This window comes from Mastigoproctus giganteus, chromosome 1 (genome assembly GCF_048544385.1).
Source record: "Mastigoproctus giganteus isolate SK-2022 chromosome 1, ASM4854438v1, whole genome shotgun sequence".
Classification (NCBI taxonomy): Eukaryota; Metazoa; Arthropoda; class Arachnida; order Uropygi; family Thelyphonidae; genus Mastigoproctus; species Mastigoproctus giganteus.
Genome location: NC_143575.1, coordinates 83,671,594 through 84,248,309, shown reverse-complemented (window position 1 = coordinate 84,248,309; position 576,716 = coordinate 83,671,594). Strand labels below are relative to the sequence as shown.

The following is a 576,716-nucleotide window of genomic DNA, read 5'->3' as shown; positions in this document are numbered from 1 at the left end:
CCATTGTCGTATCGGTGTTATTTCCTTTACCATTTCTGTACCTCAACAGATTCCTTTGGTATGCTTTTCCCATATCGAGGCCAGAAAACCTGACTAGTCCGTAAATTTTGGCCACCAATGTATTAGAGTAAATCACATACACGTCCAAGAAAGTACGAGGACACTTCCATTTTTGCTATTGGCCAAAAACAAGAGGCTAACTGAAATCCAAATAAATTACAGCTATGTATGATGAAGCAGAAATATGGTGTAGCCTGCTTAAGGAAGGGAGGAACAAATTTCAGGATGAAGAACGGCCTGCTCTTCGAAACAAAATGACTGATATTAATGCCTAAACATGACTAGTTCTATAGATATCAGAAATGCTATTAAAATAAACTTTAATTCCTAATAGAATCGTCATCCTGTGTTAACATTACAAGACCACAACACTGCACAACTGGCTGGTTGGAAACAAACTAAACTAAACATACGACAGCATCTCAAAATTGGCACCCTCAGATCCCGTGTGTTTTCTCATCTTAAGGGAAAAAATCTTCATTAACAAGATTAAAGCTACATAAGAAAGACAACGGTGTGACCAGTGTCGTGAAACATTCCTGCAACAAGGTTTCATAAGTCACTTTTATTTTAAAAAAAGTGTTAAAAGAATATACGCTAGTAAGCCCAGAGATCTTCCCAGTGCTGCTCAGCTCCCTTTCTCTGGAGTAATCGATTTATTCCTCTCCAAACATTCTACCACAAGGATATAATTTCTTTTCCGACAAGTACTGCCTGTACCGCATTCTGGAACTGGTTTTCGAGCCTCTCTGGCTGTCGTCAGCTAATTTCCGTTCTTCCCTCTCCAGGAAAGTTTCTGATTGTGGCTTGTTGCATTCCCAACTGCACAAACCTACGCTATTTGAACAAACTCTTAGAAGTACTGCATTTAAATGACGAGTATGAATTTATTTGTGTATTTGATTTTAAATATGTGCATTCTAAATAAGTCTAAGCATCTTCCTACTCGTACCATAAAGTATTAAAAATGCTTTAAACAGAATTCAAGTAACAGATGACTTTCTTGCGCCGTTTACCTTCTTTTTATTTTATTAAGGAAACTTTCTTAGAAGCAGTTTTCGTACATGAAATGGTGGTTCTACAAATACTCCGAACTTTGTTTGGAAATGGTAAATTGCAAATGTCCTTTGGTCTGTTTGCCTCTTTGCTGGATGAAAACTCAGTTTCCCGTAGAGGGAATTATGCACCGTGAATAGGATTAATTCAGCTAAGATGTTAAATAAAAGTGCCTAGAAGAATTCCTCCAGTCTAGACAGGAATCGTCCTCAGGCCTTTTCTACACATACACACGCTGATATGATATAGTGGATGAAAAAAACAGCAGGAGTCTCACAAAATAGTGGCGTATCTTCTTCTTCTTACATTAGGGGTGGTGCACTGCACAGAACTCCTGAGCTCATGGAGGTCCGAAAGGAAAGGAGATAAAGCTTTGGACCAATAAAAAGTGTTTGAACCAAGGCTCAAGCTTGTGATAATACGCCACTGACAAAACACGAATTCATATGAAGCTAGTACGGATATGATGATTAGTATTACACAACTTTCATCAGTCAATATAAAAATGATTCGAAACGGACTGGACTGAGATTCAAAAGTAAAAATAAGACAACGTCCGCTTAAATATTAAAACAAATCAGATCACGGTCTGGTTTAGAACTTCAAGATGTAGATCCCAGTTTAGAATCAGATCAAACATACGAGTCTGCATTTTCCTTCTGTAAGTTTTAATTAAACTTGATTTTAACCCATTAAAGACATTCACTAGCATTTATCTGCGTGCAAAAGCATGAAACATTCATTACAGGGGTAACACTAATTCAATTTTTTAAAAAATCTCGTTATTAATTATCACTGTTAGGGAAAAGCAATTTTCTCAAAATATTTCTTTAACGTTCCGAACTCCAAATTAAAGAATGTGATGGTATTTTTCGACACATCTGTGGAGGGAGAGTTGCAGGCAAATACTAGCATCATAACAGGAAACGCAGCTAAAAATTTAATCAAGTAATGGGCATCTCATTCACCGTATGCCATAGCTGGAAATCTTTTACAACCTGCCAGTCGCCTTAAGTAAAAGATAAGTTCCTGTTCTGGCAGTTATCAAACCTGTCTGATGGTACTGTCATGAGGATCCCAAGCACCAACCAGCCAATTGAAGCATTCGGCCGCGCTAGTCATCACAAAGTGTAATTACCAGCTTCTAGATAATACACAGCATTGTCTAGTCTGGCCAACTGGATTGCTAATATCAGTAGAGTTGTTAAAACAGCAATGCCGAAAAAATGTGTAATAAAAGTAGAGAAGAGAAGCCAGAGACTGCTCTACTACATCTAACTAATCAGGCAATCGAGACAATTCAGCGGTTTTAAGAAAGAGTCAGGAACTGCCCACAATACTTATTCTTATTACTATTTCGTTCTCTTATGTACGAAGAATGTTGAAGAGTTAATGGTATGATGGCGATGTGGTAACGTAAATGATACTGTTCTTATTGCAAAGGAATGCGCCTTTTAATTTGCAGGAGAAAACTTTAGAGAAAGTCTAGTTACTACTTTCCACAGTTCTATAGTTTCCATTTTGAATAATAAATGACATCTGTAAATCTAACAGTACAAACTGGAATTAACGAGGACAGCAGCAGCATAAAAATTAGTTTTCTGACTCATAACCACTTTCTGTTTTGGCTTTTACATGACAGAGGACAGAAATATCTAAATTATTTTAGGAATTTAAGATTCAAATATCCGACAGCTACAAAATGTATGAGTTTTGCCCTACAAGTGGGTAGTTGTTGGGTTTTAGGAGCATCAGCAACTATGGCCATATTGCTCAGTATATACTTCTGTAAATCGTGTGTGTGTGTTCTGTTTTTCGACTATCTGGACGAGAAACTAGAGTTTCTCGTCCAGATAGTCGAAAAACACCCTCCCTTGAGACCAATTGAGTCAGCCACCTTTTGAAAAGGGCCCATAAATATTCCCCCCGGTCATTGACGAGACTCGAACTCTGGTCTTTTCCATCCGATGTGGGGAAGACGTCGATTTTATCAACTGTGCTACCCATGAGGGCTACCAATGGGTAAGGCAATATTTAAAATATAATTATTAAAGAAGCTAGTCTTCCATCCTGGCCAAATTAAGTAGCCCATGAATTATTAAAAGGAACCCCATAAGAAAGACAAGTGACGTTAATGATATCACGAGAGGCATATACTCATAGGTGCTCGTGCAGCAGGAGTACTGTTATGGGTAATATTAGAGTTTACTCACATATCAACGTGATGAGGATAATTAGCCAGCTGTGCGAATACACAGAAGAAATCTAATCTATTTTTTAAGTGACTAGATTTCTTCTGAGAGTAAATGACCTTTAATTTTTCTAGGACTAACAGTTTTGGAGAGGACTTCCGACTACTTGTAAAAGTTAATATTCGAAGCTTCTAAAGGGGAAGGAAAAAATAAGTAGGAATACATTCTTGAGACGTGTTCCTTAATGAATTCCATGATTGAGAAAGTCGCATTCTAGTGTGCGTGTCACACCATTATTCTATAGAAATTTTCTCAACAAAAAACATAAATCTAGGTTGGCTGCAGACATGTTGCTCTTAGCAGATATCTCTTCTCTGCTGTGATGAGACGCAAATCCGATATCGAAAGACTGTCATTGGCCCATATTACAACATCCATATAAAGAACACTATCAATAACAGTTGCTACTTTTAATGGATTCTGACATTCAAGAGAATTCAGTTATGTAAACTTACGCAATATCATCGTCAGAGCACTCTTTCAATCGATTCTCTTTTGAAACGTTACTCGACTCCAGATGTTCAATTGAATTGATTTTCCTTTTCGTCAAATTGTTTGTCATACAACTGCGATCTTAGAAAGAGGATCCCATGATAAAGGCACGAATGATGTGGTGTGCGTGACCCACATTCCTGTGTCATTTCGTCCTCCAGTGCTATGTTATTGTTACTTTTATTTAACTCGTGAAGCAAACATCTTACAAATGTTTAATATTAAAGATAACCACATTCCAGTGTCAAGTACCACAAGAGCGTCACAGAAGCAAGATATAAAAGTGGCATTTAGTGTGGTTGGCTGTGTGGGATGGGATGACTCATAAATCCATCGCATCTTCATATACATTGCTGTACACAAATATTATAGAATGTTCCTAATGGCGCCTTAGAAATCCACACCCATTCACAGTTACGCTGATTTAACAAATATAGAACGTATCTAATAGCACATAGGTCCATCTTAAAAGGATTCAAATAAGTGTGTAAAGGTGTCCCCTGGTAATTTTGTTTCACTCCCGTTTGAGAATCTTTAAATCCCCCAGATTTGTTTGGTAGTCGAGGCCTACTTCGGATGGGTTGTTCCGGATTTTGGCAAAGATTCATGCCTGGCGACCATGAGGTTGACATGCTGGGAATTGTTGGAATGCTCTGGATGCCATTTCTGAAAATTCGCGCTGTGTGCTTGTGGCTTTGTCTTGGAATAATCTGACTGTCCAGGTACAACTTACATTGTACCTAGGCAGTCACTGAAGATGGAACGAGATATAGTGTTCTATATTAAGAAGTAATACCCTGTAATAAGTGAGCTTTAGTATTATAATAAAAAGATATCTAATAAGTAATCAAATCTTAAAGCAACATAAAATCACTGTTGAACTTTTCTTTTGTAAGATACTCTAAATAATTGCTTCTTGTAATATTGTCAATAAATGCATTTTGTAAATAATTGCGATTCTTGCTTTTTTTTTTATACAGCGTTATAGACGGTCGGCTGTGTAAAAGGGGTGAAAGCAAGCACTTGCAATAATAAAGAGAATAATAATAATAATGCTCAAAAATACCAGTTAATCAAAAAAAGTGTACCCATTACAAGTACGCACCTCAGGCCATAGAGACCCCTAACCACAAACTATACCGGGGCCGTGCCATAAGACCATCCTGCACAACTGATATAACCCTCATCGACAAGGAAAGAGCTACCTACTTGATCATCGACATAACGGTGCCCAACATCATCAACTTCCATGACGCCTACGACGAAAAGATCAGTAAGTACAGATACCTAAGACAGGGTCAAAGAAATCTGGCATATGGAACCAGCGAAATGGTGCTAAAGAGCCTCCATAAGAACTTAGCAACAATAGGCCTCCCAGAGAACATCTACAAGGAACTCCAGAAAGCCGTGATCATGAACACCCGTAGAATAGTATGAGGGTTACTCGACCAACCGTAATAATAATAGTACCCGGATTCAACGAACGACTCATGTAGTTGGTACCAATACCAGTCACAGGCGAAAAGAATTTTTTATAATAATAAGTCTTATGGAATGAACCTAGTCCGAAATAATGCTACCAGAGAAGATACGCCTTCCTAGTGAAAGGGTTCTCCAGAATAACTACAGGATCCTTGTCAAATCAGTGTTCTTGTAATAACACACGGTGGTGTTCTAGTGTTAGAAACATTTCCCACCCCACTACTGGTTTCTCGCACAAGGATACTGGGATCCTTGGGGCTACTTTTCCATATTCTCATGCATCCGTCAATGCAATATGAAACATCAGCTAATTTGATTCCAGATTCTAATAATGTAGAATGAATAATAATAATTCGATTCCAGATTCAACGAATATGATTGAGTAAACCTCTACGACATAACGGTGCCCAACACCATCAGCTTCCATGACGCCTACGACGAAAAGATCAGTAAGCACAGATACCTAAGACTAATAACTCCAGTGGCCTGTTAATAATATCAGAAAATACGGCATTGTCCAAGAAATAGAAGACAGCTCCTTCTGACACCAATGAAAGTGACAGACCTGAATAACACTGCATGTAAATCACGCATGTGCCCCTTGCGACTAGGATAATGGATACGACCAATACTTCGCCCTGCTAACAGGAGTTTTTCCTCACAGAAAAGCCAACTCGGGCTTATCACTCAAATAAGAAAGAAATCGAATTTTATTTTAATAAAACCAGAACACCTGACAAATATCAATATTTACACAAAAAGCGAATTTTGAAGCCATAACAGATTACACCACAAGGAACAGTTTCATCCAACGATCTTTCATAGTTGGTTCTGAGATACAATTGTTACAGTATGTACGCTGTTGAGTCAAAACATTTTGATCTACCTAATAGTGAGTATATCCTCCTTTTGCCATCAGTAAAGCCACATGGCGTGGCTTGAACTCAATATGGCTTCTGAACATTGCTAGAAGTATGTGGCATCATTTCGAGAGGACTGCGTCCTGTAGATCTGCACCGGTCCGTGGTGGGAATCCGAATGCGGGATCTGTCGATCGATATAATCACAGAGATGATCTACGGGATTGGCGAATTTGGCAGTCAAGGTTCCACCTGGAAGTCACTTTCGTGTTCGGTGAACCAGTCTGGAACAATATAGGCAAAGTGGCAGGGTGCATTATCCTGCTAGAACACTCTTGAGCCAATCAGCACGACAATCACACCATGGAGGGCGTACATGATCAGTCACAATGGATAGGTAGCTCTTAGCATTCAGAGTGCAGTCCGAGGGCTCCAGGGTTCCCAGATCCTCCATACCAAAATACTGCCGCCATCTGCCTGTTTCTGTTGGATCAGGACATCGGAGTGATTGCTCTCCATAGTTACATTGCTAAAAAACGGGGTGCTCATAACAGTGAGTGGACAGTATACATAATGCTTATAAAACTGTGGGTATGACCTCACAATGACGGGAAGAATTATCGGCCTTTTTCTCAACTTTGTAGGTCTCAGGCGAATGTATTATGGGGTTTTCCTCCCGGAAACTCTGGTATTTCGTCCAGCAAATAGAGAATCGACCACAGAACACACGCAATTTTACAGACAGTATATATATCGAACAATATGGTCTTAGTCACTGATGCTCCTAAAACCCAGAACAACATGAACTGAAGTATTCTAGTTGGGTGAATTTTCGAACGGTAAGAAGTACTTCCACAAGCGTAACACAGTTATCCTTCAAAATTTCTTCATGTTGCATTCTTATATAGATGGCAAGAATGCAGTCAGCCTTCCTCATTCTCATCTTACATTTGTACGTAAGCAATGCATTGTCTTATTGATCGCTTCCATAAGATGTATTGTGTCAATAAGTGTTCTGACTGACCTTTCGTACTACTAATGAAATGTCTTTTAGAATATCTATAAAATCTACAAAGAAAATCGCTGAGAAAATTCGACCAGAATTGCATTGCACGAAAATGAGAAACATATGAGGAGTTTAAGGACAATAAAAAGAAATTGGATTGTCAGATTTTGAAATGACTTTCACAGTAGCGAGATTGTATTGAGGTTCATTTCCGTCTGAGTGTTTATACAAATAACAAAACCAATCGAATATGGAGTGCCGAAAATTGACATTTTTCACAATAGATCCTTAGAATTCAAGTCTGCTATTCTAGTCTTGGTTTGATCCTTTTTGGAAGAAGTTATCAAGGATTAATAGCAATTCATTGGTAACTTTTTTTACAAAACGTGACGTGGCAATCAATAACAAAAGCGTCTTAGAAACTGTCCAGACATTTTAGCCCTCTTCAAGAATCTATTTGATTTTTTGTTGATGAACCAAATGAACTACAGAGATTTCTGTGTTAGTTTCAAAGACCTTAAGAACCATGATAAAAGCTACAATAAGACTGCTCATAATTAAGTGTGATTCAATAGAATATTTGCAGCAGGTCATCCATAAGAATTGTTTCATTAGAAGCACCATTTACAAGTTCGAATAGTCCAGAACGCATTTTTAATTTACGCATGAAATTGTACACAAATATTCCTGTTCTCATTGCATCTAATGAAAAAGAGAAACCGTTGTGAAACAGACCTCCCTGCCCTTACGTAATTATAATAGAAGGCTGGAAGTTCCACAAAAATCTTAAGATTATTACTTAATCTTTCTCCAATCCATTGCAAGGACTACGTTCAAAACCAGAGCAGTAATCTTTTTTTGTAGTCTTTTGGGGGGAAAAAGGATTATCTGGAGAGATAAAAATGAAACAATGTTTCCTTCTTTTTAGGCATGAAGTAATCGTTGAAAGTAAAAGAAATTATGAATAACGTTTATGAGAGAAAGAAGCTTGCTATTCACAACGTAGCTGCTCAATTGCGAAAATAATTATTTCGGTCGATGCCCACAGGAAAAGGATTTTCTGAGTCGGATAAGATCCTCTTTGTTCGAGATATGTGGCTGTGAAAGTGAAGGAACATTAATTACGCGCGATGGGTTTTGCAAAATTGAATTTAAGCCGGAAGTATTGAGCCCGTGTTGTGCAGAGTTGCACAATTTTGAGTTCGCCGCTTAAATACTCTAATTTGTTAAATCTACAGTGAAAGTAAAACAGATGAAAACATTTAAGCAGTTTAAAACATTCCTAGGGCAGATTTCTAACCAACTTCGAATTGATTTAAATATTACCAGGTCGCTTCTGTGGTAACAGAAATGCGGCGTTTCTTTTTTCTGTGCTGCGATCGAGTGGGTTGGTAGATTAGCGCTAATGGAATGCAGCCCAAAAGATGTCAATACTCCCTGTATGTAAATTGTCTTAAATTCCAAAGAGGTTCCACTTACAGTACTCTATTACGCGGGTGATTTGATAATCTAGAGAAATTTGTTTAACAACGAACTTTAATTAGAGGGATCGAATAAACGTAGTCGTTTTATTGGTTTCCTCAGTTAAGGGACTGCAGAGTGGAGGAATTATGTCATCCTAATAACCTATTGGTCGATTTCGATAAAAGAGTACTTATTAAAAATTAAATTAGTGACAAATGGGCCTGGAGTACTGGGGTCCACAGTTTCAAATACAGATATATACAGTTATACCCAGATATTTATTAACAAATAAAGTACAAATAAAATAAAATATAAGTACAAAAACCAGTAGCTTTCGGAACACGTGTCCCTTTATCAACTGATAAATATCTGGGTATAACTGTATATATCTGTATTTGAAAAATTAAATTGTTTATTTTTGGCAGTATTCCTAACGTTATTTTGGCCCAAAAGTCGGGCCAAAAGCTGGCTCGACACCTTCAGCTCTACAAACTTTAATATTTAAAATTTCGTGTTTTCACACTGCTTCTTCAAATGAATCGAATAAAGAATTGTAACAGAAGAATAAGCGTTTAAATTAAGGAAACTTTCCGGCTAGCTTTATTGGAACTGGCAAAGTCTTCATTCACTTGGTTCATATATTGGAGCTACCAATGCAGTCGTTTATCTGAAATTGTTGCCACATTCGACAAGCGACTCTTCCAGAGATATGAGGTTACTGGAGAGAGTGGCTTTTTGCTTAAATTTCTAAGTAGGATTTTATAGAATCCAAATCTCTCAGCAATTTTGTGTGAACTGTTTCGGTTTATATGTTTTCATTCTTGGAACAATCGCTATTGCCATGTCCATTACACAGAATCCGAAGCTGCATTGAGTTTTTCAACTTAGAATTGTAGGCAGATCGCCTTCATGCGTGATGGGTCTTATCTCAGGATCTGTACGCATTTTTTTTGTCCGCTGTTATACGATCTTGCGGTACGCATCGAAAACTTTTGGTAGTTTTTCTAACCACTATCGTACTACTACTACACAGCTCGACAAAATTAAATGTTTTTCATAAATATTTTATTACCAATATTTGATATAATAGACCTCCTGGCATGCAAATTCCGAGTATCCAATAGAAATAGATCCGTCGCGTTACAGTGCCACACAATCTGCAAATTATTCATGCCCATAAAAACACGGGTGGTGACCACATCGCTTCATTCCTGTTTTTTTGTCTTTCTCAGTGGGATAGCCTCATCTCCGAATAAAGGATGGCAGGTCATCGTCTTTTAGATGATTCTTGGAGATGGCAGGCCGTTGGACTACTTGAAGCCGAGCAGTCGCAGGTGCACTTTGGCTTAATGTGTCACGCAGCTGAGGCGCAATGTGACCTAAGTAGCCCTTGCGCCAGAAATAACCATACCAATCACGCAGTGTCGTCTCGGCACTATGGGAAGCAGTTTCAGGAGACAGGAACCATTTCAAGAACTGATCGAGGTCAGAACAAACCGCTATCTGGCTCTAACAGCAAGACAGAACCCTACGATGTCCTGTCATCAACTTCTCTTGAGATTGCTGCGACCACAGGTGAAAATATTTCCAACCGGACTGTGTTAAGAAGGCTCGATTCAAGTGGTCTCTATGCAAAGAAGCCATAGGTTTGTATCCCATTAATCCCTGGCGTATAGAGGAAACCCTGGAGGTCGCAACAAAGTACCAAAAAAAAAAAAAAAAAAAAAATCCCATTAATCCCAGACCATCGCAGAGCTTGTAACATGAACATGTGACTCGGAGCCCTGACAAATGGGGTACAGTTTGTTCTCTGATGAGTCCCGTTTTCGCCTACGAACAGATTGTAGCCCTTATTTCATCTGGAGACAAGTAATGCAGTACCATCCCTCCACATTAGAGAAAAGGATACTTACAGTATCCTTTTAGAGACAGTGTTCTCGTGTGAGGCGGAATAATGATCAATGGCCGCACCCCTCCATGTTTTTGAAAGGGTTACCGTAACTGCGCAGAGGTCCCGAGAAAAAAATCCTCGAATCCTACGTGCGACTTTATAAGGATGTGATTGGTCCAGATTTTCTTTTCATGCACCAGACTGAAGATATTCAACGACCACTAGATTAAAATCCGATCGAACATGTAGGGCGCCTTTGGGCGCCATTGCACGCCGACAGCCAACTCCTCAATAACTTGGTAAGCTAAAAGGTCTTCGCTGGTGGAAGAATGGGATTTGTTACCACAGAATCTTATAGACATCCTCATATTGAGGATGCTTCACCGCTGTCAAGCCTGTTTTGCCGCTGAAGGGGATCATACACCATACACCGTACTGATGTCATGTGACCATTTTTATCGACTTCTGTAATGTGACCTTTTTGGTAATTCCTATACAACCCCTACAAATGTCCCTTATACCTGTCTGAAGTATTTTTTTTTACTATCTCCCCATTTCATCGCTATTCTATGGTACACCACCATACCAAAATTTATCCCGCTTCATCACAAGCTGCTCTAGTTACACCACGTTTTCTACGTGTTCTGTTAATTTTGTCGAGTGGCGTAGAAAGGTCAGTAACTGTGGTTGTAAACTTTGTAATTATGGGAAAAATCATGTTTGCATATTTTATTTAAAAATGAAAAGGTTTTCAAAAAAATTCATATATGATGGAGGAAGAGAATGATATTTGTGAGCTCGTTATAAATTACCGAAGGACGGCCAACGGGGCTAGCCAGGTGGGTAAAGTGCCTGAATGGCAACCCAAAGGTCGCGTGTTAGAATCTCGCCTCGGGCTTGGATCAGAATAAAATGCAAAAACTTTGGGAGGCGCATTATGGCCACAGAAGCTGATGCGCCAACAACCAATTTCTTCTGCAATATGCTCTTACTTTAATTGAGTAGATCTTATTAAATATCAAATGGATTATTAGAACCCTGAGACCACATTCTTGAATTTGGGCAATTAGTCCCGGTCGTTTAGATAAAATCGAAGCGTAGTGTGGCAATGTTTGACATTTGAAAGAACACTAAAGATACAGTGGCTGCTGAAGACGAATTAAATTAAGGATAAAATCAATGAAAGGGCGGAGGCTGTTTAAACTTCTGATTTATATATTTGAAAGGCAGCTGCTGCAATTATCATTATGATGGTGCTGTTCGGCTCAAGAGAGCAATGCCCAGAACAACGTCTCAAAAGTCAATTAGAAATGGAGAAACCCCTGTGGACACGAAGCATTTAACAAACAGGGCATAACGAGGTTTCGTTAAAGGAATATTGATGAGGAAATGAGTACCAGCGCTGCCCGGAAAGATCGACAAACTGAAGTCTTCATACTAGAATGGAGACTAACAAGGTTCAATATTTGGACTGTCGCAGTTCCATTAATTTTGAAGAATTTGAAACCCAGCTTAAAAGCTCACCATTTCTGACACGAGACGTAGCTGTATAGAAAAGTGAATTGATTTTTCTTCAAAATACGAGCTTGTCTAGCTATCATTATCTGATTATAATGTATAAATACGATAAATATCTGTATTGACGATTTCTTACGCGTGCGCGTATAGTGTGTGGCAGCATGCGAATAAGCTCCGATTAAAGTTAGTAATTTGTGCGGTTATACTGTTTTGATTTTCGAGAAAGATGTTCTAAAGAATTCCTCTGGTGATGATCTGTCCGGTAATGATGCCAAATCGCCTACATCTTCCTCAGGTAATGTTTTTTTAATATATTTTCTTGACTGACTGTATCAATACGATACAGTACTTCCATTGTCCAACTGTAGAACAAAAGCAGTTGGCTATTGACAACCAGTGTTCGACGACTGTGAGTGCTCCCACCTCTTGGTATCTAGGTCATTGCCTCCGGCTGTTTTAAAGACTTCGCCTGAAATAAACTAGGGAGTTGTGCTACCACAAACACCGCCTAATCCCTTTAGAGCAATTGTCAAAAGTGTTCTGCTTCGCCTTCGTTTTTCCGCCCTGGTAGGGTAACTACTAAAATCATTACTGTTGCTTTCCGTCATTCTGCAATGCCGACCAGGAACACCAAAAATCAACTAAAGACGACTACTGTCGTTTGCAGCCGCTGCAACAAAGAAGTCAGTGAAGTGGTCTCGTGTAAATTATGTTTCGCCTTGCTTTGCGAATCATGTTCGGGCCTAAAATCCCTACATAAATTAAATGCCCCGCGTCGCAAGAATTTCACGTGCGTTCCTTGCAAGAACAACCAGCCGAAAAAATTTAGGTCCTGCGAGCAGTTTACCAGTTGCACAGATAATCAAGTTGGTGAAGCGATCGCAGTTCCATTAGCAGATGATAATGATACATCACCAACTTCCAGCACCTCAGTTGCTGATACATCTCATCCAACTGACTGCTTCCCAGATATAAGGGCCGGATCCGTGGAACGGCTTATTTCCCAGTGTGATATCACTAACGCCGCAACCTGTTCGGTTGACCCTGATGATAAAGACTCTAGCTTCTCTAACATAACAGATGCAAAGGATAAGTCCCACCATCGCAGTGTCGCCACTGTAGCAACTCAAACAGAAGACTTCGCCAATATCCCGCATGCACAGCCAACAATGCATGCAGATCCCCAAAGAAGGAACTCCCCACCTTCTATCATGTTTACTAATGTGTCTACACAAACTGATTTTTCGCTTGCTGAATCTTTGTTTCCTAGCCACTCCACGTGCCTCTTCAAGAACCGTAAATCACTTGAAATTATTATAACATCAATACTTGAAGATATCAAACACCGTATGCTCTGCACTACTAATAACTACGTATCCGCCATAGCTGATAACTTTTCTCAAGATCCAAGTTTGTGTACATGTAATGAAGGTGGTCCAGCTATTAAATGCGCTACGACTCAGACCTGCGCTACTAATCAGGATCACAATAACTTATCCTACAGCACTAATGCACTGAATTCAGGCCAAACACTAAATTGCCCCGAGATCCAGATAGCCAAAGAACTTCCTTGCCAGGAAAACCAGACCAGAAACCCTGCCAATCCTACGGAAGAATCAGCTAATCCAGATAAACCACTTAGTGTCCCACTCCACAAATCACAGAAGCCATCTACTACATTGCAATGGAAACCCAATCCTGAAACTATCGTCGAGCCTTACTCGTACTCAAGCCGAGTGTATCAACCTACTATGCCGAAGAAACCCGAAATCCACAATTGCGGCCCCCCACTGCTAACATTACAACCATCCCGGGCGGAAGTTGTAGCTGCACCTCCTCGTACACTTGTGGCCCGGAGTTACTACAGTAAGCCTCGCCACCCTGAAGAGGGTCAAATGGGAACCCCAAATGTACTAAAGAGAAGGCGATCATTTAAAATGGGCACCTCGGCCACCTCCAGGCTGCAGGCGATGAATCCACCAACTGTCCGTCTTCGACGAAGTCTATTCGTTTCCCGACTGGCCCCAAATACAACTCCCGATGATATCGAGTCATACATAATGCATGAGCTGCACTTTACTGTGTCCGTCACACTTCTTAAGAAAACACCCCTGCATACATCGTTCAAAGTTGAGTGCGATGCACAGAATTTCAGCTCCATATCAGCGACTGCTCTCTGGCCGTCTGGATCACTACTCAGGCCATACTATGAACCTAAATCCAATATCACCCCACGCCTAGTCATGGCTAATGCGCTGTCCCACCAAGACTGCTCCCAAGCGTGACGGTTTGATAGGCATTCCTATTCTCAGAAGCCCCAAAACCAGGAATCAGGGTCACATGATGATGAGCCCTATACATACCCCAATGACAAAACCTCTGATCAATCTCTGCAATACCACAGCTGCAATGAAATCCACCCTCAGCTCATACCAACTATTATAACCAACCGTGCTAAAAAGCCAACAAAGAAAATAAATAATGTCCTCGAATCAGCACTCGTGAAGGTCTCGTGTCACCTTACACTCAAGATTTTTTATCAAAATGTTCGTAGTATTCGGAATAAGCTCGAGACACTTGAGCAGATGCTTCTGTCCCAAATGGCTGACGTCATCTGCATGTCTGAAACCTGGCTGGAACCACAACAAGAATCAATTGCCTCCGCCCAAGCTGCTGGTTACAAATCTTTCTTCACCTCCCGCTCTCATACCTGCGGTGGGGGCGTTGCTGTTATCATAAATGCCAGTAGACTTGAGTTCGTACATGTAGTCTCCAGCAAATCCAATCTATTCGAAGCAGTGATAGTAACGGTCAAGATCAACTCTTGCTTATTAGATCTCGGTGCAATATATACACCCCCAACCCCCGATGCTCAGACAATCAATGATATTGCATCCTGGCTAATAAATACGCTTCACACATCTGCTATCCACCTCATCTGTGGAGATTTCAACTTACCACCAAATCTCCAACATCTTCATGAGTCACTTATGGCTAAGATCGCACCTAGTGGCCTCAGGATCATAAACGAAGGCCCAACTAGAGGTCTTCATCGCCTGGATCTCATATTATCGTCTGGTTCATGTAGCGTCGACATTAAACCCGAAACTCACTTTGAATCAGATCATGAACCCATCGTAGTCCTATTGCAGCTCCCAACACCCAACTTTAATGTCTCCCACTACGTCAAAAGGAAGTTCATCACCTCTCCCACCTTCCTACAACCGAACAGATGCCTTTATGCAACAAGATTAATTCCCTGGGAAGTTCTCGAATCAGGAGATCCGGAACTGGCTCTAGACATATTAACTAGATGGTTGCACACTGTTACTATGTTCTCAGCAGCTAAACAGGTCAGTATCTCCGCTAGAACTAATGCTTGGTGGTCTTCGGAGCTAAATTACAGTTTCAAGTGCAAACAGTCCCTCCATAAACAATGGAAACAGTCTGGTACAGCATATGACCGAACTCAGTACTCCAAAGCTAGAGCACTGTTTAACAGACTGAAATCGCAAGCCATTAAAGAATACACTGACAAGACCTTATCCAAAGGCAAAGTGCCATATACCCGTAACTCTGAACCAGATTCCAATTTCAATCCAGTTGAATGGATCAACTATGTAGCCAGATTCCAAGACAACATCACACAACCATATGATTACCAACCAGACCCCATTTCAAGTCCAGATGATGAGCTGTTTTCCATTCAAATCGATCGACAGCAGCTTCGTCAAGCCATCAACTCGCTGCGTCCGTCATGCACCGCTGGCATCGATAATGTCCCACATTTCATCGTAAAGTGCCTCAGTCCATACATCCTTGATCCTCTGCTCTACTTGTTCAACTCCATCCTCTCTCATAGAGTGTTTCCTGCATCCTGGAGCAAATACAGTCTTGCCCCACTACCTAAAGTTCAACTACCAAGCCAGCCGAAGCACTACAGACCGATTTCCACTGCATCCACGCTCCTAAAGCTACTGGAAAAAGTCCTTCTTCCGCATATAACACGCCATCTTCTTCCACAATCATCAAAACAACTCCATTATGTTCTCCCTAATAGATCAACTGTCTCCAACCTTCTGGCAGTCCAAACGGAGATTTTAAATGCATTTGAGGCCAAATCAGAAATGGCGGTTGTTTATGCCGATATTGAAGCTGCTTTTGATAGCCTCAACATCTCAGCCCTTCTGAATCTCCTAACCAATTTCTTTCGGATCAAAGGTGACGTTTTCGCTTTTCTGCACTCGCTCCTCCGGAACAGAACAGTGTACCTCACTCATCGTAACCTCTGCTATACCCGATCCATCAATGCTGGTGTGCCGCAAGGTGGCGTTTTATCGGGGTTACTTTTTACCGCCCTCCTTATTCCGTTTGTATGTAACAGAGATGATGTCATTACCTACGCCGACGATATAAAGTTCCTAACGCAAATACCACCATCAGCTGACAGGGGAGTGATCACATCGGAAATCTGTAATAAAATCACAGCTTTCTCTAGCCATCTCAACCATTTCGGTCTCAAACTGAACCCCCAAAAATCCGTTATTATGGTTTTTTCTCTGAAGAAGTGCCCCACATCCATACAACCCTCACTGCAGGGCGCAGTTATTCCAAGTGTTACTAAACACAAAGATCTCGGTGTAACCTTCGACCCAAACCTTAGGTTCAACTGTCACATCGAATGTGTTCTACGCAAGATCAACCGAATGCGCTGGATTGCCCGTCAACATCTTCTTCATAACACAGACGCTAGAACCACAATCAGATATCTGGAAACCATTGTGTATCCTACCTTTCTGTATGCCTCTGAAATATGGGCATCTGCAGTACCTTCTCTCATGAAGCCCATCTTCGCCAGTGAATACTGGATATTGAAGTGGGCAACCCACAAACATCGACTCCCCCCTCAGCAGAGGACCACCAGCATGGCCGACCAACTCCAAATCCAGCGGCTGCCTCAAATAATCAGCATGAGGAGAACTGTGACCACAGTCAAAATGCTGGTTGGAAAAATCAATTCCCCTGACTTCTGGGATATATGCCAGTGGCATGTTCCACTTCCGTCCTTACGAGCCACCCCTCTTCTTCAGCTACAACGGAACAGGCTGAAGATCAGTGACAGATTCCTACCTGGACAAGTACTTCCGATAGTACAAGCCCTGCTAATGATCGGAGTTGACCTGCAGAAATTCGCTTCCGATCGCAATTACAGGCGCTCGTTGGCCGAACTTGTTCCCCTTTTGTTTGGCCCCTGATGTCGACTCATACTGATATCTCCACCTGCTATCTCCTATGAGGCGCATAACGGCACGTCGCAGGCAAATCGACGAACTGTCTTCACAAGAAAATGCAATACCGAACAATAATTTGGCACTGTGAAATATTCTGACTTGTGTGAATATGCTTAAATATGTGCTTTGTACATATGAACGTGTACATACCTTGGTGTACTGTCTGCTTCACATCTATGTACATACTCATATCTATTGAATGGTTAATGCTACGTTTTTAATTGTTATGTAATCTTTTATACTGCACAAATTTTTATACTGTACATATTTTTATATTACCCTATATCATTGTCAAGCCCCTGGCCTCCTGGCTGTGGCGGGCACATTATTGTATCTTTACTGTACAATAAAGATTTTCTTCTATTGTAAACTCTACTGACTTGGTTGTCGTGCCGGAGTATAAATAGAAAATTTATTTATTTATTTATTTCACGAAACTTTCATCCTGCTACACAGCACTGCCATCTGGTGCCCTCTTATATAACTATTTCCCAATTATAATATACAGCGCGTGGTATTTTCAAGCAAGAATGATGACTATTGAACATTAAACGAAAATACGCAATAAAAATGGAACCATATTTGATGAAAAGATAAACAATTTACTACTCGCCCGCATGGAGTAGAAACAACTTCGCGCTCATTCTTCTGTATATTATGCAGGTCAGCAAGACACGCACGAAATCGTTTAAAAATGACAGATGAAAAACGACCCTTAGCTTATACACGTTTTCATAGATCTAGAAAAGACAGAAAGCAATTCTGGAAGCGAAGAATTACTGGATGACGTCACTGAGGAATTGGAACTTTGCCAAATAAAATTTCGCCATCATTTGCAATCACAATAAAGACGAGTTACAGTTAACAGAATAATTCCTTATGTTCAAAGCAGGCTACTACTTAACGAAGGGATTAACACTGCATTTTTCCCGAGTTCTGTTTAGTCATCAAGGGGGGGAGGGACAGAGTAACATCTGTTAAAGAAATAACTGTAAGCGTCTGTGTTTCGAAGGAAAGTTGCACTGCAGAATTCTCTTGGGATTAAGTGAGATTGAACAGTTCCAAAATATTGTTTTAAAAGTATTTATTCCGCATTTCTATCATCTCTTTCACTCACTTTGTAAAACATTAATTAAATTGTGCGCCGCATCTCAACTTATTCCCCACTGCTATCGTCAGATCGATTTGTTTTTACTTTCTTGGGATCGCCAGTGTCGTCTACTTAAATCCAGCTGTCACACAGCAAAATGGGACTTTGATAGAAACTTTATTTTTCACTCAGTGTACTCTTTGGCGTAGAACTTGACCAAAACTTTGGATACTTAATAGCATGAAATCTTTTCAGTCCTTAAATAAATATTTCCGATTTTCTTGTTTCCATGTCAATATTGTGAGCGCCATCTTTGGCGCTTACAATATTGACATGGTTTGTCACCCCCGATGGTAGCTCATCCACATCATATTAGAAGCTGACTTTTTTCTTCATAAAAAAAAAAAAGAGTATTAACTCAATTTCTTCAAACAAAACGGCCCGATTTTAACAAAATTCAGGATGGCTCGACAAATCTTTCCCAAGAACCTCAAATACAAAATTTAAAATGTCATAAAAATTCGTCAACATGTGTGGGAAGTTGGAGTGGAGTTGACAAAGACAATATACGCTTTTTGTATTTGAATTCGCGTAAGAAAGACCAATCAGGGAATTACTTGAGCTTTCATTAGTTTGAATAGCTTTGCGTTATTTGAGTAGTTGAATCAACTGCATTTCTGAGTGCAATTAATCTAAAGAACTCGGCAGACCACTACCTCATGAAAAACTGCAATTGATTGGCGAGTGCGCATTTAAGTTTCCTTCGCGGATCTGCGGCAATTATTTTATTTCTTCGAATAGAAATAAAAACAATCACTTCTTAGAACGCTTTTGACATTTCTTCCTACCATAGCCTTTAAGCAAATCCTTTCCAGTGCACCATCCCCAATAATCAGTGTCCAGGTCGCACTAATTAGGGTGCTCCAATTAAGAGAGAAAAGCAAAATACTTGAGTCAATTTGTAAACCAACACTCTCCATCATATCAACAGTCGAACGAAATAAGGTCTTTTTTCTCAAGAACAGTGTTCTAAAAAGACTTAAGGGGTATGTAAAAGAAGTCCCTCTTAAGTACGTGCATTCCCATACGGAAAAACTGAGCGGTTCAAAATTTGAGTCTCGAGCACTCCATTTGGAAAAGAGTGCGAAAGGATATCTTTTAGATAATAAAAAGGGCACTTAGTCTTCATAAAAATGGCATGGATTTGAACCATCTTCTCGGCACTGATTCGGACAATGGCGATGGTGTTTTCATCCAAGTATTGGGGCTTTTTCGCTGAAATTTGAGCTCAGACACACACACATGCATGAACATACCAGAGGGGAAGAGAAGGGGTCATCTGGACTGGACTGGACTGAACTGAACTGAAAATGATGTGAGCTTCGCTTTTCAGAAATTACATTTATTAAATGAACAATTTTGTTGTTTTATTGGACTGATCGAGTGGATATGAATGGAGAAAGAGCTAAATTAAATTTCTTACTCAATTTAATCGAAATGAATTTCATAATTATTCTGAAAAGGGCATTAAATTAATGCTTAATGGAAGTTGATTTAAAATGTCAATGTTCATGCCTCACATTTGCTTGTGGTAATGCATCTGTGATAAACAGAGTAAAAGAAAAAGGTCACATATTAAAAGCATTCAATGACTAATGGGAATTCGTATTAGCGATTAAAAGTAAGCCATTAATTAAACTTCAGATTGTTTTATTGCAAATTTTTATCGGTGTGGTGGGGAAATCGAATAATTAGTTTAGAATGAGTGGGTCGGATGATCTTATTAGTTAAACAAAAAAATGAGATTTACAGATCACGCTTCTATTTCGCGAAATTAAGTAAATAACCCTTAATGATTTAATTATTCCTTTCAAATTGACGACAGATTATTTTTCATCCCATATTTGAGGTTAGGAATTAAAATCTAAGATAACAGCCGACTTTAATAATACATAATATAAAATGGAAAAATTCGCTGTAGTAAATAATGACAGTAGCAATCGGCCATCTTTTTTTCAGTTCTCATTTTGAATTATGGATATTTCACGACGGAGATCCAATTTCAGTGGCCAGTTTCCATCCGACTCTTTGCTTGCTCTGAACACCCAAACACATATGATTTACCAAAATATTACGGTCCAGTTCAACAGAACTGAATGTTATTTTTCTATTTAAGTATAGATTTGAGATGTAAATCAATTGTGATTCCTTTTCTACGAGCCATCCATCGAAAGATGGAAGACAAGAATATTTCCTTCGATCACCAAAGAGATTCGATTCTTTCCAATCCTGTATTACGTATCCAGTGAACCAGAAAGGCAGTAGTCTTCTATGAAATCTGTTTCTCGCTCTCTCCACAATATTTAGACCGGACAGACAATATTTAGTCAGTCGGTCTGACTGATATGGCTACAACGATCACTGAAAAGTATACAAATCATTTAGATGTAAACAAGTGGTTAAAAATCTACTTGTAATACTATTTATCCAATAAAAAATTTCTCTTTTGTTATTTTGGAACAAATTTTCCTAACAGAAGCTCTTCGTAGAAAGCGTTCATTAAACAGACCATTATAACAAGCAATACACACTCCTCTGTTCAATTGAACACTGAAAACTTCAACATGGGATTTAATATAAATAATTTGACTCCTAATTAACTATAACAAACATAAGCGCGTGTGTGACTAGTGCTAATTCTTGGGGCCTTCAGAATAAAACGTTACACTTAACTAGTAATTTAAATGTAGTTATATTAGACAGAACAAACTGGGTTCAGTTCACAACAATCTATCCCGCTTGATGCTTCAATACGCACATTAAACGAAATCTCTGGATAATATTCCTTTATCTTTTAAACCAAATTGCATTTTTCTGACTGTCTTATATTTGAAATCGCTGTACAACACAATTGGATATAACTTATTCTGTTTTCTAAGGGCAGTTACACGCTTCTATTGTGCTGCATTTCTCCGAGAAATCTTTGCTGCCTCATTTTGTTTTTCCAGAAAGAATTGAACTTTGAGGAAACCAGAAGGCAGCGCACGAAAATAAAAGCCTCGCATCTGCAATTCGAATTCAGAACGTTAAAATTCAGTTCTACAAAGTGGAACTAGCATTATTTTGTAAACGTAATACCGAGCCGTTGCAGATGGTGTCTGTACATACCAATTGCTCGCCTGCTTGCTTCTGCGATCGTACAGAAACTTTTGGCTCATAACAATTCTTTGAGACTGCGCTTTCTTTTGTTTCCTCCGATTTTTAGAAAGATCTTAGTATTTCGTAGGAAAACGCATGAAATTAAGTTCCAGGAACTCATAGCTGAGACATCCACCCACATATGTTTGTTAGAAGCGATTGACGGTTTAATAGAAAGAAGATTCTTTCACCACTCGTTCTAAAATCCGGCCTACATTTCCTCTTTCTTTACAAACTTTCAAAGAAAGTAAAGTGGTTCAAGTTGAAGAGAGATATGAAGTCATTATACACGAGTACGTAAGAGTCCCTGTAAATAAAATGGTTTTTTATGCTAGTAGCAATATCAAACCCTATAGTATTCAGTACCGCGATGGGTTGAAGGAGATGGGAAGGGAGAGGAAGTCAAAAACTTTGCTTTGGATATTAAACATTGGTTTCACACTTCATGCCTACAACAAGCAAAGTGTGGTATTGTACCGGTTGAGGAAGATCGGTTGTGAAGGGGGATTGCATTGAGGGGCCGATTTGAATGTTGTGCTGGCTGAACACCCATAATAACCAAGGGAAAAACCTTCTCCCACCACCCGAGTTCGTCCTCTCATATTTTAAAGAAATATCACTACGAGTATCCTTAGTCTTACTCTACAAATAAGCTCACAAAAATCGAAGGCTGTAAATGCATTTGGTATCATATTTAATTACGGTGTTTGTTTTCACAACCATAATTTTCACATAATTTGTTAGTTTTAATTATTTCCATTTTATAGAAGCGTTTTAATTTTAAATTATTTATAGATGAATATTAGACACTTCTTTTGTTTTTAAATCCACGCATTTATAGCATTTCACGAAACTGATGCTTCATAAACGAATAAACAGAAATAGAACGCGTGCCATATAAACTTCCCTTCCTCCTGCGATAACTCTTGTTTATTCTCGAAATAAATCACTTAAGATTACTTGAAAAGCAATTCCCGTTTTCATTATTCAAAAAAGAGTGCAGTGAAGGTTGAGTGCAATCCTGGAATTTACAAGAATTCCAAGTGAAAATTTGACCTCAGCAATAATTCACGGAGTAATCGCCGACCACTGAAATCTTACAGGGAAATGTATTACGTCCAATCGTCTACGAATGTCTCTTATGACGACAAATCACGGCCATTATTCAATATCTGTCATAGGCGCGATGATTTCTTAGAAAATACTTCTCCATCTAACCTTGTGTTTTGCAGGCAAGAAGCAAATGGGTTCTTCCAAGACAGCTGCTCAATTTTACAAGATGGTCAAGAGATAGTGGCTTGTCTTAAGAAATGGAATGCGTAAATCAAACCCGTCCTCAGATGTTGTTTTACTTCTCGAAATGACATTTCCAATTCTTCGAGCCTAATTTCTTCTTTTTATTTTGAACAATAGCACGTTTTTTGTTACACGTTTCGTTTTCATCCTGCAAACTTCTTGGATGGTTGTAATAAACATGTTGGGAGTGCTAGAATAAAACGAATTCGATTAATATAATCTTGGAATTTTTCATTGGTTTCTATTGCACTCCCGGCGTAATTCCATTTCGAAAATGCTTGAAGTTTGAGCAACAATCCAAGTACTGTTCCACGTTTGCTTTTAATGAAATGCTCGTTGAAAAGAAGGAGAAATATTGAGGTACTGATAAACACAGATAAAATGTCGAACCATAACCAAATTCAATCACAAAAACGTACCTTGTTTTTTTGTGACTAGCCAAATGAACACAGACTTAAACAAACAGAATACAAAACTTGGATACGGTCCCCGTTTTATGACCTAAATTCTTTTTAATGGAATTCTGCTTCAATAATCTTAATAAAGCTTTCATAAATACGAAAAGTTAGGTTGAAGTTCCTCTCCCTGTAGAGAGATGGCGCCACATTCTAAATTGAACTCTGCTACCTTTTTTATTCGATATTCCAGATTTTGTCCACTTTGAAATAAAAAAAAAAACATTTCAAAATGATCCAGATTACAAACAGAACATAATTAATCATAATTCGTATAATTTAAGCTGTAGGATTCTGATGAAGTAACAAATTATAAATACGTTTAAAAAAGATTTCTCCAGATAAGTAATAGCAAAGAAAGTTACCCAAATAAAGGGGGAGGGGTTTCGCCCATGAGACAAAAGGAAAGCCAAACGAATTCAGTGGCCTATGGAAATTGGTCACTGAAATGTTTTACTTTGCCTGCAGCCTGTATAGGACGGTGATGATTTAGAAGTTTGGGGACAAAATTACATTTTGTCCCTGCAGCTCTTGAGTTATTTCTTCCTCGCTAGCGTTTGGTAGATCCCAACTGGATATGACACCCTTAGATGAATTTAGGATTGCATGGGGAGATATTTTTACTGGAATTACAGCAAAATTAGTAAGCTGTAAAAGTTTCTCCGAATGCCTGTGGTTCGTAACTTCCACTAATAGGTCTCCTGATTGCAGTCTCTTCACCGTCTTAGGAGACTTTGCAATACCTTCCATATGTTTTTGGATCACAAAGGGAGACAGTTTGCTCATAGGCTGACTAATGAGGGAGTGGAAGATTTAAAACTATGGGCAGGGATTGCTCCATCCGATCAGTCTTCTTTCTCTTTGTATTATTATTTCCTAAGTCGTGATAGGAGTCATGGTCAATGCAATTTTCTGCTCTTGAACTCGAAGGACCTAAGGGTAGATAAGTATTTTTATCCATGATGGCTCTTTTTGACCCTGGAGGTTTGTCTTTACCACCCAGGTTACCAGCCCCGCCACGCGGAGGCAGGAGCAGTGCCACGAAGTGACCAAGCGACTATTAGTTGCGTTAGTGATAAAGGAAAAAGAAACAGAAAGGCGTCTTTCCTTTCTGGGCCTTTGCCTACTTGTAGAACGAAAGAATTACTGCAATACAAAATGAGAAAAACGGTATTCAGAAATAAACAGAATATGTAATGGCAAAAGCTCTTTAGATAGTTTGCTTTGATAAACGCACTGAGATCGCTTGGCCCCGGAACGCCTGGCATGGCATCGGGGCCATCAAGAAATAAACATACATAATAATACAAATAGATTTCTCTTCCCTTCCGTGTTCATCTAATCAACTAACATTATAGCAAATTCTGAGAGACCAACGAGACAATTGATCTTCACACTTTCCCAAATTGATATTCAAATACGATCTTATGTGAATCCGCCTGTGTAATACACGTTGTTCTCGAGTTTTATTGGCGCATCAGCGAATAAGGCTATAATGCCCAAAACCAGGTCACATAAAAGGGAACGGTTAACATTTCAGTGACCTAAGGAACTTTTTTCTCTTTAATAAAGGTTTGTATCCTGTCGTAGTAGTTGGCGGCTATTAAAGTTACCTGAAATGAGTACAAGTTGGATTAGATGTGTTATTTCTTCTAGCCGCTCATACAACAATCAAACAAGGAAGGAGTGGACAAATATAGACAATACTTTCAGTGCAACTTTATTTCCTCAACAGTTTTAGGATTTCACTGTATTTGTAGAGATTAAGTTGATTGATGTTCTCGCTGTACATTTAGAGTATTTTAAATCTAATCAGGGATAGACTATACGTTGTCTGACTTTCTCACCTCGCTCATTCATAGAAAGTATTCGCTACTCTTTGCAAGAAATCTCAGTAGAAATCCAGTAGGTGACGGCGTGAACTTTTAAAGGCCTCTTCAACGATCTCGTGCGAAGGAGTACGTGATTTTAATCCCAATGTACTGCCCTCTTTTTTGTAAGTTGTTCCTTCAACACGCACTTTGATAAAAAAAATAAACCACTTTAATGATTTCTAAACAGGCGCACTATGATCAAAAGATGTGTATGCGCTATAAATTCTCAAAAGGAACAATCACAGATCAACAGAAACCATCAATGCCAAGCACCTTTCACAGAAAGGTGGCAGTGGAGAATTATTTTAAACTACCTCAAACTCTGAACACGAATTATGATAAAGCTAGAATAATCGTTTGTTTCCAATTTGATTACAGTATTTCATTTGGAAATTTTATTTACATAAATTAATATTTTGTGTGCAGCACATCACACTGCTACTGCGATCCCGCCCCTGATAGATGTAAGCCACTGTAAAAAAGCAACTGAAGGAATTAAACCTCTGTATCCTCAGATTTTATATCTAAAGTGAATTTCCACAATTATCAGGCTTTCTCTACTCTAAAGCACCTTTCCCTGTTATCTGCATGGAAGCATATAATTTAGATTATATTAAACCTGGTCATGTGAACCCCTTTCCCAATATACCTATAGGCAAGGACCGCACAGACGGTTCCTAATGCCGAAATCCTGCTCCATATCCCATGTGCCCAATACGATAAATGGGGCCTGAACATTTTTTAGTATTTATTAAAGAAAGCGGTCCCGGCCAGCTTTCTTGGCAACCCAAAATCTATCGCAAAACTGTACAGAATTTCTAGCATAATATATACTACACTAGTTGTTTACCATTCTTGGCACATGCAGCCGGACAGGGATCGTCTGCCAACGTTCGGATGATATCAAATACAGACTCAATCTTCTGCCAAGTGTACTGACAACATCATGCACAGCATCAATATAATAATCCCAATTTGGAGGGCATGTCAGTTCACAGATCAATGAAACAGTTATGTTGCACTAAACCGGATTATGAGTCTGTCTTTCTCAAGAGAAAGACTTTAACCGCTTCACCTCAACCACGGAAAGTCGACGATATATTAACTACATAAAAAATCACACACAGGATAAGATAAGAACTTTGTAATTATAACAGCATATGCAGTTGTCATCGTTTTGAATCTCATCACTGCTCTTAATTTGCTAACCGCATTGGTGCACATATTCTCAATTCTCTCCATAAGATGTTCCTCTATCTTCAAGTTCCTCAAAACTTCCCACACTTTCTCTTTACGGAAAACGTTTTCTTTATATCCAAAAATGTCATCCATAATTCTTTGTGTTCATAACACTTTTCCATCAGTTGCCTGATGCAGAAAATTAGATCCACCGTCGATCTGCTACGCCTAAGGCCACATCATTCCTCTTATCTTCGGCTCTAACACTCTCTCATACAGTTTACTCACATGTGATGTCTCTATAATTGGAACACTTTTTCCTGTTCCCCTTCTGGAACAACGGGATGATCAAACCTCATTTCCAGTCCTTCGGCACCTATCTCTCATCCCAGATCTTACGGAACAATCTATGTCCACGCTATCCCTGCCTCGTCTGTAGCCTTCAGCATCTCTCCATTTATCTCATCAATACCAGCAGACTTACTTGTCTTGATGTATTTCCATGCCTGCACTACATCATTCCACGTCAAGTCTGTCTGCTCTCGCTCTCTGTTTTGCTATTTGGTTTTCAGGAGCATTAGCAACTAAAGCCATATTGCTCCGGGAATATGCGGTGGTCATTCCCTGACCTTTCCAAATCCTCCGTATTTGGTGGTCACGGGCTCGAACTCCGGTCTAATCAAGAAGTGTGTGCTACGCACTGCTGCTCCTGGCTACAGAGGTGCCGCTCTCGCTCCCCCCCCCCCCTTTCATCCTCTCTTCTATGATTAACCTGCCTTTTTTCCTTTTGCTGGCTGTCCTCCACGTTCAACAGATTTTCAAAATACGTCTTCCATGTTTCTCTTATCCCTTCATCCTTGGTTATTAGGTTCTCGTTCATCGAGTATTTGCTCTGTTCACCATCTCTTCTCTTCCTCATCATGCCATACAGAGTCTTTTATTACCGTCGATATCTTGTCGTAGAGTTTCACTCCATTCTTCCAACCAGTCTTCTCTCCTCGTTAACTATCCTCTTAGCCTCTTCACGGTTTCATATCTCACTTTATTCTCATTTCTGTTCTGAAAGTAGGTCCTGAATGCATTATTCTTGATTTTCACAGCCTCTTTCTCTTCCTATCATTCCACCATGGGGTTTCTTTCCACCTCCTATTGCTTGTCCTTCCATAACCTGCTCTGTCGGTATATAGTCTCTGAATGCTTTCCATTCTGATTTCATGCTGTTCACCACTGTCTTACGTACAACCTTCCTGAACAACGCCAATTTTTCCTCTTCTTTCAACTTCCATACCCGTAATTTTCTGTCTCTTGTGATTTTGATCCTCTTCAATTTAGTGAATCTTAAAACTAACAACTAACCTATGATCACTACCCAAGGAGACACTAGGAATGACCTTGACGTCCACTAGTCTTCTGTGTCTCTTTATCCACGAGTATATAGTCAAGGAAGAATTCCTGTTGACCGTCCCGACCGTATCTTGTCACTTTGTGACTCTTCTTGAACCAGGGATTTCCTATGACCAAGCTGTTCCGTAAACAGAAATCCAACAGCCTAGGTCCCCAACCATGCGGACCCATATCGTATTCTAGTCATGGTCTCTCCACTCCGATTTATGTTCAGGTCACCCATGATAACTATATCTCCACCTGTGATTTTCTCTTCGAGCTTGTCCTCAAACTCCAGCTTCTCCATTTCTTCGCAACCGGTTTGAGGTGCGTAACATTGTACTATCTTCAATGTTTCGCTGTAATTCATTTGCAGTTTAACTGACATGAGTCAGTCGCTATTATCCACTTCCAGTAGCCTTTCCTTAATCCTGTGGTCTATAATGATGACTACACCCTTCCTCGCTACATCATCGCCAGACCAATATAGGTAACAGCCTCCTCATAACTGTCTACACCCATTTCCTTTGAGTGAATCAAAAAGAAAAGGAAATGGGTGCAGACAGTTACGAGTAGACTCTTAAACTGTTTATCAGAATTAAATTACCGAGTCATAAACCGAATTGAGTCTGTTTCATTAAATTAATAAGCTTTTAATTTGAATTTAAACTAATTTTAGACCAATAAAGCTTTTTTTTTTTAAACTATGAGATTGCCTTTAGTGGATGCTTTTTAAAGTTTGCACTCTACACTTGGCATTGGAGTGGGATGACGTCTTAAGCGAAATAACTTCCTTGAGTATGGTAGATATTTGTAGCGGTTTCGAATTATGCCTTTCCAGTACTACCATGTCGTATAAAGATACTATGTATAAGCAGGTTATGTCGCGGCTATGGTCGCCCCAATTAGTGCTATTGTTGCCAACTTAGCCATGAAAGATCTTCAATCCAAAATTTAATGGTTCTGTTCCACTTCCCCCCCACGCGTGCATGGAAACGCTATGTCGACGATACATTCGCCATTGTACAAATGAGAGGGGAGGACGATGTTCAACTTCCTCAATGGTTTCTCCCCTTTCATTCAGTTCACCACGGAGGTTAAAATAGATTATACTCTCTCCCTTTTCTTGATGGGTTGGTTTGTAGTGATGGCCTCATAATAAAAACGAGAGTGCGTAGGAAGCCTATGTACTGGGGACAATACACGAATTCCAACACTGCAGAAGTCAACAACAAGAATAGTGTAATTAGGGTCCAATTGGATAAGGCTGGGTCCAATGGGTCCTGGTAGCTGCACACGCTGTGTGAAGCTACCAGGGCGTCCAAGACAGCACCTCCGTGGATAGAATGGAGGAGATTAAACGTGTCATAGCGGATCTCCGAAAATGGGCTATCCCCAGGGCTTGGACAAACATTCGAGAAGCCGAACACGGTCGAAGAGAGGCGTTCTTAACCGCTTTTAACGTACACTATCCATGCTTAACAGAGCGGACTTCTAGAATAATACGCACCTGTCAGACATGTTGTGCGCAGCTACCAGGACGGAGATTGCACATAGTGGAGTCAAAGGTAAAAGATCCTATACCTATTGAGGGTCACAAGTTGGGTTATATATGAGATCAAGTGTTCGGACTGTGGGAAGTGCTATGTTGGAGAGACAGAAAGCAGATAAAGATTGTATGAGGGAACATATCAGCTCAATAAAGACCACAGACTATGGGAAATCTGCTGTGACTAAACACTTCTGGGAGAAACACCAGATTTCTCTACGCAGTGCTGTCATCATTCGCATAGGTACTGGAACCGGAAATAGCTCGAGAGCTTGCGGATTTGTTCTTCCGAACATAATATCATCAATATAAACAAAGGAGTCTATTCATCCCCTCTTTGAAATGAAAGTAATTCTTGGACGGGATGAACGGTTCCTCCTGGCATGCGTGGAGGATAATTTCTATGCTTTCTATGATTTGGATAATTTCTATGATTCGGAAGTTTCTCAATCCCAGAAGCCTATTTGAAGAAATTACTTTATATATATGATGTCAGAGATTGTCCACTATAAAATATAGAACTGTGATTTGACAAAAGTCAAGTTATCGAGATTATGATTACAAGTGGAGAATAAAGAAATTTAAATAATCGAAACAAGCAGCTTGGATTTAATTCACCTTGGATTTGATTCAATCAATGCAGAAAGTAACATCAAGTGATAATTATCTGTAAGGAAGGCGAACTTTTCCCAAATAACTAATGGCAAAGAAAGCGATGCAGCATTAATTAAATGTCTTCAGTTGTCAGTATATTAATGTAACATTAAACAACAAGGAATAATCTGTATAGTCGCAAGTAAAGAAGAAATGTGTCACACGATGAATATTAAAGATGACTTTCATGAATTCTGCTTGACAAGTCCGATTTTTCTTGCATTTCTTACTTATAAACTGCAGATTTCCAATTATTATTGTGAGAATAAGTTTAAGTCATATTCGAACTACCACTGCTGCAATTTTGTTTACGCTCTTGTTCGAATTTGATATCGCACCAGGAAAGAGCTTATTGTTTGCATGAAATCCATGGTACAATAAGTTCCACAAAAATGAATATTTGATACTCCTCCAACTCGAAGCTTTGCTGGATCAAGTGGACATGTAAAGGTCGGTTTCTAGAACGTTTGTTCAATTCCCCCTCGTATCTCTGTGAAGAACAGTATCACTACAAATGGGCCTGAGTGTGTGTGACGTAGGTATGTGTGTGTTCTATTGTTCTGTTCTGGCTACTTGGCTACCCAGAAGCATCAGTCACCTGGACAGATGATTCTGGGTACTCGTCCACACAACGGGAAGGTGGACTGACCAACCTGATGTTGCCAGACGGGAAGCCAGGACCCTTTGGGGGCCCATTCCAGAGGAATATAGCTGGATCAAGTAATAGTTTCGTTTATTTCTTTTGGTACTATGTTCTACAAAATAATTCACCCGATTTCCATAGCAGAAAGAACATCTATCTCTCCCGCCAAAACTGTAGAGGCTCCTGAAGTTCGAATCCCACCAAAACTATCATATTTCGCAACTGCAAGCCTGCCCGACCTTAGGGAAAGTTTGTATCTCAAATTGTATAACACAATGAATAGGGAATCAGATATAACTTGTGGTTTCGCTACTTATCCCACATTTGGAGAGATCCAGGTTCGAATCCGTTGGAACTGGAAGAATTTTTAAAATCTTCTTCAAATAATGATATAGTTAGGCGATCTCAGGAGTAGTTTCTCACGTATTCCGGGTTTTTCGACTTGCACTAAACATGAAAATCGTCCCTACACATAGATTTAAGTTACTCTTAGAGGACGTTAACGTTATTATCCATTAGGACTGTTTTACACTGCTCTCATGGGTTACTCAGCCTCTGGCCAAATACTGCTGACTGTCTTTCTTTCTGCTGACATCGAACCAGAAACCACGTAAATTCGTTGCAAGACAGTCGAGTATCTGTGACAGTTGCCTGTGAATTCCATATATTTGATTCGAGTGTTGGCATTAGAGGTGAGCGGACGCGCTTCGTCAGGGCTCCTGAGTTAAGTGGATTGGATTACTGTTGATTAGTGCTTTTAAATATTTGATTTATTTAGATATTGTTGGATTATTTTGTTATAGGTTTTCCTGTAACAATTTGATTTTAATAATATTATAGATGTAATTTATTTAAAGTTAATTTTCATTGATATTTAGATAATTTTATAATGGTAGTGACGAGATCTGCCTTAAACACGTCACAGGGTATCGTGACTCACACGGAAATAGCCAATGGCGATTTACAGGTGAGTCATGATTTAATCCGTTGCGGAACATGTGGAATGTTTTCCAAGGTAAACCTGGTGATTAATCATAGCTCACCTGGGGATTCTTTTCTTTGTGATTGATGTAAGGAGTGCACCGATCTTAAATTACAATTTGGTGCACTGAAACAACGGGTGCTTGCCCTCGAGAATAATGCATCAGGGAGCTCATCAGGAACTCAAGACTCCAGCAATCTAACAAGTGATTCACACCCGATTCGGGCCTCAAAACAGAAAAACCAATTGCAAACTACTCTGGTTAAAAAGAAAGGACATTGTTTTATTAGGAGACTCCATTGTCAGGGAAACGGGGAATATTTTTTGTAATAAGGATAGGTGGAGTAGAACCACGGTATGTCTGCCGGGAGCAACTATTAATGATGTCACCACCAGATTGTCAGATTTTAAGGGGGGTAAAGAGAATATTATTATTCATGTGGGGAATAATGACCTTAAACGTACACGATCTGACGATTTGTTGGAAAAATACAGGACCATGCTGTGGAACTGCCACAAGCTAGGCCACAATGTCTATGTGTCTGCAATTCTGTCCAGACATGATTGGAGGGATTATATGTTTTTTTTTTTTTTTTGATTTGGTAGTTGTTGGCGCATCGGCTTCTGTGGCCATATTGCACCTCCCAAGGTTTTTGCAGTACTTTGATCCAAGCCCGAGGCGAGAATCGAACCCGCGACCTTTGGGTTGCCGGGCAGGTATTTTACCCACTCGGCTAGCCCGGTCGGCAATTATATGTTAAAAGCCTTGTGGATTAACTCAAGACTCGAAGGGCTCTGCAAGGCTTTAGGGGGGAAATTTTCTATCAGCATGCCCACACTTGTAGGTAGAAGGAATTTCTTTTGTAGAGACGGGATACACTTAAAGGTGGTGCAAAAGTTTTTGCCAGTATTATTGAGGATACCTTAAAGGTTCAGGGAAACTGCTAGTTAGGGGGGGGATGTGGGTAATACTGACACGCGTTTATGTGATAATATTGGTCAACGTAATTCTTGCACATACCTCAAAAGTTCTTATCTGTTTCCCCAACTGGACGTATTATCTAGATGTTCTGGGGGTAGAAACGTATCAAGTGAGAGGGTAGCTAACGACAGGGAAGAGAGCCTAAAAAACTTCAAGGGTTGTGTTAGGGTTGTTAAAGATACAAGAACAGTAAATCTTAATTGTTTATACAGTAACGTTAGAAGTGTCGTCAATAAAATGAGCGAATTCGAACTGCTGGTTAAAACAAGTAACGCGGACATAATAGGGCTTACAGAGACGTGGTGCCACCCGGAAATTGGGGATGATGAGTTTCAGTACGGCTTGTATAATGTATTTAGGAAGTATAGGGTAGATAGAAGGGGTGGTGGCGTAATGCTTCTTATCAGAAGCAGCCTGAGTGCGACGATAGCTTTCCCGGATTCAGACGTTTCACGTGCTAGTATAGAGTCTGTATGGTGTGAGATAGTTGGAAACAAAGGTATAATGCGAGTAGGAGTAATCTACAGACCAGGTGATTGTGAAGATTATGATGAAAGCCTCTACATGCAAATGGAATGGGCAAGTAAGCGTCAATGCCTTATTATGGGTGATTTCAATTTGCCTCTAATTGAGATTAAATGGGAAGGAAACTCGACATGGGGAACAAAATTTTTAAATCAACTAGATGACTTATTTGTATCAACATGTCAGGGAAAGTACTAGAGAAAAGAATATCCTAGACCTCATCATCACACATGAATCAGATGACATAACAGGGCTGACAGTAGAGGAACCAGTAGCAGGAAGTGATCACGGAGTTCTACGGTGGATGATGACGAGAGAGGTAGCAGAAGTAAAAGGCAAAGGAATGGGTTTTAATTTCAGAAAAGGAAATTACGATGCCTTAAGGTACTACATGGCCTCTATTAACTGGGTAGATATCGCGCAGAGAATGAATACAATTGAACTGTGGTACGCTTTTAAAACATTAATCACAGATGCCTTGAATGCGTATATACCATTAAAAAAATACTCCACGAGGAGGGTTCCAAGTTGGATGACTAGTGAAGTTGCCACATTACTTGAGCAGAAAAAGGTGGCATGGAAAGGTTACAGAGCAATAAAAAGTACTGAAGCCTATAACAGCTACAAGGTGATGTGTAATAGAGCCACAGAAAAGGTTCGACAGGCAAAGGCAGTTTATGAGAAATCACTAGCAAACAGAGCAAAGAGGGGGGATAAAGAATTCTTCACATATATAAATGCCAAGAAGAGCAGGACAAACCAGATCGGACCTTTACGAAAGGGAAAGGGGATAGTAATAAATACACCAGCTGCCGTTGCAGATGAACTCAACAGTTATTTTGCATCGATATTTACAAATGAAAAACCTTTTGTGGCAATGGGAAATTGTGGGAGCGAAGTTGAAAAATATGTAATTAATGATATTGAAATTTCGAAAGATTATTTAATGAAAAAACTTTCGAGCCTACAGACCAGTAAGGCTCCTGGAGTTGATGGAATATACCCTATAATCTTAAGAGAGGCGGCAAGCGAGTGCATTGAACCATTGAGGCTAATTATGCGAGCATCACTAGACTCTGGGGAGATTCCCTTGGATTGGAAAAGTGCGAATGTATCTCCCATACATAAGGGTGGCTCTAAAAGTGAAGTTGGAAATTATCGACTTGTCAGTCTGACTTCAGTAGTAGGGAAAATCATGGAGGCAATGATCAAGGGTGGAATTCAGGATCATTTGGATCGAATTGAAATTCTCAAGGATACTCAGCATGGTTTTGTAAAGGGAAAATCATGTTTAAAAAATCTGGTTCGCTATTTTGAAAGGGTCACTCACGAGCTGGATTTAGGGAATAATTTCGACATTGTTTATTTAGATTTCAGCAAAGCTTTTGACTCAGTCCCACATGAGCGGTTGCTTTATAAGCTGGAACAGGTTGGATTCACTGGGAAAATCCTTAGATGGATAGAAGGATGGCTTCAGGGCAGGAGGCAGAGGGTTGTGATAAATGGCTATTCCTCAGATTGGGTTGATGTAAGAGGTGGAGTTCCCAAGGATCAGTATTAGGACCACTGTTGTTTTTAATTTTCATAAACGACATTGATGAAGGGATAGAGGGCGTGATGTCTAAATTTGCAGATGTTAAAATTGGTAGTGTAGTTAATGATCACTGTCAAGCCGAGCTTCTTCAGAGACCTAGATAGACTTCAGGAATGGTCAGAAAAATGGCAGCTATGCTTTAATCCAACAAAGTGTAAGGTATTACACCTGGGAAACAGTAATCCCAAAATAACTTATTCACTTGGTGGAGTTCAACTAAACTCAGTACTGGAGGAAAGGGACTTGGGTGTTACGATACGGTCAGACATGAAATTCTCTGATCATTGTAAACAGGTTGCAAGGAAGGCCCATGGTGTCCTATCGATGATCTATCGAACTTTTGCAAGTAGAGATAGGGACGTGATAATCCCATTATATAAGGCTTTTGTTAGACCACACTTGGAATACTGTGTTCAAGTATGGAGACCGCACCCAAAGAAAGACATCGAGCTTCTTGAAAGGGTGCAAAGACGGGTAACTAGCCTTGTGAGATCGGCAAAAGTGCGTCCTTATGAAGAAAGACTTCGAATATGTGGGTTGCAGAGTTTGGAAACTAGACACCTTAGAGATTTGATTGAGGTGTTTAAGGCTCTGAGAGGCATCAGTAAAATGAATGAGGACGAAATTTTCAAGATTAAAAATGATGCTGGAACTAGGGGACATAAATTCAAGTTACGGGGGGAAATGTTTAGATTGGACTGCAGGAAGTTTTATTTTAGCCAGCGAGTTATAAATTACTGGAATAAGTTGCCTGCATGGGTGGTAGAGGCCGACAGTTTGGGGAAATTCAAAGGTCATCTGGATAGTACCTTCGGGTGAGGGAAGCGCATAGGATGATAGGTTTAATTTCCTTTTCTTTTATTATTATTATTTTTTTCTTATCACTGTTTTATTCGAGGTTTTTTTTTTTTTTTTTTGGCTGGTGCAGCATAAGCCATGGGCTTTCTTGCACCCTGCGGCCATTACTTATACTATTTCATGGTCTGCTTTCCTCGTTTGATTCATAAAAAACAAGAGTTTCCAGGCTGGGGAGGGAACCAAGCATCACCAATAAAAATTGGTCATGTGTGGTGAATTCAAACCACCTCATTTTCCACATGGCAGGGATCGTAATGACAATGCTATCCGAGAAGCCGTTAGTATGGAACAAGATGTAAGGAAATACACTAAAAATACTTTCTTTCCCTCCTTTTTAAATTGCCAAAATTTCTCGTTTCCTGAACCTTTAACTTAATTGATTTTAATTTGATTACTATATAATGCTCCTAATTATCGTAACTATCAATTGCCTTTCACCAAATTCTCATATAGAGTGAAATGTCATACGCTAAATTGTCTTGTGCATATAGCAAATTGACGTGCACTCATCAAATCCATACACCACCATCTCTCATCAGATGAAAACCAACTCGCTCCGTATTATCAACTGGAGGAAAAGATTTGAAGCTGAATCACTTGTATCATTCGTTTCCAGCGTTTTACAGCAGGGAATCACCAAGAAAAAAAAGAATGATGATATCCAACTCGGGACCCCTTGGTGTGCCAAGCCCATACTCAGATGGAAGCCCCTGGGTTTAAAGAAAACTATTTGAACAGCTAATGACCCATCCTTCGAAGATGCTGTTTGTTGTTGTAGTTGGGTCCTGGGAGCATCAGCAACTAAGGCCATATTTCTCCGTGTATACGGTCTATAAATTGCGTGTTCTGTAGTCCATTTTATGTTTTCTGGACGAAAAACCATGCTATCCTCACCTGAGACGGACTAACTCATCCACGTTGTGAAAAAGCCCATAAAATTCCTCCCATCATTGACGGGAGTCGAACTCAGGTGTGTTACACCCAGGGTGGGGAGGACGGTGACTACTAGATGTGCTACCCATTATGGTCAATAACACTGAATATTCGAGGAATTCGCTTGGATTTGGTTCATGTAATGGGAACAAACGTATCTCTGATGATAAAAAAGAATCTCTAAACGGTTATCAATACCTCTTTGAAATTCGATAGTTTAATCAATTCTCTATTCTACTAGATATCAGAAAACAAAGATGGCGTTCAATTATCTGTCTGTCAACAAAATGCTTTCATATGTTTTGTAGCTCATCATAGATGGCAGCACTTAAATTACTGTTTATCTGCTCGCTGATAAAGTTCATTCTGCTTAACCTCCTGTGAGATAATGAATTTGTCAATCCTGTGACGAGAGAAACGTTCAAAGAAACAAAACGTTGAGACGTTTTAGGAGATCGGATCGCCCAGCAATTTCAGAGGTGAACAACGAAACAAGCGCAAGGTAAGAGGTTAAGTTCAGAGTAAAGTTATGTGTCGTGTATGTGATAATATATTATAGTCTCACAGAAGTTGGTGTACCAAGTATCTGATTTACACGAGAGCACTGCCCTTGGTAGAGCTCGTTTTGAACATTCATTTAATCATTAGGCATTTGTGCATAATTTCCTTCGTTGCATAACTTATACAAGTGGTGGAGTTTCTTTCCCCAACCACCGATTCATGCACAGCAGGAGATACACGAATATGTAGCTATGAAGAACAAAAAAGGTGCTTTTATAATTTAAATCTGATTTTATTATAAATGAATATTATTACTTACGAAAAATATAAACTAACATAAAGGTTACAAGCGTTGTATTAGATTTTTTATTTATAATAAGCATGCCGTTGTAGCCGAATTATGACACCTATTTTAAAGAGATTTAATAATTTCATGAATGTTGCGTTTGTCCTGAACGATGTTGGTCCCCTCATCTCTAATTGTATGAAAGTACCAACAAGACTGAAATACACTTTTTACGAACACCCAGCCAAACTACAGCAAGATAAGAAGCCACTGTTGCCTTTGACGCCTTCTTCACGCACCGGCGTCTAGAATGTGCCAAAAACGGTCCAACACTAAACTGTCCACCCGCCCAACAACACACTGGAAGACCGGACGGTCTTCCAACATGATGTTGGACGAGGGCAGTTTGTGTTGAGTTAACATTTAATGTGCGAGTTGAACTAGATGGTGGCACTTCATGTGTTGAGTTTAACTGGATTCAGGTAAAGGAAGTGTGACATTAGTGTGAAACTAATGTCTGTCCGGATATTCTTTACGAGGAAGGGTAAGTAACAGCATCCTTTAAGAATAGAATATAAAAAGGCGCACTGTCAATGAGAGGTAAACAGTGGGGAGAAAAGGATCCCGTTTCTTTCCCAAGTAGTGTGATAGCGGGAACAAAGTAGACCATCATTATGACCGACAGAACATATCCACAGTTGAAACGGTCGATCAAAGGAAGTCATCTAAGGGCACCCATAGTCAGCTGACTGTAGAAACAGGACAGAATGGAATAGTTTTAAGCCCAAAAATCATCAGAAAAAAAAAAAACGCTTCAGAGGATTGCTTACACATAGTGGGCACAATTGCTCGTAAGCCGAAATCTCCCAGTAAATGCATGTCGCCATTGGCAATATAGGTAGTGGCAGAAAGTGATATGGGGATGAATCCAATTTCATGATCCAGGTATCACAATGATGCACACCGGTGTGACGTATTTCCAAACTGTTTCACCCGGATTGAATTGGACAAACAATGAAAAACAGAAGTCATCGTCCTGCGTGGCTTCTGTACTCTAGCAAGATCTGTGCTCCTGCCAACCTCTTTGCGTATCCTGAAGTAGTGGTGTTCGAAGAGCCTATCTGCGCTCGACTACTTACGATGAGATTCTGGAAGTGTCATTTCCTTGATGAATACGGCTAACTACATTTTCCCATTAATGCTGTCCATACAGGTATTTGTTATTACTTCATACTTTGTTCTGTGGATGGAACATTTTCAAGGAAAAGCTGGTAACTGTAGACAAAAAGTGTTGTGTTATCAGATAAACATTTTTGTTAATAGAATAAAGTTAATAAACCCACTGTTCAATATTTAGTACTGTAGATAACAGTTCCTTAAAATATATGAAGTATTTTTTACTAGGAACTTAGTTAATTCCTTCTACCTTAAAATTGGTGGATGTAACAGCAATATGGTTGAAATGGTTGGTTTTTTTTTTGCTGGCCAGTGATAACCAGTGTTACTCACCCAACTGAACTCAGTTTGGAACTGGAAAAAGCTGACCAGCCCTTCTTTTAAAGAAACCTTTCCCAGATTGCACTCACAAAAGTGGCAGCCATTTGACTAACTCAAATTTTTCAAAAATACAGAAGGTTGATTTCAAAGATTTTTTGGATCGTTTCGTAAGAAGTTGCCAATCCGATGAAATCCTGTTGCCTTCGCTTTATCTTTAGGTGTGTGTGATGCGAGTTGATTACATCTGGGGTGAGTAACCCCAGATGCAGTCTTCTTCACTTAAGTCATCGAAATAGAATCTTCAGTTTCTAAATGTTCCGTTTTATGTCATCAATTGCCTCTGAATGAGTTGTTACGCTTTCTATCATAATTTGATTCGTGATCCGGAAGCAGGGCAGTTTCTTTGAGAGTATACAACGAGAAAGCAACAGCTCAATTAAGATGTGTACAATGGAATCTCCCATTTTTAGCAAATGGGTTTGTTAAATAGTCAGAATCCACTGAAGTTCATACAATTTATTTAATAGTAATCGCTTTAATACTGGTCTAATCGAAATAGTGGTTTCAGCTAAAATTACGCATTTCTTTTTAATCTTCGAAAAGTTTGCGAGTAAAAGTTATGATGAGAGCAACCACAATTAACCTCGAGGTGAAACATAAGAGATAACAGCAGAAAATCCTGCCTCATTCTAAAAGAATAAGGTAGAACTTACTGCGTGTTATCTCTATTCGCTTACTGGGTTTTTTGTCAGAATATTTAATAGCCTTTCAAGGAGATACCAACAGCGCGTCTCTTATCTGTGTACACAGTAGATTTGAGCATCCAATTGCCTTACCAGACTATATTAATCGTCCATTGTCGAAACGGACAAGATATTTTTCTCTTCCTATTTTCGTACTGAGAGCGATAAGTAGACTTCTTCGCCTGTGTCCAGAAGGAACGTGAAGATTAAAGTAAATATGCCTGCGCTGAGAAAGATAATCAACGCAGTACCTCTCTCGTTGGTAGAAAGGAACAAAAGCTTTAAGAATTTTTAGATGCCCAAGAAATTGTACGGATATCTAATCGTATGTATGGTCAACAATTCCAAATTGAAGAGGTTCATCAATATTTACATCAAGGTAGATTGATTCCATGTGAATCTTTTGTTAGTTCATAAATTGACCAAAGAATTGATCCATTATTTGGAAAAAGGATGTAAATATTCCTTTAAATAAGGAGAAACCTTGGGTTTATGCCAAAATCAGGTTATATATACGAGTAGTATTATCTTAATTTATAAAAAATGTCTGGAAAAATAAGAAATCTTAGTTTTACATTACCGAAAACAGACAAAAAGAAAAAAGTCGGAATCCCATGTCACTTGTCTTAGCGAGATAAATAATTTTTAAAAAAATATCTTGGTCAATGGAAAAAAAACTAGAAAACCTGTACGTCTCGAGAAAATTAAGCATATAATATTGCACAGAGAAGGGCAGGAAGAAATGGCTTTGAGATGGTTCTTGAAAGTATTACCAGAATAGGTGTCTCAAGAGTCATACCTAATAACGCATCGGAATAGATCAACTAAAGAAAAGAAAGTCATATACAAAAAGGAAGTGGCTACGTCAGATCTTGCCTCTTCCGAATTTAGTGAGACGCTACCCCAGCAACCTAAGGTGCCGATTAATAAGAATAAACCTACTCCTGGGGTCAAGTCCTCTGGAAGAAATGCTGAGGAATTTGGACTACTTAGAATTTATCAAAAAAAAAAAAAAAACTCAAAGAAAAACTCCAGATTCCTTATTAAGTGGTGGCAGAGCAGCCATACCCTATCAGCTAAATCGACCGAACCAGGCTACCCACCAGTTCCCAGCTCTACAAGGAGAAATAATACAGCAGAACGTCAGAAGACCAACTAAAGCGGCCGTCAGACGTTCAGATTTTTATAGTTCAGAACTGAACTATAAAAAATCCAAACAACCCAAATCAAGCTATCTGGCAAAACACAGCTGCAGTGAACATACAGCAACATTACTTTCAGTCAACAATGAACAGTAATGCAACAAATTGATCTGATAGTCGCCATATGCAGACTGAAAGAAGTTCCAAGAAGACAGTTGAACCAAAAGATATACGCATTTGCGAATCCAGGATAGGAGAAAAAACATTTGTCACCTGCAACGGATCTCTTATGGTGATGTCAAGATTTCTAGCATGAGACCCAGTTTTAGGGACGAAAAAGAAAACATTACCGCAACAGATACCCCCCTCTTTCCCCAGAAGCCGGTTGTTAGAAACTTCATCCATGGAACTGCTGGTAATTCAGTTCTAAAATCTGTACCTCTGTCATCGAAGGTCTTTGTTACTAGGCGTGACCCGTCTACTGTCCCCATAACTGTTCAAGCCATGATCAGGGACCAGCTCGGTTTAAAAACCAACATGCGCGAGTTCCTGACAAAAAAAAAAAACACAATACAGATAATAGGCCCAGAAGAGCAACCAGGCATGACAGGTCAACAGCCACAAGTCGTTACCTCTCCTGCTATATCCATAATGTGAAGAGTATATCTAACAAATCTTCACACCCTACAAACCTTCCATGCTGAATTCACCTTCATTTGCCTGTCCGAGACCTGGCTCAACAATACAAATCAACTCAACCTACTCATTAGGTCGTCCGCTTATAATTACATCAGCAATGAAAGGGCAAATAGATGTGGTGGCGGCGTGATCCTCTTCTACTACAATTCCTGTCAACAACGAAGAGTCGCATCGAGTATATCAGATAACTTTGAAGAAATCTGTAGTTCCTTTAAAGTTGAAAACTGTTACATCCAACTCGGCCTGATATCTTCCTCCAGACCATAATGAAGACGCAAGAATAGAACTTTTAGCTTGGATTACGCATCACCTAAAATCGGCCCTTCCTACCATTGCTGTGGGCGACTTTAACATGCCTCAACCACGGCAAGCAAAAGCCAAAAACAACCTTGGCTCGACCCTAATGTCTTTCGGACTTAAGCAGGAGACTAATCCCCTACCAGAAGACCTCAAGCCCTCGATCTTATCTACCAATTATGTTTCCCATCCCACAATTTCAAACTTAGATCTGATCATCAACCTTTTTCATTTAAAGTCCGTATTGATGGACTAAGTTCACCGATTCATAAGAGTCAAACAATCCCGTCGACAAAATTTATTAAAACGGAGGTCATTATCCGACACCTCAGGATGACTGATTGGTAGAGTATGTGCACTTTATCAGTCGAAGACGCGACATTCTCAAAAGAGTTCTCAAATTACACTTTCAGATGCCTCCAAAGATGTGCATATTACCCCTAGGACTAGTCCCTGGTTCTTCAGAGACTTAAAACCGGCCTTCCTTAGGAAGCAAAAAGCATTCAGAAAAATGGAGAAAAACAAATCACATCGTTTTTAAGAAAGGAACCCATTTCCTCAGACTGAAAAGGCAAGCTCACTCTCGTATGATTTTCAGTCATTTTTCACAAGCCAAGCGGGCCTATTCCAAAGGTTCCAATACTGTTCTTGACGAGCATACCTTCTCTGAGTGGGCTGACAATACATTCAAGTGAGCTCACACGTAATGACGTCCAACGCCCTCAACCGTATATTCGGCCTACTAATAGACTTGCGCTATCAGCAGTTACTATCTCGAGAGACATCTCATTGCACTAATTAACAAGAACCCCAATAAAGCGACAGTGGGCCAGGTTGGATTTCACACATTCATAATAAAGTTATGCAGCACGGATATAATTGACACACTTACATAATTTTCAGGAAATCCTCAAAACTGTTACGATCCCTCGATGACGATTTGGTTTTCAATGGCACATTGGCAGTTGTGGCCATAATGCGCCAAATCAAAAATAAAGCCAATACAAAAATATTGGTTAGCCTATAAACAAGGCTAACATGTCAAAAAGGTAAATATGACACTACGGAAAAAGTTATATAAAAAGTAAAAAAATATAAACTTAAATCTTTGTGTATAAATTGATCGATTGTAAAAAGTTAAAAACGTCAGAGTTCCTGACATGTTTGTCTCTGTCGCCTAAAATCTGACTGAGTGTAAATTGATTAGCCAGATTATTAAAAATGATAAAAAAATGCTACTCTGAACACAAAGCATTCAATAAAAACGTGAAGAAAAGTTAAAATAGCGTTACACATCACACAGATGGATCATCTACCCTCGGCAAAAAGGAGTGTGTTAGATGACTATGACCTATGCGGAGCAGAGCAGGAACTTCCTCTCTTCGGACCCTGCGTACACTGGACCTCCATTGCACGATTACAGCCTTAATATGATGTAGTTTATTTGCGGTCTGTCCATGCCAAGAGTCTTGCCATTGGGAATATAATTTAGAGCGTATTATTTGCTTGTAGTCTGTATAGGGGACTGACAGGCTAAAATTATCCAGGGAAATGGCTGATTTAGCAGCGGCATCAGCTAATACATTTCCCGGATCCCAATGTGGCTTGGGATCCAGCAGAAGCGAATGTCAAATTCTGATTCAACGAGAGAACAGAGAATCTGCCGGATCTGGGACAGGACCGGATGAGAGTTCTCATCGATAGTAGATCTGGAACACACTTAACGAGTCCCTATAACTCATATACCTTTTGGTAATCGATATTTATAATGAACTCAGCGGCTATTTCAATTGCATGCAAATCTGCAGTAGAGGTGCTAGTTTTTTGTGGGATCTTAAATGATAATATATTGTGAGGAAATACAACAGCAGATCCCACATAACAACATGTGACTTCGATCCGTCTGTATAGACTGGCAGAAAGTCAGAGTACTGCACCCTATGTGATGCAAAGAGTTGTTGGTAGGCGGCTGGTGGCATTGCCGTAGTCTAGTGGTCAGGCGCGCGGGTGCATAAGTACACGTGCTTGAGTGACCGGGGTTCAAGCCCGTGATTACTGAATACGGTACTGTTTCTTGTAATCTTGTGAACTCCTCTGACCGTTTGGTCGTCCCGGAGTATAAACAGAAAATTTATTTTGTTTATTAATATTAGCCTTCTCCAAGATCGTAAGGGAGAAGTCACAAGTTGGAAGATGTACATACCAGGGTGGAAGGGGTTGCCTTGGTGACTGGGCAATGTTGTCTACCGTCATGTTTAGTTCATTTAACAGCCCTTGATTCCGAATACCACAAAAGGCCTTCTGCAAGTCCGACGGGTGTTGTAGAGATTTTCCCAAAGTAAATCAAGAACTGATGCCCACGTGAGATGATCGGTCAGGGATTTCAATTTAAGGGTCTAATATAAAGACAGCTGCTTACATTGAAGAGATAGGGATGGTTCATTTGCTCAACGTAGACGTAAAGGCTTTGGACAGAAGTTGTCCGAATCGCCTGATGGTGGACTGGATCTAACCACCGACGTACGCTATCTCTAGCAGATCCATGAACTTGAGACCTATAATCGAGTTTGGAACGGACAAGGGCTCGGTAGAGACGAAGAAGGGTAGAACGATCTGCGCCCCACGAAGTTGACGAAAGGACACGAAGGATGTTAAGCCCTTTAACACACCACGTCCTGAGCTCACGAATCTGTTGAAGAAATATCAGCTTCTTGTGGAAAATACAGCAAGTCCAAGGAATTTATTTGACTTCTGTTACAACTGGGATGTTTTGTTCAAGCCTTAAATCTGAGTCAGGATGAAGATTACGTTTGCGACAGAAGTGTACACTAACGGTCTTCTGTGATGAAAATCTGAACCCATTAGCCAATCAGCAAGATGTAAAGTGATCAATGGTTTTCTGCAGTTGCCTTTCAATGACCCTCAATATTGCATGAATGGCAACTACAGTAAAATTGTCAACACAGAGGGCATTGTTTACCGTGGGTGGAAGTCGTTCTGTGATATTTTATTTTGTTTGCGAAAAGCGTGACACTTAGAACGGATCATTGCGGGACTCCCTCCTCCTGACAAAACTCTCGAGGGAGTGTGGATCCTAAACGGACTTAAATTGGCAATTCAAAATTTAATAAAAAGAGGGAGGTTTTCCCTAAAACCAAAGTTATAGAGGTCTTGTAATATTCCAAATCGCCAGGCTGTGTCGCATGCTTTGTAAATATCAAAGAAAACTGCTAGCAGATGCTTGGATTTAATGAAAGCGTCATGAATGTATGTTTCAAGTCGGATTAAATGATCCAAAGTGGATCTGTCTCTTCGGAAGCCGCACTGTGTCCTGGAAAGCAGACCATTTGCTTCCAAATACCTCACAAGGTGGAAATTAAGGATCTTGCACAAAGAGCTTGTGAAAGCGATAGTTGCTTGGATCCTTTCCTGGTTTTGGGAAGGCAAGAACGATGGCCTTTCGCCAGGAATCCGGAATTGTTTGTTAAGAAAAATTCTATTAAATAAAATTAATAGGTGATCCTTAAATTGTGGTGACAGGCGTTTTATCTTTTCGTAGTGGATGTTATCTGGCCCCACATCACTTGCACCTGGAAGAAAGAGTGCTGCGTTTAACGGTTCAAGACCTTTTGAAGAGAGTGTTTCATGGATGTTTCTCACGTTACTCTTTCAGAGCCAAAAACTCTGGGGGGGGGGGGACCATATTTAATATAAAAAGTTGTCTGTCAGGTCACTATGTCCCAGGGGCTATCTGAGATACGCTGAGCTTTGTGAGCGATTTCACAAAATCTGAATTGAGATTTGATTGATTTTTCACTTTTCTATTCACTTACAAATTTGTTGCTTAGTTTGCACGAAATTATTGTACCAGGTAGCTGCCCTACTTCCTCGGAGTGTGGGATGGGCAGTCAGGGGGTGATTCCCCTGACTAGCTAAGAGGGTAGTGGGTGCAGAGGATCTGATTCGTTAAACCTAGTTCCGTGCACTCGAATAAAAGCTCCTGGGACCCTCACCTTAAACTTGGGTGAGGGAGGTTTTAGTTGTTCTAGAATAGATTTTCGGAACATTTTTAGAGATCCATTCAAAATCCGCTGTGTTGGGCCCTCAAACCTGTTGTGTTCTGTATTTGTAAATAGTTGGCTGGTTCTCCAATATTGAGATTCAGCTTTTAAACTTGTAATTGATAGTTATTTTATATTATACTAATAAAAATGGAGGGTTATACGAGCACAGGACTCGAAGAGACCATAAGAGAGGAACTATTAGAGGCCACATCAGAGAGAGAAGGGCCTTAAGAGAAATTGAAGTGTTTTCGTGAAAGCCCATTCCGAGGACCCCACCTCAAAGGTGCGCGCTCTCGCTCTCTCTCTCTGCAAAATTCAAGACAAAAAAAGAAAATCAAGGGCTAGTTACAGTTTAAAAGAGGAACAATCTGGCAATAAAAGTTCAGGAGGTGCGCATAAAAGGAGACGTAAAGCAGAAAGTAAAGAAAGACCTAAGTTTCAAGGCTTGGAGTATGTTAAATAAATAAGGAATCGTTTGAAGGCATCTGTATTCGACGTCTATAGTCAGGGTCGAACAGCCGCGAAGATAATCCTGGATTTATGGGATTGTGCTGGAGACTAAGGCTATTGATGTACATGCAGAAAACTTATTATTGAAAGATAAATTGAAGAAGAATGCTGAAGATATGGTAACATACGCAAGTGTGGTACAATAAAAGCCTAAAAATGTCAATAAAGAATCGAAGGTTCTCCTAATAAAGGCAGCCAAAGAGAAGTTCAAAGCTAGTGAAGAAGTAAAAAAAGTTTTTGAAAGAAGTAAGGTCGTTGTTAAAAGAAGGTGAAGAATATTAGAACGATTAGGGATTGCGGTGTTGGAGGAGATTATGGCATTAATAAAGTCAGAAGCTATCCACGGATACAGGAAGTTGGACTGAAATTCAGTATACCAAAAACAATATATCCCAAGATCGTTATCTTTGATATTGAAAAGGACATGCAACAGGGGAAGAATTTTTGGACCAATTGTGGGTGGAGAATTGCAAGGAGTATGGAATAACTAAGAAAGTGTTTAATGAAAATGTGGAGGTTGTATCAATAAATAGATCCAAAAATAGTGATATGGTAACCTGGGTGCTGGAGGTCAAGCCGATGGTATGGAATATAATTAAGAAAACAAATTTTACGCATTTTAGATGGCGTACAAGTTTCGTGAAATGTGCTTGGAAACAGTGCTGTAAATGTTTAAGTTAGGGGCACATTTCGAAATATTGTAAAAGAGAGGTTGCATGTGGACACTGTGCCAGAATTGGCCATTCAGACAAAGATTGTGGATTTAATGAGAATACTACTTGAGAAATAGACCAATGACTCACTGCAATGGATAAAAAAAATGTCAAGAATATGTAAGAGCACTGGAGATATAAAAAAATAAGGCAAATTATCGCTGACAAGTTTTTAGTGGTTCAAATAAATGCACAAAGGGAGAGAAGTGTAGCTGCACAATTGGCATACGAAATGCAGCGAAGAAATATTGATATTGTATTGTTTAAAGAACCTTATGAGGTTATGGGAAATGTAAGAAGATATCCCATTAGTTATCGAATTGTTTCTGATGGAGAACATTCCAAGACTGCCATTTTGATAAGAAATATAACTTGGGTTGTGACCAAAGCGACTAGTTTGTCTAGTGAGAACACTACTGTGATACAGACATGCTCTGGGGCAGTAGGGAGACTAATGACTGAGGTGAAATTCTTGAAGCCTTCCATTCTGCCTCTGGACTGGAGATAATGGATATTCAAGGACATCAGCCAACATATTCCACAATGCATGGCAAGTCTTTTATAGATATGACAATGTATACAGCCTCAATTTACAGCAAGATACAAATTGGAAGGTGGTTGAGGATATCTCAACGAGTGACCATAATGCAATTCTCTTTGAATTAAGAATCACTGATGTTACACGAGAAGAGTTGGGTTTTGCTGTTTATACAGCAAATTGAGCAAAATTCGATTTGACTTTCAGCGCTCGGGTAGATAATATGAACTGGGATGCATTAAATCCAGTGGTTCCTAAACTACTGATATCTTCAAACATGAAAATAAGTTCGCGGACCATATATATATATATAAAAACTGGGTTTTCTGAAAAGAAAATTCAAATTTATGTTAAAAACAACTCAACTTTATTCTTACATACGTAAATATATAATATTTATGTAAAATCAATCAAATTTATTAAGGATTTTTTTTAATCATCAATTTGCTATACATACAACGAATAATTTGACCGGTTCTACAGGGTCGTTTCGCCCCCCCCCCCCAGAACTGGTCTCAAAAAGTAGTATGAGGAAGAAACAGTAAACAAGGCCTGTAAACTGGTGGAATAACGATTTTAACTTAGAAAGATGCGAATTAAAAACTGTAAGAAAGCGGTTTGTCTTATTGTCGTGTTGATGAGATGACAATGGCTGATGTTTATAAGGTAGAGTATAGAAGGTTACTTAAAGAGTATGTAAAAGCCATGTGTATGGCGAATGAAAGCTCTTGGAAGAGGTATGTTAGTGACAAGGGATCGGGAGACCCATGGGGGTTCAATTTTAGATTAGTAACAGGTAAAGTTTGTTTTAATGACATAAGCAATTAAAATGTGCAAACACTAGATTGGCATGATCCCACCAACATGATCTAGAACGAAATGTTTCCAGATCTCAGAGATCTGTATGATTTGCAGATCTCAGAGAATAAAACAGTACACATATGCTGATCAAGGGACATTTAAGTTTGAATAGGCATCCATTGGTAAGAGCACGTGGAGTGTCTATAAGGTATGAGACTGTTGTCAGGTACTTGGGAGTGGGAATAGGAGAGCAAACAAACTTTATGAAGCATGCAAAATATTTAAAAGGAAAAATCCAGATGCTGTATGCCAAGCTTAGAAGAGTGATAAGGATAGATTAGGGCATAAAGGGCAGAGCACTGAACTTATTGTATGATTGCCTCTTTGTCCCCCGTAATCTCTTATGCTTCTATAGCTCGGCTACGCAGAATGGCACATTGGTTAACCAAGAAATATGCAATGCAAGCAGAAAGTTCGCTCTCCTATTCATAGAGTGCCGGACAGTCTCTAGAGACTTATTGCAAGTGGTCTCTGGCAAACTACTGGCAGACTTACAGATCATTTTGTCGACTCTTATATTGTACAAGAAACAATTTGAGGAAATCAACCTTTAACATTAGTTCACGTTCTGTTGCGGGAAGGCTATATCTAAGCAAGTTAAGGAAGAGAAAAAAAAGAATTCTGAGCGAATTAGTAATAGTAGTGGCATGTGATGCAAGCTTATGTGGCATCAGCCAAAACAAAACACATTCATTCCCTCTAAACATTTGTCCAGTTCTTTATTGAATTTATTTAAGCTATCATCTTCCACAACGACAGATGGAAGTTTGTTCCAGCAATGAACTACCCGCTGGCTAAGGAAAAATTTCCACACATCTATTCTACAACTGTCTTTCCTCAATTTGAATTTATGACCTTTCAGGTTAGTAATCTGAGGGGGAACAGTGAATGTTTTAGAAATGAAAAAGAAACCCTAGCAGCAGTTCGGGTTAAATGCAGCTTTCTTGATAACAGGCCATGGTTTGGCAAAGAGGCTATTCTAGCTAGGCCTTGTGGAAAATGAAAAATGGCATGTGTGGAGAAGAGGAAGCACCAGAACATAATGTTCCAGTGTATTAACTATGTTGACATAAGTCTGATTTCTTTAAGAGGACTGGAACAGTAGCTCCTCTTGATCACGTTTGTGGACAAATATAATTTCACTTGCTTTAACAATTTTGCCGTTTCTGCTTTTAAAAGGAGAGCGCAGTTACAGCTAGATAGTAAAGCCCGCCTCCCAGTGGCAGGGATGGGCGGAAGAAGCAATGAAATGTCCTACGTCCAGTTACTAGTGGCACATGTGCTCTCCATTAATTGAGTTGTTTATTTTTGAAAAATTTTCTAAGTTTATAAAAAAAGTTCTACACAGCTTAAAGTCAGAATTTGATTAAGTCATAAACCACATATAAGCTGGGGCTTAGATGGTGGGTTGGCTAATTGATATTTTGAATAGAATATCAGGCCACTGTCAATTATCATGTAGCAATCATCATCGCCACAAATATTAACCTAATATCTTGCTATCGTTGGCAATTTGATGTCATTGCCATTCTTACAGTTCACAAAAAGCAGTATTCATTTGCTCACTATAGTTTAACTGGTTCATTATCAGAAGATAACGAACAGCAAACTTTAAGTGTGATATGATAACCAACGGATTTGCCGATACACTGTATGCTTCATTTTTGTTCATCTCATCAGATTTCTGTAAATACGTTTCACAATATCCAAAATCAAAAAAATATTCACACTTAAAAAAAAAAAGGGTTCATTTTATTTTTTGTTTGCTGAAAAGCGGCCACACTCTTTTATTCTCACCCTTATCGTAATTTTCTTCAAAGTAAAAATATAAAAGTCCTATACAATAATTCAGTTCGAATTTTATTCCTACTTAGAGAAACATTTCAGTGTTCGTAGACTGTTTTGTTTAGCGAGTTCCTGGATGTTGCCTACATATATCATTCAAAACACCATAATGGGTTTTTCTCATTAAATAAAATTCCTTTAAAAAGAAATCCATAATAATTACTTAAAAGAATATAATTAGATCTCTACTGATCATCTGTATTTTAAGAAAGATTCGAAATTTCTTACTGCAAGTTTATATTTCGTCTCGTCTTTGATCGTTAATTTATTTTTTGATTGAGGTGACAGCAAAAACCAGTTCCTTAAAGTTACGCGTGATGAAGAAATCGCTAAACACAATACAAAACAGCGATCAGCAAAATTACTTCACTGATATAAACCGTAAACGTTAGCATCAACTTCCTCGCCGTTTGCCGGATTAATCCATAGATTTGTTTAATCAGCAACAACTCGGTAACCAAGGATCCCGCTTTGACAGATAAAATTGTCACGTTGCTTAAAGAAAAGGTTCCAGTAATCGAATGTGAGAGTATTTCAGCGTTAGTTCGTTGATTATTACACAATCCACCATTCTTTTGGATGAATATCAAAGGCAACGGCGTTATTTCAAGTCGAAGATGCGTCTTTGGCTCCAAAGCTAAATGCCTACGATGGATGTGTTGTTTTTTGTTATTCCTGACTGGTGGCGAAACTTTGGCCCCTACCTGCCTCTGACCAGCCATTTAATGGAACCCACAGTTGAGCTGTTGACATCATTTGACGTAGATTCAAAATAGTCTTAAGAATATCGGGTGTCCAGCGACACGACAGTAAAACTTCAAGGTGATTAATTACTTAAATGAGTGGAATTTTTTTATAAAAATTTATTCCGTTCTCAAGCGTCAGATTTATTAGCATTTAAAGTGATTCACATGGTCAAAGATTGATTTGGCGCATTATGGCCACAGCTGCCAATGCGCCATTAAAAACCAAACCAAACATGGCCAAAGAAAAAGTCGCAGGAATCTGCACGTATTCTTTTTCACAGAAGCAAGTATAAGTTCAAATTTCTTTGTGAGTAGCGTTGTTTATAATTCACATCGAAGGAAAAACCCAAGCAGAGAAAACCCAATAAAAAAGGTAAATTCTGTCCGGACAGGAAGTATATCTCAACAATCGCATGTTCCCAAACTCTTTGGATATTATATACGTTCAGTTGATGAAGCACCATACTAGGAAAGCTAATTATAATATATTTTATTGCAATTAATTTCAGTTCTTGACCAATTGTGTTCTTATTCGTCTCTCAATATGCAATTGGTGGCAAGTCCCAGATGAAGTTACACACAACCCACCCTTTGCTATTTGGTAAACACAGCATGTTTCCTTAGGCCAAGATGTGCTCGTGAAAAAAAACGAGTTTTTTTAAGGAAATCTCAAAACATAAGAAATAAATTAGCAGTTAATTATAATATATTTAATGCTGCTTGACGTTAAAGATCTTTCGCTACAATTGTGTTGTGTTTGTAAGCAACGAAAAAGCAACTGAACGTGAAACCGAAACCTTGGCTTTCATGCTTCAGATTCGAAAACGGGCCACTAACGTGAAGGAAATCAGACTGACTGCGATCAATATTATCACAGAAACTATTTCTGCTTCAAATGGAATGTGCTAGTGTAGAATTTCCTTCCCAGGTCTACGGCCAGTTCCCCTTATCCGCGAGTCCAATTAACAGAAGACTCCAAATGGACAGATTTATCCTAAATGCGATGCATGATCTTACAGAACAAACGATTCGATTATTAGCAAGTTGCTGCGGGGACCGAGTATAAAAGTGGACCACTATTGTACTCGCTATCCAGTACTATATCCTCTGATGGCCTTTGTGCCTTCACGTTTGACTTTCGTAATTCATAATAAATCAAATTCGCTTTATGTATTTCTGAAAACCAGCAAATAAGAGATTTGTGTAATGACCATGTATTGTTTTACTGGCAGAAAGAAGAGTGAGAGAGTCGAAGGCTGTGTTCTTGGAGATTGCCAATCTATAAACAAAACGCAAGTGGATCAAGGTCCTATTGTTAGCTAACTAGAGCGACCATTCGAAGAAACCGTGAATCCATCGGAGAATTGCAATTTAACGTAACTACTTGATAATGATTAATGAACTCATACTTTCAGCAATCTGTTTTTACTGCCTCATTCACGTAAGTTAAGGCAAAAATTAAGCTTTTTACATTCATTCCAATATTTCATATCCGATATAAACTCAATATGAAAGAGCACACGGTTGGGCTTGAACTTTTCAATTTTCTTCTTATTACAGATCATTTCGGGAAGACTGAACACTCCGGCCTTTTGTGGAAGCGATTTCGACCATCACCTTAACGTCTTTTCTGAAACAATTTGTGCTCGTTGTTACTTCTGCTTGCCAAATGCTGCTTTTAAAAATAAACTCGGGTAAGTCAGTTGAATTATTGGCGTTTTAAAATGTATAAAATAACAAATGAAAAATAATTTACGAGTATGATATTATATACCTCAAGGAATGTGTTAAATCAAAGTTTTACTGAATTTCGCATTAAATTACTTTTTAAAGAACTTCAGACATGATATCGGATCAACAAAGGAGCTACACTCTAAATAATCATAACAGCAGAAACTAAACAACTGAGTTATTTCAAGAATACTGATTAACGAGTCACAGCTGAACAAACAAGTTAGGCAATGTACTCAGTACGTTACATCTCAGGAATTCGTTCGATTTGTGTCTCTTAAAATAAATTTAATTTTCGTTTTCTGTGATTAATAGAAGTAAATGCCTAATTATCTTGCTGCCCATTAAATACTAATTGATTAATCGTATTATAAAAGTAATTTTCTTCACATTGCTACACATCATTCACAACGCAATATTGACTCAACATTTCGTAATACTTTATTTCTTCCGGAATTTTTAATAAAAATTGAAATGCAACGCATTTCATGGATCTTCTGTCATTTAATAGAACAATCTGTGGGCTAAGCAGTTTCTGTTCAGTAATAAGTTAAGGGCCTCTGTACAAAGAGTTGGGCATCCGGGATAGAGCACCAGATGGAGAGTACTCTTGTTTAATTGTTTGGAATATGCTTATTTGCGTATGGATTTACTGAATAATGTAACTCGTCTGGTGGATGGGATTGAGCCATTACTTATTAAAACAAGGGAAATTTTTTTATTGCCTTTCAAAATTTTGCAAATTCAGTTTTCGTGAGAAGGAATATACTTTTGCAATTGGAAGAGTTAAGGTTGAATAATGGATGAATTGGTGGATTGTACCCTCTTCGTTACATTAAGAGGGTGTTATTTTTTATATAGGAACAGAGAAAATTCTTTGCAGAGGTGGACAGGGTGTTGGTATTGTTTTCTTAATGGGTGGTGTCCACTTCTGCTCCTGCAAACGCAGTTGGCAAGAAGCCTTAGTTGTGTTTCTTGGATTTGATCTTGCAATAACACCTTCCAGCTTGGTTTTGCTGGCTAATATGAGTAACTTTTGTTGAGCTCTCTCTGGCTGCTGGTAGATGGCTGTTCGTTGAATTCTGTCTTTTGGAGAATACCGACGTTGATCAATCTCTAGGATGCGATGCTTGTGTTCACTGTGAAAGTCTCTTCATTGGTTTCTACTGTAGCCTACTTGCCAGGTTGTTGTGCTGTAGCTGCGGGGATGACCATTGTACAGTACAGTTGATTTGTAATGTGAATGTGAAATTTATATTGTAAATAATTGTATACTGTACTATATGTATGGCGAATTTGCCAGATGATTTTTTTGGCTAGGGCCGCTTTACTCAATAAATGAAAAAAAATGGTTCCGCAGTGAAGTGACATTAGTGGACGATTCCGTTAGGGAAAATCGAGAGAAACAGAACAGAACTAGGGTGTCTACCAGATGCTAGAATTGAACTTGCTAATCAGTTATTAGCGTATGGTTGTAAATGAGAGAACTAATAGCTTAAAACAAAAACGAACTGATGGCTTGGTCTATAAATGAGGTCATGCAGGGCAAAACACCGCTTGATATCAAGTAATTTATTGTTCGCTGTTTTTGATTAGTTTTCTTCGTTTAGTATAGATTTCCGTTTATTATTCATTATGACATTTTGGGATCAGTTTTATTTCAAGTTTTGTGAAATTATTGAGTATCCAAAGAATACTCAATACTTCCTGACAAATCGTAATTCAATGAATGGAATGTATGAAGGTTATTTGAAATAGCTGAATTTTATTCGTTTGGTTTGGTGAAAGAATGAATTTTGAAACATGCTACAAGACAAAAAAAATTACAATGAAAAATATTCATAGAGTATTTCCATTTCGGCGTTAAGTCTAGTATCGATGACTATTTATTTAATAAAAATAATCTCGTTAAATGAAGCAAGTTACCTTCCATAAAGCATTAAGCTATAAAGGTGGGCCTATCGTACCATAAGGAAACGTTTGATATTGGAAGGTCACGCTGTTGTTAATCGGTTACTCTTTTATATTAGGAGTTTCATATCGACTTGGAATCGGATGACGTTTCTCCAAAATATAAAGGAGGGAAAATTATGCTTAAATTCTCGAAAAATAAATAATAAATATTTTAAATGGATATTTCGTCTAAGAGGCGATGCTTTTATCATCGAAGAGTGGCTCTCCCGCTATTAGTACTCGTAAATACCACGTGAAATGGGCAATATGAATAATTAGAGCTAAGTATTCAGCTATAATTCTAACACGTAATTTACATAAAGTCAATCATTAGTTATGGTTGATATTTCATACTGTATTTTTAATTAAGAAGTGAGAGATAGAGTTGAAGTTGGAACTTTCTCGGAATTCTACAAATACAGAAAATACGACACCATCTTCACATTATTAGTCATCAGACATGCATACACAGTATCGACGAGTCAAGTGCTAAACGTTAGACATTGCAGGAAGACTAGCTGTATTCGGAGCTTCAAGTGTATATTATAGTCGAACTTTTATACCAAAAACTGTTTTCCGGCTGTGGAAGAATTATGAGGGACCGTTAAGAATAGTTGGTTTACCAGTGATAAAGTTCGAGTCTGAGCTTCGAATAATTAAGATGTTATTTAAGATACTTTAGGACGGGTGTCATGAAACGCAGTGGGTTTCCGTTTTTTCCGTACACCTTAGTGGTAGAGAACACCAAGCGATTTTGAGAAGCTGATCTTTTGCGAAAAATGGTAATCGCCGTGAGAGAATTATTCATTGGGACAAATAGGAAATATAAATAAACAGCCGTTTATTCTGACATTCCCAGTGCAAGATTTCCAAATCTGTTGTCAAAATGCAGAAATAAGATGTCAGACTTATGCTAAAGCAGTCTTAGGTGATGACTCAAACATCTACCTTATGCGTTTCTGAAACTAAAGTGAAGGAGATTTTCCATTACCACGAGAATGGGTGATGTAAAATAAATAAAAAATTGAAAGTAGTGTGGCACGGAGATGACTGTCAGATAGGGTGGCATGGTAATACTAGATACATTTAAGAGTCACTATAGATTAAGTTAAGAATGGAATACTGATCTCGTTTTCATTTAAAGAGTCGTAAGCAGTCAGTTACAAATTTTGTATATAATGGTCAATAAGCCATTCAAAGTTAATATGGGGCGCCATTAGACTTGTTACTTAACTGCTAGATTCTCAGGTTTCTACAGATAAAACAGAAAAACCTACGTTTATAAATTAGAATAGGTAAGACTGCGTGTAATGCTATTTTTCCTCCATTCACCACCGAAATGGTTCAAGTGATAGCAGAGGGCAAAGTACTTGAGTATTTGGAGTACGATGTTTCTTCAGGTGAGAAAGTTGATGAACGAGGTCAAATGATTAAATGGAAAATAGTGGTCAGAAATGAATACCACTGAAGCTAAAGAAAATACTTATGACCACGAATATATTTTCCATTTTTACTAATTTTTTGATTTAAATTTTGTATGATATTACAAAGTTGTTTCCTACTAATGAAGATTGTTTTCGCATTAAAAACTCTTAAGATTTTTCCTTTAGAGAAAAATTTGGTTTCTTTCAAACTCTTAAGAAATAGTTCTAATTAAAACTGTTTGGTTACGAAAAGATAATTGTTAGTGTTTTTAGCAGTATTCATTCATTAATGCAGGTTTAGTTACCTAAATTTGAGTTTTGATTTTTAAACAGTGTTTCCTATATGAAATTTGCATAGCTTTAGATTTAAGTTTGTGGTGCTGCATCACCCAACGTTCTGTTTTAATCGATAAGCAGAACGTTCGGCTGGTAATCATCTACCATTGCACCATAAATTCTAACAGTAAAGTCGCACACCTCACAAATGGTGCTATTAATTAGTTGACACCCTCATTTATTACACTCGATTAGACATAGGGCCAACTTTTACCGGGATATAATTTTGCATCAACAAACAACTTCTTAGCAGACAAACAATGATGCTAACTTAAAGTAATCGCCAAAAAGAACACCAAACATCGATGTGTTTTGCACGCTCAGTAACTCATTCAGAATTCAAACCTCTTATACGACAGAATGCAAAACATACGAGTCATCTACTGATAACTACTTACGTGACAACCTATCAACCACAGTAGGTTAATTAACTTTCTAATGATGAGCCATTATTTTTAATTTCGAGGCCAGAAGAAAGTTAGATATTGTCAACGCATGCTTGAGTATAATACTTACTAAAATATATAAGACGTATTGTATATTTTGAAATGAAAAATTTGAACTTATTTATGAATTCTAACCTACTCAAAAAGGACCTTACATGTATGACGTTTATCACTACCCAAAATATTTGTAACCTTCCTCCAAATAAATGGAGGAAGATCAGAAAGTTGATTGAACCGATAAAAAGAAACCAAATGCACTTTTACTTCAAGCTTGAGGCTGACTATTTATTGTATAACTAATGACAGGTTTCCTCTCAGACCATTTGTTAAAATTCTGACCAAGTACTACAATATATCAATGGGTAATACTTGAGTACTGTTTACCATAACGTACATCAAACCCAACCCCATTCAAAAACATGATACTGCGTACTCAATTATTTAAACAACACGAATCAATAATCCTGAGTATCACAATTAAGATTTTTCCCGAACTATTTTTTCGGCCCCAGACCTGCTCCATTTAACTGAAAACCTCATTTACTCAACTAAAAATCTTAATAACAAGTGCGCAGGCTTCCACACGAAGTAATATTACTGAAAGTAGCTCAAATGGGTTCCTCCTTCGTTTTCTCCCCCTCTCAATTCACAAAATTTAACTATAAACAAAATAGCTTCTTTACTTACATTTACTTTGATCCGAGTAAATACCTGATGAATCCTCACTGCAATTCGTATTTAGCCGTGAACATCCAAAGACAATCCGATTTACGCACAACAGAAATAGGTACATGGAACCAAGATAAGTAATCTTCAAAGTAAGAACACTTGGACTGGGGAAAGGAGGTTGGAAAAATAACCTCGGCACTGAATTGGAAAAGGAGTAAAGTTGCCACCAAAGGAGCGCGAATGCAATAGCACACGGTCTTTGAGTAGACCGGGGTTCAAGCCCCTGACTGCTAAATACGGTCAATCTGCCAACCCGCACTGGACCAGTGTGGCAGATTATGGTCCATTTCCCTCAGCATGAATTGTTGAGGAGGCTTCCATCCTGCAATGGGTTGATAATGGCTGCACTTATTTTTTTATTTTTTTTCACAGGGAATCTTCATTACCAGGTATACGGCGTACTCATTACCAGGTATACGGCGTATACGGCGAAATTATCAATTAGACACTGATGATAAACACGAAAAATCTGTATAATCAATAGGGAGAAAGAGAAAAACACTCGTCCATATTATAACGTGAGCACAAGCTTTACACAACCGAGGAGTAGCGGTTCTTCAGGAACGTCATAAATGCCAAGTAAGGAGGTGAAGCAGCAGGGAATAAAAGTGGCTGCAGAATCTGATATCAGATTTGCATAAGACGCTTTGCGTTTAGAATTCAACATCTCCCAAGTGAATACAGCTTATATTTCCAAAGTACGACTTCTGCAGAAATATTACTGTGAAAAGTTTTCCATATAACAAGAATAAGTTTCTGGTGCCCATCTTCGAAACACACCTTTCCTAATGAAAGTCCACCTTCACGTGTAAAAATACAAATGATTTCTCACTTGAACTTTTCTAACCCATAAACTGTTCTTCATACAGTTTCCAATGTAATATTCCCTACTCTAACAAAATAAGGTCACTGGTGCACAATATATTGAGACGACAAAAATTAAGCATTCCCTATAAATTGTCATACTTATCAGTTACAGGCTAAAACTATCGCCCTGTACAATGAATTCCTGCTTTTACTTCAAATGGTCCAGATAACATACATAACTTGCTCTAACATAACTAATTGAATGTCCATCTGAGAGTGGGCCCTTCCAACGTGCCATGTCACAAGGCCAGAATTGCACAGAACTAGATCCAGTAACATGACAGTCAATTCGAAGTTCTTCGACAAAACTAACCCAATTGTCAACAACTAATACGAACGTTATCTACCATTACACAATTCGTGACATTCTGCATTTGAAATGCACCCGGCTTTCGTACTCAATTGTAACTAGCGACACCAAGTGTAAAAAAACCATAAAATCAAAGCTTAAAGGTAATATCGGCCTTGTTAGAGCAAACCAAAATATTATAATAAAACAGAACAGAAATTTTAAATAGCGTAAAACCTAGGATTTAAGTATCAATACCACACTTGACAGCGAAGACAAAACTGGCAAACTCGAGTAATGAAAGGAGTATTTTTTAAAATTAAACTTGAATCATCACATTTGTGAATGTTTATAAAGTAATCTCAAATTAAATCTAAAAATATTTAATCTTATCAAAATGTACGAGCCAAGATCTCCACTATGACGTCCATTTAAATTACCAAAGAATACTTTCTTACAGATTCGACTTTCAGCAACAAAAGTTGATCGATGTAGAAAATAAAACTATTGTAGCAAATCCCGACCACCCACACGAAGCCATTTTGAACTCGTTCGTTTCCACTGAGTTCACTAAGAAGTGGATTTTTTGCTGCCAGGAAGTAGTTTCGAACCACGAAGAAAGAAATGCCGAACTCTTTCCAATAGGTAAGTACCAGATTTAAAATTTTCAAAGCACTACGAGTTGAAACAAGCTTTTATTGTTAAGAGTATTAATTGCAAAACTAAAAAAGTCCAAAATCTGGAATTTAAGCTACACATAACTATTACATTTTTTACTTTTAATGAATAGAGTCAGCATATAAACTGGAATATCAAACATTTCTTTACATCTTCTTGAAATTAATTATGGTTAATCGCTTACTATTTACAATTGGATTAGTGCTCATTCTGCCATTTTCTTTTTTCTTAAAAGGGAATGCTTCGAACGTATGGACTTCTGAAAATAATGCATTAATATCCAAACACCAAGAATCATTACAGGTAAGTCCAGAAAGGCAAATTACTCAATGTACGTGGACACTGTCATGCGCACTGTGAGGTCAAATGTAAGCTACCAAAAAATATTCGGGTAACTTACAGATTTAGGGTAAACCGATAAATAAAAACCTATAAAAGATTTACAGGTAAAGCTGAAAAAAGTAAACCTGAAAGAAAAGCTCGAGTAGTTTTTCTTTCAGCAAAACAGGAAAATCGACTGGAGAACACATGGAATTTATGGACACAATACACGTGGGTGGATTACGTTGTTCGCGAGTAACCGTAATATGACAATTTTCTTTAAATAAAAGTCCAAATCACGTGAAGCACTTCCACATCCTGTTTCCACCAACTGGGAAGACCACTCGGGTACGAAGTGTTCTGGTATTCTCCAGACTCAGCAGTTAGGTACCAATCGCCACCAACTGGGCAGGAAGAGCACTCGGGTAGGAAGTGTTCTGGTTTTCTCCAAACCCAGACTCAGCAACTAGATACCAACAAATGTGAAGAGAATCTCCTTGCTGCGCACAAAATATTCTTATTGCAACGTCTTATTACAAGGGCGGTGACTGCTCCTTACTTTCAAAAGTCAGTCGTTTCGTTCTTTGACTCTGCGTTTCATCTCCAGAATGTTACCAACAGTTAACTGTTAAGGAACAATTAAGCAGGTTCAATTGCTTTGTAGTGTGACCTATTGGCATCTACCCGAGATGGCAGCCGAAATAATAATTCTATCCTTTTGGAAGCCGTCCGTTTTGCATTGTGACTATCCTACTTTTCACACTTACCACACCTTTCTCCTGCTTTGACGTCGTTGGAATCAGGTGGGAAAGGTCCAGGAACATTTTAAATGCTAACATACCAGTATAAAGTGCAAGTCCCGACATCATATTAAACGTTGTGTCAACATTTTATATCCTCAAATGTTGATATAACTTAAGGACATCATGTAATCGTTCATAAGCAGAAATAAAATGCAAAATGTATCAATTATTATTAAGAAAATGCAAATAGAATTTTCTGTATATCATTTCCATAATCTGCGAGATAGTTCAACGTTTTCTCGAAATTTTAATTTCAACATTGTGTGAGAGACAATAAGAAATTATCCTTAATAAAGTTCCAAAATTAAGTTTTTGCTTGAATAAAAATAACTTTGGATAACTTCGTTGTCAATGAGCTTTAACAAGGAAATGCTTCGATATTGATATAATTACCAGAGGGCTTCCCAACCAATTATCAGTGATAGAAAGAACTGGAGAGAAAGAGTTGAGAAAACCACTTATTGCATCTTACTTTCATAAAACAGACAGAACATTGGTGGAACTTTGGTGGAATTCTGAACTCAAAATGAGTTTCCAGCGGAAGCAACAGCTCCATCGCACATGGAAACAGTCTCAAAATGTCAATGATCGTATCGTTTATTCAAGGGCACGGGCTCAATTTAATCGCCTGAAATCTGAGGCAATCAAATTATACGTTAACCGCGAGCTGGCTAAAGGAAAAATTCCCTACAAGAAAGTGAACCCTCACTTTCCTTTACAACTTGATCCTGAATTGTGGCTCGATTTCGTCACAAGATTTAACCGTAATCCTATGCCAAACTCAGATCTAGCTCTACTAACAGAGCCCATCCAGCAAGAAGTGTTGAACAACATTCAGATTACAAAACAACAGCTGATTGTAGCCATCAATTATCTACCTGCCTCGTCAACCACCGGTGATGATGGAGTTCCCCAATTCATGCTCAAATGCCTAAGTCCGTACATTATTCAGCCACTTTTAATTATCTTCAACCAGTTACTCTCGAACAAAATTTTCCCACAGCAGTGGAAAAACTATCTCATCAAACCTTTAGCCAAAGTTCAGTCGCCATCGAAACCTAAACACTTCCGACCCATCTCCAACTCCTCCAGCCTACTGAAGCTCCTGGAGAAGGCCTTACTCCCTATCGTCACTAAGCAGATCTTGCCCAGTAATCCAGCCCAAATTCACTACTCCCTTCCAAACAGATCAACGATCACCAATCTGCTAGCCACCACAAATACTATCTTGTCAGCATTGGAGAATAGGCAGGAACTAGCTGTGACTTACTTAGACATTGAAGCTGCATTTGATGCCGTCCAAGTAAACCAACTTCTCACTCTCCTGGAATACCACTTCCAGATCACAGGGAACATATTATGCTTCCTCTCCTCTTTTCTGAATAACAGAGTTATAAAGCTTCATACAGGAGATCGCACCCTTACTAGATCCGTCACCGCAGGAGTCCCACAAGGAGGGGTCCTTTCGGGCCTTCTGTTTTCATCCATTATCTTCCCACTGGTTGCACATTCTCGATGTCTACTGAGCTATGCGGACGATATCAAGATACTCACTCCCATCATCCCCGGTCAAGACCTAGATCTGGTAAAAGTGGAAATTAACAACACTCTCACCACAGTCACATCTTACCTCTGCCAGTTTGGGCTCAAGATCAATCCTGCTAAGTCCGAATTCATGGTGTATTCATTGAAGCAAACTCCTTCTTCTCTCCAGCCTTCGGTCGGCAACACCCTCATCCCAATTGTGTCCAGCCATCGTGATCTGGGCGTTGTATTCGACCCAAAACTTCGATTCAACGCCCACATGGATATGCTCCTCACACGTGCTTCAAGACTCCGGTGGATAGCAAAACAACATCTCCTTCATATCACAGATAAAAAGATAACCGTGAGGTACATAAGAACAGTTATCTTTCCACCTTTACTCTATGCTGCAGAAATTTGGGCGTCAGCAGCACCGTCAATAAAGAAACCACTCTTTGCTACAGAATTCTGGCTCCTAAAGTGGGCCAACAGGAAGCACAACCTTCCAGCTCTGATTCGGACCACACAGCTTGCCAACTCTCTCGGAATTCCACGGATTCCCACCTTAGTCGACGACCAACGCCTCCTAGCAACAGTCAAGATGATAACAGGCATAATGGCAACACCTTCATTCTGGGATACCTGTGGCTGGAGGATCCTCCCCCTGCTGCCCTTAGGGCCTATCCCAAGCTCCACTCGCATTCAGCACGACTCCATCTCTCGGACAGGTTCCTTCCTCAGCAGATGCTCAAGCAAACCCAGGCACTTGACGCCGACCTGAACAAATTCGCTGCTGACCGGACTTACCGGAAAAAAATTATGACTAGTAGGACTAATGAGCAATGACTGATGTGTACCTTGCATCTGTTCCTGTCTGATTGAGCTGGTGCTCTTATCTCGATGTTAAGCCAGCTCAATCAGATTTAACTCTCTTAAGGAGTTCTCTCCTTTGTATTGTAATATGTTTTATTTGTAAAATTACCTTTTTGTAAATAATTGTTCAATTTTCTCGAAAGTTTGGGAAACTGTAAGCCCCTGGCTTAATAAAGATTATCTCTCTCTCTCTCTCTAACATAAACCGTGTGGTCAATCGTTTTCTTTTCTAATTGTTTTCCATCCCAATGCCTCATGAAAACATTTTTATCGTTTCAGGATCCTTCGCAAGAGAAGTGCAGAATAAAGAATGGAAGGTATCTGTCTTCAGAAATGTTCCCTCACTTTACTTGTGCCCTGTGTTTCATATCTCTACCCAAAGAGGCTTTCTTTAATATTACCAAGGAGTTCGGGTACGTACTCAAAGCTTTCATGGAAATTAGATCACGAAGGCTAATTCTGGAAATAGAAAATTTCTATTTACAAACTTGCTCTCTGATAAACATTCCACATAATCTGGATATAATCATTTTCTATCCAAAATAATAATAATAATAATAGCATATAAGTAATGTACAATAAATAAGTATATGCCAGATTCTGTGACAGACTCATCTGAGATATTTGTGAGCCAAGTGGATCATATACGAATACATTCGTATATGTACTGTTCATGTACATTACTGTACTGTACTTATAAAACGTATTTGTGGCGCTTTAATTGAGAATTTCTGAATCAATAAGGAACAGCTAGAATCTTACATCAGTTTGTTAGTCTGGATGCATCACTTTCGCTTAGTTTCCGAGAAATTCGGGTTCAAATCACTGATGGCCCCTAACAGAGTATTTCTTTTGTATGGTATAAGGAAATTTTCAATTATTATACACACGTTGCATTACAGATTTGCTTGAACGGTCTCCCTCAACAAAACCTAGAAATCGAGATTATTTTTTAAAAAGGAAAACAAATATAAATACATACAGAGATATGGCAGACAGGGGAAATCTCAAAACCTGACGGAGCCTCATCATGTCCTTGATCCTTGTCCTCATCTTGTCAAGTGAATCACCATTCATTACAGGACACAAGGGAGACTGCTTCTACAGGGATGGGATACACTTAAATAGAAAGGGTGCAAGAATATTTACTGATGCTATCGAGACAGTGTTAGGTGGATCGAAAAACTGCTAGCTTGGGGAGTTCATGGACTAATAGATTAACAGTAGCCGCAGGCAGAGATGAAAGTGATTCCTGCACTGCGTCTATTGGAATGAGCAGCAGCATGAAAAGCAAAGTGCTGGGGATTTCAAGAACTGATGGGAGTCATAGTGGAACAAGTAAATACATGGGTTGTGTTAGGATAACTAAGAGTAAGAACAGGTTTCATGTACACCAATGCTAGTAAATGGCATTGGTGTATAATGACAACGGAGTATAGTAAATAAATTTGATGAATTTGAAGTGCTGCTCAAGACATCAAAGGCAGATATTGTTGGGATATCAAAGACGTGGTGTCACACAGATATAAGAATGCAGAATTGGAATTTGGGGAATACAATATTTACAGAAAGGATAGACAGGATAGGAAAGGAGGAGGGATTATGCTGTTAGTTAAGAAATATGTGAAATCTAAGGCAGTGCATCCAGTTGACAATGGTGGCCAGTGCAGTGTTCAGTTAGATTGGTGTGACATAAGCACTGGAAAAGCAAAAATGTTATTGGACTAATGACTCTGATGAGAAAAACTGTACAGAGAAATAAAACGGGACAGTAAATCAGAATGCCTTAATGAGGGATTTTAACTTTCCAGATATTGACTGGAACTTGTAGGTTGGTCACTCACCGACTAGCAAGACCTTCGTGGATTTATTGGATGACTGTTTTCTACAGCAGCATACTAAAGAGGCAAAAAGAGAGAGAGAGAGAGAGAGAGAGAGAGAGAGAGAGAGAGAGAGAGAGAGAGCAATACTCTTAATCTGGTTATCAGCAGATATTCTTTATGCGTTAAGAATCTGCATATAAAAGAACTACTAGGTGGCAGTGGTCACAGTGTACTCATGTGGGATTTATTTAAAGATGTAGCTACCAAAAAGGGTAAAGGGGAAGGGTTTTTGCTTTCATAAAGGAGACATTTTTTAAATTCTATACAGTGGAACCAACAAATTCTAAATGGGAAACATTCAGGGAAATAATCATAGAAGGTACTAGGCACTAGGCTTTTCATACCAACGAAGAAATAATATTCAAGGCTTAGACCTAAGTGGATGTCAGATGAACTTTTGAGACCCGTGGAAAAGAAGAAAAATGCATGAGCTGCATATACATGATCAGGTAAGGTAGAATATAAACTAGCCTATGGTAGATATAAACTAACCTAAAATCAAATCACAAAGGAGGTCAGGCAAGCCAAGGCATATTACGCGACTTCTCTGGCAAAAAAATCCTAAAAAAAGCAGCAGACTTCTTTTACTTATATTAACAGTAGAAGGAAGAGGTTGAATCACATTGGTCCTTTTGGTGTAGGTAGTTTAACTGCTAATGAACCTGTTCAGGTTTCTGACAGGCTGAATAAGCATTTACACATTCACATATGAGGAACTCTTTAGGCAAGGGGACGCCAGAAGTTTATCAAACTCTACCAGTGAGCTAAATGATTTTATAATAACTGAGAGGAAAGAGGAAAAGGAATTTCTGAAGTTAAATATAAAAAAAGGCACCTGGGGTGGATGGGACCTATCCAATCATATTAAGGGAGGCAACAAAGTAGGTGATCAAATCTTTAGCCATAATTATAAGAGCATCTTTGGATTCAGGGAAGGTGTGGACTGGAAATGCAAGAGTGTATCTCCAATTCACAAAGTATGAGAAGAATAATTACAGACCTGTTAGCTTAACTTCTGTTCCAGTGAAAATAATGGAGTCACTGGTTAAAGAAATAATGCAGGACCGTCTACATAGGAGTGCAGTTATAGTTCAGTGACAGTATGGGTTTATCAATTGGCAATCTTGTCTCACCAATTTGATTGGATAATGCGATGCAGTTACAAAGGAACTAAATGTTAAAAAAATAAATTTGATATCTTATACTTAGGTTTCAGGAAAATTTTGGTGCTGTTGCACATAAAAGGCTGCTGTACAAATTGGAGCATGTGGTATTAAGGGAAAGTTGCTGCTTTGTATAAAGGAACGGTTGAGTGGGATAAGACAGAGAGTGATTATTAATTGGCACTGCTCTTCGTGGATTAATGTGGAGTCCCACAGCTTCGTTGCTGTTGCTATTGTTGTTTTGTGTTTATTAATGATAATAGGTTTAATATCTAAGGTTGCAGATATTACAATGGTTGACAGGGTAGCTAACGACAGTAATGAAGATATGCGGCTATAACAAGATCTATAAAAATTAGGTAGAGGGCCGAGAAATGACAATTGAAGTTTAACATTGACAATTGCAAGGCACTGCTTATGGGTGGCAGTAACCTCAAATTAACGTATCAACTGTGTGGTACTAAAATGAAATGTGGTAAAAAAAATAATAAAAAGACCAGGGGGTAATTGTGCAGCCTGAAGTTTTCTGAGCAGTGCAGACAGGCGGCCAGGACAACTCATTGGGTTTTGTCAATGGTATGCTGGAATTTTGCTGCCATAGTTAAGGAGGTGATTATCCAGGTCTCTACTGGACAGAGGATATCTTCTAAGTTGTCCAACTTATTCCTCATGAATCACGTAGACATGTATGTTATATTGTTTTGGAGGGCACCTGAATGTCAGTTCATTTCCGCCTTGGTAATGGATACAGAACTCTCTAAAAGGCCAGAAATGTGTGTAGTATATGAGTAGTTCATGATATGCTAAAATTTTGAAGATAAAGTGCTTCTGCTTGAAGCATGTCATGCACAATATTCAAACATTTTGTCAAAAGAGGAGCTTCCTTCAGAAAACAGTATTCTTAAACAATAGATAATTTATGAAACGACCTAGTATAAAAAACTACCCAAACATAAATCTAGCTTGTGTATGCGTGTGTGTGTATGAGCGTCATGTATATCCTCCTAAAGCGTATATGTTATTGATGTCGCATATCTGTTTACATCAGTATAGGTAGAGATACTTTCGAGGTGATTCACAAGAACAATGACTTAAGATTCATTGCTGATCACAAAAATCCCGATGAACTTCTTCTGAATACCTTGACGTCCCATTTCTATGTCGAAAAGTGGAAGACGTGCTGCGAAGAAGCCATCAGTTGCTGTGAGACCATGATGACAGATCCACTTCTGAACACAAGTAAATGTTTTAAATTTTTTTGCACTCAATTCTCGGAATATCTGCAATGTTTTCAACGTATGAGATTTTCATTTATAAACATGCATTCAAAATGGACCTTAAAATCATTTATAAACATACATACAAAATGGACATTTCTCCCTTAAATTATTTTAAGGGAGAAAAGCCAATCAACCATTTCTCAAGTCACCAAACTCAGCCATGGCGTAAAGAAAGCTCTTAAATATTGCCAGTCGCATTCGGAAGTATTTCCCAACTTCGGACATTGCTCTCACACCTTGGTTCAATGCCTGTCACTATCTATTCACCGTTAGGTGGTATTTTCAGGAGAGCCTCAGATGGTATAATATTTTTGGTCTTACTTTTATTACGAATAGGTGGATCTGCCCATGTGAACATTCCTCTTCGCGTTTTATTTCATAAATGCTCTATTATAATCCTCAATTCTTTTCGGTTCATAATTCGTATGGTAAGAAGAGAAATAATAATTCTTTTCACAGGTCAAGGTCATTCACTAGCTAATCTGCGACGCATATTAGTGAATAAAAATAATAAGCCACCAAAGTAAATTCTATAGGACGTACAAGATTAAATGAATTCACTTTACAAGCTATTGAACACAAAAAATCCTCCAAAATGGACCTTAAAGAAGTAATTTGCGACCTTGCAGCCATAAAAGCAAGAAAGTTGAATTTTATAAACCTAATTATAATATTATTATAACTTATTAAATTGCTTATTTTGATGTACTAACTTTTTAACAGTTTAAAAAGTTAGTACAACAAAAATTCTAGGGCCCAAAAATTCTAGCTACGCCAATCTGAAGTCAGAGTAACGAATTACAATGACATTAGCACTGTCCAACTTCCATTAAGACTATTCTTCCATAACATTACCAGTATAATATAAATTGATTATTATTCATTATGTGTTTCATCGTATCTTCGCTATTCTGTGCTGTCAAAAATTGTTTCCATGTGAAGTGTCAATTTTGATTCTTTCTTAAAACATCCTCTTTGCTCTGTTATGCAAAGTTTACTTTGAGAAAACAGAAATTCAATTAATGTACACATTTAAGGTGAAATACTGATTTTTTTTTTTTGTACTGTTATAGCGGATCCTTATTGTCCACGTACTTGGGATGGATGGAAATGTTGGCCCGATACTCCAGCAGGTGAACTCGCGAAAGGTCCTTGTCCAAATCATGTTTACTTCTCAAGCAGTCCGCCGAAGTGTACACGTATGTATCTTAGTCCTCAGAAACGATTCAAATTATTTTAAACACAGCTCAAGAAAAGCAGAAACAAAAAAGAACTCTTATACAATTAGCTGGATAAACGGATTCACAGTTACAGTCCAGCCTCCCAAATCCGTATCAATTGCTACATTTGGGAGGCTTGACCCTGACAAGATCTGACAAGGAACAGCAAGACCTCATCCTTGTCAGATCTTGAAATTTTCCAGACTTTGGGCAGTCATGAAAAAACACTAAAAATATAAATATTTCCGGTAAAAATTTATTTTATGTAAATCCAAAGCTAAACAGTTTCTTAATTTAGCTCAGAAGCATTAATAATTAATAAATATCAACTGAAATATTACCTTTGCAGATTACGCATCAAAACTGTGTTGGCCAAATGGAACATGGTTCACATTCAGCCATGGAAACGAGTGGTCCAATTACTCTACTTGCCTAAAAAATGAAGTAAGTATACACTTAAAACTGCAATTATCTGTGCGCGCGCTCGTGTGTTTGTGTGTGTACTCGCGAGAGAGATAAATATGGAGGATTCATTCAGGCCGCGAAATATTTCAGAATCCTAACTTCCAATAATTAGACTAATTTAAATATTAAAATGAATTAATTTTAATCACTTAGAGAAGCACAAAGAATCAGGAATTTAGGGCACTGTAAAGATAACTTCAGTTTTCTCAAATGACACTCATCTGTTTTAGCGTGCAAATGAGAGGAGAATAAACTAGAGAAAAAAATGAACTAGGGTTCAATGGGAGGATAATGAACTAGAGAACTGAATATTTTGGATTGAAATAGCTTGTTTAAGAGGAAGAACAGAGGCAACAAAGGTAATGAGGCAGTGAGTTTATTGCATCTTTAACTCGAGTGCATTTTTTCTTGTTGTGGGGAATCAAAAACCCAAATTTTTGGAGATAAAACACGAATTCCCCACGTAAAAGGACACTTCTGTTTAAAAAAAACTCAACACTGTTAAAAACGCCAAAGAACTTCCTCTGTTCGCGATTGGAATCGGTTTCAAGATGTGTGGAAGGACAGCGTTCGTAGCCACCATACCATCTTTCAGGGCTCTCTTAGAACTGTTGCTGATTTAATTTGAGAGGTAGCAGCACCCTAAACTTTCTAAACAACAGTGGAGATAAGTATAGTTCTAAATATTTTCGTTTTTGTGGTTCTGTTGATGTATAGTTAATATTCTGTTTTAGAAACTTTACTCAATACATATTTTAAGTTTCCTCCATAGGTTATAGAGCTGTCAGCTTGTTTTTTTTTATTGGTGCATCATTGTATATTTACCGATATGTAGCTCTCGGTTGCTCAAGGTCCAGAGGGGTCCCGCGACCCTATCTTTAGGTCTAAACATATAACAAAGCCAGGCTTCCTGCACCTTACAGCCAATCCTAATACTAAATAGTATGCTGCAAGGTACGTAGACCTCTGATTGAAGAATAACATTGATAATCGAACCCCACAGACATATGAATCTAAATCATTTAGCGTCTGCAGAATGAAGTACAGTTCCCCAGCTGAAGTGCACACTCAGCTGTTTACTTCGATTATGGAACTGATCGTGGCTTTTGAAGCATAAACTGAAATAAAATACACCCTCGATTCTCATTCTCTTATCACCTAACGAAGGATCCCATACACAATACGAAAATCGCACTGGTGTTAATTTTGTGATGATATTTCTCGTGTTGAGATATTAACCGATTTGATCACCCATAGAGAATATTGGAAAATGAGAATTATCATCAGATTGCAAGACATGGCGTTCTCTAATTTTATTACTACCAGGGTCACCTTAACGACTTCTTTATTATCTCTCAGCTGTCCTGAGTTCGCAGAAGGAAACAAACATTATCCAATTTATCTCAAGGTTACATATTTTCCAGGATGAAAAATTATTGTATGGAATTAATGCAAAATAATCAATATGCGATTTTATTTTATTTTATATTATTTTCCTGCAACGTACAGATGCAAATATAGTGCGGGTGACTTGTCACTGTTTTTGAGGGCTACGAAAAGATGTCTGAAAGAAGTAGTTAGGACTATTCCAAAATAAGAAGCTTGCGAATTATTGGAACCTTGAAATCAAATTTTGAGTATTTCTTTCTAATGGAAACGTCTTGTATAACTGTGTCACGTATATTTTTAGGCCATGGAAGCCAAACTGGATGTCCACATAGCAATGTTATCCATTTCCGCTATTTTCCTGATTCCTGCTATCGCCATTTTTTCTTTGTACAGGTAAGTGGGCCAAAGTTTTAACTTAATTAACTAGTCTGTACAGTGTGAACCAAAAACTCAAGGCAACTTAAAAAACCAACGAAGCGCCATTTACCTAAGTTTATGAAGTAAAAATATGCAAATAACATAAAGCAGAGTCGAATGATACGTTTACTAATGACCACTGTTATATACAACGTGAATATTAAGATAGTTTATTCAGTTAATAACTAAATTCCATTAAGGTGACGTTTCAGGAACCTTGCCGGTATTCATCATCATCAGATCCCTATGATGTATTATATCCCGGGTGTATTCTAGAATACATAAGGCATCGTGACATTCGACAAGCAGGGGGCTGACAACAGTTAATATATGGTCTGATGATGGGTACTGGCAAGGTATATTAAAGACCACAGTGTTTGGTTAGATATAATCTTGCATGCATTTAAAGATATAGAAGGTCGTTAAGGGAGGTCGATGACATAACCAGCTTAGGTTCACTTGTCCTTTGATTTTGGTTCATTCTGTGTATACTCTCACATACAGTGACAGAATGTACATCCAACTTTCTTGTGTTCCACCAGACAACTACGGGTGTATCACATTGCCATTCATCGCAATCTTTTCATTTCCCTTCTTCTGAATGCCATCACCGTCATCATCTTCGAGAGTTATGTTATGCATGATGAAACCAAGCAAGGAGTCTTTAGAGATACTGTGCTCGACCGAAATGGGGTAAGAAATGTTTTAGAAGCAGCTTTTATAGATTTTAATTTTTAAATTTCGATTTTTAATACTGTACTTATAACAAATTACAGAGAATCAGTAAGTTTATTCAGAGCGCTCTCTCTCTCTCTCTCTCTCTCTCTCTCTCTCTCTCTCTCTGTTTGTTTCGAATAGAACTATTCATTAAAAATTACATTTAAATATAATGCATAAAAGAAAATAGAACAATAATCTCTGAGGAAATATGACTTTAACAACCATCAGAAATGCGCGTGATTTCAATAAGTTCGTTGTTAAATACTTTTAATGTGGTTCTCCTTTTCTGCCCATATATATTAGCCTGCCAGAATATTAAAAACCGAACCTCTGCATGCTATAGAGCATTCTGTCCCTAAATTACAGCTTAAATTTCTACGTGGAGTAGATGCATGTAATGGCTGAAAAATTTCTTTATGCCATTGCTATAGCAAAATTCTTGTACCAATAGAGGGCCTTCATCGGTAGCAGAGTTGGTATAATCGCCGTCCATCCTCTCCAAACCGGGTGGAAAAAGACCTGAGTTCGAATCCCGTTAGTGACGCGAGGAATTTTATGGGCCTTTTCCACAACTTGGTTGAATTAGTCTGGGTCAGCCGAGGGTGGCATGACTTTTTCTCCCAGAAATTCGAGTTTTTCGTCCAGCAAACAGCAAATCGACCGCAGTAGACACGTAATTTATAGACATATTACATACAGCATAATATAGCTTTATTTGCTGATACGCCTAAAACTCTACAACAACCGACAAACCAACTATTAGAGGAATTTTTCATATTTCTCTCTTTGACGAGGATAATGGCCTGCATTTCAAATATAACGTTCCAATACGGCTCATAAATATTTATTGAGGTTCAGACCTCGGAACCTGTGGATGTGTAAAGGTGATCCGCTCAATAATAGCTCTATTAGCATTTCCTCCACGATAGAATTTAAGCTTTGCAGAGCAGCGTATATGATCTAATAAATTTCTTCATTTTGTCGCCCTTTCAGACTTTCGAAAGAGCCCAACCAGTTATTCCACCTTCCACAGTTTAAGCAATAAAAATGGCACATGATGACTATATCAACGTATACCTTCCCACTCTAGCTCTGCTCTCTGTACTGATACCATAAATCGGAATCCAAACAATGCCTGATTTCAATTCTCTTGCACTCCACTGATATCAACTCAAACACCACTGGAATCTAATCTCACTGTTCCCTGAGAATTCGTCGAGCAAATATGGGTTTGTGGCGGCCAAGGCTGAAGTATTCTAATCTTGCTCGACAATAGATCGACGATTCGACCTTACAGTCTGTGTAAATTTCTGTTCTCCTCTTCTGGTAGTATTCCCTTCTTCCACGGTTACTTCTTATGAAAGTGGACGCCAGTCTTCTGATCAATTATTAAAACTAGATATCTTCTGATCAATTATTAAAACTAGATATCTGTAGATATGTGGCAGTTAAGGGATAATCCCTTAACTGCCACATATCTTTCAACTGAATCCCCAGCTTTATCGGTGCACCAATACGAAGTTAACTTAGAGCATAACATCATTGGGATTTTCCAAAAGCTTTCTGTAGTAAAAATTCAGTAATGTATTGTAAATAGCAAATCTATAATTTTTGTTTATAAAGTAGTGGTTCATAATCGTTAAAATAAAAATTCAAAAATCTCTCTCGTCTTACCGCAGGCAGGATGCAAAATTCTTGGTCTTCTGATGAAATACTTCAGATTAACGAACTATCTGTGGATGTTCTGTGAAGGGTTTTATTTACATAAACTCATCGTTGCTGCCTTTGCTGAACAGAAAAAACTAACCATATTCTACATCGTTGGCTGGGGTAAGTTAATTATCATATTTAGAAAAAAAAAAACTTATTGAGTTTCAATGAACTGACAGGAAGTAGTCATTGGAGACAGAACTGCCACAATAGCGAAAATGCAACTTCTTTTCCCCGCAGGAACAATCATTATTGAAATTTTAACTCCATTCAAACTTATCAAACACTTTTCGTAACTGAATTTAAATTTAAGTCACGCCTGGGCCGATTTGTAACAAATTGGGGTACGTATTATAAATTATTTCTCATGTACTCAATAGTATTCCTATCATTTGAATGTCACTCCAGCCTCAGTGATTCGAAACTTCAGAGAGTGTACATTTTCTTTTGCTCTGCGAACAGAAACGGACTATGATTCTCAATAGTCCTATTCAACAGTAGAAACTGAAATAAATGTTCAACTTTATGAATAAAATAACCCTTGGCCACAATCGACTTTCTCAGATATCTTAAAGAGAAATGGAACTTATTTCAACTTCGGTAAAAGTTCCGAAAGATTCTATATACGATTCTGATTGCAATACATGCATGAAGGCAACCATCAGCCTGTCTGCTAATCGTTGTTTCGTTCAGATTTTCGACCTATCAGTCTGGATGGTAGGTTAAGGAAGCAATTCTGTCATTCCTGTAGTCACCACTGTTTAAAAAAATGGCAACTAAATGCGAAAGCGCTTGTATTTGTATTTTTAATATTCACGAAAAAACCAAACTACTGACAGCTATAGGTTCTATGTTTAAGCGCTAGAGGAACTAAGACTTTGAGACATCAGTACCTTGTGTCTCTAACTGCTTGTATTCTTCAGTCGGCTTGCTGGACAGAAAACAAGAGTTTCCAGGAGGGAAAGAAACATGCTACCCTCACCTTAGACCGACTAACTCAACTATCTTGTGATAAAATCTTATAAAACCTCCTCGCGTCATTGACGAAATTCGCACTGAGGTTTTTGATGGCCTCAAGTGAAATGGATGGCGCTGAATCTTCTGGAAATGTACGCATTAATTTTTAATGTATTACTTTAATAAAACATTACAGTCTGGAGGTCACCAACTTGACTAAAACAATATCCATAACGAAAAATATATAATTTTCTCACTTCACACAGAAACACTCTTGCTGGACGTCCATCTTGTTTTTCCATTCGCAATCTACTCGAAACTATCTCTTCCTTTATTTGAAAGAAAGATAAAAGTCATGTGTTTCTCAACTGTTACTAATGTCAAACGTCAATTCCCTGACGTTTGACATTAGTAACAACGCAAAAAGGACAGGAGAGACAGGACAGCTGCACATTAACTGCAGCTAGATAGGCTAGCCAATAAGATTCTTCCGAGTTTAGAAATAGTGGCGTCCCAGTTCTGTCATGAAAGGCTAATAATGAAGCTAATTAAATAACATCTAATAAGAATAACAATATGAATTAAAGAATTACAAAGCCTTTTGTTCGTATATATCATAGTTAATATCTTTAAATTCCATTCTTTCTCTCTCTCCTTTTTTAATCTTGGCAGGGTTACCAACGATTCCTGTAGCCATCTATGCTATATTGAGATCGCAGCTATTGGACGAAAAGTAAGTTTTCATTATTTTCTTTGCCCTAGTATATATCCCGCTATACCTAACTGATAAAAATGTAAGATTTGTCCCATTTAAGACTATGTGATCTTACCATTAAGTTCAAACTTTGATCACATCCTATCCAAGCGCAACATATCATATACAACTATAAATATGCTCGTTAACCTTCGAGGAGACAGTAGATAGATAGGCACTCTATCTCTACATGACATTTCAATGCCTGTGAAGATCCCTAGTTCGATGATTGGTCACATGGTCTTCAAATGGAAACCGACCAGTGCTGAATTCGTTACGAAACGACCCGGAAAACTGCCGATGCTGAATGAAAGTGATTGGAGAACCCCGCAAAAATCGTCCACTATGAAAGCAGTTCGGCGTTATCGTAGCACACAAAGGTCCTTAGTCAGACGATTGAGGCACATGTCAGCAACAGTAAAGTGCGCAGGACGTTGCATGGTATGGGTTATTACAGTCGTGCAGCCCCCACAAGCGGCTAAACACATGTTCTTGGACTATAGGCCAATGGAGAGCTGTGCTTTGGAATGATGATTCGTTGTACATGGTCTACCAGTCTGACACTCGTGACTGGGTCCTGCGACTATTAGTATTTTTTAACAAAACCATGAATGCTGCAGTCTATCTAGATAATAATCCTGAATAATAATGCGTTATCTCCATTGTAGCAGCACATCAGAGAAGGCTCATACCTGTTCGGCAGGAGAACCCACCATGCCTAAATTCTCGCCTTGTGACCGACTGTTATGAGCAATGAGCGTCGAAAAGTTGAACTGGCCAGCCCTGACTTCAATCCTATAAAGAACCTCTGGGATGAGCTGGATCGCCTGGTACGTGTGAAGAAAGACTGTCCAAAAAACCGAGCAGAACTGGTCGCTGCTTTGAAGATAGAATGACGAAAAATATCGCAGATCATTTACAAAACAGTAAATAGTGAAGAGTGCTGTACAGAGAATAGAGGCTGTCAAAGACTAAAGGTTTCAGCATACGGATATTAATGGTAGGGCAGTGTGGTTTCTTCATGCTTAAAAACCAGTTGATTGTTATCTCATGCTTAGAAACAATATCTCCTGAAAACTCTTTGTTCTCTGATGTTTTCAGATGAAATCGAAATTTTGGTGTTATTCTTATTTCAAACTAGTGCAGACTGATTGAAAACCTTTAATACCAAATCAGGTAAAAAATGCCTGAGGTATAACGCAACTTCGTTATACCTCAAGCATTTTTTCTTATATTATTTTTTAACTACTTATATTCAGTTATTGTTACATATTATTTTAAACAGATACGCCATGAACTTGAATGAAAATTGGAACGAATTACTGGAGAAGAGTTTCTAACAGAGTGAAATATAAAATTTCGTGTAGGAGTTAAGTTCCATAACAAAAACGAAATAAAAAACTGTTATTGGACTGCCTCTGCAATTAAATAAAAGTAAAGAAACGTGATTTATTTTTTTCTTTAGAACTGTAATTGGTCTTTTAAGTTTTTCGCTGGTCTTGTTAATTTTTCTCCTTAATAAATAATTATAATATACTAAACACTCGGTTACGTTAAACGTACACAATGAGCTTTTGGAAAACTGTAAGTTATCCGAACTTTAAATTCCCATATAAACTTGTGTAATTTTTCGAAATACGTTTCTGAAGTTTTTCGAATAATTTTCTTACATAAAATATCAATAAATTCAATTATTGTACATGCCTAATAAACTTCCTGCTTGAAAATTCCTTCAAAGAAAGCTGACTAATTGCTTCTTTTCGTCATAAAGAATCTTGTAGCAAACGGCTACATCACGAAGTGCTCTTCAAACATTGCTGCTCTTCCAACATTGGAATCTGAATCCTCTGATGCCTGTTGTCTCTACCAACTTTCTCACAATATCTCTTAAACGTTAGAGGTTCAGGATCTTTGAAGGGATAGTGAAGATATCATCATCTCTATCGTCCCTTTCTACAATTTGCATTCTCTCGGAAACTCAATTAGAATCGTTGGTCGTGTGGTCTTCTCTCTGAGAATCCAGCAACTCATTCGCATCTTCAGTATCCACTTAGAGCTTAAGTGTTCGTCCTTGTCTAAAATTTCTTTTGTGACATTTTCTCGAGTTTCTTTGAAATCTTCGTACCGGACAAACGCTGGCAAAGTTTTCTCCAACAAACCATCAGCAGTGGATTGCTTGATATCTTTCCAGCTTATAGCAATGTTTCTCACTACCTGCTGTAAGGGTGTTATACATCCCTTCCAAACTGCATGAGAGTTTCTGTCTTCCCTTCAGGGGCAGAAAAAGTCTGTCATGGATCTTCTCGCATAATAGTGCTCGAGGCCGTGTAAATGAGAGGTGCATTGGATGCGCCGCATCAGGGCCCCCGATCTAGGAGGCCTCAATCGAGTGAGCCATCAAAGTTTCAACATAAATAAACCAGACATCTAAATCCCTTTTGTATCCGTGTCCTCAAGTACCTTTGCATGGCCCTGATAGTGCTTAAAGGTAAAGGCACCTGGATCGATAGATTGTTCTATTTGACGCTACCATTTCCAGGGGTGCCCTCACTTTGTTTTCCTTTTTCACTCAACTGAACCACGATAAAAAGCTTATTCAAGCTAAAACTATGAAAACAAGAATCAGAGCAGCAATAGACTGCAGAAACGATATCGAAAGCGAAACCAAAACCCTTGTTTTAGTTTTGCTTTCGGATTTATAAAGCACATAATAGGACAACATCCTAGTGCTCCATAGACACGAAACTAAAACAAAGGTTTAATCAATTTTAGTTGATTACCTAAATATATTTTAATTATTTCTGTATAAATATTGCTCTATAACTGTATTTTTTATGCAGTTGCTGGGCTATACGAGGAGGTAACCTGGAATGGCTCATCAATGTATTCATGCTAGGAACAATTGTGGTAAGTTACTCTAATATTTCAGAATGTTTTTGTCTAGCAAAAATTTAAGATTTGAGAGCTCTCTTTCTAAATATATCGGCTTGCCTAAATATCGAACATCACCATAACACATCAAATATTATGGAAATTAATATTAAACTAATTTAACTGTAATAAACGAATTGATAATTATTAATAAATTATAAGATGATTTTTAACACATGTAGATTTATACGTAACAAAGGACAGTTTATATTAGTGTATATTAAATTATATTAATTCAGCAAAAGGAGTCTTTATTGAGTAAAATAAATAAAAAGCATGACAAAAAACAGACGGTGAATATGTTTTGCGATATTTTTAAATGTGAAATGAATTAACATTTGTTAGTGCGATGAACAGTCCCTTAAGTTTATTAAGTTGCTAATTATACTGCTTATTTGCAGCTACCTTGTTTTTATTTTGTGTACAGGATTATAGATAACGCTAGGTACAACTATGCATTTTATTTAAAAGTTCAGGAGAAGACCGGTGCTTGCGTTTTAACTTCGTTGCTGAATATTTGGAGCATTCCTGCCTGATGATGCATCTAAATTCAAAATCTATAATTTCTTATATTAAACTAGCTTTGTGCAAAAGGGCTTTGGTCTTGTGATTATTCATGGGTCACCAATAAGATGATTTAATTGAAAGCACACTATGAAAGAACGACTGGTCGATTCCAATTTTGGAATACAACGAGTACTCATCATTTAATAGGTAGAAAATTCTACTCTCGCCCTCTTCCTTCTGGTTAGGCGTTTGGAAGTAAAAACAGCAACCACACCATGTTTTAGTTGTATATTTGGACAAGAATGATTCAGGTGAAATTGCAGAATGATTTCTAAGGTGCCTTCTTTCATAAATACGTACTTAACGAAGCAATCTCGTGGCAACAAATGAAAATGAAAGTTGAAAAGCAAAGAGCATAAAAATTGCTTCTAAATAAGTAACAAATACTCGATAAATATTAAATTTCTCAAGCTCGATTGAGTTTTCTGATTTTTTGCAATACATTTTTCCGTTCTTTTCTTCTGATAGGTGAACCTAACATTCTTGGGCAGTATCATCTCAGTGCTCTATACAAAACTTCGAGTCACTAGCGAATCCAGTCATTTCAGGTATTCGTCCTTTCTTATTCTAAGTCCCTTCCAATTCCAACTAGTGCATTCTTTGATACCATTTCCGGCCATTATTTATTATTGTTTTGCTATGTATTAAGAATTACCATTATGTTCTTTGTGCAGGCGAGCTTTTCGGGCAACATTAATACTTGTACCACTCTTTGGCGTCCACTTTGTTACAATCGTCGTTAGCCCGGGTTCTGGTAGTTGTGTGGCCATCGATGTGTATGAATACTTCGTCAATATCGTGGATGGAATCCAGGTAACTATGTGTTAAATCCTCTATTTGCATCATGGACATAATTGACTTAAAGATTAAATTAACTTAATTGCTGTTTTTGCTTTTAGGGATTGCTGGTTAGTGGACTCTTCTGCTACTCCAACAACGAGGTACGTTCCTTTTGACTAAAACTTCATTGATTTGAAATGAAGTTTTAGTAATTACAATGCTCATTAATACTTATTAGTACTGATTTTTCTGATGCTGAAACCGTAAGATTATAATTTCAGGTCTCTCTTGTGTAGGTGCGGACCTTAATGAAAAGATCTTTTACGCGATTCAAATTGGAACATGGAATAAGCGATATTAGCGTCAGAAACTCAAGGATCAGCGTTTCATTCACCACCCAAATGTCCGTACAAGAAAATCATAACCAAATCCCAATAAAACTACTAGAATTCCCAGTTTCTCCACAACAAAAATAATAAAGAGTGGTTAACTATTGCTAACACTGAAAAGCAAAGAGCTATTTAAACTTAAACAGTTTAAGTGTAAATAATCATTGTGTAGTCCAAAAGTGTTGTTTTGCTTGAGGGCAATCGTAAGCTTCTGCGCGCGTGTTCGAATCCGTTGAGAAAAAATCTGAAAGAAGTAAAAGACAAACCAGTGGAACTGTTGGATAGACATTAGTGATGTACAGGAAAAGTTATTTAATAAAACTAATTTAATGTTGCATTGTGTATGGTGAAATTACAATTTAGGGTTGACATAGATACCTATCCCATGTCCTCTTTTTCCTACGATGCGGTTGGATCCCTAAGTGCATAGAAAATACGGCCATCCAGATCTACTGCCAAATAGCCAAGCCATCCAGGCTACTCCTTGCTGCATTCCCGAAGGGATGTGCAATTGTCTGTGTATTGCGTATGTTTGAAACAAATATTTTAGCTACACTTAATCAAACAAATACAATTGATATTATTCAACCCAAAGTCTGAATCGCTATGGTGACCTACTACTGCTCCCCTGACTAAAAGAATTTGGTAATTAATACGAAATTGTGTTAAACTTAATTATTTTTTTTTATCTTTATCTGTTGTAATATTTGTTTTAATATTACAAAAAAATCGAAACTCGAACAATCATCATATTTGTGACCAGTTTTTGGCGATCAAAACTGCATATTAGAATGCTGCCAGCAACAGTTTAAAAAAAAAGGAAGGAGCAACTTTTTATCTTTCGACTAACAAGGTACTGAAGACACAAGACAAGAAATATGGGAGCATCATGATCATGAGGCGTCATGGCAGCTAAGGCTGTTGACAAACTGACAACTTTGATGACCTCGGAAGGTTAAAATTAGGGTACAGAGAGACATCCGTCCAACTAACAGTATAGTAGTATCGCCACTTGTCGCTGGATTGGACAAATCTAAGCAGATTCCCGTCAACGACTAGACGAATTTCTAAAGTCGAGGATTTTGTGCTGAACCAATCTCGCTTGGAGGGAGTAAGGTTTTCAACATGCAAATAGTGAACACACTCTAATATGCATCGTACACTTACATGAATATAAGTTACGCTTGGAAGCCATTAACATGTTTTTTCTCAGAGAGAGAGAGAGATAGAAGCCTTGATACTAATTTTTAAGGTCTTATTCAGATATTATGTAGAAACTAATTTATTAAATTCAATAAAATAAAAAGACAACAGCAAAATTTTACCTTCTTTTTGGAAAACGGCCCTGCTGATTAAAGCCCATTGGATAATCTAATTTCACCGACATGAGGAGGAATTGTTTAACAGATATACCAGAGAACTAAATAATACCACAGAAGATAGTTGTTTGCTAATAAAACTCTGATGAAATTCTGGGATACATGACGTTACAAAAGTTCCATCTTATAAAAGATTTCCATTACTACTTCCAAAGTGTTGCCAGCTACGAACATAGGCAGTGTTTTTGAGGGGAAAGGTATATAGGCAGTTAGCAAAAACTATTTTACCTTCTTTTTGAAAAAGGACTCTGCCGAATAAAGCTTCCAGGATAAGCAATCTCTTCAACGGACACTGTGGGCTGAGGAAAAACAGGGAGTCAATAGTTGCCACAAAAAATTTCGAGGATAGAGATTAATTATCCGCATTATCCCACTGTGTACGGCCCTACTTCCATCAGAAAATAAAGCAAACAGCTTCGTTTAGAATTCTTCGTCAGCAGCATTAGAAAACAGAAATTAGCCACTTCGTCTTTGAAAGAATGAATACTAACTTAGATGAGATCGTGAACATTTCTGTCCTACTATTAGCCTGTCCACCTCCACACCGAGTGGAAAACGCTTGGATTCCAATCCCGTGGATGAAAAAAGAATCATTTTATGGGCTTTTCTTTCATTCTGTAGTCGGCTAATCGGTCTCAGGTGTGGACAGTAAGGATTTTTCCTCCAGAAAAACAAGCAAATCGACCAGACAGCAAGTGCAATTTATGGACATATAATACATCGGCAGATAAGTTAGTTCTCGGGTGAACCAAATATGACAGGGTCCTCCCCCCCCCCGCTACCAGCATGGAAATTCCCCATATTCCTTCACTAATGCAATGATTTGAAAGCAGCATTTAATCTTTATCCATATGGCTGCATCCGAGATACATAATACGTTTATAACCTCATGACGTATACTGCGACTATATTGAGATAAAAATTCTTTCTTTTGTGCATAATTTATAAAACAAGTCCATTATACAACGGTATTATACCGCACTAGAGTAACGTTTTCTATTCATCAGTGAAAAATAATATTTACTGCTTTAAGTTTAATTTCACTGATAATAAATAACTTGACAAAATGCGTGAAACGTTCAAACACTTTTAAAAGCGTTCCTCCTGTGTAGTGTTCACTGTTAGAGAGTGGGCTTGATGAATATTGATTGAATTGATGGTAAAGAACGTGAGAAATTATTAACCAAAGTGCAAGGATAAAACTTCACGTGTATGCCCTAAAGCAATTACATTCTTAACATGTATTACTGTGAAGCTTCCTTGTTTGAAACACAAATCTCTCTCTCTTCTTCTCTCTCACACACACACAGTATTATTTTCAAGTAGCGTATTTATAAATTTATGTATTCAAAAAAAGGTAATGAGGAAGTTTGAAGTCAGTTAACTCTGAAAAACACGTTAAAACGATAAAAAATAAGTATCAAAAAGCGAAAGAAACAGCGCTGTTGTGGCAAAATAGTTTAATGCAGCACACAGCTCGATTATACATACCATTCTTCATATTAATAGAAATGCTTACATCATCTGAAAAACTTAGTCTCTCTCTCATTCCAGAATGCCACGGTACCTCCAAGAAATTTATTACTTCTAGTTCATCCTTCAGCATCCATCTTCCTTGTCACATATCCCTCAAATCGTTTCGACAAAGATGGGTGACAACAGCTGCTGCAACAGAGTTCCCTATAACATTATTTGCAGTCCGGAACCTATCCCTAAAGAGAATAATGACAAAAAAATGAGGCAATTTAGGCAATAAAAAAGAGAGCAGTGGTACAAAATATACCTTATGTTTGCATAAAAAAAAATCGTGAATGCGTTGTATATTAATAGTACACCTATTATAGCTCCCTCCTTACATTTCTTGCAACTTACTACGAAATAACTACATCAAGGTCTTAGGCTCTAAAGAAGTTCTATAATAAAATTATAGACTCATATAAACTGAAATAGTTTGCGTTATCTGTAACAATATAGTTAATAACAAAAAAGTCAGTTTACTATTTTCAATTCAATTACAAATACCGATGAATTGTAGACAGATATCTTATATACACATGTTTATACAAAGTTAATCATATCTACTGGCTACAAATAACACTTCTGTATGCATTCTTTTAACGTAATCATTATTTATTTCGACTCCGAGATACAGATAAAACATCCATAGACACACTAACAATAATAAATAATGGCTGACCACATCTAAAAGAAACTTTGTTTTTTAAAGTTGGAACAAATTCAAATATCGCGGGCTTGCGAAGTATAAAACATACATAAACAGGTACAAAATATTAAACAACTAGTTAAATATTTAGCATCTGAGTTCACATGTTAAATATTTTCCATGGCATTGTTGGAATAAAAAGCAACATCCTTTGTGGGAGCATAGTGGACCATGCAAAGGACAGTCCAACAAATGTTCCATGGTTTGGATTGCACAAAATTCACATTCTATGGGATCATCTAAGTAGTCCCCAGCGAGTTAGAGCAAAATTCGGTCTTCAAGTAAGGGTCCGAACTCCGTTCAAGCTTCTACATGTGAGTCTGTCTAAAAGTCTGGGTTGTTGTCTGGCAACGACCTCTTGCCAGAGTCTTAATCTAGTACTATCGGGAAGAGAGGAAAGTAGTGTTTTCTGGTGCAGGAAAGTCCTGCGGGACGAGAGACAACATGGAGTTGATTGCTGGCCATAGAGTGGATATCTGGGATCAAGTAGCTGTTTGTTTCTTTGTTTCTTTCATCCTGTTAACATACATCTTCTGATAGAGAGAGGGGCAATCTCACCAGTGTGTCAAGGTCATTAACTGGCGCTTGCCCGAGGCTTTAGGTCACTAGTCTGCAAGTCTGGTTTAGTGGGGGCCTAATTTTGGAGCATGAAAAGAACTCGCCCAGACAGGACTGGAGTATTGTGCGGTGGAGAAAGGCTAAAGTCGTTGTTCTTGGCGTTTGTTAGTCGGCTCTTCATTTAGTTGATGTGAGCCTCTGAAGACTGTTCATTGGAGCTTCAACTTTTAGTCTGTTTTTTTTTTTTTTTTTTGTTAATATGTCTTTCAAAGGAAAGTGTGCGATCCAGCGTCACACCAAGGTAGACTGGGTGTTTATCACATTAAAATGTATGCCATTCCCAGATAAGTTCAGCGACTTGTTATCATCCTTGTTTTTAAGGTAGCACAAGCTGAGTTTTATTTTATTTGGGTTTGCCCGTAAAGCATTTTTGTGACAGTACTCGCCAGTGTTACTTAAGGCTTGAGTCATGGTGTTTTCAAAGGTTTGAAAATCTTTAGAATGTATGACAAGAGCTAAATCGTGTGCATACAAAAAGCTCGGGGTTCTTTGAAAAATGGTGTTGTCTTTTATATAGATGTCAAAGAGGAAAGGAGATGGAACTCTGTCTTGGGGTAGGTCATTGTCTGGAGGTGGTACCTGCTTATCTTCACCAGCCAGATCAACGAAGAAGCGTCGATTCTCCAAGAGGCAATAGATTAAACATGACAGATCGAAGTACTTGGTGAAGCTGTAAACCTTTTGCAGAAGTATACAGTGGTAAATTGAGTCGTAGGTGGGGGAGAGGTCTGCAAAGGCAGCCCTACTGATGAGCTTCTCTTCAAAGCCATTCTGAATAAACTGAGTTAATTTGAGAATCTACGAGGTACGGAATCTACAGAAAATTTAGATAACTCCAATGTACTTTATTTTGGCCAAATTTCAAGGTGGAAAGACTCTAAAACAACACATAGGCAACACAAAAAATACATATAAAAGACAGTTTCAAAGTCAAATTTGGACTGTCCAAGTCCAGGTTAAAGTGTCTAAATCCGGATTATAAATAACTGTCAGTCTATTTCAAAGTTCACGGAATCATCATTTAAGATGGCTACAGCGAACTATGCCAAATCACAAATCAAAAAACGGGAATAAGGAAATCCTTACGACCTCAAGAAGTTCTTCAAGAATCTACATTCCAGAGTTTGTAGGAACCAGGTACTCCGCTGAGAAAAGCCTGCACCACGAGTAGCTGCTAAGGACAGAACTGCCAACATAAAAAGCTGTAGCTCTGTAGTATCACGAACCAGCAGGCCGTGACAATGCTCACAGCAACATGAACTGCCAAGCGATACCAAGAGAAACAGAAGACATCGATTATGTGGATGCAGAAGTGGAAATGGACACCCACCCAGATTCAAGAACAGAATACTGCATCCTTGCCGACTCCCACCGAAAGGAATTCATTCATTCTCTTCGGTCACAGCGCAATCCTTCATACGAAACTATGAGCTATGTAAGCTAGTCTTGTAACTATAATACTGCAAACATCTTCCATACCTGCATTCGCTGCTGGGTTCCAAAGCATTTCAAAATCCTCCCCTGCAGATCACAAGAGCCTGATCTACTGCAGTGTAATATTGCACCACGAGGAACCTCCCAATTTTCCAAGTTAGTAGATCTACTCCTGCCAGAACAGATCAGGATTTGAATGTGACTCCACCACATAAACTCATGACTCCAACAAGCCAAATTCTCAGAATTCTAGCTAAGCTAGCTCATAAACCACACTGTACTCCGCTACCAATTACAGATGCAGAAGCGTCCTTCGCCTATCAAATAAAGCAGTGGCGAAGTCCTGGAAAGCCAAGAATTCGTCTTGGGTTTCTACTAGACTTGTTTCATAGCCTTCTATCATAACATTAAAATCACTTACCCGAGATAACTTTCCAACTGAGATCATTATATTCCTCGCAGGTGTATATGTTCCCACGACTCCGTTTCACCGCAATGGCAACTAGTTCTTTCAGTGATTCCTAAGTCATGCAACTTTGCTTTAATCGAACCATGACCAGTTGATAAGAATATGGCCTTTAAGTCCGGTGCAAAGCATTCAGATTGTATTAATGCTGCACGTTTTACATCCGGGAAAAAATTTTGGGTAATCAGTCCTTTATCACACACTCTCCAGCGCTCCTGCCAAACATTTACCAGAGCCTCCCAGATTCATGCATTTTTCTCTCCGCGGATCTGCGCAGACCCTTAAATAGGTAAAGTCGTGGGGCAAGGAAATTGTGAAACTGATGTCTGCGTAATAAAATAAAAATTGCAAAGTACGCAGTATCTAAATATTGTCTGAGGTAGTCGGTCTCAGGTGTAGATAGCAAGGTTTCTCCCCCCCCCCCCAAGAAACTGTGGGGTTTCATTCAGCAAACCCAGTTCTCTGGCAATGAAGCTTTTACATGCCAATGTCTTTAAACCGAGTCATTACAGGCTGGACAGTATGATATGGTGTATCGTCATGCTGAAACAGAAAAGGACCCTGTCCAGAATGTCAACTTCATTGTTACAGGAAACACGACCAATATCCCAAGGCCCAAAGAACAAAGAAACAACCGCAGACGTTGACATCTCCGCGAACACAGTTAAAATTATGCAATTTGGTAAATAATGTTCTTCGATCATCTTCCGATTTAAACATAGCCCCAACAGATCGCAAAACCATGAACTGTGATTCATTACTCCATAACACTGTTTTTCCAACTTACCAGGGACTAATTGTGTTGTGCTGTGCATCAGGCAAGTTGAAACTGCGTATTACCTGCTGCGAAATTTTGTTTGCCCATTGCAGCTTTTCTGTAAGTTCTGATGTAATGCAGCCCCTTATTCATCGCCTTCCACTAATATCAGTTCCAGTGACCTTTTTGAAGTCCTACTGACAGTTTTCGATGAAGACTGACCGGATCCACGTACACTTTTCTGAACGCTCTCTGGTCTCTTTCCATCAGTTTTTGAGGTCTACCCTATCGTCTACGGACTATAGTAGCACCATGACGTTTCCATTTGATAATTAAGTAAGCCACCTTTCGTGTAGGGTGTTTGCTGTTTTTCTGCCTCGGCACGAAGAGATTATTGCTAATATGGCACTTTATGATAGCTTCCGTTGGAACTACTAAATCCAACGCTCCAACCCATCTATAGCAGCTACAAGGTGATGTGTAATAGAGCCACAGAAAAGGTTCGACAGGCAAAGGCAGTTTATGAGAAATCACTAGCAAACAGAGCAAGGGGGGATAAAGAATTCTTCACATATATAAATGCCAAGAAGAGCAGGACAAACCAGATCGGACCTTTACGTAAGGGAAAGGGGATAGTAATAAATACACCAGCTGCCGTTGCAGATGAACTCAACAGTTATTTTGCATCGATATTTACAAACGAAAAGCCTTTTGTGGCAATGGGAAATTGTGGGAGCGAAGTTAAAAAATATGTAATTAATGATATTGAAATTTCGCAAGATTATTTAATGAAAAAACTTTCGAGCCTACAGACCAGTAAGGCTCCTGGAGTTGATGGAATATGCCCAATAATCTTAAGAGAGGCGGCAAGCGAGTGCATTGAACCATTGAGGCTAATTATGCGAGCATCACTAGACTCTGGGGAGATTCCCTTGGATTGGAAAAGTGCAAATGTATCTCCCATACATAAGGGTGGCTCTAAAAGTGAAGTTGGAAATTATCGACCTGTCAGTCTGACTTCAGTAGTAGGGAAAATCATGGAGGCAATGATCAAGAGTGGAATTCAGGATCATTTCGATCGAATTGAAATTCTCAAGGATACTCAGCATGGTTTTGTAAAGGGAAAATCATGTTTAACAAATCTGGTTCGCTATTTCGAAAGGGTCACTCACGAGCTGGATTTAGGGAATAATTTCGACATTGTTTATTTAGATTTCAGCAAACCTTTTGACTCAGTCCCACATGAGCGGTTGCTTTATAAGCTGGAACAGGTTGGAATCACTGTGAAAATCCTTAGATGGATAGAAGGATGGCTTCAGGGCAGGAGGCAGAGGGTTGTGATAAATGGCTATTCCTCAGATTGGGTTGATGTAAGAAGTGGGGTTCCCCAAGGATCAGTATTAGGACCACTGTTGTTTTTAATTTTCATAAACGACATTGATGAAGGGATAGAGGGCGTGATGTCTAAATTTGCAGATGATGTTAAAATTGGTAGAGTAGTTAATGATCACTGTCAAGCTGAGCTTCTTCAGAGAGACCTAGATAGACTTCAGGAATGGTCAGAAAAATGGCAGCTGTGCTTTAATCCAACAAAGTGTAAATTATTACACCTGGGAAACAGTAATCCCAAAAAAAGTTATTCACTTGGTGGAGTTCTCCAGTACTAAACCCAGTACTGGAGGAAAGGGACTTGGGTGTTACGATACGGTCAGACATGAAATTCTCCGAGCATTGTAAACAGGTTGCAAGGAAGGCCCATGGTGTCCTATCGATGATCTATCGAACTTTTGCAAGTAGAGATAGGGACGTGATAATCCCATTATATAAGGCTTATGTTAGACCACACTTGGAATACTGTGTTCAAGTATGGAGACCGCACCTGAAGAAAGACATCGAGCTTCTTGAAAGAGTGCAAAGAAGGGTAACTCGCCTGGTGAGATCGACAAAAGGGCGTCCTTATGAAGAAAGACTTCGAATATGTGGGTTGCAGAGTTTGGAAACTAGACACCTTAGAGGAGATTTGATTGAGGTGTTTAAGGCTCTGAGAGGCATCAATAAAATGAATGAGGACGAAATTTTCAAGATTATAAATGATGCTAGAACTAGGGGACATAAATTCAAGTTACGGGGGGAAGTGTTTAGATCGGACTTCAGGAAGTTTTATTTTAGCCAGCGAATTATAAATTACTGGAATAAGTTGCCTTCATGGGTGGTAGAGGCCGACAGTTTGGGGAAATTCAAAGGTCATCTGGATAGTACTTTCGGGTAAGGGAAGCGCATAGGATGATAGGTTTAATTTCCTTTTTATTTATTTTTTATTTTATTTTATTTTATTTTTATTTATTAATTATTATTATTTAGTTATTTATTTTATTTATTTATTTTTTTTTTGTTTTATCATTGTTTTTTTTTTTTTTTTTTTTTTTTTTTTTGGCTGGTGCAGCATAAGCCATAGGCTTTCTTGCACCATGCGGCCGTTACTAATACTAATACTAATAGTATATTTCCTTGATCTGTAATTAACGAAGGTTAATCACAGTTAATATGGGAGCAGTAACGTCTTGGATGAATTATCCCCCAAAGAAATAGAAATTGATTCTCTGTTACGAATTATAATCTTAGGCATTGTGGGACAAAAGCGGCTGTAGTAGGAAACACTGTAATTTTTCTGTACTGAACAAAATATGCATCCTTAAAGTTCATCTGAATACCTCTGCTTATTTGGGGTTGTTGCATCCTTTTGCTTATTCTAGTATGCAGTCAAAAGAACTTCAGAGAATTCAATGAAGGACACAAAGCCACTACTCTCTGACCAAATAAAAAGACGGAAGCACTACGCTCAGTCGATGCACCAGTTCGGTCTAAATTGACATAGCTGCATGGCACCTCAAAAAATAAAATAATGACAACCCCATTATTATTAAATTTGCTTCTTCTTATACACTGGTGTGCAAAACTTAAGGACCAACACTATTTCTAAAGGTTACAACCACAAAATCTTTACTTAAGATACTCTTTACTGATGAGAGTAGATTCAGTCTCAGCAACGATTCTGGACGTCAGCTAATCCGGCAAGAGGTTGGCACACGGTATCACCTCGTAAACATCACTGAAAGAGATCGATATAACGGTCGAGGTGTTCTCGTCTGGGGAGGCGTTATCTTGGATGGAAGTACACAACTCCAGATACTGGAAGGCGTTACTGTACCCGGTGCACGCTACTGTACCGAAGTAATCCTTCCCCATGTGCGTCTGTTCCGAGGTACCATTGGCCCCGAGTTCGTCTTTATGGATGATAATTCCACACTCCAACGCACTGCAGTTGTGATATGCTTTTGGAAAGTGAGGACATTGTTTGTATGGATTGGCGTGTCCGTTCCGCTGATCTAAATCCCATCAAACACATATGGGACGCTCTGGAGAGATGCCTAGCGGCACGTCCACACCCACCAGAAAATGTTCACCAGCTGAAGGTGGTGCTGACAGAGGAATGGACGATGTTACCGCAAGAACTTATCAACAACATTGTTATAAGTATGGACAGGCGGTGCAAAACCTGCATAAGTATGGACAGACGGTGCAAAGCCTGCATTGACATTACGGGTGGCCATATATCTTACTGAGAACCACCTCTTCCCTTTGTTCCATCTTTGGCAGTGATGCATCTGTAGCATGGCAGCCAGTGCGATGTTGCCATTTTTGAATAAAGTCTCTCTGTAGCGTGTTGTTTCTTTCGTCATTTATGTACCTCACGAGGTTCCTTTGGTATGCTTTTCCCATATCCAGGCCACTGCTATGAGAAGCTACAGGTGAAAACTGACTGGTCCTTAAATTTTGCACACCAGTGTAATACTAGAACTACCAACTTTACTTTTGTTTGTCCAGGAAATGAATGATTATACTTACAGGAACCAGTCGATTGTAAAAAGCAAACTGACGTCACTTGTTGGAGCTCCAATCACACTCAAACACATGACAAGCAAAAAGAGGGAGGAACTTGGGATCCCAGTGGCGGCAACACTTACAGCTATGGAGGTTACTCTAAAATTAAAGAGACATACAATATTAGCATCGTATTAGCATTGGCAAAGTGATTCAAAGATGCATAGCTTATGCAGCAACATCTTAAAATTAGATAAACAAATTTACTTCTAAATATTAATCCAGTTCTTTTATGACAACCTCAAAATACCTTATCAGATTGATTACTCATTTATTTACTAGTACTACGTTACTTTGGTTTACCCAAGGTAACGATATTTAAAACAAATCATTGAAAAGTTATCAATGGGATCCAAGCCCTATGTGTATTTAAAATATTTAATAAAAAGCTAAGTGGGCTTTAAACGCTCATATTCTTTTTTTTAAGAAATATTAAATAAGTTGTTGCTATAAATTTTTACAATGCACTCACACTTAAGCAGCGAGTCGTTCAAAATCAGGTTACTCAATGCTTTGCATATGCTAATACACCGAGATCTTTTACCTCATTCGTTCTATTTAGCTTGTGCTTGTTTAAGGTATACTAGTTTGACTGGAATTTTTACGGGGGGTTAACCAAAGCAATATGAAGACATTTATTAATGTTTACATCGACGTTATTTTGAATAGCCCAAGCGCGAGAAATGTTCAGCGAAAGTGCATTTTGGAGGATGTCACTGTCATCATCAGAATTTCGAATGATCCTAAAAAAATGTGCCGTCGGCATAAACTAAAGGTATTAAAATCCTGTTATTATTTGTACATATTACAAAAGGGGAACAAGCCTTCAAGAATTCCAATCTTTAAAGTGAATTCTTCCAATAAGGTTTGATTTACAAGTATTCTGAATTAGAGTTCCGGGCATTCTTGGGCAGTCATGTTAAGAGAGGATCTTTTATACCATAAAAATGAGAACTCAGTTTCGCCGGATGGATTTACTTATGTAACTCTGGTAAAATCATGTCATTGGCTCTGGTGTGGTCACGTTTTCATCATCGTAGCTGTTCAAAGCAGATAATACATAATGCCAGAATGACAGACGATTGGTGGATCTACGAGCGCGAAAGGCATGCTATTCAATGACAAGTCTCTGCTCAGAACGCATGAAGGTGCAGGAACGATCATTAGCGATTGATATACTAAATGGGTTTCTTTTGAACTGGAACTATCAATCCGTTTTAAAGCGTAGTTGGTAGTTTCCAGTATTTATTGAAACACTAAATATCTAGATTAGGATCGGAACTATAAAATTGGTACATTGTTCCCAAAAAACATGCTGTGCAGTGAGCCTTCTCTGACATATCTATTTGTTAAATGATTAATGACATTAATTACATCAGACTTGGAAAGTGTTATATTAGGATATATATCCTGTTGATCATAAGAGATATCGTTCATACCGTATATTTCTATCCCAGATTCGAATCTAAGTTGTAAAATATGAAATTCATACGTTATCTACAGAATCAGTTCATTCTTTTGTTGTTGAAGCGACTACCAAAGTCGTTTTCCTGGACTAACTGAATCGACAAAACTCCAGAAAGGACGATGATTTCCATTATTTTTTATGCTTGAATGAAATTCAATTCATAGTCGATTAGACCACTACACACACACTCTAGTTTAAAAACTTGTATTCGAAGAATTTGTTGCTGCTGTTGAAGGTCTAACTCTCGTGGTAACTTTATTACAAACAGAGTTATTTGCTTTCAAAGCCCAGTTATACGGATCATGGAGGATCATCGTGTTAGAGGTTGGAAAAATTTTCCATTGAAAATTTACATATAAAAACAGCCCTGATAAATACTGAAATTAATATTTATTTGGTCAATAGTGGTTATTGAATCCCTCCTTATCGACGAATCTTTTATTTCAATATTCAAAATCTCCTAAAAAAATCGGTCACCAGATGCAAGTGAAAATGAAAACCCTATCAATATATTTAACTATTTATTTTTATTAAAATATTTACGCTTATTTATACTCTAAATTTTCAAAATATATAGCGTATTTATTGAGAAACTGCACAAGTAATTCTGCGTTTAAATGAGATTTATATAAAAATACAATAATGTCAAAATATTTCTTCCAACTAAAACTCTACACTTTTATACGAAGTGTAATTTTTGGGCAAAAGATGACAGCACTTACAAAACCGCAATAGTTTCTCCAGCGCTGATATCGATATCATTCATTTGCGCAATAAAAAAAGTACAGATAGTGATAAATAAGCCAACGGAGTTCATATTTACAGTAATTCCTACTGGAACCACAAAGCGAATAATACGAGAATCAAGTCCACAGTCCACTTCCAAGGATCGTAAGAGAAGTGGCATGGTAGCAGAACTAAAAGGGATAAAAAAAAAGAAAAGGATATTAGAAAATGTCGTGAATCTCAGAAGGAGAGATTTCTTAGTCTTCTCATACTCGACCTATAATTCAAGAAGAACAGATAAACATTCTTTTTGTAGTACTATTATGCTAATAATCTTTTTTTTTTTAATTTGTAGAAATGATCAGCTGATCCGACAATAATAGCATAATGCCTATTAGAGCTTACTGAATTGTAGACCCTTAGTATAAGAAGACCTTTTATTAAACTCACAATAAAAAATGTTTAATATTATAACTAATACCTAGCTTATAATAAATAAAAAAACACACTTCAACATGTCTACTTTATTAGACTGTTCACTCGGCATGCTTCTTAAACTGGTTTGAAAAATTTTGGGCATGTTGAGGTAGTGAAGGTGGTAAAAAGAGGCTTAAATCTCTCCAAAATTTGGAAAATACTTTTTTCATATCTGCTATCTTCAGTTAGTTAGTTAGGTACGTTAAGAGGATGACCCTAGGGGGAGGAGACTGAAGTATAAACTACGTTTTAACTAACTTCCCCAAAATTTAGACAAAATATTTTCTATCAATTTTTATCTACTGATTTGACGCAGAGTTAATAAAAATACAATAATTAATACAAAATGTATCGATCGAGTTTTTTTTACAAGAATATCGAATGTTGGGATGGAGGTGGAACTGTCAGCAATCATCTGGTTTTTGAATTTTAATGTCCTTTTTGAAAATCAACTGCCCACATTAGGGCACCCTTTTTATCATTATTTTTAATGGTTCAAGAATTTAATACGTAAATAAGTTTAAAGATTCGGCAATGGTATTGTCAAAATTACACTGGGAAAAAATAAGTCAAGGTATAATGACGTTTGCACATCTAATAAAAAGTAGGCATGTAAATCAAGTAACTGTTGCAAACGCAGGCATCATTCTGATATGCAAAAAGGATGAGTTAAATAGGTCGATCTGACCATGAACTAGCCCAAGTTCACTCAGTTCGACTGTGCACTATTAGCAAGAACTTCTGAGTAACGTTTCATAGTCTCATGGTACAGACACCATACAATCGTTTCACTGTGGAGGAGAGCATTGTCAGAATTCATCTCAAAGAGAAACGGAAGGCCCGACTAAAACCCATAAACATCAGATAAAGACCTTTGGTGTCTGTAAACTGCGTATTCCATGGTTGGTTTCCTTTTTTTTTCGGGATGGGGTACCCAAATTTCCGAGAAAAAACCATGCGGCTCTCACTCGAGCCAGCTACCCGACCCGGGTGGTTATTCGAACTCAAGTCTTTATCACACTGTTGGAAGGACAGAACTCTTAGTCACTGTGCTAACTGCAAGGGCTGAGGGTTACAGACGAAATGTTTGTACCACTCTATGCCAAACTTTACAAGGTGCATTACACCTCCAGTTCCTTATAATGGACAATAACTCTTCTACCTCACTGAGCATAACTGGCGGAGTGTTTTCTTCACAATGTGAATGTTCAATGGCCACCAAGGTCTCCGGACATGAATCCAATTGAGCAATTATCTTATGCTGCGGGAGGAGAAATTTGGAGTCATATGCTGCTGTTTGGAGTCACATGACGTAAGAAGAATTGCTCTCCTAGAATCAGAAGGCTTCAGTACCATCAGACCTCTTCAATACTCTCAATAAGAGAATAAGAGTCCAGGAGAAACCATATCTCCATATTAAGTTTACAATCTCCTCTATTGGATATTCATTCTCAGATACGCATGAGCTAATTTTTATATTTCTGAAATGGCATCTGTTATCCATAAATCCAACACTAAAAAATTACATCGTAACATAATTTACTGCAGAACCAAATTGCATTGATTTCTATCAATTGTCATTTACAGCTTAACTCTAGAAAACCAGTGTACTAAATTCATCTAGTACACTGGTTTTCTTGTGCCGATTCTTAAATCTTACCAAATGATTGACGTTCTTTGGACAACCTATTGAGAATTTGAGAATCATCACTTCCAAGATAACGTTTTCATCATTAAAAACAGTACTGGATTCTTTAGCAAAAGTCTTCATTCAATTAAAGTGAATACTAAGGGATTTAATCTCACCTGGATGCAGTGGCAAAACTTGTTATTATCACGTGCAAAAGACGACCTAGAAAAATAAAAGGATTGCTTCTAGTAACTGCAAAGTAGATTCCTGGCTCTACGATTAACGTCTCGACACCAAGAGCTGTAAGCACTGTAACCACGTATAGCGACATCTGTTGAAAAAGAGCGGCAATGTCACGAGCGCTTAGTAATTTTCCACATATGAGACTGAACACTCCCAGTGGAGTGAACCTGTGAATAACAAAATTTTTAAATTACTTCACTCGATTAAAGAAATTCTAAGTGCAACAAAATTTATGACCGCTAGTGTACTTGCGATAAATCATTATCGTAAGTACACTGGAGGTTGTTAAAATTTCCATAAAAGAAGAAATTCCTTACAAGAAAAGGCAATTTGCAGTACTTTGAATTTCATGCAATCTGCATGAAATTCAAAAGTCAGTAACGAAACATTTCTTCATACAACAACGAAATAAAGCATATTTAGTGAAAATGAGAAATGTAGCTTAAAACATTCATAACAGTGGTTCATTGGATTGGTTTATTATAAAAACAGCAATCCAAGAAGGTGACAGCCTTAACTAGAGCAAGGTAACTGCAGTGATGTTTGGTTGAGAGTTACTTTTATCAGTTATAATCAAATAACCAAAACAACCAACCAAACTTCACCAAAACAACATCTTATGCAAAAGCAATAAGGGAAAAAATTTCAACCCAAGAGCTGTTTACTACGAACTTTATCTTTTGGAAAACTACGAAACGAATTTGTGAAACAGGAACTGTTTGTGTTGAACTTCTAAATAGAAAGCCACCTGTTCTGACTCTAGAAATAGATTACTCAAAAGTCTCTGGCCAAATCTAATCTTGCCAAAGAGCAAAATACAAATGAAAAATTCTATTCTTTCCCCCAACAAATCAATACTGCCTATTTAACCAAGCTTAACAACCAAATAAATTTAAGAGAAACGCTTAAAGTTTTTGAAGAACTTGGAGGAGTTATATTTTACACCGTTCAAGATTGGTTTCACCTCTCCGATTCATTAACTGCCAACCCCAGAGAATCTAGAGCAGCCATTCTTCCATTGCTGAAAATAATTCTAGCATCTCTGCTTCGTTATTTCTATCAGTGCCTCTCGAATTATTGTTGGCCCTCCAAAATGTCAATGCCCCTTTGGGTTTAAATTTTCTAAATTCATGGAACATGACCCTGTCTAAATTAAAAAAAAAACATGAACAACACACCACAAAATTCAAATGAACCGGTCTGACTTCCTTCGGAAGTACAGATGAAGGATTTTCCTACAGGAAAGACTGCTATTTCATTTCCGGATCATATCCCTAAACACGTCACATCTTAAACGCAAGATGCAACATCTAGGAACTAGGCACCTGCGAGGAGACTTGATTGAAGTGTTTCATGCATTTAGTGGATTGAATAAACCAAGTTCTCTAGTATTCCTACCATTTCTCATACAACACACATAAGGAAATAAACTTTATTCAAAAAGGGTGATGGCGGATAGATGTGCGAAAATTTGCTTTTAGCCAGAGATTGATTGTTGGAACAAACTACCATCTGGTTATTCAAGTGGATAGCTTGAATAAATTTAAAGGATTGGTTAGTTAGAAGAGATATGTAAATGAAATCAGTAGTCCATAACAGAGTGGTCAATGCGAGGGTGCAAAAGTGCACGCGCTTTATTGACAGTGGTTCAAACCCGCAAGACTACTGGATAGGGTTAAATTCAAGTATTCTTTCTACCTTGTGAACTCCTTTGACGTTATGTGGTCATTCCGCAGTATAAATTGAAATTTTATTTATTTATTTTTTGCTATTGATGTATAAGCTGGCTTCCTTGCATCATTTTGCCACTTAAGTGTCTTGAGCAAGGAAGATAAATCATGTAATCTTTCTTGCTCAAGCACAGAACTACATTTTTCACTTTCGCAATATCCTCTTTATCTTATGTCTCATAAGAATTAATAAAAGTTTTGTAAATCTTGACTTTTCGATCAAGGTGTACGAATAATTTCATACCGGGAACTTAAGGTGACTAATGGTGTACCCGACTTTGTAAATTTAACTTTAAACTAAAATTAATCAGTAATATTTTGACAGTGGAAGTAAATTGTAAATTGGCTGATTGTCGTTTAATTCGGAAAACAAATAGAGCTGTTTTGCTTACCATAATACACCCATCACCAGCTTCATGATAATTTTGTCTAGTGCAGTGAACATTTTCTTCATGAGATTACTGGAGTCCCCCATTGATCCCATCATTGCTCCAAACACCAAGGAGACCATTATGATTCCTAAAAATAAATTCCAACATTAGAATATTAACTGAATTTTAATGGAAATAGTAATTTATTATTATTTATTGTATTTAGGAGATCCCCACCAAGGTTTGGCAATACCCCTGTCTATTATACAGCTAATTTACATCATTTTATTCGTAATATACTCCCTCTCCTTTTTTTTGCCCAATTATAGATTGGGAAAGTGCCACTAAGACGACACAAAAATAGATCACATAGAAAATAGTCCAAAGTTCAGGTTACAAAACTGTCAGGTCATTTCAAAGTCCAGATCATCATCAATTAAGATGGCCATGACAAAAAAGAACTTCAAGGGATACGTTAAAATATAAGGATTATCACATTTCACTTCATGTTTTTTTCTTGTTTGCTATGCCGAATAGAATCTCACAGAACTCGTAATTCGCTGAGGAATTCTGAATATATATTTCTAAGAATTAAACCGTATTCATCTAGTAAGTTTCCCATTAGTAAATCTTCATGTTCCTGATAATTTTATTATTATATTATTTAATTAAATATAATTAAATATTAATAATATATTACAGAATTAAAAATATTTCAAACAGTGAAATATTAAAAATATTTCAATGGTGAAAATGCAAGGTGTAGTTGGGCAACCTAGAATATCTTGGTATAAACCAGACAAATACACGTATACATGAAATTTGATTTAAAGGTACTGCATACATTATCTGAAACACTCATAAAAGATGGTGAAAATATCTTTGCTCGGATAGATGTATATGCACGCTACAAAACATGTTCTCTGCAACAATTTAATGCACATCTAGGGTAACAGTCCATCATTCGCATGTTGTGAAATGCGAATGATGCGATTAATATCGCTTCTACTATAATGAACATCTTCAGCGTTGGGTCAAGTATTTGGATCAAGACTTTTGGACTCTTTCAATAAGTTTATCCTGGAAAATAGGCGGGTAGACAACTAATCAGGACCTCTATCTGTATGCCTATTTTGATGGGAATGAGTTTCTTTGGATTAGTACCATGGAAACTTTGGACTTGTTCACTTTTATCAGGAAACTACATGTGTTCTAAGGCTAGTTATTACGTGTGAGGATGTAAATATCTCAGTAATAATAATTTTATGGGTAAACAATCTCTCTCTCTCTCTCTTCCTGAGATCAACTAAGCCAATTCCGACTGAAAAGGCCTCAACAAGGAAGATTGGCCAGTTCCTCTCAATATAATGCTGTCTTGAAGGAGGCAGGCTGCGGAAAACCTTGCCGCATGGTGCCAAGATAACATTCTCTCTCTCTCTCTCTCTGAGCGAGGTGAAAGGTTTACCCAACATCCGTTACGTGAAAGATCTTAACATTGTGTACACGTCTACTAGTCAATAAATGCATTACAACAGACATCAACACAGACCCACCTAACGCATTAATTCCTGGTCGAGTAGCTTGAATGCGCCGAATGATTGTAGTGCGGTTTGAATCCTTCGCAGAAGCATTTACAGGCAAGTTAAATAAAGTTGCGACTGTATCCTCTTCCTCGACAGTAGTAGTGTAAACCTGAAAGAAAATATTCCAAGTTTTAATTTAATTTCTTATCAAAGTTAAGACTCTCTAAACAATATTAAATTGATGATAAAGTCCTTATTATCCTTTTCAACGCTTACCTCTTAGAAAATGAAGTTTTCACCTTAATTATTAGGATTGAATTTAGACAAATCTTTATGTTTTACCAAAAACGTATACACTCTTTAAACATTAAATCTGTCTGTCATTCAATTATCGATAAGTAAGCCCTAATTGATAATACAGGGTCTATGCACGATGCAAGCCAGTTCATTGTACTTTTTTTTTCAATACATCAATATCCGTTTTACTCTTCTATTTTAGGAATTTTATCAATTTGAGTGTTACATGACTTGTGTTTGATGACTATTGCAAACAAAACGAATTGGGGAGGAAATACAAATTCTAGATTCAACTCTATGCAGAATTTCCTTTTCTTAAATGGAGTAGCGTGTAATAGCCACGCTACCGAGCATGCTTACAGTCCCTGTATTATGGGTACCTCTCATCTAGAGCAGGTCACCTAATAATTTCCAAAATATCATAAAAAAATAAACGTCTTAAATGAATGTTACGCAGTTTTACTGAAATATAAAATATAATAAGTTAGCTTGGAGGTTAGAATATATTTTTATAATGGGAAGTCGCTCCTCACCCTGTGAATTTGCGCTACTAAACGTAAAGTATTGCACTTAGGGAACAGAAACCCAGAAGAAGTTTAGAGATTAGACGGAGAGGAATTAAAGGATGTCCAGCATGAGAAAGACTTGGTGGTTTTGATACAGAAAGATGTGACTTTCAACGTGCAGTAAAAGCGACATAGGCATTCTCTCAATGTGAAAAAAGGGCACATGGTATTCGATACGGGTGAACCGGGTTTTCAGCTAACCGTCTCAAGATCTAAACAACTTGGAAATCTATATATACAATCCTGGAAATACAAAATAATGATAAAAAAGACATCACGATGCTTGCCAAATCAATCGCTGTACATACCCCTCATTAATAAACATCATTAAGGCGCAGAAACTCCATTAACCCCATTGTCTGCTTGTTCTCATCCTTGTAAATCTCTTTACCGTTAGAGGGATCTTTCTAGCAAACGTATTGGTAACGGTTAATGTAATGAAGATTGACCTCTATATACGCTAATGACAGGAGGTACAGAATGTAAATCCAACAAAACATACGTTTTAGTGAAGGTTCTCATTCTTGAGTCCTCCTCCGAGTAAAAGAACAGCGGAGAGAGTACTAACCAATTAAAATTCAATGGATCGGAGGAACTCGTATAACATTGTTGTTTAATTATATTAACGACTAAAGTTTTTGAGAAAAGTTTGCATACTTTTTTTTTTTGGCGCATCAGCTACTTAGACCACGTTGCGCCTTATATAATAAGTCTTTAAATGGCGTGTGTTCTGTGGTCGAGTTGCTGTTTGATGGACGAAAAACCCGAGGAAAAAAACATTCTACCCTCGCGCCTAAGACCGACTAACTGAGCCACGCGTGAAAAAGACACATAAAATTTCTCGGTTTGTCATTTACGAGATTCGAACTCGGGTCTTTTCCAGCCGGTATGAAGAGGATGATGATATACCAACTGCAATACCCATTAAGGCAGTCCTGCATGCACTTGTTAATTATGTTTATACCCTAAGTTACTCTCATTTTCCGAATACCGCAGTTTAATTATAAAACGATATGTATAGCATGAATATATTTGGCCTAATTGTATATCCTGTACTGCATCACTTCTATATACTCTATAATAACAGAACTGTAAGATAATATGTAAGTTAATATTTGGCATTCTGCACTTCCTTAAGCGCATCCCGCATCCATTATGAAAGTTATATGGATTAATTGCTGTACAAAGGCATGTACTAAGTATAAAACTGAATAAATAAATAACCAGTAATAATTATGATAGTTGACGAAGGACGTCAGCTCTTCATCCAATAAGATCCATGCGTTGGACTTCTCCAGGGAGTCAAATAGTCTATTTTACCACTTTGCATCACATATGGTACCCACGAGGTACTCACAGAATGGTACCCAAGAGGAGTTAGAAGAAAACTTGGAAGACAAAGGCGGAGATGGATAGATGAAATTCATGAGTTTGTGGGTAGTAAATGGATGGCCAGTGCTCAAAACAGAAGGAACTGGAAAGTTGCTGGAGAGGCCTTCATCCTGCAGCGGATTGAAAATGGCTGATGATGATGATGATGATGATCACATATCAACACTTTATTTTTTAAGTGTTATAGTACATTCTGGTTTTTGCTTTATTCGCTGCCTTCTGCATTACCCAGGGGTTAGAAACTTTTCAGAGTGGCGTGCTAAGTTTCCTCAATTTTTTCCTGTGGGCCGAAATACACTCAGACTTGGTTTTCGATTGCCATTAGTAAATTCTAAAATTCTTAACATCTATTTATATATACAGTACATTATTTTTAAAAAATTTACCTAGTGTAATTTTATAAAAAATAATTGTAAGCGACGTTTTTTAAAATGCATTTAGGGAGCTTCTTAGATTAAAACACTTTAATGTCTTTCTTAAGACTTTCACAACAGAATGATTATAATCACAGTGAAAGAATCTTCTCACTTACCACCTTTAGCAAAAACGCGGTACGTTGTGCATCCATGGTCAACTGTATTCTCTTATGATTCCACATAAGTTATATTTATGCATTTCTTATTTAATTTACTGACCTTGTAATTACGATTATAGTCTTACCGATTGAACACATGCAGCCACCAGGTTGTCGGGAAAGATATTTCTGTAAAGAACATTATAAACACTGATTTCAGATTCCATAAATGAAAATATCCATGAATGAAGCATTTATTTATTTATTTATTATATAATATGAATCTAAAAGAGTCACAAATTGGATTAATGTTGCTTTTCCTAACCTGCCATCAGCGAGGGTTCTCTTGGACAACGATTGCGAACCTTTTGCTCACTGCGTGCTGAAAACAAAAATAAGAATTTTCGTGTGCCTCAGGAAAAAAAACTGACTAAAATTAATAAATAGCCTGTGTTCTTATTATAAAAAAGGTGACAGCACTTGAAAGCTTCTAATAGGAACTTTGTTGCTATATAATTCTGCACACTTACAGTAAAACAAATTTTCTTTACATCAAATGTAAAGCAAATTTATCTTCAAGTAAAAAATACTTTTGTTTTTATAAATATAAATTATTTATGACCTGCGGCGTGCACAGATATTTTCTATGAGTGCCATCAGTTCGCCTTCCCTGCCCTAGAATTCTTACATAAATTTTGAGTTGATTTTACAGTGTTCTAGCAGTTAAAAGCGAAGAACAGTCGATCTATTTTTTGTACTAGTTAAAACTTGAAACCCGGCATTGAAAAACTGTCATAATTGTCTAAATTGTTCAAAGTTTAAATGATTGTAACAATTCCTCTATTGAAAATTTAAATTTTAGACAATATCAATACCTTTGGTACCTAAACACGGTGTCAGATTTAGGTAGTCTGGGGTTTCGTTGGGCATTTTTTTAGAGACCCTAAAGTGCAGTCACAGTGGACTAGTGGACCAAGAGTGTTCCTGTAGCTTCGAACCCATGTGACCTTGGGACAACTGCAATAATGCGCCCAGGTAATTCAGCCTTGCGTAATCAACATCGAGAAACGCTTAGAGAGAGAGAGAGATCCGCGTGTTATCGACTAAAATGGAAGATCCATAGCAGCTTAAAGATTAAGAACCTCTGATATAGTTGGTTAACATGATTGAGCTAACTTGCTGATGGAAAAAGAAAAAAAGTAATATGCTTGATTCCTCTGCTGCTTTATCGAGTTTATCTAGGTCCTAAGATATCGTTTTTACTTTATTTAATTAGAACGTATATTCACTGGCCAAAAAATTAGAAACGTTTTTTAATTGGTGTCAATAGACAAGTGTACGGTTTGCAATTTTAGTTACCACGTGGTATGATCAAAAGTTGGTATCAGATAATCAGATAAATCCTGTACGCTTTCCTAGGGCATGGGGAAGACAGGTGATCTTCCAGATTTTCAGAAAAGTGTTATTGCTGGAGCACGTTCAGCAGGAGCTAAACGTGCTCCAGAAAACAATTGAGCAAACAAAGAAATCCCTGATGTGTCGTAAGAAATCATCTCAAAAATATACAATGAGTGTAAGACGAAAGGAGAATGCAGCTCTAAAATGAATAAATGTGGCAAAAAGAAGATACCCCCAAGAAGGAGACCTCAGGATTTTGAAATGAATTGTGGTACAAGAGTATAAACAGAAAATTTATTTATTTTACTTTTTACCCTTGCCTCCAAATTCTCCACTCCTGAATCCAACTGAGAATATCTGAAACATGTTTTGAAAGGACAGTTCGGCTTCGAAGTTCTCTACCGATCGCAATACAGCAGCTAAGACGTGGTGTCACACAGATATAAGGAATGCTGAACTGGAATTTGTGGGAGTACAATGTGTACAGAAAGGATAGACAGGATAGGAAGGGAGGAGGTGTTATGCTGTTAATTAAGAAAAACATAAAATCAAAAGAAGTGCATCCATTTGATATAGATGAACAGCGCACTGTTGAGTCTATTTGGTGTGACATAAGCACTGCGAAAGCAAAAATAAGAGTAGGAGTGTGTTATAGGCCTAATGACTCGAATGAGTACAATGAACAATTGTACAGAGAAATAGAGAACTTGTGGTTTGGTCACTCGCACACTAGTAAGACTTTTGTGGATTTATGGATGATTGTTTTCTGCAGCAGCATGTTCGAGAGGCAACCAGAGAGGGTAATTCTCTTGATCTGGTTATGAGCAGTGATCACTCGTGTATTAAGAATTTGCAGATAAAGGAACCACTAGGAGGCAGTGATCACAGTGTATTGATGTGGGATTTACTTAAAGATATAATTACCATCAGGTGTAAAGGAAAGGGTTTTTGCTTCCGTAAGGGTGAGTACAGTGTTCTCCGACAGTTTTTAAATTCTGTACAGTGGGATCAACTGACGATGTTACCAACAGTAAATTCTAAGTGGGAAGCATTTAAGGAATTAATAGAGGGAGCTACTAAACGTTTCATACTTATTAAGAAATATTGCTCAAGGTTTAGGCCTAAATGGTTATCAAATGAACTAATGAGACTCGTAAGAGAGTAGAAAAATTCCTGGGATGCATATAAATTATCAAGCGACTCAGAAGCCTATGGCAGATATAAGCTAGTCTGTAATCAGGTCACAAAGGAGATTAGGCAGGCGAAGGGAAATTACGAGAAATCCTTTCCAAAAGATGCTAAGAAAAACAGCAAGGATTTCTTTACTTATATAAACTCTAAAAGGAAGGGGATGAATCTGATTGGTCCACTTGACATCGATGGTTCGACTGTTGATGATCCTGCTCAGATAACAAACAAACTAAATGAGTATTTTGCATCTACATTCACACGTGAGGAATTATTAAGGTTTGAAAATGGCAGAAGGTTATCAAATTGTAGCAGGATACTTAATGATTTTGTAATAACTGAGAGCAAAGTGGGGGAGAAATTGTTGAAGTTAAACATAAGAAAAGCACCTGGAGTGGATGGGATCTATCCAGTTATATTAAAGGAGGCAGCAAAGCAACTAAGCAAACCCTTAGCCATAATTCTGAGAGCATCCTTGGACTCAGGGGAGGTTCCCACGGACTGGAGATGTGCAAATGTATCCCCAATTCACAAAGGGGGATCGAAGGGTGACACGAGTAATTACAGACCAGTTAGTTTAACTTCTGTTCCGGGTAAAATAATGGAGTCACTGGTTAAAGATGCATTGCAGGATCATCTAGACAAGACTGCAGCAATAATTCAGACAAAGCATGAGCTTGTTAAGGGAAAGTCTTGTCTTACAAATTTGATAGGATATTATGATGTGGTTACAAAGGAACTGGATGCAAAAAATAATTTTGATATCATATATTTGGATTTCAGGAAAGCTTTTGACACTCTTGCGCATGGAAGACTATTGTACAAATTGGAGCAAAATGGTATTAAGGGTAAGTTGCTACAATGGATAAAAGGATGGTTAAGTGGGAGAAGACAGCGGGTGGTAATCAATGGGTGCTGCTCTTCGTGGACTAATGTTATTAGTGGAGTCCCACAGGGTTCGGTGCTGGGTCCACTGTTGTTTTGTATATTTATCAATGATATTGATGAAGGTATATCAGGCTTAATGTCGAAGTTTGCAGATGATACAAAGGTTGGCAGGGTGCTTAATGACAGTAATGGCAGTGTTCTACTGCAACAGGATCTAGAAAATTTGGGCAGATGGGCTAAGAAGTGGCAACTGAAGTTTAACCTTGACAAATGCAAAGTACTGCATATGGGTAGAAGTAACCCCAGAGAAACGTACCAACTGTGTGGTACTACACTTAAGGTGGTAGAAAATGAAAAAGACCTGGGAGTAATTGTGCAGTCAGATATGAAGTTTTCTGTGCAATGCAGACAAGTTTCCAGGGCAGGCCGTGGGGTTTTGTCAATGATATATAGGAATTTTTCTAGCAGGGAGAAGGAGGTGATTGTCCCTCTGTATAAGGCAATGGTCAGGTCACGCCTTGAGTACTGCGTACAGGTCTGGAGGCCTCATTTTAGGAAGGATGTAGATTTACTTGAGCGTGTACAGAGAAGGGCAACAAGATTGGTCAGGGGAATGAAGGGATCCTCTTACCAAGAGACGCTTAAGTTCTGCAAATTGCAATGGCTGGAGACTAGGCACCTGCGCGGTGATCTGATTGAGGTATATTAGGCTTTGAATGGGTTGGGCACGCTGAATTCTGATGGGATCCTTCTACTTGTTCAGATTACGAACCTAAGGGGGCATAAATTGAAATTGAGGAAGAACAGATGTAGAATAGATGTGCAGAAATTTGCCTTTAGCCAGCGGGTGGTTAATTGCTGGAACAAACTTCCATCCGTCGTTGTGGAAGTTGATAGGTTGAATAAATTTAAGGAGGAACTGGACAGGCATTTGGAGGGAATGGTGAGATTTTTTTTTTTTTTTTTTTTTTTTGCTGATGCTGTATAAGCTCATTCACTTGCTTTCTTGCATCACATGCCACTACTACTTCTACTAATAATAATAATAACAACAAATATCCTGATGGAAGTAGGGCCAAATCTAGGGCTCCATCAGACACATTGTGGAAACCATGCCGTGTAGACACTGTAATTCGGGTAAAAGTTTGCCCTAATAGATTCTGAATAAAGGTTTCTAATTTTTTTAAGGTTTCTAATTTCGGCAATGAATGCACATAACAGTGACAATGAAAGCGATTATTAACAAAATTAAAATATGCATTCAAATATGCATAAAATAAATCAACTTGTTTTTTTAAAGACATGAAAACATTTTAAAACATTAAAAGTAACCAAAAGTAAAACATTTTTCGTGATAATATAATAATTCTTCACGTAGTTAAATTTTTAATTCATCGGTCACAAAGGACATCACTTTCATGATATCAGTCACTGGTAAATCAGATCTTTTATAGTATAGTATATACTATGGTGATTTCCGAAGATCTTGCAACCTGAGAAGAAAGATAGCCACATCGTCGTTCAGTTCATCTATTGTGTAAATAACGGGTTGAGACTTAACTTTTTTTCTTATTATTCACACAATAAGAAAAAAAAGGGTTGTTCATCAAAAAAATAACGTCTACTGGAATTGGAATTAATGGGCTAACCATTGAATTATCAACTCTCTATTCCTCAGATTCAGAAGGCTTACCATGATGCAAGAAGAATGAAACATCTCAAAGAGACCATGTCAACCAGAAGCATCACGTGGGTATGAAAGGAATGTTTTAAATACCGTACGAGGGTAGTGTTTGGCCAAGCATCAAACTACTGAACACAGCTGCCTTCCAATAGTCCTCAAATTCCTTGAGAAGGCCTTTCTACTTTATCTACATTAGCTCACTGCTTTCACTATGAGTTTCCCTGTCGGAAACCCTGTCCTTCATGGAACATTAAGTCACTACACTTGATGGAAACTCTCATCAGAATTCTGTACTTCGTGCACACAATAACTCAACGCAATAGCATGTTGACTGAACCGATCACCACCCATAACAGCTTCTCTGTTTCTCAACTTGTGGCATACAGTTCAGGACTTTGTCCAATCAGAATTTTCGAATACACCAAGTCCCGAAAGAATGCAAAACTACCCTAATAATTTATGTGGTGCTCACCAGAACACAAAGTTACTAAAGTGGCTCTTTCCTTCTAATACGCTGAAAAATTTTGGAGACTCAAAAATTAACCCGATCGGGTGGTGTCTTAACAAGGCCTGCAGAAATCTTGTTGTGGCTGAAATATATACCACGCCCCAAATTTAATGAAGAAGCAAGAACGATAATAAACTAAAAAGTAAGGACAACAAAATAATCTATAATCCTATAAACTCTTTAGGATTCTATGTGTATAGAAGATTGTCTAAGGCTCTTAAAAAACTGTAGATAAATAAAGCTCTTAAAACAGCTCCTCAGCATTGTCAACAGGGGTGTCATAAACTAGCGATTTCATATGACCGTGAAAATTCCTTCACAAGGGAAGGAATTTTCAACACGCATAACGACCATATCTGGGCGGTCGAGAACCCGCATGCAATACGACGTCGTGCAGCACAGATTCGATTTTCGGTCAATGTATGGGCCGGTATTATGGGAGATCACCTCATCGGACCTTACCTGTTACCTTACCTGTTACCGTCGTCTAACCGGACCTATCTGCTTGATCTTTCTGCAGCAAGTATTGCCACAACTTTTGAGAGATGAACAGATTTCTGCATCGACGCAACAGACAATGTGGTTCCAACACAATGGAGCCCCAGTCCATTATAGCGGAGATGTTTGTAACTACCTGGATGTCACATTTGGTCAACAGTGGATCGGACGTGGTGATCCCGTGCGTTGGCCTGCTCGGTCACCCGACCTATCATGTCTTGATTTTTATTTCTGGGGTCATATGAAATCGCTAGTTTATGACACCCCTGTTGACAATGCTGAGGAGCTGGTTGCAAGAATCGCAGTAGCTGCCGAAGAAATTCGAAATTCGCCTGGAGTATTCCAGAATGTTCGGATGTCCATGCGTCGGAGATGTGAGGCGTGCATTGTAGTCCGTGGAAGAAACTTCGAACACTTACTTTAATCCATGTACCTTTTGCTTCTTTTCGTGTATTATTAAAACGATTTCTCACTTACGGTCTCTTTTCTTTATGGTGCTTCTGTGTACAACACCGCTTCAGGAAAGAATTTGCGACCCCACATTGCTATATGATTTCGAGTTGTCAGGATGTACCCTACCCCCCTTAGAAGTTCTGAAACGTTTAACTGAAACACCCTGTATGGTTGTTATTTTTATAAAGCACTGATTAATACAAGGGTTATACTCTCCTAGATAAATATGACGTATAAGAGCGATTGTTCAATAAACAGAAATTAGCATTAGCATTAGTAGAGGCATTTGATGCAAGAAAGCAAGCTTATGCAGCATCAGCCAAAAAAAAAAAAAAAGTAAAATAAATAAATAAAAAATAACCACTTCCACTTCACCCCTCTGTTCGTTCGAAATACCTGTCCAGCTGAGCCTTAAACTTATTTAGGCTATCAACTTCCACGACAAGGGATGGAAGTCTGTTCCACCTACCAACCACCCGCTGGCTAAAGGCAAATTTCCGCACATCTATCCAACATCTGTCTTTCCTCAATTTGAATGTATGCCCTCTCAGGTGATTATTCTGAGCTAGAGGAAGAATCCCATCAGCATTGAGCATGCTCAAACCATTCAAAGCTTTGTGCACCTCTATCAGATCACCTCGCTGGTGTCTAGTCTCCAGACACTGTAATTTGCAAAACTTAAGCCTTTCTTCGTAAGAGCACCCCTTTGTTCCATTCACTAATCTTGTTGCCCTTCTCTGTACTCGTTCCAGCAGCTCTACATCCTTCTTGAAATGAGGCCTCCGGACCTGTATACAGTACTCTACGTGTGGCCTGACCATTGCCTTATACAAGGGAATAATCACCTCCTTATCCCTGCTAGAAAAATTCATATATATCATTGACAATACACCATCAGCTACTCTTGCAGCCCGTCTGCACTGCTCAGAGAACTTCATGTCTGCCTGCACAACCACCCCCAGGTCCCTTTCATTCTCTACCACTGTCAGTGTAGTACCACAGGTTGATACGTTGCTCTGAGGATGCTGTTTCCCATATGTAGTACTTTACATTTGTCAATGTTAAACTTCATTTGCCACCTCGAAGCCCATCTGCTCAACCTTTCCAGATCCTGTTGCAGCAGCATAGTATCAGTAGTGTCCTTGAAAACCCTGCCAACCTTCGTATCGTCTGCAAACTTGGACATTAAGCTTGATATAACATCATCAATATCATTTATAAATACAGAAAACAATAAAGGACCCAATACTGAACCCTGAGGGACTCCACTAATAACATTAATCCACGATGAGCAGTGTCCATTGATTACCACTCTCTGTCTTCTCTCCCTCAACCACCCCTTTATCCATAGCAGCAATTTGCCTCCAATGCCACACTGCTCCAATTTGTTCAGCAGTCTTCCAGGTGAAACAGTATCAAAAGCCTTTCTAAGATCCAAGTATATAATATCAAAGTTATTCCCTGCATCCAGTTCTTTTGTGACTGCATTATAGTATCCAATCAAATTGGTCAGGCAAGACTTCCCCTTAACAAAACCATGCTGTGTCCGAGCTATAACTGAAGTCTTGTGAAGATGATCCTGCAGTGCTTCTTTAACCAGTGCCTCCATTAATTTTCCGGGAACAGAAGTTAAACTCACAGGTCTATAATTACTTGTGTCAGCCTTTGATCCTCCCTTGTGAATTGGGGTCACATTTGCACATCTCCAGTCTGTGGGTACCTCCCCTGAGTCCAAGGAAGCTCTCATAATTATGGCTAAGGGTTTGCTTACTTCCTCTGCTGCCTCCTTTAATATAACTGGATAGATCCCATCCACCCCAGGTGCCTTTCTTGTGTTTATCTTCAACAATTTCTCCTCCACTTTACTCTCAGTTATTACAAGATTCTCTAGCTTACTGCTAGAGTTGAATACACCTCTGGCATTCCCCTCGCTGAATAACTCTTCATGTGTGAATGTCGATGCAAAATATTCATTTAGTTTGTTAGCTACCTGAGCAGGGTCATCAACAGTTGACCCATCGATATCAAGTGGACCAATCTGATTCATCCCCTTCCTTCTAGAGTTTACATAAGTAAAGAATTCTTTGCTGTTTTTCTTCGCATCCCTTGCCAAGGATCTCTCGTAATCTGCCTTCGCCTGCCTAACCTCCTTTGTAACTTGGTTACAGATCAACTTGTATCTATCATAGGCTTCTGTGTCACGTGTTAATTTGTATGTATCCCATGCATTTTTCTTCCCTGCCATATGCCTCATTAGTTCATCTGACATCCATTTAGGCCTAAACCTTGAACAATATTTCTTAGTTGGTATGTAAAGCCTAGTAGCTTGCAAGATAAGTTCTTTGACTGCTTCCCATTTTGAATTTGCTGTTGGTAACATCATCAGTTGATCCCACTGTATAGAATTTAAATACTGTCTCAGTCCATCGTAGTCGCCTTTACGAAAGCAATACCCCTTCCCTTTACCCATAATGGTAGTTACCTCTTTGAGTAACTCCCACTTCAGAACACTGTGATCACTGCCACCTAGTGGTTCATTTATCTGCAGATTCTTAATGCATGAAGAATCACTACTGATAATCAAATCAAGAGTATTACTCTCTCTAGTTGCCTCCCGAACATGCTGATGTAGAAAACAATCATCCAATAAATCCACAAAAGCCTTGCTAGTGTGACCAGCCCCAAATTCCAGTCAATATCTGAGAAATTAAAATCCCCCATTATAAGACTCTCTGATTTAAAATAGTAATAGTTAATAGTCAATTAATAATAGTCAATTAGTAATAGTTAATAGTCAATCTTTGTAGATATTAAAAATCAGCAAGAAACAATCTGCATTACCAACGCTCATTAATATTCACAAGTATTTAACTACTATATGTAACTTATGTAATTTAACTGTTTTATAATAATTACAATTATTCTGAAGGGTAAAATTCAACCTCACAGTAACATTCAATGTGACATTAATAGCTGCAGGACCTTCGCGGGTATTACGATGGTTACAATTACTTTCCTTCCATCTGTTTGTAAAGACCTTGTTTAGAATCCTGTAAAGAAGTAAAGAGTCTTCATGGGATTCCTTCCTCCCACCCCACATCATTGTTTTACTCCTGGAAACAGGAAACCACCACAAAAAATGCACGAAATTTTATAGCGGTACACAGAGCCTTGCGGGCTTATTTGTTTCGATACAAAACGAACAAACAATTTTCCCCAAGGACTCCGTGCAAGGACAAGACCTGTTAGCAAGATTGCTTTGGTGTCAGAGCCCTCCCTATTCAAATGAAGGAATTCACCTCTTATACTGACAAGAAAAGGTTTTTAATAATTCGAAGGAGCTTGCTTATTTATCCTCTGTCATTCAATAGTGTGCTAAATAACTGCAACTCCTGTAAAAGTATCTTCACATCATTGGTCTTGCCAGGAAAATCTGCAAGTTAGCATTCACAAAAAGGAAGACCAGAAATGAAGCAAAAATATGAAGTCAAGTGATAGTACTATGGTAAACCAAGTTTATCGCACAACAAATGCATTCTGAGGTTCTTGATATCAATTCCGCTATATGACTCTGTCATCGACTCTTTGAACCAATGTCATACCTGAATAAATATCTCGGTATCGAATACGCGATATTAAATTCTCCATTGGCTTAACAGATCTCATGGAAATAATTTGTCATTTCAAGATCCATCCTTTTCACCAACTACCTCAACCTCATCCTGAAAGCAAAAAAACAACGGCCAGGAAACTTTATATAATTCATTTTAGGTCGTAGATGCACCAGATGTATGATAGCTAGTCGATGCTCTTTACTAAGTTGGGGGGGGGGGTGGTTAGATACTGTAAAAATAATCATCTTCCACTGAGAAGCGATCTTCGAAATTTTGCAAGTCTAATTCACATTTTCCCCTGGTTGTTGTATCTTCAAACATAGATGTTGAAAATTTCTGTGAAGACCGTTTAGATAGCAAATACTAGCTGAAACATGCTACGATAATGAATGACCACATGTAATTGTAGTGCACCTCTTGTGGGATCCACTCTCGGGATTCATGGACATAGCAATCGACTTTCGAATCCCGGTTCACAGACTTAATAATCCTTAGCAATCGGCTTCTGGATTGTGTATTCTGTATATGAAGCAACCTTTGAGAACTTACTTCACATACTCGAGGTAATTTTATTTCATGATTGTACTTTGAATTTGTATTGTTAGCTTTAAGATTCACATGTACCTGTAAGTAGCCTTGATGATGCACATCTTCTGTCTATTGGGTTGAGCAGGAGTTAACCAACCAGCCTTCATTAAATTTATAAATAAATAATAAAATCGGCTTTGGAATTTGGCCCGCTTTCAACAGGCTAATAAAATAGGTTCTTTAGCACTTAGAAGCACTTTAAGAACAGGACCAATCTTTTGCTAAAAGGAAATAATGATAACGGTGTAGTATCATCTACTTTTCTTTAAAATTCCAAATGCGTATGAAATATATTATATGGGTAAACTGATGAACAGTAGTGTAAATTAACTTGTTGGATGCGAGCCAGTACTTCACTCTGTAAATTGATGACTATTATCCTTTAGAGAGAGAGAGGGAGATTACAATTTTCTTTATCATGCACAAGAACTTTTCCACTCAGATATTGACTGCAATTTGTAAAATTTATGAATGGATTTATAACATGTACTTAATTCAAGATTATACCTATTGCGCAGTGCGAAAGGTTGAATGGACCAAAGTTCGACTTCTCTAAGTTTGACTCCTTTGGCGGAAAGCCAGCTGGCAACCATTATTACATAGGCAAGGCTACTACGGACTCGGGTAATGTTCCAGAGAATACAAAAAATGGAAAATTTCATTATTTATCCATTTACCAAGAAATGTGATGAAAGAGATTTCATGTGTAGTAGTACTCTACGATTTTCTGAAACGCGAACAGAAATAAATCCTTTATTAATACTACCCTATTCTCTCTCTCTCTCTCTCTCTCTCTCTCTCTCTCTCTCTCTCTCTCTCTCTCTCTCTCTCTCTCTCTCTCTCCCTCAAATACACGCCTATCACAAGGTTCAGAACTTCAAATATCATTGTCTCATATTATACAAAATAAAATGTTTAAGAGTAGAAAAACATATGACAAGGAAAGGAATAGGTTTACTCTTTATGTATTTAAGGGACCCATGATTTTATATTGCTATAATGGACGTAAGAGAATTTCGTCCTGTGATAAATAAATAAATAATCATTTATCGCTAAAAATATAGGCAGTTCCATCGTGGCTTTGTGGGATAGGGAGTGTAATTAACAAATTTATATATGCTGTAAGCGACAACAATTTTAGAAACATGGATTAACAAATGTGCGATCTTTAGTACCTTATTTCTATTTGAAGACAATATTTTATACACAGGATTTAGACATATATTTACGTAATATCTGGTACAATTCAGTTAAATATTGATTAATGAACGAAAGTTCATGTATAGAGTTGTTGGTTGGTGCTGGAAATTACGATTAAGGGGACGCTTCTCTGGCAGGACTTGGAGTGATGAAGCTTTCAGCTGCTTTGAATCAGATTAACTACTTCAATTTCTACAGGATTTGCCAGCGTTGTGACAGTTGTTTCTGTGTTGATTAATTAGATGAAGTATAGAGTTTCGGAATATTGGTACATTTATTGGAATCTTTTGAATTTAGAGTTGTAGCATTGCTTGGTTTATGTTCTGTCTAGGCAGAGCTACGGTGACTGTGGTTGTGATTTGGGAGAAAACAGCCATTTCTGAGAGTAATTGGGCAGAAGAGATATTTTCGCTTATTTTATGAGTGGATATGCTAGGGTTTGAGGTTCTGATATTTTTGCTGCCTGGATATAGCGAATGAACTCCTGATTTGCGGTTTAACCATCTGAGAATCCAGAATTCAAGGAAAAGGAATTTTCTATATGTGGCTTGTGGATCTCTGATCATATTTCTGCTCCATATACGTTAAGAGGAGATAGATGCATCGCTATATATGTTTCGTAATGATTTTAGTGTTTCATATTGCAATTGTTTCTTGGTTGATCAGCCATTTTACTCTCTGAAGATTTTTCCACCACATGTGTATAGTGACAGGAAAAGGAGATTCTTGTCGAAAATCCCAGATATTTGTGAAAATCCACTTTTTTGGGTGCTGGATAATGCTTCCTTATTAACTACGTTGACAAACTTATTATAAGAATGTATAAAATTAATATGGTCACTGGCTTTTGAACAGACTTATTTACAATTCAAAGAATAATGCTTCAAGTAACAAGTTAATTTACAAACTAAGAAAAATTTAATAAAAAAATTAAATATAAACATTAGCTTCGAAAGCTGTAAAATTATTATATGATGTACATTACCTGAAGAGATCCAGAACTGTGTCCAGGATGCGAACATGTTTCGATATTTCTGGTTCTTGTCTGATTGAATTCTTAATATTTGCTTTGCCTGGCTGAATCTGTACCACAAAAACTAGACCAATCAATGCTGCCAAACACGTAGTTGCGAAAAAATATGAAAAAGCAATGACTGTTACCCTGCCTTCAATCTTACCACTTAGATTCGAAGTGCCTACCAGGAAACAAAAATAATTTCTTCTTCAAAAGTAGATTTTTCTTCTCGAAGAAAAGAAAAAAAACATAAAAATGTACAATTATCTTAATTATTCTTAAGCTACAGACAATTTATATTTAGCAGCTCAAAAATGGCTGGAGGAGTTTCCTTTACATCTGTATTCTAATATACGCGGCTTAAATTCTGAATGACCAATTTACAAATCTCGATGATTCGGTTTATGCTGTTCTTAATTTGGAATCGTTCACAGGGAAGAAAATAATCACGCAACCACCACCTATCATGTAGGCTACCTCTTTATATTTCAAATAACCAAGATGATCCTTTATGACGTGTCCTTCTTTTGGATGCACTGGAATCGTATTTGTGGAGCAGAGCATGTTTCCAAAATGTCATGAATCGACAATGTTAATCAGATTCCCTCCTTTAGCAGCTATGGTGGGATTTACCGTTGTGCAGTGATTCTAGAGGCTCCAAGAGAGCAAGAGACCTCTGGATCAATGCATTTGGTATTACTCCAGGGCCTCCCACAACCTTACTGTAGGGCCGCTAAATATTTTTGCGCCATGATCCCAGAGTTTTTAATCCACCACTGTCAGCAGTTGAGACGTTTAAGATCAGTCCTTTATAATGTTTTGTAGTTAGCATAAAAAGTACATTTTCAAGTTAACGCTAGATATTTAAATAATGTACAGTAGTAATACCCCGCAAGGCTCTGACACCCTAAATAGATCGGCAAAGAAATATGAACTAGAAAAATTCATGGCCAAACTAATACTTTGTATTAACAAGAAATTGGGGGGAATAAAACTCGCAAATAGCAACTGGATTTGCAGTGATTTTAATAGCCAACCACTTTCGATAACTGATTTAACAAGGAGACCAAAAAGATCACAACCTGTTAGATCAACTTATAAACAGTATTTGAATTTTACAGGAAAGTTGAGGATTTCCCATACATTTCTTGTCTTCGTTCTTTAACGGGTTATTAGTATTTGCTATTAAAACCTTTACTATCAGAATATTTTCGCAATATGGTATCTTTATAACCAAGATGACCCTTCATGATGTATATTACCTCGAATTATTATTAATAAGCAGGTTAAACGTAGTTAAAACAAAGCCTCTGATGGAAGTTTGTAAGTTGCTGGATTTAAATAGCATAGTTTATTGATCAGCATAGCAGAGTTTATAAATCTTATTTACGTATTCAATAAAAAATAAAAATCTTATTTATTAATAGAAAAATAATATAAGGTTCTCGAGCCTTTTAAGGTTACTCGCTGTGGCTCTCTTTACATTTTTCGCGCTTGGAAAGCTGTACTTACTAACGGCAAAGATCCAGGAAAGAAAGTCGGGCTTCTAGTGTTTCTACTTGGGTCTTTTTTGAAACAGAGATGAAAGCACAACTTGATTACAACAAGGCACGCATGAGAGGTAGTGACGTGTGTTCTTGGCGAAATATTATTCCTGACACTATAATAAATGAATATTTCGTTCTTGAGTCTTGTCATTAGGTACCTGGAACGTGTTCCACCTTTTCATTTTACTTCTGAAGATACGTTAAAGATTCTGGGTGGTTTTCATCCAGAGAAAAATTTATTTTCATGATATGGAGTATATGAAATGGGGGGGTAGGGAGACCTAACTTCCCTAGACTTTAATGACCACTTCACAGTATGTAAATTAATGTTAATTTTCCCGACCATCATTAAAATAATTCTTATTAGCAATCATTCAATTATATTAGTAATTTTAAAAGAGAATATAGAACCAAATTATGAATACAGTAGTATAATTATAGAAAGTGTGTACTTCAAATTGATTAAAATAAATAAATAAATGATAATTTTTTAAACTTTTAAGGAATTATATTACAGATCATCTGTTACCATTTATAAGCTATGCATTCTTAATTACTTCTTCACTTTCGATATTATTTCACACACCTTTAACTACCGAACAGACAGATCGGTATTTGCTCTTTTCTTCCAAAAAAGAAAAAGAAATTTAGTCGACATCCATGTTTGATGATTTTTCCAAGGTATGATTTTTCTTGAATATAGCCAGAAATTTTCACGCTTGTGAAAATTCATTTTGCTCTTGAAACCAAAGGGAAAAAAACAAAGCATATTTAGTGAGGTGCTATGACAATGCGTTGGCTTATTAAGTCCATTTTGAACCCAAAATGGACGCATGGACGTAGACGCATTATCATGAAGAAAAATGCAGTTAAGTCCATTTGTATAATCTTTTTTTCTTATTGCATCGCTCAATTGATGAAGCGTTTCAACGAACAGTTCTTTTGTAGTAGTTCAGTTTCTGGTATGCGTTGGTCTTCAACATTTAGTGAAGACACTAAATGAAATGACCTTATCCAGAATGCAATGCAGTCTCATTGAGATCATTTTTGAGCATACGCCATAACAAGATGCGTCCACTTGACGCCCCGACTAGGTAGCGTTATTCATCTGCAGCGATAGTTTTCGGGGCACCTTCCATCAAAACTGACAACAAATGAACCAGAAAAGAGAATACCTTTGGACACACTTTCTGTTTTGATAGAAAGCATGTTTGGGCACAGTTTAACACAGCAGTGCCTATTAGTCCTCTTTTTGTTTTTTGGTGACGATTACTTTTCCGATTTTGAAACAAGGGCATATGAAACATATATCCACCAACCGCAAAAGGTGCAGTAATATATTTTAAACTTAGTAATCAATGAAATTATTTTCCTTTACATTTTTTTGTGCCCAGACGTGCTGTAATGAAACGTGTTCTGATTTTATTAATAAAAATAACAACTTTTCATCTTTCCACATGCTGTAATATCCATTGCTTCAACTTTCTTAGGTGACAAACTGATGCGTACAGCTTTGCTTAATGGTACTTTATGATTTCCTCATTATCTGTTTCAACTTTTGGCAAGCCCTTGAAGTCATTAATTCATTAATGGTGATATAGCTGGCTCGGGACAGTTGATTTTGGGTGTACTATTTCCACTGGCGAATGGACATGCCCTTATGTGCCAATATTACACCTCTTTTGAAGGAATCTACGTCATTTTTACGTCCATCTGCCTCTCACTGAGTGTGCATGTATTTTATTTATTTATTAACAGGAATCACCCAGTTATAATGTATAAAGGTATATTTACAATATAGAAAATATAATATTCATTGATAAATAATGTTACAATTCAGATTAAGAATAAAACAAATAGGAGAATTGTGTACATAATGAAATACGTTATTTAGAAATTTTTAAAAATTATAAAATTAAATAAATCAGAAATTAATTTTTAAAATATTTGTTTTTAAACAATTAGGTTCGTGCAATGAGGCTTTCTATAGTTTTACGGATCGAATACAGTGGCCTTTACCTGAATTCGGAATGGAGTTGAGCTGACAAAAGGATCGAGATCATAATGGTTTATTAGCGCATGCAAATAATTAAACGGGAAAAGTCGTCCATACTCTGTTCTAAAATTTATTTAAAATTAAGTATGTCTGCGTGTGTGATGCTATGGAACTTTAATTGCTATATAAAATAATAACCCATGATTAAGGGTGCTATTGATTATTTTATTGATCAAGTTGAGTCCCTGGAGTTGAGTTGAGTCTCTTTCGCCTTTTGGTTGAAAGAGGTTTGAGGCTCTATTTAAGTAAATAGTATAAGCTGCTTATGCAGATAAATATAGTCCTCTTTCAACATATTTTGTCACTCCAGTTTGTATTTTTTTTTTCAACCTTTTCTTTTAAGCCGTAGAATGCAGATTATGGTCAAGCAAATTTTAATGTAGGAAGGATTAGATAGAATAAAATTTTGGCTAGTTCAAAATTATGCAATCCTGCAACTAGTCTCTTAACCTAGTTTTTATATGCTTGTGATATACAGTAGGCCCTCGATTTAAGGGACCCCGATTTAACGGACTTCGGATTTAGCGGACAAAAAATTTCTGTCCTAAAGGAAAAATTTAGACCCTATTTATATCTGATGTGCGACGCTATCAGACAAATGTGCTGAAAATTTCTTCTAATGAAATAAAGGCCGTTTTACTGCTAGATAATGCACCTTCTCACCCTAATGCTGAGAGGTAAGTTAGCAGGGATGGGAGAATTAAATTGTTTTTCTACCTCCTAACACTGCTTCACTGATACAGCCGATGGATCAGGGTGTAATCGTTGCATCTAAGAAATTGTATAAGAATAAGTTTTTGAAAGAGGTGATGGTTGTTTTGGAAGAAACAGAAGATACAGAAGAAGATACAAGATGCACCAGGACACGCAAAATTTACATGCATACAACATCAGATCTGCTTTCTTTAACTTAGCAGCTGCGTGGAAAGATATGAAGAATACTACTGTGGCCAATGCTTGGAAGGAGTTGGTATACGCCGTAGAACCTGAAATGGACTTTGAGGGAGTTGAGGCGTCTAATTTTCGGGACACTCTTCTGAGGGCTGGCAACAAAAATGCAACTGAGAATGATGTGGAAGTGGCTCGAAAATGATGAAGGTGATCCGGGCTATCAATTTTTTTCTGAGGGAGAGATTGTGGAAAATGTTCTTCATGGAGAACAAGAGGAAGATGACAAAGACGAAGAATTAGTTGCACCTCATCCTAAATTGTCTGTTATAAGACAACATATGGATGACATTATACATTATATTGAATCATCATCAGACCCTTATTACGAACATTTTAGATAATTTCAATCTACAGTAATAAGGAAGCAGCACCAAGGTGTAGGCAACTGAAGCTGATGATTTCTTCAAGACCACTTCATCAACTGGACCTGTTTCACCAGAACCCTCTACAAGGAATTAACACCTCTCCCTCCATATGACAGTTGTTTCTGACTTTTAAAATTGTGATTCTTTCATTTAAGTTAATATTAATATTGAATATCTTTTTTTAACGTTTTTTGTAAGTTTTTATTCAATGGAGTTTAAGAATTTTAAAGTATTTTTCCCCTCTGAAATGTATTTAAATGAAAAAACTAATGTTCACATTGAAAACAACTTTATGTGAGCTTTAAGAAAAAAAATAATAACAAAAAAGCAGTGGAAACACTCCATTAGTTATATTGTATAGTTTTTGACATGTTTAATTAAGATAAAGTTTGATTCCTGTCTTAAATTTATTTTTATATTTTTAACAGATGTTTTAGTGGCGTGTATAAATTACTCAATGTACATTATAATAATATTTTATTCATACTTATACATTATAATAGCATTTTAATACATTGTAAGATGGTTATTAATATATGTTTTTAAAATACATTCGATTTAACGGACTTTCGCAATAGCGGATACCCCTTCCCCCAATTAGTCCATTAAATCGAGGGCCTATAATTGGTGTGTTTTTGAAATGAGCCGTTATATGTGAATATAATTCCTAAATCTTTATGTGGGTAGCTCTATTAATTATTTTATTACAAATATTAATTATTTTATTACAGATATAAAAAAATGTGAGACCTTTAACTTTCTTGGATCTTTAAAGGTAAATAGATTGCACTTTCAATATTAATTTTAAAATAATTTTTATGCATACCAGTATGTTGAATTCATTTAATGCAATTTGTAATGATTGGCATTGGTCTAAATTATTACAGATCGAAAAAAAAAAAATTATCGTCCATCTACAACAAAATTTTAATGCCTTGGGGAAAGTTACTACGGGTAAGGTCATAGAGGTCCTTGCACATAACACGAAATTATAAATGCTTGTTAAATAAAAGTGGTCCCAAAGAAGAGCTTTTGGTCGCTGGTACGAAATGTGATATCCTTGTAGAATGTACCAGATAATTTAATTTTGTTTACTCCATCTGTGATATAATCCACAATTCAATTTAAAAAGGCTCAGTAATTCATCACATGATTAGCTTTTGTTTTAGAAAGGCATGATCAATTAAATCAAAATTTTATATCTTATTTTTAAGTGATTTCAGTGTGTATACGTAATTAAGGAATCAATCAAGAAATCATTTCAAGGAATCCTCACAGTAAGCTTGTTATAACAATTTAAGCGTTTAAGATGGGCACCTTATTTTACAAGAACAGCAAATTTGATACTGGTGCGCTGTTCAGTCACTAATATTTTAATGCTACCACATACAAAAACAAGAATGTGATGTACCTCTTTACTCAATAAATATGAATTGCAAACTGATAAACCAACTAATTTCGAAACATTAAAAGTTGCGTGTCACTTCCAGATAAGACTCTCAAATAGGACTTTAATTGTTCCTTGCTTTCTCCTTTCCATGTGATTTATTAGGATTGATTCATGCATTTTGAAATTACTCTACATACTTTTTGTCCTCCCCCCCGCACAAAGGTACAATTTTTGGTTACATCTTATCCCCCCCTTCCTCACCACCAAACTATTCTTGTTCGGATAGTTCATCTCCGAAGAAACCGCTGACACATAATCCCTAAAATTGCAATTCGTAGGCATTTTTGGTTTGATTTTATTCCTAGGCGACCCTCTCGGGATCGCGGGTTCAGGCAATAAGTTGAAATAAAATGATGGCTTGTTATAAGTTGAAACAAAATGATATACTCGAAGAATGCTCTCTAGCCAGGGAGCGAAACGAAATTTGATCATCGATAGAAACATCAACAGCGAAAGTATCTGAATCCAATTTCAGAAATGAATTAAAATTCTTATGTATGCCTCCATTGGGAATGTCTGTGTCGATTCAAGGGCAACATTATTCCCAGTTTATTTACTATTATTATCAATTTTATTTTTATTTATTTTAAATACCATGGCACTTATTCTACAGTTTACAATAAAAGTCTCTTTTCTTCATTTTTTTTGCGTTTTCTCATTAACCACAGCAACTAAGAACTCCCTTGACACTCGCGAAGTACCCAAGTGATTTTTTTAATATAAATAAACAGTTAACTCGATTCAGACAGTCAAAAAACACAAAAGCATGCATGGTGTTTAACAACGTTCGTCGTGACGGAAGTCGATAAGATAAAAAGGTGTGAGGGAGGATGGCTTGTCTTGACAATTTGTAGGATATTCAAATACGTTTGTCTAGTGCCAGAGATGTTACATGACAACACGCTTAATAAATATTTATGAATGTTAAGCGGATATAATAATATGGGAGGGATAATATTTTGACAGAATCAAATGAAATTAATAAAATTATCTGTTCCTAATCTAAGGCTACTTTTTAGTGGCCTACATAAACAAATATGGAGATTTAGAACTCTTGTGAATATTCATATGGAAGACTGATAAAGCTAAAATTCAAAACAAGTCGCATCACACACATTTTAATGGCAATCTGATCATCGTTCTAGGATTACTAACACTTCTTATTACTTAACAGTAATGAAATAATGCCTTATCAAACGCCTGCTGTGAGATTGTCTAAATAGCAACTTTCCAATATTTTCTTTTGAAATAGTTATATGAATAAAATGAGATAAATGTGGTGAAACGTAAAGAGCGATAACCTTATATGTGGTGAACAGCAATAATCTTAAATGTGGTGAGCGAGTGATAACCTTAACACGTGGAAAACATACTTTATCTTACGATAACCTTGACCGCCATGATTCAGCAACGTGTTGAACCTAATACCAGGGTATTACCGTTACAATTAATAACAGTATCATTAATGTACGATGGACGATTTCCTTGAACGAAGGTTGCTGCTCCAGGAAACTGGTTATCATTAATCTGTTAGCATCATCGGTACTAAAATATACTCGTACCTTTCCCACATTGCCTTGCACTCTGACAAAACTGCTAGACCCATGGTGATAAACGTAGTTTCATCCTTCTTAATTAGGAATATATCCTTGCGGCTGTTCTGACTGCATATTTATGCACAAAAACCGAAATAAAGTTTACTTATATTGCAGAACTTGTATTAAATATATCAACGCTAATTAACCGAATCTGGAAAATTAATGAAGAATAAAACTGAACAGAAATAATAAAAATTATGGAACTTACCCGAAATAATAGTAACCACCATTACAGGTAGCACCACCATGCGGAGAATTCTCAAAAATATATCACCTGGTAATTGCAAAAGCAACGTTACTTTTTCGCTTGGATTTGCTGCCCTCAGACCTAATCCTAAGCAACTCCCTAAGATCACTGCAAATAAAGTAGTCAACAAGAGGGCATTTTTTTTTAGTTTCCATCTGAAAGAATGAGTCCTGTTGCTGCTGCTGCTGCAGACAGATGCCTTTTCGTCATCCATTTCCTCTCGAGCAGGAAGTGAACTGCTGAAGAGACGAAGAGTGAGTTACTTTTTTTTTTTTAATATTGGGTAACGCTAAGCACTTTTTTTTCCAGCTGGCAAAACTATTTTGGAAGAACATTTAGCTATAGCCTCTTTCAAAAATAACTCCTCTACCCTAGCATAAAATGCGAGCAGATAGGTTCTTACAATCTACTTTTCAGTAGTCTCGAACCAAAAGCTAAACGGACATTTAAGACAGTAAAACTTGAAAACAAATCTAGATAACCAGCGAGATATGCATATTATCTTAACTACTTTCCTCGCTGCAGATTCTTCAATGGCAAATAGTCATTAAATGTGAAAATAGCGTGTTAGGACACAATGGAACAGAAAGACAGATTTCATTGGTGCATAAACATGCCGTAGGGTTTTAATTATCCGAAATGTTGATTGTCCTTAGTCTTATTGTCCTTATTTTAACCATCAATTAAAATATTTGCAATAATGATAATTTATTAGAAGTGAAGAAACACTGATTAAACCACGTGAAGGCTTATAATTATACAGTTTGTATCGTGAAAAAGTATATCTGTGTTTATTATATTTCGTTTCTTATGTTTTTCGTATTATAATTATATTCAAAATTAATATTATGTTTTCTTACGAGATTCGTGGCTTAATCACCTTCTAAATGTTCTCCTTCAGAACCCTCGCAAACAGCACAGGATTCTGAAGGAGACCCATGCGCTACCGCGGTTATAATCACTTCCTTCCCAACTGGGTGGAAAAGACCTGAGTGCGAATGGTATTAGGAATTTTCGTGGAGTTCTTTCACAACACTGCTGAATTAATCGGTCTCAGGAGAGGATTGATAGTTTTTTGTCCCACTCGGATTTTTCGTCCAGAAAAAGCAAACCGACAGAAGAATACACGAAATTTACAGACACAATACACTGAAGTCTCGTAGCCTTAGTTTCTTTGTCTCTTAACATACGCCTAACTTAGATTCTTTTTTAGCAGTCACACATCCAAGGTTTCTGCGAATGTCTGAAGTATCTCTAAAAATTATTTATTTATTATTATTATTTTAAATTGGCTGATACCGTAACTGCGAGATCATCCGAGAGTATTGTTTAAGAAGCGTATTTTGCATCCACATCAATAAATGACAGCAGTCTTTTCCGATATGGTTATTGCACAAAATTTGCTTCACAAACAGCTTGCACAGTACGTTCTGGTGTGAACTTTACACTCTTCAAGAGCCACAGTATCCATATTCAACTAATGATTCCATATGACTTTTTTTTCCCTCTTTTCACAACCAGAGAAATATTCGGTGGTATTAAAACCATAAAACTAAGCGTGGCAGAACATCTTTTAGCAAATCCACTCCTTTTTAGAAGTGCTTTAAATAACGAGGGAAGAGTTAGAAAATTTGTATCTGCAGAAGACGCATAATTGAAAGAGATTAAGCTTAAGATAAGATTACGCTATTAAGGAGCTTAAGCCCTGTAATGGAATACCTTGCTTCCTACAATTGATACTTTCTGAATCCATAAATGAGTACATCATTTATGGATTTTGAATTACTATAATATTAGTATTATTACCTCAAATTTTCAGATTTAAATTATGGTAGAGAGAGAGAGACCTCACGCGGCAGCGAGCTCTGCACTTGACCTCCAGCACACTTATTTTTAACACTTATAAATAAGAGAGATGCGCTTTCTATCTTTCTATCGGCACTATCAAATCACTTACTGAACAGCAATGACTGTGACCGACATCGTAACTGCAGAGGTTATCCGAGAGTACAGTGAAAACGGTGCCATTTGTTTAAGAAACGTATTTGAAAGCCACTGGATAAACTCTGTGGCTAAAGGAATTGAAAAAAATTTGGCTAAGCCAAGTAAATACTCGGCTAGTTTGAAAGGTGAAAGTGGCGATGGGATCTTTTTCGATGACTATTGTAACTGGCAATGGATAGAGGAATTCAAGGACTTCGCTTTTCATTCGGTTGCCGCCGAAATAGCTGGAAGATTGATGGAATCTGAGGTGGGTTTCTCAAATTCTAAAAACTTGTTTAATAAGCGTATTATAAATTTATATGGAACACATTTTATTCTTCGTAGCAGCAGTGCTAGATAATATTGGTGCTGCTGGTTCTTTTTCCCAAAATAAGAAAGGTTATTGAAACCTATAGCACACTAGCCATGTGGTGAATGAGATGACTTTGGAATTTAATTTCTGTAGGAGAAATGCATAATTTTAATTTGAAGAAAATAAATAAGAGAAAGGTTGAACCTGAAAAAGGGAAAAATATCAAAAAAAGCAACTAGCCGTGACGGATTTAGTCGGTGAAGTAAGTTTGGAACTGAACTTGAAGCACATTTCCTAATGGATAGAAACGTTGTATTGGTTTGAAATAAAGCGTGCAATTATAGATTCCTAGAGCGAGAATTGTCCATTAAAATATCTGAAGAGAAGGAATGCAACAGAAGTAGATGTCTTTGCGATAGTAAGTGGAGTGAGATGTTGTTAGAGACGGACCATTAATTAATCTGGCTGCTGTCTTTTGGACAGAGTCGAGGAGGGACTATGATTATGTACGAACATAGAAAGGCTGGAAGTCATGGTTAATTGTATAATTAAAAAAAAAGTCTGTTTTTGAAGATGAGCACTGGACAAGCAAATCCCTTTTTGAGAGCGCTCTATGTATATATTACATATAATGCCCTAGATATGCTTGAGTGGCTAAAAGTAAGCTTACACATGTTCGGATCCAACAGTTGGATGGTTAATGAGAATATTGCCATTTAAAGTAAATATGTTTGTAAGCGAAAGTAAATTAAATAAAAGTTAATAACTACGGATCATATTTATAAACACATGCAGTAATATAAAAGTGTTAACTAAAAGTTTTAAAAATTGGAATTAATTAATGAAAGGAGGTCCCCCGCAATCATTATTTTTTTGTTTTGTTTTTTGTGCTGTTCAGAGAATAATCAGGCTACCCATTGCGCTATCTGTGAGAGCGTAATTAGCATAGTTCTCTTATTTTTAGATTCTGTACTTTGGCTACGTTGTGATTCCTTTCTCAGATTCTTCGAGATTCTCTAGTGAATGGCAACTCAGTAGTTTAGGACAATGGACTTACTGGTTAACAGAGAATCCACAATTTACAAGCACAATACACTGATGCCTTATTTGTCTTGGTACAAAATCAATGAGCTAATAAACACTTAATATAATTCTTACAAAATTAGAACAAAACAGGGAATATCTAAATATTGGTTTCAATATTTTGAGTATAACATAAATATTATTATTATTGATTTTCTTTTCATTGAATACCTATCAATCTTATTTCATGTATATTTATACTGACAAGGCCGTCAATTTTCTCTTTAGTATGCGGCTTTCTACCATGAGCATGTACTAGTCAAGGAGCCAGGTACAACTAAGGAAACGCCTTGGCATCATGACCAGCCCTACTACCCTATTGATGGATTCAAAGTAAGATAATATGTATTTTGATGTTGCACGCAAGGTAACTCATGTATTTTATGCTTCTACGGAGGCGTGAAACATAGGAATTTATAATTATATAATTTTAATTTGTATCCGAATATTTCATGTATAAATTACAGTTTAATAAATTTTACTTTTCTCGAAATTAAAAACTACAAACTATTTTATTATTAAAATATTTGCGTGAAAGCTATTTCGCCTTCAACTCTCATCAACCGGTGCAATACCACCACTTAGCTTATTAGAGGCTTGAACTGGTGGAACCCATGTTTAGTCTCCAGAGCTAACTTCCACCCAACCCTTCCCCATCATTCAGTATGATTAATGTCTTTTGAGGTTATGATGAACACCATGGCGAGATCCAGACTTCTTTACGAGGGTACATCTCTAAAATAGTGTTCGCAGGCCGGCCGCTAGTTAGTACACCGGACCGAACCTGTTGATAACTCTCTAGCAGGCTTCCGGATCAGCTAGTGTATAATCTTGCTACCTCCACTCTGCCAAATAGTGACTGGAGGGAATCCGAGTAGTGTGTATGCGGGGGGGGGGGGGCATTGTCGAGGACATGTTATGTCAAGGATCTGGATACAAGATCTTCATACAGAATGTCCCCCCACTTTTCCTTACTATTGAATACACTATGAATTGTCAAACTAATAGAGCAAACTTATCTGTAAAAAGATATAATCTTCCCAAACACTTCCTAGTTCATTTCACAAACATACGTGGTCTCAGCTATAATCTCAATGATGCCCATTTCCACTTACAGTCTGTCAAACTCCGTGTACTTTTTCTGGCAGAATCTCAGTTATCAGTTGATTTAACTCCTGCTCATTTCAGTTGCCAAAATTATTCGCTGTATGATTCCTTTCGCCATGAAGATGGTACTTGTGCATATGTCCGTTCCGATATTCCCTGTTAGAGACTTGATAATTTGGAATCTCCTCTTTTCAATCTTCTGTGGCTTAAAATCTCTCTACCTCATTCTGTCAAATTCATCTGTTGTCTCTACCATTCTCCCAACTCGACTAATCACTTGGAACTCTTTTGACTTCCTCTCTTTGAAACTTGACTTTCTCCAATCCAACTTTCCTAACAGTGAGGTCATTTTTCTTGATGATTTTAATGTTCACAACTTCAGCTGGTTTCCGTTTTCTAGTCATACAGACCCAGCTGGTCGAGCTGCTGTGGCTTTTGCAATTACTAATAGCCTGGCACAGATTGTTCATTTACCTACCAGAATACCGGACAATCCTAACCATACAGCTAACACACTTGATCTTTTTCTCACAAACAACTCTTCTAAGTACACAGTCGAAGTGAGTGGTCCTTTAGTCAACACAGATCACAACTTGGCGATTGTCTCTGCTCCAATGGAGCCTTTATTTCATGACTATTCTCAACCTCGTGTTGTTTGGCATTACAAGAATGCAAAATGGGATGACCTGCGAGATTTCTTTTCTTCTTTTCCTTGGTCGGATTACTGTTTCAAACTTCTGATATCAACGTTTTCTCAGAGCGTGTCAGTGAAATTATTCTTGTAGGAATGGAATTCTTTATCCCACACTCAACTTTAAAATCTCGTCTTTCATCTAAACTTGGGTTTTTCAATAAATGTGCTAAGGCTGTTCAAGAGAAAAATGTTGCATATCGGAATTGGCTTGTATCCAATTCTTCAGTTTAATTTTTTCCCTACAGCAAAGCTCGCAACAATTGTAAAGCAGTTATTAATCAGTCCAAACTAGACTTTGAATAGGCTAAGAGTAAAAAACTTGCTTCTTGCCCTAATGGTAGCCGAGCATTCTGGTCTCTTGCCAAAGCTATTGGCCGCAACGTTTGCCCATCTCTGCTCCCACCTCTGTCAAAACCAGATGGTTCTGTTGTCACTTCACCAAGAATAAAGCTGATCTGCTAGCGTCCCATTTTTTCTTCCAACTCGTGTATTAATGATCTTGGGAAACACTTCCCACCATTCCCGACATGCTCCCTTCAATACCTCCTGTGGTCTTCCGTCAAAAGGATGTCAGTAGGATTTTGGCGAATCTTGATGCTAAGAAAACTCCAGGTCCTGATGGTATTTCTCTACTTGCTCTCAAAACCTGTGCTTCTGAATTTACTCCTGTTCTTTGCCGCCTTTTTTCACTTTGTTATTCCATAGGTGGTTTCGCTTCTGCGTGGAAATTTGCTCCTATCCAGCCAAAAAGGGCAACAAATCACTCCTATCCAATGATCGTCCCAAAGCAGTTACCTCTACTCTTTCTAAAATAATGGAGAAATCAATTAACTGCCAACTTTTAAACTACCTGGAAACCTTCCATTTGATCAACGATCGCCAGTATGGATTCCGTCACTGTCGATCCACTGGTGATGTTCTGGCTTATTTTACCCATTTATGGATAAATTCAATGGAAACGTTCGGTGAAACACACCCAGTTGCTCTTGATATTTTAAAGGCTTTCGATCGTGTTTGGCATAAAGGTCTTCTAAACAAGCTTCCATCTTATGATTTGACAACTGTTTTTTGTTATTGATTATCCACTTTTCTCTGTGATCGCTCACTGAGGGTAATGGTAGATGGCTCTCTGTCTTTTAACTTCTCCACTAATGCTGGTGTCTCCCAAGTTTCAGTTCTTTCCCCGACTCTTTTCCTCTTGTATATTAATGACCCTCTTCCATTGACTGGAAATCCTATCCATAGTTTTGCCGATGATAGCACATTGCAGTCCACTTTCCATTTTTAAAAACCTTGCCCCGCTCAATCAACTTCAACTTCTCGAATATCCGCTACCAATTCAATAAATGCCGATCTCCAGTTAATTCTCCATTGGGGCAATGACAACTTAGTTGATTTTAATCCTTCTAAAACTCAGTCTTGACTTATATCTCGCAAAAAGGACATTCTTCTGCTCCTATGCTTATCTTTGGTGACACTCCGATTTCTAGGCAAGATAATGTATCTCTTTTGGGGATTACCCTGACTTCTAATCTCTCTTGACACAAGCACATTACAAATATTGCTTCCTCTGCATCTAAAAAACTTGATTTTCTGTTTCACTCTCGGCGTTACTTTTCTTCCAAACAGCTGTTCACTCATTTGCCCTGCCATGGAATATTGTTCCCACATTTGGGGTGGTGCCCCCAAAACCTCTCTCAGGCTTCTTGATTCCATTCAGAAGAGGGCAGTTAGGTTAATTGATGATTCATCTCTAACAGAGTCTCTCCACCCGCTTTCTCATAGACGTTAAATTTCTCATTACTGTTTCTGCTGCATGCCTCTTCTACAGATACTTCCATGGGCACTGTTCTTCTGAATTGGCTTCTATAATTCCCGCTCTCTCTTTCAAAACAGCCGAACACCAGCCAACATCCATTTACTGTCCAGCTTCAAACCCACAGAACCAACTTTCATCTTCCTCGTTTATTCATTCAACTGCCGTTTTCTGGAACAACCTTCCTTCATACGTATTTCCTGAAAATTAAAGTCTACAGACGTTCAAGTCAACAAATATCTTCTTTCGTCTTCTCAACCTTCCACCCAAGCACAGTACTAAGTATTATAGGTTGTAATACCTCTCGTGTTTTGGGGTTTTCATAAAAAAACATATAGCATATAATGTTAGCATATTCATAACATTTATGTATATGCTAACCCGGTTAGTGGCATAGTCCGATTAACATTTTAATGACCTCAAATTGTAGTATCGGAAGTTCTTCAAATGTGCTTGTAAACTTCTGATTTTAGAGCCATGATATGTTATGTATAGGTCTCTTCCTACTATACAACAGTGAAAGATATTTATTTATCATCTCCTATTACGACTTCTGTTCAATAACTGTTGCCTGCAGGTTTTTTTTTTTTCCAGCCAACAGGATAATTAGCAAAGAATTTCTCTGTAAATTGCATATTTATTCACTTCATCGCCTCTACGGCATTTAGGTTATCAGGTATCTGAAGGATATCGTCTATAGCGATGCTCCAAACACACTGTAATTTAGCATTTCGATTCTCACATTCGAAATATCAGTTTTCATAAGCTACCAAAATACAAATTATTACCTAATACCAAAAATGACATGTGGTAGCAAAGAAATATTATTTATTTTTTATATCGAAATCGCGTCTGCATAATCAAAAATGTCCAGACCAAATATTCACTCCCTTCAGTCACCAAATACAGGCACTGGCCAAAAAAATACGAACTTTTGAATTAAGTATTGTGACTTTGTATTAAGTCATAGACAAAAGAAATGCAAATAGATGCAGAGAAAGCTGTGACGTGGAGCGATGACGTGTTGCCTCGTCCAGTATAAAGACTGCACAGGCTGTTCTACTGCATCCTGCAATAGAACAGCTCTGTAGTAGAACCTCGCAGTGTTACACTTTTATCCTGGAAGTGATGCCCAGTTATGGATGACAATGCAGCAGCGCATCGTTCAAGAATGGTTCGGAGAACATGACACGGGACTTTCACTATCATGATCACAGGATTTCCACCATCTTTCCTGGTCCCTACATTCACCTTATCTCAATCTTATTGAGAATGTGTGGGATATGCTGGAGAAGGCTATTCGGCAGCGAAGTCCTCTTCCTCCAACTCTGTCGCAGTTACGCGATATTTTTTGGAAGGATGGTTACAATTAAACCAAAACGCACTAAACCACCTTATAGAATCCATTTCGCGCACATATTTGCTGTTATTCGAAACAAAGGCAATTTTCAAAACTATATTAGTGCTGCCATCTATTATAAACTGTATATACTATTAGTTAGAAGCAGATAAGAGATGGCAGCACGTACTGGAAAATTTCAAGACAATTCACACATTCATGAACACATTTTATATTACATTCAAAGCGTAATACGTATGCATTCCATTGAGCCCATTTATAAAAAAAAAAGAAAGAAAGTAACACGTTCCTGTACGCTAAGTTTAATTTGGTTCATCCTATTTTGTATTCGCCATATGTAGCATTATTGCCAATAAGATATGTAAAGAACTCAATGATCTTTCATTAATTTAAACTAAACTTAATTGAAGCTTATGATATAAAATGAACTTTTCCTTGCAAGGTTTGCTCAATTTGGACGCCAGTTGATCCAGTTCCACTAAATACTACGATTCAGTTCGTTGCGGGATCACATAGATGGAATACCTGGTTCCATCCAAGGAAGTTCGCTACTATGCTAAACTATGAAACAATTTCAAAAACGAGTGACAGAATTTATGAAACAGTTCCAGATATCGAGGCTAATAAAGAGAAATACCGGATATTGAATTGGGACGTGCAGGTAAGTGTACAATGAGCAGATCTGTTTTTAAATATTGAGTCTCCGGATACTTTATAATACTTTTAATACCATATGCGCTGAATTTATGTTTTGGAGCAAAGAGCTCAATTTTCTTATTCATATTAATGATAATACTTTAAGCATATAAACATTTTTGTTTTGATATAATCACTTGTGGCACAGAGGATCCCCCCCCCCTCCAAAGCAGTGTTCAGAATAGTGTTGGATTTAGGTAGGTTCCCTTCTTCCATGATGAACATAAAAATTTGACATATTCGAAGAAATACTGCTTGACTTATTCACCCACCCCATCTTAAAATTATATCCAACTTTTTCTCGGTAAGGAAGGTTTGGATTCATCTTTTATTAAGTCATTTTATTAGTATCTTGAATTGTATATCCATTGAATTGCAAGGATTGGGCCTCTGTCAAGAGCTTGCAATTCCTTTCTTATTTGGTCAGATTCCCTTCTTTTGCTGTTCTACCAATATTGTAATAAATTAAATTTATATTTCTTCCTTCCATGGCTGTCTTGTAAATCTGATTGGGAAATCTAGTGGTTGTGCTTTCCTCCAAACCGCAATTCTATATCAAAATATACTTACTTTTTATTTTAATTTATTATTTTAGCATTAGCATTAGCATTAGCATTAGAAGAGGCATATGATGCAAGAAAGCAAGCTTATTCAGCATCAGCCAAAAAAAAAAAAAAAAAAACCCACTTCCATTTCACCCCTCCGTTCGTTCGAAATACCTGTCCAGTTGAGCTTTAAATTTGTTTAGGCTATCAACTTCAACAACGAGTGATGGAAGTCGGTTCCACCAACCAACCACCCGCTGGCCAAAGGCAAATTTCCGCACATCTATCCGACATCCGTCCTTCCTCAATTTGAATTTATGCCCTCTGAGGTGATTATTCTGAGCTAGATGAAGAATCCCATTGGCATTGAGCATGCTCAAACCATTCAAAGCCTTATACACCTCTATCAGATCATCTCGCCGGTGCCTAGTCTCCAGACTCTGTAATTTGCAAAACTTAAGCCTTTCTTCGTAAGAGCAACCCTTTGTTCCATTTACTAATCTTGTTGCCCTTCTCTGTACCCGTTCCAGCAGCTCTACATCCTTCTTGAAATGAGGCCTCCAGACCTGTATACAGTACTCAAGATGTGGCCTAACCATTGCCTTATACAAGGGAATAATCACCTCCCTATGCCTGCTAGAAAAATTCCTGTATATCATTGACAAGACACCATGAGCTACTCTTGCAGCTCGTCTGCACTGCTCAGAGAACTTCATATCTGCCTGCACAATTACCCCCAGGTCCTTTTCATTCTCCACCACTGTCAGTGTAGTACCGCAGAGTTGATACGTTGCTCTGGGGTTACTGTATCCCATATGTAGTACTTTACATTTGTCAATGTTAAACTTCATTTGCCACCTCTCAGCCCATCTGTTCAACCTTTCCAGATCCTGTTGCAGCAGCATAGCGTCAGTAGTGTCCTCAACGACCCTACCAACCTTTGTATCATCTGCAAACTTGAACATTAAACTTGATATCCCATCATCAATATCATTCATAAACACCGAAAACAACAACGGACCCAACACTGAACCTTGAGGAACTCCACTAATAACATTAGTCCACGTTGAGCAGTGTCCATTGATTACCACTCTCTGTCTTCTGCCACTCAACCATCCCCTTATCCATAGCAGCAATTTGCCTCCAATGCCACACTGCTCCAATTTGTGCAGCAGTCTTCCATGTGCAACAGTATCGAAAGCCTTTCTAAGATCCAAGTATATAATATCAAAGTTATTCCCTGCATCCAGTTCTTTTGTGACTACATCATAGTATCCAATCAAATTGGTCAGGCAAGACCTGCCCTTAACAAAACCATGCTGCGTCTGAGCTATAACGGAATTCTTGTCTAGATGATCCTGCAGTGCTTCTTTAACCAGTGCCTCCATTAATTTACCTGGAACAGAAGTTAAACTAACAGGTCTATAATTACTTGTGTCAGCCTTTGATCCTCCTTTGTGAATTGGGGTTACATTTTAGTTTGTTGTTTAATGGGAAGGTTAACAAAACAAAGTTAGAATATTGGGTATCAACCCATCAGTTGCTATCTTTCAGCATGAACGTGTCACTACTAACGTACTCTATGAATGATAACAAGTTGTTTCACTATCTTGGCATTCTACAACAGCATCTAATGACCAATGCGCACCAGTATTCGGAATCATTTGTCAACGTGATGGCACATCTCCAATTTTCTCACAGATGTGCGATCATTTATAGATTAAATATTCCCCAATGCCTGGATTATAATACACAGACTTCATTCTCTGATCACCTCGTTTTATTCCTGCAGATTTATTCTGCAGAAAAAATCTGCTGAAATGAAATGAATGCATTTTTCCGTTTATCGAATGGTTACCAGTATGATTACTGTAACTGAAAAGGTAGCATAATATAACTTAAGATATCCTTCTCAAAGGAACATGGAAGTAAAGCTGTAAAGAGAGAAATCAAGAATTAAACTCGTATTGACAGTTAAGAAATGACAGGTATATGCTTGTCATTTCTTAACACAGGAAATCCCCAATAAAATAGTTTGTTGTTTTTTTACCTTAATTGTAAGGGAAGTTTTCTTGGTCATCTGTGATCATCCAACACTTTGAATAAAAGCTTGAAGTTATGTTTACATATTAGTTCTTATTTCACAATAGTAGCTGCAACCTTTGAAAATTATGTGAACTATACTCGTAAAATAAATTTGACATCCTCTCTATAATTGAATATTCTTTGTACGCTAATATTTTGCAAACTTAATCAGATCATTTTTAAATCAGTTGCTGTCTTATTGATTAAATTGTCTAAATTATTATTAACAGCCTGGTGATTGTGTTGTTTTCCACATGAAAACGTTACATGGAGCTCCTGGAAATGTCTCATTGGATACAAGACGACGAGCGTTTGCAACTAGGTGGCTAGGTAAGCAAGAAATATTTCGTTACATGATAACGTTACATCATTTCTTAAAATAAGGAATGCATATTAAGTTAAAAAATAATATCTCTTTCTCTTAGTCATTGAATAAAGTATGGGATTATTTGGTAGCCCATTTAATGCTCTTTTGAACTTTAGACTGCTGTCTTCACCTATCTGTTATTCATTGTACCATTTAGAAAGTTTCACTTCCATTTTACATTTTGGCATAACTGATGATAGAAACACACAGAATCTAAATAAATGTACAGAAATAGTGCACGGAATGAACAAAATTGCCATTTAACATATGCATATATCCTGATATTATGCAATATTGACTATCATAGGCTTTTTAATCTCTTATGAAGACTGTGAAAAGTAAGGTGACAACAATGTAAAACGTTTGTAAAAAAAAAAAAAAGATATTTAATCACACATCAATGCAACGAAACATAAATGGAGGCAAAATGTTGCCCTAATTTTCAATTTATTTGCTTGTAGCATTCATCCACTATTTTACTAATACACTTCTATTTTAAAATTCCAAAAAATTCTCATTTACCAAAATTTCAACACACCATTTAAAGTCGCTGTTGAAACCAAATCGGTTCCTAACCAGAATTTTTTTTCAAAGCACCTAGCAGATGAAATTAAGATAGAACAAATCTGCGATTGTGTAGCAGGTGGCAAAAATCTCCCATCTGTACCTTTATGGCCATTGTCGTTTATTAAAAACATGGCGGAGTGTGATGTTTCAACTGATTGCACCAAACAAATTGTTGATGAAATTTTGGCTACTTATTCGTTTTGACATACAGAAATGATTATTGTGCCTCTTTTTTTTTTATTTATACACGATTCAAGTAGGTCCGCCATTTTAGTTTAGTCACTTATTATACAAAGGTATACACTGATGTAAACAAAGGTGTACAATGATATGTACAACATGAAAAATAAACGCATATGCTTCGTGGATGGCACAGTTGGTAGGATCGCCGTCCTTCCCACTAGGTGGAAAAGACCTGAGTTTGAGTTCCGTTGATAACGGAAGGAAATTTTATGGGGATTTTTCACAACGTGGCTGAGTTAGTCGGTCTCAGGCGAGGGCAGCATGTTTTTTTCTCCCAGAAACTCTGGTTTTGCGTCCAACAAAGTGAAAATCTACCTCAGAACACACGCAAGTTACAGACAGTATACAGGGAGAAATATACCTTAGTTGCTGATGCACCCAAAACCCAACAACAACGTCATATGTGTGCCTTTATTCATACGTTTCGCTACTAGAGAAGGCATTGATTCCTCCCCAAAGCATCTGTTACGTTACTTCTCACACAATTATCATAGGTTTGAATTAAAATATGTTTCATTTTACCTTATCCCTGAAATCAGAGTTTTGTTAATGTAGTTAAATATTTTCAGTAAACGAAACAGAACATATTTAAGTATCATCAAAGATATCTCAGGTATTTTTACTTTAAATAGCCATTATTTTGAATATATAGTTTAAATGAGACGTTTTACATTCTAAATATAGCCGTGTTTTAATGTTTATGGTAGCGTAATATAGAATACGAACACAGAGATAAATTGTAATATAGGCACACCTGTTTTTTTATTATATTATCAGTAGTTAATCAATATTCAGGATAATAGTAATTACTGATAATATAATAAAAAAACAGGTGTTCAATAGTTAAATATTTTTTCAGGAAAGCAGCGTAGAGGACGTAGGGAATGGAAAGGACGGGACGGGAATGGAGAGAAACGTTTATTATTATTACTTTTATATTATTTCTCCGTGATTGGGGGTTCCACATCATGACAGGTATTGCTACCAAGTACACAGGGTGGTTGTTGTTATGTCTGGTGTTACTTTCGGTCGAGGAACTCTCTGACTATCCTACTGGTGTTCAGGATTGCGACTTTCTGGAGTTCCTTGTACGTGTTCGCTGGGAGACCTATTGCTGCTAGGCTGTTATGTAGGGTCTTTGGCACCATATCTGTGGTTGACACGATAATCGGGATGGGTGTTATTTGTTGCATATGCCACATCTCTTTCATCCCTTGTCTTAGATTCGTGTACTTGTTTTTTCCCCATGGGTTTTCTGCAGGTTTCCATTGTTGACTACCACTATATCGATCAAATAGGTAGCCTTTTTCTTGTCAAGTCCAGAGGGTTATGTCCTGTCTATTGTGCGGGATTATCCTGTCCTTTATTATGGCGCGGTCCCAGTACAGCTTGTGGGGGTTGGGTCTCTAGTGTTGCCTGCGGTTTTTAATTGTAGTACGGTACACTTTCTTCGACCAAACTGGTATTTCCTTGCTAGCTTCTGATGTATTATCCTGGCTACCTGGTCGTGTCTATGAGTGCACTCAGCCTGGGTGATCACCTTGCATCCCGCAGTGATGTGTTAGATCGTTTTTGAGGCCAGGTGGCATCGTAGACATGTGTCATCGAACACTCCGGTCTCCTTGGCGATGTATTTTCTATAGTTCTTGGTGCTGATTACCTGGTCTTGGATGGCAAACATGAATCCTTCATTCTCGCGGGGAAGAGCGTAACGCTCGTGAGCCATGCATTGGAAGCATTTTTATTTATGTGATCTTGATGGAGATCATTGTAGTGTCTGCCATGGAGTGTCTTTTCTGCCCATCTTTCTAGTTTCGTTTGTGTCTCCTGGTTGAGGGGACTCCTCGCTTAGGTTGATTGAGGTATACCCCACTCAATTATTATTATTATTATTGTTCTTATATTATTTCTCCTTGATTGGGGGATTCCACTCCGTGACGGGTACTGCTACCACGTACACAGTATGGTTGTAATGTCTGGTGTTACTGTTGGTCGAAGAACTCTCTGGACTGTCCAACAGGTGTTCAGGATTGCGACTTTCTGGGAGTTCCTTGTAGTTGTTCTCTGGGAGACCTATTGCTGCTAGCTGCTATGTAGAGTCTTTGGCACCATACCAGTGATTGACACGATGATCGGGATGGTCGATACTTCTTGCATATTCTACATCTCCTTGACCTCATGTCTCAGGTTCGTGTACTTCCTATTTTTTTCCTCATGGTTTTCTGGACATTGCTAGTGTTGGGCACCGCTATGTCAATCAGATAGGTAACCTTTTCCATCTCATCCACAAGGGTTATGTCAGGTCTGTTGTGCAGGATGGTCTTATCCCTTATTAATTATTATTATTATTAGCCATATGGTGCAAGGAAGCCTGAAGCTTATGCTGCAACCGACCAAAAAAAAATTTTTCGAGTTACCTTGAGAGAGAGAGAGAGAAAATAGAAAGGAATCATCAAAAAAGAGAAGAATGATGATATCCAGCTAAGAACCCTGGGTGTGCCAATCCAATACTCACCAGATGTGAGCCTCTGGGGATAATATAGGCCTAATCATGAAATTTACAAGAATTCTTGAACTCCTCCTGGTTTTTGATAATATGCAATAAAAATATTCATCATATTTAATTCTACAATAATTAGATAGAATTAGATACGATTTTCTATAGTAATTCAGATGTACTAGTAATTATAGTAAAGTCTATAGTAATTCAGAATATTATGATTTTTTAAATGAAAATTAAAGCATTATTGCTAAGCTTTAGCAATCCAATTTCTTTAATTTCATTTATTTTATTTCATTTTTAGGAGACGACGCTATTCTAACTACTAGACCATGGCAAGTATCTCCACCATTTTTAGGAGGGTTGCAACCAGGTGATCGTGCAGTGTCTCCAGAATTTCCCTGTGTCTGGAAAAGAAATATTCACGTGAAAGTATAAAATGTGTATCAACCATTAATCATAATCTTTCAATAAAAACCTCGAACAAGTACAAACAAAAGATCGTCAATGTTCTTTTCACAAAATGCCTTTTCATTATAAAGCTGCTGGTAGCTGCTATATTATGCCAGTGAATCATAGCACTGCCATGATAACTCTAAAAAAAAAAAAAGTGAATACTTTTTTTGTGTTTTTATATTTGCAGATTTGTATTATAACAACTGATGCCATAAATAATTAATAATTACATAACGTAGCCGTATTCGTAAGTCAATGGCTAACAGCAAACTGACTCTCATGTGTACTAAATACCCTAAGAATGACGCCAAGTTCCATAGCAAGCTTTACAACTCTAAGAAGGTAAGAAATAAAAAAGGCTCGAGCATTGATCACAGAGGGGTCACACTTGCTACTACAGTCCACCTTAGCGATTCCCATTTATGACCACTCTTTCTCCTGTACTTCAGCCAACCCCACAATCTAATGATAGAACTTCCCTATTATTCCGTCCTGTTCTAATGCATGTAATATCCTTTAATGAAGAACTATCAAAGACCCTAATAAAATCTGGATACGTAATGTATCCATATTTCAATACGGCCTCGCCTCCAACTGCTTTATAACCTCATCATAGTAATTTATCAAATTTGTCAGGTAAAATTTCTAAATATTATTGAAAAAAAAAACCCATGAGTTCTCCTGCCAGCCTATGTCCATTGCTCAGAGAACTACATATCTGACTATATAACTACATCCAGGTCTTTTTCATTGAGTATAGTACCACGCGGTTGGTAGTTTATTCGTAGATAACTGATATGACCGTATGACGCACCTCGAATTTGTCAATACTAAGCTTCATCTGCCACTTCTCAGCTAATCTGTCTAATTTTTCTAGATCTTTTTTTTTTTGAAGTAGCCCATCCTGATTACTATGATTAAACACCCTGTCACTTTCGTATCATCTGCAAATGTAGAAAATAAGGCTGATATATTCCTTTAAAAATTATTAATTTAAAAATCATTAATAAATACAGAAAACAACAATGGGCCTAGCATTGATCCGTGTGGGACTCCACTAATAACATTAATCCACCAAGATGAGTTTCCATTGATAACCACTCTCTGTCTTCTCCCCAGTGGCGGATTAAGGATAGTTGGTGCCCCCTAGGCAAATTATATTTGGGGGCCCCCCCAAAAAATAATAATAAAAAAAAAGAATAAAAAATAAATAAAAGTTAGGTGGCAAATAAATGAAATCTTGTACTTTTGAATTTTTTGGTTAAATTTTCGGTTAAATTAATCAAGATTTTCGCTTAAATTAATCAAGATTTTTATTATGTTTACTGAAAACATTAATCTATTTTAGAATACTATAGGAAAATGTCTTGGCTTGGGGCCCCCCAAAGCCTGGGGCCCCAATGCACGTGCCTCATTGCCTTAATGGGTAATCCGCCACTGCTTTTCCCACTTAACCATCGTAATAACTTTTCCCTAATGCTACACTGCACGAATTTGTCTGGGGGGGGATCAATTGTTATATCTTACTACACTGCTCCATATGTTGCCCCAGAACTCTTCAATCGTGTTTTACTCTAGTGGTCCGTTTCCGTCTTTCACGTCTTCTCCAAGACTCCTGTAGAAGACTGCTTGGTTTACAGTGCAATGTTGAGTCTGTTTGGTAGTAGTAGTAGAAGTAGTAGTAGTAGCATGTGATGCAAGAAAGCAAGTGTATGAGCTTATGCAGCATCAGCCAAAAAAAAAAAAAAAAAAAAAAAAACGCACCATTCCCTCCAAATGCCTGTCCAGTTCCTCCTTAAATTTATTCAACCTATCAACTTCCGCAACGACAGATGGAAGTTTGTTCCAGCAATTAACCATACGCTGGCGAAAGGCAAATTTCCGCACATCTATTCTAGATCTGTCCTTTCTTAATTTGAATTTATGCCCCCTTAGGTTCGTAATCTGAACAAGTGGAAGGATCCCATCAGAATTCAGCGTGCTCAACCCATTCAAGGCCTTATATACCTCAATCAGATCACCGCGCAGGTGCCTAGTCTCCAGCCACTGCAATTTGCAGAACTTAAGTCTTTCTTGGTAAGAGGATCCCTTCATTCCCCTCACCAATCTTGTTGCCCTTCTCTGTACACGCTCAAGTAAATCTACATCCTTCCTAAAATGAGGCCTCCAGACCTGTATGCAGTACTCAAGGCGTGGCCTGACCATTGCCTTATACAGAGGGACAATCACCTCCTTTTCCCTGCTAGCAAAATTCCTATATATCATTGACAAAACCCCATGACCTGCCCTGGCAGCCTGGCTGCATTGCTCAGAAAACTTCATATCTGACTGCACAATTACGCCCAGGTCTTTTTCATTTTCTACCACCTTAAGCGTAGTACCACACAGTTGGTACGTTTCTCTGGAGGTTACTTGTACCCATATGCAGTGCTTTGCATTTGTCGATGTTAAACTTCAGTTGCCACTTCTTAGCCCATCTGCCCAAATTATCTAGATCCTGTTGCAGTAGCACACTGCCATTACTGTCATTAAACACCCTGCCAACCTTTGTATCATCTGCAAACTTCGACATTAAGCCTGATATACCTTCATCAATATCATTGATAAATATACAAAACAACAGTGGACTCAGCACCGAACCCTGTGGGACTCCACTAATAACATTAGTCCACAAAGAGCAGCACCCATTAATTACCACCTCTGTCTTCTCCCACTTAACCATCCTTTTATCCATTGTAGCAACTTACCCTTAATACCATTCTGCTCCAATTTGTACAATGGTCTTTCATGCGCAACAGTGTCAAAAGCTTTCCTGAAATCTAAATATATGATATCAAATTATTTTTTGCATCCGGTTCCTTTGTAACCACATCACAATATCCTATCAAATTTGTCAGACAAGACTTTCCCTTAACAAACTCATACTTTGTCTGAATTATTGCTGCAGTCTTGTCTAGATGATTCTACAATGCATCTTTAACCAGTGACTCCATTATTTTACACGGAACAGAAGTTAAACTAACTGGTCTGTAATTACTCGTGTCACCCTTTGATCCCCCTTTGTGAATTGGGGATACATTTGCACATCTCCAGTCCGTGGGAACCTCCCCTGAGTCCAAGGATGCCCTCAGAATTATGGCTAAGGGTTTGCTTAGTTGCTTTGCTGCCTCCTTTAATATAACTGGATAGATCCCATCCACCCCAGGTGCTTTTCTTATGTTTAACTTCAACAATTTCTCCTCCACTTTCCTCTCAGTTATTACAAAATCATTAAGCACCCTGCTACAATTTGATAACCTTCTGCCATTTTCAAACCTTAATAATTCCTCACGTGTGAATGTAGATGCAAAATACTCATTCAGTTTGTTTGCTATCTGAGCAGGATCATCAACAGTCGAACCATCGATGTCAAGTGGACCAATCAGATTCTTCCCCTTCCTTTTACAGTTTATATATGTAAAGAAATCCTTGGTGTGACTTGTGCACTGGGAAAGGAAATATGAGGGCAGGAGTGTGTTATAACTTTGATGAATACAATAGACAACTGTACAGAGAAACAGGGTGAGCCAATAAATCAGAATGTCTAATAATGGGGATTTTAAATTCCCAGGTTTTGACTTGAACTTGTAATTGGTCCCTCGCACACTAACACGACTTTGTTGGATTTATTGGATGATTGTTTTCAACAGCAGGATATTCGAGAGGCAACCGGAGGAAATAATACTCTTGATCTTGTTACGAGCAGTTTTTAGTCATGCAATAAGAATTTGCAGATAAACGAACCACTACGTGGCAGTGATCACAGAGTACTGAAGCGGGATTTACTTAAAGTAACAACATCGGGGGATAAAGGAAAGAATTTTTGCTTTCGTAAAGGTGACTTTGGTGCTCTCAAACAGTTTTTAAATTCTATACAGCGGGACCAACTGATGATACCAACAGCAAATTCTCAATTGGAAGTATTCAAGTAATTAATTTTGGAAGCTACTAGGCTTTTCATGCCAATTAAGAAAAATTGTTCGATGTTCAGGCCTAAATGGATATCAGATGATATCCATTTAGGCCTGAACATTTAGACTCTTGGCAGAGAAGAAAAACGCAAGTGATGCATATAAATTATCAGGAAACACAGAAGCCTATGATAGATATAAGCTTGTTTGCAACCAAGTCACACAGGAGGTTAGAAAGCTAAACATAATAAAGTTAAACATAAGAAATTCCTCGGGTGGATGGGATCTATCCAGTTATATTATACAACGCTGCAAAGAAAGTAACGGAATCTTTATCCATTAGTCATAACAATTAGGAGAGCATCCTTGGACTCAGGGCAGGTCCCCAACGAACTGGAAAAGTGCAAATGTATCTCCAATTCACAAAGGGGTATCAAGGGCTGACAAGAGTAAGTTGAGACCTATTACTTTAACTTCTGTTCCAGGGAAAATAATGTAGTCACTGGTTAAAAAGCTTTGCAGGATCATATAGGTAAAACTGCACTAATAATTCAGACACAGCATGGATTTGTTAAGGGAAAGTCTTGTATGACCAATTGGATTCGATACCATGATGTGGTCATAAAGTAACGGGATGCAAATTAATTTCGATATCATATACTTGAATTTTAGGAAAGCTTTTGATACTTTTAAAAATGGTAGACTACTGTAGAAAATTGAGCAGTATAACATTAAGGGCAAGTTGCTACAATGAATAGAAATATGGTTGAGTGGGGGAATACAGAGAGTGGTAATCAAAGGACACTGCTCCTCGTGGAATAATGTTATTCGTAGATCCCCCACACGGCTCGGAGTTGGGCCCATTGTTGTTTTGTATATTTATCAATGGTATTGATTAGGGTATATCAGGCTTAATGTAGAAGTTCGCATGTGATACAAAGGTTGACAGGGTTCTTAATTAGAGTAATGACAATATGCTACTGCAACAGGATCTTGGGCAACTTCAGCTGACATTGAGATGTGGCAACAGAAGTTTAAATTAACAAATGTAAAGTACTGCATATGGGTAGCAGTAACCCAGAGAAATGTACCAATTCTGTTCTACTGCACTCAGAGTAGTTGAGAATGATAAAGACATGAGGGTAATTGTGCAGTCAGATATGAAATTTCTGAGCAGTGTAGAGAAGCTTCCAGAGCAGTTCATGGGGTCTTGTGAATGATATACAGGAATTTTTCCAACAGTGTAATGGAAGTGATCATCCCTTTGTATAAGGCAATGGTTTAGGTTATATCACAGTCATACAGATCTGGAGGCCTCATTTTAGGAAGGATATAGAGTTGCTAGAGCGAGCAAAAACAATGGTAACAAGATTGGTGAGAAGAAAAAAGGGGTTCTCTTACCAAGAAAGAGTTAATTCCTGCAAAGTGCTATGTCTGGAGACTTGTCACCTGCCAGATGATCTGACTGAGGTGTGTAAGGCCTTGAATGGTTTAAACAGGTTCACTGCTGATGAGATTCTTCCTCTTGCTAATATTTCAATCCTGAGAGGGCATAAATTCAAATTGAGGAAAGACGGTTGTAGAATAAACGTGCCAAAGTTTGCCTTTAGCCAGCGGGTAATCAATTGCTGGAACAGACTTCCATCTGTCGTTTTGGAAGTTTATAGCTTAAATAAATTGAAGGAAGAACTAGACAAATTTTTGGAGCGAATTGATGGGTGTAATGGTAAGGGTGATTTTTTTTTTTTTTTTTGGATTGATACTGTATAATCTTGCTTTCTTGCATCATATGTCTCTACTAATGCTAATAACAAGCAAAAACACAAAGTTGAATTATTTACCATTTTTTGAAAGTAAATAAAGGCCCATAAAAATTCTCTGTGCTGCAAAAGTGCTTTAGAACGAACCCACAAAACTTCAATGTGAATGATCAGTTTCAAGCTAAACATCATCATTCTTCTCTCTCTCTCTCTCTCTCTCTCTCTCTCTCTCTCTGTCTTATGATAACTCGGGAATTTTTTTTTTTGGCTGGTGCAGTATAAGCCTCAGGCTTCCTTACACCAAATGGATAATAATAATAATAAGTCACTTACTTTCAGGCTTTAGGCAGAGGTGTCGATTCGAAAAATCAGAGACAGTCTCCCGAGAAAGACAGTGGAGCGAGTGACGCTGTTCCCCATATGGCTACCACAAGAGAAAGGCAAGACCATCCAGCCCCACCACCAACTGGAAGTGCTTCCTTCGTAACTGCGCTAATGACCACCCAGGATGGAAGAAAACGCCAACGCATAAATTGGAGCATCGAAATGAATACGTACATCATGCAAGCATACTACGAAATAACGAAGCTGTAGACCGATATGACAACTTACACGGCGAGACTACATACCAAGCGGCTGGAACGATTCCTCGATATTCAGGTCACCAAACAGCGAATAGCGGACCAGAGAAGGATCATCGTCACGAAGAACCTGATAGCTCCTGCAATCTTGGAAAAAATCAAGCCGGACGCGAGCGATCAACTACAAAGGATAAAGAATACAGAACCAGAGGAGGAAGAACACATCACTACCGAACCAGAGGAAAGCAAGAAGAAATGCAACTAACAGCAGCTGAAGTGGAAATAGACGAGATCATGATATTCAGAATAGAGGACGAGTGAAAGAAGGCCCTAACAGAATTCGAAGGAATGGACCCTACAAAGACTCACGTGATACCGAAGCAGAGGCCGAATAGAACCTTGTGAAGAGTCACAGATCACCTGAATCGGCACATAATACCGCATTACCTCAACAGCAATGGTGCAACACTGGAGACCATCCACACAGCCGTGTATTGTGCTGCGGTAGCAACCACGAGGATTAATGGAAGAGAAACGAGACACCAGCAGCAGAAGAAACGAAAACAGAAGGAACCAACATGATACAACAGGAAATTCCACTCGTCAGACCAAGCAACTGTTTTCCAATCCTCGATAGTCTAGTGCTAGTGTTGCTGTGCCCACAGGAGGCGTGCTCCCTTGTTCTTCATTGATAACAAAGGTACGTGATGAAACTGCCGGCTGTTGTAGCCCATTCGCGACAAATTGATACTAGTGGTCCGTTGCGATATTTTGTTCTGCGCACTAAGATTGTATTCTGACTTGATGTGCGACATTGTGGCCCATCTGTTTGCTTGCCCGATTCTAGCCATCTTCCTCTGACCTCTCTCATCATAAGCGATTTTCTTCCAGAGGAGTGCCGTTGAGAGGATGTTTTCTGTTCGTTGCACCATTCTCGATACTAGCTTGAAACTGTAGTGCGTGTAAAGTTCAGGGGAACTGCTGTTTAAGAGATGCTTTGTCCAGCACGTCTTGCACCTACTACCATGCCACGTTCAAAGTCCGTTAGATCACTCCTTTTCCCCATTCTTGCTACGGTTAGTACGCTTAACTGATACTAGAGAGGTTGTTCTGCTGCATTTCTATCCACAGCTGTGGTCATGTAAATTGCAACGTTGTGGGACAAACCATTTCTGTGCATAGCAGGGGTGTGCCTAATAAAGTGGCAGAACAGTGTACACACACATATATATATATATATATATATATATATATATATATATATATGCACACACACCTTGAGGTTGTCACAGGTCCTTGAGGTTCTCACAGACAAACGACAAACTCTCAAATATGCCAGACAAGCTGTATTTGCTACCTGGGAGTCTGAAACGCTGATGAAACTGATTTTCGGTGAGATTCAAGTAAAGTGGACCCAATTTCGTGAAGTCCGGACGGTCTGTGACAGCCAAGTCATCTGTTTGCCCCTTCAATGGTGGGATTGTTAGTAACCCTGGGTATAACCTCCATGCTCATGCACATTGTGGGTGACCACCCAGGTGTGAATCCATGTAAGCAGGGGTCGAGGTGTGCACCGACACTACATGGAGGAATGCCACCCCTCTGTGTTACCAGGCAATACTAGGTGGTAGATGACATTCATCAACCGGTGAAATACCACCACTTTGTCTATTGGAAGCTTGAAGTGGTGGAACACATGTTTAGTCTCCAGAGCTAGGTTCTGGTCACCCCTTCCCCATCTCTTCCATCATGAAGTATAACTGATGACGTCTGAGGTTACGATGAACATCATGGCAAGATCCAATCTTCCTTACATTTCGAAAGTACAGGTCTAAAACGGTATTCTCAGCCGGCCGCTAGTTAGTACAATGGACAGAACAAATTGGTAACTCTTTAGGAGGCTTCCGGAGCAGGTAGTGTATAATCTTGCTACCTCTACTGTGCCAAATAGAGACTGGAGGGAGTCCGAGTAGTGTGTATATGGAAGGCATTGTTGAGGGCACTTTATGTCAAGCATTTGAATATATTCTTACCATGTGTACGCCATATCCAAAAATTTCGTTACTTCATACAGCATGTCCCCGTTTCAATGGACGCAAATCTTGTTAAGTTGGAATCTCCTGTTTTCTATCTTCTCTGTTTTAAAATCTCTCAACCTCATTCTGTCAAATTCATCTGTTGTCTCTATCGTTCTCCCAACTCCACTAATCACTTGGAGCTCTTTGACTTCCTCTCTTTGCAACTTGACTTTCTCCAGTCCATTTTTCCTAACAGTGAGGTAATTTTCCTTGTGATTTTAATGTTCACAACTCCAGCAGGCTTCCGTTTTCTGGTCACACCGACCCAGGCGGTCGAGATGCTGAAGCTTTTGCACTTTTTCTTACTATCGAATATACCACGAATTGTCAAACTAATAATAGATAAGCCATCTTATTGCAGATAAGCAAGCTTATCTGCGAAAAGATCTAAACCTCCCAAACACTTACTTCATTTCACAAATATACGTGGGCTCAATTCCAATCTCAACGATGTCCATTTCCACTTGCAGTCTGCCAAAACCCATGTACTTTTTCCGACAGAATCTCAGTTATCGGTTGATTCGACCACTGCTCAACTCAGTTGCCCAAATTATTCGTGTATGATTCCTTTCGCCTCAAAGGTAGTAGCTGTGCATATAACCGTTCCGATATTCCCTGTCAGAAACTTGGTAATTTGGAATCTCCTCTTTTCGATCTTCTCTGGCTTGAAATCTCTCTACCTCAATCTGTCAACTTCATCTGTTGTCTCTACCGTTCTCCCAACTCCACTAATCACTTGGAGCTCTTTGGCTTCCTTTCTTTGCAACTTGACTTTCTCCAGTCCAACTTTCCTAACAGTGATATAATTTTCCTTGGTGATTTTAATGTTCACAACTCCAGCTGGCTTCCGTTTTCTGGTCGAGCAAAAATTGCAAAAGCTTCCGTTTTCTGGTCGAGCAAATTGCAAAGGCCTCAGCATCTCGACACAGCTGGTCGAGATGCTTAAGCTTTTGCATTTACTAATTACCTTGCACAGATTGTTCATTTACCTACAAGAATACCGGTCAATTCTAACCATGCATCCAACACGCTTGATCTTTTTCTCACAAACAACCCTTCTAAGTACACGGTCGAAGTGAATGGTCCTTTAGGCACCTCAGATCACAACTTGGTGATTGTCTCTTCTCCAATGGAGCCTTTATCTAAAGGTTATTCCTAACCTCATAGTGTTTGGCATTACAAGAATGCAAAATGGGATGACCTGCGAGATTTCTTTTCTTCTTTTCCTTAGTCGGATTACTGTTTCAAAACTTCAGATGTTAACGTTTGCTCAGATCGTGTCAGTGAAATTATTCTTATAGGAATGGAATCCTTTATTCCACACTCCAATTTAAAATCGCGTCCTTCATCTAAACTTGGGTTTTCCAATAAATGTGCTAAGGCTGTTCAAAAGAAGAACGTTGCATATCATAATTGACTTGTTTCCAAATCTTCAGTTTCATTTTTTGCCTACAGGAAAGCTCGCATCAATTGTAAAGCAGTTATTAATCAGTCCAAACTAGATTTTGAACAGGCTAAGAGTAGAAAACTTGCTTCTTGCCCTAATGGTAGCCGAGCATAATATTGGCCGCAACTTTTGCCCATCTCTGCACCCACCTCTGTCAAAACTAGATGGTTCCGTTGTCACTTCAGCCAAGGATAATGCTGACCTTCTATCATCCCATTTTTCTTTCATCTCCTATATCGATGATCTTGTTAAAACATCTCGCACCATTCCCAACACGCTCCATTCAATTCCTAATGTGGTCTTCCGTCAAAAGTATGTCAGAAGGATTTTGACGAATCTTGATGCTAAGAAAGCTCCAGGTCCTGATGGTATTTCTCCACATGTTCTCGAAACTTGTGCTCCTGAACTTACTCCTGTTCTTTGCTGCCTTTTTTCACTTTCATCTTCCAAAGGTGACAAATCCATCCCATCCAATTATCGTCCCAATGCAATTACTTCAACTGTTTCTAAAGTAATGGAGAAATCAACTAACCACGAACTCTTAAACTATCTAGAAACCTTCCGTCTGATGAAAAATCGCCAGTACGGATTCCGTCAGTGTCGATCCAAGGGAGATATTCTGGCTTATGCTACCCATTTAGGGACAAATTCAATGGAAAAGTTCGGGGAAACACAAGCAGTTGCTTTTGACATCTCAAAGGCTTTCGTTCGTTGACATAAATGTCTCCTAAACAAGCTTCCATCTTATGGTTTACCATCTGTTTTGCAATTGGTTATCCAATTTTCTCTCTGATCGCTCACCTAGGGTGATAGTAGATGGCTCTCTGACTTCTAAATTTTCCATTATGCTGGTGTCTCCCAAGGTTCAGTTCTTTTCCCCAATCTTTTCCTCTTGTATATTAATAATCTTCTTCCATTGACTGTAAATCCTATCCATAGTTTTGCCGATGATAGCACGTTGCATTCCACTTTCCATTTTGAGAAAACTTGCCCTACTCAATCAACTTCAACTTCTCGAATATCCAATTCTTTAAATGCCGATGTCCAGGTAATTCTCCAGTAGGGCAAAGACTACTTAGTTCATTTCGATCCCTCTAAAACTCCGTTTTGTCTCGTATCTCGCAAAAAGGATTCTTCTGCTCCTATGCTTATCTTTGGTGACACTCCAATTTCTAGGCAAAATGATATCTCTTTTGGGGATTACCCTGACTTCTAATCTCTCTTGGCAAAAGTGCATTACAAATATTGCTTCCTCTGCATCTAAAAAAACATGGTTTTCTTTTTCGTTCTCGGCGTTATTTTCTACCAAACAGCTGTTCACTCGGTACAAATGTCAAATCCGCCCTACCATGGCAAATTTTCCCACAACTGGGGTGGTGCCCCTAAATCCTCTTTCAAGCTTCTTGATTCCATCCAGAAGAGGGCAGTTAGGTTAATTAATGACTCCTCTGTAACTGAGTCTCTCCACTTGCTGTCTCATAGACGTACAGTTTCTGCTGCATGATTTTTCTACAGATAATTCTATAGGCATTGTTCTTCTGAATTGGCTCTCTCTTTCAAAGCAGTCCGAACTGGTGCCGCCACCAGCCAACATCCATTTACCGTCCAACTTCAAACTCACAGAACCAACTATTCATCTTCCTCATTTATTCATTCAACTGCCGTTTTCTAGAACAACCTTCTTTCGTACGTATTTCCCGAAAATTATAGTCTACAGTAGTTTAAGTCTAATGTCAACAAATATCTTCTTTCGTCTTCTCAACCTCCAACCCAAGCACGGTACTTATTACTATAGGTTCTAATACCTTTCTTGTTTGTGGTTTTCATAAAAAAAAAAAAAAAAACACGCACACCAACAGAGACTGATCTAACTGGAAGAAAATCGAGTAGTGGTGCCACAAAATAAAATAAATTACTTAGAGGTGCCGTTTTTAAAAAAAGGTTGAAAACCACTGCAGTAATCACTGCTTTAGCTATGAACGCCTGTATGTACGTATTGCTGGAACAGCAGAATTTCTGCATTGGTTTTTTGAGTAGATAAGTGGAAACTTTGTTTCTTTCAACGTTTTCCCGGTCGTCGTTAGATGTCACTGTAAACAACCCCCGCCATGTTTTTTAATTAAAGCTGGTTGTTGTCGTTCGGAGTAAATGCCCTGTGAATAACTAAAATTACATTTAGAATTACATTTTAGTTAATTAGTTCGAACTTTAATGGTAGCGATTTTTCTAAATCTGCAAACAGTGTTTATATTCACGAAATATGTTGTCAGTCTCACTGTCTTTCCTGAAGGACATCTGTGAATTAACCTATGCTCTTACTCTTATTTTTGTTGTTTATTGATTGCATACACATATGCAGTATGTATTTTTGTTACTTCAAATTGATTGTATAATGAGATATTGTCTTCGGTCATTTTTTCCATCAGCGTTGCGTAAGGTAGGATATTCAGTTTTAAGAGATTTGAGTACAGAAGCTTCACATATTGCCCAGTAATTCTTGCCTGGAGCAACGAAATGGATAGGTAAGTTTACATTCAGTACATGTATGGGTAGTGGTATTTTGCAACCCACTTGAAATATTTTTATGTTTAGCATAATAACTTTACTTTTGTTTAGAGAAGTTCGTCAAATGTTTTACTTTGATTCGGCGCCGATAGTACGTCTAAAACGTGTTAGGGTGGTATATAGGTTGACAATCCATTAATTTGTTCATCAGAATAACAAAAAAAGATTATTTTGCAAGTTAGTATAGCGTTAACTTCACAATTTACTTCAAATTTTGGCAGAAAAGTGTGAATAAAATGATTAAACAGCTAGGAAGCAAACAGGTTAATTGTGAATAGAGGCGGTAATAATCCAGAACACGGTGCCCCTTTGACAATTACGTCGAGAAGAAGAGGGGGAAAGCACTGACGTACGGTTCCTAACTCCGCGCATTCCCCCTCTTCTTCTCGACAACTGCACGTGGCGAATGCCACACGACATAACAGTATGGCGGAACCGAAAAATAACGAAATTATTGGCAACAGTAATTTTTTCGGAGTAGCAGCCAAAATAATTACAAATTAAACACACTAATTTCGTTCTTAAAAACGAAAAAAAAAAATAATGAGATGCAGCAAACGACCAATTTTCGACAAATAACTGGCGAAGTCCCGCAGAAAGGTAACCTACCATTTTTAATTAAACTCAAACGAAAGACAATTAAAAACGTAATTCCCAATTGAAAAACGTTCTTCAAAACGAAAAAAAAATAATGAGACGCAGCAAACGACCAGTTTTCGACAAATAACTGGCGAAGTCCCGCAAAAAGGTAACCTACCGTTTTTAATTAAACACAAACGAAAGACAATTAAAAACATAATTCCCAATATACATTTTTTTTTCGTCCAATGAGTGGTTTTTGCTTGAATCCTTCCCGAAGTCGCGTAAAAAACCTAACCTAAAAACATAACCAATTTTTACTAAACACAAATGAAAGTAAATTAAAAACGTAACTCGCATTCTATTTTTTTTTTTTTTTCGTCCAACGACTGGTTTTTGCTTGAATCCTTCCCGAAGTCGCATGAAAACATAACCTTTTCTGGCTAAACAGAAACAAAAGTCAATTAACACGTGCAACAAACAATAAAATTGCTCTTTGCATAAGCACAAAATGGCAACATAGAATTTTTTCTTTTAAAAAAAAAAAAAAAACGCAACGGACACAGTACTACGTTAATAATACGTGAAAATAACACAGAAATACGAGACAAACTAAACTCACCTCACAGCAGCAAAAAACAAAGAAACAGTTTACCAGCAGGATGGAACAGGATAACGACAAACTGGAAACCACGAGGCAATAACCAGAAAAGCAAGAAGTAACAGCTCAGCTCCGTATGCACTAAAAACCAACATTCAAAAGAAAGAATACGCAACGAATTTTGCATTTAGCGCTCCAGTGACGTCGGGTCATGTGACATCCACGTGAAACGAAGAGGGGACGCAGTCAGTAGTCAATCACTGCTTTCCCCTGTTCTGACAGCCAATTACAAGGGGGCACTGTATATTGGAGTATGGCCATAGAGGCTTTTGAGGCATGGAAAACAGCATGGCATAAACATTTCAAATATAGACAGTTCTAATTTCAAATTCCATCGGAGACTAGAGGAATTTTTATCCCTCAAACAATTCCTGGGATTCTGATTATTATTATTAGCCTTATGGTGTAAGGAAGCCTGAAGCTTATGCTGCACCAGGCTAAAGAAAAAGAAAAAAAAAAAAAATTCTGAATTACCCCGAGAGAGAGAAAGAGAGAGAAGTAGAAGAGAATCACCAAGAAAGAGAAGATTGATGATATCGAGCTCCTCTGTAAACAGAATTATTATTTATTATTTTCACCAGATATTGCTACTGTTTTCTTTTTCTTTTTTTTTTTAATTTCATGACTTGGCATATAAGGAATAATCAACAGATAAATCAACATTATTCTGTTGTATATTGGCAGTGGTTAGGCCACATCATGAGTACTGCATACAGGTCAGGGAGCCTCATATTAAGCAGGATTTGGATCAGTTGGAACAAACTGTGTACAGAGGAGAACAACAAGATGTTTGGTTGAGGTGTCTGTACAGAGGAGAGCAAAAAGATTAGGCAGCAACACAAAAGGGTATTCTTGACTATTAGCATAATCAAGTGAAGATTCACTTACAGGTACAGCCTACAAAACTGGTTGCAAGGAGAAGAGGGGGAAAGCAGTAATTGACCGGTTGTGACTCCACCCACTCACTGCATTCTCCCTCTTCTCCTCAACTGCTTGTTACAGGCAGATGTCACATGACGTAACAGTATGGCAGAGCTGAAAATAGAGAGAAAAAGGAATGGGAGAATGGCTGATTCTTTTCTCCCGGATATTACTAGACAATTTCACGACCATTAGCAATGAGAATTGCTGGTGCATGTGAACAACAGAAATGCTTTTTTTTTTTTTTTTTAAATTTTGGTAGGGGCTGCTGCCCCCAACCCCCACTTTTTTTCCAGAACATTACGACACGATTTCACGAGCTAGAGACAAAGAACAAAGACAAGTAGCAAAAATTAACACCACATGCAACCAATAATTACTAGACGATTTCACAAGCATTAACAATGAAAATTGGTGTTGCACGTCAACAGAAAAAATCTAAAAAGTCAAAGAACAATCACCTGATCAGTGGAAAGTCCTCATTCAGTCCTGAGTTGCTGCCTTGTATACTTGTGAAATTGCTTTCACAAAGTCCATCGTAAGGTCTCTATTGCTGGAATGCTTCCTTCTAGCAATAGAGACCTTACTTCTATACTCTGCGAGGTAGGAGTCAAACTGATCATTGACTTTGTTCAATGACAGTTGCCGTTTAATAGCACTCCAAGTCCCTTCAATGCTGTTTGTGTTAGTGCCATTTTCCGGATCACTGAAATGAATCGAGTGGCTTACGGCCAGATCCTTAAACTCTTTGTACCCTAGGCTGTCATGAGACTTCCAACAGTCCGATTCTGTGGTTGTACCGGGTAAAATGGAAGTCATAATGAAGCCTAGGAGAACATCTTTACTCATATTTTCAACGACCCAGAAAAAACACCTTCCTGTTTTTCATTCAACCCCACCAAATACCTATTTCCCATTCACTTCTTTTACCATGATTTTACTTTCGCTTCTCAAACTTACTTTCATCTATATCAACAATAACATTTCTTCAGCCAATCATGCCTCTTTCTCTCTCACCTATACCTCTTGACAAAAACTCCTCCAATCACTCACAGTTGCAGATCTGACCCAAGCTCATTCATAAGATTGACACTACACCTTCAGAACCCAGTAATAAATTAGGAGCACATCGATGATACTGAGTGTGCTCTCGGAGAACCACGATCCCTTTCGTACAGACCTTTTCATATAATGAGCAATGGTCCCTTTCATTCTGTACACCCACTCTAAACCATCTGAATGATCCTTGCACTCGGCCAAGCATATGATGCAAGAAAGCAAGCTTATATACCATCAACCAAAAAAAAACGAAAAACTTCCCATTTCACCCATCCATTAATTCCCAATGTTTGTCTAGTTCTACCTTGAACTTATTTAAGTTGTTGACCTCCAGTACAACAGATGGAAGTTTGTTCCAACTATCAACCACCCGCTGGCTAAAGGCCAATTTCTGCACATCTATTCTACAATTGTTTTTCCTCAATTTGAATTCGTGTTCCCTCAGGTGAGTAATCTGAGCAAGAGTAAGAATCCCATTGGCATTGAGCTTGCTCAAACCATTCAAGGCCTTATACACCTCAGTTAGATCACCTCACAGGTGCCTAGTCTCCAGAAGCTGCAATTTGCAGAACTTAAGCCTTTCTTGGTAACACCAACCCTTTGTTCCACTCACCAATCTTGTTGCCCTTCTCTGTACTCGTTCTAGCAGCTGTACATCTTTCCTAAAATGAGGCCTCCAGACCTGTATACAGTACCCAAGGTGTGGCCTGACCATTGCCTTATACAAGGGGACATCACCCCCTTCTTCCTGCTAGCAAAATTCCTGTATATCATTGACAAGACACCATGAGCTACTTTTGCAGCCTATCTGCACTGCTCAGAAAACTGCATATCTGACTGGACAATTGCCCCCAGTCTTTTTCATTCTCTACCACCCTGAGTGTAGTACCACAAAGTTGATATGTTATTCTGGTGTTACTGCTACGCATATACAGTATTTTACATTTGTCAATGTTAAAAGTTCAGTTGCCACCTCTCAACTCAACTTTTCCAGATCCTGTTGCAGTAGTGTACTATCATTACTCTCATTAACAACTCTGCCAACCTTCATATCATCTGCAAACTTAGACATTAACCTTGATATACCTTCATCAATGCCATTGGTAAATACCAAAAACAACAATGGTTCCAACACCGAACCTTGGGGGACTCCACTAATGGCATTAGTCCACGTAGAGCAGTATCCATTGATTACCACTCTGTCTTCTCCCACTCAGCCAACCTTTTATCCATTGCAGCAACATGCCCTTAATGCCATACTGTTCCAATTTGTGCAGTAGTCTCCCTTGTGCAACAGTATCAAAAGCTTTTCTGAAATCCAAGTATATGATACCAAAATTATTTTTTGCATCCAGTTCCTTTGTAACTACATCATGGTATCCAATAAAATTGGTCAGACAAGACTTCCCCTTAACAAACCCATGCTATGTCTGAATTATTACTTCTGTCTTGTCTAGATGATCCTGCAATGCTTCTTTAGCCAGTAACTCCATTATTTTCCCTGAAACAGAACTTAGACTAATTGGTCTGTAATTACTCATGTCACCCTTTAATCCCCCCTTTGTGAATTAGAGACACATTTCCACTCAAGGGAGGTCTCCAGTCCATGGAGACCTCCCTTGAGTCCAAGGAAGTTTTCATAATTATGGCTAAGGTTTCTTACTTCCTTTGCTGCTTCCTTTAATGTAACTGGATAGATCCCATCCACCTCAGGTGCCTTGCTTATGTTCTATTTTAACAATTTCTTCGTTGTTCCAGTAGTCTAAGCCCAAACCATAAGAAACAATTCCAGGCAGTAATAGCACCTGGGTGGAGGTGCTATCACTGTTTGGGGTTGTTTCTCTGGTTCCAGCAGCACCTCCGCTGAATTCAGAGTTTGGTGAAGGTGCTGTTAGACTCACACATGGTCATTAAATTGGAAAAACCTTGTAATGTGTTCCATCACTCCATAACCTAGCTTTCTGCCATTCCAGGAACCAGTTATGATGGGTTGTGCATTGTGCAGGTTGATACTGTGTATCTCCCTTGTACTATTAGTTTCTGTGGCCTCTCTGAACTCCTAGCTAACAGTATTTAGCAAAAAATTGAGAGGATGTACATAGCACTTTTCCAAGCAGTCTATTTCCATCAATTTCTGCATTATACCTAAATGTTTCCCACCAAAATAGCACCATGATATTTCCATTAGATGATTACATCAGCTACCATTGATCTAAGGCATGGGTTGGCAACCTACTGCCCATGATACCCATGACCTATATTGTGGTTTCATTTGACCCACCCTTAAAAAAAAAAAAAAACGTATTCTGTTGACTTCCCATTTTGAATTTTTGTTTAACCTATCATAATGTAACTGTTTTTTTAAAATATTTGAACATAATATTTTACACTTAAATAGTTGCTGAGTGGGAATGTTTGTATATTTAAATGGAAATCATGCCCCAGACTAATGCAGCAAAGGAATGGGCACAAAATAGCGGGAGTGCTGTGGCTCAGGAGAGAACTGAAGGTGGTAATTCCTCCAATGCATCACAGCCTAAAATAATCTGCAACTTGTGAAATGCTTGCAGATCTTTCTGGAACAGGACATGATCTGCATCTAGTACACCTTGTGTGTACTAGGTGCAGAAAGTGTGAAGAAATTAGGCACCAACTCTGCATTCTGATGGGTGTCTGTGAGTGTTTAAGGAGTAGGGTAGATGCCCTCGAAAGAAATAAATAAAATGGGGCACCCATCGGGCTCTCAGCTGCCCTACTTAATGCCCATGCTCACTCTTGTGCATCACAGTGGCAATCTTCATGGCAGAATGTGCCAGTCCCAGGCCTCTTATAAGTAATTGACATTGCACTTGGCAAGATATGGCTTCAACCATGTAACATAATTATGTTACTACAGGGCAAGTTAGGATGTATAAAGTGGGGACCAAGTTCTGAACTTTTAAGCTACCAGTTCAGAACGCAATCCTTTGTGATAACTTAATCGGCATGATACATTGTTGTCTGCCGCTTGTTTGTAGAGGTCTGTGTTTGATTCCTGTTGACAGCTGGAGCAATTTCTAAAGTTCTTTTCAATCAAGACTTAGTTAGTTGATCTCAGAAGAACTAAGGTTTTCATATATGAGTTATTTTATGTTTTTCAACCCACACATTGTGCAAATCAGCCATGAGCAAACACTGCTATACATAAGTATAAACAATATCGGTATGAGCAACAAGCTTGGGTGCAATTAAAATAATAATTGTTTGAGTACAAAGTACACATTGTTATAAATGGTTTCACCCTGTCATATGCAGGTGTCCCAATGTTCCTGCTACTTCTCGAAGCATTGCTGGCAGTTTTCATATGTAAGCTGGTTGAGTTCTGTCATTCTGTTGGATGGTTGAAATGTCATTAGAACTGTATTTATTATTATTTTTTTTTTCAGCTTCACGTTGAGTTTGGGGAAGAGAATAAAATCTCATGGGCCAGGTAAGGTGAATATGGAGAGTGGGATACTACAGGAATAATTTTGTTTTGCCAAGATGGTGGTATCCACTGAGAATAAATACTGTTATTTATTCTCAGTGGATACCACCATCCAGACAGTCACCATTTCAAAGCTGTTGGCCTATCATTGATGGGTGGACAGGTACCCAGATAATGTAAACATGCCATCACAGTTGCGAAGTAGTTCTACAATATGAGAGATGCCAGATGTAAAGAATGATACAATATTTGAAGCTTTACCCATAAACACACTACATACATAGTTTAATTTATGGGTAAACTATGGTGTATCTACACCGATATTATATAGTTAATTTAAACCTATATCATATTATGCCTTGCTCATTGAATTTTCAAATATTGTATCATTCTGTTCACCATTTGGCATCTCTCATATTGTGGAACCACTTCACAACTGTGATGGCATGTTTGCGTTATCAGGGTACCCTCCCACCCACCGATGATAGGCCAGCAGCTTTGAAACAGTGACCATGTGGGTGGTGATATCCAATGAGAATAAATAACAGTAGTCTTCTCTACTAGAGAAGCATTACTTATTCAAAGTAATGCAATACCTGGTATCTCGTTGTGAAGGCAGCCATAATATGAGATACAATTAAAAACGATGCCTTCACACATGCACGTAGTTTGATTTATGAGTAAACTTATGGTGTATCTACACCGATATTATATAATTAATTTAAACCCATATATTATGCCTCATGCATTGAATCTTCAAAAAATGTACAACTGTACAGAGAAGGTCAGTCAGTAAATCAGATTGTCTTATAACGAGGATTTTAATTTCCCTAATATTGACTGGAACTTGTGGGTTCGTCACTCACACACTAGCAAGACTTTTGTGGATTTGTTGTTTTCTACAGCAGCATGTTCCAGAGGGAGTAATACGCTTCATCTGATTATCAGTAGCGATTCTTTGTGCATTAAGAATTTTCAGATAAAGGAACCACTACATGGCAGTGATCAGTGTGCCGATGTGGGATTTTACTCATAAGATAACTACCACCATTGGTAAAGGAAAGGGTTTTTGCTTTCGTAAAAGTGACTATTGTGGTCTGAGACAGTTTTTAAATTCTATACAGTGTGACCAACTGATAATGTTACCAACAACAAATTTTATATGGGAAGCATTCAAAGAATTAATCTTGGAAGCTACTAGGCTTTTCATGCCAACTAAGAAATACTTTTCAAGGTTTAGAACTAAATGGATGTTGGATGACCTTAATGAGACTTGTGGCAGAGAAGAAAAATGCACGGGATGCATATAACTTATCAGGAGACAGATGCCTGCGATACATATATAAGATAGTCTGTAATCAAGTTATAAAGGACATTAGGCAAGCAAAGGCAGATTACAAGAAATCTTTGGTAAACAATGCAAAGAAACAGGAAAGACTTTACTTATGTAAACTCTAGTAGGAAGGGGATAAATCAGATCAGTCCACTTAACATTGACAGTTCGATTGTTGATGAACTTGCTAAGGTAGCTGACAAACTGGATGAGTATTTTTCATCTACATTCACACATGAGGAGTCTATAGGGAAGTGAAGGCCAGAAACTTAAACTCTGGCAAGGAGCTAAATGATTTTGTAATAACTGAGAGCAAAGTGGAGCAGAAATTGTTGAAAATAAACATAAGCAAGGCACCTGGGGTGGATGTGATCTATCCAGTTATAATAAACAAGGCAGCAAAGGAAGTACGCAAACCCTTAACCATAATTATGAGAGCTTCCTTGGATTCAGGGGAGGTACCCATGGACTGGAGATGTGCAAATGTGACCCCAATTCATAAAGGAGGATCAAAGAGTGACAAGTAATTATAGACCTGTTAGTTTAACTTCTGTTCCAGGGAAATTAATGGAAGCACTAGTTAAAGAAGCACTGCAGGATCATTTAGACAAGACTTCAGTTATAGCTCGGACACAGCATGGTTTTGTTAAGGGGAAGTCTTGCCTGACCAATTTGATTGGATACTATGATGCAGTCACAAAGAAACTGGATGCAGGGAATAACTTTGATATTATATACTTGGATCTTAGAAAGGCTTTTGATACTGTTGCACATGGAAGACTGCTGCACAAATTGGAGCAATGTGACATTGGAGGCAAATTGCTGCTGTGGATAAAGGGGTGGCTGAGGGGGAGAAGACAGAGAGTGGTAATCGATGGACACTGCTCGTTGTGGACTAATGTTATTAGTGGAGTCCCTCAAGGCTCAGTGTTGGGTCCATTATTGTTTTCTGTATTCATAAATGATATTGATGATGGTATATCAAGCTTAATGTCGAAGTTTGCAGATGATATAAAGGTAGGCAGGGTTGTCAAGGACACTACTGACACTATGCTGCTGCAACAGCATCTGGAAAGGTTGAGCAGATGGGCTGAGAGGTGGCAAATGAAGTTTAACATTGACAAATGTAAAGTACTACACATGGGAAACAGCAACCCCAGAGCAACGTATCAACTCTGGTACTTCACTGACAGTGGTAGAGAATGAAAGGGACCTGGGGGTGGTTGTGCAGGAAGATATGAAGTTCTCTGAGCAGTGCAGATGGGCTGCAAGAGTAGCTCATAGCGTCTTGTCAATGATATACAGGAATTTTTCTATCAGGGAGGAGGAGGTAATTGTCCACTTCTATAAGGCAATTGTCAGGCCACACCTTGAGTATTGTATACAGGCCTGAAGGCCTCATTTTAGGAAGGATGTAGAGCTCCTGGAAAGAGTACAGAGAAGGGCAACAAGATTAGTGAATGGAACAAAGGGTTACTCTTACGAAGAAAGGCTTAAGATTTGCAAATTACAGTGTCTGGTGACTAGGCACCTGTGAGGTGATCTGATTGAGGTGTGTAAGGCCTTGAATGGTTTGAACAAGCTCAAACTGATGAGAACAAGCTGATGAGATTCTTCCTTTTGCCCAGATTAATCGCCTGAGGGAACATAAATTCAAATTAAGGAAAGACAGTTGTAGAATAGATGTGCAGAAATTTGCCTTTAGCCAACGTGTGGTTGAATGCTGGAACAAACTTCCATCTGTTGTTGTAGAAGTTGACAGCCTAAATAGATTCAAGGCATAACTAGACAAACATTTGGAGCAAATGGATGGGTGAAATGGGAAAGGTTTTTTTTGGACGATGCTGTATAAGCTTACTTTCTTGCATCATATGCCTCTACTAATGCTAAAGCAGTGCAATACCTCGGCCACTTGTTGTGAGATATAATTAAATGATGCATTCATACTACTTGGGTAGTAGAAACGTTGTATGTGCAGTACTCATGCATAAACCATCTCGTTCATACTCTTAGCATTTAGCCAAGGATATATTTTTAGATTGTTGATTATTATTATTTTATTATTATTTTATTATTAATATTTATTTTATTTATTTTTTTGCCAGTGTAGCAGAATCCTGTGGTTTCCTAACACTAACTACACAGCTAATACTAATAATAGCTTTACATCCTCCAAACTTAGCCATTCAGATTAATTACAACTGTATAATATTATTATACTAAATATATATTTAGTATAGGGGCTTAGAGGGGAACAGGTATTCTGTTTGTTATCAGACACTCAGTCTAAAACACTGATGGATCCAATATCTTTCTATTACAGAAGATTTAGAAGTCCGGTTGGCCTGCCTCCCTAAAATCCGCTCATGCACACCTTCTCAATGGTAAGCCCTGTTACATCACTTAGGTGGCAACGAACGTTAAGAGTGGTTCTCTTCAAGATGCCTGGTCAGCGTGAAGAGGAAAAGGCCAAACCCTCCAGCATATGACAGCATGACGAAACAAATGGCCCTCAGTCCCCAGCAGCTTTCACACCCTCTCTTACGGCAGCAAGAGGATCAGAGTGGAAGCAGAGGGTGCTAAGAATCTCTGGGTACAGCCTGGTTGTACCCAGAGATTCTTAGACATTTACCTTATTCCAGACATTTTGGAATTCAAAAGTACATCACCAAGGGTGTCAAGACTAATACTCAAGATATCTAAGAGGTACAAGCTAAAGATTATAATGATTTATGCACCATCATCGAGCCGTGATGATGAAGAGGTTGAAGAAATGTACACTGAAATTGAGTATTCTAGATGAGCAGAAAATCCAGAATATTATCCTGGATCCAGATAATAAAATCCAGAAACAGAATATTATTATGGGGGACTTCAATGCTAAGGTTGGAAAAAGACAAAACAGTGCAGAAAGGGGAACTATAGGAAATTTTGGAACTGGTGACAGAAATGAAAGAGATGAGAGACTTGTGGAATTTGCAGAATCTCAAAGATTGTCAGTAATGAACACTTTTTTCAAGAAAAGGGTGAACAGAAAGTGGACACAGAAGAGTCCAAATAGATTAACAACTAATGAAATCGACTTCATCCTCACTAACAGAAGATATATCGTGAATGATGTTACCGTCCCGAATAAGGTAAATGTTGGAAGTGATCACAGAATTGTAAGATGTATACTTGATATAGATGTAGGAAAGGAAAAAACTGACTCAAGTAAATAATACAACGGTCTTTGAGATAACAGAAGAGGAGAAAAAGCAGTATGTACTGGAACTTAAGAACAAGTTTGAGCTTCTGCAGACTGCTCAGGACCAAGATATCGACGAGGAATATTACAACTTTCTGAAAGTCATAAAGCCCAAGAAACCTATAGGGGAAAAGAAATCCAATGAAGAAAAAATTAGTCCTGAAACACTTATGATGAAGCGAAGGCGACAAATGAAGAGCAAGATAAACACTGACAAGGAGAAAATTGAGTATACTGAGTTATGCAAAGCCATTAGAAAAAGACTCAGAGAGGACATAAGAAGATTTAATACAAGAAAAGTAGAACAAGCATTAAAGGAAAACAAAGGACTTAAATCAACAGCCATGAGCAGTAATACAGAAAGACAAATGATACTAAAACTGAAGAATAGCGATGGTGTACTTATAAATAGCAGAGAAGGCATAATTCAAATAGCAGAAGACTACTATAGAGAATTATACAAGGAGCGAGGGAATGATGTCAGCAGTGGGGAAGATGGATCACAAATTAGCAACACATACAACATACCCGATATTCTTCCTGATGAGGTAGAACATGCATTGAAGAAAATGAAGAATCAGAAAGCCCCGGGGAAGATGAAGTTACTGTAGAGTTGTTAAAATTGGGAGGAAGAGACATTGCACAAAAACTGGCAAGGCGCTTCACAAAATGCGTTAGAAAAGGTGTGACGCCTAAGCAGTGGAATAATGCAATCATAGTTTTGCTGCATAAGAAAGGAGATAAATCAGAAATTGGAAATTATAGACCAATTAGCTTGTTATCCCACATCTATAGGTTGTTCACAAGGGGCATTACTAACAGATTAGAAAGAATACTTGATGAGAATCAACCAAAAGAGCAAGCTGGCTTTAGGACAGGATTCTCAACTATGGATCACCTTCACATAATATCACAGCTAGTGGAGAAAGCAAATGAATATAAAACACCATTATGCCTGGCATTTGTGGATTATGAAAAGGCATTTGACTCCATACAGCATAAGGCAATGTTCCAGGCGCTGGAAAGACAAGGCATAGAAACCCTATATATTACGATTATGAAGAAAATATATGAGAATGCCACCTCCTTTATTAGACTAGACAAAGACACTAGGAAATTTAAAATCGAGAAAGGAGTTCGACAAGGAGACACTAACTCCGAAGCTGTTTACTGCTGCCCTTCAGGAAGCTTTCAGAAGATTAGACTGGTCGCAGAAAGGAGTCAGTATGAATGGAGAGTACCTAAACAATTTATGATTGCAGATGACATTGTGGTCATAAGCCACGATCCCAAAGAATTAGAGGAAAATCTTAATCAGTTATGCATAGTAAGGATTTTGGACTAAAGATGAATATGGCTAAAACAAAAGTAATGAACAAGTATGCCACAGGAAGGGACATAATGATTGAAGGAGCAGTAATTGAAAAAGTGGAGTCATATTTATCTGGGACAAGTTATTAGCTGTAATAATGATAAATGGCTGGAAGTCAAGAGAAGAATACATTTTGGATGGATAGCATTCAGGAAATATAGTCACATACTGAAGAGCAATATCCTAGTTTGTCCAAAACGTAAAATAATGAACCAATGTATACTCCCCACCATGACTTTTGTAAGTGAAACTTGGGCACTCACCAAAAGAATGGAAGAGAAGCTAAGAACTACACAGCGAAGAATGGAACGAATTATATTGGGAATCAGACTGTTAGATAAGAAAAGAAATACATGGATTAGGCAGCAAACTCAAGTAAAGGACATTCTTATCAAAACTAAAGGACTGAAATGGTTTGGCAAGACATATAGCTCAAAGACATGATGACAGATGGACTAAGAAAATAACAGAATGGTACCCAAGAGGAGCTAGAAGAAAACCTGGAAGACAATGGCGAAGATGGATAGATGAAATTAATGAGTTTGTGGGTATTAAATGGATGGCCATTCCACAAAACAGAAGGAACTGGAAAGTTGCTGGAGAGGCCTTTATCCTGCAGTGGATTGAAAATGGCCGATGATGATGAATATTTATTACTCTTCTTTTATTCTTCTCTCTTTGTCTGTATGTATATATATCTTAACAAGTGGTCACATTTTGCAAGTTTTATTGTTAAATACATGTGAAGTATGCCCAAGCTGTCTAAAACATTAAAACCATGTTAAATCTATAAATTTCTTTATTCCATATAAACTCGATGGAAAAGAGAAATAATAATTGCTGGATTTCTCGTCGTACGATTTTAATGAAATTTGGAATGGCTCAACAAAAAAACTAAATATAAACTTTCAAGAAAATCTATACATGTACATATGGTAAATCCTTGCTAATCTGTATTAATTGGGGGAGTGGTCATCCAGATTAAGTGATAATCCGGATTAGTGAAGCAAAAGATAGCACTAAAAGGCCTATAAATGGAAAAATTTGATGATTTAGTTAGTTCTGATGAAAATAAATAACAAAATATCACTGTAGAGCCTTTATTTAAAAACTATAAAACACAATACATGTACATTTATCCACCGATTGATGGATAAATGTATTGTCTCTTGTATTTTTATACATTTATCAGGTGGCATTACACACCAACACCACTTGATCGTTGCTGGGAATACTACCAATTAAATACAGCTTCTTCCAGCAACTTCTTTTGGCTTTTTTAATGTCTGTCTGTTTGATACACTGCTTTTATCACTCACCGCATCAAATTTTAAAGCAAATGCCTTTATAGATTCTTTTTGTTTTTTAATATGTGAAACAGCCTGTTGGCTAATACCAAATTCTTCAGCAATTTTTTTTCCAGGAACACCATTTTCAAGTTCCATCATTTTCAGCTTGTTAATGTAATGTCTTTTCTTTTTACTTCACTTTATAATTCTTTAAAACCCATAATTATATAAAATATGTTAACTTATGTATGCATGTATATACATCCGTCTCAGACGTATATGTATATACGTCTGAGTAGGACATCCGTCTGACTCAGAGTCAACGACACTGAACAACACGCAAGACAATTTAATGTATGTTCCATCTCTCTCTGCGCAGCCAATGAGCGTGCAGTCAGAGTTACTCATCTGCCTTCCTAAATCCCATGTCTTTCAAAGTACTCAATCGTGAACAGAATTTTTAATATTTCGATCCGGATTAGCGAGGATTTGCTCTGTATAAAAATGAAGGCTCCTAGGAATCTATTTTTTGTTAACATTCTTCTGATTAATGTATTAATAAGTTAATTTACATTAGTGGCAAATGATGAATAGAGGCAAACTGAGTTATTCAAATTACACATTTCAACAACACCAGATGGATATTTATTCTAATAATCAATTACTCTGACCGAAAGCAAATTTTAGGCCCTTCCCTCATGCGTATCATCTGAGTAAGATTAAGGATGCCATTATCATTTAGCTTACTCAATCCATTTAAAGTACTAAACTCCTCAATCAGACCTCCTTATGGACATGTAGTTTCCAGATACTGCAATTCACAGAACTTTTTCTTTCTCGATAATAGTACCCTTTTATTCCCGTCACTAACCTTGTTGTTCTTTTTTGTACCCATTCCAACAGATCCACATCCTTTCTAAAATAGGCTTCCAGACAAAAAGAGTATGCAAGATGTGCCCTAGCCATTGCCTTATACAGTGGTATGATTACACCCTTATTCCTATATATCATTGTCAAAATCCCATGAGCTGTTTTGGCAGCATGTCTGTAACAATTATTAACAATATTAGGCCTTAGAAGGTTTTTTTTTTCATCTGAGCATTAGTAGTGGCATACAGTAGCGGACTGGTCAGGGTGTCAGTTTTCCCGATGGCAAGTAGGCCCGTTTGCAATAACATTAGACAATATGTTAAAAATGTTAATGACCTTTTAGTAGCTTGAAAATATAATAGTTGTGGGTGGGCCTCCTCTGTCTCCTGGCAACCAATATTTTTAGACCAGTCTGCCACTAGTGGCATATGATGCAAGAAAGCAAGCTCATACAGCATCAACCAAAACAAAAACAAAAAAAACTTCCCATTTCACTTATCCATTTGCTCCAAACGTTTGTTCAGTTGTTCCTTGAATCTGTTTAAGCTATCAACTTCCACAGTGACAGATGGAAGTTTGTTCCAGCAATCAACCACTCGTTGGCTAAAGGCAAATTTCCACACATCTATTCTGCAACTGTCTTTCCTTAATTTGAATTTATGCCTCCCCCCTCAAATGCATAATCTGAGCAAAGAGGAAGAACCCCATCAGCATTGAGCTTGACTAAAACATTCAAAGTGCTATACAACTAAATCAGATCACCTTGCAGGTGCCTGGTCTCTAGATGCTGCAATTTGTAGAACTTAAGCCTTTCTTGGTTAGAACACCCCTTTGTTCCCCTCACCAATCTCGTTGCCCTTCTCTGTACTCATTCCAGCAGATCTTGATCACACTACAGCAGCTCTACAGCTTGATCATAATTTATTGGCACACCACAATCACTTTCATCCCAACTTCTGTTCTCTGTGTCTTCATCAAAAGAGGATGCTCTTTTTGTAATTGTATAATTAAATTTTCTATGCTTTGATCAATAAGATGTTTGACCATCTGTCTCTTCAGTTTCTGTGACATATGTTTGCAAGATTCCTACCATTGTGAAATGACAGTTTTAGCTTTTTTTTGTTTGGTTAAATAGTCATTTAACGTCGTCCCATTTAAAAGACAGATTAGCAGTTACTACATGCTGCCTAATCTGACTATAGATTAACTTATCTGGGTCTGCATGGAGGTGGAGGAAAGCAAACAGAATAGAGACATATTATGTCTTTCTAATAAATGATCCAAGTTTTATCTTTTATTCAGTAGTTTGTTGAGTTAGATTGTATAATTCATCTTTTTGCATATTTTGATTGTGGTTTTCAGTTTTTTGCAATCATTGTTTATTGCATTTTTTTTTTTTTTGCTAGATGTTGAAATCTTTTCTGACAACAGTTCTCTCTTTCAGTGTGATATCCATTATGTGACTAGTACACATTTTGGGAATTGAGAATTAAATTTTCTCCTTCATTACACCAAATTTGATCAGTTGACTTCATTATGTTAATCTCCTCTCTCCTCTTGAGTTATAAATATAAGCACAGCTGTAATGGTCAAACCATTTTTTTCTCTCCGGCATGAGCATTATTAGATGAGTATGTTATGTTTTTTGGACCAAAACTGGTTTTCACATTGTTTTGTTTAGCTTCCATCTTGCATTTCTTTGCCATGTTTTAGCAAATGTGAGATCACTGTGTAATCATGTTTTTCCATAAATATTATTGATGATGCTTCTTTAAACATTGTAAGCTCCTTATATAAGAAATCACGAGTTTACAGTATGTCACAATTTTTTTTTGAATGGTTTGTTGCACATATCATCCAATGGAATGCAAACATGTTAACTATTTGTTGTAAAGTTCTTTCACTACATTCAAATTCTGTTTTTTTTAATTTTTTTTATTTAAATAATTCATTATCTTTGATTTAAATAATTCACCTTCAGATTTCTTTTTCATTCAGTAAACTGTTTGTTCTGATATTTCAGTTAATGCTGAAATTTTGTGACAGATCTTGTAAGATCTCCCTCCATTTTTTTTTTCCTTCTTTCATTAGTATTCATCAATATTACCCTCTGTTTCTCTGTTATACAGAACTGTCAAAAACTGTTATACAAAATTGTTTAATGAAGAAATAATATGAGAAAAAAATTTTCTCAAGTTCATTCACTGTTGACAGATCAAAAAGCTGGACAGAATGAACCCTTCACCTCTTCTGTCCTGTTTAGTGTAACTACAATTTGTTGGTCAGTGTGCATTTATTCTGCCCTATGAAACATACTGCCACTACCTACCTACCAGCAGTGCGTAGCACACGCTTCTTGATTAGACCGGGGTTCGAGCCCGTCACCACCAATACGGAGGATGCGGAAAGGTCAGGGAATGACCACCGCATATTACCGGAGCAATATGGCCTTAGTTGCTAATGCTCCTAAAAACCAAAAAAACAAAAAAAACAACAGCCACTACCTACACTTTGGGTTTTTATGCATGATTATTATTATTAATATCCTTTTTTGCCAAAAAAACCCCTCTACATTAGTAACCCCATTAGTAACCTCAAAACATTATTGGGACTTACAAGAGAGAAAAATAAAAGTCAGTCCAAATTGAAGTTAAAGACAAAGCTAATAACAAAGCAGCAAGCTGCTGCACACAGCCTCTTTGACAGTAGCACATCTAATCCATCTGTCAGTATCCAAGGAGAACTGATTCCACAACTCAGGTTACCTTTCTTGTTGAAATAAGTTTAAATTTTGACAACCTGTTCTCTTTAAAAATTGAAATAGAATTGTTTAAAAACAATGACCAAGAGAGGAACCCTTCAGGCCATAGTCTTCCAGATGCCAAATTGGTTACCCACACCACTAATTATCCTGAATCCATTATGCTTGGAGATGCTTTCTATGTATTGATGGGTGCTTGTTAATGTAGAAGTGGAATGTGCCAAAATCCTCTTTCCATGGCTTCAGATCAGCAAAATATCACCTTCATACTTGATCCATAGGTGTGTTCTGATAGGTGGCTTATGGTCTCTGACAGCAAATCTGCCACAAAGACCACCACTAGAAGAGGTGACAGTTGGAACTCCTAGGGTTGGTTCTGATTTGGAATTAGACTGAAGTGGACTTAATTATGGACTGACTATATACATAACCAGCTAAATCATGAGGTTACTCCTGAATGGTTTTTCATTTACTCCTAAATGGCTCCATGAGCCAGGAATGGTAACCAGATAAAGTTGCTTTATCTGTTTGCTAATGTGGCCATCTGGACTGTGACTGTTTGTTCTATACATCACCACTAATACGCTATGGTTCATGTATGCAACTTCACTGATTGGCCTTTATCAGTAGGATATCCTCACATATTAAGTGAAGCTGACATATGGACCGGGCTACCTACACAGTAAATTTCAATTTAAAAAAAAATCCTATCTATATGCATTGTAATCACCATATTCAAATTTTGCATCTCCTTGTCTGTATGGCACTATGTTTCTGGTATCCCTATAATGTTTGTATTTCATGAATTAGTATTAGTACAGTAGTGGCAAATTATGTAAGAAAGCAAGCTAATACCGCATCAGCCATAAAAAACAAAAACTTCCCATTTCACCTATCCGTCCCCTCCAACAGCTTTTCTAGTTCTTTGAATTTATTCAAACTATCCACTTCGACATCAGATGGAAGTTTGTTCCAGCAATCAACAACTTGCTGGCTAAAGGCAAACTTCCACATATCTGTTCTGTAACCATCCTTCCTTAATTTTAATTTGTGCCCCCTTGTGTATCATCAGTGACGAAGAAGTGAAAGAAGTGAAAAGTTGTGTATGGGCAAAATTGTCCATCCTGTGACACCGTAAAAAAAGTGGAAACAGGAGTTCCAGTGCGGTCTTACAAGTGTCTTTGACGAGCCAAGAGAAGGAAGGCTGTCAACATTCACAGACAGTGAGACGGTTGCAAAGATTGAGCAGCTGGTGCTGAGTGACAGACGTGACAATTCATTTGCACGTCTCTCTCTCTCTGTATGTAGGGGTCCGTGAACATGTTTTGATTTTTGAAGGGGTCTGTAAATCTCAGTTTGCGCTGGTGTAGTACAACAACATCAGATGTTGATATACTACACAATTAATATTGGTTTGAATAAGAATGGGTTGAGCTTGTTTACAAATGTATAGTCATATGTAATAATAACAGTTGTAGCTGGGCTGGGCTCTTTCTGTTTTCAGAAAGAAATTGGTTGTATACATTAAAGAATGTGGAAACCCCAACACCATGAAATACAGTAATGAACAAATGGAAATGAATGATTAAATTTGCAGAGAATTTGAATCAGTTTTGAAAAAAAGAGATATAATGTTTGTGAATATATTCTAGAGTTGAAGTTATCTCTTTTCTTTAATGCATAAAAGTTATAATTGTTTGAAATTTTTAATAATTTATCGTATTTGTGGGACAATGCTGAGAAGACATTGCCCTGTATGTTTAATTAATGGACTGTTAGAAAGGACAGATACATATGAAAGTGGAGAATATCATTCCACAATGTTACTGAATGAGTTAGACAAGAGAGATGTCTACAGTTCAACAAGGTTGAACACAATAGGAGGGGAGGACAGACTTGTTCGAAGACCAAGGACAGGACCTTTCAGAAAGGCAGGCCCAGTGTATTAGATATCTTTGGAAAAATATATATCAGCCTCTTCTCAAGTGCCCCATGAGACCCTCTCGCAGTTTGCAATCATTTGCTATAAGTGGAGATTACAATCATGAGTTCCATTGAAATTGTTCACCTCTCACTCCTACTCATCGTTGTGATGAACGCCTTTGGTGGTGTGCATGAGCAGATAAGAGGCTGGATTGGCATCAATTACACTAAGGCAGTGGTTCTTAACATCAGTTGCATACCTCCATTATAAAATATCTTTATTTATTTACTTATTTGTACAATCTTTTAGTAATCTTAAATATTTAACAAGCCTAAATAATGTATACAAATAAAATAAATAAAAAAGAAAATAGAAAAAATAAAACCAGAAGTTTAATGTGAGCATTGTTGCTGTTTGTTCATTGTTAAAATGGAGAACTGGGGAACCATCTTCAATAAAGAAACACGCATATTCCACAAGAAGCCTATTTTGTTTCTTCGTTTTTAATGAAACGAAACGAGTGTCGAAAATCCTGCTTTGCACATATGAGTTGTCACAAATGTAATTAAAAGATTCATGGCTCTTCTTACTAATGCAGGGTAGGCTTCTTTTTAGGAAGACCAAAATTCTTCTAAACATGTAGAATTAAATTTTTGTTTTAGTAATTCTTTTATCTTAAATCATTAATGTCATCTTAAGTTGATTCCTCATCCTTAATATCATCAATGTTAATAATAAAAGGATTACGGATCCACATTGCCATTGTTAATTCATCAGAACAAAAATAATTATCAAAAGAACTTTGAAGCATGTCCATAATGTACGATCTGCACAGAAACGGGCAAGATCATGTCACTGTTTGATCCTTTTTGTAAAGCTGATTCTGAATTTGGAAAATTCAGAATCAGCTTTACAAATTTTCTTCTTTTCCAAAATGGTAACTTTGATAAAAACACTTAATATTTCAGAGGCATCACTGATAGTAATTGCAGTTCCTTGAATGAAAGATTAATTTCATTCATGCGGCCAAAAATATCTGCTAAATAAGCCAAACTGATTTCAAATTCTTGTTTTTCAAATTGCTGGGCAAGAAAACTTTCTTTTATTTTTTTTTATTCTTTAAAAAGAATAAAAATTCTGCACGAAGTTCGAATAAGCATTTTAATACTTGCTCTTTGGAAAGCCAGCGTATTTCAGTACGATAAAGAAGAATTTCATGTTGTGCTCCCATTTCTTGACAATTTTTTGAAAATTCAGTGATTTAAAGCTGATTCAGATCTGATAAAGTTGACGACTTTAATTACAGTTTTTAAGATTTGATTGAGTTTAGGTGGCAAAGGCTTGGATGCTAAAGCATGTCGATGTAACATACAGCGAGTTACGACAGTTTGTGGATTTTTTTTTACTAAACCAGCAAATCCAGAAGTATTTCCAAGCATTGCCGGTGCTCCATCCATACAAATATTGCCAAGTTTTATTTTCCAGTCAAAATGTTATTTTCCAAAAAAAATTTTCAACATATTAAATATATCAATGCCTTTCATACTTTCTTGGAGAGGTTTGCGAAATAAAAATTCTTCTTTGATGATATTCATATGTTGGTAATCAACAAAAGCTAAAAGCTGACTACATTGAGAAATGTCTGTAGTTTCATCAAGTTGAATACTGAAAGGGTATTCTGCCGCTCTTAATTCCTCCATTATGTGGTTTAAAATGTTATCAGACATCTCTGATTCCAAAGCACAGGGTTTTACTAAGGTTTCACGGCACCTCCGTAGCCAGGTGGGCAGGAGCAGCAGTGTGTAGCACATGCTTCTTGATTAGTCCAGGGTTCGATCCCGTGACCACCAAATACGGAGGATGCGGGAAGGTCAGAGAATGACCACCACATATCCCTGGAGCAATATGGCCTTAGTTGCTAATGCTCCTAAAAACCAAATAACAAACAAACAAACTAAGGTTTCGCAAATTGTGTGTTGTTTTTTTTTTTTTTTGTTTTTTTTTTTTTTGTTTACAAATGCGATATGCAACTTTATAAGATGCTTCAAGACATGGTTTCTGTGAAGGAGTGAATCCAAATTTTTGTAATGTACCTGATTTTTCAAACCTAGCTTTCTTGATGCGAAATTGTTCTGGACTGTCTGATACGTATTCGGGATGTACTGAAGTGAGTTGTTCTTTGAAAAGTTTCATAGATCCATTTCCCAAAATTTTACTGCACAAGAAATATTGTGGATTTTGTTTCCCATCAAGCTCAGTAGTAAAAGTAAAACCAAAGCATACATATGACTCATATTTTCTTTACTTTGACATTGGAGGGTCGGTTCTAGAAGTAATGAGAAATAAAAATGACTTATAATTTTATCAAAATCAGCTAACAGTTAGCTTCGCTAATAGTTTGATTTTATATATGTCTACTCCAGTTATCTGCTAACAGGAATAGACATACATGAAAAAGAAATTTATTTAAAAATTACAGGAAATAGTATTTTCAATATTACATATTAATGTCAAAGAAAAATACAAATAAGATAATAAAAATTCTCAAAATAATTAAGAACATTTTATTACTTTTTATTTTCATCAAAATCGTTAACCCTGTTATGCAGCTCAAAACAAGTTAAACTGCAAATGAATAACTGAAACAGGGGTATGGCAGCCTATTGTTTTTTCATGTTGCCAAGCTATTGTACGAGGGGAAGGAGGACAGTGCTGTTGTTGGAACTGACAAAAGTAAATTAGTTACCAGCTGCTCTGATAAACGGAGTTATTGTTTCTTGGAAAATCACACACTGGCCTACGATGGAAAGGATAGTCGGAAATTAAAACATTAAATTTTAAAGTTCTCAACAATTATTTGTTGTAAAAACGTAAGTAAAATGATTTAAATATATTTCATATCGTTAAATACATAGTGATATTCGTAAGGGATGAATTTTTTTTTTTTTTTTGTTTTGTTTATTACAAGAAATATTGTATTTTACATATGTTTACATATCAAGACCTGCATACCCCCTGAAAGACTTTCACGTATTTCTAGGGGGTACATGTACCCCAGGTTAAGAACCACTGAACTAAAGCCATTTCAGCCTTAATGTACTTGATGGTCAGAAGACACCCAGGAGGTGGGAAGAAAGAGAGGGACACATCACACTCTTGGCATTGTGATTTGGAGAGCCATTACGCATAACATTAAAATAACTCGTGTTGGTAGAGAGCAATACAACAGCTCCTTATAACGCTGAAAATGTCATATATCCCGTGGTCATCCTAAGTTTGGAAAGTATGGATACTGCAATGTTCGAACAGGATAATGCCTATCCACACACTGCCAACATTACCAGATTGGCATCTTAAAGATGTGAATGCCCTCCCATGGCCTGCAAAATTACTAGTTCTGTCCTCGATCAAACATGTATGGGATATGATTGCAGTGCACGCGATCTCAAATTCGATATCTACATTTTCATTCTCTTAGTTGAGAACTAAGTGGAACAGGCCTGGAATGATATACTGCAAGATGATATCCAACACTTCTTCAACCAAATGCATGCCAGAGTCAATGCTTGTTTTCAAGAATATGGGGTCATAGCTAATATTAATTTTGAACAATAGAAACAATTTTTCATTGATATCTAAAATAAAAATTTTTCTAATCCTATGAAAATATAATCTTGTAATCCTATAATCACTCTTTCATAGTGTTCTGGTTTCCATTTCCTTTAGTTTAGTTTAGTTTGTATTTTGAGGATATGGATTTCTGCCACATTTTTTAGTAAACTATTAGCATTAGCAGAGGCATTTGATGCAAGAAAGCAAGCTTATGCAGCATCAGCCAAAAAAAAAAAAAATAAAATAAAGTAAAATAAATAAATAAAAAATAACCACTTCACCCCTCTGTTCGTTCGAAATACCTGTCCAGCTGAGCCTTAAACTTATTTAGACTTATACTTAACTTACTTAAACTTAGCTTATTCAGCATCAGCTAAAAAGAAAAAAAAAAAAACACCACTTCCATTTCATCCCTCCATTCGTTCGAAATACCTGTCCAGCTGAGCCTTAAATTTGTTGTTTAGGCTATCGACTTCCACAACAAGTGATGGAAGTCTGTTCCACCAACCAACTACCCGCTGGCTAAAGGCAAATTTCCGCACATCTGTCCTTCCTCAATTTGAATTTATGCCCTCTTGGGTGATTATTCTGAGCAAGAGGAAGAATCCCATCGGCATTGAGCATGCTCAAACCATTCAAGGCCTTATACACCTCTATCAGATCACCTCGCCGGTGCCTAGTCTCCAGACACTGTAATTTGCAAAACTTAAGACTTTCTTCATAAGAGCAACCCTTTGTTCCATTCACTAATCTTGTTGCCCTTCTCTGTACTCGTTCCAGCAGCTCTACATCCTTCTTGAAATGAGGCCTCCAGACCTGTATACAGTACTCAAAGTGTGGCCTGACCATTGCCTTATACAAGGGAATAATCACCTCCCTATGCCTGCTAGAAATATTCCTGTATATCATTGACAAGGCACCATGAGCTACTCATGCAGCTCGTCTGCACTGTTCAGAGAACTTCATATCTGCCTGCACAATTATCCCAGGTCCTTTTCATTTTCTACCCCTGTGAGTGTAGTACCACAGAGTTGATAGTTGCTCTGGGGTTACTGTTTCCCATATGTAGTACTTTACATTTGTCAATATTAAACTTCATTTGCCACCTCTCAGCCAATCTGCTCGACCTTTCCAGATCCTGTTGCAGCAGCATAGCGACAGTAGTGTCCTTAACAACCCTGCCAACCTTTGTATTGTCTGCAAACTTGGACATTAAGCTTGATATACCATCATCAATATCATTTATAAATACAGAAAACAACAATGGATCCAACACTGAACCCTGAGGAACTCCACTAATAACATTAGTCCACGTTGAGCAGTGTCCATTGACTACCACTCTGTCTTCCGCCACTCAACCATTCCCTTTATCCATAGCAGCAATTTGCCACCAGTGCCACACTACTCCAATTTGTGCAGCAGTCTTCCATGTGCAACAGTATCAAAAGCCTTTCTAAGATCCAAATATATAATATCAAAGTTATTCTCTGCATCCAGTTTTGTGTCTACATCATAGTATCCAATCAAATTGGTCAGGCAAGACCTTCCCTTAACAAAACCATGCTGTGTATGAGCTATAACTGAATTCTTGTCTAGATGATCCTGCAGTGCTTCCATTAATTTTCCTGGAACAGAAGTTAAACTCACAGGTCTATAATTACTTGTGTCGGCCTTTGATCCTCCTTTGTGAATTGGGGTTACATTTGCACATCTCCAGTCTATGGGTACCTCCCCTGAGTCCAAAGAAGCTCTCATAATTATGGCTAGGGGTTTGCTTACTTCCTTTGCTGCCTCCTTTAATATAACTGGATAGATCCCATCCACCCCGGGTGCCTTTTTTATGTTTATGCTCAACAACTTCTCCTCCACTTTCCTCTCAGTTATTACAAAATCATCTAGCTCACTGCCAGTGTTTACTTCACCTACGGCATTCCCCTTCCTGAATAACTCCTCATGTGTGAATGTAGATTCAAAATACTCGTTTAATTTGTTAGTCACCTGAGCTGGATCCTCAACTGTTGAACCATCAATCAAATATTGACATCAGTGTTTACTTCACCTACGGCGTTCACCTTCCTGAATAACTCCTCATGTGTGAATGTAGATGCAAAATACTCGTTTAGTTTGTTAGCCACCTGAGCAGGATCCTCAACTGTTGAACCATCAATCAAATATTGACATCAAAATTGTTGAGAAATTGTTATTAATGGCTTGACGTAGCCAAGTGGTCTGTGCAAGGGTGCAGCAGCATATTTTGAGTAGATTGTGGTTCAAGTCCCATTGATTGCTAAATATAATAATGATTCTATCCTTGTGAAAATGATTAGTTGTGAGCTCCTGGCTTTGCAGTCATACCAGAGTATAAACTGAAAAACAGAACACTAAATGACGGTGAACAGTATGTATCTTGGTTTCAATAGATAGTGGCATTGCCTACATAATTAAGCAAGGGCATAAGTTTCATACATACATTATATTGTTTGTACACTGAGTGGACAGAAACCATAGGAATACCTACCTAGTAAAGGGTAGGCCCACCTTTGTGACTGCCATGTGACTGCCCAGATAAGGGCAGTCACATGGCAAGGCATTGAGTCCACTAATTCACGAAAGCATTCCCCAGATATTTCTATCCATGCTTGCTGCAGTGTTGTCCATAATTCCGTCGCATTCCTGGGTGGAGGATCCAAAGCTTGAATGGATCTCTCCACATCATCCCAAATATGCTCCACAAGGTTCATGTCCACTGAACGGAAAAGCCATTCTGTGGTGGTAAAATCTGATGAATGCTCTTCAAACCATGTTCTAGTCACCATGGCTCTGTGTGTGTGTGTGGGGGGGGGGGCATTGTCCTGTTGGAAGAGTCCATTGCCCTGTGGGTGCATGATGATCATAAAGGGATGCAAGATGGTCTGCAAGGATGGATACGTAACCTGGACCGTTCAGAGATGTGTCTAGACATACCAGAGGTCCTAACGTGTGCCAGTTGAACACTCCCCAGACCATTACCGACCATCCACCTGTCTGAACAGTTCCTTGTTAGCATGACAGGTGCTTAGTTTCATGTGGTTTCCACAAGATACGCACCCTCCCGTCTGCTCAAAATAACTAGAAACGGGACTCATCGGACCAGGAGACCCTGTCCAGTCATCCAAGGTCCAGTGCTGTGTTCTTTTGCCCAGTTGAGGTATAGAGTCCTGTGTTATGGTATTAGCAATGGGACTCTGGTGTGCCAGTGGCTTCCATAATCTATCATGGCTAATGCTTGTCTGATGGTCTTGGTGGAGACATTTCTGGCACCTCCCTCGTTGAAATCGGCAGTGATTTGTGCCACTGTCGCTCTCCAGTTGGCTGAAACAATGAGAGACAGACGTCGACGGCCACTTTCATCCACCACCTTTCTCCACCCACAGGCTGTCCACAATGAGATGTTATTCTGGAAATGGCACATTCCCGATACACTCTTGATACTGTCAAACTGGGATGGTGCAATTTCTGTACCACGTCTGTGATAGAGTGGCCTATGCATCAGACACCTGCTATCATTCCTCTTTCAAAGTTGGTTAACTCACAACGTTTATCCATACTGACATCGAATTACCATCTATGTGAATGTAATGAAGCAGTGTACCTATATACCTGCCAAGAAATGGATTCGTCTACTAGTGAGAGGGGTAACAGCATCGCGTTGCCCAGGTACCCCATGAATTCTGGCCTTTCAGTGTATGATGCTCGCTGACATTGTGATAATGGCTGCTCTCTTGCAAAAACACTAGAAATGCTACAAACAAAGTGAACAAAATTAACTATTTCTGCATTGAAATCATATATCAAGAATATTTTTTTACGATTACTCTCAAAAAATCAAGAATCAAGTATCCCATGAATTCTGTCCTTTCAGTGTATATTGTGTGTATATCCTGTAAACGTCTCTTGGGTTTTTGCTTACCTTGTATAGAGAAATAATTTATGCAGTTCTGTTTTTATAATTCTTTGTGTTTAGTGATATTTTGTTTTTTTGTAAACAGTAATGTTAATTTTTTGTTACACATTATTTATATTGCCCCATTTTTATTTATTTTTTTTATTTTCTCCTTGTAGTATAATTGATGATTTATTAGCTGATGATGGACAGCTCAAGGTAAGAAAATATGTTTTACAATATTTCTGTTGTATATGTAAAGTAACTGAATTCCATTAACACAGCTTGCTATAAAAGACCCAGAATTATTGAGGTTATGTTATAAACTGTCGTCTTTGGAAAATATTGATATAATCTAAGTTTCATTAAACATATCGAGGGTTTAGTGTCAAACGACGTTAACTACAAAATAGCATTTTCTTTTTGAGATAACTTTAGTTTTACATTATACAAATAACAATGCACATCATGTCATAGAACTGTATCGCTCTAGTACTTTACAAGCTTACTTAGGCTGTAAGTACATTTCCTGTAAACCAAGAAAATGTCAAATGACTTTTTTTTTTTTTTTTTGGATTAATTACAAAAACGTCAATAATTTTGTAATTAATGTTGTTTGACACTAAACCCTCTATATGCAAGTGGATTAATAAAATAATATAATGTCCGCACAGGATTAATAAAATAATCCTGTGCGGACATTGCTCCTTAAAGCTCTTCAAACAGAGAAGTTTTTCCTGATTTATTTTCTGCTTTATTAGTTTAAATTGTCATATTAACTTATTTTCTAGAGTAGCTTTATATTCCTAGTTACGATACTTAGTTTAAAGTTTAACTTAGACAGAGATTTCGTAGATATTACTTAGTATCGGTAACGGTATCAAATCCACGTGTCACAAACCAAATTTTTTTTTTAACCAAATTTAGTCGATTTATTAACCAACTGTTATATCAAATTATCATCTATAAGTAGATTATAGACCTAGTCAGGATCCTTAGTTGATTCTAAATTGAGATAGCGAGATTTGGAAGCTAATCAATACTTACGAGTCCGTAGAAATACCGTTCGTGAATTCCCGCCATTTTTACACGATAGCATAAGCTTAGTGTCGTATAGTGCATAATATAATATTGTCAATTAATCAGTAAATCTATTAATCTTGATAAACTTTATTGTCAATTAAATTGTACTTTTAACTCTATATATATATATATATATATATATATATAACGACTTAATCGTAACAAATAATTAATACATAACTATAGTGGTACACGTGATTCGGAAGTTGTATAAAGGGAACTCGTAGAAAACACTAGATACCGAAAAATATATATATATAACATAACTGTTTTGGGATATAACTTAAGGATTTAATTTTTGTTTTGAATTTTATTGAATTAAATCGGAATCATGACTCTGACCAGAGCAGCAAAGCAAAAGGCTCAAGCTAATGGGAGTGCTGTGGTTCAGGGGAGAACTGAGGGGGGCAGTTGCCCTCTGAATCACAGTCTATTAAAATGCACTGTTTGCTTGATGTTTGCGGAGCAGTCGGGTACGGGACATGATACTGCCAAGGGGGATGTCTTTGTGTGTGCACGATGTAAGGAGTGCAAGGAAATCAGGCGACAACTCAGCGTTGTTATGGGCCTTTATGAGAGCTTGAAGGACAGGGTGGATGCCCTCGAAGGAAATAAATTGAGGGGCCCATCAAGCTCTCAGCTGCCCACATCAACGCCAGAGCTTGCACTTGGTCATCAGGCAACACAGAAGCAGCCCCCTAGGCAGAATGCGCTGGTCCCACAGGAACTAGTAGTTGTTGGTGACTCTATTGTCAGGGAAACGGGGAACATACTTTGTAAAAAGGATAGGTGGAATAGGACCAGGGTATGTCTGCCAGGGGCAAAGGTTGATGACGTTGTAGAGCGGATATCATCTTTTAAGGGCACAAAAGGTGATATAGTTGTACACGTTGGCACTAATGATATTAAGAGTAGGAGACCGGCGGAATTACTTAGCAAGTACAGGTCACTGTTGAAAAAAAGCCGTGAATTAGGGTTGAACTTGAAAGTGTCTGCAATTCTGCCCAGACACGATAGGAGGGAGTATATGATGAGAGCCTTGTCGATCAATTCGGCCCTGGAGGGATTGTGCAAGGCTCAAGGGGTAGAATTTTTTTCAGCCTGGACTGTACTTGTTAACAGGAGAGATTGCTTCTACAGGGATGGGATACACTTAAATAGAAAGGGTGCAAGAATTTTTGCTGATGCTGTCGAGGCAGTGTTAGGTGGGTCGGAAAACTGCTAGTTGGGGGGGATACAAGGACTAATAGATTAACAGTAGCCACTGGCAGAGGTGGAAGTGATTCTTGCACTGCTTCTATTGAAATGAGCAGAAGTCTGAAAAACAAGATGCAGGATATTTCAGAGACTGCTGGTAGTCATTGCGGTACAAGTAAACACATGGGTTGTGTTAGGGTAGCTAAGAATAGAAACAGGTGCATGTATACCTGCGTGTACACCAATGCTAGGAGTTTGGTAAATAAATTTGATGAATTTGAGGTATTGCTCAAAACATCAAAGGCAGATATTGTTGGGATATCAGAGACGTGGTGTCACACAGATATAAGTAATGCGGAACTGGAATTTGGGGAATACAATGTGTATAGAAAGGATAGACAGGACAGGAGGGGAGGAGGGGTTATGCTATTAATTAAGAAACACATAAAGTCCAAGGAAGTGAAGCCAGTCGACATCGATGGACAGGGCAGTGTCGAGTCAGTTTGGTGCGACATAAGCATAGGGAAATCAAAATTGAGAGTAGGAGTGTGCTATAGGCCTAATGACTCTGATGAGTATAATAAGATATTGTACAGGGAAATAGAGTGGGCCAGTAAATCTGAGAGTCTTATAATGGGGGACTTTAATTTCCCAGATATTGACTGGAATTTGTGGGTTGGTCACTCGCACACTAGCAAGGCTTTTGTGGATTTATTGGATGATTGTTTTCTACATCAGCATGTTCGTGAGGCAACAAGAGGGAGCAATACTCTTGATCTGATTATCAGTAGTGATTCTTCATGCATTAAGAACCTGCAGATAAATGAACCACTAGGTGGCAGTGATCACAGTGTGTTGAAGTGGGATTTACTCAAGGAGGTAACTACCATCAGAGGTAAAGGGAAGGGTTTTTGTTTTCGTAAAGGCGACTATGATGGTCTGAGACAGTATTTAAATTCTATACAGTGGGACCAACTGATGATGTTACCAACAGCAAACTCAAAATGGGAAGCATTCAAGGAACTAATCTTGGAGGCTACCAGGCTTTACATACCAACTAAGAAATATTGTTCAAGGTTTAGGCCTAAATGGTTGTCAGATGAACTAATGAGACATGTGGCAGAGAAGAAAAATGCATGGGATACATACAAATTAATGGGTGACATGGAAGCCTATGATAGATATAAGTTGGTCTGTAACCAAGTCACAAAGGAGATTAGGCAGGCAAAGGCAGACTATGAAAAATCCTTGGCAAAGGATGCAAAGAAAAACAGAAAAGAGTTTTTTACATACTTGAACTCGAAAAGGAAAGGGATGAATCAGATTGGTCCACTGGATATTGATGGTTCAACAGTTGAGGATCCTGCTCAGGTGGCTAACAATCTAAACGAGTATTTTGCATCTACATTCACGCATGAGGAGTTATTCAGGAAGGAGAATGATGTAGGTAAAGTAAACATTGGCAGTGAGCTGGATGATTTTGTAATAACTGAGAGGAAAGTGGAGGAGAGATTGTTGAGGATAAACATAAAAAAGGCACCTGGGGTGGATGGGATCTATCCAGTTATATTAAAGGAGGCAGCAAAGGAAGTATGCAAACCCCTAGCCATAATTATGAGAGCTTCTTTGGACTCAGGGGAGGTGCCCATAGACTGGAGATGTGCAAATGTAACCCCAATTCACAAAGGAGGATCAAAGGCTGACACAAGTAATTATAGACCTGTTAGTTTAACTTCTGTTCCAGGTAAATTAATGGAGGCACTGGTTAAAGAAGCACTGCAGGATCATCTAGACAAGAATTCAGTTATAGCTCAGACGCAGCATGGTTTTGTTAAGGGCAGGTCTTGCCTGACCAATTTGATTGGATACTATGATGTAGTCACAAAAGAACTGGATGCAGGGAATAACTTTGATATTATATATTTGGATCTTAGAAAGGCTTTTGATACTGTTGCACATGGAAGACTGCTGCACAAATTGGAGCAGTGTGGCATTGGAGGCAAATTGCTGCTATGGATAAGGGGATGGTTGAGTGGCAGAAGACAGAGAGTGGTAATCAATGGACACTGCTCAACGTGGACTAATGTTATTAGTGGAGTTCCTCAAGGTTCAGTGTTGGGTCCGTTGTTGTTTTCGGTGTTTATGAATGATATTGATGATGGGATATCAAGTTTAATGTCCAAGTTTGCAGATGATACAAAGGTTGGCAGGGTCGTTAAGGACAATACTGACGCTATGCTGCTGCAACAGGATCTGGAAAGGTTGAACAGATGGGCTGAGAGGTGGCAAATGAGGTTTAACATCGACAAATGTAAAGTGCTGCATATGGGAAACAGTAACCCCAGAGCAACGTATCAACTCTGCGGTACTACACTGACAGTGGTGGAGAATGAAAAGGACCTGGGGGTAATTGTGCAGGCAGATATGAAGTTCTCTGAGCAGTGCAGACGAGCTGCAAGAGTAGCGCATGGTGTCTTGTCAATGATATACAGGAATTTTTCTAGCAGGGATAAGGAGGTGATTATTCCCTTGTATAAGGCAATGGTAAGGCCACATCTTGAGTACTGTATACAGGTCTGGAGGCCTCATTTCAAGAAGGATGTAGAGCTGCTGGAACGGGTACAGAGAAGGGCAACAAGATTAGTAAATGGAACAAAGGGTTGCTCTTACGAAGAAAGGCTTAAGTTTTGCAAATTACAGAGTCTGGAGACTAGGCACCGGCGAGGTGATCTGATAGAGGTGTATAAGGCTTTGAATGGTTTGAGCATGCTCAATGCCAATGGGATTCTTCATCTTTCTCAGAATAATCACCTCAGAGGGCATAAATTCAAATTGAGGAAGGACGGATGTCGGATAGATGTGCGGAAATTTGCCTTTGGCCAGCGGGTGGTTGGTTGGTGGAACCGACTTCCATCACTTGTTGTTGAAGTTGATAGCCTAAACAAATTTAAAGCTCAACTGGACAGGTATTTCGAACGAACGGAGGGGTGAAATGGGAGTGGTGTGTTTTTTTTTTTTTTTTTTTTGGCTGATGCTGAATAAGCTTGCTTTCTTGCATCATATGCCTCTGCTAATGCTAATGCTAATATATGACGAATTTTTCCAGTTTTTATCAAAAAAACTAGATAAAAACTGAAAACCTATTGGTGTATCATATATAGTAGCACCCCCATATTACACTACATTGTGTTGTGCTAATTTATATGATGCTCTAAGAAAAAAATATTAACTCAAACAGTGTAAAATATTAGGCGTAATAAAAATATATATAGTAGAAAAAAAAAAAGTGAAATAAATAGGAGTTCCCAAGTATACCGCTATGTTTACATCAGTAGTTGTATTCAGCATTTGCAGCTGCGTTGAAGTATTCAAGTTTCTGGCTCACATCTGGTGAGTATGGGTTTGGCAAACCCAGGGTCCTGAGTTGGATATCATCATTCTTCTCTTTCTTGGTGATTCCTTTCTACTTCTCTCTCTCTCAGGGTAATTTGGGAATTTTTTTTTTGGCTGGTGCAGCATAAGCCTTAGGCATCCTTGCACATATGTCTAATAGTAATTTTATTTGTGCTAATTGCATTTTTGGTATTGTTACACCAGATAACACTGCATGTAGTGCAATATGTCCTTAATGGTATTTCAAGGAAACTGATAAAACATAGTATTTATAGGTGAAATGTTATAAGGTTGGGATTTTGATTAGACCTCAATTAGATTATGGTGCCCCAGTTTGACTCCACTCAAAAGACTCTGTTAGCATGTCTCAATCCAGTACAACGTAGTGTTCTCAGGCTTGCTCTTGGGGCATTCAGCACTTCACCAGTCCGAAGCCTATATATAGAAGCCAGTGAACTTCCACTTCACCTTTGGAGAAAGATGCTGCTCCTCAATTATGTGATTAAAATACATAGCCTTTCATCTCGTTATATCTGGTCATGCCTCTGTGATCCTCAATAGGTAAACCTTTTTAGAAATAAATCTCATGAAAACAAACCTACAGGAATCTGTTTACAAGAGGTAATTCAGACCAATTATAGTAGTCATCACATGAAGGTATGCACAACCTTCATGTAAAATGTGCATACCTTCATGTGATGACTACTTCCAATATTGGGGGAAACTCTCCCTGAACAATCAAATCTTTCAGAAACTACATGCAGCCCACTCCTTGGCAAATGCACAAACACTGCAAATATACTGACGGCTCCAAAAGTGACACAGCTGTGGTCCTACCAACATCAACAGTCTTTGTCTCATTACCACAGGCATACAGTGTTTTCATTGCGGAACTCTATGCCATTAAGATGGATTTGGCCTTTCTTGCTAATGATTTCACTCCGAAGACTAATCTATAGACTTTTTGAGTGCAGTGACAGCCTCCATGGCAATTTTCGCTCTCCACATCCATTTTTAAATCAAATAGGAATTCAGATATCGGAACTTCATAACAATAGGCAGACTGTCACTTTTTGTTTGATCTTAGGTCACACTGGAATACCAGGAAATGAGTGTGCAGATAAGGCAGCAAGAAATCCCACTGACAACGACCATATCCAGATTCCTTACACAGACTATAAAGCAATCATATGCCAAGTATGCAATGTAAAATGGACAGAAATTTAGTAACCAGTAAAATAACAAGTTATTAGTAAATTAATAAGAGGAGTTTACCTCAATATAGTACGTGGAACACTTCCGTATGATACCCTCCAGAAATTAAAACGAAAAAATCGACAACTTACCGGTACATTAAAGTAAAATATAAATAATTAAAGTAAAATATAAATAATTAAATAATCAATTTAACACAATTCAAAATCAATTCAAAACAATTAAAATTCAAATTAACGCAATTAAAAGAATCTAACGAAAATATTCAAAACGATTTTCCTTCCTGAAGCTGACAATGCTTTTCGACCGACTGTCGTGATCACAGGAATGAAAATTACCGAATCAGGCTAAACCTGCAACTTAAATAGTGATTATATGTCTTCGCGCATGCGCGTAAAGGTCCACGCATCGGAGATCAAATATGGCCGCCGAACATTAACAGAATTCTCGTGTAATTTAATTTCAACGGTTTCTGCAATTAATAGTCGCGTATAATTACGTTGAACGTTAAGTATTTTGGCCTCGTTAAATAAAAAAGTGTGTTTTTCGTTAATGGCATGAAAGGCTAATTCTGACGCTGCTGAACGAGAAGCACGAACTGAGGCTTCGTGTTGATTTACACGAATATTAAGAGAAAACCGCGTCGAACCCTGGTAAGACGAGTCGCAATCACCGCAAGAAATGTTGTATACTAGATCATTAATTTGTGTTGCGAACGCGGAAAGAACCGAGCGATTGTTCAGTATAGTGTGTAACTTCCGTATAGGCCTAGCTATAATTTTAAATTCGGTATCTTTAAAGAATCTGTTAAGTTGTTTGTGCCACTGTTCAACATATGGGACAGAAATAAAGTATTTTTTGATATTACTATTGTTGATTGGTGTAGTATTTTTTATCCTATCCTTAGCTTGTACCCTAATTCGATTTATTGTGTTAATGGGATAACCCCTGTTCAAGAATCTGCTAGTTAATATTTGTATTTCTGAGTCCAAAGCAGAATCCGTCGTTGAATATTTATAGGCATTTAGAAATTGATTAAAGATAATCGATCTTTTGTAGGTGAACGGGTGGTAGCTATTATAATGAAGAAGCATACCGGTGTTTGTGGGTTTTCGATAGATGCTAAATTGTATTTTGTTCGAGTCACGGGTAAGCGTGAAATTTAGAAAGTTTAATGACTTAGTATCCGTATCTTCCCTTTCCAATGTAAATTTGAGTCTAGAATGAATATTATTAAACGAATGTAAAATGTCTTGGATAGTACTATTATCAGTAATAACTAGAACATCGTCTAAATACCTCCCATAGTATGTGATACGGGGACGAAAAGGTGTCAAATGTATCTGCTCAATCGTTGAGAGATAGATCTCTGACATTAAGCCATTCAGGCTCAAACCCATTGGTAATCCAAAAATTTGTTTGTACACCTTGTCTCGAAAGGTGATGTAGTTAGCCTCAGCTAATAGTTTAATTAAGTGAAAAATTTCCTTAATGGGCAGCTTCGTATAATTAATCGGTGTCGAGTTTTTATTTAACATATCCCAAATAATATCTAATGTGTATTCAACGTTTACATTCGTATATAATGAGGTAACATCTAATGAGAATAAATTGTCATTGTCGCCGAGTCTACAGTCTTTAAGATTATTAAATAATGTATCGTAATTCTTAATCCCAAATTGTATAACCTGTCTAAAAGGTTTTATAATATTATATACATGTGTGGCTAAGGCTGAAAATGCCGAGTTCCTGTAGGAAACAATAGGTCGAATCGGAAATCCAGGCTTGTGTAATTTTACCTGACCAAAAAGTGCAGGAATATTGTATGTTCTGGACTTCAATTCCTTCAACTGAACCATAGTAATGTAGTCGTTTTTACGATATGTGGTTAACGTTTTATTGTATTGATTTACCAAATTGGTAAACAGGGCCGGGTCCACTTCACGATAAGTGGAGGTATCAGACACAACTGAATCTAACTTATTAATATAATCATGTTTATCTAGTATTACCACTGTATCTCCTTTATCTGCCCTCTGTATAATAATGTCCTTATTTTCTCGAAGTTCTCGTAAAGCTGAACTGTCATGTGTATTCAATTTAGGAAGTCGCGTTTCTTTTATGTTATTTACTACTTGGTTAACTTGTTGAATAAACACATCTTTTTGTGGAACACTACGAAGTCCAAATTCAATATCAATTACGCATTGTTTTTTTGGCAGCTTTCGAGGTGGTAAATTATAATTTAATCCTTTGGATAAAAGTGAAATCTGGTCCTGCGATAGTGTACACGAGGAAAGATTTGTAACCTGTTGATATGTTGGTTCGTTGGATACTGGGTGAGGGGGTGTTCGTGAACTAGCCGACATATTCTGTGGTAGTGCGTTATGTGTCTGTGGGGGGAGGTCACCCAACTCGTGTGAACTTGGTCGCAAGCTCGCGACAATGTGTTAGAATTCGCATGAACGTGTCTTGAACTATTCGATAATGTTTGCAACTTATTAACGTGTCTGTTTTTTATTTCTGAGGCTTGTGCTTCCCGTCGCAAATCTATGGAGGTCTTCAATACAGACCAATCATTCGGATGTAGATAATTTTTTAATTTATCGCGAAGCTTCCTAACCTGGGAAAGGTATTTTTGTTTATCCGAATATCGAGATTTTAAGGCAAGCTTAACAATATTACGTGATGTCGCCAGTGATAGTTGTTTTATGCCTGAAATTTTTTGATTTAAATTCACCCTGGCAAACTTCGGAACGATGTTGTTTTGAAGGCAATATTTTAGGAAAGAAATATGGTAATTTTGGGCCGAGTACCTTAGTTAAAATCGTTTTGAATATTTTCGTTAGATTCTTTTAATTGCGTTAATTTGAATTTTAATTGTTTTGAATTGATTTTGAATTGTGTTAAATTGATTATTTAATTATTTATATTTTACTTTAATTATTTATATTTTACTTTAATGTACCGGTAAGTTGTCGATTTTTTCGTTTTTTCCGTTTTAATTTCTGGAGGGTATCATACGGAAGTGTTCCACGTACTATATTGAGGTAAACTCCTCTTATTAATTTACTAATATTATTATCAACGTAGAACATATTGAGTATTACAGCTCTGATTCATACTATCTAAATAACAAGTTATGAAATATAAAACAGAATCAACAACTATGGAACTCTAGCATCCACACAAACAAACACAGAAGTTGTGCTTGCCAGAGCACATATTGGTCATAGAGATGTGTGAGGTGGGTACCTTACACATCTCTATTTATTTCAAGGAAATAATCTCCCACTATGCTTGCACTGTGATTCACCACTAACTAAAAAATATTCTTATAGAGTCATCTCATTATCAGTCAGCCAGATCTGGGATTTAAAAAGTCCCAAATTCATTCAATGAAATAGCACTATGGATGTTGCCCAGTGGCTGTCATTTAACTAGCACAAAAAAACTGCAAGTTGCATTTTGATTAATTTGAAACTTGATATGATTGGGAGAACAAATAATACAATTAATAAATAAATTTTGATTTTTGGGCATAATTCTTGATACCAAACTTCATGCAAAATATTACATGTGTGTACTCTCTGTATGAAGAAGTTAAAGATGCTTAATCTTATCCATAGCATGGGGCACAGATTGCTACAACTTGCTACATCTGTATCATGTTTGGATTATGATAGTCTAGGTTGACTCAGCAAAGAAAAGTGTTGTAATGTAGTTTGTTCCCACATAATAGAACTCTTAGGGTAGTTTTAGGAGCCTTTAAAACTTCCCCACACTGGTTTACATGTCATGGCAAAAAAACCACCTTTCATATTGTAAGAAAAATTCTCATGCTTAGCTTTAATTTTGTACACTATGATAAATAATTTTTATAAACAAGCATTATGTTACAAATCCTTTAGCAGGTGCATCATTCTTCTCTTTCTTGGTGATTCCCTTCTATTTCTCTCTCTCTCTCTCTCTCTCTCTCTCTCTCTCTCTCTCTCTCTCTCTCTCTCTCTCTCTCTCTCTCGGTAGTTCAGATTTTTTTTTTTTTAGGTTCAGTGTAAGCCTCAGGCTTCCTTGTACGTATGTCTAATAATAACAGTGGAAAAAGCATATGATAGAAAATCAAAATATAAAGCATTTACTTGCAGTGCATGCTACAAATAATACACTAGCATTACAAACACATTGATGGATCCAAAGCAGAATCATCAGTAGATATTGCAGTATTTCCCACAGCCACCATCTCCATCGTCGTGTCACCTGTTTGCACAGTTTATGCTGCTGAACATTATGCATTGAATATGGCACTAATACTTAAAAGATCTTTTTAGTTCTCAGACTGTATACTGTCTCTCTCTTAATGTTAAAAGGAGTACAAGGTCTAGTATTCCGTGCAGTAGATAACTTTGAATATAAGTAGGCAGTTGCCTTTATTTATTTATTTATTATTATTTTTTTTTTTTCAAGGTACTGCTTATGGACAGTAGATCCACTAAAGTTATTTATGCAGATGAAGTGTGTTCAAGAAATTAGTTATAATGAATGCCCACACCCAAACCAACAAAAGGGCACTCGTTCATTGTCCATATGGGAATGTGGAAATGTGTAACCAATCTCAAATGAGCTGCTGAAAGAAAAGCCGGTGAAGGTAAAGAAAGCCAACACAAGAACCATGGGAAACTTACCGGACAAACTAGTTTCCCGATACCACAATTTCTCCCTGCATTCTCAGTAAACAAATGGTGCATGTTATAGGTGATGGCAGTAGAAATTGATAATGATGTATTGATTAGTTTTTTCTCATTATTAAAAGCAGATTATTGGAGTTCGTGAGTGTTTTCGCGGCTGAAATTTACTTATGGGTACGCCCTCCAGACTGCCTCAGTCTTAGGGTGTTTATCTCCCCTTCCCGCTGTTTTAAAATAGGAAAATGACTTCTACAGATAGTGCGTGTTATCGATAGTGGCAGTAGAAGTCCTTTTCCTATTTTAAAATAGCGGGAAGGAGGGTAAACACCCTAAGACTGAAGCAGTCTGGAGAATGTATCCGTAAGTAAATTTCAGCCACAAAAACACTTATGAACTCCAATAATCTGCTTTTAATAATGAGAAAAAAACTGATCAATACATCGTTATCAACTTCTACTGCCACAACCGATAACACGCACCATCTGTTTACCGAGAATGCAGGGAGAAACTGCAGTAGTGGGAAACCAGTTTGCCGTGGTTCTCATGTTGGCTTTCTTTACCTTAGCTGAAAAGTCAAATAAAATCATAAAATAGTATAGTACTAGTTTACCTTACACTGCTTTTCAACAATGAATTGTGTTCACTGGTAAGCTAAATGTTAATGCTGGACAAACAAGCTTTAAATGGCATTAGGAAGGCTTTTTGCTCATGCATTCATACAACCAGTAATCGGATAAAAAATATGGATGCTACACATGGAATTACTATGGCTTTGTTTAAGAGATTGCAGAGGTTAATAATTTAGTGAAGATATGTTGTGTTTTTTAAAGGGTGTTTTTAAAGTCAATTAAATGCTTGCAAATAATGGTGTGATATCGAAAGTTCGGACGTTATGGATGATAAGCAATAACTGAAGCAGCATGTTGATCAAGACTTCATTCCAGGGTATAGCTGGTCATACCCTAATACGAAAAATTGCAAGCAGCTCTATAATTAGCTTCAACCAAAAGTCTTACTAATTGAAATTTGATCACATCCCAAATTATAGATCTCATTTTCAGAGTTTGATCTTTAGAAAGTAAAGCTCATAAGATATCCAAAGTGTATGGTACTTCATAACTGATGAAACTAAGTGATCAGTGTTTGACATAGTCCTATATCTAAGATTATGAAACATGATATGATACAGACGTTCAGTATTTTTAATTGCAAAACTGACAGTGTCTCAATAGGGTTTAATGGAATATGCATGAGATGCTAAGGATTGGCAGAGCTCTGGTATGGAAAAAATTAGCCTAATAGGTTTACCCTCTTTGTGTAGTTTAATCTGTCTAAACCAGGTGAGAATATTGTATGTCCTAGTCTTTAATTACTTTAACAAAGCCTTAGAAATATAATCCTTTTTGCAATAAAATGTAAGTTTTTTGTTGTATCTGTTAATAAGGTTGCAAAAGAAAGTAAACAAATGGCCAAAGCTTTCAGACAGAGGTCCTTCCTCAGCGGGAAAAGCATTATTACAGAAAACATTAATACAAAAAATATAAAGAATGCCCGGTTATGGTGGCCATGCAAGGTGAAACACATGCTACAGGTGCAGAAACAATTAGCAGTTGGAAGTAGAGGCTTGTGGTTGTAATATCAACGCTTGGGTATGCTGTGGCTGCCAACGTTTATCATTCAGGAGGATGGCTGCTTCAATGATGGGGTGGATGTGACCTCCTTTGTTCAGGTTAAAGGAATCGTGACAACACGAGATTCCAACCAGACACAAAGACGGTACTGGAAGGATCGGTCAATAATTTTAATGTCGCTGTGTGAGTCAACGTCGTGCTGGGTAGATCAGAAGTGCTTCGCGATCATTGGATGTTCCAAATCCATAGAACGGATTGCTCTCTTGTGTTCGGCGACTCAATCTTTGAGCCTTCTGCCAGATTCGTCAACATAGCAGCTAGTGCAGTCATGGCAGGAAATGTGGTACACTGAACTGCTCCGCAAGAAGGGGGAGTGGAATCGGTGTCTTTACACCCGAGACGAGAGATCGCAATTTCCTGCCAATCACTTTATCCCGTAAGCCTGTAAGGCCTTAGAGTTGTTGTGACAAGTTCGAATAATAGGGGATAAAGGCGGTCAGAGTGGGGTCATCGCTGCATGTGGCTCTAGGGTTTGCCCTGTGGCCACGGGTCTTTAGGTTACACCTATCCAAGGCACTGCTAGGGTGGCCACATCTAGCCAAGTATGCTTTTACCCTAACAATCTCAGTGCACCTCTCATCCACAGAACTGGAGTGGGTCCAGGTACAGGTTAATAGGGCTTGCACAGTACCAAGAAGCTGACTGTGAACATATGCTGACTGGTAGTTGGTGAATTGGCCAGCACACATCGGTTTGCGATGGACAGAGGTCTTTGAATGTGTGCCTTTGCGCCAAACAAGAGTATCTAAAAAACCTATGTTATCCGTTTTTTTCTCAGCAATCTAAACATGTTATTATAATGAATAATCCTGAGAACAGAGGCTTATTTCACTCTGTTCATGTTATTTATAACTTTATCTATAAAATAATTACATCTTTGTTGCATGTTTGAGATTTGCTATACATTTCTGCATTCTCTTAAGACTCCCAATGGATGCCCTTTTGTTTGGCACCCATTTGGAGTGAGTGTGGGCATGGGTTATAACCTAATTTATTGAACACTGTAATTCATGTATAAAAATAATTTTGGTATATGTATTGTCCATAAGCAGTACCTTGAGAAAAAAATAATCAAGGTAAATGTCTGCTTATATTCAAAGAAGCTGTTAGTGCAATATTAACAACAGAAGAGCTTTCACTGGTCTATCTGTGCTCGAAATATCAAATCGCTTTTTATGCAATTAGTAAAAAATGTCTGTTTTTTTCATTTTTTTTTATTTGTTTTTCTTTTTATTGCTGCACATACCGGCATTCCTAGTAATAAGTGGGTTGAACATGCAATAATACATTCCACAAACTATACTTACACATTAGTACAGGACCCTTATATGAATTTCATAACATTCATAAGGTAAGTGTGTATGCAGCAGTGGGTATAAATATGACACTCAAACAAATAAGTTGCACAAGATCAAATCAGAGGAATTCCAACTATCGATCAAGCAGACACCAAGAAGTTACCCTTGGTGTCTGCTTGATTTGGGCACACCTACTTAGCATTAGTAGAGGCATATGATGCAAGAAAGCAAGCTTATGCAGCATCAGCCAAAAAAAAAAAAAAAAAAAGAAAAAAGAAAACGCTCCCATTTTACCCCTCCATTCATTCCAAATACCTGTCCAGTTCAGCCTTAGATTTATTTAGGCTATCAACTTCCACAACAAAGGATAGAAGTCTGTTACACCAACCAACTACCTGCTGGCTAAAGGCAAACTTCCGTACATCTATCCTACATCTTTTTTTCCTCAATTTGAATTTATGTCCTCTCAGGTGATCATTCTGAGCAAGAGGAAGAATCCCATCAGCATTGAGCATGCTCAAACCATTCAAGGCTTTATACACCTCAATCAGATACAATGCCGACCGGGCTAGCCAGGTGGGTAAAGTGCCTGTCTGGCAATCCAAAGGTCGCGGGTTTGAATCCCACCTCGGGCTTGGATCAAAGTACTGCAAAAACCTTGGGAGGTGCATTATGGCCACAGAAGCCGATACACCAACAACTACCAAAAAAAAAAAAAAAAATCAGATACAATTGATAGAGTTCAGAGGATATTCCTCTTGACTATATCTAACACATATTTCTCTTGACTGTATCTGCATTTTCAAATTTAGAGTAGATTTTTCAAATTAAAAATTAATATAAGAAGAAAATTTAAAAAAATAAGAATAATAATTAATAAGAGAAAAGGAAATGGACAACCTATGCATTTCCTTCCTCCCTCCCTTAGGTAACTAGTATTAGGTAGTCAGCCTCTGCTACCCATGTAGGTAACTTCGTCCGGTAATTTATAGCTCGCTAGCTAAAATAAAACTTCCTGCAATCCAGTCTAAACAACTCTCTCTGAACTTGAAATTATGGCCCCTTGTTCTAGAATCATTTATAACCATTAAAATTTCATCCTTATTCATTTTGTTTATGCCTCTTAGAGCCTTCAACAACTCAATCGAGTCTTCTCTAAGGTGCCTAGTTTCCAAGCTCTGCAACCCACATATTCAAAGTGTTTCCTCATATGGACACCCTTTTGCCGATTTCACCAGGCAGGTTACTCATCTCTGGACCCTTTCAAGAAGCACAATGTCTTTCTTTAGGTGCGGTCTCCATACCTGAACGCAGTATTCCAAGTGTGGTCTTACAATAGCCTTATATAATGGATTATGACATCCTTATCTCTACTAGCAATTGTTCGATAAATCATCAATAGAACACCATGGGCCTTCCTTGCAACTTGTCTCAGAGAACTTAAAAGTCTGACCGCATCGTAACACCCAAGTCCCTTTCCTCCACTACCGGCTTTAGTTCAACTCCACCAAGTGTATAAATTATTTTGGTGTTACTGTTCCCCAGGTGCAATACCTTACACTTTGCTGGATTAAAGCATAGCTGCCATTTTTCTGACCATCTGTGAAGTCTATCTAGGTCATTCCGAAGAAGCTGTGCTTGGCGGCAATCATTAACTACTCTACCAATCTTTACATCATCTGAAAATTTAGACATCACACCCTCTATCCCTTCATTGATGTCATTTATGAAAATCAAAAACAACAGTGGTCCTAATACTAATCCTTGGGGAACCCCACCCCTGCCCTGAAGCCATCCAGCTATCCACCTAAGGATTTTCCCTGTGATTCCAACCTGTTCCAGCTTATAAAATAACCTCTCATGTGTAACTGAGTCGAATGCTTTGCTGAAATCCAAATAAACATTGAAATTATTCCCCAAGTCCAGCTCTTGAGTGACCCTGTCAAAATAGCTAACCAGATTAGTTAAACATGATTTTCTCTTTACAAAACCATGCTGAGTATCATTTTGAATTCCATTTCTATCTAAGTGATCCTGAATTCCACCCTTGATCATAGTCTCCATGATTTTCGCTACTACTGAAGTTAGACTAACCGGCTGATAATTTCCCACTTCACTCTTAGACCTGCTCTTATGTATATCTATACATTGACACTTTTCCAGTCCAACAGAATCACTCCCGAGTCCGGCACCTCCGTAGCCAGCTGGGCAGGAGCAGAAGTGTGTAGCACACACTTCTTGATTAGACCGGGGTTCGAGCCCGTGCCCACCAAATACGGAGGAGGCGGAAAGGTCGGGGAATGACCACCGCACATCCCCGGAGCAATATGGCCTTAGTTGCTAATGCTCCTAAAAACCAAATAACAAACAAACTCCCGAGTCCAGTGGTGTTCTCATTATTAGCCTCAATGGTTCAGTGCACTCACTTGCCACCACCCTTAAGATTATAGGATAAATGCCATGAACTCCAGGAGCCTTTACTGGTCTGTAGGCTTGAAAGTTTTTTCATTAAATAAACATGTTAAATTTCAACATCATTAATTACATTTTTTTCAACTTCACTCCCATAATTTCTCATTGTCAGGATTGCATCATTGTCATGTCAGGAGTTTAGAAATTGAGAAAATGATGGGTAAGTGCAAAAGAGTTGTGCTTTGAATTGAACAAAAACTTCAAATTATTCAAAAGTTCGAAAATAGCGTGGTAAGGTTTTTTTTTTTTTTTTGTTTTTTTTTATCTATCACCATATTTTTAGGCACGTCGCTGAACATTTTTCAATATATTTGATTAATCAGGAAATCAGTTATCTGGGATTTTATTTTTACTGTCTCTCTCTCAGAAAATCGAGAGTATACGGTGTGCAGAATTAAGGTAAGGAAACGGATTACATTTGTCAAAGTTGAACATGATATCTTTTTCATAGAGTACGGTTCGTTACACACCTTTTCTTGGGTGCAGTACCCTGTATCAGTTTTTATAAGTTTAAATTGTTTCAAAATGTTTTGTCTTGTTTGTTAATCCTTGTTTGTTAACTTTGATATTATATATTTGGATCTTAGAAAGGCTTTTGATACTGTTGCACATGGAAGACTGCTGCACAAATTGGAGCAGTGTGGCATTGGAGGCAAATTGCTGCTATGGATAAGGGGATGGCAGAAGACAGAGAGTGGTAATCAATGGACACTGCTCAACGTGGACTAATGTTATTAGTGGAGTTCCTCAAGGTTCAGTGTTGGGTCCATTGTTGTTTTCGGTGTTTATGAATGATATTGATGATGGGATATCAAGTTTAATGTCTAAGTTTGCAGATGATACAAAGGTTGGCAGGGTCGTTAAGGACACTACTAACGCTATGCTGCTGCAACAGGATCTGGAAAGGTTGAACAGATGGGCTGAGAGGTGGCAAATGAAGTTTAACATTGACAAATGTAAAGTACTACATATGGGTAACAGTAACCCCAGAGCAATGTATCAACTCTGCGGTACTACACTGACAGTGGTGGAGAATGAAAAGGACCTGGGGGTAATTGTGCAGGCAGATATGAAGTTCTCTGAGTAGTGCAGACGAGCTGCAAGAGTAGCTCATGGTGTCTTGTCAATGATATACAGGAATTTTTCTAGCAGGGATAAGGAGGTGATTATTCCCTTGTATAAGGCAATGGTTAGGCCACATCTTGAGTACTGTATACAGGTCTGGAGGCCTCATTTCAAGAAGGATGTAGAGCTGCTGGAACGGGTACAGAGAAGGGCAACAAGATTAGTAAATGGAACAAAGGGTTGCTCTTACGAAGAAAGGCTTAAGTTTTGCAAATTACAGAGTCTGGAGACTAGGCACCGGCGAGGTGATCTGATAGAGGTGTATAAGGCTTTGAATGGTTTGAGCATGCTCAATGCCAATGGGATTCTTCATCTTTCTCAGAATAATCACCTCAGAGGGCATAAATTCAAATTGAGGAAGGACGGATGTCGGATAGATGTGCGGAAATTTGCCTTTGGCCAGCGGGTGGTTGGTTGGTGGAACCGACTTCCATCACTTGTTGTTGAAGTTGATAGCCTAAACAAATTTAAAGCTCAACTGGACAGGTATTTCGAACGAACGGAGGGGTGAAATGGGAGAGGGTTTTTTTTTTTTTTTTTTTTTGGCTGATGCTGAATAAGCTTGCTTTCTTGCATCATATGCCTCTACTAATGCTAATGCTAATCCTGAACTGTTAAGTTTAATGTGGTTGGTCCTTCTGTCTGCTTTTTGGTAATCTGTGGTCTCTTCTTTTTATAGGTTTATAATCTAGAGCTTATTGTGGAAATCTACCTTTATTCATTCTTTGCAAGTGGCTGAGCCAGTTTTTTTTATCTTTATTTCATTTACTATATATTGGTTATGATTAGTTATTTTCTTCTGACTTTTTCTTTCAATCTAGTTTTGTTATATCCAGAAGAGGTTGTAAGAATTTCATCTGTGTTGCCTCCAGTCTTAGTACATCTTCATCTTTGCCTCAAAATCCTGTTTTCACTTCCATATATAAGGGCTGCTTTTGATGTAATGTTATGTAGCCTTAGCTGAGTTTCTCTAGGTATTTGTTTTCCAAAGTGTTTTTGTTATCCATTCATTCCATTTTAGTTATGCATTTTGGATTCTAAATCACTCTTAGTTTAATGTTTCCAAAATACCCAAATTCCAAAACATTCTCTATTATTTTTCCATCCAATCAAGTTCTGTCATTACTCTCTGAATATTATTTCAACAAATCTCCATTGCTTTGGCTTTGTCTTAGATATTTTGTCAAGTTATTTGCTGCAATTTAAAGTTTATCTTCTGATGTAGCAGTTAAAATTTGGTATCTGCATAAAGAATAGTATCTAATTTTAAATCCTTTACTAATTGGATTCCCTTCTTTAAAACTGATTTCCATTCTTTTGGGATTTTGTCTATATGAATGTTAAACAGCACAGGGGAGATTCAATGGCCTGTTGTAGACCATAACTAAGTAGTTGTGGTGTATATTATCTCTTGCAGGATTTTCTGAAGTATTTTACAATCAAGGTTGTCATGCTTTTTCACAGTCAATAAATAGAAAAAAGGTAAGCAGGTTATTTTTTTTTGTTTTTTTTCCCATAATTTGTTGAATTGTAAAAATGGCATCTGTGCAACCTTTTCCTTTTCTGAATCCAAATTTTTCTTCTAGATAATTTTCTGTGAATTTATTCTTTAAAAATGCTTGCATATATTGGAAGTTATGTCACTCTAGTTTTGTATTTATTTTTGATTTCTTTTTTATGGAAGTTTGTTATTATTTTGGTGTCACATTTCTTTGGGATCCACTGAATTTCAAGATTAATAGCATTTTTTTGAAGCACTGACCACATTTAAATAGTTCAACGTATATTATCTGTACCTAGACTTTCCGTTCCTTGGTTTTTTAAACACTGAGATCTAAAGTTTTCTTTTTTTTTTTTTTTTTTTGTATTTCTCAGTTTATTATTAGTTTCATTTTCCTGTTCCTTGTTAATATTATGGTCCATTAGGTGTTCTTCATTCCATAATAATCTATAGTATTTTATTCCATCATTGTTTGAAATTAATTTTATTCTTAGTTGATCATTTTCTGTTGAATCTTTTTTTTTTTTTTTTTTAGGTTTCAGATAGGCTTCTAAAACTTTTAAAACTTTTTATAGTCTAGTGATATTGTGTTCCAATGATTTTACATATTTGCTCCAGTCTTCTGAATTTTCTTGAGAGTGCTCTAACTTGGGTACATGGTTTGTTTTTTCTATCAGCTAAACAATTTCAGATCATCTGTCCAGGTTTAAATCCATTTCCTATTTTTCCATGATCAAAATCTCAAGTATTCTTTGGTCATATTTAATTATGGCCTTAATATTTGTCCATCAATTTCAATATTGTTTATGGTTGGTTTAATTTTTTTTTTTTGTCCTATTTTATATAGGTTATTAATATGCTCATCTTCTAGAAAGTTAATTTTCAGCTATTTATTTTGGGGTCATTATTGTCTTTCTTTTGTTACAGGCATGTCATCATAAATTTAAATCTGCTCTCTAATAGCCTGTTATCACTGTCTACTTCACTTCTTCTAAATATATGTGTGTGATATTATTCTAAAGATTTTCAGAGATGATGATGATATAATCAGTTATTTAGTTCCTCTTGCTTCTTATGTGTACTTATGGATATTCTTATGACTGAAAAAAGTGTTGGTAATTTTTAGGTAATTGAAAACAGAAATCTTTTATTTATATTCCATTATTGCTGGTGACTGGCTCTCTATCTTTGATCCAATACATCCCCTAATTGGTTGATTTTCAACTCTTGCATTGAAATCTCCAATTAAGATAACTTCCCTTTTGTTATCTGTATCATCTTGAAGCATTTCATATAATTATTCTGTATCCCAACTTTTCCATTCTACTGGAGCTTATATGCTAAAAAGGTAAAATAATTTATTAATTAATTTAATCCTGACTGAAGATTCTGTCTGAAATCCAGGTATAGTCTATTTTTTTCCCCATCGTTTCTTTATCTGTTCTGCCACAGTGGATAAGGCCCAGTTTTTGCCAGAGACTCTAGATTATACATTATAATATAGTATAGATCATGATATAGTATTTGAGATCCTCTCCTTTTTGTTTCATTTATTGCAGCTATATCTGTTTCTGTTTTAAGTTCTGTATTTTATGGGTGATTCCACATGCATTCCAAGCTGCTAATTTCAGTGGTCCAGAAAGTGAACCTTTTCCAAAATCTAAGTCTGTTCCATTTAAGGTCATCCTATTTTTCATCTTGTGAATGTTTCAAGTACGTTAATTTCTCCTGAATAGGTTACCAGCCTTTCACAAGGTAAGTTCAGTAAGTTTCATAAAGCTTCTGAATTAGCCTTTTATGAGAATAGCATTTTCTCTCTTCAAGGTGTTATGGTTATACCTCCAATACTTGGTTTCTTTTCAGTTATTGTTAACCAGACTGCATCATGAGGATGTAGGGTTGATAGTTGGTTAGAGTAGGTTCTGTTTTGCGCTTCACAAATCCATTGGTGTGTTTATATTTATTATTATTTTGGTTGTAATGCTGTTTATTGATTTAAATAATTATATATTAATTTTGATTATGTTCCCAAATATAAATTCAAATATACAAACAAAATCAGAAATTATGTATTCAGAGGTACTTCAGACTTATCATCAAAATAATAAACACTTCCATAATATGTAATATAAAAATATTACATATTATGGAATATTACATATTACACACACTCAGTGGCATATTTTGATGTAAACCATTTTTTACAGATGGAGAGAACAACCTGACCGTTACTAATCCTTTATTTTTTTTTTATTTATTTATTTATTTTTTTTTTATGAAAACCCCAAACACGAAAGGTATCAAAACCTATAGTACTAAGTACCGTGCATGGGTTGAAGGAGAAGTATGGGGGGGGGATGCCGGAAACTTTGCTCTAGAGACTAAACGTGGGTTTCACCACTTCAAGCCTCCAATAAGCAAAGTGGTGGTATTTCACCGGTTGATGAAAGTCATCTACTACCTACAGGTATAGCCAATATGTAGACATCAGTTGTGCTAGGAGAGTCATTAACATTTCTTGTTTAAAGTGTTAAAATATTCATAGTTCTTTAGAATAGTTACTTATATCAGGTGTGAAAATAGACATTCTGCTTCCTTCCTTTAAAATAGGGAACTATTAATTGATGAATAGTTACTTGCTTCATTCTTTTATTTGATAATCAAATTATGTAAGTACTAAATATTGATTGTTTATATCTGTATTAATGCAAGAGAGGTGATGGAACACCAGTAATTTTTTAATTTTTTTGTAATTCAATTTGTTTTAGGATGATGGTTTAGAAGATTTAGACATTGCCGATGAGGATGCATTGCTGGGATTTAGCGATGAAGAAGAAAGTGAAGATGTAGCCAGCCAGAATAATCAAAATGGTTAGATTTTAATGTTTAATTGGTTCTCGGAGTCTTTTCAGTATATAGTTTTCATTCTTTTTGAACATAGTACAGTAATTCCTTACCAATTGTGGAGGAGGGAATATATTCCTGAAAAGTAATATAAATGATAAGATTAGGGTTTTGTAGAAAATAGGGTATAATGAGAAAAACAAGAAATATGCATAAAATATTTGGGGTGGGGGAAACAGTAAACTTTGTTTCCCATTTAAACAACAGTAAAATAATGATAAGGTTGATAATACAGGAAAAAAATAAAAAGATAAGAACACATTGACGAAACCAGATATACATACACATCTTCATTTGATAAGGCAAAACATTCTTCTCGCACTTTTCATTCTTAAACATGTTCTGAAAACAATTCCAACATATGAGTCTGGGAAAAATGTAACTGTTACTGAAATATACATATGAAAATCTACAGAGAGGCAGTGATATGCCTGTGTATTACCAATGTAAAACCACTGGCATATTGCTGCTGTGAAGAGTATATTGCATATACAGCCATTCCCTGATTAAGGGTTGCGTTCCGCAGAACTCTGCGTAAGTCGGAATTTCCCCCATGCGTGTGCAGCACTTGCGACTGTACTTGCTGAATTGATTGAATAAAAAAAGAAATGTTCGACGAACATGTGAATAGAATTATTTATTGTATTTATTCAATTTTTTATCTCGTGCAGAAAAAAATTACAAAAGCGTGCAATTTATAAAATTACAAAAAAAGAGAGGAGACAGGCATAATGTCAGTAAGCTTGACCTCTCAAGCATTGTTGCCAGAATCTACGTCTTCAGCTGATAAGTACGCCACTGCGGAGGTCGAGGTCTGGAGATTTAGAAGGAGTCAGCCGACCAGGCTAGCCGGGTGGGTCAAGTGTCTGCCTGGCAACCCAAAGGTCGCGGGTTCAAATCGTGCCTCGGGCTTGGATCAGAGTAGAAAATGCAAAAACCTTGGGAGGTGCAATATGGCTGCAAAAGCCGATGCACCAACAACTAACAAAAAGGGGGGGGGGGTCAGCCACTCAACCTTACGAAAGAACATGTTAATGGATGACTGACTGGACATTGGCTTTTTTCTTTTCATCGTAGATTTCTTTGTAACAAGCATATTCACCCCTCTGTTAACTTTTAAGAATCGTTTGCTGTCAGGATCCATCTTCTCAAACCTCTCCATTGCCAATCCAATTTCACAAAATGGCATTACCATCTCTCTGGTGATGAAGAATCTTGGCTCCTCATTTGGTTCACCTTGATCTTTGTCAGCATTTTCTTCTTTCATTATCACTGCCTGCAAGTCAATAAGTTCTTTGTTAGATGATTCCTTCTTTTCCTCCTCTGTTAACTCCTCCATGTCTTTGGCAACAACCTCCAACTGAAGTATCTCTGCAACCTTTACAATCTTATCTGTAACCTCTTAATATAATTCTTCTTTTTTAAACCCTTCGAAGGCTTTTACGTGCCGTGGGCATATTTTCATTGATGTGCCATTTAAACAACTTTTAGTAATTTCCACCCAGGCCTTATTAATGTTTAAGATGGCATGGTAAATATTGTAAGATTTCCAAAAGTCTCTTAACATAAAATTTTTCTCACTGTCTAACTGCATATAATGCCTGAGCAAATGTTTTGCGTAAATAGTATGCTTTTAAATTCGAAATAACACTCTGATCCATAGGTTGGATGAGCAAAGTTGTGTTTGGCGGTAGAAATATGACTCTCACATTCGAATTGAAATCATCTAGATGCGTAGGATGTCCAAGAGCATTATCTAATAGAAGCAGAATCTTGAAAGGAACATCGTTGTCTTTACAATATTTTTTAACCTCAGGAATGAAGCAGCATATAAACCAATCCTCAAAGAGAGATATTGTTATCCATGCTCTCTGGTTCGATCGGAAATGCAAGGAGTGTGGCTTTATTGATGCCCTTAAATGCACAAGAATTTCCAGAATGGTACACAAGTAGTGGTATTAATCTGTAATCTTCCCCTGCATAAGCAAGGGTGTGGCCCTGTCTTTTGAAGCCTTGAAACATGGCATTGTCTTTTCCTCTTTGGCAGTGTATGTTCGATCCAGCATTTTTTTTTTCCAATACCGAGCAGTCTCGTCAGTGTTAAAAATTTTCTGCATTGAATAGCCGTCTTCATTGATAATTTTTTCCAACAAAATGTTAAAAATTTGCTGCATTGAATAGCCGCCTTCATTGATAATTTTTTCTAACACATCACAAAATTTCTCTGAAGCTGCAGAATTGGCACTGGCAACTTATTATTATTAGCCATATGTTGTAAGGAAGCCTGAGGCTTATGCTGCACCAGCCAAAAAAATTTGAGTTACCCTGAGAGAGAGAGAGAATCACCAAGAAAGAGAAGAATGATGATATCCAGCTCAGGATGCTACATGTGCCAAGCCCATACTCACCAGATGTGAGCCCCTGACTTCACTGCATTCTTTAATGTTTTGGAAACCAGCGATGCTTGAACCTATTAAACCACCCATTGCTTGCCACGAACTTGGCTTTGGGGTTCGTTGTATTTATCCTTAATATCTTCATAAATACTTCTTGCTTTTGCTTGAATGGCCATTGGACGCGGGGGCACTTGCTTCTGAATCTGATTTTCCATCCATATTATTAATAGCTGTTCCATCTTCAATATAGCACCTGAACACTGTTTTGTGATCACTGTTGATCTTAAGTGTGTTGATCCTTTGATATGTTCTTTTTTACACACACTGTTCTTGTCCTTTAAAATAGTATTCCTGTTGAAGCAGCGAGACCTAATTCCTTTGCAATAGATGACAAATTTTGTCCTGTTTCGTACTTCTTAATTATTTTCATCTTCATTTCTAAATCAGTTTTGTTTTGTTTCCTGGCACTGCCAGCACTTGCACTTTCCGTTGGCCCCTTTTCCTTTATTATTGTAGTACGTAAATAGGAATGAAGAGAAGTTTCTGAAAATTTGTTTTTTATATGATTGAAGATTTCAGTGAAGGGAACACATTTCACCATAATACCATAATGTAAAAACCCACAGAATTCCAGTTATCGGGATTATTGCAAATGCAATAAGATCGAGTTTACTACCTGTTTATAATAGATTGCGCTAACAGAAAAGTCCAGTAAACCAGAAAGTGCAAATTGTTTTTTGGTCGTGACCTCCAGAAATGTGCTTTAAAAAAATATCACAAAGGCGTTCAAAATTGATTCTTATAATGGGAACATATGATAACGATGAAAGTGTAGTGCAATTTTACTTTTAAAAATGACCTTTTAGAGAGTTAAATAGTTGTAGTAATATAGCAAAATTTTCAACTTCTTAGGACTTGTAACGAATTACAAAAAAAAAAAAAAACAATATGTTATTGGGTTTGCATTACGATATTTTCACAATACATCCATTTATCCCTTCTTCTTCCAATCACATAGCTCCCTGAGGAGCTGTTGTGGCCACCAACAAATTCTTCCATCTGCATCGATCATCTGCTATATGAGCAGCATCGCAAAGTGTCATGCCCAGAAGTTCACCGATCCCATCCCTCCACCTAGTTGCAGGTCTTCCTCTGCACCTCTTCCCCTTGGTTTTTCCTTCCATTATATTCTTAAAAAACTTGAGTTTTCTTCTGTTGATGCTATGAAGAAGAATTTTAGGCCTACCAATTTTATTCAGTACCCATTCATTTGTTCTTCGATCCAAGTAAGAAATACGCAGTATTCTCCTGTAACACCACATTTCAAATGCCTCAATTTTCTTCCTGTCAACTCTTTTCAGATTCCATCCTTCACATCCATAAGTGGCAACTGGAAAAATTAACGAATCAATGATTCCCAGTTTCGTCTTTAGGGGCAGATCATGATCTCTCCATAATTTTATCAGATCAGCGACCAACGTTTTAACAATTGCCTGTTGTCTCTTTACATTGTTTGAGAAGTCACTATTTTTATTTATTCTTGACCCTAAGTAATCAAATTCAACTTCTTCGATATCTTGCCCATTAACCTTCACTTTACTGGAACCGAGATTATCACCAATCACCATAATTTTAGTTTTACACACGTTCAGAAATAATCCTTTTTTCTTACTTGCTTCACATACTCTCTTCAGAGTTTCTTTAAGATGGTCCTTAGAATTACAAATTAGCACAGTATCATCTGCATAACGAAGGTTGTTTATCTTGAGTCCTCCAATTTTGATGCCAGTCTCTAAATCTTCTAAAGCTTCACACATGATATCTTTGGCATAGAGATTAAAAAGGTGAGGTGACAAAATACAGCCCTGCCTGACACCATTACCTATTGTGAAAAAATTCGTGTTTCCCATGTTCGTTCTCACAGTTCCTTCCTGTTCCTGGTACAGTAACTTAATCAGCTTAATTATGTGGATTGGTAACCCATAATAGTCATCGTTTTCCATAGTTTCTCATGTTGAACACAATCAAATGCATTTGCATAATCTGTAAAACACAAAATGACTGGAACATTGAATTCTTTGCATTTTTCAATAATCATTCATAGACTTAAGATCTGATCTCTGGTTCCTCTACCCCTTCTGAAACCTGTTTGCTCTTCTGGCATTTCTTCTTCAAGTTTTCTTGAGATTCTGTTTAATATGATTTTAAGAAGAATCTTGCTAGTGTGAGAAATTAGGCTAATAGTCCTGTAATTTGAGCGAATTTTCAGATCTCCTTTTTTTGGTAAGGGGATGAAAATTGATTTCTTCCAATCTGATGGCCACTGTCCCATTTCCCAAATTTTTACAATCATTTTATGAAAAACTTGGCACCCTTCACACCTGTAGCTTTAATCAATTCTGCTGGAATTTCATCAATTCCAGGTGACTTGCGACACATTAGTTCTCTGATGGCTTTTTTAACTTCTTCCTTCAGTGAAACTGGTTCATGATCACACTCTTGAAAAGGGGGTGGCAGATCATTAGTGCCAGCAGGTGCTCAGAAGAGCTGCTCACAGTATTCTTTCCACCTTCCTTTGATGTGTTCTCCTCTGTTAAAATTTCCCCTTTGGAGTCTTTAATTACATTAAGTCATTTATCCCTGCAGATGCAAAATAAGATTCCACATTTTTTTTTTTTTGAGTTTGCACCGGCTGCCAAAAACTTACGTAAAAGTCGAATTTGCATAAGTCGAGTATTCTGTAAGTTGGGGAGTTCCTGTATATCACTTTTGTATACGATAAAGATTATATACTGTGTATATATATATATATATATATATATATATTATGCTGTATGTGCAGTACTGATGAATTCATCAGTATCCATGTGCATCTTGGTACCTTGCTGTGCCATGATCCTCTTCAAGTGTGCTTCAAGATTAGGGGAAACTATACTTTGTTTAATGGCAATCATTTTTTAGGTTTACTGCATTTTAGATTCTTTTAACTCTAAGTGCAACTACTAGAGTGACAAAAGTTTAGGAATCACAGAGCTGGAGCATAAGAAAATTATTTTCCTCTGCACTACCCATTAGCCCTACTTCCATGATTATACCCCCCCCCAACAACATGGGCACCTGTATGTTATGAGGGGCTTTCCATTATTACTGCTGGGCCTCCAGATTAGCATCACTGGGATCCAACACCCACAGCTTACATTCCATGCTACCACCATAGGAATCTGGCATGTTTGACATGCACAGTAATCCACATGGAAAGGGGGGGGGGATCAAGGAACCCAGCTTTAACCACTTCGGTCGAAGCTGGATTCCTTGAACACTGATGCTCACCCAGGATTGATCCGCTAGTGGGTTCGCTTCCAAGGGTCAACCATGTCAATACCATTACCGTATCTCGTGGTCCAACTGTCAGGATTCAGGCTGTTGATGTTGCAGGTATGGTGTCTGGCTAGCCCTGGCATCCCACTCCTGAGTGCATTTCTTGCTTGCTAGGTAGTGGGCATCCTATTTGGACTCAATGGAGGGTGGTGGAGCCTAGGCACTGAACCAAAATAAAAATAACCGTAAATTCTTCTTCCAGAATCTGACACAATCCCTACATGAAAATTATATCAATGAAACAGAAAGCATTATATTAGCAAAGAGGCACAGTATGAAACTATATCAGGTCCAGTGACCTGATATAGTTTCATACCTGATAATCCATTACATTGGTGAGAAACCTAAAATGTCACTCTTCTTTATTCAGGAGGGTTTGGAAGAGTTGGCAGGCTCCCTTAAATCTGAAATGGCTGCATTCTGGGGGTGTCCTCATTGAAATTTGGTGTGATAAACACACACAACACTTCCTCTGAGCCACCTGTATTGGAAGAATGCAAGAAAAGCATTGAAACTTCTAAATAACAACAGATCCTCATGCTCAGTACTTCAGGGAGATATTCTGTTAGAACTCAAAGTGAAAAGACTGCCCCCACTTAAAGAATCATTTACTCCTACATATGCTATTTATTAATCTTGCAAAAACCTGCACAGAAAGAGAAGTTAGCTGCCGCTCCTACGTCACAAAAAACTGAAGCATCCCATGAAATTCAAGAAAAAATGGATGTTGAGGTGAAGGAAATACAAAATGATGCAGTCTTGGAATTTTTGTCACAAGCTTAACCTTCACCCTGAACCTGCATTGAAGCTTAACCTTCACCCTGAACTTGCAGTGAAGCTGATAAAGCACTATTCCAGTAGTATCAGAGACAATTTTTGGGGGATTTGTATTTGACAAAAAAATTAATCTTTATTATTTATGAACTGGGCACGTAGGGAATAAGAATGCTGAACATCCTCCATGCTCTCTCTCTTCTACTTCATTGGGTGCAGATTGGTGCAGTTTACTCAACCTGTATTGTGCACTTCTGCAATCAGAATTAGATGTATGCATTTGCAGAAACTGTGTTCTTTGGTGGCTTGATGCTGTCCATTATCAAGCTATTTATATTTCTGCTGGTGTATTCAGAACATCTTCCTGTCCAAAGTCTACATATGAGAGAAAATGAGTTGTCCCCCCTCTTGTTGCTTCGATGGAAGTAGTTGTCTCTACCATATACATTTAAACTGAAATCCTTACCAGGCCACCTTGTGTGGAAATCCATTTTTGAGCCACACTGGGAAAATCTTTAATACTTGTCAGACTGTCAACTGTCAATTTGGTATTTCTGTTTGAGAGGTTACTCAGAGACCTACGTATTTCAATAGATAAGGTTGTTCTATCACCAAGGCAGCACCCCCTTCCACTCTGGTGTGCTCAGGCACCAGTATGGGACTTCTTCCTTAAGAACTAGATGAAGTCCGATACTCTGTTTTCCTTCTACTTCCAATTTCAAGTCATCTATTTACACGGGTGACTTGAAGTCGGAATTGTGAGTAGGATGCTGTCTTTTGAGACACTTCTGTTTCTGAGAATTGCCCTGAGTGTAGCCCACATAATTGAAGTAATTCCTGGTACAGTCACACTTTTGCTGATCTCGTCATGTGAGTTGCCTTTCTTTGGACCGCTTGAAGAAGCTCAATGTCTTTCCAGAAGAGCTCTCCATACTTGGACACAGTATTTTAAATGCAGAGTTAAAATTTTCTTATACAGTTGGATTTTGACCTCGCTATCTCTGCAGGATATTCTTTGATAAATCATCAATAGGACACCATGGGCTTTCCTGGCCATCTGTTTACACTGCTCAGAAAACTTCATATCTGCCTGTGTCATAACTCCTAGATCTCATTCTTCCTCTACTGTTTTTAATTCAATCCCACCAAGCATATAAGTTATTTTGGGGTTGCTATTTTCCAAGTGTAGGTAGGACCTTGCATTTTGCTGTATTAAATCTTAGCCACCACTTTTCTGACCATTCTTGAAGCCTGTTCAAGTCAGCCTGAAGAAGTGCTGCCTGGCACTGATCATTAACAACACTTCCGTCTTTATGTTGTCTGCAAATTTTGACATCACGCCCTTTATTCCTTTGTCAATGCTGTTTATGAAAATTTGAAACAATAGTGGTCCAAGAACTGATCCTTGGGGGGGGGGACTCCACTTCTGACTTCTGCCCTGCAGCTACACTGCAATACATCTTAGAATCTTTCCAGTAATCCCCACATGTTCCAGCTTATACAGTAACTTCTGATGAGGGTGTGAGTCAAAAGCCTTGCTAAAATCCAAATAAACTATGTCGAAATTGTTCCCTACATCTAGCTCATGAGTAACTGTGTCAAAATAGCTTACCAGGTTAGTTAAACATGGTTTTACCTTAACAAAACCATGTTGTGTGTCCTTCAGAATGCCATTTATATCTAGATGTCCCTGCATTGCTCTATTAATGATTGCCTCTAAGATTTTTCCTTACTACTGAAGTTAGACTAACTAGAGGTTCTAAGAGTGAAGTTGGTAACTGTGTAGTTACCAACTTCATTTTTCGAATTCCTTTATGTAAAGTGACGATACATTGACACTTCTTCAGTCCAAAGGAATCTCTCCCAACGTAATTGATGCCCTCATAATTACTCAATGGTTTAATACACTCTGTGGCTGCCTCCCTCAAATTACTGGATAAAAGGTAAGCTGTAGCCATTATCAATCCACTGCAAAATGGAAGCCTCTTCAACGATTCATGTTGAGGGAAATAGACCGTAATCTGCCACACTGGTCCAGTGCGGGTTGGCAGATCGACTGTATTTAGCAGTCAGGGGCTTGAACCCTGGTACTCACTTTGAGTAGACTGGGAGGGTCTAAAAAATTACTGGGTATATGCCATCAACTCCGGGAGCCTTACTTGCCTTTTGGCTCAAAAGTATTTCTGATAAACAGTCATCTGTAATTTTGAAATCACTAATTTCATATGGCTCAGCCTCACTAATACAGCCTCTGCTGAGCATAAAGGGACTTTTGTCAGTAAAGATGTGCAAAGTAACTATTCACTTTCTTCTTCTGCTTTGTATTCACATATACGAAAAACTCCTTTTCCTTATTCTTTGCTCTCTTAGCCAGTGATTTCTCATACTCAGCCCTGGCCTTCCTAACCTTGTCTGTGGTAGTTACATTTTCCATTTTTTCCACTTTTTTATATACAAAATTTACAGAGAAGATTTATACACAATTTTATGTACATTTACAGTCTCATTATACATATATATGATGTCATGTTACATGTGACCTCCTAGTGTATTGTGTGTGTGCACGTCCTGGTATCGAGGGTGGCTCCTAGGCGAAAGCCCATGTCCACCTAGTTCGTCTATGATGGCATAGAAACTCTACGAAACTGGTCTGAAAAAGTGTTACTGTATGTGTGTGGTGTTAGTGGCAGGCCACTTTGCCACCAGGGAGCAGCCAATACAAGGGCAGCTGCTGTCTAGCACCCGTCCCCAGGCACAAGGAACTGCGCTCGGGCCTACTATCGCTGTTTATGCCGCCTTCAGTACTTTTCATTACTCCCTAACTTTCCCATGCTGTCGTTTTCTGCTCTTTGGTATGTCCAAGGGTTCTATGATTATTGCTTTAAAGTTATTCCTTGGTTTTAATGTATTTGCCCTTCCTCTGCAATTTGCTCAAATCAATTCTTTGAGTATATTACAGGCTCTTTGAGTGATAAGATACATTACTCATCCAACCCCAGCATGGGTCCAGCAGATCATATGCTCTCTCTCTCTCTCTCTCTCTCTCTCTCTCTCTCTCTCTCTCTCTCTCTCTCTCTCTCTCTCTCTCTCTCTCTCTCTATGAAGATCGTTTGATGTTCACTTCTGCCAGATCCCCAGTTACATCAGGATTAGAGAGAATGATTTGGCTAATACTGCAGCCCCCACGAATAATCTTGTCCTGTCAGTCCCATATATAGACCTACAGGCAAATAACTTAAGATGTGCTCACAGTGGCAATATTTGTGGCATGGGTAGGTAACAAATAAACTATATCAAATTAAGCCTGTAAACAGAACTTGGCATTCTAGTCTGCTCAGGAATCTGAAAGAGAAGTTGTTCTTACTCACCTTCACATAGGACAGTCATCTAGTGTATTCTTTTTTGCTGAGGATTTATGACCCTCCTGTGTGTGTGTGAGCAGTATGACACTGTTTTATCTGTTAAGCATATTTTACTACCTTTGATCATCCTGCTGAATAACATACCATCAGTCAGATTTTATCCGACAACAACCATGCGCCAGTGGTTAAGTTTTCACAAATTATTAACTTGTATACACATATAAAATAGAACATTTATTTTTAATCAGTATACTCTCATTTTACTCCAATATATATGCATATATAATCCCTTCAGCAGGAGAAAGGCCAACCTATTCTCCTCCTCCTGTGTCTACAAGAGGTAGGAACAATAATTATCATGGTTAAGTCCAAATTATCATTTGGACTTGAAACATGTATACATAAAATTCAAAAAAAGGGGGGGGGGATTGTAAAATTCTAGAATATAAATATAAACCATATCTCAAACCTGCAGTTGGGGAGGGATTATAGTATGTAATAGAAAGTGTTTGTAGTCAATGTGTGATTTTGACCTATTTGGCGATAAAAAGTTTCTCCATCATGATGTAAAAGCTCAATTTTTCTCTTTTTTTTTCATTACAAAAAATAATAATAAATAAATAAAACTGTGCTAAATTAGATTTTTTGTTTATTATTTTGGTTTTGTTTATTTTATTTAACAAATTGGTATCAGTTGTGCTGTGATAGTCTGTTGAAAAATTGAAACATACAGTAATAGATTTATTCTCTGATATGTACAGTAATTTCATGATACTTGTGTAATGCAAAACTTATTAATACAGGTGACCCCTGCTTAATGCTGATAATTTGTTCTGGAAAAACAGAGCGCTAAGTGAGCGGTGTATTCCTGTAATGTATTTGGGAGTCGCGGTCTATACCACTGTGACTCACAAATAATAAACGGTAGTGAAAAGATGCCGAATGTCGGTTGAATTATTTAATATTAAAAATCTGTACATATAAAAATTCTCCATTACATACCTATATAATTATGTGGTAATTAACTACATTACGTATCAAAATTAAACTTAAAATGCCAATTAAAATCATGAATCTATTAATCTGATGGCCCTGGGCTGTCGAGTTTTCGTATCTTTGGTCAATTTTGGGTTGTACTTTGGTCCTCTTCCTAGTAAACTAAAACTGGTTTTATTTTAAAATCCACTGCAGTGTTACCACTCAACAATAAAGTCAACCGATCCTTCGCCGCTTTGAAGCCTGACATGTTTTTTTTTCTTCTTTCAATATGAAACTTCTTTTAGGTATTTGTTTCCAAAAAAAAAAATCCCTGTTTCATCTATGTTAAAAAGTTGTTGAGAAGTATAACACCTCTCTTCGATAATTTTAAGAAGTTCTTTTTTGAAAGTTTCGGCTCCTTCTTGATCTGCACTTATGACTTTTCCCTTAATTTTAAATGGTTCCATTTTTTTTTTTTTTTTTTTAAGGTGAGCTTTCTTCAGATCATCATATAGACTAATCGCTTTTTATTTAATAATATTTAACTTAACGGAATTGTGCATTGGATATTATCTTCAATAAAATTATTTAGAAGTCTCTCCATTTCAGTTATAATAGCCAAACTAGCCATAACCAATTTAGTTGCTTGCAGTGGTGTAGCTGTCTTTCCCGCTGCTAAAATTAATTCTTTATTTTTTATTATAATTGTTCTTACAGTTGAATCTTCCAGTCCTAAATGATTGCCTACATCCACTTGTTGAATGGAATTGATTCGCTTCAAATAATATTTAACAAAACGTATAATTTAATTTTCAAATTCAGTCTTTTTCTTACCTTTGTAGGCTTCGTAATGCATCCAGACTTTGTTGCTTTTTAATTCTTATCTGCCATTATTCATCTTCGAAAATGTAACTGCATCGCATTAATTATTATACAATGTTTGAGTAAACTGTTCATTACCTAACTACTGAGTGATGACTAGACTCTGGATAAATGCATATAATGCAAATATGCAATATGCTTTGGGCCCAAATCTCAAAGTTAAGGGAAGAAATTTTACTAATGGAAAGGGCACGAATAATAGAAAGGTTACAGTTCAAATAGAATAGCCCACTATTAGTTGTCAATAAATCTGAAGGGGGGATAAGAATAGTGCTAGACCTTAGGAAGGTAAACCAAATCACGAAACCTATCGATTTCCCCATGCTGAATGTGTCAGAGATGCTGAGCAGCTGAGAAGGTGCTATTTATTTTTCAAAGCTGGACTTAAACTCAGTTTATTATCAAATTCCACTCCACGCAGAGCACAAGAAATATTTTGCCTTTCAAACCCCATTTTGTAAATACCAAATGGCAAGGATGCCTCAAGGAGCAAGAAATTCAGCAGCCTCTTTTCAGTGTGTTATGAGCACTATTTTTGCTGACTTATTTGATCGTGGAGTCATGTGCTTCACAGATGACCTATTTGTCTATTCCTCCACACTGGAAAAACACCAAGAGTTACTCGAAGATATATTCCAAAGGCTGACCAATGCCAATCTATCCTTGAAAACTTCTAAATACAGATTCTTTATCCCATAAATTCAATAGTTGTGGCATTCCATATCAGCTGAGGGGATAAAACCTAACAAGAGAAATATAGAAAGAATTCAAAATTTAAAGCCCCCTAGGACAGTGAGGGAGGTGAGAAGAGTGCTCAGTATGTTAAACTTTTACTGACGCTACATAAGGAATGGTGGAGAAATAATGAAGCTTTTAACAGCATTGACTCAAAAAAAATAAATTTATATGGGACAAGCAGGCTGAGCAAGCCTTCAAGGCCCTTAAGGAAACGCTAACACAAAGACCTCTGCTAGCACATCCAAATCCTTTGAAACTGTTTTTTCTGATTTGTGTTGTGTCAAAAGAGACTATAGCCGGGGTATTGGAACAAGAAAATGAAACAGGCAGGCAGTCCATAGGCTACTGTAGTTGTCCTTTAGGGAAGCATGAGAAAAATTATGCCACCTGAGAGAAAGAAATGCTCACCATCCTATTTGCAGGTGAAATTTAAGTTTTTATTATATGAACGCAAAGTAATCATTTTATCTGACCACGAACCATTAAAAATCCTACGCCATATTAAAAATAAGAATGGCAGGCTTGTCAGGTGGAGCATAGCTCTGCAGGAATATGATATCGAGGTAAAATATATACAGTGGTACCTTGGATTACGAGTAACTTGGTATGCGAGTGTTTTGCAAGACGAGCAAAAATTTTTAATAAATTTTAACTTGATAAACGAGCGAGGTCTTGCAATACGAGTACAGTCAGTCTTCGTATAACACGTGTTCACACTATACGAATTCGATCATACACGATTTATAAATACAGGAACGATGTCGAACCGAATTCGCTTATGCACGATTCGCCTTTGTGTTTACAAGAAATGGCAGTCAAACGCAGAATCACCCCAACCGAACGCATTCCGATAGGAATGAAGAGAAGATTTTGAAAATGTATTTATAGTTTTTTATATCAGTGAAGGGAAAACACATTTCACCATAATAACGTAAAAATCAACAATTCCAGCTAGTATAATCGCAAATGTAATTAGATCGAGTTTACTACCAGTTTATAACAGATTCCACTAGCAGGAACGCAACTGGAAATTGTTTTTATTGTTTTATGGTAGTAACCCCTAGAAATGTGCTTTAGTAAAATGTGAGATGTTAATAGTGTATCTCTGCCTTTACGGTGTTGTTTATTCAGTTGCTACACGCTCGCAGCTTTGTTTATGTGTATCAAGCGTGCCTCCTCATTTTGTAATAGCGCGAACGATGAATCTGATTTCCGTGAAATCCTCAAAAGGAGGCAAAAGCAAGTGTCATTGGAAAGATTCCTTGTTAAAATCGCACAAAAAGAAAAAGTCGACAGATAGCAGTGATTCCGTTAGACAAAGTGAAAGTCGTCCTACCCAATAATTAATAAATTCGATTGCTTTATGTATATTAAATTTAAATATTAAAAATATAAAAAGGTATGTATTTTGTATTAATAATTTTTACAGTTTATGAATATTTTTGAGTTTTGTAACAAATCACCTGGGTTTCCATTATTTCTTATGGGGAAATTCGCTTTGATATACGAGTGCTTTGGATTACGAGCATGTTTCCGGAACGAATTATGCTCGCAAACCAAGGTACCACTGTACCTGGATCCCAAAACGTAGTAGCTGACTTTTTGAGTAGGGCAGAGTACTTTAAACAGCCAGGAGAACATGGGGACCTGAAATCTGTAGATATATTGGGGGTGAAGACCAGAGGGGACCCTTTAGCCATCAATGAAGACGATTAGGGAAGAGATCATGTGTGAAGTGCACAGAGGGAGGACCCTGAGCTTAAAAAAGTTATGCAGAACTTGGAGGGAGACAATGGTAGTAACAAACATAGTAGTAGTAGTAGGGGAGAAACTGGCTCCATGTGGTTGCAAGAATCCTTCGATTTGGGACGGATGGATTAAGGGGACAAGAAGCTGGTAGTAAGATAGTGGCCCCAAGGAAGATAGTAGGATGGATATTAAGGCAGTTTCATTCTCATCGTATGGCTGGGCACATGGGGTACCAGAAAACTATAGAAAGAGTTAGACTTCACTACCATTGGAAAGGCTTGGATTGTGATGTGAAAGGGTTCTGTCACAGTTGTCACGAGTGCCAAGTGCGAAACACATTCAAAGGACACGCCCCACTCCAGTACACCTGAGTCCGGGTTGAGCATTTGAGGCTATTGCGATGGATGTAGTGGGCCCGTTACACGCTACCAAATGGAAACCGTTATATCCTTATCGTGATTGATATGCTTACCAGGCATCCCAAAGCGATCCCTCTAAGGGATCAATCCGCTCAAACCATTGCCAAACCTACCTGGAAAACGTGTGCCGGTGCAGCTATGGTGATGCAATTTTGACTGACTGTGGCCAGAATTTTCAGTTGGAACTGTTATTGCAAGTATGTGATTTATTAAAAATAAAGAGAATTTTCATGGTGCCATATAGGGCACAATGTGATGGAATGTTAATTAATACTTAAGTGTCCATAGATACCGTTTGTAACTTCCCGCCTTTATCTTTGTCATACGATCGTTATATATCGAACCTAGATAGCATTAGTATAGTATATGTTATAATATTTTCAGCGATCGGTAAAATCTATTAAACTTGTTGAACTTCGTTGGCATTTAAATTGCACTTTTAACTAAATACATAATACCGACTTAGATTACAAACATAACATAATTAATTAATACATAACTGTTACGGAAGTTATATAAAGGGAACTCGGAAATAATTAATACTTTGACACTAAAAAATATATATCCCGTTATAACTGTGTTGGGAGATAATTTAGGGTTATAAACTGAAATTGAAATTTTATTTAAATTAACAGTAATCATGACTCAGACCAGAGCAGCAAAACAAAAGGCTCAAGCTAATGGAAGTGCTGTGGCTCAGAGCAGAACTGAGGGGGGCAGTTGCCTTCTGAATCACAGCCTTCTAAAATGCACAGCTTGCATGATGTTAGTGGAGCATTCAGGTACGGGACATGATATTGCCATGGAGGATATCTTTGTGTGTGCGCGATGCAAGGAGTGTATCGAAATCAGGCAACAACTCAGCGTTCTTATGGGCCTATATGAGAGCTTGAAGGACATGGTGAATTCCCTCGAAGGAACTAAATTGAGGGGCCCATCAAGCTCTGCTGCCCACATCAATGCCAGAGCTTGCACTTGGTCATCGTGAAACACAGCGGCAACCCCCAAGGCAGAATGCGCTGGTCCCAAAGGAACTAGTAGTTGTTGGTGACTCTATTATCAGGGAAACAGGGAACATGCTTTGTAAAAAGGATAGATGGAACAGGACCAGGGTATGTCTGCCAGGGGCAAAGGTTGATGACGTTGTAGAGCAGATATCATCTTTTAAGGGCACAAAAGGTGATATAGTTGTACACGTTAGCACTAATGATATCAAGAGTAGGAGACCGGCAGAATTGCTTAACAAGTACAGGTCACTGTTGAAAAAAAGCCGTGAAATAGGGTTGAATTTGAAAGTGTCTGAAATTCTGCCCAGACACGATAGGAGGGAGTATATGATGAGAGCCTTGTCGATCAATTCGGCCCTGGAAAGATTGTGCAAGGCTCAAGGGGTAGAATTTTTTTCAGCCTGTACTGTACTTGTTAACAGGAGAGATTGCTTCTACAGGGATGGGATACACTTAAATAGAAAGGGTGCAAGAATATTTGCTGATGCTATCGAGGCAGTGTTAGGTGGGTCGGAAAACTGCTAGCTTGTGGGAATACAAAGACGAATAGATTAACAGTAGCCACTGGCAGAGGTGAAAGAGATTCTTGCACTGCTTCTATTGGAATGAGCAGAAACCTGAAAAACAAGATTCAGGATATTTGAGAGACTGCTGGGAGTCATTGTGGTACAAGTAAACACATGGGTTGTATTAGGGTAGCTAAGAATAGAAATAGGTGCATGTATACTTGCGTGTACACCAATGCTAGGAGTTTAGTAAATAAATTTGATGAATTTGAGGTATTGCTCAAAACATCAAAGGCAGATATTGTTGGGATATCAGAGACTTGGTGTCACACAGATATAAGGAATGCAGAACTGGAATATGGGGAGTACAACGTCTACAGAAAGGATAGACTGGATAGGAAGGGAGGAAGAGTTATGCTATTAGTTAAGAAATACATGAAATCCAAGGAAGTGAAGCCAGTGGACATCGCTGGACAGTGCAGTGTCGAGTCAGTTTGGTGTGACATAAGCATGGGAGACCAAAATTGAGAGTAGGAGTGTGCTATAGGCCTAATGACTCTGATGAGTATAATAAGAAACTGTACAGAGAAATAGAGTGAGCCAGTAAATCAGATAGTCTTATAATGGGAGATTTTAATTTCCCAGATATTGACTGGAATTTGGGGGCTGGTCACTCACACACACTAGCAAGGCTTTTGTGGATTTATTGGATGATTGTTTTCTACATCAGCATGTTTGGGAGGCAACTAGAGGGAAGAATACTCTTGATTTGATTATCAGCAGTGATTCTTCATGCATTAAGAATCTGCAGATAAATGAACCACTAGGTGGCAGTGATCACAGTGTGCTGAAGTGGGATTTACTCAAAGAGGTAACTACCATTAGGGGTAAAGGGAAGGGTTATTGCTTTCGTAAAGGCGACTACGATGGACTGAGACAGTTTTTAAATTCTGTACAGTGGGACCAACTGATGATGTTACCAACAGCAAATGCAAAATGGGGAGCATTCAAAGAACTTATCTTGGAAGCTACTAGGCTTTACATACCAGCTAAGAAATATTGTTCAAGGTTTAGGCCTAAATGGATGTCAGATGAACTGATGAGGCATATGGCAGAGAAGAAACATGCATGGGATACATACAAATTAACACATGACACAGAAGCCTATGATAGATACAAGTTGATCTGTAACCAAGTTACAAAGGAGGTTAGGTAGGCGAAGGCAGATTACAAGAAATCTTTGGCAAGGGACGCAAAGAAAAACAGCAGAGTTCTTTACTTATGTAAACTCTAGAAGGAAGGGGATGAATCAGATTGGTCCACTTGATATCGATGGGTTAACTGTTGATGATCCTGCTCAGGTAGCTAACAAACTAAATGAATATTTTGCATCGACATTCACACATGAGGAGTTATTTAGCGAGGGGAAAGCCAGAGCTGTATTCAACTCTAGCAGTAATCTAGAGAATCTTGTAATAACTGAGAGTAAATTGGAGGAGAAATTGTTGAAGATAAACACAAGAAAGGCACCCGGGGTGGATGGGATCTATCCAGTTATATTAAAGGAGGCAGCAGAGGAAGTAAGCAAACCCTTAGCCATAATTATGAGAGCTTCCTTGGACTCAGGGGAGGTACCCACAGACTGGAGATGTGCAAATGTGACCCCAATTCACAAAGGAGGATCAAAGGCTGACACAAGCAATTATAGACCTGTGAGTTTAACTTCTGTTCGAGGAAAATTAATGGAGGCACTAGTTAAAGAAGCACTGCAGGATCATTCAGACAAGACTTCAGTTATAGCTCGGACACAGCATGGTTTTGTTAAGGGGAAGTCTTGCCTGACCAATTTGATTGGATACTATCTATGATGCAGTCACAAAGGAACTGGATGCAGGGAATAACTTTGATATTATATACTTGGATCTTAGAAAGGCTTTTGATACTGTTGCACATGGAAGACTGTTGCACAAATTGGAGCAGTGTGACATTGGAGGCAAATTGCTGCTGTGGATAAAGGGGTGGCTGAGGGGGAGAAGACAGAGAGTGGTAATCAATGGACACTGCTTGTCGTGGACTAATGTTATTAGTGGAGTCCCTCAGGGCTCAGTGTTGGGTCCATTATTGTTTTCTGTATTCATAAATGATATTGATGATGTTATATCAAGCTTAATGTCAAAGTTTGCAGACGATACAAAGGTAGGCAGGGTTGTCAAGGAAAATACTGACACTATGCTGCTGCAACAGGATCTGGAAAGGTTGAGCAGATGGGCTGAGAGGTGTCAAATGAAGTTTAACATTAACAAATGTAAAGTACTACACATGGGAAACAGCAACCCCAGAGCAACGTATCAACTCTGTGGTACTTCACTGACAGTGGTAGAGAATGACAGGGACCTGGCGGTGGTTGTGCAGGCAGATATGAAGTTCTCTGAGCAGTGCAGACAGGCTGCAAGAGTAGCTCATGGTGTATTGTCAATGATATATAGGAATTTTTCTAGCAGGGATAAGGAGGTGATTATTCCCTTGTATAAGGCAATGGTCAGGCCACACCTAGAGTACTGTATACAGGTCTGGAGGCCTCATTTCAAGAAGGATGTAGAGCTGCTGGAACGAGTACAGAGAAGGGCAACAAGATTAGTGAATGGAACAAAGGGGTGTTCTTATGAAGAAAGGCTTAAATTTTGCAAATTACAGTGTCTGGAGACTAGGCACCAGCGAGGTGATCTGATAGAGGTGTATAAAGCATTGAATGGTTTGAGCATGCTCAATGCTGATGGGATTCTTCCTCTCGCTCAGAATAATCACCTGAGAGGGCATAAATTCAAATTGAGGAAAGACAGATGTAGGATAGACGTGCGGAAATTTGCCTTTAGCCAGCGAGTGGTTGGTTGGTCGAACAGACTTCCATCCCTTATCGTGGAAGTTGATAGCCTAAATAAGTTTAAGGCTCAGCTGGACAGGTATTTTGAACGAACAGAGGGGTGAAGTGGAAGTGGGTGTTTTTTTGGCTGATGCTGCATAAGCTTGCTTTCTTTCATCAAATGCCTCTACTAATGCCAATGCTAATGTTCGAACAATTGAATAGGACACTGAATAAGGCATTATCTCACCTACGCAATAGAGCTGGAGACAGCTGGGACAGGCAACTTCCTTATCCACTGTTCCCAATCAGAATTTCTATACACCACAATGTTATGGAAAAACCAGCATTCCTACTGTTGGAATTTGACCCAAAATTCCCGTGGGACATGTCTGATGACAGCATAAGGCCAAAATATGAGGATATCCAGGAGTTCGTGGAAGAGTTTATTAGCAGATTTGAAACCGCAAGAGAGAGAGAGAGAGATGGCAAAGGAAGCCAGTTTACGGAGTGGTACAAAGAGAAGAGAACAATGGAAGGATGCATAAGCAAATTAAAGAAGGGGATTCGGTACAAATCAAAAATGAGGAGCTAAGAAGTAAAAGATGACTAAAACAGGCAAAAGGACTCTTCATGGTGATAAAGAAGCTCTCACCAGTAACCGGATAAAATAATGGAGTCACTGGTTAAAGATGCATGGCAGGATCATCTAGACAAGACTGCAGCAATAATTCAGACACAGCATGGGTTTGTTAAGGGAAAGTCTTGTCTGACAAATTTGATAGGATATTATGATGTGGTTACAAAGGAACTTGATGCAAAAAATAATTTTGATATCATCTATTTGGATTTTACACTGTTGCACATGAAAGACTATTGTACAAATTGGAGCAAAATGGTATTAAGGGTAAGTTGCTACAATGGATAAAAGGATGGTTAAGTGGGAGAAGACAGCGGGTGGTAATCAATGGGTGCTGCTCTTTGTGGACTAATGTTATTAGTGGAGTCCCACAGGGTTTGGTGTTGGGTCGACTGTTGTTTTGTATATTTATCACTGATATTGATGAAGGTATATCAGGCTTAATGTCGAAGTTTGCAGATGATACAAAGGTTGGCAGGGTTGTTAATGACAGTAATGGCAGTGTGCTACTGCAACAGGATCTAGATAATTTGGGCAGATGGGCTAAGAAGTGGCAACTGAAGTTTAACATTGACAATTGCAAAGTACTGCATATGGGTCGAAGTAACCCCGGAGAAACGTACCAACTGTGTGGTGCTACACTTAAGGTGGTAGAAAATGAAAAAGACCTGGGAGTAATTGTGCAGGCAGATATGAAGTTTTCTGAGCAATGCAGACAGGCTGCCAGGGCAGGTCATGGGGTTTTGTCAATGATATATAGGAATTTTGCTAGCAGGGAAAAAGAGGTGATTATCCCTCTGTATAAGGCAATGGTCAGGCCATGCCTTGAGTACTGCGTACAGGTGTGGAGGCCTCAATTTAGGAAGGATGTAGATTTACTTGAGCGTGTACAGAGAAGGGCAACAAGATTGGTGAGGGGAATGAAGGGATCCTCTTACCAAGAGAGGCTTAAGTTCTGCAAATGGCAGTGGCTGGAGACTAGGCACCTGAGCAGTGATCTGATTGAGGTATATAAGGCCTTGAATGGGTTGAGCATGCTGAATTCTGATGGGATCCTTCCACTTGTTCAGATTACGAACCTAAGGGGGCATAAATTCAAATTAAGAAGAGACAGATGTAGAATAGATGTGCGGAAATTTGCCTTTAGCCAGCGGGTGGTTAATTGCTGGAACAAACTTCCATCTGTCGTTGTGGAAGTTGATAGGTTGAATAAATTTAAGGAGGAACTGGACAGGCATTTGGAGGGAATGGCGTTTTTTTTTTGGCTGATGCTGCATAAGCTCATACACATGCTTTCTTGCATCACATGCCACTACTACTACTACTACCTACAAATTGTGGCAAATAAACAATACCCAAACAGAACGGGTAGAACACGAGGACCGATTGAAAAAGTATTATTTTGGAGATAAAAGTATCCTAAATGATTGTTTATTCACCAAAGAGAGTTGAGCGGGAACGTTCAGAGGGGATCGTAGAAAAAAGCAGGGAGGAACAGGAAAATCTGATGAGAGGTAGTAAGGATGTCTGCCCAAAGGAAGTAGCAGATAATCCGGAACATAAGTTTGTTCCTGTTTTTTTCTTTAATCCCGAACCCAAGGACTCATAATATAGCCTGTGAGGAATTGAGTGAGAACTATTAGGCAAGTTAGTTACTGAAATTGAGATAAATGGTAATAAATGTTATTGCTCATGGGTAACAAAAGGGTGGTACAGGGGTAAATAAAGGGAAGGTAATAGTATAAAGGAATTAGTAAAGAAATTATATTTATAGGGGTAGTACTGTAAGTATATGTTAACCTATATCGTTAATTTAGGCCAGGTGCCAACACAAGATAACATATCAGATGAGGTGTAAAGAGAAAGAAACTTTATTAATAGAGAAACCTCATGGGTAAAGAGGGATGACTAAGATGGTAACTAGAGAGTAACTAAGGTAGAATAAGTGATCTATAGTGAATATTATTGAGGTAAGAGGATACCGGTTGTAATATATTTCATGTGTTAAAATAAAGGTTAGAAAAAAAATATAAAAAGAGTAATAAAAGTTAAAATGAGTTTACTGATTTAAGTGATAAAAATTGGTAACGTAAGATAATGATTGAGTAATCATTGATTATTCATTTTAAGTAAGATACAGCTGATACAAACTGATGTTAATAATTTGTAATGGAAGAGGGAACGGCCTTGAGCGTAGTTGAGGGAGAGATAGTGTATTGTACTGTAATGTGATTCAAATATATGGAAATTGGTATGCTTGTATGTAATTATTTGATTTTTATGTAAATGCTGTATTGATGTTCATTAAAGGTTGACATTTTTATCAAAAAAATGTCTCTTTAATGTTCTGCTAACACCCGCTTTACACACTCACACCCTAGGATCTAGAATTTTCTGTGAATTGCAGTTAGATTTGCGTTTTGTGGGCTGTTTGAGACTTCAGTAGGGTGGAGGTCTGAGAAAAGGAGAAACAGAAACGAAACCCCCACAGAGCATTACAGTGAGTTGTGACAACATTAGAGTGAGTTATGGGTTATAATATAAGAACAGCGTAGAGCGAACTGCGTTATAACAAGGGCCTGCTGTAATGTTTTTCAGTAAGATGCCAAATGAAGGCTGGAATTTTGCTTAGTATCAAAATATTTTTTATTTGCTTATTTTGAAGTTATTTTATCCAGTTTAGTTCCAAAAGAAGAAGAAGAGAAAATTTTTTTGAACATTATGCTTGCTGAATTTTCATTATTTAGTTTGTGAAAAACATACTGTGTCTACTGATAATTTTATGTAAAAAGTGTTTTCCTGTAAGATTTGACCCTAAAGAGTTATCATCGATCCACAACCTGGGATATCAGAACTGAAAAGGAACATCCCTGTTCCTTTTCAGTTTTCTGTTCCTTTCCGATGACATTGAATCAGCTCATTATAATATGTCATCTGATACTGAAATAGAATGCTATTCAAGTGTTGTGGATTCTGAATCTTGTAAAATGCATATGTTGATGTAAAATACACTACAAATGACAGATACCAGCATTACTTGGAGAAATGACTCTTCACAGATGAAATCCAAATGCTAAAAAGCATTGCATACTTTTCTAGCACCCCAGGTTAGTCCCCCAAGGCATGTCGGATGACCCTAGCAAATATAAAAGACAGTGAACATATTAAAGTATAGAAAGACCTACGATTATAGCAAGGATTGCAAAATGAGTTCTTTTTTGCAGCTCACAGAAGAATCACTCTTATCAACCAGGGAGGGCGGGAGAAGCTCTGTTTATTTACTGACAGTGATGCCCCCAATCCTGAAGTTTATTAAAACTCAAAGAATCAAGGTTTGAAGGGTAGTGAAAACTCACAAAATACTACAAATCTCAAGTGTGGGTGTAATCACCTAGAATTTTGGATCATCAGGTTTTTGCGCCTTACAAACTATGAAATTTGCTGAACCAAAATTTTAATTAAATTGGATATAAATTATTTCACAGTCTCTGAGAAATAGATTACACTGGTCAACATGAAAATCACATTAAAATTTGCCAGTTGGCTCTTGTTTTCGAATTACAGTTGGGGTCTCATATTAGCGAATTATTCTACATTATCAACTATGGCTCTCGGCAAAACACATGGCAACACACTCTTATCGTGTAATCGGCAACTGTTGCTTTGCTCTGCTTCACATGATAAGTTGTCACCTCGAATATGGCTAGGCACTGGGTGATTTGTTCAGTTAGCGGTTGTTCTCTGTGAGACTCCTACTTTTTGCACAGTATTTGTGTCTTATAAGATGTCCCGTAATTGTGTGAATAATTCGGATGGCTTCTGTTACATATGTGGAGAAATCACGTTAACTTCAAGAAAGCATTCCTTTCTTGAAGTTAATCGAGCCATAAAAAAAGCCTACTTCTTTTACGTTGGGTGTAAAGTAGGCAACCAGGACATGAACTGGGCTCCACACATATTCTCCACACTACCTGTTCATCAAGATTCAGTGTGTGGGTGAATCAAAAGGGACATTTAATGCCTTTTGCAGTGCCCATAATATGGAGGAGCCAACAAATCACATCACAGACTATTACTTCTGTATGGTGCCTCATTAGAAATTGGATGACAGTGAAGAAAAAATGGACAGTGACACACCCAAATATATCAATTGCAATTTGTCCTGTGCCTCATAGTAAAGTACTACCTATTCCTGAACCACCCAACCGTTTTTCTGCACATTCTGATGAACATCAACTTGATATACATGAAGTACAGCAGCTGTCTACATCAAGGGATCCACCACCATTTTATCCTTCTGAATTACATAAGACCACAGAAAGTGAGTTTAATGACCTCATCAGGGATCTCAAACTGCCAAAGAATAAGGCAGAGCTTTTGGCCTCGAAGCTGCAACAGTAGAATCGTCTTGATCATTCTGTGAAAGTGACTACATTTCATACTCAAAATAAAAACTATGATAAATTCTATCAAACAGAAGGTGAACTTCCTGTTTGTAAGGATGTTGATGGTCTAATGGCAGCAATGAACACGAGGCGCCTTCCCGAAGGATGGCAAGTACAGTAGACTTAGTTTTCTGGGATAGATGGTAAAAAAACAAATCCCGGTTAATCCAAAAATACAAAAAAACTTGTCTTTTTGTGGTGCAACGGAATACAACAATCGACGCGACGCACTAAAACAAACTAAACATTTGATTTTTTTTTTTTTTTTTTTTTTTCTTTAGCAGTGGGTTCTAGTTATTACTTGAATTTTATGATTTTTGGTTGTTTTTTTTTTTTTTTTTTTTTTTTTTTTAATTTGGAGTCTTGAAATGTCGCAGTAAATCGAAAGTCTGCTGTATTTATAAAATGCTTCTAAGGTTAGCCTTAAGGCTGTATTTTTACACAAAGGAAATATGCTGCCTTCAATCCCTCTTGTGTATGCTGTCCACAAAAATGATTCATATGCAAACATGGAGAACATCCTATTAGATGTATACTATCAGAAGTATGAGTGGCAGATATATGGTAATTTAAAGGTAATCGCCATTTTATTAGGATTACAAAGGGGTTACACTTAAGTATTATTGCTTTCTCTGCAAGTGGGATAGTTGTGCCAAGGATATGCACTACAAGAAGAGGAGTTGGCCTCAGTGAAAATCATTAACACTTGGAATGAAGAATGTAGCATTTGAACCTCTGGTAGATCCAAATGAAGTTTTGCTTCCACCACTCCACATCAAACTCAGGTTCATGAAAAATTTCATGAAGGATTTGGAAGTGAATGGTCCTGCATTCACTTACTTGCAAGAGAAATTCCCAAGACTTGACAAAGAAGATTAAGGCAGGCATTTTCATTGGTCCACAAATTAGGCAACTTTTCAAAGTCGAACAGTTCAAGTGTGTCCTTAGTGAGCGCAAGAAATCAGCATGGAAAGTCTTCAAAATGTTTCAACTGGTCTTCTAAATGTTAAAGCCAGCAACTGGAGGCAGCTTGTGGAAGATCTCATTACTTCTTACAAAAAACTGGGGTGCAACATGTCATTGAAGATACATTTCTGGCACTAGCACCAGGATTTCTTCCCGCCAATCTGTGGTGCTGTCAGCAACAAACGTGATGAGCACTTTCATCGAGACATTGCAGCGATGGAACAAAGATACAAAAGCAAATGGAGGGCCACCATGTTAGCCGATTATTGTTGAATGGTGAAAAGGGATGCCCCAAAGCTGAATACAAGCAAATGGTGAAAAGTCCTGTGTTTGATACAAGTCAAGTCAAAGTATTTTATTATTTTTTGGCGGGCTCCAGGGTTTCCCCTATTCGCCGCTGAAAGTAATCTATTCATTGTGTGCAATTTATAATGATTAATTATACATGAAAAGTAGAATGATTAATTATACATGAAAAGTAGAATGATTAATTATACATGAAAAGACTATATACAATGATGGTATATAGTCTTTTGACTAATTGACTTTTGAGTAATTGAAACATGTGTTAATCAAACTCGCATTATGCGAGGCCTAGCTGTATTACATTATTTATTAAGCTGAATACCAAAGGTAACTATACAACTGATGAAATTTAATAAGAATTTGGAATATAAGTATATATAATATGCTGTTTCATATAATTTATTATTATTATTTTTAATTAAGTAAGTAAGTTTGTTTTTTTCATGCTATTTAAAGTCTTTTTCTTTTACCTTAATACATTATAACAGAATTTATTTAATTTTACCTTACACTCGATTAACCAGAAAATTTTGCTATCTGGAAGAGGTCTGACAGTAATTATTCCAGATAACTGACACCCTACTGTATTTATAAAAACATTGAATTTCCTCAATTAAAACTAAAACTGTTCTCTATAAAAGTTTGGCTGAAAGGCGCCCCAGTTAATATACATGTTTATTACTGTTATCAATTCTAGTTCAGCAGAAAACCAGTGTAATAACGAAGTGTAAAGGGAAAAGCTTAGTATATTTGAATCCAAATCATATCCAATTTCCATCTATTTTTTTAATGCTTCTTTTTTTGCTTGCTCACCTTAGGTCAGTGATCATTATGGATATTTTGATAGACATGTCTATTTTATTATTTGCTCATGTCAGTAAAAATTATTAATTGATAGTTGGTATATTAAGTATGCATGTTGGCAAAATGTATAGTTATTACACTCCATCTTATTTAAATTGGATTTCTGTAACACATGGAAAAAAATCCTTATTTCATCATGGTTTTTTTTTTTTAACAGCCCTGTTGGTACATGAGGATGAAGTAGAATATATAGATGAGCAGGGTAATCCTGTGGAAATTGGGGAAAATGATAGTATAGAATTATTTGAGATTACTGAAGGTTATCAGAGTAATGATGGGTGAGTACGTATATATATATATATATATATATATATATATATAGAATTAGTCAAATAAATCTAAAAATTAATATATTAGGTTTACTTCTCCCCCACACAGAGACACTTTATTAAATTAGCATGTTTGTGCCAGGCTACAATGACCACCATAAATGTGCATTACATTTTAAAATGTAATAATATTTACCTATTATGTTGAGACTGTAAATAAAAAGAGAGAGAGAATCCTTTTTCAATTTAACTCATCATAATCAAAAAAAAATTCATCAACCGGTGAAATACCACCACTTTGCTTATTGGAGGCTTGAAGTGTTGAAACCCATGTTTAGTCTCTAGAGCATAGGTTCCCAAAGTGGGCAGTACCGCCCCCAGTGGGTGCTGAAGCCTGGGGGGGGGCAATATTGGGTTCAGAAGCAATTGGGGGCGTTCAGGCGGTCTAGAGGTCGGTGGCTCCTTATCCGTATTTTTATCTCCTCAGGGTCCAGTGGACCCAGTTCAAAGGTCAACTAATAAATTCTATAATTTTTACTCTATGGACACAGCTGAACTTCACTATAGGTGAAGCCAGAACTGTTTTCTTCGATTTTCCCACTTCAATTTTCAAAACCTTCTATTGAATTTCACGCAAATGACAAAAATGTGACATCATGTGTATTTTTTTAGGCCTTTTTCTGTTATTTTTCTAAACCCACCATAATTAGCCTAGGGCCTTTTGAAACACGACAACGCGAGCTACTGTGAGTTGACATAAGAAGCAATAAAGCGAAACAGTAGCAACAAATGTTTTTTGAAAGGCGTACATTTTTGCTGTTTAGAAATAAGTTTCATTACAATCATCAGTCAAAAGTGTGATAGATAAGTGGAGTCATACAAAGTGTAAATTAAATCTTTTATTTTGTGAATATTGTTGCAAATTTTATTACTTCATTATGTCTGGATCTAAGAAGAAATGTCGACAGTACAGTATTGAGTATTTGAAATACGGCTTTATTCAGTCTCCTATGAACCAATTATTACCTATGTGCTTGATTTGCCAAAAAGTATTTTCAAATGAAGCAATGAAGCCTTCTAGGCTACAAGAGCATTTGACTAAAATGCATACTGACGAAAAGGATAAAGATTTGGCCTATTTTCAAGTACTAGAAGAAAAATATTTTAAACGTCCAACTATATCAAAACCTTTTGCATCATCCACTAAACAAGATAATGACGGATTACAAGCTTCTTATAATATTTCATTATTAATCGCAAAAGCGGGAAAACCACACACAATTTGTGAGGAATTAATCTTGCCGGCAGTAAAAAAGTAATAAACACTGTGCTTCATAAGCCAGCATCAGATATCATCATTCCTTTGAGCAATAATTCAGTGCAAAGAAGAATCGATGAAATGGCTGAAGACTTTGAAAAATCATTGTGCGATTATTTGAAGACATGCCAATTTTCCATTCAACTCGATGAATCAACTCTCCCAAATAATGAAGCACTACTCTTATCATACGTACAATTCATAAAAGAAGAAAAAGTTTGTCAAGAATTATTATTTGCTAAAAATTTGGAAGCAGATACAAAAGGAGAATCTATATTTAATACCATGAATAAGTTATTTCAAGAGAAAGGCATTCCTATTAGTAATATTTTGTCTGCTGCTACTGATGGTGCTCCAGCAATGACGGTGCCACAAGGGTTTCATAGCGCATTTGAAACAAGTAGTACCAAATGTACTCACTATACATTGTGTATAGTGAGTACAATGGGGACAACAAACTACATAGTGCATATCCCACACACTTTTAAATCTCTGGTTTGTCCAATACAGAGAACATACGCGGAGATGGGAGAAAACATTTGGTTGCGAAGAATTTAAGTGAACGCTTGCATACATCAGTCCATTACATTATTAGAGCAGTCAACAAGATTAGAAGCAATTCATTGAGTGACAGATTGTTTAGCCAACTTTGTAGTGAAAACGATGAAGATTTCAATCGTTTGCTGCTTCACACAGAAGTTCGTTGGCTTTCAAAAGGTATTTTTCTGAATCGATTTTACAATTTGTTTGATTCAGTACTAGAGTTCCTAGAAAACAGAGACGACGGATTGCGGGCCAACCTGATTACAACCAAAAATGACATTGCTTATTTGACAAACCTCTATAAAATATTTAATGAAGTCAATCTACAATTACAAGGTGATGAATGGAATTTAATTAAAACAAAAAACGTTATTGCCACTTTTGTGGGGGAATCTTCTTCTGTTCAAGCGGAATCTAGGCCGAGGTGAATATAGCCACTTTTCAAATTTATCAGCAGTGTCTCTCAAAAAGGAAGATTTACTTACATACTGCCAACACTTGGAGGTTCTCCATGCTGATTTTAATGAGCGATTCAAGGATATTCTAAACATGAATATACCAAATTGGGTTCTAGATCCTTTCTCACATGTAAACACAAAAGGATCATCAGATTTAGAAGAGGAACTCATAGAACTCACAACAAATGAAGAACTAAAAATAAAATTCAAAAGTGAATACCAAGAGTTCTGGCTTCAGAAATCAATACCGACACTGTACGCTGGATTATGGGAAATAGTGCAGAAATTTTTAATTGCATTTCCATCTTCTTATTTGGCTGAGCATGGGTTTAGTGCTGTAGCGAATTTACTATCTAAGAAAAGGAACCGATTGCATATAACTGAGCATGGTGATTTACGACTGTTTTTAACCAAAGTTGAACCTGATATTAACAAACTTTTAAAAATGCATCAGGCTTATTCTTCACATTAATTTGTTATTTTTTCTTTGTATTTTCACTTTGTAAGTTTGAAATAAACAATTTTCTAATTCATTTGATGGTGTTTTAATTATTACAATAAGATTCTTACTAATGTAATACAATCTCCTAATATGTATTCTGAATTTTCATATTTAAACCATTGTATGAAACTTCACATTAATTTGTTATTTTTGCTTTGTATTTTTACTTTCTAAGTTCGAAATAAACAATTTTGTAATATATTTGGCGTTTTAATTATTACAATAAGATTCTTACTAATGCATTTGCAATCTCTTAATATGTATTCCGAATTTTCATATTTAAACCATTGTATGAAACTGTGCATAATGTTATTCGAGGATACACTTTACAATCTTTACACATGGGCTATGTTTCATCAAAATCGGAATAGCAATAACTGTGTTCAAGATGAAGCACATATTGGCCACTACTTTTTCAATAATTTAACAGCATAAGCAGTAATGTATCATTAGTTGCTGTTTATGTCGAAAATATCAAACGGCTTGAACGTGGAAAACTGTTATAATGGGGGTGCGCTACAAAATTTGTATTGCAAAGTGGGCGGTGCCCCAAAAAAGTTTGGGAACCTATGCTCTATAGCAAAGTTTCTGGCATTCCCCTCCCCCATACTTCTCCTTCAACCCATGCACGGTACTAAGTATAAGTACTAGGTTTTGATACCTTTCGTGTTTGGGGTTTTCATAAAAAAAAAAAAAAAAAAAAAAAATGAGCCCTTAAATCAAATTGATATATATATGTGTGTGTTTCGGGCAATATGATAAATCGGAAACTATCCATAATTACCGGATATTATGTATAATTCCCAATAATATTGGAGAATATGCTTAATTTATCAAACATATCGGATATTATGAATAATCTCCAATGCTTACTGGTAATATCGATTAATTGAAATTAGATGCCAACAGAATACAAAAAAAAAATCAAAGTTTAATGTTATTTATTATTACAAGATAAACTATGATGACATTTTGAATTGCACAGTTTGTTACTATATCTACAACTACATTTATTACTAACAAATAGATATTTATTGTATACCCAGTATAAAATGAAATATAAGTACAATTGTACTTATATTTCATTTTATACTGGGTATACAATAAATATCTATTTGTTAAACTATGGACCCCAGTACTCCAGGCCCATTTGTCACTACATTTATTACTGTTGCATTTTCCTTTAAAATTACATTTTTTGTAACCTTGACCACCAAATATGGAAAACTTCTTAACACACTCCCGCAAAGATAATTCTGAGTCTGGAACTTCCTCGACACATATAAAAAACTCATTTCTGGTATAAACGTTGGCCAATTTCCCTTTGTTTGTACCCAATTTATATAGTCCACTATTGTCAATATTCATAATTACTTCCAAGCAATTTCTTGGGTAGCTTCTGGCTCTGTCAACATCAGGAATTCTTATACATACCATATCACCTACTTTTCGAGTAGGAAACTTTTTGTTAGACACGTTTATCATTTTTTTTTAGCTTGTATTTTAAGATTTTCTTTTACTATTTTACGTTTTCTTTATATTTGTGCTTTCCTATTCGCAACAATATTATCCAAGTCCTTGTTATTCTCTTTAATATTCTCCTCAACGTTCTCCATATTCTCCTCAACGTTCTCCATATTCTCTTCAATGTTCTCCATTATATTGTCATTTTCAATTTCAATACTCTTTATGCTAGTGTCTGCTGCAATCTCTCCAGAATCATAAATATTTGATTCCTTCTCTATCATATGATCATTTTTAAATTGCTTCATTAGATGCCTTTTAGTTCTTCCTTTTCTTTTAAATTAACAACAACTTCTTTGGGAAGCCATGAGGTTTTGAGGCCAATTTTAATGGGAGAACCAAACATAACTTCATAGGGACTGCATTTAATTCCTTGGTGATATGCTGTATTTTTAATTAATTTAACAAATTGTAATCCTTCACTCCAGTTACGTGTTTCATAAGTTTCTAGCCACGTACTCAATATATTCTCTATGTCCTGGTTTGCATGTTCGACAGAACCTTGACTCTGGCTGTGCCGAGGTTTACCATGTACGATTTTGAGTTCTTCCCAAGAAGAACATAATTCTTCAATAACTTTATTTACGAATTTGCGACTGTTATCACTTTGAAGGATAGAAGGAGCTCCAAAAATAGTAAATATATCCAATAAAACATAAGCAACTTCTTCAGCACGTTTGCTTTTTAAGGGATGCAATTGTACAAATTTGTATCCCTTGTCTTGCTGACTTTGCATGTTAATCAGGTCTACCTGACACCTACTATTCATTTCGTTAAACACCGTTGGCTTAGCCACTAAGCCTTTTTTAGGAACTTTATTTTTCTTCTGACAAGGCTGACATAAGTTTAAATATATCATTACAGACTCAGTGATTATATTTTTATACTTTTTTTGAATTTCGTTCATCATCCGATTTCTTCCCCCCATTCACCATTATACAAAAGGGGAGGGAGGATCAGATACTTGATGTACTTAATAGCTTCTCCCCTTTTATTAAATTTACTTCGGAGGTGGAAGCAGAGGGAACCCTACCATTCCTTGACGTGTTGGTTATTAGGGATGATTGTCGGCTCAAGACCAAGGTGTTTAGAAAGCCCATGTGCCGAGGTCAATATACTCATCACACCTCGGCACAAGCCAGCCAACACAAGGGTAGTGTTGTCGAGGCTTTAGTAGATAGGGTGTGGTCCCACCGTAGCACCTCTGAGGACAGAGATAACGAAATTATTCGTGTCACGGCAGACCTCAAGAAATGCGGCTACCCCCAGACGGTGTTGGACAGAATTATTAGCGGAGCAGAGTCCACCTGTACTGAGCCGTTCGCCCCTATGAGCACTGCATACATTCCCTACTATCCAGGCCTTTCAGACCACGTTGCACGAATAATTCGGGGGTGCCAGATACGTTGTGTGCAACTCCCGGGACTGAGGTTGTACACAGTGATATCCTGTGTCAAAGACCCCATAACGAAAGAAGCCAACAGTGGGGTGGTATACAAAATTAAATGCCCGGATTGTGGGGTGTGTTATGTAGGTGAAACGGGGCGATGACTGAAAGACTGTCTGGGGGAGCATATGAATGCAGTAAAGTCCGCAAACTATGGGAAGTCTGCCGTGGCAGAACATTTTTTGGGAGAAGCAACATCAAACTCCCCGGAGGATGCTGTCACCACAGATCATGCACAGGGGTTCTGGGACCGTAAGTGGCTTGAGAGTTTACGTATTGGGGCAGCTAGCAATTCCATTAATAGAGACAAGGGTGTACGTTTACATCCCCTCTTTGAAACCATGGTTCTTGGGCGAGATGAACGGTTTCAGTTAGCGTGCTCCCGAGCCATTTCCAGTTCCGGCCTTACTGCCGAGGAACCATGTGACGAGTGCCGCCGTGGATCTGCTATTTAAGGATGTGCCACACAGCAGAAATATGCTGTTGAGAAAGAAGATCGCTATCTCTGAAAGCTACAGTTGTTACGGTATTTTATTAATTGTTTTTATCGCTTTTATCATCATATTTTATATATTTTTGTATTTTATTGTAAATTAAATCGCATCAGTTTTAGACTACTATATATTTTATTTCATTTAATTTCATTTTATACGCTCATATTTTATTTTATTTTATTGTAAATAAAGTGTTTTAGTTGCAGGATTGGAATTTGTTTATTTGAATACCGCTGGTGTAAAGTGTAATTGTTCAATATGAATTGTCCCAGCCTTGTAGGCCGATTTAGAGATATGATTTCTCCATTACTTTAGAAAGAGTAGAAGTATTTGCAATGGGATGATTATTGGATGGGAAGGATTTGTCACCCTTTTTAGGAACTGGCTGTATATGAGCAAATTTCCAAGCAGAAAGAAAAACACCTTTGGAATAAGAAAGTTAAAAAAAGGTGGCAAAGAACAGGAGTAAGTTCAGGAGCACAGGTTTTGAGAACAAGTGGAGAAATAACATCAGGGCCTGTAGCTTTCTTAGTCAAGATTCGTCAAAATCCTTCTCACATCCTTTTGACGGAAGACCACAGGAGGCATTGAATGGTTGTTGCTATTTAGTTTTTAGGAGCATTAGCAACTAAGGCCATATTGCTCCGGACATATGCGTTGGTCATTCCCTGACCTTTCCGCATCCTCCGTATTTGGTGGTCATGGGCTCAAACCCCAGTCTAATCAAGAAGCGTGTGATACGCACTGCTGCTCCTGCCCACCTGGCTACGGAGGCGACCACCTATTGAATGGAGCGTGTTGGAAATGGTGGAAAGTGTTTTACCAAGATCATTAATGCACGAGTTAGAAGAAAAATGGGATGCTAGCAGATCAGCTTTATCCTTGGCTGAAGTGACAACAGAACCATGTGGTTTTGACAGAGGTGGGAGCAGAGATGGACAAAAGTTATGGCCAGTAGCTTTGGCAAGAGACCAGAATGCTCGGCTACCATTAGGGCAAGAAGCAAGTTTTCTACTCATAGCCTGTTCAAATCTAGTTTGGACTGATTAATAACTGCTCTACAATTGTTGCGAGCTTTAGTGTAGGCAAAAAATGAAACTGAGGAGTTGTACACAAGCCAATTACGATATGCAACATTCTTCTCTTGAACAGCCTTAGCACATTTATTGGAAAACCAAGATTTAGATAAAGGACGAGATTTTAAAGTGGAGTGTGGAATAAAGGATTTCATTCCTACAAGAATAATTTCACTGACACGATATGAGCAAACGTTGACATCAGAAGTTTTGAAACAGTAATCTGACCAAGGAAAAGAAGAAATCTTGCAGGTCATGCCATTTTGCATTCTTATAATGCCAAACAATACGAGGTTGGGAATAGCCATGAGATAAAGGCTCCATTGGAGAAGCGACAATCACCAAATTGTGATATGAGGTGCCTGAAGGACCACTCACTTCGACAGTGTACTTAGAAGGGTTGTGTGTGAGAAAAAGATCAAGCATGTTGGCTGTATAGGTAAGATTGTCCGGTATTCTTGTAGGTAAATGAACAATCTGTGCAAGGTCATTAGTAATTGCAAAAGGCTCAGCATTTCGACTAGCTGAGTCAGTGTGACTAGAAAACAGAAGCCAGCTGGAGTTGTGAAAGTTAAAATCATCAAGGAAAATGACCTCACTGTTAGGAAAGTTGGATTGGAGAAAGTCAAGTTGCAAAGAGAGGAAGTCAAAAGAGTTCCAAGTGATTAGTCGAGTTGATAGAACTGTAGGGACAACAGATGAATTTGACATAATGAGGTAGAGAGATTTTAAGCCAGAGAATATTGAAAATTGGAGATTCCAAATTACCAAGTCTCTGACAGGGAATATCAGAATGGTTATATGCACAAGTACCACCTTTGAGGTGAAAGGAATCATACAGCGAATAATTTGGGCAACTGAGGTGAGCAGTAGTTGAATCAACCAATAACTGAGATTCTGTGAGAAAAAGTACATGGGGTTTGGCAGACTGCAAGTGGAAATGGACATTGTTGAGATTAGAATTGAGATCAAGTATATTTGTGAGATGAACTAGGAAGTGTTTGGGAGGTTTAGATCTTTTTGCAGATAAGCTTACTCTTAGTTTGACAATTCATGGTGTATTCAATAGTAAGAAAAAGTGGAGGGGGCCATGCTGTATGAAATAATGAAATTTTTGGATATGAAAAGAATATACCTAGATCCTTGACATAATGTGGCCTCACACTACTTGGACTCCCTCCAGTCACTATCTGGCGGAGTAGAGGTAGCAAGATTGTAACTAGCTGATCCGGAAGCCTCCAAAAGAGTTACCAATAGGTTCAGTCTAGCGTACTAATCAGCGTCCAGTTTGCGAACACCATTTTAGAGCTGTATCCTCGAAATAACCTCAAAAGTCGTCAGTCATACTGCATGATGGGATAGATGGGGAAGGGTTGATCAGAAGTTAGCTCTGGAGACTAAACATGGGTTCCACCACTTCAAGCCTCCAATAAGCAAAGTGGTGGTATTGCATCCGTTGATGAGAGTCATCTACCACTTAGTATTCCCTGGTAACGCAGAGGGGTGGCATTCTCTATGTGATGTGGATGCCACACCGAGGAATACTGACCCTTACTTATGTTGGTTCACACCTGGGAGGTCACCCACAGTGTGCTTGTGCATGGAGGTTATACCCAGGATTACTAACAGTCCCACCATCGTGAAGGTGCAAGCAGAGGATTTGGTTGTCACAGACTGTCCGGACTTTGCTGAAATTGGGTCCACTTGACTTGCATGTCACCCGAATATCAGTTCCATCAGCGTTTTAGACTCCTAGGTAGCAAGTACAGCATATCTGAGAGAATGTCTGTGACAACCTCAAGGACCATATATGTAAAAAACATGATTACATAATTGTCTCACATTTGCTAAACGTGAGATGGAAGCTAAACAAAACAATGTGAAAATCAGTTTTGGTCCAAAAAAACAAAACATACTCATCTAATTAATGCTCATGCTAGAGGAAAAATTGGTTTGTTCATTACAACTGTGCCTATATTTAAAGCCCAACAGAAGAGAGGAGATTAATGTAATGAAGTCAACTGGTCAAATTTTGGTGTTATGTAGGAGAAACTTTAATTCTCAATTCCCAAAATGTGTACTAGTCACAGAAATGGCCCATATCACACTGAAAGAATGAACTTTTGTTAGAAAAAGCTTCAACATCTAGCACAGAAAATGCAATATACAACAATGATTGCAAAATACTGTAAACCATATAATCAAAATATGCTTAAAGATGGATTATACAATCTAAAAAAAAAAAAACTGTTGAATAAAAGATAAAAATTGGATCATTTATTAGAAAGACATCTCTATTCTGTTTGCTTTTCCCCTCCTCTATGCAGACCTAACCCAGCTAAGTTAATCTGTAGTCAGATTAGGCAGCATGTAGTAACTGCTAATCTGTCTTTTAAATGGGAAGATGTTAAATGACTTTTTGATCAAAAAAAAAAAAAAAACAGCTAAAACTGACATTTCAGAATGGTAGGAATCTTGCAAACATATATATGTCACTGAAATTGACAAGACACATGGTTAAATATCTTATTGATCAACGCATAGAAAATTTAATTATTGAAAGGTAGGTAAAAAAAATACAAATTATTTGCTTCCCTCCTCATATAGATAACTATCCAGTTCACCTTCAAATTTTCAGCCTCAACTACTTGCTGAGGAAACTAGTTATAATAATCAACAACACTGTCACTAAAAGGAAACATTCTACAATCTAGTCTAAACCCCTTCCCCTGTAATTTGAGTTCTGGAATTCTTTATAACAGTGAAAATTTTACCTTCATTTATTTTTCAATACCCCCCTCTCTAAGATATCTGGTCACCAATCTCTGTAGCCCACATAACCAAAGTCTTTCCTTGTACAGTCACCCTTTTACCAATCTCACCATGTGAGTTGCCCATCTTTTGACGTTTTCAAGAAGCTCAATGTCTTTTTTTTTTTAAACGAGGTTTCCATTCTTGGACACTGTATTTCAAATTCAGTCTTACAATTGCCTTATGTGAGGTGCATTCAAGTTATAAGCTCTCCAAATTTATTGTTATAAAGTACACAAGAAACAGAGGTGACACTTGCCTCACTTTTCAAAATAGTCTCCTAGAAACCACAGACATTTTTCACACCTGTTGCTTTGAAGGCCACAGCAAATCTTTCTTTGGAGTTTCTTTTCTCCTGCCATTTCTCTAGGCGCCTCCGTAGCCAGGTGGGAAGGAGCAGCAGTGCGTAGCACACGCTTCTTGATTAGACCGGGGTTCGAGCCCGTCACCACCAAATACGGAGGATGCGGAAAGGTCATTCAGGGAATGACCACCGCATATCCCGGAGCAATATGGCCTTAGTTGCTAATGCTCCTAAAAAAAACCAAATAACATAACCATTTCTCTAGCCAATAAGCAGCTGCTCCTGACATTTACCAGTGGGCTGAACCCACTGGTAAATAGCAGGAGCAGCTGCTTATTGGCTAGGAAATCTGCCACAAAGAGCATTCTTCATCATTGGGAACAACCAAAAGTCACTAGGTGCAAGATCAGATGAGTGTAAAGATGTGGGATGACCTCAGTGTGTTTTCTTTAAGTGCTCCACCGAGCATGTGTAAACATAGCTATCATTTCTTTAAAAATTTTTGCACATTTCTGGAAAGATGTGGTGAAGCGTTGTCCTGATGAAATGAATGTGATTTTTTGGTCTGTGTGGACGTTTTTTCTGAAGTGCTAGGAGTAACATTTTCTTCGGAAGTAATTCATATGCATTTCCTGTTGCTATGGTTCCTTGGGTGCAGAATATCTGAGGATTATTCCATCATTATCCCAGAAAATAGCAACCATCATTTTCTCTGCACTTGCAGAAATACTTTAACTTTTTGGATTCTGGTGGATCAGTGTGCTTCCATTGGGCAGACTGACATTTCATTTCTGGATTGAAGAGTGCAACCCATGTCTCATTCATTGTGACAATCAAGAAAAAGATAGATCCATTCATTGCAGCATTACTTCACGCAAGTTGACAATTGTTTTTTGTTCCTGGATAAGCTGTCCACTGAGATCTTGGAGTATGGTATGCACAGATCCAACAGAAATGGCTGTAGCTGTTACAATTTCATCCACTGTTGATATTCTTTCACCAAAAACCATTTCTTCAACCCAGCAGATGTTGGCCTCATAACAACTGGTTCAGCATCTTGATTCCCGTGTGTTGTTCTTGAAGGACTCCTGTCCTTAACAAAACTTACATACTCAGCTATGGACTTTTTTCACATCCATAAAGCCTACAGGACACATTCCTGACATCTCATAATGAATTTCAGTTGGGTCTTTCCAATCAGATACAAAAATTGGATAATTACATGTTCTTAACGAGTGAAGGACATCATTTTGAGTATTATAAACACAATATACTGTTTGAGGATGCTGCAATCAATGTGACATACTGCATTGTGTTGCCATCTTCTGAAAACATTCAGAACTAATTGGCAGTTATAGTAAAAGCAGTCCCATGCCATACACTTTGATTATTTTGTGAGAAATAAATTTAGAGACCTTAACTTTGAACCCACCTTGTACAGTGGGACAATGACCTCCCTATCTCTACAGGATATTGTGTGATTAATCATCGATAGGACACTATGTGCTATCCTGGCCACCTGTTTACAATGCTCAGAAACTTTCATGTCTGCCGATATCATAACTCCCAGACTCATTTTTTTTTTCTATTGTTTTTAGTTCAGCTCCACCAAGTACATAAGTTATTTTGAGGTTACTATTACCCAAGTGTCAGACTTGCATTTTGCTGCTTTAAAACATAGCTACCAATTTTCTGACCATTTTTGAAGCCTATTCAAGTCATCCTGAAAGAGTGCTGCTTGGCACTGATCATTAATGACTCACCTAATCTTTATATCGTCTGCAAATTTTCATATCACCCCCTTTATCTCTGCCTTCAGCCACCCTACAGTCGATCTTAGAAAGTTAAAATGAATACCATCTCTACAAAATGGATTCTTTCTACCTACAAGTGTAGGCTAAGCTAATAAAAGTTTCCTGTTTAGAGCCTTTTAGAGTCCCTCAAGTCTTGAGTCATGACGTTTGGCATATAATCCATACTATTGTGTCTGGCAGAATTGCAGACACACACATATTCTGACCTAACTTGCAGCATGTTTGCAGCACGGTCCTATATTTATCCAACATATTGTGAGGTTGTGTTCTTTTAATTTCATTAGTCCCCACTTGAATAATAATGCTGTCTTTATCCTCCTTAAAATCTAAGGATTGTTGGTAACATCGTCAATTGTTGTTCCTGCCAAACACACACTAGTTCTGGTCCATCTATCTTTATTACGAAAAATGTTACCCATTTCCCGGATAATAGAATCTCCCAATAAAACCAAATCTCTTTTAATATGCAGTTGATTGTTCTATTCTGGGACCCAAATCTGGGGTGCATCACTTGGAGGTCACAAGATTATTGAGTCTCTGACAAGCTCCCAGTTACCTTTGTTTACAGGACAAGCACCTGTTACTTCAGTGAACCAAATTCTTCTAGAATTCACCAAGTTTTAATTTGAGATCAGTACACTCTTTAAATCAGGTGCAAAGAAATGAATTGTCAATTGAGCTAGATTTGTCTGCTAGACCAACCTTAGAATACATGCCATAGGCTATACAAATACATATACAAATAAAATTTACATAAAGATGGGAAAATGAAACTCGTTATTCTCTCAAGGAGGTTACTACATTGCGGGAAGGGAAGTAAAATTTAAAATTTCACATGCTGTGAAGTGTGCAACTTGAAATGTCTTGAAATAAATAAAATGGAAGTATAATATAATATACCAAATATATGTATAATGTTTTTTAATTTTTTAATTATATTTATATACATAATAATATGAATTATATATTCATGTTTGAAATTTCATATTTAACAATCTTTTAAAGTGGAAAATTGGAGAAACTAAGTGACTGATATTTTGTCTAACATGTATGTTTGAAAATAAAAGGTGCAAAACACAGCATGTTTTAAAATTTTTTTATTAAAACTTTAAAAATACATACAGTAAATACTGCAATCCATTAATAAAAGATGAAATATTGACATTGTTTCAGCAGAATTCAAAAAATCTAAAACATTTCCCAGAAATTAAAACGAAGGTTGAACCTGTCAGGTAATCCGCCACCATTTTTGCTACATTTTGGGGGCCACTCCCGCCAGGTGAAGGGTAGGGTTGCATAATTAGCCTATATTGTAAAACAAGATTCAACTGTAGAATTTCTTCAAGTATTGTTGATTTTTCAGGATGGATCATATTGTATACAATAGCATAGTATATAGAATAGTATTATGAAAACATTTGAGCATAAAGGCAAGTAAGACTCTAGAGTTGATGGCATATACCTGGTAGTTTTGAGGGAAACTACCAGGGAATGTATTGAACCATTGTGGTTAATTTAAGCATGTGTGGACTCTGTGCAGTTCAGGTATTGGAAAAGTGCCAACATCACCAACACATAAAGGCAGTTCTAAGAGTGAAGTTGATAACTACAGAATGGTTAGTCTGACTTCAGTGGTAGAGAAATCCTAGAAGCAGTGATTAAGAGTGCAATCCAGGGACACTTGGATAGATATGGCATTCTGAAGGACACACACAACATGGTTTTTGTTAAGGGAAAATCATGTTTAACTGAGTAGGCTATTTTGACACAGTTACTCATCAGCTGGATGTAGGGAGCAATTTCAACATAGTTTATTCGAATTTTAGCAAAGCATTTGATGAATGCTTTCTAAAACTTTGCTTAAACCTAACTTATCAAATACTTTTAACAAATACCGAAACTTCTTGGTCCTTCATGAGAGGCTACTGTATAAGCTGGAACATGTGGGATTTGCAGCATAAGCCATAGGGTTCCTTTCACCATGTGGCCATTGATAATACTAATACTATTACTGGAAAGATTCTAAGATGGATTGCTGGGTAGCTGCAGGGAAAAAGGTAGAGGATTGTGATTAATGGATATTCTTCAGATTGGGATAACATCAGGAGTGGATTGGTTCTTGGACCACTGTTATTCCTCATTTTCATAAATGATATCAACAAAAGGATAGAAAGTGTGACGTCAATTTCCAAACGGTGTAAAGATTGATAGAATTGTTAATAAGTGCCAAGCAGATGGTCTGAGAAGATGGCAGCTATGTTTTAATGCACCTAAATGCAAGGTCTTGCATTTAGGTGCATTAAATAGCAGCCCCAGAATAAATTATACACTTGGTGGGGTTGAACTAAAACAATGGAGGAAGAAAGGGATCTCGGAGTTACGATACGGGCAGATATGAAGTTTTCTGAACAGTGTAAACAGGTAGCAAGGAAAGCCCATGGTGTCCTATCGATGCATTATCATTATTCTGTAGAGATAGGGAGGGTATAATCCCACTCTGTAAGGCAATTGTAAGCCCACATTTGGAATACTGTATTCAGGTATGGAGACCTCATCTGAAAAAAGGCATTGAGCTTATTGAAAGGGTCCAAAGATGGACAACTTGAATGGTAAAATCGGCAAAAGAATGACTGTATGAGGAAAGACTCCGACTGTATGAGCTACACAGCTTGTAAACCAGATGCCTTAGAGAAGATTTGATTGAGGTTTATAAGGCTCTGAGACGGATTAGTAAAATGGATGAAGATGGCGCACTATAGCCTTAGCTGCTGATGCACCATAAAAATCCTAATAACCAACCAACTGGATGAAGATGAAATTTTCACTTTATGAAAAATTCCAGAACTAGGGACCATAAATTTAAACCACACGAATTGAGGTTTAGATTAAACTGTAGGAAGTTTTATTTTAGCCAGTGAGTTGCCGATTGCTGAAACAATTTGCCCTCATAGGTAGTTGAGGCTGACAGTTTGAATGAATTCAAAGGTCAACTGGATAGTTCTCTGTGAGAGGATGGAAGCATATAATTTGTGTTTTCATATCTACTTGGTGTTTTTTTTTTTGTCATTGCAGCAAATGCCTGTGGCTTCCTTGCACTATATGGAGAATACTATTACTACTACTAAATACTCAGTTTTTTAAAAGCACTGTAAATTTCTGTTTATTTACTCACACTGTGTCTTTAATTCTCAGCTTTTAGTACCTGTGTTATATACACAAAGGTCATTTGACAGCTATATCAGAAAAGGGATGTAATACCTATTTCCTAATTAAAAAAAAAAATAGCTAACATAGTTTTAATCTTTTTAAAATTATGAAATGTGGGCACTCATCTTTTCTTGCATTTTTGTAGCTGGCAGGATTTGAACAAGCTAAAAGGGATAATAGATTGACTTCACCTTTATAATAGGTTGGATAGGCTTGTTACTTTATGAATTGCATTGTGAAAGGATATTCTCACATTAGCATTAGCATTAGTAGAGGCATATGATGCAAGAAAGCAAGCTTATTCAGCATCAGCCAAAAAAAAAAAAAAAAAAAAAAAACACCACTCCCATTTCACCCCTCTGTTTGCTCGAAATACCTGTCCAGTTGAGCCTTAAATTTGTTTAGGCTATCAACTTCAACAACAAGTGATGGAAGTCGGTTCCACCAACCAACCACCCCCCTGGCCAAAGGCAAATTTGCGCACATCTATCCGACATCCGTCCTTCCTCAATTTGAATTTATGCCCTCTGAGCTGTTTATTCTGAGCAAGATGAAGAATCCCATTGGCATTGAGCATGCTCAAACCATTCAAAGCCTTATACACCTCTATCAGATCACCTCGCCGGTGCCTAGTCTCCAGACTCTGTAATTTGCAAAACTTAAGCCTTTCTTCGTAAGAGCAACCCTATGTTCCATTCACTAATCTTGTTGCCCTTCTCTGTACCCGTTCCAGCAGCTCTATATCCTTCTTGAAATGAGGCCTCCAGACCTGTATACAGTACTCAAGATGTGGCCTAACCATTGCCTTATACAAGGGAATAATCACCTCCTTATCCCTGCTAGAAAAATTCCTGTATATCATTGACGAGACACCATGAGCTACTCTTGCAGCTCGTCTGCACTGCTCAGAGACCTTCATATTTGCCTGCACAATTACCCCCAGGTCCTTTTCATTCTCCACCACTGTCAGTGTAGTACTGCAGAGTTGATACGTTGCTCTGGGGTTACTGTTTCCCATATGTAGTACTTTACATTTGTCAATGTTAAACTTCATTTGCCACCTCTCAGCCCATCTGTTCAACCTTTCCAGATCCTGTTGCAGCAGCATAGCGTCAGTGGTGTCCTTAACGACCCTGCCAACCTTTGTATCATCTGAAAACTTGGACATTAAACTTGATATCCCATCATCAATATCATTCATAAACACCAAAAACAACAACGGACCCAACACTGAACCCTGAGGAACTCCACTAATAACATTAGTCCACGTTGAGCAGTGTCCATTGATTACCACTCTCTGTCTTCTGCCACTCAACCATCCCCTTATCCATAGCAGCAATTTGCCTCCAATGCCACACTGCTCCAATTTGTGCAGCAGTCTTCCATGTGCAACAGTATCAAAAGCCTTTCTAAGATCCAAATATATAATATCAAAGTTATTCCCTGCATCCAGTTCTTTTGTGACTACATCATAGTATCCAATCAAATTGGTCAGGCAAGGCCTGCCCTTAACAAAACCATGCTGCGTCTGAGCTATAACTGAATTCTTGTCTAGATGATCCTGCAGTGCTTCTTTAACCAGTGCCTCCATTAATTTACCTGGAACAGAAGTTAAACTAACAGGTCTATAATTACTTCTGTCAGCCTTTGATCCTCCTTTGCACATCTCCAGTCTATGGGTACCTCCCCTGAGTCCAAAGAATCTCTCATAATTATGGCTAGGGGTTTGCTTACTTCCTTTGCTGCCTCCTTTAATATAACTGGATAGATCCCATCCACCCCAGGTGCCTTTTTTATGTTTATCCTCAACAATCTCTCTTCCACTTTCCTCTCAGTTATTACAAAATCATCCAGCTCACTGCCAATGTTTACTTTACCTACATCATTCTCCTTCCTGAATAACTCCTCATGCGTGAATGTAGATGCAAAATACTCGTTTAGATTGTTAGCCACCTGAGCAGGATCCCCAACTGTTGAACCATCAATATCCAGTGGACCAATCTGATTCATCGCTTTCCTTCTTGAGTTTAAATAGGTAAAGAACTCTTTTCTGTTTTTCTTTGCATCCTTTGCCAAGGATTTTTCATAGTCTGCCTTTGCCTGCCTAATCTCCTTTGTGACTTGGTTACAGACCAACTTATATCTGTCATAGGCTTCCATGTCACCCATTAATTTGTATGTATCCCATGCATTTTTATTCTCTGCCACATGTCTCATTAGTTCATCTGACAACTATTTAGGCCTAAACCTTGAACAATATTTCTTAGTTGGTATGTAAAGCCTGGTAGCCTCCAAGATTAGTTCCTTGAATGCTTCCCATTTTGAGTTTGCTGTTGGTAACATCATCAGTTGGTCCCACTGTATAGAATTTAAATACTGTCTCAGACCATCATAGTCGCCTTTACGAAAACAAAAACTCTTCCCTTTACCTCTGATGGTAGTTACCTCCTTGAGTAAATCCCACTTCAACACACTGTGATCACTGCCACCTAGTGGTTCATTTATCTGCAGATTCTTAATGCATGAAGAATCACTACTGATAATCAGATCAAGAGTATTGCTCCCTCTTGTTGCCTCACGAACATGCTGATGTAGAAAATAATCATCCAATAAATCCACAAAAGCCTTGCTAGTGTGCGAGTGACCAATCCACAAATTCCAGTCAATATCTGGGAAATTAAAATCCCCCATTATAAGACTCTCTGATTTACTGGCCCACTCTATTTCCCTGTACAATATCTTATTATACTCATCAGAGTCATTAGGCCTATAGCACACACCTACTCTCAATTTTGATTTCCCTATGCTTATGTCACACTAAACTGACTCGACACTGCCCTGTCCATCGATGTCGACTGGCTTCACTTCCTTGGACTTTATGTGTTTCTTAACTAATAGCATAACCCCTCCTCCCCTCCTGTCCTGTCTATCCTTTCTATACACATTGTATTCCCCAAATTCCAGTTCCGCATTCCTTATATCTGTGTGACACCACGTCTCTGATATCCCAACAATATCTGCCATTGATGTTTTGAGCAATTCTTCAAATTCATCAAATTTATTTACCAAACTCCTAGCATTGGTGTACACGCAGGTATACATGCACCTGTTTCTATTCTTGGCTACCCTAACACAACCCATGTGTTTACTTGTACCGCAATGACTCCCAGCAGTCTCTGAAATATCCTGCATCTTGTTTTTCAGGCTTCTGCTCATTTCAATAGAAGCAGTGCAAGAATCACTTCCACCTCTGCCAGTGGCTACTGTTAATCTATTAGTCCTTGTATCCCCCCCCAACTAGCAGTTTTCCGACCCACCTAACACTGCCTCGACAGCATCAGCAGAAATTCTTGCACCCTTTCTATTTAAGTGTATCCCATCCCTGTAGAAGCAATCTCTCCTGTTAACAAGTACAGTCCAGGCTGAAAAAAATTCTACCCCTTGAGCCTTGCACAATCCCTCCAGGGCCAAATTGATCGACAAGGCTCTCATCATATACTCCCTCCTATCGTGTCTGGGCAGAATTGCAGACACTTTCAAATTCAACCCTGATTCACGGCTTTTTTTCAACAGTGACCTGTACTTGCTAAGTAATTCCGCTGGTCTCCTACTCTTAATATCATATATTTAATAATCGCAGCACTTGTGTGACAGCCTCTTTGTGACTTGCATGTCTCATCTTTTAACTGCCTGTCATCATTTAAAAATAGTGCAGGACCAAGGCAATCAGTTCTATAAAGGTGCTGCTGCTGCGATCATTAAGACTATGTACATTTACCAAGTAAGTTAAATCCTGCCAACTACAAAAACAGTAGAGAGCACAAGTCCCACTTTTTCATAAATTTGAAGTTATGTCTATGTTATAATTTAATGAATCTGCATAGGTATAAAACAAAAATAGTTAAATCAATTTTTTTTTTCATTATAAACTAAACATTAGTTTTTAAAAAAATTAAACAATATTAATTGTATGAGGTTATTTATCCAATTAAAATGCAACCCAGTTTGCAATACTGCAAAATTTTATTAAAAACAATTACAGAATTTAATTAAAACTATTATAAGATGTGCTGGATAGGGTTCCCTCTTAGCTGCATGTGCGGCCACACAGTTTGGTGTGCACACACTACATTCTGAAGTGCAACCGACCATGCTGCACCTGTGTCCATTGAGAAGTTCCCTGCCAAGGACTTCTTAATGGAGGTTTAACTTATTTCTATTACCACAATATAAATTATGCTTTTCATCTGTTAGAAACATATCTTCAGGAAAACCTGGAGGAACTTCAGCACAAACAATTCAAAAAAAAAAAAAAATTAGGGGGGGAAAATGTACCTTCCAAACCCATACTGGTAATAAATCTCATTGTATTATCATATGAAAAACATCTAAATCAGGAATCACCTACTCAAGTATTATTGTAATTATTACTAGTATTTTTTTATATACTTATTTTTCATTTTTATATAAAATAACTTCATTCTCTTTGTAAATTTGGTGAATAAAATGTTACAGGCAAAAATGTTCTTTTATATGTAATGACATTGAGGCTGTCACACCAGTGCTGCAATAATTTTATTTCACAATGCATGTATAAAACATCTGAAATGCATCAATAATTTGTATTTTTTGTAAAATAAAACCAATGAAAATGTTTATCAAATCGACAAAAGGAAAGATTCGTATGTATGTTCTATCCTTAGTTTTTATTTTAAAAATTTGATATTTTTTTTATTAAATAAGTCAATAGTCTTCAATAATTTTATTTTAAAACTCAATAGGCTTGCCTGTCAAAAAAGTCTAATTCAGTTTATGTTACTAAATAAACAGTACTAGGCTTTAAGTATTTGAGGAATAATTGTTACCCAAGACTCTCAAGCACTTTTTTTTAACTGCTGTTTGTTATGTGATTCAAGGATTATTTTCTGATTGCCCACTCTCTATTTTATAAAATGTTAAAACTGTCAAGAATGGTTTTCATACCACTAATTTTATATTAATAAAATATGTCTAATCTAAGTTATAACTATGATTAAATTGTTTATTTTGCAATTCATGTGTTAAAATCATAATCATATAATAATGATCATTAATTATATATATTGGGCATGCAGTGTGATGCCCATTCTGCACATTGAGGAAAAAATTAGAGGGAACTATGTTGCTGAAAGTGTCTACCTTTCTTTTGTAGACTTGTATTCTCTTTTTAGCACATTTGTTGCAGCTCTGAAAATTATATTCATCAGTGACATGACTGCAGTTTTCAGTGTTGTTGAATGTTATTATGGAATGTGTCTTGGCATTTGCAGAAAAATGATTTGGATGTAAGGTGACATTCCAAAATAAAAATACACACTGGAAAAATCTGTGCTACTTACTGCACTAATAAATACTTCTCAAATACCACTGTAATCATAATGGAACTGTTTTCTTCCACCTATATAAAAATATCTGACTCCATATCTGATAATACCATTTTGCTCTGTCCTAGTACATAGCATCGATCAGTGGAGTGTGCAATAAATGGGTAAAATATCTATTTTGTGTTTGCTTTGAGTATGTTTTTTAATTACTTAACTTTTTTGTTTTCTTCCAATGGTTTATTAGGGATTTTTTTTTTGTGTTAATAAATAAAATTACAAAATACATTTTCTGTTATCATTCTGTGTGATCCATATTGTCTGTGGTTCTATTTATCTCAGACTACCTGAACTCTTCTTACTCAGTTAAGAAGTAAACAGAAGGATGCATTTCTGCTTTTGATTTTTTAGTCAAATGAGGGTGATCCATCTGAAGGAGGTTCTGAATTAGTTGCATATTACTTAGAAACAGGTAATTTTACAATATTTGATAACATGTTAATATTGGATAGAGAACCAACAAAGTTTAAGTTGTAAACCAGCAAAACTTTAGCAATTTGGTCAACTATAGTTCTGTTAACATTCATAGTTCATTAATTTTATCAGAAGAATGAGATTTAAAACAGATTTATTATAGGTTTAAGTTCAGTAATTAGAGTAAGTTCATTTTGCCGCACTTCCGCTATACCCTAAAGAATGCTGCTGTTCATTTATTCAGGGTATCAGCTAGAGGACAGGCAGTCATGCCCAGATTTCCAAGTGAAAACTGACTTGTTTCTTCTAAATACTCCCCCCCCCCCTCATTTTCTGATATTTTTCACCCCTGACCTATTAATTTATATCGTGGAAAAGGGGCTCTTCTACTTTTCTTTTTCTGTTCTTTTTTGCCTTCTAACCTTCCCTGCTTATCCCCATGATATAATGCAATGGAACATTCCATGGAAATAAATTAAACCATGGAACTTCACTACTTGCCTTTTGAAGATGGTATTCTGAAAAACTGTCATGTTTTAGATCAGCTTACATCTGCTGGCTTTTTTACCATATCATTAGGATGGTTTCATTGGATATGGGATTCAGATAATTAAAATTTCATGTTCTCTAGGTTGAGTATGCTATTCGTTAAATGTTTTAATCCAAATGGAAAGTTTTTAGGGTTTCCCAGTTCTTATGGATGGATGTCATTGTGTAATCATAACTTCAAGTATGTTATGTTTGTTCAGAAATTTTTCATTTTGTTTAATTTATAGTCTGAAATTTTGCTTAATTTTGTATGATGTGTTTGATGGTTTTTGCTTTTTATTTGCCATATTCACCAATTTTTTCAATTAAATTAATCATTCATAATAAAGGGGTCTGATATATCCTAATGTAGGTCGCATTTGTCCTAGTTTACTTTTTTTTTTTTTTTTATGAAAACTGCATGCAAGAGAGGTATTAGAACCTGTGGTACTTAGTACTATGCATTGGTTGAAGGCTGAGAAGTTGAAAGAAGATATGTTGAAAAAAGATACAAGATACATGAAAGAATAAAGGTTGAACAGGACCAGGGTATGTCTGCAAGGGGCAAAAGTTGATTATGTTGTAGAGCAGATATCATCTTTTAAGAGCACAATATTATTGTACACGTTGGAACTAATGGCATTGAGAGTAAGAGATCTGCAGATTTACTCAACAAGTACAGGTCAATTTTGAAAAAAAGTCGCAAGTTAGGGTTGAATGTGAAAGTGTCTGCGATTCTGCCCAGACACAATAGGAGGGAGTATATGATGAGAGCCTTGTCAATCAATTCGGCCATGGAGAGATTGTGCAAGGCTCAAGGGGTAGAATTGTTTTTCAGCCTGGTCTGCGCTTGTTGACAGGAGAAACTGGTTCTACAGAAAAGGGGTACCCTTGAATAGAAAGGGTGCAAGAATATTTACTGATGCTACGAGGCAGTGTTAGGTGGGCCGGAAAACTGCTAGAGGGGATACACAGACTAAAAGGTTAACAGTGGCCGCAGGCAGAGGCAAAAGTGATTCTTCCACTGCTTCTATCAGAATGAGCAGCAGCCTGGAAAACAAGGTAATGGAGATTTCCAGGATTGCTGGGAGTCATAGTGGAACAAGTAAATACATGGGCTGTGTTAGGGTAACTAAGAATAGGAACAGGTGCATGTATACTTGCGTGTACACCAATACTAGGAGTATAATTATTAAATTTGATGAGTTTGAAGTGCTAGTCAAGACATCAAGGGCAGATATTGTTGGGATATCAGAAACGTGGTGTCACACAGATATAATAAGCAGTGCAGAATTGGAATTTGGGGAGTACAATGTGTACAAAAAGGATAGACAGGACAGGAAGGGGTTATACTGTTAGTTAAGAAACACATAAAAATCTAAGAAAGTGCATCTAATTGATGTCGGTGGACAATGCAATGTTGAGTCTGTTTGGTGTGACATTAGCACTGGGAAAATAAAAATGAGCGTAGGTGTATGTTATAGGCCTAATAAATCTGATGAGTATAATGAGCAATTGTGCAGAAAATAGAGTGAGCCAGTAAATCAGAATGTCTTATAATGGGGGATTTTAACTTTCCAGATATTGACTATAACTTGTGGATTGGTCACTCGCACACTAGCAAGACTTTTGTAGATTTATTGGATGACTGTTTTTTATAGCAACATGTTCGAGAGGGAAGGTGAGGGAGTAACACTCTTGATCTAATTATCAGCAGTGATTATTCATGCATTAAGGATTTGTAGATAAAGGAACTACTGGGTGACAGTGATCACAATGTACTGATGTGGGAATTACTTAAAGATGTTACTACCATCGAGGCTAAAGGGAAGGGCTTTTGTAAAGGTGACTACAGGGGTCTCAGACAGTTTTTAAATTGTGTACAGTGGAATCAACTGATGTTACCAATGTTGAATTCTAAATGGGAAGCCTTCAGGGACTTAATTTTGGAGGCTACTAGGCATTTCATTCCAACTAACAAATACTGTTCAAGGTTTAGGCCTAAATGGATGTCAGGTGAATTAATGAGACTCGTGGCAGAGAAGAAAAATGTATGGGATGCATATAAAGTGTCAGGTGACACAGAAGCCAATGCAGATATTAACTAGTCTGTAATCAAGTCACAAATAAAGTTAAGCAGGCGAAGGCAGATTACGAGAAATTTTTGTCAACGGATGCAAAGAAAAACAGCAAAGGGTTCTTTACTTATGTAAATTCTAGAAGGAAAGGGATGAATCAGATTGGACCACTTAACATAGATGGGTTGACTATTGATGATCATGCTCAGGTAATTGATAAACTGAATGAATATTTTGCATCTACATTCACACATCAGGAGTTATTCAATGAGGGGAATGCCAGAAGTTTATCAAACTCTAACAGGGAGCTAAGTGATTTTGTAATAACTAAGAACAAAGTGAAGGAGAAATTGTTGAAGTTAAACATAAAGAAGGCACCTGGGGCGGACGGAATCTATCCAGTTATATTAAAGGAGGCAGCAAAGGAAGTAAGCAAACCCTTAGCCATAATATATGAGAGCATCCTTGGGCTCAGGGTTGATCCCTATGGAATGGAGGTGTGCAAATGTATCACTAATTCACAAAGGGGATTCAAAAGGTGACACAAGTAACTATAGACGTGTTAGTTTATCTTGTGTTCCAGAGAAAATAATGGAATCACTGGTTAAAGAAGCATTGCAGGATCATCTAGACAAGACTGCAGTAATAGTTCAGACACAGCATGGGTTTGTTAAAGGGAGGTCTTGTCTGACCAGTTTGATTGGATACTATGATGTGGTTACAAAGGAACTGAATGCCAAAAATAATTTTGATATCATATACTTGGATTTCAGGAAAGCTTTTGATATTGTTGCACATAGAAGACTGCTGTACAAATTGGAGAGGTATGGCATTAAGGGTAAGTTGTTACAATGGATAAAGGGATTTTTGAGTGGGAAAAAGACGGAGAGCGGTAATCAATGGACACTGCTCTTCATGGGCAAATGTTATTAGTGGATTTCTCATCTGCAAAAATTAAGTTTGCAGATGATACAAAGGTTGGCAGGGTTGTTGACGATAGTAAAGACAGTATGCTACTTCAGCTGGATCTAGATAAGTTGGGCAAATGTACTGAGAAGTGGCAACTAAAGTTTAACATTGAAAAATGCAAAGTACTGCATGTGGGTAGCAATAACCGAAAAGAAACGTACCAACTGTGTGGTACTACACTCTGGGAAGTGGAAAGTGAAAAAGACTTGGGGGTAATTGTGCAGTTAAATATGAAGTTCACTGAGCGGTGCAGACGGGCTGCCAGGGCAGGTATTGGAATCTTGTCAATGATATATAGGAATTTTGCTAGCAGGGACAGGGAAGGTGATTATTCCATTATACAAGGCAATGGTCAGGCCACACCTAGAGTACTGTGTACATATCTGGAAGTCTCATTTTAGGAAGGATGTAGAGTTTCTAGAACGTGTACAAAGAAGGGCAAAAGAGATTGGTGAGGGGAACAAAGGGGTGCTTACCAATAAAGGCTTAAGTTCTGCAAGTTGCAGTATCTGGAGACTAGGCACCTGCGAGGTTATCTGATTGCCTCAATCAGATAAGGCCTTGAATGGGTTGAGCAAGCTGAATGCTGATGGGATTCTTGCTCAGATTAAGAACCTGAGGGGTCACAGTTTCCAATTGAGGAAAGGCAGTTGTAGAATAAATGTGCGGAAATTTCCCTTTAGCTAGCGAGGTAGTTGATTGGTGGAACAGACTTCCATCTTTTGTTGTGGAAGTTGATAGCCTAAATAAATTTAAGGCTGAGCTGGACAGGCATTTGGAATGAATGGAGGGGTGAAATGGGAGTGTTTTTTTTTTTTTTGGCTGATGCTGCATAAGCTTGCTTTCTTGCATCGTATGCCTCTGCTAATGCTTCTTGTTGACATGAAGCTTGAATTTCCATAGATTGTAATTTTGAAGAAATATGTATGAAGGGAGGCTGTTTCAGAAAACCGAAGATTAGTGAATAAATGAGGAAAAAGGAAAGTTGGTTCTGTTAGTTTATAAAGTTGGACAGTAAAAGGATGTGGACTGGTTGCAGCACACTCAGACTGGTTTGGAATAGAGCTGGAATTATAGAAGCCACTTCAGAAGAGCAGTGTCCATAGAAGTAGCTATAGAAAAGGCATGCAGCAGAAACAGAATGCGTATGACACATGGAGTGGAGAGACCTTGATAGAAATGAGTCATTGATTAACTGAACTGCCCCAGATATGGAAACAATATTCCATGGTAGGGCAGATTTGCAATTTGTACAGAGTAATCAGTTTTTTGGAAGAAAAGTAATGCTGAGAGCAAAAGAGAAAGCCCTATGGTTTGGATGCAGAGGGTGCAATATTTGTGATGTGCTTATGCACATCACAAATATTGCAGATTTTATCCCTAATAGAGATATGTGATCATGTCTAGAAATCTGAATGTCATTGAAGATGAGCATAGGAGCAAAAGAAATCTTTTTGTGAGTTATAAGCCAGGACTGAGTTTGAGGGCTTGAAATCAACTAAGTTATCTTTGCCTCCATTGGAGAAATACGTGGAGGTCAGCATTTAAAGAATTGGTTGTGTATTTTCTAAAAGTTGAAGCCGTTTATGCAAGGAAAGGTTTCTCAAACTGGAAGGTGTGAATGCAGTGTGCTATCATCAGCAAAACTATGGATAGGATTTCTGGTCAATGGAAGAAGTTCATTAATATACAAGAGGAACAAGAGTGGAAGAAAGAACTGAACCCTGGATAACACCAGCATTGGTAGAGAAGTTAGAGGAACAGAGAGCTGTCTACCATCACCCATTGAGTGGTCACTGAGAAAACTGGATACCCAATTACAAAAGACAGTTGGCAAACAATAAGATGGGAGCTTAATTAGAAGACCTCTATGCCAAACACAATCAAAAGCCTTTGAAATGCCAAGAGCAACTGCTTGAGTTTCACCGAACTTTTCCATTGAATTTATCCATAGGCGGTTAACATCAGCCAGTTTATCACCAGTCGATTGACACTGATGGAATCCATGCTGATAATCATTGATTGGGTGGCAGTTTCTATATAGCTTTGGAATTTTAGGTTAATGTATTTCTCCCTTACAATAGTTCTGATTAGAAAGATGTACTGAACAAAGCAATCTTCTAAATGGATGGAAATAGTTTTTGCTACTTGGAAGAGCTTATATACAAATTGGAATATAAATTCTTAAATTTTCTCATGTGGTGTTCTCTAATATTAAACTTTTTGAGTAATACTCATCTGACTTCATAAATTATGAAATGTTTAAAAAAACATGATCAGAGAGAGATGAAAAAAATTTCTCCTTTATTGTGATATTTATATTGTTTTCATTTCTCTTCTTTTATAGAACTTTGATGGACGATGATGTATTGGAAGTCAATGCTGACACAGAATTTGATAGCTTTTCTCAGGAGACAGAGACTATTCCTACAACATATAAGGAGGTTGTTTATTTTCTTTTATTTATTTATTTATTTTTACTCTTTATAGATATTTCTTGCTGCATAAGTAGAATAGAAGGGTTTAAAGTAAAATAAATTTAGAAAATGCTTGCAGAATTCACTATGAAACAAAATTTTAAAAAGATAGTGTTTATATGCATTTCTTAGTGTTTACTTATTAATTTAACTAAGCTGATTTTGAATAAGACGGTAATTTTTGTAAAGCATTGTTGGTTTGCCCAGAAATGAAAGAAAAGTAAATTCGCAATATATATCAGATTTATCAGCAGTATTTAACTTTTGTACAGAATAAAGTACAGTGCAACCTCAATATAGCATGGGTGTCAGGCAACAACTTTATAAGCGAAGTGCGTTATATATAGCCAAAAAAAATTTTACCATTTTTTCCCCATATTTTTTAACATAAATACACCTTATTTATTAAATACAGACTGAAAGACAAAGTATTAAAGGTTATATCATTCCCTTTACATCCTGCTAATATACAATGCTATTATGGACTAGCCAACCATGATAGTAGGTTTTGAAGACTCAAATAATGCCCTGATCCTTGGGCTTAATTAGTGCAGTTACGGTCCTTGGCAGAAACACAACTCTGATCTTGCCATCTTTCAGTTTCAGGAATTAACTGAAGGAGGAGGAGTGCTGGGCGGTGTCCAACAGTAACAGAGCCTTTTCTTCAAGTTTTTGGAAGGCAAGAGGCATCTCACTGATGGATCTATTTTCCTGGAGGTAGAGAAAGCAAGGGAATTTGAAACCACCTTGCAAACCAATAAGGAACTGCAGCATCTTGAAGCCCACACAGTCATCCCATCATTGTAATCATACTTCATTTTCTCTAACACATGCTTCATATTTCTGTAGCCTTTCTTAATATGAAGAGAGTGCTAATCGATTCGTGTGTATTATCATTGTAAAGCAACACAGCTTTAAAACGTTTACTTGGATAGTTCAAGTAAAACTTTTACTTGACCTATCCATGAAAAGATTATTATTATTTCGTATGGCAAAATGAGGATACATTTGTAACAGACAATATCAAAAAGTATAAATAAAATGCAATAGGCCTAAACACAATATTTACAGAGAAAAATTATAAATAACATTTTGATGAATTAAAATATAATGTCCAGTTTATTCAGCCAGTTAATAGCATCGTCAGTAACACTATGTAGATCTTGGATGGGTCTTTCAAATCTCCTCTTTGGGCACTCTGAGACGACATGCTGGATGGTCTGGGGCACATTGTCACAGTCACAAAATGGGTTTTCAGTTTTTCCCCACTTGCGCAGCCAAAACTTTCATCTTCCATGACTTGTTCGGATTCTATTCAAGGATGTCCATTCCTTTCTTGGTAAGTTGAAACCTGGTACAGCTCTGCATGGATCATTGACTAAACCCAGGTGGTCGGGATTTGAAGTGGTCCATTCTTCACGCCTGGTCTGATCAGCATTAAAATGTGACTTAATAAGTTTCTCACCTAGCTTCCATAGGGGGTTCCTGGATTTCAATCTCTCCGGTTTCTGGGGTTTGCAATCCTGATGTATAGGCAATTGAGGATTTCTGTGACATTTTTGCCATTCTTTCGGCAAAGCTGTTTCTCTTCTTATATGAGGGGGATGGAAGTTAGATAACACTGGTAACCATTTTAAAGGTGTCGATTTAATGGTGCCTGATATTGTTCTCATTGTGTCATTCAGTTGGGTATCAACTTTTACAGAGTGTGCACTATTAAGCCATACGGGACAGCAGTATTCTGCAACTGGGTAGACTAAGGCAAGGGCTGATGTTCATAGCACTGTTGCGTTTGCTCCCCAGCCTGTTCCACTGAGTTTGTGCAAGATGTTATTCCTAGTTTTTATCTTTGCTGCAATATTACAAAGGTGTTGTTTATACGTCAGTGTTCGGTCCATTGTGATTCCCAGATATTTTGGACAGGGGTTGTGTTTCAGTCGTTGGCCTTTATATTCCACTTGAGGCATATAATTAGCCCTTTGATTATCCAGATGAGAGCAGCTAACTTCAGTTTTATTTAAGTTAGGTTTAAGTTGCCATGTATGAAAATATTTATTCAGGTTATGAAGATCCTTTGTGAGTTCAATTTCGGCTGTTTTGAAGTCAGTAGACTGGGCAGTCAGAGCTATGTCATCTGCGTACATGAATTTCCTAGAAGCAGTTGCTGGAAGATCTGCAATATAGATATTAAATAATAATGGAGCAAGAATTGATCCCTGTGGTAAACCATCATTTAATATATAAGGCTTGCTCACTCTGCCGTTTAAATGTACTTCAAACACTATTGCATAACATGTTAAGTAGGATCACAAGGGTCTTACAAGGAATAATCTTCAAAAATTTCAGAATTATTCCTTGTCGCCATACTGTGTCATAAGCTGATGTCAAGTCCACAAAAACTGCAATGGTCTTATCTTGAAATCCATTCTCAGTGTGGCTAGTAAGTGCCAGTACCTGATCACAGCAGCTTCGGCCTGGTCGGAATCCAGCTTGTTCAGTTGGTATGTGTTAGAAGGTTGTAGTTGAGATTCTATTGTAAACCATTCTTTCAATTAATTTGTAACATATATTTAAAAGTGTGATTGGGCGATAATCTTCAGGGCAAGATCCACTTTTCCCAGTTTTTAGGATGGAAACTATTTTGGTTCTCTTAAACAGAAGCAGAACCTACCATTCTGCCAGATGTCATTAAAAAATTTAACTAGCCAGTCCAGAGCTCTTGGACCACAGTGTTTCAGGAACTCTGGATATATTTCATCCACTCCGGCTGCTTTGCCTGGTTTTATTTCCTTCAGAGCTGTTGAAATCTCTGCGACTGTAAATTCTCCTGAGAACTGGGAGGTTGGTTCTGCCAAGGATAGTCTGGTTCTTAGCTCCTTCTTAAGTTTTTTGACTTCATCTTTGTTGGTATCGATTGGTCTCTTGGATATGTTGACAATTCTCTTGGCTACTTTTCCTGGGGATACTTCTGAGCTCTTATTAATATGTTTGGGAGTACTACTTCTGAGTTTCCTCAGAAGTGTCCATGCTTTTCTACTTGAGTGTTGGAAATTCATACCTGCTGTCACTATGTTCCATTTCTCTTTCCTAGCAGACTCTAAGCAATGCAATAGTTCATCAGCAATTTCTGTTCTATTGCTAAGTTGGTATTCTTCATATAGCTCATCACATCTTCTGTTCCAACCAGGAATGTATTCTTTCCTAAATCCTCTGGGAATATGCTTCTTTGCTATGGAGCATATTAAACCAACAAATTGCTTATAATTGTCGATTTTTGATGGAATCCATTGAATATTGTAATCCACCTCATTAGTGAAGGCTTCCCAGTGAGCTTTTCCAAAGTTCCAACAAGGTACAGACTTTGATCTTATTATTGGCACTTCAGTACCAATTTTTACAAGAATTGGTCTGTGCTGACTACGAGGAAAATTATTCAAAGCTTTCCTGCTACACTGCAAGGGTCTTCCACGCTCGTCTCTTGAAACAAAACAGAGGTCTGGGTTGGTATCTTTGTTCCATCTGTCTGAATGAAAGGAACCTTTCTCTTTTGCATCGTACATTAAGAAAATGTCCTTAGCTTCAGACCAGTCCATCACACCAGGGCCATCTGCATTAGTGTCAGCATAGCCCTAAACAGTACTCCTACTATTGAAATCTCCCATAATGACTGATGGATGATGCACATTCTGGGTAGCTTCTTTACACCAAGGTCGAGATGGTGGTTTATAAATATTTACTATTTCCAGACCTATCACCCCAACCCTGGTAATGGAAATGTCATTAGAGCTTATGTCCAAGGTTTCTATTTGGTCGATATTGTTTCGGATATGTGTAGTGGTACCATAGCTTTTATGGAAAGTAGCCGCAACAAGGCTGTATCCTGGAAATTTACATCTAGAGTAAAGTTGGTTTTGATCTTCACAGTGTGTTTCTTGTAGCAGCACGACATCTACATGATAGTCATTAAGCACTTTTAAAAGGTAGTCATTTTGATCGGCTTACACCCTCGAAATTAAGTTGAAGGATATTCAGAGAGTGTCCTATATTCTTTGTTGTTGTTTGGTTCTGAAAGGAGCCATTTGGATTAGGATAATGTCTCGTGTTCTAAGTATTGAGATAGTGTATCCTCTAATTGCTGGGATATCCAAAAGCAGAGCTCTAGGTCCAGCAGCCAATCAATTTGCTCACTTAGCACCACCCGGGAGACACGTGTAGGGCAATTTAAGGTTATACCTGCAGACGTGTAGCAACGTTTGTCTCCCCATGAAAAGATGTCACCCTTCTGGCTTATGACCAGTCTAATCAGAACAGTAGCGCAGGGATTCTGCAACAATGTAAAAAAAAAATGTCCATAAGTGACATGTCTTTTTTTCTTTTTGTCTATTTTAATGTCTATTTTAAAGTCTTGAAGCTGGGATCTAGTGGATTCCATTCTTTTAAATGAGATGTCTGGAGCTGTGGTTGGATTTGGTTAGAATTAAGTCTCTCACTAATTCCTCCAGTTCTTGCTGATTAGGGAAATGTGTCATTTTACTTGAACAGGCTTCTGAAGCATAGTCTCAGTTAACCCAGTTTTATTCACCAGATTCATCAAGTATTTCTCTGTAAGGTGGATTAGGAATTGCCAGGTCTTCATTGTGTGTGGCACAAGAACAGTAGTGAATAATATGTTGAGATAGACTTCAGCTTTTCAGTTCATAGAATGTTCAAGACTATTTGATATATCCATTATACAACAGTAGCATTTGTCACTCTGTTTTGTGAGCTCTCTCTCTCCATATTCAAGGTATAGCAAAAGACAGACACTTATAACTACCACAAAAACATCCCTCCAGCATTGACCTGCAACTACCACAACAAAAATTAAGCACCCACAACTTGTCTTGGCCACCAGTAGTCATTCCAAAATAGGTTTCATATGCACTGCAAAACTTGGTGCCACTAAAGACATTATGCTTCACTTGCTTTGGACCTATATAATATCCAAACACATAGCAGAATGAGTCTGAAGATAACTTGCATCTTTGTCTGGTAGCATAACAAGTTGGGGAAGAAAAAAAAAGTTATTATATGAATACCACGGGCTCATATATATCTCAATATTGGTACACACTTATGAAATACCTATAAATGTTGTAAAAACAAATCTTTCAGTTGCTGTCAAAATATTGATACTACAGAAAACCAATGCCATTGGATTCAGCACAAATACATATAAGGAACAGTAAAATATAAGCATAAACATGTTTTTGTTATGTAGTTTAATGAATGAGTTACCAGACATAGCAGCTCTACCCTGGGAACCTTCTTCAATTCAATAATACAAGTTAATTATAACATGGTTATTAATAGAACTCATTAAATATTGGAAATTAGATAATAATGAATCAGAGGTCACTGGAGAACTAATGCCAGCAGATGGGAGACCACACATGCACTGCCAAATAGGAACAGAGGAGAAAAGAGGTGGAAGCATGTAGGATGATGAAACATCACTGGTGTGCTCATCCCTTGGCTGCCAAGTGTGCAAACAGTCTTGGTTTGGTGGCATCACTTTGTCCTATAGATTGCTAGAGAATGCTATTTTCCCTTCTATTTTATGCTGCCTGCCTGAAAAACAGTAAGAGAGGGCAGATATAAGGGGAAGTGGGAGTTTTGGGCTGGGTGGACGTGTTTATGATGTGTTTGGGAAGAAAGCATTGAATTAGAGAAATCCATCCCATTCCTCTTTGTTGAGAGGATTTATTTAGATAGTCTCATTGACTCCCTCACCACTCCTTTGATACCCTTATTTATTATTATTATTAGCCATATGTTGCAAGGAAGCCTGAGGCTTATGCTGCACCAGCCAAAAAAAAATTTCTAGCTACCACGAGAGAGAGAGAGAGAGAGAGAGAGAGAGAGAGAGAGAGAGAGAGAGAGAGAGAGAGAGAGTAGAAGGGAATCACCAAGAAAAAGAAGAATGATATCCAGCTCAGGACCCTGGGTGTGCCAAGCCCATACTCACCAGATGTGAGTCCCCGGGGTTATAGTATCAGTTGCTGTTTCAAATCAATCCTGCTAGACCCTAGGTGATATCTGAATCAGCTAGTATATATACTTGCCAGCTGTGACTCAGTGGAGTCCAACTAGGAATGGCCGAGGGCATGTTATATTAAGAGTTGGATATATTTTGTCCCAAGTCTCTATCTAAAAATTTCATCATTATATGCTTATTCCCTTCAGCTTTTACTTTATTATATCATTGCATTATTAATCAGACTAATGGAACAAACATAGTCGACTTTATAATATCATATAACATCCGTATGATTATATGATATTAGAAAGTTGAGCCAGAGTGGCTGAGTGGTTAAGGTGCCAGATCCTGCCAAGATGGTGGTCTTAAGGCAGTTAAGAGAACAAATCTATCTGGAAAAATAACTGAACCTCCCAAAACCTAATTCATTTCATAAATATATGTTGTCTTTGATCTAATCTCAGTGCTCTTTTCCATTTATAGTCTTCTAAGCCACACTTTACTTTTTTCTAATAGTCCCAGATATTAGTCATCTCAGTCACTATCTCAAAAGAAAAATAATTGCATAGTGAGATTCAGGCAAGTAAGAGAGATGTGGTAACACAATGTTATTGTGTTTAGGGAGCTCTTGTTGCACAAGAAGTGAGCAGTGCCACCATGCAACAACCACCAATCTTCTACTGCCCTTCATTCCAGGTGCTTATGGAAAATTCTTGCAGGTGGTATTATACCTGTCTTTCCTTATTCACAGTGGCACATCGAAGAATGATTTCATAGTCTACAATACCCAGTGATTAAATAACCTCATTTTCCTTTCAGCTTGTGTTGAAAAATTTTTTTGTCACTGCATATGAAGCAATTCAGAGTTGATTCATACTTTATAAACAAAGTTTAATTGATTTAACCACTGAACCATGGGAAAGTAATAGTGCTGAAACTCCAACACATTACATATTTAGGTAAGTACAGCTGTTGCCATCAAAAAACACAATAATACACCCTGAATAATGGACCATTGCAGGTTGCATTGTTTAATTAATTAAACAATGCAACCTGCTTTCACTATGGGAAGAACCCTCAGTTCTGCAGGAGGTTGGCACGATGCCACGGTCTGTGTTATGCAAAAAGGCTAAAAAAGTCCATCCTTAGAGACAAAAGGAAACTGTAAATAAAAAATAAACTGAAATCATCATCAGCCATTTTCAATCCACTGCAGGATGAAGGCCTCTCCAGCAACTTTCCAGTTCCTTCTGTTTTGAGCACTGGCCATCCTTTTACTACTCAAAAACTCATGAATTTCATCTATCCATCTCCGCCTTTGTCTTCCAGGTTTTCTTCTAGCTCCTCTTGGGTACCATTCTGTTATTTTCTTAGTCCATCTGTCATCATGTCTTCGAGCTATGTGTCCTGCCCAAGACCATTTTAGTTCTTTAGTTTTGATAAGAATGTCCTTTACTTGAGTTTGCTGCCTAATCCATGTGTTTCTCTTCTTATCTAACAGTCTGATTCCCAATATAATTCGTTCCATTCTTCGCTGTGTAGTTCTTAGCTTCTCTTCCATTCTTTTGGTGAGTGCCCAAGTTTCACTTCCATAAGTCATGGTGGGGAGTATACATTGATTCATTATTTTACGTTTCAGACAAACTGGGATATTGCTCTTCAGTATGTGACTATATTTCCTGAATGCTATCCATCCAAAATTTATTCTTCTCTTGACTTCCAGCCATTTATCATTATTACAGCTAATAACTTGTCCCAGATAAGTATATGACTCCACCTTTTCAATTACTGCTCCTTCAATCATTATTTCCCTTTCTGTGGCCTACTTGTTCATCATTACTTTTGTTTTAGCCATATTCATCTTTAGTCCAAAATCCTTACTAACTGTGCATAACTGATTAAGATTTTCCTCTAATTCTTTGGGATCGTGGCTTATGACCACAATGTCATCTGCAAATCGTAAATGGTTTAGGTACTCTCCGTTCACATTGACTCCTTTCTGCGACCAGTCTAATCTTCTGAAAGCTTCCTCAAGGGCAGCAGTAAACAGCTTCGGAGATATTGTGTCTCCTTGTCGAACTCCTTTCTCGATTTTAAATTTGCTACTGTCTTTGTCTAGTCTAATAAAGGATGTAGCACTCATATATTTTCTTCAAAATCATAATATATGGAGTATCTATGCCTTGTATTTCTAGTGCCCGAAACATTGCCTTATGCTGTATGGAGTCAAATGCCTTTTCATAATCCACAAATGCCAGGTATAATGGTGTTTTATATTCATTTGCTTTCTCCATTAGCTGTGATATTACGTGAAGGTGATCCATAGTTGAGAATCCTGTCCTAAAGCCAGCTTGCTCTTTCGGTTGATTCTCATCAAGTATTCTTTCTAATCTGTTAGTAATGACCCTTGTGAACAACTTGTAGATTTGGGATAACAAGCTAATTGGTCTATAATTTCCAATTTCTGATTTATCTCCTTTCTTATGCAGCAAAACTATGATTGCATTATTCCACTGCTTAGGCATCACACCTTTTCTAATGCACTTTGTGAAGAGCCTTGCAGGTTTTTGTGTTATGTCTCTTCCTCCCAATTTTAACAACTCTACAGTAACTTCATCTTCCCCCGGGGCTTTCCGATTTTTCATTTTCTTCAATGCATGTTCTACCTCATCAGAAAGAATATCGGGTATGTCGTATGTGTTGCTACTTTGCAATCCATCTTCCCCACTGCTGGTATCATTCCCTCGCTCCTTGTATAATTCTCTATAGTAGTCTTCTGCTATTTGAATTATGCCTTCTCTGCTGTTTATAAGTACATCATCGCTATTCTTCAGTTTCAGTATCATTTGTCTTTCTATATTACTGCTCATGGCTGCTGATTTAAATCCTTTGTTTTCCCTTAATGCTTGTTCTACTTTTCTTGTGTTAAATCTTCTTATGTCCTCTCTGAGTCTCTTTCTAATGGCTTTGCATAACTCAGTATACTCAATTTTCTCCCTGTCAGTGTTTTTCTTGCTCTTCATTTGTCGTCTTTGGTTCATCATGACAAGTGTTTCTTGACTAATTTTTTCTTCTTTGGATTTCTGTTTCCCTATAGGTTTCTTGGGCTTTATCACTTTCAGAAAGTTGTAATATTCCTCGTCGATATCTTGGTCCTGAGCAGTCTGCAGAAGCTCAAACTTGTTCTTAAGTTCCAGTACATACTGCCTTTTCTCCTCCTCTGTTATTTCAAAGACCTTTGTATTATTTACTCGAGTCAGTTTTTTCCTTTCCTTTCCTACCTCTATATCAAGTGTACATCTTACCATTCTGTGATCACTTCCAACATTTACCTTATTCAGGACGGTAACATCATTCACAATATATCTTCTGTTAGTGAGGATGAAGTCGATTTCATTAGTTGTTAATCCATTTGGACTCTTCCATGTCCACTTTCTGTTCACCCTTTTCTTGAAAAAAGTGTTCATTACTGACATTCCTTGAGATTCTGCAAATTCCACAAGTCTTTCACCTCTTTTATTTCTTTCACCAATTCCAAAATTTCCTATAGTTCCTCTTTCTGCACTGTTTTGCCTTTTTCCAACCTTAGCATTGAAGTCCCCCATAATAATAGTGTAGTGGGTTTTCTGCTCATCTAGAAGACTCTCAATTTCAGTGTACATTTCTTCAACCTCTTCTTCATCATGGCTCGATGTTGGTGCATAAATCATTATAATCTTTAGCTTGTACCTCTTAGAAATCTTGAGTATTAGTCTTGACACCCTTGGTGATATACTTTTGAATTCCAAAATGTTGTTTTTAAAATCTTTATGGACCAGAAACCCAACTCCACCTTCACTCCTTTCACTGTTTCCATTGGTGTACAGCAGATTTCCACTTGATAAACTTATAAGTGATTCATTTCTTCTTCTTGTTTCAGCCAAACCGATGATATTCCAATTCACATTTTCTAATTCCTTTTCCAGCTCTAATATCCTGTCTTCACCGATGAGTGATCGTACGTTATAACAGGCCAAGTTCAATTTCCGTGCATGGCAGCCTGGTCGTACCCAGAGATTCTTAGCACCCTCTGCTTCCACTCTGATCCTCTCGCTGCCGTAAGAGGGAGAGTGAAAGCTGCTGGGGACTGAGGGCCATTTGTATTGTTGTGCTCTCATTGCTGGGGGGTTTGGTCTTTTCCTCTTCACGCTGACCAGGCGTCTTGAAGAGAACCACTCTACACGTTCGTTGCCACCTAAGTGACGTAACAGGGCTTACCATCGAGAAGGTCTGCATGAGTGGATTTTAGGGAGGCAGGCCAACCGGACTTCTCCTAAATCTTCTGTAATAGAGAGAGATTGGATCCATCACTGTTTTAGGCTGAGTGACTGATAACACACAGGATACCTGTTCCCCTCTAAGCCCCTACTGAAATCATAAAGAATTAAATATAATTTCAGTTTATTTGTGAATCTGCTTTTGTGTTTAAGGATGGATTTCTGTTGCCTTTAGCTGAACTGTACCACAGTTGGACTCAAGGTCAACTGTTGTACTAACTACAGTTGACCTTGAGCTCCCCACCAGCCGTGCCGTTTCGGATATGCTCTGACCCCGTCGTCTTGCCATTACAATTTGGCCTTTGTCAAACTCGCTTAAGTCTGCTGCCTTTCCCATCTGAAGAACAAGATTAACACTGATTAACGGAGCTCAGTATCAGGTGTTTTTTATGCCATGTCCCGATCTGCACACATGCCGTAGTTCACCTGCAGTTACATATGCACCCTGTAATTACAGGATGCGTATGCAGCCATGTATGCACAAAATGATATTCTTATGGATGCTGAAGTAGAAAAAGCTTTCATTTCACAGTTCATCATTTTCAAATTTGAAATTTTTTGCAGACAAGTTTCCAGTACTTTTTGATGTTGTCAACAATAACGAAATAGATGAAGAAATATGATGTTTTGCAACATCAGTTGTGTAATTTCAGTGTGAGAATCTACCAAATGCTATTATGAAAGAAGTAACTGATGTACTGTGGTTCTTGGTTGAGGAAATGAAAAGTGCACAAGGAACCTTAAAACGTAACAGATTATCCCAAGTCATGCATGACATTTTAACAATTCCTCATAGCAACACTGAGTGTGAGAGAATATTTAACCAGTTTAAAAAAACAAAAACTGGTTCAGATCTTCTGTCTGGTGAAGCTTTGGAAATGTTCCTGACAGCAAGGCCACTGATGTGAACAAAAATTGCTCGGCATTTCTGAAGAGGGCAAAGTCTGCAACAGCAACTTGCTTGAAGCAGTCAAAATCACTCATCTAATAGAATATCCAAACAGAAATTCACAGACAGAAAAATGTTAGGTAAGTTAATGTTTAAAAGTATTGGAAAACAATCCTGTGGCTATGTTTAATATAAAATGTGTATTTTGCCAGCAAAATGTAATTTATGGTTTAGTGTGGACTTTAAAAAACCTGATGTTTTCTTTCTACTTATAATTTCATGATCTCCAATTTTAAAGTCAGAGGTTGGCAGCTCTGCATTATTTATATCACCTCTGAGATAACCTGTTGTATAGTGCTTTGTGGCGTACTCGTTTTTCTATTTTCCTCAATATCATTAATGTGCCAACTAAACTTGACATATGAAAGCAGGTGGACTATAAAGTTTACCACATCAAATAATATAAATTGATCAATATTATCCCATGGAAGTCCACTAGGAATAACAAAAAAACAAACAAACAACAAATTTCGTTTGGAAAAAAATGGAAAACTGGATACTTCAAAGAGTTACTATAACAATTGTGGAACAGAAAGTATTTTCCCTATTCAAGAAAATCTGCCACAAAACAAAGAGTAGTATCAGGCAGAAAGCAATGGTAGTGCAAGTTATTTCATCAAGTAGAATGCAGTTACTGTCCTATAAATCCTTTTTTTGCACATTTCATAGAAAATATAAAGATTGTTTGAAAAGTAACTGATATTTTTGGGAGGGAGCTATGCTTTCCCCAAGAATGAATACATCTAATTACATCCTTTTTTCCTTATTACATTTGCTATGCACCTTAATTGGCATTAGGTGACTAAACCAAAATGACTGCCCTACTTGAAACATGAAAAAGTGAAGACACATGTGCAGTGATATGATATTTCTGCATACCGAAAGGGACTTAGTACTCGTAAATTAACCAGCAGCTGCAAGCTGGTGATCCAACAGCTTGTGTCCAAGAAACAAGTCTGGTTTTGATGCAGTCTACATGTGACAGTAGCTACAGCATTTCTGGATTTGGCTAGAGTATTACTGATTGTAGACACTTGTCCATCCAACTGACATTCTTAACCTTGCCCCTCTGACTTTCTTCTGTTTAGGCCTTTGTAAAAAATCTGGTTTATGAACCAATTTAAAGGTAATGATGAAATTAACCTTTTCACAGTACATACATAGATATATATTTGACATGTGAGCTTCTGTACTAACAGGAGCCCACATATCAAATATATCTACATGTATGAACATTTTTCCAGTATGTCTGACATCTCTGTGCAATTTTAATATATGGTAGCAGGAAAATAACTTTGAAAATTTGGACCGAAGTAGCTTAATGGTCAGGCACAAGGATGCACACGCACTTTGAGTGGACTGTAGTTCAAGCTTGCATGACTGCAAATGGCTAATGTTTGTATTCATTATCAAAATAATTGTAAACTCCTCTGACCTAGTGGTCATGACAGAATATAAACAAGAATTGCAGGAGGAAGAGATCACGCCTTTTGGTCATTGTTATCCAATTTTGGCTTACAAAAAGCACTGAATTTGGAGGAATTCTCTTACCCTCAAAATGATTTTTTTTTTTTCTCTCAAATGGTTTGTAAGGATTGAATCATCTTATAAAATTGATTTCAAGTATATATATATATATATATATATATATATATAAAGGGTTAACTTTCTCATTGTTTATATTTCTTTCTTGATAATATTTCTAAAATGGCTTGTTCTTCCCAAAATCAGCAAGTAGAATAGCAGGCATTTTTTTAGTTTTGCTATTATAGTTGTGTTAATAACAGTAATTATGATGTCTTTTATTCATTTCACTTTTTCCTTAAATACAGAAATGTAAAAAGAAACCCCAGGATCCTATAATAATAGTAAAAGAACTGAAATCACCAGTAAAAGAAGAAATTCTGAATAAAAGAACAGAATCTGTTGGCATTCCGCATGCTGAAAAGGTAGAATATATAGCTTCACAGTGTTCCTTAGAAGAAAATGTTGAGGAAGAACAAGAAAAAGTGGAAGAAAATGAATTGCATAAGCCAGAAGAGGAAAGTGAGGAAGAAAATCAAGAGCAGGAAGACAGGCGAGAAAGATTCAAATCTGAACGCCTTAATGTTATATCTCTAAGTTCTGCAAAGAAAAGGACAGATATACCAGATTCTCTGGGTGAGATAAAATGCTTATTTTTAGATATTTCTAAAATCATATTTGTTACAAAAGCAGCATACAACAACTATATTGATGATTTAATTTTTATATCCCCTATTAATTAATAATAATCTTTGTTGAACTAAAAGAAATAAAATAAAAATCAACAGCTCATCCCTTAACACGTCTGAAGTTAGCAGGATTACATATAAGATAAGTATGAAAAATCAATGCATGGAGAAAAAAAAAAAAATGAAAAACACTTTGAATTGTCCTTAATACATAAATCAAGGCTACAGTGTTTTATAGTGTGAAGATGCTAATAGTTAAAATGTATGGCCATGTTTAAATATAGTATTCTGAATCAAGCATGTTGTTGCTTGTGGTGTAACATAATGTATATTATTTGTTCAAATTTTGATACTAAAAGTTTATTAAATAATTGAACTCACCTAGTGATATATTTTAATTCTGAAATTCATAGCATATCACAAATTGTGTGAAAACACATTTTATGACTGATATGATTTTGTTCAAAAAAATATTTGTACTTGCTTCATGATGTGCATTTCACTTAACTGAGAATTAAAATGGCTGCTGCTAACCAGAAGGCTCATTGCACATATGATCGTGACATAGTTTTCTGAAAGTTTCAAAGCAACTTAAAAAGCACTTGACAGCTGAATTTTTACAGATCTAAAAGCTGAAGTAACAGCTAGTAATGGAATGCTAAAGTAGCCTTTATGGTAGAAAGATTAAAGGAGAATACAAAATTCCATGGATGAGAAAAAGGAAGTGAAATTTACCAGAAATTAAATTGAAGCCTAAAACTTGTTTATAGTTGTGAAAAAATCTTAGAAAGTATTTCTGAATTAGCAGGGCCATACTTATGCATTTTGTGGCCAAAGGTACAAAATTATTTGGAGATCCCTGAACTTTTTTATTGATAAAGTTTTAACAATACCTGCATGGTACCAAATATTAACACATTATTAAATAAGAACATATAAATATTTAATATATTCTATCCAGCCTTATAAAAATCCCAGACTATCTGCAACCCATATCCAGACAGGACTTTTTTTAAACTTCACCGGTTACTATTCGGTTAATGTTTTTTTCCCCTACTCTTAATTTCGCAAATTTATCAATTATGCCATCATAATTTATAGAGTTCATTACCTCAGATTTGATAAATAATAATGAAAAAAATAACCCCAGGGGCTCACATCTGGTGAGGCTTGGCACACCCAAGGTTCTGAGCTGGATATCATCATTCTTCTCTTTCTTGGTGATTCCCTTCTACCTCTCTCTCTCTCTCTCTCTCTCTCTCTCTCTCTCTCTCTCTCTCTCTCTCTCTCTCTCTCTCTCTCTCTCTCTCTCTCTCTCACACACACACACACACACACACACACACACACACACACAGGGTGACTCAGAAATTTTTTTTTGGCTGGTGCAGCATAAGCCTCAGGCTTCCTTGCACCATATGGCTCATAGTGATAAAAATCGGACATTTTGTCATGCATTAAATTATGTCTTAAATAGTTTTTTATTTTATTCATTTTAGTGCTGAAAAAGACCGTTCACCACTTGCATTTGTCACAGGCATTGTGAGAAATATTTTCAGAATTGTTTGAATGTTCGGAAATGTTGATCTAAGTCCATGGGTTTTGTGTGAAAAGTAATTTGTTATATCTGTTATGTCTGTAATTTGTGTGCATTTCTATATGATTTTTTAGGCACCTCTGTAGCCAGGTGGGAAGGAGCAGCAGTGCGTAGCACACGCTTCTTGATTAGACTGGGGTTCGAGCCTGTTACCACCAAATACGGAGGATGCGGAAAGGTCAGGGAATGACCACCGCATTTCCCGGAGCAATATGGCCTTAGATGCTAATGCTCCTAAAAACCAAATAACAACAACAACAAAATATGATTTTTTAAAAATACAGGCTCCCGATTTAATGGACAAAAAATTTCTGTCCTAGAGGAAAAATTTAGAACCTGTTTATATATCTGTTGCCGTCGCACATCAAACAGATGTGCTGAAAAGTCCTTCTAATAAAATAAAGGCTGTTTTACTGCTGGATAATGCACCTACTCACCCTAATGTCGAGAGGTTAGTTAGCAGGAATGGGACAATTAAATGTGTTTTTCTGCCTCCTAACTACTTCACTGATGCAGCCAATGAATCAGGGTGTAATCATTGCATGTAAGAGCTTGTATAAGAAGTTTTTGGAAGAGGTAATGGTTGTTTTGAAAGAAACAGAAGATGCAGAAGAAGATACAAGAGGCACCAGGACACTGCGAAATTTACATGCATACAACATAAGATCTGTTATCTTCACCTTAGCAGCTGTGTGGAAAGATATGAAGATTACTACCTTGGCCAATGCTTGGAAGTAGTTGTTGTACGACGTAGAACCTGAAATGGACTTTGAGGGAGTTGAGGCATCTAATTTTCGGGACACTTCTAAGAGCCGACAACCAAAATACAACTGAGAGTGATGTGGAACAGTGGCTCGAAAATTATGAAGGTGATCTGGGCTATCAAATTTTTTCTGAGGGAGAGATTGTGGAAAATGTTCTTCATGGAGAACAAAAGGACGATGATGATGACAAAGACAAAGAATCAGTTGCACGTCATCCTAAATTGTCTGTTATAAGACAACATATGGATGACATCATACATTATATTTAATCATCATCAGACCCTGATGTGCTTCCTTATTATGAACATTTTAGAGAATTTCGATCTACAGTAATAAGGAAGCAGCAGCCTCCATAGCCAAGTGGTCAGGAGAAGGAGTGCAGTAGCACACGCTCTTTGAGTAGACCGGGGTTCAAGCCCCCCTGACTGCTGAATACGGTCGATCTGCCAACCCGCACTGGACCATCGTGGCAGATTATGGTCCATTTCTCTCAGCATGAATTGTTGAGGAGGCTTCGATCCTGCAGTGGGTTGATAATGTCTGCACTTTTTCTCTTTTTTTTTTACCGAGGTGTAAGGCAACTGAAGCTTGATGATTTCTTCAAGACCACTTCATCAACTGGACCTGCAAGGAATTAACACCTCTCCCTCCATATGGGAGTTGTTTCTGACTCTGAAAATTGTGATTTTTTCAATTAAGTTAATATTAATATTGAATATTATGTATCTTTTTTTAACGTTTTTTTTTTTGTTTGTATGTTTTTTATTTAATAGAGTTTTAAGAATTTTAAAGTATTTTTCCCTCTAAAATGGATTTAAATTAAAAAACTAATGTTCACATTGAAAACAGCTTTGTGTGAGCTTTAAGAAAAAAAAATTTAAAAAGTGGTGGAAACACTACATTAGTTACATTATATAGTTTTTATTTTAGTTACATTGTAACGTGTTTAATTAAAATCAAGTTTGGTTCCTGTCATAAATTAATTTTTATATTTTTATCAGATGTTTTAGTGGCATGTATAAATTACTCAATGTACATTATAATATTTTATGCATACTTATACATTATAACAACATTTTAATACATAATGTACATTGTAAGCTCATTATTAATATATGTTTTTAAAATACATTCAATTTAATGGACTTTCGGCAATAGTGGATGCCCCCTTCTCCCAATTAGTCCATTAAATTGAGGGCCTATTGTACGTCAAATTGACTAAGATATTCCAAACAACTTAAAAAATTTCCTTTTTATTCAAAATATATATTGTCATTGCTACGCCAAGGTTACCTAATAATTGAATTGTAGCAATAACTCTTTTTAAAACATCGTGCCAATAATTTTCTTGGGACTCTGGTTTATTAACTACATATCAATACATCCTATTGTTTGACACTTTTTCTAATACAGCAGACTCTCAATTTACCGGAATCGGATTATCTGGGACACTTAAAGACTCCAACTTAAAAAAAAAAAAAAAAAAAATCATCAACCAGAAATCATAAAATTCAAGTAATAACCTGAATAGGTATAAACATGTTTTGCAAGTCGTAAATAAATGACAAGAAGCGGCATTATAAGTCATCATTGGGAGATTAGTGTGCCTATTATCTTGCAACCACCGCGGTCTTCACACCCGCCGCTAGACCAAATGTTTAGTTTGTTTTAGAGCATTGCATCGATTGTGTTCCATCACACCGTCAATTTTTTTTATGTAGTAACTTTTTTTTTTTTTTTTTTTGTTTAGAAATCGCAAAAATGATGGGCAAACAAGAGTTGTGCTTTCAATTAAACAAAAACTTGAAATTGTTCTAAAGTTTGAAAAACGATGCAACTGTTAAATCTCAAGAAACCATTACAATGTTGGTGACCAAACCATACATGACATCGTAAAAAATAAAGAAGGGAAGCATTGTATTGGACACGCAGGTAGTGCGTGGTAAATTTTTTTGTTTTTTATCTATCGCTATACTTTTCCCGTAGGTTGCTGAACATTTTTCGATACAGTTAGTCCTCAACTTACGTTATGTTATTTATATATTTTTTTATATGATTGGAGATTTTAGTGAAGGGGACTCACATTTCACTATAATAACTAAAAAACCCACAGAATTACAGCTATCGGTATTATCGCAAATGCAATAGGGTCGAGTTTACCACCCATTTATAATAGATTGCACTAACACAAAAGCCCAATAACCCATAAATAAATAAAGTGCAAATTGTTTTTATTTTTTTATGGCAGTGACCTCCAGAAATGAGCTTTAGTAAAATATGAGCTAGCATGGTGTGATAATGAGTTTTCGCTTTAACCCTGTGAAGTTCTTTTCAGGAATTATTTTGACTGTTATCATGGTGCTGACTAAGAGAATAAGTGGCAGTACTAGTAAATCTATCAATAAAAGGAAAGGGATAGAGTTGGATCAGAAAATTAAAATAATAAGGATGTATGAAAATGGCCAAGTATCGTATGGAATTCAGATTTGATAGTGGCAAAGGTGAACACAATAAAGGAGAAAGACAAAATACAAGAAGCAGTTGAAGCGATCGGCACCAATGAAGTCAACTATAATAACCAGGGCTACGAAATACATATCAGTTTCTACAGTACAATAAAATGTTTTTTCTTCCTTTTGTTATTTTTTTCTTATGTGCTACTTCACTGCTCTCCCCAGATAAAGTTTTTAATTTAACTAATTAAAAATATATAACTATTTTTCTTCATTATTCAGAGGATATTATGTGGTTTTTGTAATTTTGGCATATCAGGGATATAGTAGCAATATTTTATTAGTCATTCCTGAGTTACGTAAAACTCAACTTACGTAAGAAGTCCTGGAATGTATCTCTTACGTATGTCAGAGGCACTGTATTTTTGGATTAACCGGGAAATCGATTATCCGGGATTTTTTTTTTTTTTTTTACCATCTATCCCGGAAAATCAAGAGTCTACTATATATCCACATACATTGTATATGGCGCTTCCATAGCTAGGTGGGCAGGAGCAGCAGTTTGTAGCACACGCTTCTTGATTAGACCGGGGTTCAAGCCCATGACCACCAAATACAGAGGATGTGGAAAGGTCAGGGAATGACAACTGCATATCCCTGGAGCAATATGGTCTTAGTTGCTAATGCTCCTAAAAAACCAAATAACAACAACGTTGTATGTGATCCTTTGAACACTCGTATTCAGTCAAAGCTCTTCATACATTTTTCCAGTTATTGAATCCAGTTATAAATTTATTTAATGAGGTTGAAAATAATTTGCAAATGAAACAATGCACTGACTTACTAGTGTCAGAAAAAATTAACCGTTTGGTGCTGTTCTTTGGGTCCATTAATTTTCTCAAGTAAAAATTAGATTCTTGAATATTTCTATAATGTACTTGGTTACATTGTGTATATTTTACTTTCAAACTTTCAATTCTAGCAAAATTTTGAGGGTTATTTATTAAGTAGTATTCTACAAACTTACTACTTACGCGCATGTATATTTACTTGCCATTCTGCAATAAATTTGGAGTAAATTGAGGCATTGGACCTTACATGAATTAATATCAATAGTTTGATTTACACGATCTTCTAGCCTCTCTGCTTGTTCTGTATTTTATTCAGGTTGGTCGTGTTTGGCTAATAGATCTGTATTCTGGCATATGCTATCTTGTCCTCCAGTATTCCTTCAGAAATTTGGTCCACTTGTTCCGCCGTTATTTCTGAATTCCAGCCTGAATCAACTGCTGGTGCTGAAATTTTGAGTTGTTTTGATATTTCTTTTTGTCCATTGTTGTTTGCAGATCCAGAGGGCAGTAAAAAAAATGAATGGCATTTCTTAGGGTTATTTGTTGTTTTTGTTCATTGTGCTTCTTTCATTTTGCTGCTCCTAATTTGAATCTACTTTTCATATTGGGTGGTCAAGGGAAAACTGATTAACATTAAAATAAAGGAGTTCTTTATTTTTCATTATATTTTTATAATGGGTGTTCTGTTATATTATTATAAAGAATAAAGATATTAAAATGGGAAATCATTTTTGGGAAAGTAAATTTTAATTAATTAATATTACATCTAGCAGCATATTGAATTTAATTTCAAAGCTGATAAAGGAACAATTTTAAAGAAAGAAAATTGCATGTTTCATTTCATATAAAAATTTTCTGCTCTTATGATTAATACTTTTTTAAATATTAATTTATCATTTTTTTAATTACTGCTTCATTTAAGTCGTTGTTTATTGACAATTTTAAATTAATTCAAAAGAGATTAGAGTAATATAACTGATAACGATATTGATTCAATAAAAAAATGAAATAAGTACACTTGAATCAATTTATATTTTAAGAGCAAGAAACCAAAAAGCTTTCAATAAAGAAAATGTATGCCACAGCCACAACTGATAATGAAACATTACATAGGTATGATATTTAAATTTGCTGTTACAACAGAATCAAAATTTCTTAAACTATAATGTTACTTTCAAATACATATGTACCTATATACGAGAGGGTATCAAAAAGTTCGTACCCTTACCTAGAAAGGTGAAACTTCACAGCAACTTTAATCCTTTTCTATGTACTTTCCATGCATAGTAACACATTTCTCCCATCTGTGGATCGGTTTTTTAATACCTTGATCATTGGAGTCCACACTTTTTGCCTGAAACCATGATTCCACTTCATTGATGACTTCCTGAGACAAATCAAAGTGGCATCCATGCAATGGTTTCTTCATTTCTCGAAACAAGAAGTCTGACAGTGCTAGGTCAGGAGAATAGGGTGGGTGCTGCAGTAGCATAAATCCAACAGTTGGTGAGAACATTACTTCTGCAAAGGCATCAGCAATCTTGGAGCCTTTCGTGCAGAGATCTTAGACATCTGCAGATTTGCATGTAAAATGCTGTGGGAAGATCCATAACTAATTCCCACTGCATTTCCAATGAAATGAATTGTCACACGTCTGTCACTCAGCTCCAGCTGCTAAACCTTTGCAACCGTCTCACTGTCTGTGGATATTGATGGCCTTCCTTCTCTTGGCTCATCAAAGACACTTTTACAACCACACTGGAACTCCCGTTTCCACTTTTTACAGTGTCATAGGATTGTTAAATATAAGAGAAATTCTCATACTTTTCACCCAACACTCACCCCCAACTTATCCAGTTAATCCATTATGAAAAAAAAAAAGGTTAAAGTTAGTAATGTGATATTATCAATACATATGGTTTTATTAAAAAACTACTCTTGTGTTCAATTCCCATTATCTATGAACTGTAAGAAAGGAAAAACGAAGCGTAGTCGATGCACACTGAGCCACCCAAGACCAAACCAACTCACAATCACAGACTGGGAATCGAAGACAATTGTCAATTTTTTCTCATTATTTTTAGTTAAACTTCTTTATAAGTGACTAAGTGATTTCGGTTGAAATCCATGCTCGCAAGAAGTAAAACGACAAACTTAACAATATCCACTCTCTTATAAACCAAATTTAATACTACCCACATCAAGGTTATTTTTGTTAACCAATGTGAATACCACTATTCACACATGTGCGTGTAAAGGTTCATGAATCCGAAATGATGCATTATGGTCTATGAACATTTATGGAATTAAAATTTAACTTCATTTCAAGTGTTTCAGCTATTAAGAGTTTTATATATTCATTTTGTATATTAATAACTTTAGCCTCGTTAAAAAATAAAAATATGGTTCTCATGGATGGTATGAAAGGAAAGTTCAGAAGCATCTGTCCTTTTTGTCCTCGCTGATGCCTGGTGCTGTTGTATTTGCTTTGAAAGGAAATTTTGGGTAGAACCAATGTAAAAAGAGTTACATTCCCCACATGCAATGCTATAAACTATGTTGGTACGTTCCATGTTAGAGATTGAGGATTTTTTAATCTTCAATACATTGTGGACTTTACTTATAGATTGTACCACTATATTAAATTCCCTATTTTTAAAAATATTAACAAACTGTTTATAACACTGTTGTACATAAGGAACTTTAATAAAGTATTTATGTGCAGTGTTACTGCTCATTAATATCGATTCTGATTTATGTTTTTCTTGTTGCTGTATGTTCCTAATTGAACCCAGCGTGTATCTGCTGTTCAAAAATTTTGTTAAAAGTACCGCAAGTTCATTATTAAGACATTCTTGTGTAGAACTATATCTATAAGCATTATAGAATTGATTGAAAATGATACTCCTTTTATAAGTAAAAGGGTGATAACTGGAGTAATGTAAAAATTTTCTTGTATTGGTGGGTTTATGGTATATTTTAAAATGTATGCTATAATTGACTCTTGTTAGTGTAAAATTAAGAAAATTTATAAATTCTCTCCTATTTTTTCTTCCTCTAAAGTAAATTTAAGTCTTATATGTATATTAAAAGAATCCATAAGGTTATTTACAATATTTTCATGTGAAATAACAAGGATAGAATATCGTCTAGGTGCCTACCATAAAATGTTACATTGGGAATGAATGGACTTAAATTAGCATTAGCATTAGTAGAGGCATTTGATGCAAGAAAGCAAGCTTTATACACAGAGCTTTATACACTGTGTATATTGTTTGTGTATAAAGCAAGCTTTATACACAAACAATATACACAGAGTAACATGGCCTTAGTCGCCGATGCACCTAAAAAAAATTTTTAAAAAAGATATGATTACTGCAGATGTTCAAGAATTACTGGTAGAAAAAGGCTAGCGAAGCGGATTTGGTGGAAATGGCATTGGAGGTAAAACCAAATCAATTCAGAGGATGAGGGCACAGATGAAAATTCTAAACTTCAAAATTTTACACTAAAAAGCATACGGAAAGGCATAACGTTAGCCGAGCAATTAGAATCTTTTTTTTTTTTTTTAATGCAAATTCTTGAATGAAAGTAGTCCCAAGTTCAAAAGGGAGCTCCAAAAATGCTTAGTTCCATACGATGAAATTCACAAAGATTTATCAAACAAAGCAAATAAACCTAGATTACTGATTTTTAAAGAGAGCAGAAGATACACGAAATCTAGAATGTTTTATTTTCGCTAATATTTTGTTAACGAAATAGTGTATTTTTGTTAGCTTTTGGAACGTAACCCCCCCCCCTTTGTACTTTTTTAGTCCCATATAACACGGTTTCACACAACATGACATTTTATTGGAACCTAACTACCGTGTTATACGAGGGTTACCTGTATATCATTGATATCATATATTTGGATTTCAGAAAAACTTTTGACACTGTTGCGCATGGAAGACGATTGTACAAATTGGAGCAGAATGGTATTAAGGGTAAGTTGCTACAATGGATAAAAGGATGGTTAAGTGGGAGAAGACAGAGGGTGGTAATCAATGGGTGCTGCTCTTCGTGGACTAATATTATTAGTGGAGTCCCACAGGGTTCGGTGTTAGGTCCACTTTTGTTTTGTATATTTATCAATGATATTGATGAAGTATATCAGGCTTAAGTTTGCAGATGATACAAAGGTTGGCAGGGTTGTTAATGACAGTAATGGCAGTGTGCTACTGCAGTAGGATCTAGATAATTTGGGCAGATGGGCTAAGAAGTGGCAACTCAGGTTTAACCTTGACAAATGCAAGGTGCTGCATATGGGGAGAAGTAACCCCAGAGAAACGTACCAACTGTGTGGTACTACACTTAAGGTGGTAGAAAATGAAAAAGACCTGGGAGTAATTGTGCAGTCAGATATGAAGTTTTCTGAGCAATGCAGACAGGCTGCCAGGGCAGGTCATGGGGTTTTGTCAATGATATATAGGAATTTTGCTAGCAGGGAGAAGGAGGTGATTATCCCTCTGTATAAGGCAATGATCAGGCCACGCCTTGAGTACTGCGTACAGGTCTGGAGGCCTCATTTTAGGAAGGATGTAGATTTACTTGAGCGTGTACAGAGAAGGGCAACAAGATTTGTGAGGAGAATGAATTACCAAGAGAGGCTTAAGTTCTGCAAATTGCAGTGGCTGGAGACTAGGCACCTGTGCTGTGATCTGATTGAGGTGTATAAGGCCTTGATTGGGTTGAGCACGCTGAATTCTGATGGGATCCTTCCACTTGTTGATTACAAACCTAAGGGGGCATAAATTCAGATTAAGAAAATACAGATATAGAATAGATGTGCGGAAATTTGCCTTTAGCCAGCGGGTGGTTAATTGCTGGAACAAACTTCCATCTGTCGTTGTGGAAGTTGATAGGTTAAATAAATTTAAGGAGGAACTGGACAGGTATTTGGAGGGAATGGTGTGATTTTTTTTTTTTTTTTTTTGGCTGATGCTGCATAAGCTCATACACTTGCTTTCTTGCATCACATGCCACTACTATTACTACAAGACACCATGAGCTACTCTTGCAGCCTGTCTGCACTGGTCAGAAAACTTCATATCTGACTGCACAATTACTCCCAGGTCATTTTCATTCTCCACTACAAAGAGTGTAGTACCAGCTGGCATGGCTGACACCCACTGCGTGTCAGCTGTGCTGGCATAGAATTTTTCCTGATAGCAAAGAATGGGTACCAGAATCTATTTTTTTTTACAAAAAAAGCACTGATTTTAATCCATATCATATTATGCCTTGCACATTTAATTTTCAAATACTGTGACCACATTATAGTATCTGATCAAATTTGTCAGACAAGACTTCCCCTTAACAAACCCATCCTGTTTAAACTATAAATGCGGTCTTGTCTAGATGATCCTGCATTGCTTCTTATTATTAGTTTTATTAGTATTAATAGTGGAAAATGATGCAAGAAAGAAATCTTATACTGCATTAGCCAAAAAAAAAAAAAAAAAAAATCCGATTTCACCTATCCATCCTCTCCAAGAATTTGTCTAGTATTTAATTTATTCACTTGGGAAATAGTAGCCCCAAAATAAATTATATGCTTGGTGGGGTCGAATTTAAAACAGTAGAGGAAAAAAGGGATTTGGGAGTTACAATACGGACAGATATGAAGTTTTCTGAGCACTATAAACAGGCAGCCAGGAAAGCCCATGATGTCCTATCATTGATTTTTTAAACATTATGTAGATATATATTGAGGTCATATTCCCACTGTATAATGCAGTCGTAAGACATTTGGAATACTATTTCAGGTATGAAGATCTCATCTGAAAAAAGACATTGAGCTTCTTGAAAGAATCCAAAGGCAGGAAACTTGCATGGTGAGATCAGAAAAGGGCAACCATACGAGGAAAGAATCCAGTTATTTTGCTACAGAGCTTGGTAACCAGGCACTTCAGGGTGACTTGATTAAGATTTATTAGGCTCTGAGAGGGATTAGTAAAATGAATGAAGGGATTTTGACTGTTATAGAGAATTCCAGAACTCAGAAGCATGAATTCAAATTACAACAGAAGAGATTTACACTAAATTGTAGGAAGTTTTCTTTTAGCCTGCAAGTCATTGATTGCTGGAACAAGTAGTTCCAGGGGAAGCAGGTAATTTTTTTTTTCTTATTTTACCCTTTTACCCAGTTCGGCAAATGCTTGTGGCTTCCTTGCACTATATAGCTATTACTATTACTTCCACAACAATGGAAGATTGTTCTGGCAATCACCCACCTGTTGCCTGAAGGCAAACTTCCACATATTTATTCTGCAACAATCCTTCCTCAGTTTGAGTTTATGCCCCTTCATGTGCATAGTCTGAGCAAGAGATAGAATCCCATCAGCATTGAGTTTGCCCAAGCCATTCAAAGCCTTAAACACTCCAATCAGATCACCCGTTGCAGGTGCCTAGTCTCCAGATGCTGCAGTTTGCAGAACTGAAGCCTTTCTCGGTGAGAGCGCCCCTTCTCTCCTCACCAATCTCATTGCTGTTCTCTGTGCACATTCCAGCAGCTCTACACCCTTCCTAAAATGAGGGCTCCAGACTTGTATGCAGTATTCAAAGTGTAGCCTGACTACTGCCTTATATGATGGGATAATCACCTCCTTATCCCTGCTGGGGCTCCTCCATAGCCAGGTGGGAAGGAGCAGCAGTGCGTAGCACACGCTTCTTGATTAGACCGGGGTTCAAGCCCGTCACCACCCAAATATGGAGGATGCGGAAATGTCAGGGAATGACCACCGCATATCCCGGAGCAATATGGCCTTAGTTGCTAATGCTCCTAAAAACCTAATAACTAACTAACCTTATCCCTGCTAGCAAACTTCCTGTATATCATTGAAAAAATTCCATGAGCTGTCCTGGCAACCTGTCTGCCTTGCTCAGAGAACTTCATATCTGACTGCACAATCACTCCCAGGTTCTGTTTTCATTTTCCACTACCTTTAGTGTAGTACCACACAGTTGGTGTGCTACTCTGGAATTACTGCCATATGCAGTACCTTGCATTTGTCAATGTTAAACTTTAATTGCCATTTCTCAGCCCATGTGCCTAATTTTTCTAGATCTTGTTGGAGTAGCAGCATACTTTTATTACTGTCATTAACTACCCTGCCAACCTTTGTATCCTCTGCAAATCTAGACATTAAGCCTGATATATCCTCATCATTATCATTAATAAATACACAAAATAACAATGGGCCCAACACCAAACAATGTGAGACTCCGCCAACAGCATTAGTTTATGAAGAGCAGTGTACATTCATAACCACTCTGTGTTCTCACACCCAACCATCCCTTTATCCACAGCAGCAACTTTCCGTTATGCCACATTGCTCCAGTTTGTACAGCAGTCTCTTATGTGCAAAGGTATCAAATGCTTTTCGGAAATGCAAGTGTATAATATCAAAATTATTTTTTGCACCCAGTTCCTTTGTCACTGCATCATAGTGTCCAGTAAAATTGGTTAGACAAGATTGTTCCTTATAAACCCATGCTTTGACTGAAGTAGAACTGCACTCCTGTTTAGATGGCCCTGCATTACTTCTTTAACCAGTGAGCCCATTATTTTCCCTAGTTAAGCTAAACAGGTCTGTAATTACTTATCACTTTTTGTTTCCCCCTCTGTGAATCAGGGATACTTTTGCATATCGCCAGTCCACAGGAACTTCTCCACTGAATCAAAAATTTCTCTCATAATTATAGCTAATGGTTTGCTTACCTCCTTTGCTGCATCCTTTAAGTTGATTGGATAGTTCTGGCATCTGCCTCCCTAATCTTATGTGTGAATATAGATGCAAAATGCCTATGCAGGTTTATCAACAGTTAAACCATTGACATCAAGTGGACTACCTCTTCATTCTACTGTTAGTATAAGTAAAGAAGTCTTTGCTGCTTTTCTTGGCTTGCCTACCCTCCTTTATGACTTGATTGACTATGGTAGTTTATTTCTACTAGGTTTCCATATCACCTGATAACACTACCCAACACGATTTTTACTTCCAAGAACTCATGTTGCATCTCTAACATGCTGCTGCTGTAGAAAACAATCATCCAATAAATCCACAAAAGTCTTGCCGGTATGGGAGTGATCAACCCACAAGTTCCAGTCAGTATCTGGAAATTTAAAATCCCCCACTATAAGACATTCTGATATAATGGTTCATTCTGTTTCTCAGTACAGTTCTTCATTCATTGCAATCATTCAGCCTATAGCACACTCCTACTCTCATTTTGTTTTCCCACTGCTTATGGCACACCAAATTGGCTCAGCATTGCACTAGCCACCCATATCAACTGGATGCACTGCCTTAGAGTTTGTGCTTATTAACTAAGTGCATAACCCCTCCTGTCCTTTCTGCATTCATTAACCACATGTCAGGCCTGTTTTACAGAGTTTCTGTATTTCATCAGTGACACTAGTTGGAGTTTGGGAGTACACATACATGTCCTTTCTGCATTTCTACAGGACTGGGCAAAAACCCACAATCTTAAAGCACAAAAACTAAATCCATCCTCTTAAAAAGATGAATTAGACATAAGAATACGGCCTCAGGTAAAGATTGCAAATAAAACTTCACAACAGAGTTAAAATATCTGGGAGTCATTTTTGACTCTAAACTAACTTTCTTCCCTCATCTTGCAAATTTTGGTAGCAAAGTGAGAAGCTGTGCTGGCGTGATAGCCAGAGTTAGCAGAACTGACTGGGACTTAAAAAGGGAAGACACTTGCACTCATTTACAAAGCTATCTTTCTCCTAGTAATAACTTACGGGGCTGGAGTCTGGTATCCTAGGATGTTGTTAGCCAACAACAGAACTAAACTAGGACCAGTCCAGCGTGTCATTCTACTCACAATAACTAGGTCTTGCTGCACTGTCAGTATCCCTAGGTTTGTAAGTAATAAAAAGAGACTATAAGTTTAGAAGACAAATCGCTGCCAACATCTTGGGAATCAATCTTGACTTAACAGCTGATCCCAAAGAGAAGCAGCAGCGAATACTGACCTGTCTATACCAGCAATGGCAGAACAGGTGGGATCAATCAGACATGTATGTAGGACGGCGCCTGAATGCCAGTTCAACTCCACCTTTGTACACTGTGATGATTACAGAGCACTGTAAAAGGCCAGAAATGTGTGTAATTTTATGTTTGTGTGTTGTGTTGTGTTGTTTAGTTGTTTCTGGCCATTTTGTCATCAGGCAGGCAATCACCTGGAAAGCCTGCTCAGTGTCCTTCTACACCACGGGGAGGTAGGTCACAACTATACATGTACCATGGCCGCCCTCAGAACCCTTTGGTTTACCAGCTCTTACTGCCCTAATATCAGAGCAAAAAAAAAATATATATATATATATCTGTATTAGGCGAAGAATTTATTTGTAAATATTATTTCTAAATTTTAATATAGATCAGCACCGATTAATGCCATCTAAGTGACAGATTATGCATTACATCAGTCTGTATTGATATGTTCTAGATATGATAGAAAAATAAAAAATTCATCGGATTGCCAATGAGGTAGCAAGTTAAGTGAGATTAAGTACAGTCTGCGAAAAACCACATGCTGCCTATTCAACATAGAAAATATAAAAATGTAACTACAGTGGATGGAACTCTTGCTCTATTATTTGCTTTATGCTACTTTGCTATCTGTTGGGCTAATAGTCATCTCGCCCATAAACTACAAATCAAAATCTGCTCATTACCAGCATTAGGCCTGTGCGTCAAAAACTTGAGCATTTTTGACGCACAGGTTTTCTGCAGACTGTACCTAATCTCACTTAACTTGCTACCTCATTGCCAATCCGATGAATTTTTTATTTTTCTATCATATCTAGAATATATATATATAAAATAATAAATTTAAAAAAATATATGTAAGTAAAAAAAAAATAAATAAATAAAATCCAGGCAGCCCAAATTCAGGGTACCAGCAAAAATAAATAATAATAAAAAAAAAATAATTAAATAAAATAATTAGAAATAAGTAAAATTAAATTTAAAAAAAGAGAGGAAAAAAAAAATAATGCCTTTATAGACAAAAAAAACTGCAGCCATTATCAACCCACTGCAGGATGGAAGCCTCCTCAACAATTCATGCTGAGGGACATGGACCATAATCTACCACGCTGGTCCAGTGCAGGTTGGCAGATCAACCATATTTAGCAATCAGAGGCTTGAACCCCGGTCTACTCAAAGAGCGTGTGCTACTGCACTCCTGCTCCTGACCACTCGGCTACGGAGGCCTTTTGTCCTGCACTGGCCAGAGGCCAGTGCAGCAGGAATCTCCACTAGGAAGACTAGGAGGTATTCCATAGTTGAGTGAGAAGACATCTCCAGCGATCAAAAGCATGATGAGCAAATTCTTGCAGGGGAATTTTCTGTGGTGCTCAGGAAGTCCGGCTCATTTCTGGGGACAGTGACGCTAGTGGAGAGAAGGTTCTGTCGAAGATCTAGGTATTGATGGCACTGGTATAAAATATGTTCCCAGTCCTCTGGGGATGCCACAAGAACAGAGAGGTGATTCAGCAAGGTTGAAAGTTGCAAGTTTGGCATTAAGGGAGCCATGACCAGAGAGTAAGTAGAGAGCATACAGACTAGGGTGAAACCATTTCTGAGTGGACTCAAATGTGGCAAAGGTGATGTTAGGAATGAACTTTAAAGTAACAAGACCCTTAAACCAATGCTGCATTAAATATTCCAACAGTGTGTTTTCTCTGCCTTGGGATCCACAGTGACATTGATAGTAATACTCAGGAAGGCCACAGGGACAGCGTGTCTAATGTAGAAGCACAGGCTTCTACATTAGACATTGTCTAATGTAGAAGTACAGAAGAAAGAGACCGAGGAGCAAACAGCCATTAAGGACTTGCAAGGCAGGAGCAGACACAGTCCTACAGGCCCTGCAAATTGCTAAAAACATTTTGCGTTGAACGCTATGAGGTTTAGTCTGGACTGAAACTTTCATAACATGCCAGAACCAGACGGCTGTGCCATAGGAACAAATTGGTAGAAACACAGCTTTGTAATATAACTGTAGAGAGCGTGAATTAAGATCCCAAGACTGTCTAGAGAGATGCAGAAGTGAGAAGGTAGGTTTTTTGACTTTCTCTGAGAGATGTTCCAAGTGTTTAGTAAATGTAAGTTTATATCAATGATCAGACCAAGAAATTTTAAAGAAGAAACCATGGACAGTGATTTGCTTTGAAGTTTTACAACAGGTGACCGTGAAATATTAAGCGAACCCTTAACCAGCATCATTTTAGTTTTCGTGGAGGATATGGATAATTTATTTATGTTGGACCATTGAGAGAGATCTGACGTGACTAAATTGGCAGCACTTTCAAGAGAGGTACAGGAATTGCACTGGATCAGCAGGGTGAGATCATCTGCTTAAGCCTATTTGGAAATAGAAGGAATAGTTTTAAGGAGCCATTTATCAAGATTGATGTTCCAGACGAGTGGCCCAAGAACAGACCCCTTGTTTGGGGCAGCCCCTAGTGACAGAGTGGGAGACAGAGTTAGACCCAGAAATAATAGAAACATACAATTTTCAAAATAACTTCTTAGAAGGTTATAAAGAGGAAGAGGACAATAGGCAGCACATAAGTGAGCAAACAAACTAGACCACCATAACAGATCAAAGGCCGCAGAGAAATCAACAAAAATAGCAAGAATGTATTTAGAGTTTGCAGAGTTAACTCGAGAAAGGAATTCAATGACTGCTTCTTCAGTGCCTCATCCAGTTTGGAAACCCTATTGTTCATCTGATACAAGAGAGATATTAGTGAAAAGAGAAGTGAGTTTTATAGCAATCAGACAAAAGAAGTCATTAGGAGGTTCTTGCCACAGGTAACCCTCGTCTCCCCCAAAACCACCACCACCACCCTGGTTTGCACCAGGCTTTGCTATTGATCTAACAGTAGCCTTATATAATGGGATTGTGACATCCTTATCTCTACTAGCAAATAATCAATAGGACCTTGTGGGCCTTCCATGCAACCTGTCTACAATGCTTGGAGAACTTCATGTCTGACTGTATCGTAACTCCCAAATCCCTTTCTTCCACTACTGACTAGTTCAACTCCAAGTGTATAAGTTATTTTGGTGTTACTATTCCCCAAGTGTAAGACCTTGCACTTCGCTGGATTAAGGCCTAGCTGTCACTTTTCTGACCATCTGTGAAGTCTATCTAGGTCACTCGGAAGAAGCTCTGCTTGGCAGTGATCATTAACTACTCTACCAATCTTTACATCATCTGAAAATTTAGACATCACGCCCTCTATCCCTTCATCGATGTCATTTATAAAAATCAAAAACAACAGTGTTCCTAATACTGATCCTTGGGGAACCCCACTTCTTAAATCAACCCAATCTGAGGAATAACTATTTATCACAACCCTCTGTCTCCTGCCCTGAAGCCATCCTGCTATCCATCTAAGGATTTTCCCTGTGATTCCAACCTGTTCCAGCTTATAAAGTAATCACTCATGTGAGACTGAGTCAAATGCTTTGCTGAAATCTAAATGAACAATGTCGAAAGTATTCCCTAAATCCAGCTCATGAGTGACCCTGTCAAAAAAGCTAATCAGATTTGTTAAACAAGATTTTCCGTTTACAAAACCATGCTGCATATCCTTCAGAATTCCATTTCTATTCAAAATGATCCTGAATTTCACCCTTGATCATTGTCTCCATGATTTTCCCTACTACTGAAGTTAGACTGACTGGTTGGTAATTTCCCACTACACTCCTAGAACTGCCCTTATGTATTGGAGGTATTGGCCCTTTTCCAATTTAATGGAATCTCTCCTGAATCCAGTGACTTATAATTAGCCTCGTTGGTTCAGTGCACTCACTTGCCTCCCTTAAAATTATGGGGTATATGCCATCAACCCCAGGAGCCTTACTTGCTTGCAGGCTCAAGTTTTTTCATTCAATATCATTAATTACATATTTTTCAACTTCACTCCTATAATTTCTCATTGACATAGTGTTTTTTTTTTCTGTAAATGTCGATGCAAAGTAACTGTTGAGTTCATCTGCAACATCAGCTGGTATATCTGACACTGTTATCCCTAATCCATTACATAAGGGTCTGATCTGGTTTGTTGCTCTCTTCATTGAATTTATGCGAAGAATTGCTTATCCCCACTCTTTGCCAGCATAGTCTTTTCTGTTGCACTCTTACAGATCAATTTGTAGCTGTTATGAGCTTCAGTGCTTTTTATTGCTCTGTCTTTTTCATGCTATCCTTTTCTGTTCAAGTAATCTGGCAGCTTCATTATTCATCCAACTTGGAATGCTCTTCATGGAATATTTTTTTAATGATATATATGCATTCAAGGCTTCTGTGATTAATGTTTAAAAGGTATACCATAATTCAATTGTATATGCTCTCTGTGAGATATCTACCCAGTTAATAGATGCCATGTAGCACCTTAAGACATCATAATTTCCTTTCCTAAAATTATAACCCATTCCTTTGCCTTTAACTACTGCTAGCTCTCTCTCTCTCTCTTCGTCGCCCACAATAGAACTCCATGATCACTTCCTGCTACTGGTTTCTGTACTGTTAGCCCTATTTTGTCATCTGGTTCGTGGGTGATAATCATATCTAGGATATTCTTTTCTGTAGTACATGTAGACATGTTGATACAAATAAATATGCTTTTATTTGTATGTTATTTATTATTCTGTGTGTGTGTGGGGGGGGGGGTAGATATATATGTGTTTAGTATGTATGTATGTTTTCAACAAGTCCGCTTAACTGGAAGGGAGGGAAATCAAGTGTGTGGTAGAGTCAGGGCACTGTTATGAATGAGTTGAATGTGCATAAATGCAGATTGAATGAGAATGTCCCATACATATTGACTGTTGTACCCTAAATATATATAAAATTTTAATGGTATCTCCGGGTTAAACAGTACAAATGAGAGTGTGAAGGGTGGTCACATGTATAAACTATGTGGTGCCTGTGTGGATTCACTGTGATTTAGACACCTCCGTAGCCAGGTGGGCAGGAGCAGCAGTGCGTAGAACACGCTTCTTGATTAGACCGGAGTTCGAACCCGTGACCACCAAATACGGAGGATGCAGAAAGGTCAGGGAATGTCCATCGCATATTCCCGGAGAAATATGGCCTTAGTTGCTAATGCTCCTAAAAACCAAATAACAACAGCACTGTGATTTGCTCAAAAGAAAAAAAAAAAACTCCTGTCTTGGTAGATGTCTTCATTTAGATGGCACATGTGTCCTGTCTGAATGTGTGATGATGGATGAAACAAGTAAATGAGTGAGTGATTACAGGTAGTTCCCGACTTGACGAGTTAATTCGTTCCTAGCGCAAGCTCGTAAAGCCAGAATTTTTTTTCCCATAGACGTAATATTAAAAACAGGGGGTTTGCATTCTCAACAATGAAATTTTACCATAGTAATGTTAAATAAAGGTCAAAAAAACAATAGTTTATGCTTAAACAATGATTTATTTATCCAAAGAAATGAAAACATGGCCTTTAACATAAAAAAAAATTCTAATAAATAAATTATTTATGTCATACCAATGTTAAAGAATGTTTGTTCATCATCATCGACTAAATGCACGCTCGTTGATGGTTCTTCCCTTATTGTTGGCTCGGCACTCGGTTTGTTGGAAGCACAAGGAGTCATTTTCTTCTTCAGAAATGCTTCATGAGTCTTGTGTTTCCAAGACAGGCTTCTTCTCTTTTCTTTAGAAATTTCACGATAGGATGCATAAGCACTTTTTTTTTAAATCTGTACCAATTTTTCTGGTGCACTTGAAATTTGAATCTTGTGACTCAAAATTCTCAATTGCTTTTCTACGTGTTGAAAAGCTTCATCAAGCCCCTTGAGAGTAAAGGAACGAACAGGAGTTTCATCTGTTAAACCTTCTTTTTCCTCAGCTGCTTTACATTTTGCCATTTCAAGGAGGTCTTTATTTGTGAGCTCTCCATTGTGTGGTTGAAACAGATCAACGTTATTGAAACAGATGGCGTTAGTTGTAGAAACCTCAAGCTGCAATTGGTTAGCAATATCAACGACCACTTCTATTTCATTTTGTACAATCTCTGTTGGTTCTTGAAATCCTTCAAAATTAAAAATAAAATGATGACAGAGTGTATTCCAAACACACTTCATGTTCTTCTTTGTAATTTTGTTCCAGGCTCGTTTTATTATTTTGATTGCATCTAAAATATGGAATTTTTTCCAAAATTCTTTGAGTTGGACCTCTCTCTTTATTTCTGCCTGAACAAATAAATGCAGGCACAGTAGTAACGTATTGTATAACTATGTGCATGGTTTGAAATGCCGTATTTATGAATGTTTAGCATTTATTTATTGCAATTAATGTTCATTTTTCAATTCTGTTGATACTTGATATTTGGGGAAAAAAAAAAAAGAACTCATAAAGCCGGAACTACCTGTATTTGTGTGTACTGTTAGAAACCAGTCTGAACCTAAATTAGTAAAAAAAAAAAAAAAAAAAAAGTGCTTGTGTAATTGTTAGTGTGATAACTGGTTAGTATGTGTTGTTCTAGCAGGCCCCCCTCCAAAATGGATTGCAGTGGGACAACCTATGTGGAACCCCCTATGTGCAGGGAAGAGGGTTCCACATAGGTTGCTGGTCTGACTGGTGTCATAGGGAACCACTGTCCTCAGTGTGATTTCCGCCCAACATTGGGCACCCTAGCCCTATGCTTTACAGCAGGCCCTCGTTATAATGCAATTTGCTATAATACTGTTCTTATATTATAACACTATTTTACTAGCATACAGATTGAACTTTTGGCAAACCCTGCTTCAGCCCATAAGTTTTTTTTTTTTTTTTTTGGCAAAAGGAGAAAATAGCCATCGTGAAATTAATTAATTATTGTTATAATTTCTACTCTATGTACAAAATTGAAACTTTCAATATGCCCTATTTTCTTCCTGTGGATTTGATGTTATCACAAAGTTTCAAGGGAGAAATTCCTTTTTAGTACACAAGCTGAAAAAAATTCGCCATCCAGTGTCATATACTGTTACGAAGTCTGCATTTGCCGTTCTGACCTGTAATAGAAAGATATACCCTATTGAAAAATAGATTTACTCCTCATCTCTTCTTTTGTTTTACTGTGGGAACTATAACTTGTGAAAAGGTTATTTCACACAATCAGCCCCATGAGTGTTAAATGTGGTGCTGTTTCTTGTATTCTCTTATCTTCTGAACTCCTCTGACCATGTGGTCATCCCGAAGTACAGAAAATTTGTTTGTTTTACTGTCCAAATGGCCATATGTACTCCATTCTGTCTTCTAAGCTGCATTGCCTTGAGATTATCCCCTTTGGGAATATTGGCAAATACATCTGTTAGAAGCAGTTTACATTCCTTCATCGTAACAAATTACTTTCGGTAACATAAAGGATAACTTCCCTGTTAGATTTGACTGTATGAGGCTTCTCAGAATAAATAAAACACCTATTGTTACTGTCTTCACGCCACTTGACGTTATTTCCAGATGGAAATTGACAAGAACTTTCCATCCTTTTGAAGCAGAAAGCATTCTCCAAGGCTCACACCATAATTGATTACAGTACTTTTCATGCAATAAAGAATTACACTACAACCATTTGATTTTACCACAAGGTAAATCGAACTTTTCAGATAGATAAAACACTTGTTGTCACTGTCTTCAGCTCACTTGCCAGAGGGATTCTAGTCATCATTCAGTACATACAGTGTTAGTTAGACATACAGACAGTTTACTGTGATGCCTCCGTAGCCAGGTGGGCAGGAGCAGCAGTGCGTAGCACATGCTTCTTGATTAGACCGGGGTTCGAGCCTGTGTCCACCAAATACGGAGGATGCGGAAAGGTCAGGAAATGACCACCGCATATCCCGGGAGCAATATGGCCTTAGTTGCTAATGCTCCTAAAAAACCAAATAACAACAACAACAGTTTACTGTATTCAAACATTGTATCACAATCAGTGCATTTTCCGAGAGTTATGGCAGATAAGAATGAAAAAGCAAGAACGTCTGGATGCGGTACAAAAACTGAAAAGGTAAGAAAAACATTGAGTTTGAAAATTAAATTAGACATTTTGAAGAGAATCGATTCCGGTCAATGATAAGTGGATGTGTGCAGTAATTTAGGACTGGCAGGTTCAACTGTAAGAACAATTATAAAAAATAATCAATTTTAGCAGGCAGAAAAACATTCCCTGCAGGCAACTAAATTATCTAGGGCTAGGCCGGCTATTATGATAAAAATGGAGAAACTTCTAAATAATTTTATTGAAGATAATATTCAATGCAGAATTCCATTAAGTTCAATTATTATTAAAGAAAAAGTGAAGAGCCTATATGAAGATTTGAAGAAAGCTCACCCTGAAAAAAATGTGGAACCATTTGACGCTAGTAAGGGCTGGTTTGATAGATTTAAAAAGTACTATAACCTACACAGCATAGCAATACAGGGAGAAGCCGCAAATACAGATCAAGAAGGAGCCGAAACTTTCAAAAAAGAACTTGTTAAAATTATTGAGGAGGGGTGTTATACTGCTTAACAAGTTTTTAACATAGATGAAACAGGTCTTTTTTGGAAACGAATGCCTAAAAGAATTTTCATATTGAAAGAAGAAAAAAACATGCCAGGCTTAAAAGCTGCAGAGGATGGGTTGACTTTGTTGTTTGGTGGTAACAGTGGGGGGATTATAAATTAAAACCCCCCAGAAAATCCAAGGGCTCTTAAAGGTTTAGCTAAATGAAACCTACCTGTAATCTGGAAGGCTAATAAAAAAGCTTGGGTAACCAGACCGCTTTTCCTTGATTGGTACACTGAGTTCTTCTGTCCTGCAGTGGAAAGTATTGTGCAAAAAATAACCTTGATTACAAAGCAATTCTGATCATGGACAATGTGCCAGGACACCCAAGCAAAAAGAGAGCTTAGAAGACTTGAACAATCACATAAAAGTTTTTTACATGCCTCCAAACACTACATCTCTGATCCAACCAATGGACCAAGATGTAATTGCTATATTTAAAGTGTACTACATAAGGAACACCTTTTCCCAAGCTATTAAAGCCATCAACACTGAAAATGTACCGAGCCTAAAGGAGTTTTGGAAATCCTATAACATTAAAACCGCCATCTAGAACATTTCAAGTGCCTGGGATGAAGTGACTTAGAAAACTATGAATGGAGTGTGGAGGAAAGTTTGAAAGAATTGCATGAAGCATTCCCAGGAACCTGACGATTCCGTTAAATGTTAAAACACAAATTGTTGAGCTCGGAAAAGAAGCAGGATTAGATGGAATTGACGATGAAGACTACAAAAGGTGATCGACAACGACAGGAATGGCCTCTCTAATGAAGAGCTAATGGAAATAATAAAAGAACAAGAGCTTGCTATTGATGATATAATATGATCAATATACTATGCATGAAGAACTGATGAAGTTGCTGATTGTAAAAGGACTTAGTGAAGCTTTTGAACACTTTGAAAAAATGTGTGGTTTTTCTGGGAGAACAACCCTGACATGGAACGAAATGCCAAGGTAATAAGAAATTTGAAGAAAGAAATGAATCCCTACACGATGTTGTACAACGAGAGGAAGAAGGCCAAAGCACAACCCAAAATCAACACATTTTTCAATCTGAAGATACGAAAACTTGAGAGCACAGGGCCATCAGATTAATAAATTCATGATTTTAGTTAGTTAATTACCACATAATTATATACGTATGTAATGTAGAATATTTTATATGTACAAAAATTTGAATACTAAATATTTGTAAACAACATTTGTGTGTGTTTTCACTACCATTTTTTATTGATTAGGAAATAGGAATAGACTGCAACTCACAAATACATGTTTGTGAGTTGCAGTCTATTCCTATATTCATATATATGTGGGTACTTATGGGAATACGGGGCTCGCTTAGCGCTGATTCACTTAGCACTCTGTTTTTCAGGAACGAATTATCAGCGTTAAGCGGGAGTTACCTGTACTCCCTTCCCCCACCTCCCGTCCCTGTTTTTGCCTGGTGGACCCTACCACCAAAAATCTTTTACTTTTCTTGTCTGTCCCCCTCCCATGTGGATGATGGGAGGGTGACAGATACAACAAGATTACCCCTCTATTCCTTTAACTTCCTACTTCTTGGTGGACAGCCCTCCTGTCATTCACCTTTTTACTTTGCTGCTTCCCCCTCCTGTCACCCCTTTCACAACTTCCCCTTATAGAGGTTTTTTGTTTATTATTATTTTAAACTGGGCCATTCCTGGCAGGCCCAGGTGCAGTCCAAGATATGCCCCCACCAGAGTCTTTCTTCTGCTGTACCCTGAGACAGTGGATGGAAATATGGGTTCCACTAGGAACACTGCAGCTAAATTCTGGAGAAACAACAGACCAACATAACTCCATACTACATTACGAAAACTAACGCAAATACTACACTATCTCTGGTGTACAGTGTTTGTACTGCATCACAAAGTATGCCTCATTGTTTATAGGGGAACCCCCAGTGCCACTAGACAAGGAACACTATACACTATCTCCTTTCTGCATACTTCACAACAAGATATCTTCAGTTTTCTAGTTACACAGACCCAGCTGGCTAAGATTCCAAGGCTTTTACAATTATTATTGACCCCAAACAGGTTGTTCATTTACCTACTAGAATACTAGATGGTCCTAACCACTCACCCAAAAGCCTTCACCTTTTCTCACCAAAAAGCCTTCCAACTACATAGTCAGTATTGGCAGTCCTTTAGGCACTTCATATATAAAACATGGTAATGGTGTCATCTCCAAAGGCATCTCTCTCTCATGGCCATCTTCAGCCTGCCATCATTTTGGCATTACAGCAATGTGAAATGAGATGAACTGTGTGATTTATATATTTTTTCCCTCCGGTTGGATTATTGTTTAAAATCTTTTGATCCCAGTGTTTGCTTAGATAGTGTCAATGAAATTATTCTTTTATGGATGAAATCATTTATTCCACCCTAAAATTTTATCCCATATCCAAAACTTGGTTTTCCAATACAGGTAACCCCCGCTTAATGCTGATAATTTGTTCCTTAAAAACAGAGCGCAAGGTGAATCAGCACTATGCGAGCGCCTTAGCCATCTAAGGAAACATATGTATTTGTGAGTTGCGGTCTATGCCATAGGATATTTCCTAATCAATAATAAACGATAGTAAAAAGATCTAATCCACATGTTTTTCTGTGTATGTAACAGTCTGATTCCTAATATAATTCATTCCATTTTTTTTTTTTTTTGCTGTGTAATTCTCAGCTTCTCTTCCATTCTTTTGGTGAGTGCCCAAGTTCCACTTCCATAAGTCATGGTGGGGAGTATACATTGGTTCATTATTTTACATTTCAGACAAATTGTGAAATTGCTCCTCAGTATGTGACTATATTTCCTGAATGCTATCCATCCAAAATTTATTCTTTTGACTTCCAGCCATTTATTATTCTTACAGCTAATGACTTGTCCCACCTTTTCAATTATTGCTCCTTCAATCCTAATACAGTAAACTCCCACTATTCACAGTATCTGTATTCGCAGTCGCTGATTTAATATAAAATGAAACCTAAAAAATGTGAATTTTAAAGCGCCGTGACCATTTTCTGCCATAAAAAAACATGGGTGTGGCTAAAATTATCTTTCCCGGTCAAAACAGCGCTCATTGGATGGGGGGAGAGGGGTGAAAATATCGCGAGCGTGGAAGTTTCTCGCTAATCCTTGTTCAGTATGTTTTATGCACTTGTTATGGAAGGTTTCGTCGTTTGCTTTTAATTTATATGTTTATAAATTGAATAAATTTATAGATTGAATATATTTTGTAAGCATGTCAATTTATAAATTGATATGCTTACAAAAGTGATAAATCTACCGTTTTGCAGTGTAAAATAGACTTTTTTCGAGTGTGTTAATGGAAGAAAGTGACTTTATTGTGGACAAGTTCTTTCTAACCCGTATAAAAATATGGCTACAAATAACAAGGGAAATGTGAAAAGATCAAAGAAGGTTATGACATTAGTGAATAAAATTGAGTTATTAGACAAAATTTCTAATGGTGAAAGTGTCTCCTCAGTGGCAAAACATTATAAAATCAATGAGTCAACGGTGCGATCAATCTAGAAATCGGAAGAAAAAATCTGCCATAGTGTCCGTGAAAACGCGCTAATTGCTTCAAAAATTTGCTCTGTAACTTGTGATGTTAAATTAGAAAAAAACGGAATAAGCTTTAAATCTGTAAATAGAAGAAAGAACTCAAAATAAAATTCTGTTAAGTTCACACATCATTCATGAAAAGGCAAAACTCCTTTATCAACACTTTACCGAAACTGGTGAAAGCACTGGCGGGATAAGTTTTTTAGCTAGCAAAGGCACTGGATTGAAAGATTTGTGTGAAATTTCTAACAAATATTAAATTGTTTCTTATTTTCATTTCGATGCCATATGCTTGCATTTCACTATGTACTGTCTACGTATTATGAAGGTACATATAATACATACATAGACAAAATTTTAGACTAGTTTTTCTTATATATTTCATACTTTGGAACAGAACCCCTTTATTACTATGGGAGCCATAACTCAGCATTCGTGTTTTCGGTATTCGCGGCATTTCTCAGGAACGTAATCCCCACGAATAGCGGTGGTTTACTGTATATCCCTTTCTGTGGCATACTTGTTCATCTTTACTTTTGTTTTTGCTATATTCATTTTTAGTCCAAAATCCTTACTAACTCTGCATAACTGATTAAGATTTTCCTCTAATTCTTTGGGATTGTGGCTTATGACCGCAATGTCATCTGAAAATTGTAAATGGTTTGGGTACTCTCCATTCATATTGACTCCTTTCTGCGACCAGTCTAATCTTCTGAAAGCTTCCTCAAGAACAACAGTAAACAACTTCTGAGATATTGTGTCTCCTTGTCAATGCCTTTCTCAATTTTAAATTGCTACTGTCTTTGTCTAGTCTAATAAAGAATGTAGCGTTCTCATATATTTTCTTCAAAATCATAATATATGAGGTATCTATGCCTTGTCTTTCCAGTGCCTGAAAAGGCCTTTCCAGTGCCAGTGTCTTTCCTTATGCTGTATGGAGTCAAATGCCTTTTCATAATCCACAAATGCCAGGCATAATGGTGTTTTATATTCATTTGCTTTCTGCATTAGCTGTGATATTAAGTGAAGGTAATCCATAGTAGAGAATCCTGTCCTAAAGCCAGCTTGATCATTCGGTTGCAAAGAATACTTGATTGCCGACCGGGCTAGCTGGGTGGGTAAAGTGCCTGCATAGCAACCCAAAGGTCGCGGGTTCAAATCCCGCATCAGGCTTGGATCAAAGTACTGCAAAAACCTTGGGAGCTGCATTATGGCCACAGATGCTGATACGCCAACAACTACAAAAAACAAAAAATACTTGATTCTCATCAAGTATTCTTTCTAATCTCTTAGTAATGACCCTTGTGACTTGTATATGTGGGATAACAAGCTAATTGGTCTATAATTTCTAATTTCCCTCCTTTCTTATGCAGCAAAACTATGATTGCATTATTGCACTCCTTAGCCGTCACACCTTTTCTAATGCATTTTTTGAAGAGTCTTGCCAGTTTTCGTGTCATGTCTCTTCCTCCCAATTTTAACAACTCTACAGTAACTCACAAAGGATGATCAAAGGCCGACACAAATAATTATAGACCTGTGAGTTTAACTTCTCTTCCAGGAAAATTAATGGAGGCACTGGTTAAAGAAGCACTGCAGGATCATCTAGACAAGACTTCAGATATAGCTCGGACACAGCATGGTTTTGTTAAGGGAAAATCTTGCCTGACCAATTTGATTGGATACTATGATGCAGTCACAAAAGAACTGAATGCACGGAATAACTTTGATATTATATACTTGGATCTTAGAAAGGCTTTTGATACTGTTGCACATAGAAAACTGCTGCACAAATTGGAGCAGTGTGGCATTGGAGGCAAATCGCTGCTATGGACAAAGGGGTTGTTGTGGGGGAGAAGACAGAGAGTGGTAATCAATGGACACTGCTCATCGTGGACTAATGGTATTAGTGGAGTTCCTCAGGGTTCAGTGTTGGGTCCATTATTGTTTTCTGTATTTATAAATGATATTGATGATGGTATATCAGGCTTAATGTCAAAGTTTGCAGACGATACAAAGGTTGGCAGGGTTGTCAAGGACACTACTGACACTATGCTGCTGCAACAGGATCTGGAAAGGTTGAGCGGATTGACTGAGAGGTGGCAAATGAAGTTTAACATTGACAAATGTAAAGTATTACATATGGGAAACAGCAACCCCAGAGCAACGTACTTGCTACCTGGGAGTCTAAAACGCTGATGGAACTGATATTCGGGTGACACTCAAGTCAAGTGGACCCAATTTCGGCAAAGTCTGGACGGTCTGTGACAGCCAAATCCTCTGCTTGCACCTTCACGATGGTGGGACTGTTAGTAATCCTGGGTATAACCTCCATGCACAAGCACATGGTGAGTGACCACGCAGGTGTGAACCAACGTAAGCAGGGGTCGAGGTGTGGCGCCCACACCACATGGAGGAATGCCGCCCCTCTATGTTACCAGGCAGTACTAGGTGGTAGATGACTCTCATCAACCGGTGAAATACCACCACTTTGCTTATTGGAGGCTTGAAGTGGTGGAACCCATGTTTAGTCTCTAGAGCTAAGTTCCGGTCAACCCTTCCATATCTCTTCCATCATGCAGTATGATTGATGACTTTTGAGGTTATGATGAACGTCGTGGCGAGATACAATATTCCTTACATTTCGAGGGTACAGCTCTAAAACGGTTTTCGCAGGCCGGCCGCTAGTTAGTACACCGGACCGAACCTATTGGTAACTCTCTAGGAGGCTTCCGGATCAGCTAGTGTATAATCTTGCTACCTCTACTCTGCCAGATAGTGACTGGAGGGAGTCCGAGTAGTGTGTATGCGGGGAGCATTGTCGAGGCCACGTTATGTAAAGGATCTGGGTATATTCTTACCACATGTACGCCATATCCAAAAATTTCATTACTTCATACAGCATGTCCCACCCACTTTTTCTTACTATTGAATACACCATGAATTGTCAAACTAATAGAACAAGCTTATCAGAGAAAAGATCTAAACCTCCCAAAGACTTCCTAATTCATTTCACAAATATACGTGGTCTCAATTCTAATCTCAACAATGTCCATTTCCACTTGCAGTCTGCCAAACCACATGTACTTTTTCTGACAGAATCTCAGTTATCGGTTGATTCAACTACTGCTCATCTCAGATGCCCAAATTATTCGCTGTATGATTCCTTTCGCCTCAAAGGTGGTACTTGTGCATATGTCCGTCCTGATATTCCCTGTCAGAGACTTGGCAATTTGGAATCTCCTCTCTTTGATCTTCTCTGGCTTAAAATCTCTCTACCTCATTGTGTCAAATTCATCTGTTGTCTCTACCATTCTCCCAACTCCACTAATCACTTGGAGCTCTTTGACTTCCTCTTGTTGCAACTTGACTTTCTTCAGTCCCACTTTCCCAACAGTGAGGTAATTTTCCTTGGTGATTTTAATGTTCACAACTCCAGCTGGCTTCCGTTTTCTAGTCACACCGACCCAGCAGGTCGAGATGCTGAGGCTTTTGCAATTACTAATGACCTAGCACAGATTGTTCATTTACCTACAAGAATACCGGACAATCCGAATCATACAGCCAATACGCTTGATCTTTTTCTCACAAACAACCCTTCTCAGTACACGGTTGAAGTGATAGGTCCTTTAGGCACTTCAGATCACAACTTGGTGATTGTCTCTTCTCCAATGGAACCTTTATCTCATGGCTATTCCCAACCTCGTGTTGTTTGGCATTACAAGAATGCAAAATGGGATGACTTGTGAGACTTCTTTTCTTCTTTTCCTTGGTCGGATTACTGTTTCAAAACTCCTGATGTCAATGTTTGCTCAGATCGTGTCAGTGAAATTATTCTTGCAGGAATGGAATCCTTTATCCCACACTCCACTTTAAAATCTCGTCCTTTATCTAAACCTTGGTTTTCCGATAAATGTGCTAAGGCTGTTCAAGAGAAGAATGTTGCATATCGTAATTGGCTTGTTTCTAATTCTTCAGTTTCATTTTCTGCCTACACCAAAGCTCGCAACAATTGTAAAGCAGTTATTAATCAGTCCTAACTAGAGTTTGAACAGGCTAAGAGTAGAAAACTTGCTTCTTGCCCTAATGGTAGCCGAGCATTCTGGTCTCTTGCCAAAGCTATTGGCCGCAACTTTTGCCCATCTCTGCTTCCACCTCTGTCCAAACCAGATGGTTCTGTTGTAACTTCAGCCAAGGATAAAGCTGACCTGCTAGCATCCCATTTTTCTCCCAGCTCATGTATTAATGAACTTGGTAAAACACCTCCCACCATTCCCAACACGGTCCATTCAATGCCTCCTGTGGTCTTCCGTCAAAAGGATATCAGAACGATTTTGATGAATCTTGATGCTAAGAAAGCTCCAGGTCTTGATGGTATTTCTCCACTTGTTCTGAAAATCTGTGCTCCTGAACTTACTCCTATTCTTTGCCGCCTTTTTTCACTTTCTTATTCCAAAGGTGTTTTTACTTCTGCTTGGAAATTTGCTCATATCCAGCCAGTTCCTAAAAAGGGTGACAAATCCCTCCCATCCAATTTTCGTCCCATTGCAATTACTTCTACTCTTTCTAAAGTAATGGAGAAATCAATTAACCGCCAACTCTTAAACTACCTAGAAACCTTCCATCTGATCAATGATCGCCAGTATGGATTCCGTCAGTGTCGATCCACTGGTGATATCCTGGCTTATGTTACCCATTTATGGACTACTTCAATGGAAAGGTTCGGTGAAACACAAGTAGTTGCTCTTGACATCTCAAAGGCTTTTGATCGTGTTTGGCATAAAGGTCTTCTAAACAAGCTTCCATCTTATGGTTTGCCAACTGTTTTTAGTAATTGGTTATCCAGTTTTCTCTCTGATCGCTCACTGAGGGTGATGGTAGATGGCTCTCTGTCTTCTAACTTCTCCACTAATGGCGGTGTCCCCCAAGGTTCAGTTCTTTCCCCCACTCTTTTCCTCTTGTATATCAATGACCTTCTTCCATTGACTGGAAATCCTATCCATAGTTTTGCCGATGATAGCACATTGCATTCAACTTTCCATTTTGAGAAATCTTGTCCTGCTAAATCAGCTTCAATTTCTCAAAAATCTGCTACCAATTCCTTAAATGCCGATCTTCAGGTAATTCTCCAGTGGGGCAAAGACAACTTAGTTGATTTCAACCCTTCTAAAACTCAGTCTTGTCTTATATCTCGCAAAAAGGATTCTTCTGCTCCTATGCTTATCTTTAGTGACACTCCAATTTCTAGGCAAAAGGATATATCTCTTTTGGGGATTACCCTGACTTCTAATCTCTCTTGGCACAAGCACATTACAAATATTGCTTCCTCTGCATCTAAAAAACTTGGTTTTCTCTTTCGCTCTCGCCGTTACTTTTCTTGCAAACAGCTGCTCACTCTGTATAAATCGCAAATCCGCCCTGCCATGGAATATTGTTCCCACATTTGGGGTGGTGCCCCCAAAACCTCTCTCAGGCTTCTTGATTCCATTCAGAAGAGGGCAGTTAGGTTAATTAATGACTCATCTCTAACAGAGTCTCTCCACTCGCTTTCTCATAGACGCACTGTTTCTGCTGCATGCCTCTTTTACAGATACTTCCATGGGCACTGTTCTTCTGAATTGGCTTCTATAATTCCTGCTCTCCCTTTCAAAACAGTCCGAACACGTGCCGCCAACATCCATTTACTGTCCAACTTCAAACCCACAGAACCAACTTTTCATCTTCCTCATTTATTCATTCAACTGCCGTTTTCTGGAACAACCTTCCTTCATACGTATTTCCTGAAAATTACAATCTACAGAAGTTCAAGTCCAATGTCAACAAATATCTTCTTTCGTCTTCTCAACCTCCAACCCAAGCATGGTACTAAGTACTATAGGTTCTAATACCTCTTGTGTTTGGGGCTCACATAAAAAAAAAAAAAAAAACGTATCAACTCTGTGGTGGTACTACACTGACAGTGGTAGAGAATGAAAAGGACCTGGGGGTAATTGTGCAGGCAGATATGAAGTTCTCTGAGCAGTGCAGACAGGCTGCAAGAGTAGCTCATGGTGTCTTGTCAATGATATACAGGAATTTTTCTAGCAGGGATAAGGAGGTGATTATTCTGATGTATAAGGCAATGGTCCAGCCACACCTTGAGTACTGTGTACAGGTCTGGAGGCCTTATTTCAAGAAGGATTTAGAGCTGCTGGAACGAGTACAGAGAAGGGCAACAAGATTAGTGAATGGAACAAAGGGGTGCTCTTACGGAGAAAGGCTTAAGTTTTGCAAATTACAGTGTCTGGAGACTAGGCACCAGCGAGGTGATCTGATAGAGGTGTATAAAGCCTTGAATGGTTTGAGCATCTCAATGCTGATGGGATTCTTCCTCTTGCTCAGAATAATCACCTGAGAGGGCATAAATTCAAATTGAGGAAAGACAGATGTAGGATAAACGTGTGGAAATTTGCCTTTAGCCAGCAGGTAGTTGTTTGGTGGAATGGACTTCCATCCCTTGTCGTGGAAGTTGATAGCCTAAATAAGTGTAAGGCTCAGCAGGACAGGTATTTCGAATGAACAGAGGGGTGAAAAAGTGTGGTGTTTTTTTTTTTTTTTGTCTGATGCTGCATAAGCTTGCTTTCTTGCATCATATGCCTCTACTAATACTAAATACTAACTTCATCTTCCCCAAGGCTTTCTGATGCTTCATTTTCTTCAATGCATGTTCTACCTCATCAGGAAGGGTATGTTGTATGTGTTACTAATTTCTGATCCAACTTCCCCACTGCTGGCATCATTCTCTCACTCCTAGTATAGTTCTTTATAGTAGTCTTCTGCTATTTGAATTATGCCTTCTTTGCTATTTATAAGTACACAATCGCTATTCTTCAGTTTCAGTATCATTGTTTCATAAATCATCAATAGGACACCATGGGTTTTCCTGGCGCATGCTGAGAAAACTTCATATCTGCCTGTATCATAACTCCCAGATCCCTTTCTTCCTTTACTGTTTTCAATTAAATCCTTGGTCCTCAAGGCTGTTGCAGACATTCTGTCAGATATGCCAGGGCAGCTGTTCTTGCTACCTGCGAGTCTAAAACACTGATGGAACTGATAGTCAGTTAATACTCAAATCAAATGGATCCAATTTTGGCGAAGTCCATACGGTCTGTGACAGCCAAATCCTCTGCTTGCATCTTAACGATGGTGGGACTGTTAGTAATCCTGGGTATAACCCACATATGCATGCACACTGTGGGTGACCACCCAGGTGTGAACCAACGTAAGCAGGGGTCGAGGTGTGGTGCCCACACGGAGGAATGCCGCATCTCTGTGTTACTAGGCAATACTAGGTAGTAGATGACTCTCATCAACCAGTGCAATACCACCACTTTGCTTATTGGAGGCTTGAAGTGGTGGAATCCATGTTTAGTCTCCAGAGTTAAGTTCTGGTCAACCCTTCCCCATCTCTTCCATTATGCAGTATATTGATGTCTTTTAAGCTTTGACAATCACTATGACTAGATCCAAATTTCCCTGAATTTTGAGGGTACAGCTCTAAAACGGTGTTCGGAGACCTGCTGCTAGTTAGTACATTGGACTGAACCTATTGGTACTCTATAGGAGGCTTTCGGATCAGCTAGTGTATAATCTTGCTACCTCTACTCTGCCATATAGTGACTGTATGGAGTCTGAGTAGTGTGTATGCATGGGACATTGTCGAGGCCACGTTATGTCAGTGATCTGGGTATATTCTTACCCTGTATATGCCATATCCAAAAATTTCATTACTTCATACATTATGCCCTCCCCCCACTTTTTCTTACTATTGAATTCACCATTAATTGTCAAACTAATAGAGCAAACTTATCTGCAAAAAGTTTTAAACCTTCCAAACACTTCCTAGTTCATTTCACCAATATACATGACCTCAGTTCTGATCTCATTGATGTACATTTTCACTTGCAGTGTACCAAGGCCCTTTTTACTGACAGAATCTCAGTTATTAGTTGATTCAACCATTGCTCATCTCATTTGCACAAATTATTCACTGTATGATTACTTTTGCCTCAAAGCTCGTACTTATTCATATGTCCATTCCAATATTCCCTTTCAGAGACTTGGTAATTTGGAATTTCCTCTTTCCGATCTTCTCTGGCTTAAAATCTCTCTACCTCATTCTGTCAAATTCATGTGTTTTCTCTACCATTCTCCCACCTCCGCTAATTACTGGAACTCTTTGACTTCCTCTCTCTGCAACTTGACTTTTTCCAGTCCAACTTTCCTAACAGTGAGGTAATTTTCCTTGTTGATTTTAATGTTCATAACTCCAGTTGGCTTCTATTTTCTACCCACACAGACCCAGCTGATCGAGATGCTGAGGCTTTTGCAATTACTAATGACCTTGCACAGATTGTTCATTTACCTACAAGAATACCGGACAATCCTAACCATACTGCCAACAAGCTTGATCTTTTTCTCACAAAGAATCCTAAGTACACGGTCGAAATGAGTGGTCTTATAGGCACCTCGGATCACAACTTGGTGATTGTCTCTTCTCCAATGGAGCCTTTATCTCATGGCTATTCCCAACCTCATGTTGTTTGGCATTACAAGAATGCAAAATGGGATGACCTGCGTGATTTATTTTCTTCCTTTCCTCGGTCGGATTACTGTTTCAAAATCTCTGATGTCAAAATTTGTTCAGATCATGTCAGTGAAATTATTCCTGAAGAAATGGAATCCTTTATTCCATACTCCACTTTAAAATCTCATCCTTTATCTAAACTTTGGTTTTCCAATAAATGTGCTAAGGCTGTTCAAGAGAAGAATGTTTCATATCGTAATTGGCTTGTGTACAACTATTCATTTTCTGCCTGCACCAAAGCTCGCAACAATTGTAGAGCAGTTATTTATCAGTCCAAACTAGATTTTGAACAGGCTATGAGTAGAAAACTTACTTCTTGCCCTAATGGTAGCCGAGCATTCTGGTCTCTTGCCAAAGCTATTGGCCGTAACTTTTGTCCATCTCTGCTCCCACCTCTGTCAAAACCAGATGCTTCTATTATCATTTCAGCCAATGATAAAGCTGCCCTACTAGCATCCCATTTTTCTTCCAACTCGTGTATTAATGATCTTGGTAAAACACCTCCCACTATTCACAACACGCTCCATTCAATACCTCCTGTGGTCTTCTGTTAAAAGGATGTCAGAATGATTTTGACAAATCCTGATGCTAAGAAAGCTCCAGGTCTGGATGGTATTTCCTTCTGCTTGGATATCTTCTCATATCCAGCCAGTTCCTTAAAAGAGTGACAAATCCCTCCCATCCAATTATCGTCCCATTGCAAACACTTCTACTCTTTCTGAAGTAATGGAGAAATCAATTAACCACTAACTCTTAAACTATCTCAAAACCTTCCGTCTAATCAATGGTTGCCAGTATGGATTCTGTCAGTGTCAATCCACTAGTAACATATTCTGGCGTATGTTACCCATTTATGGAAAAGTTTGGTGAAACACAAGCAGTTGCTCTTGACATCTCAAAGGCTTTTGATCGTCTTTGGAAAAAGCTCTTCTAAACAAGCTTCCATCTTCTGGTTTGTGAACTGTTTTTTGTAATTGGTTATCCAGTTTTCTCTTTGACCGCTCACTAAGGGTGATGGCAGATGACTCTCTGTCTTCTAACTTCTCCACTAATGCTGGTGTCCCGTAAGGTTCAGTTCTTTCCCCCACTCTTTTCCTCTTATATATTAATGACCTTTTTCAATTGACCAGAAATCTTATCTATAGTTTTGTTGATGATGGCACATTGCATTCCACCTTCCAATTTGAGAAACCTCGCCCTGCTCAATCAGCTTCAACTTCTCAAATATCAGCTACAAAGACAGCTTATTGATTTCAATCCTTCTAAAACTCAGTCTTGTTTGTATCTTGCAAAAAAGCATTCTTCTGCTCCTATGCTTATCTTTGGTGACACTCTGATTTCTAGGCAAAATGATATACCTCTTTTGGGGATTATCCTGATTTCTAATCTCTGTTGGCACAAGCACATTACAAATATTGCCTCCTCTGCATCTAAAAAACCTAATTTTCTCTTTTGCTCTCGGCGGTACTTTTCTTTCAAACAGCTGTTCACTCTGTACAAATCACAAATCCGCTCTACCATGGAATATTGTTCCCACATCTGGGACGGCGCCCCTGAAACCTCTCTGGCTTCTGTATTCTATTCAGAAGAGCGCAGTTAGGTTAATTAATGACTCATTTCTAACAGAGTCTGTCTCATAGATAGACATACTGTGTCTGCTGCATGCCTTTTCTACAGATACTTCTATGGGCACTGTTCTTCTGAATTGGCTTCTATAATTCCCGCTCTGTCGTTTAAAACAGTCTGAACACGTGTCGCCATCAGCCAATATTCATTTACTATCTAACTTCAACTCACAGTACTAACTTTTCATGTTCCTCATTTATTCATTCAACTGCTGTTTTCTGTGTATGAAGGAACAACCTTTTTTCATACGTATTTCCTGAAAATTACAGTCTACAGAAGTTCAAGTCTGATGTCAACAGATATCTCCTTTCGTCTTCTAAACCTCAAACCCATGCATTGTACTAAGTACTGTAGGTTCTAATAGCTCATGTTTTGGGTTTTCATACAAAAATAAATAAAAAACAAAAGATCCCACCAAGTATAAGTTATTTTGGGGTTGCTGTTTCCCAAGTGGAAGACCTTGCACTTTACTGCATTCAAACATAGCTGCCACTTTTCTGACCATTCTTGAAGCCTATTCTAGTCATCACAAAGAGATGCTGCTTGGTACTGATCATTAATGACTTCTAATCTTTACATCCTCTGCAATTTTGATATCATGCCCTTTATTCCTTCATCAATGTCATTTATGAAAATCTGAAACTGTGGTCCAAGAACCAGTCCTTGAGGGAACCCCACTTCTGATGTTACACCACTCTGAAGAATATCCATTAATCACAACACTGCCCTGCAGATTGCAGGGCAGAGTGTTGTGATTAATTGAAAAATGAATCCCAACTTGTTCCAGCTTATACAGTAACCTCTCGTGAACAATTAAGTCAAACGGCTTGCTAAAATCGAAATAAACTATGTCAAAATTGTTCCCTACATTTAGCCCACGAGTAACTGTGTCAAAACCTGGTTACCATATTATGTGACCTTCAGAATGCCATTTCTAAATATTCCTTTTTTGGGGCTATGGAAGGAATTCCATATGAAGGAATCTGTGTGAAGTTTTTAAAACTTGTGGTCAGCAATTTGCAATCTGAACTACCCAGAGGACAGCTAACATGTCACATACTCTGAAGGGTTTTAAGTAAGAAAAAAGATCAAGAGTTACTGTGAACAGTGATGATAATTTTTTGGATTTCTAGTAGGTGAATAATGTGTGTGCAAATAATTTGGCATCTCTACTAGCTGGATTGATATATTTGAAAAATGGAAGTCAGCTTATTTATAAATGTTAAAATTATCAAGGAAAATTAACCCACTCCAGTATAAGCTAATATTCATGGGGTAAATATCAGTGTTCTGAGTTATTTATAGAGTTAGTAGAGTGATAAATGTCAGTACTGTTTTTTAAAAAAAATGGGGTAAAGAGACCTAGATTTGATGGGATCTGAAGTGGAATATCTGAGCAATAAATGTCATTTTAATATTACCTTAAAAATGGAATGAGTCACAGTTTTATTATAAGTAAAATGAGTGATGGTTGAAAAAAGAAGGTTCATGGAAGCAAAACAGAGTTTGCTTTCATGAACCTTCATATTTAGGGAGGTACAAACTTTTGAGGGGCAGGGGAATGAGTTGTGAGGGATATATAAGATCTGTTGTATATATGGCATAGCTATAATTAACTCACTGACAAAATGAGTTATATGTTCAGCTCACCTCACCTCAACTTGGGAAATTCAGTATTATCCTATTTTTTTTTTTTTTAAGTTAGCATTTTATTTTTATATACAGTAATGTTATATTAAAATTCTATAACTGCATTTTAATATTACATTAAAGGGCAGATTTGTATAAAATTCCATCTTTATGCTGATATTTGATAAATACAAGTAATTATGTATAAGTAGGCAATAAAAATATCCATAAGAAATTTATTGTCACTGTTAATAGAACCATACACATAATCTCTTTGTTTAGATGCTGTGATAAGTGCTGAGGAAGCAGCTAAAGTGGATGAATTTTTAGCTAAAGAGAAAGAGCGCAAAATTCGGCACAAAGGTCTTTTAGGACAAAGAGGCAGGGGTAGAGGCCGTGGAGGACAAATACATCTGGTTCCAAACAGGAATCAAGGATCCCATTTTATAACTGTATGAAATGTTTCCACACTTTTATTTTATCAGTTACTCTAGAATTTCATTTTTGTATAATTTTCAAGTTAATAAGTTATATCATTAAATATTATTACCTTCTTTGCCTTAAACCAGGGTCATTGGGGAAGACATAAGTGACCTGTATATGTCCAGTCTGATCAGTAGGGACAGATTTAGATGTATACCATGCTTCACTTAATGAAAAAGAATGGTGGAATCACCAGATGTTTTGTTTAGACCAGGTCCCCAAACTGCGGGCCAGATCCTGCCTGTGAAAGAATTTTATCCGGCTCACGGATATTTTAATTAGATCGTAAAATTAATGTTTATATTAGATCACAATAAAATTTATGAAAAACACATTTTACAGATTATTTTAACATTTGTCGGTTGATTAATAGTGTTGATGCCTCTATGTAGTCAGCTTAGTCTTGTTAGATGTTAATTATGTTATTTCCACTCAAAGCTATTCTTTGAAACATTGTTAAAATAATCCACCAATCTTGACCCTGTCATTAAATAATAATAGGCATTAGAGACAGTAATTTGGGATTTCCTAATCCCTTGCCAGTCTGCACACCAACCTGATGTACAGAGTATGGGAGCAAAGGTCACCCTAGACTTTCACTACACAAGAATCCCACATCCAGGATAAAAATATGACACTATCCTATTGGTTAATGGAGTTAATCCCTCTACTACAAATTAACCGCTGGCAGCCTGTATGCACATAAAGTTGCTGGTAGCATCGGCAAGAGGAGGCTGTCGGCAGGTATGAATTTAATCTCTTAGATTTCCTGTTTTCTATTGTAACAGCAATTCAAAACTTAATACTTTAGAATCATAATTTGAAAATTGTAATATTAGTAATTGCAATTGTATTATTGGTAATTGCAACTGTAATATCCTAAAATATTCAAATTTGTAGCCCTTTCTGTTCTCACCACAGCATGGTCTGGTGATGGGTATTGGTAAGATACCCAAAACGTCACTTAATTAAACTATATTATAATATAAAAGTATAAGTTTTATGTTATAATAATGTAGTTTATTAGGCAAACAGCCTAATAAACAATATTATTAATTTCATATGATATAAGAGTGATATGAATATAATAATAACCTTTATGTTAAAATATTTCATAAAATTTTAAGACATGTTAGTAGTGTGTGCTTACTTTAATATTCGCAAGTTGTTTTTTTTTTTTTTTTTCAAGTGACTATAAAAATCATGTCGAAGTTGATGTCGAAAAAAGAAGTTTATGTTGAGTGTCACGTTTTTAATTAGTGGTGGCCAATTAATTACTTTTTTGCAATGCTTAATGATATTTGCACATGTCATTATTTGAAATGAAGCCTTGTTGGTTTCAAGGAATATAATGTGAAACGTCACTATATCACAAAACATGCCTCAAATTCGATTAATTTCAAGGAGATTTGCAGCAGAAAAAAAAATCCAAGAACTAACCCAAAATTTTGTTGAAATTATTGAGGCTGAATACGGTGATTTGTTGTACTACACGGATAGAAGCCATACAGTTTAATTACTAATTTATATCTGAGGTGTAAATCAAATTTTGCAGTAACTGAAGAGCTAGTTAGATTAAAAAGGTTGAAAGGTAGAACGACAGGTGAAAACATATTTTTGAGTGTGTCAGAAGCAATTGACTGCCTCAAATTGAATTGGGATTTGCTATTAGTAGTTACGACGGATGGGGCTGAAAATATGGTGGGTACTAAAATTGGATTCATGGGTCAGCTTCATAAATATCTTGAGAGTAAAAATATTAAAAAACCAATGCAATTTCATTGTATAATTCACCAACAGTCTTTGTGCAGAAAATTTTTGGGCTTAGATTCAGTCGTCATGTCAACTGTTAATATCAACAGTAAATTTTATTTGCAAAACTGGTCTGCAATTATTGAGGCTGAATACAGCGATTTGTTGTACTACACGGAAGTATGATGGTTGAGTCGTGTTGAAGCAATTTTTTGAACTTATGATCGAAATAGATCTGTTTATGAACAAAAAATTGAAACTTTTTCTGGAACTGTCAGATCTCAAATGGTTGCAGAACCTTGCCTTTTTAACAGATATATGTGAACACATGAATTCTCTTAATATGAAACTACAAGGACAAAGATATACTTGTCAATGAATTGTATTATAATGTCAAAAGCATTTGAAACAAAACTGCAGTTATTTAAAAGTCAACTACTTCGGAATAATTTTTCAAATTTTCCATGTTGTAATAATTTATTAAAAAATATGCTTGTTGTAATTTTTCCACTGAAATTTTTGTTACAAATGTTAATTTGTTGCAGGAAAATTTTGTGGCTAGATTTTCTGATTTTAAAAATAATTCAAAGGTATTTGAACTCTTTCAAAATCCGTTTGACATACCCGTCAACAATGTTGATGAGAATTTACAATTAGAGTTGGAAAACCTTCAATATAATGATGCCCTGAATACAATATTTAAAAATGAAAATCTAATTCAGTTTTATTCAATATTATCTGAGTCAGATTATCCAAAAATTAAAAATTTTGCAAGAAAGGTTACATCAATTTTCGGAAGTATGTGTATACGTGAGTAGACCATTTTCAGAAATGGAATATGTAAAATCAAAAATACGATCGCATCTAACTGACCCGCATTTATGACTTTTTAAGAATTGGAACTAATATTTTAAAACCTGACATTACGAAACTTAGTCGCACTCTACAACTACATTCATTGCATTAATTATAATTTTGTTGTATTACTAACTGTATTTTTGTGATTAGTACAATAAATAAGTAATAATTAACATTTGATATAAACAAACTGGTATTTTTTTATATTACATATCCATCGATTTATTTTTGAATCTGTAGATTTAGGTAAGTATAAAATTTGTGTCTCTCTGCAACAAAGTTATGCAGAGAATGTAGTTTTCAGTAATTAGGAATTTTCTCTGTCCCACCAAATATTTCAAAAATTCATATGTGGCCTGCTTCTCTAAAAGTTTGGGGACCCCTGGTTTAGATGTTCTTGCAAAATGAACAAGTTCATTTTGCAAATCTAACAAATCAGAGTCTAATAAATGCTGCACAAGGTGCCATTGCTGCTACATAATTAGTGGTTTATCCGAAAAGGCAATTCAGAAATGTTTCCGTGCAAATCTGTGCACAGATATGTAATAATATGCAAACTGTTGAGAATTTAAATGTGAGCCATTTCAATTTATGAACAAAATGGTCATGTGAATGATGGAAGAATTGATCCTGATGAGATGGAATACCTGGTTAATGAGTATTTGAACATACTTCATGTTGGGACTTTGTTGGGGAAATGCACATGGTTTCACTTGCACACGTGAAAGGATAAAAACTGATGACAAGCTGATGACATCACAATGGCAGTGTCATCTGGCAACTTCACTATCACATAAGAAGTGGTCACTGCATCATATATAGACAGTTGGTGTAAATGGATAAGCCAACCTCAACAGAATTGCTTGACAGCGAAGAACCACTCTGGAAGGCAGCGATATTTAATCTAACAACTAGTACATGTGTGTTATACTACCGTTTACCACATTATGAGAGGAAATGGTTTGTGCCCATGTCACTTTTTCCATATGTCCTCTGAGTGGTTTCTGCAACAGAAGACCACTGACAATTTTGTGAGCATATGCTGAAGACTGGCAAAGTATTCTTCACTAAGAAAGCATTTGAAACTCTAACATGCATTATTTGGTAGGCATAAATCTACATGTTGCTATTTCATAGCAACATGTAGATTTATGCCTGTCAAATAATGTAGCTTCTTTGGGGTATCTATGTATGGCTTTGATATCCTCAGGAACAAAATTATTGGTTCATATCTACTCCCCAGTCATCTGAATGGGGGGAGCATTGTCTCATTTTTATGGGATAATGCTGCCTTACTTACTACGAGATATGTCCTTTGCTAAGTGCTGTATAGTATGGTCCCAACACAGTAACCCTCATGTGCATTTCAAAGCTATTGACTGGTATTACCTCTGTACTATGTTTCCTGGCACAATGTTTCTCGTAGCCAGGTGGGAAGGAGCAGCAGTGCGTAGCATGCGCTTCTTGATTAGACCGGGGTTCAAGCCCGTCACCACCAAATATGGAGGATGCAGAAAGGTCAGGGAATGACCACCGCATATTCCAGGAGCAATATGGCCTTAGTTGCTAATGCTCCTAAAAACCAAAATAACTAATTAACTAACTAACAATGTTTCTCCACCAGTGTTCTGCAAGGCTTTAAAAAAATAAAAGTGAAAGGTGCAATTATTAGAACTATAATATTACCATATATAGCAGGACATAAGACAATGTCTATTTTTTGCTTTGAAAACTCATTATTCATTATACAGGTAGTTCTCGACTTTACGAGTTAATTCGTTCCTGGCACACGCTCATAAAGTGGGAATTTATTTCCCATTGACATAAGGTTAAAAATAGGGGTTACGTTCTCAGCAATGAAATTAGTTAGCTAATTAGTTTGTTTAAACAATGATTGATTTATCGAAAAAATGAAAACGTATTCTGTAAAATCAAGCAAATTATAATAATAGAGAAATTATTTACGACTTACAAATGTTAAAGAATGTTTATTCTTCATCATCGACTAAATGCACACTCATTGATCACTCATTATTGGCTCGGCACTCATTGGTTTGTTGCACAAGGAGTTGTCTTCTTCAGAAATGTTTCAAGAGGCATTTGTTTCCAAGATAATCTTCTCTTTTAATTATAAATTTCATGATTGCATGCATAAACATTTTTTAACGGCACACACAAATTACAACTAACATGATTCGCGTGGAATAACAAGTTTATGAAGCTTAAAAAAAAAAAAGGAATGAAGAGAAGATTCTGAATATTTGATTTCAGTAAAAGGGAAACACATTTCACCATAATGACATAAAAAACCACTCAATTCCAGCTACCAGTATTTTTGCAAATGCAAGAAGATAGAGTTTACTACCCATTTATAATTGCTTGCAGTAACAGAAAAGCCCAGTAAACCGGAAAGTGCAGATTTTTTTTATTGTTTTATGGTCGTGACCTCCAGAAATGTGCTTTAGAAAAATATCACAAAGGCGTTTAAAATTGATTCTTATAATGGAACATATGATAGCGATGAAAGTGTAGTGCATTTTAATGATTTGAACTGGTAACTAATACAATTTACAAACCACACTCGCGACCTTTTACATGGCCTTAACGTCATGCTCGTGACCTAAAAAATGACATTTTAGAGAGATAAATAGCTTAGTTATACAGCGAAAATTTCAACTTCCGAGATCTTGAAACGAATTACCAAAAAATAATGTGTTATTGGGTTCAAATTTGGATATTTTAATGATACGATGGTGTCTCTGGAACTGATTAATATCGTTAAGTGGGGCACACTGTTTTGTATAGCTGTGCACGTGGTTTAGAATCTGGTATTTATGAATGTTTAACATTCATTTTTTGCAATTAACATTCATATTTTCGATTTTGTTGATACTTGGGGGGAAAAAGCTCGTAAACCTGGGAACTCTTAAAGCGAGAACTACCTGTACATTTATCAACTCCCCACCCCTTGTTTTTTCCAGTCATCTTTTGCCTCTCACACAGTGGATGTATTAAGAGCTATTGTCTATTTGTCTACTTTTTTAATTCAATTATTTCTGCCCATTCTCTTTTAAAAATTCGTATTGTGACATTTTATCATACTTCATAGTAAACTGAATAAAGCAGAGTTTGATTTCATGAACAAAACCAAAAACACGAAACCAAAGGCATAGGTGACATGTTATTAATTATTTATGTATGTGGGATGCTTTGTTTATTGAACCCAGCCATTCCTTGTTGCCTGTTTAGTGCTGTTCCTCAAATTGGTTTCTTTGTAAACAATGTTGCTGTATGGAAGCATATTTTTTATAAGAAATTGACAATTGCCAAAGTTTCCTTTTTGAGAACTAGTCACAAAACCTTTCTGTACTTTTGAGAAGGCATTGGGTTCCTATGAAGCATACATACTCCACTAGCTGTTTTAAATAAAGTGTGTTGGGGGGTTAAAGCCTGGATTTATGGGAATTTAAAAAATAAAACATTACCCAGGGGAAGACCACCTAATTCACATTGAGAAAAAAGCCCATAAAAGTGCCATACATTGTTGTTAGATTTAAACCCAGTTCCTTTCCATGCAGTATGGGAAGGCAGTGATGATAACCTGTGCTATCTGAAAGGGCAATATTTAAACATTGCCCTTGCAGATAAATTTATTATTTATTTATTTATTTATTTACTGTGTTCAGGTGGCCCCAGCCAACCTGTGGCAACTATGCTGTTGTGTTATGTAAAGATCTGCTAGATAAAGACTAGTCAGCATAGTGAGTGCATGTACTGTACCGAGCTGTTGTTCATGTTAAGTGACTGGCTTCTTAGTCTAGATGGTTGCAGAGACTGCAACCATACAGGTTTCTATCCCTGGCACATGAAACTGTTCTATCTGTCTGACCCATGGGCATGCCTTTGGCATCCCCATGGGCCAAGGCTTTACATTTAAGTGAATTTATCAAGCTGCTCTCTAGGCTTCTGCCTATATGCAGCTCAGACTCTCATCTGCTATGATACGCAACTTGGCAATTTGGTTAGTAAAAAAAAAAGGAACATCAACAACAGAGTCCCCCATGGGTCAACTTAAATGCAAAATCATACATGGTATTTTGTATAAAATCATAAATCACATTTTGAGGCCAAGCGATATTTTTGTGATTTATAGAGTGCTCTTGATAAATGATTGAAGTTATTTCTTTTTAAGTTCCTACATTTCTATCAACAGTCTTTCTTTAAAACCAGTTCTGAACTTGAAAGCCACAAGTTAAAACACAGAAAGAAAATACACCTTTCTATATTTTCCTATATTTCTAGTTCTACTAATCAACTAACACTGCAACTGCTTGGCCTCCAAGTGGCACTGCTCCTGCCTCCCTGTGGTGGGGCCGGTAACCTGGGGGAAAAGTTATCCTCCAGGGCTAAAAGGAGTAACCATGGATTCAAACAAATATCCACCTCTAGAACCTTCAAGCTCCAGACCAGACTCATCCACTGATAATGACTGTAATCAACCGAAAAGGCTTCCAAGGGGAAGCACAGTGCAGTGCAATGACATGCTAAATATCCTCGTAATACACTCCCTCTCCACCCACCCTTTGGGCAAATTATCACAATTTGGAATCCATTGCTAGAACGCCAAAAATGGTTAAGCGATTGCAATCCAGAGACCTTCTTATTGAAACAGCCAACTCAAACATTACGAGTGGCTACTGAAAGCAACGACATTCGATTGGCTACCAGTATCTATTACTCCACACAACACCTTAAATTCCTAGAAAGGCATCATAACTGAATGGGATCTACTTACATTATCTGAAGAGGAATTAGTTCAAGTACTGAGCAATCAAAAAGTGATCAGCACCAAATGCATAATGACTAAAAAAGATGGAAATCTCGTCTCAATTAGATCCATCATTTCAACTTTGAGTACCCAGATTTGCCATCCTCAGTAAAAGCTAGCTATTTAAACTGCCGAATTCGGCCTTGTATTCCTAATCCCATCCATTGTTTTATGTGCTAGATATATGGACATTCCTGGCAGGCATGTAGAGGTGATGCCATTTGTCCTATTTGTGGTTCCAAGGAGCATACACAAGCAGACTGTTCAGCTTTGAGTCCTGTTTGCCCCATCTGCAAAGGAAATCACACAGCCATTTCTAAATCTTGCAAAATGTGGAAAACAGGCAAGAAAATTCAAAAATATAAAATAAAGCATAAAGTGACATATCCTGAGGCATGCAGACAAGTTATGTTGACCATGCCCAGTCGTTCTTATGCAGCTCACACTTGAAGCACCCATTCAACAGCAACTCAAACGGATGTATCAGTACCCCCTAGCACATCTCTAGCTAACTGGGTTAAAACAACAGTATCAAACTCTGGAAAGGACACACCTCAAACCAAACCAGTGAAGCAACCAACACTCCAATTAGCATTCCAGCGTGTACTCCAACAGTCTTGCATGATAATAAAAAAATTGAAACCTAAAGACAGCAAGAAAACCACAAACAGTATGGAAGTAGATGTGCCCCCCAGATTATGAGGAACCCATACTAGAACTTCATGCAAATGACACTATGGATACTGGATGCCTCACCTCAAAAAAATAACAAAAAAATGCTCTCATACAAAAAACAGTCAGAAGAATCATCCTCAGTTAAACCAAAATGAGGCACAACATCATACAATGGAATTGCCAGTAATTCTGATGACCTAAAGGATTTACTTGCTCAGTTCAATCCCATAGGTGTATGAGTACAGGAAACTTTCTTGTCACCGCATGTTTCACCAAAACTTTCAAATTATACCATCTACAGACAGGATAGGATCTCTGAGTTTCCTGCCCACGGAGAGTAGCCATCCTTATTAATTCTAGCACACCGTCCAAGCACATCCAATTACAAACCACTCTAAAAGCTGTGGCAGTTCATATTGGTTGGTGTTTCAGTTACCCTTGTTTCCATTTGTATTCCACCATCAATGCCATTTCCCCATTCATAACTGGACAATCTCATTACACAACTGCCAATGCCAATTTGTCTTTTAGGTGATTTTAATGGCCACTGTCCATTGTGGGAATCTACTGCAATGGACGCTAGGGGAAATTGATTGAAGAATTTTTGAACAATAATGATCTAAATTTACTAAACCCTGGTTCTCCCACCTATATCCACCTACCTACAGAATCTACTTCTGAAATTGACTTATCAATCTGTTCACCATTCATGACATGGTCAGTATTAACCGATCCCTTTAACAGCGATCATTTTCCTATTATTTGCTCATTACAAACAGGAGTAACTCCAAATCCTGATCAACGATCCACTTGGAAGTTTAAAAAGGCCAACTGGGATGGCTATTCCGCCCAAATATTTCTAGACAGGCTTTATGTTGAAAAACAGCCGATTGATGATGTAACCACTTACATTACCAATCAGATTCTAACTGCAGCCCATTCTTCTATTCCAAAATCCAAACCATATCGCATTCACCGAAATCACTGGTGGAATATGGATTGTTTTCATGCCAAAAAGGAGAAAAATCATGCTTGGAATAATTTCCGCAAGTATCCTACAGGAACTTAATTTCTTATAAAAGATTTAAAGCTAAAGAGAGAGACAACTTATGTGGAAAGCAGAACGTGATTCGTAGATTGCTTTTGCCTCATCCATTACAAAAGACACCGACACATATCATCTGGAAGAATAGAGGCCTTAAATGGCAAATTTGTAAGGCTGTCATCTCCGATACTTCATTGGAAAAGGAAAGACGTGTGTGCTCCTGAGGAAGTTGCTAAAGCATTAGCAGAATTGTTTGCCACTATTTCTTCCTCTGCTTCTTATGCATCCTCCTTCCAGGAGGATGCATAAGACCATCAAAGCAGATGCAGAACGATAAAAAATCAACTTCTCTACACACCGCTCATTTCCATACACCAACCTTTTACATTAACGGAACTCAAAGAATCGTTAAATAGATCATCCAACAGTGCTGCAGATCCAGGTGGTATTCGTTACATTATGATGAAGCATTTACTTAAGAAGGACTTGTGTACCTTACTGATTTTGTACAATCTTATCTTCTCCGAAAATGCCTGTCCTTCCTGGCACCATTCTTTCATTATTGCCATACCAAAACCAGGCAAAGATCCTTCCCTGGTTCAAAATTATAGACCCATATCTCTCACGAGTTGCTTGGGAAAAACTTTCGAAAGGATGGTACATTCAAGGCTCGCTTGGATCCTGGAGTCACAGAATCTCCTGCCAGATCATCAGTATGGCTTTCTGAAAAACAGATCAACCCTAGACGTGCTGATCAAGACCGAATATTATATCTGCAATGTCTTTGTCAGGAAACAACATCTAGTCATGGTCAACTTAGATCTTAAAAAGGCATTTGACACTACCTGGCTTCATGGTATCATTATGGATCTTTACCATCTTGCACTTAGGGGCCATTTGCCTAAAATAACTCAATTTCCTGCAGTTGCTCTTTTCAGATACGATATAAAAACTTACTCCCTGTTTCTCACATTCAGGAAGGAGTCCCACAGGGGTTAATACTTAGTTCAATACTTAATGCAATCCGAGTTAGCAGCATGACAAAAGACATCCTAAAAACTGTTGAAACCTATATGTATGCAGACAACCTTACCATTTCCTGTCAGTCTCAAAGTGTCAGTACCATCAAACAGCAGCTCCAACTTGCCATAACTAAAATAGAATCCTGGACTTTACAGAATGGTTACCAGCTATCAGAAAAGAAATGCACTGCCACTCACTTTTGCAAGTGTTGGGCCCTGCATCATGATCCTGAATTGCAAATAAACCATACTTCAATGCCACTTGCTACCACTGTTACATTTCATGGACTGACATTAAACTGCAACCTTAATTTCCAAGCTCACATCACTCATTTACGAAATATTTGTCTAAAGCGTTGGAGCATACTTCAGTCCATCTCATCCATGTCTTGGGGAGCTGATCAGTATACTTTACTGCATCTTTACAGAACTTTAATCCGTTCACGCGAGTATGGTTGTCCAGTTTGACTCTGCCAGAAGCACTACATTACAATGGCTGAATGTCATCCAGCTTAGTGCTCTGAGGACTGCAATTGGAGCCTTCAGGACTTCTCCGATCCAAAGTCTTTATATTGAGGTGCATGACTCCCCATTACATATTTGTAGAAAAGCACTACTGCTCCACTATGCTGATAAGATCTAGAGCCTTCCATAGCACCCCAGTTGGGAGTTTCTTTTTAATACTAGGTGGGTTTCCTTCTATGAGAATAAGCCAAATGAGAATCGACCGACCTCAATCAGGATTAAAGAGCTTGTCCAGAGTTGGGATATCAACTTAAATGATATTTTTCAAGATACAATTGCACCTGTTCCTCCTTGGACATATATTTCTGCTTCTTTCAATGTACATCATCTTCGATGGACAAAGAATGTCATACCTTCCTGCAATATCCGGCAGTTGTACTCAGCTCACTCTACTCTAAACTAGCATGCCTGTAAAATCTACACTGAAACTACAACTACAGTTGTTGCTGCAGCAGTCTTTCCTTCACTTACAGTTACAGCCTCACCACCATTAGCAAGAGGTGTGTCATAGAAAAAAACTTTTGGTAAACTCAAGGCACACTTACCCTGTTATTACACATATGGGCAGTAGGAACCCAATGCCAATTTTGTGATAATAACACAAAAAGACTTCCAGCAGCATAAATCCAAACAAAAACACATTAAAAATTCTAAAGTACTGCCCAGAGGTAGTATTTTAGAATTTATGTTGTATTTTAGAATGCAGAATTAATAATTGTAGTGCATTAGTAGAGGCATATGATTCAAACTCCGTTCATTCCAAATACCTGTCCAGCTCAACCTTAAATTTATTTAATCTATCAACTTCCACAACAAGGGATGGAAGTCTCTTCCACCAACCAACTACCTGCTGGCTAAAGGCAAACTTCTGCACATTTATCCTACATCTGTCTTTCCTCAATTTGAATTTATGCCCACTCAGGTGATTATTCTGAGCAAGAGGAAGAATCCCATCAGCTTTGAGCATGCTCAAACCATTCAAGGCTTTATACACCTCAATCAGATCACCTCACAGGTGCCTAGTCTCCAGACACTGTAATTTGCAAAACTTAAGCCATTCTTCGTAAGAGCAACCCTTTGTTCCGTTCACTAATCTTGTTGCCCTTCTCTGTACTTGTTCCTACATCCTTCTTGAAATGAGGCCTCCAGACCTGTATACAGTACTAAAGGTGTGGGCGGACCATTGTCTTATACAAGGGGATAATCACCACCTTATCCCTGCTAGAAAAATTCCTGTATATCATTGAAAAGACACTATGAGCTACCCTTGCAGACCGTCTGCACTGCTCAGAAAACTTCATATCTGCCTGCACATTTATCCCCAGGTCCTTTTCGTTCTCTACCACTGTCAGTGTAGTACCACAGAGTAGATACGTCACTCTGGGCTTACTGCTTCCCATATGTAGTACTTTACATTTGTCAATGTTAAACTTCATTTGCCAACTCTCAGCCCATCTGCTCAACTTTTCTAGATCCTGTTGCAGCAGAGTACTGTCATTAGTGTCCTTAACAACCCTGCCAACCTTCGTATCATCTGCAGATTTGGACGTTAAGCTTGATATACCATCATCAATATCATTTATGAATACAGAAAACAACAATGAACCCAACACTGAACCCTGAGGGACTCCACTAATAACATTAGTCCACGATGAGCAGTGTCCATTGATTACCACTCTTTAACCAGTACCTCCATTAATTTTCCTGGAACAGAAGTTAAACTAACAGGTTTATAATTACTTGTGTCACCCTTTGATCCTACTTTGTGAATTGGGGTCACATTTGCACATCTCCAGTCCATGGGTACCTCCCTTGAGTCCAAAGAAGCTCTCATAATTATTATTGCTAAGGGTTTGCTTACTTCCTTTGCTGCCTCCTGTAATATTGTTTTAATATAGTTTGGGCAACAAGATTAGTGAATGGAACAAAGGGGTGCTCTTACGAAGAAAGGCTTAAGTTTTCCAAATTACACTGTCTGGAGACTAGGCACCAGCGAGGTGATCTGATAGAGGTGTATAAAGCCTTGAATGGTTTGAGCATGCTCAATGCTGATGAGATTCTTCCTCTTGCTCAGAATAATTACCTGAGAGGGGCATAAATTCAAATTGAGGAAGGACAGATGTAGGATAGACATGAGGAAATTTGCCTTTAGCCAGCGGGTGGTTGGTTGGTGGAACAGACTTCCATCCCTTGTCATGGAAGTTGATAGCCTAAATAAGTTTAAGGCTCAGCTGGACAGGTATTTCGAACGAACAGAGGGGTGAAGTGGAAGTGGTTATTTTTCATTTATTTATTTATTATTATTATTTTTTTGGCTGATGATGCATAGGCTTGCTTTCTTGCATCAAATGCCTCTACTAATGCTAATGCTAATATAACTGGATAGATGTCATCCACCCCGGGCGCCTTTTTTTTTGTTTATCTTCAACAATTTCTCCTCCACTTTCCTCTCAGTTATTACAAAATCATCTATCTCACTGCCGGAGTTTAACTCATCTCTGGCATACCCCTCCCTGAATAACTCCTCATTGGTGAATGTAGATGCAAAATACTCATTTAGTTTGTTAGCCACCTGAGCAGGATCATCAACAGTTGAACCATCAATATCCAGTGTACCAATCTGATTCATCCCTTTCCTTCTAGAGTTTACATAGGTAAAGAACTTTTTGTTGTTTTTCTTTGTATCCTTTGTCAAGGATTTTTCATAATCTGCCTTTGCCTGCCTAATCTCCTTTGTGACTTGGTTACAGACCAGCTTATATCTATCATACGCTTCCATGTCACCCATTAATTTATATGTTTTCCATGCATTTTTCTTCTCTGCCATATGTCTCATTAGTTCATCTAACATCCATTTAGGCCTAAACCTTGAACAATATTTCCTAGTTGATATGTAAAGCCCTAGTAGCTTCCAAGATAAGTTCTTTGAATACTTCCCATTTTGAATTTGCTGTTGGTAACATCATCAGTTGGTACCACTGTATAGAATTTTAATACTGTCTCAGACCACCGTAGTCGCCTTTACGAAAGCAAAAATCCTTCCCTTTACCCCAGATGGTAGTTACCTCTTTGAGTAAATCCCACTTCAGCACACTGTGATCACTGCCACTTAGTGGTTCCTTTATCTGCAGATTCTTAATGCATGAAGAATCACTACTTGATAATCAGATCAATCTCTCTATTTGCCTCCCGAACATGCTGATGTAGAAAACAATCATCCAATAAATCCACAAAAGCCTTGCTAGTGTGTGAGTGACCAACCCACAAATTCCAGTCAGTGTCTGGGAAATTAAAATCCCCCATTATAAGACTCTCTGATTTACTGGCCCACTCTATTTCCCTGTACAGTTTCTTATTATACTCATCAGGCCTATAACACACTCCTGCTCTCAATTTTGATCTCCCAATGCTTATGTCACACCAAACTGACTCGACACTGCACTGTCCAGCGATGTCAACTGGCTTCACTTCCGTGGATTTTGTGTGTTTCTTAACTAATAGCATAACCCCTTCTGCATTCCTTATATATATGTGACACCACATCTCTAATATCCCAACAATACCAAACTCCTAGCATTGGTGTACATGCAAGTATACATGCGCCTGTTCCTATTCTTAGCTATCTAACACAACCCATGTGTTTACTTGTACTGCAATGACTCCCAGCAGTCTCTGAAATACCCTGCATCTTGTTTTCCAGGCTGCTGCTCATTCCAATAGAAGCAGTGCAAGAATCTCTTTCACCTCTACCAGTGGTTACTCTATTAGTCCTGTATTAGATATTACATGTATGTGCTGTCTACTCCAGTACCATGCAAACTAGGATCCACAAGGTGGACTTTGCTCATTATGCACACCATGAATAAGTTACGAAAAAAAAATTCAAGCATACGTATTGCACTAGTTATGATGGGTAAATTCTTAGGTTTATTTTTTTCTCTCATACATCCCAAAGCCAAGATATAAGTGGACTATATACAGATGAACAAGTAGGTAGTTGTTTTATTTTTTATTTTTTATTTCCTATAATTCAAAATATGGGAAGGTATTTCTGACTTTGGTATTTAGAAATATTTTTTAAAATTACTTCTAAATAAAATATAGCTGTTTTATTATTGAGAACAAAAAAGAAATACAACAGGCTCTTCTTAAAATGCTGTTCGCTATAACGCTGTTCTTATATTATAACCCATATCTCACTCTAACGTTGTCACAACTCACTATACTGCTCTTTTACCAGTGTACAGATTGAATTTTTGGCATGTTTAACAAAAATGTTTCAATTGATATAGTCGATATCTTGGAAATGAATAGCAAAACAGCATTAAAACGTTTTTCATGCTTAATGAAATTTTCTCCCACGCTAATTTAATTGCAGTACAGTGACTTGTTACGTAGTTCCGAAATCTACATTTAAAAAAAATTATCAAGTATATTACCTGTAATATTTGCATTATATGCATTTATCCGAAGTTTAGTCATTACTCAATACAGTGTTGGACATTGTTCATAACGGCCAGTTTACTCGAACATTGAATCATAAAATGTAACTGCGTTGCTGTTACATTTTTGAAGAATTAACCTGATAATGGGAGGATAAGAATTAAAAAGCAATGTCTGGATGCAGTACAAAGACTACAAAGGTAAGAAAAAGGCTGAATTTGAAAATTAAAGTAGTCGTTTTGAAGGGAACCAATTTCAGTCTACGACAAGTGGATGTGTGCAGTGATTTAAGACTGACAGGCTTAACTGTAAGAACAATTATATAAAAAAAAAAAAAAAGAATTAATTTTAGCAGCAGGAAAGACAGCAATTCCAATGAAAACAACTAAATTGGTTAGGGCTAGGCTGGCTATTATGATTGAAACGAAGAGACTTCTAAATAATCTTATTGAAGATAATATCCAAAACAGAATTCCGTTAAGTTAAATATTAACCTACATGATGATCTGAAGAAAGCTTGCCTAAAAAAAAAAAAAAATGTGGAACCATTTAAAGCTAGTAAATTTAGTCTTTTGATAGATTTAAAATCCAGGGAGAAGCTGCAAGGGCAGATCAAGAAGGAGCCGAAACTTTAAAAAAAAAGGATATGTTAAAATTATCGAAGTGGGGTGTTATACTTCTCAACAAGTTTTTAACATAGATGAAACAGAACATTTTTGGAAATGAATGCCTAAAAGAAGTTTCACATTTAAAGAAGTAAAAAACATGCCAGACTTGAAGCAGCGAAGGATCAGTTGACATTACTGTTGGGTGGTAACTCTGCGGGGACTTTAAAGTAAAACCCCTTTTAGTTTACCAAGAAGAGGGCCAAAGTAGAACCCAAAATTGACCAAAGATATGAAAACTCGACAGCCCAGGGCCATCAGATTAATAAATTTATGATTTTAATTGGCATTTTAAGTTTAATTTTGATACTTAATATAGTTACTTACCACATAATTATATACGTATGTAATGGAGAATATTTTATATGTACAAATTTTTGAATATTAATTATTCTGACTGACATTTATGCATCCTTTTGTTTGTTATTTGGTTTTTAGGAGCATTAGCAACTAAGGCCATATTGCTCAGAGGATAAGAGGTAGTCATTCCCTGACCTTTCCGCATCCTCCGTATTTGGTGGTGACGGGCTCGAACCCCGGTCTAATCAAGAAGCGTGTGCTACGCACTGCTGCTCCTGCCCATCTGGCTACGGAGGCGCCATGCGTCCTTTCACTACCATTTATTATTAATTAGGAAATATCCTATGGCATAGACTGCAGCTCACAAATACATATGTTACATTATGGGAATATGGCGCTTGCTTCGCGCTGATTCACTTAGCGCTCTGTTTTTCCGGAACAAAATATCAGCGTTAAGTGGGGGTAACCTGTATTATTTTGGACATCAGCTGGTAAAACTCGAAATCAGATTTATTGCTTTGCCCTATAGGTTATACAGGGCAGAAAATATATGCATGATACAGGTGTACTCCATAATTGGTTCAAATATAGCTGAGGTTTACAAATGGCCAGGTATCTCTTACAACATTGAGTTATGCCTTCTAACATGTGGTAACTTCTGGCAATCTCTTCCCTCCCCCTCCATTCCTCTCCTACACTTTCTGTAAGACTGTATTGTGGTCAGATTTAGTTTACTATACCACTCACAATCTTACCACTTTATGGTTAGAACAGTTTCTCAGACCAACCAACAAAACACATAATTAACTTCCACTGCTACATTGTTGTCACCAATGATACCTGGAATTAGATTATCACTTAAACCTGTTTATCTTTTTGTAACCAAGCTAGATTTTTAAATTTACATTTTTAATTTTGACATTCCCCTTCTTATCAGTCCTAGATGCTATAACTCTATTATGTTACATATTTTTCTCAACTTTTTTTGTGTTTTTCTTCTTCCTGAATCTTGCAAGGATTTTAATAAATCCAATTTGAAATTAAGTTACCTCATTAATATACACACACTTCCTGAACAGCTGATGGAGTTCCATCACTTATGTGCAATCTGCAGTAGTCAACATACAGTGTTCCTATTGTATTAAGTAATTATTAGTCTGTGTTTTGTGTCTTGTATTCAGTTTTGGTAACTGCATTTCAAAAGCAAGAAGTTGAGTTAAAGAGAATGCAAAGAACATTGAGATTAGTTAACAGTAGGAAGAGATATTCTTACAAAGCAATAAACTTGTAAGAATATCCATAATATTCTGGGGAACATTCTTAGAGGGCAATTACACTAGTACTGTATGTTGTGAACCATTAAAAACCAGTCATTACATGATAACCTGATCTGAGGGTACATGAGACTTTCAAAGGATTGAATAAGCTGAACACCAGAGTTCTATACTCCCCTCTTATGGTACTAAGGGACATAGATTTAAATTTCAACATTGTAATTGCAGATCATATGCAAGAAAATCTGCTTTTAGCCAAAGAGTAATTAACAACAGTAAACAACTAGTCTGATCACATTTGGTCAATATTAATGTTATACTCAGACTGTAATTATTAAATTTTTCTAATTTTCTCTTTCAGCCTTATACTACCACACGAAAAGATGACCGAATGCTATCTCATATACAGCCTTCAAGAAATATTTCATCTCATCAGATACAGCTGTCACCACAACCTAGGAAGATACTTGTTAATCCTCATTTTCGTGGACCCCGACCTGCTACTTCAGCTCCCTCGTCTATACCTGAAAGCTAGTATTCTGTTAAATTTTTCTTATTTTTAAAATTTTGCATATCTTCTTATAAAGTGAATATTATTCTGAAAATTCTAACAGTGAGTTAATAAGTGAATATGTTGTTGTTGTTTTTTTTTTTTTTTTTTCATCCTTCTTTCTTTCATTCAAAATTATTCAAAGACCACTTCCATCCGAACTGTGTGGTAGGAGTTTAAAAATCTGGGATATGTCTGTACAAAAGCTACACTTCTTTCTATAAAGAATTTAAATATTCAGATGGGCCGTGGAACAGTGGAAAAAGATCATAGAGTCTGAAGAGTCTCAGTTTACACATTTTTGCACCAGTGGTAGAGTGAAAGTTTAGTGTGAGCCTCATGAATTCGTGCATCTAAATTGTCCCCATGTCCAGCACTAAATCAGTTGGAGATGGTATCATGGCATGGGGCTGATATAAGGCTGTGTTACCTCCAATGAATATATTTCTGTTACATCAGATTAACTTCACCCTGCAATATTTTTACATGGGTTGTGATGGATTCTTCAAGATGACAACACAGCTATCCACCATACAAAATTTGTATCTGAATGGTTCATGGAACATTCACCAAGATTTCCAACATCTACTCTGGGCTACCTAATTCTCAAGATCTAAATCCAATTTTGAATATTAAGATATATTGGAAAAGGCAATTTGCCTTTCCTTGTGAGGAACAGTCCCAAGATTTCTAACATCTACTCTGTCTACCTAGTTCTCCAGATCTGAATCCAATTGAGAATGTCTGGGATACATTGGAAAGGGCTGATCACAGTTCTCTCTCTCTACAGCCACAATTCAGCAGCAGAGACAAATATCCTGATGGAAGCATTTGAAATCTGTAATCAGACTTCCTCAGACATGTAGGGGAATTCGTGCCATGACATGTAATAATATTTTTACCATCATTTATAGTTATAAATCAGCTAAATAAGTAGCTATCTAATGTTATCTAGCAATAGCTGAACCATCCTTACTGGCATTTAAATTGCTTTCAAATGCCTATACAATGAGCAAAAAGCATAAGCCTGAAACTACTGCGTGAAAGTACAGTTTCTGCCTACTTAAAGTCGGCTGACATGCATTCCTGCCACAGTAGTCCTGTGGCAGGAATGCAAGTCAGCCTTTGAAGTGGCTTTTCCATCTTAAAAAAAAAAATAATAAAAAAAAAAAAACACTTTGGTCAGTGGCACATAGCATATTTAAGGGAAAGTGGAAAGTGCTCTAAAGAAAATCAATTGTACACATTCAAATCAAATTACTTCTCTCCTGACTGATGTAGCTGCTCTAAACTGGCCAAGTCTTTCCAAGAATATCATCACACAGTGCATTTGTCATCACCCTCCCCCTCAGTGCAGTAGAACTCAGTACTTATCACTGTGACAGTAGTCCTACAGATTCATTGGACACAACTGAACTCTCAACAGCCTCATAAGCAGCATGTTATTACACTTCTGACTGTTTGCAGTATCTCAAAATGCCATTGCCACTGTAGACTCCTTGAGAGTATTCAGTTATGATGAACATGTGCCATCTGCAGTTACTTATGCAAATATTCCCATTGTAATTATCACAACTCCATTACCAGTAGTGTCAGCTTTATAATTGACATGGACTAATGAGCTGGCGTCTCCGTAGCCAGGTGGGAAGGAGCAGCAGTGCGTAGCACACGCTTCTTGATTAGACAGGGGTTCGAGCCTGTCACCACCTAATACGGAGGATGTGGAAAGGTCAGGGAATGACCACCGCATATCCCGGAGCAATATGGCCTTAGTTGCTAATGCTCCTAAAAATCAAATAACAAACAAACAAACTAATGAGCTGTTCATTGCCTCCTAAAATTAACAGATTATTGGATCAACTTTTTTTCAGTACAGTACAATGGATCACAGACTACTCCAAGTGAATTCCAATCCCCTCTGAAGTGACTTACCAGACAGCACAGATTACTTTGGTAGACTCTGGCATCCATTAACCAAAGAGCTTGCTGCAGATAGATCTAATAACCAGTTAAACCCACTCCTAGATGTGAAATTGTAACACTCAAGAAAACGTTAATTAAAAAAACATTGTAATTCACAAATTGCAGGTTCATTTTAACTCACTACTTTCAGAAGAAATCTGGTAGTAATCTGCTCTTAGCCAAAAATTTTATTTATTTAAATTTTACTGATTCAGAGCTTTTATAATCCCTTCTACTAGTTAATATTATAGTTATTACCCCAAAAAATAAAATAACTTCTGGATAGCAAGCTAAAGGCTTTTCCTTTAGAATAGTTGTAATCTTTTCTCATTTGCATCTCAAAGTACATAGCTAAATTGGCTTACCTGGATCAAAATTAACTCACTGTAGATTGCCGTGTAATATATATTGAACTTTGTTATTTATTAGCATATTATTGACAACAAGGCAAACTTTAACAAATTTTTCTGTTTTTTTTAAATAAATTGGAGTATGTCATTTCTGAACAGGTTTCTGAAATGAAAATGAAGTGGTTACACTGGTTAATTATTTTCTAGCACATTCCCATGAATAGTTGTATTCTAGCCACTGCAGCTTATGTGCCACTGAGCACCCATAGCGCACGCACACACATACACTTCCAAAAATGGAATTATATTTCTATTTATTATTGTTGAATCACTAAATATATTAAATTATCCCTAAATATATTTCTATCGGTTTGGCTGAAACAAGAAGAAATGAATCACTTATAATTTTGTCAAGTGGAAATTGCTGTACACTAATGTAAACAGTGAAAGGAGCGAAGGTGGAGTTGGCTTTCTGGTCAATAAAGATAGAAAAAACAACATTTTGGAATTCAAAAGTACATCACCAAGGGTGTCAAGACTACTACTCAGGATTTCTAAGAGGTATAAACTAAAAATTATAATGATTTATGCACCAACATCGAGCCATGATGATGAAGAAATGTACACCGAAATTGAGTGTCTTCTAGATGAACAGAAAACTCACTACATTATCATTATGGGGGGACTTCAATGCTAAGGTTGGAAAGAGACAAAACAGTGCAGAAAGGGGAACTATAGGAAATTTTGGAATTGGTGACAGAAATGAAAGAGGTGAGAGACTTGTGGAATTTGCAGAATCTCAAGGATTGTCAGTAACGAATACTTTTTTCAAGAAAGGGGTGAACAGAAAGTGGACACAGAAGAGTCCAAATGGATTAACAACTAATGAAATCGACTTCATCCTCACTAACAGAAGATATATCTTGAATGATGTTACCGTCCTGAACGAGGTAAATGTTGGAAGTGATCACAGAAAAGAACTGACTCGAGTAAATAATACAAAGGTCTTTGAGATGACAGAAGAGGGGAAAAAGCAGTATGTACTGGAACTTAAGAACAAGTTACAGCTTCTGCAGACTGTTCAGGACCAAGATATTGACGAGGAATAATACAACTTTCTGAAAGTGATAAAGCCCAAGAAATCTATAGGAAAAAATAAATCCAAAGAAGAAAAAATTAATCAAGAAACGCTTGTCATGATGAACCGAAGACAACAAATGAAGAGCAAGATAAACACTGACAAGGAGAAAATTGAGTATACTGAGTTATGCAAAGCCATTAGAAAGAAACCCAGAGAGGACATAAGAAGATTTAACACAAAAGTAGAACAAGCATTAAGGGAAAACAAAGGACTTAAATCAGCAGCTATGTGCAGTAATACAGAAAGACAAATGATACTGAAACTGAAGAATAGAGATGGTGTACTTATAAATAGCAGAGAAGGCATAATTCAAATTTCACAAGGCTACTATAGAGAATTATACAAGGAGCGAGGGAATGATTCCAGCATTGGGGAAGATGGATCACAAATTAGTAACACATACAATATACCCGATATCCTTTCTGATGAGGTAGAACATGCTTTGAAGAAAATGAAGAATCAGAAAGCCCTAGGGCAGATGAAGTTACTGTAGAGTTGTTAAAATTGGGAGAAAGAGACACAACACAGAAACTGGCAAGATTCTTCACAAAATGCATTAGAAAAGAAGTGACGCCCAAGGAATGGAATAATGCAATTGTAGTTTTGCTGCATAAGAAAGGAGATAAATTAGAAATTGGAAATTATAGACCAATAGCTTGTTATCCCACATCTACAAGTTGTTCACAAGAGTCATTACTAACAAAATAGAAAGAATACTTGATGAGAATCAACCGAAAGAGCAAACTGTCTTTAGGACAGGATTCTCAACTATGGATTACCTTCACGTAATATCACAGCTATTGGAGAAAGCAAATGAATATAAAACACCATTATGCCTGGCATTTGGGAATTATGAAAAGGCATTCGACTCCAGACAGCATAGGGCAACCCACCTATTGGGAAACAATGCTAATCTGGATGAGCTTTTCACTTATCTCAAACAAATTAGACTTTATGAATATACCTAATATCAAATAAGGCAAACTCTGGTACTGTTCCAAATATTTGAATAGGCACATTTTGGCCTCAGTGCCCTTATGCCGCAAAACCTCTGCAACACCACCACAGCATATGACAATGTTTCGGGCACTGGAAAGACAAGACATAGATACCCCATATATTATGATCTTGAAGAAAATATATGAGAACATTACCTCCTTTATTAGACTAGACACGGACAGTAACAAATTTAATATTGAGAAAGACATTTGACAAGGAGATTCAATATCTCCAAAGTTGTTTGCTGCTGCCCTTGAGGAAGCTTTCAGAAGAATGTGAATGGAGAGTATCTAAACCATTTACGATTTGCAAATGACATTGTTGTCATAAGCCATGATCCCAAATAATTACAGGAAAACCTTAATCAGTTATGCAGAGTTAGTAAGGATTTTGGATTAAAGATGAATATGGCTAAAACAAAAGTAATGATGAACAAGTATGCCACAGAAAGGGATATAATCATTGAAGGAGCAGTAATTGAAAAGGTTGATTCGTATACTTACCTGGGACAAGTCATTAGCTGTAATAATGATAAATGGCTGGAAGTCAAGAGAAGAATAAATTTTGGATTGATAGCATTCAGGAAATATAGTCACATACTGAGGAGCAATATCCCAATTTGTCTGAAATGTAAAATAATGAACCAATGTATACTCCCTACCATGACTTATGGAAGTGAAACTTGGGCACCCACCAAAAGAATGGAAGAGAAGCTGAGAACTACACAGCAAAGAATGGAATGAATTATATTAGGAATCAGACTGTTAGATACGAAGAGGAACTTGGATTATTCAGCAAATTCAAGTAAAAGACATACTTATCAAAACTAAAGCACTAAAATGGTCTTGGGCAGGACACATAGCTTGAAAGCATGATGACAGAGGGACTAAGAAAATAACAGAATGGTACTCAAGAGGAGCTAGAAGAAAACCTGGAAAACAACGACAGAGATGGACAGATGAAATTCACAAGTTCGTGGGTAGTAAAAATGGATGTCCGTCGCACAAAACAGAAGGAACTGGAAAGTTGCTGCAGAGATCTTCATCCTGCAGTGGATTGAAAATGACTGATGATGATTTCTATTTATTGTCAGTTGAGTACTGCCAACGAGATGGCACTATTTCAGAGAGTCTATACTCATCAGTATATGGTTTTTCACTGTAAATGTAGGAGCTGACAACTGAGTTGTGAATTTGACTCTATAATATGAGATGCCAAAAAAGTGTAAGATGTTTAATTCCAAAGCTTTACAAAACAACTTTGTGACATTTTTTGATGGAGTAATATCTTCTACATCTATTTATGCTTTACTTGATTCAATTCAATCAACTTCTGGATCCAAATTCCAGAGAATTTATTCAGTTTTGGCTTTTGTCAGTGAAAATCAATCAACTGTTATATGTGATGATGAAATCTGACAATGTGATTTTCTCCACAGATCTTCAGAGCTGTTTTTGTATTGCTATATATTATAATCTGCATGTATAATTACCTTAAAAAAGACAAGCGATGGCAGCATGTATTGTACTATTTAAAATCAATTCATATCTAAATGGATACACTATACGTGAATCCTATATAGGCCCGTAACAGATATATATAATTATATGGGCCCGTAACAGAGCATTTGAAAAACGTGTGTGTCAATCACTGCCTTCTTCCTCTTCTTCTCACCGCCATTTTGGAAGGGAACCCTGTTCTAAATCTTCAAACAGGCCTATGGGGCTGGGAAATTCCATATTGCAATAATTAAAGATAAACACCAGCCAAGGAATTAAAAATTTACTATAAAAATAAAATATACAAAAATAAAATATAATGAAAACACTATCGGAAGACTAAAATATTACAATAAATTATGATAAAAACGTTAAAAATATAGTTAAAAATATCAAAGCAATAAAATTATCTAAAATAAACTGGATTAAAAGCAATAAAACCTGAAGCTTTCGGAGACTGCTGTCTCGCAGCAGTCTCTGAAAGCTTCAGGTTTTATTGCTTTTAATCCAGTTTATTTTAGATAATTTTATTGCTTTGATATTTTTAACTATATTTTTAACGTTTTTATCATAATTTATTGTAATATTTTAGTCTTCCGATAGTGTTTTCATTATATTTTATTTTTGTATATTTTATTTTTATAGTAAATTTTTAATTCCTTGGCTGGTGTTTGCCTGTTCTAAAGTTTTACCAAAATTTAAGGAAATATGTAATGATAAAAACATGTTCAAATAAAAAACTACTAGGTTACAGCAAAACTAGGTTGACTCTTCTACTGGCTTTAGAAAGGATTTTGAAAATTTTTTAAGCCACTAAAATTGTATTTTTTGGAAGAAGAAAGATGTCTCACAGTTCTCAAAAACTTTTTTAACGATCTTTTAGCTGAATCATGGTTATTTTTCGTTCACCAAGCTTCAACTTTTTATAAACATATTCTAAAAATTGAATCTCAAGATATTTCTATGTGTGAAACTTTTGTCAATTTAAATGAATTGAAATTAAAATTAAGTGAATGAAAACATCAATAATTTTTACCAATGAACATTAAGAAAATCATTTCAGAATTAGAAGAAAAACAAAACGTTGATGTAAATTTATTTAAGGGATCAGTTCAATCATTTTACCAAACTTGCATTGACTATTGAATGGATCCTTTGCAAGAAATTCCATTGTGGACGAAGGTTGAGGAGAGCATTTCTTTTATTTCAAATAAAAGAAAACTGAATATTGACGATGGCAAGTTATTCAATGAAGTTTGTTGTGTTAAAAATTATACTACTAAGAAAAAACCCAAAGAGTAGTGACAAAATGAGGAAATGACCTGCCATCACAAATGGGTTGAAATATTTAGATACGGTATTTCTTCGATTTTAAGATGCCATCGATTGTAAGATGCACCTTAATTTCAGAAAAAAGCTTTGATTCTAAGAAAAATAAATAAATTAATTAAACACTAAATAAAATAATCTAACAAATATTTTTATTATAATTGAATTCAATTTACTAACAACGATAATACCAGTATTTATCAGTAGGTATGTTATTCATCACTTCCTTCTGAATCTTCGATATCTGCATCTGAATCAATATCAGAGTCTACTTCACATTCAGGGTCAGATTCTTCTGAGCTGTTGTTATCTTCATTATCCCATAATATATCATCTTCTGAGCCATCGAGAGCATTTTTGATGCAACATTTTTTAAATGAGTGCTTGACTATTCTTTCTGGGTTCAGCTTCCAAGTTGTTGATACCCATTCTGCCAATTTTGATGCCGGCGCTTTCTTAATTTTTCTGGAAGGTGTCAGCAGAAGGTTGTCGGTCAACGGCCAGAATTATATTCCTTTTTCAAGTAATCTTTAAATGGTTTGTTGACTGAAACGTTGAGTGGCTGCAGTTGGCTAGTCATGCCATCCATTTTTTGTGCACGCACAATAACATCTTTGGGGAAAATTTCATTCTTCGGTGTGGTTTTTCGATTTAAAATTAAATATGGTGGCAACTTTCGACCATCAGCGGTGATGCATAGCATCACAGTGATACACTGCTTTTCATAGCCCATGCTTATAATCTTGATTTCTTTAGCACCTTTAGCATTGACGGTGTAATTTTGAGGCATATCAAACAAGACCAGGGTTTCATCAGCATTTCCAATTTGACTAAACTCAGTTTCTTTTTTTCCTTAATTTCATCACCTGTCGCTGAAAGTTAATCAGCTTCTGTTGAAAGTCTGCAGGAATTTTTTGACAGATGTTCGGTGCCTTAACGATAATCCACTATGATGCATGAATCTGTCGCACCAGCCGGGACTCTCTTTAAAAATTATTTTCTCTATTCCGAGGGACTTGGCAATTTCTCCATCTTTCAATTGCATGGATTGTAGAGTGATGGGTAATCCTTTTGCGCGTATCTCCATTACAAAACGTATCACGGCTTCATTGACTTGTGGAAATCTTCCTTTCTTAGGCCCTGTAAAGCACTTGGTTTGTTGCTTTGCACGAAAATATGGAATTGTGATCATTTCTCCAACGATGAACATGTACTTCACTAATGTCAAAATGTTGACCAGCAGCTCTATTTCCATGTTCTTTTGCATACACAATAACTTTTTGTTTCAGTGCGGCGTCATAGCGCAATCTTTTTGACATTTTAATGTGCAATAAGGGATCAAAATTAACGAAATACAGTAACTCCACTTACGTACTTTCGAAGATACAAACAAAACTTCCTAGTTTTCGCCGAGTGAATTCCACTATAATAAAATAACGGTGGCTTCACGTTTCGAAAGCACGTGAAATCACCCACGCCACTTTATTCTCCATTGGAATTGGAGAATGTGATAATGGTCAAACTTGGAGACGGGGTTTCCACATAAAAACAAAACATGTAGTGCTGTGCAAAATGCGAGAAAATTAAAAAAAAAAACTGCGATTGTAAGATGCCATCGATTCTAAGATGCACCCCATTTTTAGAGATGTTTATAGGGAAAAAAAAGTGCATCTTAGAATCAAAGAAATACAGTATTTTATTGATAAACAAATATCTTTTAAAAATCGTAGAAATTTGCCTATGTCTTCCAGGATCAAATGCTCCTACTGAGAGAATATTTTCAGTAATAAACAATATGTGGACCAGCAAAAAAAAAAAAAAAACTAAAAGTTGAAACAGTGGAAGCGTGCATTTATACTAAATGCAATTTTTATATGAGTTGTATGCACTGTTATGACTTTTTAAGAGATGAGAGTGATATTTAAAAAAAAGTACATTCATGCGAAAAATATGAAAATTGAGTTGACTTTTTTAATAAATTTACATATATTATTTGAAGTTAGATATTTTTTATTAGAATATGCATTTTGTTAAAATTTTTTGTAAAGTTTTTCTTAGTTTTGCTCTTGAGCTTTCCTTTGCAAAACAAAGTAATAAAAATATTTTTTTTTTTTTTTTTTTTAACTTTTTTATCCTTATGAACCTATTTCAGATTTGCCCTTTATTTTTTCAGGTTTTTCCTTTATTTTCTCCAAGAAAATATGGTCATTGAACATATAAGCTAAACAAGCTACAACTTAGGGCCTCACTCGGTCTTAAAAAATCCTTTTTTAATATTGTCACAGGCGAACTGTAAGAGAGAAGGGTCTCGTACATGTTATAGCTTATAGCCATAACAAGTTTAAATCCTGCCCTGCATCAAAGGCAGATATTGTTGGGATATCAGAGACTTGGTGTCGCATAGATATAAGGAATGCAGAATTGGAATTTGGGGAGTACAATGTGTACAGAAAGGATAGACAGGATAGGAAGGGAGGAGGGGTTATGCCATTAGTTAAGAAACAAAATCTAAGGAAGTGCATCCAACTGACATGGGTGGACAATGCAATGTTGTGTCAGTTTGGAAAGCAAAATTGAGAGTTGGAATGTGTTATAGACCTAATGACTCTGATGAGTACAATGAACAACTGTAAAGAGAAATAGAATGTCCAGTAAATCATATTGTCTTATAATGGGGATTTTAACATCCCAAATATTGACTGGAACCTGTGGGGTGGTCACTTGCACACTGGCATGGCCTTTGTGGATTTATTGGATGATTGTTTTCTACAGCAGCATGTTCTAGAGGAAAGTAGAGGGAGTAATACTCTAGATTTGATAATCAGCAGTGATTCTTCATGCATTAAGAATTTGCAGATAAAGGAACCACTAGGTGACAGTGATCATAGTGTGCTGATGTGGGATTTATTTAAAGATGTAACTTACATCAGAGGTTATGCTTTTGTAAAGTTGACTACAATGGTCTTAGACAGTTTTTAATTCTATACAGTGGGACCGACTGATGATTGCCAACAGCAAATTCTAAATGGGAAGCATTCAAGGAAATAATCTTGGAAGCTACTAGGCTTTTTGTCCCAACATAGAAATACTGTTCAAGATTTAGGACTAAGTGGATTGTAGATGAACTAATGAGACTCATGGCAGAGAAGAAAAATGCATGGAATACATACACCGATGCACAAAACATTATGACCACCTACCTAATATGATGTTGGTCCTCTCCTCTGTGTGCAGCCAAAACAGCTCGTACCCCATGAGGCATGGATGCTACAAGATTTCTAAATGTCTTGTGGTATCAGGTGTCAACACGTAACAGCAGATCCTTTAACTCCTATTAGGTCCATGGTGAGACACCACGGATCGGAGTTGCTGTTCCAACACAAACCACAAATGCTCGATGAGATTGATGTCTGGGGAATTTGGAGGCCAGGGCAATACCTGAAAGTCTTCCTCATGTTCCATGAACCAGTCACGAACAATCCAGGTGGTATAGCATAGTGCATTATCCTGCTGAAAAATGCCGCCAGAGAAGACCGTTGCCATGAAAAGGTGTACCTGGTCAGCAATGATGTTTAGGTCGGTGGTAGACATCAGAATGCCTGGCACATGAATGACTGGATCCAGGGTGTCTCAGCAGAACATCACCCAAAGCATGATACCGCTGCCACCAGCTTATTTTCATCCCATGGTGTATCCAGGCAGTATCACTCCTCCAGGTAAACGATGCACACGTACCCAGCCGTCCACACCATGCAACAGGAAACGTGATTCATTGGACCAGATGATCTTCTTCCTATCACTCAAGGTCTAATTTCGATGCTCACATGCCCATTGTAGGTGCTGTCACTGGTGAACTGTGGTTAGCATGGGCAATCGGAGCAGCCTGCAGCTACGCAGCTCCATTTTCGGCAGGGTTTGATGTACTGTGTGTTGTGACACATTATTCCCGTCACCAGCATTCCAATTACCGGCAAGTTGCACCACAGTCGCCCTTCTGTTGCCGCGTACCATCCGGGAGAGCCTTCACTCACCTCGAGCATTGATGCGCTGTGGTCGTCCAACATCTCGCCAGCAGTTTGTGAGTTCCCCCTCCTCGGACCACTTTCAGTACATACTAATCACAGCTGACCGTGAGCACCCCACCAACCGTGCTGTTTCGGATATGCTCTTACCCAGTCATCTGGCCATTACAATTTGGCCTTTGTCAAACTCGCATAAGTCCGCTGCCTTTCCCATCTGAAGAACAAGAGTAACACTGATTAACAAGCTCAGTAGCAGGTGTTTTTTGTACCGACCCGCACACAAGCCATAGTTCACCTGCAGTTGCTGATTTGCATAACGACTCGCTGGTCATAATGTTTTGGCTCATCAGTGTATAAATTATCAGGTGATACAGAATACTATGGTAGATATAAGCTATTCTGTAATCAAGTCACAAAGGAGGTTATGATAAATCTTCCTTCTAGGATTTACTTTTGTAAATCCTTGAAGGAAGAGGGATGAATCAGATTGGTCCACTTGATATCGGTGGTTCGTTTGTTCATGATCCTGCTGAAATAACTGACAAACTGAATGAGTATTTTGCATCTACATTCATACGGGAGGAAGTCTGTAGGGAAGTGGAGACCAGAAGCTTATCAAACTCTAGCAGGGAGCTAAATGACTTTGTAATAACAGAGAGCAAAGTCGAGGAGAAATTGTTGAAGTTGAACATAAGAAAGGCACCTGGGGTGGATGGGATCTATCCAGTTATATTAAAGTAGGCGGCAAAGAAGTAAGCAAACCTTTAGCCATAATTCTGAAAGCTTCCTTGGACTCAGAGGAGGTCCCGTTTCTTTTGAGTCCAAGACACATCATGGGTTTGTTAAGGGGAGTCTTGTCCGACCAATTTGATTGGATCCTGTGATGTAGGATCCTTTGTGGTGGTCACAAAGGAACTGGATACAAAAAATAATTTTGATACTTATATACTTGGATTTCAGTATACTTGGATTTCAGGAAAGCTTTTGATACTGCTGCACATGGAAGGCTACTGTACAGATTCGAGCAGTATGGCATTAAGGGCAAGTTGCTACAATGGATAAAGGGATGGTTGAGTGGGAGAAGACAGAGTGGTAATCAGTGGACACTGCTCTTCGTGGACTAATAACATTCGTGGAGTCCCCCATTCCACTAATGTTATTAGTGGAGTCTCCCAAGGTTCGGTTGTGCCCCTTGTTGTTTTCTATATTTATCAGTGATATTGATGAAGGTATATCTGGGTTAATTTCCAAGTTTGCAGATAATACAAAGGTTTGCAGGGTTGTTAATGACAGTACACTACTGCAACAGGATTTAGAAAAGTTGAGCATCAGGCTGAGAGGTGGCAACTGAAGTTTAACATTGACAAATAGGGGTTATTGCATATGGGTATCAGTAACCTCCGAGTAATGTACCAACTGTGTTGTGCTAAACTCAGGGTAGTGGAAAATGAAAAGGATATGGGGTTAATTGGACAGTGCAGACAGGCTGCATTAGTAGCGCATGGTGTCTTGCAAATGATATACAGTAATCTTGCTACCAGGGATAACGAGGTGATTGTCCCCTTGTGTAAGGCAGTGGTCATACCACACCTTGATTACTGCATAGGTCTGAAGGCCTCATTTTAGGGAGGATGTGGAGCTGCTGGAATGAGTGCAGAGATGGGCAACAAGATTAGTGAATAGTGTCTTGTAAATCATTTACAGGACAATCACCTCATTATCCCTGGTTACAAATTACTGTATATCATTTACAAGACACCATGTGCTACTCTTGTAAATGATATAGAGTAATTTACAAGAGTAGCGCATGCTGTCTTGTAAATGATATACAGTAATCTTGCTACCAGGGATAACGAGGTGATTGTTCCCTTGTGTAAGCCAGTGGTCAGACCACATCTTGATTACTGCATATGGGTCTGGAGGCCTCATTTTAGGGAGGATGTGGAGTTGCTGGAATGAGTGCAGAGATGGGCAACAAGATTGGTGAATGGAACAAATGGTTGCTGTTACCAAGAAAGGCTTAAGTTCTGCAAATTGCAGTGTCTGGAGACTAGGCACCTGCAAGTTGATCTAATTGAGGTATCAGGCCTTGAATGGTTTGAGCAAGCTCAATGCTGATGAGATTCTTCCTCTTGCAGCATTTCTTCCAAAATCTTCTTTAATGTATTGTTCCTCCAACTGTTGCAATCTTCTTTGCTTACATTAACACTTTCTCCACAAATAACATTTTCCACAATTCTGTGGTGTTTCTTAAATTTATCTAGCCACCCAGTGCTCGCATTAAATTCTGTATGTTCAAGGGACTGTGCAGATTTCAGAGCTTGTTGCTTAATTATTAGACCCGATATTGGGATATTCTTTTCACATATCATTTGCACCCATTTTAGAACAGCTTTATCAACATCTTTGTATTACACAACTTAATTCGCTTCTTGTCTGCTCCTCCTTCAATTGCATTTAAAATCGATTCTCAATTTTTTAAAATTATAGATAAACTGCTTGCAGGTATGCCATATTTCTTCACATCTTTTTTCTTAAAACTCTGGTCAGTATCATAACAATCTTTGCTTTATCATTAATACTTAAACACTTTCTCTTCGACATTGTTTCCGCAATTGTAAAAATTACTCTACTGCAGCTCTTGCCAATACATACACCACAAACTTCGCTGTGCTGGCCATATAGTGAATTGTTAGTACCGCCTACTCAATGACATTCGCTTGCCAATTCAACAGTATCACGTGACCTTTCCTATCAGTCACTTGGAAGAAATATACGAGTTTGTAAATTTCTTTTATTCTGCTTTCATTCATATATACACAAAATAAAATTTATGATTAATGTATGCTGTGTGTTAATTTTCAGAAAAAAATAATACAAGAGCATATAGCCTATGTGATTGATGACGAACGAAATTAAAAAAAAAAAAAAAATTCACGAAAACCATCTACTGGGAGTCCAGTTAGATGAGAATGGACATATCATATAATGATTGATAGGAAGGTCATGTGATACAGTTGAGGTGAGCAGCAAATGTCACTCAGTAGGCGTTACTAAAAACCGACTATGTAGCATTCTATGTATTGCCGCCGCAGCATGCAAAAGGTTTACTGCAGCGAATTTCATTTTCCCCTGAGCCAACATCAATTTACAAATCTACCCTATTTATTGTAAAGTTTACAACCACTTTTAAGAAAACCCATTTGGTTTAATAACTGTAACAAAAATGAAACAAAGACCCTCCTACAGGCATCAATGGCCATGTGTTCACTAAAAGGATGATTATTTAATTTTTTTAGATGCTAATGCGCAATTTCGGAAGGAAGGAGGCAGTATATTTGAGCGGCTGTTTAGCAGTAAATGCTTGAAAATCTTCAAAAATACTTTTACTAATATTTTTAAAAATTCGTTATAGAGAGACTAACACTTCGCTATGTGGGGTTAATTTTACATGTAATTTCGTTTCAAGGTGCAATGTTTTGCAAAAAAATTCGCTATATAGAGAAATTCATTAAATAGAAGTTCATAATAGAGAAGTTCCACTGTATATACCGATGGCTCAAAAATAAGTACAACAGTATATCTTGAAACAGGCCTATGGGGCTGGGAATTTCCATACTATAATAATTAATGATAGACACCAGCCAGGAATTAAACTAAAAATTTACTATACAATGAAATAATATACAATGAAATATGATGCAAATAAAATAAAACACTGATTAATCATTGTATATTATTTCATTGTATAGTAAATTTTTAGTTTAATTCCTGGCTGGTGTCTATCATTAATTATTATAGTAAGTACAACAGTAGGTGCAGCAGGTAGTTTCTACTGTCTTTTCTAGTTCTGTATCCCTTCTGAAGGAATGCAGTGTCTATACTGCCGAACGTTTTGCTATAAAGAAAGCTCTAGATAGTGCTATTTTTTTTTTTTTGTAAAAAAATAGGTGCTGGTACTCATTCTTTGCTCTCAGGAAAAATTGAAAATTAAAAGGATATGAAAAGTACTCTCAATTTTTTTTTCTTGATATTGTTACTTTAGTAGTAATGTTTTTGGAATAAGAACAACAAATTTAGTATATTAACACAGTTTATTAAGCATAAATTTATTATTGAAGTATATAAAAAATAAGTAAAATGTGAGTAAAATAAGTAAATAAATCAGTCAACTAGTGCCGGGCACTCGGGATGAAGGGTCCGTAGTCACGAATGTCGTTAGTGTAGTATCTCAAATAGAGAGCTTTATGGTAACTGAAAAAATGTTTCTAGTACCCTGGCTTGGCCTAAAACTGAGGAACTAACGAAAACGTAGTCTATTTGAGTCTTTGCAGTTGTTGTGAATGACAAGGGTGGGAGAAGTGACTCAGACTTCTTCCTGGAGAAGCGATTTAAGTCTTGGGTGGGGGGGCGACTGGCAGGTGAGGGCAATGCAAGACTCCATTCAGGTGTCTTCCCACCACCCCCGCCTCAACACTGGCGCCTCCGTAGCCAGGTGGGAAGGAGCAGCAGTGCGTAGCACACGCTTCTTGATAGACTGGGGTTCGAGCCTGTCACCACCAAATACGGAGGATGTGGAAAGGTCAGGGAATGACCACCGCATATCCCGGAGTAATATGGCCTTAGTTGCTAATGCTCCTAAAAAACAAACAAACAAGCCCGCCTCAACACTGGCTCTCTGAGCACCTCCTTGCCCGGACAACTCCAGCTTTGAAAATTGTTAAAAATACTTCTCGTCGCAAAATTTATAAATCACCTTTATAGAATTATTAACTAACTATTTAGCAACCTTTTTGTCACCAAAAGAAGAGTTACTTAGTACAAGGAAGCACGCTATCGAAGTGCAATAAAACATTGGTTTTTTTAATTTTAACAAAAAGTAAATGATAGATTTCAATCGGAATAGTTTTCCCTTGATAAGCATCGAATAACGCATAGCTCCACTATCGACAGAAATACAGGGGAAGACAAGAAAATTACTCACATTTTCCTGTCTGGTGCCACCATTTTTTAATTTTAAAAATATTTTAAGATTATATTTTAGACCTACTCATTGAACTCTTTCCAGGTGTATAATAAGTTGTAGGTTGTCGAAAACATTTTGCCCCCCCATTTATCAAACAAATTTTTGTCAACAACGATCAATATGGCGTTATGTTGGCTCACATCATGTACAAACCCATGCCTTCGTTAGACTACAGACCCTAAAAATAATAAGTAAAAATAATTTCATAATAAAGTTTTTGTAGAATATTCCAATTTTTATTAAGTTCTCGTCCGACACTCTGTGCCAACTTTTTTTCTTCCTCCTTGTGAGTCTCTTGCTGAATGACGTTTCCGAAGCAGCCACGAATTGACATATTTTGGTGGATCGAAGCGGGTGAGCAGTGGGCCTACAATTTTAAGAAACAGTAGGGAAGAAACTTTTTGTCATCAACGAAGCTCTGGTTGGGCTGGCAATCAGATTCATTTGCAAAAATCCTCATTCACATTCACTTGCTTGCTTATGCGCCAATAAAACCCAAATCAAATCAAATCAAAATCAAACATTCACTTGATGAAATTGGTATTGTACTCAGAACATCCGTCAAGTGCTTCAATTCTTCCGAAACCATCTTTTCAATTAGGAATTCCCAAAATCCATGAATTGTATCTCTTTCATTTAACTGTAACCTAATTGATAATTTTCTAACTTCATTTTCACCATTTGCCAACAATTCATGTTTAGAGAGTTTAATACCTTTATTGTCCTCGTTTTCCTTCTCTCGTTTTCAGTATTGTCACTCGTTATCAGTATTGTCACTAGTTCTTAAATTTGAATTTTTTTCTTTTCTTTTTTTTTGATGAAACTGTCCGAAATGTCAGTTTCATTCGGATATTCAGGTACTGTGATCATGTAAACAGAGATGGGGAAAATTTACGGAAAAATGTGGATAACGCACTTCCGCAAAACAACAGATGATTATTTGTCGGGGTAAAATTAAATCACGCTCTCCTAATTTTCAAACGGGGTGCTTACAGTTGATTCATAAAGGTGTCCAACCTACAGCCTGCCCGGAAAGTGAACTAAAACAACATTTTAAATTTTGTTTTGTTCAGTAAATGTAATTGTGTATTGTACTTAATAAAATTTTTGAATATTTTCGATTTTGCTTTTACATGCAACAAGATATGGAAAATGTAACACACTAAAGAATTCTAACTTTGAATTTTTTTTAATATGGCCCTGTATGGTAAAAGTTTGGACACCACTGCAGTAGAAGGTGGACTAGAGCCCATTGGGGATATCCCTTGATCTGCTCACTGTTGACCAGCGCGACTTCTCCATATGTGGGACAGGTGGTCAGATAGGTTTTACCAGGTACTAAGTGCAGAATGGTATTCCCTTTAGCTCTGTTAATTCGAACAGTGCATACCAAGTTAATTCTCTCCTAATCCGTTCCCTATATGAAAATTTTATTCGCTCAATGGAAAGTATTTTAAACTCAACTTCCAAGGGAGATTCAAAATGATTCGCTATAAAAGGACTTCGTTAAACAGCGGTCCGACTGAGTAATTTAGAATTATAAAAATGGTTATACAGTTTTATATAGAAAATATCTTAACAATAGACAGTTAAAAATGCAAATTTAGTTAAATAATTTTAAGCTTATTTGAATAGTAGGTAAACATGCGAAAAAAATTTACGGAATATTACAAATTTTGAAGTGCACTGCATCCAAATATCGCTATTAATAGAGGTTCTGGTATGCCGTACCGTTGTGTACCGTCCCTTGAATGGTTTGAGCATGCTCAATGCTGATGGAATTCTTCCTCTTGCTCAGAATAATCACCTGAGAGGGCATAAATTCAAATTGAGGAAAGACAGATGTAGGATAGATGTGCGGAAGTTTGCCTTCAGCCAGCATGTAGTTGGTTCGTGAAACAGACTCCACCGTTTGTTGTGGAAGTTGATAGCCTAAATAGTTTTAAGGCTGGGCTGGACAAGTATTTGGATCGAACGGAGGGGTGAAATGGAAGCGGGGTTTTTTTTTTTTTTTTTTTGCTGATGCTGCATAAGCTTGCTTTCTTGTATCATATGCCTATGCTAATGCTAACTAACAAAAAAAAAAAAAAAAAAATGTACATATTGTCAGACTGCACTTACAGTGAAGCATACCTACTAAATTGTAACCATTACATTAATGCTCGAAACAATTTTCACGTTGCTTTCACATCTGCAAGAACCTTTAACATTATCTCATCTGATTGGAGACAATTCAAATCTAGCTGAGTTTTTTTGCATTCTTGAAGCAGACACGATTATTAAGCAGATTTTAACATTTCAACTGCAATAGTAAATAGAATCAGGCACAATATGGCCTTAGCAGCCCTTGGGCCATTAAACAACAAACCAAAAACAATAACAGAGTGGGATATGCATTTAGTTATACATTTTTGTAGTGGTAAATGATCCAAGTAAACAAACTTATACATTAGCCCCCTCCTCCCAAAAAAACTCATCTGTTACATCCCCTTGAACAATTTTTCTAATCTTTTTTCTGCACATCTATCCTGCAACCATCCATTTTCTGTTTAAATGTATACCATTTATGTGTGTTGTCCAAGGAGTATGGATACTGTCAGCGATCACAGTGTTCACACAATCCATTTAAAGTCTTAAAACACTTCAATCAGGCGTCATCACAGGTGCATAGTTTCCAGGCACTGCAATTCACAGAACTGAAATCTTTGGTAAGATCACTGTTTTGTTACAGTAGATCTGTATCTTTTAAAGTGAAGCTTCCAGACCTGTATGCAGTAGTCAAGGTGCAGCCTAACCATCATCTCATGCAATGGAATAATCACCTCCTTACCTCTGCCTGCAAAATTCCTATATATCTTTAACAAAATCTCATGAGCTGTCCTAGCAACTCATCTCCACTGCTTAGAGAACTTCATGCCCAAATGCAAAATTAACCCCAGGTCTGTTTCATTCTCTACTATTTGAGTGTGGTACCCCACACACACACACACTTCTGCAGTGACTTTGTCCCACCTGCTTAATTTTTCTAGGTCTTGTTGCAGTAATATGCCTTGATGTCTGTCATTAACCACCTTACCAACCTTTGTATCATCTGCAAACTTACACATTAAGTTTGATATATTTCCTCATCACTAATAACTATTGAAAACAGTGAGGACCCAATACTGAACCCTGAGCGATGTCACTAATGGCATGAAAAGCTATGCCCATTAATAAACACCCTCTTTTTTCTGACATGCAACCATCCCTTTTTTCATTGCTGTAACTTGCCCCTGACGCCACACTGCTCCAATTTGTACAGCAGTCTTTCATATGGAACGGTGTCAAAAGCTTTACTGAAAGCTAGAGTCGAACATGGTTATAACAAGCATCAAGGGACCAACAAAATTTCCTCGTTATAACCATTACTCACTATATCAATGATTAGTTAAATCTATCTACTTTTTTTTTTTAATTCTCAATAACTTGATATAAAGATAGATTCAAAAAATAAAAGAAATATTAGAGAGAGAAAAATAATATTAGTATATAACTACATATTATTTGTATTAATATGCTTGTATAAATTGCAATACATTTAACGTTAAACGCAATATATTAAAATGGGTGTCTCCGTAGCGAGGTGGGAAGGAGCAGCAGTGCGTAGCAGACGCTTCTTGATTAGACCGGGGTTCGAGCCCATTACCCCCAAATACGGAGGATACAGAAAGGTCAGGGAATGATCACCGCTTATTCCCGGAGCAATATGGCCTTAGTTGCTAATGCTCCTAAAAACCAAATAACAAACAAACAACAATATATTAAAGTAGCACCGCTTAATTTTCACCACTCACCTCTTGACAAATCTGCTTGGATGTGATGAGATTATAGAAGGCACATAACATTTTCATACTTTCATAACATTCCATATACATGTATATTTTAATGGGTTTAATTAATTTCATGTTTTAATTTTTTAAAAATTTAAATTGAATTAACTTCAGTAATGATTTAGTACAAGTAAGTCTCTCTTTCTTATTAACTATGTGCCTTCTATAATCTCATCACATCCAAGCAGATTCATCAAGAGGTGTGCTGAAAATTAAATGGTGCTACTTTAATATATTTAGTCATTATAACACAGCACATAAGCAGTCCTTAAACTTACAGTTATTAAACACAATTTATTTCTCCCTAATTAAAAGCAATACTATTTAATAATGAACACAATTTCAATTAGTCTTTTTATTTATGAATCTTAAAATTGATGTTTTTTAAAGATTTCACTTTGATATTTCTCAAATTTCCCCTTAAAACACTCAATGCATTAAAAGTCTCATTATTTTGCCTCAGTTCTTTCAAAAAAATTGACTAATGTGTCCATTGCACCTTGAGTTTGGGAGATTGTCAGCAATGATTTTGATTCACTTTCATTTGTCATATCATCATCACAGTCATCGTCTTTGTTGAGCACAGCATCTACAATGTCACTCTCTGTTGGAAGACCACTAGTTAACATGTTGTCATTGACTCGTACAAATTCATGAGTGTTATTGTTAAAATCTACAGTGTTTTTACGTAGAACCATTTGGATAATGGTAAGCTTTTTTCTTTGTTTCCATCAGCTTCATCTACGATTGAAATTTCATTTGAATTTAATGTCAATTTCTTGAAGCAATTCGATATGGTTGTTGAAGTAACGTTGTTCCACGCATCATTTAATAAATGTATAGCATCAAGTATCGATATTGACTTGTTAAGTTTCTGTTCCCTTTGACTGATTAAATGTAGAACTATAAATCTTTTATAAAATCCTTCAAACTCTTGATTTCACTCATGTCCATTGGTTGTAAAATTGATGTTGCATTGAGAAGTAGAAACATTAGCTAAAGTTGAACAAATTTTGAATCTGGGGATGTGCAGGACAGTTATCAACTAAAAATAAAATATTTTTCTTCTTTTTGAATAGCTCTTTATTCCAATCATTTACGTATTGCCGAAAAATAACAGCAATACGTAATTTTTAAATCGATCCAGCCAATCATTGTTACATACAAAATTGTTGCGTCCAAATTGTTTGGCAAATTTTTCCACTTGAGCCTTCAAGATCGGACCACCTCTTGAATATCCAGCACTTTGTGTAGTGAACCATTAAAGCAATGCTTCATCAACATTTGTAACCTCGCATTTTCTAAATTTTTTTTTTCTGGTTATGTTCTTTTCCAGTGCTGATATGTAAACATGTACAAGTTGTTCACATCTACAAGTTGTTCACAAGGGTCATTACTAACAGATTAGAAAGAATACTTGATGAGAATCAACCGAAAGAGCAAGCTGGCCTTAGGACAGGATTCTCAACTATGAATCACCTTCACGTAATATCACAGCTAATGGAGAAAGCAAATGAATATAAAACACCATTATGCCTGGCATTTGTGGATTATGAAAAGGCATTTGACTCCATACAGCATAAGGCAATGTTTCGGGCACTGGAAAGACAAGGCATAGATACCCCATATATTATGATTTTGAAGAAAATATATGAGAGTGCTACCTCCTTTATTAGACTAGACAAAGACAGTAGCAAATTTAAAATCGAGAAAGGAGTTCGAAAAGGAGACACAATATCACCGAAGCTGTTTACTGCTGCCCTTGAGGAAGCTTTCAGAAGATTAGACTGGTCGCAGAAAGGAGTCAATGTGAACAGAGAGTACCTAAACCATTTACGATTTGCAGATGACATTGTGGTCATAAGCCATGATCCCAAAGAATTAGAGGAAAATCTTAATCAGTTATGCACAGTTAGTAAGGATTTTGGACTAAAGATGAATATGGCTAAAACAAAAGTAATGATGAACAAGTATGCCACGGAAAGGGAAATAATGATTGAAGGAGCAGTAATTGAAAAGGTGCAGTCATATACTTATCTGGGACAAGTTATTAGCTGTAATAATGATAAATGGCTGGAAGTCAAGAGAAGAATAAATTTTGGATGGATAGCATTCAGGAAATATAGTCACATACTGAAGAGCAATATCGCAGTTTGTCTGAAACGTAAAATAATGAATCAATGTATACTCCCCACCATGATTTATGGAAGTGAAACTTGGGCACTCACCAAAAGAATGGAAGAGAAGCTGAGAACTACACAGCGAAGAATGGATCGAATTATATTGGGAATCAGACTGTTAGATAAGAAGAGAAACACATGGATTAGGCAGCAAACTCAAGTAAAGGCCATTCTTATCAAAACTAAAGAACTAAAATGGTCTTGGGCAGGACACATAGCTCGAAGACATGATGACAGATGGACTAAGAAAATAACAGAATGGTACCCAAGAGGAGCTAGAAGAAAACCTGGAAGACAAAGGCGGAGATGGATAGATGAAATTCACGAGTGTGTGGGTAGTAAATGGATGGCCAGTGCTCAAAACAGAAGGAGCTGGAAAGTTGCTGGAGAGGCCTTCATCCTGCAGTGGATTGAAAATGGCTGATGATGATGATGATCTAATTAGATTGGTCAGACAAGATTACTATGTAAGAAATCCATGCAGAGATTGCTGTATAATTGTATTACTGTTAAGATCACCCTGCATTTCTTCTTTGACCTGATTCCATCATAACTGCCATGAGTTATCATAACTGATAACTCATGGTTCCTGATTCCATCATAACTGCCATAAAAAAGAATCCATCTTTTTTACTTGATTTGACCTATCTCTGTGTCACCGTTGTAATGTAGATGGTAATAAAGAGTTTCTCCATTATTTTTAAAAAAATTCATTTTTTTGTCTTTATCTTTTCACAAAAAAAAAAATAATTGGAAATTTTTTTTAATTTTTTGCAAATTTCTATTTGTTTTTAGTAACCAATTGACCTTCAAGTGTAGTGTGTAGTGTGTAGTGCATGTTGCAAAATAGAAATATGGGATGATATCATTGTTCTCTGTTTTGTGCAGTCATTTCATAGTACTTGTGTAGTTCAAAGTTAATTAACATCATTCAGTCAGATATCAGAGAAGTACAATGTAAAATTTGTAAAATTTCAAATTACATATACAGAAGGTTTTCCACATATTGTGAAATCCGAAAAAAGGTAGCACGCTTGCCTTGTTGTTTTCTATGTAGATCTCAATGTTAGTTGGCAGGAAATGTGATGTAATCAGATATTTGCAACCAAATAAGCTTAAGGACAGCATCAGTACATAGAAAGGAATGCAAAAATGGATGTAGCATTTCATTGTGACAATGTCATATGTTTATTTGCATCTTTTTGTCGTAGAACATAATCTTCTGATCATGCAGATGTGGTGTTCCAAAATATGTTTTGAGATAGCAAAATAGCAAAAAAAAAATATGGTTATGGTAGAAAACAAAAACAACAGGGACTATTAGGAAAATGCACAGATAGGGAAAGAAGTAGTAGTGATGGCACTGAAAAAATGAGCATTTTCAGTTGCCACAGATGACAGTAATCAAAGTAGTACCAAGCTATATCCCATTGTGATGACCTTTGTACACATACACATTTTTGTAAAATGAAAATGCATATTTTTACAAAGACAAGTTTGTACCTCCTGTTCTTTGTACAGAATTAGCTAGTCTGAAAAATCCATGGCTTTTCTCAGCATGAGGTATGAACGTGTTATAAGTTTGAGACAATATTATTTAAAGTGCATATATGTTCAATGTTTTAGAAGTGAAAATATTGATGCTTAATTATTCTGCTAATGTAGCACCATTCTCAAAATGTAATTTGAGTTCCTCTTTCAATTAAGGTTTCTGATACTCTGTTCACTGAATATCATTTTAACTTAGAGTATTTATGGAAATTAATGTTTGGTTGTTTTTTAATCCCTTACCCTCAGTCTGATCATTATATAAATTTTGGTTACCTCCTTCCTCTGTTAATGATTGCATCCCATCTGATAAAATATAGGAAGTTTGTTTAACTTGGGCTTTCCTTTAAAGCCTAGTTCCTCACTGATGTGGTGCCTAAAAGCACTGAAACTGCTGTGTGGGGAATGGTAAAGGATTTTCGTATGTCTGGTTAATAGTCACTGTTTTTATAGTTTGGTTGTTGCTGATCCTGTACTTTATACAAAATTAGTTGATCTCAAAATCCATAGCTTTGCCCAACCTGTGGTATGAAATTGTGGGGACTTTTTTGTAATAAAAAAATCATCAAATCAGAAACAGCTTGCGCTCAGTGAAAACATTGGAAGGTGACTGCATGGGTATGGTACAACATTGGACATCTTCTGAACAACCTTAAAGAATGTGCAATTCCTTCAAAAAACTGTTTGGGTACTTAGTGTTGATAATGTGCCTGTTATGGGAGGTCTAAGCATTGGAGTAGCAGGGGCATTAAAAGAGGAGCTAGAGTACTTGGTGGTAATAGGCTGTCTTTTTGTGTGCTGATAAGGGAGTTGCATGCCCTCCTGTGCAAGTGGATGAATATTTGGTAGATGTTTACTACTATCTAAGGAGAAGTGCTGAAAGAAAAGATAGATTAATGCAGTTTCAGCTGTTGCGTGTCACTGAAGTAAAAAAAAAAAAAAGATTTTGAAGCATGCGTATATATTTTAGTGCACTTGTAAGCAGGCCTTCTGCCTACAAGTGCCTTTCTTCCGGCTTTTTAAAAGTCAAGCATTGGAAACTATGCCATCTTTTGACTTACAAAAAACTGTGCCCCATTATTTTTCCTGCATGAGAAGAAAAACTTCCCTGTTTGCAAATATGAGAAACATTCGGTGTGGGGACCTCCCGTGAATATAATTATGCTTTCATAGTTTTGACCAAATGTTTACTTGCCTCTTTTGCTGCAGCTTTTAATATAATTTAATACATTTCATTAGCCCCAGGTGCCTTTACTTTTATTCTCAACAATTTTTCTTTCACTTTCTGCTTAGTTATCACAAAATAAATTGTGTAAAAGTACATATTTTTAAATGTGACAAAGCACATAAAAATGCTTTCTATTCAGTGCATGCTAATTCGGACTTACTGCAGATAAAGGTGATTTTTGCATTACATCTAGCCAGGTGTGAGCTGCCAAACATATTCCAACAAGGTGAAACTACATATCACACCATAATTTCAAGATAGCAATTAGTCCCCACAGGGGGATTTTGTTTGTTTGTAGAACCTTCATACTTCTTTAAAATATAAAAAAAGGCACCTGGACTGCTCTGGTGTGGAGAATGATATAAAATTCTAGAAACAAGTGTCTGCTATACATTAACATGTATAGCAGACATAAATGCAACACACTTCTTCAGTTAAAAATTAGCAGTGGCTAAGTAGTGATCTGTAAGTAGTAAGCAGTTAGGCTGAGGAATCAACATTATGAATGCAGGACTGTTGCTATAATGAAATTTATGAATTACACAAGATTAATTATGGCAAATGTATTCCAAATAGCAATAAGGGATCTAGTGATATCAACCTGATGAATGACATAACATCACAGCAAAAACAAGGTAAATTTGCAAATAACATTTAAAACATCAGAAGTGCATAAAAAGGAAACAGCAAAAAAAATAGCCATTTGGTTTATCTGAATGGTCTTCACATAAATATGAGGACAATAAAGAATGATCGTAATTTTGAACAACCGTACTGCTTGCTATTTCTAGCTGAGCTGCTGAATTTAAGACCAAAGTAACAATATATGTGACACATGAGGAATAGTATGCTGCTCTCTAATTTTGTTTCTGTCTCAAAAAAACATCAGCTGAAGCATATGAAATGTTAAAAGAGGCTTATGGCAAATCTATGTTTCCATATGGCACAGCTTGCAAGCAATTTAGAATATTTAAAGATGGACATGATTCAGTCACAAAAATCAGCAGTTCTGGAGCTGCAACCACTGCTGTTACCACAGAAACCATAAACACTGCTTCTGTAATCGTGAGAAAAGATTGTCGAATAACAGTTATGCAACTGGCAAAGATGTTGAGAATATCATTAGGAAGCATGCATAGTATTCTCCATGGCCATTTGCATATGATCTGTTTGTGCATGCTGAGTTCCAAACCTACTCATACCCAAGCAACAGCAAGTTCATGTGGAGGTTTGTCAAGAGTTGCAGTGGATGGTTACTGAAGATGGTGAGGTTCTGCATAAGGTTATAACAGCAGATGACACAATGCTTCATCATTTCAACCCAGAGAGTAAACAACAAAGCTCTGTTTGGAAATCTGTCATCACCAACACCAAAAAAAAAAAGCAAAAGTTGTGGCTTCTGCAGGAAATGTTATGGTCATCTCTTTTTTTGACATCAAGGAATGGCTTACCAGCATATTCCATGTCATACAACCGTTACAGAACTATACTGCTTGCTTTGCAGGATCACATTTTCAGAAAACGACCACAACTGCACACATGTGGGTGAATGCTACATCACAATGCAAGACTTCACATTGGTCTTGCATTGTGATGCAAGACCAATAAAAAAAAAAATACTTAGTACTTTTTTATTATTATTTCCAAAATTAAAGGAGCTGCAAGGAAAATGTTTCCAGACATCAAAAGAGGTTGTAAAGACATCGGAGGCAATTGTCAAACGCACGTCAAAAAATGGTTTCCACCATGTGTTTGATGAATGGCAGAAATTTTGGAGTAAGTGCATTTCATCAAATGGAGACTACTTTGAAAAGGACCATCAAAATATGGATGACTAATAAGGGTATGTTGTGAAAAAAAAAAAAAAAAATATATATATATATATATATATGATCATTATTTATTTAAAAGCCATTGTAAGTATATATAATAGGATGCCATTCCATAAATTTAAATGTGCATTTCGTGTTGCTTGCATAAGCATGTTGTGAAGAAATTAGGCACCAACTCATCATTCAAATGGGCGTCTATGAGAGTTTGAGGTGTAGGGTAAATGCCCTTGAAGAAATTAAAGGCATTATTATATAGCACAAAAGCTGTTGGAGGCATATTTGCCATTGCAAAAAATTCTGTTTTTTCTCAAACTTATTAATTAGCATGTTTGATTTCATAATGATTAGAGAGAAATAATATCACTCCAAGTTAGTTTTGACATACCAGTAAAATGGGTGACATCTATTCTCTTTATATTAGATTCATACCAGTTTCCATCAAATCATCAGAATCGTGATATATCTCACCAACCATTTCATCAGCAGTTGCCTCCACCTGTGCACCCTCAACAATTTGATACAAATGCAGAGAGGATGTTTCATCGCTCAGAAACTAGGCATGTACCATCTCAAGTATTACCTGAAAGGGAAAGGCCACCATTTTCACAGGTGACTAATTTATTTTATTCAAGTATTATGATTTTACCTCATGTTCTTAATTACTCATACAGAAAGGCAAATAATTTGTAATGAGTTATAAACTTTTTTGGGTTCGAGGTTATTACCACTTTGACCAAGATTTTTGCAGCTCCACGAACGCTAAGTTTTCATTTACATTTAGTCATTTTATTGACTTAATTATTATACTAAATTATTTTCTATAAGTAGCTTTATAGTTCTAGCCATGCTCTGTGGTTTATTTTTGAATTTAGATAGTGATTTTGAAAGTTAATACTTAGTGTCTGTAGGTTTTACGTTCGTAACTTGCCGCCATTGTTATACAATACGGAATAGCGTAAGGTTTAACATAAATCTAGATAGCAAAAAACGTAGCACTGTATTAGAAATCTGTTAGATTAGTATAGTAATATCAATTATTCAGTGAAATTTATTAATCTTATTAAAGTTCATTGTTAATTAAATTATACTTAACGGAATCATGACCCAGACTAGAGCAGCAAAGCAGCGTTCACAGAATAGCAGAGTGCTGTGGCTCACGGGAGAACCAAAGGGGTGATTCTCCAATGCATCACAGTCTAAAACAATGTGCAAAATGTGAAGTGTTTGCAGACCTGTCTAGAACAAGACATGTTCTAGCCAAGGAGGATGTTTTTGTGTGTGCGCTAGATGCAGAGACTGTGAAGAAATTAGGCACCAACTCAGCGTTCAAATGGGCGTCTATGAGAGTTTGAGGTGTAGGGTAAATGCCCTTGAAGAAATTAATATGAGGGGCCCATCAAGCTCTCAACACCAGAGCTCACTCCTGTGCATCAGGCAACACAGCAGCAATCTCCAAGGCAGAATACGCTGGTCCCACAGGAACTAGTTATTGTTGGTGACTATTGTCACGGAGACCAGGAATATATTATGCAAAAAAGGATAGGGGAATAGGACCAGGGTATGTCTGCCAGGGACAAAAGTTGATAATGTTATAGGGCAAATATCATTTTTTAAGGGTGCAGAAGGTGATACTGTTGTACATATTGGCACTAATGACCTTAAGAGTAAGAGCCAACAGATTTACTTAACAAGTACAGGTCAAGTCTGGAAAAAAGTCACGAGTTGGGGTTAAATTTGAAAGTGTCTGCAATTCTGCCCAGACACGATAGGAGGGAGTATATGATGAGAGCCTTGTCAATCAATACTGCCCTTGAGAGATTGTGCAAGGCTCACAGTGTAGAATTTTTTTCAGCACGGTCTGTGCTTCTACTGCATCTACAGGGATGGAATACACTTAAATAGAAATGGTGCAAGAATATTTGCTGATACTATCGAGGCAGTGTTAGATAGGTCAGAAAACTGCTAGATTGGGGGAGATTCAAAGACTAAAAGATTAATGGTAGCCGCAGGCAAAGGCGAAAATGATTCTTGCACTGCTTCTATTGTAATGAGCAGCAACAGCAGCCTAGAGAGCAAGTTGCTGGGGACTTCAAGAGCTGCTGCGAGTGATCATGGAGTAAGTAAATACATGGGCTGTGTTAGAGTAACTAAGAGTAAGAACAAGTGCATGTATACTTTCATGTACACTAATGCTAGAAATATAGTAAATAAAATTGGTGAATTTGAAGTGCTGATCAAGACATCAAAGGCAGATAGTGTTGGGATATCAGAGATGTGGTGTCGCACAGATATAAGCAGTGCAGAATTGGAAGTTGTTGTTTTAGGGATTTATTAGGCGCATTGGCAACTATGGCCATAGTGTGCCAGGAATTTGGGAAGTACAATGTGTACAGAAAGGACAGACATGGTAGGAAGGGAGGAGGGGTTATGCTATTAGTTAAGAAACACATAAAATCTAAGTGCATCCAGTTGACATGGATGGACAGTGCAATGTTGAGTCTGTTTGGTGTGATATAAACACTGGGAAATGGAAAATGAGAGTAGGAGTATGTTATAGGTCTAGTGGCTCTGATGAGTACGATGAACAGTTGTGCAGAGAAATAGAATGGGCCAGCAGATTAGAATGTCTTATAATGGGGGATTTCAACTTTAGAGATATTGACTGGAACTTGTGGGTTGGTCACTCGCACACTAGAAAGACTTTTGTGGATTTATTGGAGGATTGTTTTCTACAGCAACATGTTCAAGGGGCAATCAGAGGGAGTAATAGTCTTGATCTGATTATCAGCAGTGATTATTCATGCATTAAGAATTTGCAGATAAAATAACCACTAGCTGACAGTGATCACAGTGTACTGATGTGGGATTTACTTAAAGACATAACTACCATCAAGGGTAAAGGGAAGGGTTTTTGTTTTCAAAAAAGTGACTACCGTGGTCTCAGACGTTTTTAAATTCTATACAGTGGGATCAACTGATGATGTTACCAACGGTGAATTCTAAATGGGAATTAAATACTGTTCAAGGTTCGGATGAATTAATAAGGCTCGTGGCAGAGAAAAAAAATGCATGGGATGCATCTAAATTATCAGGCAACACAGAAGTCTGTTGCAGATATAAGCTAGTCTGTAATCAAGTCACAAAGGAGGTTAGGCAGGCGAAGTCAGAAATCTTTGGAAAAGGATGCAAAGAGAAACAGCAAAAAGTACTTTACTTATGTAAAGTACTCTAGAAGAAGGGGATGAATCAGATTGGTCCACTTAACATAGATGGTTCGACTATTGATGATCCTGCTCAAGTAGCTGATAAACTGAATGAGTACTTTGCATCTACATTCACACATGAGGAGTTATTTAAGGAGGGGAATGCCAGAAGTTTATTAAACTAACAGGGAGCTAAGTGATTTTGTAATAACTGAGAGAAAAATGGAGGAGAAATTGTTGAAGTTAAACATAAAAAAGGCACCTGGGCAGATGGAATCTATCCGGTTATAATGAAGGTGGCAGCAAGGGAAGTAAACAAACCCTTAGCTGTAATTATGAGAGCATCCTTAGAGTCAGGGGAGGTCCTCATGGGCTGGAGATGTGCAAATATATCCCCAATTCTCAAAGGGTGACACAAATAATTATAGAACTGTTAGTTTAACTTCTGTTCTAGGGAAAATAATGGTCACCGGTTAAAGAGGTGATGCAGAATCACCTAGCCAAGACAGCAGTAATAGCTCAGACACGGCATGGGTTTGTTAAGGGGAAGTCTTGTCTGACCAATTTGATTGAATACTATGATGTGGTCACAAAGGAACTGGATTCAGAAATTAATTTTGATATCATATGCTTGGATTTCAGGAAAGCTTTTCATACTGTTACATATGGAACGACTGCTGTACAAATTGGAGTGGTATGGCATTAAGGGCAAGTTACTACAATGGATAAATGGATGGTTGAGTGTGAGACAGCAGAGAGTGGTAATAAATGGACACTGCGCTATGTGGACTAATGTTATTAGCGGTGTCCCCCAGGGTTCGTTGTTGTTTTGTGTATTTATAAATGATATCAACGAAGGTATATCAGGCTTAATGTCCAAGTTTGCAGATAATACAAAGGTTGGCACAGTTGTAATGACAGTAAAGACAGTATGCTACTGCAACAGGATCTAGAAAAAGTTAGGCAGATGGGCTGAGAATTGGCAACTGAAGTTTATCATTGACAAATGCAAAGTGCGCCCTATGGGTAGCAGTAACCCAAGAGAAACATACCAACTGTGTGGTACTACATAGGGAGGTGGAGAATGAAAAAGACCTGGAGGTAATTGTACAGTTAGATATGAAGTTTTCTGAGCAGTGCAGACGGGCTGCCAGTGCAGGTCATGGAGTTTTGTCAATGATATATAGGAATTTTCTAGCAGAGACAAGGAGGTGATTATCCCTTTGAATAAGGCAATGGTCAGGTGACACCTAGAGTACTGTATGCAGGTCTGGAGGTCTCATTTTATAAGGATGTAGAGTTGCTAGAACGAGTACAGAGAAGAGCAACAAGATTGGTGAGAGGAACAAAGGGGTGTGCTTGCGGAGAAAGTCAAGTTCTGCAAGTTGCAGCATCTGGAGACTAGACACCTGCGTGGTGATCTGATTGGTGTGTTTAAGACATTGAATGGTTTGAGCAGGCTCTGTGTCCTGACAGGATACCTCTGCTTGCTCAGATTAAGAACCTGAGGGGGCATAGATTCAAATTGATGAAATACAGTCATAGAATAAATGTGCAGAAGTTTGCCTTTTACCAGCGGATAGTTGATTGCTGGAACATACTTCCATCTGTTGTTGTGGAAGTTGATAGCGTAAATAAATTTAAGGCTGAACTAGACAAACATTTGGAGTGACCAGATAGGTGAAATGGGAAGGTTTTTTTTTTTTTTTTTTTTGGCTGATGCTGTATAAACTTGTTTTTTTGTATCATATGCCTCAACTAATGCTAATGCTTAAATAATGATAGTTAGGAAGCTTTCACTCAACAGTATTGTCAGCGTGTGGGAATTTTTTATTTTGCTAATAGTTGTCCTTTTTATATTTTTATGTTGCTATTTATTTTAAGTAACAGATTAATAAATATATATAAGTAACAAATAATCATAAAAAAATTGATTCCAGATAATCCGGCACTTATGAACTGAAATTCTTTAAAGTCTACGTTTTACAAAAAAAAAATTAATCTGGAAATATTAAGAACACAGTCCAGCACTCTATCAACGATCGCATTTGTCTTTAAGAATCCATTCAAAAAAAGGCTAACATTTCTCTCTTTATAAGATGCTTGCAGGACTATCTTATCCTCTAAACTGTTTTTGCAGTCAGCAAGATTTAAACTGCAGATAATACTCTTAATTTTCACAATAGAACAAACTTGTCTTTGCAACAAATTGCCCAGATATTGCACTATTTTCAAACAGATGGCATTGCCAAAAGGTTAATTGTCCATTTGTTTAAAAGATGGACTGCTGTGACAGCCTATTTCAGGACTAAATGGTCTCTCATCAGATAGCAGGTGATCTAGATTGTCACTAGAGATATAAGATAGTGAACAACTATCTTATACTGAACATCTTCTTTACTCTAGTGACAAAGCACAGAGTAAAGAAGTTGTTCAGTGTGAGATGTTATGTGGTATAAGAAATCAAGGTTTCCAAAGTTATAATATTGCTAAAGCTATCTTTTTTTTTTTTTTTTTTTTTTTTTGTCAGAGTGTTTTCACCAAAACTGCCTGCTATCTGAAGAAGAACCAGTTAGTTCTGAAACAAGGTTCTTGCTCGGCTCCACATAAGTCATAGTCATCTGACAAACTCATTTCTGCTGGGGGCAGATGACCTGCCTATGTGTGAAAACTCTGAAACTGTTTTAACCATTGCTCATATTTTTATAGAATGCTCCATTTTTATCAGTGCACAACATTTGTGTTTTATGCATTTTATTAACCTGGCTTGAACCCTTTACACTCACCAGATTGTAGATGACAGAGACAATATGTCTAACATTTTTAACTTTTTACAATCCATTGACTTATACACTCATATTTCAATTTATTTTTTTTTTTTTTTACCTTTGATGTAAATTTCATCATTTTGATGTAACCTGTTTGGGTTACTAAATATATTTTTTAATGTGTTTTTGTTTATCTTGACTTGGCTCATTATGGCCTTAGTTGCCAATGCACCATAAAATGGCAAATAACCAACTAACCAACCTGAATCAAGCTGTCATAGCAGTTCATCTTTTAACCAGATGGACAATTATCCTTTTGGTGAGGTCATCTGTTTGAAAGTAGTGCGATACCTGGGCAGTTTGGCACAAAGAATTTTTTTTCTCCTGTGAAAATCAAGACCATTACGTTATCAATGTAGTTCAAATCTTGCTGGGAACAGAAACATGAAAGGACAATATAATAATGTAAACAACATATAATTTCTCTCTGAGGCCATGCAGCTTTGGCTGTATTATAACATTGACTTTCTCTCTTTTATTCAGTAAACTTTGTAATTTAACATGAACTGCTATTGCAAATTATAACTGTGGCTAGTTACAACACTTGCTTGAGCTGGTGACCAGTTTGACATCTCTTTAGGACAGTTGAGAGCAAATAAGAGTGAAAATGTCCAGCATGGGTACAGTGGAAAAATGTTTGCTTTATTAAATCTGTGACTAATCTCTTCAATAAACAACAACAACTTACTGATGCACACAAATGATAGCTTTAACTTCACATATCCCAGGTTTTTTGCTGTCATTCTGATTAGTTATACAGCTCAACAGATAGCTCATGGTTACTTACTTGGTTTCCTGTTACTGCTAATGTACTAATGCTATGAAAGAAATGGCTGTACTGCCCACAGTTTTTGTCTGCTGTAGTCACAGTGGAAGCAAAAAGGAAACTTAGTAATCTTTGTTATAATGTGCAAGAAATTGATTGAATTTCTCTGTACATTATTAAAAACAAAATGCTATGTAACTAATAAATTGTCTCATTATAATTATTCCTTAGGAATAATGGTTAATTTTTTATTTATTTTTTTTCTCCATTGTAAATATATATTTTTTTTTCTCTGAAGCACAGTGATATTCTGAAATCATTTGCTTGTGACTGTTTATTGTCATTTACTCATATTTAAAAAATAAAAACTGTTATTTATATTTTCCCTAGTACTATGTTTTAGTCCTTTAGTCAACATATAAAATATTTAGAGAGATGTAAATAAGTTTAGTTGTTAGTACTTAATATTCACTGAAATGTGCTCTCCAGAGTGCTGAACCTTTCTCTGAAATCTTAAAATTCTAAAATTTGTCACCTCTCAATCCCCAACGGTGCTGGATTTTAAAAGATCCTGTTGTAAGGATTTTAAAAGATCCTGTTGTAAGGATCTTTTCTAGATCCTGTTGCAAGAATACAACTGTTGTGGATGTCTTCGTCATTGAAATCTTTCTTGATTTCTTACCAAACATGATCAATCCATTCATTTGCCATTATTGGATCTGCAGATTGAGATTCTCCACTAATTTTTGCATAAACAATGTTATGTCAGTTTTTAAATTGATCCAGCTTGTTACACACAAAATCATCGGGTCCAAATTATTTAGCAAATTTTTCCGCTTGATCCTTCAAGATCAGACTGTCTATTGAAAATCCAGCACTTCTTTGTGTGGTGAACCATTGAAGCAATGCTTCATCAATGTTTGTAACCTCACACCTACTAAATTTTTTTTTTTTAGTTATGTTCTTTTCCAGTGCCGATATGTAAACATGTTTATTCTTCCACAATGTCGATACACTTGAAGAGGACAAAAAAAAACATTTTACACAGTTCAACGTTTTTTGCACCACATTCTAACTCATGAATAATTTCAACTTTTTCACAACTCGAGAGACACTTTCTTTTGTTATTAGACATGTTTCCGAAGGAAGGGTTCTTTTCTAACTGATTTTACTTTAAAATGATAAAGTGATCTGCATACAAAGTTCTTAGTAGTCCCGAAATAAATTTATGGTTCACTGAATACAAGACAACCTGTAAATGGGGTAATGCGACAGGCGGAACGCCAATGCATTATTGTATAGCCCTGTCCCAGAAGGACAAGGTTATAAACCGGCCGCTAATCCAATGCGGGTGGTCATAAAGCTAAGTCGCCGTTTTCATTTTCATCTATTCCAAGAATTTGGTTTTTTTGACTACCCGAACAATTAAGAATGTTTGCATACATACCAAAATTTGTTTGATATATCTGTGTAGTATGCTTGTTATAGCAGTGAGTGATTGTATGGGAATACACGTAAATTAAAATCATTATGGCTTTTTTGCTCATTACAGCCGTGATCTCATTATAACCAAGTTCAACTGTATTTTATTATTATTATTATGTTGGACTTTTTTTTTTCTTAACCCCAGATATTTCAGTTTTTTAAAATACAATAAGCTTGCAGAGGTTGGAGAATAAATTCGTTTTTAAGGGGAGGCGGGGATGAATAATTCACCTTTATTTGTTTTACCATCCCCTCTAAGGTACCTTGTTGCTAAGCTGTGTATGTCCTCATACATAAAGACTTTCCTTATATGGATGGCTTTTTTTGCCAGTCCCACCAGGTATATCTATCCATCGTTGGTCTTCAAAAACTCAATGTCTTTAGGTGCAGTCTCCATAAACCATTATTCCAAATCCAGTCTCTCTACTGCCTTATACAGTGGGATTATGACCTTCTTATTCCTACAAGCAAAACTTCACCTGCTTGGATTGTAACCCCCAAATATCTCTCTCTCTCTCTCTCTCTCTCTCTCTCACACACACACACACACACACACACACACACACACACACACACACACACACACACACCTGGGTATGGGTATATGCCACAACCCCAGAACAATTTTTCTAATAAACAAACTTCTGTAATTTTAGTACTGCTGATTTCATACTGCTCAGTTCCTTCCTGCCATGTGGAATCTTCCATTTGTTGGGTCTCACTCATTTAACCCACCAGCTCTGCCTCCATTTGTCATTGACAAATATATTGGAATGGGTCCCTTTGAACATGAGTAGTGATATTATGACATTTTGATTGCATTAAGAGATGTGTCAGTAGCACATCACTACCCTCCTGGTTTGCTTGTTTTGAGTTTGAATTAATTGAAATTTAAGTGGAAACAACTGTAGATCCTGATTTAAGATTCTTTTACACCTGATCATTTAACATTCATTTTTGCTGAATTTTCTTTTGGATTTTTTTAGGGCTTTGTTCTATTGCAGCACTTATTGCCTCAGTTGTTTTTGCATATGATTCTTGCACTGCTTCTATTGGAATGAGTAGCAGCCAGCCTGGAAAACAACATACAGAGTATTTCAGAAACTGCTGGAAGTCATTGCGGTACACGTAAACACATGGATTGTGTTAGGGTAGCTAAGAATAGGAACAGGTGCATGTATACATGTGTGTACACCAATGCTAGGAGTTTGGTAAATAAATTTGATGAATTTGAGGAATTGCTCAAAACATCAAAGGCAGATATTGTTTGGGATATCAGAGACGTGGTGTCACACAGATATAAGGAATGCAGAACTGGAATTTGGGGAGTGCAATGTGTACAGAAAGGATAGACAGGATAGTAAGGGAGGAGGGGTTATGCTATTAGTTAAGAAACACAAAATCCAAGGAAGTAAGTGAAGCCAGTCGACATTGCTGGACAGTGCAGTGTCGTGTCAGTTTGGTGTGACATAAGCATTGGGAGATCAAAATTGAGAGTAGGAGTGTGTTATAGGCCTAATGACTCTGATGAGTATAATAAGAAACTGTACAGAGAAATAGAGTGGGCCAGTAAATCAGAGTATTATAATGGGGGATTTTAATTTCCCAGATATTGACTGGAATTTGTGGTTTGGTCACTCACACACTAGCAAGGCTTTTGTGGATTTGTTGGATGATTGTTTTCTACATCAGCATGTTCGGGAGGCAACTAGAGGGAGTAATACTCTTGATCTGATTATCAGTAGTGATTCCTCATGCATTAAGAATCTGCAGATAAAGGAACAGCTAGGTGGCAGTGATCATAGTGTGCTGAAGTGGGATTTACTCAAAGAGGTAACTACCATCAGGGGTAAGGGGAAGGATTTTTGCTTTCGTAAAGGCGACTATGGTGGTCTGGGACAGTATTTAAATTCTGTATGGTGGGACCAACTGATGATGTTACCAACAGCAAATTCAAAATAGGAAGCATTCAAAGAATTAATCTTGGAAGCTACTAGGCTTTACATACCAACTAAGAAATATTGTTCAAGGATTAGGCCTAAATGGAAGTCAGATGAACTAATAAGACATATGGCAAAGAAGAAAAATGCATGGGATACATATAAATTAATGGGTGACATGAAAGCTTATGATAGATATAAGCTGGTCTGTAACCAAGTCACAAAGGAGATTAGGTAGGCAAAGGCAGATTATGAGAAATCCTTGGCAAAGGATGCAAAGAAAAACAGAAAAGAGTTCTTTACCTATGTAAACTGTAGAAGGAAAGGGATGAACCAGATTGGTCCACTGGGTATTGATGGTTGAACTGTCGTTGATCCTGCTCAGGTGGCTAACAAACTAAATGAGTATTTTGCATCTACATGAGGAGTTATTTAGGGAGGGGAATGCCAGAGGTGAATTGAACTCTGGCAGTGAGCTGGATGATTTTGTAATAACTGAAACTAAAGTGGAAGAGAAATTGTTGAAGATAAACATAAAAAAGGCACTCGGGGTGGATGGGATCTATCCAGTTATATTAAAGGAGGCAGCAAACCTTTAGCCATAATTATGAGAGCTTCTTTGGACTCAGGGGAGGTACCCATGGACTGGAGATGTGAAAATGTGCAATTCACAAAGGAGGATCAAAGGGTGACACAAGTAATTATAAACCTGTTAGTTTGTCTTCTTTTCCAGGAAAATTAATGGAGGTAGTGGTTAAAGAATCCCTGCAGGATCATCTAGACGAGACTTCAGTTATAGCTCAGACACAGCATGGTTTTGTTAAGGGAAAGTCTTGCTTGACCAATTTAATTGGATACTATGATGTGGTCACAAAGGAACTGGATGCAGGGAATAACTTTGATATCATATATTTGGATCTTAGAAAGGCTTTTGATACTGTTGCACATGAAAGACTGCTGCACAAATTGAAGCAGTGTGACACTGGAGGCAAATTGCTGCTATGGATAAAGGGATGGTTGAGGGGGGAGAAGACAGAGAGTGGTAATCAATGGACGCTGCTGTGGACTTAATGTTATTAGTGGAGTCCCTCAGGGTTCAGTGTTGGGTCCATTGTTGTTTTCTGTATTTATAAATGATATTGATGATGGTATATGAAGAAGTTTGCAGACTATACGAAGGTTGGTAGGGTCGTTAAGGACACTAATGACAGTATGCTTCTGCAACAGGATCTAGGAAAGTTGAGCAGATAGGCTGAGAGATGGCAAATGAAGTTTAATATTGAGAAATGTAAAGTACTACATATGAGAAGCAGTAACCCCAGAGTAACGTATCCACTCTGTGGTACTAACTGACAGTGGTAGAGAACGAAAAGGACCTGGGGCTAATTGTGCAGGCAGATATTGTTTTCTGAGCAGTGCAGGTGGTCTGCAAGAGTAGCTCATAGTGTCTTGTCAACGATATACAGGAATTTTTCTGGCACGGATAAGTAGGTGATTATCCCATTGTATAAGGCAATGGTCAGGCCACACCTTGAGTACTGTATACAGGTCTGGAGGCCTCATTTTAAGATGGATGTAGAGCTGTAGGAAGGAGTACAGAGAAGGGCAACAAGATTAGTGAATGGAACAAAGGGTTGCTCTTATGAAGAAAGGCTTAAGTTTTGCAAATTACAGTGTCTGGAGGCTAACAATACAAAGGACAGATGTAGGATAGATGTGCGGAAGTTTGCCTTTAGCCAGCGGGTGGTTGGTTGGTGGAACAGGCTTTCACCCTTTGTTGTGGAAGTTGATAGCCTAAATAAATTTAAGGCTGGGCTGGATAGGTATTTGGAACGAACAGACAGGTGAAATGGGAGCGGTTTTTTTTTTTTTTTTTTTGACTGATGCTGCATAAGCTTGCTTTCTTACATGTGCCTCTACTAATGCTATTCTGATTGGAAATCGACAGTGGTAATTTTGAATTATATGCTCCCTTTCTAGTGAAATGATGGTGCAGACTGTTTATGATTTTGAGGTCCCTGTTTTGTGTTCTTGTGTTTCAAAATTATTATTTTAGATTTAGAAACTGAATTCTCTTCTATGAAATCTAATTAGAAATCATTTTTTGCCCAAAATTTTTGAAATATTTTATTTCATTATTATGTTGTTCTTTTTTCTTAATCCCAGATATTTCAGTTTTCTGAAAATACTCTAAACTTGCAGAGCTTGAAGAATATATTAGTTTTAAAGGGGGGGGGGAGGGAAGAAGCTGCTACTAAGAAAATACATTAAGAACTCATGTAACATGTACTATATTTATTTTAGCATGTTATGCTAAAATTTTGTTTACACCAAATTGTTTGCACTGAATTTTATGAATCTTAATGGTTACTAGTAAATTATCTATACATTTGAAAAACTTGCATAATATTGTTTTCCCACATCTTTATTTTCTTGAACAACTAGAATAAATATCTTAATAGTTACAGTTGTTATTTATTAGCAAATATGTAAGTACAATGCTGCCTTAAATTTTGTCGTTCAGGAAACTTCCGAACATTTCCTTAAGGAGTGCTTACTTTGCTAAATTTCATTAACACTACACTTCATTGATTGCATATTCCAACTATGTTTATAAATAAGCAGTGTAATGAATTTATGTAAATTAAGCAGCTGAAATTTTTAAGATACTTATTTAATTGTGAAATTTTAAATATTGCTTTTGGTTACTAACATTTTCACCAGTTTTAGTTTATCTCCTTGCTTCACTCATTTGTCTGCTTGGTACAATCAAAATTTTAGCTAATAGCTGTTATTTGTTGCTGAAGACAATCTGATAAAATAGAGTAATTCTAAATGTAACGTAACATTATAGGATATACTTCTTTCTGAGCAAAAAGTGATACTAATTTAGAATTATTTGTTTTTCATATGTGAAAATTTCATGACCTTTTATCATGTGCAAGGAAGACCTGAGGTAACTTAGTTTAAATTAACTGCAACCTGATGGGATTATTGTTGTTTTTTTTATTTGTAAAAACCTGATCAAGAATATGTCACTAACTGAACTTCTGTGCCTTAACAGCAGATATTTCAGTCCATGGTCATGTAAATTGTTTTTTTTTTTTTTTTAAACTGTTTCTGTTATTGAGCTTAGTCATTTTATACATAATCAAGCAGTAAGTTAACAATAAGTCTCTATTCTAGATGCCCCCATTTGAGCAGCAACCATCAGCACCACTTTTTCCTCATCCATCAACATCCACTCGACCACTTGAGCCCTTTCGTCCATCATTTGATGTTTTGCCACCACTTCATTATCGTCATGGAGACCTTCCTCTTGGACATATTTCTTCATCTGCAGTGAACAGGATGAATGAATTGCCTCCACCCCCAAACAGGCTTCAAGTATGATACTGCAGATATTATTTAGAAGTGAAGTTATTCTATATTAAAGTCAAACCTTTCAAATCTACTAATCAGAAGGCCTTATCCATACCAGATACTGTAATTTTTTGGATTTCAGATAGTCACATCATTACCCCTAAAAAAAAAAAACCATAAAAAATATTAAATTTCTGTAATGAAACTTATTGTACATGTACTGTATACACTATAGATTTTTTTTTTTTTTTCATGAGAAAGGTAATGTACAGTACTGTAAAAATAAAAGTATATCCCTTTCTAAAACATACTGCTGTTTATGGTATATTTTTGAAGGGAAAAAAGCAAAAAAAAAAATTCACAATCACTTCATTGAAGGTCCAGTGTTAAACATTTTTATCAGTGTAAACTTTTCCGAAAAAGATAAGGCCTGTGTATACATTTTGAAAGGCCACAATCTGTCTGCTGAACTACTTATATCCACATACACACTGCCCTACCATTAACACGTTGACTGCCAAGCTAGTTTAAAAAAAAAATTCCCCAGGGCCAAAAAATATTTAGTAAATAATTTGATTAGTAATTCTAAAATAAATATTGAAATGTCATTGTTGTGCAGTTTTTTTCTCTTAAAATATCAAAAAAGTCTTTTTTTGTGTCGCATATAAGTGGCCGACGTGGCCCAGTAGGTTACTTTATTTCTTGAGATGCTGTGTCGGCCACATATGTGTGATACTATTACGGCATACATATGGAAGTTGTTTGTGATTAGTTTATTGCATGCGTGGCATATGCTGCAATAAAACTAATCGCAATAAAATAAACTCTCAAATTTCACAATAAATTTGTCAGTATTGTTAGAGATTTTGTGAAAACAAGTTCATTGGTGCTCTGTATTATCCCCATTATTATTGTGTTGTGTTTCTCTGCAAGTTTGTACAAGTGTGTTGTAAAAAAAAAAAAAAAAAAAAAAATCTAAACAGCAATGGCTAAAAGAAGAGTAACTAAGAGAAATTTCTGAAAATCTTAGTAGTAGTTCTGAAGATGAAAAAGATTTTGACTCTGATGATTCGGTAAAAGATCCTAACTAGGATATTTCTTCAAATGAAGATGATGTTGAAATACCGGAAAATATGGAAGAAGAAAACATGGATGAGCAATTTGAAAATACCGAAGAACCTGAGATTGAAGCAACTGAAACAAACGAAGCTATTGAATGGACTGAATACAAAGGACACGAAAAAAAGATTTGATTTTACAGGAAAATTGGGACTGCAAATAGATGTATCAAGAAACATTACTCACCTTGAGGCATTTTCATTATTCTTTGATGATGAAGTAATAAATCTTATTGTAACGGAAACAAACAGATATGCCGAACAGAAAATTCAGTGTACCCGAGCTTCGTGGCAGAATCGTCTAAAAAAGTGGGTTTCAACAACTTCTGATGAGATGAGAAAGTTTTTCGGGCTTCTTATGTGGATGGGACTAGTAAGATTGGACAGTATTGCATCTTACTGGTCAACCAAACCTATCTATAAAAATAATTTAGTAACAAAAATTGTCTCACAACAGATTTGAATTGTTGCGTCACATTCACTTTTCAGACAATGAAACTGCTATTCCAGGGACAGGCTCAGTAAGATACAACACCTGATAGATGTTTTGCAGCTGAAATATCAGAAAATATTTTTCCCTGGTGAAGATTTCGTCATTGACGAAACTCTTATTCTTTGTGGGGGACAAGCTGATATTCTGACAGTATATTCCAAATAAAGCACACATGTATTGAATAAAGCTGTTCAAGTTTTATTCCACTGAAGGATATACCTGGTCGAGCAAGATCTATTCTGATCTTGCTCGATAAATCTGAAAATTATATAAAATCCATAGGTTTAGATGCAAAGGTCTGCGAAGAGTTATCACAAGGACTTCTAAATGAATGTCACACCTTATACGTTGACAACTTTTATACCAGCTACCATCTGGCATTATCGTTTCTTCATAAAAAAAACTCACGTTGTGGGTACATTATGAGCAAATAAAAAATTTATGCCCAAAGAAGTCATGTACTCAAAGCTAAATAAAGGGGAGATGATTGCCAAGGAAGAAAAAAAATGAAATTATTGTTCTAAAGTGGCGAGATGCTCGAGATGTGAGACTACTAACAACAAAGCATGCCCCAGAAATGGTTGATGGACCCTCCACCAGTAAAGGAAGACGGAAAGAAGCAAAAAAAAAAAAAAAAAAAACACTTCCTATTCTAGCTTATAATAAGGGAAAGGTAGACATTGATCTATCGGATCAAATGGGTTCGTATGCCACAACGCTAAGAAAGAGGGTAAAGTGGTACCGGAAATTAGTGATAGAATATATATTCGGAATACCAGTTGTCGATGCGTACATGGTATACAAGAGTGCTATGTGAAAACAAATAAAAATAAGAAGCTTTTGGGAAGAAGTATTTACGGATTTGCTAAATATAGAACAGAAAGAGAAACGTGAAAATCCAAAATGTGGTAACACTCATATACTAACGATAAAAAATCGACGCAAACAACAAGAAATTTAGAAGGATGTGTGTTTTTTTGTTACGCAAAATTGAGAGTCAGGAGGAAGATCAGTTGCTAGCAGAAAGAGGAAAAGAGTTTCGACGTATTGCCCAGACTGTATTCATCAGCCCTTTGTGTGTTTGGAGTGTTTTGGACAACACCATAAATCAAAATAAATATAATTACAATTTTATAATTTTGTAATTATAAAATTTGTAATAATAAAGAATTTTTAAATAATGACCAGTTACTCGCTTATTTTTTCTCATACCACCATGCAAATTTCTTCACATGTAACATCCGAGGCTACGCTTTTCAAAAATAATGTAAATTTCCAACAATTATCAGCGCTATACAGCCGATGCAGCTCCCACTGAAACAGTGGGTGTTGGATATACAGCCAGCACAGCAGTCAACATGGTAATATCTGGATACCTTCATATCTATAAATATCCTTTATTTACAGGAAAACTAATAATTTGTGCTGAAAACTTTAGCCTTTGTGACAGCCTGTAGTCTCAGTGGAACACTCCCCACCAGTTTTTTGTAAATGGTCTCTGATATTTTCTGCTGTAAATGACCTCTGCAAAAAAGAACTTGAAAAGCTTTTTTTTGAACAGCAGCTTTTCACTCACACTTGCAGAACCAATTCATCCCAGAGGTTCTCTATAGGCTTTAGGTCAGGACCCTGGGCTGGCCAGTTCAACTTTTCGGTGCTCATGTTCTTAAACCAGTGTGTCACAATGTGAGTAGTATGATGTGGAGCATATTGTCCTGCTGATACAGGTCTTCACTGAAATGCTGCCACAATGTATGTTAGTACTGAATTATTGTTGAGGACATCTAGCTAGACTTCAGCAGTCATGTTTTTAGCTAAAACAACTAATGGTCCCAGGCTAAACCACAAAAAACAGCAACATGCTACCTCTGCCAAACTTTGTTGTTGGGACAATACAGTCTGATAAGTTTCTTTCTCCTGGCATCTCTCATACCTAAACATCACTGTCTGGCTGGTAGACTACATACTGTGACTCGTCACTCCAAAGCACAGCTTTCAATTGGTTTACAGTCCAAGAATGGTGGACCCTACACCAAGCTAGACAGTATCTGGCATTAGTCAGGGTGATTAGTGGCTTGTGAATGACTACATGACCATATTATGTGCTATCCTGTTATATACTATGCTGATGGTGCCATTTTTATCATAGTTATCTCGCTAAGGGTCTGTTTGCTCTGCAACAACGTCATACTGTGTTCCAAGCAGACAATTCTTTGCAGAGCTCTCCTGTCATGTTCCATAAGCTTCTGGGTCATTTCATGACAATTTCAGCACCAGTCCACTTCCATTTGCAGATCACATTGCCAATTGTAAATCTAGAGGTCTTCAATCCTGTTAAAATGTCACATACAGACTGATTGCTTATGTTGTAACCTTATTATTATTCTATGTTGGAAGTTGTTGATACCATTTATCACAGCATCTTGCATTCACAATCATAACGTCCTCCCCCCCCCACTGGAAGGCCCACAACCATTTATAACTGATTTCTTAGTGTCATTTGGAGTATCCTAAAAACTTATTTCTCTGGGCTGAATTATTGGCATCATTATCATCCTGTTCTAACACTGCTTTGGCAAAAGACCAATTCAAGAACTAAATTTACTAATTTCTGGGTGGTTGGCCATTCTCCCAAATATAGCCAGAAAATGGGTGGCACTAAATTAAATGGATTGCCAGATTTGAGAACTTTCAAGTCTACCACCATTAAAAGATTTCAGCATTTTAATGATGGTATTCATATTAAAAACATTCACAATTTATCTGAATAATTGCAGATAAATCGTACATGCAGGCAACTAATTGTAGTAGTGATTTGTTGTAAACTGGACAGTTGTTTTATTCAATTCTGTGATTTATTGAAAATTTTGCGTTGTTTTCCTGCAGTGTTCCATTATCATTTGTGCTTGGATCATCATGAATTTGATCCCGAAGATCTGCTACCATTGATCTCTATTTTTCCTTTCCATCACTAGTAGTCTGACCAGCCAACATCTGTAGATGTCTTTTATCCTGAATTTTAAAGGCATCTTGCCCTGTGCTTTGTACTCTTTTTTATTCATAGATTAAGGTTGATACAAATCTTCTTGCATAGTTCTCTGACTGCCTTTACAACTTGCAGCAGCTAGGTTGCTCCCTAGCTGGTTGATGTATTAATTCAAGTATCCAAGTGATGTCAATTCCTATTTCACTTGGTATGTAAATCCTTATGCAACAACCCATTAATGCAACATCTTGGTACTCTTTTTTTTTTTTTCCCTTTTTTTTCCTTTTTTTTTTTTTCTCTCTCTAAATTTACTCCATTTAACTGTATGTCAGTTTCATTGATAGGTATATGCACCCAATACTTTTTCGTAAAAAACAGATTTTGTTTCTTTTTTATGAAATTAGAATAAGGCTTAGATAAGATCTGTCCCCATTTGTAAAGTATTTTCTGAATATTTTCTGTGAAATAATTAAAATTTAGTTTAATTGCTTCCTTAGGCTTGATCATATAGCCTGTTTTTGTTTATGATTTTTTAGATTGTTTTAGGTGATTCTTCTGCATTTGTTTTTTGAAGAATTTATGTCAGTCAAGTTGTTCATTACAACATATTGTGAAAATGAGCAGAAAATATGAGAAACTCTGTGAGTCCAAGCTTAAAAAACATGTTAATTTCTAATGAGATGTTGAATTTTCTGATAATGGAGATAAGTATTTCAATTTTCATTGCCATTGTCATTGAGACTGGAAAACTTCAAAGAAGTTTTCTTGTTTATATTTCAGCATCACTAGAGCAGAAGAGTGTGCAATTAATTATTATTTTGACAACAAATACAATTACAACCATATATTAGGAGTCACACAGGCTTGAACCATGCCTGTTCAATTGCATATGCATTATGCAATGACCCCTTAGCTATGTGGTGTGTTCCCACTCTGTTTGCAAAGAACATTGCCAGGCAATATATTATGTGAAATATGTCACATGTTAGCTTAATCACATTCAATCATTTTCCTACTTGGTTATGAGACTAAATTAATAGCAATTCTTCTATAATAGCAACTTATAGAAGCATTGCTATTAATTTAGTATTGATCACATGGGACCTCTTCTGCTGTAATTTAATAGGAATGGTTATAGGTGATTGTGATCTGTTTCATTATGGGTATAAGAGTACAAATAATTTTAGTATATGACTATTCAAGGTTAGATGCTATGTACTGATGAGAAAATTTCATTATTTTAGTTATCCTGTACGTATAAAAAAAATGAATGGTGCCGGAAGTGACCCCAGTTAGTAAACATGTTGCCAAAAGAGATTAGTTGATATATACTGGGTTAAAGGTGGTTATCCACCAACGGCCACATGGAAAAACATTTTTAAGTAATTATACAGGGTGTATTAGGGTGTCAAAAGCAGTAAAGTACAAAACTTAATTTATGTACACAATAATTCCAATACTGTAAACAAATTAAATGAATTTGAGAATTTAACCAAGTCAGTTGATACTGATGTATTTGGACTTATTGAGACATAGTGCCACTGAGTGATGCAAGATGAAATTCATTTCGGTGAATATTGTGTATTTGAGAAGTAGAGGGGAGAGGGAGTGAATATTCTGATCAGGATCAGAAACCTGCTGAAGGTGAAGAGAATGTTCTCAGAATCAGATCTAAGTAAAACAGTTATTGAGTCAGTATAGCACAAAATGGCTTGGAGTAAAGGGAATGTGGTAGTGGGGGTATGTGCCATGTCAAATTACTGAGAGGTATAACAAAAAAATTTCTTCATCCAGATTGAATGGGCTAGTAAGTACAATTTTCTCATTATGGACAACTTCAACCTACCTCTCATTATGTTTGATTGCAGTACGAGACCATTTTGTTATGTGATTATGAGACTAAATTATTAGCAGTGCTTCTGTAATAGTAGGAGTCGGGGAACCAATAGTAGGTGGTGACCACAGTATCATAAAATGGGTTGTATATAAAAAAACCTATGCTGTCAAACGTAAAGGCAAGAAGAGCTTTAATTTCAAGACAGGAGAGGGTAATAGAATAGGATTTCTTAGGCTCGGTTAACTTGAGAAGCAGCTGTATGTTGTCAGATATTGATGTGCTATGGAAAATATTCAAGGTAGTCAAATTCCATATGTGTAAGCTGCCAAAATGAATCACAGGTGAAGTTAAAGTTTAATTAAGCAAAAGGAACAAACAGGGCAATATGTCATGGAACAGTTACAAACAATCACATGGTCTAAGTGGAAACTTTGTTATTGATCAAATGTGATTGGCTTAATATACAATATTTCTTTTTTTCTGCACTGTCATTGAAGTTTAATCATGATTTGTGACTGAGAGCTTCTGTCAGCCAAATTTTACTTCTGGCAAACATAAAAATTAAAGCAATAATAATAACTTCTGCATGCATTTTCTAATCCTGTGTTTGTGAACCACATCATATAAGTCAGTTAGGGAAATTTGGTAAATTCAGTGAAACAATATAAATGGTGTTTCTAAATGATTACTTACCAAGAAATGGTCCTTGAGGTTGTCACAAACATTCTCTCAGTTATGCCAGACAAGCTGTACTTGTTACCTGGGAGTCTAAAACACTGATGAAACTGATATTTGGGTGACATTCAAGTCAAGTGGACCCAATTTCAGCGAAGTCCGGACGGTTTGTGACAGCCAAATCCTCTGCTTGCACCTTCGCGATGGTGGAACTGTTAGTAATCCTGGGTATAACCTCCATGCACAAACACACTGTGGGTGACCACCCAGGTGTGAAACGACATAAGCAGGGGTCGAGGTGTGGCACCCACACCACATGGAGGAATGCTGCCCCTCTGTGTTACCAGGCAATACTAGGTGGTAGATGACCTTCATCAACTGGTGCAATACCACCACTTTGCTTATTGGAGGCTTGAAGTGCAAGAACCCATGTTTAGTCTCCAGAACTAAGTTCCGGTCAACCCTTCCCCATATCTTCCATCATGCTGTATGACTGATGACTTTTGAGGTTATGATGAACATCAATGCGAGATTCAGTCTTCCTTACATTTCGAGGGTACTGCTCTAAAACAGTGTTCGCAGGCTGGCCGCTAGTTAGTACGGTGGCTCGAACCTATTGGTAACTCTTTAGAAGGCTTCCATATCAGCTAGTGTTACCTGTACTCTGCCAGATAGTGACTGGAGGGAGTCTGAGTAGTGTGTATGTAGGGGGGGGCCATTGTTGAGGCCACATTATGTCAAGGATCTGGGTATATTCTTACCATGAGTAAGCCATATCCAAAAATTTCATTACTTCACACAGCAAGGCCCCCCCACACTTTTTCTTACTATTAAATACACCATGAATTGTCACACTAATAGAGTAAGCTTATCTGCTAAAAGATCTAAACCTCCCAAACACTTCCTAGTTCATTTCACAAATATACGTGGTCTCAATTCTAATTTCAACAATGTCCATTCCCACTTGCAGTCTGCCAAACCCCATGTACTTTTTTAGACAGAATCTCAGTTATCAGTTGATTGAACTACTGCTCATCTCAGTTACCCAAATTATTCGCTATATGATTCCTTTCGCCTCAAAGGTGGTACTTGTGCATATGTCTGTTTCGATATTCCCTGTCAGAGACTTGGTAATTTGGAATCTCCTCTTTTCGATCTTCTCTGACTTAAAATCTGTCTATCTCATTGTGTCAAATTCATCTGTTGTCTCCATTGTTCTCCCAATTCCGCTAATCACTTGGAGCTCTTTGACTTCCTCTCTTTGCAACTTGACTTTCTCCAGTCCACTTTTCCTAACAGTGAAGTAATTTTCCTTGGTGATTTTAATGTTCGCAACTAAAGTTGGCTTCCGTTTTCTAGTCACACCGATCCAGCTGGTCAAGATGGTGAGGCTTTTGCAATTACTAATGACCTTACACAGATAGTTCATTTACCTGTTAGAATACCGAACAATCCTAACCATACAGCCAACATGCTTGATCTTTTTCTCACAAACAACTCTTCTAAGTACACAGTCGAAGTGAGTGGTCCTTTAGGCACCTCAGATCACAACTTGGTGATTATCTCTTCTACAATGGAGCCTTATCTCATGACTATTCCCAACCTCATATTGTTTGGCATTACAAGAATGTAAAATGGGATGACCTGTGTGATTTCTTTTCTTTACTGTTTCAGAATTTCTGACCCCTCAATGTGGGCACCTATACGTGGTGAGGGGACCTCCCAGTGATGCTGCTGGTTTTCCAGATTAGCATCACTGGGATCCAACGCCCATACCTTGGTTCCAGGGTTACACCATTGGAATCCGGCGTGTGCAGCCGTGCGCCGCGACCCGTGGAAGCGGAAAGGGGGATCCTGGTGGTTGAGGGGCCCAGCCTTAATACACCACTTTGGCCCCTGCTTCGACGAGACGGGTGGTCCCGGACCGGCTCGACTGGGATCAATCGGCGGGTGGTTCTATACTGCTAGGGTCAACTGCGTTCCAATAAGTCTCCCTCCCCTTGGTCCTGGGACGGGATAAAGATTTATTGGTAACGTGGGTATGGTGCTCTAAGCGAACTCGGCGTCCCATTCGTGTACGCAGTACCTGCTAGTTCACGAGTGGGCGTCCCCTCGTAGGGCTCCGTGGTGGGTGAGGTACTTAGGCATCAGACATTTTCTTTTTACTCATATGAGTAATTTAAATTCTTCTTCTGGGGCCCCAACAAGGCCCCTACCTAATCGATCGTCAGATGAGAGTGAAAGCAATTCAGCTAAAAGAGCCAGAACTGAGGAGAAAACAACATCTGTGACACCTCTTTTCCTCATTCTCCATTCCACCGGAGAGCAGTCACTTGGGAAAATGTCACCTTTCTTTATCCAGAAAGGATTAGAAGGGATGGCAGGCTCACCCAAATCCGTTAAACGGCTGCGTTCTGGAGATATTCTAATTGAAGCAGCAAATATAAATCAAGCTGAAAAATTTTTGAAAGCCATATTTATAGGGGGAATACCCATCATCGTAACCCCTCACAAAACTTTGAACTCTTCAAGAGGTGTGATATCAGAGTGGGATCTTCTTCACGTTTCTGAAGAAGAGATCTGCTCTGAATTAAAAGAACAAGGAGTGACAGCTGTAAAGCGGATATCCATGCGTAAGGATGGGAATCTTGTCCCTACCCGAGTTCTCATCCTAACATTCAACACCCCACGGCCTCCAAGTTCCATCAAGGCAGGGTACTTAAACTGCCCAGTGAGGATTTACGTTCCCAACCCACTGAGGTGTTTTAAATGTCAAAAGTACGGCCACTCACAAACATCCTGTCGTGGTAATCCTGCCTGTGCTCGATGTGGTGTTAAAGACCACGAGAGCAAGGAATGTCTAGCTCCTAAGCCTCATTGTATTAACTGCCAAGGAGAGCACCCTGCATACTCTCGAGCATGCCAGCGGTGGAAGGACGAAAAGGAGATACAGAAATTAAAAACGGAGCTAAACATCTCCTACCCAGAGGCTAGAAAACGCATACAACCAATAAATAGCGGGAAACCTTCATATGCCCAGAAGGTTTCTGCTAAGTGCACTATCGGTACACAAACTGAGATGACTATACCACCAAAAGAGTCATTCACCCCGATTGCACGCTATTTATTGAGTTCACAAAAGCCCACCACAAAAACACAATCAGCTGCCACTCCTATATCCGTACCTCCTAGTGCTCCACCACTACCTAAACCAAGTGGTAAAGAAAAGCCAAAAACTTTAGAAGAGTCATCCGTGACACCAGAAAGAATGGATGTAGAGAACAAGGAGGTACAGGATGAATCAGTCTTGGAACTCTTTGCGGAGGAAGAAATGGACACGGGACATCGTCCTTTTTTCCCCAAAAAAGATAAAGCCAAGGCTGATAAAAGTAAGCCCTCAGCACCTCGGAAGCCGCCTGATGGACCCACCAAGCCAAAATAATGGCTAAATTCCTACAATGGAATTGTCGTGGATTCCGGCGAAATACTGATGACATCAAGGCTCTCCTGCAAAAGCACGAGCCAGTTTGCTTTTGCTTGCAGGAGACTTATCTAAAGGCGAATGATGATCCCACCATGCATAACATCACAATCTTTCGTAAGGATAGAATTGCGGATGGTCATGCTCATGGAGGAGTGGCTATCCTTGTGAGTAATCAGACCCCAGTTCAGCCCTTGCTAATTACAACCAGCATAGAGGCTGTTGCAATTCGCCTTACAGTGGGATTTTTATTAACGGTCTGCTCTATTTATTTGCCACCTGGGACTGACATCTCCCAGGAAGCCCTTGATGATCTTCTAAAGCAGTTGCCTCCCCCTTTCTTACTTCTCGGGGATATGAATGGACATAACACCCTGTGGGGTAGTGCTAACATCAATGAAAGGGGACGGGTCATAGAGCGTATGCTCAATGACAATGCCCTTTCCCTTCTCAATACTGGAACAAACACCTTCCATACGCCTACCCGTACTTTTTCTGCCATTGATCTCTCTATCTGCTCCCCTTCTCTGCTCCCTTCACTCACTTGGGAAGTGGAGGAGAATCTCCATACGGAAGTGATCACTTCCCTGTGATAACCTTGTTACACAGTGGGAGACCATGTCTTCCTTTTAGGTTACCACGGTGGAAGTTTGATCAGGCTGACTGGAATGCCTTCCAACATCAGGCAAATTTTGAACTCAGTACAGTCAGTCAGGAGCCTATCAATGATGCAGTAACGTACATCACAGAAATGATTGTCCAAGCAGCTGCGAATGCTGTTCCAAAAACATCTGGCCGGTTTCCACCATTTCCCAAACCTTGGTGGAATTCACAATGCACAGCAGCAAAAAAGGCTCAAAACAAAGCGTGGGGGATATTCCGTCGATATCCTACCACTGCTAATCTAATAGCTTTCAAGCGTGCACGAGCCAAAGCACGCTACATTCGCCGTCAGAGTCAAAAGGAATCATGGATATGTTTTACATCATCTGTTAACCAGGCTACCAATTCTAAGGTAGTCTGGGATAAAATCCGGAAAATGAAGGGAAAATATACATCCCACCCTTCTTCAATCCTAGATTACAATGGATGCGCTATTGCAGATCCAACTGCAATAGCCAATGCTCCTGGGGAAACATTCTCTAACATCTCTGCAACATCCTCGTATTCCCCAGAGTTTCTGGTCCTGAAACATAAACTGGAAAAAGAGGCACTTAATTTTAAGTCTAAGAACATCTATCCCTACAATGGGCCGTTCACTATTCAGGAACTGAAAAGAGCCCTCGCCCTTTCCAAAGCAAGTGCTGTTGGACCAGATGGCATCCATTATGAATTGGTTAAACATCTTTCACCAAAATCTATGGATTATCTGCTCTCTCTGTATAACAGAATCTTTATTGAAGGGCAGTTTCCGGATTCCTGGTGCAAGGCAATCGTTCTTGCCTTTCCTAAGCCAGGAAAGGATCCAAAAATCACCACCAATTATCGTCCTATTGCTCTGACTAGCTGTCTGTGCAAAATTCTGGAGAGAATGGTCAATTCTCGTTTAATATGGTATTTAGAATCAAATGACCTTCTCTCCAATATCCAGTGCGGCTTCCGAAGGAACCGGTCCACCTTGGACCATCTTATTAGACTGGAAACATCCATCCGGGATGCTTTCCTAAAACGTGAACACTTGGTGTCGGTGTTCTTTGACATGGAGAAAGCGTATGACACAACTTGGAGATTTGGCATTTTAAAAGATCTGCATAGCCTCGGTCTTAGGGGGCAACTCCCCATTTTTATTAAAAACTTTTTAGCCAATCGATCTTTCCAGGTTCGTGTGGGATCCTCACTCTCTCGTTCCTTTAGCCAAGAGGAGGGAGTACCACAAGGATCAGTATTAAGTGTCACGCTTTTTGCCATCAAAGTAAATTCCATCACAGAACAACTTCCTCAAACTGTAAACAGTGCCCTCTATGTTGATGACTTTAGCATATTTTGCCAGTCATGCAACATGAGGGTGATTGAAAGACAACTGCAGAAAGCCATTGATCGACTCAACTCCTGGGCACTTACAAATGGTTTCAGGTTCTCGCCGGAGAAGACCGTTTGCGTACACTTTTGTCGTAAGCGTAATCTTCATCCTGAACCCGAATTAAGGCTCGGACGAAATGCTATTCCAATAGCAGCGGATACAAAATTCTTGGGACTCGTATTTGACAAAAAGTTGACCTTTCTGGATCACATCCGTCAACTCCGCACAAAGTGCACAAGAGGGCTGAATATTCTGCGCTCTCTTTCCTCTACATCTTGGGGTGCCGATCGATGCACCCTACTACGCATCTACCGTGCACTTGTACGATCCAGACTAGATTACGGGTCCCTGGTATACAATTCGGCCAGAGACAGTGTACTTCGGTGGCTGGATCCTGTCCATCATCTGGCTCTCCGTACCGCTATTGGAGCATATCGAACATCTCCAGTACAGAGCTTATACGTCGAAGCAAACGAACCGCCGTTATTGCTTCGACGCAAGCAGTTGTCTCTAAACTACGCTCTAAAACTGAAATCCCTGCCAGACCACCCTACGTGGCTATCCGTTTTTGAGCCACGATGGGAAAATTTATACAACACCCGTAAGACTGCCAATCGCCCTTTTGGTATTCGTGTCCAAGAGCTACTTAAAGAACTTAATATCAAGGTAGACAAGGTTGCGCAAACACCAAAGCAACTTCCACCCTGGCATGCTCATGTCCCGGCATGTGACTTGTCCCTTAGAAATTGGGGAAAGTCGGACACTCCGTCATCTGTCTACCTGCAGCTTTTTTCAGCACACCGAGCTGAACATTCTGACTTCGTGCCAGTCTACACAGACGGCTCGAAGGCGGAATCATATGTGGGATCCGCTGCTGTCTTTAGAGACAGCACTACATCGGAGCAGATTCCCTCTGAATGCAGCATATTTACTGCAGAGCTGCACGCTATAAAGTTAGCCTTGGATCACATTATTAAATGCCAATACCAACGGTTCATTTTATATTCAGACTCTCTCAGCGTGTTACAGGCTTTAATATCTGTGAGATATAATTCTCATCCAGTTCTGTCTAGCATTGAGCAGAAGATTCACGTTCTCCATGAACGTGAATATGATATCCGCTTCTGCTGGATTCCTAGCCACATTGGGATTAGGGGAAATGATTTGGCTGACGCCGCAGCCAAATCAGCAATTCCCAATAATAACCACTGCCTGTTAGTCCCCTATACAGACTACAGGCAAATAATACATGAGAAGATTCACTCCCAATGGCAGGATTCGTGAAATAGGCAGACTGCGAATAAATTATATCGTATAAAGCCCGTAATTGAACCGTGGCAGTCTAGTCTGCGCAGGAATCGTACTGAGGAAGTTGTCCTTGCCCGGACCCGCATAGGACACAGTCATTTAACGCATTCGTTTCTGCTGAGGGCTGATGACCCTCCTATGTGTGTGTCCTGTAGCACAATCTTAACGATCAGACACCTTTTAATTGACTGTCCAGATTTTAGCAGTACCCGTTTTACCGCTTTTAATCATCTGACTGAGCCTTATACACTCAATCAGATTTTATCCGACAATGACAATGTGTCTGCTGTTTTTAGCTTTTTAAAAGCAATAAAGGTTTTTAATCGTATTTAAAATTTATATGTTATTGTTGTTTATTTATGTTTTCAGATCTGGACATGGTGGCCTAATTAATTAGGTCACCGAGATGTTAAATTTTTTAGATATTACCTGGTCTTGGCGCATTATAGCCTTAGTTGCTAGTGCGCCAATAAAACCCAAATCAATCAGAATTTCTGATGTCAATGTTTGCTCAGATCGTGTCAGTGAAATTATTCTTGTAGGAATGGAATCCTTTATTCCACACTACAATTTAAAATCTCATCCTTTATCTAGACCTTGGTTTTCCAATAAATGTGCTAAGGCTGTTCAAAATAAGAATGTTGCATATCTTAATTGACTTGTTTCAAATTCTTCAGTTACATTTTCTGCCTACACCAAAGCTCGCAACAATTGTAAAGCAAGTTATTAATCAGTTCAAACTAGATTTTGAACAGGCTAAGTGTAGAAAACTTGCTTCTTGCCCTAATGGTAGCCGAGCATCCTGCTCTCTTGCCAAAGCTATTGGCTGCAACTTTTGCCCATCTCTACTCCCACCTCTGTCAAAACCAGATGGTTCTGTTTTCACTTCAGCCAAGGACCAGCTAACATCCCATTTTTCTTTCAACTCGTGTATTAATCATCTTGGTAAAACACCTCCCACTCTCCACAACATGCTCCATTCAATGCCTCCTGTGGTCTTCTGCAAAAGGATATGAGAAGGATTTTGATGAACCTTGATGCTAAGAAAGCTCCCGGTCCTAATGGTATTTCTCCACTTGTTCTCAAAACCTGTGCTCCTGAACTTACTCCTGTTCTTTTCCGCCTTTTTTTCACTTTCTTATTCACAAGGTGTTTTTACTTCTGCTTGGAAATTTGCTTATATTCAGCCAGTTTCTAAAAAGTGTGGCAAATCCCCCCATCTAATTATCGTCCCATTGCAATTACTTCTACTCTTTCTAAAGTAATGGAGAAATCAATTAACCGCCAACTCTTAAACTACTTAGAAACCTTCTGTCTGATCAACGATCGCAACGTTCTTAATCTATGGATTCCATCAGTGTCGATCCACTGGTGATATTCTGGCTTATGTTACCCATTTATGGACAAATTCAATGGAAAAGTTCGGTGAAACACATGCAGTTGCTCTTGACATCTCAAAGCCTTTCGATCGTGTTTGGCATAAAGGTCTTCTAAACAAGCTTTCATCTTATGGTTTGCCAACTGTTTTTTGTAATTGGTTATCCAGTTTTCTCTCTGATCACTCACTGATGGTGATGGTAGATGGCTCTCTGTCTCCAGACTTCTCCACTAATGCCAGTGTCCCCCCAAGGTTAAGTTCTTTCCCCCACTCTTTTCCTCTTGTATATTAATGACTTTGTTCCATTGACTGGAAATCCTATCCATTGTTTTTCCCATGACAGCACATTGCATTCCACTTTCCATTTTGAGAAACCTTGCCTTGCTTAATCAGCTTCAACTTCTCAAATATCTGCTACCAATTCCTTAAATGCTGATCTCCAGCAGGGCAAAGACAACTTAGTTGATTTTAATCCTTCTAAAACTCAGTCTTGTCTTATATCTCGCAAAAAGGATTCTTCTGCTCCTATGCTTATCTTTGGTGACACTCCGATTTCTAGGCAAAATGATATATCTCTTTTGGGAATTACCCTGACTTCTTTCTCTCTCTTGGCACAAGCACATTACAAATATTGCTCCCTCTGCATCTAAAAAACTTGGTTTTCTCTTTCACTCACGGCGTTACTTTTCTTTCAAACAGCTGTTCGCTCTGTACAAATCGCAAATCCGCCCTACCATGGCATATTGTTGTCACATCTGGGAACAATATGCCATGGTGCCCCCAAAACTTCTCTCAGTCTTCTAGATTCCATTCACAAAGAGGACAGTTAGGTTATTTAATGACTCCTCTCTAACAATCTCTCTCCACTCTTTGTCTCATAGACGTACTGTTTCTGCTGCATGCCTCTTCTACAGATTCTTCCATGGGCACTGTTCTTCTGAATTGGCTTCTGTAATTCCCGCTCTCTCTTTCAAAACAGTCCGAACACGTGCCGCCACCAGGCAACGTTCATTTACTGTCCAACTTCAAACTCACAGAACCAACTTTTCATCTTCCTTGTTTAATCATTCAATGTTTGTTTTCTGGAACAACCTTCCTTCATACGTATTTCCTGAAAATTAACAGTCCACAGAAGTTGAAATCTAAAGTCAGCAAATATGTTCTTTCGTTTTCTCAACATCCAACTGAAGCGTAGTATTAAGTACTATAGGTTCTAATACCTCTCGTGTTTGGGGTTTCCATATAAAATAAAATATATTTCTTTCTTCTGGACTGTCATTGAAGTTTAATCATGATTTGTGACTGAGAGCTTTTGTCAACCAAAGTTTACTTCTGGCAAACATAAAAATAAAAGCAATAATAATAACTTCTGCATGCATTTTCTAATCCTGTGTTTGGGAACTACATCATATTTATAAGTCAGTTAGGGAAATTTGCTAAATTCAGTGAAACAATATAAATAGTGTTTCTAAATCATTACTTACTAAGAAATGGATGCAGAAGTTATTTCTTTATCTTTGTTTGCATGTCATGCAGTTTGACCACTGTGTAATTGACCAGTCACAGTTGATCTGTGGCAGTTTTCTATTGCTGATAGAGACATTGTACAAAAAAGCTAGGTGTAAGCATGTATTTCTAGGCACTATGGATACCTACTCTACACTAATTGCAGTAACAGAACCCTGAGATTTTTGCATAGTGGGTTTAGTGTATGGTGTTTATTGTCAAGCAGCACTGGGGTCTCCCCTAAAGCCATGTAGTATTCTGTGTGTCACAATACAAACTCTGTAAATACCAAAAGTAGTGTAAGTTTTGGTTTGCATAGTGGTGTTGGGTTATGTTGGTCCGTTGTTCCTCCAGAATTTAACCACAGAGACCCTTAGTGGATCCCAAGTTGCCTTTCCTTTGCCCCAAAGAGGCAGTTGGGTATAGTAGGAGACAAATATAGACTACAGCGGGAGCAAACCCTGGTCTGCACCGGAGCTTACCAGGGAGGGCCCCAGGACAAAAAACAAACTCTGGAAGGTGAAAAGAGAGTTGTGGATAGTTGAAGGTGGGATGGATGAAGATAAGGAAGGTGGATTGTAGAAACACTGTCCACCTAAAAATAGGAAGTTGGGGTGGGGTATAGAAGGTTCCAAAATGTGTGAACCAGAACTGAGCCCTGGCAGCATCTTTGGTGGCAGTGGATTTTAACTAATCTTTTTTTTTTTTTTTTTTTTGTGAAAACCCCAAACACGAAAGGTATCAAAACCTATAGTACTTAGTGTCGTGCAGGGTTGAAGGAGAAGTATGGGGGGAAGGGGGTGCCGGAAACTTTGCTCTTGAGACTAAACATGGGTTTCACCACTTCAAGCCTCCAATAAGCGAAGTGGTGGCATTTCACCGGTTGATGAAAGTCATATCTACCACTGAGGTATTCTGGTTTGCTGCAGTCTTCTGAGTATACTGGGCTACCATAAGTTGTCAAATGCTCCAGCAAAGTCAATTTATATTGCTAAGAGGTATTTTTATTGAACATTTTGTGAAGCCTTAATGAGGCAGTTCATTGCATCTTCTGTTGAGAATCTGAGTTTAAAGCCGAATTGCTTATCTGGTTCAAGGCTATACTGGAGTAGTGAGTATTTAGTCTGTGGAGTGTCAGTCTTTCCAGTACCTTGTCCAGTACTGGTAACAGGGCAATATGTCTATATGACTTTGGGTTATTAGGTGGCTTTTCTGGGTTCTTTAATATAAGGTGAACATTTGCCTGTTTCCATGCTTTTGGGTACACCCTTATGTAAGCAGTTATTGTAAAGCTGTAATAGGTTGATCTGGAAAGCTATTGGTAAATTCCTTTATCATTTCAATTTCTATTAAATCATTGTTTCAACTTCTGGTTTCTGATAATTTCCGTAATAAACATTTGTTTATTACGAAAAGTCAACCACTGTTGACTGATTATATTGAATCCTTTTAGCTATTTCATGCATAGAATGTCCATCTGCATTCAGTGCAGCAGCAGCAGTACCCCTTTTCTACGTGATGTTATTTGTGAAAACTTAGCCATTGAAAAACAGAGATTACTGGGCTTATGGCACTGTATACTGCCGCTAGGGTGATGCAGTCATGTGTGGCATGTGATTCATCTAAGAGAGCTTGTTAAGGATGGTTGATGCAATATGGTAATGCTATTACAAAACACATGATATATTGCCAAATTTCCCAGAAATTCAATGAATTTTGAAAGTGATGCAATTTTTTGAGCACCACTGTATATGTTTCCCCACTGATTGTAAAGTGGACTAAAACAGAGGGTAGAACACACAGCTGTTCATAGATACTGGTTGCCCACTTTCACTATAAAAATAACCCCTGATGGTGATTGTGTATTTGTAGCTATAAGGCATTTATTGATATTCAAACTGCCTTCATATTTTTGACACTGAAGCAAGAAACACTTTTCTAAACCAATATTTTTATGCTTTGTGTCTAAACCCACTACCACTACGGTAGTGGTAGTGGGGGAAGGGGGAGAAAGATTTTGCCATAACAGAGATGGCACCAGTGGATGTCCACAGTGGAGGTATTAGTGTTCTAAACACAGTTCAGAAGTCAAAGTGGTCAAAATGCATTATGCAAATTTTACATACACAATATGTAAGCCCTGCTCAGGGCTTAATCTAAATTCTTTCCCTGAATCTGCTGGCTCTTACACACACACACACACACACACACACACACACACACACACACACACACACACACACACACACACACACACACACTTAAGTTCATAAGGCACTCTTCAAACATGTGATTCTATTGGTAGCCAAATCAGAGAATATAGTGAACAGACAGATTATACCCATGGCAAACATTCCATTTTTCTTCCAACTCATGTATTAATGACCTTAATAAAACACCTCCCGCCATTCCCAACATGCTCCATTCAATGTCTCCTGTGGTCTTCTGTCAAAAGGATATCAGAAGGATTTTGACTAATTTTGATGCTAAGAAAGCTCCATGTCCTAATAGCATTTCTCCACTTGTTCTCAAAACCTGTGCTCCTGAACTTACTCCTGTTCTTTGTCACCTTTTTTCACTTTCTTATTCCAAAAGTATTTTTCCTTCTACTTGGAAATTTGCCCACATCCAGCCAGTTCCTAAAAAGGGTGACAAATCTCCCCCCATCTAATTATCGTCCCATTGCAATTACTTCTACTCTTTCTAAAGTAATGGAGAAATCAATTAACCACCAACTCTTAAACTACCTAGAAACCTTCCATCTGATCAACAATCGCCAGTATGGATTCCGTCAGTGTCGATCCACTGGTGATATTCTGGCTTACGTTACCCATTTATGGACAAATTCATTGGAAAAGTTCGGTGAAACACAATCAGTTGCTCTTGACGTCTCAAAGGCTTTCGATCATGTTTGGCATAAAGGTCTTCTAAACAAGCTTCCATCTTATGGTTTGCGAACTGTTTTTTGTAATTGGTTATCCAGTTTTCTCACTGAGCGTGATGGTAGATGGCTCTCTGTCTTCTAACTTTTAAATTTTAACTAATGCCGGTGTCCCCCAAAGTTCAGTCCTTTTTTTTTTCTGTACATTATGCCTTCTCTCCTATCCTGGGATGCATGGCCTCATTTTGTTTAATCCCTCCTTCAACCCCATATGTTTTACTGCATTGCAGCGCCTGAGGTCACTTCTACATACCATATAGTCATTGAAACAAGCTCGTAGCATTCTTTCTCTCCCGGCAGTACACTGGACAACAGTCTGCTCCATCTCATGATTTCAACTTTCAGTGACTTTTAGTAATTTTTTACTACCTGTATTTCTTATTATCTATCATTTCTCCGCCTCTGTCGGGTCAGCCATGATATATACGTTAGCATTACGATTAACCTGGCTTCCGAACATTAACAATAAACTATAAACCTGGTCTCTTTTTACCATGTGCTACACATATTTCATGTTAGAAACAAGAAGCCTTACTTTTTGCTGCATTTTGCTTGATTTTGACAGCTGGCCCTCGTGAACAACTTTTTGTGTTGCAGGTTCGAATTGTGTTATTTAATGACTGCCTTTCCATGTTATCTAACCCGTTGGTTGATTACACTACTTACTGTTCTCTCTCCACACTAAAAGCATAACCACCTATTTTTTATATATATATATATATATATATATATATATATATATATATATATATATATATATATAGTATAATAGTAATAGATACAGGTATAATTATAAATGGTATTTTTGGAGGATTATAGATCTGAGGTACTACTGTGTATAGCAGAAAGAACCCAACGACCATAAATAAATGTGGATTAGTAAGTAATGAATGTGGCTAGTGGGAATTAGGTGGTCTAATAGAACCGGAAGTAAAAATCAAATAAAATTTATTTGATTTTATTTTATTCCATGATTTCAACTTCTGGTTCTATAAGATCACCTAATTCCCACATGCCACATTCGTTACTTGCTAATCTATACATATATATACAGTAGGGGCCCAATATCCAATGGTAATTCATTCCACAAAACCCATTGTATATTGAAAATATTGTAAGTTGAAACCAATAATACATTAATTTCCTGGAATTTGTTCCTCAACAACACATAAAATAGATATTTCTTACTTGTTATACTTAATTTTTACATTAAAAATGAGTGTTTTATAAAGATTAATTAATAAATAGTTAAAACATCTTAAAATAAAAAAAAACAAACTATAAATTAGCATTTACCTTAGACTAGAAGTGCAGAGCTGATAAAATCAACAGTGGTGTAGTGATGGTGGAATTTTATCGAGCATCAGGTGTCTTTTCAGTCTTTTGTTTGACTTTGGACAGTTTCTTTGCCAAGAAACTGTCCAAAGTCAAGCAAAGTGGTGTTGGGTGGCAAAAATTTGTATTCAACAAAATCAAATTGTGACTCGTGATTGAACAAGTTTAGGATCATGGCCCTTCGCATTATCCAGCAGGAGCAGTCCTACATGCGAAGCTTATTTTTCTCTTCACTGATGAAGAGAAAACCCAGGGGCTCACATCTGGTGAGTATGGGCTTGGCACACCCAGGGTCCCAAGCTGGATATCATCATTCTTCTCTTTCTTGGTGATTCCTTTCTACTTCTGTCTGTCTCTTTCTCACTCTGAGGGAAACTCGGGATTTTTTTTTTGCTGGTGCAGCATAAGCCTCAGGCTTCCTTGCACCATATGGCTAATAATAATAATAATAACTCCAAGCTCCCATTCACTGAAGACATACAGTATCCTGTAACCCAGGCCTTCTTGTTACTGTGCCAAAACACTCCTTTGTCCAAAAAGTCAACAAAGGCATGCCTTTGTTGACTTTTTGTTTAAGTACTCTGGGGATGTTAGAGTGACACACACACACAAGCAAAGGCTTCAACTTAAAATCTCAAGAGGCATTGGCACCCAACAGGAGAGTGAGCCTATGTTTCATAGGCTTATGCCCAGGTAAACTAGCTTCGTGCTTAGTGATGTGTGTTCTGGGCATTCGCTTCCAGAATAAGCCAGTGTTAAAAACCTGCTGGGAAAGATAACCCTCCTGATCAACAAACTCTTGGAATTCAATTTCAGCACTGGATGCCTCCCCAACACTTCTGATATTCACCCTTTTATTGAAGCACTCAAACCAGCCTCTGCTGGTTTTAAAGTCTTCAAAGTGCACAGCACTGCCACTGGTTGATAGAGCCTTAAGTTTCAGATCATCATGGATCTGAAACAATCGTACGAGCAATGTTCCGCATGTCACGCATTGAACAATAACGTTGTTTGTTGAATGATATGACAAAGATGCTAATTTGTTGAGAACCATCGTACAAGTGATGAAAGATGAAAATTTCCACCCATGTATCATTCCAGCTATATCGGAAAGTCATTACTGACTTTCTTTTTCTTTTTCTGCAAATATCATTGGTCCTTAAAATAAGAGATTGTATAGAAGGTATATCAGTTCCTGAGAATATTGGATGTCGATGTCATTGTAAGTCGAAGTTCCACTATATATATATAAACAAATGTATTTGATCAGTGTATTGAGTAGGGTTGCTGCCCTGTTAAGTATAATTACAATGGAATCAATTAAGAATGCTTGCAAAGTAAAAGCAGATTACCAGAAATAAATAAAATTAAGATTAACATGAAAGTAATAAAATAATACTTAATGCTGTAGGTTCTAAGATTTTAACTACGTCTTCAAGGGGTCGGCAGCCAAAACCGAAGGAACCATAGCAATAAGCAAGGTCTGTTTTTGTATGATGTATACATTTCGTACATATACATCATAGCCGACCCGAAACATATACATCTATGATGTATACGTTTCTTACATATACTCATGATGTATACATATACTCATATGTTTCTTACATATACTCATACGTTTCTTACATATACATCTATGATGTATACGTTTCTTACATATACTCATTAACAAAAACAGACCTTGCTTATTGCTGTGATTCCTTCGGTTTTGGCTGCCGACCCTTTGAAGACGTAGTTAAAATCTTAGGACCTACAGCATTGTGTTATTTTATTACATTCATGATACTTTTATGTTAATCTTAATTTTATTTAATTGTATTTATTTTCAGGTAATCTGCTTTTACTTTGCAGGCATTCTTAATTTATTCCATTGTAATTATACTTGACAGGTCAGCAACCCTACTCAATACACTGATAAAAATACATTTGTCTAGATTTCAGTACGGTTGCTGTGTATTTCTGCTATAACTAGTAGTGCCCCGGATCCATAACCCGATTTTATAAATTAATAATTTTTTTCGTTCTCTCTTTCTTTCTTTTTTTTTTCTTTTTTTTTTTTGTTCTTTTTTAGACGTTCAGTCTTATCACTACAGCCTATTATTTTTATTCATATTATATATATAAATAATATGAATAATAATATACATATTATATATATATGTATTATAAAAGTATAGAAGTATTTCACAAGTAACATACAAGATTTTTGAATATATACAGTTGTGTATTTGTAACTTAACTTTGCATATTGGTATTCATTTAATTTGAACCTTTAAATGAACGTGAAATGTTTCTAACATGTGTGTATCTATTTCTGTATCATATTTTTAGACTGATTTATGGAATAGTCCTCCTCCACCAGTTTGTCCTTCTCAGCAAGCCTTTCATGGGCCACCTTTATCGTCTGGAAGATTTGAGCATCACTTCAGAGGTAGTACTTTTCATAAAATGCATTGTTAGTTTTATTTATGTTTTATATCTTAGTCATAATTGTTAATTGTGACTAAGTGGGTCAAGGAGGTCGAAGCACCACAGGCAAGACTGAAATTCCATAAGGTGCCAAAAATTGAGTTTCATATATGCAGTGACTGAGCCACTGACAAACTCTTTTCAGTTCAGTAGGAAGTGAGATATGAGCTTGGATGGAGTGAAAGTCCCCCACCCCCCCGAAAATATATTCTGACAAATTTTTCACCATGGCATATTTCGGAGCTGATATATGCAGAGTATTTACAATATATCATGCATTTCTTTTGGTGTTAAATCCCTCTTACATGAGTATCTTATAATAGTGTAGTGTTCAGATCTGTCCGTTATCTGAAAAAAGAAAAACTAAGTTCGGCAGGTTCTCAAGAATAATATAACCAAGTTATTAACCTATATTGTTGTATTTGTTTATGCAGAGGACCAAATAACTAAACAAGATTGTGTTTGAAATTTTCACAATAATTTCTATGTGAGGCTATGAACCTTTCAATGTCCCCTCATAGATTTACTTGCCAAAATTTTCTTTTAATATTTTTGTCTCTTAACTACCTCTTATAACTTCTTGGGGCCACCACAGCTTTCTGACCTTCGTCAGTACAGACCTTCTCTGCCATGTATACCTCAAAATTTTGTGTGGAAGGAATACATATCTAAATATATTTTTTGAATATTATAAATGCGAGGCAAAAGTAGCCAGAATTAAATACCAGAAGAAAAAGAATTTGGACTGCTGCCCAGCCAGACTCAAAGCCAAGGTGCAATAATCCAATCACAACAAAATGGAGGGGGGATTATTTTTTAAAAAAATGATGCCCAGTGGTTAAGGGTACAGTGTTCAGTTTGTGTACATTCTATAAATTGCATTTAGAGGTACATGTTTTCCACTGTAAAACAAAGTAGCAACTAGATGTGTTATGTACAAAATATACAAACCCAACAAATGAGATGGGAGAAAGGAATTAACAGAATAAACCTGATCTAGGAATATAAAGCTTTTATCCAAGAGGATACAAAGCCAAATGTAACTGGGCAATAATAAGATGTAATTTAGTTGAGAATTTCACTAAGACAAATCTGATTAGGTAAGTTTTTTTGAGATTGATAATATTAAGTGCCTTATAAAAATTATGCTGCAGATAAGTTAAGGGAAATAAATTATCAGTAAGTTTAAAAGAATTTTATAATGTTATTAATAGCAATATTGAAATAACTACAAATAGATGTCCATTCCAGTATTATTCTTTCCTCAGTGTCTCAGGATCTTTTGCAGGATTACAGATTGTTACAAATATAGCTAATCCTGATGCAATGCTGCAAGAGATACAAAGGTCCTCGTGGATGACTGCATTTTTAATGTGAATGTCTTTAAATTTGGTCTGGTGTAGGGGGATCTCTACGAAAACTCTAAGCACCAAAAAACATGGCAAGATTTGTTGCGCTTATATCTCGTAAACTCTAAATGATAATCTAATGTTTTAAATTTTGTTGGATAGAGGGTTTATGTCCGTATCTAAAATGGTGGGTAGTGGGGGTGTGCAGCGGTGAGGGAGGGAGCCGTAGCACTTGCACGTGAACACTAAAAATGGCGACTGTGCAGCGTTTGGGCAGTGTAACTTTGGATTGCGAAGAGATAGGATGTTGAAATTGGTGTCGATTTGTAGAGAATAACAGAATCTATATTCTGTTATTCTCTAATAAAGAAAACTTTCATAATGTCGAAAAAATTGCAAAAGAAATATGAACAGAAATGTAAGAAACGTATATCATTGGAAAGAAAAATTCAAAAGTTCAACATGAGTTCAACTTGAAGTACATTTCTACATCGCCCACCACTCTGGGCAACACTTCTATAGCTTTAACCTTTGTAAGAAACATCGATGTAAATACTATGCCATATGTGTCTTGCTTCTCCTATCATCGGCCTTTGATAAATAAAATTATACTTCACTTATAACCACCGAAACTTTATTCATTTACATCTTACCCTTCCTCTAATAACACAAAGACGGATTCATACCTTAAACGATTTCGGTTGTGTCCCCGTATACAACCCACCCCAATTTTTTTAACATTTTCACCAATCCAACTTGATAGCAGACAACCTGAGCACCCAAAGTCCTCAACTGAAATTTGGCCAAACTGGAAATTCAAATACCATTGAAAAGTTTGTGTTCACTAAACACTTGTTTTAGCATTTTCTAAGTTTTCAAAGCTGTTTTCCCATGATTATGACAAAAGTTGATGCAAATTTGCTGTTCTTTTAACATCCATCAACTTACTCTGCTACAAAAATCACAAGACACACTCAACAGAAACACATTTAAACACCAATTATCCAAATGCACGACATCCTATTGGCTAAAATAGGAAAATACAGAATGATTATAGCGTCCTTTCCATATTTAAAGCTGTATTATTGTAAAACTATTATTGAAAGGGAATCTGTCAGTGACTAGGAACCTCGTGGTTTCTTTAGGTAAAGCTCATCTCCAGTCTGTGAAAATGATAAAATACTTAGGGATTCTAATTGATAGGCTACTACACTCCTTTTCCCATATTATCCTAATATTATTAGTGCCAACTTGTATAACAGTATCACTTTCGTTCCCTCAAAAGATTTCAGCTATACAGTGTCATCAACTTTCCCTCCATTCCCAGAAGACATACACTGGTATCATTCCACCTGCTCTTTTTGCACAAATATATACCATTTCCCTGACAATAACTACATGCTGTGGGGACCAGTGCATTCTGCTTTGGAGATTGTTGCTGTGTCTGATGAATGAATGTGAGCTCTGGCATTGAGGTGGGCAGTTGAGAGCTTGATGGGTCCCATTTTAATTCCTTCAGGGCATCCACTCTGTTCTTTAAACTCATAAAGGCCTATGAGAATGCCAAGTTTCCACTTTATTTCCTCATGCTCTTTGCACTGAATGTATACAAAGACACCCCCCCCCTTTTAGCTGTATCTTGCCCAATTCTATAGATCTGCAAAATGCCAGCCTATGTGATTAGAACCTTTGAGCTGTGTATTTACCACAATTAAAATACTACGATTACCACTACCATGCACTGGAAGTTACTATGAAGTTATGGAATATGATATTCATGCCAAAATCATTGAATGTATTCTTCTCTGTATTAAGTTGTAACTTACAAAATCTCTAGCTAAATTTAAAAATAAGCTACTGAATTTAACTAGGACCATTAAAACTGTTGGACAAAATTTAATATGTTAGTTAGGTAAAAAAAAAACAGCCAAATTTTTAAATAAACTTAACCATTTCCAAGAACTCAGGATTCTTAGATTGCACAGTTTATAGCCTCAACCCCTTTCTAACCCTCAGCACATATGTGATATCAGAGTTCACTAGATTTCAACTGCTTTTCATTGAAATGAACTGTAAAAATTTTATTTTAAATAAATATATGGTAATAACTACTGTTTTAAGGACTTTGTCACTTTTTTTTTTTATTGTTAAATGGTATTCACCTATTGAGTATTTTATCTACCAAAAAAAAATAATCAATGCAACAGAATTCTTTTAGATAGACCTGTTAGATCTGTCTAAAAGAATTAGATAGATCTAAAATCTATCTGTCTTTTAGATGGACAGATTTTAGATCTTTTGGATAGTATAATTTTATGTAAAAAATGTCATTAGAATTTCATTATAGTCATAGATTTGCTTGAGAAATAACTATTGCTAAGGTGGCTAATATAATTTCTTATCTTATCTTTTTTTTTTGCTTTAGCACCTGCTCCATCACAGCCACCCCCTTCAGTATCTACTACAAATTACCATATAACTCATTCTCACCCTCCACTTCAAAACTTTATACCTACTGGAAACTTTCATACTCCGCCACCACCACCACCACCTCCTCCACCTCCTCCAGTTGGACAAGTTGCACCATATAGGCCAGAACAACCACCTCCAACTCATCGGCCACCAAATTTTAATCAGGATTCTTCCCAGCCATATTTGTTGCCTGCTCCTCGCCAGTCATCCTTCCAAAATCAAGAATTTCGTCATCCTTCTATACAACCTCAAAGGCAGTTTCAGCTGACACAGGTAAATTATAATAAAAATAAATTTCATTTAATTTTCTTTTAGAGGAGGGAAAAGTAAAATTTGAATAATCATGATATTGTGCATTCCATCACACGTTTGCAATGATAAGAAATCCTAGTGTGGAATAAGATTTATGTTACATAATTAGAAGATAACTGAATGGGCTGTTATTCACATTTGTGCATGCACAGCCTTTATATCTGAATTGCAAAGATTTGTTATGCTAAGGAAAATTCAGCTAATTTTAGTCATCCATCACAGTTCTTTGCTTCTGTTTTCCAGCAATGTAATGTAATGCAATGTATGAATAATCTCTGTAGGATATGGAGAATTGAGGTAAGATTCCTTTATTTAATTAAAATATTTTAATTTATCAGCTTTTTTTTTATATAATATTATGTGCATTTTAACATCTCTTGTAGACATGAGAGAAACTTTTCTAGGTAAAAAGAAAGTTTATTTGTGATATAGGTATACAGTAATACCGTGCCAATTGCTATGATTACATCATGGAAGGAAGTTCTATGTGATTAGCAAGCTTAAACCTTCTAAGGGATACTCGTGTATATATATACTTGTGTGAGTTTATGTGTTTTTCAAGTTTGTTTGAAATAATGTTTCAAAGTATGTTTTCCTATCTGTGCTCCTAAGTTATTGTAGACAATATAATTAACAGTACAAAATTAAATTTTAAAATTGAGTGGTGGAGGAGGTGATAATGCTTGTCAGCCATCTGATTTGCTTCTATAGAAGACAATATTTCTCTGCAATTCTGAAATCATAAATTGATGTCCGTGAATAAAATGATGCATAAATAGATGTGGAGGATAGTATTCAAATTAAAGTAAATGACAAACTGAAATTTTTTGTAGATATGTTTCCGGTACTGATAGGTTAAAGATAAAGAAATATATGAAGCAATAGATATTTTTCAGCATCAGTTCTGTAAGTTTCAGTGTAAGAACTACCAGGCACTATTATAAAAGATTAAACAATTGGTGTTCACTGGCCCTTTGGGGAATTGTCAAGTGCACAAATTATCCCAAGTCATTCTTGACATTTTAATAATTCCTCATAGCAGTGCTGAGTGTGAGAGAATATTTAACAAAGTTAAAAAAAAAAAAAACTGATTTAGGAACTTTCCCTTCTGGTGAAGCTTTGGAGATTCTCTTGACAGCCAAGTCTGAACATTTGTGCCATTGTTATAATCAAACTTTGACTCATTATTCTGAAGAGGTACAAATTCTCCAACAGTATTTCTCTGAAAGAAATTATAATCAGTTAATGTCTTAACAGACAACCCAAGCAGAAATCCACACACAATTAATATTTGAAACCATATTGTTAGTAAATAGTTATATGGCTGTATTTTAATGTATAAAACATGTATTTTGTTAGTAAAATTTTAATTGTACACCAACAGTAAGAGGTGCACTTTGTTTTACATCCACTTAAAACACAAAGATATAGAACAAAAGTCAAACTATACTGAAGGAAGGTGCCTCCATAGACAGGTGGGCAGGAGCAGCAGTGCGTAGCACACACTTCTTGATTAGACCGGGGTTTGAGCCCATGACCACCAAATACGGAGGATGTGGAAAGGTCAGGGAATAACCACCGCATATCCCCGTGGCAATATGGCCTTAGTTGCTAATGCTCCTAAAAACCAAATAACAACAACAGTACTGAAGGAATACTATAAATCACATGGGTCATCAGTCTAATTGATCACAATTGGCAATGTACCAGTAAAGTCTTAGCCACAATATATACAGAAACCACTATGAGCATATATGAAGTGCAAACCAAAAAAAAAACCAAAAGTTTTCACACTGGCCGAATGGAGCACTAACCATGTGTAGCATAGCAGTTTGCTATCAGATACCACTCAATTAATTCACTCTGAATTATATGTGTGTGTGGGGTAGTAAAAATATAAATATGAAAAATGCAATTTCACAGCCAAAACCAATGCAGTTGCCTGTGGTGACGTAACAAAGGTGTTTGACAGTTAAAAAACTCCAGGAAGAAATCATTCCACTAGTTGCTATAACCTCAAAAATGTAACTATTTTGAATTTGGCAATATAGAATAGATTTAAGTTGACATAATTCACAGAGAAGTCCAAGAATACTGCTTGTGTAGCTCTTGAAATCTATAGATATTCCTTTAGATACCTCATATTTTCCATTGATTCATTTTTGGCGACACCTAAGTCAGCATAAGCTCCAGCTTCACTGTACATTACAAAAAGGCTCCAGTAACTATAACTAAAATTGCTATGGCCATAAAGTTGTTTCTTGGTGCGGTAGCTCTGTCCAGTTCTATTCAGCAATTCAAAAGACCTGGTGTCTTCAGCTTGAACAGAATAAGAACTATAACAGTCTATGATGTATATCTCCAGAAATGTTCACAAACCTCACAAAAAATCATTCCACATTCTAATTTGTCTAAATCTTGGCAAACCTAGTAATCAGTTTTGATAAAGAACATTTCAATCTTCAAATTTAATCAGGGTTTCATTGTCATAGTATGTGTCCCAGTAGAGACAGTTATACATTACATTGCAACAGGATCTAGATAATCTGGGCAGATGGGCTAAGAAGTGGCAACTGAAGTTTAACCTTGACAAATGCAAAGTACTGCATATGGGTAGAAGTAACCCCAGAGAAAAGTACCAACTGTGTGGTACTACACTTAAGGTGGTAGCAAATGAAAAAGACCTGGGAGTAATTGTGCGTCAGATATGAAGTTCTCTGAGCAATGCAGACAGGCTGCCAGGGCAGGTCATGGGGTTTTGTCAATGATATATAGGAATTTTGCTAGCAGGGAAAAGGAGGTGATTATCCCTCTGTATAAGGCAATGGTCAGGCCACGCCTTGAGTACTGCGTACAGGTCTGGAGACCTCATTTTAGGAAGGATGTAGATTTACTTGAGCGGGTACAGAGAAGGGCAACAAGATTGGTGAGGGGAATGAAGGGATCCTCTTACCAAGAGAGGCTAAGTTCTGCAAATTGCAGTGGCTGGAGACTAGGCACCTGCGCGGTGATCTGATTGAGGTATATAAAGCCTTGAATGGATTGAGCATGCTGAATTCTGATGGGATCCTTCTACTTGTTCAGATTACGAACCTAAGGGGCCATAAATTCAAATTAAGAAAAGACAGATGTAGAATAGATGTGCGGAAATTTGCCTTTAGCCAGCGGGTGGTTAATTGCGGGAACAAACTTCCATCTGTCGTTGTGGAAGTTGATAGCTTGAATAAATTTAAGGAGGAACTGGACAGGCATTTGGAGGGAATGGTGTGATTTTTTTTTTTTTTTGGCTGATGCTGCATAAACTCATACATATGCTTTCTTGCATCACATGCCACTACTACTACTACTACTTTTTGAACCTCCAAAAATTAATGTTTCTAACCTTTAACATTATTTCTAGTTTGTTTGTTATTTGGTTTTTAGGAGCATTAGCAACTAAAGCTATATTGCTCCGGGGATATTCGGTGGTCGTTCGCTGACCTTTCCGCATCTTCCGTATTTGGTGGTCACGGGCTCGAACTGCGGTCTAATCAAGAAGAATGTGCTACGCATTGCTGCTCCTGCCCAACTGGCTACGGAAGCACCTATTTCTAGTATCCTCATTGGGAGAGTAAGAAAAATTCACAGATCACTTTCATCAAGTAGTACACATCGCAGTTCATCATACCAAAAGTCATTCTTAATGAAAACAAATTGCTTATTTCTTTTGCAAGGTGGTCTGTGCAAAGGTAATAATCAGCCAATTTGGTAATGTGTTGTGAATGTCTGCAAGGCATATCTTTCCTCCTGCTTACACTTGCCTTTCTGAAAGTCAAAAGTTGGCAGCTATTATTCAAAAATTCTGAAAGAATCATGGTAGCTGCATGCAGCAGTGCAACTAGGATTCATGAACTGCTGCTTTTTTTTTTTTTTTTTGATAAATCAACTAATCCTGGAGCTTTTAAAAATTGAAATTGTTAATCCTTATTAGATTACTACCACTCACAAAAATCAGCACAGATGGTTACTGCATTATTCAAAGAATAGTGTTTTCATGAATTTATACCTTCTGTAAAGAAATTGAAGAAGATAAACACCCAAAAAAGGCTATTCTCCTTTGTGTCCCAATGGTAAGCAACTTAAAGAAGAGGATGTGGAAGCTATATTTTTACCACCAAACATAAAGTTTGCAAGCCTTGATCCATTCTGTAGATCAAGGATCTAGAATACCTAAACAGACATCATTGGTGAAAGTTTTTGAGTTGTTTTGGAAAAAATAATGTGAATATTTTTCTTATAGAATTGGTAAAAGTTATGAAATCAAAAACACATTTATAATGTAGCACTAGCATGGAACAAAGTTTTAAGCTCAACATTTACTAAATCTTGGAGAAACTATAGCTGGTTGGAAAAACTAATGAAAGTCCTGAACTACAGAACATAATGAGGAATATAGTTTATTAATTAATTTCAAGAAAAAATGAAGGTTCTGAAGATTTACAGCATACAGCAGTGGATTCAATGGACATCAATATGACAAGCCCAAACTCTTTCAAATAAAGCAAACTCCACAATTCTGGTTGAGCAGATGAGGAGAGGTTGTCCTTTTAAGGACACACATTGGGCACACCCGTCTTACCCACCCTCACTTGCTCTCGTTGTCACTCCTTTTTGATTGTGATATCTTTCTGGATTATTCACATGATCAAGTTGCTTGACCCACAAATTTTAGATTTCTTCTAATTCAGCATAAGTCATTAGAACTGAGTCACATTTTCAGTGATAAAGCTAATGTAGGCCTGGACGCCAAGCAATTTGTGATTGGCATTTTTTTCTCTGTGCTTCAGATGTAATTTTTCAAAAGTTATTACTTTCTAAGATTATACATTTCATAAAACTCCTTATTTTATACTTATTAAAACATAGTTATTAGTATTAGAACATGATTATCCTTTAGTAAAACTCCTTATTTAATACTATCTTTTCTTTCAAAAAGTACTTGACAAAAGCAAGGAAGGAATACCTTTCTTTTATTATTCATAGTTGAAGTACTAACCCTTACTAATCTTCACCTGGTCATGCCAGAAACTGCCTCTACTTCCCAGTGGTTGGTCCAGAAACCTAGGCAGAAAAGTTAATCTGCTAAGGACTAAAATGAACAAACATGAATGTTGGCATATTTCCTCCACTAGAGCCTTGAGGTCTCAACTTGCTGACTCATGAAACTGATCATTCCCCAGAGAAAGAAAAAGATTTTTAACAGGAACTTATGTCATCAGGGATTTCCAGCATTCCTGATAATTTCCATCCTTTTTTTCTTCCCAGCCTGTGAATAAGTTCTCTCCTTTCACCATCCAGAGATATTTAGAACATGCAGCAGCATCACCCAAAATGGCGAATCAACTCCAATCAGGAGACTTATTGATAGAAACATCACAACCCAGGCACCCAACTGTTATTAAAACTGTCGTCCTTAAGTGGAATTCCAGACCAGGTAACTCAAATTCAAGGAAAAACCAGACAAATTATTTTTACTTTTATTTATTTATTTATTTTATTATTTTTTTTTTTTTTTGCTGTTGCTTTATAAGCTTGCTTTCTTGCATCATATGCCACTACTACTATCATGTCTTTCTGATTCCCATCGGGAAAATTATCCATTAAGAGATCAGTGGACAATTTAGCACTTGTGTATTTTTCTGATTATGTTTCTTCCACGAAACTTTACAAGTCACAATAATAAAAGTGAGAAGGGACCAGTTTTTATTATTGTGACTTGTAAAATTTCGTGGAAGCAGCAGAAGTAGAAAAATACTACTAATAAGGATGTTTAGTATTTTAGAAAAATACTACTAATGAGGAAAATACTACTAATAAGGATGTAAGGATGTTTATATCCTTTGAACTGCTAATGTCACTCAAACACACTGGCACAACTTATTGTTTCATCACCATAAACAGTTTCTAACGTTTCTGTTGTAGATTTTCCCAATTTAAAGCAAAATTTATTATTCATTTATTGCTCCATTGCAAAATTGTGACGCAGAACTACTAATGCAGCTGGTTGTTACTTGCAAGTTGTGAGAGTACTGAACAATCTGTCTACCACTATCTGCTTCTATTGAGGGAAGTTTGAACTACAACATACCACTTTCATTTATTTTTCAGACTCATTGAACATGACAGCATCAGCACCAGTCTGGGGACTTTGTTGCCATACCTTGTATAATATGCAAGGATAATGTGTCTGTAGGAATTTTTGTTGTTTTTTTATATTTTTAAAGATGGAGTGATAATTATTAGCATACCCACAAAAGCTTATTTGTGCTGTTTATTTTAAATTTCAGGAACGTCACCAACCATTTCAAGGACAACTTAGTAGTCAACGATCACCTCAGCAGTAAGTGTGATATTTTTGAACGATAATTAATCCTTTTGATTCAATATAGGTTAACTTAGTGAAAATATACAGCAAAAAGAGAATACTGTATGTTAAATTATAATGTCATTGTTTTCCCATAAGAACATGTCTTAGCACAGAAAACTAGTGATAATTTGTTACGGTTCTTAAAATACATAAAATTAACTGACATTTCTTAAAAAAAAAACAGAATATTTATAATACAGTACCATTTTTGTTTGAATGTAATGTTTATGTAAGATTATATCTAAATTTTATGCTTGCCATATTAAACAGAAAAAATATATATATGAATTGCATCATCATTGAATCAACATAATCTGCAAGAAAATACCAGTCATTGTTTGCACAAAGTTTCCATCTTATGCTTTGCATTCTGATTTATTGAAATTGAGATTGCTCTCTGACCACTCACTGAGTGATGATGGTTAATATCTGTCTGTCTTCTTATTTCTAATTTAATGCTGATGTTCCCCAGGATTCTATTCTTTCTCTGTCTCTCTTTCCTTCCATTATATTAATGCATTTCTTTGATAAAGTGGAAATCTTGTCCATAGTTTTTGCTGTTGCAACTTCCAGTTTTACAAATCCTGCTTTGCACAAACAGCCTAAACCTCTCTAATATCTTCCACCAATTCCATAAATGTTGATTTCCAGGTAATTTTCCTCTGCCAGAAAAATAAGTCACTGTTGACGGTGAACTTGTGATGAATAATCAACAAGTGACAATTTGGTACATTGCCAGAATCTTGGCCATTTCTTCTGAACATGTATACCACATGATAACAGAGGTTCTCGCTATGAAAAAAATGTCAGCATGATACGTCTCAAAGTTGTTGACAGAAAATTAAAAAAACACAAGAATTGTCAAGTCGGGTGAATATTTGCATCATTTTCAAACATATCCAGCAAATTTTCTTGCAAAGTTTGTGATCATGGATGAGACATGGGCCCAGCCAGGGCCTCGCACCATCAGACTCTTTTCTATCTTATAATTTGAAAAAATACCTGGCTAGCATCCATTTTCCCACTGACGGTGACATCAGTGAAGCATTCCTTGAGGCCCAAGAGAAAATTCTCTTCACAGATGGAATCAATGCATTGCAGCATTGGTAGCAAAAATGTATGGACTCCACAGGGAACTGTGTTGAAATTCGTAAGTGCAGAAACTATAGTCTTGCTAATGGCATGAATTTTGAATGAAAAGCAGCGTGCCTTTCCCATGGAACAATGCCTTTTATTTAATATATGAGTGCATTACCAATAGGGCTTGCAAACCGGTTTTATGAAACCAGTTAAATCGGTTTTCATATTGAGTTGTTAAAACCGAAACCGAGCTTCTAAAACCGGATTCGAATATTTTCTTAGTTAGTCCTCAAATATAGTTTTTTGTTACGCACATTTCCTTTTGTTTGTTCGTTTGTCTGGATCGTTCAACTGCTTTATGTTTTAAACATGTTTTTTATTTTATTTTATTTTATGTTTAGGTACGAATCTCATGGGCAAGTGGCCCAAATCTAGGAGGGGTACCTTTTATCTTCCCACCTGTATCATGGCACGATGCAGGTGTACTCATTTACGACTGAGTGAGTCGGAGCGATAGCATAAAAGAAAATGTTCAGCATTTGTCCGTTCCATCTATCTTGTTAGCCAGGCAAGTTATAGAACGCGCCTTATTGATGGTTGCCCACTAGAAACAGATTCGCTGAATATTGCATCAAATTTCAATCGTAGAAAGTTTTTTGCTTCTTTATTCCTATTAAATTTGCGATCAGATGTTCTCCAAAAAGCAGCTTCACCAAATTTAGCTTTTATGTAATTTTGAAAATACAATAGATTTAATTGGGGGGAAAAAATTGCAAGTAAATAAATAAAAAATTTCTTTCGTGAAAATTTTGAAACTTGCCTCGTTTAGACTCTTCATTCAGTGCTCGAGGGAGTGATGCATAGTATTGTGCCTTTGTTATCTTCAATATTTTAAAATTGTCGGTGATATAAATTCCTACTAATTAATATTTATTACTCTTAATATGTCAAAGATGAAATCAAATGTATGGAATTATTTTGCTCGAAAAAGCAAAGATGAAGCACAATGTTCGAAACGTCAGATGATAATGAAGTCGTCTGGAGGATCTACATCATCTTTGATGTTGCATTTAAAGAAAATGCATCAGATTGACATTAAACAAGATAACAGTGAACCTCCCATAAAAATGGTAATAGCATTAGAAAACTTTATCGTTAAAAAATCTATGGAAGAAGAGATTTCAAAATTAGCTGCTTTAGATGGATTTTCTTTTAATTCAATTGCCAAGAGTGAGTTTATACAATCAAGCCTCCACCTTCAGAGAAATAAATACGATAAATTACCACCAGCCTCAGTGAATGGAATTAAAAATATGGTTCTGAATTATTATAAAACTAAGAAAGAAGAACTCATTCAGCATTTCAAAAATTCATTGGTTTTGTGTGCACAGTATTCATTGTCTCTAGACGAATATACGTCTATACAAAATAAAAGGTATATGAATATAAATGTCCATTCAAAAGACAATCATTGATCATTAGGTCTTATTGAGATTAATGGTTCAGTTGATAGCAGAAGTACTGAGCAAATTGTGAATGGACACTTGAAGGAATTTGGTTTGAACTTGGATGAGGATATTGTTGCCTGCACCACCGATGGATTAAGTTTGGCAAGCAAATTACACCTAATCATCAACAATGTATAGCCCGTTGTATATATCTGTCAGTTATAGATGTACTTTATGAAAAAGCAATCAATTATGGTGCCACAGTCTCTGAGTCTCCCAAAGACAATGAACAAAATGAAAGTAGTAATGATGAAGTTGAAGAAAGACAGCAACGCATGCTTTATCAAACCGACTTTACCGATGAGCTCATTTATTTCTTCAATCCAATGGCCAATATTGCACAAACTATTAACAAAGTCAGAAAAATTTGCAAGCTTTTTCGAAAATCGCCTACCAAAAATTACATATTACAAAATTTTGTTAAAGCAAAATTTAATGGGAAAGAATATAAACTTATATTAGATTGCAAGAGTAGATGGAATAGCGCATTCTATATGAGTGAGAGATTTTTGAAATTAAAAATTGCATTCCAAATGCTCTATGTGCAGTACTGTCAACTGAAGCTGTGTCTGACAATGACTGGAAAATACTTGAATTGCTATGGAAACTTTGCGACCAGTTGAAATGATTCTGGAGGCTATAACCTCAGAAGATACAGACTTACTTAAAGCAGAGTCTTCAATAGAATTTCTGCTTGCTAAGCTTGATACAGCAGAAAACCCATTTGCTTTAAAGTTTCACCAAAGCCTTTTGCAGTGTTACAATGCAAGACGAAATTGCCAAACTGTGGCTCTGCTGAGCTATCTACACAACCCTAAAAAGTTTAGGAAAGAAGATTCAAGTTCAAGAACTTTTGATTTTTCAAGTAAGCAAGTTTTGAAAAAGCACGCCGAAGAGATTTATCAAAGATTATTTGCAAAACATTCCGAAGGAGTCTTAGCGTTGAATGAAGAAACTGAAAATAAACGAACTGTTCTTTTAGAAGAAAACAAAGACTTGTCTAGTTCCGATGTTGGAGATACACTCATGTGAGAGTATGATAGTGTAATAAAGAGATTAACTGAAGAGCCTTCAAAATATTCGAGTGAATTGGAAATCAGCAAAGAATTTAAAATTTTGGAGGCAACTAGCAGTAGAAGTGAAAAGCTGGAGAAAGTTTATAGAGCACTGCTGACCATTAAACCAACAAGTGTCCAATCTGAGAGAGTGTTTTCGATCACTGTTTTCTTTAACACAAAAATAAGGTCAAGTCTATCAGGAAAAATGCTTAATATACTGTGTTTTTTAAAGGATCATTTTCAGAAAAAAGCTGAGCAATAAATAGTAAAGTAATTTCCCCAAGCTGTTTTTTTTTCACATTATTTTTATTTATTTATTATTATTATTATTATAGTGTTTATTATTTTTTTGTTTACTATACGAGAAGATAATTTTTATTCAAGGGATTTGAATACAATTTGTAATTTTGTATAATCTTAAGCTGGTTACTTTTTTGGAGCATTTTAATTTTTTTTTTTATTTTTTTTTACTATAAGAGGTGATATCTTTTGTTTAAAAGATTTCATTACGATTTGTACAATCTACCCAAGATAAAATAAATACCTGTGTTATAAGGTTTTAATTATTTTCCCTAAGTCTGAGAAAATCGGTTTTAAAACCGATTTTAAGAGTAAACTTTGGTTAAACTCAGTTTTGAAATTTCTCGGTTTTATGCAAGCCCTAATTCCCAAGGTATCTCACAAAATCATATTGTCATATTTTGTAGGAAATTTAGTTTGTTCATAGCTATGAACAAAATTGTGGCTGTTGCCTGAATCTGTACAGTAAGTTATAACATAGTTAATCAAAATCCTTATTATTTTATGCAGTAGATGATCTATTAAATAAGTGATAAATTGAGGACTGTTCCATCCTATATGGCCCTGAGTGCCAGACGATAGTGACAAGCAATTTTTTTGGTAATTTATAGAGTACTCAATCAAAAGAAAAGGTTTTATTTGTTTTCTAGTGTCTTTTTCTTGTTTATTTGCTTCAAGTGATTCTGTGCTTAAAGTATTAAGTAAGAACACAGAAAGGAAAACAACCTTTCTTCATTTAGTATATATATTTATTACTAATAAACTACTAACGTCTACAACCGCTTGGTCACTGGTGGCACTGCTCCTGCCTCCACGTGGCAGGGCTGGTAACCCAGGGCTAAAAGGAACTATGATGAATAGCAACAGAAGAAACAATTACGGATCTCTAGATCCGGTTCCATCGACCAAGGATGATATAACTACATCCAATGCAAAGAGGCAAAAAAAAAAAAAAAAAAAAAAAAGGAACTGAAACCCTGCTCTTTTTCTAATTCTGAACTCCTTGACAGGCATCCCACCGAGTAAGCTTTCCCCATTTTTAATCCAGAAATGTTTTGAAAACGTGGCTGGCCCTCCAAAAATGGATCAAAAACTCCAATCCAGAGACCTTCTAGTTGAGATGAGTGAACATAAACACTCAGAAAGACTGCTTAGAATATCTACATTTGGTGGAATTCCTACAAAGGCAAATCACATGCCACCTTGAATTTCTCTAAAGGAGTAATAGCTGAATGGGATCTCCTTAACGTTTCAGAGGAAGAGATCGTACAAAAACTAAACGATCAAAATGTCATGCATCCGAGAAGGATAATCATCAAGAAAGATGGAGTGCTTACTCCTACTCGGATAGTAATTCTCACATTCAATACACCAACTCTGCCATTGACCATAAAAGCTGGATGTTTGAGATGTAAAATTAGACCATGCATTCCTAACCCAGTCTGCTGTTTTAAGTGCCAGAAGTTTGGGCATTCCCAAGCTGTCTGCAGAGGTGTTACCACCTGTGCCTCCTGCGGTTCAAAAGTGCACATACATACATACAAACTGCACTACCGAAACCCAGTGCTGTCCAAATTGCCAAGTAAATCATTTGGCATACTCAAAGGAGTGCACCCAATGGCAAAGAGAAAAGAAAATCCAAAAATACAGACTCGAACACAAAGTGCCATCCACGAAGAAAAGAAACAGTTTTTAGTATCCACTAAATCGTGTTCTTATACTTCAGTTGTGCAAAAACAACAACACTCTATAACAGTTCAGACCGATTGTTCGGTTCCTCCAAGCATGTCAATATCTGACTGGGCAAGATCAGTCCTTTCCTCCCTAAAAGAAAGCTGTATGCAACAACATAGAACTCTTTCAGTACATACACCATCCATGCTGCCAGATAAAACCTCTGGAGAGCAGCCAGTAAAGCAAACAAGTTCTGAAGGAGAGAAGCAAAAATCCCTTACTAATATCATGAACACTGACAAAAAAATCACATGGGCATAATACACTAATTGAAATACACACAGAGGAAGACATGGACATCAGCAGACTAATTTTCCCTAAAAGGGAAAAAACAAGAATAGACACGTAAACAAACTGTCCTGTAAACAATGACACACCAGATAATCCTCACTAATGCATAGAATTGTTCAATGGAATTGTTGCACACTCAGAGCTAACTTAGACCATGTTTATGACTTAATTACTGAATATAAGCCTGCTGCTCTTTGTCTACAGGAATCAAACCTGACCCCTCAAATATCTAAGTATAAAACATTGCATAATGCTTAGAAAAGATAGGAACAACTGTAATATAGCTCATGGAGAGGTAGCAATGCTAGTCAACTCCAGAACTCCTTTCAGCCCTATCCCTCTGCAAACAACTTAGAAGCAATCGCTGCCCAAATTATGATGGGGATGGAAATAACGGTTGTTTCCTTATACTTTTCACCCAATCATTTATACACTTCAGCTGATTTGGATGGTTTAATTACTCACCTGGAGACTAGGCACCAGCGAGGTGATCTGATAGAGGTGTATAAAGCCTTGAATGGTTTAAGCATGCTCAATGCTGATGGGATTCTTCCTCTAGCTCAGAAAAATCACCTAAGAGGGCATAAATTCAAATTGAGGAAAGACAGATGTAGGATAGACGTGCGGAAATTTGCCTTTAGCCAGCGGGTGGTTGGTTGGTGGAACAGACTTCCATCCCTTGTGGTGGAGGTTGATAGCCTAAATAAGTTTAAGGCTCAGCTGGACAGGTATTTTGAACGAACAGAGGGGTGAAGTAGAAGTGGTTTTTTTTTTTTTTTTGGCTGATGCTGCATAAGCTTGCTTTCTTGCATCAAATGCCTCTACTAATGCTAAAAACTGTCCCCACCTTTTTGTATCTTGGGTGACTGGAATGGCATCACCCCTTATGGGGTTCCTCACATCTTGATAAGAGAGGTCAATTAATTGAAAATTTTCTTGAAAAGCACAAGAGACATGGTCCCGATATGCCTCAGCTATAAACAGAACTACAGATATCAAAACAGTATGGACTAAAGTCAGAAGAATTAATGGGAAAATACCTTGCAGTAACCACTCCAATATTACTTCTAAAAGGGAAAGAAATCCTGAACCCTTCTGAAATTGCAAATTCATTAGGTGAAACCTTTCAAACACTCAGCTGTAACTGCTTATGAGCCAACTTTTCAGTTGCACGAAGTACCAGCAGAAAAATATAACCTGAATTTTAATACTACACGCCAGCTTCCATGTAACAAACCCCTTACGATAACCAAATTACGCAGTGCACTCTTACAATCAAAAAATAGTGCTGCTGTTCCAGATGGGATCTGTTATAGGACTAGCTGGTGTCATTCCATTGTATTATCTTTCCCAAAGCCAGGAAAGAACCATTCTGATCCAGCAAATTACAGACCTGTTGCTTTAACTAGCTGTTTAGGAAAGACATTGGAAAAAATAATTAATGCCAGGTTGACATGGTTTCTGGAGACAGAAAACATCCTAAGTCGAAATCAATATGGCTTTCGAAAAAGTAGATCAGCACTTGACCTTGTGGTCAAAGCTGAAGGTAACATTCGAAATGCATTTCTCAGGAACAAACACTTGGTGATGATATGCCTTGACATCCGAAAGGCTTTCGACACAACCTGGTGATATGGGATTCTTCAAGATCTCTACAAATCCGGTCTTTGGGATCATCTTCCTAAATTTATTCAGAACATTTTGAGCAATAGATCCTTTCAGGTACGTTTTCACTCTGCTCTCTCACAAACTTATGTGCAAGAAGAAGGGGGGTCACCAGGTTTCTGTGCTTAAAGCCACATTCTACTCCATCAGGATTAATTCAATAACCAACTGCATTCCTGGCACAGTCGAAACACCTGTACGCTGCCGATCTCACAATCTCATGCCACTCTCAAAATATGCGTGTCATTGAAAGACAGTTTCAAGGCACAATTAACAGTCTTGTTCAGTGGACAAAAAATGGCTATTGACTTTCAAAGTAAAAGACAATGGCAATTCATTTTTGCCGTAAGCAGAATTTACGTCCTGATCCAGACTTATAACTTGACTCTCATCCAATTACTTTTCAACCTAGTATTAGATTTCTTGGACTAATTCTTTTGAAACCCGTGTGTGGACCTTTTGAAACCCGTTTCAAAAGGTCCACATACGACCTTTTCAACTAAATTGTGATCCAAGAAAGCAACGGGAAACTACTTGGATTATCCTTCCTTTGAAAACTTCAATGATAGCAAGCAAAATAAACCACGGCCCCGAGTCTCGGCGTCCCTTGAATGGGACAGGGGTGCTAAGAATCTCCGAGCTTGCGTCGAAGAATTTTCTGAAACTAGCTACATGGAACGTTAGAAGCCTACTACAACCAGGAAAACTAGCCAATGCTTTACAAGAAATGGAACGCATTAACATCAACATACTGGGGCTAAGTGAAACCAAATGGCCTGGAACAAAGAAGTTTATATCAAACGACCACCACGTTTTCTGTTCCGGAGTAGAAGAGAACACCAAGCAGACGTACGGCGTCGCTTTCGTTGTCCACAAACAACTGGCCAACAAAGTCACCAGTTTCACCCCAATATCGGAACGAATCGCACTACTACAGCTAGCAGGCAATAAGATCAACCTGAATGTGCTCCAGGTCTACGCACTAACAGCGGACAAAGACGATCAAGAAATTGAATTGTTCTACGACAAGCTAAGCAACACTTTAAAGTCGCTGAAGAAGCACGACATGACGGTCATCCTCGGTGACTTTAATGCCAAAATCGGTCAAGGAAAGCTACAAAACATAGTCGGAGAACATGGCTTGGGGACACGGAATGAACGAGGCGACAGACTCGTCCAGTTCTGCCAAGAAGAAAAATTTAGCATTGCCAACACTTGGTTCAAACTACCACCTCGACGACTATACACCTGGACCTCACCACAAGACTCTGACAACATTATCGTCAGGAACCAAATTGACTACATCTTAATCAACATCAGATATAAGTCAAGTGTCCTCAAGGCAAAAACTTACCCCGGAGCTGACATATCATCAGACCATAACCCAGTAATAGCAACACTACGTCTCAAATTACGAGCAGTCAAACGCACAAGCACAACAAAAAGAATCGACCTGGAGAAACTCAAGAACACCGCCAACAGGCGACAAGTAGAGCTTCATCTCAACACTACAATCCGATCGATCGAAGCAGTAACAACAGACGTGCAAGCATTCGGGCGTTCACTCAAACAGTGCATCAATGAAACAGCAGAAACCCTGCTAGGACATCAGGCGTCGAAAAAGAAAGAACGGTGGATGACCCAGCACATACTAGACCTAATGGATGAACGGAGAATATTCAAAAGCAACAACAACCGGGAAAAATGCAAAGAAATACAACAAAAGATCAAACAGAAAATCCGGAAGGCGAAGGAAAAATGGATGGAAGATCAGTGTGCAGAAATCGAAGACCTAATCAAGAAAAATGACAACTATAACCTGCACAAGAAGCTTAAAGAAGCTGGAAACATCTACAAACCGGCTCCTATCCCAAGTTTATATACGGACAACAATCAACCTATACTAAGCAAACAAGCCAAACTCGACACCTGGAAGAGCTATATATACAATCTGTTCTGCACCAACAGAAAACGGCAGAAACGCAACAACAAACACAGGAAGACAATCTCCACATATTAACATCTGAAGTGGAACATGCCATCCGAATAACAAAGCCAGGCAAGGCCTGTGGACCTGATCAGATTCATGTTGAACTGCTGAAACAACTAGACTACAGCAACATCCAACAACTAACGAAATGGTTCAATCAAATCTACAACAACAACGACATTCCATCCGAATGGCTCCAATCCATCTTTGTGGCCCTACCAAAAAAGGCTACCAGCCGGAAATGCGAAGACTTCAGGCTGATCAGTCTAATGAGCCAGGTGCTAAAAGTCTTCCTCAAGGTGATTCAGCAAAGGATAAGATGTAAGTGCGAAAGTGCACTAGGAAACACACAGTTCGGATTCTGCAGGGGACTAGGCACCAGAGAAGCAATTTTCTGTTTACAAATATTGCTACAAAGGTGCTATGAACATCAAAAAGACGTGTATATATGTTTTATTGACTACGAGAAAGCCTTCGATTCAGTAGACCACGACCGCCTAATTGACCGACTGAGAAAACTTGGGCTTGAAAACAATGATATCAACTTTATTACAACTCTCTACTGGAATCAAACAGCCCGGCTTCGCTATGACAACGACCTGACAGACCCAATTCCAATAAAAAAAGGCGTCCGGCAAGGCTGTCCATTATCTCCCATTCTTTTTAACATCTATTCGGAAATGATCTTCGACCAAACACTGGCTGACAAGAACATCGGCATAAAAGTTAATGGACACTACATCAATAACTTAAGATATGCCGATGACACAGCACTAATAGCGGATTCAGAACAAGATTTACAGACCATCTTGAACGAAGTGGACATAGAAAGCCAACCATGGGGGCTACGAATCAACAGAAAGAAAACAAAGGTGATGAAGGTCAGCAGGACTGCAAGCAAAATCACGATCAAACTAAACAACGAAAAATTAGAGCAAATACACCGCTTCAAGTATCTCGGAGTACTCATTGATGACCAGCTGAACCATGAGGCCGAAATCAAAAGCAGAATTGAACAAGCCAGGCAGGCATTCACCAAATGGAGAACCCTCCTCACCGACAGAAGCTTGAACATCATGCTCAAATTACGCACATTGAAATGCTACATCTGGCCAATACTGCTCTACGGTGTAGAAACCTGGACTCTAACATCAGCCACTACAAAAAAGCTCCAGGCTTTCGAAATGTGGCTCTACCGAAGAATGCTGAAAATTCCATGGACAGCCAAGATAACCAACGCACAGGTCCTGCTGGACATGCACACGGAACGGGACCTGCTCAAAACCATCATCAGCAGGAAATGCAAATACCTAGGTCACATCGCTTAGGAACCAACAAAAATATCACCTACTACCACTCATCCTGGAGGGAAAGATCGAAGGCAAGAAACGCCCAGGCAGACCGAAAATGGCATGGCTAGATAACATCAACACCTGGCTTCACATGACAACAGCACAAATTCTACACGCAGCGCTAGACAGAGAACAATATCAAAACGAAGTCGCAAACGCCATTCGGCAGCATTAAAGAAGAAGAAGGACTAATTCTGGATAAAAAATTAAGTTTTTTTGGGCCATATGAAGCATATCGGTGCAACCTATCTTAGGAAGCTGAATCTACTTAGGGCAATTTCTGCTGTGTCATGAGGTGCAGATCAGTACATGCTACTACACCTATACCATTCACCAGTGCTTTTTTTTTGGATGGTATGCAATGGTACATTGTACCGGCACCTTTATTAACAGTGACATTTGGATGTAGTGTACTTCGAAATTTGTAATATTCTGTAAATTTTTTTCAAGTTTACCTGCTATTCAAATAAGCTTAAAGTTATTTAACTAAATTTGCATTTTTCACTGTCTATTGTTAAGATATTTTCTGTATATAACTTTATCTGTTATATACAGAAAATATTTTAGAATTCTAAATTACTCAGTTGAACTTCTGTTTAACGAACTCCTTTTATAGCAAATCTTTTTTGAAATCCCCTTGGAAATTACATTTAAAATAGTTTTCGTTGAGCAAAGAAAATTTTCATATAATGAATGGCTTAGGAGAGACTTAACTGGGTATGCACTGTTTGCACTTCTGGCCTTCAGGAAATTTAGGAAATTAGTGCTGCTGCCAAGCAAGAATTGAGAGGGTTAAAGGGATTACCATTCTACAACTTAGGGGTACTTGGTAAAACCTATCCGACCACCTGTCCCACATATGGAGAAGTAGCACTGGTCAACAGTAAGCAAATCAAGGGGTATTCCCAGTGGGCTCTGGCCCACCTTCTACTGCAGTAGTGTCCAACCTTTTCTCGTACAGGGGGCACATTCAAAGTTAGATTTCTTTCGGGGGTCGCACTGAGTGATTTGAGAAAAATTAGTGCATTACATTTTCCATATCTTGTTACGTGATTATTTATTTTCAGGCTATATGTAAAAAATGCAAATTCCCAATGCTTTTATGTGTAACAAATCTATGTCACTAATTTCTTTTTTAGATTTTATTAAAATTATAAAAATATGACTTTCTTTTGTTTTTCAAAAAAAACCTTTTGCCTTTAAATGCTCACTTTAGAAAATTTACAACCTGAAAGGATCACTGCTTAAGATGAATATAAGTTGAATAAATAAAAATAATGATACACCTAAAATTGAAAATATTTGAAAATTTTATACACAATGCAAGTATAATACATGATTACATTTATTAAACAAAACATTTAATTAGAAAATTTTTTTGATAATTTAAAATGTTGTATTCACACAAATTTAAAATGCTGTATTCACTTTCCCCACAAGCCGTAGGTTGGACACCGCTGTGAACAACTGTAAGCACCCCGTTTGAGAATTAGGAGGGAGTGATTTTCTTTTACCCCTACAAATAATCATCTGTTGTTTCGCGGTAGTTCGTTTTTCACACTTTTCCGTAAATTTTCCCTATCTCTGTTTACATGGTCACAGTAGCTGAATGTTTGAATGCCATTTTGGACAGTTAAAAAAAAAAAAAAAAAAAAATTCAAATTTAAGAATTAGTGTGACAATATCAATGAAGAGAGAAGGAAAATTTTGGCATTTGGTGAGAATGAAGTTAGAAAATTGTCAATTAGGCTTCAGTTAAATGTGAAAGAGATACAATTCGTGGATTTCGAGAATAGCTAATCGAAAAGACGGTTTCTGAAAAATTGAAGAGCATTTGATGAATGCCCTGAGTACGATACCAGTTTCATCAAGTGAATGTGAACGAGGATTTTCACAAATGAATCTGATCGTCAGCCCAACCAGAGCTCCGTTGATGACAAAAACAATTTCTTCACTACTATTTCTTAAAATTGTAAGCTCACCGCTGACACACTTCGATCCAGCAAATATGTCGATTCGTGGCTGCTCCGGAAACGTCATTCAGCAACAGATACAAACAAGAGAAGTCAGCATAGTGTGTTGGATGGGAACTCAGTAAAAATTCGGAATATTCTATAAAAACTTTATTATGAAATTTTTTTTACTAATTTTTACTTATTACTTATTTTTTACACATTTTGCTTATTTTTTTATCTTTCTATACATTAAAATAATTTTCCTCGTAGTGATATTTTATTCAGCCAATGGGAGAAGAGGAATGCGGGTTACTTGGTAATACACAACAAATACTAAAATACACGTACGTAATGGAAGCTTGTTTTACTGTGGTAAAACAAGCTTCTATTTAAGCATGTTCGTGCTAGATAAATCTCGTACACGCACTTTGTTTATCTAACATGACCACACAGTACCATTCTTGATTTCCATATGTAACGTATTTATGTATTCATAGCTAAGGAAGAGACACACACACACAGTATCAAAAGCTTCTGTTAAGTGTTTTATTTTATTTTATCAAAAGAAGCGAGTACAGTGAGCAGGGGGCAAAGCCCCCTAGTATACTTGAATAATAAATTTATGATTAATAAACTGTGTGAATATACTTAATTCGTGTTCTTATTCCAAAAACATTACTACTAAAGTAACAATATCAGGAAATAATTTTTTTAGAGTACTGTACTTTTCATGTCCTTTTAATTTTCAATTTTTCCTGATAGCAAAGAATGGATACCAGCACCTATTCTTTTACAAATAAAAGCACTGCTGTTTACTAATTAGATCTAGACTATACCATGGGTCTCCTATCTATGCCTCAGCCAGACAAAATGTATTAAAATGGCTTGACCCAGTACATCACAGTGCTCTCCGAACTGCCCTGGGAGCTTTTTTTGTACATCACCAGTTCAGAGTTTCTATACAGAAGCACATGAACCACCTCTATTCCTTTGTCGGCATGCTATGCTATTAAATTATGCAGCTAAGCTCAGAAGTTCCCCACATCATCCTATGTGGCAATATTGGTTCACACCAAAATGGGATAATTTGTATAAAAATAAACCTTTGCAAAATAAACCATGTGGTATTCGGCTATAAAGCCTAAACACATGTTGGGGACTAAATATGAAAAACATAATTCCAGATGAAAACACGGCTACACCACCATGGCAAATACCTTCGGTAGATAAGCACTTCCAACAATGGGGAATGAATGCCCTTCCAAATTTCAATATTGAGCAGGTTAGTGCGGCTCACTCCTTTCATTTCACTAGTTACACTCAAATTTACACCAATGGCTCTAAAACAGAGAGTAAAGTTGGTGCAGCTTTAGTTCTACCAAATTTTACAATATCTCGTCAGCTCCCTTTCGAATGCAGAATTTACACCATGGATTTAGAGAATGTAAAACAGTCTTCATATCCTGAAACCATTATATATACCGATTCCTTAAGTGCAGTATGCTCTCTTCAGTGTAAACTTTCTTCCAGTCACCCCTTTTTACAACAAATTCAATTTCATTTAGGGCAGCTTCTTACAAACAGGCGTAAAATAATCTTCTGTTCAATACCAGGATATGCTGGAATTGTAGGCAGTGAAAAAGAAGATTTTTCTGCCAAGAATGCGAGTCTCATAACATCAGAAATCCAGATATCTTACACCGATTACAAAGATGTCATACTGGGGGGAAAAAAATGGCTATCCATTTGGCAGGAGAACAAAATCAATAAACTGTTCCAGATTAAAAATTATCACAAGCAGTGGGCATCAAGCATAAGAGGGAATAGAAAGGAAGAAGTTGTGCTTTCTAGATTACGGATTGGGCATAGTTACCTACTTCCAGGGGATGATCCTCCACTATGCAGTAACTGTCAAAATCAACTCAGTAAAACACCTTATACTAGAATGCCCATTATACCTGAAAGAACAAAAAATAGCTTTCTCTTCACATCTCTGTTCCTCTAATCAACTTACTTTACAGCAAATTCTCGGAAACCGACCAGATGTAAATGACCTTTTTCCTTTCTGAAAATGATAAACAGATATCATCTGATATGAACCTGCCTATTTAATATATCAAGCCTGTTCCAACGAATATTGTTGTAGGTGCATTATGGCCTTAGTTGCCCTCGCACCAACAAATCAAAACAACAACAACCATCCTGTATATTTCATGTCCAGCAGAATTTCAACTGCTGTAAGTATTGCTTAACTTAAGTATTGCTGTGATCTAAAACTTGTAAATATAGAAAGTTTTCCATCTTTGGCAAAAAAGGTAATGAGAATGAATTCAAATAAGGCAAAATGTGGATTAGAAAAATATTTTGTTAGTCAAAATATTTTTGAGTAAGGAAATATACAGGGGATCAAATACACTTGTTACAGCATTCATAAAAGCTTTGCAAAGACTGAGAAAACTCATCTGCTGTGGTGGTATTTAGCTCACCTAAAAAAAAAAAAAAAAAAAAAAGTAGAACCATTTAATGCTAGTACGAGCTCGTTCGATAGATTTAAAAAGCACTATAACATGCAGAACATAGAAATCCAGGAAGAAGCCGCTAGTGCAGATCAAGAAGGAGCCGAAACTTTCAAAAAAGAACATGTTAAAATTATTGAAGAGGGGTGTTATACTGCTGAACAAGTTTTTAACACAGATGAAACAGGACTTTTTTGGAAATGAATGCTTAAAATAAGTTTCATATCAAAAGAAGGAAAAAACACACCAGGCTTCAAAGCAGTGAAGGATCGGTTGACTTTATTGCTGGATGGTTGTAACTCTGTGTGGGATTTTAAATTAAAACCACTTTCAATTTACCAGTTCGAAAATCTAAGGGCTCTTAAAGGGTTCACTAAATCAAATCTACCTGTAATTTGGAAGGCTGATAAAAAAAAGCTTGGGTAACAGGCCTCTTTTAGTTGATTGGTACTCTGAATTCTTCTGTTCCACAGTGGAAAGATATTGTGTGAAAAGAGAGCTTAGAAGACTTGAACAATCATGTAAAAATTTTTTACATGCCTCCGAACACTACATCTCTGGTCCAACCAAAACCCCTTTTCCCAAGCTATTAAAGCCATCAACACTGGTGAAAATGTACCAGCCTAAAAGAGTTTTGGAAATCCTGCAACATTAAAACTGCCATCTTCCACATTTCAAGTGCTAGAGATGAAGTGACTGAGAAAACCACGAATGGCATGTGGAAGAAAGTTTGGAAGGATTGCATAAAGGATTCCCAAGAACCTGATGATTCATTCTCAAATGATGGCTGAACATTCTCAACCTGATGGTTGAGAATGTTAAAGCACAAATCGTTGAGCTCAGAAAAGAAGCAGAATTGGATAAAATTGACGATGACGATACAAGACATTATTGATGACAGGGATGGTGCCTCTCTAATGAAGATCATGGAAATGACAAAAGAATAAGAGCATGCAATTGAGAGAGATGATTAAGATCCTACAGATGAAGAACCAAGAATCAAAGTTCCATGTCAGGGTCATACAGGAGAATGACCCTGACATGGAACAAAGCTCGCTCCAAGCTAATAAGAAATTTAAAGAAAGAAATAAATCCCTACATGATTTTGTACAACAAGAGGAAGAGGGAGAAAAACTCAACAGCCCAGGGCCATCAGATTAATAAATTCATGATTTTAATTTGGATTTCAAGTTTAATTTTGATAACATAACAATAAATTTCTTTATTGCTGCTAATTAAGGTACAAGTACTAGACACAATAATACTCATCATGGCGACATGGCCAGAAGTTTTTACATTAAAGCAGAAAAATAATACATGTGATTAAAATTGGGAAAATGAAAAGTTATATAGGAAATTATGTTACACAAAAATAAAAGCATATTAAAAATGAGATTATAATAAACAGGAAAATATAAAATAAAAAAAAAAAAAAAGAATATCGTAACACAATTTGGAAGAATTTATTCCAGTTTAACAGATGCAATCCATTCTAAGAGAGTGCAACAATATTCATAATCAGTAACCATTTTCTGCAGGTTAATTCCAAGACGGAGCAGTGCCTGAATTTTGGGGAGGGTCTGGGCAGGTAGGAAACAATTGCAACTTACCTCATAATTATATACATATGTAATATAGAATATTTTATATGTAAAAATTTTTGAATATTTAATATTTTTAACGACATGTGTGTGTCTTTTCACTACCATTCATTATTGATTATCTTACTGTTTATTCTACGCAACTCACAAATACATATGTTACCTTATGGGAATACGGTGCTCACTGAGCACTGATTTACTTAGTGCCCTGTTTTCCTAGAACGAATTATTAGCGTTAAGCGGGGGGGTCACCTGTAACGTCAGTTTTAAACGCTTGGTAGAGTATCAGAGAGGATATCAGAGACTATGTTTCAGAGATAAAATACTTTGGCCTTGGAGGATAAAAAGAAATAACTGTTCTTCTTAAGGAATAATTATACAGGCGACCTCCACTTAATGCAGATAATTCATTCCTGAAAAACAGAGCACTGAGTGAATCAGCGCTAAGCAAGCACCGTAATCCCATAAGCTAACATGTTATTTGTGACTGGCGGTATAAGCCATAAGATATTTCCTAATCAACAACAAACGGTAGTAAAAAGATGCACAAATTTCGGTCAAAATATTTAATATTAAAAAATTTCTACACATTAAATATTCTATATTATATACGTATATAATATTAATTATAATATAAATTTTTAGTAGTTTACACCAACCTTGCATTGAAATAATAAAACAAAAAAAATTAGTTTCATAACTTGTATTACTAATTTACAATAAATTACTATTTACAAAAAAGCATATAAAAAGAAAAAGAATACCATAAAATACAATAAAATATACAGAGTTAAAAGCATTAAAATCTGAAGCTTTCGAAGGCTCTGCCTTCTTTCTCAACAGTACGCTTTATTTTTGCAGTGCAATCTTAAATACTTGCAGGTTCACGGCACGTCACGTGATTCAATGACACGTGCATTGTTCTCATGCGTAACGGAACCAGAAGTGGCTCGGGAGTGTGTCAGGTGAAATCATTCATCCCCTCCAAGAATCACTGTCTCAAAGAGGGGATGAATCCGCATACCCCTATCTCTATTAATGTTGCTTCCAATGGAACTAATCCGCAAGCTCTTGAGCCACTTGCGGTCCCAAAACTTATGCGCCCAGTCGATGATAGTAGTTTCGTCCCGGGAGATTTGATGCGTAATGGAACCGGAGATTCCGGTTGCGTTACGCATGAGAACAATGCACATGTCATCGAATCATGTGACATGTGCCGTGAATCTGCATGTATTTAAGATTGCACTGCAAAAATAAAGTGTACTGTCGAGAAAGAAGGCAGAGCCTTCGAAAGTTTCAGATTTTAGCGCTTTTAATTTTATTTTAATTTAATTTAGCGCTTTCAGATTTTAGCGCTCTGTATATTTTATTGTATTTTATGGTATTCTTTTTCTTTTTATATGCTTTTTTTGTAAATTAGTAATACCAGTTATTAAACTATTAATTTTGTTTTTTGTTTTATTATTTCAACGCAAGGTTGGTGTAAACTACTAAAAATTTATATTATGAATATGCTCAACCCCAGAGGCCTATTTCAAGAATATTAATTATGTCTAAGTAACTACATTACATTATTTAACCTATATGTAGCTTTCAAACAAGCTTTTGATTCACTCAACAGAGAGGAAATGATAAATGATCTCCTTCTCCCGTGCATACCTGCAAAGATTGTTAGGTTCATAAAAATTTACTACATTACTTATCAACCGTTTCTGGCTAGTGGTGGCGAGAATTGACAATGAGTTGACGACTCCCTTTGACATTAACGCTGGTGTTAGGCAGGGCAATGCACTCTCTACTGTGTTATTTGACTTCATTTTAGAGATGGCTGTCAGAAAATCAGAAGTGACTGGACACATAGGCACAAAGACAGTGCAGGTCTGTGCATGTGCTGATGATGTTGCTATTATCAATAGGACTAAAGGAGCACTGAAGGAAACAGTAGACAGGCTGGATAGTGAAGCACAAAGAAGAGGACTTAGGATAATGAAGCAAAGACAAAATATATGGAAGTCCGGAGAATGGCAGATAACGTGGAAAATTTAAGAACCAGCAGCTTCTCGTTTGAGCATGTTCAAAATTTCGCCTATCTAGGTTCACAGATAAACCAGTCCAACTCTGTTACTAATAAAATGAAGTCCCATATCCTAAGTGGAAACAGATGCATCTATGCAAAGAAAAACTAATGAAGTCCAGAGTATTGAACAGGCATTTAAATTAAGAATATACAAAAGTCTCATTAGACCACTTGGACATTAACAAGTAAAGATGATCAGCTGTTGAGAGTGTTCAAGCATAGAATTTTGCGAAAAGTCTTTGTATCCATACAAGACATTGATCTTGGAGGATCAGGATGAACCATGAACTTGACAATCTTATTCAGGGTGCGGACATCATCCGATTTGTGAAGAGCCAGAGACTTGCCTGGTTGGGACATGTTATGAGAATGGATGACAGCAGAACAACTAAGAGGATAATGAAATGGAATGGAAACCTACCGGTAGGAGGACAAGAGAGGACTTAAAGATCATAAGAATAAGAAGTTGGAGAAGTTTGACTTCTAGGAGGGCTTACTTGTGGAACATCATTGAGAAGGCTAAGACCCACCCTGGGTTATAACACCTGAAGAAGAACTACATTACTTATCAAAATTAAACTTAAAATACCAATTAAAATCATGAATTTATTAATATGATTCCCTGGGCTGTTAAATTTTCACATATTTAGACTGAAAAATGTGTCGATTTTGCATTTTACTTTGTCCCTCTTCCTCTCGTTGTATAAAATGATGTGTCAGTTCTATTCTTCATGCTGTCTTCCTGGATCTGAAACTGCATTTGACTCAGTACAGATTAATTCTCTCATGTGCCTCCTGGAGAACTACTATGGTTTCACAGGTAATGTAAGCTCCTCAGAAGGCTACTCACCAAGAGATTTCTTACCTTCCAGCATGGAAATTGCTGCATCACCAAGCAGGTGGATGTCTGTCGGCAATGCTATTTTTCCCGATATTTTTACCTCTAACGAATGAGATACCTGCATTTATGGCCATGCCGACAATATCGTATGCCATCTGCCAAACCCTGCTAACACCTCACGAGACCCAGAAAAGAATCTATCGAAGTCTGTCACCCTCAACAAATATCTGTACTCCTGTAAATATCCACCTTTTTTGGGCTAAAACTAAACCCAGAAAAATCAAAGTACATCATCTTCTCACCAAGAGCACAAGTAGACCTCAATCCAGCAGTCTCTGGAGCCCACAATTGAGGGGCATCTTCTCATCGCAACTCATTCAGTAAAATTCTTAGGGGTGACAATGGACGAAAATCTAGCCTATAAGGATCAAATCCAGCAACTGCGCTCCAAAGTGCTATGGGCCTTCTGGGGCATGAAACTCGACTTCTGTAAATCGCATAATAAAGAAACAGTCAGGAAATTTCTCTTCTACTACTTCAGCTCAATCATCAGTTAGGGCATTGAAGTCTGGTCTGCAGCTCCTTTTCCAGCCTGAAGACGCTTTGGGGTCTAGAATTCTGGGTCCTCAAGTGGGCCAACAATTGGGCTCACCTTCCCTATACGACGTAAAGATCACAGCTCTATAAAAATCTAAGCTACACCCCAGCCCAGCACATGGCATATGCGAGGAAGCTCACGATGGCACTCAATCTGTGCAAAATTGCATAAAATTTTAAACAGATTGAAGTTGCAATTCACGACTTCATCAACATCTGGAAATTCGTGGGTTGGAAAATCCCAGGTAGGGTTCTCAGAAACCCTCCATTGCTCTGTTAAAACCTGCAGAAGCTCTCAACCTTCAAGCGGCACTTTCCCAACAGCATAATCGGCACACTAAGCTCAGCTGACATTGAATTTGATCTCTGGTCCAGTGATTTGGCATACAGGGAAAAAAAGAGAAAATTCATATTCACACGCAGTCACCATTCCTGTAACTGTCATTTAAACTAAAACTGACTCCAAGTGAAAGATGTCCAGCAATTATCGAGAAGTCAAAGCTATTCAAGCTAATCTTATGTTGGAGAAGCAATATATTCACTATGATTCATGTATTCTCTGTATGTTGTATGTATTTTATTTTACTCAATGGCTGCAGTTTTTTTATGCAATTTTCTATGTTTAATCAGCTTGTATGTAAATATAATTAATGTCTCCAGTTAGATTGTTATATTCCTCTGGATGCCTGTAATGGGAATTGTATACTTGTAAAAAAAAATTGTGAATAAAGAATTTTTTTATTATTATGTAGGAATTCATTTCTTTCTTTAAATTTCTTATTAGCTTGGAACTTCGTTTCATATCAGGGTAGTTCTCCCAGAAATAATCACACATTTTTTTCAAAATGTCAAAGCTTCACTAAGTCCTTTTGCAGTCAGTATTCAGTCACTTTATTGGTTCTTCATCTGTTCTTTCAAAAAATTACAGCAAAGTGACTCTATCGGTTCTTCATCTCTACAATTAGCATTAGTAGACGCATATGATGCAAGAAAGCAAGCTTATACAGCATCAGCCAAAAAAAACCACTTCCATTTCACCCCTCCGTTCGTTCGAAATACCTGTCCAGCTGAGCCTTAAATTTATTTAGGCTATCAACTTCCACAACAAGGGATGGAAGTCTGTTCCACCAACCAATTACCCGCTGGTTGAAGGCAAATTTCCACACATCTATCTTACATCTGTCTTTCCTCAATCTGAATTTATGCCCCCTTAGGTGATTATTCTGAGCAAGAGGAAGAATCCCATCGGCATTGAGCATGCTCAAACCATTCAAGGCTTTATACACCTCTATCAGATCACCTCGCCGGTGCCTAGTCTCCAGACACTGTAATTTGCAAAACTTAAGGTTTCTTCGTAAGAGCAACCCTTTGTTCCATTCACTAATCTTGTTGCCCTTCTCTGTACTCGTTCCAGCAGCTCTACATCCTTCTTGAAATGAGGCCTCCAGACCTGTATACAGTATTCAAGGTGTGGCCTGACCATTGCCTTATACAAGGGAATAATCCCTTATCCCTGATAGAAAAATTCCTGTATATCATTCACAAGACACCATGAACTACTCTTGCAGCCCATCTGCACTGCTCAGAGAACTTCATATCTGCCTGCACAATTACCCCCAGGTCCTTTTCATTCTCTACCACTGTCAGTGTAGTACCACAGAGTTGATATGTTGCTCTGGGGTTGCTGTTTCCCATATGTAGTACTTTACATTTGTAAATGTTAAACTTCATTTGCTACCTCTCAGCCAATCTACTCAACCTTTCCAGATCCTGTTGCAGCAGCATAGTGTCACTAGTGTCCTTAACAACCCTGCCAACCTTCGTATCATCTGCAAACTTGGACATTAAGCTTGATATACCATCATCAATATCATTTCAAAATACAGAAAACAACAATGGACCCAACACTGAACCCTGAGGGACTCCACTAATAACATTAGTCCTCGATGAGCAGTGTCCATTGATTACCACTCTGTCTTCTCACCCCTCAACCATCCCTTTATCCATAGCAGCAATTTGCCTCCAGTGTCACTCTGCTTCAATTTGTGCAGCAGTCTTCCATGTGCAACAGTATCAAAAGCCTTTCTAAGATCCAAATATATAATATCAAAGTTATTCCCCGCATCCAGTTCTTTTGCGACTGCATCCTAGTATCCAATCAAATTGGTCAGGAAAGACTTTCCCTTAACAAAACCATGCTGTTTCCGAGCTATAACTGAAGTCTTGTCTAGATGATCCTGCAGTGCTTCTTTAACCAGTGCCTCCATTAATTTTCCTGGAACAGAAATTAAACTCACAGGTCTATAATTACTTGTGTCAGCCTTTGATCCTCCTTTGTCAATTGGGGTCACATTTGCACATCTCCAGTCTATGGGTACCTCCCCTGAGTCCAAAGAAGCTCTCATAATTATGGCTAAGGGTTTGCTTACATCCTTTCTGCCTCCTTTAATATAACTGAATAGATCCCATCCACCCCAGGTGTCTTTTTTTATTTTTAACCTCAACAATTTCTTCTCCACTTTCCTCTCAGTTATTACAAAATCATCTAGCTCACAGCCAGACTTTACTTCACCTCTGGCATTCCCCTTCTTGAATAACTCCTCATGTGTGAATGTAGATGCAAAATACTCGTTTAGTTTGTTAGCCACCAGAGGAGGATCCTCAACTGTTGAACCATCAATATCCAATGGACCAATCTGATTCATCCCTTTCCTTCTAGAGTTTGCATAAGTAAAGAACTCTTTTCTGTTTTTCTTTGCATCCTTTACCAAGGATTTCTCATAATCTGCCTTTGCCTACCTAATCTCCTTTGTGACTTGGTTACAGACTAGCTTATATCTATCATAGACTTCCATGTCACCCATTAATTTATGTATCCCATGCATTTTTCTTCTCTGCCATATGTCTCATTAGTTCATCTGACATCCATTTAGGCCTAAACCTTGAATAATATTTCTTAGTTGTAAAGCGTAGTAGCTTCCAAGATGAGTTCTTTGAATGCTTCCCATTTTGAATTTGCTGTTGGTAACATCATCAGTTGGTCCCACTGTATAGAATTTAAATACTGTCTCAGACCATCATAGTCGCCTTTACGAAAGCAAAAACCCTTCCCTTTACCCCTGATGGTAGTTTCACCATCTGGGGTAAAGGGAAGCCACCACCTTCATTCATTAAGAATCTGCAGTGATCACAGCACACTGTGATCATTGCAGATTCTTAATGCATGAATAACTGTGACCACTGCCACCTAGTGGTTCCCTTATCTGCAGATTCTTAATGCATGAAGAATCAGTACTGATAATCAGATCAAGAGTATTACTCCCTCTAGTTGCCTCCCGAACATGCTGATGCAGAAAACAATCATCCAATAAATCCACAAAAGCCTTGTTGTGTGTGATTGACCAACCCACAAATTCTAGTCAATATCTGGGAAATTAAAATCCCCCATTATAAGAGTCTCTGATTTACTGGCCCACTCTATTTCCCTGTAGTTTCTTATTATACTCATCAGAGTCGTTAGGCTTATAGCACACTCCTACTCTAAATTTTGATTTCCCAATTGATTTTGTGTTTCTTAACTAATAGCATAACCCCTCTTCCCTTCCTATCCTTTCTGTACACATTGTACTCCCCAAATTCCAATTCTGCATTCCTTATATCTGTGTGACACCATGTCTCTGATATCCAAACAATATCTGCCTTTGATGTTTTGAGCAATACCTCAAATTCATCAAATTTATTTACCAAACTCCTAGCATTGGTGTATACACGCAAGTATACATGTATCTGTCCCTATTCTTAGCTACCCTAACACAACCCATGTGTTTACTTGTACTGCAATGACTCCCAGCAGTCTCTGAAATATCCTGCATCTTGTTTTCCAGGCTGCTGCACTCATTCCAATAGAAGCAGTGCAAGAATCACTTTCACCTCTGCCAGTGGCTGCTGTTAATCTATTAGTCCTTTATCCCCCCAAGCTAGCAGTTTTCCGACCCGCCTAACAGTGCCTCGATAGCATCAGCAAATATTCTTGCACCCTTTCTATTTAAGTGTATCCCATCCCTGTAGAAGCAGTCTGTCCTGTTAACAAGTACAGACCAGGCTGAAAAAAATTCTACCTCTTGAGCCTTGCACAGTCTTTCCAGCGCCAAATTGATCGACAAGGCACTCATCATATACTCCCTCCTATCGTGTCTGGGCAGAATTGCAGACACTTTCAAATTCAACCCTAATCACGGCTTTTTTTTAACAGTGACCTGTACTTGTTAAGTAATTCTGCCGGTCTTCTACTCTTAATATCATTTGTGCCAACGTGTTCAACTATATCACCTTTTGTGCCCTTAAAAGAAGATATCCACCCTACAACGTCATCAACCTTTGCCCCTGGTAGACATACCCTGGTCCTGTTCCACCTATCCTTTTTACAAAGCATGTTCCCCGTTTCCCTGACAGTAGTCACCAACAACTACTAGTTCCTGTGGAACCAGCGCATTCTGCCTTGATCTTGATCATCTTTCCCCTCTTGTTGTCTCTGCAATCTATTGTTGTTTTGTCATTTCCACGAGTTCATTATAGAGGCCATCCCTATCTTGTCGACGTTCAAGAGATGATCCTGTAGGATCATCTCTTGTATGGCGTCATCGTCAATTTCTTCCAATTCTTCTTCTTTTCCAAGCTAAACAATTTGCACTTTAACATTCTCAACCATATCATCAGGTTCTTGGGAATCCTTCATGCAATCCTTCCAAACCTTCTTCCACACGCCATTCATGGGTTTCTGAGTCACTTCATCTCGAGCACTTGAAATGTGGTAGTTTTAATGTTGTAGAATTTCTTCAACTCCAATAGGCTTGATACATTTTCACCAGTGTTGATGGCTTTAATAACTTGGGAAAAGTGTTCCTTGTGTAGTAAGCTTTAAATGTTGCAATTACCTTGTTCAATGAACCAATGTTGCAATGAACCTGGTCCATTGGTTCGATCATAGATGTAGTGTTTGTAGGCATGTAAAAAATGTTTACATGATTGTTCAAGTCTTCTGAGCTCTCTTTGCTTGGATGTCCTGGCAGTTTGTCCATGATCAGAATTGCTTTGTAATCAAGGTTATTTTTTGCATAATATCTTTCCACTGTGGAACAGAAGGATTCAGAGTACCAATCAACTAAAAGAGGCCTGTTACCAAGCTTTTTTACTAACCTTCTAAATTACAGGTAGATTTGATTTAGTGAACCCCTTAAGAGCCCTTAGATTTTCCAAGTGGTAAACTGAAAGGGGTTTTAATTTAAAATCCCACGCAGCATTACCACCACCCAGCAATAAAGTCAACCGATCCTTCGCCGCTTTGAAGCCTGGTGTGTTTTTTCTTTCTTTTGATATGAAACTTCTTTTAAGCATTCATTTTCAAAAAAGTCCTCTTTCATCTGTGGTAAAAACTTGAGCAGTATAACACCCCTCTTCAATGATTTTAACATGTTCTTTTTTTGAAAGTTTTGGCTCCTTGATCTGTGTTTGCAGCTTCTTCCTGGATTGCTATGTTGTGGAGGTTATAGTACTTTTTAAATCTATCAAAGGATCCTGTACTAGCATTAAATGGTTCCACTTTTTTTTTTTCTTTTTTTTTTTTTTTTTTGAGGTGAGCTTTCTTCAGATCTTCATATAGACTAATGGCTTTTTTTTTTTAACATGCCAAAAATTCAATCTGTAAAAGATTTCAATTCAAAAACTCAGTCTGTAATCAGGTAAAAGAGCGTTATAATGAGTTGTGATAATGTTATAATGAGATACAGATTATAATATAAGAACAGCATTATAACGAACTGCATTGTTATGGGGGCCTGCTGTAATGAGGTCTGTAAAATCTTTATCAGTTTATACGGTGTTCTGATTTTAATACTGCACAAAGGAGAAATTAAATCAATTTCTCATGTGTATTAACAAAGATTGCTAAGTTTTGTTTTTGTCACCATTATGGCTTGTCATGCTGCTGAAGCTGTATGACTGGTTGTAATGGCAACATAAACCTTAATTGTATGGAATATGGAATTTAATCATTGTTTGTGCCTGCTAGTAAGTCGTTATTTATTTAAGAGATTAACACAATTTAATAAAGCATACATTTTCCCAGCTGTACTCATGCTAAGCAATTTCTCCCTCTGTTTGCTCCAGGCTGTTCTAAAGTGATATCAAACTGGTTACCAGCTTACAAAAGTTAATGAGTAAGCTGTAGCACTGCAAGATGTATAGGTGTGATATATATATATAATAGGGTAACTATAACAGTGCTCGTGGAAGTATCTGTAGAAAAGGCATGCAGCAGAAACAGTACGTCTGTCAGACAGTGACTGAAGAGACTCTGTTAGAGAGGAGTCATTAATTAACCTAACTGCCCTCTTCTGAATGGAATCTAGAAGCCCGAGAGAGGTTTTGGAAGCACTCCCCCGGTTTTGGGAACAATATTCCATGGTAGGGTGGATTTGCGATTTGTACAGAGTGAACATCTCTTTGGAAGAAATGTAATGCCGAGAGCAAAAGAGAAAACCAAGTTTTTTAGATGCAGAGGAAACAATATTTGTAATGTGCTTGTGCCAAGAGAGATTAGAAGTCAGAGAGAGATCAAAAGAGATATATCATTTTGCCTAGAAATCGGAGTGTCACTAAAGATAAGCATAGGAGCAGAAGAATCCTTTTTGCAAGATATAAGACAAGACTGAGTTTTAGAAGGGTTGAAATCAACTAAGTTGTCTTTGCCCCACTGGAGAATTACCTGAAGATCGGCATTTAAGGAATTGGTAGCAGATTTTCGGGAAGTTGAAGCTGATTGAGCAGGACAAGGTTTCTCAAAATGGAAAGTGGAATGCAATGTGCTATCATCGGCAAAACTATGGATAGGATTTCCAGTCTATGGAAGAAGGTCATTAATATACAAGACGAAAAGAGTGGAGGAAAGAACTGAACCTTGGGAGACACCGGCATTAGTGGAGAAGTTAGAAGACAGAGAGCCATCTACCATTACCCTCAGTGAGCGATCAGAGAGAAAACTGCATAACCAGTTACTAAAAACAGTTGGCAAACCATAAGATGGAAGCTTGTTTGGAAGACCTTTATGCCAAACACAATCGAAAGCCTTTGAGATGTCAAGAGCAACTGCATGTGTTTCACCAAACTTTTCCATTGAATTTGTCCATAAATGGGTAACATAAGCCAGAATATCACTAGTGGATCGACACTGATGGAATTCATACTAGCGATCGTTGATCAGACGGAAGGCCCCTCGACGTGGGCAACTGTACGTGGTGAGGGGACCTCCCAGTGACGCTGCTGGACTTCAAGACTAGCATCACTGGGATCCAACGCCCACAGCCCAGGTTCTAGGCTTACATCAATGGAATCCGGCATGTTTGCCATGTGCTGCGACCCGTGGAAATTCGGAAAGGGGGATCCTGGTGGTTGAGGGGCCCAGCTTCAATACACCACTTTGGCCCCTGCTTCGACAAGACGGGTGGTCCTGGAAGGCCCGGCTAGGATCAATCGGCTAGTAGGCTCACCTGCAAGGGTCAACCGTGTCAATGCCACGCCCCTACCCTCATGGTCCGAAGAACAAGATTCAGGCTGGCGGCGGTGCGGGTATAGTGTCTGGGTAGCCCTGGTGTCCCACTCCTGAGCGCATTTATTGCATGCCGGGTAGTGGGCGTCCCTTTGGGCTCCGTGGAGGATGGGGAACCCGGGCACTGAACCACTTCGAAACTTCATGAATCCTGATAAATATATTCCTTCAGGGGCCCCAACCCGGTCCCTATCTGAAAACAGAGACGGAGAGGCAGATAGCATTATTGCTACAAAGAGGCAGCGAACCGAACTACCATCAGGACCTGTCCCAAGGTTCTTAATTATGCACTCCACGAATGAAACACCGATTGGTAAAATGTCACCCTTTTTTATACAAAAAGGGTTGGATGGGTTAGCAGGTTCCCCCAAGTCAGTTAAGAGGCTCCGTTCTGGGGATCTCTTGATTGAAACAAAAAATGACAGGCAGTCTGAACATCTACTCCGAGTAACATCAATCGGAGGAGTACCCATAACAGTGACACCACACAGAACACTCAATTCATCGAGAGGTGTCATTTCGGAGTGGGACCTTCTCGACGTAACCGAGGAGGAAATCTGCTCCGAATTAAAACCACAGGGAGTTACTGCCGTCAAGAGAATTACTGCGCGAAGGGATGGAAAAATTGTTAAAACCAGGAGCGTTATCCTGACTTTTAACTCTCCTACACCTCCTGACGAGATTAAAGCTGAATACATCAATTGTTCAGTGCATCCATATGTTCCAAACCCTTTACAGTGTTTTAAATGCCAGAAGTATGGACATTCTCAAATGGCCTGCCGTGAAGTCCTTGCATGCGCTCGATGCGGTGCGAAGGACCACGAAACAACAGCATGTTCAGCCGCAAAACCCACCTGTATTAACTGTGAAGGCGAACACCGGGCCTACTCACGAGCATGCCAGAGGTGGAAAGAAGAAAAAGAAATTCAACGGCTGAAGGCAGAGCTAAATATATCGTACCAGGAGGCAAGGAAATCGGTCAAACCCCTGAATATCAACCTACGCCCAGAAGGTAGCAGGGAGATGTTCCGTCGGAACTCAGACGGACATGACCATCCCTCCAAAGGAGTCTTTCACTCCCATCGCGCGTTATCTCTTAAGTTCTCAAAAACCTGCACAGAAAAACCAATCAGCTGCCACTCCTATATCAGTACCTCCTAATGCTCCACAAGTAACAAAGGTAATTATGAAAGAAAAGAATAAGAAAGGGAAAGTCTCCCCTACTACCCAAGAAAACATGGATGTCGAGCAGAAGGAGGTACCCGAAGATTCAGTCTTGGAACTCTTTACAGAGGAAGAAATGGACACGGGACAGCGTCTATTCTTTCCCAAAAAAGATAAATCCAGGACTGATAAAAGTAAGCCCTCAGCACCTCGGAAGCCGCCTGATGGACCCACCAAGCCAAAATAATGGCTAAATTCCTACAATGGAATTGTCATGGATTCTGGCAAAATATTGATGACATCAAGGCCCTCCTGCAAAAGCACGAGCCAGTTTGCTTTTGCTTGCAGGAGACATATCTAAAGGCAAATGATGATCCCACCATGCACAACATCACAATTTTTCGAAAGGATAGAATTGCGGATGGCTTTGTACGTGGGGGAGTTGCTATCCTTGTGGGTAACCAGACCCCAGTGCAGCCCTTGCTAATTACAACTAGCATAGAAGCTGTTGCAATTCGCCTTACGGTGGGATTTTTATTAACCGTCTGCTCTATCTATTTGCCACCTGGGACTGACATCTCCCAGGAAGACCTTGATCATCTTCTAACGCAGTTGCCTTTCCCCCTTTCTTACTTCTCGGGGATTTTAATGGACATAACACCTTGTGGGGTGCTAACATCAACGGAAGGGGAGGAGTCATAGAGCATATGCTAAATGACAGTGACCTTTCCCTTCTAAATACTGGAACAAATACCTTCTTCCACATGCCTACCCGTACTTTTTCTGCCATTGATCTCTCTATCTGCTCCCCATCTCTACTCCCTTCACTCACTTGGGAAGTGGAGGAGAATCCATACGGAAGTGATCACTTCCCTGTGATAACCTCGTTACAAAGTGGGAGACCATCCCTTCAGGTTACCACGGTGGAAGATTGATCAGGCTGACTGGACTGCCTTCCAACATCAGGCAAATCTTGATCTTAGCACAGTCAAGAGCCTATCGATGATGCAGTTACGTACATCACAGAAGTTATTGTCCAACAGCTGCGAATGCTGTTCCAAAAACATCTGCCCGGTTTCCACCATTTCCCAAACCTTGGTGGAATTCACAATGCACAGCAGCAAAAAAAGCTCAAAACAAAGTGTGGGGGATATTCCGCCAATATCCTACCACGACCAACCTTATATCCTTTAAACGTGCACGAGCTAAAGCATGATATATCCGCCGTCAGAGTCAAAAGGAATCGTGGATCCGTTTTACATCATCTATTAACCAGTCTACCAACTCTAGACTGCAATCCAACTGCAATAGCCAATTATCTTGGGGAAACATTCTCCAACATCTCTGCAATATCTTCGTATTCCCCAGAGTTCCTGGTCCTGAAATATAAAATCGAAAAACAGGCACTTAACTTTAAATCTAAGAACATTTATCCCTACAACGGGGATTTCACTATTCAGGAACTGAAAAGAGCCCTCGCTCTTTCCAAAGCAAGTGCTGTTGGACCAGATGGCATCCATTATGAAATGATTAACCATCTTTCACCAAAATCTATGGATTATCTGCTCTTTCTATATAACAGAATCTTTATTGAAGGGCAGTTTCCGGATTACTAGCGCAAGGCAATCGTTCTTTCCTTTGCTCAGCCAGGAAAGGATCCAAAAGTCACTACCAATTATCGTCCTATTGCTCTGACTAGTTGTCTGTGCAAAATCCTGGAGAGAATGGTTAATTCTCGTTTAATATGGTACTTAGAAGGAACCGAAGGAACCGGTCCACTTTGGACCATCTTATTAGACTGGAAACATCCATCCGGGATGCTTTCCTAAAACGCGAACACTTGGTGTCAGTGTTCTTTGACATGGAGAAAGCATATGACACAACTTTGAGATTTGGCATTTTAAAAGATTTACATAGCCTAGGACTTAGAGGGCGACTCCCCTTTTTTATTCAAAACTTTTTAGCCAATCGATCTTTCCAAGTTCGTGTGGGATCCTCACTCTCTCGTTCCTTCAGCCAAGAGGAGGGTGTACCACAAGGATCAGTATTAAGTGTCACGCTTTTCGCCATCAAAATAAATTCAATCACAACAACTTCCTCCAACTGTAAACAGTGCCCTCTATGTTGATGACTTTAGCATTTTTTGTCAGTCATGCAACATGCGGGTTATTGAAAGGCAACTGCAGAAAGCCATCCATAGTCTGAATTCCTTAGCACTTGCTAATGGCTTCAGGTTCTCGCCGGAGAAGACCGTTTGCGTACACTTTTGTCGTAAGCATAATCTTCATCGTGAACCTGAATTAAGGCTCGGACAATATGCTATTCCAGTAGCAGTGAACATAAAATTCTTGCGACTCATATTCGATAAAAAACTGACCTTTTTGGATCATATCCGTCAACTCCGCACAAAGTGCACACGTGGGCTTAATATTCTCCGCTCGCTCTCCTCTACATCTTGGGGAGCAGACCGATATATCCTTCTTCGGCTGTACCGTGCACTTGTGCGATCCAAACTAGATTATGGGTCCCAGGTATATTCCTCAGCCAGAGACAGTGTCCTGCGATGGCTGGACCCCGTCCATCATCAGGCCCTACGTATTGCTGCTGGAGCATATTGCACATTTCCTGTCCAGAGCTTATACGTCGATGCAAATGAACCACCGTTATCGCTTTGGCGTAAGCAGTTGTCTTTAAAGTATGCTTTAAAACTGAAATCCTTGCCAGACCATCCTACGTGGCCATTCGTTTTTAAGGCACGATGGGAAAATTTATACAATACCCATAAGACTGCCAATCGTCCTTTTGGTATTCGTCTCCAAGAGCTACTCAAAGAACTTAATATCAAGGTAGACAAGGTTGCCCAAACACCAAAGCAACCCTTTCCACCCTGGCATTGGGTCTTGTCAATGATATACAAGAATTTTGCTAGCAGGGATAAGGAGGTGATTATCCCCTTGTATAAGGCAATGGTCAGGCCACACCTTGATTACTGTATACAGGTCTGGAGGCCTCATTTTAGGAAGGATGTAGAGCTGCTGGAGCAAGTGCAGAGAAGGGCAACAAGATTAGTGAATGGAACAAAAGGTTGTTCTTACAAAGAAAGGCTTAAGTTTTGCAAATTACAGTGTCTGGAGACTAGGCACATGTGAGGTGATCTGATTGAGGTGTATAAAGCCTTGAATGGTTTGAGCATGCTCAATGCTGATGGGTGATGCTATACAAGCTTGCTTTCTTGTATCATGTGCCTTTACTAATGCTAATTTTTGGAACAGCCCTCTTACAATATAATGCCAGAATTAAAAACGAAATTTTTAAAATTTTAATTTATTTTCATTTTATACTATTTCTTATTCTTTTTCTGACTGGTGAAGTAGACACCTCATACCTACTGTTGTTATGGTTTTTTGCACATTAAAAATATTCCTAAACAATGAAAACTCATTCAGACTTGCTATGAACTGTTAAAGTACATTGGTTTTTAAAACATGCAAAATATTTCCTTTAGACATATAGTTGTTGATTTCCAGTATAGTTGCATTGTAATTGTTTTTGCTGATGAAGCTTTTTAGTTTCTTTAATAAAAATGAAAAATCAGAAAATTAAGAACCCTCATTAATTAGAACTTTTATATTTTACACTGAAGAAATAACTCACATTTTCAGACTTAATTTTAATTCCTTGTAAAAAAATAAATAGTATACCAGAAAGAGAATTTAATGTATAAGCAGGTAAAGTACAAAGAAAAATTTTTATAAGAAATTGTCAGATTATGTAAACATTATAAATTGTTGGATAGTGGGAAGAGTAGAAAGCCAAATCTTGCACTCCTGGAATCTCTACAATACCAGAGTGGTCCGGTTTAAAATAAATCATTACAACAGTTGTTGTTTGATATGCAAATAATAAAAGACTACAGAAAAACCACTTCAAAAGATAGTTTTCGATCTAGTGCACATCAACTGGCATATTACTTTTCAGTGTTGATCAAAGCAATCATGCAAAATGTGCAATACCTTGGGCTTTAAAATTTCAAGGATGGAGCTTATTAACATCAAGGAATATTACTTGGAAAGAGTAAATTAATGCATATTTGTATAATATTGTTTCTTAATTGTGGTTAATATTTACTGTTTAAGGTTGCATTTTCCTCAGTTAATGGTTATTTGTAGCAGTATCACAAACACTGCTGCACATGATTAACGGTTAAGGTCTGTAGTTGGTACATCATATTTATTTTATACCCTCTGAAATCATTATTACGAGAGATTTGATTTGATAGATACCTTGTGGAACTTGCCTTAAATTACGTGACCAGGGTATCTTCACTCTGGAGTTCATTTTTACAATCTATAGAGATTTGTAAACTTTTTAATAGAAAGACTAATAATAAATTACGGAAAGCATTTTGAGTTTCTTCTGAGTGAACAGATCCATTTTCAAGTGCCAAAATGATTTTTGTTAGTTTTCATTCTCACAAATATTTAGGATAAAAGTCTTGGCACATTCTATTCTTTTGTCAGGAACATCATTTAAGACTTAATTTTGGAACATGAACTTCATATCCAGAGTCTTTTAAATTTATAACAGAAGTTTTTGACAATTTCTGTTCAGGTGATAGTCATCGGGTTGACTTTGAGGATTCTTCTCATAGAATATAATGAATCACATCTAGGAGAGTCTAGAATATTCCCAGTACCCATAGATCTCTTAATTATCTAATAAAATGTTTATTTTAGTATAGAAGATTCAAATTGGTCATTCTGCACAGTTAAATCACAGTACGAAGTTTGCAGAAAAGCTTAATTGTTAGAATTCTTCATCTAATCACTGCTTCTTTCTAACCCATTTTAAAAGGCTCCTGGGGAAAAAAAAAATAGGTTCTAATCTCTTTTATGAATTAAAGACTTGATGATATTTAATTTTAAAAGTGTAGAGTAACTTGTGACTTGTTCTACATATTGTAATGTTCTACATATTGTTATTTTATTTCAGAAATCTCTCTTATAATCGCATTCAGCCAAGCACACATCTGGCTCAGAAACGGCCATCACCAAATGTGAAACAAAGACCTAGTCTTGTCAAACAGCCTAGGTTAGAGATTCCAAAACAAAATAAACAAAGAAAGGTAAGGATATATTAAATAATTTCTTCTGTTTTTTTATCTCCTGTGGATATTAGACTATTCTCGTATTTACTACTGAAATGATTCTGTACTACCCTTTCAAGAACATCTCTTATTCTTGTATGTTACTTTCCACTTTACAGATATTTTTTTTCTTGATATTTTCTTTTTATTCACTGTAACTGACTTATCCTTCAATTTTTCAGCAATATTCTGTCCTTGATATTCATCATCTCCTTCATCATAGCATTCTCATTTTACTCCCTTCATAACTATTCTTCATCTTTTCTCAACTTTTTTTTTTTTTTTTTTTATTGTTGACACCTCTGCTCCATGTAACAAAAATTCTGATTACTGTATTTTTCTGACTGAATGGTTCCATGAACCACACTTGTTCTGCCACTTCTAAACTTTCTGCCCATTTGTATATCGTTCTTTAACTAATGCACTTTTCTCCATATTGTACTGATTTCTTCTGTGAATCTGAATGGATTTGATCCCTTCTGACCCCAAAAATCTGATCACAGCAGGTTCACTAATGTTGCATTTTGAAATTGGAGCTGACATGATTACATTTGACTGTATAAAACAGACTGAGTGTACACATTTACAGACATGTGTCTCTAACAGTTAAGTAGGTTTGATGACCTGGGCAGCATGTTCTGGCATAGGAGGTTAGTTTTACACAGAAATTGCCCTTTTTTGATGTACTGTCATAATTAATTGAAACTGCAAAAAAAATTGAATAATTCTGGAATTTTAATTCCCTCTTGATGCATGCAGAATAATTGTGGACTGTAGACAGATATAATGCTGCTAGCTCAAACCTTATGAAGTTTTGATATGGCAGAACCACACAAATAGCTTCTGTTTGTGCAGTTTTGCCATGCTAATCTAACATTTGTCTTTTCATTATGTAGTTTCTACTACTTATAATCTGCTTTCAGTCTTATAATGGAAAAGAAAGAGAAAAATCATGGATTATATAGCTCTCCTTTTTTGTGATTCAGTAAACTGAAATTATGATTTTAATAAGAGAAGAGTTTTACATAATACACACATAAAAGGTTTCAGGTTTTGATTTAATAAAGTGGCTGATTCAATTAACCAGTAATTCCTATAAGCGGACTCCACTGTGCTAGTATGTAGCATGTGTTGCTAACCCATTATGAACATTCAATTTTGATCGTATAAATATATAAAACTTGTTTATTTGAAGAAAGGACATAGTGGGGGGGGGGTCCTCTATATATATACAGGTATGCCCACATAAGGTATGCATCACCCTCTTCAAGTTTAATATTTGCGTAATAACTCCCTCTGTAGGTAAAATTGTCATCTCAAGACATTTACATCATCCTGTAAAATTGTGATATTGCATTATCTTATTTATAAAGCTTCCATCTGCTGCTTCACTTCCTGTTCAGTAGTGGTATGGTATGCACTCATTTAAAAATGCAAGACTGGAGATGTCAGAAGAAAATCTGGAACCAGACTGAAATGGAAAGGTACTGCAGCGCAAGTCAGAGTTTTAACGCACCTATGCCTCTGTGCTTATCATGCAAGTTTTACAGACATAAAATCCACATGGAAGGAACGTACTGGAGTAAATACAAGTCATAAAACTGTCCGTTTAAGATTTGTGCTGAGTGGTCTGAAAGCATGTCAACCTTGTAAGAAGCATTTATTGATAAAATCCATTATAAAAAAAAAAAAAAAGACTAACCTGGGTTAATGATCATGCTAATCGGACAGTTTAGCAATAGGAATTTGTAATATTCTCTGGTAAATTCTGATTTATTCGAATATTAACCATCTGATCCATGGAGGTTAATGTTTGGATAAATCCGAATTTAATCTTGACAGATCAAATGCCACATTCTCCATAGATCTAACAGAATTTATTACTTATTCCATTGGGCCAGATAGTTTTGGGATGCATAACGAGCAAAGGAGTGGGCAGAATACATTTTGTAAATGGTACTGTTAATGATTACTACACAAATATTTTAAAGGAAACTCTTCCGTCCATCATCAGAGACCTATTTCAAGGAAAATTCTGTTTTCCTTGACACACTACACATAATGTTAACACAACATTACATTGTTTTAACTTGTTTGAAACAGACTTTTTTTTTTTAGGTGAAGTTCATTGAAGTCTACAACATCTGATCCCTTATCATAGCCGGGAAATAGTCCCAATTTGAACCCAATTCAAATTGCTGGAATGTTATAGGATAGAAAATTGCTACTAAAAAGCCATTGTGCAAGAAATCATTATTCATGTCTGGTACCATGAACTCAGCAGCAATTATATCAAGAATCTGATAACTCCATGCCAGACAGGTGCATGGTAGTATTAAAGCTTGTTTTTTTTTTTTTTTTTTTTGGGGGGGCATTAGCAACTAAGGACATATTGCTCCGGGGATATGTGGTAGTCATTCCATGACCTTTCCGCATCCTCCGTATTTGGTGGTCACGGGCTCGAACCCCTGTCTAATTAAGAAGGTGTGCTACACACTACTGCTCCTGCCCACCTGGCTACGGAGGCGCCCCATTAAAGCTTGTGGTGGGTCAATGAAATACTAATATCTGTTATTAGATAGTATGAATCAGAGCTGCAATACTGCAATATGTAGAACGTATTGCAGTACTGCAATACGTTCTACGTTGATAATATTATTTTACTAATATCTGTTATAGAAGATGTAATGGTATCACAATCGAATTTGCTGCTAGTGTTCCCCCCCCCCCCCATCATCATCATCATCAGCCATTTTCAATCCACTGCAGGATGAAGGCCTCTCCAGCAACTTTCCAGTTCCTTCTGTTTTGAGCACTGGCCATCCATTTACTACCCACAAACTCGTGAATTTCATCTATCCATCTCCGCCTTTGTCTTCTAGTGTTTCCCCCCCATCTTATTATAAAAAATCTTATAAAATGTTAATTTCAAACATTGGGCATTTTAAAAAGATATTCATATTGCCTGCAATGTATTTCTGTGATTATTTGTAAAAAATAATGTTTAAATAGTTTTTTTTTTAATTTATTTTTTTAATAAAATGCATCATTATTTTACCTCAGTGTTTAAGAAATTTGAAGCTATAGGGACAATTGTTTCAATTGTAATGCTTATTTTGGGAGAAAAATTTCAGTGATGTAATTTGTGGCTGCTGTACATGCGCTTACACCACTCTGTAAAATCCAGAACTTTACAATCTGGAAATATTAAGAAAGCAATCTACACTTGTATCAACAATCGCATTTGTCTTTAAGAATCCATGCAAAAAAGAGCAACACTTTTTTTTTTATAAGATGCCTGCAGGACTCTCTTATCTTTTAAATTGTTTTTGCAGTTAGCAAGCTTTTAAACTGCATAGGTAAGTCTTAATTCTCACAGCAGAAAAAAAACTTGCCTTTGTAACAAGTTTCCTTGGCTGGTATTACTTTCACACGAGTGACCTCACCCAACAGTTAATCAGCCATTTGTTTAAAATATGAAGCTGCTACGACAACCTGTTTCAAGACCAACTAGTCTCTTATTAGATAACATGTGATCTCTAGTAATAGCGCCTAAATAAAACAGGTAAAGTTAGCATGAGCAGAGGCATATGATGCAAGAAAGCATGCTTATACAGCATCATCCAAAAAAAAAAAAAAAAAAATTTGATCAGCAATCTACAACTGTCTTTCCTCAGTCTGAATTTATGCCCCCTCAGATGTGGAATCTGAGCAAGAGAAAGAAATTAATACAATACCAGGGCAACTCATTACAAAGGCAAGTTTGTTTTGCCATGAGAATTAAGACCATTTTGGTCTTAATTCTCATGAAAAAAAAAAATCATACTGATTTTTTTTTCATGTTACTATTCTATTACTGTATTATTTGCATCCACTTGTATGTAATTTTCTATTTATCCAACAGTTATATCAGAATGAATTAACGTGTCTATTTCATGACATAAAAGTTATACTACAGCCTGTCTTGCTTGATATAAAATAAACTCCTGTTATAGCACTTTTAAAGGGACTGGCCTCAAAGTGCATTATAAGTAGTGCCTCCTTTTTGAAGGCTGTTTTTTATCAATCTGATATTTTTAGCTTTTTTGCTGTGTTTATGAAATGGTTTTGCAGTCCTATGTCAGTTGAAAATTTGCACACTTAGTGTACTATGCCTGTTTTATTGGCACTCTCAACCTTTTTGCATGCTGTTGTAAAGAATAAAACTTTTTAAAAAGATTTCATTAAATTAAACTGAACCTATCTTGAATATTACTGCATAAATGTAGTACAGTAATACCCCAAAGTTACGCAATAGGTAGGTCCGACGAAAATCGCTTAAGTCGAATTTGCGTAAGTCGGGGTACAACTTTGCATATAAATACATATAAATTTTGTTTAATTGGGACCAAGGACTAACAAAAACACTAGTTTAAAAGAAAAATATTTAATAAAATTGCAGCTATTTATACATATTAATACAAATTATGTATTAAAAAAATAAATGAGTTACGTAAAAAAGTTATTTCGATGTCAATGGCTTCATAAAATCTAACAAATTCATCTGACGATACAGCGCCTTTTTTTCACGCAGAATTTCTTCGTAGCAAGCTAATAATTTTTTATTCCTTGCTTTGTAGCTATAACGCGTTCTTCGTTGGAGTCTATGTTTTCTAAAATTTTTAACCCCTTTTCAATTGAGCTGAGACCTTCTGTCAAGCTTGCAATTGTCATGTGCTTTTCTGGTGGAACTGGGTCTGAAGTGTCGGATAATTCAGTGACGTTTTGCTCACGCAACTCTATGAGCTCATTCATTGTTTAAAAGAAAAATATTTAATAAAATTGCAGTTATTTATACAGTTGGTTATACAAATGCAGTTGGATTCACTATGTGAATTTTCTTTGTGTTTGCAGTTGCTTTGTGTTTGCAATTGCAGTTGGATTCACTATGTGAATCCAACAGCTCGTTGACATCATCACCATTGACTTCCAAATCTAATTGCCTTATGAGCGACATGATCAGTTTCTGGCGTTGTTTTCATCTCATTTTTGAAAAAAAATGGACAAAGTTTCTTCCAGACGCCATTCAATGTTTTTTTGTGAATTTCATCCCAAGATTCTTCAATGATTCTTACGGCATCTAAAACATTGAATTGTTTCCAAAAGTCCTTAACAGATATCTCACTATTTTGTCTCATAGCTTCATTCAGATGTGCAAACGAACGCCTCATGTAGTAGGCCTTGAATGTTTTTATGACTCCCTGGTCCATCGGTTGAAGCAAGCTGGTTGTGTTTGGAGGCAAAAACACAACTTTCACATGTCGGTCAAAATTAATTAGGGTGGCAGGACGTTGACCGGGTGCATTGTTAATAAGAAGGATCAATTTAAATGGAATCTGTTTAGACTTGCAATAACGTTCGACTTCGGGTATGAAGTGGTGACCAAACCAGTCCTCAAAAACGGAAGCTGTCACCCAAGCTTTATGATTTGACTTCCAAATCACTGGTAAGCTAATTGTAGATATTTTTTAAAACTTGGGTTTTTGGAGCCATAAATTAAGAGTGGTTTTAACTTGCAGTTACCAGCTACATTCCCACCGACCATCATTGTCAATCAGTCTTTATAAACCTTAAAGCTGGAAAGTTTTTTTATTCATGAAAACGGTGTAATTTCCAACAAAAGTTGAGCACGAATTCGAACGCACACATATAAATATGACAGTTGAAATGCAAATTCTTGTGTGCAGCTCATGCGGCAGCAAAGTTTAATTTTGTTCATCTTTCGTTCTCACTCTCCGCCGTCGCACCGTATATCGATAGCATATGAAAAACGACCTTGAAGATAGTGGGCGGCAGTGTTGCCAAACGAAAAAATCAAGAACCACGTAAGTCGGGGTATTACTGTATTAACATAATAACAATAATAATTCTCTTGCTGATGAAATTTATTGATGCCACATTGAATACATGCACACACAAATTACAGCAATTATACCAACAAAGAAAGTGGATAAAGAATGTTGAATTTAAAGAAAGCATGGGAATGCATTGATAAATAACTAGACACTAAGTTGTTGTAAAGAGCAGCCTAGATGTGTCATGGAATTTAGTCTCTATTATCCCTTTCTCAAAACCAAAAATCAGGAGAAAAAGGTGATATAAGTGAGAAGCATTAAAATGGGAGCACTTTAGCTTTTAAAAAAAATTCATGCCACTTCATAGGATTGACCAAAGGACTGGAGGAAAAAAATAGTGTTAAAAGCAGGATAGCACTGTAAGCCGGAGAGTTAAAATCAAAATTACCGCCATTAGTTTACTGCATTTGTAACTTTGGATAAATTTTTCAATTAAGAGGGCATCCTCTTGATTGAAAAAGAAAGTGCCAATGTATTGTCAATCCATAAAGGTAGTGATTCTAAGAGCAAAATGATAACTGTACGTGTAGGGTATAGCCAATTTATATGCATGGCAGTTGAGCATGGTTTGCTACATAGTGCATCGACCTGTGCTGTGGAGGGCCTTCACCGCATGTTACCTTGGTACACTACTCTAAATAAAAAGAGCTGTTCCAATGGATAAGTATGCTGCTTTTGATTTACCCAGGCCTTACCTCGACTCTTATTGTAGTCTCGTCTATGGATAAGTGGTGAAGGGCCTCCACATGTGGCTAATACTAAATATGCATTAAGTAGCAAACCTAGTTTGCTCACTGCTATTTATATACATAGGCTATGCCTTACTTGTATAATAATGTTTTATAGCTCTCATAGCATGCAACTTCCTTATGCCCTAAATTTACCTGAGTGCATAATTTACTCTAACATCTTTTATCTTACCCAGTGCTTTTTTTTTGTAAAAAAATAAGTGCTGGTACTCGTTCCTTGGTATCAGGAAAAATTTAAAATTAAAAGGATATGAGAAGTACTCTAAAAAAATTTTTTCCTGATATTGTTACTTTCGTAGTAATGCTTTTGGAATAAGAACAACAAATTTAGTATATTATCACAGTTTATTAAGTAAAAATTATTTATTTAAGTATATATAGAAAAATAAGTAAAATGTGAATAAAATAAATAAATAAATCAGTTAACTACTGAGTGCCGGGCACTAAGGATGACATGAATGGTCATTAGTGTAGTATCTCAAATAGAGAGCTTTATGGTAACTGAAAAAGTTTCTAGTACCCTGGCTTGGCCTAAAACTTAGGAAATAATGAAAACATTGTCTATTTGAGTCTTTCCAGTTGTTGTTGTTGTTGTTGTTAATGCCAACGGTGGAAGAAGCAACTCCGACTTCTTCCTGGAGAAGCGATTGGCAGGTGAAGGCCGTGCAAGACTCTGCGCAGGTGCCTCTCCAACACCACCACCACCTCAACACTGGCTCTCTGAGTACCTCCTTGCCAGGACAACTCCAGCTTTGAAAATTGTTAAAAAATACTTCTAGTCACAAAATTTATAAATGACCTTTACAGAATTATTATCTAACTATTTAGCAACCTTTTTGTCACCAAAAGGAGAGTTACTTTGTACAAAGAAGCGTGTTATCGAAGTGTAATAAAAATTATTTTTTTTAATTTGAACACATATATAATTTATCATTTAATTATAAATGATAGATTTAAATCGGAGTAGTTTTCCCTTGATAAGCTTCGAATAATGCATAGCTGATGTGATTTTTAAATTTTTAGCTCCGTTAGCGACGGAAATAGAGGGGGACACGAAAATTACTCACATTTTCCTGTCTGGCGCCGCCATTTTTAATTTTAAAATTATATTTTAAACATACTCGTTGAGCTCTTTTCAACGGTGTAGCTATAGGTTGTCAACAACATTGTTATCCCGCCACATTTTAACCCCTCTCCATTTCTCAGACAAATTTTTATCAACAATGATCAATATGGCGTTATGTTGGCCCACTTGATTGATGTGCAAACCCATGCAAAATTTCTAGTCAATAGGTTGAGTGGTTCCAGAGATACAATGCTGTGACAGACGGGCAGACAGCTGAGTGACATTTTAAGGGTCCTTCGTTAGACTATGGCCCCTAAAAATAATAAGTAAAAATAATTTTATAATAAAATTTTTGTAGAATATTCCAAATATTTATTAAGTTTTTTCATCTGACACCCTATGCCGACTTCTTTTCTTCCTCTTTGTGTGTGTCGGTTGCTGAATGACGTTTCCGAAGCAGCCACAAATTGACATATTTTGCAGGCTCAAAGCAGGTCAGCGGTGGGCATAAAATTTTAAGAGACAGTAGTGAAGAAACTGTTTTTGTCATCAACGAAGCTCTGGTTGGGCTGACAATCAGATTCATTTGTGAAAATCCTCGTTCACATTCACTCGATCAAATTGGTATCATACTCAGAGCGTCCATCAAATTCTTCAATTCTTCCGAAACCATATTTTCAATTCACGAATTGCATTTAACTGTAAGCTAATTGACAATTTTCTAACTTCATTTTCACCAAATGCCAACAGTTCATGCTTAGAAGGTTTAATACCTTCGTTGTCCTCATTTTCCTTCTCTCGTCATCAGTATTGTCACTAGTTTTTAAATTTGATTTTTTCTTTCTTTTTTTTTTTTTTAAACTGTCCGAAATGTCAGTGTCATTCGGATATTCAGGTACTGTGACCATGTAAACAGAGATAGGGAAATTTTATGGAAAAATGTCGATAACGCACTTCCGTGAAACGGATGATTATTTGTCGGTGTAAAAGAAAATCAGGCTCTCCTAATTCTCGAATGGAGTTGATTCACAGCGGTGTCCAACCCGCCCTTAAAGTGAACTAAAACAGCATTTTAAATTTTGTTAATTATCAAAAAATTTCTCATTAAATGTTTTGTTCAGTAAATGTAATTGTGTATTGCACTTAATAAAATTTTCGAATATTTTCAATTTTACTTCTGTGCCTCCATAACCAGGTGGGAAGGAGCAGCAGTGCGTAGCACACGCTTCTTGATTAGACCGGGGTTCGAGCCCATCACCACCAAATACGGAGGATGCGGAAAGGTCAGAGAATGACCACCGCATATCCCGGAGCAATATGGCCTTAGTTGCTAATGCTCCTAAAAACCAAATAAACAAACAAACAAACAATTTTACTTTTACATGCAACAAGATATCGAGTTAATTCGCTCCTAATCCATTCGCTATATGAAAATTTTCTCGCTCAACGGAAACTATTTTAAATGTAACTTCCAGGGGGAATTCAAAAATAATTAAACAGAGGTCTGACTGAGTAATTTAGAATTATGAAAATAGTTATACTGTTTTATGAAGAAAATATCTTAACAATAGACAGTGAAAAATGTAAATTTAGTTAAATAATTTTAAGCTTATTTGAATAGTAGATAAACATGTGAAAAATATTTACAGAATATTACAAATTTCAAAGTGCACTGCATCCAAATGTCACACATCACTGTTAATAAAGGTGCCAATATGCAGTACCGTTGTGTACCGTCACAAAAAAAGCACTGATCTTGCCTATTGTGGACATATCTTGTCACTGGGTTGTTCCGGTCTCCACAATGCCTACTTACCCACTGACATGACTCCAATAAGAATTGAAACGTAAAGCAGTCTGGGCAATGGCATTCACTTTAAATTAAAAAGAAGTACACTTCTCCGTTTGAGCACTGCTTTATATTTAGAGTAGTACAATACTGAGATAACTTGTGGCAAAGCACCTCTGCAATAGGTCGATCCACTAATTAACACACCTAGTTTGCTCATTGCTACATGCATAAATAGACTATGCCTTTTTTATAGCTCTCACAGCATGAAGTCTTCTGCCCTAAATTTACTTAAGAGTGAATTAAGTAACTACAGGTCAATCAGTGGAGAAAATTGTAAAAGTGATAATTAAAAATGCAATTAAATGTCTTGCACTGTTTCTTGTTAATCTCCTGTCTCATTAGCTGTTTTGATAGAGTGTCTCATAAGTTTGACGTAGGAAAAACTGTATTTCCCCATGTATAAGACGCACCTTTTTTGAAAAAGTTGGGGTCTAAAAACTAGGTGCGTCTTATACAGTGGTTGTAGATTTTTTTACTTGAATTTCGCGCTTGTTGTCTTTGCTCTCATTGTTTCGCTCTTGTTACCGGTATATTAGGTTACGTTTTGCCACGTTCTGCCCAGAAATGGCTTAGAAAAGATTTTCGTACAATGCTGAATTCAAGTTAAAAGTGATCCAGTTTGCAAAAGTGAATGGAAATCGTGCTGCTACTGAACGTACGTTTGGTCCTCCTCCAACTGAGAAAACAATCCGAGACTGGCTACGGGAAGAAGAAACCCTACTGAAAATGCCACGGCAGAAGAAGGCCATGAGAGGCAAGTCAGCAAAATGGCCTGATTTAAAGAGGAAATTGAAGATATGGATTGAAGAGCAAAGGGCAATTGGAATTTCTGTGTCCACAAAGATGGTTCAGCATGAGGTAAGAAGAATTGCTGATGAAAAAGAAGTTACTGATTTCAAAGGAGGACACAATTGGTGCTTTAGGTTCATGAAACGGAATGGACTAAGCATGCGTACACGCACCAGACTTGCCCAAAAGATGCCTGAAAGCTATGAGCAGAAGGTCCTTGAATTTCATCGTTTAGTCATTCAATGTTGGAAGATGCATCAGTTTGAGTTGGGACAGATTGCAAATATGGACAAAGTCCCCCTTCAATTTGATGTCCCAAGTAACAGAACTGTTGATAAGAAGGGGGTGAAAACTGTAACTGTTGAAGACAAGTGGACATGAAAAGAGCCATTGTACAGTTGTTCTAGCTTGTTGTGCCGACGGAACCAAGCTGCCTCCTATGCTGATTTTCAAACGCAAAACAATGCCAAAAGAAGACATTCCTTGAGGAGTGATTGTCCACGTTCATGACAAGGGTTGGATGGATCTGGATGGGATGAAGATCTAGTTTGAGAAAGTTTGGAGCAGGAGACCAGGTGGGATCTTACGCAAACCTGCCCTATTGGTGCTTGATCAGTTCAGGGCACACATAACAAAAAAACACAAAGAAGATTGCTGCAGAGCAAAACAAAACTTGCCGTCATACTTGGAGGCTTGACATCCCAGCTCCAACCACTTGATGTCAGCATTAACAAACCCTTCAAAGCTGCCATGAGAGACGAATGGAACCAATGGATGAAGTCTTCTAGCAACAATTTGACACCAGCAGGAAGAGTGAAGAAACCAACTATTAGAGAAGTTTGTACCTGGGTGAAAAGATCCTGGGATAATATCAAGATTGAGATCGTTGTCAAGTCATTTAAGAAGTGTGGCATTTCAAATGCCAAAAATGGAACTGAGGACAAGGTAATATATGAAGACAGTGATTTGTCATCAGACACAGATGAGGACAAGCTAATGGATGGGAGTTTTGACAGTGATGAGAAGTTGTATGAATTTTATGATGAATAAAACTTGAGTTCAATAACTTTATGTAATACATTTTTTTTTTTTTTTTTTTTTTCAAATTTCGAGCCCCAAAATTAAGGTGGGTGTTATACATGGGGAAATACGGTAATTTTCATATTGTTTGTTTGGACTTCACCAAAGCATTTAACTCATCATTCTTCTATTTCTTACTTTCTTGGTGATTCCCTTTTACTCTCTCTCTCTCTCTCTCTCTCTCTCTCTCTCTCTCTCTCTCTCTCTCTCTCTCTCTCTCTCGGCGCCTCCGTAGCCAGGTGGGAAGGAGCAGCAGTACGTAGCACACGCTTCTTGATTAGACCGGCGTTCGAGCCCGTCACCACCAAATACGGAGGATGCGGAAAGGTCAGGGAATGACCACCGCACATTCCTGGAGCAATATGGCCTTAGTTGCTAATGCTCCTAAAAACCAAACAACTCTCTCTCTCTCTCTCAGGGTAATGTGGGAATTTTTTTTTTTTTTTTTTTGTCTGGTGCAGCATAAGCCTCAGGCTTCCTTGCACCATATGGCTAATAATAATAATAATAATAAATAATCCCACATGAGATTACTGTATAAGTTGGAGCACAGTGGCAGGGGGTAAGATCCTTAGATGGATGATGTGATAGCTGCAGTATAGGAGGCAGAAAGTTGTGATTATGGTTATTACCCCCTACTTAAAAGTAGGGCCCCTTAAGTATTGATGCTGAAGCCACCATTGTTTTAGACGTTCCTAAATGAGATTGACAGAGGGATACAGGGCTTGATGTAAAAATTTGCAGATTAGGCTGCAAAATGCGAGGTTAGAAAATAACCTCAAATAAATTATACATTAGGGAGAATTGAATTAGAGACAGAAAAGGAAGAGAAAAAATTGAGGTTATAATCCAGGCAGACATGAAGTTCTCTGTGCAGTATGCTGTGTTGAAATATGAAGATCACACCTAAAAAAAAATCAAAATTCTTAGAAAAGTTCCAAAGGTGGGCAACATGCTTGGTAAAATTGGCAGAGAAGGTATGCATATGAGGAAAGACTTTGAATATGTGGGTTTCATGGCTGGCTAATAACTAGGTACCATAGAGGGAATCTGATTGAAGTCTGGTAAGGCTTTGAGGGATGGGAGATAGTAAAATTATAACAATATGAAATTTTCACATGTATTAATGACACTAGAATTAATAAAGACCATAAATCAAAATTATGTAGGAAAGATATACACTGGATTATAGAAAGTTTTCTCTTTATTTTAAAATGTAACATAAAATCTTAACCTTGTAAAACTTATTTATTCACCATCAGCCAAATACTGAAGGTGAATAAATAAGTTTTTAATATTTGAAATAAAAGCACTATATGTTTTGTTTCATAGTGCAAACTTTAGCTTGAAAATTGGAAACTGGAGCACTTTTCCACCCAGCTAAACTGTCAAATTGATTCTAATGGACACTCCTGGATTTCTTCCATAATTAAATTTTACTTATATTTAAGTTGATTAACTTGTTTTTTGTATTTGGAACATGAAGTTTTTTTTTTTTACTCATAACTGTGTGCCCTTAATTAATCTTTTATGCTTTGTTTTTGCTTAAAGCATGCATCATTAACAACACAGAATAGGAAGCCTTCGGTTGTGAATTCGAACATTAAAGAAATACCATTAGTAGAAACCTTGCCTCCTCCTACTCCTACCATTCCAACTTCAAACAAACAACAACTTCCCCCTGAAGATGAGGTATGTAATAACTGTACCATATTTTATATTGTATTTTTTAAGATGGTCATTGGTTGGATACTTAAAAAAAAAAAGTCAAAAACGGCAGGTATAAAATATAACATACATGCTGAAAATGTTCAAATATGTGAGAAGCACTGTATCTCTTACATAAAATATGAATAATTAAATTTATAAATTTATTTTTGTTGTGCTTGTAAATTGAAATGCACTCCTACATTGATCCATAACTTTAGGCTTTTATTAGTTATAAGTTCTAGAAAATAGTGTTTTATATTGGCTTTTCTTATCAAAGAACCTTTTAATTGTTAGGTTGGAAAGCAGAATAATTTAGAAAAACAGGTCATCTTAATGTTGCCACATTACAGGCAAAATTCTGTGAACGTGCAGACAATTAGCAAATACATTTTATATATTCTGAGTAAATTACATAAATTAAAAGGATGTGTATCATGTAAGACCAGAAATTCCTGTGAACACACCTGTTTTCATTGGATTATTCAGCAGTGATGGAAGAATCAGCAGTGATTCTTCATGCATTAAGAATCTGCAGATAAATGAACCACTAGGTGGCAGTGATCACAGTGTGCTGAAGTGGGATTTACTCAAAGAGGTAACTACCATTAGGGGTAAAGGGAAGGGTTATTGCTTTCGTAAAGGCGACTACGATGGACTGAGACAGTATTTAAATTCTATACAGTGGGACCAACTGATGATGTTACCAACAGTAAATGCAAAATGGGAAGCATTCAAAGAACTTATCTTGGAAGCTACTAGACTTTACATACCAACTAAGAAATATTGTTCAAGGTTTAGGCCTAAATGGATGTCAGATGAACTGATGAGGCATATGGCAGAAAAGAAACATGCATGGGATACATACAAATTAACACATGACACAGAAGCCTATGATAGATACAAGTTGATCTGTAACCAAGTTACAAAGGAGGTTAGGCAGGTGAAGGCAGATTACGAGAAATCTTTGGCAAGGGATGCAAAGAAAAACAGCAAAGAGTTCTTTACTTATGTAAACTCTAGAAGGAAGGGGATGAATCAGATTGGTCCACTTGATATTGATGGGTCAACTGTTGATGATCCTGCTCAGGTAGCTAACAAACTAAATGAATATTTTGCATTGACATTCACACATGAGGAGTTATTTAGCGAGGGGAAAGCCAGAGGTGTATTCAACTCTAGCAGTAAGCTAGAGAATCTTGTAATAACTGAGAGTAAAGTGGAGGAGAAATTGTTGAAGATAAACACAAGAAAGGCACCTGGGGTGGATGGGATCTATCCAGTTATATTAAAGGAGGCAGCAAAGGAAGTAAGCAAACCCTTAGCCATAATTATGAGAGCTTCCTTGGACTCAGGGGAGGTACCCATAGACTGGACATGTGCAAATGTGACCCCAATTCACAAAGGAGGATCAAAAGCTGACACAAGCAGTTATAGACCTGTGAGTTTAACTTCTGTTCCAGGAAAATTAATGGAGGCACTAGTTAAAGAAGCACTGCAGGATCATTTAGACAAGACTTCAGTTATAGCTCGGACACAGCATGGTTTTGTTAAGGGGAAGTCTTGCCTGACCAATTTGATTGGATACTATGATGCAGTCACAAAGGAACTGGATGCAGGGAATAACTTTGATATTATATACTTGGATCTTAGAAAGGCTTTTGATACTGTTGCACATGGAAGACTGCTGCACAAATTGGAGCAGTGTAACATTGGAGGCAAATTGCTGCTGTGGGTAAAGGGGTGGCTGAGGGGGAGAAGACAGAGAGTGGTAAACAATGGACACTGCTCGTCGTGGACTAATGTTATTAGTGGAGTCCCTCAGGGCTCAGTGTTGGGTCCATTATTGTTTTCTGTATTCATAAATGATATTGATGATGGTATATCAAGCTTAATGTCGAAGTTTGCAGACGATACAAAGGTAGGCAGGGTTGTCAAGGACACTACTGACACTATGCTGCTGCAACAGGATCTGGAAAGGTTGAGCAGATGGGCTGAGAGGTGGCAAATGAAGTTTAACATTGACAAATGTAAAGTACTACACATGGGAAACAGCAACCCCAGAGCAACGTATCAACTCTATGGTATTGCACTGACAGTGGTAGAGAATGAAAGGGACCTGGGGGTGGTTGTGCAGGCAGATATGAAGTTCTCTGAGCAGTGCAGACGGGCTGCAAGAATAGCTCATGGTGTATTGTCAATGATATATAGGAATTTTTCTAGCAGGGATAAGGAGGTGATTATTCCCTTGTATAAGGCAATGGTCAGGCCACACCTAGAGTACTGTATACAGGCCTGGAGGCCTCATTTCAAGAAGGATGTAGAGCTGCTGGAACGAGTACAGAGAAGGGCAACAAGATTAGTGAATGGAACAAAGGGTTGCTCTTACGAAGAAAGGCTTAAGATTTGCAAATTACAGTGTCTGGAGACTAGGCACCAGCGAGGTGATCTGATAGAGGTGTATAAAGCATTGAATGGTTTGAGCATACTCAATGCTGATGGGATTCTTCCTCTCGCTCAGAATAATCACCTGAGAGGGCATAAATTCAAATTGAGGAAAGGCAGATGTAGGATAGACGTGCGGAAATTTACCTTTAGCCAGCGAGTGGTTGGTTGGTGGAACAGACTTCCATCCCTTGTCATGGAAGTTGATAGCCTTAATAAGTTTAAGGCTCAGCTGGACAGGTATTTTGAACGAACAGAGGGGTGAAGTGGTTTTTTTTTTTTTTTTTTTTGGCTGATGCTACATAAGCTTGCTTTCTTGCATCAAATGCCTCTGCTAATGCTAATTACCTTGTTTCCTATAGACAGTGTATATACAGGAAACAATATAGAAAGCATCTAGCTGTAGAAAAAAGCAAAAAGTTATAATAGTGAAGATAACATATCTTAACAATTACAGCGTAGCCTGTTGCGTTTTCTGCAAGCCAGTGAGTAAATAGAATTAGTGTATAGGTGTGGGGGATCCATGCAATATTTTAAAACTTTTTGTTGTGATTCGTATGAACTTTCAATTTATTTTAGTTACTCTTATAAATGAAAATATACAATCTTACATTTATCCTTAACATGAGGATTTTGTTATAAGCTGTGATATAATGGGTTTTGTTATCAAAGAATCTTTCATTTGGTAGGTTGTAAAACAGAGTAATTTAGAGAAACAGGGATCACTATTTACTGTTACAGAACAATTTGAGTATCCACAGAGGGACTGAAAATTTATATCTGTTCCTGGTGTACATCCTGGGACTTCATTCCAGTCATTGATTTCAAATTTTCATGTGTATGGCAAAGCACAGTTTAAATCCATCATTGCAAGGCCTCCAACTTTATAACAGTCAGTTTTTGGAATGAGTAGGTATGTCATTTACTTAGGGAGCATAGCCATAAAGTCTTGGGACAACATTGCCATTAGTTAATATAAACAACACTGTACATTTGAAATGTAGAAAAAGGTGCAGACTTGAGAGCAATATAGCAGTCACCATAGAACATAAATCTTGCATCATATCATGTCTGTGTTAACTGATCACATAATATTGCATACAACTGCATTCCAAACATTTCTATTTAAATATGTATAGTATAGATCACACAGCTCTAATAATTCTTTTAAGGAAGTGCCACAACAACAGTGGCCAACCTTTATATTGGAATTTGTCGTGTGCCTAGGGAGGCAGATCCAGAATTTATTACAATCAACACCCCTTCCCCTTTTCTGAACCACACATATTGTCACCATTTTTTTCAACTGCATAGAGGATTTCTATGTAATAAAAAATTAAAACAATTCTACATTTATGAAATAAAGATGTAACTACCATCAGGAGTAAAGGGAAAAGAGGAAGGGTTTTTGTTTTCATAAAGGCAACTAGAGTGGTCTCAGACAGTTTCAAATTCTGTTTGAAAACAGAATTTCAAAATCAGTTATAGTTCAGATTCTATACAATGGGACCAACTGATGATGTTACCAACAGCAAATTCTGAATGGGAAGCATTCAAGGAATTAATCTTGGAACTACTTGGCTTTTCATACCAACTAAGAAACATTGTTCAAGGTTTAGACCTAAGTGGATGTCATATCAACTAGTGAGACTCATTAGTGGCAAAGAAGAAAAAAGTATAGGATGCATATAAATTATCAGGCGGCATAGGCACAGAAGCCTATGGTAGATATAAGCTAGTTATGAGAAAGGCAGATTACGAGAAATCTTTGGCAAAGGATGCAAAGAAAAATACCAAAGACTTATGTAAACTCTAGAAGGAAGGGCATGAATCAGATTGGTCCACTTGATATCGATGGTTTGACCCGTTAATGATCCTACATTGCATCTACGTTTACACATGAGGAATTCTGCAGGGAAGTGGAGGCCAGAAGTTTATCAAACTCTAACAGGGAGCGAAATGATTATATAATAACGGAGAGAAAATTGGAGGAGAAATTGTGAAAGTTAAACATAAGAAAGGCATCTGAGGTGGATGGAATCTATCCAGTTATATTAAATCAGGCAGCAAAGAAAGTAAGGAAACCCTTAGCCATAATTATGAGAGCTTCCTTGAATTCAGGGGAGATCTCCTCGGACTAAAGATGTGCAAACATATCCCCAGCTCACAAAGGGGGATCACAGGGTGACACAAGTAATTACAGACCTGTTAGTTTAACTTTTGTTCCTTGGAAAATAATGGAGTCACTGGTTAAAGAAGCATTGCAGGATCATCTATGTACTGCATAAAGGTAGCAGTAACCCCAGGGTATTGGAAAAGTAAAAAGACATGGGGGGTAATTGTGCACTCAGATATATGAAGTTTTCTGAATAGTGCAGACAGGCTGCCAGAGCAGCTCATGGTGTCTTGTCAATGATATACAGGAACTTTGCTATCAGGGATAAGGAGGTAATTATACCTTTGTATAAGGCAGTGGTCAGGCCACACTTTGAGTACTGCATACAGGTCTGGAGGCCTCTCTTTGGGAAGGATGTAGAGCTGCTGGAACAAGTACAGAGAAGGGCAACGATATATTGGTTAGGGATTGCTCTTGCCAAGAAAGACTTAAGGTTTTTTTGCAAATTGCAGCATCTGGAGACTGGGCACTTGCAAGGTGATCTGATTAAGCTGTATAAGGCCTTGAAGGGTTTGAGCAGGCTCGGTGCTGATGGGATGCCTTTTCTCTCTCAGATTATGCACTTAAGGGGGCATACATTCAATTGAAGAAAGACAGTTGTAGAATAGATGTTCAAAAATTTGCCTTTAGCCAGCAGGTGGTTCATTGCTGGAACAAACTTCCGTCTGTCATTGTGGAAGTTGATAGAATAAATAAATTCAAGGAAGAACTGGGCAAAATTTTGGGATGAATGGATGGGTGAAATGTGAAGGTTTCCCCTTTTTGGCTGTTGCTGTATAAGCTTCCTTTCTTGCATTATTTGCTTCTGCTGATGCTAAATTTAATATGTGGTAAAAAAATAAAAAGAGATGTTTATCATCACAAATCAGTGTCATGCAGAGCTCACTGATACTTCTATCAGGTGCATTTGAAAAGTTCATAGCTTGAGTGTGAAAGAGTAGTGTTATAGTATTAAAAATTGCTATATGTTGTTACATATAGCAATTTTGTGTGTTACTACTTTGAGTGTCAATAACACTCAAAGTAGTAACACACCAAGTTTTGTACAGTTTCAGTATCTTTTTTAATTACAAGTCCTGAAGTCAACAAATTTGTGTGAATGAGGATATAGTTTGAACATTGGGGGAAGATATCCCTTTATATGTTGTTATTTTGGTTTTTAGGAGCATTAGCAACTAAGGCCATATTGCTCTGGGATATGCGGTGATCATTCCCTGACCTTTCCGCATCCTCCATATTTGGTGGTGACGGGCTCGAACCCCGGTCTAATCAAGAAGCGTGTGCTACGCACTGCTGCTCCTGTCCACCTGGCTACAGAGGCGCCCCCCTTTATATTCCACAGTTAAGAAGTGGAAGGGAGAGCCTGGAAGGTCACTCATGCCGTGGAAGACTTGCAACATCCATTACTCCCAGAAGTTGTTGACAATATGCTTGATCTGGTGATGAGTGTCTGACAAGTGTCAATTTGGTACATTGCCAGCATCTTGGGCATCTCGTCTGAATATATCTGCCACATAATAACAGAGGTTCTTGCTATGAAAAAGGTGTAAGCATGATGGGTACAAAGTTGTTGACAGTAGATCAATAATGCACAACAGTTGTCGAGTCAAATCAGGTGAACATTTGCATTGTTTTTAAGCAGGTCCAGCAAATTTCTTTGTAAGACTTGTGACTATGAATAAGATAGTTGGTTCATCACTTTCAGCCAGAGACAAAGGAGCAATCCAAACAGTGGAAACAGTCTTTTCCCCCTCCAAAGAAAGCCAAATCGAATCCTTCAGCTGCCAAGGTGATGGCATTGACCTTTTGGGATGCTGATGGAGTGTTGATAGTGGATTAACTTCAGAAATTCCACACAGTCACAAGGGCATATTACACAGACCTGAGGTGTTTGCACTGAAACATCAAAGACAAGCACCAATGAAAACTCAGCAAAGGAGTCCTGTTCCGCCAGGACAACACACCTGCTCACAAGTTTGTTGGTGCCATGGCTGCACTGCATGAGTGCATCTTTGATATCTTGGACCATCCTTCATACTCAACAGATTTAGCACTATCGGACTTTCACCTATTTCCTAATTTGCTGAAATACCTGCCTGGCATCCATTTTCCCACTGACGGTGAAGTCGCTGCTGCAGTCTGTGCATTTCTGGAGGCATAAGAGAACTTTCTTTGCAGCTGAAATCAATGCATTGCAGCATTGGTGGCATGAGTGCATTGACCCCAAAGAGGATTATGTTGCAAAGTAACATTTATCAGAATCCTCATAAACCCATGGCCTGAGTATGATTCAGCCATGGGTCCACCCCTGCATGTATTATTAAAAACAAATCACATTACAAAATGTAAACAAAAATTTTAGTGTCAGGTAAACATGAGTGACATATTTAAACCTACCTATTTTTTTTTTCCCTTTGTATTACCTTAATAGCACTTTTCTAGAAAATTCATTTTATGTACTATTTTCACCATATGTCTTGCAACAGTAAAAATTTTTAAATTAATCTAAACATAAGACACTTCTGCAGCCAAGCCATCATTATAATGACTTGTGGTAATTCATTTTTACTGTTATCTTTAAGATATCTGTTTCATTCTAAAACTTCAGCAGCTTAAATGCAAGTCATCACTTCAGTACAAAAGTTCTTCAAAGTAGCACCACTGTGGTGCTCTGGTAAATAACTTCATTTCATTTTTTCAGTTGCAGCAAAACTAGTTTTCTGAAAAAAAACAGTATTACATTGTACATACATATGTACAGTAGCACCTCATAGGCCTCCTTAGGATAGAAAATATGCTGGATTTATGAAAATTTTCCTTTATTGAAACTTATGCACATAGCCTAATATTCAGGGATAATTTGTGTAATGTATGTTGGCAAGCCAATATCATAATTTAATGCAGTCACATAATCAGAAACAAAATTTTAATTTTACAAATGTCAATTTGGGGACAGTTTTCAATTTCGAAATAAAATAAGTATGCTTTTTACTAACATAATAATATAAAAATATTATAAAACATCATTTGGATATTTTTATAAGGTAATATAACAGCTCTCAGGAAATAAACTATTCACAGACTTTGTGTGCCACAATAAATAATTTTAAGAAATGGGCATTATGTTAGAAATGCTTTACCTGGTTCTTGTTCACATGCATAATGAGTCAGAATATGAAACAAAATTAGTCTTTCTCTAATGAGAGCTATGTTGAGTTCTCTCTAATGAGAGCTATATTGGTTCCTGAGAGTCCTATAGGAATCTAGTAGGGCTTCCATATTATTTGGGGCCATGGTGTTCTGGCTCTCTGGAAATGTCTCCTTGCCTGGTGTACCCTTCTCTTGAGTATAGTCAGTTCAGGGCACCACCAGGAGAATACTTGCTTCCTGGGATAGACAGGTTTGATGTTTTGATGATCAGTTCTGTCATAGTCATTGCATGGTTGCCCAGGCTATAATTGTTCTTTGATCTAGATATCTCAGTTTCCTGTTTCTGCAGTAACTCCCTTTTTTGCTATGACTTCAGTAAAGATGTTCCAGTTTGCTTTCTTCATGTTGAATCTTATATCTAACAAAGACTGTTGAGCTGTTTGTAACTGTGTATTTAGTCTAAAGGCTATTGCTCTGTGATCAGATGTTGCCCAGGCTGGCTGGGCACATCTGTTTGAAATTTTATAGGGTATTGAATTTGTGGCAAGAGTGACATCAATGTCACTTTCCCACATAGTACTGCTATAAGTAGGCAAATCATGGGGTTGAGTTAGTATCTGGAACGTAGAGGTAGCAATGTATTCTCTAAGTATTTGGCCATTATGAGTGGCCTGCTCCGTCTTTCACATGGCTTTTCATCATAACACTTCTATTATTTGTGCTTTATGTGTGTGCTGACGATGAAGCAAGCTTACTTTTTCCTTATATGCACTGCCTTTACTTAAAATCGTCTGAACCCTTGATTCAGGCATTCCAAGATGTCGAGAAATTTGATATTTTGCTATCACCATCTTCAAATCTTTTTATGACCAATTTTTTCATCTAACGTTATCACTTTTTACCAGAGGAACTATCAGATACACTTTTCCTTTTATCCGTAGTTAATAATTACGTAATATGTAAAAAATTTAATAGAAATTAATATAATTAATTAGTATGCACAGTAATTAATGGTGGGAGGTACACGGGAGTCTGCATGTATGTAATAAATGCGGTGTGGCCGGTGTTGTTCAGAGTGTAATGTATCGCCTTTCTATCTGAACAAGTTAGAAAATATTTCAATTGTTGTAATAATACACGTTTGAAATAATCTGTTTCTTTTTATTTTCTTATGGTAGAAAAACCAACTAGCTTCCCACACTGTATCTTGCATTCGTTTTTGTTTATTTCTTGATAACGCTTCTCGATGGAGAAGGTGTGACATGACATGAAATAAACAGTAACTCCCTTTTGTGAACAGAGCCACACACTCACTAAGAAAAGAAGCGATGTGTTTCTATAATGTTCTCTAAGGTTATGCATACTTTAGCAGTGTATTTATATTCGCAGCTTAGTACTGACTTTCTTAGAATCACCAGCTTTAGTTTCTTTAGGCCAAGCCAAAATACCACGCTAGTCGAAAATTGGTAACTAAATATAAACCCTGCTAATTCGAGTCTTGCACTAATCGAGGGATTCCTGTATTTTGCTATGTTAAATTTCTGAATCTGTCTAAGTCGTCTGGAGCTGTGCTTGGTCTTCTCCCAGGATTGGTACTGGGACCAATCGCGGGATAACCCCACTTCTTACATTAGCCCAATCTGAAGAATAGTCATTAATCACAACTCTGCCTCCAGACCTGCAGCCATCCTGCAATGCATTTGAGGAATTTCACTGTGATTACAATATGTTCCATCTTATAAAGTAACCTTTCTTACAGAAGTGAGTTCGTTGCTTTGCTGATATTCAGATAAGCAAAGTCAAAATTATTTCCTACATCCAGGTTATGAATGACTGTAAATAGCTAAACAGGTTTGTTAAAGTTAAACATGATTTTCCTTTACAAAGCCTCGATGTGATTCCTTGAACATTCTTTCTATCTGAACAATCCTATATTGCAGTCTTGTACATTACCTCAATGATTTTGCCTACCACTGAAGTCATACGCACACATCGGTAATTACCCATTTCACTCTTACAACCGCCTTTATGTATTGGTGATACATTTGTACTTCTCCAGTCCAAGAATATCTCATATCCAGTGATGCCCTTATAAATAACCTTAATGGTTCAGTGCACACTCTCTTGTTGCCTTCTTCGAAATTAATGGGTATATTCCATCAACTCCAGGGCCCTTACTTGCTTTTAGGCTTGAAAGTTTTCATAATTTTGTAAAACTTCCTGTGAAAAGATCTAAAACTCCCAAAACTTCGTCATTCATTTCACAAATATACTTGGTCTTATTTGCAATCTCAGAGATGTCCATTTCCACCTACAATCTGCCAAACTCTACTTACTTTTTCTAACAGTCTTATTTATCAGTTGCCTCTCCCCACCGTTCTTTCAAATTGCTCTGATTATTTGCTCTGATATTCCTTTCCAGAGACTTGCTAATTTGTAGTCTCCTCTTTTGATCTCTATCCAATGCTGTCCAATTGCTGTTCCCTCCCTCATTCTCTCAACTCCTAATCACTTGGAACTCTAACTTCCTTTCTTGGAAACATGAATTCCTTCAATTTAAACTTTCCTCACAGTGATACAGTTTTCTTTAGTGATTTTAATGTTCACAACTCCAGCTGGCTTTGGTTTTCTAGTTACCCTTCCCTAACTGGTTGAGACGCTGAGACTTTTTTTTACTTCTAACTTTACACATCTTGTTTATTTACCTACAATATACCAGACAAATCAAACTATACACCCAGTACATTTGATCTTTTCCTTGCTAACAACCCTTCAGAGTACACAGTGAGTGCTAGGTAGTTCTCTGGGAATCTCAGATCACAGCTGATGGTCTCTTCTCCAATGGCATCCCTCTCACATAGCCATTCTCAGCTTTGTCATTTGGCATTACAAAATGAGGTCTTCTGCAAGATTCTATTCCTATTTGACGTGGTGTGCTAAACAAAATAAAACAAAATGTGCTAAGGCTGTTCAAGATAAGAATGTGGCATATCACAATTGGCTTGTATCCAAAAGCTTATTTTCTGCCCACACCAAAGCCCATGACAATTAATAATAACTATAAAACAGTTACTACCCAAACCAAACTTGATTTTGAACAGGCCAAGAGTAGAAAACTTGCTTTTGTGCAGTTAGTAGTAGAGCATTCTGGTTTCTTTCCAAAGGTATCAACTGCAACTTTTCTTCATCTCTACTCCTAAAGATAAAGCCGAATTACTAGCATATACTTTTCTTCTGAATCTTGTATTGACAATTTGGTGAACCACATCCTACCCGGTGCAGTCCACTTAATGCCTGCCATGGTTTTATGACAGAAGAATTGTGAAAGGTCTTGACACCGAGAAAACTCCATATCCTGATGGCATTTTTCTATTTTGTTTTCAAAACCATTGTATTAGCTTGCTCTTGTTCTCTGTCACCTTTTCACACTTTCTTATTTCCACTGGTGTTTCCCCTTCTCCTTGGGAATTGTCTCATATCCTACTAGATCCTTAAAAGGGTGACAAATCCATCCCTTCCCAGTGCACTTTACTCTTTTAAAAGTAATTGAGAAGTCCATTAAGAGTCAACTCTTACTCTGTCTTGGAACCTCTTATCTGATCAATGATCATCAGTATGAATTCCATTGATAGTAATATATTGGCTTATATTACTCATTGTTGGATAAATCTGATGCAAAAATTTGGCAAAACTTAAGCAGTTGCTCTTGACACTTCAAAACCTTTTGATTGTATTTGGCTTAAAGTTCTAAAGAAACCATGATGTTATGGACTGCTGAGTGGGTTTTTTTTTTTTTTTTTTGAAAGTGAGTATTCAGTTTTATATCCAATAACTCACTACAGGTGATGGCAAAATCTAGACAGAAGCATCTTGACTGAACTCCAAGGAATCATGGTTAGGGCACCCGGGCTGTGGCCAGCCTGCATCTATGCCTATTGGCAATCTGGGCCAGCTCCCTTGCCTGGCATACTTTCCTCCACTCTGGCAGGGGGGGAGATGACTTGCTGTCCCCCCTCCTTTCCCTGTGGTGGGGCATGCGCCACTGTAATCTCGATTTGCCTTCCCTATCAACTCCATATTTCTATCTATCTCCCCCACTCTACCAGTTAGCAACATGAATGCCCCACACAATCAAAAGTCAACAATCTAAATTAAATTCACTCATTATTTTCGGCCTTCCCCTAGCGCTTCCCTCTATGCAATAATTTTTTTTTTTTTAGGTCCTAGCCACTGAAATCCCAGGAATTTAGGTGGCAGGACCTGTCAGAGTGAACTTTATGCTACTGGGTACCTGGTCTGCCTGCATGGGGTGAAAGTGGGGCAATGTCAGGGGCCTCAGCAGGGGTCTGGTGGCTAAAGACCAGAAGAACAATGGTACATGGCATCACACATATACAGAGTCCACACACTTTTAAATCTCTCGCTTTTCCAGTCAACTGGTTCACCCACAATGTAAACTACATGGAGATGAGGGACACCCTTGGTGCAATTTAAGCCTAAACACAGTTTGCACTTTATAGGTGATGGTAGATAGCTCTCTGTCTTCTTAATACTCCACTAATGCTGGTATTCCTCAAGTTTCACTTCTTTCTCCCATTCTTTTTCTCTTGTATATTCACCAACTTTCCACGGACTAGAAATCCTATCCATAGTTTTAATGATGATAGCACATCACATTCCACCTTTCAGTTGAGAAACTCTGCTCTGCACACAAACGGCCTCAACTTCTTGAATAGTCACTGCCCAGACACGATAGGAGGGAGTATATGATGAGAGCCTTGTCAATCAATTCGGCTCTGGAGAGATTGTGCAAGGCTCATTGAGTAGAATTTTTTTCCAGCCTGGTCTGTGCTTGTTGACAGGAGAGACTGCTTCTGCAGGGGTTGGGTACACTTAAATAGAAAGGGTGCAAGAATATTTGCTGATGCTATCGAGGCAATGTTAGGTGGGTCAGAAAACTGCGAGCTTGGGGGGGGGGGGGTACACAGACTAGAAGGTTAACAGTGGCCGCAGGCAGAGGCAAAGGTGATTCTTGCATTGCTTCTATTTGAATGAGCAGCAAACTGGAAAGCAAGGATGGAGATTTCCAGGACTGCTGGGAGTCATAGTGGAACAAGTAAATACATGGGCTGTGTTAGGGTAACTAAGAGTAGGAACAGGTGCATGTATACTTGCATGTACACCAATGCTAGGAGTATAGTTAATAAATTTGATGAGCTTGAAGTGCTAGTCAAGATATCAAAGGCAGATATTGTTGGGATATCAGAGACGTGGTGTCACACAGATATAAGCAGTGCAGAATTGGAATTTGGGGAGTACGTGTACAGAAAGGATAGACAGGACAGGATGGGAGGAAGGGTTATGCGATTAGTTAAGAAACACACAAAATCTAAGGAAGTGCATCCAATTGATGTTGGTGGACAATGCAATGTTGAGTCTGTTTGGTGTAACATAAGCACTGGGAAAGGAAAAATGAGAGTAGGTGTGTGTTATAGGCTTAATGAATCTGATGAGTGTAATGAGCAGTTGTGCAGAGAAATAGAGTTGGCCAGTAAATCAGAATGTCTTATAATGGCGGATTTTAACTTTCCAGATATTGACTGGAACTTGTGTTGGTAACTCGTACACTGGCAAGACTTTTGTGGATTTATTCAATCACATGTTTTCTACAGCAACAGGTTCGAGAGGCAACCAGAGGGAGTAATACTCTTGATCTGATTATCAGCAGTGGTTATTCATGCATTAAGAATTTACAGATAAAGGAACCACTGGATAACAGTGATACAATGTACTGATGTGGGAATTACTTAAAGACGTAACTACCATCAAGGCTAACGGTAAGGGCTTTTGCTTTTGTAAAGGTAACTACGGGGGTCTCAGATAGTTTTTAAATTCTGTACAGGGATCAACTGATGATGTTACCAATGTTGAATTCTAAATGGGAAGCCTTCAGGGACTTAATTTTTGGAGGCTACTAGGCTTTTCATTCCAACTAAGAAATACTGTTCAAGGTTTAGGCCTAAATGGATGTCAGGTGAATTAATGAGGCTTGTGGCAGAGAATAAAAATGTATGGGATGCATATAAAGTATCAGGTGACAGAAGCCTATGGCAAATATTAACTAGTCTGTAATCAAGTCACAAATAAAGTTAGGTAAGTGAAGGCAGATTATGAGAAATCTTTGGCAAAGGATGCAAAGAAAAACAGCAAAGAGTTCTTTACTTATGTAAACCTAGAAGGAAAGGGATGAATCAGATTGGACCACTTAACATAGATGGGTTGATATTGATGACCATGCTCAGGTAGCTGATAAACTGAATGAGTATTTTGAATCTACATTCACCCTCATTGAATAACTCCTCATGTAGTGAGGAGTTATTCAATGAAGGAAGTGCCAGAAATTTATCAGACTCTAACTGGGAGCTAAGTGATTTTGTAATAACTGAGAGCAAAGTGGAGAAGAAATTTTTGAAGTTAAACATATAAAAAGACACCTGGGGTGGACAGATCTATCCAGTTATATTAAAGGAGGCAGCAAAGGAAGTAAGCATATAAAGCCATAATTATGAGAGATTCCTTGGACTCAGGAGAGGTCCCCATGGACTGGAGGTGTGCAAATGTATAACCAATTCACAAAGGTGGTTCAAAGGGTGACACAACTAACTATAGACCTGTTAGTTTAACTTGTGTTCTAGTGAAAATAATGGAATCACTGGTTAAAGAAGCATTGCAGGATCATCTAGACAAGACTGCAGTAATAGTTAAGACACAGCATGGGTTTGTTAAAGGGAGGTCTTGTCTAACCAATTTGATTGGATACTATGATGTTGTCACAAAGGAAATGAATGCAAAAATAATTTTGATATCGTATACTTGGATTTCAGTAAAGCTTTTGATACTGTTGCACATGGAAGACTGCTGTACAAATTGGAGGCAATGTTCACTGCTCTTCATGTATAATGTTATTAGTGGAGTTCCCCAGGGTTCAGTGTTGGGCCCATTGTTATTTTGTATATTTATCAATGATATTGATGAAGGTATATCAGGTTTAATGTCCAAATTTGCAGATGATACAAAGGTTGGCAGGGTTGTTAATAACAGTAAAGACAGTATGCTACTCCAACTGGATCTAAATAAGTTAGGCAAATGGGCTGAGAAGTACTGCATATAGGTAGCATTAACCAAAGAGAAACGTACCAACTCTGTGGTACTACATTAAGGGAAGTGGAAAATAAAAAAGACCTGGGGGATAATTGTGCAGTCAAATATGAAGTTCGCTGAGCAGTCCAGATGGGCTCCAGGGCTGGTCATGGAGTCTTGCCAGTGATATATAGGAATTTTGCTAACAGGGACAGGAAGGTGATTATCCAGTTATACAAGGCAATGGTTTGGCCACACCTAGAGTACTGTGTACAGGTCTGGAGGCCTCATTTTAGGAAGGATGTAGATTTGCTAGAACAAGTACAAAGAAGGGCAACAAGATTGGTAAGGGGAACAAAGGAGTGCTCTTACCAAAAAAGGCTTAAGTTCTGCAAATTCAGCACCTGCATGGTGATCTGATTGAGGTGTATAATTGAATGGATTGCGCAAGCTGAATGCTGATGGGATTCTTCCTCTTGCTCAGATTAAGAACCTGAGGGGGCACAGTTTCAGATTGAGGAAAGACAGTTGTAGAATAGACGTGCGGAAATTTGGCTTTAGCCAGCGGGTAGTTGATTGGTGGAACAGACTTCCATCTTTTGTTGTGGAAGTTGATAGCCTAAATAAATTTAAGGCTGGGCTGGACAGGCATTTGGAACCAATGTAGGGGTGAAATCGGAGGGGTTTTTTTTTTTTTTTTTGCTGATGCTGCATAAGCTTGCTTTCTTGCATCGTATGCCTCTGCTAATCCCTTAAACACAGTTCTCCATGTAATTCCCCATTCAGATGAAGAAAATTTAGAATCTGCTGCTCCTATGCTCATCATCAATAACACTCAGATTCCTTGACAAGGTCGCATAACTTTGTTAAGGATTACTCTTAACTCTCTCTCTCTCTCTCTCTCAGCATAAGCACATCATAGATATTGTTCCACTGCATAAAAAAAAAGGGTTGCTTTTTGCTCTTGGTGTTACCTTTCTTCTAAACAGCTATTGAGGCTGTAGAAATCTCAGATCCACCTTACCATGGAATACTGTTCACACGTCTTTTGTGGTTCCCCTAAACTTCTCTCAAGCTCCTGGACTTCTTTCAAAAGAAGGCAGTCAAGTTAATTAATGACTCTGCTCTTACAAAGTCTCCGCACACTCTCTTGCTCGTAGATGTGCTCAGTTTCTGATGTCACAACTTGTGAGCAGGCATTTTCTGTTAAACTCCAAACTTGTAGAACCAACTTTTCCTGCGTTTGGATTTTTTCATTAAAAAACAACTTCCAGAGTATACCTTTTAATAAAGCAGACAAGGTGTGATCCTGAATGTTAACTAAAAGATCTTGTATTAGTTTTATTACGACCAATATAAAACATACTTTATCCAGTATGGATAAAGTATATTTTATGTTGGCTGCTATAGCTGCTTCTGTATGTATTGGCTGTTTCTTATCTATTGTATTTTTTACAGAACTGTATTTCAAAAAGTATATACTTAATTTAATTCTCAATGTAGGATGAAGAAACCAAGGAATTACGAAAAAAGATTGAAGAACAGAAGAAACTTAGGGAGCAGATACTTAAACGAAAGGAAGAGCGTAGGCGACAGATGGCTGCACAAAGAATGCAAGAACTGAAGGAACGTTTAGCTGAACAGGAACAACAACCGCAGCAGCAGCAGCAGCAGCAACAACAACAGCCACAGCAGCAGCAGCAGCAACAACAACTTGCTGAAATTGGTGCTGGAGATGCTTCAACTCATCCTGGTGAGAAACAGATAGATGAAAAGATAATTTGACTTTCCTTTCGCTATTGTTGAAATATTTTAATTTAAAGTAGGATGTTAGGTTACAGAGTTTTCAGGAAGTCTGAGATAATGTCTTTGGTTCTGATTTGGTACTGGAAATTTGCCAGCTGGCTGTGAAATCTCTTATGGAGGTGTTTGCAAAATAAGTAATTATAAATTTTATTATTAAAATTAATTTTTGTACCTATAGCTCAGTACAAAAATAACCTTTTTTATATAATGTAGCACAAAGGCATGATTTATTTATTAATTATAATGGAAATGCTAACTATTTTGATAACTGACTCTTTAAACATTGGTAATAAACAATACAAAATTCATAAAATAATTACTGAAATATTTAATTTATCATGCTTGCAATGCATACATAAAATTAACAGCATTAAAGAGTAATCAGAACTTTTTGATGTCATGACCAGCACCGGCCACAAGCATGTTCAGCCGGTTCTGTTAAACAGGATCCTGCACACAAGTGGCCTAAATAATAATATCATCTATGTCTTTTCCACATTTCTATCAATGAGGCTACTGCCATCTAAATGTCTAGTTACCCACATTATCATCACTCCAAGAGCACTCGCACATTCTCATTTGTATGTTTTGTTTGATATTGAACATTTTAAAATGGTTTCCATAGAACAAAGAAAATTTTCATATAACGAATGGATTACGAGAAACAACTGGAAATGCGGCCTTGGGTGCCAAGCGTTTCTTGAGGCCAAGCGATTTTCTGTGCTAAATAGTATTGCGATTCCTATAGCGATTTTCCAAAGCGACTGAGTTTTTCCTTGTTTCATTTCATTCATAAGCCTTTCTGTTTATTTAGCTCTACTTTTAAAAGTATAGAAAGAGAGCCAGAAAAAGGAAAGTACCTTTTTCTTTATTGTATATACTAACCGTACTAACTCCTACGCTTGGCCACAAGCGGCACTGCTCCTGCCTCCCCGTGGCGGGGCCAGTAACCTGGGTGGAAAAGCTAATCCCCCAGGGCGAAAAGGAGCCGACATGGATAAAGAAAATTATCCAGCCTTAGAGCCTTCAAGCTCAAATACCATAGATTGGTATAACTCCGATGAAAGTAGTGCGCAACATAAGCGCTTAAAAAAACCAACTTTCCTGATTATCCATTCCTTAACTAGTCAACCAGTGAGCAAACTCTCTCCATTTATTATACAGAGATTTCTAGAAAATGCTGCTGGATCACCTAAAATGGTCAAAAGGTTACAGTCAGGGGATTTGCTTGTGGAAACTACGCAGTCGAAACATTCAGAATTGTTGTTAAAGATGACAACATTTGGTGGTACCCTGTTAAAATATCTCCCCACTCAACCCTAAATAGTTCCAAAGGTGTTATCTCTGAGTGGGATCTATTGAATGTAACAGAAGAGGAGCTTGTACAAGAACTTAAAGACCAAAAGGTCATACAAGCTAAGAGAATTTTGACTCGTAGAGATGGCAACCTCATTCCAACCCGCAGTGTAATTCTCACATTCAATACTCCAAACTTACCAAATACTGTAAAAGATGGTTATCTTAATTGCCATATCCGCCCATATATACCAAATCCAATACGGTGTTATAAGTGTCAGAAGTTTGGACACTCTCAGGCAACATGTTGAGGAAGCACAATATGCCCAAAATGTGGGTCCCAGGATCACACTCAAACAGACTGTACTGCTACATCTCCAGTTTGCCCTAACTGCAGGGAAGATCATCCTGCATATTCTAGAAATTGCGAGCTATGGAAAGTTGGAAAAAAAATACAGAAATTTAAAGTTGAAAATAAAGTGACTTATCAGGAAGCTAGACGACAAATACTGAAAGATACTCCTGCACGTACATATGCAGATGTTACAAAGAAATATCATTCAATTGCTACACAAACCAGTGACTCAGTTCCACCGAACATATCACTTGCTGAATGGGCTAGAGCTCAGCTTTCAGTTCCTCAGCCATCCTTGAAGCAACACAACAGAGACCAGACTTGTAATACCCCAATTTCCATCCCCACCACTAGTGGCATCAAGTCACAAAGTGAGACTGCAGTATTAATACAGATGACACTCACAAAGTGAGTGTCATCTGTATTAATACTGCAGAAATGGATACAGATGACAAAACTCAACAAGAACCTATATTAGAAATTCATGCCGAAGAAGACATGGACACTGGACGGCCTACCTTTCCTAAAAAAGATAAAATTAAAATAGATCGCAATAAGCCTACTGCCTCTAAAAGGCAACCGGATCATCCTACCACTAAAAATAAATAATGAAGTGCATTTTACAATGGAATTGTCGAGGACTATGTACTAATACAGATGAACTTTATGAACTAATCAGAGATTTCAATCCAGCAGGCATTTGTTTACAGGAAACATTTTTAACTCCACAAGTGACCCCCTCAATAAAGAAATATATTTTGTACAGGCGTGACAGGAATACAGCAACTGCAGCCCATGGAGGTGTAGCGGTTTTGGTATCCGTTACTAATCCGTCCAGACAAATCCCCTTAAAAACTAATTTAGAAGTTGTTGCTGTAAGAATAGAAATTGGAATATCTTTATCTCTTGTTTCTATTTATCTTCCACCAAACCAAACGTATACACTCCGTGACTTTGATGAGCTCCTTGCCCAGATACCACCTCCTTTTTGTTTGATGGGTGACTTTAATGGACACCACCCATTATGGGGAAGTCTCCATATGGATAAAAGAGGGCAGCTAATAGAAACATTACTGGACAAACAAAATTTAACTTTGCTGAACACCGGTGCACATACTCATGTTCATTTTCCCTCAGGAAATACTTCAGCCATAGATCTGTCTATCTGCTCCCCCGCTCTGTACCCAAGTATATATTGGGCGGTATTGGATAATCCCCATAATAGTGATCATCTTCCAATTACTTGTAAATTCCAAACTACCCTCACCACCTATCCGGAAACTCGCAGAAGATGGAAATTTACAAAGGCAAACTGGGAAAAATTTTCCTTAAGTTCAGTTTTAGATAAAAACTTCATTCTGAACCAGTCAATAGATGAAACTAATGACCATATTACTAAACGGATACTAGCAGCAGCTGACAAAGCCATTCCTCAGTCGTCGACTCATCCACGCAGGTGCAAAAACTGCTGGTGGAATGATGAATGTAATAAAGCAAAAAAAAGAAAAGAACAAAGCTTGGAATATTTTCCGCAAGCATCCCACTATTATTAACCTTATAAATTACAAGAAACTAAATGCTAAAGCACGGCAAATAAGAAGGAAAGCCAAAAAAGATTCTTGGATTCAGTTCGCTTCCACTATCACCAAAAACACCGATACTAGATTAATCTGGAGGAAAATCCAACATCTGAATGGCAAATATCCATTGTCATGCTCTCCAATATTGGTCTGTAATGGACAGGAACTGTCTTCCCCCAAAGACATTGCAAACGCTTTTGCTAAAGCCTTTGCAAAAATTTCAGCAGCAAATTCATGTGACATTTCATTCCAACAAATTAAAGTGGTAGCAGAAAGGTTTAAGTTAAATTTCAATACCAGTCGGTCTCTTCCATATAATCAGCCTTTTACTATATCCGAGTTAACGGATGCTCTTAATAGATCACCCAATAGTGCAGCTGGCCCAGATGGTATATTTTATATTATTCTAAAACACTTGAATGATACTGCTTTACAAATTCTTTTAATATTTTTTAACAGAATTTTTGAGGAAGATGTTTATCCGCGCTCTTGGAAACATTCACTTGTATTAGCCATCCCTAAACCAGGAAAAGACCTCTCTAATCTAGGTAATTATCGTCCGATTTCCTTAACTAGTTGTTTGAGGAAAACACTTGAGAAAATGGTTCTTAAGCGCCTCACCTGGTTTCTTGAGACACATAACATCTTGCATAAAAATCAGTATGGCTTTCGGCAAAATAGATCTGCGTTAGATGTGATAACCAAAGCAGAATCAAACATCAGAAACGCTTTTGTCAGAAATGACCACCTCGTTATGGTAAGTTTCGATTTAGAAAAGGCCTTTGATACAACATGATGTTTCGGTATTCTTCGGGATCTTTACACCTTGGTCTACGAGGCAGGCTTCCTTTGTGTATTCAGAGCTTTCTCCAGGGCAGAACCTTTCAGGTTAGTCATTTAAATGTTCTTTCTAGAATTCATATAAAGGAGGAGGGGGTCCCTCAAGGATCTATCTTGAGTCCTACATTATTTTTAATAAGAATAAACAATATCATCCATGATATTCCAAGCACAGTAGAATTATATCATTATGCAGATGACCTCATGATTTCGTGCCAAGGAAAAACTATGAATTCTATTGAGAGACAGCTTCAAATCTCAATTAACAAAATTAAGCTGTGGATGTCTCGCAATGGCTACCGCTTATCACCACAAAAATCTAACTGTATTCATATCTGTAAAAAACGTAAGATCCACGCTGAGCCTGAACTACATCTTAAAAATTTCACCATACCTCTTTCCAATAGTATCAGATTTCTTGGCCTAATCCTGGACAATAAATTAAACTTCTTACAACACATCACATATCTGAGAACCATTTGCTTGAAAAAATTATATATACTCCGAGTACTCTCTTCATTGACATGGGGTGCTGACTGATACACTCTGCTTCGGCTTTATTGGGTATTAATTCGATCTCGTTTGGATTACGGAGCTCTAATCTATGACTCTGCCAGGAAAAGTGCACTAACTCGGCTAGACACTATCCATCACAGTGCCCTAAGAACTGCTTTAGGAGCATTCAGAACATCCCCTGTACAGAGTCTATATATAGATGCACACGAACCTCCACTCCATCTTCGGAGGAAAATGTTGATCCTAAACTATGCAGCAAAAATACGGAGTCTTCCTTTTCATCCTATCTCGCCATACTTATTTGAGCCCCAATGGACCACATTTTATCAAAACAAACCTAACGAAAACAAGCCTATTGGGATAAGGTTGCTACAATTATCACAATGTTGGAATCTAGACATGGGTAATGTCTTCCAGGACATGAGCAGTCACAACCCTCCGTGGTCTGATTATACACCAGACTTTGACTTCTCATTCCAACAATGGGGGAAAAAGCAAGCAGCAGCCCTTACCATCAGGAAACTCCATGCTGCACATGTCGCAGAAAATTCTCGGTGTTTTCAAATATATACCGATGGCTCGAAAACAAGTACGACAGTGGGCGCTGCTGCAGTTTCTTCTATCTTTTCTACTTCTGTGTCCCTTCCAAAGGAATGCAGCGTCTATTCTGCTGAACTGTGGGTAATTAAAATAGCTCTGGATCACGTGACTAATCTGTCCAGGAAGCGAATTATGATCTACTCTGATTCTCTGAGCGCAATAAAATCGTTGAAAAATCCATCCAAACCAATCCACCCTGTCTTGAAGCAAATTAGATCACAGATTATTGCATTACAAGCTGTAAACCAATCAGTCAGTTTCTGTTGGATACCAGGCCATGTAGGCATCAAAGGAAATGAATACGCAGATCAAGCTGCTAAACATCCAATCATGTAAGATCTTCTAACTACCCAGTGCCATACACAGACTACAAATCAGTCATAAAAAACGTGTGTGAAGAGCAATGGTTGCAAGTCTGGCAGGCTCAGTACGGCAATAAACTGCTTCAATTTAAACAGGAACCTAAGTTGTGGCCCTCAAGCATGCGATCAAATAGGCAAGAGGAGGTGATCCTGGCTAGGACGCGTATTGGGCATACGTATCTAACCCATATTTATCTTCTCGAGGGGGAAGATCCGCCTATTTGTACATTTTGTCAGACTACACTTACGGTGAAACATATTCTAATAAAATTGCAATCATTATAATAATTATTAGCATTAGCATTTAGCATTAGTAGAGGCATATGATGCAAGAAAGCAAGCTTATTCAGCATCAGCCAAAAAAAAAAAAAAAAAACACACCACTCCCATTTCACCCCTCCGTTCGTTCGAAATACCTGTCCAGTTGAGCCTTAAATTTGTTTAGGCTATCAACTTCAACAACAAGTGACGGAAGTCGGTTCCACCAACCAACCAACCAACCACCCGCTTGCCAAAGGCAAATTTCCGCACATCTATCCGACATCCGTCCTTCCTCAATTTGAATTTATGCCCTCTGAGGTGATTATTTTGAGCAAGATGAAGAATCCCATTGGCATTGAGCATGCTCAAACCATTCAAAGCCTTATACACCTCTATCAGATCACCTCTCCGGTGCCTAGTCTCCAGACTCTGTAATTTGCAAAACTTAAGCCTTTCTTCGTAAGAGCAACCCTTTGTTCCATTCACTAATCTTGTTGCCCTTCTGTGTACCCGTTCCAGCAGCTGTACATCCTTCTTGAAATGAGGCCTCCAGACCTGTATACAGTACTCAAGATGTGGCCTAACCATAGCCTTATAAAAGGGAATCATCACCTCCTTATCCCTGCTAGAAAAATTCCTGTATATCATTGACAAGACACCATGAGCTACTCTTGCAGCTCGTCTGCACTGCTAAGAGAACTTCATGTCTGCCTGCACAATTACCCCCAGGTCCTTTTCATTCTCCACCACTGTCAGTGTAGTACCGCAGAGTTGATATGTTGCTCTGCGGTTACTCTTTCCCATATGTAGTACTTTACATTTGTCAATGTTAAACTTCATTTGCCACCTCTCAGCCCATCTGTTCAACCTTTCCAGATTCTGTTGCAGCAGCATAGCGTCAGTAGTGTCCTTAACAACCCTGCCAACCTTTGTATCATCTGCAAACTTGGACATTAAACTTGATATCCCATCATCAATATCATTCATAAACACCGAAAACAACAACGGACCCAACACTGAACCCTGAGGAACTCCACTAATAACTTTAGTCCACATTGAGCAGTGTCCATTGATTACCACTCTCTGTCTTCTGCCACCCAACCATCCCCTTATCCATAGCAGCAATTTGCCTCCAATGCCACACTGCTCCAATTTGTGCAGCAGTCTTCCATGTGCAACAGTATCAAAAGCCTTTCGAAGATCCAAATATATAATATCAAAGTTATTCCCTGCATCCAGTTCTTTTGTGACTACATCATAGTATCCAATCAAATTGGTCAGGCAAGACCTGCCCTTAACAAAACCATGCTGCGTCTGAGCTATAACTGAATTCTTGTCTAGATGATCCTGCAGTGCTTCTTTAACCAGTGCCTCCATTAATTTACCTGGAACAGAAGTTAAACTAACAGGTCTATAATTACTTGTGTCAGCCTTTGATCCTCCTTTGTGAATTGGGGTTACATTTGCACATCTCCAGTCTATGGGTACCTCCCCTGAGTCCAAAGAAGCTCTCATAATTATGGCTAGGGGTTTGCTTACTTCCTTTGCTGCCTCCTTTAATATAACTGGATAGATCCCATCCACCCCAGGTTCCTTTTTTATGTTTATCCTCAACAATCTCTCTTCCACTTTCCTCTCAGTTATTACAAAATCATCCAGCTCACTGCCAATGTTTACTTTACCTACATCATTCTCCTTCCTGAATAACTCCTCATGCATGAATGTAGATGCAAAATACTTGTTTAGATTGTTAGCCACCTAAGCAGGATCCTCAACTGTTGAACCATCAATATCCAGTGGACCAATCTGATTCATCCCTTTCCTTCTTGAGCTTAAATAGGTAAAGAACTCTTTTCTGTTTTTCTTTGCATCCTTTGCCAAGGATTTTTCGTAGTCTGCCTTTGCCTGCCTAATCTCCTTTGTGATTGGTTACAGACCAACTTATGTCTATCATAGGCTTCCCTGTCACCCATTAATTTGTATGTATCCCATGCATCTTTCTTCTCTGCCACATGTCTCATCAGTTCATCTGACAACCATTTAGGCCTAAACCTTGAACAATATTTCTTAGTTGGTATGTAAAGCCTGGTAGCCTCCAAGATTAGTTGCTTGAATGCTTCCCATTTTGAGTTTGCTGTTGGTAACATCATCAGTTGGTCCCACTGTATAGAATTTAAATACTGTCTCAGACCATCATAGTCGCCTTTACGAAAACAAAAACCATTCCCTTTACCTCTGATGGTAATTACCTCCTTGACTAAATCCCACTTCAACACACTGTGATCACTGCCACCTAGTGGTTCATTTATCTGCAGATTATTAATGCATGAAGAATCACTACTGATAATCAGATCAAGGGTATTGCTCCCTCTTGTTGCCTCACGAACATTCTGATGTAGAATACAATCATCCAATAAATCCACAAAAGCCTTGCTAGTGTGCGAGTGACCAATCCACAAATTACAGTCAATATCTGGGAAATTAAAATCCCCCATTATAAGACTCTCTCATTTACTGGCCCACTCTATTTCCCTGTACAATATCTTATTATACTCATCAGAGTCATTAGGCCTATAGCACACTCCTACTCTCAATTTTGATTTCCCTATGCTTATGTCACACCAAACTGACTCGACATTGCCCTGTCCATCGATGTCGACTGGCTTCACTTCCTTGGACTGTATGTGTTTCTTAACTAATAGCATAACCCCTCCTCCCCTCCTGTCCTGTCTATCGTTTCTATACACATTGTATTCCCCAAATTCCAATTCCGCATTCCTTATATCTGTGTGACACCACGTCTCTGATATCCCAACAATATATGCCTTTGATGTTTTGAGCAATACCTCAAATTCATCAAATTTATTTACCAAACTCCTAGCATTGGTGTACACGCAGGTATACATGCACCTGTTTCTATTCTTAGCTACCCTAACACAACCCGTGTGTTTACTTGTACTGCAATGACTCCCAGCAGTCTCTGAAATATCCTGCATCTTGTTTTTCGGGCTTCTGCTCATTTCAATAGAAGCAGTGCAAGAATCACTTCCACCTCTGCCAGTGGTTACTGTTAATCTATTAGTCCTTGTATCCCCCCCAACTAGCAGTTTTCCGACCCACCTAACACTGCCTCGACAGCATCAGCAAAAATTCTTGCACCCTTTCTATTTAAGTGTATCCCATCCCTGTAGAAGCAATCTCTCCTGTTAACAAGTACAGTCCAGGTTGAAAAAAATTCTACCCCTTGAGCCTTGCACAATCCCTTTAGGGCCGAATTGATCGACAAGGCTCTCATCATATACTCCCTCCTATCGTGTCTGGGCAGAATTGCAGACACTTTCAAATTCAACCCTAATTCACGGCTTTTTTTCAACAGTGACCTGTACTTGCTAAGTAATTCCGCTGGTCTCCTACTCTTAATATCATTAGTGCCAACGTGTACAACTATATCACCTTTTGTGCCCTTAAAAGATGATATCCGCTCTACAACGTCATCAACCTTTGCCCCTGGCAGACATACCCTGGTCCTATTCCACCTATCCTTTTTACAAAGCATGTTCCCCGTTTCCCTGACAATAGAGTCACTGACAATTTCCCTGACAATTTTCAAATCGCTTTCACATCTGCAAGAACCTTTGACATTACCACATCTGATTGGAGACAATGCAAATCTAGCTGAGTTCTTTTATTTCTTAAAACAGACGGGATTATTTTACAGATTTTAACTGGTAATGGCACTACCTAATAGAATCAGGCACAATATGGCCTTAGCAGCCCTTGTGCCATTAAACATCATATCAACCAACCACAACTGGAAATGCATTGTTTGCACCTCTGGCCATTGAGGCAATTAGTGCTGCTGCTAACTGAATTAAGAGTCAAAGGGATTACCATTCTGCAACTTGGTGGTATTGGTAAAACTTATCCAGCCGCCTGTCCCACATACCCAGAAGTCGTGCTAGTCATCTGATTGGTTAATGTTTACCAGTATTCAACACGGCAGGCAAATATTCATTTGAAATAAATACAGTACATAAAACTGCAGACTTACGTTAATTTTCTTATTATCTGGATCTCTGTTTCATGTTTATATTTCTCAGTTACAAAATATTTTGTTTATACTATATATTTCAATTTTTTTCTCAAAGTAAGTAATATTTATAATTAAAAATATAACAATGTAAAACTTATTTGTTAGCATATGCTTATAGCTTCAATTCGCTATACGATTTCAATTTTTTACCATTACTTATAAATATCATGAAACTTACCTCATAATCTGTATGGTTAAAATATGAAGAAGAAATTTTTTTCCCATTTTAATTTCTTTTTCCAGTGGGAAAAAATTCCTCTCTTTTACTGTGATTTAAAATTTAAAGTTTATTTCCAGAATTTCAGAATGATTTTGTTATTTTTATTTGTTGTTTTATATTATATGTCAGTATATTATGTTAGATATGTTGTAATTCTTTTCTTTTTTAATCCAAATATTTTGGGGGCAAATTTGATTTCGCTTTTGGCAGCACATAGGGTCGCAGCAGCCGTGTTTTGTAAAATATTAAAATCGTTATAAAGAATAACAAGTCGTTATTATTGTATTGTATCATTTACTAAAGTGATATTATAAATACTAAAATGTGTAATATTTTAGAATACTTTTTTTATTCCTTGCCACAATCGACTGTTCTTATGGTACACTGATAAATTTTAAGAAATTAATATATTTACAGACAAACAAAATTATGCAATAATAGCTTATAAATTAATTATTTTAAATTTAATTATTTCTTAGTTACTGTAAAATTTAAAAAAATTAAAAATTAAAAAATCGTTATTACAAAAACACCCCTTATAAGTTTTGCACAGGATCCCAAGGCCCACAAGTAATTTTTAAAAAGGGCCCCACAAATTTTGGGGCGAGCCAGCCCTGGTCATGACTTGCAGATGCTTACAAATTGTGATCATTTCCTTCATGTGATTTTTACCTTCATAAAGTGAAAAAATCTCCTCTATACAGAAAATTTTCTTGCAGCTGTATTATGCCATATATCAGTCTGTTATTTGATTTTTAGGAGCATTAGCAACGAAGGCCATATTGCTCCAGGGATATGTGGTGGTCATTCCCTGACCTTTCCACATCCTCCGTATTTGGTGGTCACGGGCTTGAACCCTGGTCTAATCAAGAAGTGTGTGCTACGCACTGCTACTCCTGCCCACCCACCTGGCTACGGAGGCGGCCATATATCAGTCAAAGAACAACATCCATGTTGGAATAGCTGCAGTTTTCCTGAACATCACGTTGGCTATCAATTGCCATATGAGTTCAGTATATTTTCTGTCAAACTAACAACAGTCTGGGTGGCTCTGAACTATGTTAAATATAATTTAAAATAATATAAATTTTTTAGATTTTTCAAGTGTACTCCTAGCCCTGTAAAACACCATGAATATTAGCCACCCACCCACCCAATTTTAAAGGAGATAACCATCTTCTTGAATACCCTAACTGAACTTAGGAGAAACACATATTTCTTTTGGGGCCCAAAATATATGTGACAGTTCCAGGAATTAATTAGCCAATGCTTTGAAATTGGGTTGTTTGACTACATGGTGACAAGGGGACAGGTCCACATAGACACGACTATAGAAAAATAATGTCTCAAACACTTAGTTTTCTGAAAATGTCTGCTATTATGACCTCTTACTAAGAAAACAAAGTTTTTGCTTCTAGTTTTATAAGTTTATCTCTCTCTCTGTAAACAAATAACCCAGACATACACCAATGAGCCAAAACATTATGACCACCTACCTAATATGATGTTGGGCTTCCACATGCAGCCAAAACAGCTCGTATCCGGTGAGGCATGAACACTATAAGAATTCTAAATGTGTCTTGCGGTATCTGGTACCAACATGTAACCAGCAGATCCTTTAACTCCTGTAAGGTCCATGGTTCAGACGCCGCAGATCGGAGTTGCTGTTCCAACACAAACCACAGATGCTTGATGGGATTGATGTCTGCGGAATTTGGAGGCCAGGGCAATAACTGGAAGTCTTCCTCATGTTCCGCAAACTAGTCTTGAACAATCAGGCCAGTGTGGCATGGCGCATTATCCTGCTGAAAGACAGCACTGCCAGAAGGGAAAATCGTTGCCATGAAAGGGTGTACCTAGTCAGCAATGATGTTTAGGTAGGTGGTAGATGTCAGAGTGCCCGGCACATGGATGACTGGACCCAGGGTATTCCAGCAGAACATCGCCCAAAACATGACACCGCCGCCACCAGCTTGTTTTTGTCCCATGGTGCAGCCAGGCGCCTTTGCTTCCCCAGGTGAACGACACACATGTACCTGGCTGTCCACATGGTGCAGCAGGAAATGTGATTCATCGGACCAAACAACCTTCTTCCAATCACTCAAGGTCCAGTTTCAATGCTCGCATGCCCATTGTAGGCCAGTGAACCGTGGTTAGCATGGGCACTCTTAGCAGCCCCATTTTCAGCAGAGTTCGATGTACTGTGTGCTGTGACACATTACTCCCATCACCATCATTCCAATTACCGGTGAGTTGCGCCACAGGTGTCCTTCTGTTGCCACATACCATTTGGGAGAGCCTTCACTCACCTCGAGCATCGATGCGCCATGGTCGTCCAACATCTCGCTGGCAGTTTGTGGATTTTCCCTCCTCGGACCACTTTCAGTACATACTAACCAAGGCTGACCATGAGCACCCCACCAGCCGTGCCATTTTGGATATGCTCTGACCCAGTCATCTGGCCATTACAATTTGGCCTTTGTCAAACTCGCCTTTCCCATCTGAAGAACAAGAGTAACACTGATTAACGGAGCTCAGTATCAGGTGTTTTTTATTCCATGTCCCGACCTGCTCATGCACTGTAGTTCACCTGCAGTTGCTTCAATTTGCATAACGACTTGCTGGTCACAATGTTTTGGCTCATTGGTGTACATATAACCATAATGCTAGTGTGCCAGCAAATCTTCAAAGAAATAAACAAATTAATTTAATGAAATTTAAATCTGAATATTTCTTATGATTGGACAGTGATATTATTTCAAAGTGTGAACATTAATCAAGTTCAACATTCCCTCTAATTTTTTTTACATCTGTGTTGACCTGGCACTGCTTGAGCAGAAAATTTTTACACAACCTGATGTCTGTGTAGAAAGTTTCTGTAATATACATAATAAGAATATTTACAGTGAAAATTGAAAAACTTCATATTTTGTATTTTATTTATTAATTGAATGGTACAATAAAAATCAGCACAACAAAGAAAATTATTTCACATTTTTAGAACTTTTTCTCGTCTGTCCTTATTAGAAATCCATTGACTATAAACACTCTCTAGATTAATTTTGCACCCAGATGAAAGATAAATCTTAATCATCATCAGATCATCCAAATGTTCAACTTCGTCTGTTTTTAGATTTTCATTTGATGGAATTCATGACATTGAATCCACGTTCACACTCAGCACTAGAAGCTTGAAATGTTCCACAAATGTCAACAGGAATTGACAGTTCTTCAAATTCTGTTTCTGAGCATGTAGTTCAACATATCAGAAAACAACTTAATTGAACCACTCAACTTTCTCAGAAACAACTAATTTCAAATCGCAGTACTGATGCAATATTATTGTGGCAAAGCTTTTGTTTATTGTAATGGTAGCTGAGTATTTTTTTCTTAGTTATTTAACATGCTCTTCTCAAATTTGGTTGCGTTTGCCAGAGCAATTGGGTCAAAAGCTTGCCATTCTCTTAACTCATCATCAGGAAATCTATTGTCCAAATTATTACACACATGTTTAATGAATAGAATAATAGGCATAGTATCGACATCAGAACTTATAGATGAAAGCAAATCTTTTACTTTATCACTCCAATAAACAGTATTGCCAAGATAATTTTTTGATTTTGCATACTGCAGTGCTTCAATTGTATTCAAACAACTTTTCTGAAGGAATTTACAGAGAGATGCCAGATCTTCTAAAACATCTACATGAATTCTCTGGTTGAGATGCCATTTTAAGTAATCTAACTTCCATTCTTCCCATATTTTTCCACTACCGAACTCGCCCACAACTTTCGTTTCCACACAAATGGTGCATACAGCATCTCAATATTTAAAAATATTGCCGATTGTTATTTTTGTTTTTGATGCAAAGATGGCAGTTCTGTTTCTACGAGCTGCAAAAGCTATTCTTTCTTAAATCTTGCACAAGCTTTGAATTATAATAATACTTATTATTATTATAATTATTATTTAGCAATACCAAACAAATTAATTATTAAGTGAAGAAACTTATAATTTTAGCAAAACAACTACTGTCATACAAATGGTTTTATAGAAACTAATTTTTACCTTGTATTAACAATTATTAATAAAAATTAGAATTTTGGGCGTATGGTGCACCTTACGCAGCCTCTACATTATTATCATCCAGTTTTGTATGCATTCCTTGCGACTGTTGACAGTGCTTCCAGCAGCATTTCAGTTACTGCTCGGCTGCACACCTTAGAGGGAACATTGATCAAGGTATAATTTTGGTTCATAGTTTTGGCCTGTTTTAAAACACGAAACCTGAAAAGCACTTCTGGAATCATTTCTTCTCTCTCTCTGCCTTTGTGGGTAGTGCAGATTGCCGTCCTCACCACACTGGGTGGAAAAGAGCTGAGTTTTGAGTCCCGTCAATGATGTGGGGAATTTTTATGGGCTTTTGTTCACAATGCGGCTGAGTTAAAGATGGTCTCAGGCGAGGGCAGCATGGTTTTTTCTCCCAAAAATGCAGATTTTTCATCCAGCAAAACAGAAAATTGAACTCGGAACACATGCAATTTACAGACAATATACATTGGACCAATATGGCCTTAGTCACTGATGCTACTAAAACCCTACAAGAACAACACCACCTCTCTCTCTCTCTCTCTCTCTCTCTCTCTCTCTCTCTCTCTCTCTCTCTCTCTCTCTCTCTCTCTTTATTTACAAGGAAAACTAATAACGTGCTGAAACCTTTAATCCTTTATGACATGCTCTCCACCAGTTTTTTATAAATGCCCTCTGGTATTTTCCACTGTTCAGCCTTCAAAGTAGTGACCAGGACAGCTCTGTTTTCTTGAGCAATCTCTCATCACACACCCAACATTCCAATTCATTCCAGAGGTTTTCCTTAGATTTGACATCATGATTTTGGGTCTGCCAGTTCAACTTTTCAATATTCATGTCCTCAAACCAGTCACAATATCTGCAGTATGGCATGGAGTGCTACCTGCTGATACAGGTATGGGCCTTCCCCAACATATCACAATGTAGGTATTGTCCAGGCATTAGATTGACCTCAGCATTCATGGTTTGTCCAAAAAACAGTAGTCCCAGACCATCATGCTGACTCCATCAAACTTTATTGTTGGCACGGTATAATCCGGTAGGCTTGAGCATTTGCCACACTCTGGCACAACTGTTAGGCTGTTAGACCATGTACTGTGACTTGTCATGCCGAAGCACAGCTTTCCGTTGGTATGTGGTCCAAGGACAGCAGGTCTTATGCCAAACTATCATCCCAATGTCTAGCATTAGCTGGGATCATTAGTAGCTTGTGAATGGCTGCACAACCATGGTAACCCATATCATGCAGTACCCTGCACACTATACTGGTATTGACACATGTCCTAGTCATCTCACTTAGGGCCTATGCATGCTGTGACAGTTTATTTGCATTTCAAGCGAATGAATGATTCTTTCCTGGGCTCTCCTGTCTCATTCCAACAGCTTTAGAAGTTTTCCAGGGCATTTCGTAACAGTTTCAATAGTGATGTGCCCTGAAAGTTGAAGCCAACCGGCTTCAGCTTTCAGGGCACATCACTAATCGTTTGGCTAGGCATCTTCAGTGCCATTGAAATGTGACATACAGATCAATTGCTTATGTGGCACCCTTATATTGCATTCACAATCATACCACTGTCCTCAAAGGCCTTTGAGCATATTCATAGTTGTCTGATATGTGGTGCTTGGGTAGGATGTGACCATCATTGGAGGGGTGTACAGATATTAATGAGCAGTGTATAGTAATATCTATTAAATATGTATTTTTGTTGTATGGTGTATTCTGGTCAAAAAAATTACTAAAATTTCGAAACAAAAATTTGTTTTTTAATATATATTCCAGTAAGATTATTAATGATATATTTTTTAAATAATAATATAATTAAAATATTGTGTAGTAAAGTAATAAATATGTATAAATAATGAGCAGAATACAAAAAATGTAATATGAACACTTGCTTATGAATGCATCCTGGGTTAGTTATAGTGGTTTCCATACAGATTGAAATTATTCTGTTGTGAAATCCATAAACAGAAAAATCCTAGCTAATCTAATGTTTAAAAGCATACTGTTGTGAACCAACCTGCTTATGTTGGTTCACACCTGTGTGGTTGCCCACAGTGTGTTTGTGCATGGGAGTTATACCCAGGATTACTAACAGTCCGACCATCATGAAGGTGCAAGCAGAGGATTTGGCTGTCACAGACCATCCAGACTTCGCCAAAATTGGATCCACAATTATTAATAAGAATTAATAACATAAAAAAGAGACAAAAGCTATTGCTCGTCTAACATTCACAAAATTTATTCACAAATTGTGTTTCTCTTCCTTTTACAGGCCCACCAATCAATGCAAAAACTAATGTAAAACAAAGAGTTGGATTAATCAATGCAGGACCACAAAGAATGAAGAAAAGGATATTTATGGTAAGAAGAAAAGCAGTTGGAGGTGGAGATAACCAAATATCAAATCAAAATAAGGTATGATTATTTAACATTTTAAGAAAGTAAACTGTATAAAATTAATACAAATAAGCTAAATGCTTAATTTCCTAATTAATAGATTTAAACTGAGAATGAGTGATTACACTGGCATACAATTCTTAGTTGCTGTTTCCAAATCTGTAATTGGTTTTGCTCTATAATATTAATATTTTGCACAAAATGAAATAATTTTGCATAAAATGAAAAATAAATGACCTATAGTAAAATATATATGCAAAAATAGTCACATTTGCACATTTTATTTTCATTTGCACAATATGAGAAGAAAATTATCTATAGTAAAATATACACACACAGGTAGTCTCCAGTTTATATCAACTGTGTGTGTTCTCTAAATGGTGACATTTATAGAAACAGGGCAAATCAGACATGTTTTTTCCATAGGTATTTATATAATTTATATGTTTTAAAGGGGGCAGATACGTTCCTGTAGTCTGATTTTAATTAAAGGAAGCTTAAATTAAATAGGATTCTCCCTACTTGTTTTAAGCTTCACTTAACTACTCATTAAAACCAAAAATTGAACAAATCAGTATTAAAACAGAAAGCAATAAAAATATATACAGTCGAACTTCCCTATAACAAATTCAATAAATCCAGCGAAAAAATTCGTTATAGAGAAATTTCGTTATACGGAGAATATCTTTTTTATTATAAATTGTTATCTAATTAGAAAATGAAAACGAATCTACATTTATTTTTAATGTATTTTATTTCAAAAACATACTTATTTAAATTACGTTTACACAATTTTCACCGGTAAGTATCACAAATTTAAAAAAATCTCTAATTTTCGTTTGCACAGTACAATTAAAAAATTGTCTGATTCTCAAAGAAAACCTCACATTTGTTCAGAGCATTAAAAACATTATCAGGAACATTTTCACAAAACTGTAGACCCATACGAACCGTTAATAATTTCTTCGCAAGTTGGCTTTTCTACGGGTTGTTCTGATGCGTCATCGTTAATTTCTTTGTGATCATGGTTGCGTTTAACACTGTTCAGCAGTATTTCATCTTCATTTGGATGTTCTGCTGTGATCTACATAACTATCCAGCGTTTTTTCATTTTCGATGTTTCCGGACGATTCTAATAATGTCCAAAAGTTTTTCAGTTGTGAAAGGGACAGTTCATCTTGTTTGTCCAGTCGTTGTTTGACTTCTGTATTCAATGGAAATCCCGCTTTCAAAAATCAATTTTGAATAGTGTATTCAGTGACATCATTTGTCCAAACTTTTGCCAGTTCAGAGATGCAATCTCTAAGGTTAATTGTAACCTCCAAGTTTCTATTTTCTGATAATGCATTGACAATCTTCATTATTATTCTCTTTCGATAATGAAATTTAAAATTTTATTTTTAATAATGCCTTGGTCCATTGGCTGGAGTTTTGACGTCACGTTTGGTAGTGAAAACAACTTCGCACTTTTAAGTTTGGCAGAAATACTGGCAGGATGTGCTGGACAGCTGTCAGTTACCAACACGATTTTCCTTTTTTTTTTTTTTTTGTTATACGCTTGTCTAGTTTTAATATCCATTCATCAAAAATATCACTTGTCATCCATTTATTAAAAGGTGTAGTCAACTTCCAAAGATTTGTGCTTCTAAAACATCTTGGGTTTTTTGATATTCCGATGACTAAAAGACTTAATTTTTCACTTCCTGTCATATTTGCCACAACTAGCACAGTGATTCTTTCTTTGCTTTGTTTTCCGCCAAAGCATTTATCATTCTTAAAAGCACTGTTCTATTCGGTAAACATTTAAAGAATAAACCCATTTCATCAGCAATAAAAACATCTTTACGCTCATATTCTTCCAAAATCTTCTTTAAGGTATTGTTCCTCCAACTGTTGCAATCTTCTTCGCTTACATTAACACTTTCTCCACAGATAACCTTTTCCACAATTCTGTGGTGCTTTTTAAATTTATCTAGCCACCCAGTGCTCACATTAAATTCTGTATGTCCAAAGGACCGTGCAAATTTCAGAGCTTGTTGCTTAATTATTAGGCCCAATATTGGGATATTCTTTTCACGTATCATTTGCACCCATTTTAGAAAAGCTTTATCAACATCCTCGTATATACACAACTTAATTCGCTTCTTGTCTGCTCCTCCTTCAGTTGCATTTAAAATTGATTCTCGATTTTTTTAAAATCGTAGATAAACTGCTTGCAGATATGCCATATTTCTCTGCAACGTCTTTTTTCTTAAAACCCTGGTCAATATCATAACAATCTTTGCTTTATCATTAATACTTAAACACTTTCTCTTCGACATTGTTTTCACATTTGTAAAAATTACTGGACTGCAGCTCTTGCCGATACATACATTGCAAACTTCGCTGCACTGGCCAGGTACTGCCTACTCAATGACGTTCGCTTGCCAATTCAACAGTATCACTCCCTTTGAAGAAATATATGACTTTGTAAATTTCTTTTATTCTGCTTTCATTCATATATACAAGAAAGAAAATTTATGATTAATGTTTGCTGTATGTTACTTTTCAAAGAAAAAAAAAAAAAAATACAAGAGCATATAGACTGTGATTGATGACGAACAAAATTTAAAAAAAAAAAAAAAAAAAAATCATGAAACCATCTACTGGGAGTCCAGTTAGACGAGAACGGACATATCATATAATGATTGACATTAAGGTCACATGGTACAATTGAAGTGAGAAGCGAATGTCACTCAGTAGGCGTTACTAAAAACCGACTATGGTAGCATTCTATGTATTGCTGCCACAGCATGCTAAAGGTTTACCGCAGCGAATTTCGTTTTCCCCTGAGCCAACATCAATTTACAAATCTACCTTATTTACTGTAAAGTTTACGACCACTTTTAAGAAAACCCATTTGGTTTAATAACTGTAACAAAAATGTAACAAAGACCCTCCTATGGGCGTCAGTGGCCACAAGTGTTCACTAAAAGGATGATTATTTAATTCCAGATGCTAATGCGCAATTTCGGAAGGAAGGAGGCAGTATATTTGAGCGGCTGTTTAGCAGTAAATACTTGAAAATCTTCAAAAATGCTTTTACTAATTTTTTTTAAAATTCGTTATAGAGAGACTAACACTTCGTTATATGGGGTTAATTTTACATGTAATTTCGTTTCAAGGTGCAATGTTTCGCGAAAAAATTCATAATATAGAGAAATACATTAAACTTTATTTTTTATATACCATTTTAGTAACACTACCAAATTATCACATTTACAGAAGCCAAGGGTAGAATTCTTAATTGAATTTTGCTTCTACTTCCCTTGATACACTTCATTATAGCAGCACAAAAGATTACTTAATCCTGGACTAAACTTGCTACTCCATTCCATTTTGGGTCATTTTTCAGTGAGAATCACCATCAATTTCCCAAACAGACAGAAAGCTTCAACAATACTTTTTCTTGTGAGTTATTTTACTTGCAATGCTGGTTGCATTTTCACTCCCTTCTGCACTGTCAGTCTTTTGTTGCTCCAGCTCAGTCAGATCCTTGTTAATCATCCCAGCATTGTCCAATACCAATTCATATAGCTCAATTTCTTTGAAGCCAGTAAGTTCCACAATCAGTGATTGAATTTTGGGGACATCGGAAAATTCCTTATACCACGAATACATTCTGGCCATATTCCACCACACACACACACACACACACGCGCGCGCGTGCGCACACTCACACACGCACTCCATTTGTTGTAATCCAGTTTATCAGTTGCAACAGAGATAGTATTTGTTGGCATGAAAATGACTTGTGCATTGTCATCCATGTCTTCATTGTTATTAATGGTAGGGGCATGCATGCTGTAAAAAACAAAGTCCTGTTATTGAAATTCTTTTGAGTTCCTTCTTGATGAAGGGAATGAAGAATCAAAAGTTTTTAAATTAAAAATTTTAAAATTGTGTTATATTTAAACAATGTAATTTGAAATAAATTGGAGAATACCCATATTTCAAACATTAAGTAGACAATTTCCAGTAAAGAGTATTAAGAACAAATAGTAATATACACGAATAACAGTCATCTCACTAAATTGATAATTTAATGGTTCAATCACTTTTTTAATAAGGAAGAATTTGTGTTTTTTTTTTAAACTCTTCTGATTATCATATGAAACCTTTTCATATACTGAACAGTATTCTGCCACCATTACCACATTACATTTACCCTGGTTTCTTTTTCCTATAATCTTGATGTCTTTGTGACTTCTTTATTCTTACTCTTCATACCAAAGGTATGAAAAATAAAGTGACTTTGTAAAAAATTAACATTTGCACTCAGTTTGCAACTTGCTTCTTTTTAAACTAATAAGCATGTTGTTGACATTCTTCTCGTAACGTGTTGATTTGTAAATGCATAAAAATCTCTCTGTACTCTTGAGTGGTAATGAAACCCACTTTTTTTTTTAGATACAAGATGTAGCTATTAAATAACGAGACTGCACACTCAGCCACTACACACCAAGTGCCACCTGTGAAACAAAAGCACAGCGGTTGACCTTGAACCTTCCCTAGTTGTCTGCCAAGTCACATTACACATGCTCATTCACTTAACCATGAGACAGGTTTTCATCTTGTGTTTTTGCCATTTGCCAGAAAAATAACAGACAGAAGAATTCAACATCGAATCAACCACAAATTCTGAATGGTTGCATCATAACTCAAAGAAACAGACAAATTTTAACTGAAAATTTAGGAATGAAAAAAGTTTGTGCCAGGATGACACCAAAATTATTAATGAAGATCAAAGAATGAGCAGACTCCAAATTTGTGAAGATGTTTTGAAATAAAATTATAATAGAGCAAGACTTTTCTGAGTACTGTAATTATTTGTGATGAAAGCTGGCTGGTCCAGTATGACCCAGAAACTAAAAGACAGTCAATATAATGGAAAAAAAAAAAAAAAAAAAAACGATCCTCAAGACTAAAAAAAAAGCAAGAATATCAAGATCAAAAGTCTTGTTTTCTTCAACATTAAAGGAATTATTATGGCTGGATACATCCCTCCGAATCACTCTCAATCAGACATACTACATTGAAGCAGCTCTGACAAGGCTGTGTGAAAAAATTTGAAGAAAGAGAACTGAATTGTGGAAAGATGGTTGGATGCTCCATGAAGACAGTGTTCCAGCACACAACAGGCTCTGTGTTCACCAGTTTATGGCCAAAAAACTAATCCCTGTGTGTAATTGTGCACCTTACTTGCCAGACCTAGTCCTTTGTGACTGTTTTTCTCTTCCCCAATTAAAGATAATCAGGAAAAAAAACAATCAAAGTGACTTCCGGAATTGTTTCTGTTCTTGGAAGAAATGTATGGAACAGTGTGTGCAAGTCCAAGGCACAAAGTACAAAGTATTTTATTTTTTATTTTTTTTTTTGTTGCAGTCTCATTATTTAATAACTACACCTCATATAGAAGTTGTTAAATTATCCTTTTGTAAGTAGTCCTGATTTCTGCTCCTTTGAAAACATCAGTATGAAATTTAACATCACTTATCTTGGAAATTTTTGAAGTGATATGGTGAAAAACTAGCTTTCCCTGTTACCTATAGCCTTAAACTGTTTTATTAGTCCCACTTTTATATACAGTAATGTATAACAGGTACAAGTTAACTTCAATTCCAGTTTCCTGCTCCATACACTTAAAGGAAACTTATGACAGTCTGAAAGTGTCATAAGTTTCCTTTAAGTGTATGTAAGAAGCATTTTGCTTGGAAAGACAAATGACTTAGTGATAACATTTTTGCCTTTAGGTGTGAGACTTGCCCTTTTTACCCATATATTTCTAAACTAGTGATCACCTCTAGCCCTGCTTTCCGTGAGGTATTTTCAAATCATCACAAGCCGTCCCTCATAGTCACAATATTTCGCCTTTTCTAACAACACTTTCAGACTGTCATGTTTCCTTTAAGTGTATGGAGTAGGCAACTGGAATTGAAGTTAACTTGTACCTGTTCTATAGCAGAACTCCTTTTAAGCCCACCATCAAGCTATCATTGACGAATCTCCATTCCAGTGGATTGCTTTGATTAATCATTTACATAAGTATAAAACACAAGAGAATTGTGTTTTATACTTATGTATAAAATCCTCCTTGTATTTTTCACTCTATCTGGAGCCCAAGAGTTGTGCTTTAGTTGGGACATTATCAGTATTGACAATTTAATCCCTCCCCCCCCCCCTCTCACGCACACACACACACACACTCTCTCTCTCTCTCTCTCTCTCTCTCTCTCTCTCTCTCTCTCTCTCTCTCTCTCTCTCTCTCAAAACATTCATGTCTTTTTTATCAGGAAAAGTAGTATGTCTTGTTGGTAGACATTCTTCTTTAAAGAAGTATTCAAGATTGATTTTGTTTGTTCGGTTTATTTCAGTTAACTGTGTTACTTTATTTCTTTCTTTCTTTCTTCATTTATTCTTTATTTTTATTACAATTCAATAATATCTGTCAAAGCATTTACATTGCACCCCTTAGATTTGAAAATTATACCCCTTAAATGTCCACCAACATTGTAAATCCTCTACTTGCATTCTCACATTAGCCATTACTCTGTGTAATATTCTGGTGGTATCCTTTCAGTTTTGTCACAAATGTTTTATTTCAATTTTAAAAGCATTTTTAAAAAAATTTAAAGTTTTAAAAGTTAAAATAGACAGCAGGGCCATTGTTAAAGGTAAAAATCTGACAACATTTTTGAAGCGGGCAGTTTGCAACAGTATCCTTTCTTGAAGCAATTATAATCAGTTGACACCTAACAGACGATCCAAACTAGAAATCCAAAGACTGAAAAATCCTAGGTAAGCTAATGTTTGAAAGCATATACTGGTAAACAATTCTGTAGTTGTCAGTAAAGTTTGATTTATAATGCAGTGTGGCTTTTAAAACCACTACCTTTTTACAGAAAATCTCTTATTTTTCCTTCTGCTTTTTGAAAAAGCTTCTGTTTTAGCCTGTCTTGATAAAAAAAAAAAAAAAAAAAATTGTTTCTCTTTCTTATAATAACCCAGTTTCCAGCTTGTCAAAAGTTGAGAGCTGTAAGAATCCTTCAAGACTTTTTGATACTGTTCAGTTTTGAACTGTAATTTTAGTAAACTTTCATCAATACATATATTGTTTTATAATGAACAGTTTCATTATAAAATCACCTTGATTCAGTATCACTTTAGTGATACTGAAGTTTGATTGTCATAACCATTGTGTTTACCATATTTGAATCTATGTGATTATTTCTTATTGGGGTTTCTTAATGTCAGTATCTACAAAAATACCATTCATTTGAAGAATTAAAAAAGGTGACGTAGATACTGTGAAGAGCAGCACTAACAAAACACCAGCTGCAGTTACGGAGTTTTTTGATTAATGTTTACAAATACTATAAGATATGTAAAAATCGCATATTGAACTTGTTTTCAGATTGAAATTTCAACTGCATTTTTGAAATCAGCATGTCAGAATTACCTTAAGATACTTATTTTTATTTCAAGTTTAAAATCTTCATTGGTTGGTTGGTGTTCATCCATACTACTAAGAATAACTAGGTGTAATATAGCTCTTATTAGTATGCTAACATTCAGCAAGTATGTAGTAATTGTCTGGAAAGATTATGCACCTAAGGTGGCATTTCTTTCCTTTAACAGATGTTACACAAGTTGATTGTCAATTTAGTTTTCGTTTGCTTAATATTAGCACACTACTAAGAGCTAGGTTGGAAACGTGATTTGGGTTTTTTTTTTTTTTTTTTTTTAATTTCTTCTTTCATTAGTAAATAGACATTGGTGGATTAGTTGAAAAACATTGTTTAATATTATACATTGAGAATGAATATCTGAATGCATTATCACTCAGTGTTTGAATTATTGAGAGAATAGATTATGCTTATGTTGTTATTTAACATATAAGTGTTTCATGTGAAAACAGTGCATTTAATTAATAGGCAAAACTTCTTTTTGTATCCTTAATTCATTGACCTAGATTGTCGGTATCGTTCATCAAGGACAGAAACTTATAACCGTGAAAGCAACGCAGGGCATACAGCAACAGGAATATATACCTCAAGGACAGAAACCAAGCAGTCAGAAAAATTTCCAGAAAATACAAGTGCACACTATGCATAACCCAAGGCAAGCAAATAAGCCTCTTCGAGGTCCAGTTCCTCAGCCTCCACCACCAAGAAATTTTGGATTGAGAGCTAGCCAAATACAAATTAGACCCCAACAGACTAGACTGTTTGGTCCCACATATAATATACGTCATTCCACTCCCAGACCAAGTAATGTTGTTCGACCACAGTTTACTGCTGCACAGAGATCAAACATCAGAACGTTAACAGGAAGTGCAGGAGGACAAAAAACACAGACACAGTTAGGGCATCCAGTACAAAGCATGAATCCTGTAATTGGGAAAAAAATTATCACAGTTGTTAGTGGAAAACAAAACCAGAACATGGTTGCAATAGAGAAAAGCCTTCCAGAACAACTTCATGAGGCAAGTTTTCACATATATATATATATATATATATATATATATATATATCTATAATTTTTCATTTATATTTGAATTATATATGCACACACACTACATTTTTAGTGAATTTATATACTAGATATCTGTCTAAATAAGCATGAGATCAAATAGTTATATTATAATATACAGTTGCATTTCGTGTGGATTTTATACCGGTTTTCCCTAACTAATGATGTAAGGCCATTTAGTTCATTAGTAGCTAATATATGCCTATGTATATATTAAATTACTACCTAATGATTACATTAATAATTCCGCTTTAATAACTTATTTCCGGGTGGTTAGAGGCCATCTGGATAAATTCAGAGGTCAGCTGGATAGTTACCTACATGAAGGGGGATAGTTATAAGTAGTTTTTCTTCTTATTTTTTAGGTATTTTAATTTTATTTTTATATTTAATTTTATTATATAGCCTATTTTTACACTATCACTGTAGCGATAGTGTAAAAATAGGCTATGATTGAATTATGAATCAAGTCTTGTGACCCAATAGGTACAATTTCCAAATGTCCAAGATGCCAAATATTTGGTACCAATAATTCTCTTCACATTGTTTTCCTTGCCTTTATGCAGGTACCTCTGCTCCTGCTTTTAGAACATTGTTATGGTTACTTCTGGAAAGATTTTGAAAATACTTAGGACCCTTATTACAAAGAGATTTCTGGTCTTCAAAACAGTTGACATCCATATCAGCAAGCCAATGAAGGTTGGAATCTCACAAGGTGTCTTGTTCTTGATCAAACTTTTTGTAGCCATATTTGTACCTCTCATAAACATATTGGATGCTTTTCTTTCATATGCAGATGACAACCTGCTATGTATGTAAGATTCACATGAATTTGGGGAAGACCACCAGATCTATCAACATGGCCACCACCACTCTAAACTCATACATGGACAACTTCAGCCAATGTGTCGCTTTCATCAGACTTTCCATCAAAATCGGTTAAATTGGGAATGATACTTGACTCGAGTCTATCATAAAAGGGAGCACATCCAGTACCAGCACTCTAAATGCCTAAGAGTTTTTTTGGGGTCTAAAACGGGAGTTATATATAACACACAGCAAAAGGATAATTGTGAAATATATATGTGCTTTATATTTTGCTCAGTACTCAGGCGCCTCCGTAGCCAGGTGGGCAGGAGCAGCAGTGCGTAGCACACGCTTCTTGATTAGACTGGGATTCGAGCCCGTGACCACCAAATACAGAGGATGCGGAAAGGTCAGGGAATGACCACAGCATATCCCTGGAGCAATATAGCCTTAGTTGCTAATGCTCTTAAAAAAAAAAAAAAAAAAAAAAACAAATGAAAAATAAGCTCAGTACTCCATTATGCAGTTGTTATCTGGGGATTATTCTAGTTCTAGAGTATGAAAAGCAATGGTTTTACTGCCCATTTAGAACTTCTAAATCAGTGCTGTGCCCCAACCTTCATTACACACTTTTCCTTCTCAAATCACATATTCTAAAACTGAAGGCCTTTCTCAATCTGTGTTCTGCACAACAGGATTATATCGACATCCGGGATATGGTTTAGTGATAGATTCTGACAAGGGAATGTCTCAGTGCTACTTTCCAACTTGCAGAGATTGTTTTGTTCAAAAGACTCAATTCTGAAGAAAGTAAACTCTAAGCAACTTGTCTGTGATCTCTGAGCTAGAAACACCAAGAAAAAGAGAAAAAGTATAGGAGAAAAATGCTTTACAGGATAATGCTGACAGATTGCACAGATAATAATTGCTCTTGTGGGTTGAATTCTTAATCCCTTTTATGGAATATATTTAAAGTAACTGCAGTCAGTATTTGTAATGCCATGGTAGTAATTTGTTCCCCACAAATGAACCCTAGGGAGAATCTTTCAGTTTGTTTGTTTTTTTTTTTCCTTTTTTATATATATATATATATATAAAAATGATAAAGATGCACAATGAAATAACTGAAAGTCTTAGTAAACAGGAATGAGAAATTAAAATTTATAAAATATATATAAGACTGGGTTATGGATCCGGGGTACTACAATAAACAGAAAAAAACCAGGAACCATAATGAAAAATAGACAAAAAGGTAATTATCAGTTTATTTGTGTATTTGGTAGGGGAGTTGCGCTATCAGGTATAATAACCATGGAAGAATTGAGAGAACCTCTATGCTAAAAAACAAATTACCTGAAATAAAATGCAATTAATATAAGCATAATTATCGTAAGTACCTAAAGCTGTGGGTCCTAGGACTTTAACTACTCCATCTAGGGGTCGGCAGTGAAAATCGTACGAGCTACTGCAATAATCCAGGTCTCTGTTTCTGTTATGATGTACACGTGAAAAGTATACGTATACATCACAGCTGATCCGACAGAGACCAGAAGGAAGAATAAAAGAATAAATAAACTTTAAAAAATAATAATAATAAATAAATAAGTTCATACAGATAGAATTCTGTGGAAAAATAGAGAGCTGAGTGTTCCCGTGTGCTGTATATATGTCAGTTGAAGTGGTCCCGAGTTGGGGGGGGGTGAATTCATAAACAGGAATTGTATCCGTGTGACGGGGAAGTAAGCAATTAAACAGATGAGGCAAAAAACCAGCAGAGGGAGAAACAAAAACTAACAAAGTAGTGTGGAAAAGACACTAAACTTTGTAATAGAAGAAACAAGTAGCGATAGTAGAGGAATAGCATCTCGATATTGCTTTCGGCCAGCCTAATTGCTCAAAAGAAATAAAATGTAGTAAAAAGAACAACAGAAAGTAATCGAAATGGAGGTGATTAAAGTAGTGCTTGGGCTGTCTGGGGTTGCAAACCCATACCACAGTTGGTCCCTGAACAGATGACTGGACAATTGCCTTGTGTTTAAGTCAATAATGGCAATGTTAATGAAATTAAAATCAAAATAATATTTTTAAGATAAAAAATAAACAATAACGAAAACAGGACAAGACAAAAAACATAATATACCCCTGTCTATAGACAATCCATGGGCACGAGCTTTCCACACTGCGAGACATGACAGAGTCAATGGGGTATAAAACTATACAATGTGTATAGGCCTGAATATAAAAGAAGTTAGTCTACTAACATGTTGTTTATAACTAAGTCATAGTTTGTAATGTTTTTAAATTTAAAAATGTTAAATGCTTTTTTGAAGTGATTGGTAGAGGAAAGCAGTCAGGAATTTATTTTGTACTAATTTATTGTCGAGTATTTTAATGTTATCTGAAAATAGACTGATGCTATTGCATATTGTTGCAATTCTTATACATTGAGAAAGAATTATGTTTTCATGAACTTTTTTAGAAATGTTAGAGTGCCAATGGGTAAGACTGACTACATTGAAGCTAAAAGCATCTCTTTTGTTGTATATGTTGATAGCAGTATGAAGGCCGTAGATATTTATGTCTAGGTCTAGGTAGTTGGCTGAAAAGTCATTATTATTTGTTTTATCCAGGGTCAGTTCTGCAGGTTAAAAACCAGCAAAGTCCTGTTTAAAAGTTGGGTAGTTGAAAATTATCAACTCATCAATGTATCTATAAAGCTGTATGTCTGAGGTTAGAGCTGTCACGGACCGGTATAGGTTAACAAAGACGCAGCTAGCAGGGCTACCCATGGGGGTACCTATGGTTTGTAAGTAGATAGATTTACCGTCAAAAATTTAATTGTTGGAAACACAAAGATTAACGAGATTGTTCCAAAAGACAGAATTACAACCGATAATATCTATCTAGTTGTTGTAAATTATATTTAGCACGGATTTTAAGTTAGCTTGGTTTATGCTGATGAATGAACTGTTGAAGTCAAAGGTTTGCACATGAAAGATGTTATTTGTTTTTAGAGCATTTATAACCGGAAGATTGTTATTAATAATTTTGCTCTCAGGAAGGATATCCCTGATAGGTTTAAGTAGCCATTCCAGTGTTTTTCCTGGTTTATGAGCATAACTGTATTTACAGGAAGTGATGAACCTGAAGCCTATGGGGTTTTTATAGAACTTGGGAATGAAGTAAATATAGGGAAATTTGTAATTGTTAAAGCTGATATTGAGTTTATTGCTAAAAGCAATCAACTTTTTTGTAATGATGCTGCTATTATTGGTGATGAACTTGTAGGTGGTACTGGAATTTAATTCTGCATTTAATGTATGGAAATAAAAGGTTTTGCTGATAATGGCATAATTGCATGCAGCTTTATCAACAGGGGTGATAATGAAGTGTTTCTGTAGGTCAGCCAATTGCTGTTTTAAAATGGAAGAATTGAATTTAAATCCTGAAGGTGGTTGTACCTGTGGAAAAGATGATTTGCAATGTTGTAGCATAGCCTTTATTACAGAATTAATCCATAATTGGAAGGCTTCAATAGGAATGGTGTGAAGGTAGGAGAGCTTGAAACAGCAGTTAAGCAAATCTTTCTATAACTGTTTTTTTTGAAGAGTTTGAAGTTTATATTATATGTCCTGTATTTGAAGCCATAAGACATGATGTTTCTGAGTTCTTTATTATGGATGATTTCTAAATTGCCTGTTATAATATGGCCATGGTGTTGGTCAATAAAAGGTTGGAAATTAGCCTGTTCACAAATACAGACATTGGAGGCTAGATCGGGATTAAATTTGTCCATGTTAGTGGCTAGTTGCTTATAATTGCAGACTGAGTCCAAAAGGTTTATCGTATCTAAATCTTGATATAATATTCAAGTTAGGGCTGCCATCTGGAAGTAGATTATTTGAAATATTAATACGGTCGTTAATGTTGAAGTTGTCCAGGCAGGAATTGAATTTAAAAATGATGGCAGTATTATTAACATTGGTAAGCTTGAAGTTAGATTTTATTCTAAATTACATATATCTGTAAATAAGGTCAAGTAGGTATTTTGATTTAAAATTGAAAGAGAAAATGAATTGGTAAAGCGCCTTTAGTATGCTGTGTTTTGTGCAAAATAGTAGATCATAAATATTTTTTACATTGAACTAACTAGTATCCCATTTCGTAATGGTCTGATGAAATGCACCAAGCTTATATTTATGTGTGATAGTACTATTAGATTTGTGTTTCTTATAGGGTTTTGAAACAGAAAGACCTTTGGTTACTTGGTCTGTGCTTGTTAACAGGAGAGGCTGCTTCTACAGTAATGGGATACACTTAAATAGAAAGGGTGCAGGAATATTTCCTGATGCTATTGAGGCAGTTTTAGGTGGGTTAAAAAACTGCTAGCTTAGGGGGATTCACAGACTAAAAGGTTAAAAGTAGCCGCAGGCAGAGGTGGAGGTGATTCTTGCACAACTTCTATTAGAATAAGAAACCTCCAGCACCCCTCGCTCCGACCTGGAGCGAGGGGTGCTGGGGGTTTCAGGGTCTGATGGCAGTCATCGTGAAACAGGTGGGTATATGGGATGTGTTGGGGTAACTAGGAATAGGAATAGGTGCATGTATGCTTGCATGTATACCAATGCTAGAAGTATAGTAAATAAATTTGATGAATTTGAAGTGTTGGTCAAGACATCAAAGGCAGATATTGTTGGGATATCAGAGACATGGTGTCACACTGATATTAGGAATGCAGAATTGGAATTTGGGGATTACAATGTGTACAGAAAGGATAGACAGGATAGGAAGGGAGGAGGTGTCATGCTGTTAATTAAGAAAAACATAAAATCAAAAAAAGTGCATCCAGTTGATATAGATAAACAGTGCACTGTTGAGTCAGTTTGGTGTGACATAAGCACTGTGAAAGCAAAAATAAGAGTAGGAGTGTGTTATAGGCCTAATGACTCGAATGAGTACAATGAACAATTGTACAGAGAAATAGAGTGGGCTAGTAAATCAGAATGTCTTATAATGGGGGATTTTAACTTCCCAAATATTGACTGGAACTTGTGGGTTGGTCACTCACACGCTAGTAAGACTTTTGGGGATTTATTGGATGATATAGCACATGCTTCTTGATTAGACCGGGGTTCGAGCCGTGACCACCAAATACGGAGAATGCGGAAGGTTCAGGGAATGACCACCGCATATCCCAGAGCAATATGGCCTTAGTTGCTAATGCTCCTAAAAATCAAATAGCAAACAACAAACAATTGGATGATTGTTTTCTGCAGCAGCATGTTTGAGAGGCAACCAGAGAGGGTAATACTCTTGATCTGGTTATCAGCAGTGATCATTCTTGTATTAAGAATTTGCAGATAAAGGAACCACTAGGTGGCAGTGATCACAGTGTACTGATGTGGGATTTACTTAAAGATATAATTACCATCAGGGGTGAAGCGAAGGGTTTTTGCTTCCTTAAAGGTGAGTACAGTGGTCTCAGATAGTTTTTAAATTCTGTACAGTGGGATCAACTGACGATGTTACCAACAGTAAATTCTAAGTGGGAAGCATTCAAGGAATTAATCGTGGAAGCTACTAAAAGTTTCATACCTATTAAGAAATATTGTTCAAGGTTTAAGCCTAAATGGTTATCAAATGAACTAATGAGACTCGTGACAGAGAAGAAAAATTGCATGGGATGCATATAAATTATCAAGCGACCATAGAAGCCTATGGCAGATATAAGCTAGTCTGTAATCAGGTCATAAAGGAGGTTAGGTAGGCGAAGGCAGATTACGAGAAATCTTTGGCAAAGGATGCTAAGAAAAACAGCAAGGATTTCTTTACTTGTATAAACTCTAAAAGGAAGGGGATGAATCTGATTGGTCCACTTGATATCAATGGTTCGACTGTTGATTCTGCTCAGAGAGCAAACAAACCGAATGAGTATTTTGCATCTACATTCACACATGAGGAGTTATTAAGGTTTGAAAATGGCAGAAGGTTATCAAATTGTAGCAGGGTGCTTAATGATTTTGTAATAACTGAAAACAAAGTGGAAGAGAACTTGTTGAAGTTAAACATAAGAAAGGCACCTGGGGTGGATGAGATCTATCCAGTTATATTAAAGGAGGTGGCAAAGCAACTAAGCAAACCCTTAACCATAATTATGAGATCATCCTTGGACTCAGGGGAGGTCTCTCATGGACTGGAGATGTGCAAATGTATCCCCAATTCACAAAGGGGGATCGAAAGGTGACACGAGTAATTACAGACCAGTTATTTTAACTTCTGTTCCGGGTAAAATAATGGAGTCACTGGTTAAAGATGCATTGCAAGATCATCTAGACAAGACTGCAGCAATAATTCAGACACAGCATGGGTTTGTTAAGGGAAAGTCTTGTCTAACAAATTTGATAGGATATTATGATGTGATTACAAAGGAACTGGATGCAAAAAATAATTTTAATGTGATATATTTGGATTTCAGGAAAGCTTTTGACACTGTTGCGCATGGAAGACTATTGTACAAATTGGAGCAGAATGGTATTAAGGGTAAGTTGCTACAACGGATAAAAGGATGGTTGAGTGGGAGAAGACAGAGGGTGGTAATCAATGGGTGCTGCTCTTCGTGGACTGATATTATTAGTGGAGTCCCACAGGGTTCAGTGTCGAGTCCACTTTTGTTTTGTATATTTATCAGTGATATTGATGAAAGTATATCAGGCTTAGTGTCAAAGTTTGCAGATGATACAAAGTTTGGCAGGGTTGTTAATGATAGTAATGGCGGTGTGCTACTGCAACAGGATCTAGAAAATTTGGGCAGATGGGCTAAGAAGTGGCAACTGAAGTTTAACCTTGACAAATGCAAAGTACTGCATATGGGTAGAAGTAACCCCAGAGAAACGTACCAACTGTGTGGTACTACACTTAAAGTGGTAGAAAATAAAAAGGCCTGGGAGTAATTGTGCAGTCAGATATGAAGTTTTCTGAGCAATGCAGACAGGCTGCTAGGGCAGGTCATGGGGTTTTGTCAATGATATATAGGAATTTTGCTAGCAGGGAAAAGGAGGTGATTGTCCCTCTGTATAAGGCAATGGTCAGGCCACGCCTTGCGTACTGCATACAGACCTGTATCCAGACCTGTACTGCATACAGGTCTGGAGGCCTCATTTTAGGAAGGATGTAGATTTGCTTGAGCGGTTACAGAGAAGGGCAACAAGATTGGTGAGGGGAATGAAGGGATCCTCTTACCAAGAGAGGCTTAAGTTCTGCAAATTGCAGTGGCTGGAGACTAGGCACCCGCGTGGTGATCTGATTGAGTTGTATAAGGCCTTGAATGGGTTGAGCACACTGAATTCTGATGGGATCCTTCCACTTGTTCAGATTACAAACCTAAGGGAGCATAAATTCAAATCAAGAAAAGACAGATGTAGAATAGATGTGTGGAAATTTGCCTTTAGCCATCGTGTGGTCAATTGCTGGAACAAACTTCCATCTGTCATTGTGGAAGTTATAGGTTAAATAAATTTAAGGAGGAACTGGACAGGCATTTGGGGTGAATCGTGTGATTTTTTTTTTTTTTTTTTTTTGGCTGATGCTGCATAAGCTCATACACTTGCTTTTTTGCATCACATGCCACTACTACTACTACTACTTGGAATTTATTATATACGCAAATATCTGTAATATTATTTGTGAAAATATACCCGTGTGTGTGTGTGTGTGTGTGTGTGTGTGTGTGTGTGTGTGTGTGTGTGTGTGTGTGTGTGTGTGTGTGTGTGTGTGTGTGTGTGTGTGTGTGTGTGTGTTATATTGTCGGTAAAAAGCAATAATTTTTTTTTTTTGCATTTTCTTAAGTCCCTGATAGTATTATTATTTTATTGATCCTTATCCTTAATATTTTATAGACATTATGGGTGTATTGCATGATTGCTTGCAACTGCATTGACCCATAAATATTAGTTACAGTTACTGTCATTTTAACTTTCTTTTCTCTTTTATCACTAATATATATACAGGGTGTTTCAGTTAAACGTTTCAGAACTTCTAAGAGAGGTAGGGTACATCCTGACAACTCGAAATCATATAGCAATGTGGGGTCGGAAATGCTTTCCTGAAGCGGTGTTGTACACAGAAGCACCATAAAGAAAAGAGACCGTAAGTGAGAAATCGTTTTAATATAATACATGAAAAGAAGCAAAAGGTACATGGATTATCAAGTAGATAGGTGTAACTGGACCTATCTACTTGATCTTTCTGCAGCACGTATTGCCACAACTTTTGAGAGATGAACAGATTTCTGCATCGACGCAACAGACAATGTGGTTCCAACACGATGGAGCCCCTGCCCATTATTGCGGAGATGTTCGTAACTACTTGGATGTCACATTTGGTCAACAGTGGATCGGACGTGGTGGTCCCGTGTGTTGGCCTGCTCGGTCACCCGACCTATCATGTCTTGATTTTTATTTCTGGGGTCATATGAAATCGCTAGTTTATGACACCCCTGTTGACAATGCTGAGGAGCTGGTTGCAAGAATCGCAGTAGCTGCCGAAGAAATTCGCCTGGAGTATTCCAGAATGTTCGGATGTCCATGCATCGGAGATGTGAGGCGTGCATTGTAGCCCGTGGAAGAAACTTCGAACACTTACTTTAATCCATGTACCTTTTGCTTCTTTTCATGTATTATTAAAACGATTTCTCACTTACGGTCTCTTTTCTTTATGGTGCTTCTGTGTACAACACCGCTTCAGGAAAGCATTTCCGACCCCACATTGCTATATGATTTCGAGTTGTCAGGATGTACCCTACCCCTCTTAGGGGTAGGGTACATCCTGACAACACCCATAAAGAAAAGAGACCGTAAGTGAGAAATCGTTTTAATAATACATGAAAAGAAGCAAAAGGTACATGGATTAAAGTAAGTGTTCGAAGTTTCTTCCACGGGCTACAATGCACGCCTCACATCTCCGACGCATGGACATCCGAACATTCTGGAATACTCCAGGCAGCGTGTCCAGACACAGCAACCGGAGGATTATGCACCTCGTTTTGCTTTCGCACAGTGGTACCTTGGAAAATGTGCTACAAATCCCCTTTTTCCTGCTGAAGTGTTGTTTTCCGATGAGGCATCCTTCACAAGGGAAGGAATTTTCAACACGCATAACGACCATATCTGGGCGGTCGAGAACCCGCATGCAATACGACGTCGTGCAGCACAGATTCAATTTTCGGTCAATGTATGGGCCGGTATTATGGGAGATCACCTCATCGGACCTTACCTATTACCGTGTCGTCTAACCGGACCTATCTACTTGATCTTTCTACAGCAAGTATTGCCACAACTTTTGAGAGATGAACAGATTTCTGCATCGACGCAACAGACAATGTGGTTCCAACACGATGGAGCCCCTGCCCATTATAGCAGAGATGTTCGTAACTACCTGGATGTCACATTTGGTCAACAGTGGATCGGACGTGGTGGTCCCGTGCGTTGGCCTGCTCGGTCACCCGACCTATCATGTCTTGATTTTTATTTCTGGGGTCATATGAAATCGCTAGTTTATGACACCCATGTTGACAATGCTGAGGAGCTGGTTGCAAGAATCGCAGTAGCTGCCGAAGAAATTTGCCTGGAGTATTCCAGAATGTTCGGATGTCCATGCGTCGGAGATGTGAGGCGTGCATGGTAACCCGTGGAAGAAACTTCGTGTGTGTGTGTGTGTGTACACACACACACACACACACACGGAACTTAACCCTTAACGAAACTTTGGGGAGTGTGTGTGTGTGTGTACACACACACACACACACTCCCCGACTTACGTTAAGGGTTAAGTTCCGCTGAAATCTACGTAAGTCGAAATTTTCCTAAATGCTTATGCAACACTCGCAACTATGCGTGCTGAATTTGATTGAAGCAAAAAATAAATGTTCAACAAACATGTAAATAGAATTATTTATTCAATTTTTTTTATCTCATGCGCAGGAAAATTTAAATGAGCGTACAAAATTACAAAAGGAAAGAAGGGACAGGCATAACGTCAGCAAGTTTTACCTTTCGAGCATCATTGCCAGAATTAACTCTCTAGCTGATAAGCATGCCAGTGCGGAAGTTAAGGGCTGTGGAGATTTAGAAGGGGTTTTTTCCAACACATCACAAAATTCCTCTGCAGCTGCAGAATCGGCACTGGCAACATCACCGCATACCTTAATGTTTTGGAAACCAGTATGCTTGTTGCTTGCCACAAACTTGGCTTGGGTTTCACCATACTTATACTCATAAACTTATCCTTATCTTCATAAATACATCTTGCTTTTGCTTGAATGGCCATTGGACTCAGGGGGCAGTTGCTTCTGAATCTGATTTTCCATCCATATTATTAATAGCTTTTCCATCTTCAATATAGCACCTGAATGCTGTTTTGTGATCACTGTTGATCTTAAATGCGTTAATCCTTTAACATGTTCTTTTATATGCACACTGTCCTTTAAAATAGTATTCACTGTTGAAGCAGCGAGACCTAATTCCCGTGCAATAGATGACAAACTTTGTCCTGCTTTTGACTTCTTAATCATCATCATTTCTAAATGAATTTTGTTTCATTTCCTAGCCCTGCCACCGTTGGTTGCTTTCCCTTCACCATTGTAATAAGTAAATAAGAATGAAGGGAAGATTCTGAAAATTTATGTTTCCTATATGGTTGAAGATTAAATTTTCAATTAAAAAAAATTAAATTTTGTACATTCACTTTGATACGTGCAAAGCCCACACCGAAAGTTTTTGTAGGCAGCAGTTAAGGCTTCTGCATTGATCTTTTTTTTACAGTGGCATAATACAGAGGTTTTACTTCTCTGATGAAGTCCCTGGTTGAGGATCTTCCCTTTTTTGCAAGAAAGCATGCAGTGTTGACTGTCGAGATTTCTTTCTTTGAGAATCTCAGTAAGGGCTAATGAATACAATTATGCTCTTTGAACTTTTGCACTTTGCTCCTTCTCGTGGTCAATCTCACAAAGCTCATCAAGTGAGGATCTCCATGGCTGAAAGGATGTGCTGTAGATTGCTTGTATTCATAGATTTTAGAGGAGGCTCTTCATCTCTTTCTTTCCCCTGCTCCTGTTGGCTTAGTTCTTTAGCCAATTCTTCCAAGTCTTCATTGGAAAGCTGCTGTCCATGACTATCCAACAGTTCTGTTGCATCTTCAGCCATAACTTTGTCCAATCCCACCTCTTGCACCAGCTTACTAATGTTATCAACAGTGTTTTCCACTAGCTCTAATCCTGTGGAGTCGTGCATAAATTGTGGGAGAAGTTGCACCACACTCCATTCAAACAGTTCACTGGCACTTCCTCCCAAGCTGTGTTGATGTTATTAATGCCCTTCAAAATGTCAAATGTGCGCCAATAATCCGTGATAGTTTTGTCTGACCTGTCCAAAGCTTTCACCATTTCATGAAGATTTGGCAGAGGTAATGGATTTTAAAAATTGTTATTACCTCCCGGTCAATTGGTTGCAAATCTGAAGTGCTGTTTGGTGACATGTAAACAACATTGACATCCAGAGATATTCCGGTTTCAACAAGGTTTGCAGGATGACCATGGACATTGTCCAAGAGGAGAAGAAGAGCCTTGGCTGGTAACTCATTCTCTTGACGAAAACAGAGGACAGTAGGGCAAAAATAGTTTGTGTGATACAAGAAATCCAAGAAGATTTCTTGTATCATGCAAGCTGTCCTGTTCCATTTACAGTAGATTGGCAACGTGACTTTGTTTAGGCCTTTGAGAGCATGTGGTGTCTGTGAATGGTACACTAACATTGATTTTAAAGTGCCAGAGACATTTGCGCCCAGCTGAAGCATTATCCTATTTTTGCTGCCTTGAAAGATGGTGCGGACTGCTCTTCATGGGCAATGAAGGTTCGTGATGGCAATTTCTTCCACTTAAGCTCAGTCTTTTCAACACTAAAAATGAGATCAGGAGGATAATTATCCTCCTCTACAAAGGCTTGAACCACTGTGGGAAATGCTACAGTTGCCTCAGCATCTGAATTTTGCCACCTTGCCACTTAATTTCACGCAGTGGCACTTACTTCAAGATTTAAATCTCATGAACCATCCCTTGCTACCTAAAAATGTCTCATCACCACCCTCCCTTTTCTTAAGATCTTCAAAAATTGACTTTGTGTTATCAGTAATAACAGCTTGAGTCAATGGAATGTTTTTTGATTTGATTGAATAGGTCGTCGTGCTGGTGATAGGAAACATGTGGGTGTTCGATTTCAGTTCAATCATGGACATTGATATTCATTTCAATCAATAAACATTTTGTGTTTATTGATCCTTGGTCTGTAGATGAATTAAACAAAAAATATATATTTATTATTTTATTTATTTATTTTTTTTTAATATCACAATTAGCAGACTTGCCAACATTGTGTTCCAGCTTCTTTTGAGTGAAGTCACTGTAAAATATCAAACTGCTCTGGGAGAGATTTTGTGCTTCCTCTTACTATGCTATAAGACATCATAAACAATCAATCACTCTCTTATACTTGACCATATGTGATATATATATATATATATATATATTTTGTGTTTTTATTATTTTAGTTAGTGTCTAATAGATTGTTTTTAATTTGTCACTTGCTACGTTAATGTCATTGCCATGTGGCAATTGGACTATTATACGTGCTTGATATATTTTAGTTTGATTGCTTAGATTACTTAAATTTTTGGTATCTATTTTCTATAGGGTATTAAGGTGTATACTGAACAGGAGATTTAGTTAGCGTTTTTAGTCTAACCTATTCCTAGGGGTCTGTGGTGGTGTTCAAATTATATAATATCTAATGAAATTAGTTATAATTATATTTATTTAACTTTAATTAATATTAATCAATACTAACTAACATTCCCTTACCTGGTCATCTATCCGCTACTTCATCTGGGGCTTTGAGCGGATCGATAGCCAGTTTTAAAGGAATGTCTCATAATTACCCGTTTCTGTTAACTCCTTATCAGTTTTGTCTTAGTAGTAAGATTATTTTGCTCTTTTAGATTATTTAATTCATTGAATAAGGATAGTTTTATGTCAATTTGTCTTTCAGTTTAATTTTAATTTTTGAAAATTTTTTATTCTAAACTTCGGATTCGGCAAACTGGTAGAGGATAAACAAAGCCCAACGGGTAATTATCGGAATAATCGAGTGGATCTATACTTATCTGTCCGGTGGTGGTCTTTCGGTAAATGAGGGGTTAGCCCTATTCATTGTTTGTTTTATCACTGGTTTGGTTTTGAGTGCGCAGTCGCATCTATTGTTGCTTGATATTGTTGTAGGGTGATATTTTTGCAAGTCATCCGATGAGTGGGCTGATTCCTACGTCAGCCGGGGTGGGGGCTGAGTACTGGGGGGGTTCCGTTTTAACTCCGTGGTGAAAATTAATTTGAAAATAACGTGATTTGGTTGTATGTTATTTACAAGCGTTATTTTTTGTTATTTACATGATTTGGTTGTTATTTACATGAGTTGGTTTGCTATCCCTTTTGGACTGGGCCGGTATAGCTTTTCTAAGGCATAACAGCCCATTTTGTCCTCGGGGATAGCTATTTACATATTTACAGCCTCCTGTAAAGTGAACTTTACCTTGCGTCTCGTTACACACAAATTAATTTTTTTTTATTTTGATGGGTGGGTTAATGTAGGAAGCGGATTATAGTGCGGTCAGAGGACGAGCCTCCTCTGAGCGTAAGAAATCCGGACCTTAATTTAGGTACTTTTGATATTGCTTTGTGATTTAGACATTTGATTTTTGTTATTAATAAGTGTGGCCGCTTTTATGTGGTGTTTGCTATAATTGTAGGGTATATTGTTTATTGTGAGTGTTTTTATCAGTTTGTTAATTGCTTCTGTTGTGTTCTCTGCATTACTGCATATTTTTATTATTCTGGTTGTTTGGTTTCTAATTGTGTTTCCGTATATGTGTTTTGCAATGTTGCTATCCCAGTGGATGAGCTTTATAGCTGGGACGTTGAAGTGGTCTCTTTTGTCATAATGTTTAGTTTCGATTTTGTTATTGTTGATAGTGATCTGGCTGTCGAGGTAATATGCTTGTAAGTTGCTGTTTTGGTTGGTCCGTTCTATGCTGAGGTCGGTGGGGTATATTACTTTGGCTAGTGTTTCAAAACCGTCGTGGTTGATGACTAGGACGTCATCGATATATCTAAATATGTTGATTTCTTCTGTTATGTTATTTTCAAAGTGGTGTAAGTATAGGTTGGCAATCGCACTGGAGCAGCACGATCCCATGGCTATTCCTCTGGTCTGTAAGTAGATTCTGTTTCCCATCTTTACGTAGTTATTTTTGACGTTGAGATTGACTAAATCGTTCCAGTATTGTTTGTTACAATTTAAACTATTTTGGTGGTTTTGAAAGTAGACTAAAAGGACTTTAATTAAATTGTCATGTGATATGCTGGTGAATAGGTTTTGGAAGTCATAGGTGTATAGGCTTCTTATCTTATTGTTTTTGTTTTGGATGTAGTCTAGGTATGTTTTGTTGCTGGTGATTATTTTGGTGCTAGTTATTTCATTGAATATAATTTTAAGTTTGTCTTTCAGTAGGTTACTGGAAACTTTTGTATAACTGGTTTTACCTGCTGTTATGAACCTTTTGCCAGTGGGTATTTTGTGGAATTTTGGGATCCAGTAAATGAATGGGTATTTTGTGATTTCTAATTTCAGTTTTAGTTTTTTGTGTAGTGCTATAATCTTCTTATTGATGCTGTTAGGTGTGGATACTATTTGTTTATATGTTTCACTGTTGTCCATTTCTTCTTTAATAATCTCTATGTAAAACTTTTTGCATATTATGCTAAAATTGTTGCTAGCCTTGTGTGTGTTCGTTATAACGAATTTCTTCTGCAGTTCTTTCGCCTTGTGTTTAATGACTTTCAAATTGTATTGTTTGACTTGATTCTTTATTGTTAAGACCCCTTGGATTTTGTTCATGATTTTTTCCGTGGTAATGTTTATCCATATTTGGAATGCCTCTATGGGTGTGTTAAATTTGTGTGCAGTTTTGAATGCGAACTGCAGTAAATCCACACACTTAAAGAAATAATGGAAAAAGGAACAAAATTCAGACCCAATAGCCCAACCAATTTATTCAGCACACGTAAATCCATATACAAGGATTTACTGCAATTCGCATTCAAAACTGCACACAAATTTAACACACCCATAGAGGCATTCCAAATATGGATAAACATTACCACGGAAAAAATCATGAACAAAATCCAAGGGGTCTTAACAATAAAGAATCAAGTCAAACAATACAATTTGAATGTCATTAAACACAAGGCGAAAGAACTGCAGAAGAAATTCGTTATAACGAACACACACAAGGCTAGCAACAATTTTAGCATAATATGCAAAATGTTTTACATAGAGATTATTAAAGAAGAAATGGACAACAGTGAAACATATAAACAAATAGTATCCACACCTAACAGCATCAATAAGAAGATTATAGCACTACACAAAAAACTAAAACTGAAATTAGAAATCACAAAATACCCATTCATTTACTGGATCCCAAAATTCCACAAAATACCCACCGGCAAAAGGTTCATAACAGCAGGTAAAACCAGTTATACAAAAGTTTCCAGTAACCTATTGAAAGACAAACTTAAAATTATATTCAATGAAATAACTAGCACCAAAATAATCACCAGCGACAAAACATACCTAGACTACATCCAAAACAAAAACAATAAGATAAGAAGCCTATACACCTATGACTTCCAAAACCTATTCACCAGCATATCACATGACAATTTAATTAAAGTCCTTTTAGTCTACTTTCAAAACCACCAAAATAGTTTAAATTGTAACAAACAATACTGGAACGATTTAGTCAATCTCAACGTCAAAAATAACTACGTAAAGATGGGAAACAGAATCTACTTACAGACCAGAGGAATAGCCATGGGATCGTGCTGCTCCAGTGCGATTGCCAACCAATACTTACACCACTTTGAAAATAACATAACAGAAGAAATCAACATATTTAGATATATCGATGACGTCCTAGTCATCAACCACGACGGTTTTGAAACACTAGCCCAAGTAATATACCCCACCGACCTCAGCATAGAACGGACCAGCCAAAACAGCAACTTACAAGCATATTACCTCGACAGCCAGATCACTATCAACAATAACAAAATCGAAACTAAACATTATGACAAAAGAGACCACTTCAACGTCCCAGCTATAAAGCTCATCCACTGGGATAGCAACATTGCAAAACACATATACGGAAACACAATTAGAAACCAAACAACCAGAATAATAAAAATATGCAGTAATGCAGAGAACACAACAGAAGCAATTAACAAACTGATAAAAACACTCACAATAAACAATATACCCTACAATTATAGCAAACACCACATAAAAGCGGCCACACTTATTAATAACAAAAATCAAATGTCTAAATCACAAAGCAATATCAAAAGTACCTAAATTAAGGTCCGGATTTCTTACGCTCAGAGGAGGCTCGTCCTCTGACCGCACTATAATCCGGCTTCCTACATTAACCCACCCATCAAAATAAAAAAAAAAAAAAAAAAAATTAATTTGTGTGTAACGAGACGCAAGGTAACATTCACTTTACAGGAGGCTGTAAATATGTAAACAGCTATCCCCGAGGACAAAACGGGCTGTTATGCCTTAGAAAAACTATACCGGCCCAGTCCAAAAGGGATAGCAAACCAACTCATGTAAATAACAACCAAATCATGTTATTTTCAAATTAATTTTCACCACAGAGTTAAAACGGAACCCCCCCCTCCCAGTACTCAGCCCACTCATCGGATGACTTGCAAAAATATCACCCTACAACAATATCAAGCAACAATAGATGCGACTGCGCACTCAAAACCAAACCAGTGATAAAACAAACAATGAATAGGGACCCCTCATTTACCGAAAGACCACCACCGGACAGATAAGTATAGCTCCACTCAATTATTCCGATAATTACCCGTTGGGCTTTGTTTCTCCTCTACCAGTTTGCCGAATCCGAAGTTAAGAATAAAAAAATTTTCAAAAATTAAAATTAAACTGAAAGACAAATTGACATAATACTATCCTTATTCAATGAATTAAATAATCTAAAAGAGCAAAATAATCTCACTACTGAGGCAAAACTGATAAGGAGTTAACAGAAACGGGTAATTATGAGACATTCCTTTAAAACTGGCTATCGATCCGCTCAAAGCCCCAGATGAAGTAGCGGATAGATGACCAGGTAAGGGAATGTTAGTTAGTATTGATTAATATTAATTAAAGCTAAATAAATATAATTATAACTAACTTCATTAGATATTATATAATTTGAACACCACCACAGACCCCTAGGAATAGGTTAGACTAAAAACACTAAATAAATCTCCTGTTCAGTATACACCTTAATACCCTATAGAAAATAGATACCAAAAATTTAAGTAATCTAAGCAATCAAACTAAAATATATATATATAGCTTGTCTTGATGTCTCTGCTGTTTTAAATACAAATACTTGCTATATTATTGTAGTGTTATGCAATTTGCCTTTATCTTTCTTCAGTGAAGTCAAATTATTTTTCACTAAATTGTAGTTTCGTAATTATATTCGTTAAAAGAACCACAAAATGCTGATGTTACATGTGTATATGAATGTATTATGTTAAACAGCAAAAGATGTACTTTCATTGACTAGCTGTCAGTCAGGATTGTTGTAAATCAGTAATACCCACTTGTCATGGAGTTTGGTGACAAAGAACCAACCAATTATATAATAGATGGACTAGAAAATATTTCCTGATGCAATAGGATCTTCTGCTGGGAAGTTTACTTTTATTTTGCAAAGCTGATAGCATTCTTCCTTAGAAAAGTGTACTAACACAACACTCATGCTTGGGCCTTTAGGGAAATATGTCCATTCTATCCCACGCTGCTTTAATTCAATAACAGGTGATATAATGATAATGACAGTAAGTATGCAGCAGTAAGACGTACTCTCCAGTTATTTCAGGTTTTTCAACCAAAACAGCTTGAAATTTGGGCCATGAGCATACCTTGTATAGAAATAATACAAATGATAAGAGAGAGAGAGAGAGAGAGAGAGAGAGAGAGAGAGAGAGACAGGGGCTGCACAGAGAGAGAGAGAGACAGGGGCTTGCACCTAAAAGTAATAACTATGCTTTTGCAATTGTAAAAATATGTTTTCTCTCCTGTAATTATGTTGAATATTCATAGAATATGCAATTCAGATTAATTATAATAGGCTTGTTTTTTACAATACAGAAGGCACCATCTTTAAAGACACAGTCAGTTGTTATAGAAAATCTCTCTGCATCTACCAGTGAAAGTCAATTGATCAAGTTGTGTTCCACAGTTGGTCCAATAGAAGTGAGTACTGTGCTACTTACCATAATTAAATTATTAAAATTTGCACACCTGGGCAAATTAAAGTTAATTGATCCTAGGAAATCATTTGGACAAAAAATGTTAACTATTTTTTTAAGATCATCTTCTAGGATATTTTATCAGTATCATAGAAAATGCCACCCCAATAAAATCAAACTAGATTAAGCTTCCTTTTTTTTTTTTTTTTTTTTTTTTAGTCATTTTCTCAATCATTTGAATACAAAATGAATGTAAAGAAATGTTTGCTTATAGAAATAAATTAAATATATTCTCTAATTTTCACATCTTTCAATCTTAAAGAATCTCTGTGGTTGGCCATCTGGCTACCACAATTAGAATTACAACTATTATTGGAAGCCATCATAATGAAATGGTGCTTATTGATGTCCATTATTCAAGTAGAATGTTAAGATGCTCTCTCTCTCTCTCTCTCTCTCTCTCTCTCTCTCTGTGTGTTAATCAATCCCCTGGAGGTGGGATTCCAAACTCTCCCTGCTGAGAAACTCCCCCCTCTTTATTTTCAGTGAATCTTTTGTTGAAACCTTCTGTTATAAATGTTGTTCCCTAATGTTGGTTTGTGTAACAGCATTCAACTTTTGAGGTTTGGTCTTGTGATTCTAGAAGACCTATTGTATTTGCAAGTACATCTGTTGTAGTATCCTAGATGATCTGCATTTAAATGCTTACTCTGTTCTCACCAAAATAACAGGAACTTGCCATTTGCTGAGAGCTATATACCTGAAAATCCTCTGATGTGTGAATAAAGAAATTAAGATGAAGAATTGGATTCTAACCCAACTTTGATTTTTAAAAAACTAATAGGGGAAAAAAAATAATAAACACACAAACACAGTGCAACTTGGATAATTTGAAGGAAATTCCACCTTCAAAAAAATATTTTTTTTTAATTCTCTCTCAGGTGAAGCTGACATAAATGTATTAAGTTCGAAAATATCCTTATAGCATAGTATTAATAATTTATTGTGAACTACAAAGAATAATTACTGCAAAGCAAAATACCACATTGAATAATAATCAGGAACAAATTAGAATGATATTCACAAACATTAATGTCATATAGAAACAGGGCCAGCACTATGGTTTTGTTGCCCCTATGTAGAAGTGTATTGCTGCCCTTGAAGATTATAATGAATACTACAATTTTGAATAAATAGAAATAATTAATTTTTTATTAATTTTATTTACGTCAGTTACATTCTCACTTTACGTGCTTTAATATTGTAGTAGGGCTTCTGGCTATTTGAACTGATTTTAATTGTTGCCATCACCACTAGGAGCACCTTGTTTGGTAACAATTTAAACTTATTTTGTCTCCCATGATCCTCTAAATTTAGCTAGTGGATGGTGCCACAAGATTTTTTCATAAAAGTAATTTTGGTGGGATTCAAACTGAGGTCTGCATACTTTACAGATAGGTGCCCTAACCACTGGGCTAGTGAGACATTTACTTATAAGACTGAAAATTTAGTATTAGAATGTGATTTTAACACAATTTTTTAAATTAATTATTTTAATAGTGCTTAATGAACAAAATAATATTTTCCCAACTGAAAATATAAAGTGTGATTTTTAAAACATATTCCTGAATTTTGAGTTATCAAATTAGTGCTTAATCAATAAATTTATTAATGAACAGAATAACATTTTCCCAAATGAAAATAAATAGTGTGTGTTTTTAAAAAGTATTCATGAATTATAAGTAAATATTTAATTTCTAAAAAACAGATTTTTATTGATTGCAAGTTTTTTATTGAAAGCTATTTACAGAGGAAACTAATATTAAAAATGTGCACACACATAATAAAAATAGCACCCTATGTCTATTCACTAAGCTGTGAATAGACATAGGGTGCTATTTCGCTATACAATTCAATAATAGTTTGTTTCTATATTGAGATTAAAGTCATTATTTACTGACTTTAACTGAGATGCCTTTATTATTAAATATAATGATAAATTGGAGAGTAGCCTTGTGCAGGCGAAGTTTTTTACTGCTCCTGGAATAGAGAAGTTTTTTCTGTTTTATTAGCTTAAATTGGCATATTAACTTATTTTCTAGAGTAGCTTTATATTCCTAGTTACGATACTTAGTTTAAAGTTTAACTTAGATAGAGATTTTTTATTATTTTATTACTTAGTATCGGTAAGGGTATCAAATCCACATGTTACAAGTTGCAGTCCGCTGAACGAGAAGTTTTTTAGCCATATTTAGCCGCTTTATTGACGAATTGTTATATCAAATTGTTTTCTATAAGTAGCTTATAGACCTAGTCAAGATCCTTAGTTTATTCTGAATTGAGACAGCGAGATTTGGAAGTTAATTAATACTTAAGTATTCGTAGATTTACTGTTCGTAACTTGCCGCCATTGTTATACGATATGTTATATCCCGAGCTAGATAGCATAAGCTTAGTATAGTATATAATATAATATTGTCAATTAATCAGTAAAATCTATTAATCTTATTAAACTTCATTGTCAATTAAATTGTACTTTTTAAATAAATACATATAACGACTTAGATTACAAACGTAACATAATTAATTCATACATAACTTGATACAGAAGTTATATAAATGGAACTCGTAGATAATACTCGATACTGAAATATATATATAGCATTATAACTGTGTTGGGATACAAGAGGGTTATAATTTTGTACTGAAATTGAAATTTTATTGAAATTAAATCAAAATCATGACTCAGACCAGAGCAGCAAAGCAAAAGGCTCAAGCTAATGGGAGTGCTGTGGCTTAGAGGAGAACTGAGGGGGGCAGTTGCCCTCTGAATCACAGCCTTTTAAAATGCACTGCTTGCATGATGTTTGTGGAACAATTGGGTATAGGACATGATATTGCCATGGGGGATGTCTTTGTGTGTGCGCGCGCGCGATGTAAGGAGATCAGGCAACAACTCAGCGTTGTTATGGGCCTATATGAGAGCTTGAAGGACAGGGTGGATGCCCTCAAAGGATCTAAATTGAGGACCCATCAAGCTCTCAGCTGCCCACATCAACGCCAGAGCTTGCACTTGGTCATCACGCAACACAGCGGCAACCCCCAAGGCAGAATGCACTGGTCGCACAGGAACTAGTAGTTGTTGGTGACTATTGTCAGGGAAACGGGGAACATGCTTTGTAAAAATGTAAAAAGGATAGGTGGAACAGGACAAGGGTATGTCTGCCAGAGGCAAAGGTTGATGATGTTGTAGAGCAGATATCATCTTTTAAGGGCACAAAAGGTGATATAGTTATACACATTGGCACTAATGATATTAAGAGTAGGAGACCGGCAGAATTACTTAACAAGTACAGGTCACTGTTGAAAAAAAAGCCATGAATTAGCATTGAATTTGAAAGTGTCTGCAATTCTACCCAGACAGGATAGGAGTCAATATATGATGAGAGCCTTGTCGATCAATTCGGCCATGGAAAGATTGTGCAAAGCTCAAGGGGTAGAATATTTTCAGCCTGGTCTGTACTTGTTAACAGGAGAGACTGCTTCTACTGGGATGGGATACACTTAAATAGAAAGAGTGCAAGAATATTTGCTGATGCTATCGAGGCAGTGTTACGTGGGTCGGAAAACAGCTAGCTTGTGGGGATACAAGGACTAATAGATTAACAGTAGCCACTGGCAGAGGTGAAAGTGATTCTTGCACTGCTTCTATTGGAATGAGCAGCAGACTGGAAAACAAGATGCAGGATATTTCAGAGACTGCTGGGAGTCATTGCGGTACAAGTAAACACATGGGTTGTTTTAGGGTAGCTAAGAATAGGAACAGGTGCATATATACTTGCGTGTACACCAATGCTAGGAGTTTGGTAAATAAATTTGATGAATTTGAGGTATTGCTCAAAACATCAAAGGCAGATATTGTTGGGATATCAGAGACGTGTGTCACACAGATATAAGGAATGCAGAACTGAAATTTGGGGAGTACAATGTGTACAAAAAGGATTGTTTTCTACATCAGCATGTTCGGGAGGCAACTAGATGGAGTTATACTCTTGATCTGATTATCAGTAGTGATTCTTCATGTATTAAGAATCTACAGATAAAGGAACCAGTAAGTGGCAGTGATCACAGTGTGCTGAAGTGGGATTTACTCAAAGAGGTAACTACCATCAGAGGTAAAGGGAAGGGTTTTTGCTTTCGTAAAGGCGACTACGATGGTCTGAGACAGTTTAAATTCTATACCGTGGGACCAACTGATGATGTTACCAACAGCAAACTCAAAATGGGAAGCATTCAAAGAACTTATCTTGGAAGCTACTAGGCTTTACATACCAACTAAGAAATATTGTTCAAGGTTTAGGCCTAAATGGATGTCAGATGAACTAATGAGACATATGGCAGAGAAGAAAATTTCCTTGGGATACATATAAATTAATGGGTGACATGGAAGCCTATGATAGATATAAGCTGGTCTGTAACCAAGTCACTAAGGAGATTAGGCAGGCAAAGGCAGGTTATGAGAATTCCTTGGCAAAGGATGCAAAGAAAAACAGAAAAGAGTTCTGTACCTGTGTAAACTCTAGAAGGCAAGGGATGAATCAGATTGGTCCACTGGATATTGATGGTTCAACAGTTGAGGATTCTGCTCAGGTGGCTAAAAAACTAAATGAGTATTTTGCATCTACATTCACACATGAGGAGTTATTCAATAAGGGGAATGCCAGAGGTGAAGTAAAGTCTGGCTGTGAGCTAGATGATTTTGTAATAACTGAGAGGAAAGTGGAGGAGAAATTGTTGAGGATAAACATAAAAAAGGCACATGGGGTGGATGGGATCTATCCAGTTATTTTAGAGGCAGCAAAGGAAGTAAGCAAACCCTTAGCCATAATTATGAGAGCTTCTTTGGACTCAGGGAAGGTACCCATAGACTGGAGATGTGCAAATGTGACCCCAATTCACAAAGGAGGATCAAAGGCTGACACAAGTAATTATAGACCTGTGAGTTTAACTTCTGTTCCAGGAAAATTAATGGAGGCACCGGTTAAAGAAGCACTGCAGGATAATCTAGACAAGACTTCAGTTATAGCTCAGACACAGCATGGTTTTGTTAAGGGAAAGTCTTGCCTGACCAATTTGATTGGATACTAGGATGCTGTCACAAAAGAACTGGATGCAGGGAATAACTTTGATATTATATATTTGGATCTTAGAAAGGCTTTTGATACTGTTGCACATGGAAGACTGCTGCACAAATTGGAGCAGTGTGGCATTGGAGGCAAATTGCTGCTATGGATAAAGGGATGGTTGAGGGGTGAGAAGACAGAGAGTGGTAATCAATGGACACTGCTGTGGACTAATGTTATTAGTGGAGTCCCTCAGGGTTCAGTGTTGGGTCCATTGTTGTTTTCTGTATTTATAAATGATATTGATGATGGTATATCAAGCTTAACGTCCAAGTTTGCAGATGATACGAAGGTTGGCAGGGTTGTTAAGGACACTACTGACTATGCTGCTGCAAAAGGATCTGGAAAGGTTGAGTAGATTGGCTGAGAGGTAGCAAATGAAGTTTAACATTTACAAATGTAAAGTACTACATATGAGAAACAGCAACTCCAGAGCAACATATCAACTCTGTGGTACTACACTGACAGTGGTAGAGAATGAAAAGGACCTGGGGGTATTTGTGCAAGCAGATATGAAGTTCTCAGAGCAGTGCAGACTGGCTGCAAGAGTAGCTCATGGTGTCTTGTCAATGATATACAGGAATTTTTTTAGCAGGGATAAGTAGGTGATTATTCCCTTGTATAAGGCAATGGTTGAGCCACACCTTGAGTACTGTATACAGGTCTGGAGGCCTCATTTCAAGAAGGATGTAGAGCTGCTGGAACGAGTACAGAGAAGGGCAACAAGATTAGTGAATGGGACAAAGGGTTGCTCTTACGAAGAAAGGCTTAAATTTTGCAAATTACAGTCTGGAGACTAGGCACCGGTGAGGTGATCTGATAGAGGTGTATAAAACCTTGAATGGTTTGAGCATGCTCGATGCTGATGGGATTGTTCCTCTCGCTCAGAATAATCACCTGAGAGGGCATAAATTCAGATTGAGGAAAGACAGATGTAGGATAGATGTGCGGAAATTTGCCTTTAGCCAGCGGGTAGTTGGTTGGTGGAACAGACTTCCATCCCTTGTTGTGGAAGTTGATAGCCTAAATAAATTTAACAGAGGGGTGAGAACAAACAGAGGGGTGAAATGGAAGTGTTTTTTTTTTTTTTTTTGGCTGATGCTGCATAAGCTTGCTTTCTTGCATCATATGCCTCTACTAATGCTAATGCTAATATTATTATAATAAAAATTTTGAATTTCGGCACCCCCAGATATCGACGCTCATATGCCCTGCATACCAGGCTTATCGAAGATTTTTCTGCCAGCCCTATATTCAAAAGAAATGCATAAACTGTAATAATAATTTAGTAAAATCAATTAAAGTAGAAGAATATGTAATCAGTTATTTTTGATTACTTTCTTTTTTCCTTACCCTTCACAAGATGGATATAATTTCATTGATAGTTTTAACATAAATTGGAACACCTGTCATTCGTTCATTATAATACTGCATGATATCCAGTACCTGGATTGCTTCAGCCGAGGTTGAAATTTTTCCCTCTATTTCATCAATAACTTTATTCTTTGTAGTAAAGTGTGTTTAGGGGTCAATCGGCACCAGGGGGTTTCTCCCACCTCTGCGTAGTTTACATTGTGGGTGAACCGGTTGACTGGAAAAGCCAGAGATTTAAAAGTGTATGGACTTTGTATATGTGTGATGCCTTGTACCGTTGTTCACTAGTATATAGTTCACTCTGTATCAGGTCCTGTCATCTAATTTCCTGAGATTTCAGTGACTAGGACCTATAAAAAAAAAAAAAAAAAAAAATCGCATACGCATCGCAGGAAGCGCTAGGAGAAGTCAAAATGTTGGGCAAAATTAATTTCGATTGGTGATTTTAGATTGTGTGGGGCGTGTTCACGTTGCTGTCATATAGAGGGGGGTGAAGGCTGAAGACTGGGGGGAGATAGACAGAAATATGGAGCCGAAAGGGAAGGCAACTCCAGTTTACAGTGGGCCATACCCATGTCCCACCAGAGGGAAGAAATATGGTGGGAAGGGGACAGCAAACTGTCCCCTCCCCACCCTGCCAGGAAGAGGTGAGACAGTGAGCCAGACAAGGGAGCCGGCTCAGGTTGCCAATGTGGCTTGTGTGCATGGGTGGAAGCAAACCAGACCGCAGGGTCATGTCTGCACCATCCAGAAAAACTTGATGCTCAGCAGAGGTGATCCATTGTTGGTTTAGCTGAATAGGTTGTGCAAAATGTCATAGTTGGGAGTCATTCGTGGGACTGTTGTCCCATCCGGTAGTCAATGTTCTGGGAAGTGGAGTTTTGTCACTTCTCAGAAGAGTTCCAATTTTGTCCTGCATGAAGGATCAAGCAGTGAAACCTGACGTCTGGTTGGGGGTCTCTGAGAAACGTCTATTCAAAGTTTGCAAGGGCAGAGGAATGATCAATCGTCTGGCATACAGGTTCTGGGCAAACTTGGTGAATGCTATATATGAGGCTTCATCTTCCAGTAAGTAGTGTTCCTGGTTTTTGGGATTAAGGTGCACTTGGATGATTAATTCAAGTGCGCCTTAATCCCAAAACGAAGATCTTCATAAAGTTCGCGGTCATACGTCTGGTGGCCCCAGGTCTCCACAGAGCCACATGCACATATTGGGTTGTTTTCGAGTCCAGAAAGGTGTAATTTGTGGCGGATCGCTCCATGTCCTGTTAGGAGATACGTGCTGTACAATCCAGGGCAAAGCCATGCTGGATACTGTGGATTTGTTGTAAATCAGGGAGGAACCTCCGTGTGACTTCCCCTTTTGTGGATGTCGTCCAGTGCTGCTGCCATATTGATCGCAAATAGATCTGGAGTCTTTTCTTCTCCACTGTCCGATTTGCAGTTGGGTCTGTGGTGTGATCCTGGAAGGTAGTTGGATTTCCGCATCTAAGCTGCTGTAACATGTCTAGGCGAATCACTTAAAGATCAAGGGGGAGGGTCCCAGTGAGTACTTGCAGCGCATGAGTAAATACGGTGCTGCAAGCTCTGGTGAGAGTTAATAAAATCTGTCGGTGAATGATGTTGAGTAGCCGAAGATTTACCACCGTAGAGGCTTTATGGTGCCAGACATCAGAAGCATATGCAATTGCAGGGATGATGGCTGCTTTGTAAAGTATTGCTAGGATTATTCTTTTCAGCCCCCAGTCGCGATGAGTAATCCTGGCAAGCATGGCAGCGTAGTTTTTCATTTTCTTCTGGATGTATTTTAAGTGGGGTGTAAACCATAAATTTCGGTCCAGGATAACTCCTAGGTACTTGAGTTCTGTGGCCAACTTGATCGTTCTGTTGTAGATTTTTATCTGCAGTGGTCTGGTAGGAGTTAGATATCCCTGTAGTAGGATAGATTGGGTTTTGGTGGCAGAGATATTAAGGTGATGAGTTTCAGTCCACTCTCTTAGTGTAGAAAGTGCTGAGTTGGCAAGCGTTTCCAGTTGTGCTCTTGAATCAGCAGAGAGGATTAGGGAGAGGTCATCTGCGTATGCGAGCGATTGCACGCCCCCCAGTTCCAGGGAGAGGAACTCATCCAGCATGTAGTTCCATAGGAGGGGACCTAGTACAGAGCCCTGAAGGCAGCCCTGTGTACCTGGCATTCAACCTTGCAGTAGGGAGCCTGCACTAGGACCCGCCTATTGTTCAGGTAGCTCTGAATGCATCCATGTAGGTTTGTTGGCAGGTTGGCAGCTCTTAGTCTTGCGATGATGCTCTGCCACCAGAGGGCGTCGAACGCCCCTGCAAAGTCCACAGAGATTAGAAGAAGGTACTTTCGTTGGCAGTTTGACACGGCATTCATGATATATTCTAGTGCATCCAGAGTGGATTCCCCCATTTTGAAACAGAATTGTTTGTCTGTTGTTAAATTTGCTGCGGTGTAATGTACTTCAAGCCTCTGTCTTAGAAGTTGTTCCAGGACTTTGCTGAGTACAGACAGGAGGACTATAGGTCTCCGGTATATGTGGCTGCTTTGACGGGTTTTTTATGATTAATTTTATGCTGGCTACCTTCCAATCTGAGGGGAACCATCCCTGACAAAGACAGTGGTCATATAAGTCTAACAGCAAGTTCAGGGCATACTCGGCCACCTTTTTTACCAGTTCTGGTTCAAGCATGTCCAGTCCCGGGATTCTTTTGTTTTTTATTTTTTGTACTGCAGTTTGTAAATCTTGCAGAGTGAATGGTTGTTCCACTCTGGCCAATTGGTAGGTTTTGTTGGCGTGGCACAGCTGTTGCTGTTGAGGTGTGTTGTCCTCTTTGATGGGTTTGAAGGTGGCATTGAGAATGTTGTTGACGGTATCGTGCCAGTTGTTGGTCATGGTGCCTTGTGGGGGTGATGGTGGAGGGCGTGACCTCTCCCCTTTGTAACTTGTTTATGGTTATTCTATATATGATGCTCCATGGGTCTGTATTGCCAACTGTGGAAACCAGATGCTCCCAGGACAGTTTCTTCCACTGCCTGATAATCACAGTGTAGTTATTCCTGGCCTCCCTGTATTGTTGTCTGAGGGGTTCAACCTTAGGAGGAGTAGGTCAAGTTCCTGCGACCACCACAGCACAGCGCCTGGCCGGGGGCCCTTCTCCGGATCGACTGGTCCGCTGCTTGTAGGATGGCGTTAGTGACAGCACACTGGTGTTGATCGGGGGTTTGGTTGTGGAGGTTATTGGAAGACAGGTTCTCTGTGTTCCTAATTATGGCTTCTTTAAAGTTGTTCCAGTTGGCCTTGTCAACGGCATATCTGTTGAGTTTGTAGCTGTTTGTTGGAGCCCGGTGAAGCGATCTGTTTATCGTGAAGTTGATAGCCCTGTGGTCTGAGGAGGTCCAGTCTTCCTGCACATTCCAATCATTTAGGTGCCCAGCAAGGGATCTGGTAGCCATTGTTGCATCTAGAGTGGCCTCCCAGAGAGTGGAGCTAAATGTGGGAAGATTGTTTGGTCGATTTAGGACAACGAAGTTGCTGTTAGCCAGGAATTCTTCCACATATTGGCTATTCCTGGTTCCTCGATGTTCGGGAGTCTCACTATGCCACTGTGGCGAATGACAGTTTATGTTCGCAGATACGAGGATCCTGGAACTCACAAGTTATGTTTGTACTTGATTTAGGTATTGGATGGCTGGTTGGATGTGTGCTCCTGGACGGCAGTACAGTGAGATGATATATAGCTCTCCCAATGGAGTAACAATGTGAGTGCAGGCCGGCCACTCTGAGCACAGGTGTGTTATTCTTGTCACAGTAATGTCGGGATTCCTGACAGCCACCACAGCCCAGGGGGTGGCTCCCTCTACCTGAACAATTTTGTAGCTGAGTGGGTAACCCCGGACAGCACCTGCATAGGTGTAGGGCTCCTGCAGCAGGAGGATGTCCAGGTTCTCTTCTTCAGCTTTTTGTCTAATTTGACCAGTTACGGCAATAGCCCACTGCGCATTCAGTTGAAGAAATTTGATACAGTTATTATTGTACCTTTTAAGGAGAGTTCCCATAATTTATTCTTATTTGTTGTGCACTTTTTGCTTTTATGTATACCAGGCATTTGTTGTCTCGAACAGAGTGCATGTGGGGAAGCTTCTGCCACTTGCAGTTTGCGCAGGCTGGTTCTTTTCCTTTGTTCGGGCAGTTAGCATAGTTGTGCCCCTACTTGGCACAGTGTTCGCAGGTTGGTTCCTGTTGGGTGCATGTGGAGGTGGTGTGGCCGAATCGGCAACACCGAAAGCATTTTGGCACAGCAATGTGCTCCCTGAAGCAATGTGAACTCCAGTTTATGTATATGCTCTCTCTCTCTTGTTTTGTTATGAGTTTCCATGCATTGGGGGCCAATCCGACCACCCAGTTTGTCAAGTTGTCATTCCTACTCTTGGTTTGGTGCTTGGGTATTAGTAGTGTAGTATGGTCTCTATCGTAAGTCTTGCTGGAGGTTGCGTATATATATCTCCTCACATATGGCAGTAGGAGTCAGGTCTTTGTCGATATCAAATATGACAATGGAGGGGCCTTTTTCTCTGGGCAGCTCAGCAGAGAGTCCAAACATCGGAATCTTGGAGTTATTGATGATGAGATCTGCGTCACTTTTGTTTTTGGTCTCAATTATGACCCCTGTGTTTCGTATCTTCCTAATGGCTCTGATTTTAGCCATTTTAAACTCTTGAGTTAGGAAGTCAATGACCTTTTTTTTTTACCTCTTCACTAGTTTTAAGAGTGTCAGTAGATGTAGGTGTGAGAACCACGAAGTGTGGAGTAGGGAGCAGTGTCTTCCTGGGTGCTGGGAAGGGGCAGCAGTGCGTAGCACGCGCTTCTTGATTAGACCGGGGTTCGAGCCCGTCACCACCAAATACGGAGGATGCGGAAAGGTCAGGGATGACCACCGCATATCCCGGAGCAATATGGCCTTAGTTGCTAATGCTCCTAAAAAAAAAACCAAATAACAAATAAATAACAAATAACTTCCTGGGTGCCGAATTGGTCGTGGTGACAGTAGTGGTGGCAGGTTTTGGTATTGGTCCTCAACGCTTCAGAATATGTTGGGCGCGGTGGCATTTGTCTTGCCCCGCATTCCATGTAGGCATGTAGCCGTGTGATGGCTCTCTCATTTTCTACATCTGTCATGTAGAATTGTCTCCATCTTGTGAAAGATGGTGACAATCTGCAATCTCAGGCCAGATGATATCCTACTGGGATTCTCCTTAAAAATGGTTTCAAGGGCCATTTTCAGAAAGAGAGTTTTCTCATATACGGAGCCCTCTGGTATGGTATGGTCCATAGATGTTTCTTGTTGTTTTTCATAATTTTTTTCTTTTTGCGATGCAGTGGCGTCTGGCTGTTTCTTTATTTCAGCCCGAGATCGTGTTTCCCGTTCCGATGCGAGAACCACTCGCTTTCGGGTTTTCCATTTGGTTGAGGGGGTCCCAGGTTGGGTGTTCTCTAAATCCTCCAGTTGATCAATAATGACGGGGTCATCATTTTGTGTCTCAGTCAGGGGATCTTTGTGCTTGTCTAATTTCTTCTCCATATCTGTGGATTCCGGATTACTGAAAATGCTCGTTTAATCGTGTTCACAGTGTTGGCTTTGGATAGTTTGTTAAAAATGATGGCGATTGATGCCAACCACAAGTTCGTGGGTGTATTTGGAGGCACACAGTGGACTGTGAAAGTTTTGGGGGTATCTCCACAGCACTTTGAGAGGAGGGTGGGAAACGCCATATTCTTTGAAGTAGTGGCAGTGACTTCAGTTCTCAAGTAATTTAATTTTGACAGTTTGAGATAATGTGACTGATTCTTTGAAGTAAGTGTAAGGTATGTTAGTGTTTAATGGCTCCTGGGATTTCTCCCATCTCCACGAGTGTATATTGTATCGGGGCCAGAGATTTGAAGTATGTGGGGGTCATGTGCTGTATATTGTGTTGTCCCCGTTGTTCCTCCAGTCTATTAGCCGCCTAGCCCTAGTGGGACCCGATGTTACCACACTGTGACACGGGGAGGCTGACCGGGTGCACCACTGATGCTAGAGTACTCTGGCGGGTCCTGTCACCTACTTTCCTGGGATTTCAGTGGCTAATTCTTTGAAGTAGTGGCAGTGACTTCTCACATTATCTCATCAGTCACATTATCTCAAACTGTCAAAATTAAATTACTTGAGAATTATATTTACGTTCGCCGTCCATATCTAATCTCTGATTCGTGGTCATTTACATGCATGCACAAACAAATGTCTCTTTAAGATTCATGCTCACACATGGTCAGTTAATTTCCATTCCTATGATAACGACAAGCAGTTGAAAAGCTCTATCAGCTTCTAGAAGGAAAATCGTTCTTCAAAATTTCCACCAACCTTTTTAAAAATTTTTAATTGTGTGTTCCGTTGATTTTTTTTTAATTGTTATATTCGTTTTAATTTCTGGAAAGTAGCATGTGGAATCGTTCTATGTATCATATTGCGGTAAATTTCTCTTCTTCTTCTACAAATATTGAAATCAATGTAAAACGTACTGAGTATCATAGCACTTGTTTACACTATCAAATTAACTATTTTAAACTCTTGTTGATTGTTTAATTCACTTCCTTCCTCTCCAGGCATAACCTATTGATACACACAATTACTGGAGATTTTTTGAACATTTTGGTGCAAAAATACATCAGAATTAACACTAACGCTAATTTGGCCCAAATTTACCATATTTCTCTCCAAAAATATTGCTTTCAAAACAAAGTTGTTCCGAAGTTTCCCAGGGTCAATTTAAATCATAAAATTTCGGGCATAAAACAACTAGCACTTGCCACGTTGCATAATATAGTTAAACTTGCCTTAAAATCTCTGTATTCTAATAAACAAAAATACCTTTCCCTGGTTAGGTAACTTTCAACAAATTAAAAAAATATCCACATCCAAACAATTGGTCTGTATTGATGACCTCCATAGATTTTTGATATGAAGCACAAGTCACAGAAATTAAAAACAGACATTAATAAATTGAATACAATTATCGCAGATATCAGGACAGGTACATAAGAGTTCAAACGCATTCTTGCGAGCTTTTGACCAAGTGCATATGGGCTTGTTGATGACCCCCCGACACACATATACAACCTGCTAACACACAATCAGAATGCTTCAGCTAGTTCTCAAACACTCCCTCGCCCAATGTGCAATGTTCCTACATATCAACAGGTTGCAAATTTTTCCTCGTGTACGCTATCGCAGGACCAGATTTCACTTTTATCCAAAGGATTAAATCATAATTTACCACCTCGCAAGTCACCGAAAAAAACAGTTTGCAATAGATATTGAATTTGGACTTCGTAATGTCCCACAAAAAGATTTATTTATTCAACAAGTTAACGAAGTGGTGAATAACATAAAAGAAACGCAACTTCCTAAGTTGAATTGATGTGAAAATCTACTATATGTGAACTTCGAGAAAATAAAGACATTATCATTCAGTGAGCAGATAAAGGAGATACAGTTGTAATACTCAATAAAACTGATTATATAAATAAGTTAGATTCAATTATATCAGATACCTCCATTTATCTTGAATTGACCCAGCACTTTTTACCAATTTTAGTCAACCAATACAATAAAACGTTAACCACATATCAAAAAAAATGACTATATTATTATCTCTCAGTTAAAGGAATTGAAGGCCAGAACATACCATTCCTGTACTTTTCGTTTAGGTAAAACTGCATAAAACTGGATTTCCTATTCAGCCCATTGTTTCTTACAGAAACTCAGCATTTTCATCCTTAGCCACACATGTATATAGTATTATAAAACCCTTTAGATAGGCGATACTATTTGGATAAAAAGCTATAATACATTGTTTAATACCTTCAGGGCTGTAAGCTCGGCGATAATGATAATTTATTCTCACTGGATGTTACTTCGTTATGTACAATTGTAAATGTTGAATACAGATTAGATATTCTTTAGGATATGTTAAATGATAACTCTATACCAATTAATTAGGGACTCAAGACTCGTGCAAACTACTCTGGTTTTATTAGGAGACTCCATTGTCAGGAAAACAGGAAATATTTTTCGTAATAAGAATAGGTGTACTAGAACCAAGGTATGTCTGCCGGGAGCAACTATTAATGATGTCACCAACAGACTGTCAGATTATAAGGGAGATAGAGAATACTATTATTCATGTGGGGGCTAATGACATTAAGCATACATGATCTGACAATTTGTAAGGCAAATATAGTACCATGCTGAATAAATTCCACGAGTTAGGTCACAGTGTCTATGTGTCTGCAATTCTGCCGAGACACATTAGGAGGGATTATATGCTGAAAGCATTGTGAATTAACTCAAAACTTGATGGGATTTGCAAGGCTTTTGGGAGAAATTTTTGTCAGCTTGGCCTGCACTTGTAGGTAGAAGGAATCTGTTTTATAGAGACAGAATACATTTAAACAAATGTGGTGCAAGAGTTTTTGACAGTATTATTGAGAATACCTTAAAGGTTCAGGGAAACTGTTGGTTTTTGGGGACAGTGGCAATATAGATACACATTTATCTGATAATATTGGTCAAGGTAACACTTGCACATACCTCAAGGGTTCTTGTTTGTTACTGCAACAGAACATATTAGCAAGATGTTCTGAGGGTAGAAACGTTTCAAATGAGCGTGCAGCTAATGCCAGGGAAGCAAGCTCAAATAACTTTAAGGGGTGTGTCAGGGTAGTTAACTGTACGAGAACACTAAGTCTTAATTGTTTATACAGTAATGTCAGAAGTGTTGTCAATAAAATGAGTGATATCGAACTGCTTGTTAGGACAAGTAATGCTGACATAATAGGGCTTACGGAAACATGGTGCCACCAGGAGATAGGGATGATGAGTTTCTGTACGGTATGTATAATATATTTAGAAAGGATAGAGGAGATAGAAGGGGTGGTGGGGTCGTGCTTCTTATCAAAACCTGCCTGAGCGCGACAAAAGCTTTCCCAGATTCAAACATTTCGCATGCTGGTATAGAATCTGTATGGTGTGAAATAGTTGGAAGCAAAGGTATAATGAGAGTGGAAATAATCTACAGGCCAGCTTATTGTGAAGATTATGATGAGAGTCTCTACATGCAAATGGAATGGCAAGTAAGCGTGAATGTCTTATTATGGGTGATTTTAATTTACCTCTAATTGATTGGAACAAATGGGAAGGAAACTCCACGTGGGGGACTGAATTTTTAAATTAACTAGATGATTGTTATTTGTATCAGCATGCCAGGGAAAGTACTAGGGAAAAGAATAATCTAGAACTTATCATCACCCATGAACCAGATGACATAATAGGGCTTGACAGTACAGGAACCAGTAGCAGGAAGTGATCACGTTCTATGGGGGATGATGAAGAGAGAGGTAGCAGTAGTTAAAGGCAAAGGAATGGGTTATAATTTCAGAAAATGAAATTACGACAGCTTAAGATGCTACATGGCCCCTGTTAACTGAGTAGATATCTCACAGAGAATGAATTCAATTGAATTTTGGTATACCTTTAAAACATTAATCACAGATGCCTTTAATGCCTACATACCATTAAAAAAATACTTCATGAGGAGGATTCCAAGTTGGATGAATAATGAAGTTGCCAGATTACTTGAGCAGAAAAAGGCAGCATGGAAAAGTCAGAGCAATAAAAAGTACTGAAGCTTATAACAGCTACAAATTGATCTGTAATAGTGTCACAGAAAAGGTTAGACTGGCAAAGAGAGCTAAGTAGGGGGATAAGGAATTCTTCACATATACAGGGTGTCCAGGAGGAAAGGTCACTATTCTAGGAGGTGAAAGGATAGATCATTTTAAGCAAAAAAGTTCATATAAACATGTGCCCTAACCCGAATGGTTTCTGAGATAGAGGCATTTGAATTTTTCAAATGACAAATTTGAAACAGTTTATAATAAATTTTCAAAAATGCCACCATCAACTTCAGTGCACTTTTCTACTCTCATGACAACATGGCGTGTTGCTTGTCTATGTTCACGTTCCTTTGTATGGGCAACAACATCCATTATGCGAGCTAGCAGATCATCTCTTGCATCCACCTTTCTTCTGTACACTTCACTCTTCATCCAACCTCATAAACAAAAATCTAATGGGTTATGTCTGGAGATCTTGGTGGCCAGTTAATGGCACTATCACAACCAATCCACCAATAAGGGAAAATTCAGTCCAGATGTTGCTTCACACGTCTGGTAGAATGGGAGGGGCCCCTGTCATGCTGATGTACATAGCACGCCATGTGGCCAAAGGAACGTCCTTTAGTTGTTCACCTAATGTATTTTGCAAAAATTGAAGGTAATTGTGTCCTGTCATTCGATGTTCTAAAATAACGGGACCTATCAACAGGTTATCGATCATACCGCACTACACATTGATTGAGAAACAAACTTCGAAATTTGTTTCCACTGTACCATGTGGATTCTCGTACGACCATCGATGAGGGTTCCGTGTGTTGTTGATTCCATTCCAGGTAAACGTGGCTTCATCAGTAAATAGTATTGATGGAAGCACTTCACGATTGGCATTTAACCAATGACAAAATTCAAGATGCCTGGCATTGTATCCTATGTGAAGATTTTGCATTTTGCACACGCTGTGGGTGAAATGGGTACAAGCTTTCTTCATGTAGTGTTCGTGAAACACTGAGATGTGCAGAACGTCTTCGCATGCTAACTGTAGGACTACGCTGAACCAAATTCAGAATGTGTTCCCGTTCCTGCACATTTTGTTGATGTCCTTGTTCAGATGAAACATGGGCACTGGGAAGCATACCACTTTCACGCAATGTGTCGAAAACTGGAAAACACTCTACGATCCGGAATTCAGGAGGAAAGTGCCGACGGTATTCTTCAACAGCAGCAAGGGCACTACCATCGCAGAAGCCGTAAACATACAGCATATCTGCATATTCGGCATTAGTAAAAATGTGCAGCATTTTTAGCAAAGACTTCTAAAATAGAACCTGACGCTACTCACTGATTCACTCGCAGTCTCATTCATTCCTGATTCAGTCACAACAGTGAACTGACAATCAAATGGTGCAGTCTGATGAGAGGGAAGGAAAATATTGCGCTCGAATTTCAAAACAAATGTACATTAAAGTAGCTCTATCTCGGAAACCATTCAGGATAGGGCACATGTTTATATGAACCTTTTGGCTAAAATGACCTATCCTTTCACCTCCTGGAATATTGACCTTTCCTCCTGGGACACCCTGTATAAATGCAAAGAAGAGAAGGACAAACCAGATCGGACCCTTATGTAATGGACGTGGGATAGTATTAAATACCCTAGCTGAAGTTGCAGATGAACTCAACAGTTATTTTGCATTGATATTTACAGAAGAAAAACCCTTTGCATCAATGAGGTATAATGGGAATGAAGTTGAAAAAAATGTAATTAATGATGTTGAAATTTCACATGTTTATTTAATGAAAAAACTTTCGAGCCTACAGGCCAGTAAGGCTCCTAGGATTGATGGCATATACCCTATAATCTTAAGGGAGGCAGCAAGTGCATTGAACCATTGAGGCTAATAATAAAAGCATCACGGGACTCGGGAGTGATTCCGTTGGATTGGAAAAGTGCCAGTGTATCCTTAGTACATAAGGGCGGTTCTAAGAGTGAAGTGGGAAATTACTGGCCAGTTAGTCTAACTTCAGTAGTAGGGAAAATCATGGAGGCAAAGATCAAGAGTGGAATTCAGGATCATTTAGATAGAAATGGAATTCTGAATGATACTCAGCATGGTTTTGTAAAGGGAAAATCATGTTTAAATAATCTGGTTAGCTATTTTGACAGGTTCACTCAAGAGCTGGACTTAGGATTAATTTCAACATTGTTTATTTAGATTTCAGCAAAGCATTCGACTCGGTTCCACATGAGCGGTTATTTTTTAAGCTGGAACAGGTTGAAATCACAGGGAAAATCCTTAGTGGATAGCTGGATGGCTTCAGGGCAGGAGACAGAGGGTTGTGATAAATAGTTATTCCTCAGATTGGGTTGAGATAAGAAGTGGGGTTCTCCAAGGATCAGTATTAGGACCACTGTTGTTTTTGATTTTCATAAATGACATTGATGAAGGGATAGAGGGCACGATGTCTAAATTTGCAGATGATGTAAAGATTGGTCAAGTAGTTAATGATCACCACCAAGCAGAGCTTCTTCAGAGTGACCTAAATAGACTTTGGGGATGGTCATAGAAATGGCAGCTATGCTTTAATACAGCAACGTGTAAAGTATTGCACCTGGGGAACAGTAACCCCAAAATAACTTATACACTTGGCAGAGTTGAACTAAAGGCAGTAGTGGCGGAAGGGACTTGGGTGTTACGATACGCTCAAACATGAAGTTCTCTGAGCATTGTAGACTGGTTGCAAGAAATGCCCATGGTGTCCTATCAATTTATCAAACAATTGCTAGTAGAGATAAGGACATCATAATCCCATTATATAAGGCTATTTTGTTAGATCACACTTGGAATACTGTGTTCAAGTATGGAGACCACACCTAAAGAAAGACATTGTGCTTGTTGAATGGGTTCAAAGATGGGTAACTTGCCTGGTGAGATCAGCAAAAGGGTGCCGTGTGAGGAAAGACTTAGACTACGTGGGTTGCAGAGCTTGGAAACTAGGCACCTTAGAGGAGACTTGATTGAGGTGTTTAAAGCTCTGAGAGGCATAAGCAAAATGAATATAAGAACAAAATTTTCATGGTTATAAATTATTCTAGAACAAGGGGCCATAATTTCAAGTTAGGGGGGGAGATGTTTAGACTGGATTGCAGGAAGTTTTATTTTAGCCAGCGAATTATAAATCACTGGAATAATTTACCTACATGGGTGGTAGAGGATGACAGTGTGGGGAAATTTAGAGGTCAGCTGGATAATTACCTACAGAAGGAGGGAAATTCTTACGTTGTCCATCTCCTTTTCTCTTATTGGTTATTATTTTCTTCTTACTATTATTAATTTATTTTATTTTTTTGACTGGGGTAGCATAAGCCATAGGCTTCCTTCCACAAGGTGGCCATTGCTAATACTAATACTATTATACAAAGCTTCCTATTAAAGAAATTTTTCAATTAATTAAACTCTTAATTGAAGCCAACTATATCACCTTTCGAGACAAAGTATACAAACAAGTTTTTGGTTTGCCAATGGGATTGAGACTAACCAGCTTAATATCGGAGATCTACCTCTCAACGATTAAGTATTATACATTTGACGCCTTTTTTTTTTTTTAACCCTGTATCACATACTATGGGAAGTATTTAGACAATGTTCTTGTTATTACTGATAGTAGCACTATTCAAGACATTTTACATTTGTTTAATAATACTCATCCTAGACTCAATGTTATTAACCTGGAAAGGGAAAATACAGATACTAAGTTAATAAATTTTCTAAATTTCACGCTTACTCCGGGATGCAAATAAAATCCAACTTAACATCTATCTTAAACCAACACCGGTATGCTTCTGCATTATAACAGCTATCACTGATTCACCTACAAAAGGTCTATTATCTTTAATGGATTTCTCAATGCCTATAAATATTCAATGACAGAATGTGCTTTAGACTCAGAAATACAGATATTAACCAGCAGATCCTTAAACAGGGGTTACCCCTTGCTACAATAAACCGAATTAAAATATAAGCTAAGAATTGGGTACAAAAAAACTACACCAACTGACAATAGCATCACAAAAAATACTTTATTTCTCTCCCGCCAACCGGGCTGGCCCGGTTGGCGGGAGAGAAATTAAATTAAATTGCCCAAAACGAGATACATCCCGCACCCACCGAAGGCAGTGCTAAATCGGTGGGTGCCAGCAGATTGAAGCAATTGAAGAGGACTGGTAATTTGTATCTGCTATTCATTAAGGGTTGACTTGTTTTTTTTAATTTGACTACCGGTAATTTGACTACTCGCTATTGGGAAAAAAATAGTGTTTGTACCACCAAAGCGTATTTTTGTAATAAGGTCATTCAATCCTCCACCCCCCCTTCCTGCCAGGGCACCTATCACTTTGCAGACCTCAGTATACTGAGGTCTGCAAAAGAAAAGCATGTACGTGTGTATACATGTTTCTCATTCTCTGATTATGGGACATGCATCCCATAATCAGAGAATCGCTATACAGGTAGTTCTCAACTTTATGAGTTAATCTGTTCTTAGCACGCACTCGTAGAGCTGGAATTTATTTCACATAGGGATAAGATTAAAAATAGGGGTTACGTTCTCAACAATGAAATTAATTAGCTAATTGGAAATTAGTTAGCTACTAGGTGGTAGATGACTCATCAACTGGTGCAATACCACCACTTTGCTTATTGGAGCTTGAAGTGGTGGAACCCATGTTTAGTATCCAGAGCTAAGTTCCAGTCAACCCTTCCCCATTTCTTCCACCATGCAGTATTACTGATGACTTTTGAGGTTATGATGAACATCATGGCGAGATCCGATCTTCCTTACATTTCGAGGGTACATCTCTAAAACGGTGTTTGCAGGCCGGCCACTAGTTAGTACACCGGACCGTACCTATTGATAACTCTTTAGGAGGCTTCCGGATCAGCTAGTGTATAATCTTGCTAGCTCTACTCTGCCAGATAGTGACTGGAGGACTCCGAGTAATGTGTATGCGGGGGGGGCATTGTCAAGGCCACGTTATGTCAAGGATCTGGGTATATTCTTACCATATCCAAAAATTTCATTACTTCAAACAGCAAGTCCTCCCCCCCACACTTTTTTTTATTATTGAATACACCATGAATTGTCAAACTAATAGAGTAAGCTTATCTGCAAAAAGATCTTAACTTCCCAAACACTTCCTAGTTCATTTCACAAATATACATGGTCTGAATTCTAATCTCAATGATGTCCATTTCCACTTGCAGTCTGCCAAACCCCATGTACTTTTTCTGACAGAATCTCAGTTATCAGTTGATTCAACTACTGCTCATCTCAGATGCCCAAATTATTCGCTGTATGATTCCTTTCGCCTCAAAGGTGGTACTTGTGCATATGTCCGTTCTGATATTCCCTGTCAGAGACGACTTAGCAATTTGGAATCTCCTCTCTTTGATCTTCTCTGGTTTAAAATCTCTCTACCTCATTATGTAAAATTCATCTGTTGTCTCTACCGTTCTCCCAACTCCACTAATCACTTGAATTCCTCTCTTTGCAACTTGACTTTCTCCAGTCCAACTTTCCTACCAGTGAGGTAATTTTCCTTGGTGACTTTAATGTTCACAACTCCAGCTGGCTTCCATTTTCTAGTTACACCAACCCTGCTGGTCGAGATGCTGAGGCTTTTGCAATTACTAATGACCTTGCACAGATTGTCCATTTAGCTACAAGAATACCGGACAATCCTAACCATACAGCCAACACGTTTGATCTTTTTCTCACAAACAACCCTTCTAAATACACGGTCGAGGTGAGTGGTCCTTTAGGCACCTCAGATCACAACTTGGTGATTGTTTTCTCCAATGGAGCCTTTATCTCATAGCTATTCCCAACCTTTTATTGTTTGGCATTACAAGAATGCAAAATGGGATGACCTGTGAGATTTCTTTTCTTCTTTCCCTTGGTTGGATTACTATTTCAATTCTGATGTCAACATTTGCTCAAATCGTGTCAGTGAAATTATTCTTGTAGGAATGGAATTCTTTATTCCACACTCTACTTTAAAATCTCGTCCTTTATCTAAACCTTGGTTTTCCAATAAATGTGCTAAGGCTGTTCAAGAGAAGAATGTTGCATATCGTAATTGGCTTGTTTCTAATTCTTAGTTTCATTTTCTGCCTACACCAAAGCTAGCAACAATTGTAAAGCAGTTATTAATCAGTCCAAACTAGAGTTTGAACAGGCTAAGAGTAGAAAACTTGCTTCTTGCCCTAATGGTAGCCGAGAATTCTGGTCTCTTGCCAAAGCTATTGGCCGCAACTTTTGCCCATCTCTGCTCCCACCTCTGTCCAAACCAGATGGTTCTGTTGTCATTTCAGCCAAGGATAAAGCTGACCTGCTAGCATCCCATTTTTCTTCCAGCTCATGTATTAATGATCTTGGTAAAACACCTCCCACCATTCCCAACACACTCCATTCAATGCCTCCTGTGGTCTTCCGTCAAAAGGATATCAGAAGGATTTTGATGAATCTCAATGCTAAGAAAGCTCCAGGTCCTGATGGTATTTCTCCACTTGTTCTCAAAACCTGTGCTCCTGAACTTACTCCTATTCTTTGCCGCCTTTTTTTCACTTTCTTATTCTAAAGGTGTTTTTCCTTCTGCTTGGAAATTTGCTCATATCCAGCCAGTTCCTAAAAAGGGTGACAAATCCCTCCCATCCAATTATCGTCCCATTGCAATTACTTCTACTCTTTCTACAGTAATGGAGAAATCGATTAACCGCCAACTCTTAAACTACCTAGAAACCTTCCGTCTGATCAACGATCGCCAGTATGGATTTCATCAGTGTCGATCCACTGGTGATATTCTGGCTTATGTTGCCCATTTATGGACTAATTCAATGGAAAGGTTCGGTGAAACACAAGTAGTTGCTCTTGACATCTCAAAGGCTTTTGATCGTGTTTGGCATAAAGGTCTTCTAAACAAGCTTCCATCTTATGGTTTGCCAACTGTTTTTAGTAATTGGTTATCCAGTTTTCTCTCTGATCGCTCACTGAGGGTGATGGTAGATGGCTCTCTGTCTTCTAACTTCTCCACTAATGCTGGTGTCCCTCAAGGTTCAGTTCTTTCCCCAACTGTTTTCCTCTTGTATATTAATGACCTTCTTCCATTGACTGGAAATCCTAGTTTTGTCGGTGATAGCACATTGCATTCCACTTTCCATATTGAGAAATCTTGCCCTGCTCAATCAGCTTCAACTTCTCAAATATATGCTACCAATTCCTTAAATGCCGATCTCTAGGTAAATTCTCCAGTGGAGCAAAGACAACTTAGTTGATTTCAATCCTTCTAAAATTCAGTCTTGTCTTATATCTCGCATAAAGGATTCTTCTGCTCCTATGCTTATCTTTGGTGACACTCCGATTTCTAGGCAAAATGATATATCTCTTTCGGGGTTTACCCTGACTTCTAATCTCTCTCTCTTGGCACAATCACATTACAAATATTGCTTCCTCTGCATCTGAAAAACTTGGTTTTCTCTTTCGCTCTCAGCGTTACTTTTCTTCCAAACAGCTGTTCACTCTATATAAATCGCAAAACCGCCATACCTTGTAATTTTCTTCCCACATCTGGGGTGGTGCCCCAGAACCTCTTTCAGGCTTCTAGATTCTATTCAGAAGGGGCAGTTAGGTTAATTAATGACTTCTCTCTAGCAGTCTTTTCACTTGCTGTCTCATAGACGTACTGTTTCTGCTGCATGCCTTTTCTACAGATACTTCCATGGGCACTGTTCTTCTGAATTGGCTTCTATAATTCCCGCTCTTTCTTTCAAAATAGTCGAAACACATGCTGCCACCAGCCAAGATCCATTTACTGTCCAACTTCAAACTCACAGAACCAACTTTTCGTCTTCCTCATTTATTCATTCAACTGTCATTTTCTGGAACAACCTTCCTTCATACGTATTTCCTGAAAATTGCAGTCTACAGAAGTTTCAAGTCTAGTGTCAATAAATATCTTCTTTCATCTTTTGAACCTCCAACCCAAGCACAGTACTAAGTACTATAGGTTCTAATACCTCTCATGTTTGAGGTTTTCATAAAAAAAAAAAAAAAATTTGTTTATGTTTAAACAATGATTGATTTGTCAAAAGAAATGAAAACGTAGCCTGTAAAATCAAGCAAATTATAATAATAGAGAAATCATTTACGACTTACAAATGTTAAAGAATGTTTATTCTTCATCATCATCGACTAAATGCACACTCGTTGATCACTCATTATTCGCTCGCACTCATTGGTTTGTTGCACAAGGAGTCTTCTTCAGAAATGTTTCAAGAGGCGTTTGTTTCCAATATAATCTTCTCTTATAATTATAAATTTCATGATTGCATGGATAAGCATTTTTTAATGGCATAGCAGATTGCGACTAACACAGTTCGCATGGAGTAACAAGTTTACAAAGCTTTAAAAAAAAGGAATGAAGAGAAGATCCTGAAATTTTATTTATGTTTTTTATACACTTGAAGATAAGGGGGGAACACATTAAAGGGGGAACACATTTCACCATTATAACATAAAAACCCACACAATTCCAGCTGTCAGTATTTTCACAAACGCAAGAAGGTCGAGCTTACTACCCATTTATAATTGCTTGCAGTAACAAAAAAGCCCAATAAACCGGAAAGTGCAAATTGTTTTTATTGTTTTATGGTCATGATCTCCAGAAATGTGCTTTAGAAAAATATCACAAAGGGGTTTAAAATTGATTCTTATAATGGAACATATGATAACGATGAAAGTTTAGTGCATTTTTAATGATTTGAATTGGTAACTAATACAATTTACAAACCACACTCACGACCTTTTATATGTCCTTAAGGTCATGCTCGTCACCTTAAAAATGACATCTTAGAGAAATAAATAGCATACTTATACAGCGAAAATTTTAACTTCCAAGATCTTGAAACGAATTACCAAAAAACAATGTGTTATTGGGTTCATATTACAATATTTTAACGATATGATGGTGTCTCTGGAACTGATTAATATTTTAAAGCTGAGTATACTGCATTGTATAGCCACGCGCATGATTTGAAATGCGGTATTTATGAATGTTTAACATTCATTTTTTTGCAATTAATGTTCATATTTTCGATTTTGTTGATACCTTGATTCTTGGGAAAAAAACTCGTAAAGAGAACTGCCTGTACTAAATAACTTTGTATATGGCTGAATTCTTTAGTTTAAAATTGTTCTACATCTGTTTTTCCCCACATAAAATCTGATTTATTAATTATATTTTCTGGGAAACCCTTGAGGTACATGTTGCATATTTAAATCCATATAATACCACAAAATAATACATAGCCCATTATTAACTGAGCATTGTGTGTAAATACTGTAACAATGAAGTTGTTACAGTATTCACACTCTTGCTGTATGGCTATTATGAAGCATAAACAGAAAGTACTGTGAATGAGGATTAACTCTTCCTACATGAACAGTATAATTGAATTAAGTAATAATTAATATGAGTAATTTATTCAAAAAATATAAGGTTAGTTAACTGAAAACTAGAATAAATTTTCAGTCATTCATTTAAGTATTGTACATGACTTCTGACAGAACAATTTTAAAATTATTAATGACCTGTGCAAATTTATTCTGTCACACATTAGTTTAGTTATGGCAGCCCTTTGCAAAATTATTGCTAAGATAAGAGACTATATGTTTTATTATATCTTTACAACAATTGTCATTTATTTTTAGACTCAGGTAAAAAATTCTGATTTCAGAAAATACAGATTCAAAACAAAGATCGGAAAGCTATTATAAAATTTCAAGATGCCCTTCACGCTGTACGCTTTCAAAAGAAGTATCAACGGTAAGTAATGTTCTCCATAATTATTGTATATCACATCTATAATTTAGGTATTTCCCCAACAGAAAGCTGCATTATTATATAGTACGCCATTTATAGCAATGGCATTGAACGAGCTCTTGTTAGGTGAGAATCTTAATAATTCTAAACTTTAAAAATAATAATTTTGGATTGCCATTATAATGAAGTTTTGAATTACCATCATAAAGAAATCATAGATGAAGATTAATCGGTTTTATTTGATGAAAAAGTCTTTTATGTGGGATGTAATGTATGAGCATTCACTGCTACATATATAGTCAAGAAGAAATTGTACTGAAGGTAATTCTTTGTGCAAAGGCTATCCAACCACAGTGTGCCTTAGTCTCTCATCAACTGGTTTTAAGATGAAAATTATACACATAAATTATATATACAGCATAGTTATAATCATAATGAAATCATAGATGAAGAGTGGTTGGGTAGACAAAAATTATATTATATTTAGAATATTATATTATCACCAGAATATAATTTATGATAATGGTAACAGATAATAGTGATTTCTCATATGCTTTCGTTGTGGTGTTTCTTGGTAATAACGTGGTTGGCACATTATAACCTAGGTTGCTGTTACGCCAGTAAACCCAAAATCAAATCAAATCTTGATAATACCTACCCCCATTCCTTCCTCTCCATATGTGAAATTTCAAATTATTTAATGAATATTCAACTTTTTTGTTGAAAGGTACTGAAGGACTTAGCAAAACTGGCTATTCCATTTTTTCAAGCTGGTTTCTTATTTGAAGGTTCCTTTGCACATTGATTGTTTTGGACAAAATGCCACTTATACCAGTTCATATGGTATAAGTGGCATTTTGTGTCATGTGTTTTTCAAGTTCCACACGATTGCCAAACATGATAATGATTGTATTCTCACCACATGCTAGATTATAAACAGAATGCCCCCCTGCCCATTTTTTCTTTGGCCTGATGACGTAGCCAAGTGGTTAGCATTGGAGTGCATTAGCACAAGAATTTGAATTAACTGTGGTTTAAGCCCACACAACTGTTAAATACAGTAATGATGTATTGTCATTAAAATAATTAGTCGTAAATTCCTCTGTGGACCATTTTGGAATATATTCAAACACTTCTTTAGGCCTGACATGGCCAAGTTATCAACTCAAGATTGCACTAGCACATGTGTTTTATTGGACCATAATTCAAGCCCATATGATTGCAACTTCACTCCCTCCACCTGAGAGCAGATAAATATGGTCTCATTTGAAAATTGAGAGGGGGGCCTTTAAGAATTACTCCATCTCCAATGAGATTCAAGTCCAGATCTCTCCATACAAGCAATGAGTGACCCCCCCCCAACCCACTATACTTGAGAAATAGTCATAGAGGACTATTTTTCAAGGAAAATGGCTTTATAATCATGAAGTGCAACTAGAGCTTTGTGTAAAAATTGTGGAATATAATATATCTAAAAATTTGGTGTCGTGAAAAAAAAAAGTTCTGGCCTAAATTTCCTTCTCTTTCCATTAATTCCAATATAACTGTGATTAATAAATTTGCACTTTTGTACATTGATGTCACTTTGTGTATGCAGATTACTGATATATTACATTATTTTTGCCAGCTAAAAATTAAATAAATTATTGGTGATTTATTATTTACTTATATTTTTATTTATTTGCAGATATATGTTGGATTTGGCAATGATACAAGTATCTTTATTTTCATCTTAGATCGAAGTAATTAATTCGTTAATGTAAGTCACTGTAGTCTAAAGTGTATTATTGTATTATCTCCCTGAAGCAAAAGGTATGTTTTTAGTCCTTCCTTTTGTAAATAACACCATTCAGCTTCGGTGTTAGCAGAGTATGTAAAAGACTGACAAACGGCTTTGAAGCTTTTATCAGCTTTAATTCACAGTTTCCATATTCTGGATATGTGTGGCAAATTTATATAGTGAATTTTATAAGTGTACTGTAAATCAGTGATTGGACCTTCAGCTCCTGAACTTTGAACTACTGTGATGGAAGACCAGAAATGCTTTCTTTCCCTGCTATTAGAGAACATTAATAACAAATATCAGTAGTATCATCATACAACGCTTATATGTAAAATGTTTTTAAGCACTTTTAAAGAAGCAAGCTGTAATATATAATATACTTAAAAATATGCAGCTCCATGATATTGCAGTTCCTTGTCAAAAGTGCTGTGCTGAACAGGGGTTTTTTTTTTTTTTTTTTTTGTTAATTTATAGTTTCAGGGTTCATTAAAATTTAAATAGCTTTGCTTTAAAATTAAGATTTCTTTCATGTGACAGAAGTTAAGAAAACTATAGTAAATGCACAAATAGATTATATATATAGCATAAATCAGTTTTTATGCTTGGTTTGAATTTCAAGGGTTTTTTTTTTTTTTTTTTTTTTTTTGAATTTTTGAAAGTGAACTGTACATCTTTACTTAAATGTGCATTGCCTATATGCATTTCGCCATGTAAAGTTATAGTTCTAGATTTCATAGTGGCTATAGCTTGCAGTACATTGTACTTTTCTTAATTGCCTTAGGCGTAGATAAAAAATGTTATAAACATCTTTTTTATGACAGAAGTGATGTACCAATTAATTTTTTTTCTCTGATATGTCAGTATTTGTTATTTTATTTATTTATTTTTTTTTTCAACTTCTTCACTGCTTTTAACAATTTATTTTTCTGCATAGTCTTATGAAAGAATAAGTTGTTGTCTTTATATATATATATATATATATATATATATATATATATGTGTATATATATGTGTGTGTGTGTATATATATATATATATTGTTTGGTAGCCATTACCTATTCTGATCCTCTTAATCATCTAACTTATATATATATATATATATATATATTTATATGTATATAATATGAATATTTTAGTACCTAATCCCATATAGTAGACTACATGTATAGTTTTTACTTTTAGATAATCATCAAGTACTTTAAGTCATGGTGTGCATCTCTAAACATTTATTTTTTTTTTTTACTTAATTATTATAACAGTTAAACTGGTTCATCACTACTTACTTAACTAATATATATATATATGTATATATATTCCACTTCAGTTTGTTACTGTGGAGTTTTAGGTAAATGTCTAATAATTTTGCTGAATGAAGGCAAAATTAGGTAAAGATTTTAGGATAGAAATAGACACCTCCAGCCCTTAGGTACCAAAATAGGTTAGAATTTCGAAATAAAATAGACAACAAAAAGTTAAAAGTGTGTGCGTGAAGTTTATACCCAGGATTCTTGGGGTATCACTTACCATCTGCATTAATGACAACCCTGGAAACTTTCTAGAGACATGTGCCAACATTGTTCTCTATCTTTGCTGCCATATGCAAGACAGGCATAAGAGACCCTGACACCGAATTATAGAGCACATTTAATTGTAATATAATATAATTCTGTTAATTTCAGTGGTAATCGAGGAATATTTACTGACCAGTGCTAAACTACTTGCTCCATGAAGACAAATTTCTGAACATCTATCTTGCAACTATTCTTCCTCAATTTAAATTTATATCCACTCGTGTGTAGTCTGAGCAACAGAAAGGATTCCATTATCATCCTTATAATAATATTAAAACTAATATAAAAATAAACTAACTACACATCCTATCAATGAGCTACAGAGTGGCAGTGGGTGGTTTAAGAAAGCACAAGATATCAGGCAGAATATACATATGCATATATTTTTTATTATTAATATTATTTTATAATTAATCATCCTTGGCAATTAATTTAATTTACCAGTACACCCCAAACTTTAATATTTATAAGTAGCTGAAATGAGACTGCTGCATCCCAGTTCAGTTGTATTAAAAATTTGGGATGTTGTAAAATAAGCTGGTTAGAGTGCAGTTATATTTGTACTATGTTTCTCTTTCTCTCTCTCATAGACAAAGATAGCACAAATATATTGTAGTCCACCAAAATATGCTTGCACCTAATCGTAAATATGCTATGTTTTACTTTTAACCCTGAATCAGATATAGTCTTTGTGACTGCAGTGAATTTTACAGCTCCATCCACACAGCTGAAACTCTTAATGCCTTTCAAAAAAGTGTTTCCTTTGATTTTGATACTGCGAATTCCAGAAATTTTATTAGTTTTACACAAACAAGAAAATTGCACGATCAAGTATGAAATTCTATTAGCTGTTTCTTGGAACACAAAAAAAAAAAAAAAAAAAAAAAACAGTGCAAACTTAAAACTTTCTGGTTTGTTTGTTTAATTTAAATTATTTTCCTTCTTCAGCATGCGCCACATCCACTAACAATGGTTCAAGGAAATTCATCTGTTAGAAGTTGCATTATAAATTATAAGCACTGATGCCAGAGAGAAAGTACTACATTGCACACCGGATTTTAAAAAAAAGTGCACATTCATGGAAGTTGTTTTATAAACTTCCAAAAACTGGCATCAAATTAAAAACCTTACAACCACTTTCATTTGTGTGCAAAAGAAAAAAAAGTGTGTGCTTCCCACAACAAATTGTTTTTTGAGAGAAAAAAAATTTATATATTCTTTGTTCAGTGTGTTTTGTGTCAAGTAACAGAAATTCCATTGCCAGTTGCACTATATATAAGCTTTTAAAATTGCAGCCATGGAAAAACAAAATAGAATATATCATTTATTCTATTTTATCTGTTTTGTTTTTGCTGCTACAGATATGACATTTCAGTGTTGCAAATCAGGCAGTCTTATTAAGCAGGAGAAAGAAATTAGTGCGATTAGCATTATTGAGTTTTAAAAATTTGGGTCTGCAAGACCCTGCACACTAAGGGGAATCAGTAATTGTCACAATTTTTGACAGGTTAAATTGAATAATTATATATATATATCATGTAATTTTTATTTATTTGCAAAAATAACTCTTTTTTCAAGATTTGTTAGTGTCGATACAAATTAGCATAAGTAGCTCCAATCCATTTCGCTTAACTACGTATTATGGCCAGGCCTACAAATAAAACAAATGCCATATATGGATGGATGCTGGATGAACTAGTTGATTACAAAATAACTAAATATTGCATATTAAGGTAGATATCATAAGACAGTCTGGTAGGGATTATATTTTGTATAGCAGACTGAGTTATGATATAATTAATTAATTATTAATTAACTAATTAATATTTATTTATTTATTAATTAATCTAGCATCCTTATAGCTATATTTGGCTTTTTTCTTGACCTATGTCTGATCTATAGTTAACAGAAGGAGATCAGAGCTATTTTTACTAGTATTGTATTAATACATACAGGTGCTTTAACAAGTTGGTTGCTGGTGCAAAAAAAAATATATATATATGTATTTGTTTTTTTTTTTTTTTTAAATAAAAAATTGATGAATTTAAGTCAGAAATATTCAAAATATTATTAGCCATATGGTGCAAGGAAGCCTGAGGCTTATGCTGCACCAGACAAAAAAAAAAAATTCTGAATTACCCAGAGAGGGGGGGGGAGAAGTAGAAGGGAATCACCAAGAAAGAGAAGAATGATGATATCCAGCTTAGGACCCTGGGTGTGCCAAGCCCATACTCACCAGATGTGAGCCCCTGGGGGTATTTCAAATATCAATACAATACCAAATATCAAAACTGGAAAAACATACTGTTTGTACAGATACTTAATGTACATGCACATAAAATTATAATTAATATAATCACACACACACCATAAATGCTATATAAAAATTGTTGCTGTAGTAAGTTCTTAAAGAAAATAGTAAAGGTTATTTTTCAGATACACAACTAGTGTCATACAGAGGATTGCATTTAGAGTGAACATGGGCTTAATGTGCATACATCAGCCTTGTCTGTAACTTACCTTATTTCATATTTATTTAAAAATAATTGAGTTCAATTTTGATTTTTATCCTTAAAATATTGTTTAACATGTCAGAAAATAAAAATATTACAGTGGTTCTCCTACTAAGGGGCAGTATAGAGTTATGGTGTTAGAAGAAACAATTATCATGAAATGGAAATGGGATTTCCACAATTGTGTGGAAGCACTATTTAATAAACTCAAAATATATTAATCATCTTGTTGAGCATTTTTTCTAAGGCCAACTATGATATAGTAATCAGAAGGCATTGTGCAACAGGTAAATGATTAGAAGAATGATATAACACTTCATTGTCCAGAAGCAAAACATTTAAGCTTCCATTATTATCTACCTGCCAATGGAAAAAGCCCCCTATGTAGACCAGCCATACAGAAAATTAAAGACCTGCCTGAAAGGAACATGCAAGCTGCCAGACATGGCAAAACAGCATCCAACGATGTTGCATTCCCACAGAGTATCCAAAGGTCACAGCTTCAACAGGAATGCCCGAAGAATAGAAACATCATTGAAACCTTCAAGAATTCTCCCCAATCCCTTTCACATAAATGGAAACGTGAGGAAAACAAGTGAACTCCTGGATACACTTTGGCCTCCTTCTCCTTTTGCTCTTTCCATTTCTACCCTCTCTCCCCACTTCTCTATCCTCTGGTTCTGTTCCTAACACTACCATTTATTCTTCCCAATGCAAGAACACCAAAAATCCTGCAACAGAAATTCCCCCCCCCCCTAAGAGAGACAAAAAAATGCAGGCTATGCATGCAGAAAACAGGCTCCTTCTAGGATTTGTCCTTCCTGAGAAATGATGAAAACCATTTCATCATTTCTCCCCTGAATAATTAGTCTTTTGGGCAGTAACCTTTGTCCCACATCTGTTACTTAACATTCTTTAATCTTCCCTGCTGATGTGAAGAAGTAATGCCACAGTTCTGTAAATACTGTAAATATCTTACCTCTGTGATCAAATTTGTATGCTATATAACATCACCATTAAAATGTAATTGCAAATACCATATATTCTAGCATATCAGTCTACCCAGTGTGAAAGATGGCTTCTATTTTTATCTACAGATTGGTTTTTTGGCGCTTCCATAGTCAGGTGGGCAGGAGCAGTAGTGCGTAGCACACGCTTCTTGATCAGACCGGGGTTCGAGCCCGTGACCACCATATACGGAGGATGCGGGAAGGTCAGGGAATGACCACCGCATATCCCCGGAGCAATATGGCCCTAGTTGCTAATGCTCCTAAAAACCAAATAACAACAGATTGGTTTCTCTCTCTAAACATTGCCTCAATATGGAAGCACATTTGCTATAAGAGTGATAGTGTCAAAAGCTTACTTTTTTGAGAACTCAAAAGAGTAAACTTGAAAATTTAACTCTGGGTGAATTCCATAAATTGTTTGTCTGACGAGAATAAGGGAAATAAATTCTTAAGTTGTAAAAAGTGATCAACAGTATATATTTAAAAAAATAATTAATATATATAGTAAATTGTAAATGCATTAGTATTAATTCCTACCTTCCTAATCCTAAGCACATGCCTTTAAATGTAAGATTTCACTTCTCTAGGATCAAGCATAACATTTTATATTCTGCTTTTATAAGCAGAATATAAAATTAAAAAATAATTTCTTAATGCTTCAGAGGTTAGCTTAGATACTGGGATATACAGTGGTCTAAATTTCCACATGCTACTGATGAAGTCTACAAATATTAATGAACTGTATATTTGCTTAACATATAGTTTATTAATATTTTCCTGTGCAGTGATATGTTATTTCATACCTCTGAGGCTAACTAATTTTTATATATTCTGTGACTCATTTAAAAAGAAAATTTACAAATATAAAGACACTCGAAATAAACTAATAGAAAAGTAATAGGTGTATGAAATGAAATATGGACTTTTGTGATATCTTTAAAAATTTGCAAGGTCAATAATACTATATATAAAACCTGGGTGTTTCAATTAAAAGGTGGGGGTCTCTCTCACTTTTTTTTTTCTTTTTTTTTTTCTGTATCCTGGCTGAAATTTTTGAGTTTGTTATTAAAAATGGGAATCAACACAATCAGCAAGTTTTTTCTCGGTGGGAAATATTCTCTATCCTTGGTTTAGGTGAAAAATGTTATCAGTATACTTTTGAAACAAGTATAAACTGATTTTATTTGAGGTGTGGGGGATAAGAACAATGGTTGTATGCGATGTCCAGTTTTCATTATGTTCATTTAGCTCTGTGGAACAGCTGGCTATACAAGTGCAATTATGTATCACGTCTCACTCCACAACCATTTCATAATTTCTCCCCTACCACAAATAAAATAGATTGTTTGTTTCAGAAATACACTAATGATGATTTTAAATTAAACCAAAGATAGGGAGCATTTTTCCCATTCAGGAGAAAAGCAGCTTGATTGACAGATTTTTAATTTAGAAATTGCACTCAATTAAAATCGAAATCTAAACAGCAGTACTTAATCCAATTTTAACATCATATTCAAAAATTTAAGCCCAATTACAAAAAAAAAAGTTTAACTGACAAGCAGCTTAAATCTAAAAATAAGCAAGATGGATCCTTTTAATTGAAACACTGTGAATTATTAAATTATAGAAAATTACAAAGTGGGCAAAATAATTTCAAATAAAGGTGAGAAATTTGTAAGCAGTCCGTTTGATAAATAATATATTAAATAATGCAGAATAGCATGATGACAATAACATAATCTAACTTAAGTACTGCAAGAAGGATATTGCGGTATTTGCTAAAAATTATTTTATTATTAAATAAGCTATGTGAATTACTTTGAATTTATTTCACTAAAAGTTGGTTACAGACAGTAGTGTGTATTCATCCTTTGCTCTAACACAAAACTGTTCTTAAAAATTTGGCAACGTTTCTGGATTCTCTATGGAATCTTGTCATTAAGCTGCCTCACGATGAAGATGGAAAATACCTTATGTTTTTTTTTTTTACTTTTTAATTGGATAATATGTGAATGAAATAACTCAACTCAGTTTTATATACAGTATGCTTTGGTGTAATGAGTAATTTTTAAATGAAGTGTATAAAACTCAAAAAAAAAAATCATAATAAATGTTTTGCCAAAATAATCACAATTAAAATACTGTTACAACATTCTATTTTCTCTCTTAATTTCTTGTGATATTATGTTTAACTTTCTGTTTCAATTGTAATATTACGAAAAATGGTTATAGTATTTACTTTTTAAAAAAGCCTTAATAAAGTATATACATAAAAATATAATAATAATGACACACACACACACACACACACTTCACATTAGTAGCACCTACCTAATACCTTGTGATGCTACCTTTTGCCCATAATACAACCCATATACGTTTTGGCATGGACTCCACAAGGTGTTGATGGGTGTCCTTGTGTTAGAGCTACCCATACATTGCACAGTGTCCCCCAGTAATGCCTGCATGTTGTCAGGTGACTGGTCATCGTTAAATGTCCTTTTCCAGTAGATTATGCTCAATTCAGTTGAGATCATTTCAGTTGGGTGACCATAGGAGTATGAGAAGTCATTTTTATGTTTCTGGAACCAATTAACTTGCCAGGCCTTGTGGCATGCCATATTGTCTTGTTGCTACACAAGAGAGCCAGAGTTGTTTGGATATGCTGTCATCATGGAGGGGTGTACTTGGAATGCATACAGAGGTATGCATTCCCATTGAACCATTGATTAATAGTAATCAGAGGACCCAGGACATGCCATGTAAACAGTCCCCCCGTTATAATCACTGCCTCCAGCCTGCTGAACACCAACAGCACTTCCAAGTGGCATGGCCTCATGTTGCATTTCTCCAAATGCAGATATGCCCATCAGCATGATAGAGTTGGAAATGGGATTCATCAGACCAGGCACAAATTTCCACATTGGCAGTCCAGTGTTGGTGCTGCCATGCCCATGCAAGGCATAGTTTCTTATGTCTCGTAGCGAGCATGGATACCCATGATGTCTGGCACATAGTCCATGTGGATACTGGTCTTGCTGTTCCTACGTTGTATGGGGGGGGGGCGGTATGTTATTGGGCCTCTGTGATGCACCTCTGCTGTGTTATGAACACACAATGCTCACCACAAGCATCAACTACACGTGGTTTTCCCACTTATGACTTTTGGCAGGTTATTTGTCCACTGTTGGACCAGTCGCAATAGACTTGTGACCCAACAGAATGGGTACACTTAACCATGTTGGCTATTTACATGATACTGGCATCTGTGTCTTGCTTCCACAATCATTCTACCTTCAAAGCCAGAAAGATTTCAACACTAACCCATTCTTCCTTGCATAAACTCAAAAGCTGATCACCACATGTGAACTACAATCTTAATCAGCTGTTCACAACTGAGCCTTCACTACCATCAAAGACCAGTCCATTCCTACTCAAGGGGTGTTGCCAATGCAAAGCAAACTTAGTGTATATAAGTGGTCCATTTCCCTTGGCCCCAGTGAATTAAGATTTCTCTGCCTATATTATCTAAATTTGGATATATTAAGGATATATCAATAAATGTTCTTTAAATTTAAAAAGTTCACAGACCTATGTAATTCTGATTTAATTTTTGCTTATAGTAGAAAGTTATGAATTTTTTATAAAACAAATTAGTCTTGATCATAAGAATATTAGAATTTCCAAAGAATTAAAAGAAAGCAGCATATTCCAAATGAATTATGAGATTTTGTGATATCTCTAAAAATTAGCAGGGTTAATAATGCTATATATATAAAATCCAAATTATTAAATTGTAAGTTAATAATAATTATTATGTTAATGACTCTCAAGCATAACTTATATAAGTGTCTGGTGTCTGGAGAAGTCTGTTTGCTGGCTAATTTGCATTTTCCACAGGCTGAAAAACCTAGAATAACTAATAGGTGAAAATCCAACTGTAGCCTCATTCGAAGAGAGCTTTTAGGAATTCCTCCAGGTGTCAGCAGGAATTAAACCCAGACATCTCTAAACAAGTAGCGAAACCACTATACTGTCACGAAGGACTAAACTGTAAGTTCATCATCAGAGAGCTGCTACTATTATTATTATTATTATTATTATTATTATTATTATTATTATTATTTTAATGAAATATTGGTACTTAATGAAACCAGATAATAAAATGAGGCTGATCCTAAAGAAGCCTGCCTTTCTTGCATAAATTGACTACATTAATATTAATACTAATTGTTTAGAGGAATTCAATTTAAAAAAATACATAAATCATAGTTTTAAATATTTCTCTTAATTTTTCAGTAGTGTAAGTTATTTTATGAAACATGGGCAAAGGGTATTGAGACACAAATGATGGTATACCTATTTTAACACTACATTGCACTGAATTTGAAAGAATATTTTGAAAAGCATCAATAGAAGGGCATATGCTTGCTGAGACTGTCTTATCTCATCTGCAGATAGTGCAGTCCTAGGATGTGAAAAATTTAAATTAAAGTAAAAGTTGTCCGTGAAACCGTCTGTCAGTGATTTTGCATTTTATTTTACAAATTACAAATTTTCACACCCTTCAAATATACCAGTTACAGAAGAAACAAAATGGTCTCATCACCTATGTTTGCCTTTTTCATTAGTAATTTCCAAAATATTCTTTAAAAATGACTGTTGATTATAGCTGAGTGCTAAAGTGCAAGGATACAGAAATATGTGTTTCAGAGACCGTGGTTCAATCCTACATGACTACTAAATACAGTGATGTTCTTGTATTCTCTCTGTCTTGTGAATCCACCCCAATCTTATGTGGTTGTCTCAGAATGTAAACAGAAAATTTAGTTAGTTGTAATCAGTACAATGCACTATTAAAATATTTTATTAAAAACTTTTAATAAATACACTAAGTAAACACAGAAGTAAGGTTTTTGTTTAAACAAAACTTTTTTAATGTTTAAATTTTAATAAAATTTAATTAGTTATTTTACTTATCTAAATAAATATATCACTACTACCCTGAAATGTTTCTTTTCAAGTTATAACGAACGTACAGATTTTCAGAATTTGTGTTTATATTTTTCTTTGCTTTCAATATCATATTTTAGAATCTCTTAATTTCTATGTTTATAGTTCAGAAAGTGGACTGCTTTTTGAAAACATAATTTAATATGTTTCTTGTGTATTATAGCCTCTTAATTAAGTTATCTCTGCATTGATAGCACTGTGTAATTTTTTTTTTTTTTTTACTGGCTACTTAATTTCCTGATCAGCACACTACTTTTACAAGGAAAAATGAAATCAAACAAAGTTAATCCCCCTTCCACCTTTAGGCTACTTGTTTTTCACAACTGACAATTGAGTAATGTTACTATTGTATCATAACAAATGTGAAAACTGAATATTGTGAACGGCCTTTCGTCTGATGAGTTCTAACAAAATGCATTGTGTTTTATTATGTTGCATTTACGGTATGTGTGAGGTAAATAACCATTCTTTCTTCAGCCCTGATACTATCTGTTTAAAAGACGTCAGTTATACCGGTTAGAAAAAACAGGACAGAATGGAGATTTTTTTAAATCCTGCATTAAATGGCATTTAAGAGCATGCACATAAATCCAACAACTAGATGTGTTCTTAAAAATTTGCATAATGTGAGTGTGAAAATTACATGCATTCAGGTGATTTGTTTTTATTTACTTCTGTTTTATTTTTAGTATGTATGTATGTAATTATAAAAAAAAAATGATAATTGAGAACTCAGTAAGTAGAAAGGCTGCAGTATTTTTGAATTGATAAATGTACTGCTTACATCTATGTGAAGTAAATGAACTTCTGATTATAGATAAATCTGCTGTCTGGTTATATTCTATTTTTTATTTATTTATTTGTATATTTATTTATTTATTTGCAGAATTTGCAAATAATTTCTAGTCACACAAGCATGATTTTTTTCTGACAATGATAATCATTCATTTAAAAGTATCAGTGAAATGGGACCATATCAATTAACAAGAAATATTACAGTCTTCATAAATAAGTCAAATATAATAACAGAACTGGGCAAAGTTTCTGTTGTGTGATTGAGTTGTTTTTAACCTTAAATAACTTATCTTTTATTTGCAGAAAGGTCTTTTAGTAGGTTTACGGATCTTGTGCTGTTAATTTTTTTATATATCATGTTTCAAATTATTAAGAGTTTGCCTACCAAATAGGTATATGAGGGTAACAATATTTTCAAAAGGAGATAAATTGCTTAAAACATACAATAAAAATAAATATATTAGTTTCCAGCTAAGTAGGGTTAATTGTAAAATATTAAGGATATGCAGATGTTGTAGAACTAAGCTTTTTCTTTCACCAGTATAAATAAATTTACTGCTTTAAGTTTAAAATATGGTGAACTATTCAAAACTTGATTTAATTCTACAATATAATTATATGTTCAGTTTCCAAATTATTTTATTGGTCAAAAAAAAACTGAACCAGATGGTAGTAAAGCCGCTTATAATATTCACTGCATGCAGAGGAACTAGATCCAAAAGTTTAAAATTTAAATCATGTCATAGGCACAGATGCTTACCTATTCCTTTTAGCTTTTGAAATACATAGGGTTGTTTTATTTGCCTTGAAAAAATTACACTTTCCACTTTTAAACTTCGATATGAAATTCTGCCTTGTAATGTTAATTACTTAGAATACATATCAAAAATTTTTAAACTCATTTCTGAAGAACAGTTTACAGCATTTTATTTTAATGTTTTATTCAATGGTTTTACACCATGGAATCTGAATACTAAACCATAGATCATTTAATAATCAGTGCACAATGATATCCTCATAGAAAAGGAATTTGGCTGATATTTTTATATATATATATATATAGAACTAGGTAAAGGTATTTGATGATTTTCAAATCTACTAAAGAATTATTTCTATCCAAGAAATAGTATATCTTGTTTCACTCAGATACTCTTTTAAGATTACAATTGTACATTGGATCAGGGTGGTGATCAGCTGTATTTAAACTACTCTGAAGTATGAGATGGGTTTTTTTTTACTAACTGCTGATTTATTGTAATAATTTAAGTTATTCCATTCCTCTTGCAGACAACACTAGGTAACATGGTTGCTGTAAACAAAGAAATATTCTCCCAGAATGAATGATGCAAGTTATATAATCTTATATAAAAACCTTTGCACATAAACTGCATTGTTAAAAGTAATTATAAATTTTAAACACCAGTATTCCTGAGCTGTTTGGTTTTAGTTAAACGTTAATTTATTTAACAATGCAATTTTTGAGTGAAGGTTTTTATACATAAGGGGTTGTTTTTTTTTTTTTTTTTTTTTAAATAATTGAAAGGCTCGCTCTTCTTGTATCAGAATGTGACAAAGGATTATTCACAGGGGCATTGAGATTGTTATAGATATCAATGTTATGTGAAATAATCTTTGTATCACTGTTACTTTTATACATTACAGTAATCGTTGGGGAGAGTAGGGAAAAAAATAGTTTAATTACCACAAAATCTGCATGCATCGCATGTGCCTAGCATGTGAAGCATGTGCCTAGATAAACGATTAAAGTATGTTTGGCAGATCAAAATACGTACAGAGTCATAACTTGATTACTGTGGCTCACTATAGTAGGTTTGTTGATAGGAATATATATATATATATATATATATATATATATAATCCCTGCACATTCTGTTGCAGTTTAGTATGGACGTTGTTTTATTCTGCAGTAAGCTTGAAATGAAAAGCCAGCACAATGTTTGGATATATTTTATTCCTTGGTGAAACTAGTTATTTTTATTTAATATTTATTTTATCTTTTATCTTTTGAATCTATCCAAATATATATTTTTTCGGTTTTAGTGTAGATAATGTCGAGATAGTAAATTTTCCAAATTTATTCACAATTTATAAGTTATATTGGTAAGATAAGTAGTTTTTATTATTACTAGGAAACCAAACCTGCTACACAGGTAGGGGATTAAGTTTTTTTAATTAGCAGATATCTTTTCTGATATTTGCTCATTGGCCATTTTGATATTACTTGCCTGCCAATTAAGTATTTTTATGTTTAATTCCATTCATTAAATTAAGAATTTTGTGTTGCAAGTTCTCATTCAAAACATGGCTTACAATGTTTCACTTGCCTGCAGCAGCTGGTTGGATTCTATAGTGTGTGCGTGTAATGTAGATATAGTCTTCTAACTTCTCCACTAATGCCGGTGTCCCCCAAGGTTCAGTTCTTTCTCCCACTCTTTTCCTCTTGTATGTTAATGACCTTCTTCCATTGACTGGAAATCCTATCCATAGTTTTGCCGATGATAGCACATTGCATTCCACTTTCCATTTTGAGAAACCTTGTCCTGCTCAATCAGCTTCAATTTTTCAAAAATATGCTACCAACTCCTTAAATGCCGATCTTCAGGTAATTCTCCAGTGGGGCAAAGACAGTTTTTTTTTTTTTTTTTATGAAAACCCCAAACACGAAAGGTATCAAAACCTATAGTACTTAGTACCGTGTATGGGTTGAAGGAGAAGTATGGGGGAGGGGTGGGGGGTGCCGGAAACTTTGCTCTAGAGACTAAACATGGGTTTCACCACTTCAAGCCTCCGATAAGCAAAGTGGTATTTCACCGGTTGATGAAAGTCATCTACCACCTACATTCAACCCTTCTAAAACTCAGTCTTGTCTTATATCTCGCAAAAAGGATTCTTCTGCTCCTATGCTTATCTTTAGTGACACTCCGATTTCTAGACAAAATGATATATCTCTTTTGGGGATTACCCTGACTTCTAATCTCTCTTGGCACAAGCACATTACAAATATTGCTTCCTTTGCATCTAAAAAACTTGGTTTTCTCTTTCGCTCTCGGTGTTACTTTTCTTCCAAACAGCTGCTCACTCTGTATAAATCGCAAATCCGCCCTGCCATGGAATATTGTTCCCACATCTGGGGTGGTGCCCCTAAAACCTCTCTCAGGCTTCTTGATTCCATTCAGAAGAGGGCAGTTAGGTTAATTAATGATTCATCTCTAACAAAGTCTCTCCACTCGCTTTCTCATAGACGTACTGTTTCTGCTGCATGCATCTTCCATGGGCACTGTTCTTCTGAATTGGCTTCTATAATTCCCTCTCTCTCTTTCAAAACAGTCCGAACATGTGCCGCCACCAGCCAACATCCATTTACTGTCCAACTTCAAACCCACAGAACCAACTTTTCATCTTCCTCATTTATTCATTCAACTGCCGTTTTCTGGACCAACCTTCCTTCATACGTATTTCCTGAAAATTACAATCTACAGAAGTTCAAGTCCAATGTCAACAAATATCTTCTTTCGTCTTCTCAACCTCCAACCCAAGCATGGTACTAAGTACTATAGGTTCTAATACCTCGTGTTTGGGATTCACATAAAAAAAAAAAAAAAAAAAAGTACATTGAATTATATTTTTAGCAAAAAAAAAAAAGCATTAATTTTGAATCAATTTCTGGCATGGCATTGATTTGTATCTTTGTTTCTTATAATATTGTGATGGATATTTCAGATTTTTTTAATATAATTAAATACATTGAAATATGCTGAGACTCTGGTGCTGATTGTCTACTGAAAGCAAGTATGTAATTAGGAAAATGACTTTTCCTATTATTATTATTTCCTGTGTCTGTGCAAGCAGTTCTTGGAGGCTGCATAGTCTGCCCATACCATGCTAGTGTGGCATTAATTAAAAAAAAAAAAAAACAACTATTTTTATGTATTTATTCCCTTGCATAAAAATATGTGATCTCACGACTGGCAATATTATATTAGTGTATCTCTTTTAAGTATCACCATTATTTTTTTCATATGGGCTTAAATGCTGTTGACTTGTAAAGGATGATACTTGAGAACTGCATACAACCCACCAGTTTCGCTTGCCGTAGTTTACTCATTACACGAGACATAGCAAATATACATATACAGTGGACTCCCGCTTTATGATATTAATCCGTTCCAAAGACACTATCGTATTGTGAAAGAACCTATGATATTTTCACAATACGATTGGTGTCTCTCTGTGAACCCAATACCACATTGTTTTTTGGTAATTAGTTCCAAGACCTTGGAAGTTGAAATTTTTGCTATATAACTAAGCTGTTTATCTACCTAAAAGGGGATTTTTATAATGGAAATTGTACAATTGATTAAAGTACAACACAAAAAATTGATTCAACTAAAGGATGCAAAAACAAAATATGTGGCCAACACGTATTTTGTTTTTGCAGTGTTTTTTTTTTTTTTTTTTTTTTTTTTTTGCAGTGAAAATAGCAGCGTTTACAAATGCTGCTATTGTTTGAGAGAAAGGGCTTATGATTGTCCAGTCAGGGACAATCATAAGCCCATCCCCTTGTAAAATGAAATAAGTAGGCAAACATGATCACTGGTTAGTGGAATCGGCCACTTTAATTTCAAAAAACCAGTTCAAATCATTAAAATGCACTGCACTTTCATCGTTATTTATGGTCGGTTATAAATCAAATTTGAATGCCTTTGTGATATTTTTCTAAAGCACATTTCTGGAGGTCACTACCATAAAAAAATTTTCAGTTTCCGGTTTATTAGGTTTTTCTGTTAGTGCAATCTATAATAGATTATAAATCGGTAGTAAACTCGATCTTATTCCATTTTCGATAATACCAATAGATATTAATCCATTCCAAAGACACCATCGTATTGTGAAAATATCATAATGTGAACCTACGATATTTTCACAATACGATTGTTTTCTGTGAACCCAATAACACATTGTTTTTTGGTAATTAGTTCCAAGACCTTGGATGGGTTTTTATTATTATGGTGAAATGTGTTTCCCCTTCACTGAAATCTTCAGTCATATAAAAAACATATATAAATTTTCAGAATCTTCTCTTCATTCCTATTTTTTAAGCTTCGTAAACTTGTACTCCGTATCTTGCTTGCACGTATCATGTTAGTTGCAATTTGTGTATGCCGTGTTCTTTGTTATTGATTGCTTATCTTTTTTAAATTTTAAACCCCCCCCCCCACACAAAAAATGTTAGTGAACAGAAATATCAACTAGTTAGTATGTACATATTACAGTACGTGTTAATTAAGCTATGTACATAAGCGTACATTTATTTTTATTTTGCTAACCTGTGGAAAATATTCTTCTTATTTTCACATATTTAATTTTGTTAATTGGTAATGTAATAAAGTGTAAATTTGTGATCTTTACTTTTATTGCTTGTGGATAATATTCCTCCTTTTTTCGCTTATTAGAATCGCCATTTAATAGAATAAAATTCAATTGGCAAATGTGATCAAAATGATCTGCTTACCACATATTGTATAGTTTGATTGTATAGTGAACCAATCATAAAGCAGGGGTCCACTGTACTTTCTACCCTTTGTATTTGTGAGGTGTGCATTCCTGACGTGACTATGAATGGTAAAATTCACAAATAAGGTCATGTATTTGCAATTTGTACATGCTGCGCGTTGCAGTGATGGCAAACCTCTTAACAAAATTTGTTTCAAAATAAAATGTAACTTTAAAGATAATCCTTGCTTTCCAATACAATTATATAACTAGAACCCCCCCTACTGATATTTGTGGCCCAGAAAATCATCTATTATTATATATGGAACTTCATCTTCTCTTAGGTGACAGTGGTTCATCATTGTTGCATTATGATATCTGTAATTAATCTATCAAACACATGCTTGACAAAGAACATTATAAAGTGAAAATGAAAAGTGGTGTTTTATAATTTGATAATGCTGTAGAACTCTGATAACACTATATCACAAATTTTCATGAACTCGAAAAGGTTCTGTTTATCAATGTTTAACTTCTGTAGGTTATGCACTACAGTATCTTTATGAAAGTAAACAACAAGCTGAAAAAATTGCACATTAAAAAGTAAGAAACCCTGCTGAAGTTAATCAAAAAAAATTCCTTAAAATTGTACATTTGAACGTCTGTCTTTTGTGGGGGTCAGTCTGATCATCACGCCTTTGAAGCAGAATGTCGATTAAGCTCCAAGTAATGGAGCTTGATCAATCCATTCCATTTTTCTCTGAATTTCAATGAACTTTGTCAACTGGTTGGGGGGGGGGGTTGTAATTTTTGCTCTTAAAGTTATCAAGAAAGTCATTCACTACAAGGCGCCTCTGTAGCCTGGTGGGAATGAGCAGTGGTGCGTAGCACACGCTTCTTGGTTAGACCGGGGTTCGAGCCCGTCACCACCAAATACGGAGGATGCGGAAAGGTCAAGGAATGACCACCACATATCCCGGAGCAGTATGGCCTTAGTTGCTAATGCTCCTAAAAACCAAATAACTAACTAACTAACTAACATTCACTACAAGATAAAAGAACTGCCAGGCATTCCGCTCCACAACAGTCATTTTATCTTCCAGTTCTTGTGAAGCCAACCTCAGTTTTGATTGTAACCATAAATATGCCACAGTTCTCTTTTACATCAGACAATTTTGGAATAGGTTATTGAAATATACTCAAAAGTGTCACCTTGAGGATCCATTGTTGTAACAAATTGTTTGACCAGTCCCAGCTTGATAGTGATGAAAGTGAAACTTTGTTCTAGGAACCAATGGATTGTTTACTACATTATGTGCAACAAGCTGCAACTCAATTCTGCCAGATTGTTTCCTTTTTGTCTGGTGCTTATCTACTGCCCTGCTGTCACAGAGGAAGCAAGAGAGCTTGTTAATACCACCTTGGAAACCCAAAGGAATCTTGAAGTCCACACAGACATCCCATTTATACTGATCTTATTTGACTTTCCCAAACATATTCGTCACATTTCCATAGTCTTCTTTAATATGAATAGTATGCAGTAGGAATCAATGAATGTATATTCCCATTGAGAAGCAACATTGCTTTCAGACTTTAACTTGAACTGTTTATGAAAAGATGCTGCTCTTCTGGATTATGGCCATTACCAATTACTTTATAAAGATCCATCAAATCAAAATGATATAGTAGCGTAAAACTGTGCATGCGTGACTTTTTTTTTTTTTTTTTTCAATTGGAGGAAATCTTGCAGCTGGGGTCAACTGGGATAAACAAGATTGCAGGAGCTTATTACCATGCACAAGAGTGTGACTGAAACCTATTATAACTACAAGAACATAGTTCTTGTAATTAAACACTGCTGTACAGTGTATAACTATTATATTAGGTTTGTATAACAATTATAGTAGGTTTCGGTGTAGTCTTCAGCATTGAGTAGTCTATGACTACAAGAACTACATTCTTGTAATTATGCACTGCTGGACAAAATTAACAGATGCATAGAAAATGTGTAAGTCATGCAGCTTGTGTTGAAGCAGGACAAAATTTGGTGTGGTGTACCATAGAATAATGATGAAATGAGGAGACAGCAAGAACCTTCAGACAGGTATGAGGACATTTATAGGAGCTGTATAAGAATTACCAAAAAGGTCACATTACAGAAGTCGATACAAGGGCCCCAGGTGCGAAGCGATCTCAGTGCGTTTTTCAAAGCGAGCTATCTAAAGAGCTTTTGCCATTGTATATATTCTGTTTATTTTCTCATTTTATATTTCAGTAGCTCTTTCGTTCTAGAAGGAATAGGCAAAGGCCCAGAAAGGAAAGAAACCTTTCTGTTTCTTTTTCTTTATCACTAATACAACTAATAGCCTCTTTGTCACTTCATAGCACATGCTTCTGTCTCCCCATGGTGGGGCCGATAACCTGGGTGGTAAAGACAAACCCCCAGGGCCAAAAGGAGCCGACATGGATATAAGTAACTATCCACTGTTAGCGCCCTTGAGCTCAAGATGAAATTCCTGACAACGACCGTGACTCCAATCGTCCAAAGCGATTACGGACGGAAAATCAGAATAAAGACATGCCAGCATTTCTTATAATGCACTCATTATCCTCGCAACCTGTTGGCAAACTATCGCCTTTTCTTATACAGAAATGTTTAGAATCAGTTTGTGGATCTCCTAAAATGGTTAAGTTTCTCCAATCTGGAGATCTTCTAATTGAAACTGCTAAGACAACTCACTCAGAGAAGCTATTAAAATTAACATCATTTAACAATATTCCAGTGTCAGTTACGCCCCATAACACTCTTAACACCTCTAGAGGCATTATCAGCGAATGGGACTTGCTATCCTTCTCAGAAGAAGAAATAATACAAGAACTCAGGGAACAGTGTTTAATACAGTCAGGGAATCTGACTGTATTAAACACTGGCTCTCCGACTCATGTTCAATTACCTACAGGTACAATATCTGCCATAAACTTATCCATCTGTTCAGCATCTCTTTTTTCCAAGTATGGAATGGTTGGTGTTTAATGATTCATTCCACAGTGACCATTTTCCCATCATCAGCTCAATTCAAACACAGGTCATATCATGCCCTAAAGCCCATACATCTTGGAATTTCCACAAAGCAGACTGGAAAACTACTCTACTTGTGTTCTACTCAACAAACAGTATGTACAGCAACAGCATATTGATGATGCAACTGAACACATTACCAGCCATATATTATCGGCAGCTGAAATTTCCATTCCAAAATCCAACCAGAGCAAGCGGGTACACCAAAACCAGTGGTGGAATCAAGATTGTTCCATAGCGAAAGTAGAAAAAAACCATGCTTGGAACCGATTTCGCAAATTCCCCACTACTGCCAACCTTATAGTTTTCAAAAAACTGAGAGCCAAAGCAAGACAAATTACGAAAAAAGCAAAACGTGACTCCTGGATTAACTTCGCCTCAACTATTAACAAAAATAGTGACACTCAGATTATCTGGAAAAAAATACAAGCTCTCAATGGAAAATTTCTACCATTACAGTCTCCAATAATACAGTGGAATGGACAGGACCTATCCTCTCCTACTGACATCACAAATGCTTTAGCAGAATCTTTCTATAATACTTCCGCCTCTAGCACTTATGTGACTGCTTTTCAGAGAATTAAAACTAATGAAGAACATTAAAAAATTTAATTTTTCAACTAATCTCCTACTTCCATATAAAAAAAAAAAAAAAAGTAAAGTGCAGCCATTATCAACCCACTGCAGGATGGAAGCCTCCTCAACAATTCATGTTGAGGGAAAGTGGACCATAATCTGCCACGCTGGTCCAGTGTGGATTGGCAGATCGACCGTATTCAGCAGTCAGGGGCTTGAACCCCGGTCTACTCAAAGAGCGTGTGCTACTGCACTCCCGCTCCTGCCCACTCGGCTACAGAGGCCTTATAACCAGCCCTTTACTTCCAGGTTATACTTCCATATAACCAGCCCTTTACTATAGCTGAACTCAAAGAATCCTTGAGTAAATCTCCAAATAGTGCAGCAGGACCAGACTGCATTCACTACAGAATGCTTAAACATCTGTGTGAAGCTGATATGTACGCACTGTTGCTATTTTATAACAGGATCTTCTCATGGCATCATTCCTATATATGTGCAATACCAAAACCGGGAAAAGATACCTCTCTGGTTCAGAATTACAGACCAATATCATTGACAAGCTGTTTGGACAAGATCTTCGAAAGGATGGTGCACAAGAGGCTCACCTGGATTCTAGATTCCCAAAATCTGCTTTCTGATCACCAATATGGCTTCTGCAAAAATCAATTTGACAAGTAAATCTATGTCCACCCTTGATTTACTTGTCAGAATTGAATCCAACATACGTAACACCTTCATCAGGAGACAACATTCAGTTATGGTTGGTCACCTTGGATATTCAGAAAGCATTCGACACCACATGGCATCATGGTATTATCAAAGATATGCATCAGTTAGGGTGAGAGGCTATCCTCCTCAAATTATTCAGAACTTTTTAAAGTTACGTACCTTTCAAGTCAGATATCAAAGCTTCCTGTCAACATCTCACATTCAAGAAGAGGGTGTCCCACAGGGTTCCATACTGTGGGACACCCTCTTCTTGAATAGGGTGTCCCACAGGGTTCCATACTGAGTCCAACCATATTTGCAATTAGGGTCAACAATATATTGGAAGATCTTCCAAAAACTATTGAAGTATATATGTAAGCAGATGACCTCACCATATCGTGTCAATCACAAAATATGAATACTATTGAAAGACAGTTACAAATTACTCTAAACGGAATAGAATCATGGACTTTACGCAATGGATACCATCTTGCTGAACAGAAATCCACTACCACTCATTTCTGCAAACTCTGGTCATTTCATCGTGATCCTGAGTTAAAGATAAAAAATGTGTCGGCTCCTCTTGTTAACACCGTCCATTTTTTTTGGCCTGATACAAGATAGAAAACTGAACTTTCAAGCATATGTGGCCTATCTTCGAACCATCTGCTTGAAGAAATTGAATATCCTTCAGTGTGTGATATCCATGTCATGGGGCACTGATCGGCATACACTTATCCATATTTATAGAGCTCTCATCAGGTCCCATTTGGACTATGGTTCTCAGTGTATGACTCTGCGAGAAAGAGTACTTTAGAGCAATTAAATACCATCCAGCACAGTGCCCTTCGGGTTTCTCTAGGGGCTTTCAGAACCTCCCCAGTCCAGAGCCTTTATATTGAAGCCCACAAACCTCCCTTACATCTTCAGAGGAAAACATTGCTTTTGATATATGCCGCAAAAATCCGCAGTCTTCCCTCTCACCCTAATTGGAGATGTCTGTACAATACCAAATCGAACTCATTTTACAACAGTAAACCAAATGAAAACAGACCTGCTGCACTTAGATTTAAAGAACTAACTCAAACGTGGAATATTGAAATTGGCAATAACACCACCTGATCCACCGTGGACAAATATCCCTGCAATTTACGATGACTATTTCCAACAGTGGGGAAAGAACACCTTGTCTCTCTTCAATATCACACAGTTACATGAAACTCACTCTGCTTCTAATTCACAGGCCTGTAAGACTTATACAGACGAATCAAAAACTGAGACCCAAGTAGGCGCTGTGGCAATTTTTGTCTTATTACCTGTAGAATGTAGTATCTTCACTGCTGAGCTCTATGCTGTTAACTTGGCTCTAGATCACATTACTCAACTTCTAATTTCATCTGCCTTAATATACACTGACTCACTCAGTGTATATTAAGGCATAAATAGTAATACCAACTCCTCTCACCCTGTAATAAAACAAATCCATTCTAAATTACTTGTGTGTAATGAGTCAAACCAAACTGTTATAATCTGCTGGATCCCAGGTCATTCTGGGATACCAGGAAATGAAAGAGCAGATCTTGCAGCCAAACAACCAGATACTACTCTTTTGCAGACTTTTCAAACCCAGAGCCTCCGTAGCCAGGTGGGAAGGAGCAGCAGTGCGTAACACACGCTTCTTGATTAGACCGGGGTTTGAGCCCGTGACCACCAAATACGGAGGATGCAGAAAGGTCAGCGAATGATAACTGCACTGGAGCAATATGGCTTTAGTTGCTAATGCTCCTAAAAACCAAATAACAACAACATTTTCAAACCCCAAAACTTGCAGCCTGCCTGCACTGCTCAGAAAACTTCATATCTGACTGCACAATTATCCCAGGTCTTTTTCATTCTTCACTACTCTTAATGTTGTACTGCACAGTTGGTACATCACTGTAGGGGTTACTGCTACCCAGTGGTGTATTCGGGCCGGAATGCACCGGAACAATATTCCGGTACTTTTTTTTAAATGTTATAATAGAAAATCATTAAATTTATACCCCTAATATTATGAAACAATGGCATAATCAAAGGGGAGGGAAAAATAATATCTATTTTACCCATTGCTACTAAAAATATATATTAATAGTAATCTTTAAAATTAATAGATTTCTTTAAAAATTTATTTAGAAACAAAAATATAAATTTCACAATGAAACTTGAACATTTCTTACTAAAGTACGATGTGTTAGATAAAGAGATCCAACGAATGAGATATACTGTGATACATGCGAACGCTACATTTTGATTTGTCATGAGCTGAACGATAGACCTGGTTGTTCTATGAACCGTGAGTCTGAAGTCTGATTCAGTTACTGTACAGTCGATGTGGCGTGATCATCCACCATTAGAATTATTTAATCGAAATTTTTATGTCCGAGCTTGGTTGCAGTATCATCATTCTGCTGTTAACCAACAAACAAAAAGGGCAGTCACACAAGAATATGTAATCAATCCTGTATGGGAATTTCTATGATTCTTCTGAACAGTATTTTTTATATTATTTTGGAGTTTTTGTTTGCATTTTTTGTTTGCATTTTTTCTTTTCTGATTTTTTTAATTTTTTGTGTTTGTTTTTTTATTTAATAGTTATAAATAAATACTGAACAAATATTCTAATCTTTGACTTATTTATTTTTGCAAATGAAAAAAAGTGTAGGTAACTATTTGTAGTTAATCGACGAGCATTCTGGTACTATTTTTTTTAGCAATACACCTCTGCTGCTACCCATATGCAATACTTTGCATATGTCAATATTAAACATCAGTTGCCACTTCTCAGCCGATCTGCCCAAGTTTTCTAGATCCTGTTGCAGTAGCATACTACTGCAACAGAAGATACATCATCTGCAGACTTGGACATTATGCCTGATATACATTTATCAATATTAGTGATTATTGTTAAATATAGAAAACAACAATGGGCCTAACACCGAACCCTGGGGAAATCCACCAATAACATTACTCCACAAAGCGCGGTGTCCATTGATTACCACTCTCTGTGTTCTCCCATTTAACCATCACTCTATCCAAAGCAGCAAATTTTTCCTTAATGCCACAGTGATCCAATTTGTACAATAGTCTTCCATATGCAACGCTATCAAAAGCTTTCCGGAAATCCAAGTACAGTATATGATATCAAAATTGTTTTTTGCATCCAGTTCCTTTGTGACCACATCTTAGTATCCAATCAAATTGAGACAAGATTTTCCCTTAAAAACCAATGCTATGTGTGAACTATAACTGCAGTCTTGTCTACGTGATCCTGCTTACTTCTTTGAACCAGTGACTCCATTATTTTTCCTGGAACAGAAGTTAAACTGTGCAACACTATCCAAAGCTTTCCGGAAATCCAAGTATATGATATCAAAATTATTTTTTGCATCCAGTTCCTTTGTGACCACATCTTAGTATCCAATCAAATTGAGACAAGATTTTCCCTTAAAAACCAACTATAACTGCAGTCTTGTCTACGTGATCCTGCTTACTTCTTTGAACCGGTGACTCCATTATTTTTCCTGGAACAGAAGTTAAACTAACATATCTGTAATTATTCGTGTCATCCTTTGATCCTCCTTTATGAATTGGGGATACATTAGCACATCTCCAGTCCGTGGGAACCTCTCTTAATATAATTGGATAGATCCCATCCATCCCAGGTGCCTTTCTTACGTTTAACTTAAACAATTTCTCTTTCACTTTGTTCTCAGTTATTACAAAATCATTAAGCACCCTGCTACAATTTGATACTCAACTCAGTTTCTCAAAGAAACGTTTTTACACATGAAGTGGGAGACAATCATTGTATAATATATCTGTATAATAAGATAGTATGAATCAGAGCTGTAATACTCAATATGTTCTACGTTGATAATAATATTAGTAAACTCCTCTTATTAATTTACTAATCTGTATAATAAGGAAAATTAACTGTCCTCTGCTTAAAAGCTCAACTCTTATAGTTTTAGTGGTCAGCAGTAGAGTTCCAAAACTTCAGCCAATCATTAAATCAGAACTAAAAGAGACATGCTGTACAATGAACGGCAGAGACATCCATCTTTTTAAAACATAATCTACATTGGAAATTTCCTAGTAAAATAAAATAAATGAATTAAATTAAAAGTATTTAAATTAACCAAATTGTTTGAACATTAATTATAAAATTAACTTAAACATTTTATTAAAAATATTCCAAAATAATAAAAAGGATCATAAAATGAGACATTCTATTTTATCCACCAGTAGATTGTATTCTGGAAAATAAATACATAGGGTAAGTTGGGGAAATAAGGCAACTTAATTTTATATTATAACTGTACAGCAACCATATAAATGTATGAACAAAACAAAGCCATGAAAGTATTTTTATAACCTTTAATTACAATACCAGATAGTATTTCCACCAAATACAAAGCAAATGTAATCACAAAAGAGTATGAAGTCAAAATGCCATATTCCCCCAAAAGTGGGGTAATATGGCCACACGTAAAAATGTTTATGGCTAGTGCCATACCAGTTGGCATTGTTCTTAAAAGAGTAACTAACAACTAACTGTGCCTAATTGTGAAGGTACATAATGAGTAATGCTAAGTAGTAAATGTAAATAATTTTTGTGAATTGTCCTCTGCACAATCTTCACAAAAACAATCAGATGGTGTTCTTATCTCATGAATCCAATGCAGACACTGCACACATTGAATCCAGTCACATTTCAGTCCGTTTTCATCAGTGTAAGACCTACGGCATTTTGCACAAAATGAATCTGAGTCATCCAATTCCGATTCATTATCATCACAGGGTGGAGAATCATCTTCACTCTCTGATGAACCAGATGGTTTGTGGGCAGCTTGCTTTTTCTTCCTTTTTGAAGAGTTCACCCTTTTCCTTTGGTTTTCGCAATGTTGAATTTCAGCAGCTTTTCTTGCCTTTGTTTCTTTGTTACTACGCATTTGTGCAATAATTTCAGGTGATGTAAGAACTTTTGCATGCCGCTTGCGTTTGTTCACAAAACCATTGGTCCTGCAACAACAGGTATTGGCACATTTTTTTTTAGCATTAAATCAGCTCACACACCAACCATAAGAATAAGTATTTACTGTAATTAAATATTTACATATTAAAATAAAATAACTATTTACAAAAAGTGCTATTATATTAAATTAAATTATATACATGTAAAAACATTAAAACTGTGATAAAATCCTTAAGATAAATTTGATGCTGCTTAAGATAAGCAGCATCAAATTTCCCCAGAGGATGCGGTTATCGTGGCTCGAGCGCATGGGTTCTGGAACCGTAAATGGCTTGAGAGCCTACGAATCTGTTCATCCGACCACAATATTATGAATAGGGACAGAGGTATGCGTATGCATCCTCTGTTTGAAACTATCATCCTAAGTACGGATGAACGGTTCTGCTTAACACGTTCCCGAGCTATTTCCGCTTCCAGTTCAGACCATGCGCCGACTGCACCACGTGTATAGGTACCGTGAGCCTGTTATATATGGACGTGCTGCAGGAAGTTTTGTTACTGCTGAGGAAGGAAGCTGATGCTTCCGAAAGCTCCAGAGACTTTTACTGTTTTTATCGCTTTTAATCCTGTTTATTTTAGTGTATTTTATCTTAAGGATTTTATCACAGTTTTAATGTTTTTACATGTATATAATTTAATTTAATATAATAGCAGTTTTTGTAAATAGTTATTTTATTTTAATATGTAAATATTTAATTACAGTAAATACTTATTCTTATGGTTGGTGTGTGAGCTGATTTAATGCTAAAATATGAATTTTCCCAACCTCAGAGGCCTTTTTCAGGATAAGGTATTGGCACAATGTTTTCAAAGAATTTGGGGGCAGCAGGAGTGTTATTAACAAAGCTTGTCCCAGCAGCAGTAAGCTCAGGTCTTTCCAGGTTATTGTTGTTTCCAGGTTCTTCTTGGACTGTGGCAGTTTCATCCAACATGAATGCATGGTCTGGAATTATTTTTGGATTCCAAGGAATGATTCCACAAGCTTGAAATCCAGATACTCCATTGTTGACTGTTACTGCTTTACACCAAGCTGTGTTTAGTAGCTCTGGCAATTTTTCGATCCGGATGATTGTGCACCCATGTCCAACAGGCTTGCTCCAATACGTGTTCAATGGCTTGAAAAATTATCGATCCAACGGCTGCAGACAATGAGTAATATTACTTGGGAGACATAAGAGTATGATGTCATTTTGGGCAACAAACTCCAACAGTTCAACATCTGAGCAGTGTGAACTATGTCCATCTAAAATAAGTAAATGCTTGCCTGGTTCCTTTCATGGGATGAAATGATCCTGCAACAATTTCTTGAAAATTTCTGTTGTCACATAAGCTGACTTTTGATTCATAACTACTTGACTACCTGGTGGCAGACCATCCTCAAACTCCTTTTTCTTGTTTTTTCCTTTAAAAATGCAGTATGGTGGTAAGAAATTTCCTTTTTCATTCATGCAGGCTATCACTGAAATAGTTTCTCCTTTTTCAGCATTTGCCACGTAGCTAACTGACTTTGCTCCCTTATTGGCAACTACTTTGCCTGGGTTATTGTTCAGTTGTAGTCCCAATTCATCCATATTGCTAATTCATCTCGGTTTATCAACTAAATCGTTTTCCACACAAACACTCCGCAGGATGTTGAAATAAGCGTCACATTCTTCCCAGCACATTCCTTTAACCCTAGCTATGGAAACACCTTGTGCTTTCCGAATTGCTAGTTCTCTATGTCTCTTCATGAATAATTGGAACCAATCATATCCAGCTTCTTCTTTTTCAACACTAAAATGATGCAGAATGTTATTCTTGATGACAAATGTATACGCGAGATGTCTAATGTCGTGTTGGGTTAATGCAAAACCATTTTTTTCCAATCTCTGAATGTAGTCAACCAGTTCCTTTTCATTTTCCTCTCCTAAATAAGTCTTTCATCCCAGTCGCATCTTGTGGAAGTTCCCATCCTTTATTCTCCTCATTAAAGTGCGAACAGGAACTCCATAGGTTTGTGCAATTGATCGAACAGATGTTTTTTTTCTTGACTTTGTTAACAGCGTTTTGTAGGTCCTCTTCAGTCCAAGTTGCTCGTAAATTCTTCTTAACATATGTTCGAGGCATCTAGTCTATAATAACAAAATATAGGTACTAACAAAGTAATAAGTAAGTGTATTTAAAGTATAATGAAATTAAAACTTAAAAACATAAAATGATTCGGGGTAATATGCCGTGTGTGGCATATTACCCCGAATCATTTTATGACTGCAAGACGTATAATCCCAAATTACACTCATTTTTAAAAATCCTGCTTAAGCTACGTCATTTTAAACATGGCGGCCTACTGATGCCATGAACATACATATCTGGCCTGATACTTTAACCCACCATATTTACACTCACCTTATATTCACTTTATTTACACAAATTTTTTACTTCTCCTTTCACTTCTACATTTTCCTATACCTTATAAAGTTTTGGCTATCATAAATAGACATAAATACCTTGTAATTCTGGTGAAAATCAGTCAAAATCCCTTTCCGTCATCCCCATGTGCCTCAAAATGGTTAGCACCACGTTCGTGGATGTTACCATGTGTACAGTACTGCAATCTATACTTCGATTTTAATATCTTCAGTGTTTAGAGATGTTGCTAGCTTCCCAGCATTGGGAGTTGAAACTTGAAAAATTGTTTGGCTCAAAATATTTTTCTATAGGCAAGAGGTTTAACATTTTCCAGAATTAACAGATTAAAATCTCAAACATTTCTCTTAATTTTAATCATAGAAAATATTTAACGAAATACTAAAATTGGTACACATTTACAGTCAAACTACCCTATAATGAATTCGATAAATCCTACTTAAAGTGCATTTCAAAAACCAAATACTTTTTCTTTTGTGAAATATTAAAGTTAGAATCTGGGCCTCACAGGACAAGATGTCACTCACCTTTCAAAAGGGGACCACCAGGTTAAGAGAAGCACTAGAAGGGATAAACAGTCCTTTGGTTATTATTATGAGAGCATCCTTTAATTCAAGAGAGGTCCCTGTAGATTGGAGATGTGCAAATGTCTCTGCTATCATGGAGGGAGGGGGGGGTGTAATCAGAGGGTGAAATGGACACCCTCAATGGAAAATAATGGGGTCACAAGTTAAAGTATCCAGGACCATCTAGACAGGAATGCAGTTATACTGCAGTCAGTCATAACATGGATTTGTTAAGGGGCCATCTTGTCTAACCAATCTGATTGGATGCTGTGGTGCAATAACAAAGAAACTAGATGCAAATAATAATTTTTAGATCATATACTTAGATTTCAGAAAAGCTTTTAATACTACCACATAAGACTGCTATACAGATTGGAGCAGTGTGGCATTATGGGTAAATTACTACTATGGATAAAAGGATAGTTGAGTGGAAGAAGCAAAGAGTGATTATTAATGGAGTTCCCTAAGGTTCGGTGCCAGGCCCATTGTTATTTTGAGTATTTATTAATGATAGTGATGAAGGAACATCAGGCTTAGTGTGTAAGTTTACAAGTGGTACAAAGGTGGCAGGGTGGTTAATGATAGTAATCAGGGAATGCCACTGCATCAAGATCAAATTAGGCAAGTGAGCTGAGAATTGGCAATTGAAGTTTAACATTGGCAAATGCTACGTATGGCACATGGGTAACAGTAATCCCAAAATAATGCACCAATTGTGTAGTACCTTAGATCTTATCTGCGAAAAGATCTAAACCTCCCAAGCACTTCCTAATTCATTTCACAAATATACGTGGTCTCAATTCTAATCTCAACGATGTCCATTTCCACTTGCAGTCTGCCAAACCCCATGTACTTTTTCCGACAGAATCTCAGTTATCGGTTGATTCAACTACTGCTCATCTCAGATGCCCAAATTATTCGCTGTATGATTCCTTTCACCTCAAAGGTGGTACTTGTGCATATGTCTGTTCTGATATTCCCTGTCAGAGACTTGGCAATTTGGAATCTCCTCTCTTTGATCTTCTCTGGCTCAAAATCTCTCTACCTCATTGTATCAAATTCATCTGTTGTCTCTACCGTTCTCCCAACTCCACTAATCACTTGGAGCTCTTTGACTTCCTCTCTTTGCAACTTGACTTTCTCCAGTCCAACTTTCCTAACAGTGATGTAATTTTCCTTGGTGATTTTAATGTTCACAACTCCAGCTGGCTTCTGTTTTCTAGTCACACCGACCCAGCAGGTCGAGATGCTGAGGCTTTTGCAATTACTAATGACCTAGCACAGATTGTTCATTTACCTACAAGAATACCAGACAATCCTAATCATACAGCCAATACGCTTGATCTTTTTCTCACAAACAACCCTTCTAAGTACACGGTTGAAGTGAGAGGTCCTTTAGGCACTTCAGATCACAACTTGGTGATTGTCTCTTCTCCAATGGAACTTTTATCTCATGGCTATTCCAAACCTCGTGTTGTTTGGCATTACAAGAATGGAAAATGGGATGACCTGCGAGACTTCTTTTCCTTGGTCGGGTTACTGTTTCAAAACTTCTGATGTCAACATTTGCTCAGATCGTGTCAGTGAAATTGCAGGAATGGAATCCTATATCCCACACTCCACTTTAAAATCTCGTCCTTTATCTAAACCTTGATTTTCCAATAAATGTGCTAAGGCTGTTCAAGAGAAGAATGTTGCATATCGTTTGCTTGTTTCTAACTCTTCCGTTTCATTTTCTGCCTACACCAAAGCTCGCAACAATTGTAAAGCAGTTATTAACCAGTCCAAACTAGAGTTTGAACAGGCTAAGAGTATAAAACTTGCTTCTTGCCCTAATGGTAGCCGAGCATTCTGGTCTCTTGCCAAAGCTATTGGCCGCAACTTTTGCCCATCTCTGCTCCCACCTCTGTCCAAACCAGATGGTTCTGTTGTCACGTCAGCGGAGGATAAAGCTGACCTGCTAGCATCCCATTTTTCTTCCAGCTCGTGTTAATGATCTTGGTAAAACACCTCCCACCATTCCCAACACGCTCCATTCAATGCCTCATGTGGTCTTCCATCAAAAGGATATCAGAAGGATTTTGATGAATCTTGATGCTAAGAAAGTTCCAGGTCCTGATGGTATTTCTCCACTTGTTCTCAAAACCTGTGCTCCTGAACTTACTCCTATTCTTTGCCGCCTTTTTTCACTTTCTTATTCCAAACATGTTTTTCCTTCTGCTTGGAAATTTGCTCATATTCAGCCAGTTCCTAAAAAGGGTGACAAATCCCTCAAATCCAATTATCGTCCCATTTCTAAACAAGCTTCCATCTTATGGTTTGCCAACTGTTTTTAGTAATTGGTTATCCAGTTTTCTCTCTGATCGCTCACTGAGGGTGATGGTAAATGGCTCTCTGCCTTCTAACTTCTCCACTAATGACGGTGTCCCCCAAGGTTTGGGCGTCTCCGTAGCCAGGTGGGAAGGAGCAGCAGTGCGTAGCACATGCTTCTTGATTAGACCGGGGTTCGAGCCCGTCACCACCAAATACGGAGGATGCAGGAAGGTCAGGGAATGACCACCGCATATCCCAGAGCAATATGGCCTTAGTTGCTAATGCTCCTAAAAAAACCAAATAACAAACAATAACAAACCCCCAAGGTTCAGTTCTTTCCCCCACTCTTTTCCTCTTGTATATTAATGACCTTCTTCCATTGACTGGAAATCCTATCCATAGTTTCGCCGATGATAGCACATTGCATTCCACTTTCCATTTTGAGAAACCTTGTCCTGCTCGATCAGCTTCAACTTCTCGAAAATCTGCTACCAATTCCTTAAATGCCAATCTTCATGTAATTCTCCAGTGGGGCAAAGACAACTTAGTTGATTTCAACCCTTCTAAAACTCAGACTTGTCTTATATCTCGCCCAAAGGATTCTACTGCTCCTATGTTTATCTTTAGTGACACTCTGATTTCTAGGCAAAATGATATATCTCTTTTGGGGATTACTCTGACTTCTAATCTCTCTTGGCACAAGCACATTACAAATATTGCTTCCTCTGCATATAAAAAACTTGGTTTTCTCTTTCGCTCTCGGCGTTACTTTTCTTCCAAACAGCTGCTCACTCTGTATAAATCGCAAATCCGCTCTGCCATGGAATATTGTTCCTACATCTGGGGTGGTGCCCCCAAAACCTCTCTCAGGCTTCTTGATTCCATTCAGAAGAGGGCAGTTAGGTTAATTAATGATTCATCTCTAACAGAGTCTCTCCACTCGCTTTCTCATAGACGCACTGTTTCTGCTGCATGCCTCTTCTACAGATACTTCCATGGGTACTGTTCTTCTGAATTGGCTTCTATAATTCCCGCTCTCTCTGTTTCAAAACAATCCGAACACGTGCTGCCACCAGCCAACATCCATTTACTGTCCAACTTCAAACCCACAGAACCAACTTTGCATCTTCCTCATTTATTCATTCAACTGCCATTTTCTGGAACAACCTTCCTTCATACGTATTTCCTGAAAATTACAATCTACAGAAGTTAAAGTCCAATGTCAACAAATATCTTCTTTCGTCTTCTCAGCCTCCAACCCAAGCACGGTACTAAGTACTATAGGTTCTAATATCTCTTGCGTTTGGGGTTCACATAAAAAAAAAAAAAGTACCACATTCAAGGTAGTGGAGAATGAAAAAGACATGGGGGTAATTGTGCAGTCAAATATGAAGTTCTCTCAGCAGTGCTGACAGGCTGCAAGGACATCTCATGCCTGGATATCTATGATTGCCAATGAGGGATAAGGAGGTGATTATATCATTGTATAAGGCAATGATTAGGCTATATCTTGAGTACTGCACACAGGTCTGGATGCCTCATTTTTGGATGGATGTGGAGCTATTGGATCTGGTGTGGGGGATGAGCAACAAGATGTAGTGAGGGGAACAAATGGTTACTCTGACCAAGAAAGACTTCAGTTTGCAAATTGTAGTGCCTGGAAATCAGTCACCTGTAAGGAGACCTGATTGAGGTGTTTAATGCTTTGAATGTATTTAGTATTTTAAATAGTCATGACATCCATCCTCTTGTGCAGGCAACACACATTAGGGGACATAAATTGAAATTCAGGAAAGTTAGTTGTTGGATAGATGTGCAGAAATTTGCCTTCATCCAGCAGGTAGTTAACTGTTGGAACATACTTCCATCTGATGTTGTGGAAGTGGGTAGTGTGAATAATTTTAAGGAAAAGCTAGACATCCTCTTAAAAGAAATGCACAGGTGGTGTGGGGATTTTTTTTTTTTTTTTTTTTTTTTTTTGTAAAAGCTTGCTTTTGTGTTACCTTTATAAAAATTCTTTTATGTGGTATAAAAGTGTTTAATTGGAAACATTAAGTTCCAGTATCTTAATTTCAGTGCTTTATTTATTTGTAAGTAGCATTAATGACTCATATGGACTTCAACAGTTCTACTGGTTACTGGGCAGTGTGTTCTGTTCATTGTGTAATGTAGTTGTATTGTTGTTAAAAGTAGTTTAAGCTACTTTAAATATCTACGTGCTTCATTTTCTTAAGAGAAATTGTTTGTATTAGAAGGTCAGGCTATTTTCAATTTGTAGAGTGATGTTTACATCTGAGTCAGCTGTACGCACCATGCCAACTTACAAATCAATTTCAGCAGTTGATTAAAGTAAGTTGGCATGGTGGGCTCTAGTCATCTTCAACCAGGTCATGGAATGTAAAGTCTTTACATTACCCAGTACTATGTAATTGTACAAAATAATAATAAATCAATGAGGAAAAGAACTTTTTAACACAGTTTATTGCATTTCATAACAGTGAAAAATTTACCCGCTGCAATGAATGACATATTAAGTATCATTATTTTAGGGGAAAATACAGAACATTATTTCTTGTGGATTTCCATAAGCTGCGCTCATGTACTGTGCTGTTTTTTGTCTGTCTGTCTGTATTCAAAATCAATTAAAATTAAAGTGTATAAATAAGTTCTAGTTAGTTTAACCACCTTCAAAGTGATTTAAACTCTAAAAGTCAGTATGTTTTATAAGTATTTTTTGCTTCACTTCATGTTGTGTGAAATGCCATTTGACTTTTGAGACACCATTTGATTATTCATATTGCAACTTCCAGGGTGTGGCTAGAAAGTTTCAAGAATTGCTTTATAAGTAAATTAAAACTGAACTTGCCAATTATTTGTTGTGCTTCCCTTCAAAGTAGTACTCTTGGGCAGCTCTGCCTAATCCCATCTTTGCCTGTGATAATTGGAACTATTTCTGGAACTCATTTACTGATATCAGTTTCTGCACCCTCAGTATACACTGCTGGATTTCTTCCAGAGACACAAAATGTTTACCCTAAAGCAAATTTTTGGTACTTTAAGTTATAGGAGTAGAGAGGATTTTCCTTTTGAAGGATCCAGTTTTCCATCAGAATTGCCTCGCTGATAATGTAGTGTGAGCCAATTCATTTTGATACAACATTCACTTGTCCAGTCACAATTTGTGACACCTCCGTAGCCAGGTGGGAAGGAGCAGCAGTGCGTAGCACACGCTTCTTGATTAGACTGGGGTTCGAGCCCGTCACCACCGAATACGGAGGATGCGGAAAGGTCAGGGAATGACCATCGCATATCCCTGAGCAATATGGCCTTAGTTGCTAATGCTCCTAAAAAAAAACCAAATAACAAACAGCATCACCCAGTCACAATTTGTGTCTTATATGCATTGTCTTTTCTTTCAGTGCTTCATAACTACAACTAAAATAAAATATCACCTTGACAGTTGTCCTTGGGGAATAAAATTTGAGTGTACACTACTTTTTTATATATGAGGGGCATTCATTATTTTTATTTATTTTTCAATGTAACTCCCTTGAACTTCAATACACTTGTTCCATTTTGTTGGCAAGGAGGAAATACCAGACAAATAAAATTCTTTCTCCTATCCATCAAAGAACGCAGAAACAGCAGATTCAGTTATCATCAGCAAAGCGACATCCACGTACATTTTCTTGAGGTGTAAAAACAGGAAATAGGACCTGGGGGCCAGATTCGGCCTGTAGGGTGGATGGTTAAGTTCTGTAAAATCAGTCTCTCAACGCAGTACACCTCTGGAAAGCTTTCCATGGCATTTTTCCTTTATGATATCCCTTAGATTGTACAGTAGGAATGCATATGACTCCACAGTGATTGTTTGCTTGCGTTCCAAGTAGTGAATGTACAAAATTCTCTCAGCATCCGAAAAAATGGTGGCTATAATCTTGCCAGCTGAAGGTTGTACCCAAAATTTTTTGGGTGGGGGAGAACCCTTGTGCTTCCATTGCATTGATTCTTGCATAATCTCAGGATCCCACTGATGAACCCATGTTTCATCATCCATAACAATTCTGGAGATGAAAGTTTCCGAATCCCTTCCACAAAGCTCTAAATTTTCCTCACAACACCGTACTCTGAATTGCTTCTGCACAGGAGTCAGAAATCTGTGGACTCACCTTGCACTGACCCTAGTTATCCCCAAATGTTCATGGAAGGTGGTTATAACTGGTACCCCAGATATGTCATATTCCCTGGAGATTTGGGACACATTTAAATGCTGTCATTCGGCACAAGGGTTTCCACAGCTTGGAACATTTCTGGAGTGATCGCTGGCCTTATGTTCACGAGCCTTCCTTGACGTGGATCATCTTCGATGGATTCTCTACTCCCACTTGAATTGTTTTGACCAGAATTTCACCTGGAAAGTTTTCCACGGCATATATTGAAGGTGCACTGTTGCAATACACAGCCACCATCCTTTCATGAATGGCCTTTGGCCCATTTGTTTCTTTGGTGACTGAACGATGCTCAAATTTCAGCAAATCCATAGTTTGATACAAGTGTATTCCTTCTTTCTGCAGCACAATCTAAGACCATAGTGTGGTCAAAATGAGTATGATTCAAGTTGAGATATGTAGGAACATGATAAATCATGAATCATTGAAATATAACTATAGGAAGTATCTTAGGTAGATAATTTATTGAACACCCCTCATATATATACAGGGTGTCTCAAAAATATTGCTACAAACGTTTAGGGGAGGTAGGTAAAATCTAAAGGAATGGGAACCCATAACCAGAAACGTCATGGGAAAGTAGTAGCAGAGACACAAGAAGCAGAAATGACACAAGACAGTAATTAGTGGCAAACATTTATTTGACATAATATTAAAAATGGAGTATGAGATGGATGCATTTCATGATGTTACAACAGATGCTCGAAGGTTCCACCATGAGACACGATGCATGCGTGACACCGACGCAGCATGGATTGGCAGACACGGTCGAACACACCTGGAGTTTCTTTGACAGTGGCAGCAGCGCAGACGAGTCTCGCCACGAGATTCATTTCCGTCTCCACAGGCAATTCATACACAATAGATTTGAGGGCCCCACACAGAAATAAATCAGGTGAGCGTGGGGGCCAGATGGGTCCACCACGACCAATCCATCGACGACCAAAACGCCTGTTCAAATGGTCACGAACACACCTTCCATAATGGGCAGGCGCCCTGTCATGTTGAAACCAAATGTTGCATCTCACATTTGCTGGAACATCGTCAAGTAACCCTGGTAGAACTTGTTTAAGAAAGATCCGATATTTAGCGGAGTTCATGCGGGATGGTAACAGGTATGGGCCGACTAAGCAGTCACCAACCATACCTGCCCACACATGAGCATTGTGCTGATTAAATAAGCCTCATCCGTGAACAAAACATAGGCTGGAAAATTCAAGTCTTGAACACTTTGAGAAACCACTGCGCAAAAGCCACACGTGCATGATGATCTTGGGGGAGCAGTAACTGAACCCTTTGGAGATGAAAGGGGTGTAAGAAATCGTCGTGCCAGAGTGCTATACACTGCAACGAGACACTCCTAAGGCAGAGGCAGCGGCACGTGTGCTGGTAGTAGGATTATTCTGGACGGCATTCAGCACACTTTCTTCCATGCCGGGAGTTCGGGTCGAACGTGGTCTGCCCACACTACTCCTGTTACCTCTAAATGACCCATAATCGCACAACTTTTGATGCACACGCGCAAACAAAAGGTGGTCCAGTACACGTCTGTCTGGGAAGCATCCTCCATAAATTCGTTGAGCGGCTTGTCCATTGCCCTCTGCTAATCCATACACTAGGTACATGTCTGCCATCTCACAGTTCGTATATCGGTGCATGCTCTTCGTGCGATGACTACTGCTTGAATGAGTAAACCAGAAATTTTCCCTCTCACGAACTGATGAATAGTGCCGCCTACCGACTTAAGGTGACGTTTCTGGTTATGGGTTCCTATGCGATTCACATTCCTGTAGATGTTACCTACCTCCCCTAAACATTTGTACCAATATTTTTGAGATACCCTGTATATATATATATGTATATATATATAAGAAAACAGTAAGCATTGTCTTGAATTTTGATTTGCTGATCTTTGGCTTTTTTTGTCTTCTTTGAGAACTTTGTCTTCCACTGTTTTCCTCAACTTTTTCATCTTGGGATCATACTGCAATATCCATTTTTGTCCTTTGTGAGGATGTCATCCAGAAAATTTGGTATGCTTGAATTTTGTCTAAAAGATAGTGCAAACTTCACATTTCGGTTGGTGGCCATAAGTCAATTTTATTAGTGCCACCTTCACATTGACCTTCTTTCAAGACTGGTGGTTAAATTTTATGAATACTCTTTTATCTATCCTCATTTGTCCTCTAATCATTTTGACATTTTCATTGGTTTTTGCTGTTACTGGATGGCCATAGAACAAGGATTACCATGTATATTTTCCCTTCCTTCAGCAAGTTATTTGTACCATTTAAAAATGTGTCTCAAATTTCAGGTGCACATACTGTTCAGTAAATTTTTTAGACATTATGTTGTTAAAACGAAAACCACTTTCACCTCATTTTGTGAGACACACACTCAACACAACCTGTATAGATGAAGAAACATGATATGGCAGCTTTGTCCTTTGTTGCAGCAGCACTGCCTTACCCTGGTCATTCCTGGAACTTTCTGGCTATACCCCAAATCTCTTAAATTTAAAAGTTAATGTTTAATGCATATTATTATTCAAAAATTTATTCATATTAACTTGGCAGTAATCATGCTCTTGATCATAACAAACAAACCATAACTGTGTTTTTCTTCTGCCTTCTCAATCTTCAATCCCTGCATGGCAATAAGTACTATATGTTCTTATACCATTCATGTTTGGGATTTTGATTTTAAAAAAGTACACCAATTCTTGATCTTTTGCTACTGGATTGATGCTTATTAAATGTCATTTTTAAGGAAAAATTTTAAAATTTAACAGTGGTTTTTTATGCATTATTTTCAATTAAACAAAACTTTTATCGGTTCTGATTCAGTGGGGGGGGGGGCATTGCAAAGATGAACACAAAACTAACAGTCACTTCCATTTTCCAATTCAGAAATCCACTAAGGATGCAAAAATTCAAACGTATAACTTTTGACAAAACACATTACTTGCCCAGCAGGCAGGTAATGTATTGTTTACATTAAGCTGAAACCAAAACTATCATTGAAGCAGAATACATAAATAGTAATACAGGAAGTGACAGGTTCCTTGCATATCAAGTAAACAATAATTGTTTGTTTCCAAAACTGGATAAATAAAATTTTGTCTAAGGTACTGAAAGTTTTAGCCATTAGCAGCAAATCAACAATTAAATATTCACAGCAGTTATTGTGAAGAGGGACCTGTTAAATCCAGTGCAAGTACTGCAGAGTTAAAAACTACACAAAATATATTGATATTAAAATTCTCTAGTTGCATTTGTTAGAAGCTTTAAGATTTCAACAAAGGCATAGAAAAAATCTCATTTTTTCAAGATGAGATTTGTATCATCATTACGTTCACAGTCAGTTGGATCTGCCTTAATGTTTTAATATAGCCACGATTACATTAGTGCTTATGAATTGTGTCTGTAACAGTTGCGTCGGTATTAACTTATATGTAGTTGAATTTTTCTTCAGTTTGAAGTTTTGTGCTCCAAAGATTTTTTATTTTAATATAATTACTTTTGGTGTAGTATTTAATGCACACAGAAAGATAAACATTAAAATTTAAATAACTATACTTTTAACTAAGTTCTTCATGAATTTATGCTGTTCAGTGTAACTAATGAACAAGAATTTAACAAATACTTTCCGTTATATGAAAAAGTGACACTATTATATCACCAAATTAATATTACATATTAATGCAGCATATAAGATTACATTTGGCAAGGTACAATTCTTCTACTTGACCAGGACACCTTAACAATTAAAATAAAATTTTAAAAAAAAACTAAAATGACACCCACCATTTCAAACACACAACTCTTTCTCTCCAAGGAGACTCACCCATCAGAAAAAAGTGTGACATCCACAGTAAATAAAATGAACACAAGAAACATCAGCCCATGTGAAATCCAGTAGGATCTGTATTTTAATCAGGAAGAAAAATGATTGATTAATTTATAATGCAAAACTTACTTACCTGTTAAATTTATTGTGATGAATTAACACAAAATGATAAATTAATAACTTCACTGATTTTGACAAAATTAAAAAAGTGCAGACATGTACATATTTATTAATACTGGGTACATGTCTGTTTATTCTTTTTTAACTGTTTTTTTTTTTGCTTGATAAATATATAACTGCCAATGGCATTTAGTATTATATTTGGCAGTTAAGGTCAGTCTAGTAACTGTGAGATTGAACTGCAATTTCTTTGTTTTACAATGATCTGTATCTTGTAAGGAATGGCAGAGATAAGAGTACAATGAACTCTTTGGGCAGATGCTAAACTAACTTCTATATTATTTTATGGAACAATTCTTATTTAGTCAAAGGAACACAATGAAGAAAAGCATCTCAGCTAATCACGATTAGCTTTTTATTTTCCATCAATATGGCAAACTTTATCTCTCATTTAATTGATCAGGGGGGAAATAAATAAATATTCAGTGTTCTTTCTTGAAAACATTATACTGTTTATCTTATGAAGCTGCTTAGCACATACAGTGATCAGAATCAGGTGTTCATAGCTCAGTGAGCGACCCAATAATTTGTCACCTCTTTCATATTTTCAATTTGTTTTGCTGTAGATGATATATATCATCTATAATTAAAGTGACCAGATTTTCTGCAACTCAAACCAGGCCATCTCAATATTGCCAATATTAATAATTTTATAATGAGATGTCTAATTTTAAATGAAAAATTAAGACCCTAGAAACTATTGAGCAAAAATCGTTAAAAAACCTTGTTAGTATTTTAAAAAAAAGGCATAAAATGAATCTCGTTTCGTGATAAAATTATGTATCATCGTTATTTGACAAATTTGTTGTTTATTTATACCGAAAACTGCATCTTACTGCAAAATAATTGACATATCTTGAACAGTCACAACTACAAACTTGCTCAACAGTAGGTAATATTATACTAAATTTAGCAGTTGCCTGAACATCAAACC

At 37.3% G+C, this 576,716-nt stretch overlaps 3 protein-coding genes across 4 annotated transcripts; 2 read left to right on the top strand and 1 right to left on the bottom strand.

The window, feature by feature from the left end:
• Positions 1 to 82,510: 82,510 nt before the first annotated feature.
• Positions 82,511 to 122,843, bottom strand: LOC150090950 (excitatory amino acid transporter 2-like). 2 transcript variants are annotated; one of them, XM_090380794.1, is made up of 9 exons: positions 122,575 to 122,843; positions 114,370 to 114,580; positions 101,512 to 101,554; positions 98,627 to 98,765; positions 97,095 to 97,221; positions 94,906 to 95,139; positions 92,619 to 92,813; positions 90,393 to 90,527; positions 82,511 to 82,699 (listed from the first exon to the last, which is right to left on the bottom strand). In XM_090380794.1, exons 1-9 carry the CDS (start codon positions 122,825 to 122,827, stop codon positions 82,606 to 82,608), a joined length of 1,431 nt encoding a protein of 476 aa, XP_090236920.1. In that variant the 5' UTR covers positions 122,828 to 122,843; the 3' UTR covers positions 82,511 to 82,605. The 2 variants fall into 2 exon arrangements, with proteins under 2 accessions (XP_090236920.1, XP_090236926.1); XM_090380800.1 differs by lacking the exon at positions 92,619 to 92,813.
• A 1,724-nt stretch (positions 122,844 to 124,567) lies between these two features.
• LOC150090949 (putative phytanoyl-CoA dioxygenase) lies at positions 124,568 to 138,451 on the top strand. Its single transcript, XM_090380810.1, has 5 exons — positions 124,568 to 124,864; positions 126,221 to 126,325; positions 131,412 to 131,630; positions 134,526 to 134,625; positions 138,277 to 138,451. The coding sequence occupies exons 1-5, from the start codon at positions 124,580 to 124,582 to the stop codon at positions 138,408 to 138,410; spliced, it is 843 nt and encodes a 280-aa protein (XP_090236936.1). The 5' UTR covers positions 124,568 to 124,579; the 3' UTR covers positions 138,411 to 138,451.
• A 12,070-nt stretch (positions 138,452 to 150,521) lies between these two features.
• LOC150090948 (uncharacterized) lies at positions 150,522 to 536,382 on the top strand. Its single transcript, XM_090378546.1, has 21 exons — positions 150,522 to 150,766; positions 178,005 to 178,044; positions 200,254 to 200,356; positions 226,817 to 226,937; positions 254,183 to 254,279; positions 267,429 to 267,756; positions 306,877 to 307,046; positions 324,826 to 324,994; positions 352,421 to 352,608; positions 365,408 to 365,608; positions 388,997 to 389,096; positions 392,909 to 393,228; positions 399,594 to 399,646; positions 433,998 to 434,130; positions 447,133 to 447,273; positions 463,703 to 463,952; positions 480,494 to 480,636; positions 488,630 to 489,142; positions 508,335 to 508,439; positions 534,515 to 534,603; positions 536,288 to 536,382. Exons 1-21 carry the CDS (start codon positions 150,759 to 150,761, stop codon positions 536,334 to 536,336), a joined length of 3,321 nt encoding a protein of 1,106 aa, XP_090234672.1. The 5' UTR covers positions 150,522 to 150,758; the 3' UTR covers positions 536,337 to 536,382.
• The last annotated feature ends 40,334 nt before the right edge of the window (positions 536,383 to 576,716 follow it).

Bases quoted from the DNA above. Each gene is read 5' to 3' on its own strand.
- LOC150090948 (XM_090378546.1), top strand. The intron at 267,757-306,876 runs GTGAGATAAAAT...CTCTTTGTTTAG, and splicing joins AGATATACCAGATTCTCTGG to ATGCTGTGATAAGTGCTGAG. The intron at 489,143-508,334 runs GCAAGTTTTCAC...TTTACAATACAG, and splicing joins TTCCAGAACAACTTCATGAG to AAGGCACCATCTTTAAAGAC.
- LOC150090950 (XM_090380794.1), bottom strand. From the start codon at position 122,827: ATGGATGACGAAAAGGCATCTGTCTGCAGCAGCAGCAGCAACAGGACT. The intron at 95,140-97,094 runs GTAAGCAAAACA...TGTTATTCACAG, and splicing joins CTGGTGATGGGTGTATTATG to GTTCACTCCACTGGGAGTGT. The intron at 92,814-94,905 runs GTGAGATTAAAT...TATCCCTTTTAG, and splicing joins AGTTTTGCCACTGCATCCAG to TTCTGCTACCATGCCACTTC.
- LOC150090949 (XM_090380810.1), top strand. From the start codon at position 124,580: ATGACTGTGACCGACATCGTAACTGCAGAGGTTATCCGAGAGTACAGT. The intron at 124,865-126,220 runs GTGGGTTTCTCA...TTTTCTCTTTAG, and splicing joins GAAGATTGATGGAATCTGAG to TATGCGGCTTTCTACCATGA. The intron at 131,631-134,525 runs GTAAGTGTACAA...TATTATTAACAG, and splicing joins TATTGAATTGGGACGTGCAG to CCTGGTGATTGTGTTGTTTT.